Source organism: Giraffa tippelskirchi, chromosome 5 (assembly GCF_054371585.1).
Source record: "Giraffa tippelskirchi isolate mGirTip1 chromosome 5, T2T-mGirTip1v1.2.pri, whole genome shotgun sequence".
Taxonomy (NCBI): Eukaryota; Metazoa; Chordata; class Mammalia; order Artiodactyla; family Giraffidae; genus Giraffa; species Giraffa tippelskirchi.
In genome coordinates, this window is record NC_137279.1 from 40,066,941 (window position 1) to 40,546,278 (window position 479,338).

The following is a 479,338-nucleotide window of genomic DNA, read 5'->3' on the forward strand; positions in this document are numbered from 1 at the left end:
GAGGCTGAGTCAGAAAGCAGAGCTGAAAAGCCCTATGCTAGGAAGTGGGCTAAAGCCTGGGCTGACCATGGGGGCCCGGATGAAAGCTGAAGTCAGCAGGAAGATTCTGGTGAAGCAGAGAACAGAGCTGACACCAAGAGAAGCAGAGCTGCCATGCATGAGATCTTGCAGGTCCTGAGAAGCAGGGAGAACAGTGCACCAGATCATGTTTCAAAAGATCAGTGTCAGTTTCAGTTTAGGAGAACACACCCTATTCCGCTTCCCCACCCACTACTCCCGTCGCACACATCCTTTCTTTTTCTTGGATTCTTCTTTTTTACTTTTATTTTTTAATTGAAGGATAATTGCTTTACAGAATTTGGTTGTGCACACATCCTTTTCCCTCTTTCAACCCCACTACCTCCACCCTGAGGAAACTTGAATGGAATCTGCACCTTGAAACTAAAATAGGAGAATTTCTGTGCTCATCCAAAGGATGAGTTACACCTGCTGCTTTCACACAGTCTCAGGAGGAAACTTGGATTGCCCTCAGGGTTAGTCCAGGACTTCCCAGGAACATCACAGGCCACAGAACAGCTGTTCATATTTCTGCTTCGGCCCACATGGTGTAGGACACATAAGCCCACTCTACGGAGTGAGTCCAGAGCAGCCATCCCATATACGTTTGGGCAAATCTAGTCTTCAGGTTGCTAGTCGATAGAATGGGTGGAGGGGAAATATCTGAAGCACATTTGTTAAGTTCATTCTTGAGGGCTTCTCTGCAACACCACTAAATTTAAAAAACTGGATGGAGTAGGAAGGCTGGCATCCAGGTCCTAGCCTCATCTGCCAGTTCTAAGATCTGAATGAATCAGTTAATGCACAGTTTAACTCTGATCCACAGTTTCTTCATTTGTAAAAGAGGAATAATGACTTTTGCCCAACTTACTTCAGGGTTATTGTAAGAAGTTAGAGAAGATGAGGATGTGAAAGTGTCCCCTGAACTCTTTGGCCCTCATTCAGATATATGTCTTTGGCTGAATGATAAAGAATTGAACAAGGAGTGTCCACTCCAGGGAAGTGCTTGGGCTGTGTCTGCTCTTGTTTTTTAGTGTCTGATGCTGCTCCTCCTGACAGAAGCTGACCTTCAGGAAGCGTGAGCGTGAGGGCCCATAAGGTAAGCCCATCAGGGAGGAGCTAAAAAACCAAACATGACTGCCTTGTGGCACTTGTCCATGTGAAAATTCCAGGAGAGCAAGTAATAATGGAAAATAAACTTTTCTCTAGTTTTTAATTTCAGGAAAAAATGATGAGAACCAAAGGTTGGTGAATAAGGAAAACAGCTCAGAAAAAGACATTTCCAAACTGATAATTAAGTACCTGTTCCTTAGGAAGGGACTCCCATGGAAACTTAAAGGAAAATGAGAAAAACATAAAAAACATGATCTGATCAGATCCCAAAGTGGATCCTTATTTAAAAAACAAAACAAAAACACACAGTGTTTCAGTGCGGAGGCATGCTCAGGAATGTAAGGCAAGTGAAGGACATAAACATAACAGCAACACCAACATTCTCCAAATGCAGGAAGCAAATAGGGATGGGGAGATTTTAATAACAGAAGGTGGTTAAATATGTTCATAATATCTTCTTGTATCAGGAGACACAAACAACTGACTGGGTTTTAAAGGAAAGATGAAAGAGAAGAGAGTAAAACATAGACTGTTCAAAAGTACTGACAAAGCTGGATATATTCAAATCAGCAAGGGTCTGCTGGCAGGGACCCTAAATCCTTTTAAAAGTCCTATTTTCTTAAGGAATCTCAAGAAACTCTTGAAAGAGAGCTAATGTTAGTAATTTTAATAATTTTAGTGATTTTATTATAAATATGTGATACATAATCAATTTAGACAAGGCTAACAGTTTTGTAAAGTCAGGCTTACACGAATGGCGTATCTCAGCTTCTGATTGGTTAGAAATCACTGTCTTCCCAAGCCTAGTTCTCCCACCCTGATCTATCATGGCCTTTGTAACACAAGCCTGATGCTTTTTTCAAACTGGGCTATTGTTTGGTCTTTTGAAAGGGTCTCATTTTTTTCTTTCTGTACTTGCTTTCTTATATCCATATTCTACCCCACTTCAATACCCAATACCCTGTAGAAATCCTACCCGTTAATTGCTGGAAGAAAATCAGCATAACAGGCCATATAATAAGGCTTTATGGGATGTTCATGGCATTAGTGGTTTAGAATCTGTAGGCTGAATATTGCCAACAGTGTTACTGCAATCATTTAACTGTGATTTAACACTATTAGACGCTAGCTTGACATCTGGAGCTCTCAGAACTGCCAATAGGGCTGTCCCCATACACATTCAGCCCTCATAAAAGCCTTCCTCTGCAGGCAGGGACAAGCTCCTGGGCTATACTTTGTGGCTGCCGCTACTGGGTCCTGCCTTTGGAAGTCTCACTCTCTCCCAATAGGAAGAGCATCCCCAGTGCCCAGGACCAGCCCACTTAGACAGCACTAGAACCCCCTGGACAAGCACTGGATGAAAGAGAATGTGCAAGATTCACTGGCTTAAGACCTCCCCTTCTTTAGTACTTTGGGTCAAAGAATGGTGGGAGGCAGCGCCTCTAAAATAGACATGCTTAATCTGAAAGTGATTCTGCCTGCCTTGTCATTAGACACAATGTACACACGAAGAACTCAAGGCTGACCTGTAACCAAGCCACAACCGGAGTGCCTAAACCATTGTTTACATGTCATCTCATTAAGTCCCATTACAAATGCATCTCCCCTGGGAAGCCCTTCCATTCAGGAGGCACAGAGGCGGCCCTAGGCATCTCCAGCACTTAGGTTACTCCACTAGCCTTACAGCCTAAGAGATCCTTGAGGGTGGGGGCTGTTTCTTACACAGTTCTGTGTGCGACATAGCCTTTAACACATAATAGGTGCTTAATAATGAGTCATTTGAATGATGAACCCCCGAGGAAACAGATGAGAAGTGTTGGGTGGAGAAAGGTGCCTTGAGCTGGCCAGTCAAGACTGCTTCTCATCAGTCCCTTCCCTGGGCCTCCTTCTCATGCTAGTAAGTTATAGTTTTAGTTCACTGTGTTTTGTAGTAAGCCTCCTTAACTGTAGTGAAATAAAGGCATACAAAAAATAATCCCAATTAAGGCTATGTGTGTCCATTTAGTGGAAAGGGGTGTGCCCTCAGCAAACACTTCTTCTCCAGCTGGAAGAACCCTGCACGCAGACTCCAGGGCGGCGCCCAGAGGGTCCTGAGCAGCCCAGAAGATGGTACCACCTGTGGGTTTGGTCTGAGGGCTCTCCTGTTTTCTATTTCTGTTTGAATGATGTACCCACCCACGAATCCATTGAAATTTTATTGAGCACTTGATGCCACCCTTATGGCAGAAAGTGAAGAGGAACTAAAGAGCCTCTTGCCGAGTGTGAAAGAGGAGAGTGAAAAAGGTGGCTTAAAACTCAACATTCAAAAACAAAGATCTTGGCATCTGGTCCCATCACTTCATGGTGAATAAATGGGGAAAAAGTGGAAGCAGTGACAGATTTTATTTTCTTGGGCTCCAAAATCACTGCGGATGATGACTGCAGTCGTGAAATTAAAAGATTCTTGCTCCTTGGAAGAAAAGCAATGACAAACCTAGACAGTGTATTAAAATCAGAGATGTCACTTTGTCAACAAAGGTCCATCTAGTCAAAGCTATGGTTTTTCCAGTAGACATGTACGGATGTAAAAGTTGGACTGTAAAGAAAGCTGAGCTCCAAAGAATTGATGCTTTCACACTGTGGTGCTAGAGAAGACTCTTGAGAGTCCCCTGGACTGCAAGATCAAACCAGTCAATCCTAAAGGGAATCAATCCTAAAGGGAATCAGTCCTGAATATTCACTGAAAGGACTGATGCTGAAGCTGAAGCGCCAATTCTTCACCTGATTTGAAGTGCTGACTCATTGGAAAAGACCCTGATGCTGGGAAGGATTGAGGGCAAGAGGAGAAGGGGACAACAGAGGACGAGATAGATAGCATCACGAACTCAATGGACATGAATCTGAGCAAACTGTGTGAGATAGTGAAGGACAGGGAAGCCTGGCATACTTCAGTTCATGGAGTCACAAAGAGTCTGACAGGACTTAGCAATTGAACAACAACAACAATTTGCCAGACCCTGGGGACAAAACGGTAAGCCAAGCAGTTCCAGCCCTGCCCTCATGAAGGTTCCAGTTTCTCCTGGAAGAACTGCAGAAGAAAACCAGTAGGCAGTCAGCTTAAACCCAGGATGTGCTTCGTCACTCAGTCGTGTCCACTCTTTGAGACCCCACAGACTGTAGCCCACTAGGCTTCTCTGTCCATGGGATTCTCCAGGCAGGAATACTGGAGTGGGTTGCCATGCCCTCTTCCAGGGGATCTTCCCAACCCAGGGACAGAACCCAAGTCTCCCGCACTGCAGGCAGATTCTTTACCATCTGAATCACCAGGGAAGCCCAGACTCCAGGCTACAAGGACAGAAATAAACACAACCTTGAATCGAATTGCGTTAATGGATACGCCTTAAGAATGCTGCTCCCTAGCGCCCCCTGCTGGCCCATCTTGCACTAGAGGCCCCAGGTCAGCGCCTTCTGTGCCTGCTCCAGCCACCAGCTTAGCTCTATGGTTGGCTGCCGGACACACGACTTCCTGGCTACAAGCATCTGAGCTGGAGACACCCTGGCTCCAGGTTCTAGGAGCTGGAGCACACAGTTAAACAGCGATCTGGAGTGGACCGGGTTTCCTCAGAGAGAATGAGGTCTCCACGTCCAGAGTTCCCGGAGGTGGGGACTCAGGGAGTCGGGGCGCTGTCTGCAGAGTGTAGTGAAAGGCAGAATGGTGAAAAGGGCAGAAGGAGGCAGCCAACGAGATGTTTGCTGCTGTTCGGGGGACTGGAAAGTTTCCTGTGTCTTCTAGTGAGTCCTTTTCTCTGCTTTTAGGAAAATATTTCATTAAAAGATGTAGTTTTCTACAATCAGCTGTGAAAACTCAAGGGTATGCATGGGTTCCCTTCACTGAAGGCCTTTGTTTAAAGGGATAATAGGAAGCTAATTCCTCTATGGCTCAGCCGGTAAAGAATCCGCCTGCAGTGCAAGAGAAATAGGAGACACGGGTTCAATCCCTGGGTTGGGAAGATCTCCTGGAGGAGGAAATGGCAACCCACTCCAGTATTCTGGAAAATTTCACAAATAGAGGAGTCTGGCAGGCTATAGTCCATGGGGTCACAGTGTCAGACACGACTGAAGTGACTTAGCACACATGGCAAGCTAGCTCATTTTCCTAGAGCATTGATTCCTGGAAGGAGTGTCTGGAGTCTTTCATGTATTCTGGGCAATTAGTGGGCTCTTGGATGGACTTGGCTTATGTGAGAAGATGGAAAACCTTGGAATCTGGAGACCTCAGTTTTCTTTCTGGTTCTGCCACTCATTGGCTGTGTGACCTTGGGCAAGTTCCTCTCCTTCTCTGGGCCTTAATTTCTCATCTGGAAGTACCCTTGTGATTCTAGTGTTCCCTGAAGGTTTTGAGAGGGAGATGCTGGGAGCAAGCAGAGAGAAGAGCTCCAGTGGAGGTGGTGGTAGCAGGTCGGGGAAGCAGGATGTGGGGGCCTGGTCAGTCCTTATCACATCAGGCTCCAGGGGAAGACAGGACAGTGAACCACAGTGATAGAAAAAAGGTCAACAATCCAACAGTCACGTTTCTTTCCCTAAGCACAGTGACTTTTGCCAGGAACCATGAAGAACATTGAGAATGATTGCTTTCACCTGGCATTCAAAAACTGGGTTGGTCCAAACAAAAATGCCAGGGATTGTTAAACTCTTCACCCCTGACTGGCACCCACACAGCACAACAGTGACTGGCCTGCAGCTTAGGGGAGATAAAGCGAAAGAGAGATGAAGTGTGGGTAAAAAAAATACAAAAATTCACTAAAGGGCAGTGGGAACTGACTGGTAAAGCCCTGAGAAATACAGATTGTATGTTTCTGGATTATCCAAGGCAGAGCTGTATTGCAAAAAGGAAATCAATATAAGGGAAGTCAGAAAACCTGATTGCTAGTCCTACATTTGAAGGACATGGAAGCCTGGTGTGCTGCGGTCCGTGGGGTCTCAAAGAGTCAGATACGACTTAGTGACTGAACATCAACAACAGTCCTGTGTTCTTCTTTTACAAGCAGTGTTACTGAGCAAACTGAAGGCAGTAAAATTACTTACATTTCTCTTTATCCAGAACTCTTTTTCCTCCATGAAGCTGGCAGCGCAAGAATGATCCTAGTCCTTCCAACAGAAAGAGAACATACATAAGAGTAAAGCCAAACAGATTTGAATCTGTTCTTGCTGACTATAAGATATTTTAAAAAAATCATTTTGGTAATGTTTATTATCTAATTCAGGAACTGAGAATAGTAGCCTTTAGTCAGCAGTAAACAGACACCTACTTGTAAGTATCTCAAGTTCAAGGCTAACTTTAGAACCAATTAAATAAGAATAGATTCTTTAGAGCAAAATCTATTTTCTCAATCTTGAGATGAGTCTGTCTCAGGGCACATCTGAAATATTTATTTCACTAATACCGAAGATGTTATCGGTATCAGACAACATCAATTGCTTCAATGCAAACATTATTTTAAAAGTTACTGATGAGGCTGTTACACATGTTCTGATTTGCATATTTGATGGATTTTGTTTGTTATTTGATGGATTTTGTTTGTTTTATTGAGGGAGATTTTTCTCTTTAGGTTTATTAATATAAAGCAAGGATTATTAACCTAGGGTCCAGAAAGCCTGTGAATTTAAATGGAAAAAAATTACATCTTTGTTTTTTTACCACTTTTAAACTACATTTGGACTTTAACATTTCCTTCCATAAATCCAAAGTTGTATCAGCAGTATCTGTGAGTTTGTCACCACCAATAGAGATCACAGACATTTTATATTTCAAATTACAGTTGTTGCAGATAGCATACAATAGCATTTACACTCACAACTACTTTGAAATTAGACACACACCCCAGATCTTGTTTTGAATATGTTAATGAAAAGGACATGAATATTTCAATTTTAAAAATCTTTCAGTAGTAGTATTTCAATATCATATGTTTTCTTTACAATCCTATATACATTTAAAAACATCTTCCTGAGAAGGAAGACTGATGGCATTTGCACACGCACGAGTGCACACTCATAGTAAGAGAACTAGTCTAGAGGTGATGGTTGACTTTGGTGCCTGAGATGCAAGACTGAAGTCAGAAAGTTCTTCCGGAGACACACCCACTCTTGTTTTATAGTGAGGGACAGGGAAGAATTCTGCTCCAACTGCTTTTAGAGGATAGCTACTCCCTGAAACCTGGTGGCATTCTGCCCTTGTACCCTGTCCAGTTGCTTTCATCTCTGTCACTGCTACAGGGACAGAGGGGCTTGTCTTAGCTATGGATGTATCCTCATTTTCTAGGACAGGGCCTGACACAGAGCGGGTTCTCGAGAAAGTTTGCAGAGTACATGGAAATATGAACTAGAAATAAATCCTTGTTGACCCGGACACACAAGTAGTAGTGCTGGATGAGGTGGGCACATGTGAGGGTGTGTGAGAAAACAGGCCGGGGATACAGGGACTGTGTTGGGGGTGTGGGCTGCGAAAAGTGGGGCATTCTTTTTTAAAAGAAATTCAAAACAGACTTCTGGAAGGTCATTTTCTAAGAATCTTGCTGGCAGTGTGAAAACACCTCCCCACTGTGCATGGCCCCACCCGGCCTCACGTGGCCACCTCATTCTCCCCCCACGCAGGGCTGGCTCCCGGCATATATAAGTCTCTGTGGAGCTGGGGCAGGAACCAGCAAGGCCACCCATCCAGACACCTCTCAGTGAGGGGAGCGTGTCTGAGGAGCCTCGCCCAGGCTCTGCACTGAGGGCCTCCGAACACATCGCTGCTACCACAGTTCCAAGATGCCAGCGGTCCAGCTGTTACTGCTGGCCTGCCTGGTAGGAGGTGTGGGGGCCAGGACAGCCCAGTTCCAGAAGGCCAACGACCGGAGTGGCCGATGCCAGTACACCTTCAGTGTGGCCAGCCCCAGGGAGTCCAGCTGCCCTGAGCAGGGCCAGGCCATGTCGGCCATCCAGGAGCTGCAGAGAGACAGCAGCGAACAGCGCGCGACCCTGGAGTCCACCAAGGCCCGCCTCAGCTCCCTAGAGGCCCTCCTCCACCGCCTGACCTCAGGCCAGCCCGCTGGGCCCTTGGAGACCCAGCAGGGGCTGCAGAGGGAGCTGGAAGCCCTGAGGAGAGAACGAGAACAGCTGGAAACCCAAACCCGGGAGCTGGAGTCAGCCTACAGCAACCTCCTCCGTGACAAGTCGGCTCTGGAGGAGGAGACGAGGCGGCTGCAGGCAGAGAACAAGGACCTGGCCAGGAGGCTGGAAAGCAGCAGCCAGGAGCTTGCAAGCCTGAGGAGGGGCCAGTGTCCCCAGGCCCACAGCAGCTCTCAGGACGTGCCATCAGGCTCCAGGGAAGGTAAAGACGTGGGGTGAAGGTGACAGGATTCATGGTGACCTGTTATAGGTGGCCCAAACCTATCCTTCCTGCCCTGTCCTTTCTCCCAGAAACCACACATGTAGTGTGAGGCAGACAAATGAAGGAGGGCAAAGCAACCACTTTCACATATTCCTAGGACATTGGCTCCTGAAAATCCTGTTGAGGTTAGTGGTTCTGGGTTCTTGTGCTCACCCATGAGAGTTTTCACCATTCACAGCAAAATGAGAAATAGAAGGACCAGATGAGATGCCTATATATACCATCTGTAGAAAGTTGCCAACTCTCCTTTTAGAAAACTATCCTTTTGTGAATCTTTGTTCAGAGGTTATTGATTCTTGCCTTTTGTTGTTAAAATGACCTCTATTTATGAAATGATTATAGGTGATAGGGTTTTTTTATGCCCTTCCTTAGCAAAATAAAGAGGCAGCAACCCTTTTGTGTGTTCCCTCACTATGTTGTTTTGGAAGTTTTCCTGCTCTCTGGGTAATCTGATAGGGATTGACTTAAATCTGTAGATTGCTTTGGGTAGTACTGCCATTTTAACAGGATTGATGCTGGACGTTTTCCTGCTCTTGATTCAGTCTGAGAACCTCTGCCTTTAAGTCACTTCGAGGTGGCTTTTGCTACCTGAGATGCTGTTCTCTTCATCCTGCCCCTGCCAGAAGGTGAGTCCCTGAGTGTCTGGGCTGGGGGTGGGGGCACTCTTCCCAGTAGCTAGGAAGATAGTATCTTTGTCACTTTTTGTGAAATTGTGCTCCCAAATATTTGCTGTTTAATAAGTTTTCCAGTCATGAGGAAATGAACAAGCAAATCCAGTTATGGGACAACTACCCTAGAGTCTTCAAAGATGATGATATCAAGAATGAAAAAAAGGGAGGTGAGGGATCTTGTTTTTGATTAAAGGGGACCATAGATATGTAGTCACCGAGTGCAGTGCATGACTCTGGAATGGCTTCTGCATCCAGGGGCACAAAGCTGCAGAGAACAGGTTTTGGATCCTTGAAGAAATTTGAATATAGACTGCTTGTCAGATTATGTCATTGGGTTAATGTTCAGTTTCTTGGATGAGAGATGGTTGTGTGGTTATGAAGAATAGCCCTGTTCTAAGGAGATACATACTCAAGTACTTAGGGGTGAGGTGTCAGAATGTCTACAGTTTACTTTAAAATGGTCTGACAAAGATTATGAATATATAAAGAGAGAAAGAAAAAGAATACAAATTGACAAAGTCTGAACAATTGGTAAATCTAAGTGAACAGCACATGGGGGTTTATTGTATTAATACTATTCTTTCAATTTTTCTAAAGGTTTGAAAATCTTCAAAATAAGATGATGGGAAACTGTTTTCTAAAGAAGGGCAAGTGTGACATTAGAAAACCCAAGAATTGATGCCTGGGTGTGATCTTGGGCAAGTCATTTAGCCTCTGCATCTTGGTTTCTGACCTATAACATGGCAATAAAAATTCTTATGGTGAATAATGATTTTTGTGGGATTCAAGTGAAATACCTCTATGGTATAAAGGATTTTTAAAAATCTTATATTGCTAGAGTCAGAAGAGATTCAGTTCTAAATTTTATTTTTAAAAATTCATATTTATTTGGCTGCTTTGGGTCTTATTTTCAGTGCACGGGCTCTTTAGTTGTGGCATATGGGATCGAGTTCCCTGACCAGGGATCGAACCCAGACACCCTGCACTGGGAGCATGGAGTCTTAGCCACTGGACCACCAAGGAAGTCCCCTAAATTTTACAGTGAAGGAAAGTAAGATGCCAAGGGACCCCAGGTTGAACAGCTGATCAGTGATGGAGCTAAGATTTGTTGAACTTGAGTCTTTGAGCACTAATGGAAAAATCATTATTAATACAAGTGTTGATGAGGCTTTATGTATTTCAGACTCTTTACTGAATGAACAAAAACAGTGTGTGTGTGTTTATGAAAATAGAGCCAACTTTCTTTTAATTGTCTTATGGTCATTTAACAAGTCTTTGGGAATTTATTCGATGTGTTCTCTGATTTTATATTTCTGTTTGCCCTTTCCAGCCACTCTACTTTTGAAATAAAGACAACAGCCTATTAGAGTGAAGTCCAGACTTGGAAGCTCTTTTCTAGCAGTGGGATTTTTGTGAGCAGGAAATTACATTAGTACAAGCATGTAAAGCTGGAAAGGGGCCTTAAGAGCATCTGGCATCTCTGGCTCATTTGGGCAGACGTGGAAACTGAGGCCCACAGAGGTCACTCAGTGGTCCCCAGTCGCCAGCCCACTGGTGGCAGAGCTGGGACTAGAATTCGGCCCTACCTCGAGATTCAGTGGCTCCTAGGACCCTGATGGGACCTCTAGTTTGTAGGACCCAAAGATGAAAGACAAAAGGGTTACACTTAAGTGACAGGGAAAGGAATGCTTGGAACAAAAGATGTGCTTCATGGTCCTAGATTTGATAGTAAAGGGCTGCTTTGGGTGCCAGGCCTCAGGTGTGGGTGTACCATATGCAGGGGAGGCAATACCTGCGGAATGGAGGGTGGGGGGTGAGAGCTTACTGAATGAGCAGAGGAAAGGCCTAAGAAGGTGGATTTTTTCTTACTCCACCTGTAATTCAAATTGTCACCACCACTTTATTGGGTAATTGTTACATAGGGAAAAAAGTCTCCCATAGAATTACCGAAGACACTTGCTTTTGCGCGCGCGTGTGTGGTGAGTTGAAATAAAATACACATATAAATGTTGTAATAATAGTTTTGTAGTGAGATATTTGGAGGGACTTCTCAAGTGGTCCAGTAGTTGAGACTCCCTGCTTCCTACTGCAGAGGGCATGGGTTTGATCCCTGGTCGGGGAATTAGATCCCACATGCCTCACAGCCCAGCCCAAAAGTTAAAAAACAAATGTCTGGAAATCTTTTAAATAACCCCTAGGTAGAAAACATAGATTACCAGAGAAAAATTAGAGTTGTAGAGTCACAAGAGAAGCCCTACTTTCCCCTTTATTTCTCCTCTGCTTTGGACCAGTCCTCTCAGAGAATAGAGTCCAGCATGTGGGCTTGTGGCGGCGTTTGTATGACCACATCCCAGGGAGGAGAATCGGGGATGGGGAGAATATGACAGGGAAGGAAGGAGAACCAGCAAGGGGTGGTGGTGAGGGGCGTTCTCCAGCAGGTCCCCACGGTGGGCAGTGAAGGCTCGACCCCACAAGACTTCTGAGGAGCAGAATGCAGCAGAGAAAGGGAGCACTCCTCCCTGGAGGAGAGCACTCCTCCCGTGCTCTGTTGGCCAAGGATCATCCCATGGGATGTATCACATTTCCCTGATCCACAGATAGGGGCACCAGGCTGGTTCTTGCAGAGGCAGCCGCAGCAATGACTGGGGGAAGAGGGACAAGATAAATAGAAGGGACACCAGAGCTGCTCAACACAAGTGCCACAGATTTTACTTCCTCACCTGGAGGATGAGGTAGTGATGATGGTTTAGTTGCTAAGTCGCATCCGACTCTTTGCAACCCCATGGACTGTAGCCCGTCAGGCTCTTCTATCCATGGAATTCTCCAGGCAGGAATACTGGAGTGGGTTGCCATGCCTCCTCCAGGAGATCTTCGCAACCCAGGGATCAAACCTGGGTCTCCCATACTGCAGGATGCAGAGAATGACCACCAGTTGGAGGTAAAGTGAAAAGCATATACCGAGGTGTTTGGCACACAGTGACCGGCCAGGGAATGGACTCTAACTATGAAGGGCTTCTTTTGCTTGAGTTCCACTGTGGTTTAAAAATGTCATTTATAGATCAAAATGTCAACACGTACATATCGTTTCTGTAATACCCATTGATTCCAGAGACAGTAGGTGATGGAGCAGCACTCAGGCTGGTAGTCTGCTAGTAAATCTTCAGTTTCCTAGAGTATTCATGACAACCTGTGATTTCATCAGCACCCTTCTTTTCCTTCATCTTCTTCATGTAAATAATACTGACCTAACTTTTTAGGCAGATAGAAAATAGCTACAATAATCATTATAATGTCATTTGCATATATATATGTTATGCAACCTTATGTACTTTATATATATATTGCCTGTGTGTGTGTGTGTGTGTGTGCATGGTATGCAACCAAGTTAATCAATTTAGATTAAGCTCTCTGCTGCTGCTGCTGCTGCTGCGAAGTCGCCTCAGTCATGTCCGACTCTGTGCGACCCCATAGACGGCAGCCCACCAGGCTCCGCCGTCCCTGGGAGTCTCCAGGCAAGAATACTGGAGTGGGTTGCCATTTCCTTCTCCAGTGCATGAAAGTGAAAAGTGAAAGTGAAGTTGCTCAGTTGTGTCCGACTCTTAACGACCCCATGGACTGTAGCCTACCAGGCTCCTCTGTCCATGGGATTTTCCAGGCAAGAGTACTGGAGTGGGGCGCCATTGCCTTCTAGCATGTGTCTATAAAGCAGCAGTGGGAGAGACAGGACAGAGCTTGAAAAAAATATTTCCAAAATTTTGTAACAGATATGAACCTTTCAACCACAGAAAGACTGGATTTTCATAGAAACAACTCCCTAAAAGTTTTTAGCTGTCTGATACAATATAGTTCTTAATCTTTTCATAATCTCTTTTTGTTTCCCTCCACACACATTCAGAATGAAATTTGAGTGATTCTGAAACATTCCAGAGAAACTTTAGCTTTTTGTTACATTTTTTATTGAGGGCCATTTCATTTTCAGTTTGAGCTAAGACTTCTGAGGCTCAGAGAGTTTGAGGAACTTGTCTAAAGTCACACAGCTGGTACATGGCTGGACTGAATTAGGAAAGTATGACATCTGGCCAAGCCAGGCCCCTTCACACAACATCTTCCCTGCCTTTTGTGCCTCCTCTCCCACAGGCTTCAGTTCTCATGCCCAGCTCTGCTCTGGGAATCTGACCGTTGCCAGATGCTTCTGGCTGACACTGCCACACAGCAGCCAGCAGGCTTGCAAGCCAGCCATCCCACCTGCCAAGTGAGAACTGGCCTTGCAGTCATTCTGGAAGCTATTCCCTGACATTATGTTTTATTGTGATTCTTGTTTACTCCAAAGAAAGCCATGAGGCGTGGTTCCTGCAAAAAGTGATTAAAGGGGTTGGATGGGGGGGAGGCAGGGAGAAAGGCCGTGGTCAGAGCCCTGAGGGCCTCAGTGGGACCAGGAAAGGAACTGGGAACCAGTCAGGCACATGTAGGGGGAGAAGAGTTGATGGTAAGATAGCTCTTTGGGTGCACCGCCTGGGAGCTGTGTGCGTGTGAGTCACCCACTGGAATCTGAGTCAGCTCCAGGAGTGGATCATACCCCACCCCAAAGAGCTAAACAGCATCTTCTAGGCTCTTGTAGAGCTTCTGGTAGCAGTCTGGGTTCATCCTGGAGTCAGAAACCACATAGCAGACTAAGTCAGGGATGCTTCACATAAAGAATAACTGATGAAAGAGGAGCAACTATGAGATAAAGTAAACTTTGCATGGCACCCTAGGTCTGAGTGAGGCAAACCAGAGGGAGCACAGACTTGGAATGGTCCTGGCTTCATGGAGAAAGGTGGGTTTCAACCCATGAGACAGCAGAGAGGCTGGCTGGTTAGCCTGAGCTGGAGCTGGAATGGCCACCTCTTGAGTCTAGGCCAGGCGGCAGGAGCCCTGCAGAGCCTGCGTGGAGGCTTGCAGAGGTTCACAGAGTAGGGGGGTCTCTGTGCATGGACTCAGGGTGCCATGTAGCGAGGGCTGTGGAAAGGTTATGGCCAATCTGAGGTGGCAAGGTCACAGAGGAACTAGGTCCTGCGCTTGTGCCTGGGCAGGGCTCCACCAGGTGTCCTCACACTGGTGCCCACCAGCCCAGCCCCTGCAGGAGACCCACTCACCTCCCCTGATGGAGGTCCTGGGTGTCCCTCCAGCACCCTCTACTGAGAAAGCTTAGCATTGTGCTCACTTTAGAAGAAAAATGCCTTGTGTTCTAGAGAGCATCTATGAAAAGATGCATCATCTATGCATTCAGCACTGACAGGCAACACATTTGTAACTGACACACAACCCCACCATAGGGTGGGAAGGTTCACAGCTGCCATGACTATGACAGATCTGGGTTCAAGTCCCAGTCCCACCACTTACCTGCTGTGTGACCTTGGGCAAGTAACTTAACCTCTCTGAGCCTGTTTCCTCTTCTGCAAAGTGATGATCATAACGTTCCCTTTTAGGACTGCTATGTGGAATAGAAGAGTCTAGCATGGTAGCTGGCTCATAGGAGGCACTGAGTAAGTAGCCATAGTTCTAAACATTAGGTGCAGACTGCAGTTCTAAAGCCTTATTCTATTTCTCTAAAACTTGTGAAGGCAATAGATCACATAAATAATTTTATAAAACTGCTTTGAAATGTTGAAAGAGCTATAAATACCTCTTAATCATCTCTTTTCACAAATAAACGGTTTTTCAGTATTTCAGTGACAGTATTTTAGCTGTCTTCAAGGAAGTTACCTGGGAAAATGCCTGTAACTTTGGGTTCCTCCCCCTTCACATTTCTTTATTCCCTGTGGCTAAAGATGGGGTTTTTCATTTCTCGCTCTCTTTTTTGGCTGAACTACACACCTTGTGGGATCTTAGTTCCTCAACCAGGGGTTGAACCTGGGTCCCCTGCATTGAAAGCACAGAGTCTTAACCACTGGACCACCAAGAAAGCCCCCCATTTTTCTTAACTTTCTTCTCACCGACTGGCAGGTATATGCCTCTACTTTTCTCACTATACATCTTTTCTTTCAGTAAAATTTCTCACTGAATTATATGACCATGCTAGTTACATTCAGAGAGTGAAATAATTTGTATCAGATGCACAGAGGAAGGAGCCGGGTGCAGGGGAGGTCGGGCTCACCCTTGATGGATGGCAACCGTGGGTCACGGCGCGGAAGGGCAGGGAGCTAGGGAGGGGCGAGGGAACTCTCTAGCTTTGCACAGATGCCACTGCGATGATATTTCTCTCTCACCTGAAACCTCACCTCCACAGCTCTGCAGCTAGGGAGGCGATTCAGGGAACTGAATTAACGTCCCAAGACTCCTCAGGAACCATTTGGATTGAATGTTTCCGATTCCCAAAATGAACCCATGTTACTTCTTGGCCAAGAGGACTTGCCAGACTGTGAATTAACTCTGGAAATTCTGAAGGGAACCAGGGAACCAACTGTATCTTATTCACCCTTTTTCTCCATATCTAGCCTTGCACGTCATAGGTGCTCCAGAGGGGCTGGCTGATGGGATGGATCAACAGCTTGCCAAGGCTGCAGACAATGAAGACCTTCCACACCCCTAGGGGTACTCCCAGTTACCCCTGGAGTTTGGGTGCATAACCAGGATGACCTCAGTTGGTTACACATTTTGACTTAGAGCTTTTAACTGCTCAGGCAGTGTAGTCTAGACCGGGAACATCCCCAGGTGTGAGGATGGCACCTACCACCCCCACCCCCAGGGCAGTCATACACTCCAGGAGGCCAGCTGAACAGCTGCACTAAAGGCAGGGTGGAGATTGCGTTGGGGACCAGGGATCAGGGATCAGGATGAGTCAGGGCTGGCTGTGCTGCCAGGCCACATAAAAATACCACCCCCAGCGCCCCAGTGTTCTTGCCTGGAGAATTCCATGGATAGAGGAGCCCGGTGGGCTACAGTCCATGGAGTTTAGCTTCAATACTGAACTACAGTACTAAAAATGTTTCTCCCTGGAAGGAGGCAGGGAAAGCACCCAGCTAAGAAGCCCTGAGGCTTGGGCTGGGCCAGAGCGCTGGGGGTGGTATTTTTGTGTCGTCTGGCAGTCATGCAGGGAATTTGTTCATTGTTGAATTTCAGGCATCCCAGAAGATGCTAAGGATCTTCCCAATATCCCAGCATCAGACCTCACCTACGCATAAATCAGACCTTCTAGTGGGAACCATTTTAACTGTGTACAAGCTTTATTTTGAATACTATACTCTGTGCTAGGCATGTTGCTATCCAATTTATTATTTGTGAGATTTTTATTATGGGCTTCCCAGGAGGCACAGGGAATGAGTGTTCAATCCCGAGTCAGGAAGATTCTCTAGAGAAGGAAATAACAACCCACTGCAGTATTCCTGTCTGGGAAATCCCATGGACAGAAGATCCTGGCGGGCTACCGTCCATGGGGTCGCAAGAAGTCGGACATGACTTAGCAACTGAGCACACATACACAAGTTTTTTATTATGGAATTTTTCAAATATTCACAAAAGTAGAGAGAATAACACAAACCCTAACATACCCATCACCCAGCTCTGACAGCTGTCACCACAGCCCAGTCTTGTTTCATTGTCCTTCCCCGTCCCCAACCCCACTTATTATCTTAAAACAAATCTCAAACACGGTCATATCTTTGAAACCCTATTTAAATCCCATCCTCAATATAGTCTAGCCTTAGACCTTCTTTCTCACAGTACAATCGTGCCTCTTTCTTTTAATATAGTTGCTAAATGGAATTTGGAGAACGTGGACTTCCAGGAACTGAAGTCAGAGTTAACAGAGGTTCCTGCTTTCCAAATCTTGAAGGAGAGCCCGTCTGGTCATCCCAGGAGTGAAGAGGGAGGCACTGGTATGGAGTTAAGTTTCTCCTCTTCTGTACTCACATGGTCTAGTTCTGTGCTTAGAGTTGGTCAGTTCACTATGGGGGAGGCGGGTGGACAAGTAACCACTCTGGGAGCAGAGGCAGGAAAGGGGAAAAAGAACAGAACCCCTTTTCTGCTCCCTTTCCAGGGAACACTGGCAGGAAGTCAGTCTTTCCTAGCAAAGCTCTGTATTTTGTCACTTAGACTTGGCATGGGGACTGTACTGCCCCAGGGGAAGATAAGAGATGTATCAGTTTTTCCCACTTGGCTGTCATATAGAATGGATTGCACCTGAAAAATGACATTTTTCAAGTAGATCCTTTATATCTTTATCTTGGGGCCAGACAGACACCATGTACCATCCCAACACATTGTTAACTAAAGGTATCTTTCTTTAATTTGGGGTACTAAGGAAAAGTAGCATTGCCCCTCTCCAAGGTGTTCCCTGAAAGCCTGACTTTAAGATGAAGACTGTGTCTTTCAGAAACAGGGACTATCCGTAATATTGACAGTTATTGCTAGCACAGAAAGGCCTACAGGAGGATGGAGAGTTTTAAAATATTTAAAATAAGATTCCTTGGGATATGGGCAACAAAGAGCTTCCACTTCCTCTAAGAAAATTGAGATACCCATTATAATACAGAGATGTGTTGTGATTCAAATAGTTCTCAAACATCTCTTCATTTTAAAAATCATATTCAGATTTTATTGTATTAAAATTATGGCTGAACCCGCCTTCGGAAGGGTTTCTGCCTTGGCATTTATTATGAACCGTCTGCCTCACCCATGACACAAGGTGCCCCTGGCACACTAACAGGCTCACGAGGAACCCAGTTACAGAACTGAAGCAAAGCAAATTCCATTTCGCTCGAAAGAGCGCTGTTTCCCACGGTCTAACGGGAGCGTGCACAGAGAGGGACCGCCAGGGGGCGTTGGTGGGCGCACAGCGTGACCTCCCCAAGCCCCGCCCCCGGCGGCGCCTTCTAAACACGTCCTTCCGCTCACTTCCTCCTGTTTTCTCTTCTGCGCCATCCTATGTGCGGTTGAGCTCTCCTCACCATGTCTTCTCACAAGACTTTCAGGATCAAGCGATTCCTGGCCAAGAAACAAAAGCAGAATTGTCCCATTCCTCAATGGGTTCGAATGAAAACTGGCAATAAGATCAGGTACAACTCCAAGAGAAGACACTGGAGAAGAACCAAGCTGGGTCTATAAGAAGCCTCACATAAAAAGTGGCACACGTGTTAAGACCACTTTTTTAAGCAGCCAGATCACAGTGAGAACATCACTACTATAATGCTTGGCTCCTGATGTTTCTTATTTCCTCACTATCAGTCTGAGATTCAGTAATAAATATGAAACATTAGAAAAAAAAATGGCTGAAGTATGGGGTCCATTCGGGAGGGGCTTGAAAAACTTTGTTTTATTGAGATTGTTATAATGACTTGATTTTATCTCACTGTTTAAAATAATGAAATAAACCAGACATAAAAATCATAAAGAGTAACTTGCCCAGGTTTAGAAAAATATACAAATATAGTGTGAAGCGCTCTGTGCAGCCTTTATCTTTACAACCAATACCAAGTTGAAGTATTTATTGAAAACAATCCATGTATAAGTGGACTCATATAATTCAAGCCTGTGTTGTTCAAAGGTCAGCTGTACTTGGATTCACATTACATGGTGATCAAATAATATTTCCTGGGCATTTACTCTATACCAAGCACTTAACATGTATAATTACATGTAAAATTTACAACCCTACTACCCAAAACATTACTCTTATCTCCCTTTACAAATGAGAACACTGAATCTTAGAGAGTTAAGTAACTTATTGAAAGTCACACAAGTGGCAGGTGGCAAAGTCCAAGGTTTTTGTTTTTGTTGGCATTTTATTTACTAGTGTTGGGGCTTCCCTAGTGGCTCAGATGGTAAAGAATCTGCCTGCAGTGCAGGAGACCTGGGTTCGATCCCTGGGTCAGGAAGATCCCCTGGTGGAGGGAATGGAACCCACTCCAGTATTCTTGCCTGAAGAATTCCACGGACAGAGGAACCTGAAGGGCTACAACCCATGGGGTCACAGAGAGTCAGACAAGACTGAGCAACTAACACTTTACTAGTGTTAGCTTTTAATGTCATTCACTAGTCAGGATAAAGTTTGAGGAAAACTTTTGAGGACAGTTTGGAGTATTGTGGAAAATGATTTTTCATAATCTGAAACCACCCATTTGTGCTTCTCTGGACTGGCAAATAGAGACCTGGGGTGGGGGGCAGTGTGCCTCAGTTTCCTCCCCAACAACAACTGAATTTTTATAATATCTTAAAATTGAGGGGGCTTCACTGGTGGCTCAGACAGTAAAAAATCTGCCTGCAATGCAGGAGATGTGGGTTTGATCCCTGGTCAGGAGGATCCCCTGGAGAAGAGAATGGCAACCCACTCCAGTACTCTTGACTGGAGAATCCCTTGGACAGAGGAGCCAGGCAGGCTACAGTCCATGGGGTCACAGAGTTGGACACGACTGAGCCACTGACACACACACACACACACAGGAAAAAAAAAAAAAAGCTTAGGTTTAAACCTGGACCGTCTGCCTCTGGGGTTCTCACTTCTGCGAGTTCTCCCATGCTCCACATCCTGGAAGGATGGTGAATACTCAGCTTTTGTTCTGTTTTCATTCACCAGGATGTGGAGAACTCGTTTGGGTAGGAGACCCTGTCACTCTGAGAACAGCTGAAACAATCACGGGCAAGTACGGCGTGTGGATGAGAGACCCCCAGGCCGCCTACCCCTATACCCGGGAGACCACCTGGAGAATCGACACCGTGGGCACGGACATCCGCCAGGTGTTCGAGTACGACCTCGTCAGGCAGTTCACGCAGGGCTACCCGGCCAAGGTGCACGTGCTGCCCAGGCCGCTGGAGAGCACGGGCGCCGTGGTGTACCGGGGCAGCCTCTACTTCCAGGCGGCTGAGTCCAGGACGGTGCTCCGGTACGACCTGCGCACCGAGACGCTGAAGGCGGAGAAGGAGATCCCCGGAGCCGGCTACCACGGGCAGTTCCCCTATTCCTGGGGCGGCTACACTGACATCGACCTGGCCGTGGACGAGACAGGCCTCTGGGTCATCTACAGCACCGAGGCGGCCAAAGGCGCCATCGTCCTCTCCAAGCTGAACCCGGAGACGCTGGAGCTCGAACAGACCTGGGAGACCAACATCCGTAAGCAGTCCGTCGCCAACGCCTTCATCATCTGTGGCACCCTGTACACGGTCAGCAGCTACTCCTCGCCCAACGCCACTGTCAACTTCGCCTATGACACGGGCACGGGGAGCAGCAAGGCCCTGACCGTCCCGTTCAAGAACCGCTACAAGTACAGCAGCATGATCGACTACAACCCCCTGGAGAGGAAGCTCTTTGCCTGGGACAATTTCAACATGGTCACCTATGATATCAAGCTCTCCTGGATATGATAAGCTGCCAAGCTGTCAGAAAAGGCAGAGGAGATGATGTTCAGGGCTCTTGAAGGGAGAGCCAGTCAGCCAAGGCCCGCACAGCTTTTCTCTGCTCTCCAAGCTTGCATTAACCCAGAAGAACGTGCATGGTCACCAGGTCCCACCGGGTGGGAAGAGCCGTCTGGGGATTGAGACGATTCCATGTTATTACAGATATTCTTTTCCTCTGTCTGCTCTTAAACGGATGTTTAACCAAAACAGTGTAGGTTTTCTGGTGATTTGAGACAAAAGCTATAATGTGTAGTGGGTTTCTTCATGAAAACCACAAGACTTTTAATAAATGGGCCTTACTGGCTAAAGAATGTATGTTTGGAGAGGAAGTTGGGAAAAACAGGTTGCCCCACAGGGAACCCAGGGCCAATGCCTGCCCTTGCATGTTGCCTGGTTACCATGAGCTACAATAACAAGCAGCGCTTCTAAAGGAAAAGGGATAGTTCTTGTGGCAGCATGAACATGCATAAGATGTGTTTACTATAGTTGGCTTCTAATGCTTCAGGTGGATCCAGTTGTGTATGACAGAATCTTTGCCCCATGAAATAAAATAATCTTACACAATGTTCTCCTTGAACTTTTTGGGATAGTTTGTGGAAGAGAAGAGTACAGATTCTATCAGATAATTCCTTTGGGTTGGGAGCTGTGATTGCAGGATGCTAAAGTTATGTAGTGTGTGTTTATGTGTGTGTGTGTGTTTGTGTGTGTGTGTGTGTGTGTAACTGAAAAGTTTGTGCCTGGTTTTGATGTCTTGCCCATGATGACACCAGGCAAACTGCAGAGTTCATTCCTTCCCACCTCCATCTCCTTTTGCTTTTGGTCCTTCTCAAACAATCTTTCCATCTTTTCTCCAACTTACCCTCTTTAACCCTAGCTGTATTCTGGTTTTTATTTGCTGTCATGGGTATAACTTTCAAAAGCCAAGACCTCAGGTGAGCAGATTGGAGAAGGAAATGGCAACCCACTCCAGTGGGACAGCAGAGCCTGGTAGGCTGCCGTCTATGGGGTCGCACAGAGTTGGACACGACTGACACGACTTAGCAGCAGCAGCAGTAGCAGGTGAGCAGACCTAAGGAATTCAATGAACTCTTTACCTAAATTTAATTCTCTCTTTAAAGGTCTTTCTCCAAAGACATCACAATATGAGGTATTGGGAGCTAAGACTTTAACATATGAATGGGTGGGAAAGACAATTCAACCCATATCAATTGGGTATTACCACTCTACTCCACTGGTAGCAAACTCTTAAAGACTAGAAAATCCAGAAGTCAGTGCATGAACTCATTCACCTCTAAGCACCTTTAGCTGCCAGGTGTTGAATAAAAAGTGGAAGGTGAAGAGACACCTTTGGGTGGTAAGTGAGTGGTCACAGCACCCACACAGGTGAGGCAAACCCTGCTAGCACAGCCCTGTCCACGTTTCTTTCCTTCCACCAGCTACTGCTTCCAGCTTTGGGACAGAAGAAGAGAGTGAAGAAAGGAGAAGGAAACTCTTAGCTTAGCTTCCAGGGCATTAGACTCCTCCTCCACTGTGGACTGTTTCTTCTGGGGTTTTGTTTGTTTTGCTGGTTCCTCCTTTTAGTCTGTATTAGTCAGGGTTCACCAAAGAAACAGAACTAATAGGAGATACATAGGTATAAGTACAAATGTAAAAAAAGAGATTTATTATGAGGAATTGGCTCATGTAATTGGGGAGAAGTCCCACAGCCTGCCACCTGCAAGCTGGAGACCCAGGAGAGTTGGTGGTATAATTCAGTCTGAGTTCAAACACCTGGAAATTAGGGGAACCAATGAGATAAGTCCCAGAGCAGGGGCAGAAGACTGATGGGAGGCCAGCAGGGAGCAAAGGGGGTGAATTCCTCCTTCCTCCATCTTTTTGTTCTTCTCAGGCCCTAAATGGATTGTATGATGCTCACCCTCCCTGGGAAAGGTGATCTAGTTTAGTGAATCCACCAATTCAAATGCTAATCTCATTAAGAAACACCCACTCACAAACATACTCAGGAAGGATTAATTTGTCCACCCCTTGGTCCAGTCAAGTTACATGAAATTGACCATCATAAAGTCCCAACCTCTTAAGACTGCAGCTCCCCAGGGCTTACTTTAGAATTTATCTACTCATTCCTCTGGTCATCTTACCCAGCATCATGGTTTTAAATGCCATCTCTATGATGATAATCCTCCAAATTTGTATCCTTAGCCCAGACTGCTCCTGAAATTCAGATTCATGTATTAAGAATCTAATAATCTAACTATTAATCATTAATTAATACATGAATCTGGATTTCAGGAGCAGTCTGAGCTGAGGATATAAATTTGAAGAATCTATCTGCAATGCAGAAGACACAGGTTCGATCCCTGGGTTTGGAAGATCCCCAGGAGAAGGGAACGGCAACCCACTCCAGTATTCTTGCCTGGAAAATTCCATGGACAGAGGAGCCTAGTGGGCTATAGTAAATGGAATTGCAAAGAATCAGACACGACTGAGTGACTAACACACACCCAGAGCACCATATTCAAAGTTTCAACTCACGTGGTGCTTCCTCTGCCACTTCTATTCTTACTCTTATTATTTTTAAATTTTTAGCTGGAGAATAATTGCTTTACAATGTTGTATTGGTTTCTGCCATACAACAGTGTGAATCAGTCATAGGTATACATATATCCAGGAACCTCTCCCATCCCCACCCCATCCTACCCCTCTAGGTTGTTACAGGGCACCAGCTTAGCTCCCGGTGTTATACAGCAATTTCCCACTGGCTATCTATTTCACACATGGTAGTATATATATTTCAGTGCGACTCTTTCAATTCATCCACTCTCTCCTTCCTCCACTGTGTCCACAAGTCTGTTTTCTATGTCTGCATGTCTATTCTTACCCTGCAAATAGATTCATCAGTACTATTTTTTTAGATTCCATATATATGCTTTAATATATGATGCTTGCTTTTTTCTTGCTGACTTACTTCACTCTATATAACAGGTTCTGGTTCATCCACCTCACTAGAACTGACTCAAATTTCTTCCTTTTTATGGCTGAGGAACATTCCATTGTGTATATGTACCACAACTTCTTTATCCATTCATCTGTCAGTGAACATCGAAGTTGCTTCCATGTCCTGGTGATTGTAAATAGTGCTACAATCAACACTGGGGTACATGCATCTTTTTGAATTATGAGCTTCTCAGAGTATATGCCCAGTAGTAATTGCCCTGTCTTATCATTTTTAACTGTCTCTTTCTTTACATTTATCATCTAACATATAATTCCATAATTTTTAAATACTTTTTTCTGTCTTCTTCCGCTGGAACATAAATTCCATGAGGGCAGGTATTGTTTTGTTCAATAATATGTCCCTAGAGCAGTGCTCGGAGAAGGCGATGGCACCCCACTCCAGTACTCTTGCCTGGAAAATCCCATGTATGGAGGAGCCTGGTAGGCTGCAGTCCATGGGGTCGCTAAGAATCGACACAACTGAGCGACTTCACTTTCACTTTCCACTTTCATGCACTGGAGAAGGAAATGGCAACCCACTCCAGTGTTCTTGCCTGGAGAATCCCAGGGACGGCGGAGCCTGGTGGGCTGCCGTCTATGGGGTCGCACAGAGTCGGACACAACTGAAGCGACTTAGCAGCAGCAGCAGCAGCGCAGTGCTCAGCTCACATAGTAGGTACTTGATATTTTTTGAACAGAGAAACAAACAGAAAAAATATCCTGGAACTTGCTCAGAAAAAAACTGGAAATAAAGCTACCACAAGAGGTACCCCTTCCCACCCTTTCCCCTGCTTGATTCTACTCTTAACTGGCGGTGTGACCTTAGACAAGTCACTTAAAGCCTGTTCCAGAGCTAATAGAACTTTCTGTAATGATAGTCATGCTATCTTAACACCCAATATGGTAGCCACCAGTCACATGAAGCTACTGAACACCTAAAGTATGACTAGTTCAAGGAACTGAATTTTATATTTTACGTAATTTTGATGAATTTATGTTGAAGTAGCCACATGTGGCTAGAGGCTACCCTGTTGGAGTGTCTAAGTGTGTTCTCTCATCTGACTGAGGATGAGGTGATGTGTGTTGAGTCCCCAGCTGGCAAGGACGGGTGCTCCAGGCATGCTCCCCCTGCCCCACGCTGCTGCAGTGGACGCAAGGAGAGGAAGCTGACTTCCACATCAATAGCAGAGCCCTCTGACTAGGTGGGGAGTGGGGCGTGAGCACACTTACAAGGGTGGACTTGGAGAAAGAACACCCACAGGGGCTCTATAAAAAAGTGAATGCAATAAAAGATGGCTTTGTTGGGGCCCAGGGCAGTTTCCCCCAAAATGTGCCTTAATGGCATATGGATTATCTTGAATTAAAGTTACTTAATAAGGGGCCAGTGCAAGAGGAATACTCTGACCTTCCTTTCCTTCTGACCCTAAAAGCAGGAAATAAACCTCTCGTGTAAAAGGATACCCTTCTGGTCAGAGAGAATTCAGGCTGAGAAGCCTATATAAACAAATCTTGGTGTTTTCTTAAATTTACTACTTGGAGCCCAAGCTCCATTTAGATTAATTAATTGAGCACCCCAAACCTAAATTTTTTATCCTGTCCACTCCTCACAAATGTATTGTTTCTTTGTCTAAAAAGTATAAAAACTTCCTGCTTTGGTCCCATTTCCATGACACCTTCACGTGCACGAATCAAAATTTGTTTCTTTCCTGTTCATCTGTCTGGCATCAATTTTATTATTAATCCAGTCACTGGAACTCAAGAGGGATAGAGGAGGAAATTTCCTCCTCCCCAGCAGCACCTGAGGACATTTCTCAGATGTGGACTTGGGTGACCACCTCTTTGATGCTTTCAGACTCTTCTGTAAGAGCCCCTGGGAGTCCTTAGAGGTGCTTTGGGGTGTCGTGAGCATGGGATCTGAGAAGTATTCTTCTCCTCCCTAACTAGGTCACTTTGCACTTGGCTGCTTTTCCAGTTAAGTGTCTTCTGTTAGAGTTTGAAGTTCACTTAAACCTCCAAGAAGCAAATTTTGAAAATGTTGTCCATAAATGTGAAATACAGCCCAGTTCCAGCCCAGGAGACAGGATGCAGCTACAAAAGAACATAAAACTATTGTGTCCCAGGCTGAGCTTTGAAAACCCAAACCCCTCAGAGTTCTCTGGAACTCAGATCTTTAAATTCACAGAGGCCTGGCCTTTTCACTCATCCAAATTTATTAACAAACATTGCAGGCCTGATCACTTTTTTTAAAATTCAAATACAACTGACTACCATAACTGTTCTCTAGCACAACAAAAATTGACTACTGAATATGAACTTCAGAGACTTGGCTTGAGACCAAAGATTAAGTGCACGAGGAAGGGTAAACAGTGCTCAAATCGTGGTTGAAGAAAACTAGGAAAGAAAGAATAAAGATTTTCCAAGACGTTCTTCAAAACCAGCCCCAATGACTTCGCAGAGACGGTTTTCTGGAGTTTTCTGTCAAAGTCCAGTTCAAAATGACCGATGTTTTAGGTGCTTAGGAAGTCTTCAGCTGGAGAGGGCGGTGGGGCTGGGGGTACTTTGGGGCTAGCTGCACTCAGAAGGGCTTGTCTGGATTCCACATCTGAGGGTATTTCCCCAGCGTCATCACTTTGCTTGGTAAATCTTTCTTCTCTGGGAGGAAAGGCATACTGAATGTCATTTAAATAAAACTGGGATTTTTAAAAAGAAGGACAAAAGAACACCCAGATCCCAGCCCCTAAAGAGAACACTCAGCATTTTAGATAACATCCTGCCTTACCTAAAATGACGTACTCTCTATTTACACTTTGTGTGTCATTTCTTCTCAAAGAGAATGTAACCATCTCCTCTGGTCCCACGGAACCAATGTAGCTGGGGTTCCCCCCTACCAGCCAGCTTTCTGTAGTTTCTCTAGGGCAGGCTCTCTCTCAAGATTTTATTTGCATCTGGCCACCTGAGTTCAGTCCCTCGGTTGGGAAGATCCCCTGGAGGAGGAAATGGCAACCCATTCCAGTATTCTTGTCTGGAGAATTCCATGGACAGAGGAGCCTGGCGGGCTACAGTCCACGAGGTTTCAAAGAGTTGGACATGACTGAACAACTTCCACTTTCATTCTCTGGCCAGTTCAGCCTAGGCTCACTTCAGCTCTCCTTTTTGCCTAGGTCCCACCACACCCTGTATACACCTCTTCCCCGCCCCACACCCAGTCTGCTGGGTTCTCCTCCCCTTCTGCTGGAATGTACCATGCATCTCCATTCTACTCAGGGCTGGGCAAACCCTGCCTTCAAGGGAATAGGACTAGCCAGTCAAGTGATTCAAGATTCAGATTTAACAGTTCCCAGAGAACCTGCTATGGTCTAGGACTTGGAAATTAACTAGAAACTAACTACATTCAGATTCTCAATGACAGCTCACCCACCCCTACCAGTTTTTTTCAGCTGAGGGAGCTGAGACAGAAGGTGATTCACCCAGGTCATGTGGCCAGTAAAAGACAGAACTGGAATCCAAACTCAGATCTCTCCTGACCACAAGCTCAGTGCTGCATCTCCCAGTCCGAGCTGATCCGTAATGTTGCCGAGGGGGTGTGGGGTAATGGGGGAGGGGGTAACAGGGAAGGAAGCCAGGAGAGGCCCCAGAACTGTGAAATCTCTTTCTTCTTGAGTGGATGTTAAAGCACAATTACCACAGTCCCCTGGAGACGATGCCCACTCTCACGGTCTAATCAGTCACGTCAAATTTGCCATGTAACCCCATCAGTAAAATATGACACCTCCATGATAGGGGTATTGCTCAGTCATGTCTGACTCTTTGTGACTCTGTGGACTATAGCCCGCCAGGCTCCTCTGTCCATGGGATTTCCCAGGCAAGAATACTAGAGTGGGTTGCCATTTCCTTCTCCAGGGGATCTTCTCCTCCCAGGGATTGAACCCACATCTCCTGCATTGGCAGGTGGATTCTTTACCACTGCACCATCTGAGAAGCCCTTAACACCTCCATATCTATGATAACTAAGAACTTGTACATGATTTTTAAAATAAATTCGCTAAAATCTTACATTCCAATGAACACTGAAGTCGAGAAGCACTGTGAACAAACTGGATGGAGGTCCCTATTTCAAATTTTTCATTTTTGGCCAAATTTTTCAGGTTTTATAAAATCATCATTTTTAAGCTCATACTATATCCATAGAACTCAAAAGTGTCAGCTCTGCCGATTGTTGTTTACCCATATTTGAATTATTAGAATTATTTCAACCCAGGTTTCTTGGCACAAATTTATGTTAGGCTACTTGTCTCTACTGAGGGTTACATTCATTGAGACTAGATGCTATAACTTTAAAACCACAGAAACCACCCAGTCAAACTGCAACATGTTAGCATTTGCTGCAAGTGAGTGAAGCAAGCCAATGGAGCTGGACTTCCTCTGGCTTTTTATCTCCCATCCTTCCATCGGGATGGTCTCAGAATCTACACATGACCTCCTGACACACGGCAAAAGTATAGCATCAAGTCAAGTCAAACATCAATTTCAAAAGAGCTCAGTTTTCATAGAAACTGGAGTCCTAATGTTTTTGTTATAAACCTTTATATATGAGATGTCTTGGGCATCCTACTGGATCTAGGGATCTCAGGCAAGAGAGAAGGCAGAACAGCCTACTGTGGACATTGTAGGCTTGCCAGATTTAGCAAAGGAAAACATAGGTTGCCCAGGTAAATTTCAAATAAACAATTAACATTTTTTACTGTATTTGATGTGTGTGCTCAGTTGTGTCCAACTCTTCGTGATCCCATGGACTATAGCCCACCAGGCTTCTCTGTCCATGGAATTTCCCAGGCAAGAATATTGGAGTGGGTTGCCATTTCCTACTCCAGGGGATCTTTCTAACCCAGGAATTGAACCCGTGTCTCCTGCATTGGCAGGAGGATTCTTTACCACTGAGTCATCTGGGAATTCCTCTCTTTTACTGTAAGTATATCACAAATCACACAGACTAACTTAGACCAAAAAAACACTCCTTCTGTTGTTCACCTAAAATTCAAATTTAACCAGGCATCCTGTATTTTATCCACTGATTCTACCATCCAGGGAAGGTATCAGGTGGTGGACTTTTTGAGAACTCCAACATGCAGCTCAGGCGGCTAGCTACTCCAAGGCAGGCAAACTCTTTCCTGTGGGCCAGACAACCTGCTGAGGTCTCCGCTATCTAAGGGCGTGCTAGCCCAGTTCTGAGCTTCAGGTGTAGAGTGGTGGAGACAAATAGCTCTTGCCTCACAGGGAGCTGACCGTCTACTTGGGAGGGGGGACGAGATTCTGGGCATCCATTCTGTCCCCAAATCTTGCAGCGTCATACATTTTTATACTGGGAGGGCACATCAAAATTTCCATCTGATTGTCAAAGTGATCCTCACCCCTCAGTCAAGAGCTACTGATCTGAAGTCCATCCCAGTACCCTTATCATTGTCTACTGAAGGACCACGTGACAAAGGTCTGCTTCCCACCGTGGTGACAAAGTATTTTCTCATCCATAAAGTCTGCCCTGCTGCAATGGGTGGACGCCTTTACATAAACTTGAATCTAGAGGCAGTCCCTGGCCCTTGGTGAGCATCAGCATGTGTGCTCCATCCCAGCCCCCACCACAGACCCCGGGAGTACCTCCTGGTCATGGTGATCCTGCGCCTCATCACCTCGGAGGCCAGGTCTCTGTAGGGGAGGTTAATGCTGTAGCCCGTGGAGCCTTTCTCAGCCATGGCTTTGCACTCAGAGGATTGAGATTTACCGGCACCTGTGAATCTAAAACAAAAGCACCAGCAAACCTGCTTCAGGGGTCGAAACAGCTGTGTCTGGGTCCAGCATGGCAGGGTTTGCAGAGGACTCTCCCTGCCCGTGTTCTCAGTGGGTTCCCCCAGAGCCCACCCCTGTCCTGAGGCAGACGATTTCTCATTCCAATGCCTGCCCTGGGGAAGACCCAGGTCTCCCCACAATTAGATAGAGCCGGTATTATTACCCCAAACTGCTGATATGGAAACCGAGGGAAGCTATGGCTCCCCTCAGGGAACAGCTGAGGAAACAGAGGCCCAGAGAGGTAAACTGTCTTTCCTGGGGTTGCACAGCTGGGCCCTGTCCTGGCTGCTTCCCCTGTAGCGAGCACCACTCCCTCACAGCCCTTCCCTCACAGGGCTGTTTGGCATCACTGAGGCACACAGAGCCCTCTTCCTGGAACACTTCTAAAGAACAGGAAAACGGGGCTTCTCTGGTGACTCAGTGGCAAGGAATCCTCCTGCCAATGCAGGAGACATCGGTTTGATCCCTGATCCAGGAACATCCCACATGCTGCGGAGCAACTAAGTTTGTGCACCACAACTACTGAAGCCGTCAAACCCTAGAGGTGGTGCTCCGCAATGAGAAGCCACTGCAATGAGAAGCCCACACACCACAACTAGGGAGTAGCCCACTCAGCAACGAAGACCCAGCACAGCCAAAAAAAAAAGGGACATGGGATTGACAAGGCTACTTGTTCAAAGGCACTGGAGGCTTGATATTGAGAAGAGAAACAGCAGCAGTGGGCACTCTTAAGAGTCAGACATGGTGGGATATCCTTTTACAGTATCCCATTTGATAACCACAGTAACTGCAAGATAAGTTATTATGATCCCTACTGAACCAATTGATGGGGAAACTGAGCAACAGAGAAGTTAGGCAGCTTCCCCAAGGGGGCACAGAGCTACAATCCGAACCTAAAGTCAGTCCGGCTTCAAAGACACCACAGAGCCAGGTGACTCTCCAGTTCTGCCTCAGTGCCAAGCCATTTCCAAAGGAATAAGAGGTGAGTCTCCATTCCTGGACACCCAGTCACACCCTTGAGGTGACATGGCTGTTCTCAGAAGAGGAGTTGCAAGGGCCTCAACTCACCAGCCTGATGTTCCGTCTGCAAAGGTTTGTTCTCAGGAGGAAGCCCAACGGACTCACCTTTGATGTCAGATCAGCTCAGGATATGACCCCTTCCACACCTCAGCTCATAATCTTTAAAGAAACACCCTTATTCTGCACAGACTCTGTTCCCACACATCAGTTACTCCACAGCCTCCGTGAAGGAAAAGGCCCAAACTAGCTCACTGCTGCCAACCGCCTCCTGGACCTTTTTATCCTCCCGTAGTCAATCTTTCTCAGCAGCTTGTGTTAGTAGATTGATTCGTGCCCTTCGAAGGTAACAGCTGACACAGGTGTTCCCTCTGACCTTGATGGGAAATCCCCAAAGATGTTGCAGGGAGGGGACGGGTCTTGAATGCAGAACAGGGGAAGGGACTTCAGCCACATAGGCAATGAGGAAGCAGAGGCCAGAAAGCATGACATCTTGACCTGTTACCTATTGACATTTTAAAAACTAAATTCATGTCCTCCCCTTCTCCCAGCAGCATCATCATGATTGATTCCCCCTCCTTCCTGATGACTCAGCACTTCTGCTGAGGTGGCAGGTGCTTTGGCTTTCAAGTAAAAGGGGTTGATTGATTTCATGACTCTCACTTTTGAGCCAAATGATATTGAGCAAGTAATTTCAGCTTTTATGAGGCTAGGTTTTCCTATCTGTAAAAGAGGAGTAATATTCATAGCACCACTATTCATAATAACCAAGACATGGAAACAATCTAAAGGTCCATCGACAGGGGAACAGATAAAGATGTGGGGTGCACACACACACAAACACAATTGAATACTACTTAGCCACAGAAAAGAATGAAATAATGCCATTCGCAGCAACATGGATGGACATAGAGATGGTCACACTAAGTCAGTCAGACAAAGATAAACACCATATGATATCACTCTAATTTAAAATATGACACAAATGAACCCATCTACGAAACAGACTCACAGACATAGAGAACAGACTTGTGGTTGCCAAGGGGGAGAAGGATGGGGAGAGAGGGATCTGGAATTTGGGGTTAGCAGATACAAACCATTATATAATATAAAGAATGGATAAACAATAAAGTCCTATTGTATAGCATATGAAACTATATTCAATATCCTCTGATAAAACATAATGGAAAAGAATATATATGTGTATAACTGAATCACTTTGCTGTATTGCAGAAATTAACACTATAAATCAAGTATATTGCAGTTACAAGAAAGAAGCAATACTCTCTCCCAGGGCAGTTGTGAGGATCAAGAAAATATTTGCAAAAATCCCTAATTTAACCCTGTTTTGGTCTTAAGTATTTAAATGCATGTTTATATAAACATATCTGTATATATGTGTATGTGTGTGTATATATATATATATATATATATATAAAACCCAGGATGAACATGAACATATATGTATACTGCCCCTCATGTACTACCATGAATGTAATTTCCTCACAAACCTACAAATTTAATGACTACAGTTTTCTACTCACAAAACAGAATAAAATGAGAACATGTGTTCTTTGTAACATAATAGAAGAATGTAAACTATCAATATTATTACTAACTTTACAACAAGGGCACTGAAACTTCTCTCTTAGGCTCCCTTAGTTGTGTGGAACATAGACCAAGGGTATCTCTCAGCCTTGCAAATAGCTGCGAAAAGAGAAGTGGAAAGCAAAGAAAGAGAATGCAAAGTTCCAAAGAATAGCAAAGAGAAATAAGCAAGCCTCCTTAAGTGAATAATGCAAAGAAATAGAGGAAAACAATAGAATGGGAAAGACTAGAGAGCTCTTCAAGAAAATTACAGATACCAAGGGAATATTTCTTGCAAAGATGGGCACAATAAATCGCAGAAATGGCAATGATCTAACAGAAGAGAGTAAGAAGGGATGGACAGAATATACAGAACTGTACAAAAAAAGTCTTGATGACCTGGATAACCATGATGGTGTGATCACTCACCTAGAGCCAGACTTCCTGCAGTGTGAAGTCAAGCAGGCCTTAGGAAACATTACTATGACCAAAGCTAGTAGAGATGAAATTCCAGCTGAGCTATTTCAAATCCTAAAAGATGATGCTGTTAAAGTTCTTCACTCAATATGCCAGCAAATTTGGAAAACTCAGCAATGGCCACAAGACTGAGGTCGGTTTTCATTCCAATCCCAAAGAAAGGCAATGCCAAAGAATGTTCAAACTACTTCACAATTGCACTCATCTCATATGCTAGCAAAGTAATGCTCAAAATTCTCCAAACTAGGCTTCAACAGTATGTGAACGGAGAACTTCCAGATGTTCTAGCTGGATTTAGAAAAGGCAGAGAAGCCAGAGATCAAATTGCCAACATCTGTTGGAGCATACAAAAAGCAAGAGAATTCCAGAAAAACATCTACTTCTGCTTCATTGACTACCCTAAAGCCTTTGTGTGGATCACAAAAAACTGGAAAATTCTTAACGAGATGGGAATATCAAATCACCTTACTTACCTCCTGAGAAACTTGTATGCAGGTCAAGAAGCAACAGTTAGAACCGAACATGGAACAACAGACTTGTTCAAAATTGGGAAAGGAGTACATCAAGGCTGTATATTGTCACCCTGCTTATTTAACTTATATGCAGAGAACATCATGCAAAATGTCTGGCTGGCTGAAGCACAAGCTGGAATCAGGATTGCTGGGAGAAATATCAACAACCTCAGATATGCAGATCAGTTCAGTCACTCACTCATGGCTGACTCTTTGCAACCCCATGGACTGCAGCACACCAGGCTTCCCTGTCCATCACCAACTCCCGGAACTTGCTCAAACTCATGTCCATCCAGTTGGTGATGCCATCCAACCATCTCATCCTCTATCGTCCCCTTCTCCTACTGCCTTTAATCTTTCCCAGCATTAGGGTCTTTTCCAATGCATCAGTTCTTCACATCAGGTGGCCAAAATATTGCAGATACTATCCTTATGGCAGAAAGTGAAGAGGAATTAAAGAGCCTCTTGATGAAGGTGAAAGAGGAGAATGAAAAAGCTGGCTTAAAACTCAACATTCAAAAAACAAAGATCATGGCATCTGGTCCCATCACTTCATGGCAAATAAATGGGGAAAAAATGGGAACAGTGGCAGACTATTTTCCTGGGCTTACAAAATCACTGCAGATGGTGACTGCAGCCATGAAATTAAAAGACGCTTGCTTCTTGGAAGAAAAGCTATGATAAACCTAGATAGTGTATTAAAAAGCAGAGACATCACTTTGACAACAAAGATTCTATAGTCAAGGCTATGGTTTTTCCAGTAGTCTTGTATGGATTTAAGAGTTGGACCATAAAGGAGGCTGAGCACCGAAGAATTGATGCTTTCGAATTGTGGTGCTCAAGAACTCTTGAGAGTACCTTGGACAGCAAGGAGATCAAACTAGTCAATACTAAAGGAGCTCAGTCCTGAATATTCATTGAAAGGACTGATGATAACGCTCCAATACTTTCACCACCTGATGGGAAGAGCTGACTCATTGGGAAGGATCCTGATGCTGACAAAGATTGAAGGCAGAAGTGGGTGACAGAGGATGAGACAGTTGGATGGCATCACCGACTCAACGGATAGGAGTTTAAGGAACTCCGAGGATAGTGAAGGACAGTGAAGTCTGGCGTGCTGCAGTGCATATGGTCACAGAGTCGGACATGACTTACTGACTGAACAACACTGCCAAGACCAAGTTATAAAAAGATCGTGACTTCTGCCTTGGGTGCTTTTTTTTTATTGATATTCCTGGAATATATAGTACCCATATGCCTTTCCCTATGGTTAAGAAAACGATTGCTTTGTGTGGGAGGCCTACTTGGCCATTCTATTCTCCCTAATTATACCTCAATGTACCTTTGGGAGGAAGAAAAAAAAAAAAAAGCACCTGAACCATGTCATTCTGGGCTACTGAGGAAGAAAAGTTGGTAATATCTATGAGTAATTGTTTTTCCCCTGTGAGACTTGAAATTGAATACCCCCTCTTGGCAAGGGCTTCCCAGGTGGTTTAAGTGGTATAAAGAACCTGCCTGCCAATCAATGCAGATTTAGAAAGTGGTTTTGATTCCTAGGTTGGGAAGATCCCCTGGAGTAGGAAATGGCAACTCACTCCAGTATTCTTGCCCAGAGAATCCCCTGGACAGGGGATCCTAGCAGGTTACAGTCCCCATGAGGCCACAAATAGTTGGACACAACTGAGCACATCTCTTGGCAAAAACGGGCCAGAATACATTGATCCATCCTCTTTCTGTCCCTCTACATCATTCTTGAACCTAGGACTTTCTCATCTGGAATCTCAAGCCTGATTAATGAAACTTCCTTCCTGTAATTCTCCACTGAATACTAATGCATTTGGGAGCTCCCTTTTCATTTCAGGTGAATCAACTGTTGACTTTGCTTTTTTTGCTCAGAAACCAGTAAGACCAAAATTTACATATAAATCTGCTTATTAGCTAGCGTGTCAATAAATCAATGAGTACTACCCGCATAATTTTAGGAGGTTTTAATCATACAATCAAGTTAAGCAGTATGGTCATATATAGGCAGAGGGAAGACAGTGACTTGAAAATGGTCCCAGGAAATAGAGGTCAGGTATCAGTGACTGCAACCTGCCAGACTTCAAGCCACCACTAGACTATGCTCAGGTAAGAACTGTCTTCTACATTCCCAGCACCCGACACATATGTATACTTATCAACTGACTAAATTATACCAAAGCCTCATCTCTTGCTTAAAACTCTAGTTCAGGTAAAATATCCTTCTCCTTTGATATTTCTCTGTCCAGGAAAACGTGTGTGTTTTTGACAATAATTCTTTGGAGTAATTCTATGTTGGAATATGGACTAATTAGTGAGTCTCACCCAAACTTTACTAAGATTTATTTTGGGTCCTTCCATTTCCAGCCAGAAGAATGGTGATTCTATTGTCTACATTCATTAGTTTACAACACCAAGAAAGACGACTCTCCTCTTCCTTGACAGACTGTTTTCAAATGAACATGGCTACCTCGAGAACAGGGGCCATAAATACTATCCTCAAAAGACAGTCTTTACTTTGACTGAATAAGCTTTATAGTTCTTCAGAGTCAGAAATCAAGTTTTGGGGTGGTATTTTTTCCCCCTAGAGCATAATGTACTCTTACTTCAGATTTTAGGAATGGATAGGAAGCTCCAAGACTCATTATTTAGAGAATACTTTATTAGTTTCTGTAATCAAACCCATGTAGATAAGACCTTACATATTTAATACAGTGCGTTACCCCTGTACAAATGGAAAAAATTATGTTTAACGTTTCTAGACCAATATGGCTGTTAATTTCTGTACAATGCCAACCCAACACGGTACAACTGGGATACTTTTTCCAAAGTTGACAGCACAGCTAAAGTTTCCAAAAATTCAAATTATATATATATGTATATATATATAGATTTATTTATTTATTTATATAAAAAGACCAATAGCAGTATGTTATGCATCAATAGCAGCAACAGCTTTTCCAAGTTCTGCAGTCATCTGAACAAAACTATAGAGACATCCAGCACACTCCATTAAAAAAAAAAAAAAGGTAAAAAACAAAACCTCAGAAAACAGCAAAGTTCTGTTACTGTTGTGGTACCTGGCACCATTTTTTTTAATTATGTTTCTCAATCATCATCTGGAAAGAAAACATTCTAGAATAACGTCATTAAAAACAGATCTGATAAAGCACGGTCACTACTACATATCATAAAGCAGGTACAAGATATTTTACATTCACAGAGGTATGATACAGTACTGTCCTACATCTATAATACTAGAGGATATAATTAAAAAGGCATTATTTGAGACTTGATTCTACTTTTCCAGCAGAGGGCCCAAAGGATGGTTATGACACAGCTCTGGTACAGAAATGCACCTTCTTAGATAGGATTTCCTTTCTTTATTGGCATAGTTCTAGGTACTCACTGCTCTTCATGAACATCAGCTAAAAACCGTTTAAAAAAATAAACAAAAAACAACCACTGGATTCATACAAAGATGACTGAGGAGAGGCAAGCAGGACTCAACCTAAGTAGTATTTGACCAACTCCGTCATGTCTGAATGGTTAAGAGCTTCATGGAAGAAAGGACATGCCAAGTAGCACTTCAAAGCTTTGGGCCACAACCAAAACACAGCATCATTTCAAACAGAAGCAGTAGCCAAACACTGCCCACGTGGCTATGTTCAAGGATGTTGACGTCAGTATTTCATCATCTGCTCACTCATCCAGGAAGAAGGGGAGATCAGTTACTGTACTTTGATTGTGTTCAACTCCATCACCATGTTACAAAAATAGCAAGCTGCCGTAATAAAAAATAAGGCTCCTCTATCCAGCACCAGTCATCTTCTGTTCTTCACCACCAAGCCCATAAATGCTATAACCATATCCCAAGAACACGAGGGAGCAAAGAAACCACATCTGATGTCTTAGCTGGGACCATCACATTGTTCAGGCCGAGCTGTTCCTCTGTGGTGTTATTTCCCTCATATTTCTGGTGTTTCACCTAACCATAAGGATTTCAGTTCTACATTATATGCACTTAAGGAATGTGTGCACATATTCTTGTACAAACTCTGACTGAAGATGCATGGCCGTCAACAGAGTGCATGTTATACAGTAGGTGCAAGCTGGCAAAGCCTCATTTTATTGGTGCAGCAGCTGTGTGTCAGTGTAAATTGCTCCTATGTCCCTTGCACACCTCCAAGCTCTGGACAGGATAATGTCAAAGATCACTTTACCTCTTTGGCTGACGGCACTGTCTAACTTCATCCTCCCTCTTTCCCCTCTCCCCTCCCCCACCCCCTGCAATAACCCACAGCCTTTAAGATTTTGTTTCTTCGGTTTTTATCGCCTGAGGTTTGATTGGTCCAGTTCTAATAGGTTTCGTGGCTATGGTGGGTGCAGGGGGTGGCTTTTCTTCTACTTTTTCCTGACAGACACCAGGAGGGTCGGTCAGGGTTTCAGGAGGTTTACTTGAGTCAGTGTCCACTTTCTGGGCTTTGCCTCCTATCTGTTTGTTCTGTTGCTGTTCAGAGAAGAACCGTTGCGTGGACTGAAGAACCTCTGCTCTCTGCTTTGCCTTAAAAAATGAGAAACAACAACTGAAAATGCTGCAGTATAACCAAAGCCTGTCAATCAATCTCAGTTCAAATTTTTTTACCAATCACAAATCAGTTTTCCCCATGTTGGTTTGGCCCCAAAGTACCTCATTGATCTGTCAGCTTTTAATGGATAGATTTCTTCCTATTTTTGAAAACATTCCATGTGATTTAAAAAAAAACAAACAAAAAACTGAAAAGAACAGGACCACCTCCCACCATCTTTCCCGAGTTTGCCCTTGTAAAAAAATAATAAAATATAAATTGCTGTTGGTTTGTATCTTTTCTGGAAGAAAACTTATTGACATCAAATTTTATTTAGGGAGCCTGCTTGCAAATTTGAAAACATATAAATGTAATACTTAAAACTTCTATTTATCAATATGTGGTCTACAATAAAATGAAAAGGAAGCACTTATATTGTGGCATTACCAACACCTAGGACCAAATGTCTTGTGGCTGAGTCCTCTTCCCACAGCTCTCTTCTGCAGGGGAAGAGCGTCAGAAATTAGTAACTACAACTTCACTTGATCACTAAGTTCTGATAGCTCCTACCACATTCTGAGCTGGTAAAATAGTTTCCTAGTTTTATTGATGCTGTGCCCCCAAAGAATATACTTACGTCAGTCTGTAAATTATACCACCATAACATACACAATTAAGACTAAAGTTTCTACACCTCTTGTATATAACAAAAGCTCTTCATATTCTACAGGTAACCTGTACTATTCAAAGATCCGAAGCAATTTCATGACATCTGTATCCTTCTCCACCCCATTATTAAGCTCTAACGTCATTTCCAACATGTGGATGCAGGAAAATCAAGTGGCAAGGAGGCAACAGAACTGGAAACCAAGGCCAAATGGTTTCCAAAGATTTCTACACATACTAGTATTTTTAATAGTTACGAATGGATGGAAATCCTAGGTATGCAGCATTAATAAAAGTAGATAACATTCAACAAGTGTTTCACTGCAGGGCAATCTTTAAATTTGTTCTCAGGATCACAAACAAGGGACATCAACCCAGAAAGAAACTTAACTGAATCAACTGAATTTTCTAACAGGATTGTCCTAAACATGTTTCTAACTCAGAATAAAGCATGGCTATGGACATTTCCCATTTGAAATCAGTAAGCTTTTCTTTGTTCTCATCTTGCCTGATATATATAGTGACAAAATTGGCAAAAGTACTAAGACTTCAAAAGTCAAGTCTAAGTAAATATAGAAACAGAAATAAATTATTCAGCTAGCTGTACTGGCAGACAGGTTAAGTTTATGCTGCAAGAACTGTCCCCACACAGACTCCTCAAGGCACCCTTCTGCGTTTAGCAAACCTCATGTTTATCAGTGCCTTTTATCATGAAGGATCCCAAAGTGCTTTTTGAGTTCTTCATCTACAACTACACAATCAGTTGTGGAATACGGATGCCTCAGATGGCAGGCAAAACAAAAAAAAAAAGATATGAAACCAGTTTGAGAAGAAAACTATACTTGGATGCTTGGATGACTCATGAAGGAAGAAAAATCAAGATAACATGCCTTACCCATTCCAGAGTTTTCACATAACAATGATAATATTTTGGGATGGGGGTGGGGTGGGAAGAGAAGAGAAAAAAAAAAAGAAAGAAAATGGGGAGGCCTGTAATAATTCATATTATTTGCTCTTCCCAAAAAATGTAGCAGCTAAACTCAGATCTCAAATATTTATTCTATAAACAATTCATTTGGCCACAGAGTTTAAAATGTTAACTTGTTTGCTGACTATAGTTGCAAAAACAAGAAACAAACAAAAAACAAAAACATAAAAAAGAAAAAGAAAAGTGTGTGTGTGTGTGGGGGGTGGGGGGAATAGGAAGAAAAAAAATTAAATTAAAAAAAGGAGGTAGGGATGAACAAAAGTAGTTAGTCTGGTTAAGTCTGCTAAGACAATGAATGCCTGGATATGCAGTTATGGGTCCAGAGGCATCTTAAGACATGGTTCAGAGACAGATTCGTGCTCTGTTGGCTGTTAACACTGTACTAACCTTCATGTCTTGTTCAGCCTTCAACGCAGCCTGGGCCTGATTACCTCTGACTCCAGATAGTGATCCACAAGGACCCCTGGCTACATGTGGCAAACGAGCATGGCTCATGAGGCCTGTGGTCAGCGGAGGAGGCATCTGACTGGCCAGTGCCATTGGTGGCCTCTGAACAGGCGCTGGGAAGGTGTTAGTATGTGGGGCTCTTACCAATGGAGGGACCAGGTTAGGTTGAGAGAGAATCTGAGTGAAAAAAACAAAACATACAACATTGAACTGTTAAAAAAAAAAATTGCCAACTAGACCAGGTTGGCTTATCCCAGAGTAAATCTGTGCCCATTCTGCCAGTGAAAGGAAGTGTATGGGTTTGTGCCATTCTATTACAGGACCAAGAAGAAACATTCTCCATGCTTGGAGAATCTGACAAAAATTAGGCAAAGCATGCTATGGCACTTCAGCTGGTTCTAGCATTTCAGCTACAAATTCTGAAGGGGAAATAGAAAAGCTATTAAATAGGATATCTTTTAAAAAAGATATAACTGCAGAAAAGGCACATATACCAAATATAATCTGAAGATAAATGAAAATAGTACTAATCAACAAATATATGAGAGTTATCAACTTTAGTTAGTCCTTCCACATGATTAGCAAAGGGAAGAGAAGCCAACATGTTTACACATATACTAGAACATCTTTTAGAATTTCTACATCAACTGCATATAGTTACTTTTAGAAAACAAAACCAAATCCCTCCTCCCCAACTTTAAAACCAGAAAACATTAAGCACTGGGACCCTTCTCTGAAAAGTCAGCTTCTTCAAAAGATAAAAGGTTTGGGACTAAAATAAATTTTTAGAGCTGTGTGGGGAATCTTTTGACTATATTTCAATTGTCTGCTTTAGAACTATATGGTTACTACTTGTGTCTAGCTAAAAATTGTACAGAATATATTTGAATGGCATAAATTTACTAAAAACTGTTTCTAAACTGGTTATAATATGGCAGGATTATAAAATCAGAGAATTAGCCAGATTAGCAATCACTTGCAAATAAGTAATACTCATTTCTCATTTATATCTGCCCACCTGGGGTGCAAACTGTGTAGGAAATGGTTGTGTCATTCTCACAGTGGCAGGGGCTGACTGGAACTGCTTCTGATAGACAATGCTGTTCATTTTGCTGGACTGGCTGTTCGGACTTGTGGAAGTAGCCCTTGGAAAGAAGCCATCACTGGTCAGTAACAGTAGTGCCACATAAGTAATGCTGTTAGATTTTTAGAGACATTACTTTTGATAGATTCATCATACTTGGTAGTTGCTGAAAATTTACTGGAGTTACTAAATTTATGCTGGGAATGGAAGTGAAGATGTGAGAAAGCATACTAGCTTGATTTTCCCAGGGTTAAACTTTTTCCCCCCTTAAAACAGAGTGTAACAAACACATTCCTTATTATAATTAAGCTTGAATAATAGCTTAACATTGTGCGTAAAACCATGAGAATGTCTTATGCTTACTATAGGAAAAGTGACATATTAAGTATCTAACAGAAACATGGTACTCAGCTATTTGGAAATTCTGTAAGCAAATTTAAATGCCCATTTTACCGGAAAGGACTAGATGTTGGTGTGGTGCTTCTGCCACTGATTGGAGGAGTGCCTGGTTTTATATCAATGCCACTTCCAAAGGCTTTTAGTTCCATTTCAGACATCTGAGGAAGAACATAAAGTAAACTTAACATTTCTGCAATTCCATAAATTAAAGTGCTGTGTTTAGTATTTTATCTATGATAATTTCATCTTGCAAGAGCAAAGAACCTTAGAACAACATTTTATGATTTCTTTGTTATAAGGTAAAAACAGAGGGGCCTAAATACATTAATAGTGAGTAGATTAAAAAATAAGTATACTGAGCCTGACATTTTTTGGGGAGTGGAAGCTGACGGACTTGATTCTTATAGACAACACAGATACATAAATCTAAACTCATGGCCTTAAATTCTCAAAGAAACTGCATACATTTCTCTTCACTTACTTTTCCTGTGGTTGCGATCATGCTATGCTGTGTTCCAGCAGGGATCAATCCCCTGAAAGGCTGGCTTACTTGTGCAGTGCGACTCATGCTCTGGGCCTGTGCTTGTGGGGCAGTGTGCTGTAATGGGGGCTGAAGAGTCTGAGGCAGAGCAATTAAAGGCTGCCCCGTAGATCCAAAATTAGGCAAAGAAAGCTGGGATGCTGGTAAAGGTACTGTAACCTAGAAAATAAGCAAACAGAAACTGCAGCAATTTGCTTAATCTGTTGTATGTATATCCCTTTAACTATATACATGACTCGTCAAATACTTTTGAGTAAGATTTTAAACAGAATACTTCAATCTATTAATATATTTCACATGTAAATATCTTGATTAGTGACTACCTCCATTCTTTTATTAAATGTACAACAATAAAACAGATTAGCAGTAGAGAAACTCTGTATGAAATAATTATGACTGTCTTTGAATTAATCCACAGTACGTCTTAATAACCCCAGAATACAATAAAATCATGAACATATATTTTAAGAAAGTACTTACAACTTTCATTTTTACAATAGACATTTTTTATACTGTTTTAAGGTGTGGTCAAAATGAGCTTTGACAAAAAAAATCTGTTGTCATACAAATAGTATTTAATTTGAATGTCAATACCATGATATTTTCTTAATTTTCACCCCCTAAAATACCCACCAAAAATAGCTACGAGAAAATGACTAACGGCTTGCCTCTCTCCTCCAGCCCTCCACCAACTTTTAAAAGAGTAAGCCAATTTATGAGATTGTCAGGAGACAGTTTCATAAAAATATACATTTCACTGAAAATTATTATTACATTCATATACTTAAGAGATGTTTTTGTTATTTTTACTTTGTCATACTCTGCTACACAGTCCTATGTATTATATTAACCGGTGTGAGTGGTCTTCAGGGTCTTCCTTCACCTCTAGCATGAATGGGTAAAGCATTTATCACACTTACATGTAACTGCATATCCTGGACAATGGTTTTCAAATCTTTTGACTTGTGGAATCTTTTGTTAAAATAATTGATTATATAAAAATCCATTTTAGGGACTTCTCTGGTGAATCAGTGGGTAAGACTCCACGCTCCCAATGCTGGGGGCCTAGGTTTGACACCTGGTCAGGGAACTAGATCTCACATGCCAAACTACAGATCTTACATACCACAAAAAAGACCTTGTGTACCGCAACTGATATGAAATAAATATTTATTAATAAATAAATAAAAAGAAGTCCCCTTTAAAAAGAGGTAAAGAGCATTACTGATTTTATGGGAAGTGGGGGTGGGAAGAGGGGTGGTGTTAAGACTGAAACATGTCCCACCACCAGTGGACCCTAGAGAATTCCTAAATTCCTCAGAAAAAAAGCCTGAGGCCACTACACCATCTCCCTATCCTGGTTCTATTTAAATCCCCCAACAACAACAAAAGCAACAGCAGCAACAACAATAATAAAGAAAACTGAGGAAATTTACCGTGCCATAGTTTACCTGCTGGAGAGCACTTGGTGACTGGGCAGTGTTATAGAAATTCGTCTGACCAGGCTGCTGCACTTGTCCAGAATAAAGATTTGAAGCCTGCGTAAGATTCGCTCTAGCCTAGAAAATATTTTATAAGAAGTAAGATTGAAATAGTTTTCAATTCAGGTATCAAAAGTTATGACTTCAAAGTAATCTCAAAGAACTTAGCATTAGAAAGGAAGATCTTGTTTTTTTCATTGTGTCTTTTAACATTTTTTTTTCTTTCAAAACTCTTTCTTAAATAATTTGCTGAACATGAATACAAAAACAGTGCATGATTCTAGCTCTTGCCTTACCTGGAGAAGATGTGTATCGATCAGTTGAGAACCTCCTAGTCCTGATGCCTGACCCAGCTGATGTTCATACAATATGGGAATAGGTTGAGTATTTGAAGTTTGTTGGAAGGCAAGACCTGGCTGTGCTTTGGCAAGTTCCTGGTGTTGGACAGCTGGAAAGTTGTGGATGGCAGTACCAGAAAGGACCATAGATGGCTGGGACAGACTGCTTTGCATAAAGGCTGGCTGAGATCTACAGAAGTATTAAAGAGAAAAGGCATGTTTTAATCTGGACTTTTAAGAATGAGTATCTCAAATGACCAAATACTCAGCAAAACTAAAGAGACAGAGAATACAGACTGTGTCTAAAGCACTTGTTTCAAGATTTATTAAGCCCTATATACAGTGAAGCTCCGCACATTAAACTTCTGGGAAAAGGCTTATTACTACTCATGCTGAGAAAATGCTAAGATTTTCTTCTCTTTAACAATGAGAATAATTCTATTTTCCTGTGTTCATTAGCAAGCTCAGAACCAAATCTGTTGTTTTTCTCTTTGGTATTACCAGTCTATTCGAATTTATAGCACCAACAGGTCTGATTTTTAATATCTGTATTTCATTACAGATAATATATACACAGTATATATATATATAAACATATAGTACATATATTTCAAGACCTCTATGGAATAAAGCAGAGTAGTAGTTAACAACAGGAGCACCTACAAAATTCTGTTTTGTTAATTGAAGCATAATGGACTCATAACATTATATTAGTTTCAGGTGTACAATGTAATGATTTGGTATTCATACATATGCAAAATAATCACCACAATGAGTCTAGTTAACATCAGTCACTACACATAGTTACACATTGTTTTTCTTGTGATGAGAAACTTTTTAAGATCTATTCTCTTAGCAATGTTCAAATATGCAAAACAGTATTATGGTCAAAGGGTATAAGACTCCCTTATAAAATAAATCATGGGGATGTAATGTACAACATGGTAACTATAGTTAATAATACTGTATCGCGTATTTGAAGGGTTTTTAAAAACATACAATGGTGAAATCTAACCCCAGACTGCCCTATTATTTCTGGGATGGAGGCAGGAACAAAACCCATTAAACAGGAACACCTTTCTAGGGACACAACTAATTTTTACAACATCTACTTATAATGCTTCAAACATAAAATGTGAAAACATCAGGATACAGTTAAAACTACCTCATCCCGGCAGAAATTAATTCCAACGATTCCCTGTTAATAAATACTACGCTAATTAGGTTCAGAACATGAAACAGCAGAATGATTTGGAAGGGATACAAACAACTACTTTCAAAGTTGAAACTGGTGCCTTCCAGGTAGCCATTTGTCACAATTATATATACATTTACATACACACATTACATATTACATATATATACTTAAAAATTTCATCTTCCAAGGCAATTGTTAAAATAGGGGACAAATACAGAATCTCAGTGCATTGCAAATACATCTCCCATGACTACTGGAGACATTACTAACTAATTATTGAACTCTGTTTAACATAGCTCAAAGGTAGCAAACTTTTCAAGTGTTTCAAACAGCCAATTAAAAGGAGATTGGTTTTGAGATTAAATTTGTTATTTCTAAATCTACAAAACTTTTTTTTATAAATATATATTTTCTGGATTTTTACGTTTGTGGAGTTTGGTTTTTTGGTTGCTGTTGTTTTGAGTGCAGAGTCTTAACCACTGGAAGCCCCTCTACTCAACTTTTTACTACAAATTTCAATATAATCTCAAATTTAACAACATGAAAGAGACTGCCTATAATTATAGTTAGGGTAAATAATTTCACTTGTACTGAGAATTTTTTGGAATAACCAAACTAAATGACAAGAATAATACCAGAATTATATAATTAGTATTAATTATACAGATGTACTCAATGCTACTGAATAATCTTCAATAAAAAACAGAAGTGACAGCCACATTTATTAAGTTTACTAATAATTCTGCTCCTTTGAGAAGTGTGACTAGCTGAGACCACCTTCTTTAGGAATGAAACATGATCTGTAGAAATGAGCTATATCAATTGACGCCAATTTTAATCTATAAAGTATGGAAATTCTACCTGAATCACTTAAAAGGCAAATTTCTAAAAGGAAATGCCTAGTTTTGCAAGCTTATTTACACTAAATGTCCTGAAAGGAATTTCTTTTTCTTTTTGATGGTTCAGAGTACTGATGAGTACTCTGAACTCATGAGTACATCATGAGTACTGATGACAGGTGTACCATGATGATGACCGAGTTATGCTATGATCACTGCTATCATTCAAGTCTTACCCTACCTGCCAGTCTCATTTAAGTTGGAGATGAGAGACACCTGGGTTAAATCCAGGATCTGCCACTTATTTGTACTGTAACATTAGGATAAAAACAAAACAAAACCCACAACCTCTTCAAATGTCAAATGGGGATGACTTAATCTACTTTATCTGGTTTTGGGAAAACTAAATAAGTTAGTGTATGTCAAGGGCTAAGTAATATATATAAAGTTTGATAAAGATCAGTTTTTATTACTTGCTTAATCCCAAAGATAACAGGATGAATCTTTCAAAAGAATGGTTTCTTCTATACTATACTTATATACTTCTATACTATACTTATATACTACAACATACTCATCATTACTACTTCTGTTCTCTGTTTTAGACACTTCACTTCTCTCGCTTTTATTACATTCCACCCTGGCCTCTGCCTCCTTACATACTGCTATCATCTGCCGTGCCTTAGCTTTTACACAGAGCAAATCTGATTTACAGTTGTTAGCAGTGAAGTGGCACTTACACCTTTAGGTCCTTAAGCAGTGTTTCTCTGTGATTTCTAATTTTTATGGGACTGCTGTTAGCCTATTCTTCAAGAAGCTTTGAAGCTTCACTTTGTTCAATTAAGTCTGATAGAAATTACCAGAGGCTGAAGTTCATGACATACATGCAACACAATTATATAATGCAGTTTATAAGAAGGTCATCTTGCTTTTGGGGGGGAAGGAGGGAATAGACAGGATATGGCAAGAAGGTTCAGCAATTACATTGCTTCCAACATCATCACAAACATAATTTTAAAGCGTTTACCTGTATGGCTGAAGTGAAGAACTGAATAGTTCCTGAGCCTGGGAAACAGCAGGCCCAGCACCCAAACTCAGCTGGGCCTGATGCTGTCCTTGCAGTGGGGCATAAATAGGGATTGGGATCTGCTGAACTGAAGCTGGCTGCAATGCAATGTAAAAACAGTATGTGAACACCATATACACAAGCGACACATTTGGAAAATAAAAATGCGAGACATGAAACAAAACATTAATGCTACATATCAGTTCCCTTTGAAAACAAAACAAAATGTAAACATCTAAAACTCCTTTTCAATCCATTACTAGTTCTAAAGTGAACCCCCAAATACTATCATACCGCAAACATGCTAGGGTGAAAGAAGCCTGCGATATTTACCTGAGAGAGACCCGGTTGGAAGCCTTGTTGCTGAGCCAAGGAGGGTGGAGCCAGTCGCGCATGTTGCGTATTGAATAGATGACTTGTGTCCATGTAGAAAGCGGGAATCTGAGCTACAGAGTAGCAGGAAAAAAAAGAAGCAATGAGTGTCTCACCTTCAGAATCTTCCAAACAGTAACCCCAAACCAAACTTTAAAGCAGACTTCATATTAAGTGAGCCTTCTGAAAATTCATATACTAAGGAAAAACTAGAAATGTGAAAAGATGCAAAAGGAAAAAGAGTAACACTTCTACCTGACAGGTGTATGCAAATTAAAACAATAACACTCTCATACTTGTGGAAGGTAGGAAAAAAACACTTTCATATACTGCCACTGGGGTATAAACTAGCAAAATTTTATATAATCCACAAAAATTGAAAACGAACCAGCAAATCCACCCTTATTTTAAATCTACCAATTAGAACTTAGCAAAATATTTCAAAAGAATTACACCAATTTATATGCTCCTTGGAAGAAAAGCTATGACCAACCTAGATGCATATTAAAAAGCAGAGACATTACTTTGCTGACAAAGGTCCATCTAGTCAAAGCTATAGTTTTTTCAGTATTCATGTATGCATGTGAGAGTTGGACCATAAAAAAAGCTGAGTGCCGAAGAACTGATGCTTTTGAACTGTGGAGAAGACTCTTGAGAGTCCCTTGGACTGCAAGGAGATCCAACCAGTCCATCCTAAAGGAGATCAGTCCTGGGTGTTCATTGGAAGGACTGATGCTGAAGCTGAAACTCCAATACCTGGGCCACCTGATGCAAAGAACCGACTCACTGGAAAAGACCCTGATGCTGGGAAAGACTGAAGGCAGGAGAAGAAGGGGACGACAGAGGATGAGATGGTTGGATGGTATCACTGACTCAATGGACGTGAGTTTGAGCAAGCTCCGAGAGCTGGTGGTGGACAGGGAAGCCTGGTGTGCTGCAGTCTATGGGCTCCCAAAGAGTAGGACATGACTGAGCGACTGAACTGAACTGAATCAACTAGAATTTGGCAAAATATTTCAAAAGAATTATGCCAATTTATATGCTCACTAGCAATGTGCTTTAAGAGCCTAATAACTGCAATAATTTGGTATAGATTCTTAACAGATTTCTTCTCCATGTTTATACTCACTACTTTGTGTTATGTTGTTTTTATATAACAGTATGTTTGGGAGAACTTTCCATATTGCTTTTATTATCATTATAAACAGGACTGCAATGAATGAACACCCTCATACATATATCTCTGACTAACAAGTAAGTTTATCTATACGATAAGACTCCAAACAGGCTTCCCTGGTGGCTCAGTGGTAAAGAAACCACCTGCCAATGCAGGAGACACGGGTTTGATCCCTGGTCTGGGAAGATCCCACATGCTGCAGAGCAGCTAAGCCTGTGTGCCACAACTATTGAGCCCAACTGCCTAGAGCCTGTGCTCTGCAACAAAAGAAGCCACTGCAATGAGAAGCCCTCAAACCACAGATAGTGATGATGAACACATAAAACATTCTGAGATACTTTTCTAAAAGAATTATGCCAATTTATATGCTCACTTAGCAATGGCTTTAAGAGCCTAGTAATAATGCTTATGGATCATTATAAAGCATAATGCTTATGCTTACAGATACTGGGTACTAAATATGCTAAGTATTATCAATCGTCCTAATATTTCCCACACAGAAAGACCAAAAATAGCCTCACTGTATTTTATTCTGAATTTAAATCACGAGTGAGCCTGAATATTTTTCAATCGTTTATTTACGATTTAACTCTGATTAACATGTCCGTTTCCAAGGCAAACCATTCAATATGACGGTAATCTAAGTCTATGCCCCGACCAGTAAGGCTGAAGAAGCTGAAGTTGAATGGTTCTACGAAGACCTACAAGATCCTTTAGAACTAACACCCCAAAAAAGATATCCTTTTCATTATAGGGTACTGGAATGCAAAAGTAGGAAGTTAAGAAACACGTGGAGTAACAGGCAAATTTGGCCTTGGGAGTACAGAATGAAGCAGGGCAAAGGCTAATAGAGTTTTGTCAAAAGAATGCACTGGTCATAGCCAACACCCTCTTCCAACACCACAAGAGAAGACTCCATGCATGGACATCACCTGATGGCTAACACTGAAATCAGGTTGATTATATTCTTTGCAGCCAAAGATGGAGAAGCTCTATACAGTCAGCAAAAACAAGACCGGGAGCGGACTGTGGCTCAGATCATGAACTCCTTGGTGTCAAATTCAGACTTAAATTGAAGAAAGTAGGTAAAACCACTAGACCATTCAGGTATGACCTAAATCAAATCCCTTATGATTATAGAGTGGAAGTGACAAATAGATTTAAGGGACTAGAACTGATAGAGTGCCTGAGGAACTATGGACGGAGGTTTGTGACATTGTACAGGAGACAGGGATCAAGACCATCCCCAAGAAAAAGAAATGCAAAAAAGCAAAATGGCCATCTGAGGAGGCCTTACAAATAGCTGAGAAAAGAAGAGAAGCAAAAAGCAAAGGAGAAAAGGAAAGATCTACCCATTTGAATGAAGAGTTCCAAAGAATAGCAAGGAGAGATAAGAAAGCCTTCCTCAGTGATCAATGCAAAGAAATAGAGGAAAACAACAGAATGGGAAAGACTAGAGATCTCTTCAAGAAAATCAGAGATACCAAGGGAATATTTCATGCAAAGAGGGGCTCAATAAAGGACAGAAATGGTATGGACCTAACAGAAGCAGAAGATATTAAGAAGAGGTGGCAAGAATACACAGAAGAACTGTACAAAAAAGATCTTCACGACCCAGATAACCATGATGTTGTGATCACTCACCTAGAGGCAGACATCCTGGAATGTGAAGTCAAGTGGGCCTTAGGAAGCATCACTACGAATAAAGCTAGAAGAGGTGATGGAATTCCAGTTGAGCTATTTGAAATCCTAAAAGATGATGCTGTGAAAGTGCTGCACTCAATATGCCAGCAAATTTGGAAAACTCAGCAGTGACCACAGGACTGGAAAAGGTCAGTTTTCATTCCAATCCCAAAGAAAGGCAATGCCAAAGAATGCTCAAACTACTGCACAATAGCATTCATCTCACATGCTAGTAAAGTAATGCTCAAATTCTCCAAGCCAGGCTTTAGCAATACGTGAAATGTGAACTTCCAGATGTTCAAGCTGGTTTTAGAAAAGGCAGAGGAACCAGAGATCAAATTGCCAATATCCACTGGATCATCGAAAAAGTAAGAGAGTTCCAGAAAAATGTCTATTTCTGCTTTACTGACTATGCTGAAGCCTTTGACTGTGTGGATCACAATAAACTGTGGAAAATTCTGAAAGAGATGGGAATATTAGACCACCTGACCTTCCTCTTGAGAAATCTGTATGCAGGCCAGGAAGCAGCAGTTTGAACTGGACATGGAACAACAGACTGGTTCCAAATAGGAAAAGGAGTCCGTCAAGGCTGTATATTGTCACCCTGCTTATTTAACTTATATGCAGAGTATATCATGAGAAAGGCTGGGCTGGGTGAAGCACAAGCTGTAATCAAGATTGCTGGGAGAAATATATCAATAACCTCAGATACGCAGATGACACCACCCTTATGGCAAAAAGTGAAGAGGAACTAAAAAGCCTCTTGATCAAAGTGAAAGAGGAGAGTGAAAAAACTTGGCTTAAAGCTCAACACTCAGAAAACTAAGATCATGGCATCCAGTCCCATCACTTAATGGGAAATAGATGGGCAAACAGTAGAAACAGTGGCTGACTTTATTTTTTTGGGCTCCAAAATCTCTGCAGATAGTGACTGCAGCCATGAAATTCTTGCTCCTTGGAAGAAAAGTTATGAGCAACCTAGACAGCATATTAAAAAGCAGAGACATTACTTTGCCAACAAAGGTCCGTCTAGTCAAGGCTATGGTTTCTCCAGTGGTCATGTATGGATGTGAGAGTTGGACGGTGAAGAAAGCTGAGCGCCGAAGAATTGATGCTTTTGAACTGTGGTGTTGGAGAAGACTCTTGAGAGTCCCTTGGACTGCAAGGAGATCCAACTAGTCCATCCTAAAGGAGATCAGTCCTGAGTGTTCACTGGAATGACTGATGTTGAAGCTGAAACTCCAATACTTTGGCCACCTGATGCAAAGAGCTGACTCACTGGAAAAGACCCTGATGCCGGGAAACATTGAAGGCAGGAGGAGAAGGGGACGACAGAGGATGAGATGGTTGGATGGCACCACCGACTCAATGGACATGAGTTTGGGTAAACCCCGGGAGTTAGTGATGGACAGGGAGGCCTGGCGTGCTGCAGTCCATGGGGTCACAAAGAGTTGGAAATGACTGAGCTACTGAACTGAACTGAATGTTGTGGAATTTAGCAGGCTGTTACCCCTTCCAATATATAAATTTCTTTCTTTGTTGTTCTTAGGTTTATTCTTCCCTCATGTACTTTATCATCAATTTGTCAGGTTTCAGATAACAAACTTCAGTTCTCTGTAGAGGGTTGGTTCCAGGATACCACCCTCACTGTCCCTGGCCCAGATTCCAAAATCTGCAAATACTCAAATCTCTTATGTAAAATTGGGTACACTGTTTGCATATAACCCAAGGATATCCTTTCATATACTTTAAATCTCTAGATTACTTATAATACCTAATACAATGTAAATACTACATAGTTATCCATACACAGACAATGCAAGCTTTGTTTTTTGGAACTCTGTGAAATTTTTTTTGAACTCTTTCAATCCACAGCTGATTAAATCTGCAGACTTGGAATACATGGGTACACTAATCTGTCTACCATCTATGTAACATATGTGTAAGAAACAACTGTCACGAGCCCCTGAATACCTACCAAAGAGAGATAGCATTCAATTCTATGAGGAAACAAATTTGCAAAGCAAATCAAAAAACACAAACTTGAAAAGGTAAGGGAAAGAGAAAAAAACAAAAAAACAGAAGCATTAAAACATCTTCATTTTCTAAATTCCTTATACTCAATTCTTAAAAATCTTACCTGCTGCAGACTGAGACACATAGACTTGTGGACTCTGTTGTTGCTGAGCAATAAGGGAAGGCATACAGCTTAACTGTGAAAAATGACTTGCAGAAGGCAGGCTACTTGTTTGTAATTGTTGGGGCTTCACTTTACAGATATTAGGAGGGTCTGATGTGGTTGTAGATTTTGTACTCAAAGAAGAGGTAGTATATGTACCAGCTCCTACATTGGGGAGAGAGATAAAATGAGAGAAGTGTAGTGTATATTTAAGTAAATTCAAGCACCAACTAGAAACTGGAAAATTAATATTTATGCCAAGTAAGTACTTATTATGTACTTATATATTGCATCTCAGACCAAAAGTGGATATGAAGTGGCTTATAATAGGAAGAAACAATTATCAGATGCAAATAGGACTATAAAATCTGGAGAAACATAAATAGAAAATTTAAAGATAAAACTCACAAAACAAGGAGGCTGAGAGCCTACAACACTGTCATAGCTTAGTGTCAAACTAATACATAGTTTTCAGTCATCACAAAGGATAATCAAGAACTTTATTCATTTATGGTGAGACATAAATACAAGTACACAAATGGGCCTTGACAGACCACAACTGCTCCCCAAATGTCACAGAAATTTAAGGTTAGATGTTTTTCCTCTTTGTGGCAAAATACCTGAAGAAGCTTTAGAACGTCAAATAAATACCTGAACATCTATTAAAGGCTAGGCATAAACATAAGAAACACAGGCAAAAGTGTTGTATCTTAAGAATAATTATTATTAATGTAATATAAAAATTTAATGTAAACTGCTCCTAGAAAGACATACAAACTTAAGACTATTCTTTTCTCTCCTTGTACATACACCAGCAAAAACTGGTATTCAGTAATACTTTAAAAACAAGACAAACTATTAATAATACTACAGTAAATAACAATACAGGTATTTAATTCAAAAGTCAGATGTAGTAGTTATTATTTTCAGGTATCAAATGATGTTCTGAGAGGACCAAGATTGAGGTATCTCTATTCTTCCATTTGGATGATCAGGCAAGAAGGTCCTTGTTAAAAACTTATCCTAGTTGAGGGAAGTGTAGGGAAACTAGACTCCAAGGAAAGGAAGTAATTGGGTTCCAAAGAAAAAAGGAGGAAGCTTCTCAATCTCTTTATTTCCTAATCTTCCTACCGGTACACTCCTCCTGGTTCCTTTACAGCCTCACTCCCTATCCCCAAGCAGTCTGGGGCCTAAGCTGTTAATATTTATATAATGAAGATGTCTTGTAAATGGGTGGTGGAAGAAGTACAGCTGGAATACTGTCTTTGATGTAAACCTCTGGGTTTGTCTTAATACATATGTCTGATTCCAGATATTATCAAATAACTGTAGTGCAACCCAAAGTCTAGTCCTTCTGGTGCTTAAAACTAGCACAGAAAGCTGGAATACCGAAAATCATTACTACAATCGTTAAATGAAAACTAGCCAAAGAAAGTAAATTCTGTGCTGTATATATTTTACATGTATTGGAAAAGGAGTTTCCCACTGTTTCGGAAATAAAGACAGTATTAGGAAAGCTTAAAATGAAACTTCTATTTTCAGAAGAAACATGGTTATGCATATTGTAAAAGGGTGTACCTTCAGAGACAAATACTTCAGAAACATCTCTGGTTCTTTAAGAATGATAAAGCCCCATATGAGATTAAGGATTACATACTAGTGAAACATTTAAGAAAAACATCTTCTAACTTGGGGTGCTGATGGACTCTCCTTAAACAACATAAAACCCAAAACACCAAAGCCAATGGATATCATTTATTGGAAATGTCTCTACCCTGTAACTCTTCCCCAGAAAATATGTCAAATCAATAGACTTAGTCCAAGAGCTCCTTCAAATTAGATACAGATCACAGAAAATTTAAAAGCTTTGTGATTCTGTGTTATTTCTGAATGGGTCTAATTAGCTGTATGAGTTAAATAATAAAAATCAAAAGGTAAAATTTATAAAAAAAATTTAGAGGAACAAGACAGGAAATTTCCCACCAATTACTTCTGGGTATCTGTATTGACAACTGGGGAAGGAAGAAGAGAAGATCAATTGAAGTACTTTAGTAAGCCATCATTAAATATTTACCAAGCTAAAATTGGGAGAGGGTAAAGAGAGGGGAAGGAGGCAAACTGGTAAGAAGTTTATAAAAGAGCTGATAGTTATCTCATGTACAATCTTACATCTTTTACAAATATATTTTTGGGGAGAGTAAGTAGGAAAAGATCTTAAAGAAATTTTAAATAATTTAAGATAGTTAAAGAAAAGGTACACGAGGATTTCTACCTGATAGTGAAGTTGTGGGAGTGACAGAAGCAACAGGAATCTGAGGCATCGATGCACTTGAGAATGAATTGTAATTAGCAGTGCTTGGTCCACTGGCGCTACTGTTGACCCCACTTGCAATTGGAGGTGCTGTGGAAGTTACTGGCGATCCCTTTTCCCTTACATTTGGAGAATTCTCCCACGCCTTGCGAGCAGACTCCATCTGGAACAAAAAGAACATCGTTTAAAGCCAAAAAAAATAAATAAATAAAAAAATCACTATCCTAACACAGAACTAATATGCATATATAAACAAATATATATACATAAATGTATTCCAAATACAATCTTTCAGATTAGGACCATAATGCTTTTAAATCTTTCACTTTCTCCTTTATCTCTGCTCCTTTACTCAAATTGCAATGGGTTTTAATTGTCTCTATAGAAGGCTCTGGCAAGCAGGTCAGTGAAATATAGTGACAGCTTTAATCATCTAAATATGAGTCCCTATTCCTACCAGTGAATAAGGAAATGGAAATACCATGTCCTTTCGGACTGATTTAAGGCTCTGATTCTAGTAAGCAAGACACTAAAGGTTCTCCATTAAATATCCATTCTCTCCAATCTTTCTTTTTAAGCCTTTAATTACAACATTTCTTGAATGGCAAGTGAGATGTATCTTCTGTTTGGCTATTTTATGTTCACAGTGTTTTAAAGGCAATGTAACCAGACAGGCTTTAGGCTTGGGTACAGTAGAAATATTTCTTGTTTCATGTCCAGACCCCATTAAACATTTCAGGTTCTGACTGCCACCATTTGTATTTGTGGGTGCTGATTTTACCTGTAGTCTTAGTTTCTTAAACGTAGAAATAGGTCTTATTTAATCTACGTAGAGCTGTTCAACAGACATAAATGTAAGCCACATGTAATTTTATATTTTCTAGTAGCCACACTATAAAAAATAAAGAGGTAAAACTAATTCTGATAACATATTTCATTCAACCCAATATATCTACAATAATAATTAAAACCTATAATCCATATAAGAATTGAGATGTTTTAATTTAAAAAGTAACATTTCACATCTAGTATCTATTTCCTTTTACCCTTACAGCACACACCTAAACTTGGATTAGCCACATTCAAATGCTCAGTAACTACATGTGGTGTGTGGATACTGAACTGGAGAGCAAAGATGTAGATCCTCAACTATCCTGAGGCTCCTTGAACAGGAAAGGAACAGATATAGAAATTTTGAAGTTTCTTGTTCTACTAGTCAAAATATTGAGTGGAGAGGAAAAATCCAAGATAATCTACAAAATTCAGCAGTAATGACTTACATGGGTATATGTATACTGCGTGTTAGTTGTATCCAACGCTTTGCAACCGAATAGACTGTAGCCCACCAGACTCCTCTGTCCATGGGATTTTCCAGGCAAGAATACTGGAGTGGGTTGCCACTTCCTTCTCCAGGGGATCTTTCTCAACCAGAGATCGAACCTGGCATCTCCCATATTGCAGGCAGATTCTTTACCATCTGAGCCACCAGGTATGCCCCATGAGAACACTCTTCACAAATAAGATTTTAAAATACCACTGTTGGGAAGTCTGTAGGTCCCTGAAGTACCAACTTTATAAAAATGTCAACCTGATTTTAACTTACTACATATCTCCTTACTTCTCTGTTATAACACACACTATATACAATTTAACCTTGATGGCTAATATCATTACTACAAATTCAAAATATAAGACACTTTTAGGTTTGCTTCTTTCCTTTTCCTCACAGTCACCTTGCTGATTTCAAATGTTTTTTATTTTAAAACAAAAGTCTTAAGAGGGTAAGAAACAAAAGCAAAAAACCCCACACACTACCACTTAAGAAGTCCGACAAAATGCAATTTGCTAGTATTGAGATTTTATGACTTAGAGCAATTTTAAAGAATACAATGCCTTTTATAACCAGTTTTGCTGTATTGGAAATAAATTATAGCTTACCAATTTTACATGATATTTAAGCCATACACATTGGTTTCATTTCTTAAGCAGCAAGAAAATTTAGATTCTAATTTTAGAAATTCAAAGAACCTAAAAAGTATAATTACTTAACTATATTCATTTTCCCTTTTGACAAACATACTGTCAGTAATACCCACATCATAGAAATAGAGATTGCCATACTTTATAAATCTCTCAAATAAAGAGAGGCATTAAAAAAAAAAGTAAACAGATAATCAACAAGGACCTTCTGTATAGCACAGAGAACTTTACTTACTATTCTGTAATAACCTATAAGGGAAAAATACCTGAAAAATAATGTATATATGCATACATAGAACTGAATCATTTCACTATACATCTGAAACTAACAAAACATTGTAAATCAACTATATTCCAGTATAAAATAAAGTTACACTAAAAAAATAAAGAAACTAGAAAAAGTCTTAAGCTAGTACAATTTAAATTTAGTTTAATTAAACTGTATTTTTGAGGGTATTAAAAACATCCAGTGAAAGGCAATGTGAAGAATCAACACCTAGCCTAAAGAATAACTAATGATACTGTATTTGCTTATTTGAGAAATCAAATGTAAGATGTAAGTATGAAACACAGGTTGAGACAGTCATTCAAGGGGAAAAACAACAAAAAAGGCTGAGTATGAGGTTCAGTTCAGTTGCTCAATCATCTCCGACTTTTTGCAACTCCATGGACTGCAGCATGCCAGGTCTCCCTATCCATCACCAACTCCCGGAGCCTACTCAAATTCATGTCCATCACATTAGTGATGCCATCCAACCATCTCATCCTCTGCTGTCCCCTTCTCCTCCTGCCTTCAATCTTCCCCGGCATCAGGGTCTTTTCCAGTGAGTCAGTTCTTCACATCAGTTGGCCAAAGTATTGGCGTTTCAGCTTCAGTATCAGTCCTTCCAATGAATATTCAGGAGTGATTTCCTTTAGGATGGACTGGTTGGATCTCCTTGCAGTCCAAGGGACTCTCAAGAGTCTTCTCCAACACCACAGTTCAAAAGCATCAATTCTTCAGCGCTCAGCTTTCTTCACCGTCCAACTCTCACATCCATACATGACTACTGGAAAAACCACAGCTTTGACTTTGAGTAGCAGGAACTGGCAGTAAACACTAAGGACTGGGTAAAGATGGAGATGACACAAAGCAGAAGTGTTTGTCTTGTAAAAATTTTATCGTCTCAAACTTATATTTAAGCAGGGTATTAAAAAAAAAAAAAAAAAGAAGTTGGTGGGGGTCAAGGGGACAAGTAGTCAGGAGGCTGGAGAATCAAACACCAAGAGTCTAGAAACAAACATTGACCACATTATAAAACAACTTAGTTACTTCCTCTCTTGACCATCATCAAGATTCACTGGCAACCAGTGCAGCATCAGAAAGTCCGGCTATAGTAGAGGATAAATACTGGCCCAGGTTATAAAACTATAAATACATAGCACTGAAGAGATAAATAAATGCAGTTAAAAATAATCCTCACTTAATTCCATATCTGTACATCTGTTCTTTTTAACCACTGACTACTCTTGAGGTGAACAACTTATATAAAATACTCTCAAATAACTCAATTTTACAAGAGTATAGTAACATGTAGCATAGCTCAAAATTTTAAGTGTAATAGGAGATTAAAAAAAAAATAAGCCTAAACTTCTTGACAACAAAAAGCATGTGTTGTGTAAAATCTCTTTTGGACTCTTATTCAAAAATTACCCAACAAAAATCAGATCAAAAATTACTTGTTTTAATCAATTACATCTTCAGAACTACCACTTTGCATTCATTCAATTTACAAATGACTTACAGGAAAGACAGAAAACAAGCATTCTTAACCATTATTGGTACTTCTGATTAAAAAAAACATGTAACACCAGGTTAGTTGCTTTCTGCACAACTAATGTTTCCAGTAACTATTACAGTCTCTAAGAGGAACCCAACACAAACCAAATATAAAATGCTCTCTTGTATTTTTAAGACAAAATTCACAAGCATAGGCCTCATTTTAAATATGAAGATATCAAGCTACTACTCAGTTTAGTTCAGTCGCTCAGTCGTATCCGACTCTTTGCAACCCCATGAATCGCAGCACTCCAGGCCTCCCTGTCCATCACCACACTCCCGCAGTTTACCCGAACCCACGTCCATCGAGTCAGTGATGCCATCCAACCATCTCATCCTCTGTCGTCCCCTTCTCCTCCTGCCCTCAATCCTTCCCAGCATTAGGGTCTTTTCCAATGAGTCAACTCTTTGCATGAGGTGGCCACAGTATTGGAGTTTCAGCTTCAACATCAGTCCTTCCAATGAACACCCAGGACTGATCTCCTTTAGGATGGACTGGTTGGATCTCCTTGAAGTCCAAGTGACTCTCAAGAGTCTTCTCCAACACCACAGTTCAAAAGCATCAATTCTTCGGCGCTCAGTTTTCTTCACCGTCCAACTCTCACATCCATACATGACCACTGGAAAAACCATAGCCTTGACTAGATGGACCTTTGTTGGCAAAGTAATGTCTCTGCTTTTAAACATGCTATCTAGGTTGGTCATAAGCTTCCTTCCAAGGAGTAAGCATCTTTTAATTTCATGGCTGCAATCACCATCAGCAGTGGTGATTTTGGAGCCCCCAAAAATAAAGTCTGACACTGTTTCCCCATCTATTTCCCATGAAGTGATGGGACCAGATGCCATGATCTTAGTTTTCTGAACGTTGAGCTTTAAGCCAACTTTTTCACTCTCCTCTTTCACTTTCATCAAGAGGCTCTTTAGTTCTTCTTCACTTTCTGCCATAAGGGCGGTGTCATCTGCATATCTGAGGTTATTGATATCTCTCCTGGCAATCTTGATTCCAGCTTGTGTTTCTTCCAGCCCAGCGTTTCTCATGATGTACTATGTGGTGTTAAAAACTAATACAATTTTAAGGTGTAATTTGACATCACTCCATTTCCTCAGCTTAGTATTGCTGATTATTGTGCAAAACTAGTAAGAATATCGAGAGTATTAACTTATGTCTCCTTGCATGCAATAATAAGGACCTTTAGAGATGGATGTTGTACATACCTTGAAGGTGAGGCTGAAAGTAGTGGGAGGAACTGAAGTTAGGCTGGAGCTCTGTTGTATAGTCTCCCTCTTAGGGAGGGGGAGGGTGTTGGGCAGGGGCACCTGAAAGGTAGGCAACACATATCACAATCTAACTAAGTCTGCTACAAAAGCCTCATTAAATATAATGCTAATGCATTCTAAGGTTATTTTCACTCAAGCCAACAGGAATATTTGACTGAAGTTACACTGCATTTATACTAATTGATAACTCTGGACATCTTAGATCAAACGTCTGAAAAGAAATACTATCTGCTTATTTATACATCACTGACAGAAAAAGAATCTGTCACATATATAAGGTATAAACTTAAAGGCCATGTTCCTATATTTTAATATATATATAAAACACTTGGGGTTTGTGTTGAAACGCAGATTCAGACTCACTCGGTCTAGGGAAGGCACAAAATCCTGCCTTTCAACAAGCTCCCAGGTGATGCTGATGCTGCTGGTCCCTGGACCATACATTGTAAAGCAAAGCTCTAGGGAATATAATTTCTACCATTCACAGAACCCACAGGTTCTGTATGAACCATTTAACATAACAGAGTAAATATAAGAAAGTCTGTTTACAGCAAACCTAGTCAACTTACAACTAGATTCAAGAACAAAAGTAATGTTGGTAGGAAAGGATATAATTATCACCTCCACCTTGTTACACTAAACAAATTGTGGTAGCAATACATAATTGTGATAAGTACTGTTATTTAATAGAAACTTGAAGATACTGGAAACTCGCTACCTTTATCTCTTTTTTTTCTCTAATTCTCTGGATCTTAAGATTTTATTATGTACTACTACATGATTGACTTTGATGGTTCAGTCAGTTGTTTAAATAAAATGAAATGCTGGGGAGGGGTTTAAGATAATCACTTTGTGATACTATGGGCAATCTAATGGAGATTATTTTATAAATCTTTAAAACAGTTGTGCTATAATGATCAAAAAGACCACCTGCATTTAAATCTTCAAGATTCAAGTTGATTTGAGTCATTCAATATTCAAAACAACTGTAATATTAGGTACTACAACCAATAAATCAGTTTAAAAAAGTGTGTTAAGCTTCAACAAGGAAAATAAGCCATCTTTGTTTAATTTTTATTTTTTAGACACGCCAAGTGGCTTGTGGGAATCCTAGCTCCCTGATCAGAGAGTAAACTCATGCACTCTAGAAGTGCAGAGTCCCAACCACTGGACTATCAAGGAATTCCCCAGTTTAATTTTTAAAGAGACCAAAGTTCTATGCATAAAATGGAACGCCTAGCCTACTGAATAAAAAAGGGACATTTCAAAAAGTCCTAAAAATTTCCCTATATAGGATGTTTGTGTTCAACACTATATTAAGCTTAGAATCACCAGCAAGCTTGGCACAAATAAGCAACACTGTGAAATCATTTCAAACTGATGACTTTTTATAAATGTTCCCTAACCCAAACTGAGCTTGTTTTCAAATATATTCTGAATACATTGCTAAAAATCAAACACAGACTATTTACTTATACATAAGACTGGGCATCTTCCCTTCAGTAGTCCTCTGTATACAAGTCACTATGTTAATTAGCCTTGCAGATCAGATGGAAACCATTAAAATGTTCATGAGGATATTTTCAATGCGTTTTAAGGGTTTTTAGATTAATGATCTTTCTTTCCATATTCACATTTTATAAATTAAATTTAAAGAAAAGGGTAGTTTGGCAGAAGGCATCATAATACTCTGGGAAAGGTAACATATTCTATATTTTTCTAAAACGGGAAAAGACACCACAATTCAAATATAATTGAACCTTACTGAAACATTACTGATTCAATTTCAATTATCATTACTCGATAATCCACATAGTGACACTAGGAATTAAACTGACCAAGGCTTTTTGCCTTTCCCTAGTATTCCACTGCTTCCTACAGAAAGTTAAATAACCCTTTCCTCAAAAGGTCAGGGGAAGAGGAAATCAGACAAATGACATGCACCATCTCCAAAAGTGCTCTCTTACCACAAAGACAAAATGTGTGACTTCTTCCTTTCTCTACCTTTTCCTTCAGCCAGACTACAAAAGTTGGATTAAATGATTCCTAATGCATTTCACCTAAAAGCCTATATACCTGACACTAAAGAGAAAAACAGAAAACATAGCAAAGACATTGTAATAAAACATAATTGACAGTTTTTATTCTCCAAGTTATATAATTGAAGCCTTTTAAGAGCTCTCTAAATGTATCTGTAAAGGTTATTATTTTTTTAAAGAAAAGCCTTTGTTTATAGAGGACTATATTTAAAAAAGAGAGAAGATGACCAAATTTCCACCGTATCTGCTCTCCAAAACAAGAGCCACACACGTAACTTCTAAATGGCTTTTTTCCCCCCGTTTACCCATTTTTCACCTGTTAGTCTGTGAGCTAGGTAAAGTACAGGACTGTACCAATATTTAACAGATTCTTAAATTATAATATGGTTGCTTTGGGAGGCAAGAGCCAGATTTATATAACTTACTGTCATCTTTTAACAGAGTATTCAAGGGTTTATGAAGATAAACCCTTCAGTCTTCACAAGAGGAATGAAGTTGTTTATGTCCAGTATCATTTTTCAAATTCAAAAAGAAACACATAAATCTTCAGTAATAATCTAATTGTCTTTTTGTTTTAAGTGAACAACCTTTCACAGCATTATAAAAAGGTGTCATTTAAGAACAAAATTACCAACAAAATTAAATGCTGAATCAGTAGAATGTGAAAACTAAGAATAAAATTTTTTTACCAAAACCAGGTTAACAGGATTAGTACATATGAAACCAAGCCTAAGCATCACAAGCCTGGATATTAAATATAAAGTGATGACTTTCAGGGGAAAAACAACAACTCAGCTTTGACTATTTCCCCTAATTACATTACAGTGCTCCTAAATACAAACTTCTGCCAACTCTTACCCTGAGAAGAGTTAAATACTGATCCTAACGTGTGTTTTAGGTAACAACAATAGCCAGGTTCCTATCCAAACCTTCCACATCTCCAGTTGATTACTTACATTATTAACCAAAGTATCCTCCATCTTTGCATTATTAGTAGCCACAGTGTTAGGCAGAGAGGAAGAAGGTGTAGTATAGTCTGTTACAGACTCCTGTGGAATGGTAAGAGAAAAAAAACACAAAAAACCGTTTTAAACTGAATTAGTCACTTTCTAATGACAGCCTAACAGTTGTAAAGTTATTTTGGAAGAAAGCAGGAGAGGAAAGCAAACCTTAACATTCAAATCTGAGAGACCAACAGTGGGATAAAACAAACATGCTGCTAAGTCACTGCAGTTGTGTCCGACTCTGTGCGACCCTATAGACGGCAGCCCACCAGGCTCCGCCGTCCCTGGGATTCTCCAGGCAAGAATATTGGAGTGGGTTGCCGTTTCCTTCTCCAGTGCATGAAAGGGAAAAGTGAAAGTGAAGTCGCTCAGTCATCCGACTCTTAGTGACCCCATGGACTGTAGCCTACCAGGCTCCTCCATCCATGGGATTTTCCAGGCAAGAGTACTGGAGTGGGGTGCCATTGCCTTCTCCTAAAACAAACATGAACCTACCCCATTTCAACCACTGCTAGAGTCCTATACATTTAAAATATATACTGCAATATAGGAGGCTGTCAACAGTACCAAATATTTATTTCTGTGGATTTCTAAAATAACTCTGTGTGTTTCTTATACTCAAATCTATAGCTTACTTTCAACTATTGATTTTTTGTTTTCTTCAAAATAAAACATGGATAAATGAACGTCTTAGTTGTCACAATTAGATTTTAGGATAAACTCCGTGTTTATCATCATGAATCTCTCCTTTAAACATGGTAGAGTTAGATTGCATGAGCTTTTTACCTTCATGAACTGAGTTGTATGGCAATTAAAAAGAGAAAAATATTCAAGTAACTTGAAAGGTTCCATCCACCTTTCTTTTCAGTGAGCATGTGTTCCAGAGTGAACACCAAATGGCAGATATAAATTTGCTACTCCCACAAGTGTCAGTCCCCATAAGTCACTCAGTGTTATCTTGTCTTAATGAGTATTTTTAAAGACACGCATTTTTCCATTCAGTGTAGACCCTAAATGCAAGTCAGTCATTCCTCTGGTGCTCAACCAATGAAACAAGACTTGTTCCAACTCTGGAAGAAAACTGGCTATACTGGAGTTACTCTGGCTTGTAAAGTCGTTCAGTCGTGTCTGACTCTTTGTGACCCCATAGACTGTAGCCAACCAGGCTCCTCCGTCCATGGAATTTTCCAGGCACGAGTATTGGGAGTGGGTTGCCATTTCCTTTTCCTTCTCTTAGTAACTGGAGTTACTAAGTTTATGTTATTTCCTGATCTCAGAATCTCATTAGTGTGCAAGATAAGGAGGGGGTCCATTATAACTCCATTAACAAAATAAAAAGAAACATGCAGCAATTCTTTCAAAGTCTATGAACTCACTGAAAAGCATTCTAATCTTGTGTAAATATTTTTTCACTTTAAACTACTCAATAGTCCAGAATTAAGAGTTAGTTTCCACAGAAAGAAATAATTTACTGTAAGGAATTTTAGATCATATATGCACACCATGAAATAAAATCTGTGTAGAAATAATAACCCACATAAGCTACAGAATTATATGCCTCAACCAAAAAAAAAAAAAAAAAAAAAAGTGTATTGCTGCTGTTTTCCCCATTCATGTTAGACCTGGCTTGAATCAATTGACTTGGTAATCACTGCCTGCTGCATACCTTCACATTAGTGCCATATTCTGTGGATGAAACTGAGATCATTGTTCCTATTTCAGTAGACATTTCTGAAACTGCTTTGGTTTCCTTTGTTGTCACAGGATCTGTACTTCTGACTGTAGCAGGACTTGGTTTCTCTTGTCCTTCTGGCTCCACCTGTTGGGCGTCTTTTACTTTTCTATTTTTTAATGAACGTTCCTTTCCAATAGGACCAGGTTTATGTTCTTTGTTTTCAACTGGACTCAAATCTGGAAGCTAAATTCAACATTTATGACAAAAACACATCATGATAAAAGACATTTCATCGAAAACTAAATCCAATTAAAAAACTTACTTATTCTCCTTATATGTTAGTGGCTTTCATACAATTATATCTGGAACACGAACGGTATTTACCTTCTGGGCTTTGATAGGGCCTGCCCGTGGCTGCTTCTGCCGTTGTTCTTTAGGTTCAGATATTTTGTCGGTAGTTTTTTCCGAAAGCACAGGAACAATTTCATTTTCATTCCCATTTGAAGCTGGAGCACCAAACTGAATTGTTTCAATTCCAATTTCAACTCCACTTTCTTGACTATTTTTTGTTCCCTAGTAAAAGAACATTTAAAAACTTGCTTAAAGTAGAGTTCAAATTTGACTGAATGATTTATGTAATACTACAAATTTTAAAAGTACAATAGAAGGTTTGAAACAATCTACACCTAATTGAGATTAATTGATAATGCATGCATGCTAGTTGCTTCAGTCATGTCTGACTCGTTGCAACCCCAAGGACTGTAGCCCACCAGGTTCCTCTGTCCATGGGATTTTCCAGGCAAGAATACTGGAGTGGGTTGCCATGGCCTCCTCCAGGGGATCCCTCTGACTCAAGAGACTGAGCCCATGTCTCTTACATCTCCTGCACTGGCAGGCAAGTTCTTTACTACAGCACCATCTGAAAAGTCCCATAACTGACATTGGTTATATTTGAAGAAAGTATTCTTTTAACCACTACTGATCTGTATTAGAAAACAACTGATAAAATAAAAACTAGGGCAAGACTTAGGTTTTAAAGTTCTGGCTTTAACTGCCCTGAACTGTAGGGCAAATCACACCCTCAACTTAAACATAAAAAAATCATTTAAAACAAATGCAAAACAACAAATACAGCAACAAATAGATGAATGAATTAATGGAGGAGCAGAAAAAAGACAGGAATCCCAGTGTCACCCACTTCTGCTCTGAAAATAAAAATTAACATACATGAAAGCACTTCGTGATTGGTAATGGAGTGCACACACCCTAGGAATCTATCAATTCAACTTCTAACTTATCTAACACCTTGTTTGTGGTAGGTGCTGATCCAAGCAGACACTACCAATCTAACTTGCAGAATTTGAATTATAATGGATAAAGAAAATAAGTAACAAGTTTAGATAAAAGATGTGCAACAATTAAAATATGGTTAAATCACTTAGAAAAAGGTCCCTAAGAGGTCACACTGAAACTGAATCTAAAATGCAAGATTGGTGGAAGGTGTTTTTTGCAGAGCAAATATCTAGTCTAAGGATCAGGAATTAAGCTCTCCAGGTGATTCTGATACAGGCCAAAGTTTGAGTAACTGTTTTAAGGAAACTGCCACAATAACCCCACAAAAGCCATTATTAAATCTGCTCCTACCTCTGATGAAGTAGCTGATCCAAATGATGTTAAGGGCTTATTCCAGGCACTGACGGAGGGTGGCTGTGGTGGACTAATGGGACCTACTGAAAAGAAGTCACAGGAAATACGACCATTAAAATTTAGAGGTTAATAATTCATAATCCATTTAACCCTTTCTTTTAATGGTAGTTAGACAATAAAAGAATCACTTTTCACATGGTATTTAAAGAGATTCTTGCACACCAAAATAATTGATTCCCCCAGAACACTGTACATTGTTTTATCAACAAAAAGTTCTGTCCATAAAATATGGCTGTTAAAAGTGTAACAAACTTGTCTTAGAAATAAAGGTTTTAAGAAAGGAAGCTAAGATTACAGATTACTGTTACTGCTTCCTATTAAGAAAAAAAGAGATGCTAGGGAAAAAAACGTGAGTTTATAAATAAAATTTAAAACAAACTCTCAATTCCCACACCATCTCCCACCCCTCACTTCTCTGTTGCACACTTACATTTCTTAGAAATGTCATTCAGCACAGCTGGTGGGGCCACCTTGTTCTCCCATAATTCAGCTGTAAGAGTGCCATGTGACTGCGAGGTCTGGATGGGTTTTCCTGTGGCTACATAATCTGTGCCATTAGGTGTCTGAGCTGAAGGTAGTCTAATTGAAGGAGGTGGCTGTTTTGAAGATTGTGTTGTAGTCTGTAGTGGACTCTGGACTGGTTTGTGAGTCTGTCCCTGCGTCTGACCTGGGGCAGTGGGAGCTGGGACTGGGACTTGGACTAGGGTGGGGGCAGGGGCTGGGGTTGGGGCTGTTGGGGCTGAGGCAGGGACAGTTGGGGCTGAGATGGCTGGAGGTGGAGCTGAAGCTGGTACTAGGGCTGAAGCAAGGATGGGAATTGAGGCTGAGGTAAGGATGGGGACAGAGGCTGGAGAGGAAGCTGAGGCAAGGATTGGGGTTGGAGCCGGAGCTGGAGAAGAGACTGTGGCTGTAGTTGGGGTGGAGGTTGGAATTGGAGCTGAGGCTGAGGCTGAGGCTAAGGTTGGGAGTGGAGCTGAGGTGGAGGTTAAGACTGGGACTGCAGCAGGGGCTGGAACAGAAGCTGCGGGTGATGCTAGAAGGGGAGCTGGAGTTGAAGCTGGAACTGGAGCTGGGGTTGTGGCTGGAACCGGAGCTGAAGTTGACCCTGAACCCGGAGCTGCAGTTAGAGCTGAAGCTGGAGGCTGTACTTGCTGGGTTCCTGTAGCCTGTTTTTTGGCAAATCTTGGTGGGAGCTTAGAAGTCTGATTTCTTCCTTTTTCATTTGCATTCTTTTTATTCCAGACCTTAAAAAATTTCCAGGAATCATTTGTGTCAATAACATAGCTGAAATGTAATAATTCATGAACAGATCTTCCAACAAAGTTACCTACTGCTAATTTAGTTCCTTTACTTTACAAAATACCTACTCGATAGAATAAAAACATCAAGGTTGTTAATGAGATTTTAAATTATGAGAAGCCAATATGCTATACGGGAAAAAACATATATTCTTGATACACAGGTCCACAAGCTCTTTTCCACAATTCTGAAATTAAAGAAATTAAATAAATTCACACTAATTTCATTTGGCAGCAAAATCTGACTCTGACAAAAAATTATTGGTTCCACTCAACTGATGTTTGCCACAGAAACATTAATTCTGGGAGTGTTGGTGGGTGTGATGCTATATAGAATGTATGCACTAATTTACCTTCTTAAAACATAGTAACAATAAATGACTTCTGAAAATATCTAGTTCGAGGACTTTGCTCAATTAAACTCAATATTATCACATACATAGGATTTTTATAATGCTTCCTGTTTTAAAGCCTTCTAATCTAGTAGGGCTCTTTATCACTGCGACCCTTGTGCTCTATTTATGTTTATACTGGTTCAGCATTTAGCAAAATGGGTGTTTGGGTTGATAAAAAGAAAAATTTAACTTACTGTGATTCATACTATGCATTTAAATAAACTAATTTAGATTATAAGAGAAACTGGTATAGGTCAGCAATCTGCAAGTTATTAGAGATCATGGCAGTTGTGTTCATTAGATTTCCAAGATGATTTAAAAACTTTAACACTGCAATAAAGTAAGATGGGGAAAATGAGTTGCTCTGAAATAAAGATGATCTTCTCTAAGGCAGATAGTGAGATACAGTAATTACATTTTATTTAAAATTGATCTCATTGAGGTTAAAAACAGTTTAAAATTGTGAAAAATCAGGTCATTCCCAGCACTTGAATAATAAATACAGCCCTGACCTTATAGGTGGGGAGAAACCTCAACCATTTCCTAGTATATTTTGGGCAATAATCTAAATAACCAGCAACAAATTGAAACACTAAACCTGTATGATTTGTTCTTCCTTCTTTCGGCGTTCTTCATCCTGTAAACGTTTCTGCTGTTTTTTGGATACCACTTCAGTAAAACCATCATCATTCAAATTTGACTGAGGGTCTTCAACTACTGTTACTTCAGGATGGTCATCAATTATAACAACACCTACAGGAATAGAATAAGATTTAAAGTGAAATTTTTTTCCAACTGAAAAGATAAAACAAAAATGTTTAATCCAATAGTGATTAAAAATAAAAAAGGCAAAAATCTAATACTTAAAATAGTAATAATAATCTAATTCATAAAATAACCCATTTTCTATACCACAAAATAGCCATTACTAAAATTTAAAGATTTCATAGATATACGAAAAAAAGGTGTATATCATTCACAACAGGTAGTTGTGGGACTTTATTTTTAACCCTGTTTATGAAATCAAGTCCTAAAACTACATGCTGTGAATGATATACATCTTTTTTTTTCTTAAGCAATGAAGTGGCAATGCCTTTTTTTTAAAAAAAGAAAAATCAAAAAAGTCTTTTATAGTCAAATCACTTTACCTCTCCCAGTCTCAAGATGTACACAGTGCTGTAAAAATCTGTTAGCACTTTTATCTTATTTGCATCTAACCATTCTAAGGGGTGGGCACTACTATCGTTTCCCTTATTCAAAGGATGCAGTAAGCTCTGAGAGGCTGATTTGCTAACATGGTGCTGACAAGCTAAGCTGCTCTTTTGATTCTTAATGCCTTTAGTTTACATAGACTATTGTCTACAATGTGGAGCTGTTAAAAACATGAAATATATGTTAAAGTTCCATGGGAATGTAAAGTGATACAGATGTACATATATCATAATAACCCAGCAGAAGAATAATTCAAGATATACTTTCAATGCATTGTTGAACAATTATTCTACCTTGTCAAATTATCCTATACATTCTAGTGTGTATAAGAAATTTAGACCCATTAACACTTAAAAGAAAAATAAAAACTGTCCAGGTGATGTGATTTGGGGTTGCAGGCATAAAGCTTACACAATGAATATAAGAAAAGGGTGAGGCAATTCAAATAAATTAATTTTGCAAACAATGTAAGTATATGGGTTTTCTTTTAGTAGGTGGATTCTTTTTTAATGTAATTAATTTATTGTAATTTTTTGGTTGCACTAGGGCTTTTGTTGCTGTGTGTGGGCTTTCTCTAGCTGTAGAGAGCAGGGGCTATTCTCTAGTTGTGGAGCACAGGCCCTATGAGGGCTTTAGTAGTTGTGGTGCATGGGCTTAGTTGCTCCAGGGCATGTAGGATTTTTCCAGACCAGGGATCGAACCCATGTTCTCTGCGTTGGCAGGCAGATTCCCATCCACTGTACCATTAGGAAAGTCCTATACTATGCTGTGATTGGGGAACACATAATTAAAAATTGCTTGGCAATGATATACACATAATTCAGAACAGTGATAACTTGCTGGGGTTGGCAAGAGAATATGACCCAGAGTAGATCAAAGGGAACCTACCTGCAAACAATTCTTTTTAAATAGCTAAAAATTCACATTCATAGAAATACTGACAGGGAAAAAAATACTAAGGTTGGCTTTCACTCTTTACAAACCTATTGCTGTTAGTCTGTTTAATAAAAATCTGATTTAAAAAGAAAAGCACTGATTCTGATTTATCCATGGCATTTCTACTTGTGTTTTAAATCCTTTAAGGAATTAACTGTGTAAAACAGAGCATATGCTTATCTCAATGCAAGGTTTTAGTTCAACATTTCAAAGGGTGTTATGCACTGAAAGAGATCTCTTCATAATTCTAAATTTGTCTTGGTTTTTCACTTAAATGAGAAAGTGTGTGTAAAGCTTGTCTTCATAGTCTTATCATCACTAATTATTTTCATTTTCTTGCCAAAGAGCTCCTTTAGAAACCTTTTGAATAGTTCACTCAACTACATGAAGCATTTATGGACATGAGAACAATACTTTGTGATCAATATCCTGTTCTTGTCTGGTGCTATGTAACATTTGGAACTAATTTTAGGAAATTTAGATTATTTTCAAGATCCTAAATATGACTCAAAATTAATTAAAGGACTTTGTTGGTGGTCCAGTGGCTGAGAGGTCGCCTGCCAAGGCAGGGCACATGTGTTTGGTCCTTGGTCCAGGAAGATTCCACATGTCATGGGGCAACTAAACTAGTGCCCCACAACTACTGAAGCCCGTGTACCTAGAGACTGTGCTCCACAATAAGAGAAGCCATCACAATGAGAAGCTGGTGTTTGTAGCAATGAAGACACAGCACAGCCAAAAATATCTTTAAATGTTGTAAAAAAAAAACCCCACAAAACTTCAACAAGTTAAAACTAATAGCTCAATTTTCATTATCAATTCAGAAACAACTTACCTTTTAATATTGTCTTAATAATACTTTGCAAACATATTCCAGAAGTTGTTTGGAAAAACTAGTAAACAAATATTTGAGAAGACAAATCTGCCATGTTCTGTGGACTTTTGTTATATTCACTTGTCATTTTCCAAATGTGATGTCTAGATGGATGCTAGTCTCTCTTCTCATGGACCACACTAAGATAAGCATCCAAATTTCCTATGGATTTACTTTAACCACTTTAAATCAAAGCTTTGTAACTTTAGCACTATTAACATTGTGAGTTAGCCGTTTTGTGCACTGTAAAACATTTAGCAGCATTTCTGGGCCTAAACCCACGAATATGTCAGTAGGTGACTTTTCTGGAGGTCCAGTGGTTAAGAATTCACCTTCCAGTGCAGGGGATGTGGTGCAATCCCTGGTCAGGGAACTAACATCCCACATGTCAAGGAGCAACTAAGCCTGTGCACCACCAATTACTGAGACCTCAAGCTCTAGAGACCATGCACCACAACCTGAGAGAAGCCCACGTGCTGTAGCTAAGACCTGAGGCTGACAAATATATATATATATATATATATATATATATATATATATATATATATATGTCAGTAGCATCTAGCCACTAGCTGCAACACCAAAAATGTCTCTAGAAATTGTCACGTGCCCCTGGGGTACAGAATCATCCCTATTAAGAACCACAGTTCTAAAGAATCTAAAAATTCTTAAAACATACAGTTAAGATTTTTTCTTTTCCACATGAATCCTAAAATGGTAGTCCAGAATTAGCTCTCAAGTTTGCGTGCATTGGAATAAGAATCCCCTGGAGAACTTGTTAAAACACAGATTGCTTCACATGCCAAGAGTTTCTGATTCAGTAGACCTGGGGTAGGGCCCAAGATTTTGTTTTTCTCACAAACTTCCAGGTGATGTTGATGGTCTGAGGACCCCGTTTTGAAAATTGGTGGTCTAGAAATAATAATGTCAAGGTCCTGGGCCCAAATCAAATTGAATATGTATAAATAACCATTAACTAGATGAAAGAAAACTCTCATCTACATCTCTAATACGCAATAACAGTACCTAACCAGTTTCCCATTACTACTATCTAGTCTCAACTTAGTAAATCTCTCAATCTTATTCAGTATTTCTAGCTTAAGTCTCATCTGAATGAATGGGAAATACCAATATTCATCTGTTTAAGTGTCTACTCTTAGAGATTCCTTGTTAACGTGTTCATCATATGTTTCCTTCTGGCTGTGTTATCCTTCACATTTGACATCCTATCACTCCGTGAATTTCTGAAAGTATTTATCCACAGCAACACTACCTCCCATCCTATTATTTATTCTCTATTTACCGTATCTTAGACACCAATTTTCTCAAGGTCATAATTCATTGAGGTTAACACTTCTCTCCTTTCAAACACAGCATATATACAAAGCATCTTCATTTGGTTTTCTGTGTGTCCCCCACATCTGTTTAGCAAGGAAGAGTGGTTAATTTACTTTCTTAAGAAAAGTGAAACTGTGGATTATCTTTAACAAGACTTTTATCAAGCACTCACAGGTATGGTAAAAGTTGGTGTTATTTCAGTTAAAGCTCTATTAGTGATTCATAATCAGTCTCTATCTCTACCCTGAAGTCCAACTTTCTTTTTTTGATGACTTATTTATTTATAATATCTACTTAAATGTAACAGACGGACAGACAGACAACAGATAGACAGACAAAGACGGTCTGAAACGCACTTGCATAGTTGTTGAGATCAAACTGTGACAGCGCATCCACTTTCTCTTTGGGTTTTTTAGGGCCTGGTTTGGGGTCTTCTCTTTTTTTCCCAGTAGAATCTTTGGAGTTCTTTTGTCCTGTACCATTAGGTGCTCCTTCTTGATGGTGTGCAGAGTTGCCATTGACAGGATCAGCACCACTTGTGCCTGCCGACTGGTCATCAAATGGCCTACAAAATAATAATCTGAGATTTTATTACTAGCTCCACATGTGTGCATGGTGTGTGGCTTAGCTGCTCAGTCATATCTGACTCTTTTTTGACTGCACAGACTGTAGCCCGCCAGTCTCATCTGTCCATGGAATTTTCCAGGCAAGAATGCTGGAGTGGGTTGTCATTTTCTACTTCAGGGTATCTTTCCAAACCAGGGACCAAACCTGTGTCTCTTGCATCTCCTGCATTGGCAGGTGAATTCTTTACCACTGAACAACCTGGGAAGCCCACTGTCTCCATATACTTGATCGAACGAAAAATGCCCTTAGTGGCAGTTTCTAAAGTTCAATCTAAGAAGAAATATCAGTGGGATAGAAATGCCTTGGTGATTTTTGTTGGGTGCAACTTTACTAAGATGGAACTTCCCAATAAAGGAAATAAGACTAGCTCCTCAGAGCTCTTTCCAGCAATTAAATTCTAGAATTGTAATTATTCCCTGAAGGTTCTGACTGTGTTCATTATGTTTATAAATGAACTAATCGACATTGTTCATACCAGAAAATTTCTGTGATCTAAGCTAGTCCAAAGTATTCACTGGTGGATCTTCTCCACAAGAGGGTGGTATATGGAAAAAAAAAAGTGTAGAAGAATTCTATGCTTTACAAGTCTTTGTTTTAAAAGTTCAATCAGATTTATACATATACATGCTGCTGCTGCTGCTAAGTCGCTTCAGTCGTGTCCGACTCTGTGCAACCCCATAGATGGCAGCCCACCAGGCTCCCCCGTCCCTGGGATTCTCCAGGCAAGAATACTGGAGTGGGCTGCCATTTCCTTCTCCAATGCATGAAAGTGAAAAGTGAAAGTGAAGTCGCTCAGTCGTGTCCGACTCCTAGCGACCCCATGGACTGCAGCCCACCAGGCTCCCCTGTCCATGGGACTTTCCAGAATACATATATATATATATATATAAACATTCTAAAAACCAGTTTTAATATGGAAATGATTCACTTCACAAACCAAAAGTATTTCTACAGGGTTTTTCCCTGTTAACAAATTCTTTTCTTGGGTTCATTTTATAAAAACTTCAAGAACACACATCACGAAAAACGGGCTTATCAATTCATTTTCAGCTCAATCTGTAGTATTACTCAAGATAAAAGCTTATCAAGAGCCTGACAAGAAGCATGATCTCAAACATGTGAACTATGAATTCATTTCTTCTAAATGTGACACTTAGAAAACATTCATCTATAGCTGGTAACTGCTATGTCTGCAGGTTCAAGTTGCTATCATCTACATGGTACAAAAGACTTGCTAAGTAGCTGAAACCTTGAGTATTACTACTTGAAATTCGAATAGCTTGGTTATAGTCAACAACTACATTGTTAATGTAACTATATATATTATCCTATCCTTTTGACTTTTAAAGGGAGGTTTAAATTCTGTGTTAAACTGATACTCAATAAACACAACTGGTAGTATTACTTCCCTGGAACTTTTTCTAAATTATCAGGAAGCAAAAATATTTTTTACTGACTGATATAGTAACCCGACATGCTAAGTGTTAACTAACCAATGCAGATTAAGATAATATTTTGTCTGAATAAATTTCTTATCAGCTTAGGCTGCAAATCTGGGAATTTGTTTTCTTAAAAAATGGGCACACCATAATAATGGTTGCTTACTATATACCAGGTGTTACATTGTTTCATAAATATCATGTCACTGAATCTTTACACATTTTTAAAGTTCTACTGCTTTCTCCTCATTTTACTGGTGAGGAAGCAGAGAATTTATACAAATAGAAGTACCAGAGCCTACATTTAAAACTAGAAATAATGCTACTTTATAATTTTCTTAGTACTAAAAAATAATAATTTACTATAACCAGCACTTTAATATTTAAAAAGAACAGACCAAATTAAGCACAGTTGAGAAAAATTCTTCCAAAAACACCAATGATGTGCTATTTGTGTTACTGGTGGCCCTGGTGGTAGGGCAGGACTTTGCTTTCTAGGCCTCTCTGTAAGCTAAATGGTTTATTGTAGGTTTGCAACTTGAGAGGGGAATATAATGTATCCTTCCTTAAGTTTCAACATTCACTCTCTAGAAACCAGTACAGAGTGACTGAATATGATTGCTGCTGCTAAGTCGCTTCAGTCGTGTCCGACTCTGTGCGACCCCATAGACGGCAGCCCACCAGGCTCCGCTGTCCCTGGGATTCTCCAGGCAAGAATACTGGAGTGGGTTGCCATTTCCTTCTCCAGTGCATGAAAGGCAAAAGTGAAAGTGAAGTCGCTCAGTCGTGTCCGACTCTTAGCGACCCCATGGACTATAGCCTACGAGGCTCCTCCGTCCATGGGATTTTCCAGGCAAGAGTACTGGAGTGGGGTGCCATTGCCTTCTCCGAATATGATTACAACATACTAATTAAGTCCCAGAGGACACCTGTGAGCACCACAGTTTTCCAGAGAGAAATCAAGAAAGGCAGGCTACTCATCGTCAGTAAGATGATCTACCAAATGGAAGACATTGTGTATGTCCTGTCCTTGAGGGTGTGTCGATTTTCCCAAAGCCACAAATTTCTAACAGGACTCTTTTGGGAGATGTAACATAACAATAGGCAAGGACTTCTGTGATCCACTAACCTCTTTCTCAAGCACTCTTACACTTTTAGAATAGGAAAAAAAAATACTCACCCTCGCTTTCCACTTTTTGATGGTGGGCCACTTCTCCTTTCATTCCTCGGACCTGAGAAATTCCTCCCGGATTTGGGTGGACCATTGTTACCACGCCGATTCTGGCGATCTATGCCAGGTCGCTGACTAGAAAAACTTCTCTTTGCTATTTCCCTCTTTGGAGGTACAACATTCTCTCCCGTCTTTACCACCACTTGTGCATTCAAATCAGCATTTTTTCTTTCATCCCTCTCACGCCTCTCATTGAAATCACTGCTTTCAGAGGCTGTTTCCCATTCTTCATTTGCCTGATCTGAAGAGTTCTGGTTAGATAAATCTGGTGTCTTATTCCCAGAAATATCCCCAGCAGTATTAACTGGTTCCTGAACCACATTATTAACTGTGCCATTTGTGGGCACTGTCACCTCATTGGTTTTTGAAGCAGCCTCCCTCTCCCTTAGTCGTCTAAATCGGGGAGGTTTATCTTGCCTTGGTGGTCGCGTAGGACGCTGCCTTCGGGGCCTCTCTCTAGCTGGGTCAAATTTTCGCTCAAATTTTGGAGGTCGTTTATCTGCTGGGATAGGGATAAACTGCTCATGTCTCCTTGGTGGCTCCCCACTGTCTGGTTTAGGAGCTTCTGTCTGCCTTGGGTTCCACTGATTGTCCCGATAAGCAGGTCTTCGTAAGGTAGAAGGGCGTGATGGTCGACCTCCAGGATCTCTTCCACCACGTCTGAATGTTCCCCCTCTGCCTCGCCTTGTAGGCTCTCCTTTAGGAAGGAAGCCTGGTTTAGATTTATCATCATCCCTTACAAAAGGTTTTTCTAGAGGTCTACTATCTATTCGGACATGATTTTCAGGCTTGAAAGAAGACTGAGGCTTTATAGGTTTTTTGCTTTCAGGCCGTTCCTCTCTTTTGGGAAGCTTACTTTTGCTTAAACTATCCTTGTCACTTGCACTTTCATGAATTTCACTGTCTGTGTCAGTCTCTGAACCTCGCTGTCTTCTTCTTTTGGGAACAACTTCAAAATCAGAGCTCTCACTTCGTGTTTCACTTTCTTCTCGCTGCCTGAGGGGTCCTGGGGCCACATGCTCTGTTCGTGGCTTATTGTCTCTATACTGAGGATAATCTCGAGTGTGCCCTCTACCACCCCTGCCACGTCCTCCATAAGAGCCTCTGTAGCTTCGCCCTCTGGAGTAATATTCACCTCGGCCTCGACCTCTGTATCCTTGATCTGGGAACCAATCTCTATCTCTTGCTTCTTTCCAGTAGGTCCTAGGGGGTAAAGTGGATTCTTTTTTAGCTGTTGGTCTTGAATCTGGTCGAGTTCTCTCTGTAACAAGATCTTTGGTGATGACTTTCTCAGGCTGCTTTTCTTCCTTGACTGTTGGTGCTGTGACAGTTTGTTGGTTTACGGTTTTAACTGCAGGCTCTACCTCAACACTACTTATAGATTCCAAAGGCTTCTCGGTATCTTGAGGTGGCTTTTGTACCAAAGTTGAAGGCGAAATTTCTACTGAAGGAAGTTTCTCTGGTTCTGGCTGAGGTGGTGGTGGAACCGACTGTGGCTGAACCGGTGTTGCAGGTGGTGCGGGTGGTGGAAGAAGAGGTTCTTTCTTTTCTGTCTTTTCAGGTTTTACCAATTTTTCAGTGACTTTTTCTCCTTTTTCTCCCTTTTCTCCTTCTTTCTCCTTCCTTTGCTCCCGTTCTTCTTTCATATCTCTAAGTATAGGTTTCTTAATAGGACCTGATCTTCTCACAGGCCTGTCGTTACCTTCTTCTCTTCTGTTGGAGCTAGGCCTTGGGCCCCAACGAGTTTCCGATTTAGATTTATACAATTTCTCAGGTTTTGGTCCATCAGAAGATCGGATAAAGCCCTCTTTTTTTGGTTTTTCCTCTGGTCTTTCGGCTGGTTCTTTTGAATCAATACCTCTGCTAGTTACTTTAGGAATGCTTGCAGATGGCTCATTCCTCAGCTCCTCTGATTTTTGAGTATGGTTAGATCCATGGCAAACACTTCTTTTCCGGGCAGGCTGACTTTCTCCAGCTGAAATTCGCTCTTCTTGAGGAGTGGCTATAGTCTTTTGATCAGGTACATCAAAACAAGTAGACTGACTATTTGTGTCAGTATGACGAGGTCTAATGTCTTCCACTGATCTGCTTAAAAACTTCTGTACGTCTGTCTCACTTGATTCTCTGACAAAGTCTGGTTTTGGATGAGCCTCTAACCGACCATGTTCTACAGGATAAGCAGCCGTTATCTGTTCCTGATCCAATGGAGCTTCAGGCCTACGATCATGAGAATTCAAAGAAATAACAGCCATCACAGCAAAAATCTTTTTCACATGTACAGCAAAATAATCCCTCCAATTTAAAAGCAAAAAATGGATCCTAATCATAAAGAACCTTATGTCTCTACAAAAAGATCAGTGCGACATTATTCATAAGAGCCAAGAGATTGAAACAACCTAAATGTCTACTGCAGATAAAGGGGTTAAGAATATGTATATGCATATAACAGCATGTTGTTTAAAGAAAGAAAATCCTGCTATATGCTACATCATAGATGAGGAGATTACATTAAGTGAAATAAACCAGTCACAGAAGAACAAATACTGTTATGATCCTACTTATATAAACTATGTAATATAATAAAACTAGTCCATAAAGAAGTAATTATCAGGGACTAGGAGGAAGGGAGAAATGAGTTGTGATTAAATGGGTAAAAAATTTTGGTTGTACAAGATGAAAAAGTTCTAGAGATCTGTTATGCAACGTTATGCTTACAGTTAACAACGTTGTATTATATACTTAAAAATCTGACAGGAGGGTAGATATTGTGTTATGTTTCTACTCCTCTCAATTAAAAAAATTAAAACCAGTCCTTAAGATAAAGAAGTTTAGACCATGCTTATGTGAAAGTTATATCCATCAAAACTGGTAATTTTCACTTATAACCAGAGTACACTAGAGTAGGTCCATCTTTCCCAATGAATCAGAATTTTAAAACATTCCTTAAAAGGGCAAAAGCTCTAACTTATCATTATAAATTACTGAAGATCATCAATTGTCTGATACTTCAAAGTAACTGTAAATTAGTGTTTATCCTTAACTTGACCTTAGAAAACTTACATAAGATATTGCGAATTAAATGTCTAACATTTCTCATTAAGTGGAAGAATTATATCAACACTTTAGCCAGACTATATGTCAAGTACAGGAGAATCTTAACAATTTTGACAGCTACCACTAAATTTTAGTATTTAAATAAGCGTACAGAAAGAACTATGTTACAAAATGCCCTAATCAATCAATAGTAAATGCCAGGAAAAGGAAAATACATCTTAGAATGAAATAAGGCATATTAAATGGGAGAAAATCAGATCTGTGGCTCACCCCTAAGCCAGAATGATCTCCAGGGAGACTATACAGTTTTCATTTCCCCACAATATTCTATTGGCTTGCTAATGACTTTAATAACTACCTTACATCCTCAGGTTCTTCTGTTGCCTTGGGAGTGGTGGCTTGCTGAGGCTCAGTATGAGGATAGGGATCTGACCCCCACATCATTCGAGGCTCAGAGAGCGAAATCGCATGATCTCTTGCAGAGCGAGCTAAATGCTCAAATGACTCAGAATTGTTTGGTGACCCTTCCATCTGATCTCTTCTCATTAATGGCTTAGGAGGAATCATTCCTACACAAAAGGTCAGAAAAAAGATGGGGGTACGGGGAGAAAACAAAGGAAACAGAATCATTATAGACACAGAATCCAGGTTAATACTTAATTACTATTTGGACATCTCTATATTTAAAGAAATACTTTTGGCAAGTAAAACTGATTAACTCAAAAAATCATCAGTGAAAATTGAATTTTTCTGTGAATGAGATTTTTATTGTTGCTGTTAAATCAGTAGATTTAAAAATCTAGGAAGCAACACAAGCAAAACCGTAAGAACAGCCTATTTCACTTTAAAGGAAAGAAAAGATAATGCCTATAAAAATCAGATAACAAGTACCATGACTCTGTGCATGTTAAACATTTTGAGAATTACACCAAGTGATGAATTTTCAGAAAAACATTTTCCATAGAAAATTCTATTAATTTAATTAGTTGATCAGTATGCCATAAATTATTCTCTTAAATTTAAAATTTTCAGTATAAATTTTAAAATCAAGATGTAATTCTTGATCATATTTTTATCACCTCTAAATTTTCCTCTATACCATCTTGGTACTGGATTATCTGAATTTATTCTGATAAACACAGCTATTTTATTTGTTTTTAGCTAACCTACTAGGAAATTCAGGTGGTAGGCTGGTAAATGACAGAGAAAATAGCTGTAATATATAACATATGGATAAAATTAAAATGCTGAAACACCTGAAAGAATGAAAACAATGCAGCAAACAACAGATATTATAACTAAGATAGTAATTTTCCATCTGATATTTTTGAAATAATGTTCACAAAACATACAGTACAGTATTTTGGTCTTACCACACTGTTGGTACAGTATCTGGAATTTAACTACTCTGTGCTGAAAGAAGATACATCATTTTATGACTAAGAAGTCCTATATAAGTTCTTACTAGATTTTAACTCTCAAAGGAAGTAAGACTAAAATTGTGGGGAAAATGAAAAACTCTAAACTTGCAAACTGCAAGTAAGCCAGGAGATAATGCCAATTTCAACTTACCAGGATGAATGGGTGGAATATCCATAGCAGGTCTACCTGATATCATTCGAGGATCCATGTATGACTGCATCATGAGCCACCTTGGATCAAAACCCATGGAAGCCAAATGCTGGGGGTGAGGTTGCATGGGCTGGTAAAGAGGTCTATGTGGTGGTGGAGGGACAGCACTGCTGGATGGCTGAGAAGGAACCGTTTGTGGAAGCACACCTTGCTGTTGCTGCTGCTGCCACTGCTGCTGTTTCATCTGTTCCTGAAAAAATAGGCAGGATCTCACATTTTGAGCCTTTAGTTCCATGTGATAAATTAATACAACCAATCATATCGGAAAACAGGCTTTTTTGAAATCCTGAGGGAAAAGAACTGAAAACACATTTGACAGTGAGAGATGGCAAGACAAGAGAACAAAGGTTCAGTTAAGACATTCTGCCTTATACTTCAGCAACTAATCCCTCATCAATTATACTGCAAGAAATCATTTCCTAGAAAGTAAGATGAGGCAGAAGAAAAAAAGGAATGTATAAAGCCTGTATCAACAAGCTTTTACTAATTTAGAAGAGGCAAACTTTTCAGAGGAAATTTGTATGTTTTGGGTATTTTGAATTTTATGTTAAATTATTTCTCATACTACTGAACAATAAACCTTTTAAATCACACGTACAAGATAAAATGTTTTTATTGTTACCTGCTGCCGCTGGAATCGTGGTGGTAAAGACTTCTGAAACTGTTTAAAATAGCCAGATAATACAGCAGGCCGAGGCTGAGATCCTGATTCCGGTTCCGTTTCATGTGCTATCTGCGTGGTCTCTTTTTCACTGCGATTGCTATCTTGTCTAGTGAAAACTGGGTCATCCTCTGCCCAAAGAAAAGGTGAAAGATAATTATACTCATCTATGACACTTAACATTAATACATGCTGTTCATACTAGATCGAAATATTCAGATATATTTTTAAAGTAAATGAGGAAGAAAGTATCCTTACTCCAAAACACCATTTTGTATTTTAATATTGGTAACCATCAATGCAATGAGGTAACATTAGTTTAACAAAACCTCCGATTTTCTCAAAGCTGTATTCTTAAGATAGAACTCACAGGCCCAGATGCTTTATCATGCAAAAGTCTGTACTTGATATTTTGTGATAATAAACCATTTCAAATTCTATTTTTCACTTTTTCAATAAATATTAATACTACTGTCAACATTTACTTGTGGTTCACTAGCATTTAGATGAAAACAAGAATGGCCTATAAATACTTAAAATAGAACATGTTGGTTTACAAAATTTTTTTGATCAGGGGACTATTATCTATAAAGAAAACTAATGAATCTAAACTATGATCATTCATTTTAATGATCATAAAACGAATGATCATGACAACTGAATGATCACCAGTACCTTCAAATATATAAATCATTGTTCTATGTAAAGGGTATCAATTATGATACACAAAAAGGAGAACCATACACATCCCCTCACCCAAAAAAAGTTCTCATCCCAAAGAAAACCAGAGTTATATTCATTCTAGAAAATGCCACTTGTTACAACTACAAAGCCGTGTTATGTTATAAATTCTTTTCTCAGAGAATCAGAGGTGGATTTTAAGGGGAAAGCTAATGTAAAGCCAATGTAAAACCATGCAGTAAAGAATCAAAAGTCAAACTTTGTATTACACTCAATATTAAAAATGTTTTAAAAATTGTAAAATATTAGAGGGAAAAGAGAGCCAAGAAGGTGCAACATTTAAAAATGAAATGGGTACACCTTACTGGTAAACCCAGCTAAAGTTAAATTGCCATCAGAGGACATATAAAATGTGAATGAAAATAAAAGTGCCACTAAATAATGATCACTAAAAACAAAACCAAAATTAGTTCATGTACAATATACAGTCGCTGTTAATGGTAAATTAATCAGGGTCAATACATGTATTTGCTTGCAAAACTATGACTAAAATGAATTTCCTTATTTCTAATTCATGGCCTTTTCTCATTAACTGCAAATAAAATTCTCTAAGATTGTTCTTTCAGAATTCATCAATTTTAAAGTATAAAAATATATTTCATTTCTGTGGTGAGAAATTTTGCTTTACCTTTTTTAAGTAAAAGTGAGCTAAGTGCTCACTTTTTTGAGCTAAGTGCTTAGGATACATAATAAAAGCCCATAATCAACATCAAATTATCTCTATACTGCTTAATATAAGAAATCTGTGAAATCTGGTAGCTCAACAATCTGCACAGGATATATCTTATTTTCTAAAAAAGATGAGATAACAAAAAAAAAGTTGAGATAAAACACTCTTACTTCTCTTTATAGTGACATTAAGGACCAAATTTGAAGGTAACTCAGAATATAGATTAAAAACTTAAAGGAAAACTTTAAATAGCTTTATAACTTCAAGCATCATTGTCTTATAGAAACAGCATGGGTTTTACGGTAAAAAAAAAAAAATCACTATTTCCATAACAGAAATGTACTGAAATAAAACTATTTCTATCTTAAATCACTGTTAACTCTACTAAGACCGAACTTTAAATCTGGAGCATAGTTATTAATTAGAGTTTATGAGCCGATTTTAGGAAGAACACATCAGCTGATTATAGCTAGCAAAGGCTTTTTTTTTTTGGTGGGGGTTGCACATCAACAGGTATGAAGCCATGCCTCCTGTGGTGTAAGCACAGAGTATTAACCACTGGACAACCAGGGAAGTCCAGCACATTTTTTTGGGGGGGACAGGGATAAGGCATTCTGGTAAGCATATAGATGACCTATAAAAGCTTTTATATATCCAAGCTGGTAGAAAAACAAATATGAAATTATGAACAGAGTACAGTCATTTAATTATGACAATCCAAAATCCCCATTAAGCTCCATTCAACTTAAGTTTTAGAGGTATTAACCCATGTATAAACAAAGGAGATTTCATTTAGTTAAATGCTGTGGAATCAGAAGAGTAAAAGAATCAGCATCTAAGTATGAAGCCAATACTATTTTGCTGACAAAATAGAACTGAAGGTCATCTAACTATATGATGTCTACAATAAACTCACTTTAGATCCAAAGATACAAATAAATTGAAAATGAAAAGATATTCCATGGAAATAGTAACCAAAAGAGAGCAGGGTGGCTACACTAATATGAGATTAAACTGACTTTAAATTAAAGTTTTACAAGAGACAAACGAGGTCATTAAATACTAATAAAAGGTTCAATACAGCAAGACACAACAATTATAAACATTTACACACCTAGTAACAGGACCATCAAAAAAAAACTATGATGCAAAATACTGGGGGATACATACTCGTACATTTAGAGGCTTCAACAACCCCATCTCAATGATGAATAGAACAGCCACACAGAAGTAAGGAAAAAGGACTTACTAAACCAACTAGACCAACTTTGGGGTTCTCTCGTAGCTCAGCTGGTAAAGAATCTGCCTACAATGCAGGAGACCCACGTTTGATTCCTGGGTCAGGAAGATCCCCTGGAGAAGGAAATGGCAACCCACTCCAGTATTCTTGCCTGGAGAATCCCATGGACAGAGGAGCCTGGCAGGCTACAGTCCATGGGGTTGCAAGAGTCAGACATGACTTAGTGACTAAACCACCATCAAACCAACTAGATTCACAGACTTATACAGAACACTCTACCCAAAAACAGCATGTCTATTTTCAAGGACATTTTCAGAACAGACAACGTTAGGGCCCAAATTAACTCTCAAAAGAGTTCAAAAGACAGATATAGAAAGTTTTTTCTCTAACCAAAATGGAAAGAAGTTAGAAACTACTAGAAGTAAGGAATATTCATACATTTGTGGAAATTAAATATCTTTTTTTTTTTTAGGTCTACCAGTTTATTGCTACCAACCCATCTCTCTCCACCCTCATGCATGCATGCTCAGTCATGTAACCCTATGGACTGCAGCCCGCCAGGCTCCTCTGTCCATGGACTTTTCCAGGCAAGAATACTGGAGTGGGTTGCCATTTCCTTCTACAGGAAATTAAATAACACTCTTAAACAACCAAAATATTAAAAAAGAAAGTGCAAGGGAAGTTGGAAAATACTTAAGAGATGAATGAAAACAAAAACACAATATACAAAAACTTATGGGATGCAGGAAAAGCAAACGGGTGACTGTGTAGCTATAAATGGTTACATTAAAGAAAAACAGGAAAGCTCTCAAAATCAATAACATAGAGTTATGACTTAAGGAATGAGAATAAGAATCAAACCCAAGGTTACTAGAAGGAAATAAAATTCACAGCAGAGACCAAAAAAATAGAGAATAGAAAAATAGAGAAAAATAATGAAAACAAAAGTTGATTCTTTGACAAGCTCTACAAAATTGACAATTATTTAGCTGGGAAAGTAAACTAAGGAAAAAAAGACTCAAATTACTAAAATTAGAAATGAAAATGGGACATTACTACCAATTCTACAGAAATAAAAAGGATTATGAGAGAACTATGAACAACTGTACACCAATGAACTGGATAACTAGATGAAATATACAAATCTCCAAAACAAAAACAACTAGCAAGACTAAAAATTACAAAGAAATATAAAATGTGAACAGACTTTTAACTAGTCAGGAGATTGACTTGGCAATCAAAAATCTTGCAGCAAAGGGAAGTCCTGGACCTGATGGCTTCACTGATGAACTACATCAAACATTTAAAAAACTAACATCAATTCTTCTCAAACTCTTCCAAAAACTGAAGAGGAGGGAACATTTCCTAATTAATTTACAAGTCCAGCATCACCATGATACCAAAGTCAAACAAGGACACAAGAAAACTGCAGATAAATACAAATATCTCTTATGAACACTGATGCAAAAATTCTCAACAAAACACTAGAAAACAGAATTTAGCAATATATTGAAAGTATACTAATTACCAAGTGGGATATATTCCTGGGATGCAAGGATGGTTCAATATATACAAATTGATCAATATACTACACATTGAGAGGATGCAGGGAAAATAACACGACCATCAAAATTAATATAGAAAAGGATTTTTGACAAAATTCAACACATTTTTATGATAAAAATACTCAAACTAGGAATAGAAAGAAACTCAGTTTCAGTTCAGTTCAGTTGCTTAGTCGTGTCTGAGTCTTTGCCTCCCTGTCCATCACCAACTACTTCAACATAATAAAATCCACTTATCAGAAACTCACAGCTAACACCACACTCAATGTTGACAGACTGAGAAGTTTTTCTGCAAGATCAGGAAGAAGACAAGGATGCCTCCTTTTGCTACTTTTATTCAACTTAGTATTGGACAATTTTGAGGGGTTCAAGACTGCAGTGGAGGAAGTAACTGCAGATGTGGTAGAAACAGCCAGAGAGCTAGAATCTGAAGTGGAGCCGAGATACAACTGAATTGCTGCAATCTTATGATAAAACTTGAATAGACAATAAGCTGTTTTCCAATGGATGAATGAAGAAAGTGGTTTTACGAGATGGAATCTACTCCTGGGGATGACTATGAAGACTGCTAAAAAGACAACAAAAGATTTAGAAGATTTAGAATATTATTACATAAACTTACTTGGTAAAGCATCAGCAGGGTTTGAGAGGACTGACTCCAATTTTGAAAGATTTTTTGTGGATAAAAGTTATGAAACAGCACTGATGCTATAGAGAAATCATTTGTAAAATAAGAGCCAATTGATGCAGCAAACTTCATTGCTATCTTAAGACATTTGCCACAGCTACCACTCCAACCTTCAGCAACCACCACCCGGATCATCAGCAGCATTAACACTGATGCAAGACTCTCCCACACCAGCAAAAAGATCATGACTCACTGAAGGGTTAGTGATGGTTAGCATTTTTAGCAATAAAGTATTATTAAGGTATGTACATACTATATATATATATATTTCTAAACAGAATGCTACTGAACACTTAATAGTCTATAGAATAGTGTAAACATAACTTTTATATGCACTGGGAAATCAAAAAATTCACATGACTCGCTTTTTTTGCTGTGTTCTGGAACAAACCTGCAACATCTCTGAGGTATGCCTGACTCAAAATAAATGAAAGTAGGGTCTCAAAGAGATATCTGTACACTCATAGTCACATCAATATTATTCAAAATAGGTAAAACATGGAATCAACCCAAGGGTCCATCAACCCAAGATTGGGTAAGCAAAATATGGTGTGTGTGTGCATTTATATGATGCATTAGTAGACTTAAAAAGGAAGGAAATTCTATCCTTTCTTTTTTTCTTTCACTCATGCTACAACTGATGAAACTTAAGGACATTATGATAAAAATGTCAGTCATGAAAAGACAAATACTATATGATTCCACCCACATGAGGCACTGACAGTCACAATCACACCCACAGGAAGGAAGCAGAATCACCATCCAGGGGCTGGGGAGTTATTGTTTAATAGATATAGAATTTTGATTTCACAAGATGAAAGGAGTTCTGGAGATAGATGGCAGTGATGGTTTATCATGAGTGCTTTTAATACCATTTTAATAAAAAATGGTTAAGATGCTAAATTTTATGTTACATGAATTTTATCATCATAAAAAAAATTACAGAACCCCACATTTTCAAGTATTCAATTTAAAAAAAACGCATCCAATAAAATTCAACCTATAACCAAAAAACATCAATCACTTTTATTTGGATTACTTATTTTAAAAATACACAAACATTCAACATTCACAATATAAGTAATAGGAAGCCTTTTGAAAAGCTTATGTAAGGACAAACAAGACTATCATACCTTTGTTATAGTTGTTTTCACTTTCTGGTTTTTCTACTATAGGTTCTGAAGTAGGTTCTTTGTGTTCAATTTTTTCGTCTACTTTCTCTCTCTCTCTTTTCTCCAGCTCACATTCCTTTTCCTGTTCTTTCGTCTTTTGCAGTTCTTTTTCCTTTTCTTGCTGCTGTTCTAGCTCCTTCTCTTTTTCTTGCTTTCTTTCCTTCTCCATTTCTCTCTGTTTTTCCTGTTCTTGCTCCAGTTCTTTTTCCTTTTCCTGTTGCCTTTCCCTTTCTCTTTCCCTCTCCTTCTCTCGCTCCCGCTCTTGTTCTTTTTCAAGTTCTTTCTCACGTTCCCGTTCCTTTTCTCGTTCTTTTTCTCGCTCCCTTTCTCTAATTTTCTCTGGAGAGGGTTGTTTGTCCACTATGCCAAGCTTTTCATCCAGTCGTTTAAGTTTCTCTGCACATGCTGCTTTCCTTTGTTCTTCCATTCTTCGCTCTTCCTCTTCACGCCGTTTACGAGCACGTTCCACTGCTACAGAAACTTCTGACTGTTGCCTTCTTCTTTGCTTCCATATTTCATCTTCATCTGGGACCTGCTGCTTGGCAGGGAAAGGGCCTGGTCTTCCAGGTACTGCCAGTCGGTCTGGAGGAGGATGCTGAAATTTTAAAATAAATTCTCAGATGAGTATGACAACACAGGATATATTACAGACATATAGCAGGAGCAAAATGCTCCACAGAATATCAGAAATTTCCCTGAAAAACATACACATTAAATGGAAAATCAATGTGGGGAAAATAGTATATCTAGGTAAGTTTCTAGAATAGTTAATCCAGCCATCTAATATTTACTGAGCATGTACCTATCTATTGTGCCAGACATTACGGCTCAGTCAATATTTGTTGAATAAAATTAGAAGCTGCCATAACATGTAAATTTATGGGACAAAGGAAAAATTTAGAAGACAAGGAAATTTAAATTTAGAGACAAAGGAAATTTAGAATATGAGTGCTTTAGTAGTAACTGTCAGAGATGGAATACCTAAAGAGGGAGAAAAGAAGTCCATAAAGATGCAACATAGCACCACATGAGCAAAGCTCGGGGTACAGTTACAAGGAAAGAGTGGATAGTCAAAGATGCTAAGTGAAGAACAGAGACACCGATGCTGCTGACACGCCAAAGGAGAAGAAATTCCTAGAAAGCAGCCTGGGTAGAGAATTCTTTTTTTTTTTTTTTGAGAAGTCTATACATGAAGAGCTGAAACATCAAGGAACTTAAAAATGTGGTTTAAAAATACTGATTTTTAATAGCTACTAGGGTGAAGAAACCTTAAAAGCCATGTAACTATTCAGAATTCCTACAAAAGAGAAAACAATGATATGGTGAAAACACTGGACTGAATACTAAAAACAACCAACCAACCAAACAAACCATGAATCCAGACTTTACCAAACAGTGCTATCTCAGAAAAACTGCTTCATCTCTCTGGTATTGTTACTTAATCTATATCTCAAAGACAAGCTGTGATGCATATATTTTAACTGTATAGTTTGATGAGTTTGGACAAATGATAAACTTATGTTAACTACTGCCCCATTCAATATATAGAGTATTTTTGTCAGTCCTCTGTATGAATCCCTGACCCTATGCAACCAGTAATCTACTTCTGTAGTATAGAGTAGTTCTGCCTTTCCTAAACTTTCACAAAAGTGGATACAATACGTTATTTTGTTTTGTATCTGGCTTCTAGTGCCCAGGGTAATGGTATTGGGGTCACTGTGTGCAACAACTGTTTGCTCAATTCTATTGCTGGATACTACGGCATCACAGGCATATTGTTTTGTCTGTGGACGGACATACATTTGGATTGCTTCTAGTTTTTTAACTAGGAATAAGACAGCTACAGGCATTCCTGCTTAAGCATTTATGTAAACGCATGTTTTCGTTTCCTTTAGATGAATACCCAGGAATGGAACTGCCAAGTCATATAGCAACTATGTGTTTCACTTTATAAGAAACTGCCAAACTGATTACAGGTTTTACGGCTCCATCAGCAATGTATGACAGTGTCACCTGCTCTATATCCTTGCCAACATCTGGTGCCATCAGCCTTGAGAATTCTGGACGTGTAACAAAATTTCAATGTGGTTTTATTTTTCATTTTGCTGGGAACTAAAGATATTGAACAATTTTTCATGTGCTTATTAGCCATCTGTATACCTTATTTTATGAAATGAATGTTCAAATCATTCTGTTGGACTTTTTGGTCTCATTGTTGAGTTGCAAGAGTTTTTAAATACATGTACGTGCACCCCACCCCCACCCCCCCGCCCAATATAAGTTCCTTGTCAGATGAATTACTAGTATTTTTCCTGCGATATCTTTTCTTTGCCTTAAAGATGTTTTTCAAAAATCAAACTGATCAATCTCTTCTTTCTAATTCATGTCCTTTTTGTCTCATCCATGACATTTTTGTTGGCCCAAGTTCATAAAGACTTTCTTCTACATTTTCTGCTAGATGTTTTAGTTTTAGCTTGTATGTGTATAGAAATGCTACAAAGAGCACGCAGTGGTTAAAAGGAAAATGACTAGTGGAGATGATGGTGACAGTACGTGCACCTATCATAGTAGAGTGATCAGGGAAGAAAGGCCTGTGAACTGTTAATATCTGTGATATCTCAAAAGCAAAATTTTAGAAGGATGGAGTGATGAAGAGACTACCTATGCTAACTGCTGCTGAGATTAAGTATATGAATACAAGAGAACTGATTGTGGCAAGATGGAACAGTCATTATTAACTTTGATAATAACATTTTCAAAGGTATACTGGGAGATGAAAGTAAAACTGGAGAGAGTTAATGAGAAAGTGATGGCAGTAAGTGTAAACAACTCAACTAAAACAATTTTGCCATGAAGGAGAACAGAGATATAGGGAGGAAACTGGTGGTGGTGATGGGGGGCCGTGGAGTGTAGTGGAAGTTGAAGAAGGGTCGGTGTTTAAAACATTTCTTAAAGATGAGAGACAATATTACTGGTAACCGACAAAGATGGGAACCAGGGAACAAGTAGAAAGGTGGTCCTAAGGAACAAGGACAATAGAAAAAAATGTCAGAACAGGAAAGGTACTTGATTGGGAAGAACAGGTGCTTCTTATTTTCTTAGAAAAATCAGGAGCATGCTAATCAGCTGAGAAGGAAGAGGGAAAGGCTAAAGAGGTACAGCTACCAGGTAAAGTCGATAACTATTTCATAAAAATTATTAGTAAGAAATACAGAACCTTTCCACTATAACAAATAGGGCAAATAATACTACAGACCATTAACAAGCATTTAGTTAAGATTTACCTGCTGTGCAAGCAACTTTGGAGGTGGTGGCAAGTGTGATGATGGTCCACGTTCCTATTATAAAGAAAAGAATTTTTACAAAATAAGATAAAAAATATCTACTTCAAATATTTCTGACTGTAATGTTAAAAGACTGCAAAAAGTAAAACATCATTACTCTTTTCCTTTTTAAATAAAAGTACATCAGTTCCTATAATATAACTACATTCTGTAGCATCACTCAGGTATTTCAATAAGGTTACAATCACAAAATAACTTTGTTAAGAGTAGATTCTTAGTGTAAAAATTCTAGAATTGTAGCCCACGTAATCCGGCTGTGGAGAATTATGCCTTTAATTTCAAATTTTTATTTATATAGGCCCAATTCTTTTTATGGAATTTTTTTCCTAGTGGCAGACTAAACTTTTAAAGTTTATATAAAGAAACATCTAAAACAGTGGAACCAGATATGAATGGACTATTCACTTGTTTTTATCCATCAGTATCACACACACACATATCAAGATATTGTCTGTATTTTTCTGTTCTTTCATCATTCCCTACTATGCCAGTTAAAAGTCACATAAAATACAGGTTTTACTTAAAAATTACTTAAAAAAACCTGCTTTTCCAGAATTCACAAATTTATTTTCCAATGACTCACCAATGGCTTATGAAATTCAAACTTCTGGTATAGCATATAAGACTTAACAACTACTAGTTCTTACACAGCTCTCTTACTCCTTTCTAATATACTGCTGGGGACTTCTTCATAGGGCCATGTTTTCTCCATGAGGTTTTCATACTTCTCTACTCTGAAGTAGGAACTGCTCCCTTCCCCTTTTTTACTGGTTATTTCTTGCTTTAAGCAGCAAGTCTTTTCTGAAATCTTTTACACAGAAGTTTCTAAGAACTATGTGCACTCTATCGCTGCACTGTTAGCTACTTATTTTTAACCTCCCTGAAGGCACCACATTCCTGCATTTGTTTTGTATGAATTCAACAAATTCATACCGAGTATACCATGAATTACTAAAGTAGGCTTTCTGGAAGACAGCCCCTTTAAATTCTCGCATTGTAATGTAGTCCTTACTACATTTTAGAAGCAAGATCAAGTGTATCTATTGCCCATACGCTTCTTTTTGTTTTTTAAAAAAATGTTCTTCAAAATAGCTCAGACTTCATAGATTTCTTTACTCCCTAGTGTGATTTCCCTACTGGGATAACATATAATTTCACACATGAATACTAATTAGGATTTACAAAGCATCCAATAAACTGTCGAGCACTTCAGCTATGTTAGTTTGGAAAAACAATTTATCCTTCTACTCTGACCTGACCAAGCTGCTATAAGAAGGAAAAGAGTGAAACTTTAGTTTCTACTTGATACTTTTAGCTACTGTAGTATTGATAGTTCTGTTTGTATGCAATAAATCTATGGTTTATGTCTCTTTAAGAAAAAACATATAGTTTCCATTTCCTAAGGCTTTTTCCAACTCTGTGATTATAAGATTAATTCATCCTTGTCTCTTGTCTGCAGTGACAAGAATCTCCATGATTTCAACAAACCTGGTTAAATGGCGGTCCTTTCCCATAGGGACCTTTTGCTACTGATGGCTGGACAGGTATCTGAGAAGATGACTTGGTGTTGGAAACTTCATCTGGTTCTTTTCGGTTTTCAGTGTTTTCAGAGGCTTTTGAACCTTGATCCTCACTGAAGAATCAAAACCCAAGTGAAATAATAAGTAGAATGGACAAACATAAACGCTAAGTAAATGCATTTTTTCAACATAAAAAAGACATTACTTTCATACAGTTTCAGGGGAAAATGCATGAAAGAATGAGGTGGCTTTTTAATTGAGCAGTGCTAATTTATTCATTCAAGAAATATACGCTATTATCTACAATGTGATGGGGCCTGGGCTTGGCCAGATTATCACAAGATATAAGGTGCAACAGAGTACTTGTCAAATACAGACACTCACACTTGACACACAATATGACTCCATCATTTTCTATTATTCTATTATTCCCACTCCAAACTCTCATCTGAATGCAACTAATACTCCAGATAATTAATTAATGTATTCTCATTTACTCTAATTTGTTCTGATTTAATTAAAAAGAGCAATCAAGCTATAGTATTTTAAAAGTAACGACAAATCACAGGCATCTCACAGCTGATCATCAAACAGCAATGTATTACAACATTATGGCTGAAAAACTATACCGACGTGTACATGCAAACTCCTGTTTATTTTAAGAGCCCAATTTTTATGCTTTATGACCCATATATTCCTGACCTCACTGCCCCTATGTTAAAAAAAAAAGAGGAAAAGCTCCCATTTCCCAAGAATTTATTGCTCCTTGCTAAGTTTAAAAAAATCAAAGACTTGAAGCAGCTGTTGTAATCCAAGTAATTTTTCTCCAATTTTATAAATATTGATCAGGTCAAGCAAGTAACAAGTTTTAAATGATCCCTGATACTGTCTCTCAAAGTATCTCCATTAGATGACAAGCATCTACGTAGTTTTTAACTTTTTATTTTGTATTGCTGCTACTGCTGCTAAGTCGCTTCAGTCGTGGCCGACTCTGTGAGACCCCACAGACGGCAGCCCACCAGGCTCCGCCGTCCCTGGGATTTTCCAGGTAAGAACACTGGAGTGGGTTGCCATTTCCTTCTCCAATGCATGACAGTGAAAAGTGAAAGTGAAGTCGCTCAGTTGCGTCCGACTCTTCACGACCCCATGGACTGCAGCCTACCGGGCTCCTCCGTCCATGGAATTCTCCAGGCAAGAGTACTAGAGTGGGTTGCCATTGCCTTCTCCTTATTTTGTATTGGGTATAGCCAGTTAACAAACAATGTTGTGATAGTTTCAGGTGAATGGGGTAGGGACTCAGCCATATAAACAGCTTCTTTTTAAAAACTAAGTATTTTCTTTAGAAACATCAGACCCTTAATCCCTTGATTATTCATACTTTGAAAATTTGGCTCATCAATCACCTTCTCACTCAGTAAAAATCCTCAGAGTAGAATGTAGAAATTCTATAAGCAGGGAGGAAATACCTATTAATGAAAACTGTTTGCATAAACGGCTCATATGGGACTTCCCTGGTGGTCCAGTGGTTAAGAATCCAACTGCCCCTGCAGGAGACATGGACTCACTTCCTGGACTCCCTAGTCCAGGAAGATTCCACATGCCAAGAGGCAACTAAGCCCACAGGCCATAACTACTGAAGCCCGCACTCTCCAGAGCTCGTGCTCCACAACAAAAGAAGCCACCGCAAAGAGAAGTCCATGCACGATTAGAGAATAGCCCTTACTCGCCCAACCAGAGAAAGCCTGTGAGCAGCAACAAAGACCCAGCACAGGCAAAAATAAAATTAAATAAACAGTCCATGTTACATTAACAAATTCACACTATTATTAGTAACAGATATCACAACTTACCTGCTGTTTTCTTTAGGACTACTACTTCCTTGCTCATCATCATCACTGAAATTCAGCTGTTCTGTATAATCTACTTCCATCTGAGCACCTATTAAATTAAGGAGAACTCAGACTGACTGTTTCAAAGTGTATAAAATCTAAAAGTGCTTTATTAATCTTGTCTCTTACCTGCCCAACCTTCGTCAGCTTCAGCATCTAGGTTATCAAATTTATCAAGCTCCTTCAGTTCTGATGCACTAAGGATGGAGGGACGTTCAGGCTCAGAGGCCCATGAAGGAGGTGGGCCTCTTCCTCGAAGGCCTCTAAGCAGTGACAGGTTATGAGGGAAAAGGGATACTAAGTTTTAATGATACTAAATTATGAAAATATTGAAAGATTGGAAGTTAGTTAATTTCAATTCAACATTAGTGCTTTCTACACGGTGATATACAAAGTATTCTGCACTGACATGTATACGAAGAGACTGTAAGATTAACACATAAATTTAATACATAATGATATTTCTTATGCAGATACTTAACAGCAAAATTTTTAAGCATTTAAAATAAAACAAATATACATTAGAAATCTATATGGCTAAGAGTACTACTCATCTCAAAATAAAGAACTTGAAGGAAAATCATTATCCAGGAGGATGCTCAAGACTTCCAATTAAGAAAAAAAAGAATGGGAGTTATCAACATCATGGAAGGAAGGAGGAGTAAACAAGTGCCATTTCGGGGGCCACAATTTTCAGTTTTCAGGATTTTATGTCAAGTGATTTAATGTTTTAGAAGAATAAAGTATTTTTCTTCTATCTTGATGAAAGTTAACCAATTACTTGTTGATGACAAATGTACATTGAGGACAGAATAAATCCCCACAATCTACTCAACCTCCTGAAAATCTTAACAAGCATATATATATATATGTACACCCTGAAAACTTTAATCTTTTAATAGTCTTACTTGTTTGTTTCAGATAAAGAAGGTGGAAACCTCATGGGACCATGTAGAGGAGGATAGGCCATCCTAGGATACTGCTGAAACATCTGTATAAAGGAAACAAAAATTGGTAAATTTAGCTACTAAGTTATTTGAAAAAAAAAAAGGTTACCCCAAGCCTGAAATTATAATATATAGAAATGATTAAGAACTTCTGGTATCTCATTAACCAAGTTACATAAAAATAACTGTGCACGGAATTGAAAATATAACAAATACAACATGCATGCAGCTCAGAAAACTTCAATTTTCTTAACCAAATTTAAAGATGTGAAAGGATACAATGTGAAATCTCATCCTAATGCAAGAGTAGATTAACTGAGAGCCTATTTGTTGGTAAAGAACTGAGTTCAGATACAAGGATAGCCCATAACCCAAGAAAGGTGAGGGAGGAAGTGGGCAGGCAGCTAATTGAGAGATTTTCTATGGGGAGGGCCTAAGCAGATTCTGAGTCAAGTTATTACACAGATAGTAGTTACACACAAAGGCCCAAAGATGATGCCATCTATGGGAACTTGGCTCTGTGAATCTGACTTTAGGAGAATTTGTTAGTTAGATTATGAAGACAGCTAGTAATACCAAGGGAATTATCCTATGATTTATAAGGGAAGAAATGTCAAGCAGTGCTTGGTTATTTACTCTGCTGATATCCAGGTTAAATTATGTTTTAAAAAAATGAAATTGTATTACCTTAAATACATAATTTATATCCTGAAATACATTAGTTTTTCTTTAAAAACAAAAAAACCATTAGATGAGAAGATTACTTCAGACTTGAAGAAAAGCTATGCCTATATGATCGTGCTATGTAAAGAAGAAATTTCTAAGCAGGGTTGGAGCAAAAGTTAATTAAGATAAGCAACAGCTGAAACTCAACTGGGGAAGCTTTGTGTTTGGGGAATACTCCAGAGAATTGTTGGTTCCATCCCACGTCCACACTGAAATTAGCAAATAGATAACTGGAGGCAAATGGTCATAGGTTAAGTTGCATTAGATCTTTCTGCTGATTACTTAGGCATAGATATTAATTTGTGTGGCGTTAAATGTTTAAAATTTAGGAATTTGCCTCAAAAACATTGTAGAAACAACTTAAGTTCTCAATATGTAGTATTTTTTTAAATGTTTGTTTAATGAAACTTTATTTGAATAAATTCATTGATGAAATTGGTAACAAAGCTCACTTGGTCTTCCCTTTTACCTTCCCTTATCCCACCCCCATATCTGGAAATTCAGGGGTCCTTTTGGAGGCACAACTTGAAAAATATCAGGAGACCAGTATTTGTATGCAAATCATTATTCAAGGTCAGGTTAGCATTTAAGACTGATCTTATTATATACCCCAATTTTTAAAGAAAATATTCAATAAGCAATTGTATTAATAATTTATTTCCCTCTATCTTAGAATGGTTAAATAAAATGTAAATTTATTTACTTGAACACATGTAACTTGCCATGTAATTTCACAGTAGGCTGAGAGCAAACCAAAAAGAGGGCATCAAATTTATAGGAAATATGGGGGTCAGAAGTATTTATAGTAATATATACTTCAAAAATTAAATTTCCCCTGCCACTCTTAAGTTCTTTTTTTTGAGGTGGGGGTGCAATATGTGGCATGTGGAATTTAATTCGCTGACTAGAGATCAAACCTGTGCCCCCTGCACTGGCAGTGTGGAACCACTGAACTGCCAGGGAAGTCCCCTTAGAAATATATATTAAATGCAACTACAAGGACAGAATCAGCAAAATCCAGACTATGAGAAACTCCACAGAATAACAAACTGTAATAGATATTCTCCAAAGAAAGTAAGAGATGGAGGAAAAGAGATACCCATAGATAACAAAATTGCTAAGAAAAATATCAACCAATCTCAAGAATAGATGGTACCTGGATCCTAATTAAGAGATAATCAGGGAAACTGGAACAATGACTTAGTATTTAAAGAAGAATTTTTTTCTTAGGTGTGATAACGGCACTGTGAGTTTCCCCCTAGTCTTTCTCTTAAAATCTAATCTAAAATGTATATGGATGAGATGATATACCTAGGATTTGTTTAGTAATCCCAGGTGGTGAGAAATGTAAGTGAAACAAGATGTACCACAAATTGATAACTGTTGAAGATGTATGGCAGATACGAGAGGAAGAAAGTTCATGCTTTCTTTTAATTATTTCTGTTTTTGAATGTTAAAAATATTTCATTATAAAAAGATTTTAAAAATACTTAAAGGTAATATTAATAAAAACTTTAGAACTAAAGCAGGTATTGATCTTTTTTGTGCCATGAACAACCCCTTTAATAGTCCGATAAATCCTATGGACCTCATCTCATAAAAATGTTTTTAAATGCATAATTGAAAACACAGGATTACTAAGAAATTAATTATACTAAAATTCTGTCACCATGATATTTAAAAAACAAAATCTGTGATACAGTAACATGCATGCTTCAATAAGTAACACCAATAACTATTTTGAAGTTATGCTGAGTATAAAAAATATTTGCAGTATCTTACAACAATGTAATGTTATATGAAGATGCCTATTAAGGGTAAAACTCAGGTACTGCTGTGATTGATTCCTAAATTCATAATCAAAGGAAATGTTAATTTTTAGTTAGATGTTAATGAAAATAAAGACCTAAACTTTTCCCCATTAGAATTCTTTCCTTGGAATCCAATCAAAAATCTCTTATCTAACCCCTTGCTGATTCGACAATACTCACATAAGGAGGCATCATAGCTCTGTACTGGGAAGCAAGGGCAGGCTGTTGTCCATTCAGTTTCGCCTGTGGAGGACCACAAGCTATCCTCTTTTCCACCACTTTGAGGATATCATTTTGCTCTGATGTTCCAGCTGTGCTTTCATCCTGGCCAGGCTTTTCATCTTGGTCAGATGTTAAAGATGAACTAGTAGATTTACCACCATCTCTCCAACAAGCAACATCTGGTGTGAAGAGAGATAGGAAAATAAGAAAACAAAGAAAATCTCAAAATGGAACACAATGAAACCAAGCGAGGCATATTTCAAGAATATTTAAGCAAGCAAGCACAGTGAAGGAATAGGAAAGTCTAGTCTGTACTAGAAATCAAGTAAGCATAGTGAAGGAACAGTGAAAGTCTAATCTAGGCTGTACTAGATATCTAGGCTTTGAAGGTGTTTAGGTAGTCAGAGCAGTGACTTCCAAAGTAGAGAGGATATACCTCAGAGGGTACCTCCAGAAGCAAACACTGGGGTTTGGGGAAGAAAATATTAGGAATTCCCTATCAAGCTTCACCAGTTTTTGATACAGAGATTAAAATCACAGTTATACCAGAGCAGTCCTGAGGGAAGGGAGTTCTATAACCCAAAAGGATTGATAGTGACGCATGCTCTCATTAATTTTCTGTCTATTACTACCTATTACATGTGCCCAAGTGCACAGATTTCGTGTCTGTGTAATCTGATTCAACTATACGTAACCAAGTAAAACAGATAATCGGTTTTACAAGGAAACCCTATTTGGTTCAAGTGGTCTCTATCTCCTTCTATTCATACTCTGTGTAGTCCACTCTGAACTGTGTACCAGGATTGGTCTGTGTAACCTGTAGAGTAAGACAGATGTGTTGGCGGTCTTCTCTGAAAACAGGCTATGAAAGCCTAGGGATTTCCATCTTGGGTGAGAGATGTTTGTTTGTTCCTCCTTATTTTTTCTGAGAAGTCATGTTGTGAGCTGCCCACACACAAATGAGCCACGAGAGAGCTTGACACAGCAGCCCCAGCCAAGTCAGCAACAGATGAGAGCTTCACTGTAATTTTGATGAGAGAGAACCAACAAAACCTGAGGCAGAACCCCCAGCTAAGTGGCTGCTAGATTCCTAACCCTCAGAGACTGCTTGAAATGCCCAGCTGTTTGTCATCTTAAGCTGCCAAATACGTTACAGAGCAACAGATAACTGGTGAAAAGAAACTAAACAAGAAAACAGTGGAGCTGACACAATTCCTAGTATAAACTCATCAACCACATAACAATAATTATGTATCAGGTTATAAAAAAACATGGATTTGTAACTATTACTGTAAAGAGGACTACCCTGTACAGGTCCAGGGTCCTTTGAGATATCTGGTAACAACACTATGAATCCAATGTAACTAATAAGACATTTTTAAATCTCTCAAAGATTTTACATTTCTATTTTTAGTTTCTGCTTTATAATGCACGTAATACAAGTATCTCTTACTATCCAAATTGATTAGCTCCTCAGTTTGAATTCAGAAAGCAAGAGATTCCTGAATATTAGCAGAAAGCAAATGAATGAATATAATTTATACATAAACATTTGCATATTGGGGAGGTTTGCTAAAAATTTTTACTATTGTAAAAATAACCAAATACTTGTGTAAGTTCTCCAGTCATTTTGTTAAAATGCTAACTTTTGATTTAGTAGGTTGGGTGTGAGGCCCAAGACATATACTTCCAACAAGTTCTCAAGTTAAACTGATGCTGTTCATGTAAAAACCATACTAGAGTGGCAATCAACTATAGTTACTGTCTGCCTTTTCAAACTACATACAACAGCAGCAGGCAGGAGGTTATATCAAAATAGAACACAAATATAATCTCACTCTATACTTTTATTAAAAGAAAATATTTTTACTTGGTGGGCGTAAACTGGGTCCAGGTCCATAATTGTCATCATTTGCTTCTTTTTCTTTTTTTTCCTGATCCCCAGCTGCCTGTAGGCTGGGAAATTCTTGCTGAAAATGACTATTCACCTGGATTCCTATAGATTAAAAAAAAAAACAACATATAATACTGAAGATAATTAAAAAACCCTCCTAGGATAGAGCGCTCTCCTTTTTTTGGTAATTTATTCCACACTGCAATGGTGACTGTTCATATCCATAACATTTTCAGTTTATCTAGAATTAGAATCCCTTGGAAAGTTAATAAACAGCCATGAGGAGAAAAAAAGTCTGAGAATGGAATCTGCCAGACATCGTTCTGGCAGACTCATTAAAATTGGTGCAGCAAACGAGGAGAGTTTCACTTCTGTTTCTCTTTTATTATGACTCCTTTCATTTTCAACACAAGTTAAAGTTTTTTGCTAATAAATAACACTAAGAATCAGTTCAAACAACATTACTAAAACAGAATTTATGAATCAACACTAAAAATACGGTGAGGCTAAGATGTTTTTGTTTAACTAACTCCTGAGATACTGATGGCACCTCACTATTCACTCATTTGCCTGTATACCTACTTGCCTATTTATTTTATACTTCCATAAACTAAAAGGACTTTATTAGCTTGACGGCCTAGATGGGTTTCTCTATATAATGTTTTACAGACATGTTTGCAAGTGGGAAAATTAAATTTTGTTGGGAAGTCCATCATTCCTAGCGGGGAGGGAAGTATTACAGCTACTGTTCAGTTCAGTTCAGTTCAGTCGCTCAGTCGTGTCCGACTCTTTGCGACCCCATGAATTGCAGCACGCCAGGCCTCTCTGTCCATCACCAACTCCCGGAGTCTACCCAAACCCATGTCCATCGAGTTGGTGATGCCATCCAACCATCTCATCCTCTGTCGTCCCCTTCTCCTCCTGCCCTCAATCCTACCCAGCATTAGGGTCTTTTCCAATGAGTCAACCCTTCGCATGAGGTGGCCAAAGTATTGGAGTTTCAGCTTCAACATCAGTCCTTCCAATGAACACCCAGGACTGACCTCCTTTAGGATGGATTGACTGGATCTCCTTGCAGTCCAAGGGACTCTCAAGAGTCTTCTCCAACACCACAGTTCAAAAGCATCAATTCTTCGGCGCTCAGCTTTCTTCACCATCCAACTCTCACATGCATACATGACCACTGGAAAATCCATAGCCTTGACTAGAAGGACTTTTGTTGGCAAAGTAATGTCTCTGCTTTTAAATATGCTATCTAGGTTGGCCATAACCTTCCTTCCAAGGAGTAAGCGTCTTTTAATTTCACGGCTGAAATCACCATCTGCAGTGATTTTGGAGCCCCCAAAAAATAAAGTCTGACACTGTTTCCACTGTTTCCCCATCTATTTCCCATGAAGTTATGGGACCAGATGCCATGATCTTAGTTTTCTGAACGTTGAGCTTTAAGCCAACTTCTTCACTCTCCTCTTTCACTTTCATCAAGAGGCTCTTTAGTTCTTCACTTTCTGCCATAAGGGTGGTGTCATCTGCCTATCTGAGGTTATTGATATTTCTCCCAACAATCTTGATTACAGCTTGTGTTTCTTCCAGCCCAGCGTTTCTCATGATATACTCTGCATATAAGTTAAATAAGCAGGGTGACAATATACAGCCTTGACGTACTCCTTTTCCTATTTGGAACCAGTCTGTTGTTCCATGTCTAGTTCTAACTGTTGCTTCCTGACCTGCATACAGGTTTCTCAAGAGACAGGTCAGATGGTCTGGTATTCCTATCTCTTTCAGAATTTTCCACAGTTTATTGTGATCCACACAGTCAAAGGCTTTGGCATAGTCAATAAAGCAGAAATAGATGTTTTTCTGGAACTCTCTTGCTTTTTCGATGATCCAGCGGATATTGGCAATTTTATCTCTGGTTCCTCTGCCTTTTCTAAAACCAGCTTGAACATCTGAGAAGTTCACAGTTCACGTATTGCTGAAGTCTGGCTTGGAGAATTTTGAGAATTACTTTACTAGCATGTGAGATGAGTGCAATTGTGCGGTAGTTTGAGCATTCTTTGGCATTGCCTTTCTTTGGGATTGGAATGAAAACTGACCTTTTCCAGTCCTGTGGCCACTGCTGAGTTTTCCAAATTTGCTGGCATATCGAGTGCAGCACTTTCACAGCATCATCTTTCAGGATTTGAAATAGCTCAACTGGAATTTCATCACCTCCACTAGCTTTGTTCGTAGTGATGCTTTCTAAGGCCCACTTGACTTCACATTCCAGGATGTCTGGCTCTAGGTGAGTGATCACACCATCGTGATTATCTGGGTCGTGAAGATCTTTTTTGTACAGTTCTTCTGTGTATTCTTGCCACCTCTTCTTAGTATCTTCTGCTTCGGTTAGGTCCGTACCATTTCTGTCCTTTATCGAGCCTATCTTTGCATGAAATGTTCCTTTGGTATCTCTAATTTTCTTGAAGAGATCTCTAGTCTTTCCCAATCTGTTGTTTTCCCCTATTTCTTTGCATTGATCGCTGAGGAGGGCTTTCTTATCTCTCCTTGCTATTCTTTGGAACTCTGCATTCAGATGGGAATATCTTTCCTTTTTCTCCTTTGCTTTTCCCTTCTCTTCTCTTCCCAGCTATCTGTAAGGCCTCCTCAGACAGCCATTTTGCTTTTTGCATTTCTTTTCCATGGGGATTGTCTTGATCCCTGTCTCTTGTACAATGCTTGATGGCTATTCTCCTAGATCTTCTCTACCGTGTAAATTGGGAGTGGCATGTTTGGAACAGAAAAGGTTGAAGGGCACTGATGGAGATTAATATGGTTTACAGCAATCAACATTAATGTCTGGGTATTTTCTGTCTCAGAGCTGAAGGCACAAGATTTTGTCTGGTTACAGAGAGTAAAGATAGAGTAATGTGGGGCTTGGGGTATCTTAAAGACTACTTCTTCGATTCCTATTACTGGCTCATATATAGGTCTTAACACTGAAACTTAACTAGCCCAAGAGATTTTTTTAAAAGATCCTTTTTTTTAAGGGTCTAATGATATCTTTTGACACTGTTCTCTGCCCCTGACAAAACAGTATAATTTGTCCCTTATCTTCTGTATGGCTGTTCAGTAACTATCAAGCCTAACCAGTTTCCCCGGCTAACGTCTACTTACCATCTCCTTGCCCACCTTGCTTGTTACTGGCCCATGATTTGGGAGCAGGTGCTACTTCTGGGGGAGCTGCAACCCCAGGTTTTGGTTGTGCTGGTGGAACTTCTGGTGCTCTTAAAAAAATATGAATCCATTATTTCAGCTATTGTATGTTTAAACAAAATAAATATTGCATTTAAGCTAAATCTGTATACAAATGATTTTGGCTACATATTTACTCAGATGCACCCCCCATGCTTTCCCTCTGCAACATTCCTTTAAATGAAGTACAGCTATTTTTGTCCTCTTTTATTTCTGCCCTTGAATAACCCGAGGAGATGACAGCTTTGTTTTTAATTTTGGAAGGAAAGGAAGGGAAGAGGGAAGGAAGAGAAAGAAAAAATAGAAGCACTCATTATTGAACATAGCTACCAAAAATTACTTTTGAAGAAGTAAACATTTATAATTAGAAATAACATTATAGGCATACATACAGTCTGGATTGGTGGGATTAGCCAGGAGCTAAGGCTAATAAGCAAGCTCTCCATTCAGCAGTCAATAGGTTCACCACTACATCAAAAGAAGTCATAGTAACCTGCCTGATGTGTCCCCATGAGTAAAAGGTGTTTTATAAGGGTCTACAGTTTCATTCAATCCTTGCAATGAGTTAAGGCTTAAAAATAAAATAGTTAACAGATGTAAAAAATGCAATATATTTCTGGTATACTCAGACCTAAAACTGACTTGCTACTACAAAATAATTCTATTAACTAAGAAGCAGAGAACAATAAGCTTTTGATAAGCTTCACCCAAGTAGTAGCATTTATCATATAAAGCTCCCCAGAATACAGAGCTTTAGTAATAGTTATAGACAAAAAGTATCGTACTCATTTTGTCTTATTTTTAAAAATTACCACTACTTGGCTTGGTCGTTCAATAAACCAAGGGCCCTGAATAATTCTTGACACAGAATACTAAATATTTATTGAATGAATTATGATTAAGAGGGACATTACTAATTCCATGCCAGTTTTCTTGTTAATTCTTTATTCATTCAAATAGTATTACTTGATTACCTATTATGTACATCAGGTAGTTTCAATGAGGCAGACAAACTCTAAGCTTTGTGGAAATTATTTAACAGAATCAACTCTTAAATCATAGAAAGAGAATGCCTGACTTGGTGAGGAACAGGAGGGAGCCTAACACAGTGTATGAAAAAAGGAAAGTTGCGATCAGTATTTCTGTCATCTGTTCTACTCTGACATCTGAAAATACTGCCACTAAACCCACTCATAGTAAAAATTACACAAGAGTTGACTATATAGAAAACATTTTAAAGGGCATGATATATGTAATACAGAGAGCATAACACCTAGCACATAGAAGGCACTCAGACATGAAGAATGGGCAATGATTTCATTTTTTAGTAGACTTTTGACTTACTTTTCTTCTTCGTGTTGCTCTTGTTTTGATGCCCATCCTGTGCCGTCTTTAGGTACAATGTTCACATTAGGATCATTGCCTTTGTTTTCTGCTTTGAGACTTGGGAGGTTAGCAGGTGGAGGCATACGCCGAGAAATACCAACTTTTCCAAGACTCTGTAATCCATGGCGAGCTGCAACTAAAGATCAGTAACATCAACTTTCTTAGTAACTACTTTATTCTTAAAACAACATAAAAGAAAATAGGAATTAATGGAATCCTGAGTTATTATTTTCTAATATTTTAAGAAAAAAAATTTAAAACTAAGCCACAAACCTGCAACATAACCCAAGGTAGAAGTTGTATTCAAATTATCAAGTCACCGATCAAATGCTTGAAAAATTCTAACAGCTGAACTAACAAAAAAGAAAATACTGACAATGCTGTTTTTCCCAAGGAACTGACTTTAAACTCAAAACTTCATATGTGAAACAATAAATAATGATACAAAACAAACTCAGACATATAGGACAGACCTGTGGTTGCCCAGGGGAAGTGGGGGAAGGGGATGAGATGGGAGTTTGGGATCAGCAAATGCAAACTAGTATATATAGAATGGATAAACAAAGTCCTACTGTATTCAATATACTGTGATAAACCATAATGGAAAAAGAACATAAAAAAATGTATATATATGTATAACTGAATCACTTTGCTATACAGCACAAATTAACAAATATTGTAAATCAGCTACACTTGATTAAAATAATTTCAGCTTGATACCTATTAATCTCATTAACCACGTCTCCCCTTTGGAACCATATAGTTTAACTTATTTTCTGCCGACAACAAACTGGAAAAAATAAACATATTTTAAAACATTTATAAAATTTTAACTTTAAAAACTTTGTATCCCCTCAAAGATGTGTATATACATAAAAAGCCCAATGCAAACAGGGCTGCTTTAACACAGGTTTGCCTAGATCCTAACAGCAATAGCTCTAGTGTGTCACTTATAGTATAAAATGAAACCATGAAAATTATAAAAAACATAAAAGCCACTTGATTTCACTCACCTGTGGTTTTCTGAGTTTCTAATGATTTACCCTTGTAAGTATTAAATAAACTGAGTGTCGCATACTTTTTCCCATCCTTTGCTTTTGTGCTCTGGCCTGACTTCTCCGACATTTCGGTGGAAACTCATCGAGTCTAGAACCTTCTGCCACACCCCTTAAAATCAGTCTGTAAGATTAACAGAAGAAAGAGAAATAAGGAGGAACATTTTAGAAATATTTTACTAAAAACTCAGTAAATTCAAATGTTCAAAGAAATTCTGAAAAATAAAAACAAGAAGTTAAATCAATCTTTAATAACTCACATTAATAATAATTTCACGAGCCTGTTTAATACTGTGAAATTCCAACAACCAACATCTGACAAAGTTAATAAAAATAAACTGCCATGTGCTTGTTGAGTATATTATTTATGGTTTGTAACCACTTAACTATTCTATAGAGAATAAGGGTTTTAATCCATACTGAAATGAACAGTTGAAGTACAGTAATTGATGGAGACTGTCTTTCTATTTAATAAACAAATATTATTCAACTTAATAGGACTGAGATGACTGGCATGATCAGCTTACACATATGGAATCCAAACATGACAGAAGGATAACATCCTTTTCTTATAAACTGCATGCCTGTGTTTTCAGGCAATATGTGTCTAACAAGAATCTGTTTAACAGTCTAGAATAGAAAGAACATTCTATTTTCTCTGCATTCTGCAAAGGGTAGAACACTCCCTTATAAACCTAAGATACATAAAAACTATATTCTATTTCACTACAGAGTAAGTGTTCAAGAAATAGTGTACACTTGTCAAAAGTCTCTGTGTATATGAAAAGTAAACAGTATTTTAATGAACATTCATATACAAAAAGAATGTTCATCTTTGGAATTAATATACCCTAATTAAAAACTAGCCTAATGATACACAGGGGAGGAGATACAGATTAGGTTTCATACTATTTCTCTTCAATTTAATAAGGTATACATTATCAATCTTAGGAATTGTTACTTTTTTTGTGCGTGTTTGCTTTATTTGTTTTGAGGGTAGAAGTAGGGCAGGAGGTAGTGAATCTAACAAGAAACCAACAATAGCTAAAAGCATGGGAGCTAAAGACAGTACAGAATAGGATATAATGCAAAAAGCATTCAAAGTCAAGGAATGTGTGAGTAGATCCTATTATCATAAAGATTCTTTCATGTATTGGTTTTACATTTGTCAATTACAGAATAAGCATCACATCCAGAGATTTTTACCAATAACATGGACAAAGATATACGGGAAGAATATTACTCTTCAGTGACAAAAAAAGGACAGTGCATCTTCACTAGATGACAAAATTAAGATCCAAGGGGATCTTTCTTCAGGTGAAAACAAGGTAACTGGTGTAAAATAAAAACTGTCGACTTCTTCTTTCACCCTTATTTGATGGCAATTTAACACCTAACAATCTCCAAACCTCTCTTAATACCACAACTACTCACGGAGATCCTCACCTGCCTACATCATAAAAAAAGCAAGAACATTAAGAAACTTAAATTTCCTTAGGGCAAACCTGTAAGCCCACCTGCATCTACATCCATCTTTCCAAAGGGTTGCCTTTCCTCCACCTGTTGTTGAAAGTGGTTCTCAGGATCATCCAGAAACTTGTTAGATATGCAAATTCTCAGGATCCAACTCATACCTACTGAATCAAACTGAGGATAAGACCACTGTGCTTTAGAAAGCTCTCCCAGTGATTGTGAAAAAACACAAAAGTTCAAGATATAATGATTTACTACGAGCATATATATATGCTAGGGGATCCATGGTAGCTCAGCTGGTAAAAGATTCTGCTTGTAAGGCAGGAGACCCCTGTTTGATTCCTGGGTCGGAAAGATCCCCTTGAGAAGGGATAGGCTACCCACTCCAGTATTCCTGGGCTTCCCTGGTGGCTCAGGTGCCATGACTGAGCAACTTTCACCTTCATATATATGCTAAGCAGTGGTCCTTAACCCTTGCTGCAAATTAAAATCACTTGGGGATTTTAAAACATTACCAGTTTCTAGAATTGTGAGGTGGGATCTGATTATCAATTCTTATTTTGAAAATGCTCCTCAGGCAACTCTAAACATGTAAGCAGTCTTCAGAATCACTGCAATAAAGGAAATGTACCTTTCCTTACATTCTATAGAAGACCAACCCTTCCTTCTGTGCTACCCATCCTGTCACTACTTTCCTTCTCCTTCTAAATTTGTCTCTGCAGGAAATCTCACCCACTTCTACGGCTTCAACCACCAACTGCGTATGTCAAATTTATATCTCCAGCCCAGAATTCTGTGTTCCTAAAGAATCCCACTGCCTGTTTACATTTCTCCTTTGTTTTTAACAGTGTTTCAACTTTACCTGGAACACAGGCATCTACTTCACATTAAGAGTTTCAGATGCAGACCAACCAAATGTTTACAATGCATGTGAGGAACTGCAGAGGGGGGAGGAGAGGATGGGATGAATTGAGAAAGTAGTACTTAAACATATATAATTACCACAAATTCGCTGTATGATGCAGGGAGCTCAAAATGAGTGCTCTGTGACAACCTAGAGGAGTTGGATAGGGTGGGGTGGGAGGTGGGAGGGAGGTGTAACAGGGAGGGAACATATACCTATTCATATTAAGTAAGTGAATTTGCTCAGTTGGGTCGACTCTGCAACCCCGTGGACTGTAGCCCACCAGGCTCCTCCGTCCAAGGGATTCTCCAGGTAGGAATGCTGGAGTGGGTTGCCATTTCCTTCTCCAGGAGATCTTCCCGACCCAGGGATCGAACCCAGGTCTCCCGCATTGCAGGCAGCTGCTTTAACCTCTGAGCCACCAGGGAAGCCCAATACCTATTCATATGTTGATTCATACGCTGATTCATGTTGATATATGGCAGAAATCACAATATTGTAAACCAATTATCCTCCCATTAAAAATAAATAAATTAAAAAATAAAATTAAGTTGGGGGGCTTCCCTAGTGGTCCAGTGGTTAAGAATCCGCCTTCCAATGAAAGGGACAAGTGTTCAATCTCTGGTCGCAGAACTAAGATCCCACATGCCAAAGGACAACTAAGTCCACTCACTGACCATGTACTACAGAGAAGACCTAGTACAGTTCACCCTCCCAAAAGCTGAGTCAACAGGAAAAATATCTCAACATTTGACAAAATACAAATGTTATACAAGAACACACAAACTGAAGAAAAAACTTGAAGAAACCCAATTATTAATGCTATGTTAACAGACAATTCACTAGAAAAATAATACCACTAAGCAAATGTACTGAAATGCTCAATTTTATAAATAAACAAAACTAACAAGTTAGGGCAGTTCAGCCTGCCATATGTTTACACAAGGAAAACAAAGTAACATAACACAATTTAACCATAGGGTGATAGAATATCTAATTCAATTCAGTCATCACAAAACATTTAGAGCTTGGGGGAAAAAAAAAATCACAAAATGAACTTAATTTTCCTACTTAAAAGTAAAATGAAATAAAAAAATGTTTCATAAATTGTAAGGAATTTCCAAATACAAAGAAAAAGAAAAATTCCTGAAAATACGTAAAAAAAATTCTGTTCAAGTAGTTCTTTTTAAGGTTCAAACTTCTGTACAGAGTTTCTCCTTCCACTATTAATAAACTACCGCCTATATGGTACTCCCTTCAGTGAATGCTCTTTCACCAAACAGGTAAACCAAATACATACTGGGTGTATTCTGAGGTAAGAAAGATGGACAGAGTCAGATTCTTAGGCCAACAGAACAGAAATTTATTCTTTCATATGCATATGAGTCTCTCTAATATAAAACCCAAGAAAGCTTTATAGTACCAACTCTCCCAAAAAGTAAATCGTAAATACACATGATTGAAGCTAATGCAAATGGTAATTATCAAAAGATAATTCAAAGATGAAACTATCACAATGTATCCATTTCTATAAGAGAATATGCATTTCTAAAGACAAAGAATTTGTAGCCATAAACAATGCTGGATACATGAGAAAAGCCAACTGCACCATAATGGTTTGCCAGTTAAGTGTGGGCACTTTTAGCAATCCCATTCCTAGGCATATGCCAAGAAAACTCTAACGTGAAAAGACACATGCACCCCCCCCTTCATACCAGCACTACTTACAACAGCCAAGACACGGAACAACCTAAATGTCCATCAGCAGATGAATGGATAAAGATGTGGTGTATATACACAATGAAGCACTACTCAGGCATACAAAGCAATGAAATAATGCCACTTGCAGCAACATGGGTGGGTGGACCTGGAGACTGTCATACTAAGTGAAGTCAGAAAGAAAAAGACATACACCATACACCTTAAACTTACACAATATCATATGTCAATAACAACTATTAAAAAAAAAAAAGAACCACAGACACAGACAAAATGTAAAAACTGAAACTATAAAACTTTTAGAGAAAACGTAGAAAATCTTTGTGACCCTGGATTACATTACATAAAGACTGCTTAGTACTCTAAAAGCACAATCTATAGGGAATTCCCTGGCAGTCCAGTACTTAGGACTCTAAACTTTCACTGCTGAGGGCATGGGTTCCATCCATGGTCTGGGGACAAGCCACATGGGGGGTGCGGAACACAATCCATAAAAGGTTAAATTTCTAAATTGGACTTTTGCCTTTTGAAAGTTCTCACTGTTGAGAATGAAAATGCAAGCTACTATCTGGGAAAAAAAACATCTGCAAATCATGTATTTGATGAAAGACTTTTATCTAGAACATGTACAGTACTCTCAGACCTAATAATAGTACAATCCAATTGTTTTTTAAAGGGCACAGGATTTGACACCAGAGATACACAAGTGGCAAATAAACACATGTAAAGATGCTCAGCATTTCAGTATCATTAATATTTGGGAAATTCAAATTTAAACCACAGTAAGATACCTCTATACTTCTACTGTACTGGCTAAAACTACAGATTAAACTAAGTGTTGATAAGGATGTGGAAGAACTGGAACTCTCAAAGTCGCTCATGGGGGTGTAAAATGTTATAACCACTTGGGAAAACAGTTTGGAGGTCCTTAAAGAAGAAAAAACATCCAACAATCACACAATCACAATTCTGCTAATAATGTTTATATAAGAGAAATGAAAACATATGTCCATATGAAGACTTAGACTTGTACTCTGGTTCATAGTTTAATTTGTAACAGGCAAGCAGTGGAAACAACCCAACTGTTCACCAACAGGTGACTGGAAAACCATATTGTTGTATATACATAAAAGAAATGAATACCCAAGCAGTAAAAAAGAATGAACTACTGGTAAATGTAACTACATGGATAAATCTCAAAGTGATTATGCTGAAAGAAGCTAGATTTCCAACATATACACTATATACAGAATTTAACTCTGGATGAAAAATATTGCCTTCCATTATCAGTAAACAAAGGATGTTACTGCCATCAAGCCAGCAGTTACAGCTGGCAACAACTGTGCACCCTGAGGGGATTCAGGATGAAGAAAAGGAGGACATAGGCCCAAGATAGTTAAGGGTGCATATAAAAGGAATGATTTCAATGGGCCCAGACTCTTGAATCATACACAGAAAAACACTAAGTTCACTAACTTGAGATGTCTGGTTTTTTTTAAAGTAACAGTAATTTTTCGATGTTCCAACTCCCTGGGTTTCTTTGTAAAATTTCTACATATTCTGGCTCCTCCCTTACCTCTTTGGACTGATTTCTAAGAGCCACCTGAGAAGCTAACTTCCAGACTTAAGTCGTCAGTTTTGTCCACCAAATAAAATGTAATTCTCAACTTTTAGGTTGTAGTCGACACTACAAAATGCAAACGTATCTGGTACAGGGAATGGGTAGGAACAGAAGGAAATTTTCATTGATATGTTCATTATCTTGACTGTGGTAAGTTTCATGATGTGTACATGCAAAATATCAAATAGTACACTTTGAGTATGTACAGTTTATTACTTGTCAACAAAAAATATTTTTAAAAAGATCAAGGCCCTCTAGATTGAAAGCAAACAAGAATATTACCATACAAATCTGCTGCTGCTAAGTCGCTTCAGTCGTGTCCGACTCTGTGCTACCCCATAGACAGCGGCCCACCGGGCTCCCCCGTCCCTGGGACTCTCCAGGCAAGAACACTGGAGTGGGTTGCCAGTTGCTTCTCCAATGCATGAAAGTGAAAAGTGAAGGTGAAGTTGCTCAGTCATGTCCGACTCATAGCGACCCCATGGACTGCAGCCTACCAGGCTCCTCCATCCATGGGATTTTCCAGGCAAGAGTACTGGAGTGGGGTGCTATTGCCTTCTCCAAATCTACCAGGGTAAATTAAGGAAGAGAGGGCTTCCCTGGTGGCTTGGACAGTAAAGAATCCACCTGCAAAGTAGGAGACCTGGGTTTGATTCCTGGGATGGGGAGATCCCCTGGAGGAGGGCATGTCAACCCACTCCAGGATTCCTGCCTGGAGCATTCCATGGACAGAGGAGCCTGGTGGGCTACAGTCCAGGGGGTCAGAAAGAGTCTTTAATATGTTGTAATAAACTGGTGACCTAATAAGTAAATTGTTTTCCTGGATTCTGTGAACTGCTCTAGCAAATTAATCAAACCTGATTTACAGCCAGCCTGCCAGTCAGAAGCATGGGTAACAATCTGGACTTTCGACTGGCATCTGAAGTGTTGGGGGGATGAGGGACAGTCTTGTGGGACTGAGCCTGTACTAATCTCTGGCATGTGATGCCATCTCCAGGTACTTAGGTCAGAAATGAGTCAGATTTTAAGATACCCAGATAACGGCTCGAGAATCTAATTGCTTGCTGTGGGGACTCTCCCCCAACCCCACAAGGCAACCAGAAATGTCAGAAGTAAAGTAGAATATTAAAAGTACAGGAGATATAAAATAGTGTTTTTAATTTGTACAAGGGAAGAAGACGGCGACAGCAGGGAGGGAAATAGGCTGGCAAGATACGAAATTGGAGAAATCAGTAGGCCTGATAAGGAAAAATGAAGAACAATGTAAAAAGAGGGCTAATACTGGAGCAAAGGAAAATGTCAGAACACAATAAGCAAGAAATCAACAAACTGCTTTTGTTCCTGGATTGATAAGAAAGCAGTTTAAGATTCTTGTGGCTATAAAGTTAACCAAAGGACAAAACTAGAAACATACAAGAAAATCAACTGGAAATGAAAAATAAACACACCTCTTTTGTCAAACTATGTTGCATACATCATATAACTGAAAGGAATGTTCTTAAGTACTTTCATTACCAGACAAATCATTTTAAGTTACCTTAAAAAGAGCAGAAAAGAAAAATCAAATTAAAACAAAAAAACAGAGTAACAACAACTGATAAATTCAAGAGCTGGCTCTTTTGGAAAAAGTAATATAGAAATTAGCTGAATCACTCTAATTTTAAGTTAAACATTAAGAAGAATGAGATAAATACAATAAAATACACACATGAAGAAAATGCTCTGAAATAAGTATTTTCTAGGAAAACAGAAATTACCAGATTTGGCTCAAAATAAACAGGCAAAAACAATAAGGGGAAAAAAAAAACAACATTGTTCAAAAACTGCCCATCCTCAAACAGTGTCTGGGCCAGGTGATTTCACAAGAGAATTCTGACATTAAACAGAGACAATTCACATGCTATTTACAGTGAACTAAACACAGGCCTTGGCAAACTAAGGCCTATGGCTAAGTCCAGTCTGTGGCCTGTTTTGTAAGGCTTGGGAACTAAGAATGTTTTAAGCTGTGCTGCTGGGTTTTAAACCGAAGTCTAAGAATCTATCCTAAAAAAATACTAACGTGCAAAATACACATACACATAAGGATATTCACTATGATATGGTATGTGATAAAATTTATTTATAACCTAGGTCAGTCATGAAGTGATCCATATTTTGAAACATTTACTGAACATCTAATATGTATATTATTCTGTGGACTGGAGATAATAAGAGCTAAGAATCTGCTCTCACAAATCTTTTCAGTTTGATAACTCAAATAACAGGTAAATAAAATCATTTCATGTGGTGACAAATACCATGAATAAAACCAAACAGGACAACATGAGAAAGTAGAACTAAAGTACTTTGGATCAGTGGATCATTGTCAGCCTCTCTCTGAGAGAGAGAGAGAGAGAGAGAGAGAGAGAGAGAGAGAGAGAGCGCGAGAGAGAGCGCGCTTCTGACTTGAATCTAACAGAGAAGCAGGCAGCTTCAAGGCTTAAGAAAAAACAAATACAAAGGCCCTCCCACACTGATATGCTAATCATGTTCAAAAACTAAAAAGTGGTGAAGTGGAAGCTATTAAGAAAGGGAAGGTTGGCTGGATGACCATTAGGATTTAAAATTTTATCTTTGAAGCAGATGAACCCTGAGTAGAGGCTGTCTTTTTGTTTTAAAGATATTCTGGGAGTTCCCCGGTGGTCCTGGGGTTAGGATTCAGCACTGTCACTGCTGTGGCCCAGGTTCAATCCCTGGTGGGGGAACTGAGATCCCCACATGCCTCTTGGCATGGCCAAATATATATATATGTATGTATCATTCTGGCAACAACGTGGAGAATGGATTGCAGGGGCCCATATGTGGAATATGAAGATACCAAACTGTCACAGCCTAGGGACAAGATAGGCCATGGTTGAAAAATGGAGACTAGACACAGGAGGGCAGGAAAGAGGAGTCAAGGACAAAGAGTCAATGAGTCAAATTTTATGTTAACACTAAGAAGAATGAAAATGAGGAGTGTGAAAAACTAGACATTAAGGAAGATGGAAAGTCTAGATTTAGAGAAGATGGGGAAAGAAAGAGGCTTCCCAGGTGACGCTGATGGTAAAGAACCTGCCTAAGAGATGTGAGTTCCATCCCTGGGTTGGGAAGATCCCATGGAGGAGGACATGGTGACCCACTCCAGTATTCCTGCCTGGAGAAACCATGGACAGAGGAGCCTGGTGGAGAGTTGGACACGACTGAAGTGACTTACCATGCATGCACAGGGGAAGAAAGCAAAAGAAGCTGGTGAGTTTGTTTGACTTCTCCTGATCTGCCTTGCAGTTTACACAACAAAAATCAGAAAAAAGTAATATCCAAAAACATGTATGAAAATACTCTGTGTTCATTGAGTACAACATCATTGTCATTATTCCTCCCTATATGGTAAAAGGTGCTTCCAAGTGTGGTAATGAAAAATGCCTCCTCCTTTTGAGCACTGGCATGGGAACCTAACCCACATCGACAACACTGTATCCAAGGGACAACACATCTTCTCTCTTGTGTGCTCTTGCCCTTGGATACTAAAACCTGAAATAATGAAACCTATGTTCTCTTAAAGCCTGCTGGGGTAATCAGCATAGTCTTTGAAATATAACTTAGCAAAGCAACCCTCTACAGGTTACACAGAAACAACAAGTCTTCTGAAGTACCTCCCTATTGCTGCAGTGACAATATTCATTCAACAACATTTATATAACAAATGTGCTGAGAACCAATAAACTGCCAAATGTTGTTTTAAATGTTCAGTTGCTCAGTTGTGTCCAACTATTTGCGACTGCATGGACTACAGCATGCCAGGCTTCCCTGTCCATTACCAACTCACCATGATGCCCCTGTGTTCATGGAACTTGTAACAATAAACAAGTAAATGAAAACATGGAAATGAAAAAACTAGGTAAAGGGACAGCAAAGAGAGAAGAGAGACTTTAGACAGGATGATGAAGGTTTGAAAGACCTCTATGCACAAGGGGATATGAGTTAAGAAAATCCATCTGTGGTTCTCAACGTAGGTTGCAAAGACTTATCCAGGAAGATTTTGAAAGATAATATATGTCCAGGCCTCAGTGCTAGACCAGTTAAATCAGAATTTCTGGGGCTAGGTCTGACAATGGCATTCTTTAAAAAGCTCCCCAAGTGTCTCTAAAGGATAGCCATGATTGGGAAACACCAGAAAAACAAAGCAATTCTGATCTTGAAAACAAGGCAGGAGAGGAAGTCATAGAAGACAGAGGTCAAATTTTGCAGAATATTTTAGGCTAAGTATTGCCCATGAGTTTGTTCTAAATGCCATGAAGAGCCAATGGAGGAGAAAAAAGAAAGAAAGAAAGTGAAGTCACTCAGTCGTGTCCAACTCTTTGCGACCCTATGGACTGTAGCCCAACAGGCTCCTCTGTCTATGGGGATTCTCCAGGCAAGAATATTGGAGTGGGCTGCCATTTCCTTCTCCAATCGAGGAGAAAATAATCCAAAAAAAACTCAATTTCTGAGTAAATGCATGGCTGCTTTCAGCAGACCCACATCTTGAGTAACAAAAGGGTACAATTTACATAAATTATTAATTAAAGAAAAAAAAATTGAAGCTGTCTGCTCAAGAGGAATACTCTCTTCAAACTTGCTATCTTCTGATTTCAAAAAAACACATGGACAGTTATGAAAGACGAAAGAACTATATCCTCTACTTGTATCCCTTTTAATTTTGAAAGCTTTTTATCATTTGTATACTATAAAGAATAGTTTTTAGTTCCATGGTGGCCCAGGTTCAATCCCTGGTCAGGGAACTGAGATTCCCGTAAGCTGCACAGTGAGGCCAAAATACAAACATACATACATATTTATATTTAATATATACATATTTTATATGGTTCATACACCATAAACCACTAATACTTGCATTTTCTGGACTTAAAACTGATTTTTAAAATTTATATATATATTTATTATATTACTAGCCTGTCTACTATGTGGGTCAGTCTGCAAAAACAAAGCTGTTTGAATAATATATCCCCTTTCTCTGTTTAAGGAAAGAGAAAGTAAACATCTAAATTCAAAGTTCTACGACTCTGAGCAAAGCTGGTAAGAAACTAGTTGTTTTTCCCACTGAAATTAGATATAGCAAAACATGCACCTACATTTTCTAAATTTTGAACAGTGAATGTTACCTTTTTTGAACAAAAACCAAAAAAGTTAAAATGAAAGGAAGAAATGGAGGAGAGTGGAAAAAAAAGGAGGTCAGTGATTTCAAAGCAAGCAGTCTGTTTCCAAAAGGTCTTAAGGGAAATTTGAAAAGCAGTTTACCATAATATAAAAATCAACTTTTTGAAATGAAAGAATGGAACAATGGTAACACAAAGATGGTTTTCATGAAAGGATAGATATTGCAGGCTGAATATTTGTGGGAAAAAAATCTGTAAGGGATATCCACACATCAAGAGATTAAAATTTCTTCAGTGCCCAAAACTGTAAGATTCTAAGGTGACTGATTTATAATTACAAAAGGATTTATAAGTATTCCATACCAAAAATATTAAGTGATATTTAAAATCTAGTATATTGGGGGGAGGCGAACCTCATACTTTTGTAAATCATCAACCTGCAAAATTCAATTAAATGACAGAATTATAATCTTTCTGGCCTCCGTGAGCTTATAGGTATCCAAGATCTGTTTACCTCTCTTCCCTCATCGTTCTTAATGGTGATTGTTTAGTTTCTACAGGAAACAGAGCACAACGTCCCATTCATTTAAATTGTTTAACATTAAAAAGAAACTGCAACCATTTCCAGATAAGTGCGCTGGATATTTAACAAACGTTTTATTGAACAAATAAAAGAAGAATATATACTAATAATAGTCAAGTATCACATACAAATATAAAGACCTTATGTGTAAACCATTTTCCTTGGTTCCTGTAACTGACATCTGTGTCATTTTTTCTCCTAGCCCTATACAGGAGAGCTGGTTTTGTCAGCTCTCTCTTCTCTATGTGCTTTCCTCTTTGGCCATCACTGCTTCAGTAAAGATAATTCCCAACCAAATCCTTCCATCAAGCTACAATCTTAACACATTCATTTTTAATTGTGTATAAAACAAAATATCTTCACTTAAATTTACTGACAGAATTACAAACTAAAAATGTTTAATTCCCCCACTCAAGCACAAAAACATTTACTCAGTGCCTACTATATTATCAGGCAATACTAGGAACATATGAAAGAGACATGCTGTGACATGCTGATCTCCATCAACTAGTACAGGTTTGAGAAGACTGGAAAAGATGTTCAAAGAACTGGGAGGAAAGAGAGTCAACTATTAAAATGAGGCATTGAAAACGCAGAAAAAGCTGGAAACCAGGGACACAAGTATTCCCAAGACTGTGCTTTGAAAACTGTTAACAATGAAAAAAATCTGGCTTAAAACTCAAATTCAAAAAACTAAGATCATGGCATCACTTCACGACAAACAGATGGAGAAACAATGGAAACAGTGAGAGACTGTATTTTCTTGGGCTCCAAAATCACTGTGGACTGACTGCAGCCATGAAATTAAAGACGCTTGCTCCTTGGAAGAAAAGCAATGACAAACCTAGACAGCGTATTTAAAAGCAGAGATATTACTTCGCCAACCAAGGACCATATAGTCAAAGTATGGTTTTTTCAGTAGTCACGTATGGATGTGAGGGCTGGACAATAAAAAAGACTGAGCGCTGAAGGACTGATGCCTTCGAATGGTGGTGAAGAGTCCTGAGAGACTCTTGGACTACAAGGAGATCAAACCAGTCCATCCTAAAGGAAATCAACCCTGTATATTCACTGGAAGGACTGATGCTAAAGCTGAAGCTCCAATACTTTGACCAGCTGATGCAAAGAGCTGACTCACTGTAAAAGACCCTGATGCTGGGAAAGACTGAAGGCAGGAGGAGAAGGGGACGACAGAGAATGAGATGATTGGATGGCATCACCAACTCAATAGACATGAGTTTGAGCAAGCTCTGGGAGATGGTGAAGAATAGGGAAGCCTGGCATGCTGCAGTCCATGGGGTCACAAAGAGTTGGGCACGACTGAGCAACAACGTCCAGCAGCACATCTAGGAGTGGGGAGTAATGGGAGGCTTTGTAAGCAGCTGGACTGAATAAGAAATTAGAGTTGTGTCAGATAGGTGTAAAGAAAAGGGAGGTAAAGATACTGCTAGAATGATCAGAATAACATTTCAAGAAAGTCTAAACTTCACGAGAATGAAGAGAAGTTTGAAAAAATAAGGAGAGTAGAAGGGACTGGAAATTTCAAAAAGACTGAATTAAAAACTCTAACAATAGTGATTATTTAATGCTTGCTGAATCAAGTTTATTACTGATTGCTTTGTTCATTTAAAAACAACAACAACAACAAAAAAACCAGGAGAAAGTGTACTGTGTGAGAAAAGTGGAGGCATATGAGCTTGTAATTTGAATTTAAGTTTATAGATAATGACAGGGTTTAGATCAAGACATTAAAAGTTAAGTACACATAATATGCAATGAGTGCATACACATGTACAAAACAGAAAATGGTAAAACAACTACAGTAATAAACCATTAATAGGGAATATGGATGAACAGGTGTGGAAATTCTTTGTACTGTTTTCAAAAATATTTATTTTTATTTATTTTATTTCGCCAGGTCCTAGCTACAGCATGTGGGATCTTTGAGATCTTCACTGTGGCACTGAGGATATTTATGTTGCATGTAAACTCCTAGCTGAGGCATGGAGGATCTAGTTCTCCGATCAGGAATCAAACCCAGACCTCCTGAATTGGGAACACGGGAGTCTTACCCAGGAAAGTCCTTCTTGGAACTATTTTTACAACATTTTTGGAGATTAAGATTATTTCCCCTCCCCTAAAAGAAGTTTTCAAAAAAAGTTTATCTGCTTTCCAAAACATGTTCTTCTCCCTGATTTTACCATAACCATTTCCCCTAAACCTCTAGTTTAAAATCCTGAGTAATCTTTGATATTTATGTCTCCCATTTCTAACATAAAGAGGGATCCAAGTTCTATACATTCTAACTTGGTAATGTCTCTTGAAGCCAAACTGTTACTTAAATCTGAGCTATAGAGATAAAGAATGTAAAAATATCAGGTTGGATATAAGAGCTCAAAGCCTAAGTCACCAAAACTTACCGATAAAGAACAACTTTAATAAAACTCATAATGTAGGAAGTGATGACTTGATGTCAAAGCATAAGGTATTTGGAGCTGGTACCTTTGGGAATTAACTAGGGATAATGAGGTGATGAGAGTGGGCCTCATATGGGATTAGGACTCTTAAAAGTACTATAGAACGGGAACATACATATACATGGGAGTTAGAATGGGACAAACGTAGAATGAGAAAGACTAAAGATCTCTTCAAGAAAATTAGAGATACCAAGGGAACATTTCATGCAAAGATGGGCACAATAAAGGACAGAAATGGTACAGACCTAACAGAAGCAGAAGATACTAAGAAGAGGTGGCAAGAATACACAGAAGAACTATACAAAAAAGATCTTCATGACCCAGATAACCATGATGGTGTGATCACTCACCTAGAGCCAGACATCCTGGAATAAGAAGCCAAGTGGACCTTAGGAAGCATCACTATGAACAAAACTAGTGAAGGTGATGGAATTCCAGTTGAGCTATTTGAAATCCTAAAAGATGATGCTGTGAAAGTGCTGCACTCAATATGCCAGCAAATTTGGAAAACTCAGCAGTGGCCACAGGACTGGAAAAGGTCAGTTTTCATTTCAATCCCAAAGAAAGGCAATGCCAAATGTTCAAACTACCCCACAATTGCACTCATCTCACACGCTGGGAAAGTAATGCTCAAAATTCTCCAAGCCAGGCTTCAATAGTACGGGAACCAAGCACTTCCAGATGCTCAAGCTGGATTTAGAAAAGGTAGAGGAACCAGAGATCAAATTCTCAACATCTGTTGGATCATACAAAAAGCAAGAGAACTCCAGAAAAACGTCTACTTCTACTTCATTGACTACCCTAAAGCCTTTGACTATGTGGATCTCAACAAACTGGAAAATTCTTAAAGAGAAGGGAATCCCAGACCAACTTACCTGCCTCCTGAGAAATCTGTATGCAGGTCAAGAAGTTAACAGTTAGAACCGGACATGGAACAACGGATTGGTTTCCAATTGGGAAAGAAGTACATCAAGGCTGTATATTGTTACCCTGCTTATTTAACTTATATGCAGAGTACATCATGTGAAATGCCGGGCTGGATGAAGCACAAGCTGGAATCAAGATTGCCCAGAGAAATATCAATAACCTCAGGTATGTGGATGACACCACCCTTATGACAGAAAGCAAAGAGGAACTAAAGAGCCTCTTGATGAAAGTGAAAGAGGAGAGTGAAAAAGCTGGCTTAAAACTCAACATTCAAAAATCGAAGATCCTGACATCGAGTCCCATCACTTCATGGCCAATAGATGGGGAAACAATGGAAAGAGTGACAGACTTTATTTTCTTAGGCTTCAAAAATCACTGCAGCCATGAAATTAAAAGACGCTTGCTCCTTGGAAGAAAAGCTATGACAAACCTACACAGCATACGTAAAGAGACGTTACTTTACCGACAAAGGTCTGTCTAGTCAAAGCTATGGTTTTTCCAGTAGTCATGTATGCGTGTGAGAGTTGCACCACAAACAAGGCTGGACACTGAAGAATTCATGTTTTTGAGCTGCAGTGTTGGAGTCCTTGGACTGCAAGATCAAACCAGTCAATCCTAAAGGAAATCAGTCTTGAATATTTATTGGTAGGATTGAAGCTGAAGCTCCAATACTTCGGCCACCTGATACAAAGAACTGATTCACTGGAAAAGACCCTGATGCTAGGAAAAATTGAATGCAGGAGGAGAAGGGGATGAGAGAGGATGAGATGGTTGGATGGCATCATCGACTAGATGGACATGAGTTTCAGCAAGCTCCAGGAGTGGGTGACAGACAGGGAAGCCTGGCATGCTGCAGTCCATGGCATCAAAAAGAGTCAGACATGATTGAGTGACTGAAGTGAACTCTTATAAAAGGAAGAAACATTAGAGCGCTCTCTCAGTCATGTGAGGACTCAGCTAGAAGGCATTCAGCCTTGTGCAAGCCAGGGAGACTTCACCAGAACCCAGGTATGCTGGCATCCTGGTCTTGGACTTCCAGCCTCCAGAACTGTGGTAAACACATTCTGTTGTTTAAGCCACCTTGCTTATGGTATTTTTCTTATGGTAGCTGGAGCTAACAAAGATAGAGAAGATTGATACATAACTTCAGAAAACAGCATCCATCACTCAAATTTTAACTAGATCTTCTATTTAAAGTAAAGAAGTCAAGACATTCACCACACTCTTGAGTTCCAGGTCAACTGCTGCTAAGTCACTTCAGTCGTGTCCAACTCTATGCGACCCCATAGACAGCAGCCCACCAGGCTCCCTCGTCCCTGGGATTCTCCAGGCAAGAATACTGGAGTGGGTTGCCATTTCCTTCTCCAGTGCATGAAAGAGAAAAGTGAAGGTGAAGTCGCTCAGTCGTGTCCGACTCCCAGCGACCCCATGGACTGCAGCCTACCAGGCTCCTCTGTCCATGGGATTTTCCAGGCAAGAGTAATGGAGTGGGGTGCCATTGTAGCATTCACAAAATTCTACCTTTCTTTTTAAAATTAACTTTTATTGGAATATAGTTGATTTACAATGTTGTAAAATATTATCTTTCTAAAAAGCTTACTTTTGATTAATCCCTCCCCCAGTTGCTTGACTTTAAACACACTAATCAAAGTACTAATCTTTATGAACTCCTTAAATACAAGACAAATGAGAATCACAGAATATTTGAGGCTGAAAATTATTTTATATTTGAATAGTCAATATGAATTAATGGGACTAGAAATATGAATATATTGGACCCTGTCCTTTCTTTTCTTATTTGTCAAAAACCTCAATAAAGACCTGGAAAGTAGACACCACATATGACACATACATCTGAAAGAGTAACAATGCATTAAATGACATTCTTAAGGTTTAAAAAGATCTTCGAACGTTGAGTAAAACTAAATTGGATCTAATAAATAACTATATAGTCACAGTTCAAGAACTGACTTTCATAAATACAGAATACACATCTAGTCTGTTTATATAAAAAGGACAATTAGTGACAGCTAGCAGTGTGATACTACTGTTTTATAAAAACTGCTACTTTAACAGAAATCTAATGCACAACTCTGGAATTGTGACAGTTCTACTGAATCTTGTGCTTATCCCACTGTTGAGAGTATTATGCTCAATTCTTGTCTTCATTAAGATAAGCAATAAAAACAAACTAAACTGGATACAAAAGAAAAACTTTGTTTAGTTTATCCACAGGTGGAACAAGTTATATCTTAAACTCATTCTCTACTTTCACCATTAGCCAAGCAACCCAAAGAGCTGTGAAATGAAGTGACACGTACTTTTGCTGAGGCGCAAAATGTGCATCCAATACCATGAGGTATGTGAGAGAACGGTGCTTCTAGGAAATAAACCCAAGATATTCTCTATCTCTCCTGTTGTTCCATGCCCATGGTTTGCTTTGTTTTTTAGAGAAACAGTAACTCTTGTGAAGAGATACATAACTGTTTCTGTGGGGGTGGGGTGTGGTGGGGTGGAGAAGAGCTCTGAAAAGAAAGCCAAATCCTGGTGTAGATGATGGAAGCCAAAAGAAAGTGAAGAGGTCTGAATGCTATTACGCTGTTCAAATATTTGGAAACTTAGAAGATCTTAAAATACAAATGTTAAAGGTTGACTACAGCATCTTCCTGGGCACCAGATACATTCAACCAGAAGCAAGATAAGCCTTTATCAAAAATATTTTAAAAAGTAACTTCTGCTTTGAATGAGAGGTTGAATTGGTCAAGTTCTATAGTCATTTTCATTTTTAATTGTTATAATCACTTTGTTGTTTAGTCGCTAAATTGTATCCAACTCTTTTGTGACCCCATGAACTGTAGCCCACCAGGCTCTTCTTATTCATAGGATTTCTCAGGCAAGAAACTGGAGTGGGTTACCATTTTCATCTCTAGGGGATCTTCGTGACCCAGGGATCGAACTCACATCTCCTGAACTGTGGACAGATTCTTTACCACTGAGCCAACGAGGGAGGATCATAATCAGTAATTCTAGTCACAATGACATAACGCTATTTGCAGCAACATGGATGGGCCTAGAGATTATCATACTAAGTAACTCAGACAAGAAAGACAAGGATATGATACTGCTTATATGTGGAATCTAAGGAAGTAACAAGTGAACTGACTTATCAAACAGAAATAGATTCACAAAGAAAACGAATATGATTCCCAATGAGGAAAGAGTTGGAGGGGGGGATAAATTAGGAGTTTGGGATTAACAGATACATACTACTATATATAAAAGAAATAACAAGGATCTACTGTATAGCACAGGGAACTATATTCACCATCTTGTAATAACTTAGAAAAGAATATATATGTATAACTGAGTCACTGTGCTGTACACTTGAAGCTAATATAATATTGTATATCAACCACATTTCGATAGAAAATAAATTAAAAAAAATAAAGCAAAGAGTGACGGCCAATATTTCTTAAGATCATCTGCTTCTATAATAGTAAAGGCTAAGAATATCGCCATATGTTGAATGCCTCTACTACAATATCACTACAGCAAAAGCATTAAAAATTGTCATTTTAAAAAACAAAGTGTAATATAAATAAATCTGTTGGCATTCTAATCAAAATGGTAGAAGCACTCAGGCTGTTCTTATTAACTGAAACGTGAAATTAAGACTCTGGGGCCAAGAAAGCCTTAACAATCAGAAAAGAAATGTAGCTATCAAATCTTCTGTACTATAAACTAGCAAAGTGAAGCTGTGTGCCTATCACTTCCTCTGTAAGGTGACTGTCAGGGCACTCTTTTGGACAACTGAAATATTTTAAAATTGTTCCTATCACACAATTACTTCTCTTAAAAACTGATTCAGTTTAAATCTCAGCTCTTAACATTTAGCAGCTGGGTGATATTTTTATAGCATAATTGTGGCATATACATATTATGGCATAAGCATTTTCTGTCATTAAATGTAATTCTGAAATTTTCTTTCCCCATCTGCGGGCTACATCTTCTGGCCTCTTATGAGTCTTAAGTGTGTATAGAGCTGTTAAATGGTGTCTAGTACTTAATAATGAGCTTAATAAATGGTAATTTAACATTTTCAAACTTAATATGTAATAAATAAAAACTAACGCATAAATAATTTCTCAGTTAACTGTTTTTTTGAAAGGTTAAGTATGTTGGGTATTATGTAAGAAAAAGAGAAGCACTCTCTTAAGATGGTCTGCTGCTGCCACTGCTGCTAAGTCGCTTCAGTCGTGTCTGACTCTGTGTGACCCCATAGACGGCAGCCCACCAGGCTCCTCCATCCCTGGGATTCTCCAGGCAAGAACACTGGAGTGGGTTGCCATTTCCTTCTCCAATGCATGAAAGTGAAAAGTGAAAGTGAAGTCGCTCAGTTGTGTCCGACTCTTAGCGACCCCATGAACTGTAGCCTACCAGGCTCCTGTCCATGGGATTTTCCAGGCAAGAGTACTGGAGTGGGTCGCCAGTGCCGTCTCCGTAAGATGGTCATCCAACATCATTAATTATTCAAAACTTCTCATGTGACTAAAAAGCTGTCTTTAAGGGCTGGAATTTAAAGTTTAAATTTTTGAGTGTAGAAAACTGGTTAGCATCCCTCCCCATCAAGCACTGGCTCTATTCCTCCACCATTAAAATGATCTGTCTTGAGACATGTTAACTTACCCAGCTCTTTCTACTTCCATTTTTATACTATGTTTTCAGGTTTGTGACAAATACAACCAAAGAAAAAAATTTCAGGGGGGGGGGTGGTGGTGGTGGTGAGGTCAGGATTTCAAGCAATCAGCACGTGTAAGCTGTTCTTTACTTTTGAATCCATATTCAACAGTTCTTTCTTGACTGTCTCCAAAACGCCAGAAGACTCTGAGTCTACAGCTGGGAGATATTTCACCTTTCTACATTCTGTATTGTGCGGCTACACGTAACTACACATATCAAAACTTACAGAACTGTACATTGAAAAATCCAATTTTTCTTAACCTAAATTTTAACACTTATACAGCAATACAACCATCCTTCCATATCTCTGTCAAAAGCTTTATTTCAATAACATCCTCTCCCTGCTTTTGAAGTAAAATTCCTCTATCTGTCCCATTTCAGAAGCAATTTTTCATGTAATATTCTTCAGTTAAGATCTACAAAACTTAAACCAAACATTAAGTTACTTGAAAGTACAGGTCAAGCAACAATAATCATATTGCCAAAACATTTAGTTTTTTTTTTTAAAGATTAAATAGTAAGTATAGTTTTACTCATGTATGCTCTTTCCTCTCTGAAAGCTGATAGTCTATGTATATTTTAATATACTGTTCCCAAATTACTAGAAATATTTAATAAGCTACAGTGCCCATCTTGAAAATACACTAGATAAACTGGAATTCTGTACTTGCTGTTGTGCAACTACTTAACCCATCTTGGTAATAAGTTCTAAGCTTTCTGTTCCTAGAGACCATTTCTCCAGTCTCCCAATTGTTTTTGACGTTGTTCTAAACGCATCCTTAACATCTCTCCTTAAGGAGCCTTTCAGAGCACTGGCCTTCACAGGGCCTTTGTGCAAACAGAAAAACACACCCTCTGGGAAGAAACAGGTACTCCTCTTGGTGAGGGGGGTGATGCCTTGGGAGGGAGAAGAGGAGGCACAACTTCCCCTAGGAGGCCTACATAGGGCACAGGACTCTGCAAGCAGATTGTGGGATGGATTTCAGCCCTTGTTACCTCCCTCAGCCTGGCATCTCTGTGCAGTACACAAATGGTACAACCATTTACAGCAGCCCTGCACTTTCAGATTATACATCAGGAAAGAATGAGGAAGGAAGATCAATTATTAACTTCTGTAAACACCCATTCTCTAACTACATATACATCCATGAGATCTTCTGGTCTCACTGAGAATATCCTCAATGGAAGCCTTCAAATTTCTATTTTTCATGTTTTTCTGTTTTAAATGTGGTTAAGACTCATGTTAGTCACCCAGTCATGTCTGTCTCTGCAATCCCACGGACTGTAGCCCACCAAGCTCTTCTGTCCATGGAATTCTCCAGGCAAGAATACTGGAGTGGTTAGCCATTCCCTTCTTCAGGGAATCTTTCCAACCTGGATCAAACCTGGGTCTCCAACATTGCAGATGGATTCTTTACCATCTGAGCCATCAGGGAAGACTCATGTGATATTAAAGAATATTACATTCAAAAAGCACAGGAAACACATTTAATGTGATCTTTGTAACAATCCTCTAAGATAAGGAAAACAGGTATTATCTTTATTTTCCAGATGAATATAGTGTATCTACAATTTGAAGAAGCCAAGTCACTTGCCCCAAAAGTTTAACAGCTTTTGGCACAAAGTGACAAAAGGACTAACCCTAGGTTTTAAAACTCCTAGTCCAGAGCTCATGCGAATATTCAACCTACCTAAAAATTAAGAAGCCTCACTACCAATTCCTCCATGCTTAACCTTTCAACCTCATTACCTGACCTATATTCTCGTAGGGTCCACCAACAATCACTCAAGCCAAAGCCAAGAGCCAGTTTTCACACATTTTTCTGAACTTGGCTACATTTGGCTCTGACAAAACCTAATTTTCAGACTTTTCTCTTCCACTTTGATTTCTGTAGTGACAAGTTACTCATTAGTGTTCTTCTCTTGCCATAGATTGTCTTAGACATCTTATTCCATTTCTCTGTCTAAATAAACCCATTCTACCTTGCAGTTTATCCTGGTCATGGCTGACTCAAGTATGTAGTTAAGGTTCTAATTTATATCTCTACTCCTGCAATGCTACTACTTCCTGTTTGATGAATCTATTTCTAGACTTTAATCACTTCTGGCCTTCATTAATTCTAACTGCTGCCGGATTCTATGCAGTATTCATTTAGCAGTTATGTTCCAAAGGGTGGAATACAAATGACTACTGATGGTATATTACATGATTTTAAGTGGTCCATAGAGGGATATTTAAAATTACATGTCCAACACATGTTGAGGGAAAACTCTAACACCAAATAATCATGTAAATTTTCTTTCAAATTCATTTAATTAAAAGATAGTAAGCTGAATTAAAGAAAAATGTTGACAGATGGTTTGAAGATAAAGCAAAAACTGAATGACTCAAGTTTGGAAAACACTGACCACTTGGAAATTCATGTAGTATACAAGTCAAGCACTGAGGCCCTGGGTCAATGATTCAAATCTCACTTACTAGCTAAGTAATTTTGAACAAATTACTAAATCTCTTTAAATCCCAGTTTTCTACTTGTGTAATGTTAATAAAAAAATCCACATTGTAGGCTTATTGTATGGAATGAGAGAATCCTCAAAGTGTTCTTAGTTCAGTGCCTGGCATGGTAAGTGCTCACTAAATATTAATAATTACAGTTATTCTTAGTCTCTTCTGGCCCTCATGCCTTTACTTGTAATCAACTGGACACGTGACCTATACTATAGACAATTTTCCATATATGAATTTTCTGCCCAAATTTTCATTGCCTGCCTGTATATTTTTAATTTTCTAGTATGAATCCAATGATCACACAGTAACTTTTAATATTAAAGACTGTGAACATCTTGGCAGTAGCAACCAAAAGCCATTTTCCTCTGATGCACTGTGCCTTACAAAATTAAAAGAATCTGTAATGTTTGTTGAATAAACCTAAAAATTAGGAAGGATAATCTGATGCAAGTAAATCTCACAATGTACAGTACAGAAACACAAACTACCTGAAAGCACTTGATTACAGTAGGTAAATATAGGGGGGGGGAATGATGGGGTATTCTTCTGCCCCACTATTTGTCAGCTGAACCTTAGTTGTGGGTCTAATCTTTATGTTTCCTAATCTCATTCATTAACATATAATAATCTCTAGGTATATGCCAACTATTGTACAAAGTGATAAGAACACAGAAACTGTCTAGTAAGGGAAAACAGACTAGCATCAGAACAGACAAGTAAACAGAATACTACTAGATAATGTTATGTAAATAATACCCAATAATGTTTTTTAAAACTAGAAGTGCTCCACAAATGCTGATGATGTCCTACTCTTCTTTAATGTAGAACACCTAGCACTACCACATATGGATCAGTATATTACACTGACAGAAAGAATTTCATTGCTATCTTATGTTCAACTCTAAGTGCAGACTAACCACATAAAAGTTTCTATCTGCCAACCAGACAACTGTTGAAACTCAGTAACAGCCTTTCTTCTGATTTGCCAGCAAATATGTTCACACACAGGCCCCAAAATGTGATAGGCATTCTGTCAATCAAGAGCAAAATGACTAGAAATGTAACTGGCAAAAAGGTCAGACTATATTTAGCCTGGGGGGAGGGTGGTGGTGGTGGACACACAATAAGAAATTTACTGAAGTTAGCCTCCCCAAAGAACACTTTTACCCCAAAAGATATACTGTCTGATGCATCAATGGCATTGAGAATTTTTAAATGTTATGACTCAAAACTAACATATCAATTCTCAAGACTTCTAAACAATTAACACAGACTGAGATAAGTTTTCACAAGGGTAGCCAGTTCATAAAATGATAAGTTTTGCTTTACTGAAAGTATATTAGTCATTACTCAAGCAGACACAACTTTTTGGATCTCCTTCATGGTAAGAATAGGGTTCTATACCAATTTGTGTTAACATTTTATCAGTGATCAATCCTTGCCTTACACAAATATGGCATAAATAGAATCTGAAACACAAGTTATTCAAGTGACTTACATACTGAAGTGGTATTTGGGGGATGACAGAGGGAGGAAACCACTTGGAGGTTTAATATAGTCTTGGAGGACATAATCTAGTCTTCAAACATATATTACCAGTAAAGACAGAGGGGTAAGGGTAGAGGAGAGAGAGGAATTGAGATGAGCCAGAACTTATGTATTCTGTCATGCACAATATACTGATACCAGGTGTACTGACTCCAGAACATGAAGAAATCTTTAAGAAACAAAACCTAACACACAAGTGTTCTGTAAAAAAGATATTTAGGTCTAAAAATATCTAAAAAGGGGGGGGGGGACTATTTATTAAGTTCTCAAAGAAGGTACACCCTATTCTGAAAATACACAGGTTACCCTCTGCTGAGAGTACTTTCTTCTACCATTATCTTGCCATTCTCCTTCCACTGCTAGTTGACCTCTTAGTATGTTATTAAGCACAGCAATAGGCCCTTTACATACATTATCTATGATAATACTATAGCAAGACTTTGAAGGAGTTATTATCATCATCTCCAGTTTACAGATGAGAAAATATTTTATCAATACAGGCCAGATATCAGAATTTAAAACTCATGTTATACCACAGAGTTTTACTCAATTGGCCTTTAAATCATAAGTGTTAGTCGCTCAGTCCTGTCTGACTCTTTGCGACCCCATGGACTGCAGCCCACCAGGCTCTTCTGTCCATGAGATTTTCCAGGCAAGGATACTGGAGTGGGTTGTCATTTCCTTCTCCACAGAAAGTACAAAAATTAGCTTCTACCCCATCCCCAGAATAGCTGTAATCTATTTTTTACATCTTGCAACACTTTAACCTTCACATGCAACAATGTTTCTATACTGATTCAAGCAAAACAAAACCTAGGGTAATAATACCGTATCTTATTTAGTTACTATAGTTTACAAAATTACAAAGAACAGGGAGACAGCCTGATAGCTCACAGCATCCCCTTTCTGTTTAGACAATCTGGGTTCGAATCTATCCAGCACCATCAAAAACTGCCGTGTGACCTTGGTCAAACCACTTTAATTTCTCAAATTTCATTTCCTCATCCTTAAAATGGGGATGATGATAGTACCTCCCTCAAAGGCTTGTTGTAAGATTAACAAAGAGAATGTCTGTAGAGAGCCTATTTCTGTGTTCAGTAAAGGTCAACTAGTGGAGGTGGGAAAACAACCATATATAGAACTCACTCGACAAAAATATAAAAGTAAAATTAGAAGTCTATATTCTGAAAATTCCACTACAGAAAAGGAGAGAATTATTAGTTGACTATATGCTAGAAACTCAGATTCCATCCATTCCTGCTCTTTTTAGGAGATCAATGCATGAGGTGGGCCAGAAAAGATGCTGCAGTGCATCCGATGGCACACACCTAAAAATGGCTCCAGTCAAAGCAGCATCTTAATTACCAACAGGGGCGGTTAAATCTACTTTTAACAAATGCTGGAGTTGGACTTGGTGGGCGCTTAAGTTATCATCCTATCATTTCTATCTGCAGGAGTAAGCTATCAAGCCCTCAAATCAAGAATCCTGATTCTTCTGAGGGTATTCCAATTGAAAATCCTACAGCACAGCCGCCTACTGTACAATTCCAAGTACCCTGGCGAGGTATGAATCTATGGACCTAGGTTGAAGAACGGTCAATGCGGAAATCCGGGTAGCCTTAGAAGCCAGCAAACATCAGGCATGTCAGAAACCTCAAAAGAATCTCAGATCAGGTCAAAAGAAATACACATCCCTTTAAAGGAATTAGACACATTCCCCTCGAGGAAACCAAGAATTTGACAGGATTCCTATTGGAGGCTCCCACCCGCCATGCCTTTTTCTTCAAGTCCTAAAGTGGGGCCTTTACCGTAACACCAATACTAGCGCTATCTCAAAGACAGGAAGCTGCAGGGTGGGATTCACCCTGTAGTTTAGGGGATGGAGAGGCCTAGGGGTAGAAAAAGCTATCCGAACCCGCCTCTGGAGTGGGGGCAGTACGTCCCTAGCGGAAGTAGGAATGGTGCTGATTCCCTCAAGAGCCCCTGATCGAGCCGATCTTTAACCCAGTCTCTCCTGCACACGACACACTGCAAATTTCACCCTCACTGAACGCGAAGAAGAGGCAGGCATTAAAGGGCCTACATGAGCCCTTCAGTCTGGGGGACGTGTGTCCACACTACGAAGACACCGCGCACTAGTCTGTCCCGCGGGAAGGAAAACTCCCTTCCCGTAACTGGCAACATGCGTAATCCCCCTGCAGGGCCTGAGCTAAGGCCTGGGTGGGAGGAGACCGACGGGTCCGGAACTCCCGCAGCAGACCACATGGGGCGGATCCGACTCCGGTTTCCCGCTCCCCGAGCAGGAGGCCGAGGCTCCCCCAGAAGCAGAGACGATGGTAGTAAACGAGAAGGAAGGGTATGCCTGACCCCAAGGCCCCACTGCACGCGGCTCCCCCGACGCTGGGCACCAGGGCCGGGGTGCGCTCCCATGCCCCGGGCCGCCCCACGCCAGACCTCCCCGATGGGGCCCGCTTTGATCGCAGCTCCTACGCCCTCGCTTTCCTTACCCGCCAGGGTGAGTGTCAAGCTGAGCGTGTTTGCGCACTTCGAGGGGTTCCGCCGAGTTCTGATACGGGGAAAGGGGAGGGGAAAATAGGGATAGGGGGCGGCTGGAAGGACCACGGGACCCGGAAAGCCGAAGCTACAGGATAGACAAACCGCCAAAGCACTTTCGCTGCCGCCCAAGAGGAAGATAGCGAGCGAGAAAAAGAAGCAAGATGGCGGCTAGCCAGCCCTTACGTACGACGTCATGCGGCGGCGTGCGTATGGCGAATCTCCGCAAGATCGCCCCCACGGCGCGGAGTGGCCGGATCACGTGAGGACTCCGTGGCGGCCCAACTCCGGCGGAAGGCTACGGCGCCTCTTGCTGGACGGAGGGAGTTCCTACGATTAGAGCTCGCGCTGCAGGGTAAAGATTTTGTCTGAGACCTTTCCAAGAACTCTTCAAGAGACCTCAATTACAGGTTGTTATGCCTCAGAGAAGTGAGCACTCTTGGTAGGTGCTGGATAGTTGTGTGACTTGGTTCAAACAACAGTTTGGCAGTTTAATTAAAATTAAGCTATGCATAAAATTTAACCTTGATATTTGGCAATATGTTGGTATTTTCTAGAAAGGTGCAAACACAACACTCAGTACTCATAACCCCAAAACCTGTGAGTTGATAAAGATATAGAGATAAATGCATTATGATATATTTATATTATGGAATATTTGGAAGCCATTAAATTCTGAGTAATGTCTAAAGATAAGGGAAATGCTTAAGCCATATTATGCTTATGCCGTAAATATGCTATAAAAACACACTTATTAAAAAAACACATATATACATATTTATAGAAAAAACTTTAAAATGTATTTTGAACTATTTGTAATGGCAAACACATTAATAGTTTTTAGAGCCATCAGGTTTTTAAAAAAAATGTTATGTTCACCTTTCTATAATACCTAGATTTTACAGTCAGAAAAATGGTTTGGGTTTTTTTGTTTTAAAATTTTTGGCTGCACCCACGGGCGTGTGGGACCTTAGTTTCCCCACCAGGGATTGAACCCTTACCCCTACATTGGAAGGCATAGTCTTAACCTCTGAACCACAGGAGAAGTCCCAGAAAGAGTTTTAATGTGTAATGAAAAAAATTCATGACTGATAAAAATGTTATGAGAAACAAATGATAAATGTGTGTGTACATACATACAGTGTATGTATGTGTATATATAGTGTGCATGCATGTGTAACGATATAGCATTGTGTTTCAGATTTAAAAAGATTGCATTTTTTAGGCTTTAAATAAAGCTCAGTTTAGCTGTCTTCTACACCATTATGAGTATGAAATTGTCACTGTAGCAGTGTTGGAACAAATGAAATAATAAAGAGAGGTAAATCACAGGCATTGAGCCCTCACACCATTGATATCAATGATCTTCTGAAATGGAAGCGCTTGGCTGGTGTAGCCAGGGAAAGGCCTGCTGGCCGCCCTCAAGCAGACAGGAAGCATTACTTTGGTGAATTTTCCAGAATACTGTAGAATGTTGTCTGGAGTATGTTAGAACAGAAGTATCTTTCATTAGCAACATGGAACAGCTCCAGCAATCAGATGAACCTACCTTACCCAAGGTCACAAGACTGGCATGTGCAACCAGAATAGTTATTAATTTCCAAGAGCTGTAATTTGTATACCTGAATACTCACGATGGAAAGCCAGTGCATTTTCGATGTAGACAAACTTACTTAGGAAAACACAGACATTATCAGAAGGTTGCTTGATGAGTACAAATTCAGAACAAGCTGAGTTGTGTGTATAGACAGTTCTTGATTCATCTATCTCCATGACAGGACAATTTTGTCCCAAAGATAGAACTACTCAGTTTCCAATAGTCGCAGCTTTATATATTGATCTCCAGTACAGGAGGGACATCTTGCTGCTCTGTTGATTTGGGCTTCTTCTCTCTTGACAGCATTTACATGGTCACTGGCCCTCAAGTGCCTGTGTATGCTCTTTTCTCTGTTTCCATGGCTACCCAAACCTTTTAGCAATATTCTTCAAGAAAAATCAAATCACAATCAAGTCAGGCAACTTTGCGTTTTAAAGGTGACTTTGTCTACTTCTGCTCGTATCCATTGTATATAATCTTAAAAAGTTTAACTTTCAGGAAGCGATCTTATTATCCCTATTTCAATTATCTTGGGGAAAATCTGACTGCCATTACTAGGTATTGGTACAATGTCCAAAGCCAAATAGTACTCTTTAAAAAGTTTTATTTTGTTTTGGATTATTTGCAAATCTCCCCTAACACCCTTTTGGTGTAGATAAACTTGTCATAACAAAAATGTTTTCATGACAGTTTGAATGAAAACATGCATTTAATTTCCTGTTCTGTTTTTTAAACATTAAGATAACATTATCAAATTGCCAATTGATATATGAAATAAGGGTAGTCTAGTTTTTTACTGAAAACAAATTGATTCTCCAAACAGTACGACCTACTTTGTTTGTGATTGTCCAGCCTTATTTGCTAGTAGTTTAATTGAGTTTCTACCCTTCTCATTGGGATTGAATCTGTAAACCTGTAGATACTGAAAATTTATGAGGTATGAGATGAAAAATAAAAGAACCAATGAAGGTTTCATGCTTCATTAGTAATGGTGTTTCTTAAATGTTTGTGTGCACCTGACAATTTTAGTTTCCTTTTACCAATAGTCCAGCAAATCATATTGAGTAAACTGTGAAATAGTATGAGCCTGATGTAATGAAAACCATAATTCCCAAATACTGAATGAAATTGTAAGCTCATTTTATAAACCTCAACAGATATTGTAATTTTGCCAATAAAGAAAATATATTGCCAGTGCTTTGGAAAATTACTTTTGTGAACCTCTAAGAAGTTATATGCTGAATATATTATATGTTATATAAACATATTCCATTATGTATAAAATAATGGAATATTACTTTAAAGATTTTCATTATTCAGTTCAGTTCAGTCGCTCAGTCGTGTCCGACTCTGCGACCCTATGAATTGCAGCACGCCAGGCCTCTCTGTCCATCACCAACTCCCGGAGTCCACCCAAACCCATGTCCATCGAGTCGGTGATGCCATCCAACCATCTCATCCTCCGTCATCCCCTTCTCCTCTCACCCCCAATCCTACCCAGCATCAGGGTATTTTCCAATGAGTCAACCCTCGCATGAGGTGGCCAAACTATTGGAGTTTCAGCTTCAGCATCAGACCTTCCAATGAACACCCAGGATTGATCTCTTTTAGGATGGATTGATTGGATCTCCTTGCAGTCCAAGGGACTCTCAAGACTCTTCTCCAGCACCACAGTTCAAAAGCATCAATTCTTCGGTGCTCAGCTTTCTTCACCATCCAACTCTCACATCCATACATGACCACTGGAAAAACCATAGCCTTGACTAGAAGGACCTTTGTTGGCAAAGTAATGTCTCTGCTTTTAAATATGCTATCTAGGTTGGCCATAACCTTCCTTCCAAGGAGTAAGCGTCTTTTAATTTCATGGCTGCAGTCACCATCAGCAGTGATTCTGGAGCCCATAAAAATAAAGTCTGACACTGTTTCCACTGTTTCCCCATCTATTTCCCATGAAGTTATGGGACCAGATGCCATGATCTTAGTTTTCTGAATGTTGAGCTTTAAGCCAACTTTTTCACTCTCCTCTTTCACCTTCATCAAGAGGCTCTTTAGTTCTTCTTCACTTTCTGCTATAAGGGTGGTGCCATCCGCATATCTGAGGTTATTGATATTTCTCCCGGCAATCTTGATTCCAGCTTGTGTTTCTTCCAGCCCAGCGTTTCTCATGATGTACTCTGCATATAAGTTAAATAAGCAGGGTGACAATATACAGCCTTGACGGACTCCTTTTCCTATTTGGAAACAGTCCGTTGTTCCATGTCCAGTTCTAACTGTTGCTTCCTGACCTGCATACAGGTTTCTCAAGAGACAGGTCAAATGGTCTGGTATTCCCATCTCTTTCAGAATTTTCCACAGTTTATTGTGATCCACACAGTCAAAGGCTTTGGCATAGTCAATAAAGCAGAAATAGATGTTTTTCTGGAACTCTCTGCTTTTTCGATCATCCAGCGGATATTGGCAATTTGATCTCTGGTTCCTCTGCCTTTTCGAAAACCAGCTTGAACATCTGGAAGTTCACGGTTCACGTATTGCTGAAGCCTGGCTTGGAGAATTTTGAGCATTACTTTACTAGCATGTGAGATGAGTGCAATTGTGCAGTAGTTTGAGCATTCTGTGGCATTGCCTTTCTTTGGGATTGGAACGAAAACTGACCTTTTCCAGTCCTGTGGCCACTGCTGAGTTTTCCAAATTTGCTGGCATATCGAGTGCAGCACTTTCACAGCATCACCTTTGAGGATTTGAAATAGCTCAGCTGGAATTCCGTCACCTCCACTAGCTTTGTTCGTAGTGATGCTTTCTAAGGCCCACTTATTAGACTTAATATTATTTCATTATTAGACTATTATTAATTTGCTTAGCAAACCCTTTTTTATAATGCAATAAAAGGTACATTTTGGCTAAAAGTATTGTTCATTTATTGCAAGTTGTGTGTCAAAGAAATTTGAATAATTGGGATTTACTGTCCACCCCCCAGAATTTTCTTAGCTGAGAAGAGAAACTAAGTTCTTAGAGCAGTGGATTTAAGCCAAGAGGGTATAATGTCATTAATGAACTGAGAATATCATGGAGAAGAAAGGAGGGGAAGAGGAAGGAGATGGAGGAAAGAGACTTACTGGTTTACAGTTTTGCCTCAGGTTGGAAGTTACTCACCAAAGTCAGGAAGTGAGTAATGTTATAGGACAAGGATCCAGAGGCCAAAAGGAAAGGGAGAGATCTAGGGAATGCAAAGTAAAAATGATTACAAAGAAGCTAGGCAGGTGGTAATTGAAAATACAGAAAAGGTGATTTCTAAATGTTTTAGGCCAGATAAGAGAAACTTGAGATGTTGCTGATAAACATAAATACAGTACTCAGTTATTACATCTAAAATTGTAACTTTGGTTGCTACCTGTAGCATTTCTGAAAGTAGAAGTCACTTTTAACTTTTTTGTTGCCCAACAATTGTATATAAAACGTGTAAATGAAGCCATGAATTCAAATCATTTATTGCCACATAGTAATGAAAAGAAGTAAGGTTGATAATACATTTCTCTTTTTTAATTGACATATATATATGTATCTGTGTTGTCAAATTCTTTTCCATTATAAGATATAGTTCCATTACAAGATATAGTTCCTTTATCTATTTTATATAAAGTAGTATGTATCTATTAATCCTAACTCCAAATTTATCCCTCCCCCACCTCTTCCACTGTGGTAATCATGTTTAAGTCTGTTTATGCTTTGAAAATGAGTTAATTTGCATCTTATTTTTAGATTCCACATATAAGTGATATCATATAATATTTGTCTTTCTCTGACTTATTTCTCTTGGTATGATAATCTCTAATTCCATCCACATTTGCTGCAAATGGCATTGTTTCATGACAGTACATTTCTTTGTTAGCACTGGAACTAGATATTTTGAATAATCTTTAGGCTTCTGTGGAAGAAGAGAATTTCACGTGGTACAAAATTTCATGCCCAGTTCAGATTCTGTTTCTTTGTATTCTCCATTCTTATTTCTGCTGGGGTTAATTAAACAGTTATTTCAGAAATAGTTCTTTGTGTTGCTGAGAGTATCGGTGAGTTAATTGCTACAAATGGGAATTAATAGTAAGCACAATACTCAAAGGATTGGACCATTGTTAACTTTATAGAGAAAAGAGGAATAGTGATTCAAAGGGAACTGAGAAAAAGCTTCTCAAAGTTTTTAACAGCCTGGTAAATTGCAATGAAATGAAACTCTTCATTTCAATGTTCATTATTACCTACATGAGAGCTTTAATTGGAAAGTCTTAATCATTATAGTATTAATAAAATTTATTGTTGTTGTTGTTTGATCACTTAAGTCATGTCTGACTCTTTGCAATTTCATGGACTGTAGCACGCCAGGCTCCTCTGTTCTCCACTGTCTCCTGGAGTTTGCTCAAATTCATGTTCATTTAGTCAGTGATGCTATCTAACCATCCCACCACCTGTTAGGCTACATATTATCAGACCACCTGCCCAACCTTGGAAAATGCTAGGATGATGAGTCATCTCAGTTTGCATGAGACTGTCATGGTGTTAGTACTGAAGGTCCCATGATCTAGGAAACAGTCCAGGGCAGAATGGGGCAGTTAGTTACCCTATGCTGGCCACAGTGAAGCAGAGACATAGATCTTAGTTCTAAAGTTCTTCCACATTAAGGTCTCCTTTTGATCTCTATGATCTGCTGAGAAGATGCCCTTTCTGGAGACCACTAACTCACCTGCCAAGACATAAGAGACACGGGTTTGATCCCTGCGTCTGGAAGATCCCCTGGAGGCGGGCATGGCAACCCACTCCAGTATTCTTGCCTGGAGAATCCCGTGAACAGAGGAGCCAGGTGGGCTACAGCCCACTGGGTGTCAAAAAGTCGAACATGACTGAAGCGACTTAGCATATATGCATGCAAGAGGAAGGGAGCCTTGTCTGATAAACAGAGAAGGTTCTTTAATCTTGAGGAGTTAGCCAGGTTACAGAAAACCAAGAAGTTTGGCCTGAGGAGCCCCTGGCAGCAACTGAACACATCAGTGCTGTGTTTCTCACTTGGCTGTTAGTGCTGCATTAACTACTGCATATAACCCTGTTACAGCTGCAAATTATTACATGCTGGGACTTCCCTGGTGGTCTAGTGGTTAAGACTTCACCTTCCAGTGCAGGGAGTGTGGGTTTGATCCTTGGTCAGGATCCTACATGCCTCGTGACCAAAAAGCAAAACATAAAATACAAGCAATATTGTAACAAATTCAATAAAAACTTAAAAAAATTATCACATGCTTAATGGGGGCCAGCACTATTCTGAATCCTTTCAGTTCAGTTCAGTTGTTCAGTCGTGTCCGACTCTTTGCGACCCCATGGACTGCAGCACACCAGGCTTCCCTGTCCATCATCAACTCCTGGAGCTTACTCAAACTCATGTCCATTAAGTTGATAATGCCATCCAACCATCTCATCCTCTGTTGTCTCCTTCTCCTCTTGCCTTCAATCTTTCCCAGCATCAGGGTCTTTTCCAATGAGTCAGTTCTTTGCATCAGGTGGCCAAAGTATTGGAGTTTCGGCTTTAGCATCAGTCCCTCCAATGAATATTCAGGACTGATTTCCTTTAGGATGGACTGGTTGGATCTCCTTGCAGTCCAAGGGACTCTCAAGAGTCTTCTCCAACACCACCATTCAAAAGCATCAATTCTTCAGTACTCAGCTTTCTTTATATTCCAACTCTCATATCCGTACATGACTATTGGAAAAACCATAGCTTTGACTAGACAGAACTTTGTTGGCAAAGTGATGTCTCTGCTTTTTAATATGCTGTCTAGGTTGGTTGTAACTTTTCTTCAAGGGAGCAAGAGTCTTTTAATTTCACGGCTGCAATCATCATCTGCAGTCACCATCTGATTTTGGAGCCCCCCAAAATAGTCTGTCACTGTTTCCATTGTTTCCCCGTCTATTTGCCATGACGTGATGGGACCAGATGCCATAATCTTAAGTTTTCTGAATGTTCAGTTTTAAGCCAGACTTTTTCACTCTCTTCTTTCACTTTCATTAAGAGGCTCTTTAGTTCTTCTTTGCTTTCTGCCATAAGAGTGGTGTCATCTGTGTATCTGAGGTTATTGATATTTCTCCCGGCAATCTTGATTCCAGCTTGTGCTTCATTCAGTCCAGCATTTCTCATGATGTACTCTGCATGTAAGTTAAATAAGCAGGGTGACAATATACAGCTTTGATGTACTCCTTTCCTGATTTGGAACCAGTCTGTTGCATGTCCAGTTCTAACTGTTGCTTCTTGACTTGCATACAGATTTCTCAGGAGGCAGATCAGGTGGTCTGGTATTCCCATCTCTTGAAGAATTTTCCACAGTTTGTTAAGATCCACACAGTCAAAGGCTTTGGCATAATCAATAAGGCAGTAGTAGATGTTTTTCTGGAAGTCTTGCTTTTTCGATGATCCAACTGATGTTGGCAATTTGATCTCTGGTTTCTCTGCCTTTTCTAAATCAGGCTTGAATATCTGGAAGTTCACCGTTCACATACTGTTGAAGCCTGGCTTGGAGAATTCTGAGGATTACTTTGCTAGTGTGTGAGATGAGTGCAATTATGCAGTAGTTTACACATACCGTTTTACGTGGCAGATTGCAGTGCAGTTGATAAAACTGCTCAAAAGGATAAGGGGTTTACTTTGAGCTCCCAGTGCTGATTCGTGCTAGAGTTGGTGTTTGAACTTAGGTCTAGCTTCAAGCAAGGCTGATGCCATCATTCTCCCAGCTTGTCTGGAAGGCTCTTTGCATACTTTCTCTGACCCTTCACTCAAGGGCTGTATCTCTTTATCACTTGCTCTCTAACCTGGAAGGACAGTGATGATGCTATTGACTAGATTAGGCTCTCTTCTTACCAGTAGAGTATTATGCCACATGACCATTATTAGTGAAATCTCCCTCAACTCAATGACAGGATGTGATTTAAAGTGATTATTTAAAAAGTATAGAAAGAATAAGCATGAACAAATACTATTCATTGTTAAAAGGTCAACACCAAAAGCAAGAAATACTGTTGCTTAAAATCATTAAGTAATACATCATCAGTAATTTGGTCTGATGCAAATAAAAACACTGAAGTAACTAGCTTATTGATTTAGAGAGTGAAATCCCCAGTCATTCTCCTTAAAATTCAAATTGAACCAAAAATTTAGCAATGAATTAATTATCCAGCTTTACCAGTGTTATGAAATGAGGAGGTAATGAGAAAGTATTTATGCTTATTTGGTACCATGCAAATATAAGTTCTAGTTATTTGCTTGACATTTTGACTTTTTTTTTTTTTGCCAGGCTACATAACATGCAGGATCTTAGTTCCCTGACCAGGGAGTGAACCTGTGCCCCTGCAGTGGAAGTGAGGAGTTCTAACTATTGGACCACCAGGAAAGCTTCTTGACCTTTATCTAAGGTCAAAGTATGAAAGCAAATTTGGGCTCAGGATTATGATTATTACATTTTGTTTACTCAAATTTGCATAAGGTAAGTTTTTTCCAGGTACAGTGGAGAAAAAAAACAAGGAGCAACACTTGTTGCCTGTTCTCTAGCAATGTGACTTTTGGGCTGGCCAGCCAGCCCCTGGTAATAGTTGAGAGTTTAAGGGCTTATTAAGATGAAGAGGATTGTTAACAAATCATAACTAACTATTGTCACCTTGTATTAGAAGAAAGGTTCCGTAAATCAGCCTAGAGGGAATTTTTAAGAATTTAAAAAATTGACATCAATCTTGCAAGTAAGTGTTGCATAGAACTTCATTAGGTCAATGAGATGACCTCATGTCATGGGAAGAATTCATGGGAAGAATTTGAAGTGGGTAGCAGAAAATAAGTGGAATGGGAATTCTTAATACATTACTCAAATGGCATATTTGCTATTTGTCTATTTGTAAATGTCATGATGTGTATCATGAATCTGTATTATTTGCTTTGATTTTAATATGTAACATTTAATATATGTTATGCTTTCTTTTTCCTTCAACAAATATTTATTAAGAACTTACCAGGTGGCACAGTGGTACAGAATCCACTTGCCAATGCAGGAGATGCAGGTTTGATCACTGAGTTGGAAAGATCCTCTGGAGAAGGGATCCCACTCCAGTATTCTTGCCTGGGAAATCCCATGGACAGAGGAGCCTGACGGGCTACAGTCCATGGGATCAAAAAGAGTTGAACACGACTGAGCATGCATGATATTCTAGGCACTGTGCCAGCCACAACGGAGATAAAAATGAGTAAGATAGTCTAAACTTCTGCTCTCAGGGAGAGTATAATCAAGTGGGGTGAGAAAGGGGTGAGGTTAAAAAAATTACAAGCAGTTATAAATAATTGTGATAAATGCTCTGATGAGGGAATCAAAAGGTAGCATGTGAGCAGAAAGAATGGGTACCTAAACCAGATTTGCAGAGAGGACTGGTCAGGGAAGATGAATCCTAACACTGTATAGGAATTAGCTACATATGTGGGTGTATGTTAAGAGTGAGTGTGTGTCTGTGATGGGGGAGGTATGGCAATATTTGGTGGGACAGTGTTTAGGGAAAGAGAGGCAGTTGGCTTGTATATAGAGAAAGGTGAAGAATGGTCCAGGCAGAGAAAACATCATGTGGAAACACACCCCTAAACCAAAGGGAATATGGCATGTTTGAGGACTCCTTGAGGACTTAAGGAGAAAGAGGAGAGAAAGGAGTAAAAAGCAAAACTGCAGAGGTGATCAGAGACTATACTGCCAAGAGCCTTATTAACTGAGTCAGATTCTACCCCAGGGGCAAGAGGAGCCTTTGGATGAATTTACACTGGGATATTATTTAGTCTAAAATTCATGAATTTTCGTGGCATTACACATTGAATACAGTGTAATGTATATTGTTCCTTAGTCATTTTTTTCTTTCAACAGGTATTAATTGAGCAGGTACTGTGCACCAGGCACTGTGCTAGATGCTGGTTAGTAGTTAGTATAAATGGTTAGTATTTGAAATGTAGAGAACAGGTTGGCGGGGCATAGGAGCAACTGTTTTAGGAGGCTAGAATGATAATCAAAGGAGTAGTCAGGGCTTGGGTTGGGGAGGTGGGTTTGAATCCTACAGCGTGGATGGAGAGAAGTAGAGAAATAAGCAGAGTCAGTCTCCTCAGATTGTTTTTATTTCCAAAGAAACTTCATCATTATCATCTTAAGAAATTGGAGAGTTTTTCCTGCAGTGATGTGATTTCAGAAAATAAGACTTCTAAAACCCTTTTGTAACCATCAGATTTAGACTTTGTTATCAAACTATTTATAGAATCTTCCTTGAGTGCTGTTTGTGCCTTCATTATATGTAAAGTTTTATCAGTCTAAGAACTAAGTATCCTGTGTCTCTCAGTGAGAGGGTCCCCAACAGTGGAGGACCCTGATATATGCTGCCCAAATCGCCCTTTAAGAAGGAATGACTTCTTTTTCCAGTTCCTGAAAGATGGCTGGCTGGCAGTGGCCTGCAGATATGAGTCTTCTTTGGGGATTGCCTCATCTGAAGAGCGCTGCTTTGCCCAAGGCTGCTCCTCCTGCCTCTTGTCCCATTGGTGTGATGGTGTAAAGGTCTGGCCTTTCCACATCCTCTGTGGACTATTTGAAGGGCCGTCTCTGTTCCAGAGCTCCACAAAGGGCTAGCTAATTCTCAGTCTAATTCTGCTTTCTTCTCCCTCTTTCACTGGTGTTGATCCCAAGAGCAATCTAGTTAAAAGTTCTGCATGCTAGTTTTTGTTTCTTCTCTAGGGAACTTAACATGCAATACCACCATCTACCTAGCTTGCTCAAACTCGTAATCTGGAAAATCCCCAGATTCTTCTCTTTCAGACTTTATCCTTCATACCATTCATATCCAATCAAGCATCAAGTTTTTTTCTCCATTCCAGTTGCCACCATCATAATCTAAGCCCTCACCATCCGTCATCTAAGTAGAGTATTTTGGCCACTGCTAATTTGTCTTCCTATCTTTGATAAAAATTGCTTATTTTTTAAGAAAATAATTTATTATGTTTAATCCCTTTCATTGATCACAACCTTGTCGTGGCGAAGGGACTTGCATAACTTGATGAAGCTACGATCAGGGCCACCCAAAACGGATGGACCATAGAGGAGAGTTCTGATAAAACGTGGTCCGCTGAAGTTCATGGCAACCCACTCCAGTATTCTTGCCATGAGAACCCCATGAACAGTGTGAACGGGCAAAAAGATCATGACACTGGAAGATGAGCCCCCCAGGTCAAAAGGTGTCCAATATGCTACTGGGAAGAGCAGAGGGCAATTACTAATAGCTCCAGAAAGCTGAGTCAAGGTGAAAGGTATATTTGACATAAAATATACTGCATATGCTTACCAGGTGGTGCCAGTGGTAAAGAACACACCTGTCAATGTAGGAGACATAAGAGACATGGGTTCGATCCCTGTGTAGGGAAGATCCTCTGGAGAAGGGCATGGCAACCCACTCCAGTATTCTTGCCTGGAGAATCCCATGGACAGAGGAGGCTGGCCGACTACAGTCTGTAGGGTTGCAAAGAGTCGGACACGGCTGAAGTGACTTAGCACGCATGCACATACTGCATATATTTAAAGTGTAAAAGTTGATAAAATTTGACTTATGTATATACTTGTGAAACTATTACCACAATCAAGGTAACACATTCGTCACTGAAATTACTAAAGCTGCATGTGCAAACTAGTTGGAAATTATTACACATACACACACACGTATAGTTGTTGTTCAGTTGCTAAGTCTTGTCTCACTCTTTGTGACCCCACAGACTGTAGCCCACCTGACAGCCTCCTCTGTCCATGGGATTTCCCAGGCAAGAATACTTCAGTGGGTTGCCATTTCCTTCTCCAGGGGAATCTTCCTGGATCAGGGTTAGAATCTGAGTCTCCTGCATTGGCAGGCAGATTCGTTACCACTGAGCCACCCCAGGGAAGCCTATATATATATATATATATACACACATATATCAGTTCAGTTCAGTCGCTCAGTCATGTCCGACTCTTTGTGACCCCATGAATTGCAGCACTCCAGGCCTCTCTGTCCATCACCAACTCCCGGAGTCTACCCAAACCCATGTCCATTAAGTCAGTGATGCCATCCAACCATCTCATTCTCTGTCGTCCCCTTCTCCTTCTGCCCTCAATCCAACCCAGCATTAGGGTCTTTTCCAATGAGTCAACTCTTCGCATGAGGTGGCCAAAGTATTGGAGTTTCAGCTTCAACATCAGTCCTTCCAATGAACACCCAGGATTGATCTCCTTTAGGATGGATTGATGGATCTCCTTGCAGTCCAAGGGACTCTCAAGAGCCTTCTCCAACACCACAGTTCAAAAGCATCAATTCTGCGGCGCTCAGCTCTCTTCACCGTCCAACTCTCACATCCATACATGACCACTGGAAAAACCATAGCCTTGACTAGACGGACCTTTGTTGGCAAAGTAATGTCTCTGCTTTTAAATATGCTATCTAGGTTGGCCATAACCTTCCTTCCAAGGAGTAAGCATCTTTTAATTTCATGGCTGCAATCACCATCAGCAGTGATTTTGGAGCCCCAAAAAATAAAGACTGACACTGTTTCCACTGTTTCCCCATCTATTTCCCATGAAGTGATGGGACCAGATGCCATGATCTTAGTTTTCTGAACGTTGAACTTTAAGCCAACTTTTTCACTCTCCTCTTTCACTTTCATCAAGAGACTCTTTAGTTCTTCTTCACTTTCTGCCATAAGGATGGTGTCATCTGCATATCTGAGGTTATTGATATTTCTCCCGGCAATCTTGATTCCAGCTTGTGTTTCTTCCAGCCCAGCGTTTCTCATGATGTACTCTGCATATAAGTTAAATAAACAGGGTGACAATATACAGCCTTGACATACTCCTTTTCCTATTTGGAACCAGTCCGTTGTTCCATGACCAGTTCTAACTGTTGCTTCCTGACCTACATATAGGTTTCTCAAGAGACAGGTCAGAGGGTCTGGTATTCCCATCTCTTTCAGAATTTTCCACAGTTTATTGTGATCCACACAGTCAAAGGCTTTGGCATAGTCAATAAAGCAGAAATAGATGTTTTTCTGGAACTCTCTTGCTTTTTTGATGATCCAACGGATATTGGCAGTTTGATCTCTGGTTCCTCTGCCTTTTCGAAAACCAGCTCGAACATCTGGAAGTTCATGGTTCACATATTGCTGAAGCCTGGCTTGGAGAATTTTGAGCATTACTTTACTAGCATGTGAGATGAATGCTAGGCCGGGCCGGGGGCCAGGGGCCGGTGGCGGTGGTGAGAGGAGTTACCCTAGACCCAAGGAGCAGCGGCTGCGTGGACACAGGAGGGCCGAGAGGAGTTACTCCACATTCAAGGTCAGGAGGGGCCGTCGTGAGTAGATACCCCTTGTCCAAGGTAAGGAGCAACGGCTGCACTTTGCTGGAGCAGTCGTGAAGAAATACCCCATGTCCAAGGTAAGAGAAAGCCAAGTAAGACGGTAGGTGTTGCGAGAGGGCATCAGAGGGCAGACACACTGAAACTAAAATTACAGAAAACTAGCTAATCTGATCACACGGACCACAGCCTTGTCTATCTCAATGAAACTAAGCCATGCCGTGGGGGGCCACCCAAGACGGATGGGTCGTGGTGGAGAGGTCTGACAGAATGTGGTCCACTGGAGAAGGGCATGGCAAACCACTTCAGTATTCTTGCCTTGAGAACCCCATGAATAGTATGAAAAGGCAAAAAGATAGGACACTGAAAGATGAACTCCCCAAGTCAGTAAGTGCCCAATATGCTACTGGAGATCAGTGGAGAAATAACTCCAGAAAGAATGATGGGATGGAGCCAAAGCCAAAATGATACCCAGCTGTGGATGTGACTGGTGATAGAAGCAAAGTCCGATGCTGTAAAGAGCAATATTGCATAGGAACCTAGAATGTTAGGTCCATGAATCAAGGCAATTTGGAAGTGGTCAAACAGGAGGTGGCAAGAGTGAACGTCGACATTCTAGGAATCCGCTAACTAAGATGGACTGGAATGGGTGGATTTAACTCAGATGACCATTATATCTACTACTGTGGGCAAGAGTCCCTTAGAAGAAATGGAGTAGCCATCATGGTCAACAAAAGAGTCCGAAAGGCAGTACTTGGATGCAATCTCAGAAACGATAGAATGATCTCTGTTCGTTTCCAAGGCAAACCATTCAATATCACAGTAATCCAAGTCTATGCCCCCACCAGTAACGCCGAAGAAGCTGAAGTTGAACGGTTCTATGAAGACCTACAAGACCTTCTAGAACTAACACCCAAAAAAGATGTCCTTTTCATTATAGGGGACTGGAATGCAAAAGTGGGAAGTCAAGAAACACCTGGCGTAACAGGCAAATTTGGCCTTGGAGTACAGAATGAAGCAGGGCAAAGGCTAATAGAGTTTTGCCAAGAGAACGCACTGGTAATAGCAAACACCCTCTTCCAACAACACAAGAGAAGACTCTACACGTGGACATCACCAGATGGTTAACACCGAAATCAGATTGATTATATTCTTTGCAGCCAAAGATGGAGAAGCTCTATACAGTCAGCAAAAACAAGACCGGGAGCAGACTGTGGCTCAGATCATGAACTGCTTATTGCCAAATTCAGACTTAAATTGAATAAAGTAGGGAAAACCACTAGTCCATTCAGGTATGACCTAGATCAAATCCCTTTTGAGTATACACACACACACACACACATATATATATATATATACAATAAAAAAATGAAACAAATTCTCTCCACCCTCCCTTGGGGTTGTCTTTTAAAATTTGAATCACAACAAGTCTCTTTTTGTCTTAAATTCCTTTAGGTGCTTCAGTTGCCTTTGCACAAAGATAAACATCTTTAGCTGAAGGCTTGATGTGGTCCCCACCTGCCTGTCCAGCTTTCTCTGGCAGAGCTCTCTACAGCAGGGGACCCCGCCTTCTGGGATCTATGGCCTGATGATCTGAGGTAGAGCTGATGTAGTAATAATAGAAATAAAGTGCATGATAAATGTAATGCACTTGAATCATCCTGAAACCATCCCCCTTCCCCAGACCTGTGGAAGAATTGTCTTCCATGAAACCGGTCCCTGCTGCCAAAAAGGTTGGGGACCTGCTCCAGGACTGGATCTTATATCAACTTATGTGATACTTCACCCTCTTGCCTTAGGGCCTTTGCCCTGCATTTTCCTTCTCCTACTGCTCTTTTCTCTGTTTTACCCCTGCTTTTGTGTATTCTTAAATATGAATGAAAATTTTAAATAGTTGTTAATTAATGATTATTGAGTGGTTACTTTTTGTCAGGTTCTGTGCTTTACATACACTGTATCTCTTAACCTTCACAAGATCTGTAACTGGTGCTATTGTCATTATTTTGCAATTAAGGAAGTGTAATTCTCCCCAGATCATGCAGCTGGGAAGTGAAGTTCCTGACTTTAGAAGGATTTGGCTACTTCCTGAATCCTTAGACGGAAATAAATTCCTGGTTACTGGCTCCTGAGTAACACCCTCTAGTTCTCCCTTATAATCCTCATTGCATTTACTGTTAAATACCTCCTTTTTCAGTTAAGCTAGAAACTGTATGAAGACAGAGACCCTGTGTATCTGCATCTATGCCAAGACCTGGTATATAGTAAATGCTTATTACATACTTCTGGAGTGGATAACATTGAATGGATAATAATCTCCATTGAACAACATATAGTAGTTTAGGGTCTATAGCTTCAATTCTAGAGTCAGAAAGAAGAGAAATTCAAATACAAACTCTGTCAGTATATAATTGTGAGATGGTATTTAACCTCTTTAAGCCTCAACTTCTTCACCTGTAACCTAGAGATGATAATACTTTTCTTCCCTGTAGAATTGCTCTGAGGAATGAATAAGATGATATCAAAAGGCTCCCAGCACAGGATGTGACACATCCTTCTGTCTTATCAACTTGAATATTCGAAGTTAAGTATCAAGTCTTGTAATCATTCTGTATCCTCTACTGTGCCTGCCACATATACAGTCTATAGTAGATAACCAATAAGTAGTTATTTTGAATATCAGGAAGTATTTCTGTGAGGCCAGGGTTTATGATTTCAGTCTATTTACTTTACCAGTCGAGGGGTAAAAATAAAAAGTTTTCTTATTACTGATTTTTGGCTGAGTAGGATTGTTGGTGGCTGCTTGGGGTGGAATGGGGTGAGGTCACACAGATCAGAATTCAGTCAGCATCTGTCTAGGTCAGACAATGCAAGTTGCCAGATGGAAGAGACTAGACCTTATCTGTACAAGAAGGATGAGATCAAAGGTTCTTTAGGAAAATTAAATGAAGTCATACATGTAAAAAAAATAAAAGAAGAGACTAGACCAATTGATCTTGGGTGTGGTTAGAACTCAGAGAGTTGCTGATTTCCACAATCTTGACTTATTCATTCATTCATGAAATATATGTCTCTGTGTGTGTGTGTGTGTGTGTATAAAACATCTGTAGGGTGTTTATGGAGAAGGCAATGGCAACCCACTCCAGTACTTTTGCCTGGAGAATCCCATGGACAGAGGAGCCTGGTGGGCTGCAGTCCATGGGGTTGCAAAGAGACAGACACGACTGAGCGACTTCACTTTCACTTTTCACTTTCATGCACTGGAGAAGGAAATGGCAACCCACTCCAGTGTTCTTGCCTGGAAGACTCCCAGGGATGGCAGAGCTTGGTAGGCTGCTGTCTATGGGGTCGCACAGAGTTGGACACGACTGACGTGACTTAGCAGCAGCAGGGTGTTTATAGCCCTGGTGGTCCAGTGGCTAAGAGTCCACCCTCCCAATGCAGGGGACCTGGGACCTGGGTTTGATCCCTGGTCAGGGAACTAGATACCACATGCCACAAGTAAGACCCAGCATAGCCAAATAAATAAATATTAAAAAAAAATTTATATAAAGTAACTGTATATGGAGTGAAGTTCTAGGTATTCTGGGCAGTTATTCTCACACACTCTTGGTGCTAGTCACAGAAAAAGCATCTGAGGAACTTAAGATCGCAGATTCTTGGGTCTCACACTTTGGGATTTGTGATAAAGGGCTGGGGGTTCCTGGGGATTCATGTTTTTAAAAAATTCTATGATTCTGGTGTAGTGTTCTAAGAAAGCAAATATACTGAAGGTATTATTCCTGTTCACAAAGATGACTGAGAAAGGAGCATAGGTAATAAAAACTTAGTCAAGCCAGTTTAAAAAAAAAAAAATTGTTTTTTTAAAATAAATTTATTCAGTTAGTTGTTTTTGGCTGTGCTGGACCTTCGTTGCTGTGTGCAGGCTGTTTCTAGTTGCAGCAAGCGGGGACTAGTCTTCATTGTGGTGGTTTCTCTTATTCCAGAGCACAGGCTCTAGAGTTCATGGGCTTCAGTAGTTGTAGCTCCCGGGCTAGAGCGCAGGCTCAGTAGTTGTGGCACACGGGCTTAGTTGCTCCACAGCATGTGAGATCTCTCCAAACCAGGGCTTGACTCTTAACCACTGGACCACCAGGGAAGCCCAAGCCACATCAGTTTTTGTTGGTTGGTTGGTTTGATTTTGGCTCTAGGTAATATAAATGTTTTTGCCCATATCATCCCTCCTGCAAAATTCAGCCTACGGCTTCAGAGAGAGGCCAAGTGGTATTGTTTTATTCCTGTTACTGTTGGGAGTAAAGGTGTGCTGCCAGACTGATATGTGGGCTGATGGAATGTGTTTATATATAAGCTGGTATGTGATTAGAAGCATACATGATAATGTAAAGTCTACTTAGGTCTAGTGAATTCTAGGTCAGGAAAAGATGAAGCAGAATTGTCTGGAGAGGTCTGATGTTCTTACCGAGTAGACTTTCTCTCCAGAAGAATTAGTGTAAAAATAAAATGTTGACAAGTACCTTCTTATCAGTGTCCAGAAAATGCCCCCATTATCACCTACCCTGTGGACAGTCCTCTGGCTTGCCTGAAATTTGGGAGTGGGGTTGAAGTAGAGATGCTGCAGTCTCCAACCACACAGACGCAAATTCAGCATGAACTCTGAATATGAATGTATAAATTGGGGACAGCAGAAAAAGCACTGAGTGCAGAGCAAAACATGTATGAGAAAAAAACTTTTCTCCTACTCAGTTCCAGAATGTGAAGTAACACATATCCGTCGCATTTTACGTAATCCCGTTGCATTTTACGTAATCCCATCGCGTTTTACGTAATCAGGCATTTGATAGTTACTATGTTGAAAAAGTTCGGTTCCAGCGTTAAACCCACTCAGCAGGTATTCTTGAGCACTTTCTGTGTATGGAGGGGTCTTCAAACCGAAGTAAAACGCTGGTACTTTGACTCTAAAATTTACTCAGAGCCAAATTTTTTTTTTACAAGCTATCTCAAAATTTCTGTTATTAGTGTGTCTGCTTTTAGTATGGAAGGTAATGGGACCTCTCACTCAATTACCATTTATTTTTTGTGACGTTTTTACATTTCTAGGTGTGAATTTTTTGAGGGTGTTTTGTGCTATCTCTATGAGGCAGATAGTTGAGTCATAGGACAGATTATTAATACAAGACTCTCCAAGTGACTAAGTAACACTTCATCCAAGGTTGTGGATACAGACTCTGACAACCACCCTGATTTATCTTTTGATTTGTCTTTCAGTGTATCTTTTGGTCAGAATTTCCACCTCAACCTAAAATATTTTTTCCCTGATAAAAAAAAGTGCAATTAAACATATAAAACTGATTTTGAGTTAAAATATCAGGAAGAAACATAACTAAAAATAACAAGTTTAATGGTTTTGATTCATAGACTATTTTTATCTTCTTCTGGAATCTGAGTGTCCAGATTTATATTTGCAGAGCAGCACAAGAAAAAAATGAGATTGCAGTCTTTAGTTTTGAAGTTCTTTTCTTCTGAATTCTTAGCCGTATTGAAACCTTATCAAGCTCTATTGAAAGACTTGCAATCTCAATTCATTCTTGAAAACTTCCATACAGCTAAATTTCTTCTGGACTAGATGTTAGCCTTTTAAGGGTTTATTGTTAATTTTAAGGGGTATATTAATATTACTGTGAAACCATGCAATTCAAATTGGGACCTGAACCCATGGTTTTTTAACTGATATCACACACCTGGTTTCAAGACTTAATAAAGCTCAGTTGATGTCTCATCACAGAAGGAATTCAGTGAGAGACTAACTGATAAGTAAGAAATGGATTTATTTAGAGAGAAACACACTCCACAGAGTGTGGGCCATCTCAGAAAGTGAGAGGTCTTGAAATATGGCTTTGTTAGTTTTTATGGACTGGGTAATTTCATAGGTTAATGATGGGAGGATTATTCCAACTGTTTCGGAGAAGGGGCAGAGATTTCCAGGAATTGGGCTTCCATGCCTTTTTTTTTTTTTATCACTCATTTTTTGATCTCTGATGGTTATACTTGGAATGTCTTGGCAATGGTGAGTGTGTCACTTAACTTATGCTAATGTATTATAATGAGTTTATAATGAGGCTCAAGGCCCACTGCAAGTCAGATTTCCTGCCATTTTTGGACCTAGTTGGTTCAAACCAGGTTTTTTAATGTCCTGTGTTTATGTCGGGCTTCCCTGGTGGCTCAGGGATAATGAATCTGCCTGCTGTGCAGGAACCACAGGAGATTCCAGTTTGATCCATGGGTTGGGAAGATCCCCTGGAGGAGGGCATGGCAACCTGCTTAAGTATTCTTGCCTGGAGAATCCCATGGACAGAGGAGTCTGGCAGGCTGTAGCCCATAGGGTTGCAAAGAGTCCGACATGACTGAAGTGACTTAGCACCTATGCACGCATTTTTATGTCATTCTTTTAAAGGTTGTTCCCTGCCCCCTTCTCTCCTGTTTCTTTTCTTTTTTTAAAAAATAATTTTATTTATTTATTTATTTTTGGCTGCACTGGGTCTTCATTGCTTCAAGGGCTTTTCTCTAGTTGCAGAGAGTGGGGGCTACTCTCTAGTTGCTGTATGAGGGCTTCTCATTGCAGTGGCTTCTCTTTTTGCAGAGTATGGGCTCTAGGGCACATAGGCTTCAGTTGCAGTTCCTGGGCTCTAGAGCCCAGACTCAGTAGTTGTGGCACAGGGGCTTAGTTGCTCTGTGGCATATGGGATCTTCCCAGACTAGGGATCGAACCCGTGTCTCCTGCATTGACAGGTGGGTTCTTTAACAATGAGCCACCAAGGAAGCCCCCTTCTGTTTCAGTTGTGGTTATGTTGTTTAAAAATCCTCATCTGTTAGAGATACATATAGAAATATTTATAAATAGAATGATACAATGTCTCAGTTTTGCTTTAAAAATATTCTAGCTAAACAAAGTAAAAGAAAAAAATCAATACATATTTTAATAAGAATGGCAGAATGTCAATAATTATTTAAGTTGGTGATGCATACATAGGCATACATTGTATTCTCTTTTCATTAGTTTTTAAAAATTTCCACAATAAAAAAATTTTAAAGGTTTTTCTCAGTGACATATTCTATGTCATATTCTTGCTTTCCCCTATTTTAGAAATCTTTCTTTTGGCAAACCTTCTTCCAAAAGAACAGCTAGAATAGAAACATCATGAGAATGACCCTTCCCATCCTTTTTTCATGAATATAAATTTAGCACATTTTCTGGATAACTTAATGCTTGGCGCAGTTGCTGCTGAGGTTAGGGGATTCAAAAGGAGCACGTGATCTGGTTACTGAGAGCAAGTCACATTTCTGATCTTCAGTTTCCTTTTTGGAAAATGAGCAAACTAAACTGGATGATCTCAATAATCCCCTTCCAGTTCTAAGTGTCTTTGAATCTAGCTTCTTGGGAATAATGACCCTAATGATCTTTTGGTTAAGAGGCTTCAGTCGTGTCTGACTCTGTGCGACCCCATAGACGGCAGCCCACCAGGCTCCCCCGTCCCTGGGATTTTCCAAGCAAGAGTACTGGAGTGGGTTGCCATTTCCTTCTCCAGTGCATGAAAGGGAAAAGTGAAAGTGAAGTCTCTCAGTCGTGTCCGACTCTTCACGACCTATGGACTGCAGCCTACCAGGCTCCTCCGTCCATGGGATTTTCCAGGCAAGAGTACTGGAGTGGGGTGCCATTGGTTGAGACAGTGTAAACAATTAGACTTCATATACATATGCATTTAATAAAGGTGATTTGGAACCAGGTGCCTGTTCCTTCATCTGATGATAGGATGCCCTTCACAGCAGTCCTTTCCCTGCCAGTCACCCTTTATTTTCTCTGTTGGTGCTCATTTCTTTTCAAGGATAATATGGGTTTTTCAGCATTCAAGAACCTACCCTATAATTTTTATGTTACTTAGATGAATCTTTGGAATTCAGTTCAGTTCAGTTCAGTCGCTCAGTCGTGTCCGACTCTTTGCGACCCCATGAATCGCAGCACGCCAGGCCTCTCTGTCCATCACCAACTCCCGGAGCCTACCCAAACCCATGTTCATCGAGTCAGTGATGCCATCCAACCATCTCATCCTCTGTTGTCCCCTTCTCCTCCCGCCCCCAATCCTACCCAGCATTAGGGTCTTTTCCAATGAGTCAACCCTTCACATGAGGTGGCCAAAGTATTGGAGTTTCAGCTTCAACATCAGACCTTCCAGTGAACACCCAGGATTGATCTCTTTTAGGATGGATTGATTGGATCTCCTTGTAGTCCAAGGGACTCTCAAGAGTCTTCTCCAACACCACAGTTCAAAAGCATCAATTCTGTGGCGCTCAGCTCTCTTCACCGTCCAACTCTCACATCCATACATGACCACTGGAAAAACCATAGCCGTGACTAGACGGACTTTTGTTGGCAAAGTAATGTCTCTGCTTTTAAATATGCTATCTAGGTTGGCCATAACCTTCCTTCCAAGGAGTAAGCATCTTTTAATTTCATGGCTGCAATCACCATCTGCGGTGATTTTGGAGCCCCAAAAAATAAAGTCTGACACTGTTTCCACTGTTTTCCCATCTATTTCCCATGGACTGATGGGACCAGATGCCATGATCTTAGTTTTCTGAACATTGAGCTTTAAGCCAACTTTTTCACTCTCCTCCTTCACCTTCATTAAGAGGTTCTTTAGTTCTTCTTCACTCTCTGCCATAAGGGTGGTGTCATCCGCATATCTGAGGTTATTGATATTTCTTCCAGCAATCTTGATTCCAGCTTGTGTTTCTTCCAGCCCAGCGTTTCTCATGATGTACTCTGCATATAAGTTAAATAAGCAGGGTGACAATATACAGCCTTGACGGACTCCTTTTCCTATTTGGAACCAGTCTGTTCCATGTCCAGTTCTAACTGTTGCTTCCTGACCTACATACAGGTTTCTCAAGAGACAGGCCAGATGGTCTGGTATTCCCATCTCTTTCAGAATTTTCCACAGTTTATTGTGATCCACACAGTCAAAGGGTTTGGCATAGTCAATAAAGCAGAAATAGATGTTTTTTCTGGAACTCTCTTGCTTTTTCGATGATCCAGCGGATATTGGCAATTTGATCTCTGGTTCCTCTGCCTTTTCTAAAACCAGCTTGAACATCTGGAAGTTCACGGTTCACGTATTGCTGAAGCCTGGCTTGGAGAATTTTGAGCATTACTTTACTAGCATGTGAGATGAGTGCAATTGTGCGGTAGTTTGAGCATTCTTTGGCATTGCCTTTCTTTGGGATTGGCACGAAAACTGACCTTTTCCAGTCCTGTGGCCACTGCTGAGTTTTCCAAATTTGCTGGCATATTGAGTGCAGCACTTTCACAGCATCACCTTTGAGGATTTGAAATAGCTCAACTGGAAGTCCATCACCTCCACTAGCTTTGTTCGTAGTGATGCTTTCTAAGGCCCACTTGACTTCATATTCCAGGATGTCTGGCTCTAGGTGAGTGATCACACCATCATGATTATCTGGGTCATGAAGATCTTTTTTGTACAGTTCTTCTGTGTATTCTTGCCACCTCTTCTTAATATCTTCTGCTTCTGTTAGGTCCATACCATTTCTGTCCTTTATCGAGCCCATCTTTGCATGAAATGTTCCTTTGGTATCTCTAATTTTCTTGAAGAGATCTCTAGTCTTTCCCAATCTGTTGTTTTCCTCTATTTCTTTGCACTGATCGCTGAGGAAGGCTTTCTTATCTCTCCTTGCTATTCTTTGGAACTCTGCATTCAGATGGGAATATCTTTCCTTTTCTCCTTTGCTTTTCGCTTCTCTTCTCTTCCCAGCTATCTGTAAGGCCTCCTCAGACAGCCATTTTGCTTTTTTGCATTTCTTTTCCATGGGAATTTTCTTGATCCCTGTCTCTTGTACAATGTCACGAACCTCTGTCCATAGTTCATCAGGCATTCTGTCTATCAGGTCTAGTCCCTTAAATCTATTTCTTACTTCCACTGTATACTCATAAGGGATTTGATCTAGGTCATACCTGAATGGTCTAGTGGTTTTCCCTACTTTCTTCAATTTAAGTCTAAATTTGGCAATAAGCAGTTCATGATCTAAGCCACAGTCTGCTCCCGGTCTTGTTTTTGCTGACTGTATAGAGCTTCTCCATCTTTGGCTGCAAAGAATATAATCAATCTGATTTCAGTGTTGACCATCTGGTGATGTTCACGTGTAGAGTCTTCTCTTGTGTTGTTGGAATAGGGTGTTTGCTATTACCAGTGCGTTCTTGTGGCAAAACTCTATTAGCCTTTGCCCTGCTTCATTCTGTACTCCAAGGCCAAACTTGCCTGATACGCCAGGTGTTTCTTGACTTCCTACTTTTGCATTCCAGTCCCCTATAATGAAAAGGACATCTTTTTTGGGTGTTAGTTCTAGAAGGTCTTGTAGGTCTAGAAGGTCTTTGGAATTAGCTGGCAATAAGTATTTATTTATAGTAGAAGATGACCTAGTTGTTGCCACATAATTTTTGCTCTAGCTTCCAAAATTCATGACATTCTAAAATATCATATTAAAACCTTTTCTAATTTAGTTTAGCCAAGTTTTTTTTTTTTTTTTAAATAAGGGTTAACACTTTCTCAAACTTAATATGATTATTTTCCTTACCTGCAAAGAGTGAGATCAGGATGCAGTAACATCCTGGTATTAGGACATTGGGAAAACTTAAAACTTCAATTTTACATTCTGTGAAAAGAACAAATAACCAGGGTATCCTAAAGAAATGAATTCACAGTAAGTGTGGAAAATGTGTTTAGCAGAAGCATGAGGTTTACAGGGTGATAGCTTACGGTGAACAATGTTGGATTCATGATCTCTGAAGAAGAGTTAGCTTGGGGACCAGGGACCCGGCTTAATCACTCAAGAGCTTTTGTGTAGCAGAGTTTTACTAAAGTATAAAAAGGGACAGAGAAAGCTTCTGACATAGACATCAGAAGGGGGACAGAGAGTGCCCCCCTCGCTATTGTTAGCAAGGGAGTTTTATACTTTTTTAATTAGTTATTACAATAAATCAAAAGAATGTCTCAAGGTTGTAAAGATCTTATTAGACCCACTCACATAATTTACATTTTAAGATAACAGGATTAGCCAGAAGGTTTTAAGGAAGGAGAAACCTCCTCAAGCAGGTTACATTGTTATTGTATAATCCTTAGTACAGAGTGTAAGCTGAGTTGTTTGTTGTGTAATCATTTTATATGACTAGGAATGTAGAGGAAAAAAACCACAAAAAAACAACAACCTTTGTCCTTTCCTTCTCATTGAGAATTCCATACCCCTATCTCCTCCTCAAGAACCACAGACCCCTTTCTCCTCCTCGGGTACCCTGGACTTCTTATCAACCTGCCTAGGAATTAACTCTCTCAAGAGTTAAAAGTTTCTATGGAGAATTCAGAAGTTAACTATATATATATATGTATGTATGTATGTATGTATGTATTTGTCACCACAGAAAAAGATGAACCAATTCTCACAAACCATCTTTTCTTTGAAGTTTTCCGCACTAAATCAGAATTGTTATGTCTTTGTATTCTTTGGTTGGGTTTTGTTGGTATTATTACATATAACAAATACTTCTTTTAAATACTGTCCAAATAGTATTTTACTGGGGAGGATTAGAGATAATATTTTTCGACCAACATGACTAAGTATGTGTCCTTTTGCAATCTTTTCCTGGGAACTAGGAGTACAGAATGCAACTGTATGCCTTAGTTAACATTTTTCTTTGCAGGAAATGTGCAGCTGGGCTGACAGGACTAAACTGAGGTAAGTTGGTAACTTCATTTTTCTTCTGTTTTACAAATGAAAGAAAGTACCTGTTTGTTTATTTTTATATATCCTTCACCCATTGTTCCTTTTTTTCTGCAAACATTTATGAAATTCTTTCTATATGTCAAGTTTTAGGGATTTAAAGAAGTGAAGATGGGGTTGTGGTAGAGAGGAGGTTCTGACATTCTAGTCATGAAGAAAGTTACAGGACTTCCCTTGTGGTCCAGTGGTTAAGACTCTGCCCTTCCACTGCAGGGGGCACAGATTTGATCTCTAATCAGGGAACTGAGATTCTACATGCCCACAGATGCAGCAAAAAAAACAAAAAAAGCCATGAATTGTAAGACAGAGCTGTGTACCACTGCCTTTCCAATCAGCAGCTCATAGTTTTGTTTCTCTCCTCAGCTCTGTAATTGTATTTCCAATTTTTATTTGGATATTTTTCTAGCTAGTGATTGCTAACAATTAATATTGAGCTTTATGTGCATTTTCTCTTTAAATTCTCCTAAGAAACCATTAAGATGAGTACTCCCTGCTTTGTGATAAGAGAATAAAGGTTCAGAATAGTAAAGTAAATGGCTGAACCTTGGATTCAAATTAAGTCTGTTTGATGGCAAGCATCCATGCTTTTTTGCCACATCATCACTCTACTTTTACCAAGATCCCAATCCCAAATGTCTATGGGAATGAAGGTCCAGTTCAGACTGTGGAGAGCTGGGTAACTCCTGCTACATCAAGTGATGGGAGCTGTTGATGGGTTCTATTCAACTGAGGCCAGACAGAAATGTAGCTTTAATGTTACAATTGTCCTGATCTTTTGAAAGAAGCTAAATGTAGATCTTTAAAAAAAATAAGACCTCCCAGCTATCAAATAATGTTATTTAATTACACACACGTTTTAAAATAATGTGAGGGTCAAAATATGTCTACAGACACTGAAGCCTCAACATTTCTGCAGCTGTATGCATCTCTTCAAAACCTGTTCACGCTCCTGTCCTTATCTCAGTAATGGCACCTTTTGCCACAGAATGTGCTGGACTCAAAACTGAAGTTGTTTCTGGCTCCTTTTTCTCTTTCATTCCACATTTCCAACCTCCAATACATCTCTCAAATCTGATACTCCTCTCTACTCCCACCCCCAACCCTCACAGTACTGTCTTGGTCACATCCTTATTTCTGTCTGGACTGTGACAGTATTTCTTACCGGGACATCCCTGCTTCTAATCTCTATTCCCTGCAGAACTGCCAGTTAACTTCCAAAAAAAAAAAAAAAAAACCCAAACAAACCTGTTTTGCTCCCAAGTCAATAAGAGAAAGAATGGATTATTAAAAAGATAAATTGGGGGAAATTGGCTCATTATATGGGGAAAATTAAAACCTACTTTCACCTAACACCATATAAAAGAATGGACTATGGATGGATGAAAGATCTAAAAGTGAAAGGTTAAATGAAAAAGTTAATAGAAGAACATGTGGGTGAAGATATTTGTGATTTCAGGTCAGAAAGGACTTTTTAAATAAAAGCTTCAACTGTAAGAAAAAAAATTAACAAATGTGATTATATCAAAACTGAATAGTTCTATAAATGATGGGGATGTTAAAGTCTCCCATAAGGGGACTTTCACTGTAGCTTTTTTTTTGGTGTGATAGTAAGAAGTTGGATGTTTATCAACTGAAGAGTGGGTAGTAAAATGTAATGACTGCACACCCTTATGTACTATATAGCAATTACAGTAAACAGATTAGATATACACAGAGCCATATGGATACATTTTAAAACCATAATGTTTAGTTAAAAAATGCTAAAAAATGGCAGCAAAAAAAAAAACCACTAAGAATGAACTATGTGACAAACTATCATTTACATGAATTAAAAGTGTGTACATTTTGTAAGAACACATAAAACAAAAAAATATTGTTAGAGCTTCCTTAGTGGTCCAGGGGTTAAGAAGTCAATGCCAGTGCAGGGGAGTTGGGTTCAGTCCCTGGTTGGGGAAGATTTGAAGTGCCACCTGGCAGCTTGGCCTGTCCTCCACAACTATTGAAGCTCCCACACCTAACACCTGTGCTATGTAGCAAGAGAAGCCTGCAAAACGATAAGCCTACACGCCAAAACGAAGAGTAGACCCTGCTCACCACAACTAGAGAAAGCTCTCGCAGAGCCAAAAAGACCCAGTGCGGCCAAAAATAAATAAATAAAATCTTAAAATATATATACATGGCATTATACATAAATCTTACATATTATATATGTAATATGTCACCCTGCTTATTTAACTTATATGCAGAATACATCATGTGACATGCCGGGCTGGATGAAGCTCAAGCTGAACTCAAGATTTCTGGGAGAAATATCAATAACCTCAGATATGCAGATGACACTACTCTAATGGCAGAAAGAGAAGAGGAACTAAAGAGCTTCTTAATGAAGGTGAAAGAGGAGAGTGAAAAAGCTGGCTTAAAACTCAACATTCAGAAAACTAAGATCATGGTATCCAGTCCCATCACTTCATGGCAAATAGATGGGGAAACAGTGGAAACAGTGACAGACTATTTTCTTGGGCTTCAAAATCACTGTAGACAGTGATTGCACCCATGAAATGAAACGTCACTTGCTCCTTGGAAGAAAAGCTATGACAAACCTTGACAGCATATTAAAAAGCAGAGATGTCACTTTGGTGACAGAGGTCCATTTAGTTAAAGCTATGGTTTTTCCAGTAGTCATGTATGGATATGAGAGTTGGACCATAAAGAAGGCTGAATACCAAAGAATTGATGCTTTTGAACTTGTGTTGAAGACTCTTGAGAGTTCCTTGGAGAGCAAGGAGACTAAACCAGTCAGTTCTAAAGGGAATCAACCCTGATATTCATTGGAAGGACTGATGCTGAAGCTGAAACTCCGATCCTTGGGCCACGTGATACAAAGAACTGAGTCACTGGAAAAGACTCTGATGCTGGGAAAGATTGAAGGCAGGAGAAGAAGGGGATGACAAGAGATGAGATGGTTGGATGGCATCACCGACTCGATGGACATGAGTTTGAGCAAATTCTGAGAGATAGTGAAGGACAGGGAAGCCTGGCATGCTGCAGTCATGGGATCACAAAGAGTCGGACACAACTGAGCAACTGAACAGTGAACAGAAATGTATATCATTAAACCTAATATGATTGCATATGGTTGGAGTTAAGGGCAATGAGAAAGAGTATTAGGATAAAAAGAGAATAAATAAAAGGAGAGTTTTGTCAGGACAAAAAAATGATAATAAGCCATGACCTATCAAGTATGATTAACTCTCCCTGGGCATCTGAGTTCCAGTAAGACTAATATCCCTACACATGTGAACACACAGAACAGAGAGAGACACTGTTCTTATCACTCCCAAAGTTAAAACCCTTCATTGAAAATTTCTGTCACCTATAATTGAAAGTCAAATTTCATAATGATCTGGCCCTAAGGTCCACCTCTTCCACCTCTCCGTGAAATTCTTGCCATTCCTGAATACACCTTTCCTATTGTTTCTATCTTGATAGTTCAGTTCAGTAGCTCGGTAGTGTCTCAAACTCTTTGTGACCCCATGGACTGCAGCACTCCAGGCTTCACTGTCCATCACCAACTCCCGGAACTTACTCAGACTCATCCTTTGTCGTCCCCTTCTCCTCCTACCTTCAGTCTTTCCCAGCATCAGCATCTTTTCCAGTGAGTCAGTTCTTTGCATCAGCTGGCCCAAGTAAATTTCAGCTTCAGCATCAGTCCTTCCAATGAATAGTCAGAATTGATTTTCTTGAGGATGGACTGGTTGGATCTCCTTGCAGTCCAAGGGACTCTCAAGAGTCTTCTCCAACACCACAGTTCAAAAGCATCAATTCTTCGGCTCTCAGCTTTCTTTATAGTCCAACTCTCACATCCATACATGACTACTGGAAAAACCATAGCTTTGACTAGACGGACCTTTGTTGGCAAAGTAGTGCCTCTGCTTTTTAATATGCTGTCTACGTTGGTCATAATTTTTCTTTCAAGATGCAAGTGTCTTTTAATTTCATGGCTGCAATGACCATCTGCAGTGATTTTGGAGCCCCCCAAAGTTAAGTGAGCCACTGTTTCCACTGTTTCCCCATCTATTTGCCATGAAGTGATGGGACTGGATGCCATGATCTTAGTTCTCTGAATGTTGAGTTTTAAGCCAACTTTTTCACTTTCCTCTTTCACTTTCATCAAGAGGCTTTTAGTTCTTTGCTTTTTGCCATAAGGGTGGTGTCACCTGCATATCTGAAGTTATTGATATTTCTTGATATTTGACCCTTATCAAATTCTGTTGTGATCATTTGTTTACATGTTTGTCTTTCCTGATAGTCTGTGAGCTTCTAAAGATCCCAAGGGCATATAAATTAATGATTTTAATACTCAGGAAAATTACAGGTTGTCAGATGATAACTTCTGTTGTCCACATATACAACCATTTATTGAAAAGTTTCTAAATGTTTGTTGAATTAAGCAATTAATCAGTGAATTATCAAATCCAGCCACAGCCTTGAGAAAAGAAATCTGTATCCAATCAAACCTCTAATGTCTTCTGGAATTGAATATTGCTGTGGGGTAATCTGGGGCTACCCTGACTTTTTTCTCCTTTATAAATGGTTTAATCTTTTGCCTCACTGTACAAGGAGTTTTTTTATTTATATTTTCAGCCCAATAATTTTACTAGGATATACTTGTGAAATAAAATCTGTATTTCGTAGCAAGACAAGAAAAATGTAAAGAAAAAAATTACCTGGCCTTTGGCCTTCTCTCTTCCCTCACTGTGCATTGTGTGTCTGTTTTAAGCAACATCAACCTCACTTCCCCATCAGCAGGAATACCTGCTCAACTATAAAGAACAGTATTCTTTTAGTATCAATAAGGCATCTCCTTGAAGGGAACTGTCCTACATTGTTGGTGGGAATGTGAATTGGTTCAGCCACTATGAAGAATAGTATGGAGTTTCCTTAAAAAAAGCTAAAAATAAAGCCACGATATGGCCTGGCAGTCCCACTCCTGGGCATGCATATGGAGAAAAACTGAAAGGATATTATGCATCCCAGTGTTGACTGCAACACTGTTTACAGTAGCCAGTACATGAAAGCAACCTAAATGCCCATCAACTGAAAAATGAATCAAGAAGAATATTACACAGCCATTAAAGAAATGTCATCTGCAGCAACATGGATGGACCCAGATATTGTCATACTGAATGAAGTACGTCATACAGAGAAGCAGAAGCATTGTATGACGTGGAATCTAAAAAGACATGGTATAAATGAGCTACTTACAAAACAGAAACAAACTTGGAAAACAAACTTATGGTTGCTGAGGGGAGGAGGGGAGGAATATGGGGAAGGCATAGTGAGGGAGTTTGAGATAGACAGGTAAACAGTGTTATATTTGAAATGGCTAACCAGCAAAGACCTACTGCATAGCACAGGGAACTCTGCTCTGTGTTATGTGGAGCCTGGATAGGAGGGAATTTGGGGGAGAATGGATATGTGTGTATATGTATGGCTGAGTCCCTTTACTGTCCACTGAAACTATCACAACGTTGTGGCTATACTGCAATACAAAATAAAAAATTTTCTTTAAAAAATAAGGCATCTCCTTAAAGATAACATTACTTATATGGTGCTTAAATCTGGATTATGCAAACTGTCAATCATTTGATGTACAGCCCCCATCTCAAAAAACGTATATAACTATACCATGACTTCTAATGGGCAGAGTTTTCAGAGCTTTCTGAGATGTTCTTCCTAGGTTATACTCAACTTTGACTCAAATATTTTCCATTTCTTTTTTAGATTGACTGATTTATTTTTTATCACCAGCTTTTTTGGATGAATTTTCTCTGGTATTTAGTATGTTCTTCCGAAATGTACATTCATGTCCCCATGTGTAAAGTTTTCTTGGATATCTTTATTTTTTATAACATTATTTTGATTTTCTTCTTCAAGGTTTTAAATTATGTGTATGTTGATGCTTCTTTGTTGCCTGTAATTTGTTGCCTGTAATAATTCGCCTTCCTTTAAAATCCTTATTTCACTTAAAAAAAAAAAATTCAGTATTTATTTGGCTGTGCTGGGTCTTAGTTGTGACATGTGGGATCTAGTTTCCTGACCAGGGATTAAATCCAGGTCTCCCACATTGGGAGCACAGAGTCCTATCCACTGGACCACCAGGGACATCCCTTTATTTCACTTTTTTTTATTGTTATACTCTGTGATACTTAGTTTTCCTTCTGTATCTACTCTCTTTTCAGTTGTTCTATATTGTCCTCATCTCTTTTGGGTTTACTTTTTTCCTGTACTTCTTTCAGTTCATATTTTATCTCCTATTATAGTCTCATCATCTCTTTCCAGAATTCTTGTTTTTCTACTTTGTGAGTGTCTTCTAGAGATGCAATTACTTCATTACGATTTCTTAAATTAATGGTGAAAATTTTGGTTAGTTTCATGTTTCTCGATAGCTATTTTTCTCCTGGTTGGTGTGATTTGCCCATTGATAAGTTTGTAATGTTTTTACATTTAAAAAATTATATGTACCAGTGCTGGGCTGGAAAATTTTTTATTGCCTAATAATGAATGAGTTAGGTTTTCTTAAACCATCTTTTTGCATACTACTGCACAGCAAGAGAAGCAGGTCAAGGTGACCTTTCATGCTTTATAACCAAAAGTTCTCTCCTCCTCTGTTGGTAAAAAAACATACTGCTCTCAAAGATTTGAATTAGCTGTGTGATTTTTGGGTAGTTCCTTCACCTCTACTTCTCTGGACCATACGGTGTCCAGGAAGGCTTCTGTTAGAGCCTTGATCATCCAGATTTCCACAACACTTTTTGCAAAGAAGTGATATTGCCTCTAAGCTGCAAAGTGAGTTCCTCACCTTCAGAAAGTGAATTTTTTTGTTTTTTTTAACTTGTTGGTTGCGCTGGGTCTTTGTTGCTTCACATGGGCTTTCTCTAGTTGCAGCTCGCAGAGGCTATTCTCTAGTTGAATTGCACGGTCTTCTCACTGCAGTGGCTTTTTTTATTGTGGAGCACAGGCCCTAGGGACTTGGGCTTAGTAATTGCATCGCATGGGCTTTAGTTGCTTCTCAGCTTGGGGAATCTTTTCCAGACCAGGGATAGAACCTGTGTTCCCTGCATTTGCAGGCAGATTGTTATCCTCTCTACTACCAGGGAAGTCCAGAAAGTGAATTTTTTTACCTGATGTTTTCTGAACTCTATTATAAGGGTCTTTGCAGCTATCCATGGCAGAACTTTTTCATCCTCCTAGGGTTCATCTCTGTTAACCTATTCAACACTAATTCTCCATCTTCCTCTTGCCCCAAAGGAAGATATTCTACTGTTCTACTTCCTGTCTCTATAAATTTGACTACCCTGGGTAATAAGTGAAATCATACAGTATTTGTTCTTCTGTGTCTGGCTTGTTTCAGCCATCTTGTAGCATATATCAAGTTCATTCCTTTTTAAGGCTGAATAATAATAGTTCATTGTGTATAAATGCCACATTCTGTTAATCCATTCATTCTTTGACAGATATTTGGGTTGTTTCCAATTTGGGGCTACTGTGGATAATGCTGCTATGAACATCTATGAATACAAATTATATATTTGTTTTTATGATTTATTATTTTCTTTTTTTTCATTTTTGATATGCTTTCTGGGAGGTTTAGGATGCTAATTTACACAGCTATGATTATTCTGGAAGTCTCTTGGAAGCTACTATTGGGCTTCTCTTGTGGCTCAGCTGCTAGAGAATCTGCCTGCAATGAGGGAGACCTGGGTTTGATCCCTGGATTGGGAAGATCCCCTGGAGAAGGAGAGGCTACCCACCCAGTATTCTGGCCTGGAGAATTCCATGGATTTATAGTCCATGGGGTCACAAAGAGTTGGACACGACTGAGCGACTTTCACTTGGAAGCTACATTTAAAAATAAATATTTCAGATATTCTTATGATCAGTCAAGTTTTTACCATTTCCATCTGAATGAAATGAAACAAAAATAATATCAGGGGTAGTCTCTGAGAAGAGAAGGAACACTCAGAAATTTGGCTGAGATTGGGAACAGGAGAAGCATTGATGGCAAGAGAGAGGACTGGTGCTTATGAGCAGGCTACATGCAGAGAAACCAGTTGTTCCTATTAAACACTGTCTGCCAGGGCAGCTCCTGCTTCTGTGAGTCTCTAAGCAAGCAGAGAGAGGGTGAGATAGATGGATAAAAATTACCTAATTCCATTTCCGGGCTGACTGTACCTACGGAAAATCCCTATTTGGCTCTGCTTTCAAGAATGCCAAGCTTAGCTCAGCACTTCCTCTGTACATCTGCTGACACTTATATTTTGGCCTGGAGGTAATCCAGTCTATGTCAGAGTAACTGTTGGTTCTTAGTTTTAACATCATAATTAAAAAACTTATGAAGTTTTCCAAGAGTTAGCATCTAGCCTGAACTCACTCTTGTGTATCTTTCAGATTTGCACCAAAAGAATATTATGAGTCCCCCAAGGGAAAACCTTGATGACATAAGCAATTTGTAGTCTTGGGAGTATCTCTGAAACAGTTGTTAGTGAACTGCTGTTCAAACTCCATAAACCAATGTGATAACAACTCAGGTAAAAGCAGTTTGGGATTTTATGGCCAGCAGGGAGACACTCAGGTGGCTTTCTAGAGGGAGGAAGAACATTTCACTAGTAGCTGACACATTTTTATTTACTCAGAAAATATATATTGAGCTCCTATTATGTTCTAGGTGCAGTAGATAAAGCAGAGGAAAAGATGAAAAAAATGTTCCTGAGCTTTTATTCTGGTGTGGGAAACAGATAATAAACAAGTGAACAAATATAAAGAGGTTTTCAGACAGTAGAGTACAAAGCACCCAGTGGACCTAATTAAATACTTAATAGGGATTGATTAAAGATATTGCAAGAATCCTTAAATTGTAAGTCCAATAGTTTATTTCAATTATATTTTATGTATATAATTTACAAACAAAAAAAGAAAGTGAAGTTGCTCAGTCATGTCCAACTCTTTGCGACCCCATGGACTGTAGCCTGCCAGGCTCCTCCGTCCATGGGATTTTCCAGGCAAGAATACTGGAGTGGGTTGCCCTTTCCTTCTCCAGGGGATCTTCCAGACCCATGGATCGAACCCAGGTTTCCTGCATTGCAGGCAGACTCTTAACCATTGGAGCCACCAGGGAAGAATCTAATTTAGAAACAAATGTTCCTGAAAAAAATTACTTTGCAAAGTAAGATCTTCCTCTTTATTAATGACTGAGAAAACGTGAAGATTTATATGTAAAGAGAGATAACCATATCAATTAATAATAGGGTTAAGTGCAAACTGGCTAGTACAGATTCTAAGTGCCATGACATTTCAGATAAGCACCAAGGTTTTACTTGGTTATGAAGTCTCACAGTTTGGAAGCTTTTGCATCCTTAAACAGGTTTCTAACTTCACCCACAATTTCTTAAATTGGCTTATCCACTCGTTCACTTTCTTCAGTATTTCATCCCTCAGAAGGGCGTGGGAGGTGAGAGGAGGTGGATGATGTTATTATGTGCTGCTCCCTGTGGGCTGCATGTATATAAAAATGGCATGCTGAAATCGTTAGGATAGTGCTTGTTGTGTCTAACTGGGGATGGCAGTGGTTGAATTTTTTTATTTTTTTTTTTTTGAGGAAAATGTAGAAAGAAAGATCCCTGGATATTAGGGTGCCTTGATGTCCATACCCTTTAGTGGAAAACTGTAATGCTACTCCGGGATTTGACAAACTCCTTCAGGAGCAAAACATTGGTCATTGTGACTCTGAGTTTTAATTCTTTTTGATAATTCTGCGTAAATTACTTTCCTGAACTATTTAAGTTGAAAGAATGATGAATGTTCAGGAACACTGCCTGAAAGATTAGAAAGGGACTCATCACTACAGTGATTTTGGATCCCCAAAAAATAAAGTCTGACACTGTTTCCACTGTTTCCCCATCTATTTCCCATGAAGTGATGGGACCAGATGCCATGATCTTAGTTTTCTGAACGTTGAGCTTTAAGCCGACTTTTTCACTCTCCTCCTTCACCTTCATCAAGAGGCTCTTTAGTTCTTCTTCACTTTCTGCCATAAGGGTGATGTCATCCGCATATCTGAGGTTATTGATATTTCTCCTGGCAATCTTGATTCCAGCTTGTGTCTCTTCCAGCCCAGCGTTTCTCATGATGTACTCTGCATATAAGTTAAATAAGCAGGGTGACAACATACAGCCTTGACGTACTCCTTTTCCTATTTGGAACCAGTCTGTTGTTCCATGTCCAGTTCTAACTGTTGCTTCCTGACCTGAATACAGGTTTCTCAAGAGACAGGTCAGGTGGTCTGGTATTCCCATCTCTTGAAGAATTTTCCACAATTTATTGTGATCCACACAGTCAAAGGCTTTGGCATAGTCAATAAAGCAGAAATAGATGTTTTTCTGGAACTCTCTTGCTTTTTCGATGATCCAGCGGATATTGGCAATTTGATCTCTGGTTCCTCTGCCTTTTCGAAAACCAGCTTGAACATCTGGAAGTTCACGGTTCACGTATTGCTGAAGCCTGGCTTGGAGAATTTTCAGCATTACTTGACTAGCATGTGAGCTGAGTGCAATTGTGCGGTAGTTTGTGCATTCTTTGGCATTGCATTTCTTTGGGATTGGAACGAAAACTGACCTTTTCCAGTCCTGTGGCCACTGCTGAGTTTTCCAAATTTGCTGGCATATCGAGTGCAGCACTTTCACAGCATCACCTTTGAGGATTTGAAATAGCTCAACTGGAAGTCCATCACCTCCACTAGCTTTGTTCGTAGTGATGCTTTCTAAGGCCCACTTGACTTCATATTCCAGGATATCTGGCTCTAGTTGAGTGATCACACCATCATGATTATCTGGGTCATGAAGATCTTTTTTGTACAGTTCTTCTGTGTATTCTTGCCACCTCTTCTTAATATCTTCTGCTTCTGTTAGGTCCATACCATTTCTGTCCTTTATCGAGCCCATCTTTGCATGAAATGTTCCTTTGGTATCTCTAATTTTCTTGAAGAGATCTCTAGTCTTTCCCAATCTGTTGTTTTCCTCTATTTCTTCCAATACTTTGGCCACCTCATGCGAAGGGTTGACTCATTGGAAAAGACCCTAATGCTGGGTAGGATTGGGGGCGGGAGGAGAAGGGGACAACAGAGGATGAGATGGTTGGATGGCATCACCGACTCGATGGACATGGGTTTGGGTAGACTCCGGGAGTTGGTGATGGACAGAGAGGCCTGGCGTGCTACGATTCATGGGATTGCAAATAGTCGGACACAACTGAGCGACTGAACTGACATCACTACAGGTTAGAAGCATAAGAGATTAAATTGGTGTGTATCAAAGGGTAAAATCATTAAATTAGTTGAGATGTCACCATTGAGTCTAGACTATTCATGTATAGGTGATTTTTTTTTTCTCTAGATGACTTTTGAACATGAATGAAATTCCTCTTTTAATTATGTCCATGTCTAATATTTTGAATTTCAATTTTTTAAAAAAATTGATGTGTCACTTCCAAGTTGGCTCCCTTTCTGAAGAAACATTTAGAAAATAGGAAACTATATGAATTTTTAATCCAGATTAGCGAGTAGACTTCACTTTTATGGTGTTCAATTTTATGTCAAACAAAGAGAATTTCATTTTTCTTATAAAAGAATTTACAAATAAGAGAAAGCATACCTGTTATTCAGCTAAGTATTGTCTGGTGAGTGTGTCATTATCTGTTTATATCATAAAGTCCCAAAGGCATAAGGGAAATAACTGTACACAAATTTCTGTCCTTGATGGACTGAAGCAATTAGCCTGAAAACTATTTTAGGACTACTTAACAGACTTGTTTATAAGCTGTTTAGCTGAGAGGATTACAAGTTTTTCAGTCAATTTTTTAAAAAATCAGAAGAGTAAAAGAATCCTTCTTTACACAGACTAAAACCTATTAATTATGTTGATAGTTAAAAATCAAGCTTAAAATTTTCACTTTCAACATAGCATTTAAAATATTATTTAAAAAAAATGGTTCATACAGTTTTGTTTTCACTTATTTGTAAGTGCTGGTGGACATTGAGCTGATCAAAACTGACTTTTGCTTCTTTAGTCAATAAAAATTAATAAAATTAACTTTTTTGAAATTGTGTTATATCCTTCAATACAGTTAGAACATTGCTTGAACATGTAATCTTTGCTTTTTCACTAGTTGTTTTATAATTGCAAGATGATAAACCAAATTAGAGATGTCTTGAGATAAATAGTAAATTATATTTATATGAGAGATAGATTGCTTATTATAACAGAAGTTTATAATCTATGAAACAGTTGCTCTGAGGATTCTCTACTATATTACTTTGGAGATTTTCCTCCTGAAAGAATTGAGAATACTTTTAAGAATTGGGATATTCTTAAAATGGGTCATTACTGGGGACAAAATTATATCACTAAGAAATAATCAGAAAATATGTTTGGTATACTAGGAAGAGTATAAAGAGTATGGAAATCTCATAATTTTGATGGTGTGATTGTTAATACAAATGTCCTGGAAATCTTTTGAATAATTATGAACCTAAAATATGCATACTGATGATCTACTCCATAAGTGTATGGCTTCCCCCCATCTCCTTCTTCTCTTCCTCCCTTCCTTTCTCTTCTACTTCCTCCTTTGTCTTCTCAACTCCACAGCATTGAACTCATTTAGTCATTTGTTCAGCATGTTCTTTTTGAGTCTCTTTATGTCAGGCACCATTCTAGGCTTTGGAAATACGGCTGTAAATGAAATTTACAAAGCAGGAGATAACACTGATAACTTTGGGACAACTACAAAATAAGTGGCCTGAGCTCTTAAGAAATGTCAAGGGAAAGAAAGGCAAAAAAAAAAAGACCGAGGAGCTGTTCCAGATTAAAGGGGACTAAAGCTACATGACTACTAAATGCAATGCATAAACCTGGATTGAGTCCTGGATTAGGAAAAAAAAATTATAGAAAACAGTATTGGAATAATTGATGTTACTTGAATATGGACTGTGAATTAGACAATTCTTGTTGATTCGCCCAGTCATGTCCAAATCTTTGCAACTGCATGGGCTGCAGCATGCCAGTCTTCCCTGTCCCTCACCATGTCCCTCACCATCTCCCAGAGTTTGCCCAAGTTCATGTCCATTGCATCAGTGATGCCAACCAGCCATCTCATCCTCTGGAGCCCTCTTCTCCTTCTGCCCTCAATCTTTCCCAGCATCAGGGACTTTTCCCCATGAGTTGGCTGTTCCTCTCAGTTCAGTTCAGTTCAGTCGCTCAGTCATGTCCGACTGTTTGCGACCCCATGAATCGCGCAGCACGCCAGGCCTCCCTGTCCATCACCAACTCCTGGAGTTTACCCAAACCCATGTCCATCGAGTCAGCAATGCCATCCAACCATCTCATCCTTTGTCGTCCCCTTTTCCTCCTGCCCCCAATCCTTCCCAGCATTAGAGTCTTTTCCAGTGAGTCAACTCTTCGCATGAGGTGGCCAAGGTATTGGAGTTTCAGCTTCAACATCAGTCCTTCCAATGTTCATCTCAGGTGACCAAAATAGTGGAGCTTCAGCTTCAGCATCAGTCCTTCCAATGAATATTCAGAGTTGATTTCCCTTAGGATTGACTGGTTTGATCTTGCTGTCCAGGGGACTCTCAGGAGTCTTCTCCAGCACCACAGTTTGAAGGCATCAGTTCTTTGGCACTCTGCCTCTTTACGGTCCAGCTCTCACAGCCATATGTGACCATTGGGAAGACCATAACCTTGACTATATGGACCTTTGTGAGCAGAGTAATATCTCTGCTTTTCAACACACTGTCTAGGTTTATCATAGCTTTCCTGCCAAGAAGCAATTGTCTTCTGATTTCATGGCTGCAGTCACCATCTGCAGTGATTTTAGAGCCCAAGAAGAGGAAATCTGTCACTACTTCCACCTCCCCTCCCCCCCCATTTGCCATGGGTGTAATGGGGCCAGATGCCATGATCTTAGTTTTTTTTAATATTTAGTTTTAAGTTGGCTCTTCACTCTCCTCCTTCACTCTCATCAAGAGGCTCTTTTAGTTTCTCTTTGCTTTCTGCCATTGGAGCGTTATCATCTGCATATCTGAGGTTGTTGATGTTTCTTCCGCCTATCTTGATTCCATCTTGTAACTCATCCAGCCCAGCATTCCTCATGATTTGCTCAGCATATAGGTTAAGCAAACAGGGTGACAGCGAAGAGCCCTGTTGTACCCCTTTCTCAATCCTGAACCAATCAGTTGTTCCATACTGGGTTCTAACTGCTGTTTCTTGACCCACATACAGGTTTCTCAGGAGGCAGGTAAGATGGTCTGGTATTCCCATCTCTCTAAGAGCTTTCCACAGTTTGTTATGATCCATAAATCCCTTCACGGATCACTGCCTTATTGTGGTGAAGGGGCTTGGGTAACTCAATGAAGCTATGAGCCGTGCCGTGTGGGCCACCCAAGATGGATAGGTCATAGTGGAGAGTTCTGACAAATCGTGATCCACTGGAGGATCAGTATATTTGCCATGAGAACTTCATGAACTGTATGAAAAGACAGAATTAGACAGTAGTATTGTATAAATGTTTAGTTTTGAGATTTGGGTACTTATACATATTATAGTTCTATATATGTATACAGAATATATATAATGAACACATGATATATAGCTAAATATATATTTATCATGTATTTTCTATATATCATATAGAGTGTATTCTTTAAATTTATATATGTATATAAATATTTATATAGACACACATATGTGAGCGAGAGCAAGAGAAAGGTGAAGACAATGGGATCAGAGGGATATATGTAAATAACTGGTGAATTTAGCTAAATAATATACTGAAATTTCTCGATCTATTCTTGCAACTTTTCTATAAATTTAAATTGTATCAAAATAATGGGCTTCCCTGATGACTCAGACAGTAAAGAGCCCGCCTCCAGTGTGGGAGACCTGGGTTCGATCTCTGGGTTGGGAAGAGCCCCTGGGGGAGGGCATGGCAGCCCACTCCAGTATTCTTGCCTAGAGTATTCCCGTGGACAGGGGAACCTGGTGGGCTGCAGTCCATGGGGTCGCAAAGAGTCAGACACGACAGAGTGACTAAGCACAGCACAGCACTTAAATTTCCTGGTCTAGTGGAACTTACCTTTGTGTGTAAGTGGGTGGGTGAGGTGGGGTGCTGTGTCAGATACCCTTTAACCTCCGACAACTACAGATTATTTTTTCCAGAATGACGTATAGTTAGAATTATGCCATATGTAGTCTTTTCAAGCTAGCTTCTTTCACTTAGAAATATGCATTTAAATTTGCTTTATGACTTTGTGTGGTTTGATATCTCATTTCTTTTTTTCATTGAACGCTATTTTATTGTACACATACATTAAAGTTTGTTTATCCAGTCACCTATTGAAGAATGTCTTGGTTGCTTCCAATTTTGGGCAATTATGAATAAAGCTGTTATAAATATCCAATTGCAGGTTTTTGTGTGGACAAAAGTTTTCAACTCATTCATTCATTTGGGTAGTTTGCACTAGGAGTGCAAACTGGTATTGTTGTATTGCTGATATTGTTTAAGTCTATGTTTAGCTTTGGGGCTTCCCTGGTGGCTCAGACAGTAAAGAATCTGCCTGCAATGGGGAAGACCCAGGTTCAATTTCTGGGTTAGGAAGATCCCCTGGAGAAGGAAATTGCAACCCACTCCAGTATTTTTGCTTGGAGAATTCCGTGGATAGAATTCCTGGCGGGCTACAGTCCATAGGGTCGAAAAGAATCGGACACAAGTGAGCAACTAACACTGTCACTGTGGGTTTAGCTTTGTAAGAAGCTGCCAGACTGTCTTCCCACGTGGCTGTACCATCTTACATTTCCACCAGCAGTGAATGAGAGTTCTTGTTTCTCACCAGCATTTGGTGGTGTTAGTTTTTTAGGGTTGTAGCCGTTCTAATAGGTGTGTCATAGTATCTCACTGTTTTAATTTGGATTTCCTTTTTGACATATGATGTTGAGCATCTTTTCATTTTCTTGTGTGCCATTTGTGTATCTTCTTTGGAAAGGTGTCTGTTCAGATCTTTTGCCCACTTTGTTCAGATGTTTGGTCACTTGAGGGCTGAAGTTTTAAATAGTGTAGTTGGAGGTTGCACTAAGACTTCTAAATAAAGATCTGAAAGAGGTGAGGGCATGAGTTGTTTGTAACTCTAAAGAAAGATCATTCCAGGAAGCAGGATAAACACCTACCTACAAGGGCCCTAAATAAAGGGTGTGCTTGGTATGTACTAGAATAGTAGGAGGCCAGTGTGGCATTAAGGAGTGGCCAAGGGGAGAGATTAGGAGATATGACCAAAGAGGCAGATACATATGAGTGGTTTGTAGGGGGGGCATCCAGCTCATGTGGTCTTGTGCATTGTTAGGACTTTGCTTTTTTATTCTGAGTGAAATGGAAAATCAGAGGATCTTGAGCAGAAATTGATGTGATCTGACTTGTTTAATTGGATCATTTTGGTTGCCATGGTGAAAACAGACCAAAGGCCGTCAGATGCAAAAGCAAAGAGACTGGTTAAGAGACTGTTGCCAAAATTAGTTGGGAGGTGATGGTGACTAAGCCCAGGGTGCTATTGATGGAAAGAATGACAAATTATTGGATTCTGCATATGTTTGGAAAATAAGGGATTTATTAAAGGATTGGATGTGCGAGAGAATGAAAGAAACCAGGGATAGTTCTGTTAAAAGATAAACTAAGACATGTTAACGTTTATCTGAGCAAACACTGATTTTAATCAAGCTGTGCCAAACCGTTAGTGGTTAGGAGTGCGCCACCGGCAAGAATTAGGGGCAGGGTTTTTTATAGAGGAAAAAGGAAGCAAAGCAAGGGAATGATTTGAATGACTTTGACTTAAGGGGTGTATTATTTGGGAAACAGCTAGTTGGCTGTTTGTGATTGGTTGTTCTTCTTAACAGTGAGGCATTTACAAGATTGACTCTTGATTAGGTTTGCTTACATAGGCTATCCAGGCATTAGATTCACCTCAGTCTTATTGTTTGGTTATTTTAACAGTTTCCAGTTTGTTTTGTTTTTTCCCTAAGCAACTGAAAGAATGGCATTGATCACAGTCATCTTAGGTCTACACTAGGACTTCCTTTCTTCCTCTTTATTCCTGCTCTCCATTCTCATTACTTCTATATCTCTCATTGGCATCCACCAGTATGCTTGAGACTTAAATTATTATTTAGAGTGTTTTAAATTTAAATTGTTACAGTACTATTAATTTTACTTTGTTTTTTACCTGTTTCTTGATAGACACTATGTCTTAAGAGCTTACCATACAGCTGAATATATCTGGCTCATTAATTCTGACTGCTGCCTAGTTTTCTGCTGAATGAATACATCACACCTGCTAGAGTTAGCTCCTTGTCTACTAGCCCCCAGGTGGCTTCCAACTCTGTGTTGTTGCCAACAATGCTGAGATGGACATCCTCTTACAGATTTCCACATAAAGACCTGCTTGCATGTTCTGCCGGGTGTATTCTCAGGAGTGTGTTGCTGGGATGTATTTAGTTGGGTAACTACTGGTAATAAACTCTCCACTGTGGCTGCAGCAGCTAATAGTTGCAGTAGCATTTGAGAGTGGGGCTTCCCAGGTAGTGATAGTGCTTAAAAAAACTGCCTACCAATGCAAGAGACGCAAGCTTGATTCCTGGGTCAGGAAGATCCCCTGGAGGAGGGCATGGCAACCCACTCCAGTATTCTTCCCTGCAGAATCCCATGGACAGAGGAGCCCAGCAGGCTAGAGTCCATAGGGTCACAAAGAGTCAGACATGACTGAAGCGATCTAGCACAGCACAACACACAACATTTGAGAGTAACCTTCCCCTGCATTCTTACCAGCTTTTTCTTTTTTTGGCCACACCATGGACGGCTTGTGGGATTTCAGTTCCCCGACCAGAGATTGAACGCGAGCCCTCGGCAGAGAGAGTGTGGAGTCCTAACCAATGGACTGTCAGGAAATTCCTATCAATTCTTGATATTAAGTTTAAAATTTTTTTAAAAGTGCCATCTCATTGTTACTTTAACTTGCATTTTCAATTAACAGAGAGTTTGAGCATCTTTTCCTAGATTTTTTTTTTTAGACATTATGATTCCTCCTTTTGTGATTTGCCTATTCTATTCTTCATCCAATTTGCTATTGAATTTCTTGCTTCTTACTTGTTGATATACAGAAATTCTCTATCTTCCTACATACTAATTCCTTGCGTTTTAGAGGTGGCAAATATATTCTTCTAGGCTGTCATTTGTCCATTAACTTTGTCAATAATGCCCTTCTTTGAAAAGAAATTCTATTTTTATATACTGAAATCCACAGATTCTCCTCCATCCTTGATGATTTGTGGTTTTTAGGTTTTTCTTACTAACTCACTCATTTCAAGGTCAGAAAAACATTATTCTATATTTTTCTATCTTTATTGGTTTCCATTTCAGATTAAAGTATCTAATCTACTACAGTTAGCATTTCTATGTAGTATGAGGTATGAATCCAACTGTATTTTTATCCACATAGTGAGTCAGCTCTCCTAGAATGATTTTCTAAATAACCTATCTTTTCTTTGTTGGTTAGAGTGATCACTACTATCATATAGAAAGTTTCCATATACATGTGGGTCTGTTTCTGGATTTCTGTTTTATTCCATTGATCCATTTGTCTATTCCTATGCCAGTATTAAATTATTTTTGTTGCTGTGGCTTTGTAATATGTTACTATCTGGTAAGAGAGGTCCTCCATCTTTGTTCTTTTTCAAAATTGCCATACCTACTTGTGCCTTAGCTATTCTTTGTACTTTTTTAGAATCAATTTGTCACATTCCTCTCAAAATTGTGCTGGAAATTTTGACTGACAATATATGAAGTGTATATGTAATTTTTAGAAGAACTTGCACATTTTTACTGGTGAACTGTTCTTTATGAACGTTGTATTCTTTCTTTTCTGGCCTTTTATGCTTTAACAGGATTTGTAGGACATTTTTAGGACTCTTGGGTATGGAATTTATTAGAGATGTATTTAAAGATATATTTACACAAGTGTGGTGAGTATTTAGAAACTACATGTTCAATAATAGAGGAATGGTTAAATAAATTGAAAATAGTTTAATGTGTTCATTCATAGAAAATTACATCAATAAAAACCATACTTGACAGAATTTTGCTGTTTTCCGTAAAGCAAGTATCCTTCAATAAAAAATGAATTAGTTAAAAAAAAACTGCTACTGGTCGACAATGGAATAAAAAGATTGTGTTGCAAAAAACAAACAAACAAAACACCATACTTTCAAAGAATCTTTAATGACATGAGAAAAATGTTCTTGCTAAATATTACATCATTAGTCAGTGACATTATAGGGGTTTAAATTGTCTTTATTATGTGTTTCTGAGTATGTCCCAAATTTTCTAAAATGAACAGGCTTTATTTTTGCACTGTTTTTTTTTTTTTCCTTTTGAAAAGTTATTGGAAGCAAATAAGGTTTGCATTTGCCATCTGACTGGACAGGAACATTGGGAAAATGGCTTCTGACTCATCTGATGAGCTCATCAAGTAAGAAAGGATAACTCATATGCAGACTTCCTAGCTTGACTGTCAGCTTGCTCCATCTGCTGGGACTTCTCATGCTTTGTCAGACCACCTGACTCAACTATGTGTGAGTAAATGTAATTTCACACGTTTGCTTTTTCATGTAGCAAATATTTAATAATCTGCTGCTATGTGCAAAGCACTCTATTAGAACCATTAAAGAAAAGGGATGCATTAAATAGCTTTAGCCCTGAAGGGACTTAGCATGGCATATAAAGATCAAGAATTTGCCAGAGTTTCAGGTCTACCTTTTGTGTTAACTCTTAATTTTTCTGTGCTCCAAGCGTCCCAGACTTTTTTCACTTTTTTCCTACTGTTCCCTGACTTAAGATTCTTTCCCCTCCTTATCCACTTATAAAAATGCTACTTATTTCTCACTGATCTGAAAGGACTTCCATGATCCTCTTACTTCTTCTAACATTCCACTAGCACTTTAATAAAGCACAGACTTGGCACACTCTTTGTGTGTTTTTTTTTAAAGCAAACGTTTAAAAAATTATATATTTATTTTTGGCCGCACTGTGTCTTCGTTGCTGCACGTGGGCTTTCTCTAGTCGCAGTGCGTGGGGGCTACTCTCTAATTGTGGTGCATGGGCTTCTCACTGCGGTGTCTTGTTGCAGAGCACAGGCTCTAGGGCTCAGGGGCTCAGTAGTTGTAGTGCACGGGCTTAGTTGCCCCATGGCATGTGGGATCTTCCCGGACCAGGGATCAAACCCGTGTCCCCTGCATTGGCAGGAGGATTCTTAACCACTGGGCCACCATCAAAGTCCAAAGCAAAAGTTTTTCCAAAAGCAAAGATAGAGGCAAGATTGTTGTTTGCATTAAATACTGTATTTCTGGTCTTAGAGGCCAGGAAAGATGGAAATTTAAGCAGCTGTGTTTTAGAACAACTACTCCATAACATTTTTTTTCCCTTGTGATGTTGGTCAGCAGATAGGAAGAAGAGGGAAAATTGTGCTGGTAATCTTGGGCAAGTATAGGACCTCATTAGCAACAGACCACCTGTGACTGTTTTTATTTAAAAATTTCTATCAAAAAAATTGTCTGATGTCACTGAGTCTGAGGAGATATTTATAGAGACTTGAGGGAAGCAACAGATCTTGATAACTTAGAGACTGAAAAGAGTGAATCCATCAGGAGCTGAACAGACAGGGCTTGTGGGTGTCCCTGGGGACCTTGTCCTGGGCTCCATCCACTTGGAGAAAGTGTCTTATTCTAATTCCCACAGGGCACCTTCCAGTCACCAGGCTTTGCTCCCCAGGGCCATGTTCCCCCATGGAGATGCCTCTTTGGACTTTTTGGACAGGAGATGTATAGGTTCCAGCTGGCCGTGTGAGCAAAGTGGACTCTGCTCAGTCTCATCCAGCAATGTACCCCCTTCTTCCACATGGAGGAGTGAGTGAGGGGAGTGTTTCTTCCATACTTCTCTCTCCTGGGATGTGAAGTGGAAGTCCTTCCCACCTTCCTCCACTGTGGAAATGTGGAATGCCTTCTAACAATCGTCTTAAATAGTTCTTACAACTACTTGGCAGTATTCTTACCGTCCTTTTATAAATGTGAGAAACTGGAGACAATAAGGATTGACTGATCACTTTGGAATTTTGGATGAAAAGAGAAGAAAAGAGTTTGAGGTGCAAAGTCAGGGAACTTTTTTTTTGTGAAGTAGAGACTTGTTTATATAAACAGAGAGAGCTTGTTTCTCTTGAATGTGTATCAGAGTCACCTGGAGGGCTTGTTAAAACACAGATTGCTGATTATACTCACAGTTTCTGACTCAGTAGGTCCAGGATGGAGCAGGAAACTTTGCATTTTCAACCAATTCCCATGTGATGCTCTTTCTGTTGGGCCCACACTCCAAGAACCACTCATATGTAGGCTAAGGCAGAGGTTGGCAAAATATGGCCCATCACCTGTTTTTGTATCACTCATGAGCTAACAGTGGTTTTTACATTTATAAATGGTTGAAAAAATTCCAAAGAATAATATTGCATGTGAAATATGAAATTCAAATTTCATTGTCCATAAATAAAGTTTCATTGAAATACAGCTCTGCTTATGCATTTTGTATTGTTGACAGCTCCTTTCATGCTAAAAGAGCAGAGTTGAGTAGTTGTGACAGAGACCATATGGCCTGCAAAACCTAGAATATTTAGTATATAGTCCTTTTTTTTCTTACTATCTAGTCCTTTATAGAAAAAGTTTGCTGTCCTCCCATCCTGGCCAGGAGTCAGTTGTGATGAAGAGGTTAGTAATAAAGGAAAGAGGTAGCTGATTGAAGGCGCAGCATCCTGCTTGAGGCAAGAGGGAATGCAGTTAAGAAAGAAGGATGTCTCATCTTCTGAAATTGGAGGAAAGTGAGGATTAGAGTGAATTTTGGTAAAATTGTAAATGTGCCAATTGGTTGAGTTTGATAAACATCAATTGCTGAAAGTGAGGGGAAAGGAGAATTGATAAAATTTGCTAAGGTTTAGAATAACATTTAAGGGGAAATAAGAAAAATCACAGGAGACCCAGTTGAGAATGATTAATGATTAATCAATTAATGATTAATTAATGATTAATCATTCATTTTTGGTGGCTCCACTCATATATTGTGTATCATTCTATCCAATTTTGCCTATTGTCCCAATGTATTAGTAGCAGAGAAGATAATCATAGACACAGAAGATAATCCAGAGTGTAAAGATGTGTGCCTTGAAATTAATGATTTCATGAAAGAATTGTGCATATGATAAATTACATGAGTATCACTTCATGGCAAATAGATAAGGAAAAAATGGAAACAGTGACAGACTTTATTTTCTTGGGCTCCAAAATCACTGCAGACAGTGACTGCATCCATGAAATTTTTAAAAGATGCTTGCTCCTTGGAAGAAAAGCTATGACAAACCCAGTATATTAAAAAGCTGAGACATTACTTTGCTGCCAAAGGTCCATGTAGTCAAAGCTATGGTTTTTCCAGTAGTTGTGTACAGATATGAGAGTTGAACCATAAAGGAGGTTGAGAGCTGAAGGATTTATGTTTTCAAACTGTGGTGCTGGAGAAGACTCTTGAGAATTCCTTGAACTGCAATGAGATCAAACCAGTCAATCCTAAAGGAAATCAATCCGGAATATTCATTGGAAGGACTGATGCTGAAGCTGAAGTCCAATACTTTGGCCACCTGATGCAAAGAGCGGACTCATTGGAAAAGACCCTGATGCTGGGAAAGATTGAAGGCAGGAGGAGAAGGGGACGAGAGAGGATGAGATGGTTGGATGGCATCACTGACTTAATGGACATGAGCTCCGGGAGATGGTGAAGGACAGGGGAGCCTGGCATGCTGCAGCCCATGGGATCACAAAGAGTTGGACACGACTTAGCATTCAAACAACAAGGGGTGCCAGGTTCTTGTGAAGCAGTAACTGTTGAGGGAGGGAGGTGATACAAGTGTATGAAGATGAGTCAGGAGGTTGAGGCCATTTTATAGTGACTGGGAAGCTGCAGGACAGTCTTAGGAGAACACAAAGTAGGTGCTATCACTATTCCCTAAAGGTTCCAAGAGAGAGCAAGGGGCTTGGACTAGGTTGGAAGTTCCCAGTGTGGGAGGAAGGATTCAGGGAGTAAATGAAGGGTGGGGAGTAGGAGTGGCAGTGACAGCAGAAACCCTGTCCTCCCCACTATATTAACACGTTGTTGTGGCCCAGAGGAAAATACATTTTTACACAGTCACAAACTAGAACAGTAGAGAATTATGATTATTGTTATATTTATACCTTATTTGTATCTAAAATTTTATCATGGCTAATAGAAAAATGTGAGGTTTGTGCTCACTCTCTTGTATGGGAGAAGGTAGGAAGAAGGTTTACTTCTAGCTTTTAGAATTAAGGTTTTAATACTAATAATAGCCAACATTTTAGTGAATCAAAGAATTTATTGAAGGCCTAATGCTTTGTGATAAAAAGTAATTTTTTTTGCTAATGTATTCCCTAGACATAAGGTATTGTACAATATTATATTGCATACATTAGACCAACATGCTCTCTTCTTCAAACTTTTATAATTCTGGAGACTTTCTGCAAATTTTATGTAAGTGAAGGAATTCGCTTACAAGTCACTACAAACAACTTGTTCTTTTTCTTCATAAGAAGTATAAAGGGGCTATTACTGAAATGCAATAAGATAAATATGAGGCAAAAAGAAGTTGAAAATGTTGACTATTTTACTCATAGATGCTAAAATTAGAATATTGAGAAGGCTGAACTTTTCTGCCTTAGTATTTTTTAAACACAGGGATTTATGGAGCAGTTTACTTAGAATATTGTGTGTAGTCATAATTGTACATCTTAATTCATTTTGCTAAATGCACGCATCCGTGTACCCATCACCTGGTTAAGATATGGAACATTGTACTGGGAAAGATTCTTGTCTGCCCTTTTCATTTAGTTCCCCTAAAAAGCAATCATTATTCTGATTTCCAGATCGTTGATTAGCTTTGCTTGTTCTTGAACTTTATAATTGACAACCTGCAATAGGTAAAAATAATAATAGCCAACATTTATTGAGCCATCACTATTGTCAAGTGCCACATTTAATTATTAATATTACAGAATCAAGTAGGTACTCCTGTATCCTTTTAGAGATGAGGAACTGAGGTTTAGTAAGATATTAACAGCTTAGAAGTGGTTAAGTCAACACTCCAACACTGACCTATGGGTTTCCAAAGACCATCCTCCTAACCACTAGGCTCTATTGGTTCCTTACGGCTTGTACATCAAGGGCTTCTGTATATCAAGGGCAGGGACACATCCTGCCTCAGGTGAGCTTTCATAGAAGGCACTCTGGCTTGGGACACAAGTTTTCATTGAGGTGGGAAAGAAGAGGAACTGGGACTGACTCAACACAAGTTCTAGTTAGCTTTGCCCTGAGAAGACGAAGTCCCCGTGGGCATGGAAAATAAGCCGGGAGGAGGAAATGTGAGGATTTTGAGAGGAAATGAGAAAACCCCAGGTTATAATTTAGTGAGGGGTGGTTTGTCCTTACTGCAAACAGTGTTCCTATAAACCCATCTATCTCTAGGGACCCTCTACCTTCATCATGTCAGATTCTTTCCCCCATATACACATTCCAAAATATTGGTCCAGGGCATTATGTGAAATGGGAAGGCACTGAAGGATTTTAAGCAGGAGTTTAAATTTTTACATTTTTAAAACAATTACTCTGGCAGTCTGAGAGAGAAGCACCTCAACATTTCTTGTAACGAACTGCTTTCTGATCCTCTGTGACCCAGGGGTAAGGAGGGAGAGGAAGAAGGAGTTCACCACCTCTTCCCTTCCACCAACTCCTTCATTCAAGTTCCAAGATTTCCCAGAATGCTTCTCTTTTGCTCACTTCAGCAACTTAACCTGACCCATCCTGGAATGCCAGTCAAATTACCTTCACTATGCCTCATCAGGGCCCTTTGGACCTTACCAGAAAGATCACTGCAAAGCAAAGTTGTACATATGTTTTAAGTTGCTTCGGTCATGTCCAACTCTTTGTGACCCTATGGCCTGTAGCCCACCAAGCTCTTCCATCCTTGGGATTCTCCAGGGAAGAATACTGGAGTGAGTTGCCATTTCCTCCTCCAGGGGATCTTTCTGACCTAGGGATTGAACTCCCATCTCCTGCATTGGCACATGGGTTCTTTATCTCTAGCACCTCCTGGGAAGCCTGCAAAGAAAAGTCATGCCTTTGTAATGATGTATCACTGAGTAATATCTTTATCAGTAATTCTAATAAGGACACAGGTGCACTGGAAGTGGTGCATAGTGCTTCAGTGGAGACAAAAGTGGGAAGTTTGCTCACAGGTAGTTAGGAGAAGTTTTTTATTTTTTTGGAGATGTTTCTCTATCTTAGTAATGACTCCTCCAGGTAAACACAGCAATAAAAATAAAAGCTAACACACATATGTACTTCTTATCTCATGTACTTCTTATCTTCACTATTTCAAGCACTTAATCCTCATTTAGGCATTATTATTGCCATGTTTTATAGATAAAGAAATGGAGGCACAGGTAGGTTTTATAACTTGCCCAAGGTCCAAAGATTATAAATACTCTTGATCACTATGTCATTCAAAGAATATGTCAATATCAAGCAAGTTTAAAAATATATGCATGTATATATATTTATGGGCTTCCCTTGTGGCTCAGCTGGTAAAGAATCCGCCTGCAATGTGGGAGACCTGGGTTCCATCCCTGGGTTGGGAAGATACCCCTGGAGAATGGAAAGGCTACCCACTCCAGTATTCTGGCCTGGAGAATTCCATGGACTGTATAGTCCATGGGGTCGCAAAGAGTTGGACATAACTGAGCAACTTTCACTCACTCAGTCATATATATTTATATGGGAATAGATTCTTAAAAAGAGCAGATATATGTATATGTGTAACTGATTCACTTTGCTGTACAGCAGAAACTAATGCAACACTGTAAATCAACTGCACTCCAAAAAAATTAATTATAAATATATACTACATAATTTATGTATTGTATATATATAGTGATAAGAACACTTAACATATCATCTTCCTCTTAACAGATTTTTAGTGTACAGTACAGTATTGCTACCTATTAGGCACAGTGTTGTACATCAGATCTTTAGAACTCATTCCTCATGTATAACTGAAATTTTATATCCATTGACCAGCAACTCATTTCCCCTTCCCCTAGCTCCTGGTAATCACAGTTTTTTCATTTCATAAGTTTAACTATTTTAGATACCTCATGTAAATGAAATTGTGCAGTATTTGTACCCCTGTAGCTGACTTATTTCACTTAGCAAAATGTCTTCAGGGTTCATCCATGTTGTTGCATATGGCAAGATTCTTCCCTTTTTAAGGCTATGTAATATTCCATTGTGTGTGTGTATCACATTTTAGAAAATCATTTGTCTGTCAATGGTCATTTTACTTGTCTCCACAATTTGGCTGTTGTGGATAGTGCTGCAGTGAACATAGAGTGCTAGCATCTCCTCAAGATCCTGATTTGGTCAAGAGTTACATGAAAAGATCCTCAGCATCTCTAATCATCTGGGAAATGCAATAAAAACCACATGAGATAGCACCTCACACCTGTTAGAATGGCTGTTATCAAAAACTAACAAATAGGACTTCCCTGATGGTACAGTGGATAGGAATACACCTGCCAATGCAGGGGACATGAGTTTGATCCCTGGTCCGGGAAGATTCCACATGCCTTGGAGCAACTAAGCCCATGCACCGCAACTACTGAGCCCAAGTGCTGCAACTACTGAAGCCCATGCTCCTAGAGCCTGTGCTCCAGCAACAAGAGAAGCCAATGCAATGAGAAGCCCATGCACCACAAGGGACAGTAGCTACCACTCACTGCAACTAGAGAAAAGTTCATGGACAGTAATGAAGGTCCAGGGCAATTAAAAGTAATAAATAGATAAAAAGTGTTAAAAAATTAAGCTGAGTTATCCAAAGCCCATAATCAAACAACCAGAAAAAACAAAAACCAAAAAACCCCTTAAGTGTTGCCAGGCTGTGGAGAAATAGGAACATTTGTGCACTGTTGGTGAAAATGCAAAATGGTTCGGCCACTGTGCAAAACAGCATGGAGGGTCCTCAAAAAATTGAAAATAGGACTACCATATGATCCAGCAACCTCACTTCCAGGATTTTGTTCAAAGTAGTTATTTTAAGGTGAGTTTAATTCTGTCCAACTCTGTATTGCTTTAACCATCTGAGTGGAGCTATTTCAGCATTTCTCACCCCATTTCCTTTTATGGGAGACGGCAGAAACAAAGCAGAGGAGTCAGAAGTTCTTTAGTCACATAATAAGAATGGACCACATCAGAGTAAAACGTTGTATTAAAATACTGGATGGACTGGAAAGTTATGCAGTAGTTTTAGGAGGAGTTAATGTCCTGGACAGACATTGGCTTGTTTTCAGTCAATTGTCTCTGGCTCTTATCATAATGACTTCCTTTTTCTCTTTCACTGTCAGTTACCTGAGGTGAGTCACTCAGATAACTTAGAATTTAGCTTTTACTACCAGAAGGCTCAAGTCAGGAATGAAAGAAACTGAAAGCTGAAAGAGCCTTCAAAAGGAGATCAGCTGCTGAAACTGAAAACTTTATTCCAGGGAAAGGTGAGTAATAAAACACCATTGAAATAATCAGCACTACGTTGTCTGGGCAACCCCACTCTGGGTTTTCTCCCACTAGTCACATACAAAGGTTCCTTAGTCAGTGACCACTATACTCATAGTGATTATGGTCGCAGCAAGACCCACTCAGTCTTTCTGCTGGCTGTTGCTGTGATGTGGTGGAGTTGGACTAACGCCACTTGTACAAATCAACAATTTTAACTTCTTGACATAACTTTAGAGCTGGAATGGAAGGAGTCTTGTAAGTCACCTAGGTAAAATGATTGTCTTAGCTTGGGCTGCTATAAAATATTACTGTAGTTTGGGAAGTTTAGGCAACATTTACTTCTCACAGCTTTGGAAGTTGGGAAGTCCAAGATAAAGACACCTGTCAGTGATATGATGATGACCCTCTTTCTGGAGGGCCTTCTTGGAGACCACCATCTTCTTGTATCAGAGAGGGGGAGGGGAAGAGGGGGAAGAACAAGAGGGAAAGAGAGAAGTATCTCTTCCTATAAAGGCATTAATCCCACTATGAGGGCACCACCTTCATGACCTAATTACCTCCCAAATTAAAAAGATTTTTAAAAGTTTATTAGTGGATTCCTGTTTTTGTTTAGTTTGCCATGCAGCTTGTGGGATCTTAGTTCCCTGACCAAGGATTGAACTGGGCCCTCTACAGTGAGAGCATGGAGTCCTGACCACTGGACTGCTAGGGAACTCCCCAGATTCCTGTTTTAAATAAGACCTTAAACAGACCCTTAATATACAAAGCCCACAGTTCAGTTTGCCTGACTTTCCTCCCATCTCCTGAACAGCCTACTGAGGCACATGCACCAAACACAGTAGGAGGACTTCTAATTTAGTTTAAATCTCTCATTGTACAAATGATAAGAGTGAGGATCAGGGAAGGGCAAAAATTTGTCTAAAATTGTTTAGATTACTAGTGGCAAAGTTGAGGCCATGCACTTGAATGTTTCAGTTCAGTTCAGTTGCCCAGTTGTGTCCAACTCTTTGCGACCCCATGGACTGCAGCATGCCGGGCTTCCCTGTCCATCACCAATATCCGGAGTTTGCTCAAACTCATGTCCACTGAGTTGGTAATGCCATCCAACCATCTCACCCTCTATCATCCCCTTCTCCTCCTGCCTTTAATCTTTCCCAGCATCAGAGTCTTTTCCAATGAGTCTGTTCTTTGCATCAGGTGGCCAAAGTATTGGAGTTTCAGCTTCAGCATCAGTCCTTCCAATGAATATTCCGGACTGATTTCCTGTAAGATTGACTGGTTGGATTTCCTTGCAGTCCAGGGGACTCTCAAGAGTCTTCTCCAACACCACAGTTCAAAAGCATCAATTCTAAGGCACTCAGCTTTCTTTATAGTCTCAACTCTCACATCCATACGTGACTACTGGAAAAACCATAGCTTTGACTAGATGGACCTTTGTTGGCAAAATAATGTCTCTGCTTTTTAATATGCTTTCTGGGTTGGTCATAGCTCTTCTTCCAAGGAGCAAGCGTCTTTTAATTTCATGGCTGCAGTCACCATCTGCAGTGATTTTGGAGCCCTGCAAAATAAAGTCTATTACTGTTTCCATTGTTTCCCAATCTGTTTGCCATGAAGTAGTGGGACCGGATGCCGTGATCTTAGTTGTTTGAATGTTGAGTTTTAAGACAGCTTTTCACTCTCCTCTTTCACTTTCATCAAGAGGCTCTTCAGTTCCTCTTCACTTTTTGCCATAAGAGTGGTGTCATCTCTGTATCTGAGATTATTGATATTTCTCCTGGCAATCTAGATTCTAGCTTGTGCTTCATCCAGCCCGGCATTTCACATGATGTACTCTGCATTTAAGTTTAATAAGCAGAGTGACAATATACAGCCTTGACGTACTCCTTTCACAATTTGGAACCAGTCTGTTGCGTTTCCAGTTCTAACTATTGCTTCTTGACCTGCATACAGATTTCTCAGGAGGCAGGTCAGGTGGTCTGGTATTCCCATCTCTTGAAGAATTTTCCACAGTTTGTTGTGATCTACCCAGTCAAAGGCTTCGGCATAATCAATAAAGCAGAAATAGATGTTTTTCTGGAACTCTCTTGCTTTTTCTATGATCCAACAGATGTTGGCAATTTGATCTCTGGTTCCTCTGGCTTTTCTAAATCTAGCTTGTATATCTCGAAGTTTATGTTTCACTTACTGTTGAAGCCTGGCTTGGAGAATTTTGAGCATTACTTTGCTATCATGTGAGATGAGTGCAATTGTGCAGTAGTTTGAACATTCTTTAGCATTGCCTTTCTTTGGGATTAGAATGAAAACTGACCTTTTCTAGTCCTGTGGCCACTGCTGAGTTTTCCAAATTTGCTGGCTTATTGAGTGGCATATTGGCCACTTTCACAGCATCATCTTTTAGGATTTGAAATAGCTCAATTGGAATTCCATCACCTCCACTAGCTTGGCTCATAGTGATGCTTCCTAAGGCCCACTTGACTTTGCATTCCAGAATGTCTGGCTCTAGGTGAGTGATCACATCATCATGGTTATCTGGGTCACGAAGACCTTTTGTGTGTAGTTCGTCTGTGTATTATTGCCACCTCTTCTTAATATCTTCTGCTTCTGTTAGGTCCATATAATTTCCCTTGAATGTTTAGGGAATGGTATTTCTATTCTAGTTATCATGGTCAACAGTATTGGAATCATTCTGTATTCTTTTCCTTCTTTCACACTACACATCATCAAGTGCCTTCAAAATATATCCAGAATCAGAGAATCTCTCCTTTCTACTGGGCAGCGACTTTGGTCCTAGTTAGTTTCATTTCTCTTCTGCAATGGCATGTGGGAAATGGCATTGTTGTTGTTTAGTTGCTAAGTCACGTCAGACTCTCTGTGACCTCATGGACTGCAACAAATCAGGCTCCTCTGTCCTCCACTGTCTCCCAGAGTTTGGTGCAATTGGTGTCTATTGAGTCAGTAATGAGAAATGGAATATTTCCTGCCATATCAGTAAGCAAGGATGTCACCATTATCAGTGATTGCAGCCCTGCAATGTGAGCTGGTGAGCCATAAGGGAACTCAAGGAGGAGAATACCTGCTGTCTAACAGCCACCAGACTACAACCACTGTCTACGGTGAGCCCTGAGTAAAGGAAGTTCAGGATGTGAAAACACAGGATACTGGCCCCAGATAGCTGAGGTTCATATGAAAGGAATGATTTCAGTTAGCCCAGACTCTTGCATCCTTCCATACATAGAAAAGTGCTAATAAATTCCTTAACTTGAGATATTTGGTTTTCTTTAATTAACAATAATCTGTTGAAAAGGAGAAGGAGGTGGCAGAGGATGTGATGGTTAGAAATAAGACATATATTTGAGCAAACTCCGGGGAATAGTGGAGGACAGAGGAGCCTTGGTCGCAAAGAGTCAGACTCAATTTAGCGACTGAAGGACAACAGCAACACAACAACAGATCTTTTGATGTTCAGACTACCTGCTGTTTGTTGCAAAACTTCTATATAACCTGGTTCCTCCCCTTGCTGCCTCAGAGCAGTTCTCTCACGGTTACTTGAGATGCTGTCTCTCATGCTTGAAGTCCTAAAAATTCCCACCGAATAAAACACAACTCTCAACTTTTAAGTTGTGAATATTTTTTAAGTCGACATATCCTAACTTATCTCTCTGCTCCTGTCCATTGTTGACACTCCATCCCCCACTTTACTGGCTTTACTTAACACAGCAACTAATTGATCTTTTTAAAAACACTGTATATAGATGGCCAGTGGGCATATGAAAAGATGCTCAATATCACTAATTACTAGAGGAAAACTACAGTGAAGGATCACCTCACATTGGTCAGAAAGGCCATGTATGTGTGGTATGTAAAAAGTTCACAGAAAATAAATGCTGAGAAGGAGGTGGAGAAAAGAGAAACTTCCTACACTGTTGGTAGGAATGTAAATTGGTTTGCTCTTGGTTTGGTTGTGGAATCACCAAGAGTGATGACAACAATTGTGCTAAAAAGGAACATAGAAAATCCAAGGCTTCCGATCTTTGGAGAACGAGGGTGGGAGATGGGAGGTTGATGGATGGTTGTAAAATAAAGAGTTAACAGACTCTGGAGTCTAACGGTGTGCTCTTTAAAGAGCTGAATTTTTGTTGGCACGGGGAGGGGAATTGGTTTTTACGTGAGAATGAAGAACAAGGATATTTATACCATTTCCAGATATTGTGATATGTTGAATGTGGGAAAAAATATTCACTCAGAAAGAATCCAGAGGCAGCAGTATATTCACAGAGGCTACTGGGAAGCACGGAGTAGGGAACACTCAGAGAATTATTTGAGAGGAAGGAGTTTGATGGAAGTTCCATAGGACAGAATGGTTTGGGAGCCTCAAGAAGATTGGGCCAGTCAGATAAGTACAGTGTCCTATGGGAAGACCCCAATGATGATGGATGATCTGGAAGCTTGGACTTTTGTGAGTGACTAAGGTAAACAGAGAGGTGAGGTATGTGGACATTTGTCCAGGTGAACTCTAGGGAGAAGGTGAGCTCTATCAGTTCTTTTATAACCTCTTGCTCTGGTTTGGATTCCTAGATGGTTTCCAGTGGTAAGGCTGTGGGAGGAACAATCTTACCAGGAGCTGGAAACAAATATTCCATAACCCTCCAGCTTCCTCCTGGTATTATTTGTAGCCTGGATATCCTAATGCCTTACCATCCTGATCACCTTCTACTGGTTACATTTTACTTTATCAGCATCATTGTTAGAATGTGTTTTTTAGAACTGAATATGATATTCTGAAAGTGGGCTGGGAAGTACAGAGTACCCTTAACTTGTAACCTCCTTTGATTTAGGTGTTATTCTTACGTTCATCCACTTGTTTGGATTTCTCAGCTCATAGTGAATAATCATCCTGGGACATTTTTTTTTCCCCCCTCAGAAACTGCTGTTGTGCCTATTCTTCCTACAACTCTATACTTGTAGAATCATATAGTTCTTAAGCAAGATGAGGACAAGGTATCATTCAATCTAACACATTTGATACATGAGAAACAGAATTCTAGTTAGAATAAGTGATGAGCATGATTTCATACATTTTAATCAAATACTGGACTGGTTTAGAAAAATAAAGGATTAATGAAATCATGTGCAACTAGTCTTAGTTTATTAATAGGAGTGTGAGTCCAAATCTCCTCCTCTTAGACAGTTTAGACTGTTCTTTAGGGGAAAATGGGTGTTCTCATGGTGGAGGGATTTACCTTTGCATAGTGGGATTTACCTGCAGTCTTTTTTTTTTTTTTTTTAATCTTTTGGCCACACCACATGGCATGTGGGATCTTAGTTCCCCAACCAGGGATTGAACCCACAAGTCCCCTGCATTGGCGGCTCAGAATCTTAACCGCTGGACCACCAGGGAAGCCCCTACCTATATTCTTGATAGCTCAGTCATGTGATTTGGAATCAGAGCAACTGATCCATCCACTTTATGGAAGCTAAACTGCCTTGGCATCTTGATTTATTTCCTTTACCATCTTAGCCCTTTAATTTGAAAGATGAAATGGCCGATTAGACATCCTGAATTTCATCCTGTCTTTTAAAAGTTTCCCCACTCAACAAAGTACTTCTTTTTTCACTTATTGTGACTTCTACTTTATATTTTTATCAGGGACACTATTTTCCCTGTGGCCTACTATGACCCACCTAATCTGACTTGATCTATTCAGCAGATTTGGCTAAAGCCTGATGCTTATATTAATAATTGCTGCTTGTGTAATAACAAACCAACTTACACACTGCACTATAGATGTCACCTATCTTTAATAACACAAAATAAGAAAACATGCATAAAATGGACTTAATTGGAGCCTATGCCAGCAATAAATAATAATCATTAAAAGTAACACTTTCTAATTACAGTTTGAAATTAAATTGAACATTTGATTGTGGTAGGAGGATGAAAATTTTCGCAAAATTGTTGGCAATGCAGGCTGGCTTAGTGAGCCTGCCTTTTGTTGCACAAGATGAACAACAACAAATTAAAAGTTATCTAAATTATTAAAGATCAACTTCTTAAACACCACAGCTGTAGGATAATTCATGTACTTTGGTTTATTGAAAATCAACATTGCTTCCTCTAATTTCTCTCTAGAGAAATCAGATAAAATCCACTCTCTAATAGTCTCCTTGCTACACAAGGATGACAACATACTTATCTCACACCCTAGTCCTTCCATCTGTTCCCTTTGAGCTGGTATGGTACAATGGTTGAGAACTTACACTCTGTAATCAGCTGGACTGGATTGGAACCATGTCCATGCCATTTACTAGTTTTAAGTTACTTAACTTCTTTGAACCTCAGTTTTCTATAAAAGGGGGACAATGAGACTTATTTAATGGTGGTGGTGGTTTAGTCACTAAGTTGTGTCCGACTCTTGTGACCCCATGGACTATAACCCACCAGGCACCTCTGTCCATGGGATTTCCCAGGCAAGAATACTGGAGTGGGTTGCCATTTCCTCCTCCAGGGGATCTTCCTGACCCAGGGATCAAACGTGCATCTCCTGCATTGCAGGTGGATTCTTTTACTGCTGAGCCACCAGGGAAGCCCACTTAATTTAATATGATTGTTCTAAATATTAGTGGGAAGTAATGTATAACAGGATGCTGACTGGTACCTGCAAAGAAATTGCTCGATAAATACCAACTATTTTGATTTCATAGAGTTTGAGAAGCAGGTATTTAGTAAATTGCTCTTGTTTGAATGAGAACATTAGAAGGACAAACTAAAAATCCTCACTCATATTTTCTTAGGGTTATATCCATAGAGGAAGACCAAGTCAGGAAATCAACTCTGAGTCTTTTCCTGACTGATCACACGTTCACACAGCACAGCTGCAAGTAAGCAAAATGTGTGGTGTAAATCTCCTTCATCTCGGATATTCAAGCCTTGTGGAATAATAGTTTCTCATTTGTAGCAGTTATTTGTATGTTAGCCCTATTTGGAGGTCCCATCTGGTAGGCCTTAAAATGTTGTCTGTACCATTTTTTAAAGGTCATTTCTTCATTCCTCACAGATTATAGACCTTTAATTCATCAGTTGTTAAATTTAAAATGCTTGCCAGTAAGTTTATTCCTGGACAAACTCCATTTGGAATCTCTTAGGTAAATAGTTTATAGGATAAGCAGGAGGAAATTTTGCACTGCTCTTCCATTATTGACCATCGTCTTACTCAAGTATCACCTTGTGATGAAGTCTCTTAAAAACAGCATAAAATTATGTGCAGCTCTTATTGATCTTTCCTTGGCCTTTATCTCTGTGGTCAGGAATCTATTCTGAACTTCACTACTTAGCTGCATATAGTTCCCGGAACTACTGAAGCTAATGTAGAACTTGTACTTTAAAAGTATCAGGAGAATCTAGGTCAATAGATATTTAATTCAGTTGGAAGTGAAATATAGTGTGATGTAGTTTGTATTGTGATATATAGTCTGATGATTTGCATTGAAAGAAATACAAATGAAGGAAGGAAAAAAGAAAGTGAAAGTTGCTCAGTCGTGTCTGAATCTTTGCGACCCCATGGACTAAACAATCCATGGCGTTCTCCAGGCCAGAATACTGGAGTGGGTAGCCTTACCCTTCTCCAGGGGACCTTCCCAACCCAGGGATCAAACTCAGGTCTCCCACACTGCAGGTGGATTCTTTACCAGCTGAGCCACCAAGGAAGCCCATATGCCCTCCTTTTAAAGTAGCTCTTCCATAATGTCTTAACATCCTGTCCTTTTGAGCTGGGTACATGATCCCTTGCTTGCTAAGGAGATAAGCACACCTATATGCTGATACCATGATTTTATTATCAGGAATAACTGTAATTGTTATTGTGAAAAAAAACCTTAGATCAACTTTAGAGAATCTGCCTTCACTTATGTATTTATGAAAACTTAGTATATTAAAGGTAATATTTCAAATCAAAGGGGAATAATGCAGTATTGAATAAATACCATTGAGAATATCAGTCATTATTTAGAAAAAGAAAAAAAGTTTATTTTTATCTCACAGCATACCATAAAATAAATTTCAAATTGTTTAGAGGATTAAGCTTAAGAAACTCTACTATGATGCACTCAAATAAAACAAAGATTATTTTAGTAATTTGGGAGAGAGAAAGGCACAGCAAGACCCCAAACCCAGAAGCTACAAAGAAACAGATAAACAAAAGTTCTCTTGTAAAATTAAATGTTTTAGTGATGAAAGTTATCATAAACAAAAGATAGAAAAACTGGGAGAAAAAAATATGTACAACATATGTAACAGGCAAGAGGATAATCATAAAAGCGTTCTTGTAACAATTAATTATTAAACAAACAGGAAAGAATAGGAAGTATGAAACCACAAAGGAAGAAATACAAATGGCTTCTTTACTTAAAAAGTTGCTAAAGATTCTGCACCCAGTTCTGATGTGTGGGACCAATTCCAATGTGTATGGAAAGGGGCTTTTTCACACCAGCACCAGCTAGCATTTCTCTGACACCAGCTGGGTGTAAAATTTGATTCAACCTGACACTGTCTACACAGAGACAGCATCAGATTCTACAGGTAAGAACTCAGTCCCACAAGACTGCCCCCAACTTCAGATGCCAATCACAAGTCCCAGGTTGTTGCCTGTCTGACCAACTGGTTATAAATTATAGATATTGGAGATTCCCATAGTCCCCCTCCTTCGGTTTGATTAATTTGCTAGAATGGCACATTTTACCTACTGGATTATCAGTTTATTATATAAAAGGATATAGCTCAGGAACAGTCAGATGGAAAAGATACATAGGGCAAGGTGTGTGGGAAGGGTGTGGAGCATCAATGTCCTCTCCAGGTGAACTACTCTCCCTGAATCTCCACATGTTCACCAAACCGGAAGCTCTCTAACCACCTTCTTCTGGGTTTTATGGAGGCCTTATTACAGAGGCATGCTTGATTACATCATTGGGCATTGGGACTATTTCATCCTCTAGCTCCTTATTCTTCCTGGAAATTAGGGGGTAGGACTGAACTTTCCACTGCTCTACTCAAGGTTGGTTCCCTTGGCAGCTAGCCTCCATCCACAGGTGATTTCCAGATGTCATCTTGTTACCTGAAAACTGGCTTGATCTTTTGGTGGATGATAAGCCAAAAGACACCACCAAGTCAAAAAGGAGGAGAAGGAACGATTTATTACTTGTAGCAACTAGGGAGAACACCTGGGATCTTTCCTAAACTACTGTCTTCTTTTTCTTTTTCTGCCACATCCTAATTATTGAAAATCCTAAAGTCCACCTCAGCCAGTTGGGAGGTAGGAGTGGTAAGGCCTACTAATCTTTTTTTTTTAATGTTAACATTTTAAAATGTTCTACCATTTAAAGAAATAAGTTGCAGTGCACGGGCTTCTCGTTGTGTCGGCTTCTCTTGTTGGGGCGCATGGGCTCTAGCGTGTGTGGGCTTCAGTAGTTGCAGCTCCTGGGCTCCAGGGAACAAGGTTAATAATTATGGTGCATGGGCTTCATTGCTCTGAGGCATGTGGGGTCTTCCAAGATCAAGATCGAACCCATGTCTTCTGCATTGGCAGGTGGATTCTTTACCGCTGAGCCACCAGGGAAACCCCCCTACTGTAATCTTTTGGAGTTTGCAGTGAGTATGTGGAACATCCTGAGATATGAAATAAATGTCTATTACTACTGCAATATGGTAGGAAAAAGAAAAAAAAGCAGACATCACTTTCAGAAATATTCCTGGTGTTCTCTTACTGCAAATAATAAATCCTTCCTTCTCCTGCCCTTTGGTTTGTTTGTGTTACCCAAAAACTGGGTTTGACTCTTGGTGGCTGTCAAAAGACAGAACCAAGCCAGAGATTGAAAGAAGGAAGGATTTATTATTGCTTGCAGCAAATAAAGACAACACTGGGCATCTTTCCCAAAGCAGTGTCTCCCTGACAGCGGAACTGGGGAAGTTTTAAGTTAAGGGTACATGCATATTCATGAAGGGGCTTGAGCAGCAGAGAATTCAACATAGAACTGGAGCAAAGGTTGACAGAGTCCAAGCTTTAGTTGGTTGAAGTCATTAGAGTCAGAAAGTGTCAACATCATCACCCCGTAGGTTCCAGTTGATCTGTAGGTTGTGCACACTTCAGGCTAATCCTTACCTTTGGAACAACATAGATAAATTATCTTTGCTATTGTTACTTCTCTTCTCTGATAACAGTTTTGTTTCTTCATTCTTTCATTCCCCTAAGATCATTAGTTCCAATTTGGGAAAGGAGTATGTCAAGGCTGTATATTGTCACCCTGCTTATTTAACTTATATGCAGAGTACATCATGCGAAATGCCGGGCTGGATGAAGCACAAGCTGGGATCAAGATTGCCGGGAGAAATATCAATAACCTCAATACGCAGATGACACCACCCTTGTGGCAGAAAGTGAAGAGGAAGTAAAGAGCCTCTTGATGAAAGTGAAAGAGGAGAGTGGAAAAGCTGTCTTAAAACTCAACATTCAAAAAACAAAGATCATGGCATCTGGTTGCATCACCTCATGGCAAAAGTTGGGGAAACAATGGAAACAATGACAGACTTTATTTTCTTGAGCTCCAAAATCACTGCAGATGGTGACTGCAGCCATGAAATTAAAAGACACTTGCTCCTTGGAAGAAAAACTGTGATCAACCTAGACAGCATATTAAAAAGCAGAGACATTACTTTGCTGACAAAGGTCCAAAAAACCAAAGCTGTGGTTTTTCTAGTAGTCATGTATGGATATGAGAGTTGGACTATAAAGAAAGCTGAGCGCCAAAGAATTAATGCTTTTGATCTGTGGTGTTCAATTTGGTGAGAAGACTCTTGAGAGTCCCTTGGACTGTAAGGAGATCAAACCAGTCAATCCTAAAGAAATCAGTCCTGAATATTCACTGGAAGGACTGATGCTGAAGCTGAAATTCCAATACTTTGGCCACCTGATGCAAAGAACCAACTCACTGGAAAAGATCCTGATGCTGAGAAAGATTGACGGCAGGAGGAGAAGGGAACGACAGAGGATGAGATGGTTGGATGGCATCACCAACTCGATGGACACCAGTTTGAGCAAGCTCCGGGAGTTGATGACAGACAAGGAAGCCTGGTGTGCTGCAGTCCATGGGGTCATAAAGAGTCAGACACGACTGAGGGACTGAACTGAACTGAAGGTCATTAGTTAATGAGACCTGTTTAAGGGCAAGCGTTGTGGCCGGTCTTAGATTGCAAAATGGCTTAAGGCCAAAAAGGGCTTCTCTTATGTCAAGTAAGCCACGCCTGAATCTCTTCTCCAGGGACCCCCTACCCTATCTGCTTAGTTGTGTCTTTTGACTTGACACCCGCCAAGATGTGAACCCAGTTTTCAGGTAAAAGCATCATTAACATAAACCCAGTTATGGTAGAAAGGTCTTGTTGTGAGTAACAAGACACTCATTTCACCTTATGATCTGAAGTGGTTTCAAGAACTGAAGATGGGAGACCAAATATTATGACAAAAGTTGCTTCCAATGCTATTATTATTCAGGAAATTCTAACAGTTATGGCAGCTGTGAGTCCGGAACCATGGATGAAAACCAAATATACTATAAGAGAAATATATTTTGGTTATCTGAGTGACCTGTAGGGGGGCAAAATCTGCCACCCCAAAATGTCTCTTTGACATGAAGATTATTTTGAACTGAAAACAATCAAGACTGAGAAGATTCAGGAAGAAATTTTGACTTTTCCTCTGTCTAAAGAATTTAGTTAGGGGCTTCCCTGGTGTCTCAGTGGAAAAAGAATCCACCTGCAATGCAGGAGATGCCGGTTTGATTCCTGGATCGGGAAGATCCCCTGGAGAAGAAAATGGCAATCCACTCCACTACTCTTGCCTGGGAAATCTTACGGACAGAGGAGCCTGGTAGGCTACAGTCCATGGGGTTGCAAAAGAGTCAGACACAATTTAGCAACTAAACAACAAATACAACACCTCAACCCCAAGAAATTAGATAGAGGGCCTCTTTCAAGAAGAGAGCTATCACCATAGACAACTATGGTATGAACTAAGTGTGTAGACGGAGAAATCTAGCAGTTTGTTAACTTCTTCTCTGTTTTCGTCTCCATACCAGTTGTCTTCCTCCTGTTTGAGGTCTCAAGTCATCACCCCCAACACCCACTTTTGTCTTTGACTGAGGATGCTATTTAAGGTGAGAGTTTCAGCCATTTTGGAAAGTTACTCAGTTTTATTGAGTCTACCTCATATATATATAGTATTAAACTTTTGTTTGGTTTTCTCCTGTTAATGTGTTTCATGTCAATTTAATTTTTAGACCAGCCGAAAAGAACCTAGAAGGGGAGAGGAAAATTTCTTCCTCCATGAGAGACCAAATATATATTTCTTATAAATCGTAATATCACAGTTTTTCAACTAAGAATCATGGAAATGTGAATAAAAATTTGTTTTTTCATGTTAATTTCCAAATTATAGGGTATAGACATTATATAAAGGAGCCAATAAAAGAAAAGATTGATACATCTAGATTTAGCAAGGGTTTAAGGGATAGGACCCTGAAAAGAGTTTTGTAGTATCTATCAGCTTCATCTGTTGGTCCAGCAATTCTACTTTTAAGAATCTATCTTTTACAATTATTTTTCATAACAATTTAAATAATTTTTCTGAATTTTGTGAAAGTTCACAAACATCTCAAAAGTACTTAAATTCAACTCCTGATTTCCTGCTCTCAAATCTTATTTTTATTGTGTCTCTTCTGTATCAGAAAATAGTGTCTCTGTTGAATCTATTTTCATGCTAGAAAATTAGAATTAAAATACCTGCTCCTTCTAATTATCTAATGCATCACCACGTCCTATGAATTGTATCTTCAAAACATTACAGAGTTCAGGCTAGTACTGCTCAACACGTGACAGGCCAGTCAATGGAGAGGTGAAGTGTTGGGGCAAGGAATAACGAGTTCATTGGGAAAGCCAGCAGACCAATATTTTTATAGCAGACTAATGCCGTAAAGAACCATCTTATCTGTGTTTTGATGCTAATTTCTTTTACAGTACATACATGGATGGAGGGGTGAGGAAGTAAAGTGAAAAGGCAGTAAGCTGCTTCAGATATTTCCTGGTTCTGACCATACTCCAGAGGAGATGTGCTAGTCTTTCTTGCAACCGTTTATAGGTGAGCCTAGTCAGGATGTTTTTTTGTGAGCTAAGCAAAGATGTTTTAGTGTAACACTCAGACATGGTGGCAGGGTTCCCAGAGATGATTCTTAATGTATGTTTTAAGCTATAAGAAATCTTCCTTTTGTGATTAGCTTGCAGTAAAGGCAATAGAGTATAGTGATCCAGGTAAAAGAAACATCCAATATGGAGTCAGACTTGTTCTTCCCTATTATAAAAAATTTATCTAATGACCAACATGCACATGAAAAGATGCTCAACATCACTAACAGAGAAATGCAAATCTAAACTACAGTGAGGGCTTCCCTGGTGGGTCAGTGGTAAAGAATCTGCCTGCCAATGTGGGAAAACATAGGTTCCATCCCTGATCAGGGATGATCTCACATGCTGCAGAGCAACTAAGCCCATGTGCCCCAACTGTTAAACCTCTGCTCTGGAGCCCAGGAGCCACAACTGCTGAAGCCCTCATGCCCTAGAGCCCATGCTCCCCAACAAGAGAAGCCACTGCAATGAGAAGCCTAAGCACCGAAAACTAAAGAGTAGCCTCTACTCACCACAACTAGAGAAAAGTCCATGCAGCAACAAAGACCCAGCACAACCAGAAATAAGTAAGTAAATTTTGAAAAAAAAAAAACCACAATGAGATATCACCTCACACCCATCAAATTGGCCATTATTAAAAAGTCTACAAATAACATGCTGGAGAGTGTGTGGAGAAAAGGGAACTCTTCTGCACTGTTGATGAAAGTGTAAATTGGTATAGCCACTATGGAAAACAATATGAAGTTTCCTCAGAAAGCTAAGAATAGAGTTGCCAAGATGGTAAAGAATCTGCCCACGGTGCGGGAGACCTGGGTTTGATCCCTAGGTCGGGAAGATCCCCTGGAGGAGGGGCACAGTAGCCCACTCCAGTATTCTTGCCTGGAGAATCCCATGGACAGAGGAGCCTGGTGGGCTACAGTCCTCGGGATTGCACAGAGTTCAACATGACTGAAGCGCCTTACTTTAACTTTACTGTGATCCAGCAATCCCACTCCTGGGCATATATCCAGACAAAACTATAATCAAAACTGAAACATGCACCCCAGTGTTCATAGCATCACTATTCACAATAGCCAAGATACGGAAGCAACCTGTCAGAACTGACCTATTGACAGAGGAATGGGTAAAGAAAATGAAATGTTAGACAAATATTATATGATACTGCTTACATGTGGAATCTAAAAATACACACATTTACAAAACAGAAGTAGATCCACAGACATAGAAAAGAAACTTATGGTTACCACAGGGAAAAGGAAAGGGGGAAGGATAAATTAGGAGTATGGGATTCACAGATACGCAGTACTATATATAAAACAAAAACAGCAAGGATTTACTGTAAAACACAGGGAACTGTATTCAGTATCTTGTGATAACCAATAATGGAAAAGAATCTGAAGCTGTACGCCTGAAACTTACATGATATTTTAAATCAACTACAGTTACACTGAAAATAAATAAGATATTAAACATCGTTATTCATTAGGGAAACACAAATTAAAACCACAAGAGAGATTAATACTATTACACACGCACTAGAATGAGTAAGATTAAAAAAGTCAGACTGTCCACAAAAAAATTAATCACTCAATTTAAGAAAGAAACAGAAAATTTATTCTAACCAAATTGAGAATGATAACCCAGGAAGATGTCTTTCAGAAAGCTGAGGACTGTACTGCCCATTAAAGGTCAAAGCACAGTTATATAGGTTTTTGAGATAGAGGGCTGTACCTTAAATGATATATTCTTGACAGATTACACAGTCTGGATCTACAGGTACAAAGTCGTGGGTCATGGGTCACTGTGGCCTCTTAAGATCAAGGAAGGTTATCTCCTAAGTGCTTGTGACCCTTGAGGAGATTAAGAAGGGATGTTATCTCCTAAGGAGGTCTGGTTAATGCAGAGGCATGATACCTGTGAAACGTGAGGCAGGTGGCTAAAACAGCAAAGAAAAATTTTATGTTTCAATTTTTCTTATCTTGCTGTAAAATATGAACTTTATTTCATCAAACAATAGCAAGTGATGATGAAGATACAGAGAAACTGAAAGTCACCTGTGTTTCTGGTGGAAATGGAAAATCATGCAGCCGCTTGGCAGTTTTTTAAAATAAACAGAAACTTGCCATAGGACCATGCAGTTCTACTTCTCTATTTCAGAGAAATAAAACATATTACGAGACCAAGATTAACGAATTTTCACAGCATTCTTATTCATAATAGACATCACCTGCAGATAATCCAAATGTCCATTGACTGAATTGATAAACCTGTGTTATATGCCCACATTTGAAAGCTACTCAGCAGTAAAAAGGAACAAACTACAATGACATCGCCGAATCTCAAAAACTGTGCTGGATGAAATAAGCCAGACACAAAAGTCTACATATCATATGATTCTATTTAATAAATCTTCTAGAAAAGAGAGAACTATGGAGACAGTCACTGAAGCTGAACAGGATCCTTTGGGGCCCTCCTGGGTACAAAAGCCCCTCTGTGTCCCCCATTTCTTGTTTGTAGAAAAAGGCTTTAGTCTCTTAGGCCTTCCCTGAGTTCCAAAGAGCAGACTCTTTAGAGCAGTTACTAATTAGAGAAATGAGTGAATGTAAAAACAAAGGAAAAGCAGTCAAGCAAGAAAAGTAATGATAGTTTAAACAATAGTTCAGAGATAAAGCAGAGTCTAGTTTCTCCTCAGGGGATATACATAACAACCTGATGCATGTCTTTGAGTTGTTCTACAGAAACTAAAGCCCCTATGCAGGTGGAAGATAAGCAGGTAGACCCCAGACTGGTTGGAACCAGAAGGTAAATGATTAAGATTTCTGAAACATCACCCTGTTACTTCACCACCAGCCAATCAGAAATCCATAAGGTGATCCTGTACCCTACCACCCTCAACCCCAGTGTTGCCTTTAGAAACCCTTCCCTGAAAGCCTCTCAGGAGTTTGGGTCTTTTGAGCGTGAGCTGCCTGTTCTCCTTACTTGGTCCCCTGCCTTACACCTTCCTTCACCATGATCCAGCATCAGTAGATTGGCTTTGCTGTGCATAAGTTAGGTTCAGTAACAACATCAGATTAGTAGTGGCCTCAGGTAGGGCTGGGAATGAATGGGTGCAAATGGGCACAACTGAACTTTTGGATGATTGCAATAATGGTTGCACAACTGTATAAATGTAATAAAACTCACCAAACTGTATGCTTACAATGAATTAACTGTACAGTGGATCAATTATACCTTAATACGTCTGTTGTTCATTGTTCAGTTGCTAAGTTGTGTCCAACTCTTTGCGACCCCATGGACTGCAGCACACCAGCCTTCCCTGTCCTTCACCATCTCCTGGAGCTTGCTCAAACTCATGTCCATCGAGTCGGTGATGCCATCCAACTATCTCATCCTCTGTCATCCTCTTCTCCTCCTGCCTTCAATCTTTCCCAGCATCAGAGTCTTTTCCAATGAGTTGGCTCTTCGCATTAGGTGGCCAAAGTACTGGAGCTTCAGCTTCAGCATCAATCCTTCCAATGAATATCAGGGTTGATTTCCTTTAGGATTGACTGGCTTAATCTCCTTGCTATCCAAGGGACTCTCAAGAGTCTTCTCATCACAGTTGAACACCACAGTTCAAAAGCATCAGTTCTTTGGCATTCAACCTTCTTTTTGGTCCAACTGTCACATCTGTACATGACTACTGGAAAAACTATAGCTTTGACTAAATGGATCTTTGTCAGCAAAGTAAAAAAAACCTTTTTAGTGCGTTTAAAAAAATTTATTTATTTATTTTTGGCTGTGCTGGGTCTTCGTTGCTTTGAGAGGACTTTCTCTAGTTGTGGTGAGCCACAGCTACTCCTCATTGCCGTGCATGGGCTTCTCATTGTGGTAGCTTCTCTTGTTGCAGCACACAGGCTGTAGGCACGCGGGCTTCAGTAGTTGCAGCAGGCAGGCTCACTAGTTGTGGCACACGGGCTTAGTTGCTCTGCAGCATGTAGAATCTTCTCAGACCCATGCCCCCTGCATTGGCAGGTGGATTCTTATCTACTCCACCATCAAGGAAGTCCAGTAGTACTTTTGTTTACAATACTTACCTTGGTAAAAGTAAATATCCTCCCCGTGGCCTATAAGGTCTTGCTTTGTTTGGTTTTACCTCCTGGCCAATTACCTTGCTTACTGATTTCCAGCAGCACTATACCATCTTCTGCCTCAAGGACTTCCTGCCTGCTGGCCTTTGCCTGAGATGCCCTTAATCCTCCAGTCTTTAACTGGAGAGTTATTACTAATCCTTTACATTTTAGTTTAAACGCCACTTCCTCAGATAGCTTCCCTGATAGCATTCTTTCACAGTTTAAATTAGGTCACTCTGTCATTTTCCTTTTATTAGACTGCTCCTTCAAAACCTTCTTTTAGTCTCTAATCACATATTTACTTATGATGATTTGTTGAATTTCTATCTCTCCACTTGAATGTAAGCTCTAAAAGGGCAGGCTGCTGCTGCTGCTGCTGCTAAGTCACTTCAGTCGTGTCCGACTCTGTGCGACCCCATGGACTGTAGCCCACCAGGCTCCTCTGTCCATGGGACTCTCCAGGCAAGAGTACTGGAGTGGGTTGCCATTTCCTTCTCCGAAAAGGGCAGGCACTACACCTATTTTGTATATCACTTTATATATCATTTTCAGGAAGTATGTTCTAGTGTTAAATCAATTAATATGAAATGAACAGATTAATTCATTTAATTACCCAGGATTACATATTGCAACTGTAATATCTTGAAGGGTTCACTGCAAAATACACTGCTAAATTTAAAATAAAAACATTTCATTGAAATTTTCTTTTTCTCTTTTTACCAGTTGGGCAACTGGTAATATGAGCAAGAAGGATTTTTTTTGGGTTAAAGTTATTGTAGGTGTAGAGGATTGAGTTCTCAGAGTTGTGTAAATGTTTCTGTATACATTGGCAGAGTTGATTGTCAAAGTGCAGAGAGATACTCCCTTAAATGGCCACATATCTGTAAGGAGCTAGTGAAGTGAAAGTGAAGTCGCTCAGTTGTGTCTGACTCTTTGCGACCCCATGGACTGTAGCCCGGAGAAGGCAATGGCACCCCACTCCAGTACTCTTGCCTGGAAAATCCCATGGACGGAGGAGCCTGGTAGGCTACAGTCCATGGGGTCGCTAAGAGTCGGACATGACTGAGCAACTTCACTTTCACTTTTCCCTTTCATGCACTGGAGAAGGAAATGGCAACCCACTCCAGTACTCTTGCCTGGAGAATTCCAGGGACGGTGGAGCCTGGTGGGCTGCTGTCTGTGGGGTCGCACAGAGTTGGACATGACTGAAGCGACTTAGCAGCAGCAGCAGCAGGACTGTAGCCTACCAGGCTCCTCCGTCCATGGGATTCTCCAGGCAAGAATAATGGAGTGGGTTGCCATTTCCTTTTCCAGGGGATCTTCCCGACCCAGGGATCAAACCCGAGTCTCCTGCATTGGAGGCAGAGCTTTAACCTCTGAGCCACCAGGGAAGTCCTGGTGCTAAGGAGCTAAACCCTTGCCAAAAGCTCATCTGAGAGGAAGATAATATTCAGGGAAGATTTCTAAAGGATAGGTAGCCCTTCCAGACTATCTGGTGCCTCTTACACGTACTTGGCTATTTTGGTCCCTCCTAAAATTACTTTTAGTGACTTATGCCATCAGCTAATACAACAACATTATAAGAAATGCTCTTCCTGAATTTATCACAGAAATGCAGTGTTCTATATTATCCAGTGCTTTTCTTTGAATGAGAACCCACTGTCCTTTGGGGGCTTCAAACGTGAATATCCACTTACCTCCTGGGCATCTCCATTTGGATGCAGAACTAGGGATGAGAGTGAGCTGACTGAGTATAATGATTTTACACAGAATCCTTTTCTGTGTAATCCTTTGAATTAGTAGGAATGAGTGGCCTCTAAATTTTTTGCTGTTGTTCAGGTGCTAAGTCGGGTCTGACTCTTTGCCACCCCGTGGACCACAGCACACCAGGCTTCTCTGTCCTCCACTATCTCCCGGAGTTTGGGGAAAGTCATGTCCATTAAGCCACCTAACCCGGAGAAGGCAATGGCAACCCACTCCAGTACTCTTGCCTGGAGAATCCCAGGGATGGGGGAGCCTGGTGGGCTGCCGTCTATGGGGTCGCACAGAGTCGGACATGAATGAAGCGACTTAGCAGCAGCAGCAGCAGCAGCAGCAGCAAGCTACCTAACCATCTCAGCCTCTGCTGTCACCTTCTCCTATTGTCCTTCTCCTGCTGTCACCTTCAGTCTTTCCCAGCATCAGGGTCTTTTCCATTGAGTCGACTCTTCCCATCAGGTGGCTCAAGTATTGGAGCTTCAGCTTCAACAACAATCCTTCCAACAAATATTCAGGGTTGATTTCCTTTAGGATTGACTGGTTCGATCTCCTTGCAGTCCAAGAGACTCTCAAGATTCTTCTCCAGGGTATAATAGTCTCTCAATAAAATATTACTGTGTACCCCAATATCTAAAACAGATAAAAAGAGCAGGGGTGTAGGTTGAGTTCGGGGGAAGCCATGTTTTAATTTTTCCTCCCACCCAGTTATCTTTGATCATCTGAAGGAGATAACAGGAAAGTTAAAAACCACTGGCCTAGTCGAATCCCTTCATTTGGGACAGTTTTGGCTCTCACTGAAAAACAGGCATATAATTCATTTAATGGAATGCAAACATAGTAAGTGACTTCTCAGAAAGCTGTAGAGGAAAATCTCCTCAAATACTTAGCAGATATTAATACAGTATACAGTGACAGGAGGCTGCCCAGGGTTAGCAGTATGTGAGCTGGACCCGACAATGGTCCAGGGGATTCACCAAATATGCTCTGGCTTGTTCGGCAATCTTGTCTCCTGAAGGGTGACTTTTTTTTCTTTTTTCCAAAAACCTGACTTTTCATATTTCACCCCAAATATTCTTTTTTTGTTTTGAATTTTTATTTTATATTGGAGCATACTTGATTAGCAATATTGTGTCAGTTTCAGGTGTACAGCACATAATTGAAATATAAATACATATTTATCTATTCTTTTTCAAATTCGCTTCCTATTCAGGTTATTACGGAATATTGATCAGTGTTCTCTGTGCCATACAATAGGTCCTTGTTGATTATCTGTTGATATTTTCAATATAACAGTGTCACTTTTGAAGCCTTCTTAAAAATTGAGTCGCCAGTAGGAGCCATTTGTTAATGTATTCATGTTTTGGGTGGGGCTTCTCAAACTTTCCCATAGAATTGTTTTATTTATTTATTTTTGGCCTCACTGGATCTTTGTTGCCAGGCGTGGGCTTTCTCTAGTTGTGGCCAGTTGGGGCTACTCTTCCTTTGGTTTGTGGGCTTCTCACTGCAGTGGCTTCTCTTGTTGCAGAGCACGGGTTCTAGGCGAGTGGGCTCAGTAGTTGCGGCTCACAGGCTCAGTTGTCCTGAGGCATGTGGGATCTTAGTTCACCCCTGACCAGGGATCAAACCCATGTCCCCTGCATTGGCAGACGGGTTCTTAACCACTGGACCAGCAGGGAAGTCCTCCCATAGAAGCATTAACATATTAACACTACTAGATCTGGGCAGCCCTGGGCGCTGAGCAAAATGCTTCTGTGAAGTTTGGGAGAGAAGGAACATATGGCAGCAAAGCCCTCACATGGCCCAGTTTCTCTGAAGTCTCCTAATTTATCTCAGAAGTTAATGTAAATACTGTATTCTGTTCCATAAATTGTCCACATTTATTTTAATATCAAAACAATGTTTTACATTATTTGGCACTTAAATTATTAATATTCTACATCTTTCCCTATCCTACCACGTTGTTGTTTAGTTGCTAAGTTGTGTCTGACTCTTTGAGACCCTATGGACTGTAGCCCGCCAGGCTCTCCATTCGTGGGATTTCCCAGGCAAGAATACTGGAGTGGGTTGCCATTTCCTCCTCCATTATCCCACCATACTCCAACTCTAATGTTTGAAAAAATTAATGCTTCTAAAAGATGTGCAGTTCTTACTAAGATGACTGGTGCTCTCCAATCAGTAAATACAACAATTAAATCTCCATTTCCCTCCATCGTGGTTGCCTTTGATACAGTTGATTTTGCTCATCTTCTGAAGTACTCTTTTCTCTGGTTCTCTGAGACATTATATTTATCTCCTCTGCAGGACTCTGCTCTGAGCCCTAGTCTCTTCCCTTCTCTCTTTTCTGTCTCTCTTTTTCTATTTAACTCTCTGTAGGCTATTTTATTCAATATTTTGGCTTCAAATACTTGTTTTTTAACAAGCTAATAGATTCCTATTTGTATCTCTAACCTTGATTTCTCCCCTGAGCTCTGGGTTCCGATATTGAACTATTTATGTGATATATTTTCACTGTTGTTTGTAACAGCTGCTCAAAACTCACATGTCTAAAACAACTCCACCATGCTTTTTTCATTCATTATGCTGAATGAAATGAATGGGCTTTTCCACTGGGTCTTCAGTTGAGGGAGGGGAGGTTGTATTATTTCTTTAATCATGTTGGGGAGGAAAAATTTCCTCTACTCCCTTAGGTTCTTCTGGCTGGTATGAGAATTACACTGACATGAGACAGATAAACAGAAGAAAATCAAACAAAAGTTTAATAACATAGATACATGGGAGAGACCCAGGAAAACTGAGTCACTCATCAAAATGGCTGAAGCCCTCACATTAAATACCATCTTCAGCTGAAAACCAAACAGGACTGAAGTAGCAGTTTGAGACTTTAAACAGGATAGTCAAGTAGTAGTTTGAGGAGGAAGGCAATTGACATGGAGATGGAAAAGACAATGTTTGGTAAACAGATGTTTGTTGGGCCAGGTAGAGACAATGGGACACCGAGTGGACTCTGCTATCTGGGCCCTGCCAAGTCTCCCCCACCACCCCAGCCCATGTTTTTTGTAGATGTCTCTGGTGATAGCTCAGTTCCAGGAACAGACCCTTTATCTATTTTTTAAGCAACTAAGGGAGAGGTAAAAACAAAAACTTCCTGAGACTTCTGTTTCTTAAAAATAGTCAGCCTAAAATAATCTTCATGCCAAAGAGACCCATTTTGGGGTGGCAAACTTTACTTCCCCACAATAATTTAATCATGCTTAATCTCTTCTGAAAGTCCTATTATTCAGATGTTAAATTTCCTAGATGGGTCCTTACATTTTCTTTGCTTTCCATTATTTTATTTTTCAGCCCCACTTTCTGTGAGAATTCCTGAACTTTATCTTCCATTCTTTTTTTTTTTTTTTTTTTTTAGAAACTCCTTGTTCTATTGCTCTTCTTACAATAATATTATGTTCTTGTTTCACGGGCCCAATACTGTCTTTCATCTCTCAGAGAACATGGATTATAATGTTTTTTTTTTGGCCATGCCTCACAGCTTGTGGGATGTCGGTTCCCTGACCAGGGACTGAACCCAGACCCTCAGCAGTGAGAGTGAGGAATCCTAACCACTGGACTGCCAGGGCATTCCCTGGATTGTAATTCTTCTGATGTTAACTCATGCATTATTTTTATTCCTCCAAGTCCTTTTCTTCGGTGTTTGTTTTGGTCCCTGCCTTCTGTATTAGATGATTTCCTGAAACGTATATTGGCCCTTGTCTTTTGTTCACACTTCAGAGAACAGAACCAAACTGTTAATTTGTGACTTTGTATGCTTGTGCAGGACTTCTCTACTAGTGGGACTGATCAGGATGTGATCAGGCTGGGATTTTAGGCTCTCCACTTTTTTTGCTGAAGTCCCCTGAAAGTTAGAATCCAGATATTTTTTGCTAAAGCCATTCCAGAGAAGTAAGTGCCACACCTATGAAGGGCAGGAGGATGGGATCTGGGGCTTCTCCTTCAGAATACAGACTTTACCTCACCTGGTTTTATCTACTTACCCCATCCCTGTCCTTTGCCACGCTAGATGCCTTTATGTTAATTTAAGCTATAAACTTCCTCTACTTTGTTAGTCAGTTACTTACCTTCCATATGTTTTTTGTGTTTTGTGTGTGTGTGTATGTGTGTTTGGTTTTCTGGTTGCACTGTGCCGCATGTGGGATCTTAGGTTCTCTGAACAGGGATCGAACCAATCCCTGCAGTAGAAGCACGGTCTTAACCACTGGGCCATCAGGGAAGTCTCTTCCATATGCTTTTTTTTTTTAATGAATAGTTTTTTAAAATTTAGATCTTTATTATTATTATTATTTTTTGCTGCCAGATCTTTGTTGGTGTGCGAAGGCTTTCTTTAGTTTGGTGAATGGGGCTACCCTCTAGTTGCAGGGCTTGGGCTTCTCATTCGGGTGCATGGGCTTCAGTAGTTGCGGCTCATGGCTCTAGGGCTCAGGCTCAGTACTTGTGGCACCTGGGCTTAGTTGCCTGGCTGTATGTGGAATCTTTCTGGAACAAGGATCAAACTCATGTCCCCTGCATTGGCAGGCAGATTCTTTAACTACTGGGCCACTAGGGAAGGCCCTTCCATATGCTTTTTATTTGCTGAAAATGTTATGACATTGCCCATCTGCTGTTGTCTTTTTTCCCCTTTACTGTTGTTTTAAAAAGATGAAATAAAAATTATCACATCTTCTGCCATATTTAACCAGAAGTTTTAAAAAGACATTTTTTATACAACACGCTAGAAAATACTTCAAAATAAATGTTTATTTTCTTGGGGGGTATACTTAGTTTAACTAAGTTGCCTTTGAATAGTGGAGATGATAATTTTGAATATGGAAAAATACTTCTAGTTATGAATGAAAATTATTTCTCTGGAACAAAGTCAAGCTGAGTAAATGTTGATCTTAACTTGGAGAGAAGGCATTTTGTATGAGTAGTAGTAAGAAATGTTGGACCTAAAGCAAAGAGACTGCCAGATATTTCTCCAGCAGAGATGAATTTGTTTGGGATCAGTGTGCATGCATGTGTGCTAAGTCCCTTCAGTCCTGTCCGACTCTTTGAGACCCTGTGGACTGTAGCCCACCAGGTTCCTCTGTCCATGAGATTCTCCAGGCAAGAATATTAGAGTGGGTTTCCATTTCCTTCTCCAGGGGATCTTCCAGACCCAGGGATCAACCACGTCTCTTGTGTCTTCTGCACTGGCTAGTGGAATCTTTATCACTAGCACCACCAGAAGCCCAGCAAAAAATGGCAGTTCTGGGTCTGCAACCATGGTAAGCCACATGAAGGTCCCCATGTGGCAAGGGAGGAAGAACATTTTTATAGCAGGGAAAAGGGCAATAGTAAAAGAGAGTCCATGGCTTTTCATTACCAGTCCTTACTGGGAAAGAAGAGAAGTCTTTCTTCTTCCTGTTGAGTTCTGCTATAATAGAAGGACAAGAGAGCTCCCTTTCCTGGTTTTCTGACTCTATTTAATTGAAGGTTCTATTTATTATTATTCTATTTATTAATTTTTTATTTTTACAGAAATATATGAAGAAGAGAAGGAAATTGGACGTGGACTCAAGTTCCAAAGTGGACTCTGGAGAACTGTCTCAATTACAGAGACATTACAGGTGACTGCCATTCAGAAAGTTTGCCACCTTCCTGCACTTCTCTAACCATCAGAAAATTCTTTACTTCCAAAGAGGATTGATTTGACCAACTTTGTGCCAAGATATTTAGAGGAGGACTGAGCATCTGTTAGAGAGGAAATAACTACATACAATTTGGACAAGGGACAAAAAACTCAGTTCTGTCTGTCCATCCATCCATGCATCCATCAATCCATTCACCTATCCATCTTCAGTTGTTTGGTTGCTCAATTCATTCAACAGATACTTATTGAGGTGAGTCCCTTTTTTTTGGTACCAGATTTGAACTAGATGCTGAGGAAATAATGGAGAGCAAAACAGATATATTCTCTGTCTTTCTGGCACTTACAGTCTAATCAATGTGATAGAGGTTGATTAACTAATAGTTATAAATGTGTAATTACAAATTGTGAGAAGAGTTCTGAACTAAAGGCACACAGTACTATGAGGAAAAATAATAGGAGACTTGACTTAACTTGGGAGTCAGGGCATCTCCCCTGATGAAGAAGTGTTTGAATTGAGATATGAAAGAGGAGAAAGAATTGCAGAGGTGGAGAACAGGAGGAGAAAGAGCCAGCTCCTATAGCCGTGTGAGGGCCAATTGTATGTATATTTCCAACTCTGTGTTCAGGTTGATGGGTTGAAACCAGTCATGGTGGGAGTGTTTATACTGTGAGAATCTGCACACACTACACTTTCTTTAGACATCTGCCAGCATCCCCTTGGGAGAAGGTGAAGGTGATGTATGTACTAACTGTCTACTAGGACTCAGAAACTATGTTAAATGCAGGATGTATTATTTCATTTAGCACTAACAGTAACATTCTGTAGAAGAAATATTTATCCTCATTTCATGAACATAGAGTAGAACTCAGAGAAAAAGAGTGAATCTCCCCAAATTGTTGAGCTAGAAAGTGGCAGTTGTTTTTCACTTGCTAAGTCATGTCTGACTCTTTCAACCCCATGGACTGTAGTACGCCAGGCTCCTCTGTCCTCCAATATCTCCCAGAGTTTGCTAGAATTCATGTCCATTGAGTTGGTGGGCATGATCATATATGAGCTCAGGTCTGGCTTTGAAGTTCATGTCCTTTTCCTAATATCATGCTGCTCATGACCTGAGCAGTAGTAGGTGCCAAGAAAGGACTTCCTTACCAGATTTCATTGTGAAAAAGACTGACTTAGATGAGTGCTCATCAATGGCTCACTCACTTCTAGAATGTGAAAGTGTGATTTTCAGAAGTTAAAAACATAACCTTTTTTTTGGCAGATGTAAACTGTGAACCCATGTCAAAAATTTAATTATCTTATTAATTGATGAGGGAATCAGTATGTAAAGCTGGTTCAAAGAGCATTTAAGGAACTGAGTATTTATAGGCAGTTTAATAAAGAAAGGTTAGAATAAATTACTTAGGTTAGAAACAAAACGGATTCATGTTTAGCAGGGCATTAGACCATAACCTTTGGGATTATCTCTTTTGCTAGAGAGGAATCATTTGCATCTTTATAAAACATAAATCTACAAGTTAACTTTACAGAGTCTGAGCTCTAATAGTTAATTAGAACATTCAAACTTCTCTTAGAAAATAAAATAATCCTTGAGAGGATTGTTAAACAATGCTTCAATGTGACATTGAAAGGACAGGCAGGTATCATCTTGGCCTTGTTACCTTCTTTTGTGTGATTTTGCTTAAGTGTGAGCAGGAAACTTTTGCTGTAGCCTGTGTACCTGTGGTGTTCTAACTTTTGTGTGGTACAAAGTATGATGACAGGGTTCAGGGCATGCTAGCCCAAAATATGGCACTTAGGCATATTGAATGGGCTTCCCTGGTGGCTCAGATGGTAAAGAATCCACCTGCAATGCTGGAAACCTGAGTTCAGTCTCTGGGTTAGGAAGATCCCCTGGAGGAAGGCATGGCAACCCACTCCAGTTTTCTTGCCTGAAGAATCCCCATGGACAAAGGAGCCGGGTGGGTTACATTCCATGGGGTCGCAAAGAGTCGGACATGACTGAGCGACTAAGCATATTGAATATCTTAAGCTGAAAGAGTTTGAGACAACAGAGCAGAAAAGTCACTATGACACTCACCAGTCTCCATGTGAAAGGTACCCTCCCTGTACCAGAAGGAAAGAAGACATTCTTATCACCAGAAATAGGAAATTTGGGGCTGAGAAATCTTTACAAACAAACCATGTCAAACTAACCCTTGCCTTCCTAGTTACATTTTCACCATTTATTACCCCAGCCCAAACCCCTCTGCCTTGTCAAGTTTTCACAAATGTATTGTTTCTTTGTCTAAAAGGTATGAAAGCATCTTGCTTTGGTCACTTCTTTGGATTTTCATTCTTCATTCTTTTGCTCTTTCTCCATTTTTCAGACTTACTGTTTGGAATTACAGAAGCAAATCAACTTCATTATTTATATAATGTTTCATTTTCAATCAAAAGGAAATTTCTAAGTTGGTCTTTACATCTTATACACTCATACTGAGTCCTAAATGATTTTTAGCTGCTTTCAGAAACCAAATTTCCTTTCAAAAGATGATTCGGGCTAGGAATTCCCTGGTGGTTTAGTGGTTAAGACTCATTGCTTTCACTGACAGGGCCAGGGTTTGATCTCTAGTCAGGGAACTAAGATCCCACAAGTTGTGCAGTGCAACCAAAACAAAATAATCCCCCCTCCCTCACAAAAAAAAAAAAAAGATTTAGGCTTCAGTATAGTTCAGGCTATAATTCAACATGTTCCTTCCGAACCACCAATGGAGAGACTGGGCGCCCTCTGCTGATTGGCCCCAGAAAACTGTTACTGTGGTTGACTGGTTTTCTGTCTTTCAAGTTAGTGGTGTTCTTAAAGGTTATTTGGAGAAGGCAATGGCACCCCACTCCAGTACTCTTGCCTGGAAAATCCCATGGATGGAGGAGCCTGGTAGGCTACAGTCCATGGGATCGCTAGGAGTCGTACATGACTGAGCAACTTCACTTTCACTTTTCCCTTTTATGCACTGGAGAAGGAAATGGCAACCCACTCCAGGGTTCTTGCCTGGAGAATCCCAGGGACGGTGGAGCCTGGTGGGCTGCCGTCTATGGGGTCGCACAGAGTCGGACACGACTGAAACGACGTAGCAGCAGTAAAGGTTATTGGGAGTGATTTAATTCTCCCACGTGACTCTAAAGAGCTGCCTCTTTCTGTCTTCCTTCTTGGTTACTCCTCTCCTCTGCTTTTGTCTGTTACTGTTTGCTGCCAATGAACCATTACATCTGATTATTTGCCAGCTGTTCACTTGCCAGGTACCTGAAAGTTAACAGAAGGTGGCTGAGGGAGGCCAGATTGCCTGGAATGGGTAAAGTGAGGTCAACTGAGTGCAGTGGATTGTGTGAGTGTGAATATAGTTCCGTTTCTGTCCTACAGAGTGAATGGTAGGTGCTCTGATTACTACCTGCATGGAGACTCAGTGTTGACTTGAAGAGCTAGAGTGAGCTCAATGTGGAGAGGGTGTTAGAACTTGTATGCATAGGAGGAGTCCAAGAAAATGTTTTGGGGCTTATTTATTTCCTCGTACATTATTATATGTATCTACTGTTATTAAACTAGAAAATGCAATCTCTGAAGCTTAGTCCTTTCTAAAAAGAGACTTCTTCCCCTATACTTGAAAAATTTCTTTTGGGGGAGATAAATCTTCAGAAATTGTATAACAGAAGTATCTTATTGTAATGCTGAGCTTTGAGCACATTTTATTGTTGAACAAGAAACTTTTACAGCTGGTTTATTTTTGATTTCCTTGAAAGAACTTAGGAAATGTGGTTTGCCTCCTAATGCTTCTTTAATATTGTCAATTTCATTTAAATTACACTTTTATGTTTAAAAATATGAATTATATGATAAGTGATAAAGATTAAAATGACTTTAATAATATTTCTAAATGTTATGGGACTATGAATCACCCTTGGGACCTGTGTTTCATTGTCAATCGAGGAGGTGGATGGACCCCTAGCTGCTGCTCTGAGGGTCATCTTAGGTCTTTACAATTTCTCCTGTCCTTTCACTGACCCTACCCAGGACTGTACTGTGCAGCAGATCACTTCTCTATTGTCAAGGGCTTTATAGTTAATAGATATTGTTTAAGAATCATTAGGACCAGATGGCCTCTATGCTCTGATACTCCCCAAACAGTGAGGAAAACCTTCCTTGACGTATTCTGGTACTCATGAGACTAGTTAACTTGTTCAAAAATCTTAACTTAGGAATGCATGTCCTGTTTCCAAGGACATATGCTCATAGCCTAGGTAAACTGTAAAATTGTTCCAAGACCCCTTGGTGGTATGGAGTGCAGTTGTGAATGCTTTGGGATCATTGTCTGCTTGATCCAGATCCCACCCTGTGAGTAAGCTGCCTTGTTATATGTGATCCAGTGATTACATGGAGCTGTCTACCTCATTTTTCAGTCTCAAGATACCTTCTCAGTTTGGTGGGCACTTTTTGTTCCTTTCATCCTCCAACAACACTGCTCCTATTGGTCAGTTTTAGTTGGTTTTGAAGATCTGGAATTAGGTGCTTCTTTGACCAGGGCTGTTGTCAATAAAACCCTAGAGACACATCAACAAGTTATGTCAGGAGGTCTACTCCTAATGATGGAGAATAATTCTTCCTTTGGTATTACTGGCTTGCTGCATCCTGGAAGGTCTGTCTGAAAAGCACATGAGTGGTGCCATGGTGATGGCAGCGATGGTGGTGGCAATGGACTCAGGTCTTGGGGGGAGAGGGGAACACAAGGACAAAAGAGTGATCCCAGTTGGAAGGTGCTACCAGGTGATCCACAGACAGCAGAGGCCATACTCTCTGATTAGGCAACAGGGAATAGAGCCAGGCCATAGTTTTCAGATCCTTTAATTCAGAGAATTAAAAATGTCCTTAAATTCTTCAGCTGTTAATAGTTAATTTATTATGTAAGTAACACCCTATATTGTCTCACTGCATGTTTACTTTTGAGGTAGGTAATATTCTTGTCACCTCATTTTCCAGATGAGGACACCTGAGGCTCACAGAGGCTAAGTAACTTGATCAAAGCTTCACAGTTAATGGCAGAGCTGGGATTATAATCCAGGTTGAATTCTAGAGTTAGCGCTTTCAATCAGTACCCCTGGCTCCCAGTTGCTTATCGGTTGTATACATTCTGATTGCCACATGGATTGTCTTAAAAAATTAGATGTTGGTGGACGGTCCTTGTTCATTTGCAGAGCTGAAGTAGTCTGAAGTAATTTATCAAGTTGGCAGAAGAACAGAATGTGGGTAGGAGAGAGACAAGGAATGTCAGCCAGTGAAGCCACTGTTTAGTCATCAAATATTTATTTTGCAGTATTTTTATCAGGCAGTGTTTTAGCTGAACAAGATGATGGTTCCTCTCAAGAACCCACCATTTATTAGGAGATGGACACAAAAAGAAAATTACATTAATGTTATAGTAAGAACAGAACAATGATGGAGTAGTATGTGAGATGGCAGTCATTATGAAAAGTGAAAGAAAGTGAAAGTGTTAGTCACTCAGTCATGTCCAACTCTTCTGCAACCCCATGATCTGTAGCCCACCAGGTTCCTCTGACCATGGAATTCTCCAGGCAAGAATACTGGAGTGAGTTGCCATGCCCTTCTCCTGGGAATCTTCCCAATCCAGGAATTGAACCTGGATCTCCTGCATTGTGAGCAGATTCTTCACCATCTGAGCCACCAGGGAAGCCCAGTCATTATGTAGTGGCAGTTAACTCTGTTTTGGGGACTCAGAGAAGGCTTCACAAAGGGAGATAATCAAGCTCGCCTTAGAAAGACAGTCAGGTGTGAATTTGAGTAGCTGGAAAAGGCAACAGCTTATGCCAAAGTGAGGAGGTATGAGTGCTAGATGGTAGGATTTTGAAGAGGAGGGGTGGCTACAGCCCCAGGATTCTGGTGACCTGGGCAAACGGGCTCAGATCAGGAAGTGTGTCCTCTTCAGGGCTAATGAATTTATTATCTCTAATCCAGGGAGAAACTTTGAAGGATTTTTAAACTGGAAAGCAACATGTCTGCTCTGGATCCTTTCTGGTTGTCCTTCCACATACACTCTCCATCACCTTTGCTCTGCCCTGTGGCCTAGGAGGCTGACCTCCACAGGAAACATCAGTTGGTGTATCATATCCTAGGATTGCCATAGCAAAGTGGGTGGCTTATTCTTTCACAGTTCTGGAGGCTAGGAGTCTGGAATTGTTGTTGGTGGGGCTTTTTCCTCTGTGGATTTTGAGAGAGAATCTGTTCTGTGTCTCTTTCAGTGTTTGCTTGCTTGGCGATCCTTAGTTTGTACATGCATCATTCCAACTTCTGCCTGTCTTCACATGGTATTCTCCACTGTGACTGTGTCTCTGTGTCTTATCCTCTCTCTCTCTTTAAAAAAAATTATTTATTTGGCTGCACTGGGTCTTAGTTGCAGCATGTGAGATCTTCAGTTGAGGCATATGGGATCTAATTCCCTGACCAGGGATCGAACCTGGGCCCCATGCATTGGGGGCCTGGAGTCTTAGTCACTAGGTCGCCAGGAAGTAGCTTTATCCTCTTTTTATAAGGATCCTCTTTTTCTATTGGATCTAGCTCACCGTATTTCAGTATGATCTCAACTTATGTACCATTTGCAAAGATCCTATTTCCAAGTAAGTTATCTCTGGCACCATTCACAGGTACCAGAGGTTAGAACTTGACTATATTTTGTGGGGAATGAATGCAATTAAATCCACAATAGTCAGTAACCTTGCCTTCTGAATTTTGGTTGGGTTAGGCCATTGAGAAGAATGGGCAGAAGATCAGAGGGAGGGAAGAACATAAGATTAGGCAATGCATTTCCCTTTCTCTGTACTTTTGGGGTCACCATGGACTGCCTTCGGTGGTGAGCTGGAGATCACAGCTCTTGAGAGGTGGTCCCCTCCACATATTCTCGCTCTCTTACTCATATTTGTTCTCCCTTTGCCTCACTAGAAAAACTATGGATGGTAAAAGCATCTCACGGTTACTAGTCTGGGAGTATTTCATTCTACTTATGATTTCCCTACACTCTGCTAAAACCGTTGGACATAATCTTTATATTAAAGTTTCCACAAATTCTGTTCTGTCTTGTTCCTACCAAGATCTTGATGGAAACAATGACAGTATTTTTTATTTTAGAACAACTGCTTAGGTAAAGGAGGCAAGAAAGGAGGTACTGAGACTTGAGAGGAAGATAGAACAATAATTCAGGTAAGAGATGATTAGACCTAAACTGGATGATAACAGCTATGATGGAAAGGAGAGGGGAAAAACACAAGACATTTGGGAACAGAATTAATATGACTGGGGACAATCCTCATAACCCATCCGATTTATCCTCACCAAATACTTATTAATTAAAGGGATATTCTGTCCTGTAGTTTTTCTGGTACCAATTTCAAAAAAATTGAAGATCTGTAGATCAGTAGAAGGGAAGCAAGCAGTATAGGTGCCCCCCAGGCTTTCAAATAATGTGACATGGAGGCAGGTTTGAAGGAATCAGGAATGGTTCGAGTTTTTAAGGGTTTCAATGTCCTGTCCCACTGGGTCAAGATGGCATTTCGGGCTCCATCCCATTTCCCAGGGCCCATTAGGCGATACTGGTAAGGAGTACATGGTCCAAAGAAAACTTCCCACGCTAGTCTGGGATCCTTGATGAACAGAAGTGGAATGTTGGGCTTTACGCCTATGCAGGAAGCGAGGTCATCCAGGTAGGAAATGTAGTCAGCTTTGTCTACACTGGGATCTTTCATCAAACCCCTGAGAGGGAAGAAGATGGATCACTTGATTTTCAAGTTATGAGTTCCCCACCTCTCACCATTTTGTTTCTTTCTATTGGAGTCAAACCATGTTGGGAATGTTTTCCTGTGTTGGAGAGAAAAAATAAAAGGAGTTTATTTGCATGGGGTATTTGTGAGTGTAATTAATTTTGTTAAAGGGGTTGGCAGAAGAAGACAATTGGAAGAGGAGCTTTAAATAATGTTTCAGGTTCTTGAATTTGATATGAGAGTAAAATCAGATCAGTCCAGATACCACAGTTACTGAACAAATAAACATGATCAGAAAGCATCACGTATATAACCACCTGAATTATTTTTATTGATGTTAATTGTGAGTTGGGAGGATCATACTTGGAGCAGCAGTACTGAACATGACACAGATGTAAGTACGGTTGACCCCTGAACAATGAGGGGGTTAGGGGTATCAACCCCCCATATAGTTGAAAATCTAAGTGAAACTTGATTCCCCTCAAACTTAACTACTAATAAACTATTAGTAAACTAAAGGCCATACTGATAGCATAAACAGGTTAACACATATTTTGTATGTTATATGATCCTATACTGTATTCTTAGAGTAAACTGAGAAAAGAAAATGATATTAAGAAAATCATAAGAGAAAATATATTTACAGTACCTTACTGTACTCATCAATACCATAAGTTTATGCTGTCTGTTTATAAGATAAATCATTCCTGGTGGCTCAGACGGTAAAGCGTCTGCCTACAATGCGGGAGACCCGGGTTCGATCCCTGGGTTGGGAAGATCCTGTGGAGAAGGAAATGGCAACCCACTCCAGTACTCTTGCCTGGAAAATCCCATGGACGGAGGAGCCTGGTAGGCTACAGTCTATGGGGTCACAAAGAGTCGGACACGACTGAGCGACTTCACTTTCACTGTACTCATCAACACCATAAGTTTATGCTGTCTGTTTATAAGATAAATCATCTATCGGCACCTATATCAATATTGTCTTATATGATAAAAAACACTGTAGATGTTATTTGTATTCCTTATACTGGACATCAAAAATGAAAAGATAATGTGAAGAAGAAATTCATATTTATTTACAAGTATAATGAATCATACATTGATAATGAAGAAGCAGTAGCAATATGATTGTTTCATGGAAGCCTAGCCTACATAATAATGAATGAATCATTATAAAAGTTTTATGGTATATGGTATTGTAGTCATATTCATAGTACAGTATTGGAAACATTGTTACATTAAAAAAACCCCACTTACCTGTGATGATGGATTGTTTCTCCAAATATGAAAGAAAGAGGCATATTGTGCAGTAGTATAATTCTTTGAAAGCAAGTTAGAAACCAGTAAGAAAGCTAACACATTATTAATTTTATATTACTGTAAATGTCACTCACCTTATGCCTATGTAAGGATGGGCTATCCACTCCCTACAAGTCTTACACATGAAGTTCTATGATAAATACTTAAGCAGTGATGACGATGATGACACAAAAACTTCCTTATCTTGAAACCCTTCACTCCCCACCTTTTTTTTTTTCCCTCCCGTATCTACAATATCTTTCGTGATTTCCTTGACTGGCTCTGTTGTAAACCCTGCGAAGTCACACACAACATCTGGACATAGTTTTCTCCAGCAGGAATTTATTGTTTCAGGTTTGGTGGCTTTCACAGCTTTTTCTATAACAACGATGGCATCTTCAAAGGTGTAATCCTTCCAGGCTTTCATGATGTTCTCTCTATTGGGATTCTCTTCCATAGCACTGACAATCATTTCCATAGAGCACTTCAGATGCTTTGTGTTCTGGGTGGCCAGGGGATTGTCCAATATCAAAAGAACTTTCAAAGACAGTCACTTATTGGCAAGGTGCTTTCTGATTTTAGGGACAAAGCAGTGAAGGAACTAATCCAGAAAAAGGGTTGTCATTGTCCAGGCCTCCTTGTTGTACAATGAAAAGACTGGTAGCTGGTATTTATCTTTTCGCTTGAAGGCTGAGGGGTTAGCAGTTTTACAGTTAAAGGCAGTCCTGACTGTGAACCCACCCCCTAGAGAAAGGAATGGCCACCTACTCCAGTATTCTTGTCTGTGGAGAATTCCATGGACAGAGGAGCCTGGCGGGCTATATAGCCCATTGGTCACAAAGAGTCAGACACAACTGAGCAACTAACATGAGCATAAACCCGACTGCATTTACACATGAATGTAGAGTTAGCCTATGCTTTCCTGCCTTAAATTCTTGTGCTCAGTTTTCCTCTTTAATAACAAATGTCCTTTGTGGCATTCTGCTATCCGCCATCCCCAGGATAGGGCACTTTTGTCTGCATTAAACACCGTTTCAGGCAGATATCCTTTTTCTCCAGTGACTGTCCTAATGGCATCCTGGAACTCGGTCTGCTTGCTCTTGGTCAACAGAAGCTGCTCCTCCTGTTATCTTGACTTTTTTTTTTTTTTAAAGACCCTGCTTTCTAAAATCAGGAAACCATCTTTCTCTAGCATTAAATACTTCTTCACGTTTCTTTTGCTTTCAGTTGTCATATAATGACTTCACTATTTCTCAAATCTATAAAAGTCTATAAGTATGCCTTTCTTATAGCAATCCTGCACACACATAAAAGCTACATTTTCAACACAAGATGAAAAAGTATTTCACAAAAAGTGCAAGATTTTCATGCCTGCTGGCACAGGTACAGTGATGGCTTCACAAATTTTCTTTTTTATAATGGTCCTTATGCTGAATTCATTTATTGTGAAATGATAGGCAACTGCAGCTGCAGACCTCAGTCTATAGTACATGTCAAGCAATTCAACTTTTTCTCGTAAATTCGGGACTTTTTTCTGCTTCTTGGGAGCACTTCCAGCATCACTAGTGGCACTCTAATGGGTCCTGTGGTGTGATTCAAGGTTTACATTATTGCACTAATCACAATGGAAAATACATGAGAAATGTGAGAGATCACTTTTTACTGTGATATGAAATTTGCTGGAGAGATGAACTGTTCATGCAGAGATGATTAGTGTCATATGACATATTAAGCAGATATGTGAAACACCTGAGCTCATCACAATAGCAACAGAAGGTAGCTACGAAATTACTGCAGTAGTACTACAGTTAATTTTTTGCTGTTATGATTTAATACTGCATTTTTACACTGTTTGGGCTTCCCATGTGGCTCAGTGGTAAAGAGTCTGCCTGACAGTGCAGAAAACATGGGTTTGATCCCTGGGTTGAGAAGATCCCCTAGAAGAGGAAATGACTACCCACTCCAGTATTCTTGCTGGGATGATTCCATGGACTGAGGAGCCTGGAGGGATGCAGTCTATGGGGTCACAAAGAGTCAGACACGACTGAGTGACTGAGCACACGTGCATGCTTTACGCTTGTTTATATTTCTCTTGCTTGTGAATGGCACAATATATGATCTGTGTTTATGTGTGCAAGTTTTGATAAATTTTATAATAGATTTTTGTATATTTGATGGCAGTAAATGATAAAATAGACTAATATCTATCTATATTTTGCACATTCATGACATACCTAATTTTTTATTAATTTTTTCAATATTCCTAGGTTTCGTGATTTATCTGCAAGTGTTTTCAAATTGTCACAAACCTCCCTCAATTTTTCCAATATATTAAAAAAAAATCTGCGTATAAGTGGATCCATGCAGTTCAAACCTGTGTTGTTCAAAGGTCAAATGTATAGTGTATATGAAGGTTCTATCCCTATCTATTTCTGTTGTTAATAAATTTTCATGATGTGCCAATGTCATTCTTTCACTTATTCATTCATTCCTTCAATCAGTCAATCAATCTTAAGTGCCTGTCACAAGACAAGCATTATCCTAGGGTTGGGAGTCTAACAGTGAGGAAAACAAAGTCTTTGCTGTCAAGGAACTTACATTCCAACAGGGCAGAATAGCAGGCTGTGAAAAACCTAGCCAGGGACTTTCCTGCTGGTCAGTAGTTAAGAGTCAGTGCTCCCACTATAGGGGGCACGGGTTCTATCCCTGGTCAGGTAACTAAGATCCCGTATGCTACTTGGCACAATGAAAAACAAACAAAAAAAAAGCAACAAGAACACCCCAGCCAAACAGATACAGAATATATCAAGTAGTAAAAGGAATTATGAAGATATACAAAGAAGGATAAAGAGGAGAGGAAATGATGAGACTGGGTGGGTTGCCATTTTATGCAGTGTTCTCAGAGAAAGCTTCTCTCTTATGAGGGGATATTTGAGCTAACAGGAATGAGGTAGGGGGAAGAACATTCCAGGCAGAGGAGACAGAAAGTGCAAAGGTTCTGAGGCATGCTTGAAGCCCAGGGAGCTGTCTGGAGTGACTGGAGCAGTTTGGGTAAGGTGGGAGAACAGGAGACAATGAGGGCATAGAGAGAGCTGTTGCCTGGACAGGTGCAGAGCTGCAGGGAAGTTTCTGGGAGTGAAATGGGAAGCAGAGGGTTTTCAACAGAAGAGCAATGTGGCATTGTTCACTCTTGTGTGGAGTCAAGAGTAGACTGCAGAAGAGAAGAGAGGAGGCACAGAGACCATGTAAGAGGTGACCGCAAGTGTCCTGGTGAAAGACCACAGTTGCCTGTTCTGGGGTGGTAGTAGCCAGGGTAGTGAGAGGGGTCTGGATTCTGAATTTATCTGAAGGTAAGAGCTAACAGTATTTGCTGAGGATGTGAGAGAAAAAGAGAAAAAAAGATCACTCCAAGGTTTTTGACTGTTCAACTGGAATAAGTAGCCATTGACTGAGAAGGGGAAGGTCTCAGAGTAGCCCATGTGCAGGTGGAGGTTGAGGGTTAGTTTCTAGACATGTTAAATTGGAGATACCAGGACTTCCCTGGTGGTCCAGTGGTTAAGAATCTGCCTTGCAAAGCAGGAGACTCAGGTTCAATCCCTGGTCAGGGAACTAAGATACCACAAGTCACAGAGCAACAAAGCCCACGAGCCACAACGAAAGATCTTATATGATGCAATGAAGATCCTGTGTGCCGCAATGAAGACCTGAGGCAGCCAAATACATAAATAAATTTTTTTTAAGAAATTTTGAGATACCTATTACATATCTAAGTGGAGATATCTAGAGGGAGTTGGTTTAGGATTTGGAGTTCCGAGGAGAGATCTGGGTTAGAGACCCAAGTTTGGGAGCCATGAGTACATGATGTTATTTAAAGCCACAGGCCTGGTGAGGTTACCCTCCAGTGTTAACAGAAGTAAGAAGAAGTCTGAGGATTAAGGTTGGGGTTCACCAATTTTTAGGAGTGAGGAAGAGGAGACACTTGTAAATATAGAGAAAGAACAGCCTGAGAAGTAGGAGAACAAAGAGAACAGCGTTCTAGTCAAGGCTATGGTTTTTCCAGTGGTCATGTATGGATGTGAAAGTTGGACGGTGAAGAAAGCTGAGTGTCGAAGAATTGATGCTTTTGAACAAATCCTTTGTTTACTTGGCCCCAAAATCTGTTCTCTTTGTTCTCCTACTTCTCAGGCTGTTCTTTCTCTATATTTACAAGTGTCTCCTCTTCCTCACTCCTAAAAATTGGTGAACCCCAACCTTAATCCTCAGACCTCTTCTTACTTCTGTTAACACTGTGTGGATCACAATAAACTGTGGAAAATTCTGAAAGAGATGGGAATACCAGACCACCTGACCTGTCTCTTGAGAAACCTGTATGCAGGTCAGGAAGCAACAGTTAGAACTGGACATGGAACAACAGACTGGTTCCAAATAGGAAAAGGAGTACGTCAAGGCTGTATATTGTCACCCTGCTTATTTAACTTATATGCAGAGTACATCATGAGAAACGCTGGGCTGGAAGAAGCACAAGCTGGAATCAAGATTGCCGGGAGAAATATCAATAACCTCAGATATGCAGATGACACCACCCTTATGGCAGAAAGTGAAGAAGAACTAAAGAGCCTCTTGATGAAAGTGAAAGAGGAGAGTGAAAAAGTTGGCTTAAAGCTCAAGGTTCAGAAAACTAAGATCATGGCATCTGGTCCCATCACTTCATGGGAAATAGATGGGGAAACAGTGGAAACAGTGTCAGACTTTATTTTGGGGGGCTCCAAAATCACTGCAGATGGTGATTGCAGCCATGAAATTAAAAGACACTTACTCCTTGGAAGGAAGGTTATGACCAACCTAGACAGCATATTTAAAAGCAGAGACATTACTTTGCCAACAAAGGTCCGTCTAGTCAAGGCTATGGTTTTTCCAGTAGTCATGTATGGATGTGAGAGTTGGACTGTGAGGAAAGCTGAGTGCCGAAGAATTGATGCTTTTGAACTGTGGTGTTGGAGAAGACTCTTGAGAGTCCTTTGGACTGCAAGGAGATCCAACCAGTCCATCCTAAAGGAGATCAGTCCTGGGTGTTCATTGGAAGGACTGATGTTGAAGCTGAAACTCCACCACTCTGGCCACCTCATGCGAAGAGTTGACTCATTGGAAAAGACCCTAATGCTGGGAAGGATTGGGGACAGGAGGAGAAGGGGACGACAGAGGATGAGATGGTTGGATGGCATCACCGACTCGATGGACATGGGTTTGGGTATTGGGTAGACTCCGGGAGTTGGTGATGGACAGGGAGGCCTGGTGTGCTGTGGTTCATGGGGTCGCAAAGAGTCGGACACGGCTGAGTGACTGAACTGAACTGAACTGAAACAAAGGATTGCCATTGTCTAGGGCCAGGTTCTGTGTTCTGCTGAGGCGACCTGATGCCCCCACCAGGCACATCATCTAAAGCCAAAAATCAATTTTTTTTTTGACTGTACTGTGTGGCATGCAGGGATCTCAGTTCCCTGAACAGAGACCGAACTCATGCCCTCTTCAGTGAAAGCATGGAGTCTTAACCACTGGACCACAAATCTAGCTGGTGAAGTGTTAGGACTAAAAATACATTCTTCTGGCTCATAATGCAGTTATTTCCAACCTGCCCCACTCCTTCCCTATGAGTGGCTTTTATATTGAAAAAAATGTTTTGTAATGGAATATGATGGTAAATTTTCCCTGTAGCAGGCTATATTTCATACCTTTCTATGAGCTGCTCCTTCTTCATAGCCTCAGCCATCAGTTTTTGAGATGGTGGTATCTTACAGAGTCCTGTGAGAAAAGCCAGAAACAACACCAAAGTCACACGTGGCTCTTCCTTTGAATTCTCTTCCCCCTCATTTCTGGCCTCCCACTGCTCCACCCTCAGAACATGTGATTGCAAAAGCTTAGAATGGGATTGGGGCTTTCCCAAGGTGGTAAAGAATCTGCTTGCGATGCAGGAGTTGCAAGAGATGTGGGTTTGATCCCTTGGTTGGAAGATTCCCTGGAGGAAGGCATGGCAACCCACTCTGGTATTCTTGCCTGGAGAATTTCATGAACAGAGGAGCCTGGCAGGCTATAGTCCCTGGGGTTGCAAAGAGTCAGACATGACTGAGCGACTTAGCACAGCACACAGCACAGAATGGGAATAGAGTGCAGAGGATAATTTTCTGGAGGTAAAATCCCTCTCTGAACTCACTTAACCAGGATACTTACTAATCTACATGAGAAAGCTCTTACTTAGCCCTGGAGTGTACTTGCCACTGGGATCATTGTATCCTATATAAAGCTGTAAAGACTTCACTTGGTGGTACCTGGGTGTCTCTTGCAGGGTCTCTGGAGAGGCATGCAATCACTACTGTGGTGTGATCTAATCGAGTTTTGTTTGGTCAGCTCTATCATTCTCATAAGCATTTTTGAGCTCATTATAAAATACTTAAAAAACCCAGGTAATATAATTTAAAAAGACACATGTACCCCAATGTTCACTGCAGCACTATTTACAATAGCTAGGACACGGAAGCAAACTAGATGTCCATTGACAGATGAATGGATAAAGAAGTTGTGGTACATATATACAATGGAATATTACCCAGCCATGAAAAGGAGTGAATTTGCATCAGTTCTAGTGAGGTGCATCTGTGCATGCTAAGTTGCTTCAGTCATGTCTGACTCTTGTGACCCTTGGACTATAGCCCACCAGGATCCTCTATCCATAGGATTCTCCAGGCAAGAATACTGGAGTGGGTTGCCATGCCTTCCTCCAGGGGATCTTCCCAACCCAGGTGGATGAACCTGAAACCTGTTATACAGAGTGAAGTAAGTTAGAAAGAGAGAAACAAATATCGTATATTAACTCATATATATGGAATCTAGAAAAATGGTACTAATGAACCTATTTGTGGAGTAGGAATAGAGACACATAGAGAACAGACTTGTGGACACAGCAGGGGAAGAGGGTGGGATGAATTGAGAGAATAGCACTGAAACATATATATTACCATGTGTAAAACAGATTGCTAGTGGGGAATTTGCTAGTGGGAACTGGCACTCATCTTGGTGCTCTGTGACAACCTCTGTGACAACCAGGGGTGGGATGGGGTTGAGGGGGGTGGGAGGGAGGCTCAACAGGGAGAGAATATATGTATACTTATGGCTGACTCATGGTGTTGTATGGCAGAAACCAACACAACATTGTAAAGCAATTATTCTTCAATTAAAAAAATAATGAAAAAACCCCCCAAAACCCAGGTACTTAAGAGTCTTCCGTGTTTTTAATATAATTGGAAAATGCTGTAAAAGCACTTTAATTTGCCTTAAATAAACATTTGGATAATTTAATAAAAGGCCATGGAATTTTTTGTGTAATACAAATAAATGAGATTCCTAATCACCTTCTCCTCTCTTCACTCCACCTTCCCCTACCACCCCATTAAAATACCATGTCTGTCAATTTAGTAGAACATTTTAAAGTATGGTTGATATACACTACATTTGTGCAGTGTGAGAGAAGTCAGTACTACTTAATACTGTATTATATGCTATTTATAAATTATTGGTGATTTTTATTAAGTGCAAAATTCTGCTAAAGTACAAATTATTGGCTCAACTGTGATTATTGTTTATATTTTTACAAATGTAATAATACAAATCCAATTCTTTACGATGCTTACAAATCTAAAACTTGCCCTGGAGAGGTATGATAATAATAGCAAAAGTAAGAATGACAGCTATCAGTTAATGAGCATTTTCTCTGTGCCAAGTACTGTGTTAATTGCTTTGTAGACATTATTCATTTTACAAAACCCTTATGAAAGAAGTTTTATTATTCCCATTTTAACAAAGGGGCTGAGATTTAAGAGGTTCTTGCAAAGCTAATGAGTTGGGATTGGACTGGGATTGGACTTTGGTAGCCCTGGCTCTGTCACCTGTGTTCTGACAGTGATAACCGACAGCCATTAGTGCCCAGTGTCTACAGTGTTTTTATGGGCATTTCTTAAAAGTCACTATCTTCTTAGACCCCAGCTTTATTCACAGTGTATATTACTCCCAATATCTTTCTTAAGAAACAACATAAAACTCTACTGATAGTGATAAATGGAAAGACAGGAGTAAGTAGACTAGACTAGATTGGATTTGACTACAGCAGAATAAAACGGGATCCTGAGTACTTCCTCAGCTACTCTGAGAAGTATGATTATTCTGTTGTCCAGATTTATCCTATCCACAGAGTCAAATACTCTGTTTCCACTCACTTTTCCCACTCACATTAGTGATACAAGCACAGTCACCATAATATTACATAACTACAAAATTAATTCTTCATTACATTTTTTTTTGGATATTTTATGGTACTTTAGCTCACATTTGTTGGATTTTAGATAAATCTCAGGGGACTGATTTCAAGACTCAGTTGTTCACATAGGGCTTTAAGTAGAGTCCAGGTACCTTTGAATGTTCTTGTGGCCCATCTTGCTTGGAGCTCTGTGCCTGCTAAGATGGATCCTGTAAGGCTGATGAAGCCAATCATAGCTAGTGTTGTCCTCTCTAGGTTTGAGGGAAAGACCAGCTTATATAGGAATATCTTTTTTGTACAAAGGGTTTTGAGAGGTTCTTCAAAAAAGGGAAAAGAAAATGTGTATCCTGTAGTGAAGATCACAACATCAATGTTTTCTTCCACTGTCCCATCTTCAAAGACAGCAGAGGTTTCTGTAAACTCCTTCACGCTGGTTTTAATAGTGACTGTCCCACAGAGGATACAGGTTGGCAGCTCATCATTCACAATACGTTTTGGTTTTTTCCTTTGACACAGAGAAGAAAATTATTCACTGTAGCTATATTTATGAGACACTCAGCAAATTATTTATTTAGTCAGTTCAAAATAATTATCTGCCAAGTCAAGGGAGTAAATTGACCAATGTCTAATTCAAAGTTGTCAATTCTCAAGTTGTCACTTGGTGTTTCTATAACAAGTTTTGTTTTCCTGCTCCCAGTAGAAGACATGTAGAAACTGACTGAACCTATTTTTTCCTGTGGGGTTTAAAATTCTCTCTCTCTTGGAGTTAATTTCTGGAGCAATGTCAGGATCAAGTATATGACAATCCATTTGATAATCAGTTTTGGATCTCACATCACCCAAGCCTCAAAGGATTGACATTCAGCAAAGAGGAAATTGCAAAAAACTTTTTGGATTAAAAAAATTATACCTATTTACTAATGGATTTTCATAGTGAACATATTTTCATTATGAACATTTTCATATTTTCATTATGAACATCATTCTACCTAATTGCCAGAGAAGGCAATGGCACCCCACTCCAGTACTCTTGCCTGGAAAATCCCATGGACGGAGGAGCCTGGTAGGCTACAGTCCATGAGGTTGCTAAGAGTCAGACACGACTGAGCAACTTCACTTTCACTTTTCCCTTTCATGCACTGGAGAAGGAAATGGCAACCCACTCCAGTATTCTTGCCTGGAGAATCCCAGGGATGGCGGAGCCTGGTAGGCTGCCATCTGTGGGGTCGCACAGAGTCGGACACGACTGAAGCGACTTAGCAGCAGCAGCAGCAGCTACCTAATTGCAGCAGACATGATGTCTATAAAATTTATATATTCAATCATTCATTGTTATTCATTTTTTTTCCATAAGTGAAAGCCATCTTATCAAAGAAAAAATATTTGGGTCAAGCATTTAATAAAAATCATATTTAATAACTTTTTATGCATTTCCAAGGTTTTCTTTTTCCTTGCCAATGTGTAGGTCTATACAGATGTATATTAAAATATATAATTCTAGGAATTCCTTTTGGCAATTCATACCTCTAATCATTCAGCCAGTGTGGACATTTATTAAAGGTTAGTGAGAGCTGGCCATCTGTACTCACTGGTGCTGTCATTTACTTGTGAATGGTAGCCAACCTGAGAACACTCAAGGCCAATTTAATCCTGATTTTCAAACTGGAAATAAAGTTTCCATCCTTCATTTTCTTCATTTACTAGTCTGCTACCATACAAATACTCCTATTTCAAGACCTTCTGTGGTACTGATGGACATTGTCTTAAGAAAATAAGCTTAGAAAAGGATAAACAAAGGCAAAGTCACAATTATTGAACATTTTAAGTTCTGAATTAAATAGAATGAGGAATATTGATTAAATAACTTTACCATTAATTAAAAATATAATTAAATACCCCTTAGTAATATTTAGTCCGTAATTCACATGGTCAAATCTTTTGTTGAAGTGCCTCTCTTGAATCCACTTCAGAATACAGGAAGGCAGAACTTGTGCAATAAAATTATGGTGTCTTCTTGTAACCATCATATTAAATGGGTAGCCCCCATCTGAAGAGCGGCCGATAACCCAGGTACCAGTTCTAGTACTGAGAAGTACCTAAAAATAAGGCAAGAAGGCTAAATACATGTACATCATTTTGTAGTATTTTTCTTTAATATATTTCAAATGGTCTTATAACATTCTGGTCTTATAACAACAGAGGACTAGTGAATTTGTACACAGATCTACAAATGACTGGGCTTCCCTGGTGGCTCAGTTGGTAAAGAATCTGCCTGCAATGCAGGAGACTGGGGTTCGGTCCCTGGGTCAGGCAGATCCCCTGGAGAAGGGAACAGCAGCCTGCTCCAGTATTCTTGCCTGGAGAATTCCATGGTGGTCTACAGTCCATGGGGTTGCAAAGAGTAGGAGTGACTGAGTGACAAACACTACCTACAAATGACTAGTTATTCCAACTGCTGTCATTGTTTTCGTAAATCACTTTGACTAATCTAAGTATCAGTTAAATATTCTCATCATGTTTAAAGAATAGTAGAAATGTGCTGTTTATCTGGCAATTTTTTACGTAAATAATATGGAATTTAAAGTTTTGAGATAGAAATTTTAGCTGAATTAAGTAAAAATCTACTATTTTCACATCTAATCTTTGTCCTATAACTTATGATAAAGTGGAATAGATTTCTAATTGGTGAACCTATGCTTGGGATTTCTAAAACCATTGTGTATACATCTTGGGCAAAGTAAGAGGTGCTTTTACCTCAAAACAAAGTATAAATCTGACTCCTAGTTGAACATTTGGAGATGTTCAGAAAACAAACTCCCCTTCCTCTTTGTATATGGGAGTTTATCCAGAATTACTACGAGAGTATGTAAAAGAAAGATAGTTGATGTGGGCGGAGCAATTTGCCCATTTGACTTTGTTCCAGGAGCTCCTCTGAAAAATACCTAGTGGTTTGGCATCCATACAGTTTTCCTCGACCGTTCTTGGAGATGGTTCAGTTCTGTAAAGCATGCATCACAAAAGGCTTTATGGATTTTCAAGATTTTCTTTTTCCATTTACCCTGTTTCCACATAATTTAGCAAATGTGGAATTCAGCAATTCCACATAATTTCCACATATTTTGGCCAGTGTGTTTTATACCTTTGAATATCACCTTCCAGACACCAGAAGTGATGCTAGGGGTGGACGTGCAGATTCAGAGATGGTGTACCTGAGCTGCGGTTCGACTAAGCTCCACTGCAATGTCTCCTCCAGTGTTTCCAAGACCGATCACTAAGATGCGTTTGCCCTGAAAGCCAGCTGGGATCTTGTACTCTTGGCTGTGTAGGATCTGGCCTTTAAACTTATGGATTCCTGAGGGGAAGGAGGGATCAGAAATATCTAGAGTTATAACTCCTTTAGTTGGCAGGCATAGGATCTTTGGGAAAAGGGACATCTCAGAAATATGGCAGCCCTTTGCTTCTGCTGCCAGTTGCAGGAAGTAGAATCAGCATACCATCTGCTAGCCCACTGGATACTGTAAGCCCAGATGTTGGTATGCCTTGTTAAAAACATAGGAGAACTTATATTTCTGTGTGTTCCATTTTAAAGCAATTACTTAGGGAAATCAAGCTTACTGCAGACGATAATAAGAAACATCTCATGCATGGCCCTGAACATCCTAGACAAGAAGCATTGGGTTGGCCAAGTTCATTTGGGTTTTTCTGTATGATTGTATGGAAAAACCCACAAACTTACTGGACAACCCAATAAATTGTTGATGCTTTATTTTACCCAACAGTATATTCTATCAGAATGTGATTTATGAATACATTAATAACATATTTACGGATTGAATTAAAACTCCTTTTTTGCAAAAAGAAATTTTGTAGCATGTTTTCATGTAAATAATTATTCTTGTTATTTAGGCTTGTTACTTAGCGCTTATTTTACTTTGTGTTTTATTACATACTTATTGAGCTTTCCAGGTGGCTCAGTGGTAAAGAATCTGCCTGCCAATTTGGGTTCAATCCCTGGGTTGGAAAGATCCCTGGAGTAGGAAATGGCAACCCACTCCAGTATTCTTGCCTGGGAAATCTCATGGAAAGAGGAGCCTGGTGTGCTGCAGTTCATGGCATTGCAGAGTTGGACACATATGAGCATGCACACATACACTTACTGTTTTATTATACTGTATGCTTATTTATACTTTATTCTTTTGTTATTTATATTTGTATTTCTCACTGATCTTTCAAGCTCCAAACACTGTCAATAGAAATATCACTATTATGATATTTATATACTGTATATGAAAAAGGCTACCAAATATTTCTTCTCTTGATTTTTTTTTTTGGTAGTTATCTTATTGGCATCTATAACAGACATAAATTGTGGGTTCATAGAAAACTAAGAATTGTAGTAACAGTGGAAGCAGAGCTATTTACAGTGGTGGCTGTCACTGGCAAAGTCCATTAACAGTTCCCAAGAGATAAAAGTAGAATCTGAGTAATAATGTCTAACCTTTTTCTTTTCCTTTGTACTTAGTCTAGTTTCACTTGCTTATAGGATATCCTGTGCAGAGGCCTTGTACCCAGCATTTCAGACTAGAGTTCCTAGTATGAAAAGGCTGTGCCTCATCCTTTAGCTCAGCAGACCATGTGCAGAAGTGCTGTGCAGGATGCCTCAATTTGAGATGGTGGCAGGGTACCACGGGCAGAGATGCTGCACCTGGCACTGCGATCTGGAGCCATGAGCAGCATGGCTATGCCTGACCTTTAAGAACTCCACACTCTTTCCTACTGATGAGGTGCCTATAAAGCAGCCCCAGAGCTGGTCTGTTGGGGAAAGATGTTCTTGAGAGCACAATCTCACACATCTCCATTCTCTGATGAGAGAAAAAAACTTATTTTTGCTTTTGATCTGACTTGGTCTCATTTCTTATTGGCTCAAATGATTTGGGGCAGGAATATTGTTGGGGACTGACTCAAAAGGGTCAGTCTAACCCCCAGTTAGATTGGAGTCCATGCCATTTTGATGCCTCCCATTTTAGTCTTTTGAGGAATCCATTAACAGTTTGGTGCTGGTTCCAAATTTTCTGAACTGGAAGTCTTAGTAGTAGTTGTAGTCTTTCTGTGTCAAATCATGTGGAATTTGTGTGCCAACAGATCACTTCAACTGCTCCCCCTGATAGTTTGAAACAAATCCAAAACAGAATATCTAAGTTATGGGAACCAAATGTCTGCCATACTGAAGGACAGCTCATTAGGGTGCATTCTGCAGAACTGGAAGTTTCTGGGTATCGCCCCCTGACTCAGGAATGTTTCTGTAGGAAAGAAACCTGTTCATTGGAATAAGATTAGGGAAATCAGTCAAGAGTCAACAGAAAACCTTTGGCATTCCTTCAGGTGCTTCAGGTAATGCCTCCAAATCTATACTACCACTTATCCTGAGTCATGGGAAGGGAATGCCGAACAAAAGAAGAATGATGGGGGCAGGGAGCTGCTAAGCTGGCACTCCAGCTGACCCCCAGGAGCCCCAGTGGACATTCAACAGAGGGAGAAAGCCTGTCAAATTCTTAGCTGACACTGGTGCTACCTACTCAGTTCTGAACATCAAATCAGGAACACTCAGTCACAAGACATGTAGAATTATGGGGCTATCAGGGAAGGCCCACGAATGGGTATTCATAGGACCATCAGAGTGTAAAGTGGACAAACATAGGCTCACTCACTCCTTCCTGTATGTTCCCACACAACCCATACTCCTGCCAGGAAGGGATATCTTAATAAATTGGGGGCTACTATATACCTAATGGGAAACAAATTGGAGATTGGTGTCCCCTTAGACAAAGGGCACAAGATGATAAAGTTAATAATGGCTGATGACAAACCTTTCCAGACAGAGCAGGTTAATCTCCTTGGAATAAATCTGAGGTCTGAGCCCAAGGATGGGTGGGGTAAGCTGCAGGAGCCAGTTCCATGATAATCCATCTAAAATGTGTATATAAATGGCCCAATAGAAAACAGTACCTCCTCCATTGGGAAGTCTTGTTGGGTACTGCCCTGTCACGTGGCCTAACTGTCCAGGGCCTTATTAGAATATGCCTACCAGCATCTAGTACCTCCATTCTCCTCTTAAAGACACCCAATGGGAAATAACATATGGTACAGGACCTTGGGGCAATCAGTGAAACCACCGAGGATATGCATGTAGTAGTCTCTAATACTACACACTGCTGGTTACTCGGCTGTCCCCTGGGACTTGGAATTCTGTATCAGATTTAAAAGATGCTTTACATGCATTGTAAACAATAATACTGCTGGGCAGTCCTGCCTTAAAGGGTCAAAAATTCCTCCACTATCTTTGGGTAGACTTTAACTAAAGACCTAAAAAAAAGATCTACACCTGGAGGAGGGAACCCTCCTCCAATGTAGACAAAATTCTGATCATCAGCCCTACTGAGGAGGCCTTTGACAAAAGTACTGTAACCACCTTGAACCACCTGGGGGATAAAGGATATAAGGTATCCAAGGAAAAGGCTCAAATAACACACTAGGGTGACCTGCCTAGGCTTCATTCTTACAGAAGGTAAGAGAAGTGTAGAAAGCACTGGCAGCCTTGCTCCTCCTAAAACTAGAAGACAGCTTAGGGGTTTGTCTGGGGATGGCTGGGTTTTGCCACGTCTAGATTCCTAACTGTGGTCTAATAGCTGGGACTCTATGAAAAATTAAAAAGAAAGGATGATGATTTTTTTAATGCAATTCAGAATGTGAAAAGACCTTTCAAGAACTGAAAATGCAATTACTTCAGGCTCCTGTTATGGGTCTCCAAAATTTATCTAAATTCTTTGACCTTTACATTCATAAGATAAAGGGGAATCATCTTTGGGGTATTTGTTCAGAAACTGGGGACCCCTTACTCAGGTAGTTGCTTATGTTTCTAAACAATTAGATCAAACTGCTAAGAGGTGGCTTCCTTGCCTCCCAGCAGTAGCAGTTACTACAACCTGGCCAAAGGAAGCTGAGAAGTTAACATTTGGTCAGCTGATCACTATATGAACTCCATGCCAGATTCAGACTTTGGCTAGTCCCCAGAAAGTCAATTCAAGTTCAAGCTATGCTTTTAGACAATCCAGTGGTTACCATAAAAAACTGACAGGCTAAATTCTGCTACCCTGCTACCCACAGAAACAGGGCCCCTGGAGCATGATTATATAGAAGCCATAGACATGATCTATTCCAGTTGCCCTGACCTAGGAAATGAGCCTCTCCCACATGCCAAAGAGGAATGATTCATGGACGGGAGCAGTTTTATGAGAGAAGGAAAAAGCCTGGCAGGATAGGCAGAGACCTCCCAGGCCTACCCTGGGAGGTCTTAGAGGTGAGAAGCCTACCCCAGGGACTTCTGTCAAAAAGGCCTTGCTGGAGCATTTGGGACAGGAAAGATCGTTGGTGTTCACACAGGATGTGTACGCCATCCTACACACATGGGGCTATTTGGAAGCAAAGGGGCATGTCTGCTGCAGAGAATAAACAGGTGAAAATGGCTTAAGCATATTGAAGCATAACTTCAAAAAATGTGGCAGTGATTCACTGTAGAGGTCACCAGGAGAAGAATGCAGAGGTAATAAAGGGAAACAAGACAAGTGCAATTGCCCAAAGGGTGGCCCCAGAACCAATAACCTGGCAACTGTTCCAGAACCAATAACCTGGCATCTATTCCCGCCCCCCCACCCCCATACCTCAAAGGCCGGATCCATCCAATTATTCCTCAATCTGCATAAAGGAAGAATTAGACACACCTAGAAATGGGGATTCACTAGAGATCTAGGAGGCCATGGGTGGCTAGGTAATGAACATAAGCAATAGCTCTTTTCCCAAACCACAGCTTGTCAAACCATCGGGGGGCTCGTACTACAGGTATATAAGGAACTCACTATGGGTATATAATTCATTCTCTGAGTTCATGGTCACTTCTGGCACGAGAAGTATAATCAGTCAGATACTTGAGACCTGCCCCATCTGCACAATGAACAACCCCAACACCAGATCCCTCAGAGGTCCCCAGATAAGGCCTGTTCAGACCAGAGGAACATATTCTGGGGAAGACTGGCAGGCTGATTTCACTGTCATGGCGAGAGTACCCAGCAATTCCAGGTATCTCTTGGTGCAAGTAGACTCTTTTTCTGGGTGGATAGAAGCATTATTAGGGCTCCCCAGGTGGCAGTAGTGGTAAAGAATCCGCCTGCCAATGCAGGAGGCACGAGAGACGTGGGTTCGATCACTGGGTCAGGAAGGTCCCCTGGAGTAGGAAATGGCAACCTGCTCCAGTATTCTTATCTGGAAAATTCCATGGACAGAAGAGCCTGGCGGGCTTTAGTCTCTGGGCCTGCAAAGAGTCAGACATGACTGAGCAACTGAGCATACACACATAGAAGCATTATTAACAGAAGTAATTGCCAGATTTGGGCTCCCAGGGTGCTTTCTAAGCAATAATGATCCAGCACTTGTGTCTCAAGTGATGAAAGGGATAATGAGTGCCATGGGCAGACCCTGCTTTTAGCTAGGAGGCCTTAATTATTGGAGAGAGTAGAAAGATTTAAAGAGCTTGAAATGGGCCTTAGCCAAGCTGTGTCAGGAAGCTCAAGAAAACTGGATTGGGTAGCTTCCAATTGCCTCACTCCCTATGTGGTTAGCCCCAAGGGATAAGTTAGAGTTAAATGCATTTGAACTCCTATGTGGTAGACCCACCCACTACCCCCTCCCCACCCGCCAAGACCCAGAGAAGGGAAACCTTAACTTGAAATGGAACAAGTCAAGTATGCCCTCCAGGTAGGTAAACAGGTGATTACCCCACCCACTGACCTGGCTCTCTACCCATTCTGGTTAAGAGACTGGGTGCACCTAAAAACCTGGAAAACCAGCAGCCTGCAAGACCAGCTCAGTCCTAAGGGGAAGAGACCCCACATGGTGATCCTAACACCCACACTCTGCCCTAAAGTTGCAAGGGATCACCCTGTGGGCACATCACCCTTGAGTGAAGAGGTTCCCGAGCCCCAACCTGTGGAAGGACACCCTGGGGCAACAGACGACCACCCCCCCACCCCCCCTACCCCCGCAGCAACCCGACTACTCAATTGAACCTCTCTCTGACCTGAAAACAACAAAGTGTGGCCAGGAAAACTCAGGCCACAGCAGTGAGCCTCCACATTGGGGGATGCCTGCCTACAGGCAAAAGACCTAGATACTTGCATTTTTAGGAAAAATTTGCTCTTGTTAATACTTGGGCTATGTATGTTAAATTGTCTGGTGTCCTCTGTCTCCAAAAGGTTAGACAAATTGTCGCTCAGTGATATGAACAGTTAGGGTTGAGGCCTGGTGACCGTCAACACATCTAAAAAGGCAGCTGGGAAGAAGCTCTGGTCCTCTACTCGGGGTGGTGAGGATGCTTGGAATTAACAGGAAGCAATCACAGAAGACAGATCTGAGCCCCTAATGCCCCTCAAGGATGAGGAACAGGACAAAAGACAGAGGAGGGATGTGTGGTTGGCAGAGCCCATTCTGGGTGATAAAGTCTAATCTTGTTTTCTTCTCCTTTATGCTTAGTCTAGTGTTACTTGCTCACAGGGTGCCACATGCAGAGGCCTCACACCTGGCCCTTTAGACCCGAGTCCCTAGTATGAAAAGGGTTTCTCCAGTGGCTCAGATGGTAAAGAATCTGCCTGCAATGTGGGAGACCCTGGTTCTATCCCTGGGTCCGGAAGATACCCTGGAGGAGGGCATGGCAACCCACTCCAGTATTCTTGCCTGGAGAATCCCATGGCCAGAGGAGCCTATTGGGCTACAGTCCATGGGGTCACACAGAGTTGGACATGACTGAGTGACTAACACACTCCTACTAAACTGCAGATTCCTCAGCACCGGGGTGTATGCAGAAGCGTGTGCACGTCACTGAATTCAAAATGTTGGCGGTGGTGGGCCTCGTGCAGGAACGCTGCTCAGCCCTGCAATCTGGAGCTGGAGAGTGAACATCACACCTGCACCTGTCTGGTGAGAACTCTGCCCCCTCCCCACTACAGAACACTACAAAGCAGCCCTGCCCACGATTGTTCCTGGAGAGCTATTCTCTAGAGCCAGATCGCACTCCTCTCCATTCTCCAATCAAAGAGGAAAGCCTCCTGTGCTTCTGAACTGAATTTGGTCTCTAGGCTCCAAGCAACACCAGGCAGGAGGACCCTTCTTGGGGACCAGCTAGAAAGGGTCAGTGGTCACAGAGGCTGCAATGGAAATTATGAGATGTGGCATAGGGAACAACAGCCATGGGGCCAGCGACCTTCAGACCCACTGATCGGTGAGACGACAAAGAATCAGAAAGGGGGGCTCTGCACTTTAGAGGACTCCTCAGCCTCTCACCCTAATTCTTCAAGTACCTTTGCAACTGTCTCCTCACCTTATCATTCTCTAGTCACTGATTCATTCATTTACTCAATTACATTTATTGAAGAGCTACTATGTAAAACACAGTGTTTTAATTGGGAGTCTTTGCCTGCTGAGGACCCCAAAGCTGAAAACTAAATGCAATAGTTGCCACATTTCTAGGGCCCTGCTAAACCAGCTAGGCAGAATTTGCAAAGAAGGTGTATGCAGACCAGTTATGTGATCCTTGGCCCCTTACTCACTTTCAAGGATTGAGTTGAAGTGGCCAGAGGTTGGAAATAGGAGATTTTCAGGAAAGGATTTAAAGTGCTGTTGCATTTTCGGTCCCCTTGACATGAAGCCAGATTTGAGGGGCTTCTGGGAGACACCTGTGTGACCTCGACCGTTGGAATCTATGGAGCACAGAGACTGGTGTGTGACCCATGCTTGACAGGTTGTGACAGCAATTGCCTGCAAGGGGTGGTGGAAAAACTTGCTGCACTGGTAGCAAGTTTTTCATTTAACTGCTGACAGTGTGGAATGCATGTTTCATGTGGACCAGATGAAAGCTATATAGGAGAGAGCCTGTCTGATGACAGTTTAAAGGGACTTTGCACATAGCCATCTGGACTGGCAATGAGACCTTAACCTAGTTTGTATGGAGATGACCCGGGGAGGAGCTAGGGTTGAAGGACTTGTCAACTGGGCAGCCCCAGAGTGCTTGGTCTATTAACAGGGGCTGCACTGAGAGATCCCTAGTAGTGGGGCTGGCCAGTCTCTGGAGTAGAGCCTTGGAGAGAACCCCACAAAGCATGGATCTTAAACACCCCCAAGGCCTGAGAGAACTAGCACCTCATTGGTGCCAGTCAGTAAAGAACTTTCCTGCCCCTGTACTTCTTCATGTCCTTCCCCTGACTTCAGTTCTGGAAGTGCCAGAGACTGGAGCAGGTGGGCAAAGTACTTGCAGGTGGAAGAGAGTCAGAGAGGAACAGAGAGGAACTGTCAGAGGAAGAGAGTAACCAAGCACACCATCTCTTTCCCACGGCCAGAGTCAGCACAAAGCAGGCATCAGCTGAGGAAGGAGAGAAACCTCACCATTACAGGTAACCGCAAGTTTTTACTATCACACAACATAGAATATTTCAGTTATAAAAATGAGAAGTTGGGGGAATTCCTTGGAGGTCCAGTGGTTAGGACTCTGTGCTTCCACTACAGGGGGCATGGGTTTGATCCCTGCCCCTTGTTAAGGAACTAAGATTCTGCATGCTGTGTAGCATAGACGAAAAAAAAAAAGATGACAGAGGACTTTTTATTATTTATGAGTGAGCAGAAAATTGGTGGGAATGGCCTGCAATTGCAACCAAGGGCAGGAGAAGGACAAGCCCCACAGATGAGTCCTGCAGGCACATTACGAGGCAAAACACAATGGGTTAATAACTGTACCTTACATGACCTATACTTTCAACATTGTACAACTCAAGGCACTATTTCCTGTTTTAGGCTTAGGAGATGTGAGGATAAAAGGCAGTCTCTAAGCTCAAGGAGTTCATCCTTGAGCAAGAAATAGGTAAATAGACAATAGCTAACTAACATTTATTCAGCTCTTAACTAGCAAGTCCCAGACACTCTGCTAAGGACTTTATATATGTTAATTAATTTAAACCTCACAACAACCCTACAAGGTGAACGATATTATGATTCAGTTTTACTAATGCTGAGAGAAAGGCACAGAGAGGTTAAGCAACTCGCCCAAGGCCATACAGTAAGTAGCAGTGCCTGGAGAAGTCAGGTCATCTGCCCATGGAGCTCAGCTAACAAGCATGCTACTATACTGCTTCACAGAACAGAGGGTGTTACAATAGCTCCAATGGGGCATCAGCCTGGACTGAACCAGGGCAGGCATCCTGGAGGAGATGAATTTTTTTTTTTTTCCAAAGAATGCCATTAGAAAGATGATTAAAAAAGCGAAGCACTAGAGAGTTTCAAGAAGAGGGAAAAGCCTGTGCCCCAAATGCATTAGAGAGTGGGGCTTCAAGCCATTTACTGGGGTTTGGCTGGAGAGAAGCTTGCTGAAGGCTCGACCTTGGTTCATAGATTTTGTATGTACCTAACACAATGCTTTTCAAATAATAGATTCTCCATAATTGCCTACTTGAGTAGGGCACCCAAGAAAAAGTGTAGCATGCATAGGTAATTCTGAATCATGTCATGATTGATGTCATAATCATGTCTGATTATGTCAATAATGCATTGCCCTTCCCTCCAAAGGAATCTATTTGGTAAATCAAAACAACTAATTCAGAAAAAGGGAGTCTGCTGAGGGGTGTAAGGCTTGGTTTGCCTTGTCACCAAATATCTCTGGAGTACTTTGCTACTGTGGTTTATTCATCTTATACTTATTCCCCTAATGTTATGTGTTGGAAAATGCTTAGCGACTACCTTACGAGAAGGAAGACCAGGTATTTGAAGTCCATGTACACCACTGACAAAGTTCAGTGACATTTATTAATACTTGATTAAATATAACTAGGCATTTGTGATCATTAATCTGTAACTAATGGAGATCAGTCCTGGGTGTTCATTGGAAGGACTGATGTTGAAGCTGAAACCCCAATACTTTGGCCACTTCATGCGAAGAGTTGACTCATTGGGAAAGACCCTAACGCTGGGAAGGATTGGGGGCAGAAGGAGAAGGGGATGACAGAGGATGAGATGGCTGGATGGCATCACCGACTCGATGGACATGGGTTTAGGTAAACTCCAGGAGTTGGTGATGGACAGGGAGGCCTGGCGTGCTGCGATTCATGGGGTCACAAAGAGTCGGACATGACTGAGCGACTGAACTGAACTGAACTGAACTGAAATGAACTGAATGATTACAACTGATGTGTGTTTAAAGAGTCACTCTTACACAACTTCTGAGTGTGGGAGAGGGAAGAATGATGAGAGGTGACCTGCAGAACTGGACTTTGTGCTCCCTGTCCTGTGATTCCCGTGTGGGCTCTGGGAAGCTCCAGCTCTTTGAGGTTATAACTGAGGCCAGGGTTATAACTTAACTAAGAGGGAGAAACACTTCTTAATCTGAGGAATCACATGTTTCTTTCAAGCAATTTTCAGATAGTGGATAATAACGTACAAAAAAGGTCATGATTCATAACAGTAGTAGCTGTTGTTTACAGAGAGTTTATTGTGGGCTCTGTATTATACTGTTTTATTTTTAAATTTTGTTTATAACAATTTTTATTGGAGTATAGTTGCTTTACAATGTTGTTAGTTTCTACCTTACAGCAAAGTGAATCAGCTATGTCATGTCACGTGAAAGTCACTCAGTTGCCCCATGAACTGTAGCCCGCCAGGCTTCTCTGTCCGTGAAACTTCCCAGGCAAGAATACTGGAGTAGTTTGCCATGCCTTCCTCCGGGGATCTTCCTGACCCAGAGATAGAACCCATGTCTCTTATGTCTCCTGCACTGGCAGGCGGGTTCTTTACCACTAGTGTCACCTGGGAAGCCCAAATCAGCTATACATATACATATACCCCTCCTTTTTGGATTTCCTTCCCATTTAAGTCACCACAGAGGATAGAGTAAGAGGAGAGTTCCCTGAGCTATGTGTAGGTTCTCATTAGTTATCTGTTTTATATATAGTATCAATAGTGTATATATGTCAATTTCAATCTCCCAATTCATCCCACCCCCTTTTTCCCACTTGGTATTTTAAAATATCTAAAACAAAAGCAACAACAGTAATAAAGCAAGCCAATGTTCTGGGAAACAATCATGTTTGTCATATAATGTTTTGAAGGACCCAAGAAGGAGCCAAAATTATTTATTAGATTTTAGGGTCTCATGGTTGTATTGGTCTAGCTCAAGTATGTGGAGAAGGCAATGGCAACCCACTCCAGTACTCGTGCCTGGAAAATCCCATGGACAGAGGAGCCTGGTAGGCTGCAGTCCATGGGGTTGCTAAGAGTCGGACACGACTGAGCGATTTCACTTTCACTTTTCACTGTCATGCACTGGAGAAGGAAATGGCAACCCACTCCAGTGTTCTTGCCTGGAGAATCCCAGGGACGGGGGAGCCTGGTGGGCTGCCGTCTATGGGGTCGCACAGAATCGGACACGACTGAAGCGACTTAGCAGCAGCAGCAGCAGCCCAAGTATGAGGAGGCCCTGTTGTATCAGTGTCAAATCTTAGAATCTGCACACAGGAAACAGATTTACATTCTGTTTCTGCCTGCCATTCACCAACTATGTGCAATATTTTGGGTTATTTTTTCCTTTGGGGCTATATTTCATAGTATTTCACATTTAATCCTCATCAATATTCTGAAATGGGAATTTGTATTTCCACTTTGCTGAGGCTTAGACAGGTTATGTTTATCCAAGATTATGCAAACAGCACAAGGTCTGGATCCAGAACTTTGTTCATGACCATTACACTAAATGCTACTTATCCAGGGCCATTGTCTGCAGGGAACCATTGTTGTTATTGTTTGGTTGCTGAGTTGTGTCCGACTCAGCAAACCGGAACTTCCCAGAAACCTTACACCATATCCACTCACCGAGGTACCTCACTCTGGAAACACAGAGGAAATTGGGATTATCTGTCTTGCTGTCCCAGGTAACAGACTCTTCTATAGTCTGGTCATAAACCCAACCCCCCCTCAGGACAAGTCTCTAAAATCTGTATGTGTGAGTTTCTTCCTTCGCCAATATCTGGGTTTTAGGGTAAAATAGAGGGGGACCTCAATATTTCTATTACAATAATTCCTCCCCTACCTCTCTGAAGTCAAGTTTTCCCCATAGAAACATTGTTATGAGTCAATTATATATTCCTTTAGTACCAGGTGATTGTCTGTTTAGCCCCTAGATTAGCAGCAAGCCTGAAGCTGACCCACCATTTACAATATTGCTTCTTTGCAAAATTGTATATTGAAGTATCCCTCGATCCCTAACACATTTAAAAAATAGAATACCTTGTTAATTTGAGATAATGTGCATCAGATTTATTTCATTTTTTTATTGGCTAAGGTTTGCAAACTTTGTTCTTTACATCTTCCTTTCTTATCAATTCTTTTAATTCCTCAGAGAAGTTTCAAAAATTCATACTCCACTGCCTTTAGGGCCACTTATAAGTAACAGAAAAAGAGTAGCTTTACTATATTTTAGTAATCCTCACTTGACCTCAAAAGATGGAGTTTTGCCAATTGTGAGTACATTAAAAAGAATGTGCTATTGAATCAAAAGCATTTACAAAGGGGAATTTCTAAAATTGCTTTGTGTGGATAGTTTAGGAGGTGGATGGATTATTATTGTGATGATTTTTTTGTTAACTAATTAATTTTATTTTTGGCTGCACTGGATCTTCATTGCTGCGGGTGGGCTTTCTCTAGTTGCGGTGAGAGTGGCTACTATCTAGATGCGGTGCACAGGCTTCTCATTGTGGTGGCTTCGCTTGTGGAGCCTGGGCTTTGGATGCATGGGCTTCAGTAGTTGTGGTGTGTGGGCTTTTAGTTGCCCCGCAGCACATGGGATATTCCTGGAGCAGGGATCAAATCCATTCCCCTGCATTGGCAGGCAGATTCCCAACCACTGGACCACTAAGGAAGTCTGTAATGACAATCTTGAAGGGTGATAATATTTCTTTATATGTATAATTTCTAGGCTAGTTCCTGAAAAAAATTCTGTCAAATTTCCTTATATTGTCACTTCCTTTAAGTTATTGAATTTCAGTTCACTTCTGATTCAAATGACCTGTAATTTAATGATAAAATTTAAAGCCTCTCCTTTTTCATGACAGATCTGATGGTTTTGAGCCCTATGTGATCACTAAACTTGAATCAGACAGGCATGATAAAACTTAAATGATAACATCAGCATTTATATTTATAAGTACATAATAAACCCTGACACCTGTATAGTGCTTCAGTCTTTCAAAGTTATTTGGTAATATTATTTCTGAGGGTGGACATAAAGTTGTCTAGAATCATGAGAAAGTATTTCCAATTACAAATCAGTAACTTCCAGTAGAACCCGGAAGAGCAGGCATGGTTTCAAGTAGAAATGACTCACCAGGAAATGACTCCAGAGGTAAATGGGGATTCAGGAAGTGTCCAGTGCAAACCATGACAGCATCAAAGACAGCTCTGTCCTGCCTCCCCTCTGTCTCTGTGACAACATCCCATTGACCAGTTTCAGAGAAGTCAGGACGCTTTGTTATGCTGCACACGGTGGTCTGAAAGTAAAAGACAGACACTCATTTTCCACCAGTCATCTTGGGACTTCATGCAATGACTGTATGGTAACCATGTTTGTTATTTCACATGGGTCAAGTGAGTCTCATGTTAGAAGGCCTTTCAATATTGGTTTATCTTCTCCCTAGAAGATACCGTCTGGTGGCTCAGACAGTAAAGCGTCTGCCTACAAGGCGGGCGACTCGGGTTCTATCCCTGGGTCGGGAAGATCCTCAGGAGAAGGAAATGGCAATCCACTCCAGTACTCTTGCCTGGAAAAATCCCATGGATGGAGGAGCGTGGTAGGCTACAGTCCATGGGGTCGCAAAGAGTCGGACACGACTGAGCGACTTCACTTTCACTTTCAGAGAAGTTAAATAATTTGTGCAAAATCTCAAAAGTGGTCATAAAGATTAGGACCCAAAACATCTGAATGACTTCACTGCAAGGAATAAACATTCAGTTTTTATTTCTGGTGAGAAGATGATGAGTTAAAATACTGAATGTTGGAAGAATTTAGGAAAATGAGTTTTGACCCATTATAATTTCTGTGGTTCAGACTTCTAGTTATTTCTTTCTAATGGGTTTCATGAACAAAATCCATTTTTCCTTTCCTCTGAAAAAAATTCTAAATTTCATCCTGAATGAGACTTTGGATTTAGAGAAAGAACCAGGAAATTCAGTATTTTAGTGACTTCAGTAAAACATGAACAGCAGGATTATTATCTGCCTTGTTCATATAGAAAGAAAATTAGGAAGAAGTTTTCTTAGGCATCCCATTTCAATTAGATTGGTGAATGGGCCAGCCCCTATTCATTAACTTTCCATAACCCAAGCCATCTTACCTTAAACCGAATGTATTTCAGAAGGTCAAAGTGCTCAGCAAACTCTTGGAGGTAGTTCCAAAATTTTTCATGGTTCATGAAATTAGGATAATCTTCTTGGAAAGGGAAGTCGCTATAACATGACATTTCTTTGCAGACATTTGTCACTAGTGACTTGTAGACCCTAGTCATCCCATCTTTAGAAGTTTCCTGTGTAAAAGCACAGTTAACTTGATGGGGCGGGCTGAGGGCGATAGGCGGAAGAGAACAGAGATCACCAGCAGCTAGCGTTCCACGTGTAATTCCAAAGAGTTTCTGGAAAATTTAGCATTGGATCCCCTTGCTATAGATATCAAAAATCACTGGTGTGGTTGGAATTGTTAAATATAATATCTTCGTCAAACTACAAAGAAGCTAACAACATTTAACAGGGCTCTGCAGGACTAACACTGTCTTTAAACAGTTCCATGAACGTGGGCCCATGGTCCATCTTGCTTATCTTCTCCTTCTTCCCTTGCCGTGATTACTCCCTCTTCTCAGGTTCTGGGCCTCTTCTTGCCTTTGCTTAAGGAATTCCTCACAAAGTTTTCTAGTTATTGTCTATGTACATGTTCAATCACTCTCTCTTTATTGAGTCCTTCCCATCCACATTTAAAATTCTGAAGACTCAAATTTTCAAAACAACCCCCACTTTCAACTTATATTGAAGGAGGAAACAGAACAGGCTCCATCTTGAAGGCAGGACTCCATCTTGGGCCGGACTGTGGACTTTGAGCTATATGCCCAGTATCTATGGAAACGACATACTGACTAGAAAACCAGATCCCCGATGCAAGAACTCCAGGGCTCATACCTAGACTCTCCATACCTAAAAGAATACCCTAATTATCTGTGTAACTGAATAGAATCATAAATTCTATTATGCTTATTGGGGTATGACCACAGGCCTATTGATAATTGTCCACTGTTAACTACCTAGGCTTAAGGCATATGAATCACAGGTTAACTTTGATTGTATCTTTTTTTTCCTTTGTTAGACTAGTTTCAGAGAATTTAGAGAGGTGGGTTTGGGCACATACTCTTAGGGTATATAAGATTTTCACAAAAACTGGTCAGGGTCCTTGGCTAAGAGGAGACTCTGCCTTGGGCCCACCACTGTAATAAACTGCACTCCACTATCTGCATTGTCCTTCTGAGTGAGTTTGTTTCCCAGAACACGTGGCTGTAACAATATCCTCTTAAAACCATGTCTCTCTTAGTCTCATCTCAATCTTCATGAAGGGGTCATCACACACTGACAGCCTCTGTTTTCTCCTGGACTCCTCAACTCCTTGTCTTATCTTGGTCTTTGCCACCCAAAAACAAAACAAAAAGACCTCTATTAAAGACACCAATGAACTTGTTCAAAGCTAATCTCTTATTTCTTCTTCAAGTCTCTTTCTTTGCCATCACATTCTCTAAGAAGCTTTCCATAACCCTATAGATCTTCACAAGGTAGCTGTCGTACCTGCTGCCCCAACCTAGTACCCTGTACTTTGAGCACAGAATCGATTACACTGCATTGCAATAATCTGTTTACAGTTTCTGTTCCCAACTAGATTCTAAGGAGGGTTGGGGCCCTGTTTATCTTTTCCCTGTGTGTCCTGGGAGAGGGACATCACAAATACTTGAATGAATGAAAATGAATATTACCATTGCATTTTTGAAAAAAAAAAAAATGTGTATAACTGAAAGAAATTACATCAAAATTTAAATAGTGTTAATTTATTTAGTGCTCATGAGTATTGATATTGTATTTAATTTATATTTTTTCTTTTCTTTTTTTTTGGCCATGTCTCATGGCATATGGGATCTTAGTTTCCCAACTAGGGAATGAACCCACGCCCGTTGCAGTGGAAGTGTGAAGTCTGAATCATTGGACTGCCAGGGAAGTCCTGTATTTTTTCTTTTGTTTAACTCAACATTATTTTTTATTTTTAAATTTATTTTTTATTGGAGTATAGTTGCTTTACAATGTTGTGTCAGTTTCTGCTGTACAGCAAACTGAATCAGTCATATATACACATACACCCACTCTTCTCTCGATTTCCTTCCCATCTAGGTCACTACAGAACATTGAGTAGAGTTCTCTGTGCTGTACAGTAGCAATATTATTATCTAAAATTAGTTTATATCACTTTATAATAGAAGGAAACCAAACCAACCATAGGGTCAAACAGCAGAAGGTACACAAACCAGACCGAATATTTTCTTCTATACTGACATTTGGTGGCTTGATGAGGCCCACAGTATACCAGAAAAAAAATTTTTTTCCCCTAGTACACTATGGGGTTCCCTGGTGGCTCAAAAATTTTTTTCCCTGGTGGTAAAGAATCTGCCTGCAATGCGGGAGACCTGAGTTCGATCCCTGGGTTGGAAAGATCCCCTGGAGGAGGGCATGGCAACCCACTCCTGTATTCTTGACTGGAGAATCCCCATGGACAGAGGAGCCTGGCGGGCTACAGTCTGTAGGGTCACAAAGAGTCGGAGATGACTGAGCGACTAAGCACAGCACAGTACACTATAATCCTAGAGTTGTGATTATTTACATATATTTGCTTATTCTGTATTCTTCACCATCCATCTAAGACTGGCAAATGCCACTTCCTCCATGCAGGCTTCCCTCATTCATACCAGTGTGAAGTACCTCCCCAGCCCTGAGCTCCTGCTAAATGCTGCTCTTCTCTTCCCCCTGAAGCATTTACTACTTGGGCCTCCATCATCTGACACCTTATACCCTACCAGGGGCAGATCCCTTTATTCCCACTGAAGACCCTGATATTCCCAGTAACCAGGACCAATTCTGGCCAGATGCATGTGTGAAAGGGTAGCAGGCAGGAAGGCTAGGGGTCTCCAAATGGAGGAAATTGGCTGCAAATGTCAGACGTCTTTTATCTCTCTCTATAGCACACCAGGCTCCTCTGTATGGGATTTCCCAGGCAGAATACTGGCGTGGGTTGCCATTTCCTTCTCTGGGGGATCCTTCCTGACCCGGGGATCAAACCCTCATCTCTTTCTTTGGCAAGCAGATTCTTTACCACTGAGCAACATGGGAAGCTCTTAATGATCACCAAGATAGACTACAGCCACCACGCCTGGGCAGGGACAAAGCAAATGGCCAGATTATGGTTGGTGGAGGTGGGAGGGTATGAACTACGCACAGTAAACTTCCATAGTCCGCCGATGTCATTACTTCTTTCAAAGCAGATGGGCTCCAGGTCTTCATCTAAGCAGCATTTGATGGAGGACAGGCCACTCACACCAGCTCCGATCACTGCAACTCGCTTGGCCATGGTATGTTCTGTATGATACAGATTAAGCAGAGCTTCTTTATATGACACGGCTAGAAGGGAGCCCTTGTCACAGAATTCAACTTTCACAATGATATAGACACCCTCCTTTTGTCTCTGAGCTGAGGCAGAATCATATTTTGGCTAAATATGAGGGCTCTGAAATCAGACTGTTTCGGTTTGGATGCTGGTTTCATTTATTTACAGTATGATCTTGGGCTAGTTGTTTATCCTTTCTGTGCCTCAGTTTTCTCATCAGTACAATGAGAGTGGAAGTAATAATGCCTATCTAAAATAGGCATTGTCCTGAAATTAAATGACTGAGATACGTTGGAAAGGTTGTAGAGGTGTGTCTGCTACATAGTAAGTACTCAGTTAAATTTTGCTCTTATTATTAGCTAGTTTAGCCAAGACCTAGCACCAAATATTGAATCAGCATTCATTTCCCACTTCCCTAATGATGCCTTCCTTTCCTCTCTTCTTTCTGGAAAAGGCAGCTCACACAGATAAAATTTATCAATATTTGGGAACACACAGGTAGACACACCTGTTGCTTCCTTTGGATTGAGGATTAAAAGGTCTTGATCCCCTTAAGATTTTATATTCCCTCAGTATTAAAAACACTTTGTTATCACCTAACCCTTCGGAGAAGGCAATGGCACCCCACTCCAGTACTCTTGCCTGGAAAATCCCATGGACGGAGGAGCCTGGTAGGCTGCAGTCCATGGGGTCGCTAGGAGTCGGACACGACTGAGCGACTTCACTTTTACTTTTCACTTTCATGCACTGGAGAAGGAAATGGCAACCCACTCCAGTATTCTTGCCTGGAGAATCTCAGGGATGGGGGAGCCTGGTGGGCTACCATCTGTGGGGTCGCACAGAGTCGGACACGACTGAAGCGACTTAGCAGCAGCAACCCTTCTAAAATCCTAGGAACTCCAACCAGCAAAAACGTTCATTTTTATTCCAAGCATCTACAGTCCTAAAGAGTAGCTAGTTATAGGTCATGTCCTGCCAGCAAAAAAGATACTACATGAATTGAGGGGAAGTTCTTAACTTTGAACAATGAAAGCTTGACTGATCGTAATACAGAACCAAGTCCCCAAGGAAATCCATATGGCACATTCTAGAGACCAAGATGAGATCACATGTTATCCTTGTCAGGAAAGATTGGAGGAAGCATGAAGATGTCATGAAAATTTATATCAGGTTTTTAAAATTGTAGTTTTGGGCTTCTGCAAATATCAACACACATTTTTCTTTGATCAGATGGGTTAACACTGAGTTAATTACAGCGAACCAGGTTTATGTCACATGGAGGGCTTTGAAGTGTCATGTGGACCCAGGTGTAACTGCTGAGTCTTTGAACATGACTTAAGGCAAGTCTGCTAGTAAGAGACTGAGTCAAGAGAGACTCTAGATATCTGAGTATGAGCCTGGATGTGCACATCTCACTGGGCTGAGAGTCTGAAGTGTCCCATGATTCCTGCTACTGAGCCTCTTCCCTCATTTGAGCTCAGGTTTGCTGCCATGCTTTCTGGTTGGGTTCACGGTGGGGCGTTTGTCCTCAGGGCTTTGCAGTTTCTCTCTAGCCAAATCAGAACCCCCAGGCACAAGAAGAAGGAGTGTCAGTACAGGAGGTGGTTGGGGGAAATAGGCTTTGGATTGGTTGGTTTGTATTCAAAAAGTCACCCTCCCAGGAGGGCGGTTTACTACCTCAAGGAACTGGTTAAGCCTGGGAGCAGCAGTCCCTTCGGCATCAGCAAGGCCTTAACTGTCAAAGCATCAAAATATAGAAAATAGAGAGGTATGGTTAATACAAGTGAGAAAGGAGAAAGCTCTGGGGAAAAAAATAAAAAATAAAAGGACCCCTAGGCACAAAGACAAAGGGAGTTAGTGACTTTACAGAGGGCAGAAGAAGACTTCTGAGCCCTTGGACCCCTCAGACTCACCTGGTTCCAGAGGAGGACACAGGGACTTGCAGCAAGGATCAGAGGGCTTTTCTAGGCTTGCCTGTTTCAAACTCTTACTTGCCATCCCGCCCTTTGTAAGGTTGAGAACTTCCTGCCTGGCTTCACTATTTACAGCAAAATTTACACTCTTCCCTCCCACCCCCCCCCCCGCCCCCGAGACTTTCAGTTTCTTTAGGAGTCTCTTTTTGATTTTGGAAGAGTTGGGTAGTCTGCAGTAAGAATGGAATCTGGAGGCAGCAGAAGTGGGTTTGAACTCTGTCTCTGCAACTGATGAGCCATGTGCCCCCCAAACGACCCACTTATACACTTTAAGATTTACTGTTTGCAAATAAGAAACACAGTCACACGGAAGGATTGAGTCTGAAACTGGGATAATAATTACACAAAACTGCCTAGCACCAAATATTTACTCAGGATTCATTTCCCACCTCCCTAACTAGTCCCTCTTTTCCTCTCTTCTTTCTGGAGAAGACATCTCACACAGATAAAATTTATCAACAAGTTTGGAAACACAGAGGCAAACACACCTATGGCTTCCTTTGGACTGGAGAGTAAAAGGTCTAGATAGCTTTTAATCAGAAATAAATGGCCTCCACCGATAAGAACACACACATTTCCAGGGCACGAGGGAGAAGTGTGGAATTGGAAGATCTTGCTGTGCTGTGTTTTTGCAATAATAATATGAAAGAAATAGTTGTTAAGTGATCTGGTTAAAATGCAAAATGTGCTGCAGTGAATAGACTGGCAGCAAATTAATTCACTCCACACGTGCACTCTATGTAACTCTAAGGGCAGATACTGAGCTAAGTTTGGGGGCCCCTAGAATGATTAAGAATCAGTGACTAAATAACAGTAATAAATACAGACCCAGTGATTGTCCACAAGAAGATGCCACTACATAGACAGAGGCTGACACACATGATATCAAGCAGTATGTCCTGTAATAGCTGCATGCTCTGGGTACAAATGCTTGCAGACACTCTTGGGCTGCTTAGCTATGCCTGGAGACCTAGCTAGAGACACGTACTAGGCTGTGTTTTTCCTGAGCAAAAACACCCAAGTGACAGATAATTGATGCCCCAAATAGGTGTAAATTGAAAGGCAGGGGAGAATACTGCAGGCTTGACGGGCTGGGAGGACATAAGGTGTGCTAAGCTCTTTGTAAACTGTAAGAGTGTGGTATAAATGTAAGGTCCATTGTAGGTCAAAGGTTGCTGATATTTAGTTCCTTAATAGAAGAAGCCCTAATCTACTGAGTTGGATTTTTGAACAACAGGAAAACCCTATCCCATACCTGACACACCATAAAATGTAGCAGTCATTTTTGAGACATAGAGAGACTTGGATGATTAGCAAATCATACAGTTGATTATGATTTATATGAGTTTGGACTTCAATCTGTTTATATTTCTTATTATATCACTCTACCAGTGTTCTTCCTTTGCTACCATATTTCCGAACGTGACACTTGCGGAATATTTTGTGTTTCTCAGTGACAGGCAATTCCATCTCATCCAAAAGATGAAATCAGAAAGGAGCCTGGAATCACAGACAGTCCCACAATTCTGTTATTCTCACCACACCTTCCTTCCAGTTGGATTCTCGATAGCATAACTTTGTTTCCTTAAGAAGTTCCTTTGCTTCCTGGTTTTCTCCCTAATTGCTGCCTTAACCCTAATCAAGAGACTCTCCAAAGAGAGGATCACACTTATTTCTAAGGCGTGCACTCACCAAGGGGAATATTTACCCTCTGTGAAAGCAGCTTCTGGAAACATTTCCCCATTAAAAGAAAAAAATCCAGGACACTTACCTTGTTGGCACAGAGCAGGTACTTTTACAAATGATTTCTCAAAGCCAATAGCCAAAGACAGTGTTTGTCTTTAAAAAAAAAAAAAATTCCAAACGCAAACTCTTTGCTCTACAAGAAAATAAAAAATAAAGGAATGCTGACTAATCAAAGCGCTCTCGGTTTAAAACAAAAACCTGCCGTTTTTCCTGTCATGCTGATGACAGCTGAAAATATACTCGTTGAGGGAAAAAAAGTTGTGTAGGGCACCAGTTGAAACTTCCGTGATCTGGAGGGAGGGCTCAATGACGAATTAGAATAGGGTTGTCGGATTGGAAAGCCACAAGAGACTTCTGCCCCTTTCCCCCACCCTCCTAAACGTCACAGTTCCGACGGCGCTCTAAACTTAAAGGGGAGCACGTGGTAAGCGACTGCTCTTCTCGCCGTAGCCTTTAGAGGGCGCCAAATCACCCCAAACCACAATCCCCAGTGAATCGGGCGTTCCGCTTAACTAAATTCTGACTCTTGAATTAGTCTCTTGAACTATTATAGGAACTGTCCATAGGAGAAGGCCAATTAGGTGACTATTGTGTCATCAAGTTCTCCCAAGTAGGGTTAGTTCCCTAACCCTAAAAGTGTGATTTCAAAATTCAGAACTTATAAGGAATTTAAGCAGCTTCATCTTTTCAGAAAAGGTCAGCAGAGGGAGCTGGTAAAACATGTTTGAAAAAGCTTAAAATTGGTTTTAGATGTTAGCCTAGGGCAGGAGAAGAGAAATAATTACAGAAGCACTGGCAATGATAGAATAATAGAATACTAAACACCTCCACTGAGTGCTTGGAATTCAGTGTCAAAGACCATCTTAGTCTCATTGAACATTTTCTAGCCCAGTGGCGCAAATGCAGATACCCCCAGGAGTCAGGAAGGTAACCTAAATGAGGGAGGAGGGCCTGGACAAGATCTGACTGGAAAGCACTTCCGCCATGTATTAGGTTTAACTAAATGGCGTTATTTGAGAGCATAAGCCCCAAATTGCAAGGTTTTAGATTCCTTTTAATAGAAACTACAAATTAGATTTTTGTATAAAATCTTCTGTTGGCAACAAACTAATTTTTATTTTGAAAAATATTAAGCCCAGAGGAAAGTTGAAAACACAGTTTGATTAATGTGCACTAACGTACCCCTCACCCATTTCATCAACTAGCAACCTCTTGACACATTGTCATTTTCTTCAGCTCTCTTTTTCTTTCTCCACACACATGTACCCAGAGACACAGACACACATACACCTAAACACACACATCTGACAGTAGTCTTCAAACATCAGGATGCCATCAGAATATTTCAGCATTTATTTCACAAAAGTAAGGGCATTTTCCCACAGAATCATTATCATTACTACATTTAAGTCAATATAACTTCAGTATCATCCAACATACAGTCCACTTTCAAATTTCTCCAGTTGTCCCCGAAAATGTTCTCATCTAGTGGTGTACTGGGGCTGGTCTGCACAAGGGAATATGTATGTCTTCCAAGTTCAGTGATAGCTTGGCATTACACATAGTAATGTTTGACACAATAGCTTGACATTGTTCATGGTGGGGATGTTTACATCACAGAAACTGGCAAACATTACAAATTTGGGATGTCCCTCACCCCCAGCCATGTGTTAAATATTTACCCTCTCATTTTTGGCAAATGGCTTTATTGAGGCCTAATTGATATACAAAAAAAACCCTGTATATATTTAACGTATATAATTTGATGACGTTGGACATATGCATGCATCTGTGAAACCATCACAGCTCAAGGTAATCAACACATTCATCACCTCCAGAAGTTTCCTCATGGACCTTTGTTTGTTTTTGGTTAAGAATATTTGCAGTGAGGTATACCCTCTTGCTGCTGCGCTGTGTTCAGTCGCAAAGTAGTGTCCAACTCTTTGTAACCCCATGGACTGTAGCCCACCAGGCTTCTCTGTCTATGGGATTTTCCAGGCAAGAATACTGAAGTGGGTTGCCATTTCCTCCTACAGGGGATCTTCCCGACCCAGGGATTGAAACCGAGTCGCCCGCGCTGGCAGGCAGATTCTTTACTACTGAGCCACCTGGGAAGCCATACACCCTCTTAACAAATCTTTAACAAATTTTTAAAATCCACAATACAGTATTGTTAACTCTTGGCACTACATCGAACAGCAGATCTCTAGAATTTATTCATCTTGCCTAACTGAAAGTTTATATCCATTGAACAACAACTCTCCATTTCCCTCTCCCTCCAGTCCCTGGCAAGCACCATTCTACTGTTTCCTTCTATAAATTTAACTATTTTGAATACCTCATATAAATAGAATAATACAGATTTGTATTTTTGTGACTGGCTTATTTCACTTACAGTAATGTCTCCAGGTTCATCAATGCTGTCCCATATTGCACAATTTCTTTTCTTTTTTAAGAGCTGAATAATATTATACTGTATGTATATACCACATTTCTTTATTCATTCATCTGTCCATGGACATTTAGGTTGTTCCCATATCTTAGCTATTGTCAATAATGCTGCAATGAACCTGGTAATGCAAATATCTTTTTGAGATCCTGATTTCAATTCTTTTGCACAAATACCCAGAAGTAAGATTGCTGGATCATATGGTACTTCTAGTTTTAATTTTTTTGAGGAACCTCCATACTATTTTCCATAGCAGCTGCACTATCTTCCCCACCTACTGTGGAGAAGGGTTCTGATTTCTTCACATCCTAACACTTGTTATCTTTCATTTTGCTTTTGATAACAACAATCTTAACAGATGTGATGTGATATCTCATCGTGGTTTTGATTCACATTTCCTTGATAATTAGTGAAACTGAATACTTTTTAATATACCTGTTGGTTATTTGTATATCTTCTTTAGAGAAATGTCCATTCAAGTTCTTTGCCCATTTTTGAATTGGGTTATTTGTATTTATTTATTGAGTTGTAGAAGTCCCTTATGTATTTTGGATGTTAACCCCTTATCAGATGTATGGTTTGCAAACATTTTCTCATTCTGTAGGTTGTCTTTTCATTCTGTTGTTTCCTTTGCTGTTCAGAGACTTTTAGTTTGATGAAATCTTGCTTGTCTATTTTGTTTTTGTGCCTTTGTGCCTTTGGTGTCATATTCATTGTTAAGAACAATGTCAAGAAACTATTTCAATATGTTACCTCTTAAGAGTTTTATAGTTTCAGTTCTTACATTTAGGTATTTAATACATTTTGAATTGATTTTTTAGCATGGTGTAAGAGAATGGTCCAGTTTTATTAGCATGTGAATATCCAATTTTCCCAACACCATCTGTTGAAGAGACTGTCCTTTACCCTTTCTGTGATCTTGGCAGCTTCATCAAAGATCTACTAACTGTATATGTGTGGGTTTATTGCTGGGCTGTCTATTCTGTTACATTGCTCTGTATGTCTGTCTTTATGCTAGTATCATACTGTTCTAATCACTATAGCTCTGTTTATTGTTAATAGTTCTAACTTTTTTGTGTGGAGTATTTAAAGGTTTTCTATATGCAAATCGTGTCATTTGCAAACAGAGATAATTTACTTCTTCCTTTATGATTTGAATACTTTATTTTTGTTGTCTAATTGCTCTAGCTAGAACATTCAGTACAATGTTGAATCTAAGTGGCAAGAGTGAACATTCTTGTCTTGTTTTTCACAATTAAGTATGATGTTAGCTGTGGACTTGTCATATATGACCTTTACTATGTTGAAGTAAATTCCTTCTACATGTAGTTTGTTGAGAGTTTTAATCATGAAACTGTTGAATTTTGTCAAATGATTTTTCTTTATCTATTAAGATGATCATGTGATTTTTATCCTTCATTTTGTTAATGTGGTATATCACATTAATTGACTTGCATACATTGAACCACATACCACTTTTTATGGTTATATTTCTCCTGATTAAAGAATCAGTCAAAATTTATAAGTTATGTTTAGCTATTAGATCTCTTTAGTTTGTCCTATTCCATAACAGTTTTCCACCCTCCAAAGGGTCTAGTTTAAGAATGATCAACATTATTGAGTTTGCTACTACTGGAACTAATCTCCTAAAATAGCCTTTTATTTAGTTTTCTCACTTCCAGTTGCTCGCCTATAAACTGTTCTTCAGAACTATCTTTCTAAATCATAAATCAGATCATGTTTTTTTTTTTCCTGTTAGTCATTCAGTTGTGTCTGACTCTTTGTGACCCCATGGACTGTAGCCTGCCAGGCTCCTCTGTCCATGGGATTCTCCAGGCAAGAATGTTGGAGTGGGTAGCCATTCCCTTCTCCAAGGGATCTTCCCGACCCAGGGATTGAACCTGGGTCTTGCACATTCCAGGCAGATTCTTTACCATAGTTTGAGCCACCAGGGAAGCCCTCTGATGTATAAAAGTGTTTGCTGAGAGTTGTGTGGTTTGGGAGGGTTTTTAAAATCAGGAATAGCAAGGCATATTTATGTACTGTGGCAAATAACCAAGTAGAGAGGAAAACTCAACAGTTTGGGAGAGAAGTTGGTGGAAATCTGTCAAAGTTATCTGCTAATTGCTACTATTTTTTCTCTGAGAGTGAGGTAAGAAGGAAGTGGTAGAGACTTGTAGTAAGAAGAGATTATCTAGGACATGATAATTATCTAGGACATGAGATTGGGAAGTGAAGGAATTAAAGAAATCTACCAGGGTTTGGGGGGCCGTAGGATCGGCATGAGTTGAAGAGTGATCAGTTAGGAAGCTGAATGTTTTTCCTCTATCTAAGATGAAGTGCTCTGGTGAGGTTTGAAGTCAGAGAAGAGTTGGATTTTGGCCAGAGTTCGAGTCCTACCATGCAAGTGTGAATGAATCAGAAAAGACAATGGAGCTGAGAGTATGCAAATGTGATGTTATAGAATCATGAACTCTAAACTGGGTAATGAAGGAGATGAGAAAATAAAGGGAGGCTGGACAGTGAAAGATGGTGGAATGTTTGGATTGGAAGTCCCAGGTGTTTGAAGGGAATATCACATTAGAAGAGTTAACCAGAAGAATACGATGATGTTGGTGGAGAGTGGGATGTTTGTAATTCAGATAGTGGAGAATTACACTTGTTGAGGATAGTATAGCCAAGACCTGCACTGTCTAATACAATAGCCACTGGCCATATATAGCTTTCTAAATGTGTTCCTAATTTCTGCAAGTGTTAATCACGCAGTCGTGTCCAACTCTTTGCGATTCCATGGACTATAGCCCACTAGGCTCCACTGTCCATGGAATTCTCCAGGCAAGAATACTGGAGTGGGCTGCCATTCCCTTCTCCAGGGGATCTTCCTGACCCAGGGATCGAACCCAGGTCTCCTGCATCGCAGGCAGATTCTTTACTGTTTGAGCCACCAAGGAAGCCTATAGCTTTCTAAATTTACATATAAATCAACATTAAGTTAAAAATTCATTTTTATTTGGCACTAGCCACATTTCAAGTGCTTAACAGGCACACGTGGCTAGTGGCTACTGCACTAGAGGATGAAGATTAAATTTTTTCATCATGGCAGAAAATTCAATTGGACAGCACTGGTTTTGCATATGAACATAGTACTAGGTGGGCTTCCCTGGTGGCTCAGCGGTAAAGAATCTGCCTGCAGTGCAGGAGCTGCAGCTGAACCAGCAGATTCAATCCTTGGGTCGGGAAGATTCCTTGGAGGAGGGCACACCAACTCACTCCAGTATTCTTGCCTGGAGAATCCCATGGGCAGAGGAGCCTCGCGGACTACAGTCCATAGGGTTGCAAAGACTGAAGTGACTTAGCATGCATGCAGATATAGCAGTAGGTGATTGAGACAGATGGAGGATAAGATTGTTAGAGGGAGATAGGTTAAGGAACTGATTGGACATGACATGGAAAGACAGTATGTCTGATTTTGAAATCACTGAGAATTATGACAGGAGTCATGAGAAAGAGAGAGACATTGAGTCAGAGGTTGATTCACAGCTTCTCCATGCTGCTCTGAGCCTCTTGGAGACAGCTGACCTCACCCCCAGCTCTGTGTGTGGGTCTTTTAATCAAAGGAGAATCCCATCCTCCTAGCACATGATTAGAAGGAGGCTTTGATGCAGTTTATGTGTGAGGACTTGAAACATGAGGAGAGATGCACTGGAGATTTTAATTTGTTTCTATAGTGCAAAGGGAAGCTGATGTAGCAGAGACTCTCAAATACAGTGGAACAAATAAGACAAAATTTTATTTCTCTGCCATGCAACCATTTGCCCACTCTAGACTAGTAAGGCGGCTTTCTTGCCTGAGTCACTCGGAGAAACTTTTGCCTTCTATCTTGTTATTCTGTCATCTCTGAAGACTTTGTATGGTTGAAACTGGGTTGCTCTCAAAAAGGAGAAAGTGAGGAAGTCCAGAGTAAGCAATTCCCTTTTAAGTAATTGAAGGAGAAACCACACACATCATTTCCATTCACAAGAAAATGATCACATGACCACACCAGCTGCAAGAAAGACAGGGAAAGGTTGTTCTTAGTTAGGGAGCCATGTGACCAGGAAGAAGGGGTAAACAGACTTTTAAAGTACAAGTTGCTGTCTGCCATATTCTGCTTCTGAAGGAATTTTGGAGGCAATTCTCTCTTTTTCTACAGGTTGTAGTCTGTAATTGCAGCAGCTGTTCTCTTAGCATGCTGAGGAGGAGCTGAGTCAAGGCAGAAGGGCAAAGCCAAGGAAGCTGGAGAAATGGCACTGGAGCCACTGGATTGGGCAATCCTGAAGCCCACGTTACCTCTGGACTCTAGTTAGATGAACCACAATATTTTCTTGTTATGCCAGTTGGAGTTGAGTTTCTGTTTCTTGAAGTTAGGATGCGCCCCAATTTATTTAACCATTCCACTGCTGACACTATTTCTCTTCGTCAATGTTATAAGCAATGCAATAAACATCTTTGTACACATGACCATTTCTATAGGATAGAGTCTAAGATGTGTCATTGCTGTGCCAAAGAATATATGCATTTAACATTTTGGTGAACACTACAAAATTGTCCCAACCTGTTTAATAACATTTACTTTTCACAATCACCACCCTCCTCTAATGTTCTGAGATGTCTCCTTTTGTCTAGATTTTGTAGGACAGCTTTTACAGAAGAGAATTTTGGTGATGTGTTCCCCTCTGCTGATGTTGATTGAGGCTTAGATTCTTTAAAAAAATTTTTTTTATCTTATTCTTTTATTTTTGGCTGTGTGGGTCTTTATTGCTTTTTTTGTGTGGGCTTTCTCAGTTGTGATGAGCAGGGGCTACTCTTTGTTGTGGTGCACAGGGGTTAATAGTCAGCCGCCTGTTGCTCTGGCTAAGCCATGAGAAAATCACTATAGGAAAAGAATAAAAACAAAATAGAGCATAACCCAAATAAAAGTACATCGAGTTGATTAGTTGGGGTTCTCATACCCTGCTAAGCTAAGGAAGAACATAGTGTGGACCTTGGAACGCCAGGTCAGCACAAGTTCAGAACACTGCGTGTGCACACACTAAGATGTTTTCCCAAGGCATATGAGGGTCTGTGACCTCCAGCTAAGTGATAGCCCTTGTATGAGAAAATAACAAAGCTAGTTTAAAGGAATCAATAAAATGGGAGTCGTGATCAGGGACACAGGAGGCTGACTTCATCATAACACAACAGATACTTTCTGCTTGCCAAGACACTAAATAAAAATCATGTGGCTCTGAGGAACAGGGCTCTTGACCCAAGAGGTCTTGAGTCACCCCTTCCCATCTTTAAAACTTTGATTCTGCCTCTAGTTTCTTTTTCCCAAACTGTGTGCGTTGACCACTTTCGATCCCTAGCTGCTGTGCTGGCTGCAGCAAGTCGCGCACAACGTGGGGCTCGAAAGTGAAGGATCTCGAAACTGAAGTGAAGGAGAAACTGAAGTGAAACTGAAGTTGAAGTGAAGGAGAGAGAAACTGAAGCTGAAATTTTGGCGCACGGTCCGGGAGAAGAGTGGGATGAGGGCTCTGAAAATCCCCCTTTGCGGTAAATAACACTCTCTCAGACATTGAAACCAGGGTTAAATATGGGAAATTCAGAAAGCTCGGAACAATACCGGGCCTATATATGCCTCTTAAGGCAGCTTTTGAAAGCAGGGGGAACAAAAATAAGTGAGGGCCGGCTATTGGAGCTTTTACAAACCATTGAGAAACATTGCTATGGTTCCCTTCTCTGGGTACTTTAGGTTTAGGAACATGGGAGTAGTAAATTAGAGAAACTTCTTTGCAAGGGAGTGCCCTTGCCTGTATCTATCTGGTCAATTTGGACACTGATAAAATCTATTTTAGAACCTCTTTAGACACCAGAAAGCTCAGAAGGGAGTAAGGATGAAGGTGAAACCTCATCAAAGGGAGAACCTGAATATGCAAAGCCGCAGGGGATAGAACAAAAAACGCAGGAGACTCTCAAAGCTACAGTTCCTTCTGCACCTTTGTTTGGGGAGGATGAATTTCCTTTACCTCCTCTTCCTCCTCCTCCTGTCTTAACTGCTGGAGTGGCTTAAACTTTTCCTTCCTTACGAGAGACAGCAGTTCTGTCACCCCTCCAGAAAGGTATTTGTCAGGCTTTACAGGAGGGTGACTTGGAGGCTATGACTATGACATTTTCAATGACGATACATGAACGAATAGCTCCTGGGAAAGATCCTAATAATCCTAATGGGGTGTATGAGGCTGTACACAAACAGATTCCCTTCAAATACCAAAGGAACTTAAGCAAGCTGCTCAAAATTATGGAGTAAATTCTCCTTTACTTTGGAAATTGTGCAGGGACTAGCTGAGGGGTCCCATTTGATCATGGTGGCTCATGACCAAGCCAGACAGATCCCCATCTCTTTAGATCAATTGATAGGGAGTGGAAATTGGGGGAGAACTCAAGATCAAGTGCTTATGGAAGATCAGGCTATACAACAGGTGAGGTGATACTACATAAGAGCCTGGGAGAAAAGAGAGGTTAAAGGACAGGCTTTCTTTACTTTAAGAGAAGACCTCACCTCCCTGGAGAGACTATCCCTGCTGGGACAACACCTTGTCAGACAGACTACCCCTGTCATTAGAGCCAATTTGAACACTCTCTGGTTTAAATTTTAGCTATGAAACTGACTACAAAAAGGAGAGATGACATTTTTGATACTTAATGGCCATGATATTCTTTAGACTCCGGAGAAAACTGGTTAAAATGGTCTTTTTGAAATTGCAAAACCGATTCTTTTGCACGTGCAATTAAGAAAAAGCTGGCTTGTTAAAATACTTTTGTGGAGCTCCAGTTCTGCCTGAGAAACAAAAACAGGCCTGGGAAAAAACCTGAAGTTAACTCTTATCATGTCCTTGAAATACACAGCCCACTCTATCTGGAACTCCAGCCATGAACAAATTGGTAGAACTCAAACCAAGAAAATAAGAAGGGGCAAAGAGACATTTTAAATATTGAACAAAAAAAGAGAGACATTTTAATATCAAGCAGAAAACTATGAGATCTCTGTCTATATGTCTGTTTAAATTTATGTGTGTCTCAGTGTGTGTCTTCGTCCTTGGACAAAATTGCTAAAGGCTGATTGGTCAATGAGCTCTATTTAATTGGCCTAAAGAGAAGTAAGTGGTTATGAATCAAACAATTCAAATTCAAAAAAAATTAAACTAAAATGAATTTCAGGCTTGTGTGAATTGGGAAATATTCACTATTGAATTGATACCTCGTATCAATGTTTATTTATTGACTTTGTGAAGATACTTTTGCAAATGACATAGCTTTGGGTGATTTATATTTACCAATCTACAGAATGATGATACAAAGTACAGTTCATGGTTGCTAAAGGAAAGTAAGATGTGTGTTTTTAATAAAAAGGTATAAAGAATGGAATTACATTCTATTAAGGAAAAAGGAAATACACTTGAACTTACAGGTGGCTGTTCTCTGAATGGACAAATAGAGTGATGAATACAGAAGTGTAAAAAAGGTTTGTGGCAAGTGGAAGAGAGTTTTGTGCATGATACAAGTTTCTTAAGACATTAAACTGCCCTTGAAATCTTTTATTGTTAGTTTGACTAAGTGAATAACTTTGTTTCACAATGAATATAAGCTGGTACCAAAATTTGATTTTCTCTTCCTGTTAAAAAAAACCAAAGTCTTCTTGGAATATGGCTTTTGATAACAGACTGTGTAAATTTCTTGGTCTTTAAGTGATTCATCCTTGCTTTTAAAACCTTTTGTTACTTTGATAAAATGAATGAGTGTTATTTCACAATGATCTATGGAGACGATGACACTCATAGACAAAGTTCATTCTGCGTCTACAAAATTAACCCCTCATCAGGAAATTTAAAATGGAAAAATGACTATAAACCAAACAGTTGGGCTATGGGAAATCCAAGATGGCTGCTTGGCTTTTCCCGGCTCCCTGACAAACCTCACTTTTATTTGATAGGATAAAGCCTTTCCTGGCTGTAGGGTTAATATCTCACAATGGAAAAAAAAATGGTTAAAATACATTTTCTGCAATCTCCAGCGATCAGGGCACCTACTTTGTTGGATAGGTTGTACAAACACTGGCAAAAATTTCATGAGCTTCTTGGAGACGATCACTTTCACTGACCTCCTTTGTCGTCAGACAAGAACCACGAAACAAAAAGATTGGCTACATGAGCTTGAACAGACTGCTAAATATTACTACAATTTTCATGACTTTTTGTCTGAAACATTACTGGCTTCTAATCTTTGTTTTCAGATATAAAAAAACTCTTCTGCTCAAGTCACTGATGGTTTAAAACAATTTAGTGACTTACACCTGTGAGTAAAATTAAAACATTTTTCTTTTCTCTCTGCCTCCTCCTCCAGAAATTGGAGACATTTGGGTTCTGGCAGCCTCATCAAGGTACAAAAAAGACTGTCTCCAGGCATACACAAAAATCTCAGAGTATACTGAGGAGCCCAAACTCATATAGATAAGGAGGTTACTGACAGGTTGGTGGAGTTAGAAAATGCAGTGCTACTCTTAAGAGAAGTACAAAATCTTAAATTACAAATATATTTAAAGTGTGACTGGAACATTACTACTTTTTTGTGTGCCTCTTCCCCTCAGGAATATAACCAATCTGGTTATAACCATTATAACCAACTCCTGGGAAAAAGTTAGATGGCACTTGCAGGGCCATATGGCTGACAACCTCTCTCTAGATATTAAAAAGCTATAAATAAATATCATTGGCAAGTAGCGTGCTTCTCTTAGAGTAATACCACATACAGACACACTTCAAGGGATAGCAGAGGGCTTTAACTCATTGAGCCTTCTCAAGTGGGTCAAAGACATTGGAGGTGATCTCACTGAAACACTAGCTACGTTTTGCTGTTTCACTATAACCTTCTGTTTAGTCCTCAGACACATATGAAAAACCCTCCAAGAACTAATGAAGAAAGGAGTTGCGAATCAACACATCTTCTGCTACAAAAACAAAAAGGGGGATACGCAGTGGTTAATAGTCAGCCGCCTGTTGCTCAGTCTAAGCCATGAGAAAATCACCATGGGAAAGGAATAAAAGCAAAATATAGCAATAGAGCATAACCCAAATAAAAGTACATCGAGTTGATCAGTTGGGGTTTTCATATCCTGCTAAGCTAAGGAAGAAAAAGTGTGGACCTTGGAACACCAGGTCAGCACAAGTTCAGAACACTGCGTGTGCACACACTAAGATGTTTTCCCAAGACATATGCAGGTCTATGACCTCCAGCTAAGTGATAGCCCTTGTATGAGAAAATAACAAAGCTAGTTTAAAGGAATCAATAAAATGGGAGTCGTGATCAGGGACACAGGAGGCTGACTTCATCATAACACAACAGATACTTTCTGCTTGCCAAGACACTAAATAAAAATCATGTGGCTCTGAGGAACAGGGCTCTTGACCCAAGAGGTCTTGAGTCGCCTGGTCCCATCTTTAAAACTTTAATTCTGTCTCTAGTTTCTTTTTCCCAAACTGTGCGTTGACCACTTTCGATCCCTAGCTGCTGTGCTGGACACAGCAAAAGTGCATGGACTTCTTATTATAGTAGCTTCTCTTGTTGTGGAGCTCAGGCTCTAGGTGTGCCAGCTCAGTAGTTGTGGCTTGTGGATTTAGTTTCTCTGGGGTGCATGGAATCTTCCTGGAGCAGGGATTGAACCCGTGATCCCTGCATTGGCAGGCAGATTCTTATCCACTGCGCCACCAGGGAAATCCGAGGCTTAGTTTCTTTCTCCATTCACATACTGCTCTTGCTCCTTCACTGTTTACTAATCTAGCCATGACTAATCATAGTTACACTCTTTATAAGTCTGCTTGCACTTCCATGAAAACAGATGTCAGAAATAAAAATATGACCTAATTAAATAGTATAACTTTTACTCTGTAGGAAAATATGCTCAGTAGTCTTATCCTATTGATTCAAGCTAGTTGTCTCATTATATTTTCCCTTTTGGCCTAAAATTTTGATATCTATTTTTAATTATCTAGCAAGTATTTTTTTTTTTTTTTTTTTTGAAGAGAAAGGACTAAGTGTAGACTTTTTAAAAAAAAATCAAAATGCTCTGGAGTTAGAGACTGTTTTAAAATAATGATATACCTTATTAAGGACAGGACAACTCTGGAGGGTGTTGTTTTTCTCAGTTGTCACAGCTTTCATGTGAAACTGTCTACACTGGGAAGCAGTGATTGGGAGTGGGCACTAGGACTGGGCTTCCCTGGTAACTTAGATGGTAAAGAATCTGCCTGCAATGCAGGAAACCTGGGTTTGATCCCTGGGTTGGGAAGATCCCCTGGAGAAGGGAATGGCTACCCACTCCAGTAATCTTGCCTGGGAAATTCCATGGACAGAGGAGCCTGGTGGGCTACAGTCCATGGGGCCACAAAGAGGCAGACACGACAGAGAGACTTTCACTAGGACGGGGACAACACAGAAGCTCTTTAATTGATTTCCTCTTACAATGATCACTACAGGGAATGTGGAGACCCTCACATTATTCTGTAGGGGGGTGGGGAGATGGGGCCACAGGGACCAATGGAATAGGAATCAGTAACCTAGACAGGAAATGAAATGGGCCTGAACTAGGCAGTGAGGAAAGGGGGAAGATAAGGAACAGAGTCTGTGAGTTTATTAATAGTTACCTTTATGTGAATATTTACTGTATGTTACATGCAGTAACCATTTTGCCTTTTTGCATTCTTTTTCTTGGGGGTGGTCTTGATCCCTGCCTTGTGTACAATGTCACGAACCTCCGTCCATAGTTCTTCAGGCACTCTGTCTATCAGATCTAATCCCTTGAATCTATTTGTCGCTTCCACTGGATAATTGTAAGAGATTTGCTTTAGGTCATACCTGAATGGTCTAGTGGTTTTCCCTACTTTCTTCAATTTAAGTCTGAATTTGGCAATAAGGAGTTCATGATCTGAGCCACAGTCGGCTCCTGGTCTTGTTTCTTCTGACTGTATAGAGCTTTTCCATCTTTGGCTGCAAAGAATATAATCAATCTGATTACGGTGTTGACCATCTGATGATGTCCATGTGTAGAGTCTTCTCTTGTGTTGTCCAAAGAGGGTGTTTACTGTGACCAGTGCGTTCTCTTAGGAGAACTCTATTAGCCTTTGCCCTGCTTCATTGTGTACTCCAAGGCCAAATTTGCCTGTTACTCCAGACGTTCTTGACTTCCTACTTTTGCATTCCAGTTCCCTATAATGAAAAGGACATCTTTTTTGGGTGTTAGTTCTGGAAGGTCTTGTAGGTCTTCATAGAACTGTTCAACTTCAGCTTCTTCAGCATTATTGGTCGGGTCATAGACTTGGATTACTGTGATGTTGAATGGTTTGCCTTGGAAATGAACAGAGATCATTCTGTTGTTTTTGAGATTGCATTCAAGTACTGCATTTCAGACTCTTTTGTTGACCATGATGGCTACTCCATTTCTTTTAAGGGATTCTTGCCCACGGTAGTAGATATAATGGTCATCTGAGTTAAATTCACCTATTCCAGTCCATTTTAGTTTGCTGATTCCTAAAATGTCAATGTCACTCTTGCCATCTCCTGTTTGACTGCTTACCATTTTCCTTGATTCATGGACCTAACATTCCAGGTTCCTATGCAATATTGCTCCTTACAGCATCAGACTTTGCTTCTATCACCAGTCACATCCACAACTGGGTGTTGTTTTTGCTTTGACTCCATCTCTTCATTCTTTCTGGAATGGTGGATTACACTATTTAATCCTTATGAGACTCTACAAGGTAGGATGTGTTATAACTTCTTTGCAATAGGAAAGAAAACTGTAGCTTCAGAAAAGTACATTACTTGCTCAGATTCACACAGCTAGTAAGTGGCAGGACTTCTGCACTCATTTCAGTTCTCTAAGCAGCCCCTACAGCAGGATATATTGAAAGATCTGGAGTGTTGGACTGTAAAAAAAGATAGGTCCAGTAGGGGGTACTATTTGTATACACTAAAAAGAATTTCTGACAATGTAAAATTACCCTTGAATTGAAATGCCTTACCAGTCTTTCTGATTTAAAGGATGTGCCAGAGGCCAAAGTGTTTAATATGTTTTCGCTTTTGCTAGGTTTCTGGGACCTAACTTGTAGTGGGAATTCCTAATAATGTACTTTCACAGCCTTGAGAAATTTCACAGAAATAGCACCTGGCAAAACAGCATATATTAAGAAATTATGTTAATGATTATCTTTCATGTTTTTCTTAAGAATAATCACCTTGTTACAAACCCCAAGGCCAGATCCAGAAGAGAGTATGATTTGGATCATGAAAGCATGGACCTTGGAACACCGGGTCAGCACTAGACATGAACACTGCCTACTTGCTAATTGTTCCCAAGACTAGCCCAGAAGGGAATGGCCTGGGATAAACACAAGGAGATCTGGACTATGTCATTGTAGTCCATGGCATTTATGAGTAGGTGATCAACAACACAGCATGTGTCTTGAGAAAGATAAAGTCTGAGAAAGTCCTGTAGTCAGCAATTAGAAATAAAAGCTGGACTCAGAGTGGACTCTGCACATCAGTCCAATAGAGGCTGCAGGTCCCCTGACCATTGCACCAGATTTTGTGTTCTGTCTTCATTCTCCTTGCTTGCTCCTGGACCATTCGGGCAACAGTAACTAAATTCATTTGTTTTTATACTTGGGATGTGTTTCAATCAGTAATTGAAAAAATGTATTTCAATATGTAATGATGTACAATTCAATTGGCAATTATGTAGAATTTTTTTGGGCTCCAAAATCACTGCAGATGGTGATTGCAGCCATGAAATTAAAAGACACTTACTCCTTGGAAGGAAAGTTATGACCAACCTAGACAGCATATTAAAAAGCAGAGACATCATTTTGTCAACAAAGGTCCATCTAGTCAAGGCTATGGTTTTTCCAGTAGTCATGTATGGATGTGAGAGTTGGACTATAAAGAAAGCTGAGTGCTAAAGAATTGATGCTTTTGAACTGTGGTGTTGGAGAAGACTCTTGAGAGTCCCTTGGACTGCAAGGAGATTCAACCAGTCCATCCTAAAGGAAATCAGTCCTGAATATTCATTGGAAGGACTGAAGCTGAAGCTGAAGCTCCAATACTTTGGCCACCTGATGCGAAGAGCTGACTCATTGGAAAAGACCCTGATGTTGGGAACGATTGAGGGCAGGAGGAGAAGGGGACAAAAGAGGATGAAATGGTTGGATGGCATCACTGACTTGATGGACATGAGTTTGAGTAAGCTCCAGGAGTTGGTGATGGATAGGAAAGCCTGGCGTCCTGCAGTCCATGGGGTTGCAGAGAGTTGGACACAACTGAGTGACCAAACTGAACTGATAAGTAATTGCACAGTTTAAAAGTAAACAGTACTCAATAAATATTTGTTTTCTTCTTTCACAGTTAAATAAATGAGTAAGCATTTTCAAGAGCACTCCTTTCAAGGTTATCTAATTTTGATTCTGAGACTTGTTTGGAAACTCTATAAAACTATAATTGACATACTGTTTCCCAGTATGATTTATGGACTAATTCCAAGGTGAGGAATGAGACTCCTTCTTCCTTTTGAACTTGTTCTACACTATGGCCACAGAGTAGGTCTAGAATAGTCATTGTCAGAGAAGAAGAGGGAGAGATGAACAGTGAAAAAGATTCATGTGGAGATTCAGAAACATAGTGGTCTACATGGAGGAAATCAGCTGCAAAATCCCAGACACAGCAGGGCAGATGTGCTTGGATAGAGAGGCAGGTCTGTACACACACTCAGGCAGTGAGAAAGGGAGACATATGGATGCTTTTGTGGAGCAATATCCTTGTAATATGACTTTTCATGATATCACTATTAAGAATTCTGAAGTCATTTGTACATTGGAAACCACAGGCTTAAAAGCTGGAGTTAAGAAGATCCCTGGGTGTATGTTTTGCAGATTCATGTCTTCACTCAGCCACTTATTAGCTCTGTTACCTTGGACTAGGGGCTTCCTAGGTGATGCAGTGGTAAAGAATCTGCCTGCCAATGCAGGAGATATGGGTTCAATCCCTGGGTCGGGAAGATCCCCTGGAGAAGAAAATGGCAACCCACTCGGGAATTCTTGCCTGGGAAATCTCATGGACAAAGGAGCATGACAGGCTACAGTCCAGGGAATCACAAAAGAGTCGGACACGACTCAGCAACTAAACCACAAACAACAACAACCTTGGAGTAATCAACTGATATTTCCTTGTCTGTTTCTTGTTAAATTGTGTCGTACTGACTTCTCCATGAAGACAGAGCTTGCCATAGTAAGAAACTTAGCTACCATCATTATGTTTGGCAGAGATTCAAAGGCAGGAAGGGGAATTTTTTAAAAAATTAGAAAATGGGAGGGATTCAGACATATTCTTATTAGAGATTGTTGGCATGGGAAAAGTGGAGTTGGGCTAATGAGAAGCAAGGCATCACAGGTGCCTGGTTGGGGATTGTATTTGATTTTCTTTGTTGTTCCTGAGTTGGAACCAGGGCAAGAGTTAGAGAAGCTGGCACTTACTGACCAAGTCCTGGTCCTGAGTGTTCTAATATGATTGTTGCAGAGGTTATGGGTCAGAGTTCTATTGCTGTAGATGGTTTGGGAATAATCTGTGTATAATTTGTGTATTCAGTCTCTTGGCACAATGGGCTCATCAGATGAGATTAGATTCAGGTTCCAGCTTGTGTTCCCATAGTTTGCCCCATGGTTGCCTGGATAGTTTACCTTGCCATGCTTCACCCTGGGTACCCAATTTTCCCAGCCAACTTCATGAGGAATGCTAACGTGTCAGCTCTGCTTCACGGGAGAGAAAAGCATTTCCCAGAGTCATTTCTATTATATTCAGCAGAGCAATTTTTCACTATGAGTTCCTATATTAAGTGCTCTGCTTCCAATTCCAATGTGTGTGTGTGGGTTTTCCCCCCACACCATTGAGCAGTTCTTGGAGACCAGCTGGGTTTCCTACAGTTGAACTCGATTCTGACACTATCTACCTAGAGATAGTATCAGGTTCTACAGGTTAAGGGCTCTGTCCTACAAGATCGCTTTCTCTTCAGATGTCAATCATGAGCCCAAGTTGTCACCTGTGCTTCTGAGAACCAGCTGTAGGTAGGAAGTTTCAATGAGCCCCTAATTGGGTTCAAGCAATTTGCTAAAATAATGAGTGCTTTTGTGAACTAGTTTGGCTCTCAGAACTCAGAGAAGCATTCTATTTACTAGATTACTAGTTTATTGTAAAAGGATGATATGATTTAGGAATAGCCAGATAGAAGAGATGCACAGGGCAAGGTAGATGGGAAGGGAATGGAATTTCTATGTCCTCTGAAGGGGACCGTTCTCCCTGAATCTCTATGTGTTCACCAACTCGGAAGCTCTCTGAACCCCATCCTTTATGTTTTTTACAGAGGTTTCATTACATAGACATGATTGATTAAGTCACTGCTGCTGCTACTGCTGCTAAGTCGCTTCAGTCGTGTCTGACTCTTGCGACCCCATGGACTGCAGCCTACCAGGCTCCTCCGTCCATGGGATTTTCCAAGCAAGAGTACTGGAGTGGGATGCCATTACCTTCTCCGATTAAGTCACTAACCATTGGTTATTGATTCAACCTCCAGCCTGCCTCTCCCCTCCCCACAGATCAAAGGGGTCAGAAGGAAGTTCCAATCCTCTAATCACATGGATGGTTCTTCTGGTGACTGGCCCCCATCTTTAGGTGTTTTCCAAAAGTCACCTCATTAACAAAAGATATCTTTACGTTCTCATTACTTAGGAGATTTCAAGAGTCTTAGGAGTTCTGTGCTGGAAATGAGGAGGAAGACCAAATATACAGTTGTTATTACATATCACAATATTACATATGCTAAGAAGTGAAATAGGTTAGAAGTGTTAAAAAATGGAACAAAAAAGAGGAGCTGGAAGAGCAGACCAGAGTGGAAGAGTCATGAACTGCATCTCTACTTACCTATACAACTCACTTACTCCTGATTCCATAGTTTTTGAATTTCCTCCAGTGTGCAAACCATGGGCCTCTCTGTGAGGTGAAGTTTGCCATCTAAGCCCCTCAGCGAGATAATATGAAGGCAACACCTTTTATGGCTGAGTCACATTCTCAAATGTGTAACTGTGAGAGAGGATCCAGGGTTGGTATAGCTTGGTCAAAAACTGCTTTTGACATGGTGTTTGCCTTTGCTATTCTTTTCCTGTCTTTTCTTTCTCCTATTATCTCTCTGTGAAAGACTTCTCAGCTCTGTCTTTTCCAACTGGATTTGGTTGGCTCTTAGGAGAGGCAGCTGTTTGCTTCTTTAAGCAGAGTTGTAAAGGTGTATGTGAGTGGAAGGTGTTTTTCCTTTGGGTGCTGGAGACCGGTTCCAAGAGTGGGTGAAAGTGGTTGCTTTCTGTGGAATAGATCTGATTGGGTTTGTTCTTATGTCAGCTGAAGACCCTGTTTGTTTGAAGAGTGCATTCAAGGGGGTTGGGCACTTCTAGGCAGGTACATTCCTTTAGAAACACTCCAACCAAGTCGTTGACACCTCCCATCCTTTTATGGTCTTTATTAATAGACTTCTCATCCCCTTCTCTCTTTTTCCCAACTCTAAAAAAGAGAATTAAAGACCACTCAAAATAATCCTAGGCTTTTGCTTTCTTTTTATTTTTAATCAGCTGATACCATAAGAGTGCCATTTTAGTGCAACCAAATCTTTCGTGAAATATTGAGTTTTAATTGAGATCTATGAAAATAGGAAAGAGGTCTAATTGCTTAGAGTGGTGTCTGAGACAACTTTCTCTTCTAAAATAAACCTTGAACCTTCCAGCAGCCTTCAAATGCACAGAAATCTTGGTTATATTTCTCTAGCATTAGAATCAGGTGGAGCTGGGAGACACTCAGGAATACTAGTGGGCCCTCGGGCCAGCCAGGGAAGGGGAAGGGGTGGCTTTCATTGCTCAGATAAGCGACTTAGCAGCAGCAGTGGCAGCATGAAGGCAAAGCTGTTGCAGTGAGGGAACGAGATCACTGTGCATCTACTCTGTGCATTTGACAGTTTATTTAGGTAATTTTTTATTTATAGGAAAATCAGGAAAGTGGCCACAAGAAAAGCTAGAAAGCTGAAGAGTTTAAGTAAGCTTAGAGAGAGAGACGAGGATTGTTGTACAATTCGAGTTTTGGTGACCTTGAATGTTCGGTCCCACTGGGTCATGATAGCATTTCGGGCTCCTTCCCATTTCCCTGGACCAGTCAAACGGAACTGGTACGGTGTGCATGGGCCAAAGAAGATGGCCAAAGCCAGGCATGGATCCGTCAGGAGCAGAGAGAACAGGTTGGGCTTTGCCTTGATAGAGGTCAGGAGTTCATCTACATATGTGATATAATCGGTTTCCAAAGCTTTGCAGTAACACAAGCCAAACCTTTAGAAAAGGAAGATTGGGATAAAGGAGAAAACAAAAAGGTTAAATAATGGTAATCTTAGAACAAGTAAAAGTGCCAGAAGTAAACAATGAGGCTGCAAAATTTGAACTGGTTTCTGTATTCTTCCCTCCATACCCATAGCTGTCTAATGGTCTCATGGTATTGTTTAAACACAAGATGATCCTTTGAAAAAACACTCTGTACATATGGTTTGTCAAACGCTGATAATGAATCTAGTATTACTTTAGTTCTATTGTCAAATGATTAGCAGTTTCTAGAAAAAAAGGTTTTATATAATTTTACTATTCCTAAATCTTCCTAAAACTCAATTATTGCTTGATTTGTATAATGTGAAAAATCACGAAACTCAGTAGGGTGAAATTCTGTGTAATGCTGGTATTAATCCTTAATTAATTAATCCCTTGACTGACCAAAGTGACAAAAGCTTTTGCTTCATGTAGTTCTAATTACTGATTTATGTTATACTAGAATTGCATAATGGAGATCAAATCATATCCCAGGTTGAGGATAAAGAAGAGACACTGAAAGTGCTTTTATCATTTTGGGATTTAGGACTTTGACAAGGATAGAACAACATTTGAAGTTTGGAAATATATATGAAGGAGAAAAGTGGTATTTCTTAAATGCAGTGATTTTAAGACTTTTTTCTCGCCACAAACCCATTCTTTTTCCCGTGTGAAAAATATATGTCAAAGTCTGAAACAGATAAACAGTAAAACAGAGAAAATCAGAGGTGCTTTAGGATTAGGAGTTGGGGAGAGCAAGAGTCCCTCCCAGCTGGCCGTCTGCCTTCCTCTGTCCCTGGGCCTTCTTGGTAGCCAAAAAGCAGAGCACAAGCAGAGACCTCTCTCTGGAGAAGGGCCGACAAACTTGTTCTGCCAAAGGCTAGATGCTAAATACTTAAGGTTTAAGAGGGCCATGTTACAGTCTCTACGTCAGCTAGTCAACTTTGCTGTCCTAATGCAAAAGCAGTCTTAAACAATATGTAAATTGAGTCTGCTTAGTCCCTCAGTCGTGTCTGACTCTTTGCAACCCCATAGACTGTAGCCTGCCAGGCTCCTCTGTCCATGGGATTTCCCAGACAAGAATTCTGGAGTGGGTGGCCATTTCCTTCTCCAAGGGATCTTCCCCACCCGGGGATCAAACCTGTGTCTTCCATATTGGCAGGCAGATTCTTTACCAGTGAGCCACCAGGGAAGCCCAAACTTGAGTGGGGCTGTGTGCTAATAAAGCTTTACTTATGGCCACCGTGATCGGAATCTTACGTAATTTGCACATGTCATAAAATCTTCTTCGTTCCAATGATTTAAAACAGGAAAATAGGTGGTTGGCAAATTTGGTTCATTGGCCCTGTTTTGACTCCTGTTCTAGAGTGGCCGTCTGAATAAAAACAATAGAGCTGAACATAGATTTGCTGAACATAGATTTGCTGAATGAATGAATGAGCAGACTCTTTGGTGTCAGAGTGGGTAAACACAACAGTTTGCCTTCTGATTATGGATAGAAGTGTAGATATCTGGTAGATAAGGATTAATTACATTTGGTTTAGAATCTAAACTCCACGTCTCCATGTGGTGCTAGATGACCATGGTCTAAGGTGATGGTTTAGGACATTAAAACCTCAGTTTTCCTTTCCTTTCTTTCCTTAAACAGATTAGCTTAGTCTTTTTTTTTTTCCCCTTTGAGTCTTAGCCACTTCTTTTTTCTCCAGTGTAACTCTCACCATTCTTTGCTCTTGCTTTACCAGTTTTAGTTATGATTCAAAAAGAATGCATAGCACTTAACTTACCCACTGGGCTTGCGTTTTTTCCTTTCATTAACTTCCTTGATCATTATGCTTGGTGGTGGTAACTTAATCACACCTGTAAAGCAAACAAATAAACAAACATGCAATGTAACTTCAGTGCTTACTTAGCAGGCAAAGATGGTTTACTACTGCACATCTTTTATTTCTAGTACCCAGCTAGTCATCTGTTCTTTTGGCAGAAATGTTAGCAGAGTAATGTTAACTCCTGGTGATTATGCCACCAGTTGAAGAGATAAGAATGAAATCCCCTCACTACTTATTTGATGCGACAGTACCTCACAACTGGCTTGACTGAATTTTGTCATTCAATTGATTGAGCTTTTAAAATGTTAAAATGTTAATTGAACCAGTTGATTCAATCAGAATAGCAGCTGATATTTTTTGATCGGTGATTTATATTTTGTGTTTGTATTGGTACAAATTAATTATGATATTGTAATTCAGTGAACAATAGATGGATTTGCTTTAAAAAATTCTATTATTTTAGATGGGAGATGGGAAAAATCTCAAAATTTCCAGTATCTAAAATGACATGGTAAACTGAACACATATATCCTATTATTTCTTTTTTTACATTAATTAATTTATTGTAATTTGGCCACACCATGTGGCTTGTGAGATGTTAGGCCCCAACCAGGGACTGAACCTGAGCCCTCCACTGTGAAATGAGGAGTCATAACCCCTGGACTGCCAAGGAATTCCCATGTTCTCCTATTTCTTATACACTTACCTTTCAGGACCCGAACAGCCCATCGAGCTTGCGTATCCCCTGTGGGTAGTAAGGAGCCCAGAGGTTTGACGAGACCAATGACAGCCAGGGTTGGCTTTGGTAGATGTGCAGGAAAGATGTACTTGTATAGCGATGCCTGGCCATCTTCGACTTTTACTACAGTCTCGTCAAGGAAGGGGAAAGCAAAAGTGTATCCAGTGGCAAAAACAATGATATCGATGGGCTCTTCCTTTGGGGTGTTGTTAAATACGACAGAGTTTTCCTTCACCTCCTTAACGCTTGGCTTGATGAGTACTTTCCCAGTGATGATACGGCCTGGGAGCTCGTCATTTAGCACAGGTTCTCTTAGCCGTACCCTAGATATAACATGGATAAAGAAGAGATCTGCCAGGGACCGATGCAGCCAGCCCTCCCTCCTCCTCCCCTTCTTCTCTTCATTCTGCGACTCGCCCCTCAGCTAGGCTGGAGGTGACAGTACTGTGGGAGTGGATTCATGAACGACCAAGAAGGATGATGCCACCATGCTTACCGTTTACAAGAATTTAGAAGCCTGGGGAGAAAGAGGTCAGAGTTTTCTCTAGCTCTGCTTCTCCTGCTGAATTCTAGCATTCAGCTATCCCTGTCATTTTAGAGATAGCTGAATGCTGAAGGACCACAAGGGAAACCAGGGACTTCTCTATCTGCTGAGAAATGCTAGAAACTCTTTCCTCCTCGAAAGCAATTGTACAAGGAAAACATGCATGTGTTTAAAGGAACAAGGGCAGAATTAGCTTTTTCTGGATATGCCTTTGGAATCACCCTTTTCTGGCTGTGTCTTTGGAAGCACAAAGCAAACGCTTGGCAAGATGATTTTACGTAAGCCGAGTCATTTTGGGCTTATGGTGAATGCACAGAAACAGACAATGTGATAAAAATGGAAGGAGCTCTGGAGCAGGAGGTAGTAAGGGTGGCTTTGTGGCAAAATGTTTATACTTAACAGAGCTTGGGAAAACCATTTCATCTTTGTAGGCTTTCTTTTATTCACCTGTAAAATAGGGATGCTAATACTTGCCATCCTTGTTAGTTGATTGGGTAGGATGAAGAACATATGAGATAGTGTATTTCTAAGAACTTTGGAAATGAAAAAGGATTAGCTAAATCTAACAGGGAAGATATTGCAATTCCTCATGCTTCTTTTACATTTTCTAGGCTTTGTGGGATTAAATAAAGTCTTTTGAGTGGCCATTCAGGCTAAATCAAGCTTATGGTAGGAAAGGCTCTGGTGAAGTTTAAAACTCCTAGGGGACTTGGAGTTAGGCAACAGAAGAGGGTATGTAAGAAAGGAAAAAAATGGAGACAATAGCAGGACTAGAAGAGCAGGGAGAGAGGAAGGTATATGAGAGAAGGATGAAGAGACCCAGAGGAATGAAGTACATGTAGTAGGAAGGATGCTGCCTGCCAACCCTGGTGGCTTGGGTGCCACCTGATCCATCCTGGTCCAGAGTGGAATCTGGGGGAAGATCATACAGGATCTCCAGGCTGTGGTGCTACCCTGGCAATGGAATATCATTGTACAGAGTCAGTGAATGAGGAAGTAAAATAAAACCATTGGTTCTCGTTAATGGTCTAAGTAATGGGTTGTAACTGAAAGGACAAGACTGAAATCAAGGCCATCTTGACAAGGGGAAGAAGGCACTGTCCTTTGAAAGATGGTGAAGGATTCAATTTTTCCCACACTGTGAAATAGGCAAATCTGTTGTTTTGTTGGCAAAGTCACAGACAAATTATTCTCTTTTGATTGCTGCAACTGAGGTTTATGTAACTTGCCAAGGACACAGAGTCCGCTTGGTACTAGATTAACTTGGGCAAGTGACTGAACTTCCCTAAGTCTTAGTATACCCACTCTGAAAGGGAGGTTATACGGCTTACTTTAAAGGGTTGTTGACAGTTATGTATCACATAATTCTACTTACCAAGCACTAAAAACAGTTAGCCATTATGACTAAGTAATTCATATGAAGTTTTCCTTCATACTCAGTCTTGTTGCTGTATTATGGTTGCTGGAAAGACCAATGCCCCTTCTCCCTAACAGCCTTCCGCAGACCCTCCATGTTTACCTGTCTTCTGGTATTAAGCCATAATTTGCATGATTGAACCAGCTGTTCATCCTTCTCGCTATCAACCAATTCACAATTGGAGTTGGAAGAGAATTTCTGAATGTGTTCTGAAATCGTGTCATGAAAACCATGTCCCATGGGTACCCTGAGTCAAAGACACGGCTGATCACCCATGCCCCTCCGGTGGTGCTGAGGAACACCTAGAAGCAATCAAAGAAGTCACTCAGTTTGACACAGTGAACAGGGCTGGTTCTGTCAGAGATTAGAGAAGTTTCATGAACTGAAAGGCACCAAATAGCCAGCCACCCTCAAAATAAATACCTTCCTAACAAGACAGTTTTGGCTTCTCTAACTCCCACTTTAAAGTTATTCTTTTGAGATAATGGTTTGAGTATCTAGAGTATTAAAATGTCTTAGCACATATTATTGAGCACTTTTTATCTGCCAGTTTCAGTGCTAGACACCATGGTGAATTATATATTGTGGTTTCCCATAGGAACTTAGAATCTCATGTGAGAAGATAGTGAACAGGTGATAACAACTTTGTATGCTAGTGACTATAAACAAGAGCAGGGCAAGGATGCAACTGAAAGTTGTCTGCAGGGACTTCCTTGGTGGTCCAGTGGTTAAGACTGCCTTCCTGGATCAAACCCATGCAGGAAGCACGGGTTTTATCCAGGGAACTAAGATCCCACATGCTGTGCAGAGCAGCTAAAAAAAACAATAGATGTCCGAAAAGGGTTTCAGCATAAAGCATTGTTAGAAGTTACGGTAAAATTCAGTAATACAACGACTTTTGGTGGATTTTTTAAAAACAGATTATTTGACTATTTGAGTTTACCAGCTGACCTAGTTCATTAAGCTAATAGTTGCTTTGGAACCTATACAACAAGCAGTTGTCTGTATAACTTTTTAAAAATTGAAAAATTTAGTCAACCAGTCTGTTGCTTTGCAAATACAAAACAACTGGTTTAATGCCTGTTTTTTCTTCCAATAAACTGGGGCATGGTGGCCATAGCTGCAGTGTTAGTGTTTTTATGATACATTTTGTTTGACCTTATAATACTGGTGTAGGTAACCATTCCCTTCTCCAGAGGATCTTCCCCACCAAGAGACAGAACCTGGATCTCCTGCATTGCAGGCAGATTCTTTACCATCTGAGCCACCAGGGAAGCCTCATAATATGATGGAGCCTTATGGTGGCAAAAACTATGAGCACATCAGTAATTCTGACATTAGACATATTTGCACCTGCCTTTCTTCATCATGATGCAGAATCAGATATGATATTTCGGTAGAAATGAATTATATTCTGAAACAAGGGGAGTTTCTTTGTCAATATAGAAATGGTGTATGCCAAAGCATGTTTTCAGATTGGAGAAATTTCCAGTGGTTAGAGAAATAGAAGTAGTAATGTATGACTCACATGTGGTGGTCACTGTGAATGGGCCTGTGCTGATTTTTGCTTCAGAACCTCCTTTCCTTTCCTTCGGGATAACTCTACCAAATTGCCAAGTCTCTCCAAATCAGTCAATCAATCATGAAGTTCCTTCCTTAAAGTTCCAGAATGGAACACACTCCCAATTCTTTTTCCTCATACCTATTTTCATTCTTGCAATTATTGATCTAATTATTTACACTTACTTACTTGACATTTGTTTTCCCCATGACTATACCATCTATGACAGCAGGAATCCTGTTTGATTATTCTGTTCTCCCGTGTATCCTCCCTGCCTGGCATAACATTTGGTATAGCAGAATTCAACAACTAATATTGATTTGTTGCCTGAATGGCTTTCAATGAGTTTATAGCGTAGTTGGAAAGAAAATACATGCTATAAATCATACATACTATTTATTTTGCCTATCTATAAAAGGTAATAGCCGTGCTGTGCTAAGTTGCTTCAATCATGTCTGACTCGGTGTGATCCTGTGGACTGTAGCCCACCAGGCTCCATCCATGGGGATTCTCCAGGGAAGAATACTGGAGTGGGTTGCCATGCTCTCCTCCAGGGGATTTTCGCAACTCAGGGATTGAACCTGCATTTCATAAGTCTTTTGCATTTGGCAAGCAGGTTCTTTACCACTAGTGCCAACTGAGAAACTTTATAAAAGGTAATGAGGAATACCAAGAATTAAAAGTGCCATCTGAGGAGTGTAAATTTCAATTATTACATAAATTCATACTGGAGAGATGATTTTGTGTTGGGTAGAGGTGTCTGGGAATGTAAATGTAAACTGTAATAAAAGAGAAGGCACTGCAGAAGGGAGGGCTATGGTGTGAATGAAGGGGAAAACAGAGGTTTGGGGGTGGGAAAGGTCACAGAGTAGACCAGTCAGCGTTCAGGTGATGATCATGTGGGAAAGCAGTGCAGGATAAAGTGAAAATGGCAGATCTGGACCAGGTGATGGAGAGCCCTGTAATTTATGATTTTTTTTTAGGTAAGGAGGAGTTGTTAGTTTTTTAACATGAGTGTCATAAGGAGAGCAGGCTTTTCAGAGGATTTGTTTGTTGGTGGTTGGGGGTCTGGATGGATTGTCATGTGTGGGGGGCTGGACTGGGGTAGGAATACAGGCACTTAAGGTAGAATTAGGAGCAGGGGCTTTGAATGGAAGAGACTTGGGTTTGAGGACGGGCTCTACCAGCTGCTGGTGGAGTGCCTTTAGGCAGCTTGTTTACCTCTAGGTTTCAGTTTCTTCACTTGTGGTTGAGGAGTCTTGTACCCACTTCATGGCTTGTTTTGATGATTGGCTGAGGTCATGCAGTAAAGCCTTTAGTGCTGTTCTTGGTACAGAGTAAGCAAGCCCCAGCAATAGTAACTCTTTCCATAATTGTTGTGAGGAGGACAGTGTAATAGATTCCATGTGAGGTGGTGTGGACCTGATGAGGATGGTGGCAATCAATAAGGAAAGAAGGGAGCAAATGGGAGATCTTAGTAAGAAAAAATTAGCCAGAATTTTCTGACCTATGGGACTGAGTAAGAAACAGATGCTTCCTGTAACTCACTTTGGCTGGGAAAATAGCAAAAATAGGAAGTCAGAGAACCCAAATTTTTGAGGAAAAATGACACAATATGACACCTGGAATTTACAGTAACATTTATGAACATTCAAGGAAAAAGTACCTAAAAAATCTGTGTGTGTGTGTGTGTGTGTGTGTGTGTGTGTGTGTTTTAGGAATTCTTTTTTTCCTTTCATCATTTATCATGGTGTCAAACACAGTTTGCTTGAGGCATGCATCTTAAGATAATGCTCCTCATTAGGTAACACCAAGAAGAATACCTTCTTTGCCAGGTGGCTGGCCTCCACAGCAATGTCTGTGCCGGAATTTCCCATTCCAATAACAAGAACGCTCTTGTCCCTAAATATATCTGGATGTTTATACTCTCGGCTGTGGAAATACTGGCCTTTAAAAGTATTTATACCTATAGAAAAAAAAGGAAGTCAAATAGAATGTTTACAAGATCTGTGAATGAAACACACATATTCAGCTAATAACATCCTTTTGATGGGTGATTTAGGTTGTTTTAATAGCATACTCAATTTTAAGAAAATCTGAAACATGGATACATAATTATGCAAGATACAGAAATTGGTGAGTGATTATTTATTTAATGGAGATACTTACTCCATCTCACTAGATGGCCCTCTAGTTTTTCTTACTAGATGATTGCTAAGTTAAAATATCATGGCACTGTAAAAAAATTCCCTGCCCCAACCCACTGGGGATTTCAAAGTTTTTGAGCATGAGCCACCTATCTTTGCTTTGTCCTGCAGTAAACCATTTTCTGCTAAAAACAAAAACAAAAAAAAGGAAAGAAAGAAAAAAAAAATCATGGCATTAAGACTTATTAAGCTAAAGTACAAGAAGTCATTACTTTTTAAAATTTGATAGAAATGAATGGGACAGAAATACTCTATTTACTAATTCAATTATTTAGAACTTTTCATAAGCAAGGAGAAAGAGCAGAGAAGTTAAAGTGAACTATGAGTCAGTGCTTCCACTCTATTCAGCAAACTTTTTGGACACCTCTTATGTGCCAGACACTGTGCTAGATGATATGGGAAATAAGAAATAAAAATATGGGACTTTCCTGGTGATCCAGTGGTTAAGAATCTGCCTTCCAATGCAGGGGATGCAGGTTCGATCCCTGGTCGGGGGACTAAGATCCCACATGCTGCAGGGTTACTAAGCCCGTGTGACACAACAAGAGAAGCTTGAGTGCCACAGCAAAGACCCAGTGCAACCAAAATTATTTTAAAAAAGGGAATAAAAGTATGGTCCCTATTTGAAAGATCCTTGTGTGTTCACCTTGGTGACTGACAGTAACTCAGGCTAGGTTTGCTGAGTCAGCCAGAGTTGGCTCAGAGAAAAAGGGATTATGTTAGTAATACTGGGATCAGAGCTGTTTGAACTAGATAAGACATTTCAGTTGATGCCAAATCTCACTGAAACATTAAATGCTTGTGGAGGGTTTTAGAAAATACTCTTAGGTTGCATAAAACAATCAAAAGTAATACATCCTATACAAAGAACATTTTTTTTTTTAAAGAAAATATGATAGTACATCTAGATTCTCAGAGAATTCTCAGGATATGGATGCTGTGGCACATTAGTGGTACATTACTGGGCCTTAACCAAGGCCCAGTAACTCTTTATTTCACCTTAAATCTTTAGAAATCTAACATGAATCTCAGTTAAAACCCAACCACAACCTAGATTATTTTGAATTTAGCAATGATACAGTAAAATTCAAATATTGACTTAGCTCAATATTTGACCCAATATGGATCCAAGAACTGCCAGGAATGGAGAGCTGGACAAGTTTAATGAGAATAATAGAATTATCTGTGAATGTTAGATTATCTTAGATTCTCTCTGGATCAGGCTTTTTTGGATCACAAGTGGACAAATATGAGACTTTGTGGCTGAGTCTTCTATCAGACTAATACTTTCCCCACTTATATTATAGGAGACCAGAGCAAGAACTTTTGTTAGGTGAAGTGGCTGTGTTAGTAAACATAGCTGAATGTATATGGTTTCTGAATGAATAAAATAGGTTACCTTGGGAAGTTGTATATTTATTCCAGCTGTAATACCTATTATATTTACTAAGACTTTTTGTAACACTTTCTTCGGGAATTGCCTCCAGAACTCATGACATGTTTTTTTGAATAACTTCAATGGATTTAATTTTTGTGACGATTAACAACTACTCCAGGGTGTAAGAAAATCTGCTATGGGGCAGAGAGAGAGATGATGGGGTTTGGAGGACTCCATTTCAAGTCTAAAGTCATGAAATTTTAGTGCTCAAAGGCTCCTTAACAATAATTTAGCCATGGATTTGAAATAAGCAATTGGTAGTGGCTAGTAATATGGATATTGAGAAGGATGGCAAATACGGTAGAGTTCTGTTTGCTTGATTTGTGATATATGCTGTTGGGTAAGGTAGGTCAAACCCCTCAGTTTCTAGGAAGGAAAACAGAGGCTTAGAAAGGTTAAGTTGAAAGCCCAAGATTATATAGCTTTTTTTTTTTTAATGTCTGATGGGTAATGTGCCGGTGTCCTAACAAGGTTTAGGAGGGAGCACATGTCACGCGACAACGTCAACACCCAATCATCACGCTCATGAAGTACAAAAGGATCATAGCTTCTTAATTGTATAGCCTGGAATCTATACCTCCTGGGTCCCAAGCTCATCTTATTTAAACTGAGCACATTGGCTCCATTGCTTTCAAGCTATGCTTTATCCTAATCTGACCTGACTTGAGTAACATCTGCAGGGCAGGTCCAGGACCATTTCAAGTACACGAATTTGTTGTAAAGTGAGTATTGCTGTCACTACAGGTAATATGTAGACTGTGATTCCTCCACTGGACCCCTATAAAACTCTTTTCATTCCTTTCATGCAAGCTATGTGTTGTCTTATCCACATCTGTATTCTTAGCAATAAACACAGTCTACTCTCTATGGCATGAAATTTTCTGGATTCTTGGAGTGATCCTGTGCCAGGCACTCCTACCTGGGAGTTGGAGTAACTTGCCTACTCAGGGATTTTCTCTGTAGGCAAGAAATGGATGAGGTGGAAAGAGTTCATAGTTGAATGCATTCAAGCAGAGGCTGTTGAGTCTTTCTCAGGGATGCTGAAGAGTTTCCTGCACCAGGAAGAAGGCTGAACTGCTTTCCAATTCAATGATTATAGTCTATGACAGTTTTCAGAATGTGTTTTACCTTAACGTTGCCTGACTTCAGTAACCACTGGGGGCAGACTAAGTATCATTGGAGGTAGATGAGTTAATTGTGAACTGAGCCTTGTGATCACTACAAGTCATATTTAGATGATTCAGAGAAAAATTCACTAAAATTTGAACTTTTTAAATCCTTTGCTGCAGATTAAATGAACCAAGCCACTGGATTTCTATTCCCTCTGAGTTGTAATCCAATTGAAATTTGACATAAATGAATCATGGTTGCAAAAGCCAGAAGAAGAAACTGAGGCCCAAAGATGTCTTAATTTGACTCCCAAGACTCATGCCCCTGGTGACTATTAACCAGTGCCATAAACCTTTGATCTAGGTAACTGCCATGACTCATAGACACAAACAAACAAAAATCAAGTTATTTTTTTCCTTTATTCACAGATTGATGCTTGTGACCTCTACTCTCACCTTTGTCAATGCACTACTGCTGAGGCTAGCAAACTGTCTAGGCCTCCCGTGTCTTAGAAGGCTTTCTGGTGCTGCCAGTCACTTAGAGATGGACACTGAACTTCAGTGAAGCATAAAACTGCTTCATAGTTATTCATTCTACTCTTTGGTACTCATAACTTGTTTGAAACTGATGAAAGCCAAAATCTGGCCAAATAGCTCTGGTCAGGGAAAATAACCCTCTTACCTCACTACTTTAACTATTTAATGGAGGAAATCAATAGGAATTTATTTCCAGAACAATCCAGTATCAGGGTGGCTCACAAAAGACAAATTAAAGTCAGTTGTAGAAAGGGCTATACCTGGAAAGGAGTCCAGTGGCAAATACGGATTAGTAAGAAAACCAGTGCAGACCATGACAGCATCAAAGATGGCTGACTCTTGCTTCCCTTCGCACAGAATGACTACCTCCCATTGGCCTGTGGCAGTAAAATCTGGGCATTTTCTTACACTGCAGACTTTTGTCTGAAAAAAGAATCATAGACAGGGTTAATAGTTTTCAAGATTCCAGAAAGGGCTTGCTGGCTGACATGCCAATTATTTCAAATGTTCTCAAGCACAGACTAAATATAATAAGCATAACCCTAGACATTGAATTGGGCTCTCAGGTTCATCACAATTTTCTAGATGGAAGTATTCTAAACTTAGAGTTATAGAGGAGTATTGAGGAGAGGTGGTAAAGTCCAAAAATTTTAAGTGGTTTGCTCCAAGTCTCACGATGAATGCTAGAACCAAGATTATAACCTAGGTCTTTCTGTGTTTTTAAAATTCTTCTTCTGCCATGTCTAGTTCTTACAGAAACAACTCTTTTTTTTTAACTTTAAACTTTTTATTTTGTCGTGCAGTATAGCAAATTAAAAATGCTGTGGTAGTTTCAGCGGAAACTGCTGTTCAGTGGTGAACAGCGAAGGGGCTCAAGAGACACTTCTTTTCAACAGTTCCTTTAATGAGACACGGGCAGTATATAATTGAAAATATAAATCTGGTTACAAGTATCTTAGCTTATGAAAGGCCTTATAGGCTATGGTACTGAAGTTTGCCCAGACTGAGGGAACTATGGAAAAATGCTCATTTCATGGGTGAATTTCTGTGGAGTTGTCTGAATTTCGAATACAGTTGATTCTTGAACAACATGGGGTTGAACTGTGCAGGTCCACTTATATGTGGATTTTTAAAAAACAGTAAATATTACAGCAAACAGGATTCATAAGCATTTGAATCCATGGATGTGGAACTGTGGATACAGAGACAGCACAGAAATGGAGGAAATGGGAGATTTCCATTGTGCAGAGTTGGCACCTCTAATCTCCCATGTTGCTCCAGGGTCAACTGTAGTCTATTTTTTTCTCTTCGAGTACGTGTATGTCCATGGGTTCTAGGTTCTGATTCAGAAAATATGTAAAAGAAATTTACAAGTCAAATTTAAAAGCGTAAAAGAGACTTTGCTGCCTCATTTCCCTCTTCAGGTTTCAAAGAAGACAGACTTCTCAAGTCCCACTTAATGATTCACTGTCTGGTTTATCATACTTGAAGCCCTTGTTGGGGTCTGACATTTGTATTAGCAATCGTCTTTTTAAAACATAAATTTTCAGCTAATTAAAAAATCATTCAAAATAAAATTTATTTTTATCTTGAAAATACTAAATTTATCATTGAAAATTTGGAATGTGTAGAGAGGAAGGAAAAACAAAACCTCTCACAGACAGCTGCTTGTGTGTACTTTCTTAAAACTTTGGTGAACATCCAGTTCTATATTTTTTTTAAGTAATTTTAAAACAGGCTTGGAAAGCAGGTAGCAAAGGAGTTGCTTCAGGTTCAGAAATTCTGATTCATTAAAAAATATTTTTGTGGATTATATCCATCGATTAAGGTACTGTTTTATTTTTACTCTATCCCATGGAAAATAAGGAAGTGGGATGAAATATTCTTTGGAAAACTTGAGTACTTTTAATTTTCTCCAGTTTTATTGAGATATAATTGACATATAACACTGTATAAGTTTGAAGTGTACAACCTAATGATTTGACATGTGTGCATATTGTAACATGATTACCACAGTAAGTTTAATTAACATTTATCACCCCACATAGTTACAATTTTTTCTTCTGATAAGGACTTTTATGATCCTATTCTCTTAGCAACTTTCAAATATACAGTATGGTAAAATTACCAATACATCTCCAGAATTGATTTACACAATATAGAATGTATCTCCAAAACTAATTTGTCTTATAACTGGAAGTTTATACCTTTTGACCACCTTCCCTTACTCCCTAGCCTACTTCTGGCAGCCACCATTATGTTCTCTATTTCTATGAATTTGTTTGTTTGTTTGTTTGTTTGTTTTGGCCATGCTTCGGGGGCACGAGGAATCTTTAGTTTCCCAACTGGGAATTGAACGCATGCCCCCTGCATTGGGAATTCAGAGTCTTAACTGCTGGACTGCCAGGGAAGGTCCCTTTTTATTTTTTGGATTCTATATATAAATGAGATCATACAAATTTGTCTTTCTCTGTCTGAGTTATTTTATTTAGTATAATGCCCTCAAGGTTCATCCATGTGTTTGCAAGTGACAGAATTTTTTTTTTTTTACCATGTCTGAATAATATTCCATTGTCTGTCTATCTATTAATCATCTATCACATTTCTTTATCCACTTATCCATCAATGGACACAAGTTATTTCTATAGTTTGGCCTTTGTAAATAATGCTGTAATGAATATGGAGGTACAGATATCTCTTCAAGATAGTGATTTAATTTTGATCAGGAATACTTTAAAGGTTGTGAATGTGAATCTTACACGGTACTTGTTTTGGTCAATCTTGCCACTCATGTTACTTTTTCTGTGTAATTCTCCATGAATTCCTAACCATCCCTACCTCTTATAGGGAGGGCAATAGGAGAAGAGAATCACATGAATTTTCATGTGTTTCTTGCAGAGAAAGGAAAAACAGGAAGAAAGGAAGAGGATATATTTATTTGCTTCTGTCTTTCTACCTACCTCCTGTCTCCTCCCCTAAAATGGGAAAGGAGGTGGGTATGGTCAATGAGAAGAACAATGTCAAAGATTTTTCTAATTTCAAAGATATCTAGAAAAGTTTTCCTTCAAACAGTGAGATTCTCTTGTGTATGAGTCAGTGCACACATCCATTTCTATAAACGGACAGTAAAAAGGGAGAACCCAGGAGCTGGTAGGAAGTTCTCAATGTCCCTGTGTATAGGCATTTGGCCCAAACTGAAAATGCAGTTTGATATTTTTAAGGTCCATTTGGATACTTGGATGGAAGCATTGCAAACTAAGAAAATTCTACACATGAATCCTTAGACCGAATATTCACTTCTACCTCCAGATTTACTTAGGGTGATTGTAAGTAAAAGGGGAAAAAGAATCCAATCAGGTTTTGTTGGTCTTGCCAGTTCATTCTCTCACTTATAGAGCCCCAGAGAAAGAGATAACACAAAATAGGTAAGAAATATTTCCTGACTGCTAACTTATGTTTTGTGCCTTTCTTACCTTGAATTGAATGCATTCCAGGAGGTTGAACCGGTTTGCATACATTTTGAGATAATCCAGGAATTGAGAATTTGGCACATAGTTTGGATAATCTTCTGGGAACGGAAAGTCCGGGTAACAAGACATCTCCTTGCAGCTGTTGGAAACCACAGACTTGTAGAGGCTGGCTCTGCCTTCTTCAACATGTTCCTGTACAAGCAGTGCATGCACATGAGTGTGTATGCATGTGTGCATATTGCATGCACACACATGAAATGAATACTAATTTTTAGACATTTGAAACATTGACTAAGATTAAGGTGACCCAGACAATTTATGTATGTGACCTTCTACTTTCTAATGGGATTTGGTATCCAGCACTTAACTTGAAAAATGATGAATAGCATGATCAGAATTACAATTTCATCATTAGGTGCTAACAAACATAGGATAAACTTTCCTGTCTAGATTTACACAGTATCACTGCAAAATAAAGGAGAATATGGAAATACACCAGACTCAGAAAGTAGTTTCTAGATGATGAACGGTTGCTAGGTATGTTGATTTCATGAGGTATTGTCAAAAGGATTATGGAGAAAGGGCATTCAGATTATGAAGGATTTTGTATCTAAAATTAAGGAATTTGAATTTTGTAGAAATTGATGGAAGTGATTCATATTAAATTTTGAAAAGATAATTCTGGTTTTACAAAAGATAAAGGGATCTGGAAAGGAAGGGAATGAGGCTAGTTAAGAACTTGAAACACAAATCCACTCAATTGCCAATGAGAACCTGAGCAGAAGCAATGGCAGTTGAAACTGAAAGAGATGGGATTTGTTAGGTAGCAGAAAGGTAGAATGCATAGGATTGTGAAACTGATTAGATTTAAGGTTTGGGAGAAGAAGCAGGTCAAGGGTTTCCAGATGGGACAACTGAGAGCATGGCAAAATGCTAAAGAATTTCCCGACCCAGTTTGAACTTAAGTAACTAGCAAATAACAGCATCTCAGACAACTAATACTACAAGGCTGAATAGTGGGCAGTTTTAGTTACTCATTCAGGTATATACATTGTCTCTGTTTTTTGGATGTATTATAAAGGATTGTTCTAATTTCAGTGGGAAAGTTCTTAGTATTTTAATATTATTTGCCATCTTGGCTATGTATAGTTCCTTTTTCCTGTGAAATAAAAATCATTTTTATGAACAAGTAGAAACGTGAACATAAACCTCACATGTGGAGAGGACGTACTTTGTTCCCTCAAAAGGTGTGAATCTAGAGCTGCATGAATGTGACATGTGTTGTGATAACAAAATAAAATTATAACATATCTTTGTAGTTTGAATTAATGATACAGATCTCATCAACTGATGAGTTCACCTCATCTTGCTTATTTGTGGCTCCACATCTGACAGTCTCATTTATCCAGAACACATCTAGAAAACTAGAATCTAAATGGCTTCTGAGAAAGATGACTGTTTAAATCCTGACCTTTTATTCCATAGGAAGATCTAAAGCAGTGCTGTTCAAAGAGCCAGACTGGTGTGAACTCTTTGCTACCAGTTTATGACAATGTAAGTACAGAAGTTGAGGGTAAGCGTCTCAAAACTTTTATAGCAATGATTCGACATTGTTCAATATTCATGCATGTGGACTCCTTCGTGATGAACGGGATCCATCGGCTTTGTATAAGTCACGTGATGAGCTGTGTGGGCTTTGAACTGGGTAGCAGTCATGTGAGTAGGACTCCATTACAGTATGTGACGTCTCAAAGTTTGAAAACTGTTACCCAAAAGTGCATAGAAGCTATAAGCTATTTTCTTTGATTGGAAGATAATTGGTATTTGATTATAACTTTACAAAATAAATGGTCAGAACTGACTACTACTGATAAAGGACTGAAGATAAGTTTTAAAAATACAGCACCACTTGCTTCGTTTTGGATAGCAGTTAAAAAAAAAAAGAATATCCTGAGCTTGCTGAGGTTGCTTTGAAATTTTTTATTCCATTCCATTCTTATATTCTGTGAGCCTCATTTCTCTATGTGTGCTGTTAAACAAAACTTAGAAATGGTTTAGATATATGATATGTCTTGGAAGGAGTGTTGTCGCCCATCCAATCCAGATTAGATAAAATGACAAACAAGAAGCAAGCTTAATTACCACATTATAAGCCTTAAGTATTAATATGTACATTCATAAATGTACATAATATGTACATTCATAGTATGTATACATTCATAATATGTACATTCATATGTACATTCATAATATGTACATTCATATGTACATTCATAGTATATACATTCGTATGTACATTCATAGTATGTACATTCATAGAGAAAGTGTGCCTATAGGTGTTTAATGGAGAACTGGTATTTCACACATAATGTTTTGTTTGGCAAAAAGTTACAAGTATAATAGTGATTCTCTATAGTAATTGCCTGTACATACTTTCAAAGAAATTTGAATTTATGTTTTGTTTCATTTTCACCTTATTATAGCACTTTTTATTGTATTTCACAAATATAATTGTCTATACTTCCTTGAAAGTTAAAACAAATCTGATTCTTTTCCACAGCTTGAGAATCACAGCTCTCTAGATTAGTGCTTCTTAATCTTATTAAGAATTGCTTGGGGAATCTTATTAGTGTGTAGATGTTGACTTAGTAGGTCTGGGTGAGCCTGAGATTCTGTATTTCTAACAAGTTCACATGCAGATGCTACTGGTCATGGACCATGCTTTGAGTAACAAGACTTTAGAGCAGTCCTACCTGATAGGAATGGGATGTAGGCCACATATGCACTTTAAAAATTTCCAATAGCCACATTAAAAAAGGTAAAAAGGAACAGGTGAAATTGATTTTAATAGTATATTTAATTTACTCAATAATTGCAAAATTTTATAATTTCAATATGTAATCAAAATTATTAATGAAGTATGAACTTTTTTCCCTCATATTAAGTCTTTTAAGTCTAGTGTATGTTTTACAAATCTGAATCCAAATGCTAAATTTTCACTGGAAAAAGTGGATTTGCATACCTAAATTGTTAACAAACATGTAAAAATTCTCCAGTAACTGAAATGAGTATTGGTTTTAAAATTAAAATTAATCAAAATTAAATGAAATAAAAAATTCAGTTCCTTAGTCCAATAGACTACATTCTACAGTTACATGTGGCTGGTGGCTTCCTTACTGGACAGCACAGCTTTAGATCATCCTTAAACTTGAAGCCAGGTATTAGAACTAAATTTAGTGTTGGCTTGATGTACTTAAACATGATCAATTTTCTTGTGGGTTATAGGAATGAAGAGAATGTGAATAGCTCTAAAGAGCTGTAATATTAAGAAGTGAGAGCAAACAGCAAGGGAAACAACTAGAGTGTAAGGAGAAAAATATCAGTTATAAACATTTTGAAATCAGTGTGTGACCAAAGCTCATTCACTTTTCTCTGGCATCTGAGAGAATCATATTGTAAATAATACTTTGTTAATACTGCCGATTTCTAGTTAGCAATAATAAAAGGCTAAATTTGGAATATACACTGTTAAAGAAGGGTAGAGATGTGTATAATATCATGTTGTAAAGATTTTCATAAAAATAGTTCAAGAAACTTTAAAGCGTTTAGTAATGGCGTGTTTAAAAATCAAAGAGCAGTGGAGACTCACTGAAATTGGATAAGTCATGAAACCATGGAGACCTTAAAACAATTGAACCCACAAACAAAAATAGAAAATAACAAAACCAAAACCAACTTTGTTTTGCAAAATTTTGGAAGATAATTGTAAAGGCTGGAAGAAGAAAACTACAGGAAACACTGAAGCCTGTTGTGAAAGAATGTATCACAGATGTCAGCCTTTAGGGTGGAATCCAACATGCTCTGTCTCTTTCCTCCTCTGCTTGTTTCTCTTGGTAAAAACTCAAGGTCTGGTGTGTTTAAGGTATATACAGAGATTACAGGTCCATGGCACTTCTGAGTGAGGTTTGCAAGTCCTGAGCCCTCCCCTCCAGGGTTTGCCTTGGTGAAAAAAATGTCCCAGTGATTCCCAGGCCCCTCTGGGACCCCTGGCTGCAGGCACTCTTGGCATTCTCTCCATGTTAGTCTGCCAGTTGCCGTGGTATGCGTGTGTGTGGGCGCATGTTTTTCCTGAGAATTGATGAGGGCACTTGGGGAAACATTTTTGTCTTGAAGGGGCAACTGAATGAGAGGTGTGTGTATGTGAAAGTCACTCAGTCATGTCCAACTCTTCGTGACCCCGTGGACTGTAGCCTGCCAGGCTCCTCTGTCATGGAATTCTCTAGGCCAGAATACTGGAGTGGGTAGCCAGCCATCCCCTTTTCCAGGGGATTTTCCCAACCCAGGGATCGAACTCAGGTCTTTCGCATTGCGGGTGTATGATTTACTGTCTGAGCCACCAGGGAAGCCTGAATGAGAGGAGGGAAAAGGGGAAATAATAAGGGCAAGAATGGAGGGGTTTTTGGCTTCTTGGTCCACTTGGTGCTGCAATACAATAGTAAGGACATTATATTCAGTAGAACACTTCATGGGATTTCATGAACAGTCCAGGATTTGCACGTCCTTATTCCTGAGCTATGGCACAGACTCTGGAAATGAATGGAGTATAGTTCTTGACAGCACAGGTCCTGGAGTCAGACAGCCTGGGTTCATATTCAAGCAGAACATTTTTAGCTGGGTGACTTTGGGAATTTTCTTAAGTTCTCTGTGTCTCAGTTTTCTCCTCTTGAAATAGGAATAACAATAGTACATATCCCCCTAGGATAAAATGAAATGATAGCTCTAATGCATTTAGAACAGTGCCTGGTAAGCTCTCAAAAAATATTAACTGTTTTGTATTATTCTTCTACAATTACCACGGAGATTTACTTTCTCAAGTTCTGTGTCCTCCAGAGAAGATTGTTGGCAATGGGAAGAAAGCTTTGTCAGGTCAGAGGTCTCTCCTTTCTCATTTAAAAAATGGATATAAAATGATAATTAAAGTGACTACTATATAGACACATAGAAACTTTCTCTCAACACTGAATGTGGGGAACCCTGAGCTAGGTTGTTCACAGCTCTTGTTCTCAAGAACAATTATTTCCTTCTTTTCCTCTCCTTTGAACAGTCAGAGCCCATTTTACTTTGTCACTTCTTTTCCCTATAGTCAGACTGCCTATAGTCTGTCCACAGTCTATAGATTGGTCTTCAGATCTACAGCACAGGAGGACTGTGGAAACCTCAGAGAAGGCTTGAAGAACCCTGTGAGAGGGTAGGGGCCTATCAGGTGGATCTCTTCCAAGATGATATGAATTCAATAAATGTTTGTTTAATATATGAATACAATGAAACCTACTAAGATTACTGAACTTAAAAAATAAAGTTTTTAAGAAGAAGTAAAAAGGTACCCATTATAACAAATCATTTCAGCCCCCGTAAGAGTTAGGCTGAACACACTTAAAGAAACCTTCAATGATTTAAGGAGTGAATTATTATACTTAATCATTGCCCTCACTGAATCCAAAAATATGTGGTACATAAGGTGCCTCGTGGGCTTGCTGAGTTGCTCAGCTGGTAAAGAATCCGCCTGCAATGCAGGAGATCTCGGTTCAATTCCTGGGTCGGGAAGTTCTCCTGGAGAAGAGACAGGCTACGTACTCCAGTATTCTTGGGCTTCCCTGCTGGCTCAGCTGGTAAAGAATCTGCCTGCAATGCAGGAGACCTGGATTCGATCCTTGGGTTGGGAAGATCCCCTGGAGGAGGGCATAGCAACCCACTCCAGTGTTCTTGCTTGGAGAATCCCCATGAACAGGAAGCCTGGTGGACTACAGTCCATGGAACTGCAAAGAGTCTAATACAATTGAGTGACTAAGTACAGCACAGCACAAGGCACATAGTGGGTGCTCAATAACTGGAATAAGCAAAAGGATACATGTGTGGAGGGAAAGACCTTGATGCACAGAAGGAAGAATGTCATTCCAGGGGAGAATTACTGTTACAGAGATGTGAAGGGTGAAGCAAAATGTGTTTCTGTCAGCATAGTATAATTACCTCTAGATGATGTCAGTGTGGTTCTACATGAAGGCTACTTCTCAAGGCTCCTTCCTAACCTAAAACACTCTAAGAGTAATATTAGTTATGAGTGACAGGACAATTCCTGGCATGTTTTTCTTCAATTATTCCTCTACAGTTGAATAATCAGTCTTTAGCATTACTGTTCTAAGCCTCCTTTCCCTCTCAAGAGCCTGAGAGAGTTGGTTGTAGAACAGATGTTCCACACTTACCTCCTGCTGCCACTGGAGTTGGTGCTCACAAGTGGGTTCTTTTCTTTTGAAACGTTGCCAACCCCGCCCCCGCCCCAATGAATGATGGGCTTTCTTTTCTGTTGCAACCTTTGTCTGCTTCCTCTTCAAGATTGTGGTCTAGAAGAGGCCAGAGTTATGCCCGCATGAATATTGAATTAAACTGCAGTAGTTCATAATCTCTATAATGTTGAGGGCATCTCTCCATTTGTAAATGGGAACTTTCTCCATACTTGGTTTATTAGATTTCTGCAGTTTGCCTGTTTATTTTTGCTTTGTGGCCCCAGAACAGGTCCTAAAGATAATCCTTGTACATTTTGTGGCAAGGACAGCCTTTGCCTGGGCAGACTCTCTAATTCTATAGGGTTTGAATGTGCCACTTGCTTTGACTGCAAAGACATCTCTAACCATCTTTTGTGTGTGTGTGTGTGTATCTGCTGGGGTAGGAGCTGGAAGGGATGTCTCTAGAAAGACTCAGGAGACTCATAGCATGTTAGAGCTGAAAGTCCCCTTTAAGGTCACTTAGTTTGGAGATTTTCAATCAGGCTTTAGAGAACTCTCCAGGTAGTACAGAGGTGCCTTAAAGAGGCTTCTGTATCAAGAGAGGGCTGCTGAATGAAGGTGGAGGTGATTTTTCCTGCCTCCCAAGACCCTAGTAGTTTAGCTTTTATCTATTTTTCAAACTGACTCCATGTTCTCATTTTACAGATGAGGTAATGGGGACTGAAAGGAGTTGTTAATTGGGTACCGTTTTACTTAGGCTACTGCTGGGTTGCCCTCTTTCTCATCCTTTTGATATGCTATCATATGCCTCACAGTGACCTCTTTTTTCCTCCATTCTCCTCCCTGACTTCTTCAGCCTCCATAGATGCCATGTTTTCCTGAAAGAGTTGAGCCTCCATTGTGTTTGCTCCTGTGTCTTCTTCCCCCTACCTCAACATCTCTCGTCCATGTCCCTTTTTCCTTCCTTTCCTGTTTCTGAGGAAAGTGTGCCTCTGCACTTTCCCAAGGCAAATCCTTCCACTTGGGTCTGCAATTCTACTTCTTCCTTTTTCTGCTAGGATTTTGTCTCAATTTGGGCTAATGTGTTCAATCATTTCCTGTAATCCAAGTATTTTCTCTTTACCTGTAAACACATATGGGTCTTCCTTTCATGCAAACAAAACAACACAACAGCAACAAAGAAATACATATTAATTCTGCTTATTATCCATTGCTTTCTAAATGGAGTGCGTGCATGTGTGCTCAGTTGCTTCAGTTGTGACCGACTCTTTGTTACCCTACAGACTGTAGCCCACCAGGCTCCTCTCTCCATGGGATTCTCCAGGTAAGAATGCTGGAGTGGGTTGCCATGCCCTCCACCAGGGGATCTTCCCTACCCAGGGATCGAACCAGCATCTCCTTCATCTCCTGCATTGCAGGTGGATTCTTTACCAGCTGAGCCACCAGGGAAGCTCCTTCTAAATGGAGTGTGAGTCCTCAAACATTCCACCACTGTCCTCTCCTTCCATGTTTTCTCTTACACGTACCCCACATGCCAATAAGCTATTTTTATTTTCCAAAAAGCACAGTACTTTTTCTTTACAATCTCCTCCCTGGTATTTCCCACTCAATCTCATTTGCCTGTTGAAATCTTCCAGAGTTCATCACACACTATCTCCTCCGTGAAGCCTTCCTCGGCTTCCCTCAAGTGGATGTAATCCTGACCTCATTTAAATGCCCATAGTACTGCTCTCAACTTGCAAGGTCCTGCCCCTTTTCTATCAGTCTCGTAGTAGCTCCGCGGGGCAGGATGACCGTTTCTCATTTTTGTGTCCCTCACAGTGCTTTGTGCATAGGTGTTTGATCTGTCCAATCACATAGCCAGTTGGGCACAGATGGATCTAGAACACATTTCTCTTGATTCTTCATCAATGGTTTTTTTTAGTGTGTTAATAATTGGATATATGTGATTGACATAAGGGGCATTTTTCTCTGGTATCCCAAGGTCTCTGGGCTTACATTTTACTATGACTGAGATTACTTTAACCAAACAACTCTCCTAATTGTCCCTCTATTCTGGCAGTTTTATTCTGCAAGCCGGCTCTCAACTCTGATGGATTAATGCTAATCCATCAGATTAATTAGTGCTAATCTGGGGTATTGTGCTAAGAAGAATTCTGAGGTTCATTAGGGGAAGGGCATAGTGTTTGACTGGGTTTCCCTGATGTCTCAGAGATAAAGAATCTCCTGCAATGCAAGAGACATGGGAGACACAGGTTTGATCCCTGAGTTGGGAAGATCCCCTAGAGGAGAAAATAGCAACCCACTCCAGTATTCTTGCCTGGAAACTCCCACGAACAGAGGAACTTGGCAGACTACAGTCTAAAGAGTAGCAAATGTCTGAGTACAAGTTGCTGAATCCTAATACTGTTTGATTAGGAGTGTCTGTTGAAATCTTCCAGAGTTCATCACATGAAACTAAGCCATGCCATGTAGGGCCACCCAAGACGGACGGGTCATGGTGGAGAGGTCTGACAGAATGTGGTCCACTGCAGAAGTTAATGGCAAACCACTTCAGTATTCTTGCCTTGAGAACATCATGAACAGTATGAAAAGGCAAAAGATAGGACACTGAAAGGTGAACTCCCAAGGTCAGTAGGTGCCCAATATGCTACTGGAGATCAGTGGAGAAATAACTACAGAAAGAAGGAAGGGATGGACCCAAAACAAAAACAACACCTAGTTGTGGATGGAACTGGTGATAGAAGCAAGGTTTGATGCTGTAAAGAACAATATTGCTCTTTACATAGGAACCTGGAATGTTAGGTCCATGAATCAAGGCAAATTGGAAGTGATCAAACAGGAAATGACAAGAGTGAACATCGACATTTTAGGAATCAGCGAACTAAAATGGACTGGAATGGGTGAATTTAACTCAAATGACCATTGTATCTACTACTGTGGGCAGGAATCCCTTAGAAGAAATGGAATAGCCATCATGGTCAACAAAAGAGTCTGAAATGCAGTACTTGAATGCAATCTCAAACACGACAGAGTGATCTCTGTTCATTTCCAAGGCAAACCATTCAATATCATGGTAATCCAAGTCTATGCCCCGACCAGTAATCCTGAAGAAGGTGAGGTTGAACAGTTCTATGAAGACTTACAAGACCTTCTAGAACTAACACCCCAAAAAGATGTCCTTTTCATTATAAGGGACTGGAATGCAAAAGTAAGAAGTCAAGAAACACCTGGAGTAACAGGCAAATCTGGCCTTGGAGTACAGAATGAAGCTGGGCAAAGGCTAATAGAGTTCTGCCAAGAGAACGCACTGGTCATAGCAAACACCCACTTCCAGCAACACAAGAGAAGACTCTACACATGGACATCACCAGATGGTCAACACCAAAATCAGACTGATTATATTCTTTGCAGCCAAAGATGGAGAAGCTCTATACAGTCAGCAAAAACAAGACCGGGGGTGGACTGTGGCTCAGATCATGAACTCCTTATTGCCAAATTCAGACTTAAATTGAATAAAGTATGGAAAACCACTAGACCTTTCAGGTATGACCTAAATCAAATCCCTTATGATTACACAGTGGAAGTGAGAAATAGATTTAAGGGACTAGATCTGATAGAGTGCCTGAAGAACTATGGACGGAGGTTCGTGACATTGTACAGGAGACAGGGATCAAGACCATCCCCATGGAAAAGAAATGCAAAAAAGCAAAATGGCTGTCTGAGGAGGCCTTACAAATAGCTGGGAAGAGAAGAGAAGCGAAAAGCAAAGGAGAAAAGGAAAGATATTCCCATTTGAATGCAGAGTTCCAAAGAGTAGCAAGGAGAGACAAGAAAGCCTTCCTCAGCAATCAATGCAAAGAAATAGAGGAAAACAACAGAATGGGAAATACTAGAGATCTCTTGAAGAAAATTAGAGATACCAAGGGAACATTTCATGCAAAGATGGGCTTGATAAAGGACAGAAATGGTATGGACCTAACAGAAGCATAAGATATTAAGAAGAAGTGGGAAGAATATACAGAAGAACTGTACAAAAAACATTTTCATGACCCAGATAATCACAGTGATGTGATCACTCACCTAGAGCCAGACATACTGGAATGTGAAGTCAAATGGGCCTTGGAAAGCATCACTACAAACAAAGCTAGTGGAAGTGATGGAATTCCAGTTGAGCTGTTTCAAGTTCTGAAAGATGACACTGTGAAAGTGCTGCACTCGATATGCCAGCAAATTTGGAAAACTCAGCAGTCCTTTTCCAGGCCACAGGACTGGAAAAGACTGGAAAAGGTCAGTTGTCATCCCAATCCCAAAGAAAGACAATGCCAAAGAATGCTCAAACTACCGCACAATTGCATTCATCACACACACTAGTAAAGTAATGCTGAAAATTCTCCAAGCCAGGCATGAGCAATATGTGAACCCTGAACTTCCAGATGTTCAAGCTGGTTTTAGAAAATGCAGAGGAACCAGAGATCAAATTGCCAACATCTGCTGGATCATCGAAAAAGCAAGAGAGTTCCAGAAAAACATCTATTTCTGCTTTATCGACTATGCCAAAGCCTTTGACTGTGTGGATCACAATAAACTGTGGAAAATTCTTCTTGAGTTGGGAATGCCAGGCCACCTGACCTGCCTCTTGAGAAACCTGTATTCAGGTCAGGAAGCAACAGTTAGAACTGGACATGGAACAACAGACTGGTTCCAAATAGGAAAAGGAGTACGTCAAGGCTGTATATTGTCACCATGCTTATTTAACTTATATGCAAAGTACATCATGAGAAATGCTGGGCTGGAGGAAGCACAAGCTGAAATCAAGATTGCTGGGAGAAATATCAATAAGCTCAGATATGCAGATGACACCACCCTTATGGTGGAAAGTGAAGAGGAACTAAAAAGCCTCTTGATGAAAGTGAAAGAGGAGAGTGAAAAAGTTGGCTTAAAGCTCAACATTCAGAAAACTTAAGATCATGGCATCTGGTCCCATCACTTCATGGGAAATTGATGGGGAAACAGTAGAAACAGTGTCAGACTTTATTTTTTGGGGCTCCAAAATCATTGCAGATGGTGACTGCAGCCATGAAATTAAAAGACGCTTACTCCTGGGAAGGAAAGTTATGACCAACCTAGATAGCATATTAAAAAGCAGAGACATTACTTTGCCAACAAAGGTCCATCTAATCAAGGCTATGGTTTTTCCAGTGGTCATGTATGGATGTTATAGTTGGACTGTGAAAAAAGCTGAGTGCCGGAGAATTGATGCTTTCGAACTGTGGTGTTGGAGAAAACTTTTGAGAGTCTCTTGGACTGCAAGGGGATCCAACCAGTCCATCCTAAAGGAGATCAGTCCTGGGTGTTCATTGGAAGGACTGATGTTGAAGCTGAAACTCCAATACTTTGGCCACCTCATTTGAAGAGTTGACTCATTGGAAAATTCCCTGATGCTGGGAAGGATTGGGTGTAGGAGGAGAAGGGGACGGCAGAGGATGAGATGGTTGGATGGCATCACTGACTCGATGGACATGGGTTTGGATGGACTCCGGGAGTTGGTGATGGACAGAGAGGCCTGGCGTGCTGCAATTCATGGGGTCGCAAAGAGTCGGACACGACTGAGCGACTGAACTGAACTGAACTGAGCTGTGTCTTCAATGGCCATGAGAGCCTAGAATTATGGCACACGTGTCAGGTTCTGCTTGTCTATTGGGATATATGTGGTTTGAATCATAGGAACAGAAGTTCTCTTTTCCCTAGGCCCCTTGGGGAGCTCTCTGTGCATTGATGGTCACATTTGGTGGTTGGACACATTTCAAGATATGCAGTTTTTCTTTATGTGAGCTGTGCTGGTTTATGCCGGGACTAAACTAGTACCCTTGGCCTCTCTGGAGCTTTGCTCACTGAATTAGAAAATGCGTGCTTTATTCCTGTTCCAAGTTCTACCCTTCTATCATAAGAGAATGCTAGGGGGGTCTGAGGCCAGGATATATGACACCTTGCTCCTTTTCATTCTTGCTGACATCTTTCTCCTTAGCACATTTAACGCTCATGGGAAATGTTCTTGTTCTCCTGAGAAGAATGAAAAATAGGAGGTTTGGGGAAGTCTGATGCAAAAAACTCTCTGGCTGAGCCGTGGAGTTCACAGGGTTTCAGTGGCCTCCAGCAGGGCCCCTGTGATTCTCTTGGGTCCCAGTCCAGTCAAGGGTGGGCTTTATAGTTGCCTCTCCTCCATCCTCCCTCCTCCCCTCTCCAATCCATACTGTAGTCCTGAGAATATTACTTTTATTTTCCTCCAGCAACAAAAAAGTCTCCAAACTCACATCCTTTACTTGTGATTGTTCTTGGCATGGATTGGAACTGCCTGGACCACAAGACCTTGAGTACAGAACTCCTCCTACACTGAGTCTTATGCTGCTTTACTTCAGATAGAGCAGGGCTGGCAAAAGAAGTTGGTATAAGCAGCTCAGTCTTGCAGGCAGAGGCAGAAATTCCTGCACTGTATTCATACCGTTGCCCCCACATTGCAGTTTCTTGCTTCAGACCCCCAGCATTTTGCTCTTATCTGCTCTTGTCCTGAGCTTTCCTGGCTCGTCTCAGCCACATCATCCTCTTCTACCCTTTGTGGGCATCTTTCTTCATCTTGTCTTTGGGTGTAGTTTATAAGGCAGCTGATGCACTTCCCACCCAAATTCAGGCTGTGCCCTGCTTCTTTTTTTTGAAAAATAATTTTCAATGGCCCTTTCTGTCCCCCTGTTCAGCAGATGTTTCTAGCTCCTCCTCATGGGCGCCAGCCCTTGTGGAAGAAATTCAATCTCTTTTTGCACCTGTCAACCCTTTTCCAACAGACACACAACAAAGTCACTGAAACCCTACTTACGGTGAATCTCCACAGCCCCCCAAGGTCATCACTCCTCTCGAAGCAGGTGGGCTTTAGCCCTTCCTCCAGACAGCACTTGATGGAAGCCAGGCCAGTGACCCCAGCGCCCACAATCGCAACTCGTTTGGCCATGTTGTCCTGTGTGGGGACAATGAAGCAGAACCATTTATTCACAAGTGAAAGCCCCACCCCATCCTTGGCTGCTCTAGTGAACCAGGTAAAAGAATTGGGAAGATTAAGGGATTTGCTCCTTTTGAATCTTCTGTAGTTGGTTTCTGGTGTTGTGAATGCAAGGAGGGAAATGTTCAGGTCACTGGTTTAACCCTGTGCTTCATATGTTCCCACCCCCTCACTCAGAACTGGTGCTAAATAACAGTACAGTTGTCAAGACTGTGGCTTTTGGCAGAAAGGCTGAAATCGGATCCTTTAGTACATGGAGTTTTGCGTTCTGTACTGTGCTGCTGCCTCCAGCCTTCCTCCACAAACCCTCGAGTGAAATAATAGAGCAGCAGACCAGGAAAGGATCACCTTGGCAAACTCAGTTGTTTATAAACACATGAAATTGAATCTCAGATTGGTGTGATATGATACGAGGTCACCCAGAAGCTGGTGGAGGGGGGTTGAGATGCAAAGCCAAGACACTGTGGCCACCACAGGTGCTGTTACAACATTGCCCTGGGCTGGTCCCTGTCCCTGGCAAACTGCCAGCATTCCAGCTGCTCTGTCATCCTTCTCCTTCCTGCTCCCAGGGGATGGTCACCAGTTGGAAAGAGAAGGTGTGGGCTGGAAAGGTAGGCACGGAGAATTCTCCTCCTGTCTCCACAGGGTCCTGACTCACCTCTAGGAAACCATCGTGTCACCATTGGCACTGATGGAGGGGTATCTGACCTTGGCCATGAGTTAACATGAACTTGTAAGAATGATGAGAGGCAATATAATCTATTGGTTAATCCAGTGGTCTCCAACTTTTATGGCACCAGGGAATGATTTTGTGGAAGACAGTTTTTCCAGGGATTAGGGTGGAGGTGTGGATGGTTCAGGCGGTAATGCAAGCAATGGGGAGCGATGGCCAGGGCCAGATGAAGTGTCGCTGCCCTCACTTGCCCGCCCACCCTCTGCTCACCTCCTGCTGTGTGGCCGGGTCCTTAGCAGGCCACAGGGGATTGGGAACACCTGGGTTAAGCAACCAGACTCTGGACCACATTGTCTGTGACCTTGGCAAATTATTCTACTCCTTTGTGTATCATAAAAAGTGAAGAAAATAGTAGTGTTTTCCTTGCAGGGTTTTGTTAGAATCAAGTGAGTCAACAACACATGACAGTTGGCTTAAAAGTGCTCCTGGGACATAGAAAATGCTCAATAAATAGAAGCTATTAGAAATGGACATGGAACAACAGACTGGTTCCAAATAGGAAAAGGAGTACGTCAAGGCTGTATATTGTCACCCTGCTTATTTAACTTATATGCAGAGTACCTCATGAGAAATGCTGGGCTGGAAGAAACACAAGCTGGAATCAAGATTGCTGGGAGAAATATCAATAACCTCAGATATGCAGATGACACCACCCTTATGGCAAAAAGTGAAGAAGAACTAAAGAGCCTCTTGATGAAAGTGAAAGAGGAGAGTGAAAAAGTTGGCTTAAAGCTCAACATTCAGAAAACTAAGATCATGGCATCTGGTCCCATCACTTCATGAGAAATAGATGGGGAAATAGTGCAAACAGCGTCAGACTTTATTTATTTGGGCTCCAAAATCACTGCTGATGGTGATTGCAGCCATGAAATTAAAAGACGCTTACTCCTTGGAAGGAAGGTTATGACCAACCTAGATAGCATATTAAAAAGCAGAGACATTACTTTGCCAACAAAGGTCCATCTAGTCAAGGCTATGGTTTTTCCAGTGGTCATGTATGAATGTGAGAGTTGGACTGTGAAGAAAGCTGAGCGCCGCAGAATTGATGCTTTTGAACTGTGGTGTTGGAGAAGACTCTTGAGAGTCCCTTGGACTGCAAGGAGATCCAATCAATCCATCCTAAAGGAGATCAGTCCTGAGTGTTCCTTGGAAGGACTGATGTTGAAGCTGAAACTCCAATACTTTGGCCACCTCATGCGAAGAGTTGACTCATTGGAAAAGACCCTAATGCTGGGAAGGATTGGGGGCAGGAGAAGGGGACGACAGAGGATGAGATGGTTGGATGGCATCACTGACTCGATGGACATGCGTTTGGGTAAACTCCGGGAGTTGGTGATGGACAGGGAGGCCTGGCGTGCTGCAATTCATGGGGTCGCAAAGAGTCGGACACGACTGAGTGACTGAACTGAACTGATTGTAAGTATAAAAACACGCTACCCCGTCCCTGGGATTCTCCAGGCAAGAACACTGGAGTGGGTTGCCATTTCCTTCTCCAATGCATGAAAGTGAAAAGTGAAAGTGAAGTCGCTCAGTCATGTCTACTCTTAGCGACCCCATGGACTGAAGCCTACCAGGCTCCTCTGTCCATGGGATTTTCCAGGCAAGAGAACTGGGGTGGGGTGCCATTGCCTTCTCCGTGACTCTAAGGAGGGCTATTCTTTTGACTCCTGTAAGGAATAGCATGTTCCCCACATCAGGGGACTACATTACTGTGTTGATTCACTGGATTGTATGTGTTTAGTCTTCTTTCTGCATAAGCCTATATGTTTCTTCACAGCAGTCCATTTTCTTTGACTTGTCTCTTATTTTCGCATAGCATGTAGCTGCATGCTTGGTCTGGACTAGAAGTTGCATAAATATTTGGCAATGGGTTGATTTCCTGACAGGTAAAAATGAATGAATTCATTACCTTATATCTTTTTAATTAAAAAAATAATTGAGTAAATATCTTCTGGGAGCTAATATCCCGGGTCGGACAGTCTGTCCTCAAAATGACTTTCTATCAAATGTACAATCCATAGAAATTCCCTCCCCAGGTCATCACTGCTACTCAGTGTGGGCCAGATGTAGCCAGCCTTTTTGGAGAAGTAAACATCCCTGTGGATTGTTTGTGGGAAAGTAGGGTAGTTGGGAGTCAGACCTGAGCTGGAAGTTTAGTTTTGGCTAATTGCCAGCAGTGTGATGTTATACAAGTTATTTATTTCTGTGTCTCAGTTTCCTTCTCTCTAAAATGAAGCTAGTTGCAATTGACATATATACACTTGGTTGGCGTGTTGCAGTGTACGGGTGCAATTTTTTCTGACTCTTTGTGACCCCATGGACTGTAGCCTGCCAGGCTCCTCCGTCCATGGGATTTTCCCGGCAAGAATATATATACAGTAGATATGTTAAAATATTCTAGATATATTTAAAATAGATAACTAGTGAAAACTTGCTGTATAGCACAGGGAACTCAGTTTGGTGCTTTGTGGTGACCTAGATAGGTGGGATGTGGGGGAGAGCAGGGAGGGAGGCCCAAGAGGGAAGTGATATATGTATACATATAGCTGATCCATTTCATTGTACAGCAGAGACTAACACAACATTGTAAAGCAATTATATTCCAATAAAAATAAATAAAAAATAAAGCTAGAAGTTGAACCTGCTGTAGGAATGAACCAACAGATGTGTAAAACACTTTAGCACAGTACTTGGGACATTCTTATCTCAGAATAGCACTTGCTATGTTATTTTTACATGTTCAGGAGCATTTTCTTGAACCTGATATTTTTGTAGATATCTGCCTTGACAATTTTGGGTTTGTTTATTTGGAATAAAAGAGTATTGGGGCAACTAGAAATATATAGGTAAAAGTTGTGTTCTAGCAAGTGAAGGAAATGAGTAGGGAAATAAAAGAATTGATGATAAGAGAAAAAGATAAAAGGAGTAAAAATAGGTTTCAAATCACCTTTCAGGACTTTTCTTTTTATTTCTTTAAGTTTTCATTTCAGATCTACTTGGTGTGTTTCCATAGTCTCATATGAATTGTTCTCATGTTTGGAAAAGCGAACATGAAAATACATGTGCACATATGCACTCAAGGTGAATACTGCATTCACATGCTAATGAAAATTAATGCTTCCAACCATTCCTTCAAGTATTGATACTTCTATGAAACCAAAGTGATTAAAAAATTAATAAGTGCTTTTTAGAAAAAATATTGTCTGCTTTTATTATTTCTTTTAACTAAAAATCATTTCTAGTCAGTGACTTCTGTAGGTTAGACAAAGTGATTGATAACAGAGTAGGAAATTTTATTAAGGTGAAAAATATTCTAATGCCACTGATTATTGGAGTGTTATTTCACATGCTATTGCAAAATGAATATTAAAAATACTATTGCTTCTAATGTGAATATACAGTAAAAATTTGGCCATTCCTTTGCTGGAGGTTTTAAAAGCAGTGTATCATCACCATCATCATTATTATTTCAATGAAGAAAGCCTCCTCAAAGCTGACTAAATATGAAAGAAGTAATAAAAATAAAAAGTATGACCAAATTGGTGAAGTGTCCACTGGATGAAAGTGAGTTTATAAAAAACGCAAGCAAACTAACTTAAGCAACACAAAATTGCTAAATGAGTTGAGAGATTACTGTTGGTTGCATCAAAGTCACCGATCTTTAACCACGGGAGTTACAAACCACTGTTCTTTTCCTAAGCATTTTACATCACTGCCTCTACTTCAAAGAAGTAAGATGCAAAAATATAATGTACCGTAGTCAGATTGAGTGCCTCCGTTGGTTTATTAGGATGATATAGGGGGTTAGAACATGAGGCTAGGGCTGTCATTCCCAGAATTGTGTGCAGAGGTACTGAGTTATTTTAAAAATTTGAGGAAAGAGTAGTAATACTCCATGTCTGTTGAATACCAAAGTATTAGCTGGAGGTAGTTCACAATTTTTATATCAGATAGGGATGTGTTCTATTCCATGATGTAACATCTTTGCAAGGCTAGGTTTCTGACTGTTGCAATGTTAAAAAGTGAACAGTTGAAGTAGAACAGGAAATGAAGGGATAATATTTGATCTGATTCCAAGAGTTGATCAGTGCTGTGGGTACCTCATTATTAAGTAATTGCGATTATTCAAGAATAAAATAAAAATACCATTTTCCTTTAAGTTTGTGTATTATTATTTCAAACAACTACAAGGTTGATTGAAAAAGAACAAAAGTATAAATACAGAGACCAGAATAAAAATACAAATACAAAGAACAGAAATACATAAGTTGTTTGGATGTGCCTATTTAATAAGAGGAACTATAGCTTGGGGGCCCCGTGACAAAATTACTTGCACACTAAAGAGCCCCTTGAACTTAGGAGGTTTGGGAATCTCTGGGTTATAGTCTTTCCTTCTGAATATATTTTAATTGATCAGGAGACCTTATCTACTGGTGTCAAGAAATGCAAACTATCCTATACCTGCTGCTGCTAAGTCACTTCAGTCGTGTCCGACTCTGTGCGACACCATAGATGGCAGCCCACCAGGCTCCCATGTCCCTGGGATTCTCCAGGCAAGCACACTGGAGTGGGTTGCCATTTCCTTCTCCAGTGCTGGAGAGTGAAAATTGAAAGTGAAGTCGCTCAGTCGTTTCTGACTCTTCACCACCCCATGGACTGTAGCCTATCAGGCTCCTCCGTCCATGGGAATTTCCAGGCAAGAGTACTGGAGTGGGGTGCCACCGCCTTCTCTGATCCTATACCTAGTCCAGCAGTTAACCAGTGTTAAAGGTTTCTGGTGTGACTCATCTATGTATTTCAAAGGAAGCCATCTTCACTGGTGCTGACAGTCTTCTTGTTTAGTCGCTAAGTCATGTTTAGTCACTAAGTCGTGACTCTTTTGCAACCCCATGGACTGTAGCCCTCCAGGCTCCTCTGTCCATGGGATTTCCCAGGCAAGAATACTGGAGAGAGTTGCCATTGCCTTCTCTAGGGGATCTTCCCAACCCAGGGATCAAACTCTCATCTCCTGCGCTGGCAGGCAGATTCTTTACCTCTGAGCCGCCAGGGAAGCCAGAAAGGCTTGTATCCAGTCCTTTATTTGTACATTACCCACCCCCCCTTCCCTTTTCTCTCTTTCTGTCTCTCTGTGCTATGTTGTGTCTCTCTTCCTCTGTCTCTCACACATGGACATATATACACATTACATTCTCTTAGCAATGAATACTGGCACAGAGTGTACAATGGTACAATATCCTTAGGGGGCTGTTCATTTCAGGAGTAATCAGAGATAGTAGATTTAGTTGAATGGCCGTTGGGGGGTGAGTGAGGGGGTACACTTAGCCCTTGGGAACAACCAAGCACAAACTCGTGAGAAACTTGGCTCAGAGCAGGGCCATCCTCTGGGATGTCTAACCTCCAGCAGCTGTTCCCCCTCCTCCAGCCTCTTCCTAAACACAACCACCTGATAAGAAAAGTTCTGCCAGGTTCTAAATTCACCATAGCAGTTACAAGGCCACAGGTATTCCCTTGGCTGGAGGGGAGACTAGCAGATAACAAAGGACAGACAGTCTCTCCATCTGTAAATCAGATGGCATTCAACCGGATATCTATAAGAGAGTTTTGAAACTCTTAAAATTTATACTCCTGTGAATTAACTGAGTAAAAAAAAAAGACAACATGCAACATAAATTAGTCAGATTCAAAAGGGAGGGGTCATTGCCTCTGTCTCCAAGCTCATGCCAACATTAGGTAGACAAACCCCCAAAGTATTGTCTGACGCCAAGTTAGAAGCTATTAATGGAAGCTCTTAAGAAAAAATACTGATTTCCCTTTGCATTAGGAATACACATTTTCCCATTGATTAACAACTTAGTAGTTTACCCAGCAATGTACTTACCAGTGTACACAGAAGACTTGATACTATCTGACTTTACTGTTCCGTTACAAGTACTCAAGCACTTACCCCTCTTTGTCCTTTGGGATTGGGAGTGACTTTATAGCTCTCCACAGACCAAGGGAGTGGCATTCTGGTGAGGTGACTCTGTCCTGAAGCACAATAACAAAACAGGAAAAATCTGGGCCCCACCTCCCTAGATCAAAAGAATCAGAGGTTATATCTGGTTATTTACTTTATGTACTTGAAATTCCTGATGCCAAGTCCTGGCCACAGTTAAGAGTGTGCAGAAATTGAACTGGATGAACCAGAGCCAGTGTTGTCCCAGGCATCCCGGGTACACAGGATGAACCTTGTCTAGGAGATAAGGAATGTTATGCAAAATTTGCAATCTCAGTTTAGCCATTATTTATATTTTAACTTGATTAATTGCAACAGTGAAATGCTGATATATATACTGGTGATATGTACTTTAGACTTACTCTTTTCCCTGCAAAAGAGAAATTATTTTAGGGAATCACAGCAGCATATTCATTGTTCCTAGATTTCTTTCTTAAAAGAGGAGGGAATAAATAAAATAAGGCAATTATGACAACAGCTGCTACACTGAAGAATCACTTTTAAACATTTTGATCCATTTCTCATTTAGAGAAAATGCTTATTGTTTCCAAATCATACATCACCCATATTAGTATTCAGTTTTTTCTGTGTTAATTTATATATTTTTATTATTTTTTAAAAATTAATTTCTATTGGAGTACAGTTGATATACAATGTTGTGTCAGTTTCAGGTATACAGCAAAGGGAATCAGTTATACATTTACATATATCCGCTCTTTTTTAGATTCTTTTTCCATATAGGTCAGTACAGAGTATTGAGTAGAGTTCCCTTTGTTATACAGTAAGTCCCCATTAGTTATCTGTTTATATGTAGTAGTATGTATATGTCCATCCCAGCTTCCCATCTTTAAAGACTTGAATGCAGATGATTGCCAAAGCACTTGGGAAATATAACAAATGTATGGAAAGAGCACAATCTTTGGCATCAGAAGTCCTGGGTTTCAGTAAAGTTTCACCAGGCACTATTAGAGTAAACTTTGGAAAATTATTTAACTTTCTAAACTTTTAATTTCCTCAGTTTAAGATAAGCATAATAATACTTGCCTCACATAGTTGTGGTGGGAACTGGATGAGACAATCTGTATAGAGTCTTGTATATAGTACATACGTTGCAGATAGCTGTGATGGTGATGATGATGATGATAGTGCTAGACCAGATAAGGTGTCTTGATTTTTGATTTACAATATTGAAATGACTTCCACAGGTACAGAGACTAAACTCCAAGACTGATTGGTAAGACTGAAGCGTGGGGAAGTTTCTGGAAAGACAAATCTTTTTTTTTCCCCCTTGATTTTCAACATAGTTTCACTACACCCTTTAGCCCTACATTCAGAGGGCCTTCTGTATCGTTGGGCCTGTTGCTGGCTCACAACACTCACCCTTTGCCTTGTTTCTGAATTATTGAAGACTTGGCACCAAGACAACATTGTTGGCTTTGTTGAGCTCAGCTGCCTTCTTGTAGCTATGAAGATGATAGTATTTGGATGATTTCAAAGCTTAATTTTTACCCCGAAATTAAGGCTTCAAGACTACTATTAGTTCAAGTGTGTTTTTAAAAATCAGACTATGTTTGATATTGAGTCATGGATACCTTGAGAGCCAGGGCCACGATTAGTGTCCCAAACCCCAGTACTTAGGCACTCACTTTGATTGTTCATGCACCCTTGGTGCCCAGCAAGGAGGTCTCAGGGCCTTACCAGGCAAGCTGCTAACATAAGTGGAAGCAAAAATTTTATAGTGTTGGTTGTGTATAAACCTAGCCATTGATCATAGCATCTCATTTTCCATAATTATCAAGAAACTTAAAGTAATTAAAAATGAAAAGACTGGCCTTCAACAGCACCTTCACTTGTTTTCTTTTTTCTTGCTAATTTTAGGATTTATTGTCGATTAGTTGTACTTGAGGCCTTGGAATGGTGAAATCTATCTGGGCCCCTTTTTGAAACAAACCTAGACCCTAAGAAACTGAACTGGTGGATGATGATGCTCTTTAGGGAGTAACTTGGAATTTCTGCCCTTTGGGTACATGGTAGAATTGAACTTCTTGGCCCCTTCGTGGTTGGTTGGGAACATGTGACTAGTTCTGGTCAGTGGACTGTAAACCAATGTAGCAAGTGTCTTTTCTGGGCTCAGAGGATTTAATTGCTGGTATGAGATCCCATAGAACTTTCATTTCCTTCAGTGTGGTAAGGAGAAACTTTCAACATGGCTGCTCCATTAGCCTGGATGCCTTGAGTAACTATGATAAGCAGAGCTTAACTCCCAATGGATATATAGCATGAAAGAGAAACAGTCTTTGTCTTATTTCAAAGTTTTGAGATTTAAGAATTTGTTGTTAATGCATCATACCTTGCTTGTAATGACTGATGCACTAGAGGGATGTTTGTTTGCCCCTTCATTGCATTTTTAAATAATTTTCTGAAGTCTCATTTCCCTTCCTTTCTTCTCCTGCTCTATTCATATTTAAAGCCATAGAATTTCAAAGTTAAAAGAGAGCATAGAATTTACTCAGTTTTAGTCCCAGTTGTAAATTGGACCTACCCATTGCGTTTCTTTTTCTTTCTCCCTCTAAAAAAGTTAAAACAGTCACAACTCCTTACTCTTCAACTCTCCCACACAAAAAGCATCAAGAATCTCCCTGTGCCATTCTTAGTAGTTTTTTTTTTTTTTTTTTTAATACACGTGTTCTTAAATGGAGTTAATTCCCTTAGTCCCTTTCATGTTGAGGTTGTTTTTCTTTTTGTGAGAATACACCTGCAGAACAGTAGCATTGAAAGGGGAAGTGGAAATAGTACCATGCCTACTTAAGGCCAATTATTTTGCTTGAAATGGGTCTTTTCTCTGTCAACATGGTGAATCAGTGATTCATACCTCTGCCATCTAAGGATTAGAGCAAATAGCAGCCACTTTAAGTTCCCTTAGACATCTTTGTAGCTTGATGAGAATTTTGTGGGAAAGTCTGCAACAGTGAGTTAGAAACTGTTATAACACTTAAGGTGCTATTATATATTGTAACTGCCTAAGAAGTTTGTAATTAATGGGAAATGTTTACATGGTGACATATGTGGGAACCTTCAAGTTGTGAACTTTCAAAGACACAAATGTGCATTTGTGTGCCAATTATGTAAGTTAGTTCACGTGTCTGGTGTACATTGTCACGTGTGCATCCTCTACAAGTGGTTGTGCTTTTGTGTACTTTACTGTACAGAGTATAGAGTACAGTATTTTACTTCAAGCTCAGGATGTCTGGAAGCAAGCGTAAAAGCAGTGGTGATATAACTGGTTCTACTGTACTTTTCAAGGTACTGTACCATAAGATTAAAATTTGTTTTCTTATTTTTTGTATTTATTTTTTTATGTATTATTTGTGTGAAAAGTATAATAAACCTATTGCAATATGGTACTATATAGCCAATTGTGTTAGTGGGTTCCTAAGCTAACTTGGTTGGACTTACAAACAAATTGGACTTACCAATGTTCTCTGGTAATGGAACTCATTTGCATCTAGTGAACTTACTGTGTTTAGAATAGCAGTGAGGGGTGAAGCAGAAAGAACATTGGTGAAAAATCAGGGTTTGTTAGTATTCTGTGCAGAGTAGAACAGTCATCCTTGTTTTGCCTAACACATGAGGCTGTGGTGAGGATTAGGTTAGATGATAATTGTGGAAGTGCTTTGTAAGTACTACAGAACTCAATTATCTAAATCTTTAAAGTGTGCATCTGGCTTTCCTTGCTCATCATGGTATTCCCAGCCATAGCACGATCCTCTCTATGTCTGCATTGGACTCTGTGCTATTACTCTTTTGTTCCAAACCAATTGAAGTGCAGGGCTTTGCTCCTTCTCTATTCCACAAAATGTCCAGCTCCACTCAGTATTTGTGTGTGTGTGTCTAATAGCCTTACTGACTAGCTGAAGAATCACAAGGAGAGGTTGCATGTCCTCCTACCCAACATTCTGTTATCTTGCTGATTCTTTTCTTTCTTTTTGTTCTTATTTTCTTTCCTTCCATCCTCTTCTAAAAAACCTGAACCTTTCTCTCCTCCTGAAGAATTTCGTTTTGCTCCAAACTCAAGTCTCTCTTTTTTGCCCCCAGGCACTTGTAACAATATGTTTTTCAAACAAATGTGTCCCCATTCTTATTTAGATACCTTAATTCCTAAGTTAACATACTTATTACTGTAGACATTCATACAATTTTATGTTATTGTATTAGACACACAAATATATTAAAACTATTTTTGAACCTTCTTTGACAACTTGCATTTCATCAGCTTCTTAGTTCTCTTGTGGATCAGCCCCATTCTTGGTTTGTAGAGAGGGGATAAAATTGATTAACATCATATTTTACCTTGGATATAAGATGGACATTGGAAAATGAAGAAATAATAAATGATATTTTTGTTGATTCATCATCCTTCAAGCCATCATTTAGCACAGGCTGCAGAGTCAGACAGTTCTGGCAGTAAAACCTAGATGGGCTTGCTTATAACCCACATAACTTGAAAAAGCCTTTTTGCCACTATGTCTCAATTTCCTGGTGTATAAAATAGGTTATGAGGATTAAATATGATGAAATAAAATTGAATTCTTCATAATATTTAGAACATAATAAATGATTGGTTAAATGACTTTTTTTATTATTTTCTCCAGTTTCCTTAGGTTGCTAAACTTAAAATAGTTCCACAATAAGAGAGATTAATGATCCTATAGAATCAATTCCTTTCTACTGGCTAGTAGCCCAAAGTATAGGAATGTCTAACAATTAAAGCTCTGTTTAACAGTTATAATTAAAATTCCTCTCCCAGAATATGTGACAGATATAGATGGACATCTGGGTGTGAAAACACAAGTTTTAGGTGTATACTTCTCACCCACAAGATAAAGCAGCCGATCTTTATTGCAGTTTGTTTGAACTGATAGTGGAAGCAATATCAGCTGCTATTCAAGAGACATGCCTATTCATGTGGCCCTGGATGGTGACCTGAGTTCTTTGAATCTCTGTTTTCATATCTGAGAGCATTCTCTTTAGTCTTTTCCATCCTTAAAATGACCCTGTGACTTGCAGTGATCCTTTGGTTCCAAAATATGATTCTTACTACTGCTTTACCCTGAGGAGTGCCAAAGCAGCCTTTTCTCTGTATTTTCTGGAAGTTGGGTTTGCTAGCTTCTTGGCACAAAATAGTCACCTTTGCGGTTAGTGCCAGTAGACTACAAAAGACATTATATTTAACCATTATTAAGAAATTGACAGTTAATGAATTATGATAAAACCATAGAGTATTATATTTGATGGGAGTTAGTGATCATCTGACCGCTTTTCTATGCTCAGTTGAGAAAACTCAGTCTCAGAAAACTGAGGTGACTTCTTTAGGAACTACAGAAGTAACCTAATAGAAGGCAGGAATGTAAACACTATTGCAAGATTGAAACAAAGTGGTTTGGTAATGCAGAGGGGGAGGAGAAATATTTTGGCTGGAGGGACTGGGGAAAGCATTTGATCTGGCACTGTAGGAAGGATGGGATCTTACTAGAGTACTGGGGAGGCAAGAGTAGATAGCATGAAGAACGAGGGGCAGCTAGTGAGGCAGTGTGGAGAATGTTGGAGGGAAGGTGTGAAGGCATCACAGTGGGAGGAATGCTGGGGAGGGAGGTGACAGCCGGTGTGGCGAGTTTTGAATAATGAACGATGGAGAGCCACTGAAGGTTTCCGAGGAAAGGAGTGAGGCGTCAGCAGGAAAGGAGGACTCCACAGCATCTCCTTGTTGGTACTCTCACAAACACCTTTGGGTCTGGGTTTCTAGGGACTGGAAGTTTTGGGGCAAGGGGAAGGGACACTGATATCTCAGAACCGGTTGTGGAAGAAACTGGTGACTAACTAGGTAAATTAATCTAAAAACTATGATTCAACTAAGTAAAGAATAAAAAATGATGGAACCTATGGTAACCATGAGAATGTGTTTTATAGATATTTCACAATAGGGAGTGTGATTAACCAAGGGCATCAGCTGCTGTACTTGAGATGCATTGCTGCACTCAAGCTCAGGTCACTTTTCCCATGAGCTGCATTCAGTCAGTGATGACATAGCACAGAGACTGAAGCATTTCGTTCACAGGAGAGTCAGGGCTTCTCTGATGGCTTGAGGTGTCCCCAGTGGCTCTATCGATTCTTCTTTAGACTGCACAACAGTCTGTGATGTTTCTATCCACCCATCTTCCCTCTCTCCTTCATTCAGGGTCAGACTTGCATTGCTGTTCAGTGACTCTTTCAGCCTTTTCTTGCACAGCTCTCTCTCTTTCCTCTCATGCAGTCATTTTCCTTAATAAAACCCTTGCACATTTAATCTCATTCGTGCACCCAACCTGAATTAAGTAGAATCTAATCTCAGGATTAGAGATTAGAACCTTAAAAATCAATCTTAAAGGAAATCAACCCTGAGTATTGGTTGGAAGGACTGATGCTGAAGCTGAAGCTCCAATACTTTGTCCACCAGATGCGAACAGCTGACTTATTGGAAAAGACCCTGATGCTGGGAAAGTTTGAAGGCAGAAGGAGAAGTGGGCAATGGAGGATGAGATGGCTGGAAGGCATCACCGATGCAATGGACATGAACTTGGGCAAACTTTGGGAGATGGTGAGGGACAGGGAAGCCTGGCATGCTGCAGTCCATGGAGTCTTGAAGAGTTGAACATGACTTGGCGATTGAACAACAACAATCTCAAGAGCCTTTGTTTTAGCCTCATTGATCCATGCTCTGGTCATAAGGCAGACTGGATCAGAAAGTGAGGTACGTTGTGTGTAAATGTATTCTCCCTCTCGGGAAATAGCCAAAATCTCTGAACAAGGTGTTGCAGGCCAGTAGAAACATCTTCCAGGATGAGAGACCAGTTACGAAGAAGAATCTTCCTTTGCCATCCTCATTATAATGCGACTGCTGGATTATATTTCAATTAAGCTTTGAAAATCTTTATTACTTGGAATTTTGTTACATATGATGGTCCAATAGTTTTATTTTTAAAATATCTTTATTTTTCTGCAATACAACACATTTGGCTTTGAGGGTGGAAAATCAAGGACCAATCATCTGGAGAAGAATAGTTAAAATCAGAAGTTAGTAAAAGGGAAACATCACAGGGAGAGATTTTGCAAGAAAATGGTAGCTGGCTAACATCCTTCTCAGGAGAACAAACATTGTACAGCAAGAAATTGTAAGACTGAACCTAAGGAGAAATTTGGCTCTTAGGAGTGAAAAAATTCATGGACTAATCTCTGAAAGAAGCATTTTTTGGAGAAGCCTCAAACCAATGTTTCCAAGATTTAATGTGCACAAGAATCCTCCAGAGAATTTATTAAGACTGTAGATTGCAGTGGAGATTCTAATCCAGCACGTCTGAATTATAGTTACATTTTATTCAGGAATCTGTAGTTCTAAAAACTCTCTGAGATATTCTGATGCAGAGAATGTCTCTGTGGATGATAGTTTGGAATAAACTATCCTAGATGGTTTGTATATCTAGGATACTTTCATGTTTCAAGATGTATGGAGGCAAAGGAACAGACTTGAATGAGTCTTCCTTAATCAATCTCAGGCTCTGGATATGAACTATTTATGTTTAAAAAATATACCAGAATACTTGGAATGATTTCAAGTGATCATCTTCTTTCTAAACATTTTCAAGGATTTAAATTGAATAACAATTTTTTCCTAATGGCTTTATTCCGCTCCCCACCCCCCAACTGATTCAGCATTGACCTGACAATAGATTCTCAATCTTCCACTATAGAAATACAATAATAACCATAGTCGTTTCACTGGGTAGTGGTAATGATGAGTGAGTTATGAAAAAATAATTAGGGCAATGCTTTGCACATTACAAAGCAGGGACTGACAAGCTTTCTGTAAGTATTTTATTTACAAACTTCCTGTAAATATTTTAGGCTTTTTGAGCCATACTGTTTTTGTTAGCAACTACTCAATGCTGTCATTACAGCTTCAAAGCAGCCACAGACAATCAGTGAAAAGGAATGGCTATGTTCCGGTGAAACTTCATTTACAGATATAAGTAATGGGCTGGTTTTGACCTACAGGCAGTAGTTTGCCTACTCTTGCTATAAAGCCTTGATAAATTCTATTATATTATTATTACTAATATAATGGCTTGTAAATGATTTTTAATAATTAGCAAGGTAATTGGTTTTTAATTGATAACTAAGTATATATACCATATACACTTTTTCAAAGGTATCTGCTTATAGGAACAATGTAAAAAAAACAACACCTGTATTTAAAGGCTGGTATCATTGCAATAGCCTTTAAAGAGCTTCCACCGACAGGATTGCCATGATGTTGTTCTGGGCATTTGAGAGAGAAATCTAGGCCAAGTGAAGAGTGATGACCCCAAAGGCTTTGGAGGGATAAAAGGAGAAATTTGTCTAAATCTTGAATGTCTGACCTTTCCCCTATCTTAGAAGGTCTTGTTCTGGGCTTGTGGCATGGTTTAATCTCCCAAAGCACAATTTGTGGAAATAACAGCTGTGATGAATGTTTTATAACTAGATGTTTATTATGTTGCTCAATATCTATTGACATTGAATTGCTTGTGACAGTTTTAAAGTTCAGTTCTAAGCAAATGTTTGTCTCTCCTAACAAGCTGGTATGCTTGCTTTTATCAGATGACAAATATTACATGCTATTTTGCTTTTTGCCTTGGTTATTTGTTGGTTAGCGCTAAACACAAGGCCCAGTCATTACAACACTTTTCATCTACTTGGGAAATATACTTTTTTTCCCTTAACGCTTGTTTTTTGAAAATGTCAATGATTATCTTTAATGTTATTATATAAGCATTTATTTTGTTGTAAATTCCTTCAAACAAATTTTAGATCTAGCTAAAATATAACCCAAATATTATAAATAAAATTAATCAGATCTTATTTGTGAGAAGAGTATTGTTTTCTATGTAAAGGACCTACAAAAGTAATATATTTGTGATGATAAATAGAACTTTAGTAAGTACTTTGTTAATAGTAGAGGTTTTTGTAAATAAGTATTATGGGGCAAGCTTATGATATTTAGTTCTGGAGTCAGGCAAACCTGAGTTCCAATTCCAGCTCCATCACAAGATGGATGGCCCTGGGCATGTTACCTAACTTGAGTCTCAGTTTCATTGCCTGTAAAATGGGTACAAGAGCTGCACCCATCTCACAGAATTGTCATGAGAATTAAATGAAATAATGCACACAATGTGCACATTGGTCTATGATAAGTACTCTCTTTCAATATATATATATATTGTTAAATACATATTATATGTATAGTAATATTGTAAATACATCTATCCGTCTATTATGGTATGCTTATTTTTAATTTTACAGCAATGTCTCTATCAGAATATAGTGAAGTGAAAGTGTTAGTCGCTCACTTGTGTCCAACTCTTTGTGACTCCATGCACGGTAGCCTGCCAGGCTCCTCTGTCCATGGAATTCTCTAGGCAAGAATACTGGGGTGGGTAGCCATTCCCTTCAGGAGATCTTCCTACCCAGGGATTAAACCCAGGTCTCCTGCATTGCAGACAAATTCTTTACTGCCTGAGCCACCAGGGAAGCCCTTCAAAAATATAAGACAAATATGAGAAATGTGGCTATTTGCTCAGCTTTTAATGTGAGGCCCTAAAAACCTGTCCGAATATTGCTGTTTTCTAAGTCTATCCTCTCATTTTTTTTCTCCAGTATTTTTGAGCGATTCTCCAAGAAGCAAATGGAGCCTGACTTAACATTTGAGGACTTTGTGACCAAATAAAGTTTGGATAAGAGGATTATCAAGAATAACATGCAGAAATTTAAATATTTACCCACAATTTAAATTTTCCAATAATTTAAACCATGGGTGCTTTTCATTCTGTGTAATTCTACTATTTTCCCATATGGCTCTCCTTTATTCAGGCTTGGCAACACTATTCAGCCAGTGTTACTATATTGACTTTTTGTTTTTGGAGAGTCTGGTGAGTTTGAGGGAAGGATGGATGGCAAAGAAATTTCATGACACAATTTTGGTTTTATACATTTTATACCTAATTCTTCTAACTCTTTCTCTCTCTCTGTTCTTTCCAACTCTAAAATTTAGACTTTAGATTTAATATTTTTTCTTTTAGTTTTTTTTTTCTTTAAGAGGTACTGACTGCCATTAAAACTTAAAGCATTATGCTGACAGATTAGAATCACTGAAGTTGGGATAAAAAGGCCACCACAACAGCAAGAAGCCCCAGGATTTTCAACAGGAAGGGAACTGGGAAAGCAGATGAGGTTTTGATAGCCCGTGTCTTTAAGGGCTTCAGTATCCTTTGTTTCTGGGTGAAGATGGCATTCCTGGCTCCATTCCACTGCCCAGGCCCAGCCAGGCGATACTGATAGGAGTTGCACGGCCCAAAATAGAGTTTCACAGCCAGTTTAGGATCTTTTAGCAAGAGAGAAAGGACATCTGGCTTCACACCTATTTCTACAGCGAGCTCGTCCAAGTAGTCGATGTAATTGGTCTGCAGTATCTGGCTATTGCTCTCTCCAAACCTTAACGTAGAAAAAAGGACAGAGTCACAAAATATTCTAAGTTATGTAAGAACATTAGGTATTCAATAGCTGTTGAAAGAATGGAGAGATGAGTGAATGAATAAATGAGTTTTGAATGACTCTGGTGGCAAGTGCTTAGTTTATTTCATCAGGAGACCCACATCTCAGATTGAAAGTAGGATATAAAATAAATAAGTCTGAATTCATGGAAGTTCTAGGAATGTGATGGGGTTTATAACCATTATTATTATTTGGTCTTTAGCAAGCAGCTACAAATCTTCTGGCAAGTAAAACTAGTCAGGATTTTTGCAAAGATTCACCAGATTACAGATGAAAGTGTAGCTCGGTGTCTTGCACAGAAGAGATGCTTAATATTTTCTTGTTAAATTATTAAAGTATCTGGCACTCTGGCTGGCGTATAATAGATGAATTAGAACTTGAAAGTGAGATAATCCCCGAGTAACCCTTCCAATGTACTTGATTACTTATGGAACTTTGTGGATTCCTTATGGAATAGATTCTTAGAAATCCTTAAGATCACTTACGGATTCTACTGCGTCACAAAGTATAAATCCTTGACCTTCATTCCATACCAACACCTTTCTAATTTGCTTTGATGGCAGTTCCCCCAGCTAACTTTCCAAAGATATTCAGGCTACTGTCACCACCATTGCCCCATCCCATTTCCTCTTTACCACAGAGTGTGAGAAGATATAGAATCTAACACAGGCATCATACAAAACAAATGAAAATATGTCTAGGAAAAATGTTCTCATTTGGTGAAATGACTATTTTTAAGTAGTTGGATCTTAAACTAGCATATGTAAGAATCACCTTGGAAGAACACAAAAATATGAATTTCCAGTCTCATCCAGAGATTTTGATTCAGTTGGTCTGGGTTATGTCCTAGGAATCTGCATTTTTAAGAAGCAGCTAGGTGATTCTTGTGGGTGGTTCCATACTGTTCTATGTAAAGAATTAAAAAAAAAAATTCTTACAAGTCAATTCTTTTTTTATTCCTCTTGATAATGTCTTCCATCATAGTTCTCTCTGAGGGCAAGGTACATAAGCCTAGAAAATAAAAGGTTGGTTAAGTGGTTGGTTTGAATCAGTATCATTGCTTTATCTAGTAATTGATTCTTACATGTAAATTTTTGCCCCTGACCCATGTCAAACCAGTCAGGGAGGCTGTGCTGTTGAACTCCAGGGTGTGCCACTCACCTTGAGTTCTGTGTGATGTGGCCCAGGATTCATCAGATGACACCGTGGACTCTGAGGTGGGGTGGTGGTGGTAAGAGAGGAAGCTGGAGAGGGAAAGTGAGCCTAAGAAGCTGGGGAGCTGTGCCAGGTGGCTTGAGCTCCATTCTGAAGGTGGTGGGAAGCCGTGGGAAGTGATCTAATCAGGTTTGCCAATTGGAAAGATTCTCCTAGGTGTTGAATTTTGGAAAATGGGTTCCAGGGAGGTGAGTTTAAAGGCAGCAAGACCAGTTAAGAGGCTATGAAGTAAACCAGGTGAGGGAGAGAGTGGCACAAGCTAGGGTAGGGCACTGGGGATGGAGAAAGGTGGATGTGAGTTATCATTGTGTGCTTGGGAGTCCATCTGTGTCACAAGTGTCCCTGGAGCTTCAGACACGCTGAAAAATGGTCAGTTTCTCTGGCACACTACAGTCCATGGGGTTGCACAGAATTGGACATGACTGAGCAACTAACACTTTCACTGTTTTTGGCCCCCTGGGGGCTCAGACAGTAAAGAATCTGCCTGCAATACGGGAGACCCAGGTTCGATCCATGGGTCAGGAAGATCCCTTGGAGAAGGGAATGGCTCCCCACTCCAGTATTCTTGCCTGGAGAATTCCATGGACAAAGGAGCCTGGCAGGCTACAGTCCATGGGGTCGCCAAGAGTCGGACATGACTGAAGGACTAAGACTCCCTGGATATGGCTAGTCATCAGACATCTCAGATTCAATGAGTCCAAAATTGAGCTTATCACTGAAGTCCTCCTGCTCAGGCTTGCATCCTCTTTTACACGCCTCCCCTCATCCCAGCACTGCTCTCAATCCAGTTTCCACTGCCTGAGATCTGCAAGTCACCCATGATTCTGCTCTCTTCCTCTAGTTTTTCATCTTGGAGCCAATCATTATGTCCTGCTGTTTTTATCCTTAACTATTTCTCTTCTCCACGTTGTCTCTTTGCCAGGCTGAGGTTGTATCATGTTTTAGTAAAGACGATTACATAGCCTTCTCACTGGTCTCTGAGACTCTATTCCTTTTGCCTTTCGTATCTATCTTTCACACTAATGCTAAAATAATCTACCAAAAATGTAAATCTGATAATGTCTTGTCTTTGCTTAGAACCTTTCATTGGGTCCTCTGGCAGAAGAGCTTTCTTAAGTGGAGACTCTAGGTCCTCAGGCCAGACTTAATCAGGGTTCCTAAGGGCCCACCGGATGATTTTGGGTCCACCAGCTAAATTTGGGAAGGGGCTTCAGGTGGCTCAGCAGCAAAGAATTTGCCTAAAGTGCAGGAGACGCAGGTTCGATCCCTAGATTGGGAAGATCTTTTGTAGAAGGAAATGGCAGCCCACTCCAGTATTCTTGCCTGGGAAATCCCATGGACAGAGAAGCCTGGCAGGCTACAGTCTATAGAGTCACAAAAGAGTTGAACATGACTTAGAGACTAAACAACAACAACAAATTAGGAAAGAGCTGATCTATATATTTTATATTCAAGCTTGTTAGTGTGCCTTAAAAGGTTCCTCTGTTGCGGTCCCCTGTTCTCTAAGAAGACTCTTTCACCCCTCTCTGCCTCGTGCCCCATGTTCTAGGAATATCAGATAGCATGTAACTCTCCATCTATATCACACGTCTGTGCTCTCACTCAAGGGTTCCTTATTCTGCACCTGGGAAACCCAGTTATCTAGGAGCTTCCTTGACCACATGCCCTCCCTCAATCCTACTCTGCTGTTGCTCAGCACCCTTTCTCTTCTTTCCACACACTCCATGCATTCCTTTGACAAAGCATTTGTCTTATTATCTTGAAATGATCCATTTAAATTTATCTCTATGCCACCAAGTTCCAGCACAGGGCTGAATATTCAATAAGTTTTTGTTTAGCTGAATTGAACCCTGGGATCAGGAAGATAGTAGCAGTCTTCTGAGAAGTGCAAAGTGCTACATAATACTCAGAAAGAAATATTTCAATTATTTGATAGCTTTGTAGGGATCTGTGAGGTTGAGGTGCTTAGATATTAAGAGTTAATTTGGAGTTAAGTATGGAGTAGGCCCTAGGTCTCTTGATTTGCACATATCCTGAAGAATTTATAAATATTTTATAGGTAAAACTTGGAGTCATAGATGTCTTCCTTCTTCACTGTTCTCTCATTAGTTCAACAAAAAATAATATGTACTTAACGCTATGCCAATTGAAATTCTCTGAATTTTCTAATATTTTAAAGGAATGATTATGGATATTTATTCTTATATCCCAGTATTGGTTATTTTTTGAATTCTCTGCTAATTTTTTAGGGTGTCACTTTTGTGAGAGCAGCCGAGATTGGAAACCTTCTTTTTGGCAACCTCCTTTTCTAAACTTGTTTTTGAGCAAAGTCCACCAAGTGTGAAACCCTCAGCCACTCACCTGCCTGCTCACTCACTCACTTACCTTTGAAAACTCTGGTTACCCAACGAGCTTGAAGTTCAACAGTCGGGAAAAGGGCACCTAGGGGCTGGATGAGACCAATGCATGCAAGAGTTGACTTCTCCAGTTGAGGAGGGAACATGAATTTGTACAGCAAGACCATATTATTCTCTACTTTAACAAGATCTTCAAGGAAGGGAAAAGAGAAAGTATATCCTGTTGCAAAGACAATGACATCAATGTTCTCTTCCACTGTTCCATCTTCAAAGATGGCAGATGTTTCTGTGAGCTCTTTCACTCTTGATTTCACCTTGATGGCTCCATAGAGTATACGACTTGGAAGATCATCATTTATGATAGGCTCTTTAACAAGGTATCTGAAACACGCAGAAGAAAACACTCAGAAAGGAGTATTTAATGAGGAGTTTTGAACTCTGTTAATATTTTATGGGGTTGGCTCTGAGAATAAAGTGGTTTCTCAAAGATCTGTAAAACTTTCTAACTTGACTAGTTCGCCTATCCCAAGATTTACTCTCAGACTTTATTCTCACGTCACATGAGACTTAATTCACATGTCACATATCTCTTCCTACAACAAATAAGGAAGACATGCATGTAGATGATGTGGGCAAAACACATTGCAAAAAAAGAGGCATCCTAAGGCTTTAGACAAAATGCCAATGCCTGGGATCAATTCCTGAGTACTCCAGTTGTCATTAATCTGCTGATATTTCCACTGTTGCTTTATGTTATCTACCTTTAATTATCTTGCTGTTTCATTTAATCTCTATCTGATCATAAGTAAGGAAGAAAAAATTGGTTAAACTCCCATCAGTTTTGAAAGTTATTAAGAGATCAGTGTGAAAATTAATGCATAGAATTAAGTTTGGGGATATCTCTTAATCTCAAATATCCACGGATAGCATGATAGCATGAATAGTGGAGCAAAGTCTGGTTATATGTCTGGAATTTCCTTTTTTTTTTAGATTTGAGAACCACTTAAAAAAAAGGATGCATGGCATATGTATCAGATCTCATAATACAGCAGCCACATTGCATTTGTTGAAAGACTGCAAAGCTCTCCTGTTCTTTTTTTGGGGGGGAGGGGGCGGAGGGGAAGGAGCCTGTTATACTTTGCTAACTCTATACAATAAGAGTTCTTCCCATGGGTAGCTTTTGAGAACATATTCATTGCCTGTTAATCTCCAAGTTATACATCACTGATCTTATGTACACAAGCAAACAATATGGATGTTTATTTTTCTTTATTTGATAACAGGCTCCTATAGAATTTGCTGCTGCTGCTGCTAATTCACTTCAGTCGTGTCCAACTCTGTGTGACCCCATAGACGGCAGCCTACCAGGCTCATCCATCCATGGGATTCTCCATGCAAGAGTACTGGAGTAGGGTGCCATTGCCTATAAAATTTAGAAGAAGGCAATGGCACCCCACTCCAGTACTCCTGCCTGGAAAAATCCCATGGACGGAGGAGCCTGGTAGGCTGCAGACAATGGGGTCGCTGAGAGTTGGAAATGACTAAGTGACTTCACTTTCCCTTTTCCCTTTCATACACTGGAGAAGGAAATGGCAACCCACTCCAGTGTTCTTGCCTGGAGAATCCCAGGGACGGGGGAGCCTGGAGGGCTGCCATCTATGGGGTCGCACAGAGTCGGACACGACTGAAGCGATTTAGCAGCAGCAGCAGCCTATAGAATTTGGATCCGTTTTCCCACCCCATCCTCTGAAAGGAAGGTCACAATCTTTTAAAACAGCCTTTTCCAAAGTTGGATAGCTCTGCATATTAGGAAGTCCTTCCCTTGATCCTAGTTCTACTCTCTGGAGCAGCTCATAATATTTATACTTCATCTTCTCAAATATTTACTTTTTAAAAGGCATACGGAATGAATCTGGGATTCAAAATCTGGGAGCTATGTGATACCCATACTGTTAGGTTGTAGTTTGAACTACCATGTTAGCAATCTGGCTCTTTTCAAAGAGAAACCCTTCTGACAACCCTATCAATGAGTATAACATAAAAAAGCAAAATAACTCTACTTGTTTTGAGGGACAAGGCCATAATTTTCATGGTTGAACCATTGATTCATCCCTTTTTCCATCATCCATTTTACAGCTATTCGTGGCACATTTTGGAGCATGGTTTTAAACCGGGTGTGGAACACCAAATCCCAGGGATAGCCATCTTCAGAGATACGACTCATGACCCAGGAACCATGTCTGGTGCTGATAAACACCTGGTGAGCAAAAAGAAATGCAGTTCACATTAGGGCATCATCTTTTTTGGGAGGAACCCACTGTGTGGATAATATATCACATGTATGGCCCCAGAACTGGCTGAAATGCTTTGTCTTAAAGATGATTGACTTCAAAATGAAGGATCTTCTAGTTTCCACTGCTCTGGGTCAGCTTTATTGTACAAGTGGTGCCCAGGGGTATTTATGCTGATAGAGAAAGACTACCATAGTCTTAAGAGCTTCATGGAGACCTGAGAAAATCTTTGGGCTAAACCAAACATAAAACCCACAAATCTATGTTTGCATTGTGGTTCAATACTTCTTCCCTCCTCTCACTTTTTCTATCCAACCCAAGTTGTTTTTATAGCAAAGTTATACAATTATAATCCAAGAAAATGTATGATTGCAGCCTAAAAGTCAGATTTTTAACTTTGAATTTATTAAAGAACTCAGAGTTTACAAATCTAACCTTTACTATTCATAGATATTACTTTATATGGAAGTTAATATAGGAGGTAATCAGTTATATTAAGATATATATGCATATATTTATTCTTTTTCAGATTCTTTTCCCATTTAGGTTATTAGAGATTATGGAGTGTATTTCCCTAGACTATACAGTAGTTCCTTGATTATATATTTTACACATAGGCTTTTATTTTATATCTAGTAGTGTGTTTGTGTATATGTCAGATGTATTCTTTACTTTGTATACTCATATTTCCCTAGTTTTCAAGATGTACATTTAAATCTCTTTTCAATTGTGTATTTTACCTTGTTTACTGTTACTTCTCCATTGACCAAATGCATATTTGATTTGCTTCTTAAAATTTTGCATGTCAGTACGTTTACATGCCAGAACTCTGTGAGTTCTATTGTACGAGGACTTGATAAACATGTTAATATTCCCTTGTAAGGAACTGATTGACTTAAGAGTTGAAGATTCTGAATTCTAGATCGAGGACTCTGGATCAGACTACCTGAGTTTGATTCCCAGCCTCACTACTTACAAGCTGTGTTGCCTTGAGTGAGTTACTTCAACCTCTCTGTGTCTCTGTTTCTCTCTCCATAAAATAGGGGTAGTAGCAGTACCTGCTTCATAGAATTATTGTACCAATTAAAGGAGATGGTACATGTAAAGGACTGAAATTGTTGCTTGGCCAATGACAGGTATTGCTAGCTATTATTATTTTGTAAATTTAGGCTGGAGGAGTTTCATGTAGTGCCACATATCTGGAGTGAGCCAGAATTTGGAGACAAATTTTTCTGGATCTCAACTCCTTAACTTGTGAAGTAGCACTTATATAAAATGGTGTTGAATTGTTGGTCTGTGTGTAGTAATACACTTAACATCCTGACTGTTTCTGCTGCTATCCTTTTGTTGGCTTGGCAATACTTTGGCTAGGCATTAGGTAATGAACTTAAATATTTCTATGAAGTCCCTTTCCATTACTTATTGTCTGCCCTTCTTCTTTAGGGCTTCCATGGTGGCTCAGTTGGTAAAGAATCTGCCTGTAATGCAGGAGACTTGGGTTTGATCCTTGGATTGGGAAGATCCGTTGGAGAAAAGAATGGCTACCCACTTCAGTATTCTTGCCTGGAGAATTCCATGGACAGAGGAGCCTGGCAGGTTACGGTCCATTTGTCTCAAAGAGTTGGACATGACTGAGTGACTTAGGATCAATCCATGTTCTGACTGGAAGCTCTGCCTGTTTTATTCCCTTTCTTTCTCTGTCACCATACCTGTAGCAGGGAAGTCTAATCTGGCTAGCTCCACTAGCTATAGCAGTGTGATATGTCTGAGGATTTAGGATCAGGCTACTTTGCCTGAATGCATACTTCGGGTAAAGGACCAGAGATTTGGGTTTTGGTGAGAAAGTGTGTGGATGACTCAGCACCATCACACAATATTTTGAGTGGGTGGTTGGACTGTGGTAGAACAAGTCATATACTTATGAACATGAACTTCCTTTAACAGAAGCAAGGCACACTCAGGACCAGGGTGAGTTTAGACTGTAATTTTAAGCTTTGCAGGTGCACCTGGTTCTAACTCTTACCTACATAGCTCCTAGAAAATCTCTGGTAAACCTTGTCAAAGAAGGATTGAGAGTGCATTACTCTGTGTAAGATATTTTATCATAGTGATCAATTATGTTATTAATCTAATAAATGTTTGAAAGACACTATTTTATGTTTAATGAGCTGGAATGCACACAAATATAGCCAAGGTGCTTACTTAATATTGAATCTAGCACAATAAACAGGCTTTTACATGGCAAAGCCCATATGAGGAAATAGACTCTTGCATTCTAAGATATTTGGGTCAACTGTTCTAAGTCCAAATCACTGACCTGCAACATGTAGTGGTCTGGTATGGAGCTTCACTTAGTTGATGGCTAGGTCAGCTCCTTTCATCATACTCCCTTCCTCAAGCTTGTCAGGTTTTCCAAACAGTAAGGGGACTGAACTTGGCACCTCCCTGACCTGAGCTGGCTCTTCTCCAAGCCTTTACATTTACTGCCTCTTCACTTGTTCTTCACATGAAGGCCTTAAAGCTTTGAAAAATGAAAAGTGGTTTCTTTTCATAAATAAGGTGAGGACCTCCTGTGTCTAGTACAACTCTTTCTGGTGTTAGTGACCTGCTCTGTCCTCAGGGTGGTAACTCTGACAGGTCCCAGTGGAACCCCTTCATTAACCTGCTGGGGAAGCACCATGTATGTTTATCACATTTGCTACTGAGCATCTGAGCCCTGGGGCTTCCTTGGTGGTTCCGTGGTACAAACCAGTGCCTGCCAGTGCAGGAGATGCATGTTAGACTCCTGGTCCAGTAAGAGCCCCTGGATAAGGAAATGGCAACCTACTCTAGTATTCTTTCCTGGGAAATCCCATGGACAGAGGAGCCTGGAGGATTATAGTCCATGGGGTCGCAGAGTCGAATACGACTGAGCGACCGAAGAATGACAACAACATCTGAGTCCTGACAGTGTGAGTCTCAGGACAGGGCACTTTTGGTAGTGGTAGACATGCCACAGTAAGATGCCAGGCTAAGGAGGCCAGTGTAAGAGTGATAGAGCCCCTGGATCCAGACCCTGTTGAAAGGGCTTGCTATGGGGAGAGGAACCTAAGCTATTTTCCCATCTTTGCCTAGGCTTGTCCTTCTAAAAGGGATTTAGTTTCTGCCATTCCCAACCATCTCTGTCAGCATCATATGCATCTTGTAATGTTTGACGCTGGCAGCTAAGCTGTGTCATTCCTGAACAGGTGCAAAGATAACAGTAGTCGGAAGGCCTCAGGAAGCACCTAAATATTTATGATCTTGTTTAGGAGTCTCACTGTCTATTTAATCTCTCTTTTTTTAAAATGATTCTTGGGAACTATGGATTGTTTACATTTCAAATAGAATTCAAATACGCATTAAATTTCTAAAAGGCACTCCTCCAAAGATGAGCAGTTCAACTCATAGAGGCCGCTGGGTAGAAACAAGGCCTCCTTTGCTGAACGTTGTCTGATCCAAACTTAAGTGAGGAGAAGTCCGGAGAAGTAAAATGACTTGCTCTAGGTTACACAGCTGATTAATGGCAAAGCTGGGAGATAGACTGGCTTCCTGATTTCTAGATTTCCTATGATACCCTACTGGGAAACCAACCAACCAATCAACCAATTATTTAGTAATGGAGCCTTGGTTATATGGCTGTGATTTTCTACTATGCCCCTCCCTTTTCCTCTCCTCCTCCCTGACCCCCCCAACCAGACAAGGTAATCAGGGAGCATCTTACCTGAGCAGCCTTCTTGCTCAACTCAACTGCAATATCTGAGGCTGAGTTTCCTATTCCGATCACCAAAATGCGTTTTTTTTCAAATCCCTCTGGGTGCTTGTATTGGCGGCTATGGAAATACTGGCCTTTGAACTTCTGGATACCTTTGGGGTGAAGAAAAGAGAAATCCATGAACTATGTCAGGTTAATTTCAATAAAACTGCACTATCAGCCTTTCCTTTTTGGGATCAGTCATTTGTTTTGTCATTTCAGCTCTTAGGGAAGTTAAAATATTAAGGCCAACTGGCATACTCAAAGTATGAAGCATGTAAGAAATATTAGGTTAAGCATATGGTGAAGTGAAGTGAAAGTCGCTCAGTCGTGTCAGACTCTTTGCGACCTCTGGACTATACAGTCCATGGAATTCTCCAGGCCAGAATACTGGAGTAGGTAGCTGTTTCCTTCTCCAAGGGATCTTCCCAACCCAGGGATTGAACCCAGGTCTCTTGCATTGTAGGCGGATTCTTTACCATCTAAGCCACCAGGGAAGCCCAAGCCTATAGTTCAGGAGCAAAAAAAGTTGATTTCAGAGGTTGCAGCTTAGGTATTTACTAGGGGACAGATGGTTTTGATGAATAGAGCAGAGTCAGGTATTGATTTCCAGCCATCCAGAATCCTGTTTTGGAGTATACAATGATACTTCAATATCACATAGCATGTATTCTTTTAAATGTTTCTTAAACATATTATTAAGTGCTATTATTGTAATTGTGTAATAACTGGAATAACATTCATCTTCCTTATTTTGCAAAAGCAAATAAAAACTAAAAGAAACTAAAAACAAGGCACATTTAAGGCAAAGGATAGTTTCCACATTGCAGTAAGTCAGCAACTTACTGGATGAGCCTTTTTTTTTTAATTAATTTTTTTATTGAAGGATTATAGAATTTTGTTTTCTGTCAAACCTCAACATGAATCAGCCAAAGGATACATATATCCCTTTCCTTTTGAACCTCCCTCCCATTTCCCTCCCCATCCCACCCCTCTAGGTTGATACAGAGTTCCTGTTTGAGTTTCCTGAGCCATACAGCAAATTCCCATTGGCTACCTATTTTACATATGGTAACGTAAGTTTCCATGTTACTCTTTCCATACATCTCACCCTCTCCTCCCCTCTCCCCATGTCCATAAGTCTATTCTGTATATCTGTTTCTCCATTGCTTCCCTGTAAATGAATTCTTCAAAACCATTTTTCTAGATTCGGTATATGTGCGTTAGAATACGATATTTCTTTTTCTCTTTCTGACTCACTTCACTCTGTATAATAGGTTCTAGATTCATCCACTTCATCAGAACTGACTCAAATGCATTCCATTTAACGGCTGAGTAATATTCCATTGTTTGTATGTGCCACAACTTCTTTGTCCATTCATCTGTCGATGGGCATCTAGGTTGCTTAAGCTGTTGTAAATAGTGCTGCAATGAACAATGGGATACATGTGTCTTTTTCAACCCTGGTTTCCTCAGGGTATATGCCTAGGAGTGGGATTGCTGGGTCATATGGTGATTTTATTCCTAGTTTTTTAAGGAATAGGCATACCGTCTTCCATACTGGCTGTATCAATTTACATTCCCTTCAACAGTGCAAGAGCTTTTCCTTTTCTTCACACCCTCTCCAGCATTTATTGTTGTAGAGTTTTTGATGATGGCCACTCTGACCAGTATGAGGTGATATCTCATTGTGGTTTTGATTTGCATTTCTCTAATAATGAGCGATGTTGAACATCTTTTCATGTGTTTATTAGCCATCTGTATGTCTTCTCTGGAGAGCCTTTTTAAAAAAATTTATATATTTTTAATTGAAGGATAATTGCTTTGCAATATTGTGTTGATTTCTTCCATACATCAATATGAATCAGCCATAGGTATACATTTGTCCCCTCCCTCTTGAACCTTTCTCCCATCTCCCACCCCATTTCACCCCTCTAGGTTGTCACAGAGCCCCAGTTTGAGTTCCCTGAGTCATACAGTAAATTCCCCCTGGCTATCTATTTTACATATGGTAGTGTATATGTTTCCATGTTCCTCTCTCCATTTGTTCCACCCTCTCTTTCCCCCACCCCAACCCATGTCAACAAGTCTGTTCTCTATATCTATGTCTCCATTGCTGCCCTGAAAATAGGTTCATCAGTACCATCTTTGTAGATTCCATGTATATGTATTAATATACTATATATTTGTTTTTCTCTTTCTGACTTCACTCTGTATAATAGGCTCTAAGTTCATCCACCTCCTTAGAACTGACTCAAATGTGTTCATTTTTATGGCTGAGTAATTTTCCATTGTATGAATGTGCTACAGCTTCTTTATCCACTCATCTGTCGATGGACCTCTAGATTGCTTCCATGGACAGGCCTTTTTGAAGATAAACACCTGTGTCTTTTCCCAGGAAAACATGACCTTATTAAAGTATTTGTCTTTGATGATGGGTTGCTTGAAAGAGCCTTTAGATCATGTGTTCAGTTGCTTCAGTCGCATACGACTCTTTGCAGCTCCATGGACTGTAGTCTGCCAGGCCCCTCTTTCCATGGAATTTTTCAGGTAAGAATACTGGAGTGGTTGCTATTTCCTTCTCCTTTAGATCCTATGAGTTCTCAAAGTGTTGTCCCTTGGCCAGCAGTATTAGCATCACTGGAGAACTTGTTAGAGATGCAAATTCTCAGCCTAGATCTACAGAGCTGGAAATGCTAGGGGTGGAGCCTAGAAAGTTGTGGTTTTAAAAGTCCTCCAGGTGATTCTGTTGGAGAGTTCCATTGCTTTAGATCAGGAAGCCTCAGTCCTGGTTGCATATTGAAATCACTTGAACAAGTAATTGACCTAGGCCTACCCTAGACCAACTGAAGGTCATTTGAACTTTAAAAGTTCCTCAGGTGGTTTGAATAATGTGGGGCTTGGACTGAACCACCCTATTAAATGTTTTCCTAAAGGCCTTGGGAAGGAAGTGTGCTCTCTTAGGGAGGGATCTGGGAGGAGCCATCTTCCCCTGCACTCCCGGCATCCATCACTATTCTATAGGAGCACTGATGTCCAGAAACTACCCCCAGTAACCCCTGGCTGTAGGCATGGCTCTGTGGAAGTCTCCAAAATGAAAAAGTCACAAGTGTTTGGTAGGATAGAAAAAGGTCAGGGTAAGCTTTTGTTATTGTTCAGCCCCTCAGTCCTGTCTGACTCTGCAACCCCATGGACTGCAGCATGCCCGGCTTCCCTGTCGTAAGGTAAGGTACATGGCTGAAAGGATCTCTCCAACAGAAAACCAACGTGGGTGAAAATTCTCTGAAATTCTGAGTAACATTTAGTCACTTTGTGGGAGGCTGAACTTTGGCTGAACTCTGATAATGAAGACCCGGAGGGCTCAAAAGAAACGAAGATGGTATTTGGAGTCTTTCATCTTTCTGACTCTATCCTGATTTTAAATTATTCTGAGTTGCAGTAGCTAGCCTGTTTTGCTGTCAATCCAGCCTGAACATTAAGTACCTGGACACCTACTCCCAAAAGCCGGGGCTCTGCACAGGCCTCACCTGGAAATGACTCCAGTGGGAGATGAGGGAGGATGTGATGGCCGCTGCAGACCATGACTCCGTCAAAGACAGCGCTTTGCTCCTTGCCGTTGTTCTCAGTAACGACCACCCACTGGCCAGAGGATGCAAAATCCGGATGTTTTTTCACACTGAGGACGGTTGTCTGGAATCAAACACAGAGAAGCCATCATTGAGAATTACTCTGGCATAAAAGGGGCCTTGTCCAGTACCCAGGAGTGGGTAAGGGTAGAGTGCAATGTCTGGCTCCATTGAAATTCCATTTGAAGCCATTTCAAGCCACTTAAGGCAAAGACTGCTAAGTGCGCCCTGCTGCTTCTTCCTTGGCACATGCTACCAAGGATGTGCTGCTTTGTGTGAGAGGCCTGACTCAGCAGTGGGAACCAGCGTTAAGGACTGAATAAGGAGAGAGACTTAGAAAATCACGGCAAAACTCTGGGCAAGATACAAAATATGTGTTCATCATTCAGATGATCTCACAATGAGCACTTATCACAAAACTTTTGTATTGACCTCTGTGCAGACTCTGTGTTAGAGAAGATATTCCATGCATAGCGCCTGGCACAATGACAGCACTCCATGAATGGTGAGTTATTCCTATTTATTTTATTAAAGGCATCATGTGCTTTTTTTTAAATTTATGTTTGGTTGATCTGGGTCTTCATTGTTGCTCGTGGGCTTTCTCTCGTTGCGAAGAGTGGGGGCTACTCTTCATTGCGGTGCACAGACTTCACGTTGAGGTGGCTTCTCTTGTTGCTGAGGATGGTCTCTAGGGCATGAGAGCTTCAGTAGTTGCGGCACACAGGCTCAGTAGTTGTGATGGATGGGCTTAGTTGCTCTGTGGCATATGGAATCATCTTGCTGTGTGCCTGCATTGGCAGAGGGATTCTTATCCGCTGTGCCACCAAGGAAGTCTGCATCATGTCCTTTATTTTGCATATTGTTGTTTACTAGTGAGCGAGAATTTTTTTTGGTAACATTTATTGTTATGTTTGCACAACATTTCTTCGTTTGTGAATTGACTGTTCATATCCACTCATATTTTCTTTTTTTAAAGATGTAGTGTGTGGGCTTCTCTTGCAGAGCACAGGCTCTAGGAGTGTGGGCTTCAGTAGTTAAAGCATGTGGGGTCAGTAGTTGTGGCTTGTCATATTTATTGTTTTTAAAATGTCTCGCTAGCAATACATTTCATACTCTCATTTGGATTAAATAATTTACTGGTTTATTGATTTTTTTGTAAATGTTGTTTGCTGTGTGGAGGTTTATGGATTTTTAAAAGTGTACATAAATGTTGTGTTTGCTGTATTTAAGAAGCAATGTCAAAGGAAGTGAAGCTTTTTTCCCAGATGAATGGCATGCTTTCCTCTTGCTGGCAAGTGTGTGAGCCCCTTATACATGCTTTTCAAAATTTCAGGTATTTTTCAAAATGCTGTGTTGGCAATTTCGAAGCTTTTGCAGGTTTGAAAAATGTATGTGGAATGTTGTGAAAAGGCTACAAAATGTCTGGGTATTTTCAGTTGAAAGATTTCAAATTTGAAGTTAAGCATAGTATATTCACTCAAGCACTCTGGATTCTTGGTTATTCAAAATGTGGTTCGAGGACCAATCTTCACTGTCACTGGGGAGGTTATTAGAAATGTAACTGACCTGAGCCAGTTCCTCCTTCTCAGGCAACCTGGTGGTTTCCCATTCCTGGGAGGTCACCGTATTAATACTGAACTTAGTCTGGACATGTCCTTTTATAGTTTGAGTTGAGTTCTTGCATCTTATGGCTTATACCGATGCGGAGACCGATAAATGGGAGTGAGTTTTCTTAACCCCTCTCCTACCTCCAGAAGACAACATCAGTAAAACGATAAACAAGAGAAGAAGAGACTTGGGGAACTCTACATTAGATAAACTGAAACATTTTCATGGTATTTGCATATGTTTATGTCTGCCAAATCAATTATTACAAATTTATGTAATACAAATCTATAGTAAAACTAAAATTACTGAGAAAATGAAATGTGTTAAAAAATAAGTTCTACCAATATTTATTCAGAGCTATAATTTATTTCCTAGACACAGTTACTAGTTTTCAGAGTATAGGTTATTGATACAAATTTAGGATGTTTAATGAGGATATTGGTTTTTTCTTGTTGATTATTTGTTTTTGAGGAAACAAGGAAAAGGTAGTTATAATTGCATTTCAGAATTATCTGGCCATTCTTATGTTGCTAAAGAATGCATCAAAAATTAACAAAAATGGTTTCTACAGGGTCCTGAGATGAATGGGGAGCTGTGGGTTTATCTAATCCATTTTCTAATATAATCCATTTCTATGGAGAAGGTAAAATAAAACAACATAACTTTTGTTTTCTTATACCCTTTCAAAGGAAATGAGGCTAGTCATCTTCAGTGGTTATAGATACTAACTTAAATGCAGTTTCACTGTCAATATCACTGAAGCCTTAATTTTGACAAATGTTTTTCTTCTGTTTATGCATATAGACTATAATATAACGGGTAATGACATTGCTTTTTGAGTTTTCTATCGTGCTGATTCCCTCCCCCCTACCCAAAATACAATACCTGGAACTGAATATACTTTAGTAGATCAAACTTCTTGGCAAAGATTCTGAAATATTCCAGGAGTTTAGAATTGTGCAGGAAGTTTGGAAAATCTTCAGGCATTGGAAAGTCACTGAAACAGGACATTTCTTTGCTGGTGTTGGTGATGACAGATTGATAGATACTTGCTCGGCCATCTTCAACATTTTCCTAATGAAATAAAGGAGTGGTAATAAGATATTAAAGAAATCCCTTGATTTCCTACTCACCTTCCACATCTAACCCCTGTGTGATGTGAAGCTCTTTCATTGCTGTTGTTGTTTAGTCATGTTCAACTCTTTTGTGACCCCATGGACTGTAACTGGCCAGGCTCCTTTGTCTATGGGATTTCCCAGGCGAGAATACTGGAGTGGGTTGCTATTTTCTTCTTCAGGGCATCTTCCCAACCCAGGGATTGAACCTACCTCTCCTACTTGGCAGGTGGATTCGTTACCACTGAGCCACCTGGGAAGCCCCTTTCATTGCTGCAGTATGACTGAAATGTCTGGTGGACGAGGAGCTGTGTATGTGCCATTCTTATGTTGCTAAAGAATGCATCAATAATTAGCTTCCCAGATCTCTACCTGTTTAGTGTCAATCATTGTGACAACTGATGCTGAAGGTGAAATTCCAATACTTTGGCCACCTGATATGAAGAACTGACTCATTGGAAAAGACCCTGTTGCTGGGAAAGATTGAAGGCAGGAGTAGAAGAGGATGATGGAGGATGAGATGGTTGGATGGCATCACCAACTCAATGGACATGAGTTTGAATAAACTCCAGGAGTTGGCGATGGACAGGGAGGACTGGTGTCCTGCAGTCCATGGGGTCGCAAAGAGTCAGACACGACTGAGTGACTGAACTGAACAGATTGTGACAATCAGCTTGCTTCCAAAATTTCCCCTGGGGAGGCTACACCTGTCTTCCACATCTTTAGGAACCAATAAACTCTGCATCACTGGTCAGAGACTATACTGGAGAATTTCAGTTAAAATGAGTACTTTGGGGAGCAGGAAGTTTTCACATCTTAATTTGAATCCCCCCGCCTTTATCTTATGCTTTATGTGAATCAGCCCTCCTCAAGTGATAATAGTAAGTAGTATTTTTTTGTTTCTGGCTGCACTGGGTTTTTGTTGTAGTGTGTAGGCTTTCTCTAGTTGTATTGGGGACTTAGTTGCCCTGTAGCATGTGGGATCTTAGTTCCCCCACTGGGATTGAAGCTACATTGGAAGGTGGATTCTTAACCCCTAGACCACGAGGGAAGTCCCAAGTAAGTAGTATTAATGCTAATCAAGTGTATTTTTTTTCTTTTGAACTTTTTATTTTGTATTGGGGTATAGCTGATTAACCATGTGATAGTTTCAGGTGAACCTCGCAGGGGCTCAGCCATACATACAAAGGTATCGATTCTTCCTCAAACCCCCCTCCCATCCAGCCTGCCATATACCATTGAGTTCCATGTGCTACACTATAGATCTTTGTTGGTTATTCATTTTAAATATAGCAGTGTGTACATGACCATCCCAAACTCCCTAATTATCCTTTCCCCACCTGCCCCTGGCAACCATAAGTTCGTTCTCTAAGTTTGTGAGTCTCTTTCTTTTTTGTAAGTAAGTTCATTTGTATCATTTTTTTTTAGATTCCCCAATCAAACCTTAAGTTTGATTGAGTGTTGTTGAGTATGCTTTAATAATTCAGAAGACAGCACATGCTGTGGCTGAGTTTATAATTTCCTCTACAAGAAGTGCTTGGATGTGCTAGGTGCTCCAATAGTATTGTTATTGTCTATTTTTACAGAAGAAGCTATAAGCTTCGGCAAAGTTGTCAGTGATACCTCATTGTTCACTACAGAATAAAGGTATCCAGGCAGCTGCTCTGACACCACAGGAACTGATACAAACACACTCACTATCATCAATCACATCTGAATTTTCTGATATTTCCTTTACAAGAGGCTATACTGATTTCAAAGAGTTAAAGATTAAACTGTGGGATCTTTCCTCTTTTATCAGCAAAGCTCTTTATATGTGTTGGGCTTCACTGTGTCCAAATTTCAGAGATTATCAATACTAACATGACTTTCAAGGCTAAAATGATGTTTGCTCTCAGATCATGCCATTTAAGACCAATAAAAAGTCCGAGTTTGTAAAGATCCTCCTCCCTCATACATTGCACTCTCTTCCTCATTCATTCATTCACTCATGCCTACCATAGGCCAGGAGTCAGATGCCTTTTTTCCCATGAGCAGATTGTTTATCTTTCCTAGTCCGTAACTGAGGTGCAGATGATAGCTTTGTTACAGTATTAAGTGGCTTGGTAAAAACTAGTCATGTTAGGGTATGTCAGCTTTCTAGGTGATTAATTTGGTGTGGTCTTATTATTAACTGTCGCAAAGAGTCGGACACGACTGAGCGACTGAACTGAACTGAAGTGAGCTATTATTAACTGTATGTATGTGTAGAAGGCAAAGAGAGTTTGTGTTCAAATATGAAGTGCTTTCTGTCTCATATACGAGGATATAATCTGAACTTTGGATGTATAAATCATGGTATTTTGTTTTCAAACACTAGCTTCAAATTGCATAATACAGTCATTCCTTAGTATTCATAGGCGATTAGTTCCAGGACCCTCTGTGGATACCCTAATCCAAGGATACTCAAGTCCATTATCTAAAATGGTGTAGTATATGCACAGAGCATACACAAGTTACATAAGTCAGATTCCTCCTTTTCTCCTGTAAAGTGGAGTTCATCAATTGTTCCATTAGACAGTTGTCATGAGGCTTTGATGAGATGAGATAAAATGCTTAATACAATGCCTGACTCTAAATAAGTGCTCCATCCACGTTTGCCTCTCTTGCATTGCTACCGGCCACTAGAGTTAGTCTTATTGAACCAGTCATAGTTTTGAGACAGAATAAAATGGACTGTTACAGTGGAGCTAACATGTTAGTTTTTACAAATGCTTTAAATTGGCTTTAACATGTGGTTGGCTCCTTTGTCAGGTCATTTTAAGGGAATTTTGAGTGATGAGAACTGGTTCTCATGTCTGAGCCCCTATAGTAGTTTCAGAGCCAGGGCAAGGCTCTCCTTTGGGGGTTTTACTTGTGTAATTTGACACAACTGATGATGACATCAAAATTCTTTTACTGAACATCAAGTAATCTTTATACTTAGGTTGATTGGTAGACAACTATTAAAAAATGCTTTCTGTCCAAGTGCGCATCTTCCTATGCTGGCTGAAGTAGATGTCTATATGTTTAGATAAATCTGGGTAAAATTGAGTTTTCCTTGGGTTATAAAGGGAAGATGATTCTTATTAATAATAAGTAAATAAATAAGTGTATATCAACTTTATCTCCTGTTTAGGCCCTGAGCTTGGAGTTAGGGATAAAGTGTAACCAGGACACACAGTTTTCTATCTTCATGGAGCTTATTGTCACATTGAATTAAAATCAGTTGGGCTTTGGGGATGGAAAGTAGAGAAATAAGATGAGAGGCTTTGCTCTTAACCAAGGCAAGGACAGGAGACATGACTTCCAAAACAGATAAATTTAACTCATATATTTACTTAAAATACAAGCACTGCCTAAAAATGAGCTGAGCACAAATACAGATTAATAGCCTGAATTTCCTAACAAATAGAATTAGTGACAATTTACTTGTTTAAGATAATTGATCATATGGTAAGCATTTTTCTTAATATACATTTTTTGCGAGTCAGAAGATTATGTAGCAAAACCAAGTTAGTTCAGACAATACCAATTTAGAATTTATGATCTTTTATTATAGGCTGGACTGAAGTTGACTCCTTAAAGATAAAAAGGATATAAAAACTAAGTTAAGTTTAAGAAAGATTATAAAGCTAATATTTAATCTACTAGAAGGAGCAAGCTTACAAAGCAAAAATAGATTCACTTATTACAAATGTAAATACAAAATCTTATAAATTGTTTTTTGTTATGAAATGTAATTATATTGACTTCTAACAATCCATAGTTTATTCTCACGGCTAGTTATTCTAAGCAGTTTGGAAATAAAATTCATTTCTTTGAAAATATCCTAACATTCCATATTTTCACTATTTCAGGTGAATTTTATCTGCTCTGTTACTTGTAATAAGTATAATTGAAACTTTAAATTCTTACTAATAAGAATGTTTTTAATTATTTTAGCATTTTATCTTAATTATTTTAGCATCTTATTTTTATTTTGAAAATTTTAATTTTTTTATTGGCATATAGTTGATTTACAATGTTGTGTTAGTTTCTGCTGTACAGCAAAGTGAATCAGTTATACTTACATCCACTCTTTTTTAGATTCTTTTCTCATGTGGGTCCTTGTCCTACAGTTAGAGGCAAAACTGCCATTCTCAAATGCAAATCTATGGACTAATTCCAGTAGAAGAATTCAGGGGAGCTTGGAAAAGTATAAAAAGTGTGAGTAGGTCTGGTTTGGCCCCAGACATCTGTATTTTAGAAGTGTTCCCCAGCTGACTCTTATGCACAATGAACACTAGGAGACACACCCTTTATTAGAGTGTCATTGCATTCTGCCCTTTCTCCTTTGGGCAGGTACTTCCCTAATTTCTGCCCTTGATCACTGAAAGAGCCCCCTAATTAAACTCATTGACTCAGATATTGCCCACTGTCTTCACTGATTTCAGGGTAAATGGTACACTCATTGGCATGGGACACAAGGAAAGGACCTCATGGTGAGACCCTGGCTCTTCTCTCTAGCCTCATCAGTTATCTCTCAGCCACCTGCATTCTTCTTTCCAGCCACATTACATGACTCTATTCTCTAAGTGTACCAAGTTTCACAAACCTCCACACCTTTGCACATGCCATTTGCTCAGCCTAGATGGATTTTCACATATCTGATCTCTGCTTAATGTGAAGACAAATAAAAGTATCATACCCTTCTGCTGAGTGAGATTCTGTGCTTTCCATAACACTCAGCATTTCAGCTCTCATAAATCTGCACTCTGGATTTTCTTCAGTTCCCGCCACCCTCCCCTCCCGAAAAATGAGCCATTTGATGGCAGGGACTGTACAATTGTGTCTTTTTGGTACCTAGTATATGCCTGGTGCATATTATGCAACCAGGTAATATATGTGTTGAATGAGTGAAAGAAGTAATGTTAACCGGAAGCATTTTTCCCTCAGTGTAAATAGGGCTTAATGATACTAAGATACTACTAAATGATGCATTAAAATAGTAGCATAATGGGAATAAGTAACCGGTTTTGCTGATAGTATGCTATAAATTTTGTTATGTTTTATGCATGCAAATGTTATGATTTTTCTAATATTATGTTACAAACTTTATTCTATTCTATACATGAAAACATTACTTCTTTAAAAAAAAATTATGGAAAACTATCCAAAATTAGGGCTTTCCTCTGTAATTCGGTTGGTAAAGAATCTGCCTGCAGTGCTGGAGACACAGGTTCGATTCCTGGGTCGGGAAGATCCCTTGGAGAAGGAAATGGCAATCCACCCCAATAGTCTTGCCTGGAGAATCCCACAGACAGAGGAGCCTGGCAGGCTACAGTCCATGAGGTCGCAGGAGTCGGACACGACTTAGCGACTAAACCACCAATGAAAATATATCTTAAACAGCTGGTAAAGAGGCTTAAGAACCATAGTATTTTATATTTGCTTTCCTGGAGAGTTAAAATATCTAACATGTTAAATTTGGTTCTATTAAATGGACAACAGTATACAAAAACATATATTGAATAATGCTGTGATACATTTATCACAGAGAACTTCCGAAAGGGTAAGGCGGTTATCTTTTCAGGGAAGGAAATGGCTCTTTGTGCTAAGCTAGTTCTGTCTAATGTTAAACTGAACATAATGTGCTGTTAAAAAAAACATGCCAATTGAAACAGAAGAGAGACTGTGAGGCACAGAATAAAGAAAGTACATGTTTTGGTCAGTGAGAAAATGGCACCATATGGGAAATTCCATTTGGTGATATCTCAAGTGTCTACTTCACAGTCTCATCTATTATCAACATTTAAATTAGTAAATTTGATGGAGACAAATACAGATGATCAAATTTATACATACGCAAAGTATGGAGGCATAGAAACTTGACAGAGGATTGAAACTTCAAACAAACACTTAAGAAAGTGAGGTATAGGTGATTTACAATATTATATTACTTTCAGGTGTACAGATAGTGATTCAATATTTTTATTGATTGTACTCCATTAGAACTTATTACAAAATAATGGCTATACTTCCCTGTGCTGTACAGTTTATCCTTGTTGCTTAGCTTATTTATTTTATACACAGTAGCTTGTATCTCTTAGTCCCATACTCCTAACTTGCCCCTCCTCTCTTCCCTCTCCCCGCTGGTAATCCTTAGTTTGTTCTCTGTATCTGTGAGTCTGTTTCTGTTTTGTTATATACATTCATTTGTCTTATTTTTCAGGTTACACACATAACCAATAACAGAGTATTTGTCCTTCTCTGACTTGTTTCACGAAGCATAACTATCTAGGTCCATCCACGTTGTTGCAAGTGCCAGAATTTCATTCTTTTCTATGGCTGAGTAGTATTCCATTATGTATACTGCCACATCTTTATCCATTCATCTGTTGATGGACATTTAGTTTGCTTCCATATTTTGGCAGTTATAAACATTGGGGTGCATGTATCTTTTTGAATTTGTGTTTTTGGATATATGCCCAGCAGTGAAATTGCTGCATTGCACAGTAATTCTATTTTTAATTTTTTGAGGAAATTCCATACTGTTTTCCACAGTGACTGTACTAATACACATTCTCGCCAATAGTATACAAGGGTTAGCTTTGCTCTACATTCTTGCCAACATTCTTATTTGTGGCCTTTTTGATAATAGCCACCCTGGTGTGAGGTAATATCTCATTATGGTTTTAATTTGCATTTCTCTGATTAGCAATGTTAAACATCTTTTCACATCCCTGTTGGCCATCTGTGTGTCTTCTTTAGAGAAATATTTATTCAAGTCTTATGCCCATTTTTAAATGGGATTGCTGCTTTTTTTGATACTGAATTGTATGAGCTGTTTATATATTTTGAATATTAACCCCTTATCAGCCGTATCATTTGCAAGTATTTTCTCCCATTCAGTAGGTCGTCTTTTCATTTTGTTGATGGTTTCCTTTGCTGTGCAAAAGCTTTTAGGTTTTATTAGGTCTCATTTGTTTAGTTTTGCTTTTGTTTTCTTTGCCTTAGACAAATAAAAATATATGCTCTAATTTATATCAAAGAGTGTTCTGCCTATGTTCTTTTTTAGGAGTTTTATGGTTTCAGGTCTTATATTTAGGTCTTTAATCCATTTTGAGTTTAATTTTTTATATGGTGTGAGTAAATATTCTAATATTATTCAACATAGAAAACTTAACAGAAGATTGAAACTTCATATAAACACTCTTTGACTAAGAATAAAACTAACTAAATAATGTCTAACATGCACAAATGTGAAATCCTGTAATTAGGATTAAAAGATTAGTTTTTACAAAGATAGGATAATAGTGACCCAAGTCATCAATAATTCAGATGAAAAACACACAGGGGTTTTAATTGATTCCAAGTTTAGTATTCAGATATTCACATATTCTTTAGAATTATGTGAGATGAAGCATGAGGGTAAACATATATAAGTTTAACCTCAATATCATGGCTTGTTCTAAGACATCTTATTATGTCATCTTATTATCATCTACCACTTATTAGTTACTATAGGCAAATCACTTACTTTGGCTTTCTCACTTCTAAGTTGGAATTAATAAAAACTAATGTAGGGGAGTATTGTGAGTATAGAATGAGATAATTGATATGCAAATAATTATATAAATGATAGCATTAGCTTTGCAAATACTGAAAAAGCTAGTGCACATTAAACCGTTAGTAGAGGTGCAGCATTCAAACCTAGTGAAGCACAAGCTATAGTGGGAAAGTGTAAAATGAATTGACTGTAAATCTTTTGAGGGGAGTGATTTTCATTTGATTCAGACTTTCATTTTTATTATTTTCCCACTACCTATATTCCCTTGTGCAAGTTATTTATCTTAAACTCTTCATATGTAAAGTGAGGATAATCATAGCACCTATGGCCTAGGAGTATTGTGAAGAAAAATGAGATGATGCACGGCAAATGTTTCCTGTTGCTGGAGAAAAGTGCTAAACTATGGACAGAGGTTCGTGACATTGTACATCAGACAGGGATCAAGACAATCCCCATGGAAAAGAAATGCAAAAAAGCAAAATGGCTGTCTGAGGAGGCCTTACAGATAGCTGGGAAGAGAAAAGCAAAAAGCAAAGGAGAAAAGGAAAGATATTCCCATCTGAATGCAGAGTTCCAAAGAGTAGCAAGGAGAGATAAGAAAGCCTTCCTCAGTGATCAGTGCAAAGAAATAGAGGAAAACAACAGATTGGGAAAGACTAGAGACCTCTTCAAGAAAATTAGAGATACCAAAGGAACATTTCATGCAAAGATAGGCTCGATAAAGGACAGAAATGGTATGGACCTAACAGAAGCAGAAGATATTAAGAAGAGGTGGCAAGAATACACAGAAGAACTGTACAAAAAAGATCTTCACGACCCAGATAATCACGATGGTGTGATCACTCACCTAGAGCCAGACATCCTGGAATGTGAAGTTAAGTGGGCCTTAGAAAGCATCACTACGAACAAAGCTAGTGGAGGTGATGGAATTCCAGTTGAGCTGTTTCAAATCCTCAAAGGTGATGCTGTGAAAGCGCTGCACTCGATATGCCAGCAAGTTTGGAAAACTCAGCAATGGCCACAGGACTGGAAAAGGTCAGTTTTTGTTCCAATCCCAAAGAAAGGCAATGCCAAAGAATGCTCAAACTACCACACAGTTGCACTCATCTCACATGCTAGTAAAGTAATGCTCAAAATTCTCCAAGCCAGACTTCGGCAATACGTGAACTGTGAACTTCCAGATGTTCAAGCTGGTTTTAGAAAAGGCAGAGGAACCAGAAATCAAATTGCCAATATCTTCTGGATCATGGAAAAAGCAAGAGAGTTCCAGAAAAACATCTATTTCTGCTTTATTGACTATGCCAAAGCCTTTGACTGTGTGGATCACAATAAACTGTGGAAAATTCTGAAAGAGATGGGAATACCAGACCATCTGACCTGTCTCTTGAGAAACCTGTATGCAGGTCAGGAAGCAACAGTTAGAACTGGACATGGAACAACAGACTGGTTCCAAATAGGAAAAGGAGTCCGTCAAGGCTGTATATTGTCACCCTGCTTATTTAACTTATATGCAGAGTACATCATGAGAAATGCTGGGCTGGAAGAAACACAAGCTGGAATCAAGATTGCTGGAAGAAATATCAATAACCTCAGATTTGCAGATGACACCACCCTTATGGCAGAAAGTGAAGAAGAACTAAAGAGCCTCTTGACAAAAGTGAAAGAGGAGAGTGAAAAAGTTGGCTTAAAGTTCAACATTCAGAAAACTAAGATCATGGCATCTGGTCCCATCACTTCATGGGAAATAGATGGGGAAACCGTGGAAACAGTGTCGGACTTTATTTCTTGGGGCTCCAGAATCACTGCTGATGGTGATTGCAGCCATGAAATTAAAAGACGCTTACTCCTTGGAAGGAAGGTTATGGCTAACCTAGATAGCATATTTAAAAGGAGAGACATTACTTTGCCAACAAAAGTCCGTCTAGTCAAGGCTATGGTTTTTCCAGTGGTCATGTATGGATGGGAGAGTTAGACGGTGAAGAAAGCTGAGTGCCGCAGAATTGATGCTTTTGAACTGTGGTGTTGGAGAAGACTCTTGAGAGTCCCTTGGACTGCAAGGAGATCCAATCAATCCATCCTAAAGGAGATCTGTCCTGGGTGTTCATTGGAAGGACTGTTATTGAAGCTGAAACTCCAATACTTTGGCCACCTCATGCGAAGGGTTGACTCATTGGAAAAGACCCTAATGCTGGGTAGGATTGGGGGCAGGAGGAGAAGGGGACGACAGAGGATGAGATGGTTGGATGGCATCACCGACTCGATGGACATGGGTTTGGGTGGACTCCGGGAGTTGGTGATGGACAGAAAGGCCTGGCGTGCTGCAGTTCATGGGGTCGCGGAGAGTCAGACATGACTGAGCGACTGAACTGAACTGATATGTTAATTACCCACCTTTCCCGTGTCCAAAATGGCCACTAGGAAGTACTAGAGAATCTTTTGGAAGAATTCAGCACCATCTGAGTTGGGCATGGGGCAGGAATTTTAAAATTTTGTTTTAACTTGTCACCGCTAAATGTATTAAGTGATCTTAGAAGAATTTTGAGTAAATACAGAAGTTGAAGAGTAACGTATTTTAACATTGATTCTGATTGGTAGAGTTGTGAAGAGGCAAGTTTTGCTGGAAGTGGGTGTGGAGGCTCCCAGAAGCTTTTTCAGCAGCTCCTTTCTTGTCAGTACTGTCTCCTGGAAATCCAGACCCTCACGTGGTCCCATTGGAGGCCTGTGAAATTTTACTTATTGTGTGTTTCACTCTTCAGTGAAGGCTTTGTCTTCTTTGGGTAGAGAAATTGTTTATCTCTTGTATACAGTTTTAAGGGAGGTTTGAAATGTGATATTGTTGCAAGTGCCAGGGAGCTATATCCCTAACCATTTTATATCTAATAAGGCTTGGACTATAAAGCTGAATACCAAAGAATTGATGCTTTTGAACTGTGGTGTTGAAGAAGACTCGAGAGTCCCTTGGACAGCAAGGATATCCAGCCAGTCCATCCTAAAGGAAATCGGTCCTGAATATTCATTGGAAGGACTGATGCTGAAGTTGATACTCCAGTACTCTGGCCACCTGATGCAAAGAACTGACTCATTTGAAAAGACCCTGATGCTGGGAAAGATTGAAGGTGGGAGGAGAAGGGGATGACAGAGGATGAGATGGTTGGATGGCATCACCGACTTGATGGACATGAGTTTGAGTAAACTCCGGGAGTTGGTGATGGACAGGGAAGCTTGGCATACTGCAGTCCATGAGGTTGCAAAGAGTTGGATACCACTGAGTGACTGAACTGAACTGAATTAATTCAAATTTTAATCTAACTCTTCTATCCCACAGGATGATATCTCTAATTCTGAAATTTTAGACAAAAGGAATGTGATAGCAGGAGAAATATTTTGGGGCAGAAAGCATCTTCCAGGAATTAATCAAATCATATATATATATATATATATATATATATATATATATATTAATTGAAGCATAATTGGCATACAAAATTGTATTAGTTTCAGATGTAAGACATAATGGTTGACATTTGTATGCATTGTGAAGTGATCACCACAGTAAGTCTTATTTCTAATTTGTCATGATAAAAAGTTATGAAGTTTTTTTTCTTGGGATGAGAACTTTTAAGATTTACTTTCTTAGCAGTCTTTATTTATTTATTTATTTTTGGCCACATCTCATGGCATATGAGATCTTAGTTCTCCCACCAGGAATTGAACCCATGCCACTAGACTACCAGGGAAGTCCTCTTAGCAACTTTTAAATTTGTAATACAATATTTTGAACTATAGTTCCTGTGCTATATATGCATGACATTTACTTTATAAATGGAATTTTGTACCTCTTCATCTCGTTCACCCATTCCCCAATCCCCTACCCTCTGGCAACCAATCTCTTCTCTGTATTTATGAGTTTCATTTTGCTTATGTTTTAGATTCCACATATAAGTGAAATGATACGGTATTTGTCTTTCTCTGTCTTAATTATTTTTACTTAGCATAATCTTCAAGGTCTATTCATAATGTTGCAAATGGCAAGACTTCATTCTTTTTTATGGCCGAATAATATTCCAATGTATACCACATGCATTTATCTATTGATGGACACAGGTTTCTCCCCTATCTTGGCTGTTGTAAATAATGCTGCAGTGAACATGGGGGTGCATTATATCTTTTCCAATTAGTGTTTTTGTTTTCTTCAGATAGATACTCAGAACTAGAATTCCTTGATTATTATTGGTAGTTCTATTTTTAATATTTTGAGGAATCTCCATACTGTTTTCCATAGTGGCTGCACCATTTTACATTTCCACCAGAAATGCACAAGGATTTTCTTTTCTCAGCATCCTCACCAACGCTTGTTGTTATTTATTGTCCTTTTGATAATAGCCATTCTGACCCATGGGAAATGATATCTTGTGTTTTTAGTTTGCATTTCCCTGATGATTAGTGATGTTGAGCATATTTTCATGTACCTGTTGCCCATCTGTATGTCTTCTTTGGAAAATTGTCTTTTCAGAGTCTCTGCCCATTTTATAATTGGATTGTTTGTTTTTGTTATTGAGTTGTATGAATGTTTATATATTTTGAATATTAACACTTTATCAGATATATGATTTTCAAATATCTTATCTCATTCAGTAGGTTGCGCTTTTATTTTGCCAACGGTTTCCTTTATTGTGCAGAAGCTTTTTAGTTTGATGGAGTCCCATTTGTTCATTTTTGCTTTTGTTGCAATTGTTTTCAAGTCAGATACAAAAAAATCATTACCCAGACTAATGTCAAGAAGCTTACTGCTTCCATTTTCTAGGAGTTTTATGGTTTCTGATCTTATGTTCAAGTCTTTGATTCATTATGAGCCAATTTTGTGTGCTGTGTAAGATAGTGATCCAGTTTCAGTCTTTCACAGTGGCTATTCAGTTTTCCCCACACTATTTATTGGAAAGACTATTCTTCTGCCATTTTGTATTCTTGACTCCTGTGTTGTAAATTAATTGACTCTATATATGTGGCTTTATTTCTGGACTCTCTTTTCTGTTCCATTGACTTAACGTGTTACTTTTTTATGACAGTACAATACTGTTTCTTGACTACTAAAGCTTTGTAATAGTTTGAAATCAGAGAGTGTGATGCCTCCAGCTTTGCTATTCTTTCTCAAGATTGCTTTCACTATTCAGGATCTTTTTATCAGTTCAGTTGCTTAGTCGTGTCTGAATATTTGCAACCTCATGGATTACAGTAAGCCAGGCTTCCTTGTCCATCACCAACTCCCGGAGCTTATACAAACTCATGTCCATCGAGTCAGGGATGCCATGCAACCAGCTCATCTTCTGTTGTCTCCTTCTCCTCCCGCCTTCAATCTATCCCAGCATCAGGGTCTTTTCCAGTGAGTCAGTTCTTCACATCAGGTGGCCAAAGTATTGGAGTTTCAGCTTCAGCATCAGTCCTTCCAGTGAATATTCAGGACTGATTTCCTTTAGGATGGACTGGTTGGATCTCCTTGCAGTCCAAGAGACAAGAGTCTTCTCCAGCCCCACAGTTCAAAAGCATCAATTCTTCGGTGCTCAGCTTTCTTTAGAGTCCAGCTCTCACATCCATACATGATTACTAGAAAAATCAAAGCTGTGACTAGACAGATCTTTGTTGGCAAAGTAATGTCTCTCTGCTTTCTAATGAGCTTTCTAGGATGATCATAACTTTCCTTCCAAGGAGAAAACGTCTTTTAATTTGATGGCTGCGGTCACCATCTGCAGTGATTTTGGAGTCCCAAAAAGTAAAGTCTGTCACTGTTTCCATTGTTTCTCTATCTATTTGCCATGAAGTGATGGGACCAGATGCCATAATCTTAGTTTTCTGTATGTTGAGTATTTTTTTTTTTTGGATTTTTTTTTTTTAGTTTATTTTCTATTTTTTAACTTTTCAATATTGTATTTTTTTTGCCATACATTGACATGAATCCACCATGGTGTACATGTTTTCCCCTTCCAGAAATCCCCTTCCACCTCCCTTTTCACTCTCCTCTTTCACTTTCATCAAGAGGCTCTTCTTCTTGATTTTCTGCTGTAAGGGTTGTGTCATCTGCATATCTGAGGTTATTGATATTTCTCCTGGCAATCTTGATTCCAGCTTGTGCTTCATCCAGCACAGGGTTTCTCATGCTGTACTCTGCATATAAGTTAAATAAGCAGGGTGACAATATACAGCCTTGATGTACTCCTTTCCCTATTTGGAACCAGTCTGTTCTTCCATGTCTGGTTCTAACTGTTGCTTCCTGACCTGCATACAGATTTCTCAGGAGGCAAGTCAGGTGGCCTGGTATTCTCATCTCTTTAAGAATTTTCCACAGTTTATTGTGATCCACACAGTCAAAGGCTTTGGCATAGTCAATAAAGCAGAAATAGATGTTTTTCTGGAACTCTCTTGCTTTTTCCATGATCCAGTGGATATTGGCAATTTGATCTCTGGTTCCTCTGCCTTTTCTAAAACCAGCTTGAACATCTGGAAGTTCATGGTTCATGTAGTGTTGAAGCCTAGCTTGGAGAATTTTGAGCATTACTTTACTAGCGTGTGAGATGAGTGCCATTGTGTAGTAGTTTGAGCATTCTTTGGCATTGCCTTTCTTTGGGATTGGAATGAAAACTGACATTTTCCAGTCCTATGGCCACTGCTGAGTTTTCCAAATTTGCTGGCATATTGAGTACAGCACTTTCACAGCATCATCTTTTAGGATTTGAAATAGCTCAACTGGAATTCCACCACCTCCACTGGCTTTGTTCGTAGTGATGCTTCCTAAGGCGTTCCAGGATGTCTGGCTCTAGGTGAGTGATCACACCATCATGATTATCTGGGTCGTGGAGATTTTTTGTATAGTTCTTTTGTGTATTCTTGCCACCTCTTCTTAATACCTTCTGCTTTTGTTAGGTCCATACCATTTCTGTCCTTTATTGTGCCCATTTCTGCATGAAATGTTCCCTGGGATATCTGATTTTCTTGAAGAGATCGCTAGTCTTTCCCGTTTTGTTGTTTTCCTCCATTTCTTTGCATTGATCACTGAGGAAGGCTTTCTTATCTCTCCTTGCTTTTCCTTGGAACTCTGCATTTGAATTGGGCATATTTTTCCTTTTCTCCTTTGCCTTTTGCTTCTCTTCTTTTCACAGCTATTTGTAAGGCCTCCTCGGCAACCATTTTGCCCTTTTGCATTTCTTTTTCTTGGGGATGGTCTTGATTACTGCCTCTTGTACAATGTGATGAACCTCCGTCCATGATTCTTCAGGCATTCTCTCTATCAGATGTAGTCCCTTGAATCTATTTGTCACTTCCACTGTATAATCATAAGGGATTTGATTTAGGTCATACTTGAATGGTCTAGTGGTTTTCCCTACTTTTTGCAATTTAACTCTGAATTTGGTAATAAAGAGTTCATGACTTAAGCCACAGTCAGCTCCCAGTCTTATTTTTGCTGATTGTATAGAGCTTCTCCATCTTTGGCTGATCTTTTCTGGATTCTATACACATTTTAGGATCTTTGTTATATAAAAGGATCTTTTGTGGTTCTATACAAATTTTAGGATTGCTTGTTATATTTCTGTGAAAATGCCATTGGAATTTTGATAGAGATTGCATTGAATCCTTAGATTGCTTTGGGTAATATGGACATTATCACAATATTAATTCTTCCAATTAGTGGGCATGGAATATCTTTCCATTTATTTGTGTCTTCTCAAATTCTTTCATTAATGTCTTATAATTTTCAATGCACAGATATTTCGCTTTCATAGTTAAGTGTACTTTATTCTTTTTGACACAATTACAAATAGGGTTATTTTCATAACTTCTTTTTCTGATAGTTCATTCTTAGTGTATAAAAAACCTACAGACTTCTGTACATTAATTTTATACCTGCAATTGAATTTGTTGTAATTCTTTTTTTGGTGACGTATTTAGGGGATGTGTATATATATATATACATACACATGTATGTACACACACACATATATACACATATATGTATATATGTGTGTGTGTATATATATACATACATACATACATTCACATACATCTATTTATATATATATGTGTATATATATATAGTATATATTCTATATATAAAATCATGTCATCCATAACAGTTACAATTTACTTCTTCTTTTCCAGTTTGGATGCCTTTTATTTCTTTTTTCTAACTAGCTACTCTGGCTAGGACTTCCAATCAATATTATGTTGAATAAAAGTAGGAAGAGTGGGCATCTTTGTTTTGATCTTAAAAGATTTCAGTTTTTCATCATTGAATATGACATGAGCTATGGGCTAGTCATACCACCTTTATTATGTTGGGGTATATTCCATCTATACTCACTTTGTTGAGAATTTTTTTTTTTCTGTAAATGGATGTTCAATTTTGTCAAAAGTTTTTCTGTATCTATTGAAATGATCATATGATTTCTATCCTTCATTTTGTTAAGGTGGTGTATCATACTGATCAATTTGAGTATGTTGAACCATCTTTGTATTTCTAGAATAAATCATGCTTAACCATGGTATATAATATTTTAAATATATTATTGAATTCAGGTTGCTAAGATTTTGCTGAGGATTTTTGCATCCATGTTCATTAGGAATATAGATCTATAAGTTATTTTTTGTGATATTCTTGTCTGGTTTTGGTGGCATAGTAATTCTGGTCTCATAAAATAAGTTTGGAAGTGTTCCCTCCTCTTCAGATTTTTGGAGAAGTTAGTATAGACAAGTATATGTACTAAATATTTTTTGAATGCTTGGTAGATTTCACCAATGAAACCATCTGGTCCTGGACTTTTGTTGAGTTTTTTGTTTGTTTGTTTTAATCACTGATTCAATCTCCGTACTAGTAATAGCCTGTTTAGGTTTTCTGTTTCTTCATAATTTAGTCTTAGAAGATTGTATGTTTCTAGGAATTTGTCCATATTTTCTAGGTTGTCCAATTTGTTGACATATAATTATTCATAGTAGTATTTTATGATCATTTGTATTTCTTTGGTATTAGTTTTAACTCTTCTTTTTTTTCTAATTTTACTAATTTCAATCCCCATTTTTACTTAGTTTTATCAATTTTGTTTATTTTTCAAAGAATCAACTCTTCTATTGATATTTTCTATTGCTTTTTCAGTCTCTTTTATTTTTTATTAAGCTTTTTATTTTGTATTGGAGTACAGCCAGTCAATAATGTTGTGATAGTTTCAGGTGGACAGCAAAGGGACTCAGTCATACTCAGCCATGTCCATATTACCCCCCCACATTTTATGTTTTAATATCACATTTTATATCTTTTCTGTGTATCCTTTAGATAATCATTGTAGTTATAGTTTTTTAACCACTTTTGTTTAAAATATTTTTGAAATTGAGGTATATCTGATGTAAAATATTATGTAAGTTTCAGGTATATAACATAGTGGTTCAGAATTTTTAAAGATTATACTCCATTTATAGTTATAAAATATTCACTACAGCTTTTTTGTGGAGAAGGAAATGGCAACCCAGTCCAGTATTCTTGCCTGGAAAATCCCGTGGATAGAGGAGTCTCATGGGTTACGGTCCATGGGGTCACAGAAGAGCTGGACACGACTTAGCAACTAAACAACAATAGTTTATTTTATACCTAACAGTTTGTACCTCCTAATCTACTCCTTTTTCCCTTCCCATCGTCCCTCTCCCATCTGGTAACCACTGGTTTGTTCTCTGTATCAGTGAGTCTGTTTCTGTTTTGTTATATTCAACAGTTTGCTTTATTTTTTAGATTGCACATATAAGTGAAATCATATAGTATTTGTTTTTCTCTATCTGACATTTCACTTAGCACAATACTCTCCAAGTCCATTCATATTGTTGCAAATGGCAAAATTTTATTATTTTTATTGCTAAATTGTATTTCATTATATATATGTGTGTATATATATACACACACATACACACACACACACATCGCATCTTCTTTATCCATTCATCTGTTGGTGCATACTTAGGTTGTTTCCATATCCTGCCAATTGTATATAATGCTGCTGTGAACACTGGGGTGCATGTATCTTTTTGAATTAATGTGTTCATTTTTTTCAGATAAATAATCAGAAATGGTATTGCTGGGTCATATGGTAGTTCTAGTTTAGTTTTTTGAGAAAGCTCTGTACTGTTTTCCACCATGGCCGCATGCACCAATTTACATTTCCACTGACAGTGTATGGAAGTTCCCTTTTCTCCACATCTTTGCCAACATTTGTTATTTGTGTGTGTGTTTAAATGATAGCCATTCTGACAGACATCTGTTTCCTTCCCTAGGTTAGAGTTGTTTTCAGCCATGATTTCTTCAAATAAGTTTTCTGTGCCATTCTCTCTCTCTTCTCCTGAGACACCTACAATCCAAATGTTACTCCATTTGATGTTGTCCCGTAGGTCCCTTAAGCTGTCTTCACTTTTTAAATTCTTTTTGCTGCTCTGTTTTGGTGAATTCCACTACCCTGTTTTCCAGATCATCGATTCTTTCTTTGCTTCATCTAGTCTGCTGTTGAACCTCTTCAGTATATTCTTCAGTTTAGCTATTACATTCTTCACCGCTAATACTTCTCTTTGGTACTTTTCTATCTTTTGCTGTACTGAAATGTTTGATACACTTTCTATCTTTTTGCTGAACTTCTTGCTGTGTTCATTCATTCTGTTCAGTGTTTTTATGACCATGACTTTTAGCGCTTTACAGATAAATTATATATCTTGTTTCATTAAGTTTAAAAAATTTTTATCGGCATATAGTTGATTTACAATGTTGTGTTAGTTTCAGGTGTACAGCAAAGTGATTCAGTTATACATATATCTACTTTTAGTTTTTTTTAGATTCTTTTCCCATATAGGCCTCATTATGGGTTTTTTTTTTATTTTTCTGGGGTTTTATCGTTCTTTCATTTGGAACATTTCTCTGTCTCTGTGTTTGTTTCTGTGTACCAGGAGAAACAGCTATCTCACCCAGTATTGAGGGAGTGGCCTTGTGTAAGAGAAGAAACTTATCATTTTATCTTGCCCTAACCCTTGGCTGTCTCTCAAGCCTTCTGAGTGTCTAAGCAGTCAAAGTTTTTAATAGGTCCCAGTTGTTGAGTTGCCAAGAACTCTCTCTCTGATTTTTTTTGTGTGTGTCAGAATGTGGAACCCAGAACACAATCCACCCTGTGCTGGTCTTCAGAGCCAAGCATGCCAGGGGCATCCACTGTGTGGTCTGCACCTGCCCACCAGCTTCGGTGGAGCCCTGGGAGTGGCTTGGGGTCAGAGTACTTGTTTAGCAGGCTTTAGTCGGACCAAAGGAGCAGTGCATGGGCAGGGTGCAGTGAGCATCAAGCGGTGCTAGTAATGGAGGGGAGAATGCAAAAATGGTTCTGGCTAGTGCCTCCATCTCCAGCGACAGTCCCAACACGTTCCTGCACCTCTGGCAGATGCTCTAAGACTAGTAAATTAAACTCCTTCACATATGGTCTAGGCACTTCCCACACTGCTGCCTTTGTGGTGGATTCCAGGGCAAACGAGTCTGTGCATGAGCTCTTTAAGAGCAGAATCCCCATTCCCTACAAGCCTAATATTCTCTTAGATGAAAGCCCTGTTGCTTTTCAGTCAGACATTTTGGAGGCTGATCTCTCCAGTGCAGGTCCCAAGGGTTGGGGAGCCTGATGTGGGGCTCAAATCCTTCGCTTTTCAGGGAGAAGTGCTCTGTTCATGAGATCCCTCCCGCATGTGGGTTGCTCTGCCAAGGATGGGGTTTTGGGAAAGATGATGCCTTTGCTTCTCCTACCTGTCTCAATGCAGCCCCTTTATTCTTTGTTGTGGCAGGCTTTTCAGCTCATTTTCAGGTCCTTCCCAAAGAGAGTTGCTCCATATGTAGCTGTGGATTTGTTGTGTACATGGGAGGAAGTGAGTTCAGGATCTTCCTACACTGCCTTCTTGTACCCCTTGAATCCATCAAGTCATACTTTTGATAGACCTCTCAAAATAACTCTTACTCTTCTGTGTCCAAGTTAATGATAATTAAATAAGAGACATTTGGCTCTTTGATAGTAAATCCCAAATTGGGTAATAAAACAAAGCAATGACAAATTTATCATTAAACGTGGACTTACTGAAATTTCATGTTTCTTTCTTAGGTGAAAAAATATATACCTGGGGAAAATAATCTGAAATGGAATCTATATGTGAACCCAGAGTAGGCAAAATAACTCATCCTTGAGTAAGACAGAAATTTCCATTTAATCATATCACCCTCAGGTAAAGCTATAATGATTCTAATCATTAGTTGTTAGTAAGAAATGAATGTGATTCAAGCCGTTTTCCAGTTTCTTCTCAGCAAAGTTACCTGTTTCATATAAGGATCAACATCTTCATCATTAACTCTGAGTGTGCTTGAATGGTTGAAAACACAGGTTTTTTTGTTTGGTATTTGAGCAATGTTTGCCGAACTTGTCTCATCATAGGATTCATTTGGGACTCATGTTAAAAATAGATTTCCCTGCCTCAAAAGATTTTGATTCAGTAAGTCTGGGCTGGTGTTCAAGAATCTATATCTTTAAGAAACCTTCTAGGCATATAATTATATAGAGTTGAGAAACCCAGTGTTAAAAAATTCCTCTTGGCATGAGACTCATTTTGAACTGGGAAAGCACACATGTTAGATGTTCTTGCCATCTCCTTGATGAGTCAGCTTGTAGTGAGAGCTCTTTGGATGGTCTCTGCTGGTGTGAGAGTCTGCTTTCATGCACTCAAAATCTTTCACTTGTGTCTGGAATGTTCCCACCAGTTTTAATATCTCATTTGAATGTACTTGATACCTAATCCGAAAGTCACTGCTCTTGAGTTCTGAGATAAAAGTTTGTTTAACCTTTCTGAGCAGGAATGCAAATTATGGTTATAAGTAGGGGCTCCTGCTTAGGTGTCATAGAGACTAAGGTTTGAATGTTGGTTCCAACAGCTGAGTGACCAGTCATTTAACCTCCCTCAGCTTCTGTTTGCTTGTCTATAAAATATGAATATAGGTATTGTAGCTAATGTTTGCCATATTTGAAGTTCTTTGCATAAATTATCTCCCTTTATCTTTAAAACAGCACTATGAGATAATCATACTTTTCTGTTGTTCCTCATTATATAGCTCATTATATAGCTGAGAAAACTAAGATACTGGAATGTAAATAACTCGCCCAAGGTCTCGTACCTAGGAGATGGCCAGCTAATTATTTACTTAGAAGATTATAGGAAGAAATAATTATAAATCTTTATAGCTATCTATCTTTGTATCTTTCTTTAATTTTTATACAAACTCTGAGGGACAGCTAGTATTACCAGTATTTGAGTTTGGATAATGGAATAAATTTAATGAGTAAGACATAGTTAAAAAGTATAGTATAGTATAAAAAAGTGTATACTTTTATAAGCATACTTTTATACGTATATGCTTTTATACATATAAAAGTATAAAAATATATACTTTTATACATATAAAAAGTATAGTATACTTAAAGGATAGGAAAGCCTGGTGTGCTGCAGTCCATGGAGTTGCAGACTTGGACACGACTGAGCGACTGAACAATAACAATAGATACTTAAAGAGTGCCCATAGTTACACTAGAGTTATCAGAAAGCCAAGCAAACATTGTTTATTTTATTGTCAGAAAAAAGTCGGCAGTAATAAGAGCTCCCTCTCTGAAAAAGCAAGTGCTCAATGGTTAGAATATAAGTCGTGTCTTGAACAGAATGCCTGTCACTTCTATTTTGTAAAATGTTCTCTAATATCATTATATTGCTTTGAGAATAACAAAAATGTGGGCTGCAAGACAACTGTTGCTTCCAGAGGAAAAGATTCTTTTACAGGCTAGATTGGCCATCTGGGCATCAGCCTGTTTCTTTAGTTCCTGCTTGAAGTAAATCTGATCAAAACTGCTAAGGAAAAGCCAAGATGGATCAGTAGTATGAATCACCCTACAATAGCAGCCCAACCTGTTCAAGAAACAAGATCTCACTTACCTTGAACCTCCACAGTCCTCCAATATCTTCAGTCTTCTCAAAGCAAGTGGGTTCGAGTCCCTCATCCACACAGCACTTGAGAGAGATCAGGCCACTGACCCCAGCTCCAATCACTGCCACCTTCTTTGCCATGGTATCCTGTCAAGGAGTTGACCAATTAATGCTGCTTCACTGAGGCAACAGGTAAGACAGTCCTTATGGTGTGGACAGTAACTGGCTTTAAATGCTGTATCAGTGGTCATTTAATAAGCAGCACTGTTTGAATAAAATGCCCCACCAGTCAAATCCCAGTCTCCTCTTCCCCCTTGAAAGAAGTCAAGTTGTATCACATCATGGTTTAATGTGTAAAAGCAACCTATTTAACAAAGCCAACCAATTCAATAGCATAGTACCAGGGATATGAGCCAGTCTTCAGTTAAGTTCTTCAGAGTGCTGAGCTTTTGTTCTTGAGTCTCTTTCCCCAGCTATCATCCTTACCTCTGTTTTTGCCTTTGAGTGCGCTCTCTGACAGTAGTTTTCTGTGTAGATTGTGTGCTGGGAGGTAATCAGAAGCGTTTTAAGAGTCAGAGGAGCCTGTGGGAAATGGGAGGAGCTCGCACGCCTCCTCCTTCTCCTCCTCTGGCATTGTGCCAGCTGAAACTCCAAAGTCTTTGTCAGGAGTCCTGAAATGAAGCAAGAGTCTTATATCCTGAGGTCCAGTGTAAAGGTTACAGTAACATTGTACAGGTACCCATGTATCATACAGAGAGTTTAAAAATCCTCTTTATTGACGTAATGGATATGGCCAATGCTCATTAACAAGTTAGCACATATGGACCAATAAAAAGAAGTCCAAATTATTCCTTTACCCACCATAACATTTTCGTTTATCTTTCATATCTATATATGTAGATAATACATGCACACAAACAAAAATGGAATCACACTCTACATATAATTTCCAACTTGATTTTTCACTCTACAATATAGCAATACTTTTATATCTATAGCAGCATTTTTTTAATAAAACACTGAACATGTGTATTTATTTTTTTAAAATAATAACTCCAAAATACACTTTAACAACAACTATTAATTGGTTAATGTAATACAGAAACACATAACATGTTTAAAAATGGCACAGGAGGAGGAGGAGGAGGAGGAGGAGGAGGAGGAGGATGAATAGAAAAGGAAATACCAAAACCCAATATAACAATACTAAAAAAAATTCAATAGATTTCCATAGGTCATCCATATGCATTAGAAGACATAATGCAAAAAAATCATATTTATTCAGAACATTCCAAAATACTATTAGTCATAATGAGAACACTGCAAAAGAACTAAATTTTAATTATTTTTTTTATGATTTAAGCAAAGGCAGAGAGAATTCACACTTATGAATGAGAAGGCAGTATAAGGAGGTCAACTTTATGTCAAAATTAACCTACAAATTTCACACAGTCTCAAATAAAACTTAGAGCAGAATTTTTATTTTTTATCTATTTTTTAAATTAATTAATTTATTTTAATTGGAGGCTAGGGTCCAGGGGTCGGCGGCAAGAGGAGCTAGGCCGGGCCGGGGTCCGGGGTCCGGGGGCAGCGGCGAGAGGAGCTAGGCTGGACCAGGGGCCGGGGGTGGCGGTGAGAGGAGTTACCCCAGGCCCAAGGAGCAGCAGCTGTGTGGGCACAGGAGGGCTGAGAGGAGTTACTCCACATTCAAGGTCAGGAGGGGCCGTCATGAGTAGATACCCCTTGTCCAAGGTAAGGAGCAACGGCTGCACTTTGCTGGAGCAGCCGTGAAGAAATACCCCACGTCCAAGGTAAGACAAAGCCAAGTAAGACGGTAGGTGTTGTGAGAGGGCATCAGAGGGCAGACACACTGAAACTAAATTTACAGAAAACTAGCTAATCTGATCACATGGACCACAGCCTTGTCTATCTCAATGAAACTAAGCCATGCTGTGGGGGGCCACCCAAGACGGATGGGTCATGGTGGAGAGGTCTGACAGAATGTGGTCCACTGGAGAAGGGCATGGCAAACCACTTCAGTATTCTTGCCTTGAGAACCCCATGAACAGTATGAAAAGGCAAAAAGATAGGACACTGAAAGATGAACTCCCCAAGTCAGTAAGTGCCCAATATGCTACTGGGGATCAGTGGAGAAATAACTCCAGACAGAATGATGGGATGGAGCCAAAGCAAAAACGATACCCAGCTGTGGATGTGACTGGTGATAGAAGCAAAGTCCAATGCTGTAAGAGCAATATTGCATAGGAACCTGGAATGTTAGGTCCATGAATCAAGGCAAATTGGAAGTGGTCAAACAGGAGATGGCAAGAGTGAACGTTGACATTCTAGGAATCCGCTAACTAAGATGGACTGGAATGGGTGGATTTAACTCAGATGACCATTATATCTACTACTGTGGGCAAGAATCCCTTAGAAGAAATTGAGTAGCCATCATGGTCAACAAAAGAGTCCGAAATGCAGTACTTGGATGCAATCTCAAAAACGATAGAATGATCTCTGTTCGTTTCCAAGGCAAACCATTCAATATCACAGTAATCCAAGTCTATGCCCCGACCAGTAACACCAAAGACGCTGAATTTGAACGGTTCTATGAAAACTACAAGACCTTCTAGAACTAATACCCAAAAAAGATGTCCTTTTCATTATAAGGGACTGGAATGCAAATGTAGGAAGTCAAGAAACACCTGGCGTAACAGGCAAATTTGGCCTTGGAGTACAGAATGAAACAGGGCAAAGGCTAATAGAGTTTTGCCACGAGAACGCACTGGTAATAGCAAACACCGTCTTCCAACAACACAAGGGAAGACTCTACACGTGGACATCACCAGATGGTTAACACCGAAATCAGATTGATTATATTCTTTGCAGCCAAAGATGGAGAAGCTCTATACAGTCAGCAAAAACAAGACCAGGAGCAGACTGTGGCTCAGATCATGAACTGCTTATTGCCAAATTCAGACTTAAATTGAAGAAAGTAGGGAAAACCACTAGTCCATTCAGGTATGAACTAGATCAAATCCCTTATGAGTTACAGTGGAATTGACAAATAGATTTAAGGGACTAGATCTGATAGAGTGCCTGATGAACTATGGACAGAGGTTCGTGACATTGTACAGGAGACAGGGATCAAGACAATCCCCATGGAAAAGAAATGCAAAAAACAAAATGGCTGTCTGAGAAGGCCTTACAGATAGCTGGGAAGAGAAGAGAAGTGAAAAGCAAAGGAGAAAAAGAAAGATATTCGCATAAGAATGCAGAGTTCCAAGGAATAGCAAGGAGAGATAAGAAAGCTTTCCTCAGCAATCAATGCAAAGAAATAGAGGAAAACAACAGATTGGGAAAGACTAGAGATCTCTTCAAGAAAATTAGAGATACCAAAGGAACATTTCATGCAAAGATAGGCTCGATAAAGGACAGAAATGGTATGGACCTAACAGAAGCAGAAGATATTAAGAAGAGCTGGCAAGAATACACAGAGAAACTGTTCAAAAAAGATCTTCACGACCCAGATAATCATGATGGTGTGATCACTCACCTAGAGCCAGACATCCTGGAATGTGAAGTCAAGTGGGCCTTAGAAAGCATCACTACAAACAAAGCTAGTGGAGGTGATGGAATTCCAGTTGAGCTATTTCAAATCCTCAAAGGTGATGCTGCGAAAGTGCTGCACTCGATATGCCAGAAAATTTGGAAAGCTCAGCAGTGGCCACAGGACTGGAAAAGGTCAGTTTTCGTTCCAATCCCAAAGAAAGGCAATGGCAAAGAATGCTCAAACTATCGCACAGTTGCACTCATCTCACATGCTAGTCAAGTAATGCTGAAAATTCCCAAGCCAGGCTTCAGCAATACGTGAACCTTGAACTTCCAGATGTTCAAGCTGGTTTTAGAAAAGGCAGAGGAACCAGAGATCAAATTGCCAATATCTGCTGGATCATGGAAAAAGCAAGAGAGTTCCTGAAAAACATCTCTTTCTGCTTTATTGACTATGCCAAAGCCTTTGACTGTGTGGATCACAATAAACTGTGGAAAATTCTGAAAGAGATGGGAATACCAGACCATCTGACCTGTCTCTTGAGAAACCTCTTATGCAGGTCAGGAAGCAACAGTTAGAACTGGACATGGAACAACAGACTGGTTCCGAATAGGAAAAGGAGTCCGTCAAGGCTGTATATTGTCACCCTGCTTATTTAACTTATATGCAGAGTACATCATGAGAAATGCTGGGCTGGAAGAAACACAAGCTGGAATCAAGATTGCTGGGAGAAATATCAATAACCTCAGATATGCAGATGACACCACCTTTATGGCAGAAAGTGAAGAAGAACTAAAGAGCCTCTTGACGAAAGTGAAAGAAGAGAGTGAAAAAGTTGGCTTAAAGCTCAACGTTCAGAAAACTAAAATTGTGGCATCTGGTCCCATCACTTCATGGGAAATAGACGGGGAAGCTGTGGAAACAGTGTCAGACTTTATTTTTTGGGGCTCCAGAATCACTGCTGATGATGATTGCAGCCATGAAATTAAAAGACGCTTACTCCTTGGAAGGAAGGTTATGGCCAACCTAGATAGCATATTTAAAAGCAGAGACATTACTTTGCCAACAAAAGTCCATCTAGTCAAGGCTATGGTTTTTCCAGTGGTCATGTATGAATGTGAGAGTTGGAACGTGAAGAAAGCTGAGCGCCGAAGAATTGATGCTTTTGAACTGTGGTGTTGGAGAAGACTCTTGAGAGTCCCTTGGACTGCAAGGAGATCCAATTAATCCATCCTAAAGGAGATCTGTCCTGGGTGTTCATTGGAAGGACTGTTATTGAAGCTGAAGCTCCAATACTTTGGCCACCTCATGCGAAGAGTTGACTCATTGGAAAAGACCCTAATGCTGGGTAGGATTGGGGGCAGGAGGAGAAGGGGACAACAGAGGATGAGATGGTTGGATGGCATCACCGACTCGATGGACATGGGTTTGGGTGGACTCCGGGAGTTGGTGATGGACAGAAAGGCCTGGCGTGCTGCAATTCATGGGGTCGCAAATAGTCGGACACGACTGAGCGACTGAACTGAATTACTTTACAATATTGTAGTGGTTTTTGCCATAGACTGATATGAATCATCCATGCGTGTACATGTGTCCCCCATCCTGAACTCCCTTCCCACCTCCCTCCCTATCCCATCCTTCAGGGTCATCCCTGTTATATCAGCATTTTTAAAATGGCTGCATGAATTCTGTTTTGTTGATGGATTAGTTTTCCATCTAACAAATACTGATTTCTATTTTTGACATATCACCATGCCTGGACAAATGATCTCATGGAATTTACATTTTTAAAAAATCTTTTAAAATACACCCCCCCACACACACACATGGGCTTCCTTGGTGGCTCAGATGGTAAAGCATCTGCCTGCAATGCAGAGCCCTGGGTTCAATCCCTCGGTTGGGAAGATCCCCTGGAGAAGGGAATGGCTACACACTCCAGTATTCTTGCCTGGAGAATTCCATGGACAGAGGAGCCTGGCAGGCTATAGTTCATGGGGTTGCAAAGAGTCAGACATGACTGAGTGGCTAACACACAAACATATATTCTGGAGTTTACATTCTTGTTTTGGGCTGGCTTTCTTAGACTTGATGACTTCTGGATCCTTACTTAACTTACCTGTTCCTAGATTGCTTAACCTCCCCAAAGCTATATATATGTCATCATATGTCTCTGCTTGGGTATCTGCTTGCTTGGATGAATCTAGTAGGACTTCTAATATCTTCCTGTCCATTGCTGTCTTTTTGCCTTGATATTGAACTGGATAACTTATCTTTGCTTACAATCTCAATTACTAGCACTACCATTAATTAGGAAGACTAAATCAAGAGGCTATAAAGCACTTGCTGTGCTCAGTTGTGTCCGACTCTTTGTGATCCCATGGACTGTAGCCCTCCAGGCTCCCCTGTCCACGGAATTTTCCAGGCAAGAATACTGGAGTGGGTTGCCATTTCCTACTCCATAGTATACCTTGGATATAGTCTAAATGATGAAGGACTTTGTTCTCCAGCCAACAAGACCAGTGGATCCAGCTAACAAGACCAGTGGACCTAAGGATACTGAAATTTTTTTAATGCAGATTCATTCCACAAACACTTGTTGAACACCTCCTAGGTGTCAGACACTTCCTAAGTGCTGTACACACAGCAATGGACAAAAGAGGCAACACCTCTTTCGTTTATAGAGCTTGCCTTCTAGTGGAGGGAGCCAGACAAGCAATCAATAAAACAATAAACAAGGAGAGTTGTTGATGATGGGTGCCATGGAGAAAAATACAGCAGAGAAATAAGCTCTTGGGGTGGAGAAGTGTAGTTTGATATTTTAAAATAAGGTATTCAGGAAACATCATTTTCCTAAAATTTCCCAAACTGTTTGGTCACAGTGGAAGGTCTTTCTCTAATAAGTAAAATAACTCTGTAACAAGAGTAAAAGAAACTTCAAAGGCAACGGTCAAAACTGAGGAACAAAAAGGCTGAACATGTTTCTCAATTAAAGAGGGAAAAAGCCACTTTACTGACATTGGATCACAAATTTTTTAAGTAGCCTGTGAGCAGTTCTCCAGTTATATGTTCACTGTCCCTTCTCTAGTTAATTATGATCTCAGGAAAAGTCCTGTAATAATTGTACTTGAGAAAACACCTGGATATGCTGCTAGCAGTATTTTAAAACTGATTGAACCCTTGGGAGATTGAGCTCTTGGGCAAATGGTCTGATTCTCCCCAGGTAGATAATCTGTCTGGAGATATTAATATCTTTTTGTGTCCAAATGAACGTACAACTACGTTCACGGCATCAGCCATCAGCTTGGGAGCAGGCATCTTCTTGCCATTAGCACAAGCTGAGAAGCTTGCTCAACAGATACCCCTAGCTGGCAATCAGGTATGCCAAGGGCCAAGAAGGCCTCTTGGGGAGAAGGAGTATATCCACAGATGAACCATCAATCACTTGCCCAATTTTCTATTAGTATATCTTTGGATTCCTTCTAAGTTTTTGCTGTCATGAATTTTATTTATGTGTATCTCTTTCACACTTACCACATCACATCCTCAGGATAAAAATCTAAAAGAGAAATTGCTAAGTGTATGCCCATTTGAAAGTCTACTGTGTTCCTCAGACTTTATTGTATAAAATACTTGCTGTGTGTGTGTTAGTCACTCAGTCATGTCTGCCTCTTTGTGACCCCGTGGACTGTAGCTCACCAGGCTCCTCTGTCCATGGAATTCTCCAGGCAAAAGAATACTGAAATGGGTTGCCATTCCTTTGTCCAGGGAATCTTCCTGACCCAGGGACTGAACTCACATCTCTCGTGTCGCTTGCATTGCTGGGCAGATTCTTTACCACTGAGCCACCTGGGACTGCAGATGTGAATTCAATAGATATGGAATGGGTCTGAGATTCTTCATTTCTAACACGATTCCAGGTGATTCCAATGTCAGTGACCCTTAGATCAAATTGTGTATTACAAGTTTCTACTATATTTTGAGAAGTTGCCTTCTGGGAAGCAGATACTTTCTAATAGTATTTTATGTTTACAAAGTATTTTAAGGTGTAAAAATACTTTTATATACGTTAATTCATTTGGTTAATTCAGGACCATAGGCATTACTGTGTTTGTGTGTGCTTGCTCAGGTCGTGTCTGACTCTGAGACCGATGGACTGTAGCCCACCAGGCTCCTCTGTACATGGGATTTCCCAGGCAAGAAGAATACTGGAGTGGTGTACCATTTCCTACTCCAGTGATCTTCCTGAACCAGGGATCAAACCTGCGCCTCTTGCATCTCCTGCCTTGGTAGACTGATTCTTTACCGCTTGTGCCACCTGGGAAGCCCATAGGCATTATTACCTATCCTTGTTTTATGGATATGAAATGAGCTTAACTTGGCTACAAGGAAGTTTAAGAATAACCAAGATGGTAATGAGCTTCTGGAAACCTTATCATAAGGAGTCCCTGAAAAAGCTTTTAATGTTTAGCCCAGAGGATATATATTGGAAAGTATATGGTACTTGCCTTCAAAAAGGCCGTTATATGGAAAAGATCATTTAAGCCTATTTTGAGTAGACACAAAAGTCTATTCAGGATCAAATTTGTGAATGTTACAGAAAAGCTGTTTGCTCTAACAGAAGGAAGAACTTTTTGGCTAACAATGCTGTACAAGAATGGAATGAGCTGCTTGGGGAGGTAATGAATTCCCTGTTACTTTATGGAAACAGAGGTTGGAAAACCACTTGTTAGTGGACGATAGAGGCTATTGAGGTAGAGTGCGATAGTGAAGTAAAGTTGTCCTAACTGCAAGATTTTAGATCCTGGATTCTGTCACTATCAGTTGTAGTTCTAAAATAGGCACTAAGTTTCTGAGAAGACTTTGGACTGGAAAGTATACTGGTTACTGTAAAGGACTGAGAGGTTATTGGCACTACCCATCCTCATGGCTGGGGTCCTGGAGTCACCTCCTGAACTTTTCTTGGAAGGTTCTGAGCTCTCTTAATTATGGCTACTCTCAAGAGAACAGTGTATATACTGGCCCTGATATCTTTCTATTTCCATTTTTACTTTTAATTATATATTTCGACAGATAACTTAAAAACATGCATCTCTCCCTGAGAAAAGGAAGCGCAGAGCCAGAAGGACAAGTTTTCTCATTATGTTGCTTTAGACCATTAGGTAAATGACAAGCCAAACTAGTCTTAGTATCCTTTGACTATGACCCAGTTTTATTGTTTGGATGAACTCATCTATATCTCCCGTGTGGTGTATATAGTCTCATCATTTCCATGTGCTCTATATTTATGGGACAATTCTCTTTTAAAATAATCCTCCTTAGTTTTTGGACCAAGAGAAACATTCGCAAAATCTCTTTGAAGCGGTAGGAAAGTAATATGAAGGAACAGATGCATGACAGGTCTGAGCAAAGGAAATGCTCTTTGAACCAGATTTTTTAAAGTTTTATTGGGATATAATTCATATGCTATGTAATTCATTTATTTAATTTAAATAGTTAAGCCATTCAGCCATGTAATGTAATGGTTTTTAGTATATTCACAGAGTTGTGTGACCATCACCATAATCAATTTTAGAATATTCTCATCACCCTCCAAAGAACTCCTGTACAGAATAGCAATCACATCCGAATTTCTCTGCACATAGCCCCACCCTGAGTCCTAGGCAACCACTTATTTACTTTATATTGTTATAGATTTGCTGATTCTGAAATGTTCTATAATTGGAATCATATGATCTTTTTTTTATGTGAATGGCTTCTTTCACTTAGCAGTAATTTTTTAAAGTTCACTCATGTTGTAGAATATATAAATATTTCATTCCTTTTTATTGCTGAATAATATTCCATTGTATGGATACCATGTTTTATTTATTTATCCGTTCATCAGTTGATGAATGTTTGGGTTGTTTCTACCTTTTGGCTATTATGAAGACCGCTTCCCCCTAAATCACTGTTGCACTACAAAGATAAAGATGTAACTTTATTTTTAACATTTATGAATATATCACAAAGTTACAAAAGTGTAACTCATAGTTGTGTACTCACTATCCAGCTGAAGCCCTCTTTGTACCCTCCCTGATTTTATTCTTTTCTATGCTTGCCAAAGGTAAACAGTCTGCTTATATTTTTTTTGTGCATTTCTTTATACTTTTACTACATGTAATGAATAAAACATTATAGTATCATAAAAATATATCATGCCATATACATTTTTGTGTAACTTGCTTTTTTGCTTAGTGTTATATTTATGAGATCCATGTTTTCCAAATGTATGCAACTTTATTTCATTTATTTTTATCGTGGCAAATTCCTTGATATAAATATATTATAGTTTAGTTCTCCATTTAATGAAAGATTATTTCTATTTTTTCTATATAAATAATATATTCTTGTTTTTGTTTACTTGAGCACCTGTGCAGTAGTTTCTCCAGGGTGCCTGCCTCACTGCGGAATCACTTGATTATAGCATATTCATATTTTCAGCTTTGCTAGATATTGATAAATTGTCCTCCAAAATGTATGTTTATACATTTATACTCCCTCCAACAATGACTAATTCTCTTTGATCCTAATTGTACCTGGTACTTTGCATTTTCAGAGGTTCTTTTAATATAATATTAAAGATGTGAAATGATATTTCATCATATTTTTAACATTTTTTGGATTATTGAGTCCTATGAATTAACAAAGGTTTGGAGATAATAGTACAATTTAAAGAGTAAGTTACAGTTGATACTTGAAGTGTCTTCTCTTAAAATCTATATGCCTGAGTCAAATCTCAGAATCCCTCACCAGGTTGACTCTTCACTGACAGTAGAGATAAACCTTAAAGCCCAGGCCTGACCGCCTCTAAAACCCGGAAAGCATAGTCACCCTGGTCTGCCTTGTTTGCTTCTTGGGAATAATCCCATACTCAGTACAAATGACAATAAGACCTTCATACTCTCCAGTAAAAACACATGCCCATAAAGAAAAACATGTTACTATGATCTGGATAAACCATAATAATAGAATAAGAATGGAATAGAATTACGGTGCATGCGTGCTAAGTTGCATCTGACTCTTTGTGACCCTATGGACTATAGCCTGCCAGGCTTCTCTGTCCATGGGATTCTTCAGGCAAGAATACTGGAGTGGGTTGCTATGCCCTTCTCCAGGGGATCTTTGCCAGAGTCCTGCTCCAGCTGGTCCAGGGGTTCCCTCAGGATGGACGGCATCGGCGAAAAGAGAAGACACAGTGAGACTAGGCAGGTGTGAAATAGCGTCAGCATCTGAGCTTTATTTTTCAAAGGGAGCTTTTATATCTTGAGTTGTAGAGTCATGCCAAATCAGCTTAACGGGTCGGCAGTTTTTGACCCTTATCAAAACCAGGATATTTTTGTATATATCTTATTTACAAAGGCCTTAAGTTGTTTACATTATCTTCTGGCCTGGAGGCCTGCTAACATCTTTATGACTCTTTAGTGATAAGAGTTGATTAGCCAAAACACTTGTTTTTTTAAAGAATACAGGCACAGTGGATTATGACAAAGAAAGGATTCATTAACTCAAAGGTTTAAAGTAAAATCTGTTTTTTGTAATCTATCTTTTGCCTTGAGCTTAACAGAAAAGAATTCGGTCCCATAAGGTCATGGTACAGCAAGCTGAAACAATGTAGCACAAAAGTCAGTTCTTTAACAAAAATCACCAGCCAAATTAACAACTGTCTTATTATTTTTATATTATGGCTAAACCTTTGTTTATATAAGTCTCTAACTATTATACCTTTATTATACAGGCTCAGGATGTTAATAGCAAAAACATAGCAAGTAAATATATACCGATTAACAGTTTTATAGAGTAATATTTCTTATGTTTTCCAATAGGCTTTTTCCCCCTCGAAGGGTTCTGTGCCCATTGGGACCTTTTGTGCATACAGGCTATCAATGCTGTTTATTGTTGAGGAGCAGTCATGCACATTAGCTCTAAAGGCACAGGCACATTTATCCAGCAAACTAAGATATTAGCAAGAGGAGTTTAGATTAAAATACTCTCTTTTATGGATAATCTTATAGAGTGCTGCTGTTTGGGGGGCATGTCGATTCGAGTTTTAAATTGACCTGGTTAGGAAAGGATCAGGGAAGGCCTTCTGCCTAAGTCACAGAAATTAGGGAGCCATCTATTATAGCAAGCATCAGAAAGATATCATTTTTAAGGTGAGCGCCGAGGCAGCTTATCAAAATCCCTGAGGCCTGAGTTGCCTTGCTCGTCAGGTCTTCTCCTCATGACCTTGTCATGGGTGGGATCTTGTGTGCTGGCTCCCGGCAGATCTTCCCAAGCCAGGGATAGAACCCATGTCTCTTTTCTACCTGTATTGGCAAGCTGGTTCTTTACCACTAGTGCCCCCTGGGAAGCTCCAGTAAAGACATCCCAAAGTTGCATTTATGAGGCCTCAACACTATGTGAGTGACCTCCTAATTGGGGCATGTTGTGCTGCCAAGACCAATATCTTTCTATTCAGTTCTTTATCTCTCAGGGAAAGATTGCCCAAATGTTCCTTTTTGCTATATTCTCATTTCTACTTTTGGTATTCTCATTTCTACTTTTGCATCCTGGAAGGCAAATTAGAAGTAAACACAAGTTTACATATATCATTCAATGGATGGTTTTAAGCATAGATTGGTCTAGCTCCAGATTTATGAAAAATCAAAACCAAAAATAATGCCAAATATTTCATTAGATCTGAATGATCATGGCTTTGCTAAACATCCAATTTTTATTTCTAAACAAAATATTTGATCCTACAAGATTATAATGGAAGGAAATAGCAAAACACTGGAAACAAACAAAATGTTCATCAATGGGAGACTGGGTTCAATGAATTACAGTCCATCCATACAATCAAATAATATGCAGCTTTGAAAAGAGTGAGACACTTCTCTATATACTACTTGCCAAGATATATTATTAAATGGAAAAAAAAAAGGTACAGAGCAGTATATGTACCATGGTATACTTTGTGTAAAGCCAAAAGAATAAAAAGAAAAATGCATTTTAATTTTCTCATATTCGCATAAATAAACTGAAAAACTATTCAGGAAGTTAATAAAGGTGAATACTCAAGGGGATCAGAGAATGGGAACTGAAAAGAAGGGAGATGGGACCTTGGTAGATAGAGGCCAGGAGTGAATGTAAGATTTTTCATTTTTTTATTAAAAGGTTTTTGAACAATGAGAATATATAACTATTAAAACAAGCACAATTGTTACTGTTTAGGCCATCAAAAAAAGCCTCTCTGCATTTGGATAACTTCACCGAATCCTAGGTTCACCTAAGGAAAGTGCTTGATGCTTATCTTACATGGTCACTACTGAAATAATGGAGCAATGAACTAAGGAACAAAGGGAGGATCTACCTAAAGAGGTAAATGACAGTCCCCATTCAGGAAGGCAGAAACTAATTTTATCTGATGAAATAGCAGTTTTATCACTTTCAAAAATGTCTAAATCCTAGTCTTTATAGAACTTGTTGCAAATAAACTGTAATGATTAATCATAATATTCTGCCTCCATCTCCATCTATCAAACTCTTACCCATCTTTGGGGTCTTTCCTGATCAACCCACACAGAAATTAGAACTTACATTGCTACTATTGAATTGTAACCTGATCAAGTTTCTCTCATATACTGTGTCTGTTAGACTTTTTTACAACCAATAGCCAACTGCAGTTGTTTCTATCAACTTAGTTTGTCTGAAATTTGGCCTCTTATCTCCATTATGCCTGCTACTATCAAAGTTCAGGTGATTGTCATTTCTTACTGAAAGTCTGATCATCTCCTGACTCTCAGTCTTAGTCCACCGCTGCCCTCCACCTTAACCATTCCTCCCCATGCCCAGATTTATTCATTAGACTACAGGTGTAATTAAGAGAACTTCAGGCTAAGTATGGTTAACTGAACACATGTTTCTCTTCTGTTGCCCTTGAAATCCCACTAAAATATTAAAAAGAATGCCCCCCAAAAAGCATAAATTCAAAGGATACACAGAATCGGAGAGGAGATTACAGTAGAGAAGACATGTCAACACGTATTTTTGAAGATGGGAATTGATTCATCAGAAATGAGAAAGTTAACATATGTATTTGCAAGAGGAATGGTAACACAAAAAAGGTGAATTAAACCAGTTGATGTCAGGATGGCTTAGGAGTTGAAGGCATCAGGAACTGCAAAGATGTTGGTAAGGAAACAACAAGATTGGTTGAAAGTTTGTCTAAGGGACAGATATTTCTCCCTCACATACGGCATAACCATGAGGCTGGCCTTCATCCATCTTGGATGGGAACTGAAAGTTTGATCTTTGTAGAAATTGAACTGGTGAAGATCTAGACCTGAATATGTAAAAAGACCCCCAAACAAGGCACTTCACTATGACAAAAATTGCAGGGATAAAAAGAAGTTTCGATAACCTTCCAGAAGAAGAAATACAAGTTGTGTGAGAAGAAAAGAGAATAGAAATAACAATGGACTTTTAACAATAATATTGAAGCTAAAAGACAGTGGGGCAATGACTTAAAAACTCTAAGGTAATAAAATTTTCAGCTTATAGTTTATATCCAACTGAAATATTTACTAATTAAGTTTGTGAGGAAAGACATATCAAAGACTGTTTATTAGCTCTCCAAAAGCTTCCAAGTTCGTCTTCCCTTTCCACTATAGGCTGGAAAAGATTTTCATTATTACAGATGCCCTTCCACTTGGAAGTCACCATGCAATTTTAATTTTGACGATGAGACATACACAGAACTCTTCCAGTGGATTTCTGGGAAGTAGTTTATCTCCTTCCCTTTCTTCCTCCCATCATTCTTTCCCTCCTTCCTTTTATTCTTCCTTTCTCCCTCCTTCTCTCTTCCTTCCTCTCTTTTCCCCCTTCTTCTCCCCTTCCTCACCTCTCCTCACTCCTTCTTCTTCCTTCTTTCCCTCTGTTATCTTCTTCCCTCTCTCTTTCTCCTTCCCCCTATCTATTTAGATGTAGCATAGTCTTCATCTTTTGAACTGTGGTGTTGGAGAAGACTCTTGAGAGTCCCTTGGACTGCAAGGACATCCAACCAGTCAATCCTAGAGGAGATCAGTCCTGAGTGTTCATTGGAAGGACTGATGTTAAAGCTGAAACTCCAATACTTTGGCCACCTGATGCAAAGAGCTGACTCATTTAAAAAGACCCTGATGCTGAGAACGATTGAAGGAAGTAGGAGAAGGGACGACAGAGGATGAGATGGTTGAATGGCATCACCAACTCCATGGAGACAAGTTTGAGTAAAGTCCGAGAGTTGGTGATGGACAGGGAGGCCTGGCGTGCTGTGGTCCATGGGGTCGTGAAGAGTCGGACATGACTGAGCGACTGAACTATACTGAACTGAGTCTACATCTTCTTTATTTATTTTTATTTTTATGATTTGGGGATGTTTTATTAGATTGTTTATTTAATGATTCATTCCTTCTGAAGATAGAAAAATTCTGGTGTTTAAAATTTTTCTTTTGTTTAAATGGTGGTGGAAGGGTTATGAGTCCTCTCATCTTGAGGTTGTTTTTTTTTTTTTGTCTTGCAAGTTCCTAGATTTTTTTCCCCTTTTTTTCTTCTTTCTCTCTTTACCACCAAATTTTAAAAGGGCACGTTGTCCTTTCTCTTGTCTTTTTTCTTCCCCCAGAGCTATGTATTTCAAAGACTGTTTCTTTACATGTAGTTTATCCTTTCAAATTGCACCTAGCTTAAAGATGCCAAAAAAAAGAAAACTACAGGTCAATATCTCTGATGAACATAGATGCAAAAATCCTCAATAAAATTTTAGCAAACAGAATCAAACAACATATTAAAAATATCATACAACATGACCAAGTGAGCTTTATTCCAAGGATGCAACAATTCTTCAATATTCACAAATCAATCAATGAGATATACCATATTAACAAATTGAAAGACAAAAAACCATATGATTATCTCAATAGATGCAGAGAAAGTCCTTGACAAAATTAAACAATCATTTATGATCAAAACTCTCCAGAAAGCAGACATAGAAGCAACCTACCTCAGCATAATAAGAGCCATAGATGACAAACCCACATGAAACATTACCCTCAGTGGCAAAAAATCGAAGCATTTCTTCTAAAATCAGGAATAAGAGAAGGGTGCCTAATCTCACCAGTACTGTTCAACGTAGTTTTTGAAGTCCTTGCCACAGCAATCAGAGGAGAAAAATAAATAAAAGGAATCCAGATTGGAAAAGAAGAAGTAAAACTCTCACTTTTGCAGATGACATGATCCTCTATATAGAAAACCCTAAAGATACCACCAGAAAATTACTAGAGCTAATCAGTGAATATAGTAAAATTGCAGGATATAAAATTAATATGCAGAAATACCTTGCATTACTGTACAATAACAATGAAAAAACAGAAAAAGAAGTTAAGGAAACAATCCCATTCACCATTGTGATGAGAAGAATAAAATACTTAGGGATAAATTTACCTAAAGAAACAAAAGACCTATATATAGAAAACTATAACACACTGATAAAAGAAATCAAAGATGACACAAATAGATGGAGAAATATACCATGTTCATGGATTGGAAGAATCAACATAGTGAAAATGAGTATACTACCCAAAGCAATGTATAGATTGAACACAATCCCTATCAAACTACCAATGGTATTCTTCACAGAACTAGAACAAATAATTTCACAATTTGTGTGGAAACACAAACTCGAACAGCCAAAGCCATCTTGAAAAGGAAGAATGGAATTGGAAGAATCAACCTGCCTGACTTCAGCCTATACTGCAAAGTTACAGTCACAAGACAGTATGGTACTGGCACAAAGACAGAAACATAGATCAGTGGAACAAATTAGAAAGCCCAGAGACAAATCCATGCACCTATGGATGCCTCATCTTTGACAAAGGAGGCAAAAATATACAATGGAGAAAAGATAAGCTCTTTGACAAGTGGTGCTGGGGAAACTGGTCAAACACATGTAAAAGAATGAAACAAGAACATTTTCTAACAACATACATAAAAATAAACTCAAAATGGATTAAAGACCTAAATGTAAAACCTGAAACTATAAAACTCTTAGAGAAAAACATAGGCAGAACACTCTGTGACATAAATCACAGCAAGATCCTCTATGACCCACCTACCAGAGTAATGGAAATAAAAACGAAAATAAACAAATGGGACCTAATTAAACTTAAAAGCTTTTGCACAACAAAGGAAACTATAAGCAAGGTGAAAAGACAGCCTTCAGAATGGGAGAAAATAATAGCAAAGGAAGAAACTGACGAAGAATTAATCTCAAAAATATACAAGCAGCTCATGCAGCTCAATACCAGAAAAACAAACGACCAATCAAAAAATGGGCCAAAGAACTAAACAGACGTTTCTCGAAAGAAGACATACAGATGGCTAACAAATACACGAAAAGATGCTCAACATCACTCATTATCAGTTAAGTTCAGTTGCTCAGTCCTGTCTGACTCTTTGTGACCTCATGGACTGCAGCACGCCAGGCCTCCCTGTCCACACCAACTCCCAGAGTTTATTCAAACTCATGTCCATTGAGTCAGTGATGCCATCCAACCATCTCATCCTCTGTCATCCTCTTCTCCTCCTGCCTTCAATCTTGCCCAGCATCAGGGTCTTTTCAAAAGAGTCAGTTCTTTGCATCAGGTGGCCAAAGTATTGGGAGTTTTAGCTTCAGAATCAGTCCTTCCAATGAATATTCAGGACTGATTTCCTTTAGGATGGACTGGTTGGATCTCCTTGCAGTCCAAGGGACTCTCAAGAGTCTTCTCTAATGCCACAGTTCAAAAGCATCAGTTCTTCAGCAGTCAGCTTTCTTATAGTCCAACTCTCACATCCATACATGACTACTGGAAAAACCATAGCTTTGACTAGACGGACATTTATTGGCAAAGTAATGTCTCTGCTTTTTAATATGTTGTCTAGGTTGATTATAGCTTTTCTTCCAAGGAGCAAACGTCTTTTAATTTTATGGCTGCAGTCACCATCTGCAGTCATTTTGGAGCCCCCCAAAATAAAGTCTGTCACTGTTTGCATTGTTTCCCCATCTATTTGCCATGAAGTGATGGGACCAGATGCTGAAAGGTTGTTGCTGAACCACGAAAAGACGCCAGGATTCTTGGCCTCTGGAGGAAAAGAATTCAATCCGGGGCCAGAGATGAGGCTTGATCGCTCAGAGCTTTTGTGTAATAAAGTTTTATAAAAGTATAAAGGAGATAGAGAAAGCTTCTGACATAAGCATCAGAAGGGGGCAGAAAGAGTACCCCCTTGCTAGTGTTAGCAGTGGAGTTATATACTCTCCAATTAGTTATTACACTGAATCAAAAGAATGTCTGGAGGTTGTAAAGGCCTCACTAGACCTACTCCCATAAATTACATTTTAAGATGACAGGATTAGCCAGAAGGTTTTCTCCAGAGACTGTCCTCAAGCAGGATACATTATTGTTATATAATCCTAAGAAATGTAGAGGGGAAAAAAAGTTTGTCCTTTTTTCCTCCTTGAGAATTCCAGACCCCTCTCTCCTTGGGGACCCCTGGACTTCTTATCAACCTGCCGAGGAAATGACTTTCTCAATGCCATGATCTTAGTTTTCTGAATGTTGTGTTTTAAGCCAACTTTTTCACTCTCCTCTTTCACTTTCATCAGAAGCTTTTTAGTTCTTCTTCACTCTCTGCCATAAGGGTGGTGTCATCTGCATATCTGAGGTTATTGATATTTCTCCTGGCAATCTTGATTCCAGCTTGTACTTCCTCCAGCCCAAGGTTTCTCATGATGTACTCTGCATATAAGTTAAATAAGCAGGGTGACAATATACAGCCTTGACGTACTCCTTTCCCTATTTGGAACCAGTCTGTTGTTCCATGTCCAGGTCTAACTGTTGTTTCCTGACCTGCCTACAGATTTCTCAGGAGGCAGGTCAGGTGGCCTGGTATTCCCATCTCTTTCAGAATTTTCCACAGTTTGTTTAGATCCACACAGTCAAAGGCTTTGGCATAGTCAGTAAAGGAGAAGTGGATGTTTTCCTGGAACTCTTTTGCTCTTTCGATAATCCAGCGGATGTTGGCAATTTGAGTTCTGGTTCCTCTGCCTTTTCTACAACCAGCTTGAACATCTGGAAGTTCACAGTTCATGTAATGTTGAAGCCTGGCTTGGAGAATTTTGAGCATTACTTTGCTAGCGTGTGAGATGAGTGCCATGTGCAGTAGTTTGAGCATTCTTTGGCATTGCCTTTCTTTGGGATTGGAACGAAAACTGACCTTTTCCAGTCCTGTGGCCACTGCTGAGCTTTCCAAATTTGCTGGCATATTGAGTGCAATACTTTCACAGCATCATCTTTGAGGATTTGAAATAGCTCAACTGGAATTCCATCACCTCCACTAGCTTTGTTTGTAGTGATGCTTCCTAAGGCCCACTTGATTTCACATTCCAGGATGTCGGGCTCTAGGTGAGTGTGAGTGATCAATCACATCATCGTAATTATCTGGGTCATGAAGATCTCTTTTGTATAGTTCTTCTGTGTATTCTTGCCACCTGTTCCTAATATCTTCTGCTTCTGTTAGGTCCAACCCATTTCTGTCCTTTATTGAGCTCATCTTTGCATGAAATTTTCCTTTGGTATCTCTAATTTTCTTGAAGAGATCTCTAGTATTTCCCATAGTATTGTTTTCTTCTATTTCTTTGCATTGATCACTGAGGAGGTGATTCATAACTCATTATTCAGTTCAGTTGAGTTCAGTCGCTCAGTCATGTCAGACTCTTTGCGTCCCCATGAATTACAGCACGCCAGGCCTCCCTGTCCATCACCAACTCTCAGAGTCTAACCAAGCCCATGTCCATCGAGTCCGTGGTGCCATCCAGCCATCTTATCCTCTGTCGTCCCCTTCTCCTCCTGCCCCCAATCCTTCCCAGCATTAGGGTCTTTTCCAATGAGTCAACTCTTCGCATGAGGTGGCCAAAGTATTGGAGTTTCAGTCTCAACATCAGTCCTTCCAATGAACACCCAGGACTGATCTCCTTTAGGATGGATTGATTGGATATCCTTGCAGTCCAAGGGACTCTCAAGAGTCTTCTCCAGCACCACAGTTCAAAAGCATCAATTCTTTGGTGCTCAGCTTTCTTCACAGTCCAACTCTCACATCCACACATGACTACTAGAAAAACCATAACCTTGACTAGACGGACCTTTGTTGGCAAAGTAACGTCTCTGCTTTTCAATATGCTATCTAGGTTGGTCATAACCTTCCTTCCAAAGAGTAAGCGTCTTTTAGTTTCATGGCTGCAATCACCATCAGCAGTGATTTTGGAGCCCAAAGAAATAAAGTCTGACACTGTTTCCACTGTTTCCCCATCTATTTCCCATGAAGTGATGGGACCAGATGCCATGAAATTAGTTTTCTGAATGTTGAGCTTTTTTTTTTTAAGCCAACTTTTTCACTCTCCTCTTTCACTTTCATCAAGAGGCTCTTTAGTTCTTCTTCACTTTCTGCCATAAGGGTGGTGTCATCTGCATATCTGAGGTTACTGATATTTCTCCTGGCAATCTTGACTCCAGTTCGTGTTTCTTCAAGCCCAGCGTTTCTCATGATGTACTCTGTATATAAGTTAAATAAGCAGGGTGGCAATATACAGTCTTGATGTACTCCTTTTCCTATTTGGAACCAGTCTATTGTTCCATGCCTGAGGAAAAACTCATTATTAGAGAAATGCAAATCAAAACCACAATGAGGTACCATCTCACGCTGGTCAGAATGGCTGCTATCAAAAAGTCTACAAACAATAAATGCTGGAGAGGGTGTGGAGGAAAGGGAATCCTCTTACACTGTTGGTGGGAATGCAAACTAGTACAGACACTATGGAGAACAGTGTGGAGATCCTTAAAAAACTAGAAACAGAACTGCCATATGACCCAGCAATCCCACTGCTGGGCTTCCACACTAAGGAAACCAGAATTGGAAGAGACATATGTCCCCCAAAATTCATTGCATCGTTGTTTACAATAGCTAGGACATGGAAGCAACCTAGATGTCCATTGGCAGATGAATGGACAAGGAAACTGTGGTACATATACACAATGGACTATTACTTAGCTATAAAAATGAACACATTTGATTCAGTTCTAATGAGGTGGATGAATCTGGAGCCTATAATGCAGAGTGAAGTAAGTCAGAAAGAGAAACACCAGTACAGTATATTAACGCACATATGTGGAATTTAGAAAGACGGTAATGATGGTCCTATATGCCAGGCAGCAAAGGAGACACCAATGTAAAGAACGGACTTTTGGACTATGTGGGAGAAAGTGAGAGTGGGATGATTTGATAGAATAGCATTGAAACATGTATATTACCATATGTAAAATAGATGACCAGTGCAAGTTTAATGCATGAAGCAGGGCACTCAAAGCTGGTGCACTGGGGCAACCCAGAGGGATGGGCTGGGGAGGGAGTTAGGAGGGGAGTTCAGGTTGGGGGGACATGTATGCACCTGTGGGTGATTCAGATCGGTGTATGGCAAAAACCACCACAATATTGTAAAGTAATTATCCTCCAATTGAAATAAATAAATTAATAAGAAATTATTATTACTCAAAAAAAATTATGCCTGTCTTTTTATATTGTACCAATCCCTAAAGTGGTGCCCAGTTCATCAAATTCCTTGTATTTAGAGTTCCTTTCCTCTAGTCTGTACTCTGATCTGCCTAGATGCTTTTCTAGTATTTTGTAATGCATGGTGAATGTAATTAATCTAGAGATTGTTCAACTCACCCTTAGCCTCCTTCACTCTCTCCATCTTTCTTTCATGCAGTTTTTCTTGATCTGCCTCTACAAAGTCTTGCAGCTGGAGGAGGAGGGGTGGCAGAGTGTGAAGTTGCACACTTTGGCGATCTTTCTCTTTTACTCACAGTTACTTTGCAGTTTTGTCGTTCTGTGTCTTCAAGTTATACTGACGGAAAGTTTTGGTGTAGAAATTACCTTTTATTTCTACTTGTTTCAAATTATTTGATGAGGAGATCCTGGGAGAGGGGTCACTATACAGCTGTCACTGTCCTCAACTGCTCCAGATTTTTTTGCTTATATGTAGCTTGTGTGTATGTGTTCGTTTAGATAAATTCTTTTAAAGCAGGATTAGCTATTTTTTCCTTACTAACAAAATGCTTTGCTTGTTCTAGTTATTGAATAATGATCACATTCAGGATCAGTTGATTTTGAATGAAATGGTACCTTAATCCACTAGGATTTCTTGAGCTGACATAGTCCTACCAATTTTAAATGTAAGGCAAATAAACTGACTAGTATTTGCCTTTGAGGATATCAGTGAAAAATCAATGAAAAACTTGAATAATGATTGCTTTTAAAATATGTATTATGGTTCACTTTTAAATGTGTCACGGACCTCAGCAGGCATTTTCTTAGCAAAGAGATTATGATTTATAATTTCCATAGTTCTAATTTTTATGGATTTTGTGCTGTAATAGTAAATGATTAGTTTTTCTTAATTAGGCTGAGTATTCTCCATTTAAATATTGTTCTTTTGTCCATTTCAACTTTAGCTCATACTCTACTCATGACATTATGAATTCTACATAGAGATTTGGTAAGACTTATGAAGGACTATTACCTTTATGAAGTCTCTTAGAAAAGGAGATGCTCAATTTCTCTTTGTCACTCATTCTCTTTTAGCAGTCCTCACTATCAAGAAGTTCTTCATTATGTTTAAGTAAATCCTTTAAATCTTATTAACAGTACACTTTCCATATCACTAATTCTTAAGAAAACAAACAACTTGAATTTTTGCTGGTTTTCTTCTCTGCAGACACATCTGTAACTTTTAATTCTAGTATATTTTGTATAATTTAAAATTACATGATTTAACTTTATAAATCAAGGATGATTTCTGGTCTGTTTTTGAATATTCTTAAATACATTCTAGGTTTATAGCTTCCCCGATGGCTCAGATGGTAAAGCGTCTGCCTACAATGTGGGAGACCGGGGTTCGATCCCTGGGTCGGGAAGATCCCCTGGAGAAGGAAATAGCAACCCACTCCAGTACTCTTGCCTGGAAAATCCCATGGACGGAGGAGCCTGGTAGGCTGCAGTCCATGGGGTCGCAAAGAGTCGGACACGACTGAGCGACTTCACTTTATAGCTCATACTTTCTTTAAGGATAATATTTCATGGATTGAAAGCTTAATTCATAGAATCTTCAGAAAAAGGGTGAAGCTGGTCAACTGTTATAATATTTGAATGAGGGGATATTTTTAAAGAAATAATGAATATGTGTAGTTACCTAGTAAATATTTATTGAGTGCATAGTATTTGCCAAATATTGCACATACTTAAACAAGTTATTCAAGTACAATTTGGGCCAATTGTTGCCCAATCAAAGTCTTTCAAGCATATACTTTCAAAAATAAACAATCATTTAAAACTTCCTCATTAGTCATGTGAACATGATTGCTTCCAAAGAATGTTCTGTACTTTGTAATAGTTTGTATTCTTACAGTTTTTTTTTTATAGTATTAACTGCTCACGAAACTTCCCTTTTATAGATAAGAAAAAGGGATACTTTACTCACATCCTTATTGGAATTATCATATCTTCTGAATTATTGAAATAAGCCCTGAGTTATTGCAGTAGGTTTCTAACAAGTCTTGTTTCCACCATTGCCCACTTACAACACATTCTGCACCCTGAAGCTAGAGAAATTTCTTATTTTGCTAATTTAACTTATGCCACTTCTTTGCTTAAAAAACCCTATTTGGTTTCCCATTAAAATTTTTTGAGCCTATTAGTATATGTTCATAAATATTTTAAGCTAGTCACATTTTGCATGTGATTTGTGTGTAACAAATTTACAAAACAAAAATTTCACAGTACGTATGGATGAAATGATGAATCTAGTCATCATCAAACTTTGTCACAACTAGATAATTAAAAAAATGCACAAACCTAATAGAGATGTGGAGAAAATCTCCACATTTTAGAACAAAATCCATAATCACAGTCTCTCTGGCTCTCAACTCTAGAAAAAGCAAAGTCATTACCTTTTTCTTCTTTCTATATTATTTTTCCAGTTTTATGATGCTTCTTTGTGTTTTCTTTAAGCTTTCAAGACTGCCCTTGATTTTTCTGTGACTGGACAATTATGACACATGGGGAAATTAGAAAGGTAGTTGTTATGGATAATCCTCAACATTTTCAAAGGAGAATCCTTTGTTGACTGAGATGGTTGAGGAAACTAGAGAAAATGGGACTGTTCTAAGAAAAGAGTGAAAGATTAGTAGGGAGAAGATAGAGGAGGTGGTTTGTTTGGTATTGGAGAATGGAGTAGCAGTGGGTAGAAAGGGTTGAGAAGATGACGAGAATGACATGATAATCAAAGAGAAGCTTTGAGAGGAAGTGGAGGTGTCTGATGAAGATTTTTCAGTTAAGTTTTCCCTTATGGTGCCAGATGTATCTCTTGGTTTTCCAACAGAACAATCTGAACTGTTTGCTAATGCTTCATAGAATTAGATTTATTTAAGGAAATAGAACAAGAGCAAAGGTTGCCAACAAGATTAAAGGGCTAAAGATAGATGAGGTGAGAGGTGAGTGAGAGTCATGGCAAAGAGAAAACTCACAGACGAATGAGCATGTGAGAACTCTAAGTTTGGACTTAGGACTCTTTCTCTCAATATTTGACCCAGGAGTGCTGGGAAGTCTCTGGTCAGCTAAATGCCTCTCCATCTGCTGACAGACGCTCAAAGTCCCACTCTTGGGTCTTTATCCATTTCATTTAGGTAAAGTCTTTGATGCTTTTTTCCCTCCTGTAGCATTAGCACAACACCTTACCAAGTAGTCACTACATTGATGATTCTGACACCCTGGTGTTGGAGTTTCCAGGTTACATACAAATATTGCATAGGCTGCATTTATACTAAAACATTATTTGTTGTTCACCTGAAATTTAAAATTACCTGGATGTTCTGTATTTTTATTTGCCAATTTTATCAGCCTTCTTTGGAAGGGCTCACCAGTGTTAGCAGATGTCAGTCATTGAAAACGGAGTATAAATTAATTTGTCAGATATTTTTTTAACGAAGTTTTTTTTTTCTTTTTGTTTCTCTCTCTCTCTCTTTTTTTTTTTTACTAGGAGAAGTAAATGTATGGGCCAACTGTGAGCAAAAGAGTCAGGACAATGACCTCCAGGAATAGCCACTATGGAGAAAAATAAATAACAAAATATCAGGAGTTATCCAAAGCGTCATAGAAATGAGTATGAGGTCATGGGGGCTATCTGGGAAGGGGAACAGCATGAACTGTTGAGGCAAAGCAATGAGTCATTATGGTATGAGTTTAGGAAATATGACCTGTCCAATGTCACCAGGGTATAAAGAGGGAAGCAGGGAGAGGTAAGAACAAGGTAGGCTACAGCCAGATGGATTTTGTATGCTATCAAGCTTGCTGCTGCTGCTGCTGCTGCTAAGTCTCTTCAGTCGTGTCCGACTCTGTGCGACCCCATAGACGGCAGCCCACCAGGCTCCCCCGTCCCTGGGATTCTCCAGGCAAGAACACTGGAGTTGGGTGCCATTTCCTTCTCCAATGCAAGAAAGTGAAAAGTGAAAGTGAAATCGCTCAGTCATGTCTGACTCTTAGCGACCCCATGGACTGCAGCCCACCAGGCTCCTCCATCCATGGGATTCTCCAGGCAAGAGTACTGGAGTGGGTGCCATTGCCTTCTCCGTATCAAGTTTGAACATTATCCAAAAGGTTATGGGAAGCTTTTGAAGGATATTGAGGATGGACTTGCTGTGCCAGACTTGTAGCAGTGTGAAGGAGGATGGATGGGGGTGGCAGGGCATTATCAATACCCTATTATTATCTCTTTTGCAGTCCTGTGCATTTGTCTGGATGATGTATTATGAAACATCATTTATATCAGTTACCTGGAGACCTTCACAATTCATTTTTTCTTACCTTTCTCTTATCTATAAGGCAAAGTATTCTGTTATTAGCTTGTGACACTCTGACCCCAGAGTATTTATCCCACAGGCTGGGCATTGTGAGTTTGTCCACAATCTTGCCTGAGCTTTTGTTAATTCATCTATGACTGTTCATTCTAATGAAGTGTATTCTAACAGTGAGTACAAAACTCTCTAATTACAGTCCTCTAAAATAGAATTACAGTAAACATTGTTATATAATGGATAAAGCTCAGTCATCTGAGCATAGGGAGTGGTAATATGATACACACCACAAAGGAGTGTCACTGAGAAAGCAGGAAAATTATTTTGCAGTTGAGGCTGGAATTCTTATACACAAAATCTTTCATTTCCTCTTGTCTTCATGAAGTTAACCAATCAAACATCTTGTAGGTGCTTTGTAGGCTGAATGATACCTCTTAAAAAATCTTAAGAAAGATATGTATGAACATAATCATATTGAAAACATATATGTACATATATATATGTTCATTTACTTAAATGAGAAAACACTGCATGTCTTATTTAATCACTAATTTTTTTCATGAAACAATATGTTTTGTAGCATTCCATGTCAATTTGATTGCATATATTTTACATTGTGGTGGATATTTGAATTGTTTCCAGTTTTTCATGATTGCAAACAAAGCTGCATTGAATTTCCTTGTCCATCCATTTTTGTGCATTTACGCAAACATTTGTATAGGATAGATTCTGGGAGGTAATCTTGCCTTTTTCAATATTCATTTAAGTAATTAAAACCATAGTTTGGAATGAATTCAGTGCTTTACTTTTGGTTGTTGAGCAAGTAGAACATGGCTCCTACTTGTGACTCTGAAAATTACAGACTTTTCTCAGGGCTAGTTACCACTGTGAATGAATAGTGATCATACTGGATATGTGCTAGAGGCAGTCAGTGATCTGAAGGCTGTTCCAGAGGGTCATGAATGAATCATATGCCTAAATAGGCATCAAAGAGGAGGCTGGATATTGTGCAGAAAACACAAACCTTTATCAAGAACTAGGCAGTCTTTAAAATTCCTTTGAACTTTGAAATGGTGACTACATGAAGGCAATACTGTTTCAAGGCAGGCAAGAAAGAGATCTTAAACTGGAAGCCCCTGAAAACTGTACTTACTGGCCTGTCCAAGGCTTAAACATCTCAAAAAAGTTGCCATACACTAAAAACCCAGAAAATAAAATAACAGATATAAATATCAATACTAAGCTTTCAAAAATTTTAGAAAATTTGATTATAATGGACCTGCATTTTTTCCTTTTCAATTTATTGGAACTATTTGAGATGGATTGGTGTTAACTCTTATTTAAATGTTTGGTAGAATTCAACTGAAGCCATGTGTTCCTGGACTTTTAGGAATTTTAAAATTATTAATTTCATTACTGATAATTTGTCTGTTTATACCTTCTATTTAGGGGAAACAGTGGAAACAGTGTAAGACTTTATTTTTTGGGGGGCTCCAAAATCACTGCTGATGGTGATTGCAGCCATGAAATTAAAAGACGCTTACTCCTTGGAAGGAAGGTTATGGCCAACCTAGATAGCATATTTAAAAGCAGAGACATTACTTTGCTAACAAAAGTCCATCTAGTCGAGGCTATGGCTTTTCCAGTGGTCATGTATGGATGTGAGAGTTGGACGGTGAAGAAGGCTGAGCGCCACAGAATTGATGCTTTTGAACTGTGGTGTTGGAGAAGACTCTTGAGAGTCCCTTGGACTGCAAGGAGATCCAGTCAATCCATTCTGAAGGAGATCAGTCCTGGGTGTTCATTGGAAGGACTGATGTTGAAGCTGAAACTCCAATACTTTGGCCACCTCATGCGAAGAGTTGACTCGTTGGAAAAGACTCTAATGCTGGGTAGGATTGGGGGCAGGAGGAGAAGGGGATGACAGAGGATGAGATGGTTGGATGGCATCACTGACTTGATGGACATGGGTTTGGGTAGACTCCGGGAGTTGGTGATGGACAGGGAGGCCTGGCGTGCTGCGATTCATGGGGTGGCAAAGAGTCGGACACGACTGAGCGACTGAACTGAACTGAACCTTCTAGTTCTTCCTGATTTAGTCTTAGGAGATTTAACATTTCTAGAAATGTATTCATTTCTTTTAAGTTGTCCATTTAATTGGAATAAAATTGTTATATATTCTCTTAAGGATCCTTTGTATTTCTGTGGTGTCAGTTATAACTCTTTCACTTTATTTATTTGGGCCCTCTCTTTTGTTCTTGTTGAATCTGGCAGAGGCTTTTATCAATTTTATCTTTTCTAAAGAACCAGCCAGCTCTTAGTTTTACTGATCTTTTAAATTGTTTTCTAAAGTTTCCATTTTGTTTATTTCTTCTCTGCTCTTTATAACTTATTCCTTCTACTAACTTTGAATTTTGTTTGTTTTTCTTTTTCTATTTCCTTTAGGTGTAAGATTAGATCATTTATTTGAGATTTTCCTTGTTTCCCGAGGTAGACTTGTATCACTATAAACTTTCATTTTAGATCATCCCATAGATTTTGGATCATTGTGTTTTCTTTTTCATTTGTCTTAAGTTATTTTTAAATTTTCTCTTTGATTTCTTCAGTGACCCACTGATTGTATAGTAATGTATTGTTTAACGTTTATGTGTTTTTGGGTTTTGCAGCTTTTATCTTGTAATTGATTCCTAATCACATCCTGGTATAGTTGGAAAATATACTTGATATGATTTCAAACTTCTTAAATTTGTTGAGACTTGTTTTGTGGCCCAGCAAGTGATCTATCCCAGAGATTATTCCATGTGTGCTTGAAAAGAATGTGCATTTTGCTACTTTTGGGTGGATACTCAAAAAGGCTTGAATTCCCAGATGATTTTTGGGTAAGTATTTTTAAAGGCAACATTTGGGGTGATGGCTTGATGGCTTGATGGCTGCGGATGTGTGACTTTACTCTTATTAATTGGTGGTGAGGTAGCAGAGTGGTGTTCCAGGAATCTTGTGCTCAGAAGTTACCATCCTCTGTCTCACCTCCCTAATTATTGGGTTGGCCAAAAAGTTTGTTTGGATTTCCCATCATATCTTATGGAAAAACCTGAATAAACTTTTTCAACAGCCCAATGGTAACTGTTAGAATCTGCCCTTTGGAACTCAGGGAAGATCTGGGAGGCTGAAACATTTTCCCTTCAAATATGAAATGGAGAGAACAGAAAGGATTTTTTGAACAGGAGGGACCCATAGGGTTCTACTGTTCCAATGCCCCCTTTTCTTTGATACTCCTCAGTCTTGGAACTGTAAGCAGACAGGTTAAGGGGTCCTCAGAGAAAGAGAAGCTTAAAACTTCTCTGATTTTTGCTGTTTGAGGAAACACTGCTTTGGGAAAGATCTCTAGTGTTCTTACTTGCTGCAAGTAATAATAAATTCTTCATTTTCCTGACCTTTGGTGTGGCTATATGATTTGGCTTGACAGCCAGGTGAACCTGGCTTTTGGGTAATAGGACAAGAAAGGGATAAAATTTTGGATAGAGAGTTAACTTGGCAGAGGAACTACGTTTTGGGGGTAGTTGGTTTCAATGTCCACTCCTGTTGCCACCTTCTCCCCATCTTTGAGGGAATGAGGTGCTAACTGCTCTGGCTATTTCCTGCTGAAATGGGACATAGTTCTGCCTCAGTTTGTGGAATGGACACCAAGGGGTTGGAAATATCTCTGAATTCCAAGTTATGAATCAGAGTTTTGCGATTAATATCTCAGTCCCTTTGTCCACCATTTTGAAAATGTTAGACCCAATTAGATTTAGGAGGAGAGGTGACAAGCTGAGTTTTAATAAACCTTTGAAAATAAATCTTGTTCCCTTGTGGATTCAGGGGAATAAGTCTAAAAACAAGTCTGGACTTGGCATTTGGGGTTAGGCTTGTTGCAACCAACACAGATTTTCTCCTGAGGATTTCATGTTTTCCTGGACCATTTTTTCTGATCCATGAATCTGTGTATTCATTTGAAATAGTAGTATATTTATCATATTGTATCTTTACACTGTATTTAAACACCTGACAGAGAAATATTTTCTCCCAGATTTGTCTTCATCAAAATTTTCTAGGCTCCTCTTTTTTTTTTTTTTTTTTTGAGTTATTTCAGATTGATTTAGGAATTGTCATTTAATGGGCAACTTGTTGGGTTTATAAACACCTCAAAACTCCTTTCTTCATATTTGAGCATGTTACTTATTCCTAGTTTCTACTCCTATCTTTCTAATTATTTCTTTTTAGTTTCCTTCTTTTACTTTTACTACTAGGGCTGTCTATTTTCTTTTGACACTACATCTTCTCCCTGGCTGATTTCACTCATGGTTTTAGCTTCAACAACTATTTTTGCCCATGTTAATTTTGAAACTCTCACTTTTGTCTTCTAGAACTATACTTCCAAATGCCTTTGGGACATTTTCAAAAGAATCTCAAATTTCACTCACCCTAACTTGTCATCACTGTTTCTAATCTGAACCTGGTCCTTTGAGATTATTTAGTTCAGGTGGAAGAGTTACCATCCACTTAGGTTCCCAATGGAAATTGTAGTGTCATCTCTGTCTCTACCTTTCTATGTATTCTACATGTTCAGGTAGACACTAATTCCATTAGTTCCACTTTGAATTTAGCCTCTCATCTCCAATATCATCACTACCACATTAGTTTAGGTTAGGAGATTACCATCTTTGGTTTCCAGAATAGTCTCTGAACTGTGATCCTTCCTACCAAACTTTTCTTTTGTGAGGCCATCTTCCATACTACTGCCAGAGTTCTTTTCCTAAAAAATTCAGGTCATTGAAATTATAAAACTCATAGAAAGAAACATGGGCAGTACACTCTTTGACACTGGTCTTAGCAATATCTCTCTAGATATGTCTCTTCAGGCAAAGGAAACAAAAGTGATAGCAAACAAATGGGATTATATCAAACTAAAAAGCTTCTGCACAGCAAAGGAAACCATTAACAAAATAAAAAGACAACTTACTGAATGGGAGAAGATACTTGTAAATAATATATCTGATCAGTAATTATATCCAAAATACATAAAGGACTCATACAGTTCAGCAACAAGAACCCAAAGAGCCCAATTAAAAAATGGACAGAGGAATTGAACCAACATTTTTCCAAAAAAGACATGCAGAAGGTCAACAGGCACATAAAAAGATGTTCAATATTACTAATTACTAGGGAAATGCAAATCAAAATCACAGTGATATATTACTTCATTTTTGTTAGATTGACATTATAAGATAAGATAAGATAAGAAAAAAAGATAAGAAATAACAAATGTTGGCAAGGATATAGGAAAAGGTAAGAACGGAAATTTGTGCAGTCATCCTGGAAGACAATATATAGATTCTTCTAAATATTAAAATTTTAAGAATAGAGCTACTATATGATCCAGCTATCCCACTTGTGCATCTTTATCCAAAGAATTATAAAAAAGCACTAATTTGAAAAGCTTTATCTACCTGTATGTTTACTATGGCATTATTTACAATAGCCAATATATGGAAACAACCTAAGTGCCCATCAATGGATACATGGATAAAGTAGAAGTGGTGTATATAAATGTGTGTGTGTGTGTGTGTGTGTGTGTGTGTGTGTGTGTGTGATGGAATACTACTCAGACATAAGATAACATCTTGCCAACTGTGACAACATGAATGGACCTTGGTATTTTGCCAAGTGAAATAAGTCAGACAGAGAGAGGCAAAGTCATATGATTTTATCATATGTGAACTATAACAAAGTAAAAGAACAAACTCAACAAAAACCCTCAACCTTGTAGGGAACAGAGTAGTGTTTACCAGAGGGAGAGGATCAAATGGGTAAAGGGGATCTAATGTATGGTGATCAATGGAACCTAAATTTTTGGTATTGAGCACACCGTAGGGTATATAGAAGCATAGATACAATGTTGTATGCTTGAAAAATTAAATTGAGGTTAATTTTGAACTCCTAAAGTTTCAAAAAATTCAAATTGTATGATCTATTTTTTTATATATTGGCTCTTGGCAGTAGACATTCTAGGGAAGGAAAAATAATTTTCCCCCTAGCCTTCTGAGTTCTTGGCTGAGACCCCTGTAATTAAAGATAGGTTCATAAGTGAAAAAAACAGAAGTTTATTAACATGTATGCCTCATGTATACATGGGAAATGCCCAGAGGAAAATGAGTAACTTCCCAAGATGGCTTAGAATTCCAATTTATATAGCATTTTCAACAAAAAGATAATAAACTTGTGGAGAAATGACAGGATAAAATAAAGCAGATTTTTGCTTCCAAGGGTGAAGATAAACACTATTTAGTAAAGTTTGTTATGTAGATCCTCTGATGCTTTTTCCAGGCTGATAGAGTCTAAAGTTGTCTTCAGGTATTAACCTTTGTTCTTGCTGGTAGAGAGAGAATGAGGTCTTTGTGAATTTCTGTCCTGCTTTTAGGCAGATAGCTTTTCTTGTGTCTGATTCCCAGTTGGCTTCACCTCAAGATAATCCTTATGCCATAGCGGCATGTTTTCGGGTGACATGGACTGCACTTCAATGTCATAAAACTGAAAGCCCTTAGTATAAAATATAACACTGTATCTAGTTTGGCCCTACCTTCCCGTTCATCCTTATTTTCTATCACTTGCCTTTTTATATCCTTTACTTCTATCACTGAACTTGAATTTGTTTTATTCATGGCTTTGAGGAGTTCATTCCTTCTTATTAGAATACGGTTTTCCATCTTCTCCTGCATATTCTTCATATGTCCAAACAAATGACACCTCCTTTGGGAACCTTTTCTAGAGAAATCTAGGAAATATTTCTCTTTTTCCTACACTACTCCCCTCACATTGTCTTTGTAATCTTGGTTATATTTTTGCCTTGTTTAATATATGTACACACACAACAAAGACATATACAGTATATTCACATATGAAGTATAGTACTCTTCAGAAATATAATTAAATGCATTGTGCCATATTTATACTTACACATGCAAACAACATATATGTATATATGCTTTTATATATACAAACATGTATATATACTTTATATACATACACACATATATGTGTATATACCCATACACATATAAAATGTACACAGTACATTTAATCATATTCCTGAAGAATACTACTGTGTATGAAGAATGTTATTAATACATGGGTGGTGACTTAAATATGTCCTTTTTGTTTTCAATGCCCTCATGTGTTGTTTAGAGAAAATAATAGGAACTAGTTAATTAGCTCTTGGAAAGGACTCTTTAGTGCTACCCTTAATCCTCATGTTACCTCAAAAGTTTCCACTTCATTGTAAAATGGGGCAAGGTGATGATAATAGAGGTCAGTTCAGTCAGTCACTTGTGTTTGACTCTTTGTGACCCCACGAACTGTTAGAGGGAATGCCACAAAGATCAATGAAGTACTCTCAAACGTGAAAGAGAGTCAATGTTAATGAGTTCTGTGATGGTAACACTAAGTATATTATCTCAGTTTAATTTATTACTGTATGCTAGGATTTTAGGAGTAAAAGAGAACATTAAAAATAGTTTGTGTATGGCTGAGTCCCTTTGCTATTCACCTGAAACTACCACAATATTGTTAATTGGCCGTACTCCAATACAAAATAAAAAGTTTAAAGTTTGGGGAAAAAGAAGTTTGTGTTTGATGGGAAACCAGCAGTTGCTTAACTGTTAGACTTTCTCCCAATTTGATGTAAAAAAAAAAAAATCAGTGGTTATCGTTGATAATGAACAGATAAAAAAGGTTTTGTTTGTTTACTTTGTTAATGAGTTTGCCTGCTGTAATCCTCACAGTAGATTCAGTCACAAACATATTCACACACCTACATATACACATTCTTATACAACATGAGTTTCACCAAAGATCCAGCTAAGGACTCAGTCAGGAGTATGAAGTGCCCTTGAGTTACCTTGCTCTGCAGACCTCTGTTGCGCCTCAGTGTTCCTTTGTTCTCATCTTATTTTGCATAACTGGTAAATATGATGGGAAAAAGACATACTTACATCTGTTTACTACACAGGACTAAGTACATAGATGTAAATAGCATCCCATCAAATTTAGTTTGATAAAAACCAGTATAGTCCTTTTGATTGAATAAGATACCAACTACTCCAATTTGCCAACGAAATTTCCAGTTGGCTTAGATTTTTTTTGATCAAAAGAGCCAACGCTGTACTTATCCACACTTCCATGAGAATCTTGGTTGGGGAAAACATCCCTCTAGCATTGGGTCTGGATTGGGAGGAGACTCTTCACACCCTGAAACATGTCCTTGAAGGATAGACATCTTCACTCAGAATATCACTTTTCTCCTTTTTTAAAAAAATATTTCATCCATTCTCTTCTATTTATTTATTTTTATTGTTTTTATTTTTGGCTGCATTGGGCCTTTGTTTCTGTGCACGGGCTTTCTCTAGTTGTGGTGTGTGGGGATTACTCTCTAGTTACTGTGTGTGGGCTTCTGCTTGTAGTTTCTCTTGTTACAGAGCACAGGCTCTAGATAATGAGGGCTTTGAAGTTGTGGCCCATGGTTTCAGTAGTTGCAGCTCATGGACTCTAGAACACGGGCTCAGTATTTGTGGCACACAGCCTTTGTTGCCCTGTGGCATATGGAGTCTTCCTGGACCAGGGATTGAACCCATGTACCCTACACTGGCAGGCAGTTTCTTAACCATTGTACCACCAGGGAAGTTCAAATTTTCACTTTTCTTGTTCTCAAGTGTTTTTATGTTTGAAATCACTATTTTTATATCATATAAATATCCAGTTGTTCCAGTACCACTTGTTGATAAGACTATCATGTCACTATTGAATTACCTTAGGTAAAAGGTACAGATTGTTTGAAATACACATATTGCCAAAACTCTCTTAAGAAGAAACATATAACCTGAATAGCCCTACATCTATGAAAGAACTTGAATTTTTAGTTTAAAATTTTTCCCACAAAGAACTTCAGATTAAAGATGGCTTCACTGGTAAATTCCATTAAACATTTAAGAAAAGAGTAATGCCAATTATATACAGCTCTGCCAGACAAAGAGGACAGAATATTCTTCAACTTGTTCTATGAGTCCATCATTACATGGATACTAAAACCAGACAAAAATATTATGAAAAATTAAAAACAGATTAATATCCCTAACAGACAAAAGTATAAAAATTATCAGATGTTAACAAATATATACACAGTGGAATATTACTCAGCCATTAAAAAGAATACATTTGACTCAGTTCTATTGAGATGGATGAAACTGGAGCCCATTATACAGAGTGAAGTAAGCCAGAAAGAAAAACACCAATACGGTATACTAATGCATATATATGGAATTTGAAAGATGGTAATGATAACCCTATATGTGAGACAGAATAAGAGACACAGATGTATAGAACAGTCTTATGGACTCTGAGGGAGAAGGTGAGGGTGGGACGTTCTGGGAGAATAGCATTGAAACATGTATATTATCATATGTGAAACAGAACACCATTCCATGTTCGATGCATGAGACAAATGCTCAGGGCTGGGGCAATGGGATGACCCAGAGGGATGGGATGCAGAGGGAGGTGGGAGGGGGGTTCAGGATGGGGAACAAATGTAAACCCATGGCTGATTCATGTCAATGTATGGCAAAAACCACTACAATATTGTAAAGTAATTAGCCCCCAACTAAAATAAATTAAAAAAATAAATTTAAAAAAAAAAACCTTCTTTGTCTATGAGTTAAGATATACACTCTTTTTTCATACTCCACTGATAAAACTTATCAGTGTACCTGACTTACCAAAACAAGTCAAAAAAAAAAAAATCCTACTGCATATAAAATGGATAATATTATCATGACCAAGTTGGGTTTTATTTCAGGAATGCAAGATTGATTTAACAGACAGTGGAATTTACCATATTTATAAACACCGTATTTATAAACTAAAACTAAAAAAAAAAAAGAAGAGACCATCTCAATAGATGCAGAAAAAAGCAGCTGAAAAAGACAAAATCCATTCTTGACTAAAATTGTCAGAAAACTAGGAACAAAAGGAATGTTCCACAATTTAATGAAGGACATTTATGAAAAATCTATAGCTAGATCATGTTTAATGGTAAAAGACTGAATGTTTTATTCCTAAGATCAAGAACAAGGCAAGGATGTCTGATCGCCCCACTTTTATCCAAAATACTAGAGTTTCTAGTCAGTGCAACAAGTCAGAAAAAGAAATAAAAGACATTTAATTTTAAATGAGAGCAGTAAAATATCTTTATTTTTAGACAACATGATTGTTTATGTAGAGTATATAGGATCTACATAAAGTTCCTAGGACAAATGAGTGCATTTCTATATATAAGCAATAAACAATAAGAAATTAAAAAAAATTAAACTGTAATATTCAAAAATGCTTAATATTCAGGATAAACATGACATAAAATGGGCACAATGCTAAAAACAAGAGAGAGAAATTAAAGATCTAAAATGGAGAGATATGCAGTATCATGGGTTATAAGACTCAACATTTTTTGTGATGTAAATTCTCCCCATGACCAAACACACTTTAAAAAGCTTATTAAACTTTATTCAGCCAACAAATCTGGGCTCACTCCCATATACCTTCCCATTCTTTTCTTTATCTTGAGCATCTCCAAACTTGCCAATTCAGTATGTGAAAATCTATTTAAAGTATAGATTCTCATCATAAAGAGAGATACTACTTTCCATTTTATTTAGATTTTAGTCAGATGGGCTAGGATTTATTCTTACATCTGCAGGAAGGTAAATAGCAGCTATAAAATTTAATATATGTATATACATATCTGCAATTGAACTTCTAGGCTGAATTCTGAGACCCATATAAATTTCTTATCAATAAAGTGCAAGTAAAACAGCCAGAAGAAGCACTGGGAATAAAATAATTTTAAGCAAATTGTAAAAGGGTTGGGGTCTTCTAGCTTCACTGACAGCTCTTGTCCTGGTTGGCTTTAATGTCCTGTCCCATTGGGTCAGGATGGCATTTCTGGCCCCATCCCACTTCCCTGGTCCCATCAGTCGAAACTGGTATGGGCTACAAGGACCAAAGTACACCTCCAGGGCCAGCTGGGGATCAGTCAGGAAGAGCCATGGTATGTTAGGTTTGGCCCCTATGAAGGAGCCCAGTTCATCCATGTATGTGATGTAATCTGTCTGCAAAGTCTGGCTCTGGCCAAACCTGAGGAAACAAAAGAACACATTGGAGTGAGTGCCACAGTTGTAAACAGGGGCACAAATTTCATTTTTTTACTTTCAGAAAAGTAGCATTTTAGTCAGCACCTCCAGTAATACCCCTGACTCCTCTCTTTTCTCACAACATAGAATGCTTCATATATTCTTTGACTTAGATGACCTGTTTTTGTTTTTTCCTCTCCTTTCTAACCTCTATTCAAGTATAATGTCATTGTGGGTTTCTGCCTCTAGCCATGAAGCCGAGAGTGAACTGACCCTAGGGTCTCAAGGTGACTGATTAGTCTTTGATACATGATTATTCTTTATATGACACTTGCTTAAGATCTTCTCCAGAGTTAGATTTTTATACTGATATGTTTTAAATTGGGCTTATGAATAGTTTTAATATTTGCTGCAATTTATAAATTGTTTCATACATTTAGTTGGAATGTGATCTCATTTGCTTTTAGAAATTCTTAAAAATAAGATTGACATTGAGGCCTCTCTTTCCCCTCCTCTTTATTCTTATTGGCTTCAGTCATAAAGGATAGTAAGCAGAGTAAGCTGCATGAACTGTTAGCACATAGGAGTGCTCATTTCACAGAGCTGTCCTGTGAACTGGAGGAGCTGCATGGGAGGTTTTTTTTGGCTGATCTTTTAATTTTGTTAAAAAATTACGTATTAATTTTAATTGGAGGATAATTACAATATTGTGATGGTTTTCTGTATGAAACAGGGAAGATTTTTTTGAGTCTGAGTATACCCATGTCTTCTCTTCTTTAGGCCCTTGGCCAATGACTTTCTTGGGCCTTTAATGAGTGACATGTTAAGAGACTTTAAAACAGAAGTACTTCCTATATGGTCACTTTTTCATCTATATGTGAGCCATTACCTAATTATTTTTAATAGATTTTAATGTTTAATCTAAAAAAGACTGACTTTTATAGGAGTGATTAACACAAAAAAGAGTACATTTATACATCTGATGTTGAGTCACTTAACTTCCTACAAATCCCATTTATGGTTACTTGAAAACTCATGACTGGATGAATCGGAAGTGACTATTCTTTTAGTAGAAAATATTAGGGCAGGTGAACTCTATTTAATACTGTATTTGGTTTTCTTGTGACAGCATTGCCACTGCTCACTTTCCAGTTAGTTAATTTGCTGACAGACATGTGGCTGATGGGAAAGAAGCTCTTGGGAAAACAGTTCGAGTCATTTCTCAACCTCAGCACTATTGACACTTTGAGATGGATAAGTCTTTGTTTAGGTGGACTGTCCTCTGCATCCCCGGTCTCTACCCATTAGATACCAGTAGCATGCCCTCTTCACTTACAATGACCAGAAATGTCTCTAGATTTTGCCAAATGTCCCCTGGGGGGCAAAATCACCCCTGTTTGAGAACCTGTGTGCTAGAGTCATAGAGGAGAAATATAATGATTATTATTTGCCCATCTAATACTGCTTGATTATAGCAAGTGTTTGAAAAATGTGAACTGACTAATAACAAGGTTATAGAATCTATTAATGTTTTCCTACATATAAAGGCAAATTTTAAGATTTGTTCATTAGCAAGTACCGTCTCTTACCATTTGAGTTTCTTCCCCATTTTCTCCTCAATGTCCTCCATCATTTCATTTGTAGTTGGCAAGGTACATGAATCTAAAAAAGAAATTAAGTCAGAGATATTGAAAAAGAAAAATCAGAAGTATGCGATTACCCATGATGAATTTCATTCAGTGTTTATGAACTATCTCCCTAAAAGATTTTGTATCAAGAGAAACTATCTTTAGTGTGTTTAGCAGAATAACAATTCATGGAAACAAAGATTTGAGAAGCCAATGAACTTGCTCTGGGAACTGCAAAGCTGGCCTTCCATGAGATAGTGACAGTGGAGAAGTTTGTAGCTTCAAGTGACTCAGTCTTATACTTCTGATGACATTATGGAGGGCCTAATCCTCAACATGCCTCATGCATATAATAGCTTACCAGTGTCTTCATATTTCTTTCTGCATCCTCTTACTAAGAATTATTTCAAGAGATGGTCTGGTAAAATAATTCAATCTAAGGTCCATGGCAATTCATTTGGGACAATGGGAGGAAATCTGGATTTTCCAACATCAGCCTGCAGCCAAGGAGGATATTTTAAGGGATGACAGAAAATTTTTAGTTTTTTGTAAATTTCACATTAATGGAAGCCTCTTCCAATTGCTAACTGTAGCTCATTTGCCTCTGTAATAATGGCAGGGGATATTATGACATTCTCATGAATACTCCCCAATCATTGTTAGTATCTCACCTCAGCCTGCTGGTACCCTGTGGTCAGATATTTGCTGTGCCCCTATGAGAAAGTAATGGACCAGAATTCTGGTCATTTTGCTCAATGTATCTTAAATGCCAAGATAGAGCCTTGCACATAGCAGGTGTTCAATGAATATTTGTTAAATGAATAAATGATGCCCTTAGTTTTGTGTAAATTTCTTGGATATATGAACTGTATCTGATCTTCCCATAAGACTGTTGTGCCTTTCAAGAGAAAAAGACAATAGAATCATTTACAAAAGATTTCATGATGGGTTTTAAAAGTAATGATCCTTCATGGTATATTTGAAATAGAAATTTACTTATCTACAACATATTAAGAAAACATAAACATATGCTCTATGATTATAACTTTTTCTTTATTACCTATAGTGGAAATTTCTATGGACAGTATGTTAGGTAAAGTACAACTATACTGGCCAGGGTTCTTAAATCCTTGAATAAAAGCACACTTTCAATAACAGTGGTGATCAATATGATTCAGTTCAGTTCAGTTGAATTGCTCAGTCGTGTCCGACTCTTTGTGACTCCATGAACCGCAGCACACCAGGCCTCCCTGCCCATCACCAACTCCTGAAGTTTACTCAAACTCATCTCCATGGGGTCGGTGATGCCATCCAACCATCTCATCCTCTGTTGTCCCCTTCTCCTACTGCCTTTAATCTTTCCCAGCATCAGGGTCTTTTCAAATGAGTCAGCTATTTGCATCAGGTGGCCAAAGTATTGGAGTTTCAGCTTTAACATCAGTCCTTCCAATGAACGCTCAGGACCGATCTCCTCTAGGATGGACTGGTTGGATCTCCTTGCAGTCCAAGAGACTCTCAAGAGTCTTCTCCAATACGACAGCTCAAAAGCATCAGTTCTTTGGTGCTCAACTTTCTTTATAGTCCAACTCTCACATCCATACATGACTACTGGAAAAACCATAGCCTTGACTAGAAGGACCTTTGTTGACAAACTGATGTGTCTGCTTTTTAATATGCTGTCTAGGTTGGTCATAACTGTCCTTCCAAGGAGTAAGCGTCTTTTAATTTCATGGCAGTCACCATTGCAGTGATTTTGGAGCCCCAAAAATAATGTCAGCCACTGTTTCTACTGTTTTCCCATCTATTTGCCATGAAGTGATGGGACCAGATACCATGATTTTAGTTTTCTGGAGTAAATTAAATCAATATTTGAGACATTGTTTTTCTCCATGTAACCCTCATATTCTTAATTTGTCCACACAAACATACTCGTTGTCCCTGAAGCCCATGGGATCCAGGTAGAGGAAGGGGGAGAAGATTATCAACAGAGTATCGGAGTGGCCTGACACTTCTATTTTGACAGAGTTGACACCAATAATGCCTCCAGCATGTCCTGACACCCACCAGGGCCCTTTCAATCTTTGCAGTGTAACTTGACATTGCAGTGACCCACTGCTGCCCTTCTCTTGCTTTTATAGGCTTTCCAAGTCCTATCAATCCCCCTATGAGAAGTTTAAGCTCTCTGACATAGCTTGTAAGGCCCTCCATGCTCTGGTTCCTTCCTTCCTTTCTTTCTTGCTACTCTCTACCTCTGCTTTATATTTCATTACATCAGAATGCTTCTCATTCCTCACACACTCCATGCTGTCTCTTACCTTTATACCTTTTCTCATGCTGTTCCATTTTGGAGAATAACTTACAACCCAGTTATCCTCACTACAACACCCTAAACCTTTCCCTGTTGTAGCATTCCCCCTACCCTGTTTTAAGCTCTGTGAGGTCAAAGCTCATGTCTGTCTTATTCCCTTTATATCCCTAGCACCTATCACAGAGCTTGGCATGCAGTATGTGCTTAGTAAATATTTGTTGACTAAATGAATGAAAGACAGAACGGCCTGCTTACTTGCAAATACTTTAACAGCCCAGCGGGCCTGGAGGTCAGCCGTGGGGATGGCAGCCCCAAGGGACTGGACAAGGCCAATCACAGCCAAGGTTGGATTCTCCAAGAATGGGGGGAAGATGCCTTTGAACAAGGTGACCTCATTATTTCTGCTTTTGATGATGCAGTCATCAAGAAAGGGGTAGGCATAACCATAGCCTGTTGCAAAGATGACATAGTCAATGGCCTCAAACACTGTCCCATCCTCAAACATGGCTGAAGTCTCTGTAAACTCCTTCACACTGGGCTTGATGGATACAGTGCCACATAGGATGCGGGAGGGGAGCTCATCATTGAACACAGGCTCTTTCCTCAAGGTGCTGTGGAGAAACAAGAGAAAGAGGCCCATGCTATAAAGTACCTCATTTCCAAGAAATATCTGCAACAGTCCATAGCATTGAAACCAAATTTAAGCAGGTGAACATCAATATGAAGACATAGAGGGCAACTAAACTCTCTTCTTTTGGGAAAGTTCTTTCCTGTTGATATTAATAGTCCTTAAGAACATCTGTTTGACATACAGATGGCCAACAGGCACATGAAAAGATGTTCAACATTGCTAATTATTAGAGAAATAATAAACCACAATGATGTACCAACTCACACCAGTTAGAAAGGGAATCATCAAAAAGTCTACAAATAATAATTAGGGATTTCAGATACATACTACTATATAAAATAAGCACAGGGAAATGTATTCAGTATCTTTTAAGAACCTGTAATGGAAAAGAATCTGAAAAAAATATATATTTTAACTGAATATATCTATATGTCCTCCATCCCTTAGAAGAAACGGAGTAGCCCTCATAGTCAACAAAAGAGTCTGAAATGCAGTAATTGGGTGCAATCTCAAAAACGACAGAATGATCTCTGTTCAGTTCAGTCGCTCAGTTGTGTTCAACTCTTTGTGACCCCGTGGACTGTAGCACGCCAGGCCTCCCTGTCCATCACCAACTCCTGAAGTTTACTCAAACTCATCTCCACTGAGTTGGTGATGCCATCCAACCATCTCATCCTCTGTCATCCCCTTCTTCTCCTGCCCTCAATCTTTCCCAGCATCAGGGTCTTTCCAGATGAGTCTGTTCTTTGCATCAGGTGGCCAAAGTATTGGAGTTTCAGATTCAGCATCAGTCCTTCCAATGAACATTCAGGACTGATTTCCTTTAAGATGGACTGGTTGGATCTCCTTGCAGTCTAAGAAACTCTCAAGGGTCTTCTCCAACACCACAGTTCAAAAGCATCTATTCTTCGGTGATCAGCTTTCTTTATAGTCCAGCTCTCACATCCATACATGACTACTGGAAAGACCATAGCTTTGACTGGATAGACTTTTGTTGGCAAAGTAATGTCTCTGCTTTTTAATATGCTGTCTAGGTTGGTCATAACTTTTCTTCCAAGGAAAGAAAAGGCTTAATTTCAAGGCTGCAGCCACCATCTGCAGTGATTTTGGAGCCACCCCCCAATAAAGTCTGTCACTCTTTCCATTGCTTCCCCATCTATTTACCATGAAGTGATGGAACCAGATGTCATGATCTTAGTTTTCTGAATGTTGAGCTTTAAGCCAGCGTTTTCACTCTCCTCTTTCACTTTATCAAGAGGCTCTTTAGTTCTTCTTCACTTTCTGCCACAAGGGGGTGTCATCTGCATATCTGAGGTTATTGATATTTCTCCCAGCAATCTTGATTCTAGCTTTGTGCTTCATCTAGCCCAGCACTTCTCATAATGTACTCATTTCAAGGCAAAAAAGGACATCTTTTGGGGGTGTTAGTTCTAGAAGGTCTTGTAGGTCTTCATAAAACTATTCAACTTCAGCTTCTGTTTAAAGGACAGAAATGATATGGACCTAACAGAAGCAGAAGATATTAAGAAGAGGTGGAAAAAATACACAGAAGTACTATACAAAAAATATCTTCATGAGCCAGATAACCATGATGGTGTGATTACTTACCTAGAGTCAGGCATCCTGGAATGTGAAGTCAAATGGGCCTTAGGAAGCATCACTACAAACAAAGCTAGTGGAGGTGATGGAATTCCAGTTGAGCTATTTCAAATCCTAAAAGATGATGCTGTGAAAGTGCTGCACTGTATATGCCAGCAAATTTGGAAAACTCAGCAGTGGCCATAGGACTAGAAGAGGTCAGTTTTCATTCCAATCCCAAAGAAGGGCAATGCCAAAGAATGCTCAAACTACCGCACAATTTTACTCATCTCACATGCTAGCAAAGAAATGCTCAAAATTCTCCAATCCAAGCTTCAACAGTATGTGAACCGAGAACTCCCAGATATTCAAGCTGGATTTAGAAAAGACAGAGGAACTAGAGATCAAATTGCCAAGATCCATTGGATCATAGAAAAAGCAAGAGAATTTCAAAACATCTACTTCTGCTTTATTGACTACGCCAAAGCCTTTGACCGTGTAGATCACGACAAACTGGAAAATTTTCAAGAGTTGGGAATACCAGACCACCTTACCTGCTTCCTGAGAAATCTGTATGCAGGTCAAGAAGCAACAGTTAGAACCGCACTTGGAACAACAGACTGGTTCCAAATTGGGAAAGGAGTACATCAAGGCTGTATATTGTCACCCTGCTTATTTAACTTATATGCAGAGTACATCATGGGGGATGCCAGGCTGAATGAAGCACAAGCTGGAATCAAGATTGCCGGGAGAAATATCAATAACCTCAGATATGCAGATGACACCACACTTATGGCAGAAAAGGAAGAGAAGCTAGAGCCTCTTGATGAAAGTGAAAGAGAAGAGTGAAAAGTCTGGCTTAAAACTAAACTTTCAGAAAACTAAGATCATGACATCTGGTCCCATCACTTCATGGCAAGTAGATGGGGAAACAGTGGAAATGGTGACAGACTTTATTTTCTTGGGCTCCAAAATCACTGCAGATGGTGACTGCAGTCTTGAAATTAAAAGACCCTTGCTTCTTGGAAGAAAAGTATGACCAACCTAGACAGCATATTAAAAATCAGAGACATTACTTTACTGACAAAGGTTGGTCTAGTCAAAGCTATGGTTTTTCCAGTAGTCATGTATGGACGTGAGAGTTGGACTATAAAGAAAGCTGAGCACTGAAGAATTGATGCTTTTGAACTGTGATGCTAGAGAAGACTTGAGAGTACCTTGGACTGCAAGGAGGTCAAACAAGTCCATCCTAAAGGAAATCAGTCCTGAATATTCATTGGAAGGACTGATGCTGAAGCTGAAACTCCAATACTTTGGCCACCTCATGCGAAGAGTTGACTTATTAGAAAAGACCCTGATGCTAGGCAAGATTGAAGGCAGGAGGAGAAGGAGAAAACAGAAGATGAGATGGTTGGATGGCACCATCAATTCACTGGACATGAGTTTGAGAAAGCTCTGGGAGTTGGTGATGGACAGAGAAGCCTGGCATGCTGCAGTCCATGGGGTTGCAGAGAGTTGGACACTACTGAGTGACTGAACTGACTGAATATGTATATTTACCTGAATTACTTTGTATACCTAAAACATTGTGTAAACTATACTTCAATTAAAATGTCTGCAAATATTAAATGCTAGACAGGGTGTGGGGAAAAGTGAACCCTCCAAAGCTGTTTGTGTGAATGTAGATTGGTGCAGCCACTATGGAGAACAGTATGGATTTTCCTTCAAAAACTAAAAATAGCGTTGCCATATGACTCAGCAGTCCCACTGCTGTGCATATATCTGGAAAAGATAAAAACACTAATTCTAAAAGATACATGCACCTCAGTGTTCATTGTAGCACTGTTTACAACAGCCAAGACATGGAAGCAATCTCAATGTCCACTGACGCAGTCTCAATGTCCATTGACAGATGAATGGATAAAAGAGATGTGGTACACACACACACACACACACACACACACACACACACACAGGAATATTACTCAGCCATAAAAAAGAATGAAATAATGCTATTTGCAGCAACATGGATGGACCTAGAGATTATCATACTAAGTGAAATAAGATAAAGACAAATATATGACATCACTTACATGTGGAATCTTTAAAAATGGTACAAATGAACTTTTTTACAAAGCTGATATAAACTCGCAGAGAAAGCATACTTATGGTTACTGAAGGGGAAACGAGGAATAGATCATTTGGGAAATTGGGTTTAACAGATACACAACTTCTATGTATAAAATGGCCTTCCCTAGTGCTTCAAATGGTAAAGAATCTGCCTGCAGTGCAGGAGACCCAGGTTTGATCCCTGAGTTGGAAAGATCCCTTGGAGAAGGGCCTGGCAACCCACTCCAGTATTCTTGTCTGGAGAATTCCATGGACAGGGCAGCCTGGCGTGCTATACAGTCTGTGGGGTTGCAAAGAGTTGGACATGACTGAGTAACTTCCACTTTACCTTTTTTTATCTACGAAATAGGTAAACAGCAAAGACCTGTGTAGCACAAAGAACTGTATTCAACATCTTATAATAATCTATAGTGGAAAACAATCTGAAAAAGAATACATATGTATAACAATCACTTCACTACATCTGAAACATTGTAAATCAACTATACATAAAAAAATAAAGAATATCTGTCTGAGCTGCTTCTTTTGGCTTTTTGAAACTTGAATATTCTCTTGTGGATAACTTAAACTATTTGAAGACTCACCAAATAGATGAGGATAAAACTAATTCCTAGTCACAATAAAGTTGTTAAGAGTGCTGACTGTGGGGCTAGGTGGCCCAACTTCATAACCTAGCTCCTTCTCTTACTAGTTGCTACTTCTCTGTATTTGTATTTTGTATTGTATGGAAAATAGGGATAGTACAGAAGCTATCTCATAAAATTATTGTGAGAGTCAAATGAACAGTTATCTGTAAAGCACTTGAAAAAGTGCCTGGCATGTGTAAGCATCATTATTCTAAGTGAACTATTATTATAAATAAGCTCTCATCTTACATGAGGAAATCAGATCTACTGTGGTGAGATGTTTTAATGCTATGTTTGGTTTTCTTTCATTAACTGTAGTTGCAAAAAAAAAGTACAATGTTGATACTGCACTTCAGTTTCCAAAATTCTAGGAATGCTGTTTTTTTGATGACATTCTTCATTTTGACTTAAGTTTCCTTCAAGGATTCTGGAATTTCCTCTAACTATGTCAAAGACTAAGAAACTTTATAAATCTTAGAATTTGTTTTTATATTCCACACTGTTCTCTGCCTCTTTAATTCTGCAACCTCTTCTTTACCCCTATAGGTGGCAATAAGTAGGTCACAGCCAAACTGTTTTTCTCCCATTATCCTCCCTACCACGGGAGGAGTGGGAAGGTATCAACAACACCTTTTGGTAACTGGAACCCTTCCTGGATGAATGGATTTCCAAATCTGTGTTTTTATTGTCTGAAGGAAAAAGCCAAAATATGGTTTGCAGTTACTATTACAAGACAAAAAATCTTTACCAGCTCAAGCTCTGAAACTTCTATTACATTAAAAAAATAATTTTAAATGCATGAGATCAACATTTTTCTCAAGAGGGATATAGCGGTCTGCCAGACAAAGTAAGATAAGTGCTACAAAGTGAGAATTTGCTACTAAACTTTGTATTTATTACTACAGTTTACAATTTGCTCTCACTTTTTAAGCCTGTCTTTCTAATCACAATGAAAATCTTTTCCTTTTCATGGACCAAAGATGAAATTTCTAAGGAATTCTTTTTTTTTTCTTACCCACTTAAATGTTCTTTTTTTGCGATATACTGATTCATCTACCTAGATACCTTTTTAATTAGTAGGTGTTGGATTCTGTCTTTACAGGGAAGTAAATAAGTGAATCATTAATTTGACAGGTTACATCAGTTCTGTGTCTCTCCCCTGCCTTACATGCTCCACGCCTCCTCACTGTCCTGCAGAAATGTCAGCCCTTCCATGGAGGCATGCACGTTCATTTTGAGACTATCTACTTGCTGAGACATGTTGATTAACACTACTTTGTTAATTGCTCCTTGTATGCCCATTAGAAGACACTAATATGAACTGATATTTGTAAAGCTTTATAGTTCACAAAGTTATTCTTTTATTTAAAATTTCACTGAATGCCACAACAGTCTTGAGGAGTACATCTTACTATTGCTCTCCATATTCATCTATAAGCATGGACAAAATATTCCTCAAGAAAATCATTTATGAGATGTCTCAGCCCTCAAAATTCTGTGCTATGGCTTGTGGCAACCATAAATGAATCTTGCATGTTAGGGTGATCTGGCTACCAGATCCATCCCCACTTTGTATTCTTTCTTACTACTTTTACCACTAGACTAATTTCAATAAGATTTTCATCCCATTCATGGTCTCTGATTATACCATGTCACCTTTGCAGTCCTTAATTTAATTTCACCAGGCTTAACACTGTAACTAAAGCAAGACTTAGAAAGAATTCAACTTAAACCAGTGCTCCACTGTTTTGACTAATAAGATATGTATTATTTGTAGTACCTATTTAAAGGCATCAGACCATAGTTCTCATGTTTAAACCACGTGTTCATCTTCTTGACATATAACCAGTCAGAGACAAATGAAGGAAGGGTATTCCGGAGAAAGGATGCAAAGCGGGTAACATACAGCATGTCCCAAGGATAGCCGTCATCCCAAACCCGACTCATGACCCAGGAACCACTTCTGGTGCTGATAATGACCTGGTAGGGAAGGTAACAGATTTCAATATCATTCTGTAAGAATTAAGCAGATACAACACAATTCTATGGACATCTTTATACGTTATCCAGGTAGGAACCCTTTTAAAGAGATAGGTCAAGATGAGTAGTCCGTGATAGAAGCTAGATAGAGGCAGAACTACCCTCTCTGGCTCCACCCCAGAAGGCGAGTGCATAGGTGTTGAAAGAATGACTATCTGATACCTTGGAATAAGAGAGTTCTCTGTTCCCTGGTGGCTCAGTGGTAAAGAATCTGCCAGCAGTGCAGTAGCCACAGGAGAAGTGGGTTAGATCACTGGGTGGGAAAGATCCCCTGGAGGAGGTCATGGCAAGCTACTCCAGTATTCCTGCCTAGAGAATCCCATGAACAGAGGAGCTTGGTGGGCTACAGTCTGTACGGTCACAAAGAGTCAGGCATGACTGAAGTGACTTAGCATGCATGCAGTATTCAACTGTGACAAGTATAATCTTTGCAGACTCTTAAGACTAAAATGGTAGGTCTAGTAAAGATCAGTCAATCCAGAGAGCCTCAGTGGTGGTGGCTGGTGGTAGTTGCTTGGCTGAGTGGGGGAAATGCAGCTAACTTGCTGGCTGAAATGAGCCTGGGGAAATGCCAGGGATTTAATTCTCTTCTCTGTGCCTGGTCTCCTTTTCCAGTCCTCGCTACACACACACTCTAGGACCTTGGGCAGCTGCTTTAGCCCAAGACAAGCCCGAATGCTTATCTATTTTATCACTTTTGTGATAACCCAAGGGAATCTGACTTTGAATAATCCTTAGGTATTTTTAAATATCCATTTAAGAATTTATTTATTGAGCACCTATTTCCTTAGAAATATGTTAGTACATATCTATGGATATCTCCATACATTTCCCTTAATATCCAGGTAGGAGCACTTTTAAAGAGGTAGGTCAAGATGAATAGTCCATGATTGAAATTAGAGGCAGAACTACCCTTTCTCTCTCCACCCCAGAGATCAAGTGCATAGGTGTTGAAAGAATGACTATCTGACGCCTGGGAGTAAGAGAGCTCTCTATTCAACTGTGACAAGTTTAATCTTGTACTAGAAATTTGTTAAGTTCTTTTGGGTTTATTGGTTATGTATGACTCAGCATGGAGTCCTCTGGGAAGCCTTCTTTGACAATTCATCCATGCAAAGTTCGATTATCTAGTCATGGTGCTGCCACGGTCACAACTAAAGTCTCATTGCTTCCTTTCATGATGATCATGTACCTGTCATCCTACCTCTACCTATTGATCCCTCCTTGAAGTCAAGAAGTAGCTTGAGTTACTCCTGTGTTTATTTCTAGCCTGATGCAGTGCTGACACATAAAAACAGCCTGTTATTTGTTGGCTGTTGAATAGGTAAACAATAGTAAGACCTAAATTTTGTTTCTTCCAGAGTGGTAAGCATAGTACTGTTGCATGGTAGGTAATAAGAAATACTGTTAAATAAATAAAGGCAGAGCTTGACTAGCAACCAGTTTGCTTGGAGGTGATCAGAACATAAAATTAAAGCAAAAAATGCATACTTACATATATATACATGCACTTAACTCTAGTTTCTGCAGACCATACTTCCTTATTAGCATGGGACACATTACATTGCTTCACAGGGAGAGTGTCTCAGCCTTGATTTGATTGGCATATATAGCAGGTAGATCTCTTGCGGTATGACATGGTCAATGCTATCCTCAGTGCTTGAGATACTGCTGTTGTAGCATAGCCATCCTAAGTTTGTTTCCCCAGACCTTTTAGATCTCATACCTGTGTAACCACACGACTGAGCTCAACAGCAATGTCACATCCTGAGTTACCCAGGCCAATCACGAGGACCCTCTTCCCCTTGTATACTTCTGGGTCCTTATAGTCCCGGCTGTGGAGGTAGTGGCCTTGAAATCGATCGAGGCCTAAACAGAACATGGGGAGTGGTTTGAGTTGACTTCCAGAAGAAATGATTAAGACTCACTTTTCTCCCCTCCACTATTTTTAAATGTTTGATCCTATTAGCAATTTTAATTTTAAAAATTTCCCTAATTGAAATGCACTTATCTTTTTGGAGATTTTTGACACTAAATCCCTAACTAATTACTTTTAAAGACTTCATAAAAAACTTAAGGAATTTGAACTTATATTTGCTAATAATCATAGTATATATTGAGGGTTTACTTGTTTTAGTCATTTAATCCTGGCAATACCTCTGAATGGTAGATACTAGTATTATCTCTATTTTTAAAGAAAAGGAAATTGAAACAAAGAAGTTTAGTGAGTTGTCTAGGGTTACATGGTAAGTATCTAGTAGAATAAGGAGTTGAGCCCAGGTATTCTACATTCAGTACCCCAAAATATGCTGCCTCTTAGCATTAATGATGTCAATCTTCTATTCTCCCTTAATCTCTACTCTTTTAATTACCTCGGTTTATGAACAACATGGGCTTCCCTTGTGGCTCAACTGGTAAAGAATCTGCCTGCAGTGTGGGAGACCTGGGTTTGATCCCTGGGTTGGGAAGATCCCCTGGAGAAGGGAAAGGCTACCCACTCCAGTATTCTAGCCTGGAGAATTCCATGGACTGTATAGTCCATGGGGTCGCAAAGAGTCGGACATGACTGAGCGACTTTCACTTTCACTTTCATGAACATCAGCCTCCGACATGTGAGCTCTAATATTTTTGAGGGGATGCATTCCTGTTGCAAAGAAAGAAGGAAGGAATGAGGGAAGGAAGATAGGAAGGAAAGAGAGGGGGAAGAGAGGAGGAGGAAAAAGGGAGGAAGGAAGAAGAAAGGAGAAAGGAAAAAGAAAGGGAGGTTGCTTATGTATTTATTTGCTATTTGCCACTTCTGCAGAGTAATGAAATGTATCACTACACACTCACACAGATACACACTCACACACTCACTGTGATTTTTAAAGTTAATTTACAAAACGTGGATATAGATGAAATTTTAAGACCCAAGTTTCTTCTCTATAGACCTGTGTCTTCATCTAATCTCTGACCTGCAAGTCCTTGATTCTTTTAGGATGAGGCCAATGATGAGTATATTTGACATATCATCAGACTTAAATTTAAAAAAAAAAATATTTGGAACCTTAAGAATGATCATTATGTGCAATCTGTGGAAAACTCTTTTTCCTTGATGTTTGTGTATAAGATTCTTATATATTTTCCAAACTTACCAGGAAAGGAATCCGTTGGTAGATTGGGGTACACATGATGTCCTGAACAGATCATTACAGCATCAAAAATAGTAGATTCCCGTTTCTCATCCTTTTCTGAAACAATTTCCCATTGGCCAGTGACCAAGAAGTTGGGACATTTCTTTATACTAGTAACCAGGGTCTTGAAGAAAACCAGAAAGAAATTGCTTCTATTTACAGTTCTACCAGGTTTTTTTGTTTGTTTGTTTGTTTGTTCGTTCCTTGCAATATTTCTGTGGAGAAAATAATTGTTGTGTGTTCTCATGATCATTGAGAATAATGTGGAAAGGCATTAAAATAGGAAGTCACAGTGAATGTTCAAATTTCACAAGAATAATTACTCACTGGGGTATATTTATTTTTTGACATCTAGTTAGTAGATTTGGGATACATTGCACTGAGTGTTCTTATGACAGGTGCCATTTCATTTGCTTGCTGTCACCCTACATTGACATCCATGTCTTCTTCCTCTCTAGCTTCCTCTTCTATCTACTCCAATAATATGGGATTATCTCAGGCTTCAATCCTTGATCTCTGTTTTGCAATATAAGGACACTATCCTTTGGAAATATTAGTCACTTCCATTGTAAGACTGTTACGTTGATATCAGTTCAGTTCAGTCACTCAGTCGTGTCTGACTCTTTGCGACCCCATGGACGCAGCATGCCAGGCTTCCCTGTCCATCCCCAACTCCTGGAGCTTGGTGTAAGTAAAATTATTTAAAATATAACAAGATAAATAAATAAAATATTAAGTAAAGTTCCAATTTATGATTTTGCTTCTTATTTTCCCCACTATGTATATGTGCTCTGCACATAACTAAGGGATTGAAGTTGAATTCTAAACAAATATGAAGTATTACTTGTAATTACAGAGACAGTGCTGCTATGCCATAACTCCTAAGGCTTCTAATCTAAGGAACTAAGTGTATGAAGAATGAGGGCAATAAAATTATTCTTTTACATTGTTACTCTCTTCTTAAAGGCAGAATCTCTAACAAATGCCACATCTAATAGAATCTCAACTCCTTGGGCATTGGACCTACAGAAGTCTAAGTGTGAACTAGAGACTTTGGGGTTGTTTCTAAAACATAAGTGTGTGAGGGTGGAAAGTTCATTAGGCTGGTACAGCTGCCTCCATCACTTTCTATGATGTTTTAAAAGCTCTTAGAGACTTTGAAGAACGTGTTTTAAGGGGAAATAAAAACAATTCATGAGTACTTTATAATCTGAACCAACATTTGATTGGTGAGGTGTCCAAACCTTTGACTCTGTTTTCTAGGATAATGTCCTGTATCTCTGCTTCTCCTCTAATCCTTAAACATATTAATGTCAACAGCATAAGTTATAAGTTCCTTACCTCAAACTGTATATATCTTAAAAGATTCTTCTTTTGAGCAAATGCCTTTATGTATTCCTGGACCTTGCTTTGGTGCATGTAGTTGGGGTAATCGTCAGGGTATGGTAAGTCTGGAAAGCACATCATCTCTTTGGAAGAGTTGGTGAACACAGACTTGTAGATGCTGGCTCTGCCTTCTTCTGAATGGTCCTAAGGAGAATAAGATGACAGAGAATAGATGTTTGGATGGCATCACTGGCTCAATGGACATGAGTTTGAGTAAGCTCTGGGAGTTGGTGATGGGCAGGGAAGCCTGGCGTGCTGCAGTCCATGGGGTTGCAAAGAGTTGGACACCACTGAGCGACCAAACTGATGAAGAATAATAAGGCTTAAAAAGGAAACCAAGAATGGCATTCCCCTCAGTGACTATTCAATGCTCAGTGGATTGAAACCTTTTCCATATGTTAAAAAAAAAAAACATGAAAAAAATTGACTGCTGTCTACAAGACATGGAAAGGAAAGCCTTCAACAACACCTGGCACAGAGCTGGTGAGTCTTCTGTCTTGGTCCTTTTACTCTGATTAGCTCCAGTTTAGCTCTTCCCCCCCACCCCCCAGTCACACCACTGGGTCTGATCTCATATTAATTTTCAAGAACATAACTAAATAGTCCAATGGAAGCTGTGGCTTTTAGCCTGTTTGATTGGCTGTATGGAATTCAGTGAACTCTTCTCTTCACTAGCCATAAACTCTCTAAAGAAGTCATTTCCTGAAGGGCTCCTTAGACTGTTGCTTCCTGGGTCCCACTTCTGAATTTCTGGCTCATTGTGTCTGGGGTGAGGCCTGAGAATGTGCGTTTCTGACAAGATCCCTGTGCTGCTGATGCTGTTGGTCTAGGGACCACGCCTGAGGACCACTTCTGTAGTGTAAATGAATTCTGTGCTTGAGGAGTTCCTGAACTCATCAGCTAGTGGCATTCACTCCTCACCAAAGAAACAAGAAGCCTTAGAACTTGTGTTAAATCTTGGCATCTTATAGTAAAACCACCATATAATTGACAAGTGGCTTCTTTTGAGGAGCAGTGGAAGGCTAAGTTCAAAACTAACATTTCCTCTCTGTTTCAAGAACAGGATAAAAGTTCACAGAATGTGCTGCCTTGAAAGTACATCTAAAAGCTGGCAACCCATCTTTCCCCAAATCTTGAAGGAATTCTCATGAAAGGAAGGAAAAGGATGGAATGTTACATTGCTCCTGGATTCAAGACAGCTAACTCCCTCCAGTCCAACAACCCCAAAGAGAGAACTGTGTCTCTGGCAGGGGGTGGGGGGTGCTGCCTGAGTCTTCACTGTTTCCCCTTAAGTGACAAAAATAAACTTCCTCTCCTCGTTGTTGCTGCATTTCTTATGATAACTAAGCCCAGAGATTTTAACTTTTCAAACCTCACTTGGAAATTTCTGCCAAGGTCAGAGAAAGAGTGAAGGCTTTGGCTTGGTGGATTCTCATGTTTGGGTCTGTTACTGTTTACCCCTAGCCAGTAACTTGTGTTAATGTTTGTGAGAAGGAGTTTTCTAAGCTGCCCACTAAAGGGAGGGCTGAGCTTTAGGTTGGAGACTGGTTTAAAAAATGTACGATTTTTCTCTGAGAAACAGAGGTGATAAGACCATGAATTATTTCTATCGTTAATGAATTGCTAGACTCTTTCACCACTGGACTCCAGCCAATCATAACACAAGAAGAGAAGAGTATGTGCCCTACAACTCCTTGGAATTTTCCCTAAAAGACTGTTCTGCAGACAGAGGAAAACAAAAATATTATGTAACAACAGACAATAGCTCCAGAGAGTTCACATTTTCATTATTTAAATATGTGAGGTGGTTTGAGCCAGTAGGGAGGAAATTAAGCTCAGATGCTCCCCACTGGCTGGGAGAGCTTGTCCTAGACCTAGATGTCTAGGACAAGATGTCATGCTATGGGGCATGTTAGCATTGTCTATCTCGGGTTGTAATTGTGTCCATCTTCTATCATCCCCACTAGAACATAAATAACTTGAGGGCAAGGTCAGAGGCTAATTCAAAACTATTGTGCATGCATTTTAACAGTCTGCCTTGATCATTTTCATATTCCCATTTTATCAGTCCCATTTTTGCTTGCTTAGATATACCTTCAAGGTCCAGCTCAAAAGTTGTCCCCTTCTCATGTATTTCCTTATCTTCCATCCCACCCATTGGAAGTCATCTCTGCTTTCACCAAGCTCTAATTGTCTTTACTACTCTAATCATATTCTATTTATTCATTTGTATTATGATTACTCTAAGACTTCTTTTCTCTCTGCTTTTAAAATTCTGCATGCCTGCTGTACCTCTTGTTTGCAGCTATGCCTAATGTAGTACCCTATGCATAATGAACTCAAATATGTATTTCCTGAATGAATAAAGGAATGAATGAGTGAAACAAAATTTCAGATAGTTCTGGTTCAATACTTTTCCCTTTGCAATCCAAATGACCTATTGTATGTGGCTTGTTGAGCAACCTTTTATTACAGCCACAACAAAATCTTTTGCGGTCATGAGGTCCTATATTAGAGTGTGTAAAATTTAAGACACGCTCACATTCAGCCTCCTAGCTTTAAAATCTCATTTGGTTTTTATTTTACACAAAAAACACACAGAGAAAAGTTCAGAATTCTCAGGTTTCCCTCTCCCAGAATACCTTCTACATGATAGAACTTGCGAGATAAAAGCTTAATATAACACACTTTTCAAAAATTCCTCTCTGATAATACAGCATACCAAGCAACTTTTCTTAGAAAAGAAGGAAGAAGTGGGGTATATGGAGAGGGCTAAAGTTTAGAATGTTTGTATATGTTTATACTCCCATAGGGCTTTTGAGAATAATTCTGCTTGTACACAATGACTTTATGAAAAGATATCTTTCCCTCTTGTTGATAACCCAGGGTCTGACTTTGAATCATATTGATCTATCATCTAATACTTCCTAAAATAAATTTTCTGACCTGGCTGTACTGGTTAACTTGCAGATCCATGGATACACCGTGTCCATTGCCTTCCCTGTACCTTTCATGGATTGCTGGTCACTGCTACCTAGAAGCCTTTCCCACCTGATGCTGGCACACTGTTGGTATCTGTACTGTTGGGAATGCCCCGTTTTCTGGAGCTGTGTCACATGATGGTTCTTTACTTTTCTCATCTGAGAGCATCCTTCAAGTCTCAGCTAAGTGTTATCCCTGTAGGAAATTTCTCTTGACCTGCTAGTATTTTAGGAGCCCAGCCTCATCTAAATCTCAAGGCACTTGTTTATTTAACTAATAATCACCAAGGGCTATCTTGTTGTAAAGTTATAAAATTTTTTGTTTGTACTCTTAGGACCAGATATATTAATATTTTGGAATTTGTAGATTTTTGAAGTTTCTCGTTAGTATTCCTAGTGAGATCTGGTGCAATACATTATCATCAAATGTAATAAAATTACTATAGCAAAACACGGAGTTGGACAAAGACTATATATATAGCCTCATATCAGTTCAATCATGTTTTCTGACCATATGACTTCAGGACAGGTTTTGCTATTAAATGAGTTTTTCTGTCACAGGATTGTGGACCTATATTAAGGCTTGCTACACCAAATGAAGTAGAAACCATTTATGTAAAGTGGTTATGACACATATTTGTCATCCCAGGACTTAGTACAAAACTCTGTCAAAATAGATGCTCAAGCAACATTTAATTACTTCTAATAAGTCAATAAACAACCATTTCATGGTTTAGATTAAGCTGGTCATGACTCCCTGATCAAATGTAAATTAAAAATTGAATTCATAAAAAAAACCTTGATTATTTCCTAGTGGAAAATACAAATTGATGATCTGTATTTCATGCAATATTTTCAGAGTTATAGTACCCCCAGAGCAACCTACTGTTGCAGGTTGGGCAATACAGAGACCAGGACAGACTGAGGTTACAAGATAAATGATGTGCCTAGAATATCTTCAAGCCAAATAAGTACCATCTGTATCTAATCTTAATGGCTAGGAAGTTCAGGACAGAAAATCTAGAAGTTTCCCAAAGCTGGGAAATTTCTGAAATTTAAGAATTGGGTTTATAATGAATATTTCCTGCTTATATTGTTTTTCTAGCAGTGAGCCAAATGGCAGAGATAATCATTTTTCTCTCTGGATATGGCTTGACAAGAGTATTTAATATCCATGTACATACCACATACAATCAACATTTATAATAACTTATAATATGTGCCTAATAGACAGGAATTAATTAAAAAATCATATCCTGCCATAATTGGGAGGCAGGTTAGAAGGAACTTAATTTTCAACTTCTGCATTTGACTAATGAGCATTTGAAGGGTGGAAAAAAAAAAACTGACTTTCCTGAAATCTGTCTGCTTAAAAAATCAGAGTTGATACTGGAACTCAGGACTTCTGACCCCAGCCTAGGTTTTTCTTTTCACACGTCCCCCACCTCCATGCCCATGTTCTCAGGATTTAATAGCAATAGGAATAGGATCTTTCAGTTACATGGGGAGGCAGTAGTATAGTTTTTCTGTTAACTCCTGACCCTTTTACCCCTTAAAAGCCTAGAAATTTGGGCTCTGCCACATAGGTGGCAACATTTAATGAGCTGGAGAAGTCCTCTTCAGGATAAGCCTTGTTAGTATGAGATAGTTTCAAATGATAGGACTTGAGTAAGATGGGAAAGAGAATATTTTATTTTCCAGAGCATCTGGAGCATTTGTGATCAAGTCTGAAGGAACTGTTCATATTTGATTTGCAGTGTAAACCTATCACCTTCTGTTGTCTAACTCACCGAGAATTCCCACAGACCTCCAACTTCATTGCTCCTTTCAAAGCAGGTGGGCTCCAGCCCCTCTTCCAGACAACACCGTATGGAGGCCAAGCCACTGACGCCAGCTCCAATGATGGCCACTCTCTTCCCCATTGTTGCTTGTAGGAGGATCTGTAGAGAACTTCTTCAGAAGATATCCCTAAATGCTTACATTTTTTTCAGTAGAAATAATCAGCTGAGGTTTGTATGTCATGATCCTCATCTTAACACTCAAGAAGACATAGATACACATTAATAGTTTATGCTAAAAAAAAAAGTTTATGCTTTTTTTTTTTAACCACTTTTGCTATAGTAAGATACTAAATCTGGCTTCTTCTGGTTGTTTAAGATGCCAAAAATAGCAGAGCCATTGAACCCCAGAGCAGTAAGGACCTTATAAATCATCTATCTAATGCTCTCAATTGCAAATGAAATGGCTGTCATTCCAAGAAGTCTAGAAATTACTTCTTCAGGGTCTCAGAGTTTACAAGTATATAAGAACTGGAACAAGAATTCAAGCCTTCTACATAAAAACTCACCATATCAGGTCACTTATACTTACTTGGAATGTTTGGCGCTAAGGGGCCTTACTCTTAATCAACCACCTTCTTTCCCCAGAGAAGTTACAGTTCTCTAAACATAGAAGAGAATGGCTTTTAACAAAGTCTTTTGATGTAAAAATTGGGAAAGGGGAGGAGCTATTTTTCTTAAAGTAAAAATTCCTTTTTACTTGTATTTTTCATGACATAGAGCCCTGGGAAGAGAAAACTTGGAAGAGAAGGGTTGAGTGCGGTAGGCATAGGAGAGCAGGGGCGGGGAGTTCATGGGGGGCAGAGGAAGAAAAGAAAAGGGTAAAGGCGAGGATGAAGTCTGTGGTTCTAGTTCCAAAAAATAAAGCAGTAACTATGATATGGTTATTAAAGCTGTAAAATGAACCCCCTGGGAGATTAGAGGAACAATGGTTTTTAAAATTTCTTTTTGCCCTGGAATTATAGAATATATAAACAAAGGTTATGCACCTGGACTATAATGAAAGGTTTTGCTGGGCCAACAGTGGAAAAAAAAAAAGTCTCAATTTTCTAGAAATTTAGGAGGGCTTGACGAGGTGATTTAACTCCTGGAGAAGATGAGTTTCAAAGTTTGAAACAGGCAGAATTTCAAAGTCACTGAATCTTGGCTCTGTCTCCATCTCACTTTCTTGTTTCTATATACCTTCTTCCTACTCTTCCCTCCTTCCCTTCCGTCCACTTCCTTGAGTGCTTACTGTGTCGTGCATTATAGTAGTCTGTTGGGGGCTCAAAGATGGAAAGAACAGTTTTACCATCTAGAAACATTTAGTCTAATGGAGAGAGGTGATCAAAGTCACAGTGGAAGTGTGATTCAGTGGAGTGCTGGCACTCAGGCAGGAACATCTAGGTCCACCTGGAAGAGGAGTGAGAGAAGCTTCAAGGGGAAGTAAGAAAAAAGCTGAATCTTGAAGGAAAAATAGAGGTTTCTTAGGTAGATGATTGGCAAGGAACATAAAATAGTCAGAAAGAAAAGTATGTGCAAATGCACAAAAAAGAGAACAAGATAGAATGAGCTGCAATTAGTTCAGTGTTGCTGAACTGTAAGGTGATGGGAATAGCAGATGAATTAATCAGGCAGGGCCCAGATTATGAAGGGTATTGAAGTGCCACATTCAAGGGTTTGGATACCATCCTCTGGGTTGTGGTGATCCATTCAGGAATTTTGAACAAGGGAGTGATAAGATCAGAAAAGATCAGATTCACATGGAAACTACAATGGACAATAACTACAATCAAGGGTATCAAAACCCAGGAGGTTATTTCAGTAGTCTAGGCAGAGATGTGGAGGGCCTAAATTAGAGCAATGTCAGCAGAGAGGAGAATAGAGACTGGACATATGAGATATTTAGGAGGTAGATGTTTGGGAACTTGCTGAGTGATTATAGAGTTGATGCCTCAGAGAAGGTCCTTCCATCTTTAAGATTTTATATTCATGGTCTATATGCATATCACTCATGATTTAGAACAGGAAGCAGAAATTATTCTATTTCACACAAAAAAAGAGCAGATAAAAGGGCAGGAGGAGCAGAAACCAGAGGGCTGCCACAGGCCTTGTAAGGTCATAGCACTAGAGCAACCACCCAAAGGACAGGAAACTTCTGCTGTTACCACAGATGCCTTCAAAAAGTGAGGTATGGAGTTTGACTGATGTAAACACATCTGTTGGAACCGGTTTGCCCACCAACATGTAACAGAAATGTAGCCTCTGCTTCCCTTTGCCTTCCAAGCCCAGATGTTTATCTCAATGGGAAAACCTAAATTGTATCCAAGCTTTAACTGAAAACAAGTCTTAGAAATGTAGTTTTGAAGCTTTCAATCCTTGGGATGCAGGAGGGACCCTCCAGGAGTGGGTCAATGTCACTGAGCAGTGTCTAGCACAATGGGTTATGTGGTATGACGTGGAAGCCAGGGACTTCCCTGGTGGTCCAGTGGTTAAGAATCCACCTTCCAATGCAGGGGACAAGGGTTCAATCCCTGGTTGGGGAACTAAGATCCCCCACGTTACGGGGCAATTAATCCTGTGTGCCACAACTAGAGAAGCCCACTTGCTGCAACTACTGAGCCCATGCACCCTACAGCCTGTGCTCCCCAGCAAGAGAAGCCCTTGCGCCGCAACTAGCAAAAGCCCATGTGCCCCCAAAAAGACCCAGCACAGTCAAAAATTAAAAGAATTGGAAACCAGTTTTGTATTCCTAGAACCCCTGAACACATTCATACCCTTCTCTAATGGCTATTTAATAAATACTCAGTGATTGACCCCTTTGGTTGTATACTTTGTGTTAATTATCACAAGACTTCAGATCTCTACTCTGTAAAATAAGAAAATTGAACTATTAATAGCATCCTTCCAACATTCTCTGAATCTGTTGATTTACTGAATGCATGAGTGCATGCTAAATCTCTTCAGTTGTGTCCAACTCTTTATGACCTCATGGACTGTAGCCTGCCAGGCTTCTCTGTCCATGGAATTCTCCAGGCAAGAATACTGGAGCTGGTTGCCATGCCCTCCTCCAGGGTATCTTCCCAACCCAGGGAAGGAACCCTTGTCTCCTGCGGCTCCTGCATTGCAGGCAGATTCTTTACTGCTGGTCCACTGGGGAAGCTCAATCTACTGAATAAATCAAACTAACCCCTTCACAGATAGAAAATGTAAGCTAAAGACAACACAAATATATTTAAACTGCTGAAGAGATGATTGTTCTATATGACTCTAATGTCCAAAAGTTGATTTAATTTGGCTGCTAAGAGCCAAGTTAAATTGGAAGTTTCAGCTGATGCAACTGAAAGTATGAGTGTCAAGAAAATGGAGCTTGAGAGAGAATCTTGAAATGAATCTCTCTGGAAAGAGCTGTAGGTGTGCTGTGTGTCTCTTTTCCATCAAAGAAACAGGATCAGAAGACCTGCTTCTTGCCACGTGCATAAAGGAGGAGCTCCATTCAACCACTTAGAGAGAGGAACTTTGTCTACCTGCCTCCTACCTGGGAAATTTAGAGGATCAGATTCTGACTGGCTAGCTAGGAAGGACCTTCTGTGTTGCCTTTGGCTTGCACTCCCAGAGGGTGTTGCAACAAAGCATGTGTAATGGTTTCTTGAGGGCCAAATGTGAGCCTCCCAAGATGAGCTAAACTGAGGTTATATTAAATCCTGTCCAGTACGGCTGCCTAGAAGCAGGATGGGACCCCAGTGTGAGGAGAGGTTGCTGAGGAAGTGCATCGCAGTGCCTCCACTTCTGGGTCAAGGGGACTATTGTGGAGAGACCACTACTGTTTGGGGCCTCTGAAGTATAAGCCAAACCAGCTATATAAGAATTGTTGTTATTGTTGTTCAGTCACTAAGTTGTTTCCAGCTCTGCCACCCCATGGACTGCAGCACATCAGGCTTCCCTGTTCTTCTCCTGGAGTTTGCTCAGACTCATGTCCATTGAGTTGATGATGCCATCCAATCAGCTCATTCTCTGTTTCCCCCTTCTCCTCCTGCCCTCAATTTTCCCCAGCACCAGGGTCTTTACCACTGAGTTGGCTCTTTGTTTCAGGTAGTCAAAGTATTGGAGCTTCAGCATCAAGTCTTTCCAAAGAATATTCAGTGTTGATTTCCCTTAGGATTGACTGGTTTGATATCCTTGCTATCCAAGGACTCTCAAGAGTCTTCTCCAGCACCACAGTTCAAAAGCATTAATTCTTTGATGTTCAGCCTTCTTTATGGTCCAACACTCACATCTGTACATGACTACTAGAAAAACCATAGCTCTGACTAGATGAAACTTCATCAGCAAAGTGATGTCTCTGCTTTTTAATATGCTGTCTAGGTTTGTCATAGCTTTTCTTCCAAGGAGCAAGCATCTTTTAATTGCATGGCTGTAGTCACCATCTGCAGTGATTTTGGAGCCCAAAAAAATAAAGTCTGTCACTGTTTCCATTGTTCCATAAGATAGAGAATTTAGCCTACTGGCCATCTGTATTTCCCCATTGGAAAAATGCCTATTCAGTTCTTCTGCCCATTTTTTAAATCAGGTTGTATTTAATACTGAATTGTATGAACTGTTTATATACGTTGGATATTAATCCCTTATCATTCATATCATTGGCAAATATTTTCACCCATTCAGTAGGTTGTCTTTTCATCAAACCTGTTCTTTTCTGCTCTACTTTCTGGGCCTGGGACTCTGCAAACCTCATTCTTCTTTGCCAGTGGGCTCCTTGTCTGGGGGAGTTTAGAACCTAGAAAAGAAGGGACTTACTCCTTTCTATTTGCTTCCTGTTCCTGTCAGCACTACTGCAGCAATATACTGGTTCCATAGCTAGTTCCAGGTTACAATTGTTCCAATACTCATAGAGTCAGTTTCTACATGCTGCTTCAAAGAGCCAACACTAGCCAGCTGGCACCCTCCTCAGAGGTGCAATCTCAGCTCTGCAAGTTTCCTTTAAGCTTCTAAGTTCCAACCATCCCAGTCTCTTCCCTTTGTCTCTTAGGCCTGGAGGTGATAGCCCTTTCTGCAGTTACTACCTCTATCATATTCTGTATCCTCTTTTTGTTCTTTAGGGTTTCTAGTATCTCACCAACAATTTTTAATATTATATTCTTTATGTTAAAATAAATGGTGACTGGGTATTGACTAATACAAAAGTTGATGTCAGGAATGGTCCAATAAAACAAACACTTAAAAATGATATGTGGGAGCTGGCTTGGTCATGTCCTTAGATCTGAATGTAGTGCTGAGCCCTTTGACAACTGTAAATTGGGATGCAGTAATCCATGGAAAATGGTGGTATCACAACTAACAATATTATCACCTATGTTTGATTGTGGGAAATTGTATACTAAAGCAAGTGCCTTGTAGGAACAAGCGGCTCTTATGCTTACCTGTGTGGCAACAAAGATGCCCAAAAGGTCAAGTGGAGGGATGGCTACTTCTGAGCAAACTGAAGTGCTTAAGAAGGAAAATGACAGGCTTAGGTCTTTAGACTCTGGGCTCAGTGAATGGTCAGAGAGGCAGAGCTTCTGTGGTGGACCTAAAAGAACCTTGTATTTCTTTTAGCTTCAGTGGTAATCTTGCTGGAAATCAGAGCAAATTTTACTTCTGTAGGTTTCAGAATCATAACATAAGCTGAATCCCCAGCCTCATCAAGTCTTTCAATGAAGTTGAGAATCTTGAACTTGTGAGTCACTGTAATCCTGGAAGCAGCCTACCTTCCATATCTGAGGATGCTTAAAGATCCTGTAATAACTGTGAAAGGATGGCTATTATCCTCAAGATCTACCCCTATCTATCCTTTGTTGCCTTTAGATTCATAATCAGAGTTAGACCTCAGCATGTTCCAGGGGAACAGGTAAAAAGTCTGACTCAGGAGGAAAGAGTTTAGATTTAAGATGGATTTGAAAGATGCTTAGACTCCAAGCAGGAAGATAACTGTATCTGTAGGCATGAAGGGGGCTTCCCAGATGGCGCTAGTGTTAAAGAACCTGCCTACCAATGCAGGAGACATACGAGATGCCAGTTTGATCCCTGGGTTGGAAAGATCCCCTGGAGGAAGGCATGACAACGCATTCCAGTATTCTTGCCTGGAGAATCCCCATGGACAGAGGAATCTGGTGAGCTACAGTCCATACGGTTGCAAAGAATCAGACATAACTGAAGTGACTTAAAACACACATAGGCATGAAGATGGGTTTATTCAGAGAGTGAACTGTAAATTGTCTAGTTAGTTTGGAATAAAGTTGTTCCTTTAGTCCTGTCTTGGTATATGCTTCTTGGAGAACCCTGTACTAACCCTTTCTCTCATGACTGGACTTTACCCTCTTTGTTTTTAAAATCAGAATGGAAGCCCTAATCTGGTTTCCAGGCCACTTGAGTGGGACTCTGAGAGCCTGTCTGGTTCTTATCTATAATCCCTTCTTTCCATTCAGGAGCTGGATCTTTTCATACCATCTACTTCTGGCTGGAGTCTTACAAAAATGGGTAGACCATATTGAATCACAGTGTTCTTTGGAACCATTTGTAAGACTTTGACTATTGCTACCACCTGGAAACTCACTGTTTTGTCTTCATTATTGCTACAAGAAAGAAATCACCAACTTGCCCTCCTCTTGGATATCAACTGATTCACTTTGTTGTACATCTGAAACTATCACAATAATGTAAATCAGTTGTTGTTGTTCAGTTGCCCAGTCATGTCAGACTCTTTGTGACCCCATGGACTGCAGCATGCCAGGCCTCCCTGTCCCTTACCATCTCCTGGGATTTGCCGAAGTTCACTTCCATTGTATCACTGATGTCTTCCAGCCATCACATCCTCTGACACCCTCTTCTCCTTCTGCCCTCAATCTTTCCCAGCATCAGGGACTTTTCCACTGAGTCAACTCTTCTCATCAGATGACCAAAACACTGGAGTTTCAGCTTCAGCATGAGTCCTTCCAACGAGTATTCACAGGGTTGATTTCCGCTAAGATTGACTGGTTTGATCTCCTTGCTGTCCAAGGGACTTTCAGAAGTCTTTCCAGCACCACAGTTCAAAGGCATCAATTGTTTTGCATTCTGCCTTCTTTCTGGTCCAGCTCTTACAACTGTACATGACCACTGGGAAGACCATACATATCCTTGACTATACAGAAATCAACTATACTCCAATAAAAATGTACAGAAAAGAATTAAAGTACCAATTGTGTAAATGAGATGTTGAAATATACACCTCAGGAGAGAGGACATTGCCAGCTATTTTCAGTAATCCTTAATGAGAGTGAATTACAGACTCTTTGTTGAGGTTAGTGTGAAAGCAGGAGAAGTATGAAATCAGTAGGTATTGGAATAATATGGCAAATATGCCAAGGAGCACAAAAGCATAAAGGGAAAAAGCGAACCCCGTTGCCTCCAGAGTTTCTCCCAGTGTCAGAGCGTGCCTTGGACTTTCTACATATCTGTGGCATGAACTCAACATAAAATTGAAACCTCTATTTATCAGATTCCCACATAGTTATGCAACAAGCAAGATGCTATACATTTTCATGTGGGGTATACTATTACAACTTAATCCTTTTGGCAAGAAGAAATGGGCAGTTATTCTGACCAACTAATGTTTATAATTCAGTAAGCTGTTTATTTTCAGGGCTTCCTCCATAACTAAGTCTAATAACTGAGTTTGTGAACAGCAGTCATGAATATAGTAGGTACAAAGTCTATAAGAAAAGGTTTGAGTGCTGTAGGAACCATCTTAAGATTGGAAAGTATAGTTGGAATTTCCTTTGTTTAATAGTGTTATTTTAATCCTAGAAAAATGGTCAACAGAGACCTGGGCTTGTAGACTATAGTTGCTTTCCTTCTATTTTTGTCGAAGAATTAACCTGTACCTTGCCAGGGGATTGAAAGATTCTTTCTTGGCTCTGCCACTAGCTCTTTGCATATTTATTTCCTCCTCTGCAATATAGACGTGGAGACTATCCTGGTAAGCTTACATACTGCTCACGTGTTCATGAAAAGAGGGTGATAAATCTGAAAGCCCTTGGAGATACAGTGTGATGTCCTAAAAATACAGGGAATGCTATCAGGATGAGGATGGTAGTAATAAGCAATAAGGGCAACCATATACTTCTGTACTTTATATAACAAGTTGATTAGCCTCATGAATTAGTAACATGGGTTTCTTTCCATTTGTTGTTGTTCATTGTTAAGCCACTGTCATGTCTGACTCTTCACAACCCCATGGACTATAGCACACTATGTTTCCCTGTCCTTCACCATCTCCTGAAGTTTGCTCAAACTCATGTCCATTGAGTCGGTGATGCCATCGAACCATCTCATCCTCTGTCATCCACTTCTTCTCCTGCCTTCAATCTTTTCCAGCATCAGGATCTTTTCCAATGACTCAGCTCTTTGCATCAGGTAGCCAAAATATTGGAGCTTCAGCTTCAGCATCAGTCCTTCCAATGAGTATTCTGGGGTTGATTTTCCTTACGATTGACTGATTTGATCTTCTTGCTGTCCAAAGGACTCTCAAGAGTCTTCTACAGTATCACAGTTGGAAAGCATCAATTCTTCAGTGCTCAGCTTTCTTTATGGCCCAACTCTCACATCTGTATATGACTACTGGAAAAACAATAGCTTTGACTATAGGGACCTTTGTCAGCCAACTGATGTCTGTGCTTCTTAATACGCTGCCTAGGTTTGTCATAGCTTTTCTTCCAAGGAGCAACCATCTTTTAGTTTTATGGCTGCAGTCACCATCTATTGTGATTTTGGAGACCAAGAAAATAAAGTCTGTCACTGTTTCTTTTTTCCCCCGATCTATTTACCATGAAGTGATGGGAACAGATGCCATGATCTAAGTTTTCTGAATGCTGAGTTTTAAGCCAACTTTTTCATTCTCCTCTTTCACTTTCATCAAGAAGCTCTTTAGTTCTTCTTCACTTTCCACCATTAAAGTGGCATCATCTGCACATCTGAGATTGTTGATATTTCTCCTATCAATCTTGAATCTAGTTTGTGATTCATCCAGCCTGGCATTTCTTATGATGTAGTCTGCATATAAGTTAAGTAAGCAGGATGATAAAATACAGCCTTGATGTACTCCTTTCCCAATTTTGAACCAGTCCATTGTTCCATGTATGGTTGTAACTGTTGCTTCTTGACCTGCATGCAGGTTTCGCAGGAGGTGGGTAAGGTGGTCTGATATTCCCATCCCCTTAAGAATTTTCCAGTTTGTTGTGATCCACACAGTCAAAGGCTTTAGTGGATTTTGTGTTGTATTCTAATTACAGTGGCTCACTATTGTGGGGATTTAATCTTGGAGGTGATAAGATCTTATATGTGTTTGAGAAAGATCACCTTTGCGGCTGTATAGAAATTGGAATGTTAGGATGCAAGACTGGAAGCAAAGAGACTACTCGGGAGGCTCTTAGAGTGATGCTTAAGAGTTAATGGTGGTTTGGACCAAGGCAGAGGCTGCGGAGGTAGAGGGAAGTGCAACGATCTGCTGATGATATAGGTAGGAAGGTAGTGAGGTGCTAAGGGCTGAATTGTGTCCCCTTTCAAATTTCTGTGTTGAAGTTCTAAGCCCCAGTACCTCAGATTGTGACTGTATTTGGAGACAGGGTCTTTAAAGAGGCAACTGATTTAAAATGAGGTTTGGGTATGGGCCAAGTTCAGTATGCTCCGTGTGTTTATAAGGAGAGGAGATTTGGATACAGGCACACAAAGTAGGGAGACCATGTGATAACAAAGGGAGGAGAGTGCTGTCTACAAGCACAGGACAAAGGCTTCAGAAGAAACCAACCCTGCTGACAACTTGGTCTCAGACTTCTAGCTTCCAGAATGGTGAGAAAATACCTTCCTGTTGTTTAAGCCAGTCAGTCTCATGTATTTTGTTATGGCAGTTCTAGCAAACTAATACATGAGGCAAAGAAAAGAATCAAGGATCATGCTTTAGTTTTGGGCTTCAGAAACTGAATATTTAGACATCTTACTACCAGAGTGAATAAGGCTGAGGGAGGAACAAGTTTGGGGTATATATGTATGTTAGTGGTGAGGAAAATGAAGAGTGGAATTTAGTAGTTTTATATTTGAGATGCCTATCTATGTGCCAGATAATATATCAAGTAGGCAGTGTTATGTATAAACATAGAAAATTTATAAATGGTTATATGAGTACTTCAAATAAAAGAGAGTCCAGCCATTCCCCGTAGCCTCTGGATGTCAATACAAAGAGCTGGTTATACATAGCTAATATCATTTATCAATGTCAGCAAGTTGGACTATGATTTGTATATCATTTGTATTGAGGGGAAATATGTGCTGCATGATTTCTGTGTCTGCAAAAGATCAATAGACCCAAAAAGGTCAGTTGTCACCCTGAAAAACCATTCCAAATAAGGAGGCTATTGTGACATGCTGAAACAATGTACTGGATTAGATGTCATATGATGTGGCTTTAGATTTGAACTGTGCTCTTTCTGGACGAGTCTATAATCCTGGATTATAATCTTTGACTCAGATTTTTTTCAATCATTATATAATTAGGGGTGATTTTGCTTCATTTAGGATGAAACAAGAATATTTGAGTGGGTAGCCATTCCCTTCTCTAGGGGATCTCCCAGCCCAGAGACTGAACCCAGGTCTCCTTCATTGCAAGCAGATTCTCTACCATCTGGCCCACCAGGGAGGCCCCTTTTCTCACTTCTTTTCAGATATTAGAAACCATTTAAAATCCTGTTCAGTGATTTTTTCCAATATTTCAAACAACTTTTGAAACCCAGTGTATGTGTATTTGTAGGTGAAAAATCCAAAGAGATCCTATACACTACAACTGAGGCTATAGTGATTGACATATTTTTTAATGTATGTAGATAGGTTATATTGTCTATTAAGTGTCATTTCAGGATTGTAGATAGAGCATTGCAAAACACTTGCTATTAAAAGGGTGATATTGTATTGGATTGTGTTGAGGACCACTGACTTTTAAGGTCCTGATTAGAAGGGCCATCAGAGAGACCACTTGGTCCAAGACTTATATTGATAAAGGTCCTCACACTTATCATTTTAGTGTTGTCTCCAAATGAAATTCACTATGATAAAACTGAAAGAAATTTTCTATCTTTAAACATTGAACTTGCAGCTGAATCTTAGGGTACAGGTAAGGTATTATAAATCCCTATTTTAGTAATAAAACCTGTAATTATCTTTTGACTATATATGCAATATTGCATTATATTCTTTTGTGCTAAAGTTTTAGTTTTTGCTATATAACCTTTTAAGATAAATTACAGTTTTTATAGTATTTTTGACATTTCTTCATTAAAAAAATGTTCATATAGAAAGAATAGACTTTGCTTGACTTCTGAGAATCTCTGGTGATAACACCGGTATCAAAGGGTTATTCTGAGGACTAATTAAGCTTTAATTATTACTTGAACATTATAGCAGATTCTAGCAAATTCTGAAAATCTTGGACAACTGAGAACACAAAGACTTTATTTCTGTAAAAAGTGTTTCTGCTTGCTCAAAACAAAGTTAGGTTTTTTTTTTTCAGTTCTCTGTTACATACCAGACTGTGTACCTGACTGAAGATATTTAAATATAGACTGAAAGGGTGATATCTAACTCGGCATTTTCATCACAGCATCTAGCATGGTTGTGCCTAGGGGAGCATGCTCACTTCTTGGAAGACTGTTTGGGGTTAGAATGTGGGAAGATCTAAGAGTCCTCTGAAGTGAGTGCTCCTGCCTCCATTTCTGCTGAAGGAAAAGGAAAAAGATGGAAGGGGAAGAAGGAAGACAAAGAAGTTGAAGAAAGAAAAAAGAAGAAAGAGTAGTAACAGAGAAGGAAAGGAGAGAAAGATAAAGAGGAAAATGAAAGGCCAGAAAAGAGAAAGTGAAAAAGATTGGTAGTTAAATACACTGAAGATTGGCATTGACTTCAGTATTTGGCCAAAATCTACTACTTGGTTTCAGAAGCTGGATAATTCTAAATGGCTGAATTGCCAAAACCTCTTTCAAGGCCCTTCCTCCCATTATGGAAACTGTATGTGGCCAATAATCCCGTGATCCTACAGGTCAGTTTCATACCTAATCAGCATAGCTTTGTCAGCTGTACAAAAAAATTTTGTTTATTTGCTTTTATTTTTAATATCTAACTATGTACTTTAAAGAACTGGTAAGAATTTCTAGATGAAACTGGGAGTGAAAATAATCTTGTGTGCTTCATATGTTCAAATTCTGTAAGTCAGTTGAAATACACACACACATTTAGTCTTATCAGAGTTAAATATGCAGAAATGAATAATTGAGAATCATTAATGTTATGTACGAAGTAATTAAGACATTGCAATAGTTCAGTTTCCTATGGGAATGTGTGTGAACATGCTCAATCATATCCAACTCTTTGTGACCCTATGGACTTGTAGCGCCCCCCAGGCTTCTCTGTCCATGGGATTCTCCTGCAAGAATACTGGAGTGGATTGCCATTTCCTCCTTCGGAAGATCTTCCTGATCCAGTAATCGAACCCGTGTCTCCTGAGTCTCCTGCATTGGCAGGCAGATTCTTTACCGTTGAGCCACCTGGGAAGTGCTTGTTATGGGAATAGATTGATGTTAATAGGACTGTTAAGAGAGTATATCTCTACTTAATGCACCGTGGTGACCTGAATGGGAAGCAAGTCCAAAAGGGAGGGGATATATGTGTATATATCGGTGATTCATTTTTCCGTACAGTAGAAACTAACAACCTTGTTAGTTTCTATACTCCAATAAAAATTAATTTTAAAAAGAGTAAAAAGAGTATGTTGGCTATAATAGTTTAGGAAGAATATTCCATCCTTCATGAGCCAATTAATGTTTACAAAACTTAAAGAATCATATGAGGAAGAATAACAGAAACGGTATCATATCAGTTTTAGTCTTCAATTTATTTTGTGCACTAGTATTTATAACTTCAAGAAAATATATTTTATGTGCTGTATTTAATTTGTTTACTTGATTCCATTTAGGTCATAGGGTTTCCAGAAAAGTTCTGTGTCACTTGGTAATATTTAGGAATATTTCACATCTTGTAAGAACTTCAAAGCAGAATGCTACTCTGCTTGGTTGTTCAGTCACTCAGTCGTGTCCGACTCTTTGCAGCCCCATGGACTGCAGCACGCCAGGCTTCCCTGTGCTTCACTAGCTCATGTCTATTGACTTAAACAGTTAGGAAAAGGGAATGATTTAAAGTTGTGTACAGCAGCATCCATAATAAATCTTAGCTCTGAAGATTAAAATACCAAGAGAATTAAGAAAAGAAAAGAAGAAAGTGTTAGAGAAAAACATGGTCTCCTTCTCCTCTTGTTGCTCTCCTGGCTCTAGCTACAGATGAAGGTATAGGTGTGTCTTCAGTCTCTGACAGGTTAAAGGGGCTGTCCTGCTTGGACTATGCTGAATTCTGAGCCTAGCAGGACTTTTTGTGTGGTTATTAGGAACTGGTAGAGATTTGACAGGTTCCAGGGTTTTGTAAGTATTTTACCTAAAGAAGCATAATAGAGAAAGGAATAGTAAATAAGAAAGATACAATAGTATTTTCCCCCAAATCTCTGTCTGTTCCTTCATAATCAAATATAACACATTTTTTTTTAAATAATAAAGTTTGTTTGGAAAAAAATTGAAGGTGTAGGGAGAAATAAAGAGTTTAACAATACGAAGAACCCCCTGATAACTGATGATGCTAATGGATTATTTTATCTGCTCCATAATGTCAAACATAAATATTTTTAACTATCAAAATTTAATTGTAAGATGTAATAATGCTTTAAAAATAACATTTTAGATTTATTTTGGTACTACATTCCATAAGGGATATCATTCTATATGATCCATATCAGGTTTTATTAGACTTGGGTCACAGCATTGGCTAAAGACTTAATTTTTTATGACTTTCCATTCAGTTAAAAGATATATTTGGTGCTCCACTCATTGTTGTTGTTGTCCTTATCTTGCTGCTACATGTGAAAGTTTGTTTCTTTATTGAGAATATAAATAAAATGAGTTACTTCTTGCTAACTTTCATTATGGACAGGGTCTTCATGCTACTTTTTTTGGCCAGGGAACAGGAGGAATTGCCTGGAGGACACAGCAGAAAACAAAAATAGAATATAATAGCCAAATAACCAAATTGTCCCCTTGATCCTGGTGAATAGTTTGTAAAATTAGGCTGAGACTATCATATTGTGACTACTCTGCTTAATTTACTTGCTGTTTAGATTTGAAATACGTATTTCAAAGACTGTTAAAGGAGAAAAGGAATCATGTCAAATATTTTAGATGAGTTAAGTTGAAAAGCATGTATCTAACTATAAAATGTTATGGAATTATGAAATGTTAGTGAAAATTAAGGGGAAATGATAAATGCTCTTTAGATCATGACATGATTCTTATATGGGCTTATTTAGAAGCCTAGAGATGGTACTGTCTTACTAATGCCCACTGAATAGGAAAATAGGAGGTGTGAAATTCTTGATTTTTATATAGTGAAGTTTCTTCCCAGATATTGTTAGTAATGTTCAGAATCCTAGATACAGTGATGGCTAGAACAACACAATGAAAGCAGCAATTGCTACAACAGAAATAAGAACAGGTCTGAACCAGTTGTAAAATAAGCAAGGCTTCAGAGGACTCCCAACCACTCTTGTTGTCATGGGTTTCAGTAACCGGTCCCACTGGGTCAGGATGGCGTTTCTGGCTCCTGGCCACTTTCCTGGGCCCACCAGCCTAAACTGGTACGGGGTGCAAGGGCCAAAGTAAACCTCCAATGCCAACTTTGGATCTGTGAGAAACAGCCATGGGATGTTGGGCTTTGCCCCAATGAAGGAGGCAAGTTCATCCATATAAACAACATAATCCATCTGTATGGTATCACTTTTGCCAAACCTAGAAGAGGGAGAGAAATAAGACTGTAGCTATCTGAGCTTTGTGTAGAAACAAGAACAGGGAAAATGCCTCACACCTTTTTATCCATGCAAATCAACATCGATCCTTTTGTTGGTAAGGGGATTGTTGCTCATTATCTAGTACTTTGTAGATTTTACTGAAGGACTTTATACTGATCTCACTTGGACATTCCACAACACAACAAGGCCGCTGAGAAAGGCATTTTTATCCACATTTACAAGTAGATGAATTGCCTCTTGCTCGAGTGAAGTTATTAATTCATGGCTACTGAGCTGATTAGTGACAGAGATAGGACTGGAGCCCAGTTCTTCTAACTAGTTCTTGTGTGGCTGAGTCATTTTATTAGAGCCACCTGTTGGAAGGCATCCTTACATTTTAGAGGATTTATGAGCTAGAAAATAGAAGTCCACATCCATATGTTCCCAAACTCCTCTGATTTTTAATCTTTCTGGGTCTCTTTTTTATGATATATTGCAGGAGCTATAGAGAGCTGAAACAGGATTTAGTGGCATATCAGCTGCAAAGTAGATCCTTGATAACTATTTGTTGAATGGCTGAATTTAGCTCATAGCTGTCACCCTAATGGCCCCACTCAGGACTATTCAAGACTAAAACAGTTCTAAGTATTCACAAATTCAGATTTTGCTATGAAAATTCTAGATCCCCTTTACCATAGATGTTCTTACAATTTGAGCTTTTTCCCCATTTTTTCATCAATATCGTTCATCATGTCCTTGACAGAAGGCAAAGGGCAAGTTCCTAAAAAAAAAGTGGAAAGACATGATAATAGTTAAATAAGTCTGGCATAGGACCAACCTGCAATGTTTCTTTTATAATAATGAGTTGAGAATCACATTAGTATTTTCAAATTTTGTTGTCATTAACTAGCAAAACAAAATCTTGAACAAATAACAAGGGAGTCATTCTGAGACAAACATATAAGTCATTCCTAATCTTCTCAGAGATGATACTTTTCACAGTGATTAAAACCAAATAACCTTTCATCTTTCTATCTTTGCTCTTAAACTGGTTATTGGATTTAAAAATCAGTTTGAAGGATTATATTCTACTCTCTCAGCTTTATTTTTAAGTATGTCATCTAATAAATTATAGTCAAAGGTATATTGACATCTCTTTTTCAAGATTTAACAAACAGATCTTCATAGGAAGTTATCTTGCTTTGCCCAAAAAGGGAATTTCCAACAGATAAGATAGAGAATTTAGTGAGGCTACAAGGTTCTCTCTGGAAAGCCAACAGCTCCTGAATGTGACTGTGGATGTGGACTGTCCACAAGTCACCAAGGATATAGGGAGGTCCTGGGAGGCCAAATCTGAGTTGGGGCTGCCCCAGGATTTCAGGATCTTCCTGGCATTAACTTACAGAATTTTCTAAAACCTAGACCCAAACTTTTGTACTCGGAGTTGCTTCAAATCGAGTGTGGTTTCCTTGGCAACTTTGGGATCACCTGGAACAAGACTAGAATTTCCAGTCTAGCTCTGATTGCTCAAGACCCACAATGACTCTGTTCCTGAAATCCCTACAGGCATGATCACAAGAACAGTCTGTCAGCATGGCCTTGTTCCAAACCCTGGAACTGGTTCTCTCCTTGGGCAAGAGGAGAGACGGAGAAGAGGCTATATTCTGTAGTCCACCAGCTATTGCCACTGGGCTGCTTGTAACTGACCCCTCGGTCTGGTAATCCGATTGCCCCAAATTGGGTGTTTGCCTTATCTCTCATTTTCCCTAAGACTGAGTCTTTGCATCAGTTCTCTGTTGGCTGGGTCTCTGCCCTGTCTCCTTTCTTCAGAGCCCAGGTTATAACTAGTATCTTCACAGAGAGTAAGTGAATATTTTATAAGCAATTAAGACCTACATTTTAATGCCAATCTCTCTGAACCTGAATCCCGAGTTCAGTTCTAAGTAGGATTTCATTCCATCACTTTCCTGGCTGCTGCCTCGCTGCAGAAACATCACCCTGCAACACATCTCTGCTTGGGACCAGGGGAGTGAAGGAGATTTAGAGAGATTGCTGATATGTAGGACCATAATGATGTGGTTGGGAGCCTGGTGGTGAGTGATGATGTAGGATATGTAGATGCAGATTCAAATATCCAGGATAAAAGAGCATTTAAACCCCAGAAAGTCAGATAGAACTGGAAGCCTTAAATGGGGCTTCAAAGGAAGCAGACTTGCTAAGATTCATTATCCAGGAGTTTCAGATTTAAGACCAACCAGACTTTGCACATTACACTTTGACATCTCGATTTGTTCTTTACCCATAGCTTGGTTTTATTATCTGAATCTCCCCACAATGGCATTCAAACCTTAACGTGAATCTGATTCCAGTACTTGGGGCTGGATGATGCTGCCTGCCTTCTTTGCTTGACCCCAACCAAGTTCATTGTTTCTTTTTTCTTTTTAAAATACAAGGACTTAGTATTCCTTTACCTTAGAGACTGTCTACAACACCAAATGCTTTCTGCTTCTACTGATCGACTGCTTGTCCTTATCTGATACATGGCAAGGAAGAAAACAGAGCAAGAAAGCCACTTCCTTTCCAGAAATCATACTTTTTTTCATGAATGTGGATATTTAGAGTTGCTGGATATTGGCTTTGAAACATCTTCTTTCATTAACCTTTCAAGCAATATCATTCTATTGAGTTTTGAAAATCTTAATTTTATAAAGTTCTCCTGCACCTAAGATGAGAAGCTCTGGTATTCTCAAGTTTAATGAAAGGTCTTGGGTAATTGACAATTCTAAGGAGTTATAGGGCTTAACAGGTGGTGCCAGTGGTAAAGAACCCATCTGCCAATGCAGGAGACATAAGACATGTGAGTTCAAGCCCTGAGTTGGGAAGTTCTCCTGGAAGAGGAAGTGGAAACACACTCCAGTTTTCTCACCTGGAGAATCCCATGGACAGAGTAACCTGGCAGGGTATGGTCCATGGGGTCACAAAGAGTTGGATACGACTGAAGTAACTGAGCATGCAAGGAGTTATAAATGACAAAAACACTCTTGAATCATTGTCTTGTACTATTGTTTATGACAATCCAATATATTTTTAATTGCTTATAAAATAAAGTACCAAAAATATAGAATTATAAATTCTGGAAACTGGGTGGGACCTAGGATTTGTTTCTTGTTAATAGGAATATTGTTTTCCTAAAGACTCAAAGGCATTCTCATCTTCCCCATCAATGAGATTCTTTGTCTACTTACCCTTAATTACTTGTACTGCCCAGCGAGACTGCAGGTCAGTAGTGGGGATGACAGCTCCAAGGGACTGGATAAGGCCAATCACAGCCAAGGTTGGCTTCTCCAGTGGAGGCGGGAAGATGCCTTTAAATAAGGTGACCTCATTGTCTCTGCTCTTAATGATGGAGTCATCAAGGAAGGGGTAAGCATAGCTATAGCCTGTTGCAAAGATGACACAGTCAATGGCCTTAAACACTGTCCCATCCTCAAAAATAGCTGAATCCTCTGTGAACTCCTTCACATTTGGCTTAATGGTCACAATGCCACATAAAATGCGAGCTGGGAGTTCATCATTAAACACAGGCTCTTTCCTCAGGGTGCTGTATGGAAAACAGAAACAAGCATTAGAACAGTAACATTTCCTTTGTTTTATTGGTCCATAATTAATTGATAGGAAAAACCTACCTAAAATTTTTTAATGTGCCATGGAGTGTCATCAATATAGCTGATAGATAAAACTTACATAAGGCCACATTGTGGAGTAACAGAAGTTGGTTTTTGTTAATCCCTTCTCTTATTTCCTATGATCTTTCTCTGTTTTCCCACAGAACTCTCCCCAAATTCCAGAATAAGCACTCAGACCATATCCCCTATATCAGGAAAAACAAAGGTCAGAGTACCTGGGTCTTTAAATTTCTTTCTTTGCTACTAATCAACTGTGGTTTTAGAAAAGGCAGACGAACCAGAGACCAAATTGCCAACATCCACTGGATCATCAAAAGAACAAGAGAGTACTAGAAAAACATCTATTTCTGCATTATTGACTATGCCAAAGCCTTTGACTGTGTGGATCACAATAAATTGTGGAAAATTCTGAAAGAGATGGGAATACCAGACCACCTGACCTGCCTCTTGAGAAACCTGTATGCAGGTCAGGAAGCAACAGTTAGAACTGGACATGGAACAACAGACTGGTTCCAAATAGGAAAAGGAGTATGTCAAGGCTGTATATTGTCACCCTGCTTATTTAACTTATATGCAGAGTATATCATGAGAAACGCTGGGCTGGAGGAAGCACAAGCTGGAATCACAGTCAACTGTGAACCTTGATCAAATTAAATTTTCTTGATTTATCTTGCCTCATCTTCCTTACCTGAAGTGGCAATAACAGCTATACCTATCTCAGGTCATCAGCAGACGTAAGTAATATAAAGAATTTGGCGCAGTTTGTAGCACATAGATAGTGCTTGAAATGTTAGCCATTATTATTAACGTAACATAATCAAAAGTGATCATTGTGATGTAAAGAAGATCAAATAGGAGGAAGGAAGACAAAGGTGGAAGGCTGTAGCCAGGTTCTATCATAGAAGGTGAAGTGTGAACCCCATGCAGACAAAGCCATGTCAGCTGAGGAAGTGAGGGTCTAGGAATTTAAATAAGGCCAGGAGAAGAAAGAGGAAACTAGAAACCTGGAAAGAGAGAGCTTTTGATTATATTTTATTCAGTAATATCTCTAGTGAGTGCACTGAACTCTGCCTTCGGGGTGAACCGAATAATGTTGGAAGAAAAGACATGGTTCTTATAGGATGGTGGGAGCTGTGTGTGTGAGAGAGAAAGCCATAGGTAGATGCTACTGGGGAGGAAACTGAACCAGACAATTAGATTGGTTGGACTGCTGGTTGGAAGCAGGCTGGACGCAACTGCTCGAATTATCTGCCATTTATCTTAAACTCACTTCCATGGTGAAACTTCCTTTGTCAAGGCCACCAGGATCTTCAAGCCACCAGATCCAGTGGTCCACTCTTACTCCTTATTTTACCCAATTTATTAGTAAACCCAATTTATTAGTAAACAGAGAAGGCAATGGCACCCCACTCCAGTATCCTTGCCTGGAAAATCCCACGGATGGAGGAGCCTGGTAGGCTACAGTCCATGGGGTTGCTAAGAGTCGGACACAACTGAGCGACTTCACTTTCACTTTTCCCTTTCATGCACTGGAGAAGGAAATGGCAACCCACTCCAGTGTTCTTGCCTGGAGAATCCTAGGGATGGCGGAGCCTGGTGGGCTGCCGTCTATGGGGTCGCACAGAGTCGGACACGACTGAAGCGACTTAGCAGCAGCATTAGTAAACTCACACCTGATGATTTCCTCCTCCTTGAAACACTGTATTTGTTTTGCTTTCATGTCATCACTTACTCTTGATTCCTTTCTACCTATCTCACTATTACTTCTCAGTGTCCCCTGCTGAATTCTTCTCTTCCTGACCTCTAAATAGTGCCATGCCTCAGGTCTTTTGTCTTCTCTATTGACATTCATTCTTCAGGAGATGTCATCTAGTTTTCATTTATTTAAATACTGTCTATATTCTGACCAGTCCACATTTTAAACTTATGGTTTGAGTCTCTCTTCTGTCTTATGTACCCACTGCTGTTCCACATTCTTCTATGCAAATACCAAACAGGAATTCCAACTTTAATACATTTACAACTAAACTTCTGCTCCTCCCATGGTTGTCCACATCTCAGTAGACATCACCTCCATCTTCACTCCCTTGCTCAGATCAAAAGTCTGAAAGGCATCTTTGACATTTTATTTGCTTTCACATTTGCTATTCAATTGAACAGAAAATCCTGCTCACTTTACCTTCAAACTCTATCCGAATCTGACAACTTCTGAGCATTGATGATCCTAGTTCAGGCCACCTTCCCATCTCATCTGGATTTTTGATAACAGCCTCTTAACCAGTCTTTCTATTGCCTTCCTTGACCTACTCCCTACAGTGAGTTATGACCATAACAGCCAAAGTGATCTCTTCAAACTAACTTAGACCTTGTCTCCAGTTTGGTCAGATGCCTGCTATGGTTTCCCACTGCATTCAGAGTAAAGGCCAGAGTCTTTACAACGGCTTCCAAGACCCAGTGTCAACTGGCTGTTTTGATGTCTCTGGCTTCATTTCCTGCTATTCTCCCCAGTCTTCTTCTCCAAGAAAAGAAGCCACTGTATTTTGTCTAACATGCTAGTCATACAACTGAAGAGATGAAGTCCTAGCTGTTTCTACTGTCCAGAATAGTCTTCTCCAGATACCCTTATGGCTCATTTTCTCATCTCCTTCAGAAATTTGCTTGAAAGCTTTTTCAGTGAGACCTTCTCTAAGGGTTGTTTAAAATTGTCTTGATGTCATCCCCTGTTACCCTTGTCTGCCTTATTTAGATTTCGTGTTATTTGTGTCTGTTTCCCATTATTAGAATGTAAGCCCCATGAGGGTAGGGATTTTATGAGTTTGTTCACTGCTATATCCACAGGTCCTGGCACAAAATAAAAGCTTAATAACCATTTGTTGACTTAATGAATTAACTTTGATGTAAACAGTTTAGAACTTGGGGTTTTTCACCCATGTCCAAGTAATTTCTTATCATGTGACTGGCTTGAAGGATATTATAGGAAAGAGTGAGGAGAAGGCTGAAGATGAAAGCATTGTGGCCATAGTTCAGTGGGAGGGCTCCATTAAGGGGCAGGTAATGAGAGCAAAGGTAACGAATGATGCAATAAGGTAATGAACGTGGAGTCAAGTGGGCCTTAGGAAGCATCACTATGAACAAAGCTAGTGGAGGTGATGGAATTCCAGTTGAGCTATTTCAAATCCTAAAAGATGATGCTACACTCAATATGCCGGCAAATTTGGAAAACCCAGCAGTGGCCACAGGACTGACAAAGGTCAGTTTTCATTCCAATCCCAAAGAAAGGCAATGCCAAAGAATGCTCAAACTATCGCACAATTGCACTCATCTCACATGCTAGCAGAGTAAAGCTCAAAATTCTCCAAGCCAGGCTTCAACAGTATGTGAACTGTAAACTTACAGATGTTCAAACTGGATTTAGAAAAGGCAGAGGAACCAAAGATCAAATTGCCAACATCTGTTGGATCATCAAAAAAGTGAGAGAGTTCCAGAAAAACATCCACTTCTGTTTTATTGACTATGCCAAAGCCTTTGATTGTGTGGATCACAACAAACTGTGGAAAATTCTTAAAGAGATGGGAATACCAGACCACCTGACCTGCCTCCTGAGAAATCTGTATGCAGGTCAAGAAGCAACAGTTAGAACTGGACATGGAACAACAGACTGGTTCCAAATAGGAAAAGGAGTATGTCAAGGCTGTATATTGTCACCCTGCTTATTTAACTTATCTGTAGAGTACAGCATGAGAAATGCAGGGCTGGATGAAGCACAAGCTGGAATCAAGATTGCTGGGAGAAATATCAATAACCCCAGATATGCAGATGACACCACCCTTGTGGCATAAAGTGAAGAGGAACTGAAGAGCCTCTTTATGAAAGTGAAAGAGGAGAGTGAAAAAGTTGGCTTAAAGCTCAACATTCAGAAAACTAAGATCATGGCATCTGGTCCCATCACTTCATGGCAAATAGATGGGGAAACAATGGAAACTTTGTTGAGAGACTTTATTTTCTTGGGCTCCAAAATCACTGCAGATGGTGACTGCAGCCGTGAAATTAAAAGACGCTTGCTCCTTGGAAGAAAAGTTATGAATAACTTAGACAGCATACTAAAAAGCAGAGACAGTACTTTGCCAACAAAGGTCCATCTAGTCAAATCTATGATTTTTCCAGTAGTCATGTATGGATGTGAGAGATGGACCATAAAGAAAACTGAGCACTGAAGAATTGATGCTTTTAAACTGTGGTGTTGGAGAAGACTCTTGAGAGTCCTTTGGACTGCAAGGAGATCCAACCAGTCAGTCCTAAAGGAAATCAGTCCTGAATATTGATTGGAAGGACTGATGCTGAAACTGAAACTCCAATACTTTGGCCACCTGATGTGATTCACTGACTCATTGGAGAAGACCCTGATTCTGGGAAAGATTGAAGGCAGGAGGGGGAGGGGATGACAGAGGATGAGATGGTTGGATGGCATCACTGACTCAATGGACATGCATTTGAGCAAGCTTTGGGAATTGGTGATGGATAGGGAAGACTGGCATGCTGCAGTCCACGGGGTCGCAAAGAGTTGGACATGACTGAATGACTGAACTGAACTGAATGAGAGTGAAGGACCAAGTCCTGCTTTGCTTAACTTTGCAGTTAAGAAAGAGGCCTTAGAGCAAGGTGGCTAAGAGTGAGGCACTTTGGAGTCAGCAGATCTGGACTTGTTTCAATCACTATTTCTGACTTCCTAGCTGTGTGGCTTTGGGAAACCACAGTTTTCTCATCTCTCAAATGAAGATTATAACAGAGCCATCATCATAGTTGCTGTGGCTCCCCTGGTGGCTCAGATGGTAAAGAATCTGCCTGCAATGCAGGAGACTGGGGTTTGATCCCTGAGTTGGGAAGATCTCCCGAGAAGGGAATGGCAACCTACTCCAGTATTCTTGCCTGGAGAATCCCATGGACAGAAGAGCCTGGTGCGCTACAGTCCATGGGGTCACAAAGAGTTGGACACGACTGAGACTAACACTTTCACTTTTTCATGGTTGTCGTGAGAGTAAAGTGAGATAATGCATGTCTGAGACTTAATAAGGTCCTGACATGTTTTAAGTACCTAAAAATATGTTGACTATTATTATCATTACTACTCTAGGGACTAAAATTCTTGACCTGTTATATAACTTTCCAGCAGTGCAAATCTGATAAGGAGAATTATGAAACAGGAAAACACTCCTAATTTTTGCAATTCTTTGTCCTCTGAAATGTGAGAGGTGATTACTTCACTTTGATTTGTATAGGGGTTATATCACACATTAGGGTTGTTGACAGTGAAATAAGAGTTAGCAGGCATTTCATGTTTAACTCTGCTTTACCCGTTTAAAGGCATCAAGCCATAGTTCTCGTGCTTGAATCTGGCATTCATTTGCTTCATGTACCACCAGTCAGAGATAACTGTCGGTAAGGTATTCTTGAGAAATGTTTCAAATCGAGTGATAAACAGCATGTCCCATGGATAGCCTTCATCCCAGACCCGGCTCATCACCCAGGATCCACTTCGGGAGCTGATGATGACCTTGAAAAACACCAATTCAACTGTTAAAGTGGTGACTGTAGTGGATATGCCCCTCAGGTCTGCCTTTAGAAATGGAGTTATTACACCACTGCTGGCAGTGCCCAGAAGGCAGCCCTCAGCTCTCAGCCCTCTTTGGGAGCTGCTTTAGTGAAGAGGGTGTCTCCCCCAACATCTTATACTCTTTTTGGATCCCCTGCATTCAGTGACCAGTTGAGGGAGGAAGACAAAGACCTAGCCTCTCTCAATTTGTCTCACTTTCTCCTTCCCCTGCTGTGTCTACAAGTCCATTCTCTACATCTGTATCTTTATTCCTGCCCTGCAAATAGATTTGCCCTGCAAATCTAGAAAAATCTGTACCATTTTTCTAAATTCCACATATATGCTTCAATATAGGCACCCCACTCCAGTACTCTTGCCTGGAAAATCCCATGGATGGAGGAGCCTGGTAGGCTGCAGTCCATGGGGTCGCTAAGAGTCGGACACGACTGAGCGACTTCACTTTCACTTTCATGCATTGGAGGAGGAAATGGCAACCCACTCCAGTTTTCTTGCCTGGAGAGTCCCAGGGATGGCGGAGCCTGGTGGGCTGCCGTCTATGGGGTCGCACAGAGTCAGACACGACTGAAGCGACTTAGCAGCAGCAGCTTCAATATATGATATTTGTTTTTTTTTTTTCCTTCTGACATATTTCACTCTGTACAACATGCTCTAGGTGCTCTGTGATGACCTAGAGAGGTGGGATGGGGGTGGGATGGGAGGGAAGCTCAAAAGGGAGGCAATATATGTAAATAAAAATGAATATCTATACTGGTAAAAAAAAAAAAAAAAGACCCAGCCTCTCACTTCAACTAGGGACAATTTGAAAGGATTATCCTAGCTTCAGAGTAAATAAAGGAAAACTTCTTTCCCTTCCCTCAGAGGTATTCATCCAGACAGCACTCCCAAATAAACTTCCTGCACTATAACCCATATCTTAGGATCAACACCTGTCAAATTGTTTCTGTGGTATTTTCATCTTTTAGCCAAACCTTCTCTGGTGTAGGTGACCAATAACTGAATACTGGTCATATTTCTTCTAGTGCTTGTCTGATGATCCTACTGGTTTTGGAAGAATTTATTGGACACATTAGACACCAAACGTCCCAAAGAAGAAGCTTGTTGAATGACATCATTCCAGCTGATGTTCTGCCTTTGCCACATCAAGCTATTTAAAATCCCACCTGTTACCAAAGGGCATTGAGCTATATGAACCGCTACTTAGTCTTTGCATCAAGGACTCTGCCCTCCCGATTTCTTTCACACTTTTCAAATGATATGGCTGTCCCTTTAAAGATAGTTCCCTGAATATCAGGGAGGCATACTTTTTCGGCTGTGTGGCTGAGTTCTGAGGCGATGTCACAGCCAGAGTTCCCCAAACCAATCACCAGGACTCGCTTCCCCTTGAAGATTCCTGGTTCTTTATAGTCCCGGCTGTGGAAGCATTTGCCTTTAAAAAGTTTTATTCCTGAGTGAAAAAGTGGAAAACATGAATTATTTTGATTTTCACTTAAAAAAAACTGCTATAACAGAACTTGTCAGTGAATACTGTTGCAGTAATAGGAATTTTAATACTTAAACTATAATAGATAGAGTATATCTATTTGTATAGATATATGTGCTCAGTTATGTCCAACTCTTTGTGACCCTATGGACTGTAGACCACCAGGCTCCTCTGTCCATGGGACTCTTCAGGCAAGAATACTGGAGTGAGTTGCCATGCCCTTCTCCAGGGGATCTTCCTGACACAGGGATTAAACCTGCATTTCCTGCATTGGCAGGCAGATTCTTTTACCACTGAGCTGCCTGGAAAGCCCATTAGATACAATAGAAACATTTTAATTTAATGTGTACTTTTATAAACTATACTTTTGTATATATAAGAAAGACATTATTAAGGTTATTTCTTCATGCAAGAAGCGAGGCGGCTGCGACGGCTCGGCGCAGAAGCGTGGCCGAGAGGAGCTAGGCCGGGTCGGGGGCCGGGGGCCGGGGGCGGCGGCCGACAGGGGCTAGGGCGGGCCGGGGCCCAGGAACCGGGGGCGGTGGCCGAGAGGGCCTAGGCCGGGCCGGGGGCCGGGAGCCGGGGGCGGCGGCCGAGAGGGGCTAGGCCGGGCCGGGGCCCAGGAACCGGGGGCGGCGGCCGAGAGGGCCTAGGCCGGGCCGGGGGCCGGGAGCCGGGGGCGGCGGCCGAGAGGTGCTAGGCCGGGCCGGGGGCCGGGGGCGGCGGCCGACAGGGGCTAGGCCGGGTCGGGGGCCGGGGGCAGCGGCTGACAGGGCCTAGGCCGGGCCGGGGGCCGGGGGCCGAGGGCTGGGGGCCGGGGGCGGCAGCCGAGAGAGGCTAGGCCAGGCCAGGGGCTGGGGCCGGCGGCGGCAGTGGCGGCGGTAAGAGGAATTACCCAAGGCCCAAGGTAAGAGAAACCCAAGTAAGACGGTAAGTGTTGCGGGAGGGCATCAGAGGGCAGACACACTAAAATTGAAACTACAGAAAACTAGCTAATCTGATCACACGGACCACAGCCTTGTCTATCTCAATGAAACTAAGCCATGCCGTGTGGGGCCACCCAAGACGGATGGGTCATGGTGGAGAGGTCTGACAGATTGTGGTCCACTGGAGAAGGGCATGGCAAACCACTTCAGTATTCTTGCCTTGAGAACCCCATGAACAGTATGAAAAGGCAAAAGGATAGGACACTGAAAGATCAACTCCCCAGGTCAGTAGGTGCCCAATATGCTAATGGAGATAAGTGGAGAAATAAATCCAGAAAGAATGATGGGATGGAGCCAAAGCAAAAACGATACCCAACTGTGGATGTGACTGGTGATAGACGCAAAGTCCGATGCTGTAAAGAGCAATATTGCATAGGAACCTGGAATGTTAGGTCCATGAATCAAGGCAAACTGGAAGTGGTCAAACAGGAGATGGCAAGGGTGAATGTTGACATTCTAGGAATCAGCAAACTAAGATGGACTGGAATGGGTGAATTTAACTCAGATGACCATTATATCTACTACTGTGGGCAAGAATCCCTTAGAAGAAATGGAGTAGCCATCATGGTCAACAAAAGAGTCCGAAATACAGTACTTGGATGCAATCTCAAAAATGACAGAATGATCTCTGTTCGTTTCCAAGGCAAACCATTCAATATCACGGTAATCCAAGTCTATGCCCCGACCAGTAACGCCGAAGAAGCTGAAGTTGAGCGGTTCTATGAAGACCTACAAGACCTTCTAGAACTAACACCCAAAAAAGATGTCCTTTTCATTATAGGGGACTGGAATGCAAAAGTAGGAAGTCAAGAAACACCTGGCGTAACAGGCAAGTTTGGCCTTGGAGTACAGAATGAAGCAGGGCAAAGGCTAATAGAGTTTTGCCACGAGAACGCACTGGTAATAGCAAACACCCTATTCCAACAACACAAGAGAAGACTCTACACGTGGACATCACCAGATGGTCAACACCGAAATCAGATTGATTATATTCTTTGCAGCCAAAGATGGAGAAGCTCTATACAGTCAGCAAAAACAAGACCAGGAGCAGACTGTGGCTCAGATCATGAACTGCTTATTGCCAAATTCAGACTTAAATTGAAGAAAGTAGGGAAAACCACTAGACCATTCAGGTATGACCTAGATCAAATCCCTTATGAGTATACAGTGGAAGTGACAAATAGATTTAAGGGACTAGACCTGATAGACAGAGTGCCTGATGAACTATGGACAGAGGTTCGTGACATTGTATAGGAGACAGGGATCAAGACCATCCCCATGGAAAAGAAATGCAAAAAAGCAAAATGGCTGTCTGAGGAGGCGTTACAGATAGCTGGGAAGAGAAGAGAAGCGAAAAGCAAAGGAGAAAAGGAAAGATATTCTCATCTGAATGCAGAGTTCCAAAGAATAGCAAGGAGAGATAAGAAAGCCTTCCTCAGTGATCAGTGCAAACAAATAGAGGAAAACAACAGATTGGGAAAGACTAGAGACCTCTTCAAGAAAATTAGAGATACCAAAGGAACATTTCATGCAAAGATAGGCTCGATAAAGGACAGAAATGGTATGGACCTAACAGAAGCAGAAGATATTAAGAAGAGGTGGCAAGAATACACAGAAGAACTGTACAAAAAAGATCTTCACGACCCAGATAATCACGATGGTGTGATCACTCACCTAGAGCCAGACATCCTGGAATGTGAAGTCAAGTGGGCCTTAGGAAGCATCACTACGAACAAAGCTAGTGGAGGTGATGGAATTCCAGTTGAGCTATTTCAAATCCTCAAAGGTGATGCTGTGAAAGTGCTACACTCGATATGCCAGCAAATTTGGAAAACTCAGCAGTGGCCACAGGACTGGAAAAGGTCAGTTTTTGTTCCAATCCCAAAGAAAGGCAATGCCAAAGAATGCTCAAACTACCGCACAATTGCACTCATCTCACATGCTAGCAAAGTAATGCTCAAAATTCTCCAAGCCAGGCTTCAGCAATACATGAACCGTGAACTTCCAGATGTTCAAGCTGGTTTTCGAAAAGGCAGAGGAACCAGAGATCAAATTGCCAATATCCGCTGGATCATCGAAAAAGCAAGAGAGTTCCAGAAAAACATCTATTTCTGCTTTATTGACTATGCCAAAGCCTTTGACTGTGTGGATCACAATAAACTGTGGAAAATTCTGAAAGAGATGGGAATACCAGACCATCTGACCTGTCTCTTGAGAAACCTGTATGCAGGTCAGGAAGCAACAGTTAGAACTGGACATGGAACAACAGACTGGTTCCAAATAGGAAAAGGAGTATGTCAAGGCTGTATATTGTCACCCTGCTTATTTAACTTATATGCAGAGTACATCATGAGAAATGCGGGGCTGAAGAAACACAAGCTGGAATCAAGATTGCCGGGAGAAATATCAATAACCTCAGATATGCGGATGACACCACCTTTATGGCAGAAAGTGAGGAAGAACTGAAGAGCCTCTTGATGAAGGTGAAGGAGGAGAGTCAAAAAGTTGGCTTAAAGCTCAACGTTCAGAAAACTAAGATCATGGCATCTGGTCCCATCACTCCATGGGAAATAGTTGGGGAAACATTGGAAACAGTGTCAGTCTTTACTTTTTTGGGCTCCAGAATCACTGCTGATGGTGACTGCAGCCATGAAATTAAAAGACGCTTACTGCTTGGAAGGAAGGTTATGGCCAACCTAGATAGCATGTTTAAAAGCAGAGACATTACTTTGCCAACAAAAGTCCATCTAGTCAAGGCTATCGTTTTTCCAGTGGTCATGTATGGATGTGAGAGTTGGACGGTGAAGAAAACTGAGTGCCGCAGAATTGATGCTTTTGAACTGTGGTGTTGGAGAAGACTCTTGAGAGTCCCTTGGACTGCAAGGAGATCCAATCAATCCATCCTAAAAGAGATCAATCCTGGGTGTTCATTGGAAAGTTTGATGTTGAAGCTGAAGCTCCAATACTTTGGCCACCTCATTCGAAGGGTTGACTCATTGGAAAAGACCCTAATGCTGGGTAGGATTGGGGGCGGGAGGAGAAGGGGACGACAGAGGATGAGATGGTTGGATGGCATCACCGACTCGATGAACATGGGTTTGGGTAGACTCCGGGAGTTGGTGATGGACAGAGAGGCCTGGTGTGCTGCAATTCATGGGATCACAGAGAGTCGGACACGACTGAGCGACTGAACTGAACTGAACTGAACTTCATGCAAGATGTGTGGATGGCAGTGTAAATGTTGGCCTTACCTGGAAAGGACTCTTTAGGTATGTTGGGGTATACATGATGTCCAGAACAAATCATTACGGCATCAAAGACAGCTGATTCCTTTTTACCATCCTTTTCAGTGATAACATCCCATTGGCCAGTGGTTGAGAAATCGGGACGCTTATTTACACTGGATACAGTTATCTAAGAGAAACACAGAAAGATAATCTTCTTTATTCTGTGCCAACAGGCAGATTTGGCACCAACATCATCAAATAGTATGAAGAAAATCCTTAATAGTGCCTTAGGAAAAATACTTAATTCATTATGAAGTTGCATATTATAAATTCAAAATTCCTTTTTAATAAGTCAAAGCATAAACTGATCTATATGATTTTTTTTTTTTTTTTAATAAATTTATTTATTTTACTTGGGGGCTAATTACTTTACAATATTGTAATAGTTTTTGCCATACATTGACAAGAATCAGCCATGGGTTTACATGTGTTCTCCTTCCCGAACCCCCCACCCATCTCCCTCCCCCTCCCATCCCTCTGGATCATCCCACTGCCCCGGCCCCGAGCCCTTGTCACATGCATCGAACATGGAATGGTGCTCTGTTTCACATATGACAATACACATGTCTCAATGCCATTCTCCCAGAACGTCCCACCCTCACCTTCTCCCTCAGAGTCCATAAAATTGTTCCATGCATCTGTGTCTCTCATTCTGTCCCGCATATAGGGTTATCGTTACCATCTTTCGATTTTTAAAAATATTTACTTATTTATTTTTGGCTGTGCTGCATCTTTGTTGCTTCACAGGCTTTCTCTAGTTGCATTGAGCGGGGGCTACTCTCTAGTTATGGGGTGAGTGCTTCTCATTGTGGTGGCTTCTCTTGTTGCAGAGCACAGGCTCTAGGGGATGCAGATTTCAGTAGCTGTGGTGCAGAGTATGGGCTAGGTAGTTGTAACTCTCAGGCTTAGATGCACGTGGCACACGGGATCTTCCTGGACCAGGGATTGAAACAGGGTCCCTGGTATTGCAAGACAGATTCTTATCCACTGGACCACTAGGGAAGCCCCTATCTGTATGTGTGTTTTTTTTTAAATCCCCATATAGTTCCTTGTGTATGACCAGTATTCTCTGCAGTACAAGATTCATTTTGGGGCTCTGATGATTGAATTATAGTTTACAAGAGGCAGGTAGCCCATGTAGTAAGTAATCTGGTGGCCAATAATTTACATAGTAACAGCAATTTTCTAACGTATTTCTTTAGCCATTTTATTTTTTTCAACTGCATTAATGCCTTTATTTGATTTTCAGAATAATTCTACAAGATACATAGTTGCTTCATTTTACATATGAAATGGAGGCTTAAAGAAGTTAAATAATGTGCATAAAATCCAATAACTAGGTTCAAAATTTAAATATCAAGAAACAGCTTGATTCTATAGCTGTTTCTCCCACTGACTTTCCAATTTCATTCTTTAGGTGGTTCATATTTTGTTCAAGACACAGAGTTCACATGAAATAGATCCTGTAAAAATACAGCATTTTTTCACTCTCATCCTTTTGCTATGTGTTTAAAGTTAAATTTACACTTGATTAAAAGTCAGCTAAGGAAGCATCTCTGATCTCAATCATGGTGCCTGCCTTGTAGTTACAGGATGGGGAAGGTACTATTTAGGCCTGTTCTCTTCCAAAGGACAGGAAACTCCCAACCCTGACTTGGTAACATTTCTGAGGCAGTCTCACTCAAGTGATAACATTCTTTTCTTTTTCTTCTGTGTCCCAGTCATACCAAGCTGTTTCTTAACAAAGTAAGAGAGTGAGCTGGACTAAGAAGTGAAGGAAGAGTTAAAAGCTCTTGCAGGGTTGTTTTTCTATTGCATTTCTCTCTGTAGGTTTGAGGATGATGCCAACTGGGCAAGAGTTACAAGTTTCCTCCCCAGATGAATCAGTTAGCTTTCACTATTTCATAACATGGACACTCGGTATAAATTGGAGCACATGGCTTCTCAGGGGATAATGTCCATAAACAATAATTGAGGGATATAAGGGAGAAAGAAATGAGGCCAAGGTGTCTATTACAGTAGGCCTTCAAGGAAGGAGGATTCTATTTTTTTTTTTAAACTTTGTACTTGTATGGTCATTAAGTTTTGTGAAGATGCACTGATATTAAACACTATCAGGGTTTTGTCATTATCAGAGTGAAATTAACCCCACAGCTTCCTTAATGGTCTCTTTACTAGATTAAGAAGGCCACCTTTCCCAGATCATCAAAACATAGAAAGACTTTTCAACTTTGCCAAATGATCATAGAATCATATGGCATCTCAGCATTAGAAATTAAGAGCTACTCTCTAGTTGTGGTATGAAGGCTTCTCATTGTGGTGGCTTCTCTTGTTGCAGAGCACAGTCTCTAGGGCATGCAGACTTCAGTAGCTGTGGCCTATGGGCTCAGTAGTTGCAACTCTTGGGCCTAGTTGCCCCATGTATGTGGGATCTTCCCAGGCCAGAGATCGAACTGGTGTGCATTACAAGGCAGATTCTTATCCACTGGACCTCCAGGGAAGCCCCTATCTATATGTTTTATTAAATTTTATTTCCACATGGTTCCTTGTATATGACCAGTATTCTCTGCAGTATAAGAGTGATTCCTTTTGGAGCTCTGACAATTGAATTATAGTTTACAAGAGCCAGGTAGAACATGTAGTAAATAATCTGGTGGCCAATAATTTTTGTAGTAACAGCAATTTCCTAATATACTTCCTTGTCATTTTATTTTTAATGTTATTGTCTCAAAATGAAAGAGATCATCTATATCCAGAGTGTAAGTTCTCATATTTTAGTATGCTTAAGGATCACCTGGAAAATCTTTATTTTCTGACATAAACATTTAAGCTTATAATTTTCATAGAAGTTTTTGCTCTCTCTACTTCCTATGAATATCGATATGTCAAATTTAAATTATCATTTAGCTCTAAATATTTTAAAATTTCCCCTGCAATTTATTTTTTTGACCCATAAATTGTTTAGGAAAAATGAGTACTTAATTTATAAATTCATGTCTACCCATGCATTTTTTTCTTTGCTCTGATTTCTAAGTTTGTGGCATTTTGGTCCAAGAACTGTGTGTGGTTAAAAATGTCCTACATATTCTTAAGAAGAATGTATGCTTTCTAAATCTAGGATCAAAGAACCCATACTGTTAAAACTGTTTACAATTGAGAAAGAGATAGTGAAAGGAACAAATGGGAATCTTGTAATAAATATAGACTTCACAGTTATGCTCCCAAGAAATTTTTTTATAATATCTTACCTTAAATTGTATGTATTTCAGGAGGTTCTTTTCTTTGGCAAACATAGTAATATATTCCTGGAGCTTGTTGTTGTGCATAAAGTTAGGATAATCATCAGGAAATGGAAAGTCTGGAAAACATGTCATCTCTTTGGAAGAGTTGGTAAAGACTGACCGATAAATGCTGGCCCTGCCTTCCTCTGTATGGTCCTGTGAAAGAAACATTTTAAATGGAACAGAGTTTATAAATGAGTATATTTATCATGGTCAGGACCAGTCCCAAATAATTATAACTCATTTTTGGTTGGTCTTTTCCAAAAGTAAATGCAATAAGATGAGGCATAAATTAACTTCACTTAAATAATTTGATGATAATCAAAGGAACTTAGAATGTTGAAAAATATATCTTTATTCACATCTTTTCTAAGGGAAACAGATTCTGAATTTCATCATGTCCTTTTAAGAATATATAACTGGATTAATTTTGTTGCTTTGAACCATTAATTACAGTGATAGTATTTCCCCAAATTTACCTGTGCATGATTTCAATGTGCCAATTCATGAGCATGGACAGGCAATGTGAAGTATACATACAATAGAACATTTTTCAGCCTTAAAAAGAAAGGAAGGTCTGATACATGCCATGTTATGCATTAACTTTGAGGACATACGCTGAACGAAGTAGACCAGTCACAAAAAGACAAATTCTGTATGATTCCATTAATCTGAGATACTCAGAGTGATCATGTTCACAGAGACTAAAAGAGTGGTAGTGGCTTGGGGTCAGGGAGAGGGAGGAATTGAGAGTTAAATTGTTTAATTTCTGTAGAGTTTTACTTTGGGAAGATTAAAATGTTTTGGAGAGGGATGGTGGTATGATTGTACAATAACGGCATTGAACTTAATGCCACAGAACTGGAGACTTTAAAATAGCTACATGATAAATCTTTATTGTGGTTTATTTACCACAATGAAAAAAAAAAAAACTTCCTTTAGCATATTATGTGGTAGTCCTGGTAGATTAGATCATAATGTTTTTTATGTACGTAGGGCAGAGAGAACTTTGATTATGCTTACAATATCTTTTTCAAATGTTTTTGACCATACCCTATAGTTACATATTTTTTATTGCAACCTAGTGCAGACAGGGAAAAAAATTTTATGAAAAAAATCATTTTCAAGAACTTGAGTTGCACACATACTTTCCATCCATTCTGGAAGGTTGCCTATCCCCACTTCATTTAGTTGTTTTTCTGGGGATTTATCTTCTTCCTTTATCTGGGACATAATCCTGTTTCTTTTCATTTTGGTTAGCTTTCTGTGATTGTGATTTTTGTTCTGAAGGCTGTAGGATTATAGTTCTTGTCTATCCATTCCATTTAAATATGCAGATTAATTCATTATTTTATATCATTGCACACAAATGGGTTATAATCTCCAGAATGAAAAACATTGATTTAAAGGAATTGGGTAAGGAGAAAGAGGAATAGAGGCAGAAAAGAAGATTACTTAAATCCTAAGCATTAATCTTTGGGCTGAAATTTTGAAATTAACATAGGTCCATCTATGCTATGGTTTTTCCAGTAGTCATGTATGGATGTGAGATTTGGACCATAAAGAAAGCTGAGCATCAAAGAACTGATGCTTTTGAACTGTGGTGTCGGAGAAGACTATTGAGAGTTCTTTGGACTGCAAAGAAATGAAACCAGTTAATCACAAAGGAAATCAGTCCTGAATATTCATTGGAAGGACTGATGCTGAAGCTCAAACTCCAAGACTTTGGCCACCTGATGTGAAGAATTGAATCATTGGAAAAGACCCTGATGCTGATAAAGATTGAAGGCAGAAGGAGAAGGGGATGGCAGAGGATGAGATGATTGGATGTCATCACTGACTCAATAAACATGAGTTTGAGCAAGCTCCGGGAGTTGGTGATGGACAGGGAAGACTGGCATTCTGCAGTCCATGGGGTCATAAAGAGTTGGACACAACTAAGCGACTGAACTGACATGTTAGAAAGATTGAGCAAAACACTGAGGGCAGAGGAAATTTGTTTTCACGTTTGAAATTCTGATAAGATATCACTTCAAAGGCTCCCCCAAAACAACCTGGGATGGGGAGGGTTGACACTGAAGGGTCATGTAGCAGTGATTAGGAAGAGGTAACATGATTAAGAAGAGCTCAGACCTTAGTTTAGCTCTTTTGAACTCATTCAGTTTGAATAAAACATAAGAGTTCCCACTTGTTCCCAAAGGGGATGCAGAAGTCATCTGAGACCCTTAGTAGCTAGTTTGCCAGAGAGTTGCCAAGGGCTGGGGGGGCAGCTAAGTGACATTTTAGTAGAGCTGAAGAATGGACCATTTGGGTCAGGGACTCAATGAGCAAACTGCACCTGGCAAGTGGAGTCTGTTCAGCTAGGAGGTTCACCAGCCCCTGACAGCTAAGGGGGGACAGTTCCAGGTTCATCAACTGGCCTTTGGTTGAAGATTCCTGAAGGATAGGCATGAAGGGTAATCATCTAAAATAGGAATATCAGGAGACCAGAGGATTCAGAGGACAGGCCCAAGACTGTGTTTGAATTTGGGAAACTTCGGCTTTGCTTCACCACAAGGTCATATAAGTTCTATTTCTGCATAAGCCCAGAGGCAATTTTGGAAAGATGAGGGACAAGGAAGGGAAGCTAAAAGACTGAGCATTGATCCTAAAGAGACCTAGAGGTTAAACTATGACAAATGGGGGTACTCCTTGTGTCTTAGCATGCTTTTACGTTTTTCTCTATGTAATTCTGGATATTTGTCTTGTCCTATTTATGCTAGATGTAAAAGAGTGACCTGAACACTTAGTAGTCTACTATTACTTACAGATAAACATTTCAAAATATTAAGAACTCACTGGAGAAAATGGGAGAGGATCTCCCTGGACAGAATGAGAGTTTTAAGGTCGGCTGACATGCTTCACTCAACCATTTCATATTTTCCCTCAACTTATAATATGAACTATTTGGTAGACAGAATTTTAAGAATGACCCTTAGTGCATCTCATCCTTGTATAGTCATTTGCCCTTTGAGTATGGATGAAATGTGTAAATATCCTATCACTCCCCTGACTATGTTGTTAAGTATTATTGAATCACATGATCCCTTTACAAGCAGAGTTTTCTCTGGCTGGTGTCAGAAGTCAGAGGTTCAAAACATGAGGGGAATTCAGCTTGTTCCTGGTCTTGAAGATGGAGAGAGACATATGCCAAGCAATACTGGCAGCCTTTAGGAGTTGAGAGGAATCCCATTTACAGCCAGCAAGGAAACAAAGACCTTAATCTCGAAACAACAAGGAACTGAATTCAGCCGCCACCCTATAAAAACTTGTATGTAGATTCTTTCTTCCAGATAAGAGCCCAGCCCAGGCAGCACCTAATTTTTGACCTCATGAAACCCTAACCAAAGAACCTAGCTGAACTATGCTGTACTTCTGATCTGTGTAACTAAGAGTAATAAGGACATGTTTTTAGCTGCTTTAGTTTGTGGTAATTTGCTATGCGGAAATAGAAAACTAATACAAGGCCCAAGGTAAAGTTTTGGAGCAAGGCAAAGTTGAGGAAAATTATATAACAACAAAGGAGGCTGCTACTGCTGCTAAGTCTCTTCAGTCATGTCCGACTCTGTGTGACCCCATAGATGGCAGTTCACCAGGCTCCCCCATCCCTGGCATTCTCCAGGCAAGAACACTGGAGTGGGTTGCCATTTCCTTCTGCAATGCACGAAAGTGAAAAGTGAAAGTGAATTCATTCAGTCGTGTCTGACTCTTAGCGACCCCACAGACTGAAGCCTGCCAGACTCCTCTGTCCGTGGCATTTTCCAGGCAAAAGAGTACTGGAGTAGGGTGCCATTGCCTTCTCTGAACAAAGGAGGAGTTTTATATAATAAAAATGATGCAAATCCTTGAGACAGATTTGAGGTGCTTTTGCAATTTTGGCTATTCCAGGATAATAAACTTCACTAGCAATGCTGAGCTGATTGGTCTTTAGTTTTTCTTAGGTTCCCCAAGGGCCATAGTTACTGAAAAAGGAGTTGCAGCATCAGCTAATCACATCAGCTGTGACTTGCTATTAAAAAAAAAGATGTCATGGACATCTTATTGTTCCTATTTGGTATTATAGTGTATCTCAGAGTCCATGTGTATAGACTGATCCTTTTAAGTTGATCATATGGGAAGTTCATAAGAGAATGACTAAGATCATAAATGATATTTTCAAATATAATTATTTTTTTGGTGGTGGTGGGGGCAAGTGCTCAACAAAGAACCAAACCTTGCTTATCTATGGAAGTAGCTTTATCTGTTTTTTTTTAAATTACTAAAGTAACCCAGACTTCTGATTACACATGAAAGATTATACAGATGTATTTAACTCTTCTTGCCCTAAAATTGGGTTTCCCAGGTGGTGCTATTGGTAAAGAACCTTCTTCCCAATGCAGGAGATGCAGGAGGCCTAGGTTCAATTCCAGCGTTGGGACGATCACCTGGAGTAGGAAATGGCAACCCACTTCAGTATTCTTGCCTAGAAAATTCCATGGACAGAGGAGACTGATAGGCTACAGTCCATGGGCTTGGAAAGAGTTGGACATGACTGAAGTGACTTAGCATACATGCACCCCTAAAATTACTGTAAAGGTATCAAGAGGTGTAAACCCACAGGGAAAAAAGAAAAAAAAAGTGAAAGCAAACAAGAAACAACAATATTTTGAAAGTAGAACACAGATGAATGAGTGATAACTGACTTACCAGATCAAAGAAAGCGGAAAGTTAAGAATGTGCTAAGTCGCTTCAGTTGTGTCTGATTCTTTGCAACCCTATGGACCGTAGCCCATCAGGCTTCTCTGTCCATGAGATTCTCCAGGCAAGAATACTGGAATGGGTTGTCATGCCATCCTTCCAGAGATCTTCCCGACCCAGGAATTTAACCAGCATCTCTTATGTCTCCTGCATTGACAGGCAGTCTTTACCACTAGTGCCACCTGGGAAGCCCGAAAGTTAAGACTAGATCTAATCAAATGGGAATCCAGATCAAATAGTGTTATTATAAGATATTCAAGGTCTACAGTCTTTTACTTAATATATTTTAATTTCATAGGAAACTGCCTAGGATGTACTCTCATATACTCTTCTAAAATGAGAGAATAGAAAAATAGTAGGAAGATAAAATTTCCAGAAAACAGGGTTACCCAGGATAATAGCAGTGTGGTTAGCCTAGAGAAGGGAAACAATCCAGAAGAGTATCTTTAAGAGATAGTTAAGAATTAAGCCAGTGAAAAACCTCATGTATTTAACTATTCAGAGGAGAGTCAAAATTCTGTGGGAGAGGTTGGGGAATGAATTAGAAATAGCATTGTAAAATTAAATCCACAAAGGCCACAAGGCAGTTATTAATTCCAGTGAAAACAAAAAGATAATCAAGAAAGAAAGTGTAATCAGAATCCACTAAGCAGCTTAGCAATGATATTTTCATGGTTGTAATAATATAAACATGAAAGTTTATTAAAAAAAAAGAATGGTATGACTATAGGATAAAAGGAAATGGAAAATTTTATAAATGAGTCTGTTCCAAAAATTCTAAGGGATTATTGTTTGTATGTAGCACCAGTCAAAATAAATTCTATAACTGCAGAGGAATTACAAGAAATGAGCCAAAAATGAACATGATGCAACAGAGAATTCAAATTCAGCCTAAAAGAGGCTACGTATTAGAGTAAGAGGAGATCCAGGGTTACCTGATTTTTTGATTTTTCAAAAGAAGACATTTCCCTGGATTTTTATGTGAAATATCCTGGTTTTAAAATAATGGACCTAAATTAAAAACATAGATCAAATAAAACAGACCAGCTTTAGGGTAAAAAGAGCCAAGCCAGTATGCTAACTCTACAACATATAGAAACTATTGATTTTTGTCTAGCAATTTTGTGATCATCCACCTCATTGAATTATCTTATTTTTTGTAACCATTTTCCAATTTGTATCCTTCATGGTATAAAATCAGATAGTCAGCAGTTGATAATTTTTCCTCCATTCTATTTTCTCTTTTCTAAATTATCAATCATTTATCTTACTGAGTTGGTCCAAACTTCTAAAAGAACATTAATTAATAGATCTTTAAGAGACAACTTAATTTCCTGGAGGCAGTATTTTCCATCTTCATTTTGTTATAAATTTCTATTTTATTGTATTGTCAACTGAGGATTTCATTTTACTTACATATTTTTTTCCAAAAATTTTGAGGATTTTTTGAGTTAAGAATCAGTTTAAGAAATGTTCCATCAGCACTTGAAAATAAGACATATTTCATCTTTTTAAAATACAGGATTTGTGTTGTATATCAACTAGTGACAGACCAAAGTGCAAGATGCAATGCTTGCTAAGTGACTATTTGACTGACACTGTGATCCTTAAAAAAAACAAAAAACAGAAAACCGCTGTGTAAATATTAGTCAGTTCATAAGATTGCATTTTCAAATTTAAAGAGTCAAAAAAAACTCTAAAAGGGGCTCCAAAGAAAAACAGTTTTTCTTTCATTAAAAAAATTAACATTGTTTTCTATCTGAAATGGTTTTCCCTTTGATGAAAGATCAAACTGTAGATCTCTTTGTAGAGTTGCTAGTTCATAATGAAAAGCACTGAGCACTAGAAATTTAATTAGGGCTCACATAACTCAAAGTTGTCAGGCCCCTAGAATACAAATTTTTAGTGTCATATTAGAATATTCCAGTCACATCAAAAGCCAATGTGTCTGGGGCCTTGTTATTGAAAAGTAATTCAGTGGTAGATTAGTTGCCAAATTTGCGTCAGAAAGCAGTGTGATTTTTGAAATATGATGGGAGTTTTCTGCTATTCCCTTGGGTTGTTGACTCTGCTAGTGTGCATGTGGGATGCAAAGGTGGAGGAATTCACAGCTTTGGATGAGTTTAGGATGCTTGACAGTGATTATAATCAACACAAGGCAAGACTAAATATTAAGGATCAAATTGATACATAGGCTAGAAAAAAAATCAGAGGAAGTGAACAATGGATTGCATGCCCAGAAAAAGGAGACTTTATTCATGACACTTCTGGCCAAAATTCAGACAATTTGCTGACATATTGTTTGTGGAACTCCTGAGAAAGAAAGACCCCCCTAGATCTGCGGCCTAGTCATAAAGTATTTTCTCAGTGATCAAAGCAGGTGAGGCAAATACATCATTCTGCCTTTAGATCAGGGTTAGAAGAAGGAACTACTAATAGAAGGATCTAAGAAGGTGCTGCAGGAAAAAGCTACAAAATTTGAATTATGTGCACTCTCCTTTTTTTATTTAATTTGGCTGCATTATGCAGCACATAAAATCTTAGTTCCCCAACCAAGGATCGAACCCATGGCCCCTGTATTGGAAACATGGATTCTTAAACACTGGACTGCCAGGGAAGTCCTTGCAGTTTTATTTTTTTATTTTTTTTTACACTTAGTTAATGTTTGGATCTTAGAAAATGTAAAATTCTGACTTCATAAACTAAATGTAGTGAAAATACAAAATTTAACTTGATTTTATAGTATAATCCTGTAATGTGATTTCTAGGTATACTGCTACAGACTCATAGAGGTATTTGAGAAGCACTGAAAGTCACAGCATCATTAGCAATCTTCAAGTCCTCCCACAGAGGTGAAATAATTAGTGAACTCTGAATAATCAACTGTATTAGTTTCATGTGGCTACTATAATAAATGACCACAAACCTGACAGCTTAAAGCAACAGAAATCTATTCCCTCATGATTCCAGAGACCAGGAGTTGAAAACCAGCATCACTGGGCCTAAATCAAAGTGTTGGCAGGGCCAAGGCCATTCCAGAGTCTCTAGGGGAGATTCATTATCTCTTCCCACTCCTGCTGGATGCCAGCATTCCTTGGCTTTTTCAGCATCTGGAGGCCACCTGTATTCCTTGACTAATGTCTCCTTTCTCCACCTTCAAGATCATAGCATAGCATCTTCAAATCTTTCTTTCTGATAAAGTCATATTCCCTTTTTTCTTTTGTTTCTGTGTGTCAAATCTCCCTTTGCCTTTCTCTCTCTCTCTTTTTTTTAAAGTTCATTTTATTTTCTGGCTGTGTCAGGTCTTAGTTGTGGTATGTGGGATTTTTCATTAAGGCATGTGGGCTTAGTTGCCCCATGGACGGCATGTAGGATATTTGTTTCCTGACCAGGGATCAAACCCACGAAATGTGTATTCTTAACCACTGGACCAACAGGGAAGTCCCATGCCTTTCTGTTTTAGGGATAGATGTTATGGCATTTTGGCCCCACACAGATAATCCAAGATAATCTCATCATCTCAAAAATTATTAATTTAACCATACCTGTAAATATCTTTTTTTTTTCCTCATTAGGAATATTTACAGGTTCTAGAATCAGGACCTGTTATCTTTGAGGGGCCCATTGTTTGAATAGCCTATTGCAGTCCACTGTCAGGCCCCTAAGGATTCACATTTATCCCACATGTCAAATACATTCACTTCATCTTAACATCCCCAAAGTCTGAATCCACTGCAGCATCAAATCAAGTTCCAAATCTCGCTTATATATCATCAGCTCAATAATGCTAAATCTCATTGTCTAAACTATTAAATCAGGTATGAAAGAGACTCTGAGTGTAATTCACCCTGGGACAGAATTCTCCATTTCTGGACCTGTCAAGCTAGAAAATGAGTTATCTTATTTCAAAATACAGTGATGGGACAGTCATAGGGTACCAGTAACAAACATTCTCATTCCAAAAGGGAGAAAATGGAAGGAAAGAAAGGAGTCATCAGTCCCAAGCAATTTTGGAATCCAGAAGGGTAAGTTTCATTAGGTTTCAAGTTCTGGGAAATAAGCATTTGTGTCTCAAGGCTCCAGCTTCTGGGTTTGAGGTTCCACCCTCTGGGGTAATTTTTCTTTTTCTTGAAGAGTACCATATGTTTGCAGGTGAGTAGTTTATTACTCCATGATGCTAAGTTCAAATTTTAAAGCCTTCCTTGAGCAACAGGAGAGGCAGTTACTCTCAAAAGCTTTATCAGCAGTGTCTTTCTTCAACAGTGCTTTGCAAAGTAAGTGTGAATATGAGGATCTGGTTAAAATCACCGAGTAGAAGACCTGCCAGCTCAATAGGCCACTTGTTGAAATGGCAACCAGCAGTTTATAAAGGAATTAAGAATTCAGACTGGAAATACAAGTCAGACTGAATTGGAGTCTTGTCTTTGCCATTCACAAGCTATTTACCATTATTTTTTCTTTTCTTTTAAGCTTCAGATTCGTTTGTGAAAGGGAAAAATTCGTACCTAGCTTATAGGATTATTATAAAGATTGAATGAAATGAGAAAGGTGTTTGGTATATAGAAAGTACTTAATAAAATAGCCCTATCAGCCTTCACTGTGCTAATCTGAAATTCTGTCAGCACATTCCAGTGACAAACACTGAGCTCCACAATACTGGGAAGCTGCTGTATAGCACAGGGAGCTCAGCTCAGTGCTCTGCGATGACCTAGAGGTGCGGGATGGGGGTGGATGGGAGGTTCAAGAGGGAGGGGATATATGTATACATATAGCTGATCCATGTTGTACAGCAGAAGCTAACACAACATTTTAAAGCAATTATACTCCAGTTTTAGAAAAATCGATGCTGAGTGGTTCAGAAAGAGTTCCTTGAAGTCTAGAAAATATCTATATTAATAAGAACGATTCTCATATATTGATAATATTTAAAGAGCCTCACAGACACTTTCTTCTTAAACATAACCTTTCTATTAAGGTATAAAGTTTAACACTAATTGTGCATTTGCGGAGGGAATAGTGGTTTAAAAGGGGTTGCTGGGGACTTCCTTAGTGGTCCAGTGGTTAAAACTTCATGCTTCCAATGCAGGGGGTACAGGTTTGATCCTGGAAATCAAAATCCCACAAGTTGTGTGGTATGGCAAAAACAAAAAAATGGGGTTATTGATCTTCCTGTGTTCCTATGTATTAATGGTTTATCAGAAGAAGAAGAAAACAGAAGTAGGCTTAACCAGACAGTATTCTTAAGGTTGTAGACATGGAGAGAGTTGGGGGCACAGGAAAGCCTCCACACCTGATGATATACTTGTTAGACGACACAGGAAGTGATCTAACAGAAGCTTACAAGCATACCTGCTGATAGAGTCCTTAACATAAATGCATAGTGTTAAGCCTGGCAAGCTACAGAACATGAGGTCGCAAAGAGTTGGACATGACTTAGTGACTGAAAAACAACAAAAGTCATTGAAGAACTTCAAATCAGTGTGTCTTCTTCTTGGTTCCTCTTGCAGGAATCTCAAGAATTATGTGTTTTTGGCAAGACTAAAAGTCAGCACCTGAAATCTTAAAATCTGCGATCTGAATCACTAAGAAGTTGTTCCAGAAACTCAACAAAAGAATGGAAAGAACCATCACTTTTTAAATGATTAGCTCATGTAATTCTGTTACATAAACCTAACCAATATTTAACCATGGATTTTATCCCCAAGTGGCTCACTTTTTAATGATTTATTGGAATTGAGTTCTGTACACAGAGACTGACCAGCCCACTACCCTATTTATTTCTGAAGTAAGCAAGGGATTTACTTTCCAACCTGCTACTGATGTTAAGCTTTGTAGAGCAAGTGTAACTGCCATGACAGCCTGTGCTCAAGCAATGTGTTCTTGCACACTTCCCCGCTCACTCCCCAGTGTGCTGCAGTGATGTCTCACTCACCGAGAATTTCCACAAGCCCCCGACGTCTTCACCCTTCTCAAAGCAGGTGGGTTCCAGTCCCTCTTCTAGGCAGTTCCTGATGGAGGCCAGGCCACTGATGCCTGCTCCAATGATGGCCACTTTCTTCACCATGGTTGCCTGTGCAAAGGCCCAGAGATTCAACTAAAACACACACGCACACACTTATACCCACAAACTGTTATGCATATATGAAAGAAGAAACAAATATATGTGTGTAAGCATATATGTATATGCACACATACATATATATACACACATGTACATATACTCACACCCACTCCCATATGTATATAAGAAACATATGTATGTGTATGTATGTATGTGTATGTATATACATACACACACGTATTCATTTCTTCTTTCTACTTAACATAAGGCTTGATGAAGAATAAGGTCTGGTTCCGATCTGTATTTCAGTATGCCTGTTTTCCTCCTCTAATAATGTTCTTCAGTTCAGTTCAGTCGCTCAGTCGTGTCCGACTCTTTGTGACCCCATGAACCACAACACGCCAGGCTTCCCTGTCCATCACTAACTCCCGGAGTCCACCCAAACCCATGTCCATTGAGTCGGTGATGCCATCCAACCATTTCATCTTCTTAACCTTCTCAATTAAAAATAAAAATCATCTCTTTATCTAAAAATAACTTCTCACTAGCTACTACCCTTAACCTCCGTTCTAAAAATTTGTTTCCTAATCTTTTCCTATTCCTGACAATATCTTTAGACCCTACTGTTACTTCTTTTTTTTTTTTTTTTTTTTTTTTAGGAAAAATCACATAGCTACACAGAAAAGTAGATTTGGATAACAAAAATTAGAATCCTTACTGCTCAGAAAAAAAATATCTTTATTGAACTATATGTCATTCTCATTTTGGCCATATTTGGTATAAATGTAGCATACTCCTTCTCCATTTACCAGTCCCATTCTCTGCCCTCTCAAATCATTGCAGTATCATTTTTTTTCTACCTTTTTGTGATCTTCCTCTTTTCTGTAGATTTAAGTCTTGTCCAAAACATCTGAGCAGTTTGAAAGAAAAAATACTTCCCTGAACCAACCGGAGGGTGGTATTGGAAAATGGGAGGAGCTACTCTTAAAGAGGAACTTGCTTCTGGGTCCTCCAGCATGTGAGGCAACATCCATGCCCCCAGAGGATTGGTCTCTGCTCCAGTCTATGGGCCACCCAGACCGTGCTTTCCTTTTAGTCCTGGCAAACCCAATCTAATGCTTACAATCCTGGACTTTTGGCCTGGAACTCAGGCACTTGTCCCAGACAGATGACTCTGCAGTATTCTGCTCCATTTTATGATGTGTTATTCAAAGTTTACTTTATTTTCCTCATTTCTAATTCTTCTGTAGTATTTCATAGTAGCCCTCCGCCCCCGCCCCGCCCCCGCCCCGCCCCCGCCAATACTCTTGAAAACTAGTTGCTTAACTGAGATGTCCCTGCAGTGATGATGAGTTTTCTCTCTTTCCTCCTATCCTCTCTTTTGACCTTTGAGGTCAAGGTTAGATTTCTCAAATTTGTCTTTCATTGATTCTGGCTAGTGTGTCGTCATGGAAAATGTCATACATTGATCCATTCGTACCAGGTAAAATTAGTTGGTCATAAGACTAAATAAACTATACCTGACTCCTAGTCATGAGGTATACTGAATTTTGTAAAAATTGTTTTCCTACTAATCATATTCCTTAAAATTATACCTCAATTATTTTAAAATTGATACCTCAATTATTCTCCTTATTAAGCAGACAATGTTTGGCATAAACTGACATATATTTAACTCTGGAGAAATTGCCCTTTGTGTCTTTTGGAGGTGATAATCCTCATCTCTTAAGTAAATATAGTAAAGTAGAGAGTCAGAAACACCTTAGATCTTAGTTCAGTCGCTTACAGCAATGTGACATCGGGCAAGCCATTGCTGCTGCTGCTAAGTCACATCAGTCGTGTCCGACTCTGTGCGACTCCATTAGATGGCAGCCCACCACACTCCCCCGTCCCTGGGATTCTCCAGGCAAGAACACTGGAGTGGGTTGCCATTTCCTTCTCCAACGCATGAAAGTGAAAAGTGAAAGTGAAGTCGCTCAGTCGTGTCCAACCGTTAGCGACCCCATGGACTGCAGCCTACCAGGCTCCTCTGTCCATAGGATTTTCCAGGAAAAAGTACTGGAGTGGGTTGCCATTTCCTTCTCCGGGCAAGCCATTAAGCCTCTTCAGTTCTTGTTTTATTCATTAATCAAATGAAGATCTACACTACTACTATTTCTTGCTCAATTGTCACAAACTTAGAGGATATAAATGTATTTGTATTTATATTTATACACACACACACACACATATATATATAAATCTGGCATGTAGTTAGCAATACGGTAAATGTGCATTGTAAGTAAGGAGAAACCACTTTTTAATTTTATTTTTATTAAAAAAATTTTTTTACTGTGCTGCATGGCATGCAAGATCTTAATTCCCTGACCAGGGATCGAACATGTGTCCTCTGCAGTGAAAGTGCAGAGTCTTAACCACTGGACCACCAAGGAAGTCCCCAGAACAACTTTTTAAAATCACAGGTTCACTAAATTTTCTAGGCTGCAATTCAGTTCACATGATTTTATCTCCTCTCATTTTATATAGAGTTCTTTTTAGTTTTTAATGCTACACAAACTATAGTGATCACAGATACCTTCCTGAGGAAGCAGTACTGTCTGTATAACCTTATTTTGTCTAAGGGTGTGCACATCACACCCAGTTCTCTCTTGGCCTCTGATGCTATTGTTTCTCTCCACAAAGTAAAAAAGGCTACTCTTCCCCTTTCTGCCCTTTATAGGAGTGTATTTCATCTGTGATGTACCCATTAAAGAGCCCATCCTCTCTCCCTGGCACCTCAGCCTAGTTTTTGGTTGCTTCAGTTTTCTGCAAAGCCCTCTCATCTTCAGAATCCCAGATGCCCAGGCCCTGGTTGGAGGAGTGGCCACTCCCTGCATCATCGCCTCCTCTTTTCCACACTCTTTTATGTGGTTTCCTTCAGGATCTCTGGAGTGGGGCTGGGTGAGAGAGAACATTAGGAAGAACAATTTAGTTAGAGAGTGTGGCACCCCAAAGAGGAGTCCCTGGTGGATCGTAAGATTACTGTTAATTCCTGGCCACACTGTCTACACACTCTATTTGATTCTTCTCCTGAATCCTGTAGTTTCAAGGTTCTAGGTGATAGTTTAAAAGTGGGTGCTTCCTTGAGAGAAATGACAACTGATTTCCTGAAGGAATGTTGGTGCTGAGCACCTAGACCCTACTAGCTCTCTCTCTTTTCTCTGTTCTTTGTCTTGTGCAGTCCCCATAACTGCATGCTGCTGCTGCTGCTGCTAAGTCACTTCAGTTGTGTCCGACTCTGTGCGACCCCATAGACGGCAGCCCACCAGGCTCCTCTGTCCCTGGGATTCTCCAGGCAAGAACACTGGAGTGGGTTGCCATTTCTTTCTCCAACACATGAAAGTGAAAAGTGAAAGTGAAGTTGCTCAGTTGTGTCCGACTCTTTGCAACCCCATGGACTGTAGCCTACAAGGCTCCTCCGTCCATGGGATTTTCCTGGCAAGAGTACTGGAGTGGGGTGCCATTTCCTTCTCTGCCATAACTGCATAGAAAGATGCATTTGCAAGCTTGTAAAGAGGTGTTCATTTTGTAGTACCTGGGGGATTCAGTGCCTCCTTTCCTCATATGAACTCTAGAGCTGAGGTTGTGAAACTTTTTCTGCAAAAGGCCAGATATTAGATACTTTTCCTTTGTAGTCCATACAGTCTCTGTTGCAATGATTCCACTCTGTGCTGTCATGTGAAAACAGCCATAGGAAATTGATGGGCATGGGTGTGTTCTCAGAAAACTTATTTATAGACACTGATGTGAAGTTCATATAATTTTCGTGTGTTATGAAATATTATTCTTTGATTTTCTTTCAACTGTTTCAAAATGTAAAAGTAATTCTTGGCTTGCAAGTTGTACAAAACAAATGGGACGAGACTTGGCCAGATTTATCCCTGCTTTAGAGAAACAGCCCTATTCTAGTGAACCATTGCTCAGGGTATTATGGGTCTTCTCTCAAGTGAACGTACTAAAATTCTTCAAAGTATGAGCATGTCGGAGAAGGCAATGGCACCCCACTCCAGTACTCTTGCCTGGGAAACCCCATGGACGGAGGAGCCTGGTAGGCTGCAGCCCATGAGGTCGCGAAGAGTCGGACACGACTAAGCGACTTCACTTTCACTTTTCACTTTCATGCACTGGAGGAGGAAATAGCATCCCACTCCAGTATTCTTGCCTGGAGAATCCCAAGGACGGAGGAGCCTGGTGGGCTGCTGTCTATGGGGTCTCACAGAGTCGGACACAACTGACGCGACTTAGCAGCAGCAGCAGCAGCAGCAGCATGAGCATGTAGTTGTGTTTTTAAGAAATTTCCTAGGGAAGAAAGTTTTGAAATAAATATGCCTTTACCAGTTCAGTTTACCAATCCTGATATATTATTCTGTAGTGGGTGTTCATCATACTCCTGCTGCCTCTGAAATGAGAAGAAGGCAGAATTACTCTTCAACTAATGGAGGTATGGCTGGGAATGTCACCCATTCTCTGGGACAATAATTATTAGTCCCATCTGCTTATTTATCTGCTTATCTGCAGAGATCATGGATCCCAAAAGGCTGGGACAATGGCCAAGAATGATGTAAAATGAAGGTAAAAAGTCCAACTAAGTAAAGACAAATCCAAGTCAAACATGTCCTTAACTAATGTGTTCCCCTGTTTACACATTCCCTTCAATATCAGTTGAATCCCAGAAAACTCTTTGAATCCTACTGTGTAATAGATCACTGATTCCTGACATTGTAGCTCTCCCACCAAAGCCACTGAGCACACGCTGACTGCAAAGAAATGCTCCCACACAGACGCCCCTCGAGACTGGAATAGGTAGCTGTTTCACCTAATTCATAGAGACAGAAAAAGTTAAACAAAATGAGAAGATGGAAGAATATATTTCAAGTGAAAGAATAAGAAAAACTCCTGAAAGAAAACTAATGGAACAGGGATAGTTTATCTCTGCTTAAAAAGAAAACCTTATAATCTAGATACTTTACCCAGTAAGTTTATCATTGAGAATTGAAGGAAAGATAAATAATACAGTAATACCAGCTGTTAGTATTGGGAGTTAAAGTAGTAAAAACACAGCTGTAATTAGAATGGATCAAACGGTTGTGGTATTTGATGCTGAGATGTGGCTGGTGGTTTTATATCGATAATTCTGCTAATAAAACTGATTGCACCTAAAACTGATGAGACAACTGCTAAATATAGTGAAAGTTAGTCAAATCTATCGAAGGTCCTTCATGAGTTAAATTACTGGTTAAGGACAGTTTTTCCTCCTCCAAGGGTTAGGGTTCTTTCCATCCTAGGAATCAAACTCTTGTCTCCTGCATTAGTAGACAGATTGTTTACCAATGAGCCATCTGGGAATCCCTAAGAGTGATAATGGGAGAAGTAAAGCTTACATTGTTTATAGGAGATGCTATATCAGGATCTCTAACTACTAATGGTATTTACTAATCAACTGCCAGAGCTCCTTATCATAATAGATATAACTATAAAAAGATTATTAGAATATGGCCAGTTGATAAATAGGTCAGATTATTTAGTTGTGTTTGGTTGAACCTTCCTCAGTATTCTAACTGTAATTGATACTACAGCAATAATTAATATATCTAGATTCGTTGTTGTTGTTGTTCAGTTGCTAAGTCATGTCTGACTCTTTGCAACCCCATGAATTGCAACACACCTGGCTTCTCTGTCCTTCAGTATCTCCCAGAGTTTGCTCAAACTCATTTTCATTGAGTTGGTGATGCCATCCAACTATCTCATTCTCTGTCACCCCCTTCTCCTGCCTTCAGTCTTTCCCAGGATCAGGGTCTTTTCCAACTAATCATCTCTGAATTTGATATAAAATTGATCTAAGTGTAAGTTTTTGTCATGTTGATAAGATTAAGCTTGATATTAATAGAATGAATACCTTGTGTAACTTCTGGTACTCAAAAGTGGAATGGGGAATGTCAAAGTTTTATAATAAGGGCTACTATAGTAATAAAAGATGTTGGATTAAAATTTTTAGTAGTTGTTCATTGATGAGAATGTATTGATTTAATACCAATAGCCATTATGGGAACTATAGATGCAGTGGCTTGTGTTATGAAATATTTAGTGAACACTGATGGGCAAAAGGATGGCAGAAGAGTAGGAAGTGGAAAAGTTCACCTTCTACAAGTGGAATGATTCAGACAGAACAGCTACTGAACACCAACAAAAGACCTTAGACTTCTGAAAAGACAAGAAAACCTCCATATAACCAAATAGGACAAAAGGGAAAATAAATGAAGAAGGAACTGGATGGGGCCTGCACCTCAGGGAGGGAGCTATGAAGGAGGAAATGTTCCTACACCCAAGGAAGTCTCCTCACTGGTGGGGAGATTAGACTGGATGGAGAAGGAGCTCTGGAGCCTTGGAGGGGAGCACAGCAACCAGATCGTGGAAGGCAAATAAAGGGTAACCTGCACAGAAGGTCAGCATTGAGGGCCTCTGCTCCCCAGCCAGCGATACTTATCTGTTGGCAGGTGTGGGTGCTGGGTGCTGAAGCTCAGGATTCAGTGGTCAGGCCCAGGGAGAGGGCCAGGACTGACTGTGTGGAAACAGCCTGAAGAGGCTGGGCTGTGGCAACTGAGTGTGTACTCAGAAGAACTCCGGTCTTGCCAAGATGCAAGGCACCATTAATTGGGAGCACATGAGGAGAGGGGTGAGACCACCGGAAGATCCTTTTTCCTTGTGAGTGCTCCTGGGCAACAAGACACCACCTACAGAAACTCTGGAGGCAGGCTTGGGTCACGGCTGCCATTGTGAGCTCCAGATGTAGGCACTGGCTGCCACTACAGATGGCCCTGCCCCTGCTGTCCTGGGAGGGCACAGAGAGCACCAGCACTTAGGAAATCTGTGAGCAGGCTCCAGGCCCTGCCCTCTTTGTCTGGGGGTGGGTGGGTGAAGATAACGCCTGCCCCTAGGAAATCCATGAGCAGGTACCAGGCCCTGCCCCTACTCTTCCAGGGGGACATGGAGAGTAACAGCCCCTAGGGAATCTGTGAACAGGTGCTGGGATATATCCCTGCTATTGTAGAAGTGTGCAAAGGCCACTCTACCTACACATCTCATATCAAGGGGATCATGGCCAACACATGGAGGAAGGAGACAGCAAACATCCAAAGTAAAAGCAGCTCCTTGATTTTGGAAAAGAGGGTGAAGTAGAAGGACTTGAGCTCACCTTCTCTTGAGAAAACACCAAAATCACAACTAACTGCTAAACAACCATCAATAAAAAAGACTGGAACCTACCGACCAAGATATTTTACATTCTAAGACAAAGAAAAAGCCACAAAGAGATGGCAGGAGGGGGAACTTTCATGACATAAATCCTATATCTGCCAGGTGGACAACACATAAACTGGAAAATAATTATATCACAGAAGTTCTCCCACAAGAATGAGCCCTGAACCCACACTAGGCTCTCCAGCCTGAGGGTCTGGCATTAGGAGTAGAAATCCCCCAAACATTTGACTTGAAAGGCCAGTGGGGCTTGAGCACAGGAGCTCCATAGGTCTGGGGAAACAAAGATGCCATTCTTGGAGGGTGTACACAAGGTTTCACATACACTGGGACCCAGCACAAAGCAGAAAATCCGTAGGACCCAGGTCTGGACTTCCCTATGAATCTTGGAGGATCTTCAAAGGGAGGAAGGTGTTAGCTGCTGCTCACTGAGGTGGTAAGAACACTGATGACAGAGGCCCTAGAGAATATTAATTGACATGAGGTCTTCGTGAGGTCACCATTTTGTCATCAAGACCTTGCCCTACCACAGAGCCTACAGGCTCCAGGGCTAGAATGTCTCAGGCCAAAAACCCAGCAGGATAGAAACATAGACCTACCCCTCAGCAGACAGAGTGCCTAAAGCCAAACTAAGCTCACAGTCACCTACAAACACACCCCTTGACATGGTCCTGCCCACCAGAGAGACAAGAACCAGTTAGTATAAGGAAAGAAATCATAAAGATCAGAGCAGAAATAAATGAAATAGAGACCAAGAAAAATAATAGCAAAGATCAATGAAACTGAAAACTGATTCTTTGAGAAGATAAACAAAACTGATAAACCTTTAGCCAGATGAACCAAAAAAAGAGAGGACTCAAATCAAAAAAATTAGAAATGAAAAAGAAGTTACAACTGATACCACAGAAATAAAAAGCATCATAGAGACTACTACAAGCAGCTATATGCCAATAAAATTGACAATGGAGAAGTAATGGACAGATTCTTAGAAAGGTACAACCTTCCAAGACTGAACCAGGAAGAAATAGAAAATATGAACAAGCCAATCACAAGTACTGAAATTGAAAGTGTAATTTAAAAACTTCCAACAAACAAAAGTCCAGGACCAGATGGCTTCGCAGATGAATTCTATCAAACATTTAGAGAAGAGTTAACACTTATTTATCTGAAACTCTTCCAAAACATTGCAGAGAAAGGAACACTCCCAAGTTCATTCTATGAGGCCACCATCACCTTGACAGGAAAACCAGATAAAGATATCATTAAAAAAGACAATTACAGGCCAATTTCACTGATGAAGGTAGACTCAAAATCCCTTAACACCAGCAAACCAAATCTGACAATAGTTTAAGAGAATCCTACACCATGATCAAATGGGATTTAACCTAGAGATACAAGAGTTCTTCAATATGTGCAAATCAATCAATGTGATACACCATGTTAGCAAATTGAAGAATAAAAAAATATCATACACAAAAACAAATTTAAAATGGATTAAAGACCTAAATGTAAGACAGGACACTATAAAACTCATATAGGAAAGCATAGGAAAAACACTCTTTGACATAATTACAGCAAGATTTTATTTGACCCACTTCTATTGTAAATAGTGTTGCAGTGAACATTGGGTACACAGCCAGGACGTGGAAGCAACCTAAATGTCCATCAACAGATGAACGGATAAAGAATGTGTGGTACATATATAAAATGGAATAAAACTCAGCCATAAAAAGGAACAAAATTGGGTCGTTTGTAGATATGTGGATGGATTTAGAGTCTGCTATACAGAGTGAAGTAAGTCAAAAAAATATCGTATATTAGCACATATAAGATGCAGAGAAATAGAGGAAAACAATAGAATGGGAAAGACTAGAGGCCTCTTCAAGAAAATTAGAGATACCAAGGGAACATTTCATGCAAAGATGGGCACAATAAAGGACAGAAATGGCAAGGACCTCACAGAAACAAAAGAGACTAAGAAGAGGTGGCAAGAATACACAGAAGAACTGTGCAAAGAAGGTATTAATGACCCAGATAACCATGATGGTATGATCACTCACCTAGAGCCAGACATCCTGGAGTGTGAGGTCAAGTGGGCCTTAGGAAACATCACTATGAACAAAGAAGCTACTGGAGGTGATGGAATTCCAACTGAGCTATTTCAAATCCTAAAAGAGGATGCTGTTAAAGTGCTGTACTCAATATGCCAGCAAATTTGGAAAACTCAGCAGTGGCTGCAGGACTGGAAAAGGTCAGTTTTCATTCCAATTCCAAAGAAGGGCAATGTCAAACAATGTTCACACTACTGCACAATTGCACTCATTTCACATGCTAGCAAGGTAGTGCTCAAAACCCTCCAAGCTAGGCTTCAATAGTATATGAACCAAGAACTTTGAGATGTAGGTTTAAAGAATTAAAAAATTTTTAGTCCATGAAATTTAATTTTTTGAAACATTTTAGTGTTTTAAAATTTCATTTAATTGGGAGTTAGGTTAGAGCATGTTTGGTTGAGATTATATATAATTGGAGGATATATGCTATAAATCATGAGATAATTAAAATTATGTAGGCTTTGTATGAATTGTTATGAGGCTTCCTAGGTGCCTCCATGGTAGAGAATCTACCTGCTAATGCAGGAGACACAGGAGATATGGGTTGCAAGAGTCTGACATGACTTAGCAACTAAACCACCACCACCATTTTCAAAAGCAGAGCATTCTTATGAAAACTTTTGTAAGCCAGTGGCTTAAAAGGAAGAAGCAATTACATTGATAGTGGATGCTCCAGATATGATAAATAGAGATGAAGCACAAATGCTTATAGACACAGTTGAAAGCTGTGGTGGCTTAATGCTATGCTGAATGTAGTACCCAGGGAAGGAGCTTGGTGGGGCCATTCTCCTGCTCAGGGCATATGTTGCCTCTATAAGGATTCCTGAAAAACAAACATTGAATGCAATTTTCACTTTTCACCTTTTTTCATAAAAGTGAAAATCTTTGCATTTCTTTTGGATAGTGAAAACAGGTACTAGTGTAGATCTTTTGTAAAGATAAAGTGGCATAAAACAAAATTTTGAAAAGTGGAGTAGGGGCGTACCCATATAATATTTATAGGTAAAGGTCTATGAAGGGTTAAGAGCATTTGTTAAAATAATTTTGTTTGATGATAATAAGTATACAAGTTCATAATTATATTTTTTATGTCCTACGAGTATTGACTAATTAACCCCTTTTGATTATGATGTTGGTTAGAATTATAAGCTCAGTTACAATTTGTTTGACTATGTTAAGGCCTTTGATGGCCATTGCTAAGTCATAGTATCCCCCATAATTAAAAAGATACCAAATGTATGACAGCAAAATTATGTGGGAGCATGGGATGATTAGTCATTAGTCCCCCAAGATGTCTTATTTAAGGGAATAGATGGACAATTTTAAGTGGAATGATCTTGAAGTAAGAACCAGATGTAAGCTATAGTTTCCTATTAGAACCATTACATGATATGGGCCTGGAGAGAGAAGAGGGGCATAACCCAAGTGACTTTTGCTTCCCAGAGCTTGGTAATTAAGGAAAGGTAATGGCTATGAGAAACATGGTGATGAGAATTGATGTAATCTATAATAGCATTTATTTAGGAAGAAAACTGTGAGTGGATATATACCATATACTTTACCTTGGGGAGTAATTATACATGAATGGATGAAAGAGCTAAGACTAAATTTAGCTGAGCGCTGAAGAATTGATGCTTTTGAACTGTGGTATTGGAGAAGACTCTTGCGAGTCCCTTGGACTGCAAGGAGATCCAACCAGTCCATCCTAAAGGAGATCAGTCCTGGGTGTTCATTGGAAGGACTGATGTTGAAGCTGAAACTCCAATACTTTGGCCATTTCATGCGAAGAGTTGACTCATTGGAAAAGACCCTAATGCTGGGAAGGATTAGGGGCAGGAGGAGAAGGGGACGACAGAGGATGAGATGGTTGGATGGCATCACTGACTCGATGGACATGGGTTTGGGTGGACTCCGGGAGTTGGTGATGGACAGGGAGGCCTGGCGTGCTGCAATTCATGGGGTCGCAAAGAGTCGGACACGACTGAGCGACTGAACTGAACTGAAATATATAAACAAAATTTAAAAAATAAAACAGCTAAAATTTTTTAATCAGAAAAATAATAAAACCAAAAAGTTCTAGAACTTAGGTAATAAAAGATTACATTTCAGCTGCTGCTGCTGCTGAGTCACTTCAGTCGTGTCTGACTCTGTGCGACCCCATAGATGGCAGCCCACCAGGCTCCCCCATCCCTGGGATTTTCCAGGCAAGTACACTGGAGTGGGTTGCCATTTCCTTCTCCAATGCATGAAAGTGAAAAGTGAAAGTGAAGTCGCTCAGTCATGTCTGACTTTGCAACCCCATGGACTGCAGCCTACCAGGCTCCTCTGTCCATGGAATTTTCCAGGCAAGAGTACTGGAGTGGGGTGCCATTGCCTTCTCCGACATTTCACCTGGGAGCTAACAAATAGGTAAAATTGGAACAGGAGTCTGTGACAAAGTTTGGCTGTGACTCACGGAGTTTTTTGACCCTTGGATGCACTATTGAGAAACATAGACTTGGAAGTTGTATGTAACCATACATGCTGAATGGTTCCTCCGTCTAGTGTTCTTTTACAAAAGGGCAAGTTTGCTATTACTCACACTATTAATATTACCCCAGGAGCAGGAAAATCAAAGGGTTGTGATGAAAGAACTAAATAAAAAAGAGCATACCTTGCATCTGACTTCCCATCAGTTGCACAAGTTACAGATAACCACAAGTCACCGCAAGGTAAGCCACAGGAAATACCACCAGCCCTCCATCTAGAGCAGGAGGCCTGAGGAATAAGAAGTATCATTTTTATGACTCATTAGAAGGAGATTCATTGTCTTGGTGGCTTTGATAAATTTGGGGGGCAGCTGGGAGGATAAGAGAGCTTTTTGGCCCTGTTCCATCTCCCAGATCCTCTCACTTGGAACCGGGTTGATGTACAAGAGCCAAAAAGATTTCCTAAGATGGTTTCGGATCTGTGAGGAATAAAGGCATGAGTTTGATGTTCACACTGGAAAAGTTTAGACATTTCACTCATAGAGTCCACATACTATACTTGAGAGAAATGTGCCACCTAGGAACACACCTAAAAGGCAATAGGAAACAAAACAGGAAGCTTCTTAGCTGATGTTAACTTGATACTTATGTCTGCATTTTAAAGCAATAACTTTCAAAACTTAGTTTCCACTTAGAATTTTAAAACTTGAAAGGGCATTAAGGATTAAAATTCTGAGTGGCCTCACTATGACATTTTGGGCAGGATGATGCTTCAATGTGAAGGATTATCTTAGTGACTGCAGTGTATTTAGCTTGCCTGATACCTGGTCAGTAATGCCAGTGATACATCTCTGGCATTAGGATAACAAAAAACCTGTCCCCACACATTTCCAGATGCTTCTGTGTGGAAGTACTGATGCCACTGAGAACCCTTATTCTATTTTTAGGCAAAAAATGATTAAAGATGTTAATTGTCTTATTCAAATCATAGCTGGCTAGTTCAACAAATATTTCATAGTTCTTACCATGTGTCAGACACTGAGCTAGATGCTGATGATACAAAGATTTGTAAGACATAGACTGCAGAGTCTAGCACAGGAGGCAGACATATAAATAGTTGGTTTAACTACTATACATATGGGCTTCCCTGGTGGCTCATGGTGAAGATGGTGAAGAATTTGCCTGCAATACCGAAGACCTGGGTTTGATCCCTGGGTCAAGTAGATCCCCTGGAGAAGGGAACGGTTACCCATTTTAGTATTCTTGCCTGGAGAATTCCATGGACACAGGAGCCTAGTGGGCTATGGTCCATGGGGTCACAAAGAGTTGGACATGACTGAACAACTTTCATTATATACACACACACACTCACACGCATATATTGCCAGTGTGCTGAGACAGATGACATATTAAATTGGCAAAATTTGGCAAAATAGCAAATAGATAAGGTTTGTGGAGCTGGTAGGATTTTATAACCATGGAGAATGCACACAGTAGCTTTTATTTGTATCTTAAATTATATTCATATGCATTTTTCATACACTAATCTAGTAAATGAGTGCCTACTGTATGTGTGGTAATGTTCTAAGCATTAGGGATACATTCCCTCATGTAGCTTATATCTGAGTCATCTCTTCTATTGTGACTATTTCAGTTATGCTCCTAAATGACTGACAATAGTGGTATATCTCTAAAACTCAGGATCCTACCAGTAAGTTTAAAAATAAGTATCCTTTCATTTCGTTATTCCTTCTAAAGCCAGAATATCATCAAGAGGAGGATACCCATCACTTATTGGCCCCTAATAATATAGAAGCAGTTAGAAGTTACAATAAAAATTTTTGAAATTGCTTTTGAAAGTATAGGTTTATGAAAATGTTGCGTATCATAAGAAAATGGTATAGTTATGATTACTGTAGATTTTGTCCATATAGTGGTTAAGTTGGTTTGAAGATTAGCATCATTTTTTTATAAGAAACTTTGTTAACTAGTTTTGTTGGCTTCAATTCTGAGTGGGATCGAATGTTCTTTAATCAGAGAACAAGTTGAACTCTTTCAAAGCACATAACTTAGCATTTTTGGTGTGACAAAAGTTAAAGTTAATCAGTTTGCTGCATTTTAAAAATGTTAAAGTTGCGTGTTCTCTGTTTTACAGTAAAATGATTTCTTATTCATTTCCGAAGAATTGGTCTCAAAGACACACATTTATTTGACATCTGAACTATAACTGTATTATCTACTGTTGAAAGAAAATTCAGAGAGATTTACTTAATATTATATTGTACAAGAAACAAGCTGTTCTTAACAGGGAGACTTCAAACCCCAAAGTGGTATGAAACTCAGAAGGATGTTACAGGATGACTTCTAACGTGAAAATGAAGAAGGTGTTTAACCTTTAAAATGGTGATGATGACAATAATAATTATTACTATAAGGGTTTCCAGGTGGCAGGGGATTGATTAAACATGATTATCTTATACTATTTTAGGAAGATGACTGAAGTTTCACTTATTATTATCAGAGTCATTTACTACTATGTCTTAGTTATCATTACCATTGCATAATAATATTAATATTACATTTCTAAAAATAGATGATGTATTATTACACATGTCAGAATTTATCTCAGAAGCATAATATTAAATAAGCATGAAATGAATGAATAAGGATTAAATAGCTTTTATGCATAATCTCCATAATGAAATTTGAGGTCACCAAAAAAAATCTGGTTGTTTTTTTTAGTAGGCATTATTAAGTCAATAAATTATCCAAAGCACTCATATCTGAGCAGAAAGTCTGGTTAGAAATCTACCTAACACCCAGGTTGACGACTTTTTCAGTCCTATTCTTGTGGTTAATGTTATTGGGCTAAAGACTTGAACAGGGAATGAGGCAGTAGAGAAAATGAAGACAAAGAGGGAAAAATCCAAGTAGAGTAGCTTAGAATCAGACAGACCTCATTTGAAACTGAGCTCCAATATGTATTGGCTGCATGACCTTAAGAAAGTGATTTCATTCCTTTTGTAGATTTCTTAATCAAATATGGAATGTAACTATTGCAAAAGGTGACCACAGGGACAAATCAGCTGGTATATATGGAACATAAGCATAAGTTTCTTGTCAGAGAACATTTTTGCACATATACACATTTAGCAGCAAATCACAATCTTTCTGGGAAAAAGCACAGATACAGGAACAAAAGTATACTCTTCTGTTTAAGAGAAACTTTCTTAGGTTAAGGGATTGCACCCCATATAGCTCTTAGTAGAAGTAAGCAAACAGCTCTAGAAATCAAGTGATAAATCACTATAAATTGTCTTAATTTAGTCACTTAAGCCAATGCCATATCTAAATGTTTTGCCCTAAAACATGCATTAGAGCAATGGTTCTTGAATAGCAGTGAACATATTACAAATAAAAATAAATAGATTATTATGACTAAGCTTCATTTCTGGTCATTGGATTAGAAACTAAGGGAGACATCCAGGAGTTTTTCACTTTTTCAGTAGTACCTGGTCTCACCCACTAGCCCTCAAAGAAAAAAAGCAAAAACATCCCCCAAATATGAGAACTGCTGAGTTTAAGGATCTGGAAAGTCTAGTACATAAACTTTACCAGACTGAACTAGATTTGGCACCCTTGGCCACCCAGGTTAGGGGTTATGACTACCTCAGGCAGCTCTTGAGTATGGAGTAGCATACTTTCATGTATCATTCTACTTCATGTCTTTTAGAATAATGGAATCTGCCTGTAATGCAGGAGACCCATGTTTGATCTCTGGGTAAGGAAGATTCCCTGGAGAAGAGAATGGCTACCTGCTGCAGTATTCTTGCCTGGATAATTCCATGGACAGAAGAGCCTGGTGGGCTACAGGCCATGGGGTCACAAAGAGTCGGACACAAGCGAGTGTCTAACAGTTTCACTTTTCACTTATATTTATGGTTAACTTAGCTACAGGGAAAACCATCTGGTTCCTATTCCAGAGTGTGGATGTGCTGCTGCTGCTGCTAAGTTGCTCCAGTCGTGTCCAACTCTGTGCGACCCCACAGATGGCAGCCCACCAGGCTCTGCCATCCCTGGGATTCTCCAGGCAAGAATACTGGAGTGGGTTGCCATTTCCTTCTCTAGTGCATGAATGGGAAAAGTGAAAGTGAAGTCGCTCAGTCGTGTCCGACACGTCACAGTCCCATGGACTGCAGCCTATGTGAGATATGCTCAAATTCTTGTGTTACTTACATAAAGTCTAGAAGTGACTCTTTCCACTTATTGGATATTTGATCTTGGCCAAATTACTTAATATTTCTGAGTTTAATAAAATTAGGATATTAATAGCAACTTGATAGGAATGTGTCATAATAATAATTCCTACATTAAATGACTATTTTCTATTACAATTAGGACTTTGAAGTCTCAGATAGGAAAAACTCAAGGAAGTAGCGTTAGTTATATAATGATGATTAACAAAACTTGTTGCCAACTAGACATGCTCTAAACTATAAAACCACCCAGTACGGAGGCTAGCATAAAGCAGGTTCTCAGAAGTCCCAGTTCTCTCTATAATTCCCTTTCCTGCCGGAGTCTTGTTCCAGCTGGTCCAGGGTTTCTTCAGGATGGACGGCGTCGGCGATGCGAATGAGAAGACACAGCAAGTCTCGGTGTTTCCAAGGGTCTTCTTCTTTATTGTTTTCAAGGCAGCTTTTATATCTTTAGTTGTACATAGAGACAAATGTAAAATGTAGAGTCATGCCAAATCAGCTCAATGGGTCAGCAGTTTTTTGACCCTTATCGAAACCAGGATACTGTTTGTATATCTTAACAAAGTTTTATTTTATTTACATCATCTTTTGGCCTGGAGGCCTGCTAACATCTTGTGACTCTTTATTGATAAAGGTTGATCAGCCAGAACACTTTTGTATCAGGCACAGAATGTACCAGAGTTACATTTTTTAAAGAATACAGGCACAGCAGATTATGACAAAGAAAGAATTCATCAACTCAAAGTTTTAAAGTAACACCTGTTTTTTTATAATCTATCTTTTGCCTTGAGCTTAAGGGAAAAGAATGTGGTCCCGTAAAGTCATGGTACGGCAGGCTGAAATAATGTAGTACCAAGGTCAGTTTTTAGCAAAAATCACCAGCTGAATTAACAATTGTCTTATTATTTGTATTAAAGCTAAATTTTTATTTATATAAATCTCTAACTATTATGTTTTCATTATACATAAAACGTAAAAGAGCAAAAACATAGTGAGTAAATATAGACTAAGTAACAGTTTCATAAAATAATAATTTTTATGTTTTCTAATAAGCCCTTTTTTTTACGAAGGGCTCTGTGCCCATTGGGGCTTTCTGTGTGGAGGCTCTCAATGTTGTTTATTGTTAAGCAGCAGTCAAGCACATTAGCTCCAAAGGCACAGGTACATTTATTAAGCAAACCAATATGCTAGCAAGAGGAATTTAGATTAGTATACCCTATATCTTAGATAATTTTATTAGGGTGTTACCATTCAGGGGCCTTGTCGATTGAGGTTTCAGAAAGATCTATTTTAGAAGAGAATCAGGAAAGGCCTTTTGTTTAAGTCACAGAAAATAAGAAGAGGTTTATAATAACAAACGTCAGAAAGACAGATATCATCTTTAAGATGAGCGCTGAGGCAGCCTTCCAAGAATCCCTGAGGCCTGAGAAGCTGTGCTTGATCAGTCCTTCTCCTCTTGACTCTGTCATGGGTGGGATCTCGTGAGCTGACTCCTGGCATCTCCCCCTTTTTTATTTTTTAAAACAGCAAGATGGATTTTAGTCGCGAGCTTTTGAGTGTTCAGCCGAAGAGCTCTGACAATACAAGGAAGGATTATAATGAGAAGCAGAATTAAGGCAGCTACAGCAACATCACAAGCACAGAAATTGAAACTGTAATTAGAAATCTTCTAACAAACAAAAGCCCAGGACCAGATGGCTTCACAGCTGAATTCTACCAAAAATTTAGAGAAGAGCTAACACCTATCCTACTCAAACTCTTCCAGAAAATTGCAGAGGAAGGTAAACTTCCAAACTCATTCTATGAGGCCACCATCACCCTAATACCAAAACCAGACAAAGATGCCACAAAAAAAGAAAACTACAGGTCAATATCACTGATGAACATAGATGCAAAAATCCTTAACAAAATTCTAGCAAACAGAATCCAACAACATATAAAAAGACCATACATCATGACCAAGTGGCTTTATCCCAGGGGTGCAAGATGCTTCAATATTTGCAAATCAATCAGTGTGATACACCACATTAACAATTTCAAAGAAAAAAACCATATGATTATCTCAAAAGATGCAGAGAAAGCCTTTCACAAAATTCAACATCCATTTATGATAAAAACCCTCCAGCAATCAGGCATAGTAGGAACATACCTCAACATAATAAAAGCCATATATGATAAACCCACAGCAAACATTATCCTCAATGGTGAAAAATTGAAAGCATTTCTCCTAAAGTCAGGAACAAGATAAGGATGCCCACTCTCACCACTACTATTCAACATGGTTTTGGAAGTTTTAGCCACAGTAATCAGAGAAGAAAAAGAAATAAAAGGAATCCAGATTGGAAAAGAAGAAGTAGAACTCTCACTGTTGCAGATGACATGATTCTCTACATAGAAAACCCTAAAGACTCTACCAGAAAATTACTAGAGCTAATCAATGAATATAGTAAAGTTGCAGGATATAAAATTAACACACCGAAATCCCTTGCATTCCTATACACTAACAATGAGAAAACACAAAGAGAAATTAAGGAAACAATTCCATTCACCATTGCAACAAAGAAAATAAAATCGCTTCAGTTCAGTCGCTCAGTCATGTCCGACTCTTTGCGACCCCATGAACTGTAGCACGCCAGGCCTCTGTCCATCACCAACTCCCGGAGTCCACCCAAACCCGTGTCCATCAAGTCGATGATGCCATCTAGCCATCTCATCCTCTGTCGTCCCCTTCTCCTCCTGCCTTCAATGTTTCCCGGCATCAGGGTCTTTTCCAGTGAGTCAGCTCTTCGCATCAGGTGGCCAAAGTATTGGAGTTTCAGCTTCAACATCAGTCCTTCCAGTGAACACTCAAGACTGATCTTCTTTAGGATGGACTGGTTGGATCTTCTTGCAGTCCTAGGGACTCTCAAGAGTCTTCTCCAACACCACAGTTCAAAAGCATCAATTCTTCGGCGCTCAGCTTTCTTCACCGTCCAACTCTCACATCCATACATGACCACTGGAAAAACCATAGCCTTGACTAGACGGACCTTTGTTGGCAAAGTAATGTCTCTGCTTTTTAATATGCTGTCTAGGTTGGTCATAACTTTTCTTTCAAGGAAAAGCATCTTTTAATATCATGCCTGCAGTCACCATCTGCAGTGATTTTAGAGCCCCCCCAAATAAGGTCTGCCATTGTTTCCACTGTTTCCCCATCTATTTGCCATGCAAGGATGGGACTGGATGCCATGATCTTAGTTTTCTGAATGTTGAACTTTAAGCCAACTTTTTCACTCTCCTCTTTCACTTTCGTCAAGACACTCTTTAGTTCTTCACTTTATGCCACAAGGGTGGTGTTATCTGAATATCTGAGGTTATTGATATTTCTCCCTGCAATCTTGATTCTAGCTTGTGTTTCATCCAGCCCCGCATTTCTCATGATGTACACTGCATATAAGTTATATAAGTAGGGTGACAATATACAACCTTGACGTACTCCTTTTCCTATTTGGAACCAGTCTGTTCTATGTCCAGTTCTAACTGTTGCTTCTTGACCTGCATACAGATTTCTCAGGAGGCAGGTCATGTGGTCTGGTATTCCCATCTCTTTCAGAATTTTCCACAGTTTGTTTTGATCCACACAGTCAAAGGCTTTGACATAGTAAGTAAAGCAGAAATAGATGTTTTTCTGGAACTCTCTTGCTTTTTTGATGATCCAGCGGATGTTGGCAATTTGATCTCTGGTTCCTCTGCCTTTTCTAAATCCACCTTGAACATCTGGAAGTTCATGGTTCATGTATTGTTGAAGCCTGGCTTGGAGAATTTTGAGCATTACTTTGCTAGCGTGTGAGATGAGTGCAATTATGCAGTAGTTTGAACATTCTTTGGCATTGCCTTTCTTTGGGAGTGTAATGAAAACTGACTTTTTCCAGTCCTGCGGCCACTGCTGAGTTTTCCAAATTTGCTGGTATATAGAGTGCAGCACTTTCACAACATCTTCTTTTAGGATTTGAAATAGCTCAACTGGAATTCCATTACCTACACTAGCTTTGTTCGTAGTGATGCTTCCTAAGGCCCACTTGACTTCACATTCCACGATGTTTGGCTCTAGGTGGGTGATCACACTATCGTGATCATCTGGGTTGTGAAGATCTTTTTTGTACAGTTGTTCTGTGTATTCTTGCCACCTCTTCTTAATATCTTCTGCTTCTGTGAAGTCCATACCATTTCTGTCCTTTGTCGAGCCCATCTTTGCATGAAATGTTCCCTTGGTATCTCTAATTTTCTTGAAGAGATCTCTAGTCTTTCCCATTCTATTGTTTTCCTCCATTTCTTTGCACTGATCACTGAGGGAGGCTTTCTGATCTCTGCTTGTTATTCTACGTTCAAATGGGTATATCTTTCCTTTTCTCCTTTGTCGTCACTTCTCTTCTTTTCACAGATACTTGTAAGGCCTCCTGAGGCAGCCATTTTACTTTTTTGCATTTCTTTTTCTTGGGGATGGTCTTGCTCCCTGTTCCTGTACAATGTCGTGAACCTCCATCCATAGTTCATCATGTACTCTGTCTATCAGATCTAGTCCCTTAAATCTATTTCTCACTTCCACTGTATAATCATTAGGGATATGATTTAGGTCATTCCTGAATGGTCTAGTTGTTTTCCCTACTTTCTTCAATTTAAGTCTGTATTTGGCAATAAGGAGTTCATGATCTGAGCCACAGTCAGCTCTCGGTCTTGTTTTTGGTGACTATATAGAGCCTCTCCATCTTTGGCTGCAAAGAATATAATCAATCTGATTTCGGTGTTGACCATCTGGTGATGTCCATGTGTAGAGTCTTCTCTTGTGTTGTTGGAAGAGTGTGTTTTCTATGACCAGTGTGTTCTCTTGGAAAAACTCTATTAGCTTTTGCCCTGCTTCATCCTGTACTCCAAGGCCAAATTTGCCTGTTACTCCAAAAAGTCAATATATAAGGTTTTAATGAAGGGGGTCTTCAATACCATGAAGCACTCAATTTACAAAAGGTTTTTTTGTTAGTCATGAGGATCTGATGTCACCATGAAGGGATTTAGTGCTTCTCTAGATATGAGGAGATGCAAGGATTGAGATCATAAAATCTGTTCCTAAAAGCATCCAACTATCTAAAGACCTGTCCCACCAGATTCCTTAGAGCACAGAGTGCCTCACTCCACCCTGAACTCCCTCAGGGGTTGTTGAAGGTCAGCAGCTATAGCACTATGGGGTTCAATCTCCATAGAGGCAGATGGCAGATGCCTTTGTTGTTCAGTCACTGGCAATGCTCTTGGTAAGTGCCAATTTATAGTTTACAAAATATTCTTTGAGGAAGTTGTTGGAAACCTATGGAAACGCAAAGGCAAATAGATAGGTATCTGTTTCCTTGTGGCAAATTTTTAAAAAATTGTAGAAAAATTTTAGAAGTCAATGTTAATTAATTTAATGTTTTGAGAGAGTAGTCTTAAAAATATATTTCTTCATTTAGTAAGCACTTAAATGTTTGAAATCCTGTAATAGCCTCTGATTGTATGGATTCTGCTTGTTTTAAACTTTTCTGAAGTTTTAGAGAATATTTAATTGTTGGGGTTATTTTTTGATTTTTAGTAAACATATCTGTAAAGTGATGAACATTTTATGAGCAAGGAATGACCGAAAATTCTCTCAAATTCCATGATGTTATATAATGATTTATGCAATTAATACTGCATGCATATGAGGCCTTATTGATTTATACCCTCAGTATTTCTTGAAGAACACTGTGAATTACCAGGCTAATTTATTGCTATAGATGTCATGTTTGTTTTAGCCGCTGTTGGCCTGGGCAATTCCTATTACTTGGAGGTTTTCCTCCATTCGTACTTCTCTTCAATTAAAAAGTCATTTTGGGGGTTACTTTTGGCCTTAATTATACTCCCTAATGGAATACTTTCTTCTTCAGCTGAGAGTTTGTGAAGAGAAATTTTATCTTGTGAATAAAATTTATTTGGGAAATATTTATGTATTTCATATATGTTCATTGTAAAAAAGGGAGAATAAAAGGAAGAGAGAAAGGCATTAACTGAAATCAAGCTATAAAGAAATAGGACACTCAAGTTTCAGAAATTAAATTCTGTAACACTGTGGGACAGCCTTATGAATATAATTCTAAGTGGTGATTCAGTTGCAATCAATGTATTATTTTAGAATTCTGGTTCCCATGGCCTCTGACAAAGGACTTCCAAAAATAATATTCCCTACCATTCTCTTTTCAAACTATAGATTTTTAGTTCCACTAGATTTTCTCTCTATGCCATAGTGAGGTGGTGAGGGAAGGGAGGTTTCCTTGAAGAGAAATCAGCCGAATCTAGTTGAAAGAAAGTGTTAGGAGCATTGATGGTGTCATGTGACTCACGGGTCACAGAACTGATGCTGAGAGCAGTAACTGGATAAGACCATTGTCTTCCTCAGGGAAGGGGTATGTTTTGGTGGGATGGAAGAGTTGTGTTATGTTCTTCATTCCCCCCCAGAAAGGATCCTTTAGACTCATTTATTTGTAGACACAAGTGAATGCTACCTCATTATGCTAATACTTCTTTGAGATACAGGGTTTGTATCTTAACAGAGTTGTTTTTATGACAAAGGATAAAGATTTAAAGGTGTAATTTCAAGCTTTAGGGAGCAGGGGTTTGAGAGAGGCTGTATTAATTAGAGTCAAGAGCAAATCACTGCAATAAAGAGATCTGTAAATACAAAGACTAAAGTAAGTAGTTGTTTATTTCTCTTTAATGTAAAAATGCATCCTGGGTAGAACTTGCTCTGAGAAGCTATCCAGATATCCAGGCTGGTAGGGGCTTACCCATATTCCAAGGGGCATATTATTATTGTCTGCAAGTTTGAAGCTGAGTTCCACATCCACATTCAACCATCAGGAATGGATAGAGCAGCTTTCCTCCTTAAGGAAGTGATTAGGCTAAAGTCATACACTTTGCTTCTGCTCACCTTCTATTGGTGAGAACTTTGGCCACTTAGATACCAAAGGGGACTGATCTATCATTGAGTAGCCATGTGCCCATGTTGGGTAATTAGCTGACTCAGTTATGGAGTGTACTCCACCACCACTCAACTCTATATTCAGAAGTTATACTTTCTTTCTATTCTTTGAAAGAAAAGATAACTGATGCTGTGATGGTCACAGACATAATAGCTGAAAAATTCCCCACTCTGGGAAAAGAAGCATACATCTAAATCCCAGGAGGTTGCAGAGAGTCCCATATAGGATTAACCCAAAGAGTGACACATCAAGACACACTGTAATTAAAATGAGAAAAATTAGAGAAGGAGAAGCAGCAGAAAGGACCAGGAGATGATGGAGGACATTACTATTTTAGTTGAAAGCGAGAAATCAATCCCTGGTCACCAATCTACAGGACTTTAAAGAACATGTAAATATCACAGATTATCTGACCTTTTACAAAACCCTCAACATTTGTATAAGGTCCACTGTTGTTATGTCTATTTTTGTGGGGGGAGAGTTGAGGGTGGCGAAGGATGAGGGGTTATGAATTGGTTTGGCTTGCTTTGTTTTGTAGAAATCTAGGTTGGTATATTAGCTTCCTACTGCTGCTTTAGCAAATTACCACAAATTAGTGCCTTAAAAGAGAACCAATTTATTCTCTTATAGTTTTGGGGCTTAGATGTCCAAAATGTGTTTCACTGGGCTGAAACAAAGTTGTTG

General features: G+C 39.7%; 7 protein-coding genes, 2 long non-coding RNA genes, 3 other non-coding genes and 1 pseudogene across 33 annotated transcripts; 3 read left to right on the forward strand and 10 right to left on the reverse strand.

Moving 5' to 3' along the window:
* Window positions 1-7,817: 7,817 nt before the first annotated feature.
* On the forward strand, window positions 7,818-21,189 carry MYOC (myocilin). 2 transcript variants are annotated; one of them, XM_081489493.1, is made up of 3 exons: window positions 7,818-8,524; window positions 16,986-17,111; window positions 19,808-21,189. In XM_081489493.1, exons 1-3 carry the CDS (start codon window positions 7,963-7,965, stop codon window positions 20,590-20,592), a joined length of 1,473 nt encoding a protein of 490 aa, XP_081345619.1. In that variant the 5' UTR covers window positions 7,818-7,962; the 3' UTR covers window positions 20,593-21,189. The 2 variants fall into 2 exon arrangements, with proteins under 2 accessions (XP_081345619.1, XP_081345621.1); XM_081489495.1 differs by lacking the exon at window positions 16,986-17,111 and having other exon boundaries at window positions 7,881-8,524.
* On the reverse strand, window positions 15,127-15,199 carry TRNAE-UUC (transfer RNA glutamic acid (anticodon UUC)). The gene has a single exon. It is a non-coding gene; the product is annotated as a tRNA-Glu (tRNA).
* LOC145505989 (large ribosomal subunit protein eL39 pseudogene) lies at window positions 18,159-18,500 on the forward strand (annotated as a pseudogene). Its single transcript, XR_014053438.1, has one exon. The product of XR_014053438.1 is annotated as a large ribosomal subunit protein eL39 pseudogene (transcript).
* A 14,532-nt stretch (window positions 21,190-35,721) lies between the features above and the next one.
* PRRC2C (proline rich coiled-coil 2C) lies at window positions 35,722-131,074 on the reverse strand. Of its 12 annotated transcripts, none has more exons than XM_081489502.1 (36): window positions 130,894-131,074; window positions 104,667-104,832; window positions 103,612-103,789; window positions 102,190-102,299; window positions 99,016-99,141; window positions 97,104-97,324; window positions 94,348-94,430; window positions 93,569-93,702; window positions 93,401-93,488; window positions 91,519-91,663; window positions 89,971-90,024; window positions 86,648-87,281; window positions 80,572-80,741; window positions 79,890-80,139; window positions 78,676-78,886; window positions 75,213-77,480; window positions 72,323-72,531; window positions 68,205-68,359; window positions 66,344-67,157; window positions 65,851-65,936; window positions 64,591-64,779; window positions 64,198-64,449; window positions 62,484-62,576; window positions 59,426-59,527; window positions 54,373-54,574; window positions 52,062-52,265; window positions 47,023-47,135; window positions 46,651-46,787; window positions 43,545-43,776; window positions 43,219-43,326; window positions 41,708-41,926; window positions 41,281-41,384; window positions 40,762-40,888; window positions 39,684-39,920; window positions 38,090-38,142; window positions 36,154-37,638 (listed from the first exon to the last, which is right to left on the reverse strand). In XM_081489502.1, the coding sequence occupies exons 2-36, from the start codon at window positions 104,776-104,778 to the stop codon at window positions 37,566-37,568; spliced, it is 8,493 nt and encodes a 2,830-aa protein (XP_081345628.1). In that variant the 5' UTR covers window positions 104,779-104,832; window positions 130,894-131,074; the 3' UTR covers window positions 36,154-37,565. The 12 variants fall into 12 exon arrangements, with proteins under 12 accessions (XP_081345634.1, XP_081345633.1, XP_081345628.1 ...); XM_081489501.1 differs by having other exon boundaries at window positions 43,204-43,326; XM_081489508.1 differs by lacking the exon at window positions 39,684-39,920 and having other exon boundaries at window positions 35,722-37,638.
* Window positions 131,073-322,898, forward strand: LOC145505996 (uncharacterized). The gene is made up of 6 exons (XR_014053439.1): window positions 131,073-131,381; window positions 139,862-140,050; window positions 176,362-176,509; window positions 209,229-209,590; window positions 287,575-287,643; window positions 322,481-322,898. It is a non-coding gene; the product is annotated as an uncharacterized LOC145505996 (long non-coding RNA).
* On the reverse strand, window positions 187,504-198,397 carry LOC145505997 (uncharacterized). Its single transcript, XR_014053440.1, has 2 exons — window positions 195,902-198,397; window positions 187,504-189,990 (listed from the first exon to the last, which is right to left on the reverse strand). It is a non-coding gene; the product is annotated as an uncharacterized LOC145505997 (long non-coding RNA).
* FMO4 (flavin containing dimethylaniline monoxygenase 4) lies at window positions 214,660-251,577 on the reverse strand. 6 transcript variants are annotated; one of them, XM_081489510.1, is made up of 10 exons: window positions 251,311-251,577; window positions 247,399-247,538; window positions 244,220-244,408; window positions 243,214-243,376; window positions 229,958-230,100; window positions 228,645-228,844; window positions 228,372-228,380; window positions 226,901-227,253; window positions 224,173-224,242; window positions 214,660-217,133 (listed from the first exon to the last, which is right to left on the reverse strand). In XM_081489510.1, exons 2-10 carry the CDS (start codon window positions 247,528-247,530, stop codon window positions 216,731-216,733), a joined length of 1,662 nt encoding a protein of 553 aa, XP_081345636.1. In that variant the 5' UTR covers window positions 247,531-247,538; window positions 251,311-251,577; the 3' UTR covers window positions 214,660-216,730. The 6 variants fall into 6 exon arrangements, with proteins under 6 accessions (XP_081345636.1, XP_081345637.1, XP_081345635.1 ...); XM_081489511.1 differs by lacking the exon at window positions 228,372-228,380 and having other exon boundaries at window positions 247,431-247,538; XM_081489509.1 differs by lacking the exon at window positions 228,372-228,380.
* FMO1 (flavin containing dimethylaniline monoxygenase 1) lies at window positions 270,444-299,376 on the reverse strand. Of its 2 annotated transcripts, XM_081489521.1 has the most exons (8): window positions 299,242-299,376; window positions 286,093-286,281; window positions 282,880-283,042; window positions 279,152-279,294; window positions 275,870-276,069; window positions 273,774-274,129; window positions 273,026-273,098; window positions 270,444-271,214 (listed from the first exon to the last, which is right to left on the reverse strand). In XM_081489521.1, exons 1-8 carry the CDS (start codon window positions 299,371-299,373, stop codon window positions 270,872-270,874), a joined length of 1,599 nt encoding a protein of 532 aa, XP_081345647.1. In that variant the 5' UTR covers window positions 299,374-299,376; the 3' UTR covers window positions 270,444-270,871. The 2 variants fall into 2 exon arrangements, with proteins under 2 accessions (XP_081345647.1, XP_081345646.1); XM_081489520.1 differs by lacking the exon at window positions 286,093-286,281 and having other exon boundaries at window positions 270,872-271,214; window positions 299,242-299,373.
* LOC145508155 (small nucleolar RNA U13) lies at window positions 281,411-281,515 on the reverse strand. Its single transcript, XR_014055410.1, has one exon. It is a non-coding gene; the product is annotated as a small nucleolar RNA U13 (small nucleolar RNA).
* Window positions 316,197-354,867, reverse strand: FMO2 (flavin containing dimethylaniline monoxygenase 2). 2 transcript variants are annotated; one of them, XM_081489516.1, is made up of 9 exons: window positions 354,817-354,867; window positions 354,340-354,477; window positions 332,527-332,715; window positions 329,935-330,097; window positions 326,378-326,520; window positions 322,405-322,601; window positions 320,373-320,725; window positions 317,711-317,783; window positions 316,197-316,712 (listed from the first exon to the last, which is right to left on the reverse strand). In XM_081489516.1, exons 2-9 carry the CDS (start codon window positions 354,469-354,471, stop codon window positions 316,367-316,369), a joined length of 1,596 nt encoding a protein of 531 aa, XP_081345642.1. In that variant the 5' UTR covers window positions 354,472-354,477; window positions 354,817-354,867; the 3' UTR covers window positions 316,197-316,366. The 2 variants fall into 2 exon arrangements, with proteins under 2 accessions (XP_081345642.1, XP_081345643.1); XM_081489517.1 differs by lacking the exons at window positions 354,340-354,477; window positions 354,817-354,867 and adding an exon at window positions 336,382-336,390.
* A 35,891-nt stretch (window positions 354,868-390,758) lies between these two features.
* LOC145505994 (putative dimethylaniline monooxygenase [N-oxide-forming] 6) lies at window positions 390,759-411,553 on the reverse strand. Of its 2 annotated transcripts, none has more exons than XM_081489519.1 (8): window positions 411,369-411,553; window positions 406,553-406,741; window positions 405,173-405,335; window positions 403,765-403,907; window positions 401,779-401,978; window positions 395,289-395,644; window positions 392,687-392,759; window positions 390,759-391,101 (listed from the first exon to the last, which is right to left on the reverse strand). In XM_081489519.1, exons 1-8 carry the CDS (start codon window positions 411,498-411,500, stop codon window positions 390,759-390,761), a joined length of 1,599 nt encoding a protein of 532 aa, XP_081345645.1. In that variant the 5' UTR covers window positions 411,501-411,553. The 2 variants fall into 2 exon arrangements, with proteins under 2 accessions (XP_081345645.1, XP_081345644.1); XM_081489518.1 differs by having other exon boundaries at window positions 390,759-391,122.
* Window positions 411,554-424,328: 12,775 nt separating this feature from the next.
* Window positions 424,329-456,464, reverse strand: LOC145505998 (flavin-containing monooxygenase 3). Its single transcript, XM_081489523.1, has 9 exons — window positions 456,365-456,464; window positions 455,376-455,513; window positions 444,635-444,823; window positions 441,351-441,513; window positions 436,935-437,077; window positions 435,374-435,573; window positions 429,582-429,937; window positions 427,045-427,117; window positions 424,329-426,337 (listed from the first exon to the last, which is right to left on the reverse strand). The coding sequence occupies exons 2-9, from the start codon at window positions 455,505-455,507 to the stop codon at window positions 425,995-425,997; spliced, it is 1,599 nt and encodes a 532-aa protein (XP_081345649.1). The 5' UTR covers window positions 455,508-455,513; window positions 456,365-456,464; the 3' UTR covers window positions 424,329-425,994.
* Window positions 456,465-457,863: 1,399 nt separating this feature from the next.
* TRNAE-UUC (transfer RNA glutamic acid (anticodon UUC)) lies at window positions 457,864-457,936 on the reverse strand. Its single transcript has one exon. It is a non-coding gene; the product is annotated as a tRNA-Glu (tRNA).
* Window positions 457,937-479,338: the final 21,402 nt, after the last annotated feature.

Bases quoted from the DNA above. Each gene is read 5' to 3' on its own strand.
- MYOC (XM_081489493.1), top strand. From the start codon at position 7,963: ATGCCAGCGGTCCAGCTGTTACTGCTGGCCTGCCTGGTAGGAGGTGTG. The intron at 8,525-16,985 runs GTAAAGACGTGG...CTTTTAATATAG, and splicing joins GCCATCAGGCTCCAGGGAAG to TTGCTAAATGGAATTTGGAG. The intron at 17,112-19,807 runs GTATGGAGTTAA...TTCATTCACCAG, and splicing joins GAGTGAAGAGGGAGGCACTG to GATGTGGAGAACTCGTTTGG.
- PRRC2C (XM_081489496.1), bottom strand. From the start codon at position 104,778: ATGTCGGAGAAGTCAGGCCAGAGCACAAAAGCAAAGGATGGGAAAAAG. The intron at 77,481-78,675 runs GTAGTTATTAAA...TCATGATCGTAG, and splicing joins GAAGAACCTGAGGATGTAAG to GCCTGAAGCTCCATTGGATC. The intron at 54,575-59,425 runs GTATGTACAACA...TTTTTGTTCCAG, and splicing joins CTTTCAGCCTCACCTTCAAG to ATGGAGTCTGCTCGCAAGGC.
- FMO4 (XM_081489510.1), bottom strand. From the start codon at position 247,530: ATGGCCAAGCGAGTTGCAGTGATCGGAGCTGGTGTGAGTGGCCTGTCC. The intron at 230,101-243,213 runs GTGAGTCATTTC...CCTTCCCCTCAG, and splicing joins ACCTCTGGAGTCATTTCCTG to GAATCCATAAGTTTAAAGGC. The intron at 228,845-229,957 runs GTACACCATCTC...CCTTATTTTTAG, and splicing joins TTAGTCGAACCGCAGCTCAG to GTACTTCTCAGTACTAGAAC.
- FMO1 (XM_081489521.1), bottom strand. From the start codon at position 299,373: ATGGCCAAACGAGTTGCGATTGTGGGCGCTGGGGTCACTGGCCTGGCT. The intron at 283,043-286,092 runs GTAAGAAAGGCA...TTCTTTTTTCAG, and splicing joins TGGAATGCATTCAATTCAAG to ACAAAAGTCTGCAGTGTAAG. The intron at 273,099-273,773 runs GTAAGTGTATAA...TTTGCTTTACAG, and splicing joins GGCTGTTCGGGTCCTGAAAG to GTGTGATTAAGTTACCACCA.
- FMO2 (XM_081489516.1), bottom strand. From the start codon at position 354,471: ATGGCAAAGAAGGTGGCAGTGATTGGAGCTGGGGTCAGTGGCCTGATC. The intron at 326,521-329,934 runs GTGAGGCCTGTG...TTCACCCCAAAG, and splicing joins CCCACTGGAGTCATTTCCAG to GTATCCAGAAGTTCAAAGGC. The intron at 322,602-326,377 runs GTAAGATGCTCC...TTTGCTCACCAG, and splicing joins TGAGCAAGAAGGCTGCTCAG to GTGTTTATCAGCACCAGACA.
- LOC145505994 (XM_081489518.1), bottom strand. From the start codon at position 411,500: ATGGGGAAGAGAGTGGCCATCATTGGAGCTGGCGTCAGTGGCTTGGCC. The intron at 403,908-405,172 runs GTAAGTTTGGAA...TGTTCTGTTTAG, and splicing joins ACCAACGGATTCCTTTCCTG to GCCTCGATCGATTTCAAGGC. The intron at 391,123-392,686 runs GTAAGAGACGGT...CACTCACTCCAA, and splicing joins ATGGGGAAGAAACTCAAATG to TGTGTTCTTTTGTTTCCTCA.
- LOC145505998 (XM_081489523.1), bottom strand. From the start codon at position 455,507: ATGGTGAAGAAAGTGGCCATCATTGGAGCAGGCATCAGTGGCCTGGCC. The intron at 441,514-444,634 runs GTAAGATATTAT...TGTTTCTCTTAG, and splicing joins TGAAATACATACAATTTAAG to ATAACTGTATCCAGTGTAAA. The intron at 426,338-427,044 runs GTAAGAACATCT...TCCCTCTTCTAG, and splicing joins ATGGGGAAAAAGCTCAAATT to GTTTGGCAAAAGTGATACCA.